This window comes from Kogia breviceps, chromosome 3, assembly GCF_026419965.1.
Source record: "Kogia breviceps isolate mKogBre1 chromosome 3, mKogBre1 haplotype 1, whole genome shotgun sequence".
NCBI lineage: Eukaryota > Metazoa > Chordata > Mammalia > Artiodactyla > Physeteridae > Kogia > Kogia breviceps.
In genome coordinates this window covers 155,446,125-155,954,895 of record NC_081312.1, presented here as the reverse complement: position 1 = coordinate 155,954,895, position 508,771 = coordinate 155,446,125, and the positions used below count along the sequence as shown (strand labels likewise).

Below are 508,771 nucleotides of genomic sequence, written 5' to 3'. Positions count from 1 at the left end.
CCACCATTACAACTCTGAAAAAGAATAACAGAGTTGGAGGACTGGCATGACAGGATTTCAAGATTTTTTCTAAAGTCACAGCAATCAAGACAGCATGGTATTAGCACAAATAAGGACAAACAGATCAATGGAACCAATTAGAGAGATCAGAAATAAACCCGTGCATATGTAGACTAGAATATTGCTCAGCAATAAAAAGGAATGAACTATTGACATACACTTCAGCATGAATGCATCCTAAAATAATTGTGTTGAGTTTAAGAAGCTATACTAAAAAGAATGCTTTTGTATGATTTCACTTATAGAAAATTCTAGAAAATGCTAATGAATGTATTGTGATAGAAAGCAAATCAGTGGTTATGGGGATGAATGGGGAGGTTAGGGAGCTATGAGAGGGATGGATTACAAAGGGCACAAGAAAACTTTTGGGGTAGATGGATATGCTCACTATCATGGTTACGACGATGGTTTCACGGGTGTATACATATGTGACAACTTATCAAACTGTACACTTTAAATAGATGCAGGCTGTTGTATGTCAGTTATACCTCAATTTTTAGCAAAGTTCCATAAGGAGCTCTCTTGATATAGAAGAATAAAAGAATGATTATATAAAGTGAGAAGGTAAGACAACACAGGCTGTAAGAGGAGTGTATTAGTCAGGTTCTCCAGAGACGCAGAACCAGTAGGATATTGTACACACACACAAACACACACATATGGAATTATATATATTATATATATCAATAGTATATATACATATACATGGAATGTATAGGATATATGATATACATGAGGCATATATATGAGATATCTATCTATCTATCTAAAGATTTATTATAAGGAATTGAATTATGGAGGCTGGCAAGTCCACAATCTGCAGGGTGGGCTGGTAGGCTGAAGAACCAGCAGAACCAGTTCAAGTCTGAAAGCTCTCTGCTGGAAAATTCCTCTCGTTCAGGGGAAGGTCAACCATTTGGTTTATTCAGGCCTTCAACTGATTGAACGAGGCCCACTCACATCCTGGAGGGCAATTGGCTCTATTTAAACTGCACTAATCCCAATTTTATTTTATTTTATTTTTTTATTTTTTGTGCTAGGCGGGCCTCTCACTGTTGTGGCCTCTCCCGCTGCGGAGCACAGGCTCTGTACGCGCAGGCTCAGCGACCATGGCTCACGGGCCCAGCCGCTCCACGGCATGTGGGATTTTCGCAGACTGGGGCACAAACCCGTGTCCCCTGCATCGGCAGGTGGATTCTCAACCACTGCGCCACCAGGGAAGCCCCAGATCCCAATTTTAATGTCATGCCAACACATGTTACAGGAACACCCAGAATAATGTCTGACCAAATATCTGGGTGCCCCATGGCCCAGCCACATTGACTCTTCACAAGTAGGTAGAGATTTTGTGGATGGTGTGGGGGATAGGGTCCCCAGATGGAGCTGGCAGACCCTTCCAGGCGTACAAACAACACAAGCAAATCATGGAGTTGGAAATGACTGTCACAGGACATGGGCTCCAAACAGAGACTAGCACAGAGGTGAAGGTCGGAACTGACTGGTATAATTAGGATCAGGAGGGACTGTGATGTTTCTGTGAAGTCAATTGCATGTGGTCAGTGTGGGTGATGCCTGGCAGCTTTTGAGAAAGAGTGATATCATGCGCCCCCAACACCCCTCTTCAGGCTCTGTTTTCTGCCCACTTTCCCTGTGTGACTGTAAACATTCCAATTAAACATTATCAGAATTGGCAAATGCCCTCATGGGAAAAGTAGCATTTGGGAATGCCTCTGTCTCCAGGTGACTGTTTTCCCTTCACTTTTGACTTGATAATTCTTTACAATCTTGTCAGCCCTTTGATGCTTTCTAGAAAACATTTAAAGTTGTATTTTTAGTTGTTTTCAGGGGGAACTTAGGTTCAAATGATCTAACCTGCCTTTACCAGATACTGAGTCTTTGTTGTTTTTTTATTATTGTTTACTGCAATGCAATAGATATAGATAGTATTCACTCATATTCAGTCCTCCTCTCCTTCTGGACACATGGGAGACACATCTTCCCATTAACCTTGTCATTGAGCAAGGCCGTGAGATAACTGAGGAAAATAGCCCGTGAGTGGGATTGGTGTATGTGTCTCTTCTGTGCTACAAACACCAAAAAATTTGAGAAAAGCTATTTCAAAGCATCCTCCTGATCCTATGCTTCCACAGCAAACAATAATACAGCCAGTTTACTGATAATCATAGAAAGATTATTTTATTCTAAGCATTGCCTTCAAAAGCACTTCATGGAATTTCCCTTTCCCATTCCTTCTTGACATTTTAGGCAAATCCTATAGCTTTCTAGCTACCTTGGGGGTAATGAAAAATCCAACCCCATTCTACTTCAGTTTAAAAAATCTCAAACTTTATAGAGCCAATGAGAAGAATGGAAATTGACTCATAAAAGGGGCAAGACTTAAGAAAGGCTAAGTGGCCCGGTTCACTGCCAAAATCACGTCATAGGAAGCTTCCACTCAGGATGAACTTCTGCTCCTGGGCACTTGCTCTCACACCCCTGCAGTCTCCATCCTACCACTGCCATCAATAATCTTTGATGTCTCCATGTCTTCAGATACCCCCTCAAGATTCAGATGCAAGAGCCTCTGGTTGGCAGAGCCTGGCTCACATGCCCACGTGTCTTGGGACCTACAAGCAGGGAGAGAGGGAATATCTGGCCCTCGCAGTGCTGTGACGTGAGGTGGTATGTGTCATCTTTCTCTGGTTTGTTTGGGGAAAGCCTGGTATTGGCTATAGTTCCGTGGCAACATAAGTGGTGTGCAAACTTTCTATTTGCCTCAGTCAGTCCACAGTGACTACATCGCTTTCTTTCCTCACCATCAATTACATGTAGAAGGCGTGGATAAAAATGGATTTTCTTTCAAAATCCTAAGAGCATGCTGGGCGGTGCTCCTGTTGTATGCAACCATGAAAAATCCTGCTTCAGAGGACAGATGGGTCCACCTTACAATGCCTATGTCATTATAAGACACTCTCTTTTTAAACCTTTTAAATTGTGAAAGAAAACACACACACAGAACATAAGTGTGCAATTCAACAAAGAGTCATAATGGGAACACTTCTGAGTCCGTCCCTTGGGTGCCCCTCATATTCTGACTTTCATATTTCCTATTCTTATCCTTATATATTTTTTTCTTGCCTTATTTTACTGCTTAGAATTTCTGGAACAATGTTAAATAGCAGTTGTGACAGCAGGCTTTCATGTCGTATTTCCAATTTCAAAGGGAAGGATTTTAATGTTTAGTCATTAACCATGAGGTTGGCTCTTATTTTTTAATAGATATTTTTATAGACACTGAAGGAAGTTATCTATTATTTCTGGTTTGCTAAGAGTTTTTACTGTGAGTGGATGTCATGCTTTTTTTTTATCATGCTTTTTCTGAATCTATTAAGATACTCATTTTTAATTTACTGTTTTAAAAGGCTTTTACAAAAGGCAGCCATGAAAGTGGACAGGTAATGGTTTTGCTTTTGTTTTCCAAGTTTCCCTACTTTTGGAAGTTTCCACCATATATCATGGAAAATGAAGCTTGGAAGGAAGCTTTAAGGTCATCAACCATTACACTCCATCGCTCATTCACAAATCTTCTCTACAACATCCCAAGAGGTACGCTGTTTATACAGTCTCTGCTTAAATATTTTAAGGGATGAAAGAAAATCATTCTCTCTGCTCATCAATTTTTGGAAAGCTCTGGTTGCCAGAAAGTCATTTCTTTTGTTAGTTGTAATGTACCTCAGTGTCAGATTCATCCCAAGTCTGGCAGATGGAACATGCAGGACAGACGTACCCCAAGGAATGGGTAGAGCAGTGTGTGTGGTGAAAAGCACGTGGCTTTTAGAATTAGGCAGACCTGGGTTCAATTGCTGGCTTAGCCATTAACAAGCTGAGCGAATTTGGGCACTATGGCAGATTGTGTAATGATCACAGATTCCCCCACCACCCTAGTATGTTTCTCCTTTGTGACTTTGCAGCTCCTCCAATCCAGAGATGGATGGAGTCTATTTCTTCACCTCAAATCTGGACTGGCCTTGGGACGTGCTTCAAACAGAATGTGGCAAAAGCGATATTGGGCCAATTCTGGAATGTAGTGAGCGGGGCGCGCGGGGAGGGCACGGGGAGAAGGGCCACACTGTTTCAGGCTCTCTTGAGATGCTGCCCTGAGCCTGCCATATAAGGAAATCATCTAGCCTACAGGAGGTGAGAGGATGCATGGAGAATTAAGGTGCCCCAGTCAACAGACTATACCAGCTGCCAGACATGTAGGTGGGACCATCTTGGATTTCCCAGCCCTGAAGCCCAAGCAAAACCAGCTAAAGAACTGAGCAGCCGACCTACAAAATCATGAGAAATTACGTCATTGTTCGTTTAAGCCACTGAGTAGTTACACAGCAAAGGCTTACTGAAACAAATGTTATTCACACAGCCAGAGCTTCTGTTTCTTCATTGTTACAAGGGAAAACAATAATAATTCTTTCCATGGTTGTGAGTCAGGTTTAATTAGTGTAAAATATGTAAAAGTGTATAAGTAGCAAGCACTGTGCTGGTTCATTGTAGCTGCTAAGTAAGGGTAGCTGCTACGATTGCTGTTATGCAGACTTTTAAAGCTAACACTCTCTTCCTTCTTAGTTTCTACTCTTCCAGGTTAAATCCTGTTTCCTTTGACTTCACCTTGTTTGAGAAGTCTTCCTGGCAATTTATTATACTGCTCCCCTCCTAATTACCTCCTATACCTCCATTTTATTATTTATTTATTTTTACGGTACATGGGCCTCTCACTGTTGTGGCCTCTTGCGTTGCGGAGCACAGGCTCCGGGACGCGCAGGCTCAGCGGCCATGGCTCACGGGCCTAGCCGCTCCGCGGCATGTGGGATCCTCCCGGACTGGGGCACGAACCCACGTCCCCTGAATCAGCAGGCGGACTCTCAACCACTGCGCCACCAGGGAAGCACCCCCCTATTTTATTAATGTCCCTCTTAAAACAGAACAATAGATGTGATCTGATCATTGCCTGTTACTGGGCAGGCAGTTCCTTTCAGTAATAGTGACTTCCACATAATAGGTGCTAAAACAATGCTGTTTTTTTTTATTAACTCAGCCCAAGTCACGGTTCCTTTTTCAGTTCATCCATTTCCAGTTTTTTTATTCATCTAACTGTTGATTATCAGTCTTCACCTGCTCTGACTTGAGCTACTGCCAAGTTTCTCGTCCCTGAGAGTATGCCGGTGTTTTCTTGGAACTAAATGTAGGATTTAACATTTAACCTGGTGAAGTTTCTTTTGGTAACCTTAGCTGAGTACTCCAGCTGGCCAAGGTAATCTCGGTTTTACATTTGTCATTTGTTTCTCCACTTGGTGCATCAAGATTAGATGATTACTACTTACATGTTTTCTACCAGTTACTGCAAAATAATGTTTAACAGGACAGAGCCATGGAAAGAGCCTCAAAGCACACTATATACCTTGCCAAGTCTGGCACAGAGCCAGTAAATATTAATAATTACATTATGCATGCATGTTATTTAAAAGCCAAGAGACTGCTTTCACATCAATTAGCACCTTAATCCAACGTCAATTATGCCCAGTGACAGGACACTTCGGTCTTATCCACGTGGAGACCTATATAGGCAATAAAATTCTTTGCTAAAATCAAGATACACCTCACCTAATGATGTTCTGAAAACAATTCTTTACTGAGTAGCCAGACTACAATAGTTTTTTTCTCTTTGTCTTTACCTGATCATAGTGAATATAAAATGCTATAGTAATGATTATACAAAATATCATCTTAGGTCAATGGTAATAGATAAGACAGTAAATTAATGTATCTGCTTTCAGCACTTTTGAGAAGTCAAAGGGGAAAAAAAAAAAGATTGTTTTGTCCCAGAAGAAACTTCAACTTATCCAGACAACCAAGAGATACCTGAAATCCCTGAGTGAGACCTGTATTCGTATCTTCAGGAAGCTTCAGGAAGCTCTAGGAAGCTCTGTGTGTGAGCACAACTGCTGGTTTTCCCCAGAACAGATGTAATTGTGGGGTTTTACTTACTCTCACCAATCACCCCCCTGACCTGTGGCATACTTTTTCACCTTGGGAAGGGGATGGGAATGAGAAAGGGGGTCCCCAGAGTTTGCATATCTTTCCTCTAGCTTTCTTTGCTATTGTGGATAGTAGGTTTGGGGACACCCAGTTCTAGACCAGGAGACTGACTCTCCAGAGAAGCGTGAGACAAGTTACAGAGCCAGTCAGAAACAGAGTCTGTACCTTGTAAAACTCCATGGGCTTCGTGCTGCTGCAGCCAGAGAGGATGGACTGCGTGGACCTGAACCAATTCCGGGTAATACTCAAGCCTGCAGGTCCCGGAGGATGCAGAAAACTTCTGTCGGAGATGTTGGCAGAGGGCCCTTCCGGGGACGTGCGCGCTGCTGGCGAGCGTCCCGCCTCACCTTGGCCGAGACGCCCCAGCAGAACAGCGCGGGGCGGGGTAGGGGGCGTGTCCCCTTCGCCAGCCTAGCCAGCGCGCAGGCGCAGCGGGCAGAAGGGGCGGGGGGAGGCCGCGGTGTTCTCTGGCCTCGGTACCGGGACCACCCCCGAGCGCGCGGCTGCGCGCTGAGCCTCCCGCCCTCCCGGAAGCGCAGCGTCCGGCTAGCGCCACGTCTGTCCCTGCGCCCTATCCCTGGTCCCCCAGCCACCGCCCCACCCGCGAGGAGCGCACGCCCGAGCCGCGGCCCACGGGACTGGAACGGTAGCATCATGGGCAGCGTGGCCTCGCGCTCCGCCTGCGCGCTGCCCCTGCTGCTGCTGTTCCTGCTCCAGGCGGAGCGGCCGGGGGGCGCGGAGTTCACCTTCGAGCTACCTGACAACGCCAAGCAGTGCTTCCACGAGGACGTGGAGCAGGGCGTGAAGTTCTCCCTGGACTACCAGGTGAGGCCCTGGCGCCCGGCAGCGCCTCCTCTCCCCCTTCCAGGTCTCCATTGGTCACTGGTGCGCCCCAGGCTGGAGTGGCTGGAATTAGCCAAAGAGGGTGAAGGGGGAGGGAATGACCGGAGAGCAGCTGACTTCCCCGCGAGGAAGTCAGAGCCCACTCGACACAGGCCCGACTAACCAGGGAGGGAGGGAGCGCCGCAGGTGCGCTACCTGGATGCGGATGCCCGGGCGGGCGGCGGGTCCTGCATCCTGGGGAGTTGTCCTCAGTGACCTGCAGGCCCCTTGACTCTAAGGAATGCCATGTCTAATTAGCTGGACACAGGCTCTCTACCAAGTTTTTTGGACCAGTTTTTCCCCGCCTGTACTGAAAAATGGGAGCGAGAGGAAATGGGTTCTTGGGTTTATTTTTCCCTCTCTCCAGTGTTTGAAGTCAAGTTGGGGTGAGCGCGGCAAGTGATGAGAAATGGCGCTTTGGAAGGGAAGTGTCAGCGCAGGCTTTGAGCCCTGGCAGTGTTCCCAAGAAGTGGTGTTGTGGCTACTGCCACATGGCTCCTGCACTCCTGGCTCCTTTGAGAGATCTCATGGAGCAGGGGAGCAGCTCTTGTTCAAGGGAGCAGGTCTTGAGTGAGAGATCTGCCCCTAAGCTTTAGTGAGCAGATCTAAGAGTAGGGAGCTGAGCGGGAATCATACCCAGACCCGTGACTGCTTGTGGACACATACTGACAGGCATTACAGAGATGAGTTGGCACGGGAAGCAGGAGTAGGGACAGGCCATATGGTGGGCCCCCTCTGACCAAAGCCACTAAAAGAGGCGTGTGCTTGGGGACAGCACTATGTGTGATGACCTCCGAGTCGCTGATGTGACCACTTTCACATGTCCGTGGACAGTGTGGAAATTGCAGCTGGGTTAACAGGGGTAACCTAGATACAGGCACCAAAACATGATCGTTGTGAGGATGGAGGGGCCTGAGAGGTCACCTGGTTCCTGCCAGGTCAGGAACCCCTGTTAGAGCAGGTTCAGCATAAGTTTACACACCTCCAGCATTAGGAAGCTCACTAATCACAAAGCGAATTCTTGCATCTGGACAAAAGGAAATTTTAACATTTGGAAACACATGGAGGCCATTGACTGTGTCCTTTTTTTTTCTTTTTGCGGTACGCGGGCCTCTTCGTGTTGTGGCCTCTCCCGTTGCGGGGCACAGGCTCTGGACGCGCAGGCTCAGCGGCCATGGCTCACGGGCGCAGCCTCTCCGCTGCATGTGGGATCTTCCCGGACCGGGGCACGAACCCGTGTGCCCTGCATCGGCAGGCGGACTCTCAACCACTGCGCCACCAGGGAAGCCCTGACTGTGTTCTTTGATGGACTTTAGTTATAGTCATTGACTCCCTCTGTGATTTTTGCCCTTTGCAGGTCTTATCTTTCCTGTGTTGACAAAGAGAGTTTGAACTAATGATTACCGAGGACTCTCCCACCTCTGGTAATCACTGATTCTGTGAAGGCTTCAGTCTATATTTGCTTTCCCCTTGCATTCCATCAGCAATAATATTAACGTTTACCAGACACGTTCAGCAGTTTACTTAACCTCGGAGCCTCAGTTACGTCTTCTGTAAAATGGGGAAGATTAGGCTCTTTGCACTCTTGCAGAGCAAAACTTTTGGAGTCAGGCAGACATGGATTCGAGTCTTAGCTCTGTCACTTTCAAGCGTCATGACCATGGCCAGTTAACTTCAACTCTCTCAGCCTCAGTGCCATCCTCTGTAAATTGGGGAGTGTCAGCCTTTAGACGGCTGTGAAGATTAAATGAAAAAAAAAATGTTTGTGACATGTAATCACAGTGCCTGGTCGGCCTTTGGTAAGTGGTGTTTGCCTCTCTGGTAACAGCAGACTGTGGGTGTCTTTTGTGGTTGTCAGGTCATCGCTGGAGGCCACTACGACGTTGACTGCTATGTGGAGGACCCCCTGGGGAACACCATCTACAGGGAAACCAAGAAGCAGTATGACAGCTTCATACACCAGGCTGAGGTCAAGGGCGTTTATCAGTTTTGCTTCAGTAATGAGTTTTCCACCTTCTCTCACAAGACCGTCTACTTTGACTTTCAAGTGGGCGACGAGCCCCCCATTCTCCCAGACATGGGGAACAGAGTCACGGCTCTCACCCAGGTGAGTGGACACTAACAGTGACAGGCTGAGATGAACCCCCTCCCCACCCAGCCTGCTCCTCTTCGTCTGTGCCCGTCTTGGCTGATGAGCAGTCACCAGCTATCCAGCTCCAGTCTGAAGTCTCAGTATTGACTCTGCCCCTCTGCTCACATCCAGTCCTACAAGAACCTATGTTCTCCTTTTGGTCTTCCTCTCCATTCTTTAACTGGATCCCTGCAATACTTCCCTCTGGTGTTCCTGCGTTCCCATTTAGTCTTTGACACAGCACCACTTTCAGAGTACACATAGCATATGCCTCTCTGCTGACATGATGTATCTACATGAGAAAGACCAGTCCTACTTTGTGTGGTATATATTAGTTAAGGTAACAACGGCTGGCTGCTATAACAAATAAACCCCAAATATCAATGGCTTAGCACAATGAAAGTTTTTTTTTTCCTCACTCAAATATAATCCAGAGAGTGGGGATAGGGGTGGAGGACTTTCCTCCATGGAGTGACTCAGCAAGCCAGGCTCCTTCTTTCTTGTCATCTTTCTGATGCCCCTTAGGGCTTCAGAGTCCTCTGTTTCTAGCCACCAAAAGAACGAGAGAATGATAAAGTCCCATCTGCTTCTTAAAAGCCCTGGCCCAGAAGTGACACCATCACACCCACTCATATCTCATTGTTGAGAAATAGTCCTGTGGATAGTCTGGATGAAACGAAGGCGGCAAATACAGTTCAGTTGGGCAGTCAGCTCCTAGCAATAAACTTCACAATCTGGAAGAGAAACGGTGACACTTTTGAAGGACAGATAGCCATCTCTGTCACCATGGCTGTCACAGTTAACTATAATCTGACCCCGGCCTCCTCCATCCGTCTTCCCTCCTGCTATTTAAGCTTCTCCCTCCCTCCCATATGCAGACTCTGAGGCTAGGACTCTGTATTACCCCTGAATCCCCAGCGCCCCAGTGCCTGGGGTGTGGCATAGTATAAGAGCTTACCAAATAGTTGTCAAATGACTGAGTGGCAGGTCCCAGGGAAACCTGCAAGACAGGAATGACCCTCTGTGGCTGCACCTGTTCCAGACCCAGAGCCAGAGCATCTGAGTCTCCAGCAATGCCAGATTACCTTCTGGGCTGCCCTCCAAGGTGACCACAGGCTCCATTCCTCTGTGGCTTTGACCGTGGGCTCATTCTCTGAGCAGTTGGAGGTTAGCACTGCACTGTCCAGTCAGTAACAGCTATCTACATATGGCTGTTGACATTTAATTAAAATTAAATTTAAAATTCCCTTCCTTGTTTGCTCTATACCAACATTTCTAATGCTCAGTAGTCACGAGTGGCTGGTGCCCATGCATGGAGAGTTCCACCGGACAGCAGTGCGTTTGAACTTAGTGGCGTGACTGCTGATAGGAGGTCCAGCCCAGGGTGTGTCTTATGTGTAAGATCTTTCATAACCTGTCCTCTCAGGAGGTCTGTTGGTCATTGATGAAATAGCTTCTGCTTTGAAGATTCTGTGAGTCTCCAGAAGCTGAGCTGAAGGATTTCTCTCTCTAAGCAGTGGAAAAGAAACCAGGAGAGAAAAGGCTTTGCAGATTAGCGCACTAGAGACGTTCTTTCCTGGAGCCTTAGAATTAGAGTTTGGTTTTGTTGCAGGAGGGAGTGATTGCGCTTCCCCTCTTCTGCATCTGGGAACCTCAGCGTTCTGCCCAGCCACAAAAGAGCTGTTTCTTTCTCCTTCTGTACCCCTGACCCCGCTGCCTGGTCTGTGCCTGTCTCAGACAGCTCCCGCTCGCCTGTGGTGCGCCCGAGCTCAGTCTGCACACTGTACCCGGCGGTGGGAGTATGAGGTCAGAGGGCGCTGTCCCAGCTGTCAGGAGCCCTGCGTGGAATGCGACCCTGTAAACCACGGAGCTCCGGGATGCTCTGATCAGAGCTGAGATTTAAGGGGGAGGGTTGTCAGGGGATGGACCAGTTGACTCTTCCAGGAGGGTCAGGGAAGTCTTCACAGGGAGAGTTTTAGCTTAAAGCGACACTCTGGGTGCTTGCCTAGGAGTGTGTCTGGCACGGGAGGAGGAAAGGCCTCCTGGGTGGGGAGAACAGCAGGTGCAGGTATTCAGGGTATCACTTGACGTTCCTCACCGGCCCTGATCTTATTTTGCTTGGCATGGATCCCCTTTCTTCCTGCAGCTGTCTCCTCTCTTCTCCTGAGGCCTCGTCTGGCTCAGTGCTGGGCCAGAGGCTGTGTGTTCTGGCACCAGTAGTAGGGTGAAAGAATAGGATCCAGAGTGACCGAGTCCCAGGCCAGGGCTCCAGGCCAGAGGGACTTGTCTTCGGCCTGAGTTCCAGCACGACCAGGCAGGCTCGTGGCAGAGGACATGGGCTAGGGACGCTGCTGAGGGAGGCCAAGCTTGAGGTGCCCTGGGCGTCCTGAGAGTCTGGGCAGATCCTAGCGGAGGCTGAAGGTTCCTGGCAGAGGTCCAAGGTCCGGGGCTGCCTCAGTGGTGGCCGAGGGAAGATTAAAGGTTTTCCTAACTCTACTCTGAGGCCAGCTCCTGCGACGCTGCCTTTGAGCTCTTGAAGAATTGAAAGAGCCAAGCGCGGACTTCCCCGGCAGTCCAGTGGTTAAGACTCCGCACTTCCATTGCAGGGGGTGCGAGTTCGATCCCTGGTTGGGGGAACTAAGATCTACCATGTGGTGTGCGGCCAAAAAATAAAATAAAGAGCCAAGTGCTTCTATCCGTGGAGGTCCTGATGAGGTGAGGCTGTAGGAATTTGCTGCTGGTTACAGAGTGAAGACCTGGGCATCAGCAGGTGATAGAGACGGGATGGGGTGTGGGCATGGGATGGAGGAAAGGGATGGTCCTGGGAGGGAGACAGGTCAGGGTGTCTCCAGAGACTACCTGTCATGATGGAGCGGTGTCCACAATCCCCGTGAGGCTCCCGGACACTGGGAGCCAGCCAGGGCTGGAGGTCTCTGCGCGATGAAGGTCGCACTGCAGGAGAGCTGGGGACCCATGGCCCTGGGAAAACAGGGCTCTTTGCAACAGAAGGGCCTCTGCTGGCTTCCTGCTGGGTAGGAAGCAGGCTGGCTGGGTTGCCTAACTGAAATTTTGTGGGAACAAGCTGAAGTGGTATCTTAGACTAACGCCAGCGGCAGATCCCAGTGGACGGGGAAGTAGCATGTTTTTACGGTAAGGGGATGCTTCCAGGTGTCTGTGAATCTTGGTGATGTGTGGCCCTGGGGTCTCCTGTGAGGCCCGTGCCAGGTTCTAAAGGTGTCTGCTGGTTTTAGATGCCAGGAAAGCCGTAGAGTACCACCTCCTGCTCTTGTTACCTCCTGAGAACTGGCTTCCTTCCCTGTCACTGATTGGATCTGAGGTTGTTCCTGTAAAGACCTCAGGCCCTCTTCCTAGAAGTGCAGTGCTGCTCTCTGGCTGGTGACATCTGATCCACGTCTTTGAAGTGATGCCTTACATGGCATATCTGATGTGTCCTTTGCCCGAGGTGTCGGCACCCGTTGTTTCTGTGTCCTCCTCCGTTCCTCCCCCCCCCGACCCCCCCCACTCCTTCTCCAGTGATTCTGGACCCTGGGAGGAGGCTGGAGGTACCAGCCTGTACTGCTGAACACCTGGGCTAGGGCTCAGGGGTCCCAGGAGCTCCCAGTTCAAGTGAGTGTAATGTGCATCTTGAGTTTCTGAATGAGCTTGTGATGGGAATAAACACGGAGGGTGGAATTCTAGCCTGGAAAACCAGTGAGCCCTTCCCTAGTGTTTAAAAACAAAGCCTCTGTGTATTTATCCATTCTAAACATGTGTGTATGTATGTCTATGTGTACACATGCAAGTACTTGCATATATACACACGGGCATGCACGTGCATGTATACACATGTATATGAGTATCTCTGTCCATCCCACTAATTTCAAGAACGATCCTCTCTACCTTGTTACCGAGTGCCCTAAATCGCTCCCAGATCCGCTCTTCTTCCCCCACTTGGTGACCTTCTTAATTGAGGGCCTCGTCTTTTCTTCCCAGCAGAATGGCAGCCACCAAAGTGGCTTCCCCACCACCAATCCCCCTCTGCATCATGGCTGGCAGGGAAGTTCTCTTAAAGTGGGATCCTGGCCTTGCCATTCTTTTGCTCGCAGAGCTTCGTGTTAAAGTCTTGACTCTCAAGGCCTTTCCCGTGAGCTTCCACCTACCCGTGACTTCCCACATATCCCTGATGTGATGCACATACTGGGCTCTGCATGTGCTCTTTGCCATGCTTTTCTTTCCTTTTTTTAAAAAATAAATTTATTTTATTTATTTATTTTTGGCTGCATTGGGTCTTTGTTGCTGCGCGCGGGCTTCCTCTAGTTGCGGCGAGCGGGGGCTACTCTTCCTTGCGGTGCACAGGCTTCTCATTGCAGTGGCTTCTCTTGTTGCGGAGCACAGGCTCTAGGCACACAGGCTTCAGTAGTTGTGGCATGCAGGCTCAGTAGTTGTGGCTCATGGGCTGTAGAGCGTAGGCTCAGTAGTTGTGGTGCACGGACCTAGTCGCTCCGCAGCGTGTGGGATCTTCCCCAACCAGGGCTCGAACCCGTGTCCGCTGCATTGGCAGGCAGATACTTAATCATTGCGCCACCAGGGAAGCCCTGCCATGCTTTTCCTACGTGGAATGCCTTCCCCTCATCCTCTGCCTGGTGACATGCTGCCCATCTGTCAAGGTTCAGTTTATCTCTTCCCTGTGTCAGGTACGCCTCCATCTCTGGCAGGATTAGCAGCTTTCTCTGAGGTGTTCCCATAGCTCCGCTCACCACTCTGTTGTTAGCTCTTTTGGCATTGCAGGAAGCTGATTACATTCTCTAAATTATGACCTTCTTGAGACCCAGGGCTGTGTCTGACTCTGATTTCATCTCTCAGTTCCCAGAGCCCAGCACAATGTCTGGAAGGCGAGTAGGCACTTAATAAATAAACATTTGAAAGAATGAATTAGTGTAGTTTGGGCTATCAGAGAAAACCGAGTATGATTTGGAATTCCTGGAGTGTCATTTTGAGAGGTGTCTCTCCTGAGTTCCCCAGCCCTACCTTCAATAACCGTGGTCTTCCGAAGATCACCGGGGTGCTATAAATATAGAACTAGTTGGACTTACCAAATCTTCCTGTGTCTTGGTCATAGGGAGTGACTGGAAGGGCACAGTAGGGAAGCGTCTAGAAATGCCATACCTTGGTTCCACTTTGACACAGGTTTGCGTAGGTAAGCCTGACTCCACTCTGTGACCGCTTTCCTAGTTCCTTCACAGTTTAGTCCCCTTCCTTCCTCTATGACAGTTGACATGCCTTTGTCAACTCTGGAAGCATTACCAGGAGAGTGAGGAGGAGCAAGCCTACAAATGCCACCATTGTCTCCAGTGCAGAGTACCCCGAGAGGTCTCCTCTGGTGGCTGGCATCTGAAGTCAGTTGTCACTTAGGAGTCCCCTTCGGAATCAACTTCTTGATTTCAGGAACCCTTCTCAGGATCATTTGTCCATTTCTCAACATCACACATCTGTAGGTACAGACATACCTTGTTCTACTGCACTTCACAGGTGCTGTATTTTTTACAATTGAAGGTTTTTGGCAACCCTGTGTTGTCAGGTGATGGTTAGCATTTTTTTAGCAATAAAAGTATTTTCGAATTAAGGTATGTACATTGATTTTTTTTGTTTTAGACATAATGCTATTACAGTCTGAATACACTACAGTATAGTGTAAACGTAACTTTTATATGCACTGGGAAACCAGAAAATCCCTGTGACTCACTTTATTGTGACATTTGCTTTATTGTGGTGGTCTGGAACCACACCCGCAGTATCTCCAGGGTATCCCTCTACACCCTACCTACCAAATGTGGGGAAGGTGAAGAAGCCCCATGCTAACTCCAGTCGCAAGAGAAGATCGTAATATAGCCCAAATAAGAGGGCACACAGGTGTCACTGAGAAAGCAGCATCAAGGTTCCCCTTGGGGGAAAAAGTGAAGCACAAACGACTTTGTTCTTTACAGTGGATTCTGCCCCTTGACCTGATGCCTAGTCGAGGTCCACTAATTCCATCTTGTACACAGTGACCTTGTCAATTTTCCCTCCACGTGACATTTCACCACCTCTTCCCTATAGATCAGAATGAGGGGGTCAGCCAACACGTGCAGAGGAAACCCACACCCCTAGGAGGTAGTCCAATTGTCGGACAGAAGACGCTGCCTTGTCAACACAGAGGCTAAAGGGGAGCTTTTCTCTTTCCTCATGTAGTCTAGTTTAGCTCCTAGAATGGCCCAGAGTCAAGAATATCTATGAAGCAAGTAAGGGCAACATCTGTTTTTGGTCATGGTCTCCCCTTTGCTGTCCAGAAACTGTTCAATTTGTGAGAGAAATGAGGGTTTCACGGGGGTCCATCAAGGTGGTGACACAATGGTTTTGTCCCTTCTGGCTTCTTAACATTGAGCTTTATAAGTAGTTCACCTTTGGAATTTGGGAAACAAACGTCTGTTGTATGCTTATGAACTTCCGTAGCACAAGAACTTATTGTTGGGATAGAATTTGCTGGGTTTTGGATAAAATGATTGCTTTAGAGGTTGCCTGTGAGTAAGAACACATGTTCTTTCACAGGCATAATATCTTTGTTTTCTATTGCTGAGTCAATAATTACTACTAATGGCTGAAAACAACAGCCATTTTGTATCTCATAGTTCTGTGGGCTCTAAGCTGGGCCCGCTTGGCTGGGTTCTCTGCTCAGGGTCTCAAGGCTGAAATCAGGTTGGGTTGGCCTCTTCTCTGGAGGCTCTGGGGAGGAATCTGCTCTCACACTCATTCAGGTGGTTGGCAGAATTTAGTTCCTTGCAGCTGTAGGACTGAGGTTCCCGTTTCCTTGTTGGCTGTTGTGCTGTCCACTCCTAGAGGCCTTTTCCTGGTCCTTGCATGTGACCTTCTCTATCTTAAGAGCCAGCAACGGTGCACTGAATTCTTTTGAATCCAGCCTCTCTGACTTTTCCTTCAGCCACCAGCTGGAGAAAGCTCCCTGCTCTGAAGGGCTCCTGTGATTCGGTCAGGCCCACTGGATGGTCTCCCTCTCTTAAGGTCAACTGTGACATATAACATAATCACAGGAGTGTCAGCTCATCATATTCACAGCTTCCTGGGATTGGAGCAGGGGACCTTGGATGGTCCACTCCTAGTGGGGATGGGACGTATTCAGAATTCGGCATGCTACACGTAATATTTTAGCAGGTAAAGGAAGTTGCGAAGTAGTATGCGTTATGTGTGAATATATGCATGTGTGTGTGCACATTCATGTGCACACGTCTGTCTTTGCACATGTTTGTGTGTGGGTCTATGTACATGAGAAATGTATGTCTTCATGTGTTTCTGTGTATACATAGAAGTGTAGGCAGAAAATTTAATAGAATGAACAGTAGATTCAGAGTCCAACACAATTGTGGTTTACTTCACACCCTGCCGTTCATTAGCTTTGTGACCTTGGGCAGGTCATGTAGCCTCTTTGAGCCTCAATTTCCTCATCAGTATATGCAGTAAGCAATCAGTCAATCCTCCTTAACATTGGGAGTAATGATCCCTGCCTGTCAGGGGTATGGTGAGTATTAAATAAGAACACAGGGCAGTATTTGAAAGCATAGGCTCAGGACTCAGACAGTTGAGTTTAAATCCTGACTCTGCCATCTACTAACTGTGTGACTCGGAACAAGTTACTTAACCTCTCTGAGCCTCAGTTAGGCTTATTATGAATACAACCGTGTCAAATCCTTAGCACAGACACATAGTTAGCTTTCAGTAGAAATTACCTAGGATGCTGAAGATCACATTTGCTGTGTGTGTGCTGGATCCTGTTCTTCTTTTCTGAGGGTTCACAATGACTGCTTTTCTCTTCCTGCCTAGATGGAGTCCGCCTGTGTGACCATCCATGAGGCTCTGAAGACGGTGATTGACTCTCAGACGCATTACCGGCTCCGGGAGGCCCAAGACAGGGCCCGGGCTGAAGACCTGAATAGCCGAGTCTCTTACTGGTCTGTTGGTGAGACGATCGCGCTGTTCGTGGTCAGCTTCAGCCAGGTGCTGCTGCTGAAAAGCTTCTTCACAGAAAAACGACCCATCAGCAGGATGGTCCACTCCTAGTTGGGGCGCTCTGCTCCCAGGCCCCTCACACCCCAGGACGGAGCAGCTCCCTTTGGTCACAGGCTTCTGGGGCTGGTGGGTGCGACCCAGGAGCTGCCTGGAGAAGAGCACAGGGTAACATGTTCTCACCTTGCCTTCTATTCAGATGCTTGGTCCTTGTACTCCAGCAGCCAAAGCTCACAGACTTCAGTAAGCGGAAGGCATCCAGCTGCATTATGTGTGCAACACTGAATGCAGAAAGGGTTCAATCAGGCTACGGATTGGCCAGTGTGGGAGGGCAGGCAGGCAACCATCCAATGGCCTGGTTCTTAGGAGGAACCCCAAGGGCCCAGGCCTCCAGGGGGCAGCTCAGGGCTCTCTTTTTGCTCTACGACGCATGGCCCATTTGGCTTGTGTGTCCTATCCCATGTGGAGGAGACAGGGCCCTGTCTGGCCTTTCCTCACATGGAGCTCTCTGTACCTGTAGAAACCAGGCCTTGAAGCGGCTTTGCAGAAATCCCCATCCCGGGTGAGCCATGGAATCAGCCATGCAAGCAAGAACAAAATGGTAGCTGGGTGCCTTGGTTGGCTGTGTATCTCCTAGGAGGCAGGACTCTGGCTAATAAAAACTGTGAGCACCATGGAGACTTGTGCCATTATTTCTTTGCTCTAAAGGAGCTCACGGCTTAATGGGGAGCATTGGTGTGCATATAAATAATTACAGCATAATAGAGCAAGTGATGTCTCAGAGATGTGTATGTGTAGACATTTGTGGAGGGAGTAGTAAATAACTCTCAGTTGAATGAAAACAGTGAAATAGGGAGTTGGTTATTTTGTGTTCTCAGACCCTAGTGCTTACGGTCAACAACTGAGTCATCATTTAATCCAAATACAGGGGCTAAGAATAGAAAACAGACTGAGCAATGATGAGTGGCTGTCCCAAGGCCATTTCCACAGCAGCTACAGTGGTCTCTTTAAAACTTAAGTCAGGGGCTTCCCTGGTGGCGCAGTGGTTGGGAGTCCGCCTGCCGATGCAGGGCACGCGGGTTCGTGCCCCGGTCCGGGAGGATCCCACGTGCTGCAGAGCGGGTGGGCCCGTGAGCCGTGGCCGCTGGGCCTGCGCGTCCGGAGCCTGTGCTTCGCGACGGGAGAGGCCACAGCAGTGAGAGGCCCGCATATCACAAAAAAAAAAAACAAAAAAAACACCTTAAGTCAGACCCTGTCACTCCTGCTCAAAACCTTCCCAAGGCTCTGCATGTCATTCACAGTTCATGAAAGTCCTCACCGTGGTCTCTGAAATCCTGCATCTGGCACCCCAGCCTCTGGCCCTGGAAATCCCCTACCCTACTCCCTCCACTCACTTATCCCATGTCATCCAGGTCCTGCTGTTCCTGTCACACCAGGCCATGCTTCTGCCCCAGGGCCTTTGCACAGGTTGTTTCCTCTGTTAGAACACCCTCTCCCTGATATCTGCATGACCTGCTCCATCATTTCCTCCTAACCAATGTCACCTTGTCAGTGAGGTCTCTCCTAACCACTCTGTTTAAGATGGCATCATTTCATCTGTCCCTGGCCCTCTGTGTCTCTGTCTCTGCTTTACTTCTCTATATGTCATCACCATTGACAGATATGTTTACTTGTTTGTTTATTGTCTAGATGTAAACTGCATGAAGTTAGGGACTTTGTTCACTGCTGTATTCTTAGTGTATAGAATAATGCCTGATATATACTAAGCGCTTAATAGATATTAGTTATTAGATGAACAGCCTTGCCCATTAGTAAGAAATTAATGCATACTGATCAAGTGTCTGTATAGTAGGTCTTGAGGGAAGATGATATGATGTCTGTCCTAAAAAAAACCTACCAAGAAATTGAAATCCTGAGCTGTCTAGCAAGTGTTAATAGTGCATTGTAGGGAACAAAATAAACAATCCCATGAGAAAGAAACTCCATAAGCCTTACTTAGCTTGATTGAAAGATAAATCCTACTTTTACCTGTTCATAGAGTTTTGATGGTATTTCTTCTCTCTTTAAGTACCAAGTATATATAAAATATTTCTTTTTTTTCTTTTCTTTTTTTTTTGCCATATGTGGACCTCTCACTGCTGCGCCTTCTCCCTCCGCGGAGCACAGGCTCTGGACGCGCAGGCCCAGTGGCCATGGCTCACGGGCCCAGCCGCTCTGCGGCATATGGGATCCTCCTGGACCAGGGCATGAACCCGTGTCCCTGCATCGGCAGGCGGACTCTCAACCACTGCGCCACCAGGGAGTCCCTAAAAGATTTTTTATGAAATTTGTTTGCAGTATAGTGAAAAACAAAACAGCACATCCTTATGTGCCACTACCTGGATTAGGCAATATAATGTGACTGTTTCCTCTTAGAAGCTGACATTCTGTGCTTGCCTCTACTGCATTTTGCCTTGGGGCTACCATGGCCCCCCTCCTTTGCCATGATTTGAGTGGCAGCAGCCAGGCCACAGGTGCCTGTGTAGGGCACGACCAGGGCAGAGCAAAGGCCCTGTCCCTGGGTGGTGAGCAGTGGTTGAACAGCTGCCCCAGGGCATCTACTCTTCCCTGTCCTCCCCTCCCTAAGATCCATGGCTGGTGGATTAAAAACTAAGGCCAGTCTCTCATCCCAAGGCTGTTCTTTCTGAGTGTTTAAAGTGAACATTAAGGGACTTCCCTGGTGGTCCAGTGGTAAAGAATCCACCTTCCAATGCAGGGGATGTCGGTTCAATCCCTGGTCGGGGAACTAAGATGCCACGTGCCGTGGGGCAACTGAGCCCGTGTGCCGCAACTGCTGAGCTCGCACGTCTCAATGAGAGAGCCCGCATGTACAAACTACAGAGCCCACGTGCTCTGGAGCCCATGCACCACAGCTAGAGAGAGAAAAAAACCCACATGCCACAACTTGAGAGGAGCCCACGCACCGCAACAAAGAGCCTGTGAGCCACAACTAAGACCCAATGCAGCCAAAAATAAAATAAAAATTAATTAACTAAAAATTATTTTAAAAATAAAGTGAACATTGAACAACAAGGCTGGCAAGTATTAGCAAATGAGGGTTACCCATTGTGATTCTCCATCCTGGGTCTCCCTCTCCCGCCACCTCATTAAATCCTCTGCAGAGACACCAGCTAGGTCCTAGACTTTAGCCCTTGTCAATACACATTCCCAGACCCCAGGGGAACATGAATACCCAGGCAGAAACAACCAGACTCCCAAAGATACCAAAAAGATACAACACCTTGACCACCATTCAAACATGTCATTTGAAGCAAAGTTGTTGGCACGTGTGGACCCCAATTTTTAAATAACAAAATAAATATACTCTAAATAAAATGTTAATGATATTTAGCTGTAGCAAGAAGTTGTAATAAAGAACCAGTGGAAATGTTACGGTTGAGGAATATAAAAGTAGAAATGAAGACTACTCCAGAGGAAATAAAAGCATGATGTAGAGCTGATCTGTATGAAAAACTGTCCTAGATGGCAGCAGGAAAAAAGGAGAAAATACTAAAAGAAAAAGAAAAGAAAACAAGCTAAGAGATAGGAAAGGTGAAAACAGAAGAGGTAAGAGATGGATAATAGGTGAACCTGAAGTAGAAAAAATGTATTTGAAGAAATGATAAAAATACATTTATTGGAATGAAAGAAAGGAAAGATCTCAGAGCAAAAGCCTCACAGAATGACAAACAGGGTTGAGGACTGACCAGGTGAATCCCCACATGGACACATAATGACATTTAAGAATACCAAAGGCAAAAAGAATTCCAAATGTCTCCAGAGAGAAAAACAAATCCTCTGTCAATCAGAATTAAATTAGATTTCTCAATAGCAACATTGCATGCAAGAAGAAAATGACGGCACATTTTTTAAATAGAAAAGGCAAGAATAAAATAACCCCGGAGTTTAGCCAAATTGTAAACATGAAAACCCACTGAGAAATTTCAGGCACGTAGGACCACAGCAGAGAAGAGAACTAAACCTCAGAGGCAGCTGTATAACATATGAGAGCTGATATTTATTGTCTAAAAGTCTTGGGCCAGAGTAAAGGAGGAAAGAAAATACATGCCAACCAAATACTGCCATTCTGAACAAGATCCAGAGAGTTTAAGATGCAGGCAGAGAGACTAAAGAGAATGAGGGTATACTAAAAGTTCTTGTCTTGTTTGGGAAAAGATACTGATATTGATGATTTTAAGAAATCAATAGAGGGCTTCTCTGGTGGTACAGTGGTTAAGAATCTGCCTGCCAATGCAGGGGACATGGGTTCGAGCCCTGGTCTGGGAAGATCCCATATGCTGCGGAGCAACTAAGCCCATGTACCACAACTACTGAGCCTGCGCTCTAGAGCCCGTGAGCCACAACTACTGAGCCCACCTGCCGCAACGACTGAAGCCTGTGCACCTAGAGCCTGTTCTCCGCAACAAGAGAAGCCACCACAATGAGAAGCCTATGCACCACAACAAAGAGTAGCCCCCGCTCGCCACAACTAGAGAAAGCCCGCATGCAGTGATGAAGACCCAACACAGCCAAAAATAAAATATGTAAAAAATAAAGAAATTTTTAAAAGATAAAATGGAAAAAAAAGAGCTGGAAGTTATCAGGGAAAGACCGAGAGACCTGTATAACAAAGGATATCTGTCATGCAGATAATTGGCATCCTTGAAGAAGAAAGTAGAACCACCACAACAAATCTAAAGACATAAAAAAAGAAAGCTTTAAAAAAATAATAGAAGACCCCAATCCTTGGTTTAAAAGGGTACCTTGCATTTTAGGAAAAATTGAAGCAGAATGATCAACACAGACATATCCTAGTGAAGTTACTGAGCTTCTAAAAAAGATAAGGAAACTAACATCTATGTTACATTAAAAACAAAGACAAAAAGTGCAAGCAATCGACAAGAGGAAATCATGTGCTCTCCAACTTTTCTATGACATTTACTGTGAGACAGATGTCAAAATAGCGTCTACAAGGAATTTAGGTAGAGTGTAGACCAAAGAAGATTATAAACTGCTAGCTTGTCATTCATGTACAAAGGCAGCAGGTGACCATTCTAAAGCTGGAAGGAACTCGGGGGACAGAGCACTTGTGAACCATTATTGAATAAGCTACCTTCTGAAAAGCTCTAGAGAACCAGGAAGGAAAGAAGCCATCATAGAAAGGGCAGATGGTCAGGAAGTGTTTCATCCATTAACATAGACCCCTGAGATGAGACAACTATGGAAAATCTAGTTAGAATAAATTTTATAAACTCTAATGATTTAAAAATAACAATACAGGCAATAGGGAAGATAGGAGAAAGTGTAAATGGTAATGTTCTTATTTTTAAGGTTTAAGAGAGAATTCTAACAATTACAAAAGAAATTCTATTGAGCTCTTGCTATGTGCACATTTCTAAGTGCTCTCTGTGTATCATTTCAGTTGATTCTCACAACAACTCTATGACATAAGGATTATTAATTAATATTCCCATTTTATAGATGAAGAAACCGAGGCACAGAGAATTTATTCAACTTGTCCCAAGACCATACAGCTAGGAAGTGTCAAGTGAGAAAAGCTATTTGATCATCTCAAGAGGCCTTGAAAAATAAGTTAATAAGATTAGTAAAATCCATTCCTGATGGAAACTCCTGATCAAGGAATAATTGGTCAGGGGTGTGTAATGGTGGCAGCTGGAGTGTGGCTGCAGGCTGGAGCTGATTCTGTCCTTTGTGATTCTGGTGCCCCTGAGGTGGGACATTTCTTCTAGACTGGAGTATTAGTCACAGTTCTCCAAGGAAAAAGAACCAATAAAACCAAAGAATTTTATTTTAGGAATTGGCTCACGTGGTTATGGAGGCTGAGAAGTTCACCATCTGCCATCTGCAAGTTGGAGACCCGGGAATGCTGGTGACATAACTCAGTCTGAGTCCAATGGCCTGAGAACCAGGGAATCAGTGGTGAAAGTCCTGGTCTGGGTCTGAAAGCCCAAGAACAAGTGCTGACAGAAATCTCTTGCATTCCTATACACTAATGATGAAAAATCTGAAAGTGAAATTAAGAAAACACTCCCATTTACCATTGCAACAAAAAGAATAAAATACCTAGGAATAAACCTACCTAAGGAGACAAAAGACCTGTATGCAGAAAATTATAAGACACTGATGAAAGAAATTAAAGATGATACAAATATATGGAGAGATATACCATGTTCTTGGATTGGAAGAATCAACATTGTGAAAATGACTATACTACCCAAAGCAATCTACAGATTCAATGCATTACCTATCAAACTACGAATGACATTTTTCACAGAACTAGAACAAAAAAATTTCACAATTTATATGGAAACACAAAAGACCCCGAATAGCCAAAGCAATCTTGAGAAAGAAAAACGGAGCTGGAGGAATCAGGCTCCTGGACTTCAGACTATACTACAAAGCTACAGTAATCAGGACAGTATGGTACTGGCACAAAAAACAGAAATATAGATTAGTGGAACAGGATAGAAAGCCCAGAGATAAACCCACGCACATATGGTCACCTTATCTTTGATAAAGGAGGCAAGAATATACAGTGGAGAAAAGACAGTCTCTTCAATAAGTGGTGCTGGGAAAACTGGACAGCTACATGTAAAAGAATGAAATTAGAACACTCCCTAGCACCATACATAAAAATAAGCTCAAAATGGATTAAAGACCTAAATGTAAGGCCAGACACTATAAAACACTTAGAGGAAAACATAGGTAGAACACTCTATGACATAAATCACAGCAAGATCCTTTTTGACCCACCTCCTAGAGAAATCGAAATAAAAACAAAAATAAACGGGACCTAATGAAACTTAAAATCTTTTGCACAGCAAAGGAAACCATAAACAAGATGAAAGACAACCCTCAGAATGGGAGAAAATATATGCAAATGAAGCAACTGATAAAGGATTAATCTCCAAAATTTACAGGCAACTCATGCAGCTCAATATCAAAAAACCAAACAATCCAATCCAAAAATGGGCAGAAGACCTAAATAGAAATTTCTCCAAAGACGATATACAGATTGCCAACAAACACATGGAAGAATGATCAACATCATTAATCATTAGACAAATGCAAATCAAAACTACAATGAGGTATCACCTCACACCAGTCAGAATGGCCATCATCAAAAAATCTAGAAGCAATAAATGCTGGAAAGGGTGTGGAGAAAAGGGAACCCTCTTGCACTGTTGGTGGGAATGTAAATTGATACAGCCACTATGGAGAACAGTATGGAGGTTCCTTAAGAACCTAAAAATAGAACTACCATACGACCCAGAAATCCTACTACTGGGCATATACCCTGAGAAAACCATAATTCAAAAAGAGTCGTGTACCAAAATTTTCATTGCAGCTCTATTTACAATAGTCAGGACATGGAAGCAACCTAAGTGTCTGTCAACAGATGAATGGATAAAGAAGATGTGGCACATATATACAATGGAATATTACTCAGCCATAAAAAGAAACGAAATTGAGTTATTTGTAGTGAGGTGGATGGACCTAGAGTCTGTCATACAAAGTGAAGTAAGTCAGAAAGAGAAAAACAAATACCGTATGGTAACACATATATATGGAATCTAAAAAAAAAAAAGTGGTCATGAAGAACCTAGGGGCAAGATGGGAGAATAAAGACACCGACCTACTAGAGCATGGACCTGAGGATACGGGGAGGGGGAAGGGTAAGCTGTGACAAAGTGAGAGAGTCGCATGGACATATACACACTACCAAATGTAAAATAGATAGCTAGTGGGAAGCAGCCGCATAGCACATGGAGATCAGCTTGGTGCTTTGTGACCACCTAGAGGGGTGAGATAGGGAGGGTGGGAGGGAGGGAGATGCAAGAGGGAAGAAATATGGAGACATATGTATTTGTATAACTGATTCACTTTGTTATAAAGCAGAAACTAACACACCATTGGAAAGCAATTATACTCCAATATAGATGTTTAAAAAGAACAAGTGCTGTTGCCCTAGGTCAGAAGTGGGATGTCCCAGCTCCAGCAGAGAAAGCAAATTCCTCTGCCTTTTTCTATTCAGGCCCTCAGTGGATTGGATGGTGCCCACCACATTGGTATACAATCTTCTTTACTCAGTCTACCTATTCAAATGTTGATCTCTTCCCGAGATATGCTTGCAGACACACCCACAAATAATATGTTACCTGCTCTCCGGGTATCTCTTAGCCCAGTCAAGCTGACATATTAAATTAACCATCACACCTGGGTTGGAAATATCCCCTTCCTTGAACTTCAGCTCTAGCAGGCAGATGTAAAAACATCAAAAAGAAAAAAAAAAAAAAAAAAATAGAGCCCCGCCCTAGGCTGGCTTGTCAGCTGGACTTTAGGGGCTTCCTACACTTTGAGCTGTTGGCAAAGCACATTGTTACTCTGGGTGGATCAGATCCTGAAAACTCTACCTACCAGAGTGGATTGATTGGTTTACAGAATCGAGGGACATGAACATTTCCACCAACTTGAGTATCAAGGCACAATTAGTGATCACCGCAAGTTGCTTTGGGATTCTGTCATCAAAGCAGAGGGCTGGCAAGCTCTGTTAGATATTCCATCTGTGCTGTGGTGGACCCTGGAGGACCACACCTCACTATTACCAAGGCTGTATCTTGATTCACTGGAATCCAAAGTATCTACCCCCGTTAGCTGCTCTCTCTTGCAAGCTGTATTAGTTTGCTGGAACTGCTGTAACAAACACCACAGATTGTGTGGTATAAACAACAGATTTATTTTCTCATGGTTTTGGATGCTGGAGGTCTGAGATCAAGGTGTCAGCTGGGTTGGTTCCTTCTGAGGCCTCTCTCTCTGTCTTGTAAATGGCCATCTTTTCCTTGTGTCTTCACACAGTCCTTCTGTGCATGTCTGTGTCTAAATTTCCTCTTGTAAGGACGTCAATCATATTGGATTAGGGTCCCCACCTCAATGATCTCATTTTAACTTAGTTACATCTTTAAAGGCCTTGTCTCCAAATAGAGTTTCATTCTGAGATATTGGAGGTTAGGACATAGATATGAATTTGGGGGAGATGCAATTCGGCTCATAACAGATGGAATTGGATAAATCCAACTCTTTTAATTTTTGCTACTTTTAAAAAATTAAATTACGTTCTTTTCAGAACCTCTATTTTGTCAAGATTAGATACATTTCATAGCTTGAATCAGGTACTTTTTTCCCAGCTTCTTTTATGAGACATTGGTCATACTCCAGTCTCATCGGGAACATGCACAGAAGATGCCTGGAGTGCAGAACAGTTTGGTAGCAATCACGTCCTGACTCTGCCATCTGGGAGCTGTGCAAGGGTGAGCAAATCACATGGTCTCCCCGCTCAGAGCCTCCGCGTTCTCATTTGTGATACAATGTGATATTAAGGGACATGGATAATGATGTTCATTGCAGCATTGTGTGTGGTGATAAAACATTGGGTATAAACTAAATGTCCACCAGCAGGAAAAGAGAGAAGCAAAATGTAGTATGTTTATATGTGAGAATACTTTACAACGGTTAGAAATAAATGGAATTGCTCCCTATACAGCAACATGAAATGGTATTGAAAACATACTGTTGAGTGAAAAAAAGAAGTTGGAAAATTGTTCAGTGTGATACTACTTATGTATCACTAAAAACACACAGAAAATAGTATTCTGTATGGCTTATGGAACATATGAATTTATGTCTATGTGTATTAAATATACTATAAATGTACATACTAAGGTGATAAAGACGCCCACTGAATACAAAGTTGTAAAACAAATGGTTACCTTTGGGAATGGAGGACGGGAAATGGGGATGGGGAGGAATGGAGGGGGTATTTCTATTTTATCTTGGGGTATTCCTTTTTCCTTTTTTTAAATTAAAAAATCTCAAGTATATATGACAAAATATTAGCATTTGTTAATTCTGGGTGGCACATATGTGGGTGTTTGTTACATTACCTTTTGTACTTTTCTGTATTAAAAATTTCAAAAGCAAAGTAAATACAAGGATGGTAATAGTACTTACTTCACCTCTTAAGGCTATCGTAAGGTTTCCATAAGAGTATTTGTGAAAATTCTTTGCAAAATGAAAAGCTCGCTACAAATATTAGGTTTTATAGCTAATCTATTCCATTTGCTGTTGATTCTGTTAACTTCCATTTCAAAAGTCTACATGGTCTGATAGCTTCAACCTTTGGGTGGTGTTGGCAGTGATTATGGTAGTGGTCATGATGGAGGTGACAGTGGCGGTGGTGACGATGCTGGTGGTGGTGAGGGTGGCGTATGTAAGGAGTAAAGTCAGATCTGTGATCCAGTTCTGTGCCTCACCACGCACTGCCACAAAATATAATACACTTCTGGGCAGAGTGTCTTACTTCTACGGAAAGAGTAAAGTCTACAGAGGCAATCTGCAGGAATGTGTATCTCCCACTACTCCTAGCAAACACTGCGCAATGTACTGTATTTAGCACTGTATTTTTTTTTCCCTGTAAATACCAAATGAATTCCATCTTTTTGTTAGAACTGCAGCAATATGATGAATGACCACAAGAGGGCAATAGAGAAACATCAATAAAGCTACTTTTGCTTGGAAGGTTGGGCTGGTTAGTCACTACTTCGGAGCAGAGACAGGTGTGCTTGCCGAGAACTCAGTTTGTGGGAATTATTCAGGGCTATTCAATGCATCACAGAATGCCATGGAATTTAAGAGTTGTTGAGAACTACCTAGTTCAACTTCCTCAGCCCCAGCCAACATCTTGACTGCAACTTTATGAGACTCATCCAGGGAGATGAGGACCTGTAGGCTGGAGGATAAAGTTTTAAAGGAGTTTTGCTTTAAAGCTTTGCTGTGTTTGAGCTGTAGCCAGAAGGAGATGTGGGGTAGATTGCTTTTTGTTTGTTTGGTTTTTGGTTTTTTTTGCGTAACGCGGGCCTCTCACTGTTGTGACCTCTCCCGCGGCGGAGCACAGGCTCCGGACGCGCAGGCTCAGCGGCCATGGCTCACAGGCCCAATGTGGGATCTTCCCGGACCGGGGCATGAACCCGTGTTCCCTACATCGGCAGGCGGACTCTCAACCACTGCGCCACCAGGGAAGCCTGGGGTAGATTGTTTTTAAAGAGGGTGGGTAGTGCAACATATGGGAATCTCATGGAAATGCTCAAGTAGAGAGAGAAAAGGGGGAATGTTAAAGAGAGAGAGGGAAAGCTACAAATTGAGATGAAAAAGACTACCAATTCAATGGAAAAAAAAAGGTCAAGTGTCCAGAAAAAAAATCTTTAATTACTAGTGCTTCAAAAGAGATTCCTTCTCCTCTCTTTCCGAATAAAATACTTCATAAAATTAAATGGGGAAATCGGGTTTAAAAAATCCTCTTTGACACACATTTATGTGGCACAGACCATTGGTTCCATTTTTGGACAATCAATAGACATTCCCTTGACCCGGCTTCACCCCCATCGCTGGCTCTCCAGAAAGCACAGGTCAGCATTCAAATTAGCTCTGGTACTTGGTGAACATTCAAGGCTCTCTACTCACCTGTCACAAGTCTATGGTTATTTTTTTGGAGACAAACTCTGTCCAGCCCCAGAATGTAGGGTGTCCTGTGGTCAACCCCAAACAGGTCTGTCAACACGATTGCAGATACAGCAAAGCAGGGGGATATTTACGAGGTTTACTTATGTGCCATGTTCCTTTGAAAATTGATTTTTCTTTATGTACTTAAGCTTTCAAAATAAAATAAAAGTCATAATTTAAAAATAATCTTTATCTCCTAGAGAAATGGAAATAAAAACAAAAATAAACAAATGGGACCTAATGAAACGTAAAAGCTTTTGCACAGCAAAGGATACCATAAACAAGACCAAAAGACAACCCTCAGAATGGGAGAAAATATTTGCAAATGAAGCAACTGACAAAGGATTAATATCCAAAATTTATAAGCAACTCATGCAGCTCAATAACAAAAAAAAACCCAAACAACCCAATCCAAAAATGGGCAGAAGAACTAAATAGACATTTCTCCAAAGAAGATATACAGATTGCCAACAAACACATGAAAGAATGCTCAACATCATTAATCATTCGAGAAATGCAAATCAAAACTACAATGAGATATCATCTCACACCAGTCAGATTGGCCATCATCAAAGACTCTAGAAACAATAAATGCTGGAGAGGGTGTGGAGAAAAGGGAACCCTCTTGCACTGCTGGTGGGAATGTAAATTGGTACAGCCACTATGGAGAACAGTATGGGGGTTCCTTAAAAAACTAAAAATAGAACTACTATATGACCCAGCAATCCCACGACTGGGCATATACCCTGAGAAAACCATAATTCAAAAAGAGTCATGTACCAAAATGCTCATTGCAGCTCTATTTACGATAGCAAGGACATGGAAGCAACCTAAGTGTCCATCGACAGATGAATGGATAAAGAAGATGTGGCACATATATATACAATGGAATATTACTCAGCCATAAAAAGAAATGAAACTGAGTTATTTGTAATGAGGTGGATAGACCTGGAGTCTGTTATACAGAGTGAAGTAAGTCAGAAGGAGAAAAACAAATACCGTATGCTAACACATATATATGGAATCTAAGGAAAAAAATATTTCATGAAGAGATTAGTGGTAGGACAGGAATAAAACACAGACCTACTAGAGCATGGACTTGAGGATATGGGGAGGGGGAATGGTAAGCTGTGACGAAGTGAGAGAGTGGCAGGGACATATATACACTACCAAACGTAAATTAGATAGCTAGTGGGGAGCTGCCGCATAGCACAGAGAGATCAGCTCGGTGCTTTGTGACCACCTAGAGGGGTGGGATAGGGAGGGTGGGAGAGAGGGTGATGCAAGAGGGAAGAGATATGGGAACATATGTATATGTATAACTGATTCACTTTGTTGTAAAGGAAAAACTAACACATCATTGTAAAACAGTTATACTCCAATAAAGATGTTAAAAAAATAAATAAAATAAAAATAATCTTTATTTGTAGCCAAGATGATTCTATATGTGGAAACCCCAAGGTAATTAATTAAAAATCTATTAGAACTAACAAGAGTACAGTAAGGAGGCTGGTTAAAAATATATACAAAGTCAGTATTTTCTTGTAAACCAAGAGCTGGTTAGAAAATTTACTGGAAAAAAAATCCCATTTACTGTAACAACACAATTATATATATTTTACCACTAGAGGAAAGAGCTTTCTTAAATGTGCAGGAATATTATGAACAAAATAACTTCATTGGGTTATAAAGCATTAGCTACAGTATGGTCCCATTTGGGGTTAAAATATGCAAACACACACACAACATACACACACATTCTTGCATAGATAAAAATCCCAGAAAGAATATCATCAAAATTTCACCATGGGGCTTCCCTGGTGGCGCAGTGGTTGCGAGCCCGCCTGCCTATGCAGGGGACGCGGGTTCGTGTCCCGGTCCGGGAAGATCCCACATGCCGCGGAGCGGCTGGGCCCGTGAGCCATGGCCGCTGGGCCTGCACGTCTGAAGCCTGTGCTCCGTGAAGGGAGAGGCCACAACAGTGAGAGGCCCGCGTACTGAAAAAAAAAAAAAAATTTCACCATGTATTTTTTTTTCTTGATGGCAGATCAAGTGTGATATGTAGGGGTTTTTTTAAAAAAATATTTTAATTTTATTGGAGTATAGATGATTTACAATGTTGTGTTAGTTTCAGGTGTACAGCAAAGTGATTCAGTTATATATATATACATATATTCATTCTTTTTTAGATTCTTTTCTCATATAGGTTATCGCAGAATATTGGGTAGAGTTCCCTGTGCTATACAGTAGGTCCTTGTTGGTTATCTATTTTTTATATAGTGGGGTATGTATGTTAATCCCAAGTTCTGGATTTATCCCTCCCCCCAGGTTTCCCCTTTGGTAACCATAAGTTTGTTTTCAGTATCTATAAGTCTGCTTCTGTATTGTAAATAAGTTCATTTGTATCTTTTTAAAATTAGATTCTACATACAAGTGATATCATATGATATGTGTCTTTGTCTGACTTACTTCACTTAGTACGATAATCTCTAGTTGCATCCATGTTGCTGCAAATGGCATTATTTCAATCTTTTTATGGCTGAGTACTATGCCATTGTATCTATGTGCCACATCTTCTTTATCCATTCATCTGTCGATGGACGTTTGCTTCCATGTCTTGGCTATTGTAAATAGTGCTGCAGTGTGATTTATAGATTTTGTTTTGGGTTTTGCTTATCTATGTTTTCTACTGAAAAAAAAAAACCTGAACACATATTCTAAAATAAAACAAAATCTAAAAAAGAAAGAAGCCACACTACCTTCAGCAAAATGGTGCCACCCCATTTTTATTGATTCTTCCCATTGTGCAACGGTTGACCTCTTTGGGAGGACTGAGTGACCCCAGCTTTCCCATCACAAGCAGGGCTCCAGTCTTGGGAGTGGCTGGAGTTTCAAACCAGACCTCCATCATAACCGGTTATCTGACATGGCTCGACCACTCCGTGCACCCTTGCCTGTCTTGGGGCACACACTGTTACCCTCCCCGAGGGGACAGCAGATTAGAGAGTGGGAGAAGAACAAGTGCCAGACTTTGCCCCTTGGTTCAGGTCTGGCTCAGCACCTGGGGTGGACGTGCTGGCAGATGTGAGCCTTCAAGAAATCCAGCTTCAAGGAGTCAGCCTTGACCCTCACCTGCCTGGCTTGTCCTCCCTTTCTCTGGGCCCGTCCTTTACCTTTTCCATCTGTGATTTTCTGGGAGTCAGCTGCTGCCCACTTTACAGCTAGTTTTTAATGGATTGACTGATGAAAAGTTCAAGAAAGTGCAACTTGATCTTAAATTTTAAAGTGAGAGGTTTAATTTTAGATGTTTTGGCCCAAGCGAACATCATTATTGTAAATTAAATGTCAGAGATGTCAGCAAAATAACAGTTTTCTCATCCAGCTCTTTGTCATTACTGGGAGAGCTGGCCTTAATGGAACATTCCGATGATCTGTTTGCTCACCCCCGGCACGTGTCTGGTGTGGCAAGTACACAGGAAGAGACCACCTCTAGACCTAGAATCAGTGTGGGTCTGTGTGATGCTTTCCCGCAGGGATGCGGCAATTCAACAGAATCTTGTTAGACTGGGGAGGAAAAACAGTCTGCTCTGAAGAGTTCAAAGTGTTCTCCAGCCCCAAATGTTCTCCCACTAGAACAAGCCCTTCATTCATTAAATAACAGGGTGGGATTTTTGTCTGCTTTCATTAGTGATGTACTTCCAGTACTTTAGAACAGTGTTGGCATGTAATAGGTGCTCAATATACACTTAGTGAATGAAGGAAGGAATAAATGAATGAAAAAATGTTTACTTATTATGTGCTAGACACTGTTTAAGACCTGGATCAACCACTGAACATCTGCAGTTGTGAACTGACAACGAAAGCCCCTCCTGTCAGGAGTTTCCAGAAGGGAAGATGAATGATAAACAAATAAATGTATACCATCTCAGATGGAGAGCCAAAAAAAGCAGGGTAAAGGGATGGAGAAGGTCAGCAGATGGTGACGGGCTAGAGAAGGAGATCAGGAAAACCCCCTCTAAAAAATACAATTTAAAGTGTCATCTCCCTTACCTTGCATTTCCACTTTTAGAAATTTATCCTACAGAATCTCAGCAGCGCACAGAGATCTATATGGAGATTCTCACTGCAGCATTCTTTATAACTTCCTTAAACTAGGAACAATGCAAATATCCATCAATAAGTTAAATAAGTTATGATATATCAACACTATGGATTACTAAGCAGACATTCAAAAAGAGGTACATTTGTATGTGTTGACATAGACAAAATGTACTGAATACATTAAGTAAAGCAGAAAAGCAAATCTCAGAATAGAATGTATAAGATGAGCTCTCTTTTATGAAAAAATGTATGTATCTATATGTGCATTTGTAAATAAATATACAAACATATACAAATATGTGTATGTTTATTTATGGATAAACATGTTTGAAAGGATACACCAGCTTAATAGCGAATGCCTCTGGGAAGGGAGATCTATTTTCCATGTTATACTCTTCTATATTAAAAAAAAAAAACATGCATTAGTTTTAGAATTTAAAAAGTTTTTTTGTTTTTTTGTTTTTTTAAACAAAACACAAAACACACTCTTCTTGAACTAACGTTATACCTCCTTCTCCTTAGGGTCCTTCTGTCTGTGAATGTGTCTTCATACCCCTCCCCCACCCAGCTCCTGGGGCATTCAGAGCCCCCTCTGCTTTCAGTCGATATCTGAGCCAGTAAGAAAAGCACTGGCCTGGAAATCAGGAACCATGGGCTCTACTTCTTCATAATGATGGAAAAACCATTGCAAAAGTCACTTCCCCTCCTGAGTCTCAGTTTCCCCATCTGGAAAACAGATGTGCTGGTCTATAGCATCGCTGAAGTCCCTCCATGACGTCATACCCTAGGATTCTTTGATCCTGTGATCGTAAGTGCAAATGTCATGAAAATTCTGTATCAACATCCTTCTTGGGAGATGAAACACTTTGTTAAGCTACTGGTCAGTCCCAGTTTCCACATGAGCACAGGTTGGTTTACCAGATAAAGCAGACTACAGACGCGTAAGGGAATAGGCATGTGAAGGGTGCCTGTTTATGTGAGGGGAACCGGAACATGGGGACAGACCTGGGGGAACAGGCCCGCCTATTGTCCTCCATCGGGGGCCCAGGGCACTGGAGCATGGGCTGAGGGGGTGCCAGGCTGGGAAAGGCTGTGCTGGAAGAAGGTGGCCTGTCTTGGAAACCCTGCCATCAGCTAGGAGAGGTGGAGGCGTTGAGGCGTGACGGACAGAGGTCAGGACTGGAAGCTAGGACCCTTGGGTGTGACACCCATCTTGCCGCTTCAAAGCATAAAACTTTAGGTGACTCACCCTTTCTTTCTGCGGCTTCAGGTATCAGACCTACAGGGTGTGTCTAGGCAAATGGTCCACCAATGGGCCTGACTGAAGAAAGTTCCATTTTGTTGGCCACGAATTGCAGTTTAGGCTGAGCAGGCTGAGAGTGACCAGTACCTGACTGGGGTGGAAGGTGGCTGGGAGGGAATGTGTCTTTTAGGACAGCCACCTGAAGGAGCCAGCTTCAAGGTCAGGAGGTCAAGGACAGAGGCATCCCCTGGCCTGGCCCAGAAAAGGTCATGGGTCCACACCAGGCCCTCCGACCACTGCCTCCCCACTCCATCAGCGGGCGTTGTATTCAGCTAAGAAGAGTTACTTCCAAAGATCCCAACATTTCGTTATCTGCCAAAGCTAAGAAGGAAACTTCTCAGGAAGTAGGCCAGCTCTGTGCAGCTTTCCCTGGGTGTAAGCGATTTGCATCCTGAAGGAGCAGTTTGCTGAACACTTTTTAGGTAAGTGAGTAGCAGGTAGCGGGGCAGGAGGGCTGTGATCTGAACAGGTCCCTGAAGGTCAGTCTGGATAAATCGCGGGAGTAGAGAGAAGGGGGGATGCGGGGGGGGGCGCTTTTCTTCCCACCTTGTCTGGACCGCTCGCCATCTCTGCACTTACTACGGGTACAGGGGCTGGAACCTGAGAGTGAAAGCAGCAGTCCCACTTGTGGCAGGAGATAAGCCATGGACGCCCCACAGAGTGGTTCTCGGACAAATAGGATTTTGCCCAGGAAGGGGAGACAACGTGGGGGAGGAGGCTTATGTAGCCAGAAGGAAAAAAATAGCAATTCAGGACCAAAATACTGTATTTGCATCTGTACACTTAGAAGGGGCCTAATTTATTTAAAGGTGATGGATCCTTATACAGAAAAATCACGTAATGGACCTCTGAGTTGAAGAGGAGGCTTCCCTTCCACTGGGCATAAGGGGAAAGAAAAGAGGAATAAACGGCTCCCTAAATAAAGGATACAGAGTTTGGGAGCTGTTTTCTGGCAGCTGGAATGACTGAGGGGATTTCAAGCACAGAAAAGAGAGAGAAGGGGAAATGAGAAGACGCGTGTATCAAAAAGGTGACAGTCAGCTGAGCATACCCAGCAAGAGAAATGCATGAGTACATACATGTAAAGACCTTATTATAATAACCTGGAAGGCCAGGAGCCCTCAGGAGTGGCTGTTATTTCTCCTTAGGTGCACACAGAGCAGGTTTCTTCCTTACTATTCAGGAAGGCCCATCAGAGGAATATTCGATACATTTTTAGGACATTAAAGTCTAATGTTAGATTTAATCTGTAATCTCCCTCCATTACTCCAAACCTTTAGCAAAATCTGGTAAAGCCAACCAGTGATGGTTAGTGAGACTGCACGAAAACGGAGTTAGGAGCTGGGGCCAGGGTAGGGAGAGGTGAGTGGGGAGAAAGGAAGGTAGCCCCAGAATCTGAGAACAAGAGTCCAGAGAAAGTAACAGGCTGCAAGTAGGACCAACTGGAGTATTGAATCCACTTGGAAACGCCTGGGACCGTTGGAGTGGGGCCGTGCTGGGTGGGATCCACACAGAACACGGGATGGGATTTGAGGCATCTTATATGGATGGTACAGTAGAGGGTCCAATATGGATGGTACAGTAGAGGGTCCAATATGGATGGTACAGTAGAGGGTCCAATATGGATGCCAAAGTAGAGGGTCCAATATGGATGCCGAAGTAGAGGGTCCAATATGGATGCCGAAGTAGAGGGTCCAATATGGATGCCGAAGTAGAGGGTCCAATATGGATGCCGAAGTAGAGGGTCCAATATGGATGCTGAAGTAGAGGGTCCAATATTTAAAGTGTACATCTTAATGACTAGTGACATATGTATACATCCATAAAACTATCACCATAATCAAGCAAATGCACATAAAATAACCTCAAGATTTCTTTGTGTTCCTTTTGAGTATTTCCCACCTCTTTTGCCCTCTTATCCCAGACAACCACTGTTCTGATTTTTACCACTAGAGATTAGGTTGTATTTTTAGGAATTTTATTAAAAACTTAATAATGCAGTATTCATTATTTTTTATCTGGTTTCTTTCACACAGCATACTTATTTTGTGATATATCCATGTGGCTGTATGTGTCACTAGTTTACTCCTTTTCATTGCAGTAATTTTTCTGTTTTATGGATATACCATTATCTATTCCTTTAAGTGTTGATTGACATTTGGTTTGTTTCCAGTTTGGGGATATTACAAATAAATCTTCTATGAGCATTACAAAAAATAAATAAACAACGTAGAGGGTCCAGGTTTGCATAGGATGTACTTGATCAAGCTGTCTGACGAACCAGGGCTGTTTAGGTAGGTAACCAGAATCTCTGGTGCACGCAGTTACTTTTTAATTTTTTTTTATAAAGGACGTTCCTGAAACATAAGAAAGAGGCCTGCTCTGTACAGACCTAAGGGCAGAAGAAAAGGGACAATAACACCTACTACTGAGGGCGTTTGATATTCAAGGCATCATAATAAGGGCTTTACATGTTTTTATTCATTTATTCCTCACAGGGACATACTGTGGTGTAACACTGCAACACGGGTGTCTTTGCACATCAGTAATTCAGAGCATCCCAAATGCAGTGCTTTAAGTGGGTTATAGATGTCCTGAGACATAGGTGTCTAGAGGGCCAGAGCTGCAAGCTGGCTGTCCACTTAGCCCCATACAATATTTTCATTTCCTATGTGTGCTGTGAAGTGAAAAACAGTATATAGAAGCACTAAGTTAGACAATATTCTACAGAATCACGTACAATAAATGTATAATACTCCTTATAAATATATGTAATTGAGGTTTTTAACCAATTCTCTGCGTTCAGGTTCCAATTCTGTCATTTGTCAGTGTTGTAGATTCAGCCTGAGTTCCTTCATCTGTGAAATAAGGACACTAAATTTTATCTCATGTAAGTTTTATGAGAATTAAATGAGGTAATCCAGGTGAAAGTATTTAATTTTAAATCATAAAACTATTTAAACTTTCAATTATAGTTATAATTTTTACATATTTTGCCTTCATAGCTATTAAATTGATGACCCCAAGTTATCTCAGGAGAATCAAGTGAAGCACTTAGGACTGAAAGGAGATTTCAAAATGTGTCCTGTCATAAAATAAATATACCAAACCTAATTATTTTCCTTTATAAGAGCATTAATAACTTGGATAATATAAAGAGTAAAAGATCTCATTAATTATTGAAAAATAGATACCATAGGAATGAAACACTCTAGGGTCTATGAGAATAATAAAACATTCTAGGGTCTATGAGAAGGAAAACAAGGTCATGAACAATGACTTAGAGAAGTGGAACGATATTATTTATAGGTCCTGGATTGCAAACCCAGTCAATTTATCAGAATTAGTTAATACATTTACTATAATTCCAATTCCAATTTCAGTGGGATTTTTGGGAGGGAAATTTACCAAACTATTTAAAGTTGATATAAAATATTTATTTATGCATATAAATGGTTGTAGAAATTAAAAAGGGGGAAGGATATGGGACTTCCCTGGCAGTCCAGTGGTTAAGACACCGAGCTTCCAATGCAGGGAGCATGGGTTCGATCCCTGGTGGGGGAACTAACATCCCACATGCCACTCCTCGCAGCCAAAAAAAATAAATTTAAATTAAATAAAAACATAGCATTCTTTAAGAAAAAAGTGGGGGGGGGGAGATAATGTGTATCACCAGGCAATATAGTATTTCAAAGTTATAGTATAAAAATTATGTGATCAGGTGCAGATTGATCAATGAAATAGAATATTCTAGATCCAGATCAGGTATATATAAAAATTCATTAGATGACAAAAGTAGCATTTTATGTTGAAGAGGAAGAACTTGTCAATTAACAGATTAGGAATAACCAGATAACTATTTGAAAAAATAGTTAGATTTTGTGATCTCCTCCCATACATTAACATAAATTTCAGGTGGATTTAGATGTAAAAACCCCCTCAAACAAACCCTTAAAATCACTAGAAGGAAATATAATTACTTACATAACTTTTATTTTAGAAAGGACTTTTTACTCATAAAACAAAGGGAGAAATTATAAAAGAAAAGGTTGACAGACCCAGCTAATAACTCGTTCAACTTTTGTGTGTCAGATACCAAATATGACAAATACAAGCTAGGAAAAATGCTTGCAAACTGTATCACAAAGAAATGGCCAATAACTTTAACATGTAAGGAATGCTTACAATTTCCTTTTTAAAACTCCAAGTGGAAAAGGACAGCCAAAGCCAGGAAAAAAAATCATTCATAAACTACAAATGGCCAATAAATATATGAAAACAATTTCACCCTCTCTAACAATATATATTCATACCAAAAGAATAAGATAGTTTACAACTGGGCAGTAAAAACAATAATTTAAAAAGCAAATTCTCAGTTTTCTTCAGTTGTAATGTAAAGCAAAAGCACATTTGACTCTTTTTGTCCTGTGAGCACCTTTCTATCATGCATGTCTTTGGGAAGCCTAGTCACTGAGATCCCAAAGCTACTTGAATGTTAGGCACATAGCCTGGAGCTGACTTGCAAATCTAATTCTCCAGGGTGAAGGTAAATGTCCCATTGGCTGTGTGACTTTGAGGAAGGAGTCACAGGACCCTTGGCACTGAGCAATCCAGCATCCCTTTGTGTACTTAACAGGATAAGATGCATTTTTTTTCTTTCACTGATTGCCAAGTGACGGGGTTTGAATTTAGAGGATGCTAACTTCCAAGTCAGTGGCAGAGATGAACGATGGCTGCATTATTGTTTTCAAAAGGCACAGAATAGTTTCAATTCTGCTTTCTATGCTCCCTCAAGATGAACGGATTCTTTAATACTTCCACTAAGAATGAATCTGTGCCTTGTAAATTGTGGAGAGACAGGTAGAATTGTTCACTGATCACCCCCAGAGCCCTCCTCAGGTTGTCTGGAAGTGGGCTACCTGGGACTGAAGGTCACCTGCTGCCAGCTGAGAGAGGCTGGGCGTACGCTTAGTTTCCCATAGAACTAGAGGCTCCCGTGCCCCTGAAGCTAGAACGCCACTTCTTACAAAGTCACCAAGTTCTAGCATCTGGTGTGTAAACTCGGACAGCATGGTACCCGTGCACTGGCGTTTCCTCTCTCTGCATGCCAGGCTGCTTTCGTGCTGGCACTGTGCAGGTGAGGTATAGCCAAGGCAGGGCCTACCCTTGGAGCATACATAACATGGTTTGCCCGATTTTGTGCTCTGCCCCTTTGTACTTCTCCGTGGATGAGGACAGAGCAGGGGACTGTATGTCTCATCGTCCTAGCTTGTATGTTTCCCCAATAAAACCCATTCCTTACACCCATTCATATATAAGGTGGCCTTTGGCCTCATCTGTCTCCACATGAATGGACCTCCTTTAAGTCAGTTTAATTCATTCCAAAGTAGGCCTTAGCACCTGGGCATTCAGAATGGACTTAATACTTGTGTGATTCGCATCTTTTAGCTCACAGAGATGGTGGCTGTTAAAAGCCATGATGAGCCCTCGGTCCTAGAGAAAGAAATAGGGAGTGTCTTCATGCATATGAATGATTTTTGGTAATGATCGAATGACGAATTATTGCATTCATTCCTGTGTTTGTTGGGTAAGTGGATAAAAATAAAACCTCCCAGGTTGTCAAGTTCCTAAACGAGTCATTTGGTAGAGCCTCTTGGCTCCAATTACCTGGTCTGGAGAGCTGAGAGGGAATTTCAATATCGCAGTATGTCTAGGAAAAAAAAAATCCCTCGTTGGCCCTCAACTTTCCAGGGTTATCCTGGAGTTCTGGAGTTCTTTACCTTATTCTGAATCATAAGCCCAAATAGTCAACATTCAAAAATAAAATATATTAATATGTAGAACCAGACCCCATGTTACACTGGAGGGGCAAGTGTTGCACCAGCAGTTTTGAGACTCTGTTAGCTCCAAAATCCATGAGGTGACCATGACGGACCTGGCTCAGTGCTGCCGTTGGTGACAAGGACAAGGGAAAAAAAGTGGCATTGGAGCACTTTTCTCTGGTATGAGTAACTGGTATTAGGAAAGAAGCCCCAGAATGCACAGGTTTTCACTCAAAATAGGTAGGTGAACAACAATAGCAGTTAAGGGTGCCGTAGTGGACATCCATTGTTTTTCCCTGCTCGGCTCCATTTTCCCTAATTCTGGTCAGAGCTTCTCTAGCTTTTCTTGGGAATCACCCTTTTCCTTTTCCCACTCTCTGTGGGGTTCAACTAGAGCTGATTGCAGCCCAAGCTCCATTCTTAACTGACCCAGGCTGCTGGGTCCTGGATTAGTCATGCAAAATTACAACATAGAACGTTCCATTCTTCCTTCTGGGTGGAGGATTTGGGTGGAGACCTAGAGCCATCTTTAACTGCATGCATCTCATCTGGTACCCGACATAGTCCAATATTATGCAAATATGGTACGAGAATAGAGCTAGTCAGCAGTTGACTAGATACGATAGAAAATTGAATTAGTGAGGTGGACATGGTTTCAGCACTCAGATGGAATGGATAAAGGAGATTAAAAACAAGAAAAACTGTTGAGAAATAAGAGGAGAGATAAGAAGACAGTTCCAGGTGATTTGAAACAGGCATTGTGTAATTCATCCCATACACTTAACCTCTTTTTTGTAGTGTGGTGGTAACACATCAATAAGCTATTAACCTTGGTTCTTAGCCAATGCTTGTTTAATTGCCTAGACTACCTGGTGACCACAAGGGAACTGGGGGTGTCTCAGCTGAGAGTGTAAGAAAGAGTCGATTATAGGGTTTGGGCTTGTGGTAGGTGATCTGCGGGAGAGTTTAGGGAGAGGAGCTTGCTCTGGGTTAGATGCTGTCAGGAAGTGGGGTAATTCCATGACTGGGTGTCTTAACAAATCTGATCTAGAAGGAGGGATAAGCAGTGTGAGGCCCAAATTGTCGTTGGTAAAGAAGCAGCAGATGCTCACATCGGCCAGAATGGGGATGTTTGCTCCTTTTGCGGTTTGAACTGTGCTCCTGTGTTGGCCAAGTTCACCCGTGATGGTGGAGTGGTCGTGTTTTTGTCTTGCCTCAGCTTGGCCAAAGTGATGGCCTTGTCTGATGTGGATGTTCCGTGAAATGGTTCATGTTCCCAGGAGAACTCCGAGGCCCGCTTCTGGCTGCCAGGGGCTGCTGGTCTCTGTCTCAGGAGGCAGGGAGATGCCTTTTTTCCCCCTGCATCTGAAGTCACCACCAGCAAGTGGCAACAGCAGCCCCCAGGCAGCGCAGGCTCCTGGGTTCTGCTCAAGCAGCGGCACAGAGCCTGGGCTGCGCTCCAGCATGAGTGACATCTGGTAACTGTAGGCTCCTAGTTGCCTGCAGCTTCCACGGGGGAGCGGACATTCAGCGAATTGGTGCAGGGGCTCCATCAGCCTCCGTGAAGGACTCTGGGGGAAGACTGTCCCTGTTTTTGCTTCCCCAGTCAGACAGGTTGAACCTCAGCTTTCTCTCTTTGCTCCTCCATCCCTTCTGACCCTCCGAAATTGCTAGAGTGGTTCCAGTTTTCCTAACTGAACACTGATTGATAAATTTCCCTTTATAAGCAGGCCTGCTCTTCAATGTCAAATGTCTACCTCTGCTTTTCTCACCTCCTAAGTGACAGAAGTTAATGATTAATGAAGTATTTTTCAAACGGAGGCTATGGATCCTGAGGAATCCACAGCATCTTGAGACTGGGAGTTCTGAAATGGGAGGAAGGTTGGAGGAGCCCTTTGGCTCAGGGTGGCTCTGTGAAGAAAACCGTCAGCTTCGTGAACGTCTTCTGCCTGTGTGGTTTGCTTTGGCGTGGACACAGGTCTGGCTTTTCTCTTTGGGGTGTTTTCTATCACCTGAAAGTACAAGCAGCCCTGCACTGGTCAGAGCTCAGTCACAGTGGGTGTGAAAGGCATCTGATTGCAGAGTTTTCCCAGCCAGTTTCTGCAGGCAGGGAGACAAGCTATTAATAGCTTGCCGGTAATCGAGCTGAAACTATATGCGTTGGGTTCTCTTGAAACTGCTTTACGTTTTAAACTCTAAAACATTTGAGACTGTATCTTTAAAAGATGAGCCAAATAGGCCCCACTTCAGGAAAACCAGACGCACACAGAAATGTGTATTCTTAAAGGGATTCATTAGGCTGCAGATTTTAAAAATGAGCTTTCTAAGTAGGTTTAGAAGATGATGTGATGTATACAAATGCATTTAAAGTCGAAACCTTTAGAGACACGGTTATGTTGAAGAAATCCATATAACATGCTTTCTGATGATATTGGTTACGGGCTGGTGACTCTGGGTGACAGAAGTGGTGAAGATGCAACCTCAGGTGATTAGGGAAATTATGAGGGCAATAGGAGGCCTATTGGCCAGGAGGAAAGCCTTGAGGCAGCCTGGGATGGAAACCTCTGTCCGGGTGGAGAATTTGTGACATGGGAGTGAGTCATTGAGAGAGGGTGAAGGACAGGTGTGTGGAATTGAATGAAATAGGCTCTGTTCTGGAGGTTCTCACCTTCTCCGCAGAGCTTTCTGTAATCCTCCACACCTCTGGGTTTTCTGTCCCTTCCCTCCCTAACCCTGACTGCTCTTCAATCCTGAGCTGGTTAATGAGAGTTGAGTAAGAATCCTTTAGAATTCTCCTTTCTTATCCATGCCCCTACTGTACCCATAATGTGCTCACGACTTTTCAAGTGGACTTTCAGGTTATGTCCAAAAAATGAGCTTTCCCCTTGTTTGTCTGATCAGCTTGAAAGGGCGTATCCACTGTTTCTTGATTTATTTATATGGGATTCTTCAGACCCAGCTCACAGCCTGCCTTAGACCAATCAAATGAATGGTGGTGGAAGGGAATGGAGCCCTTGTGTTTCTGACGTTTGCAGATTCTTTTTAAGATTTTTTTCTTTTTTTTTTTTTTTGATGTGGACCAATTTCAAAGTCTTTATTGAATTTGTTACAATATTTCTTCTATTTTATGTTTTGGTTTTTTGGCCCCGAGGCATGTGGGATCTTTGTTCCTTGGCCAGGGATTGAACCCGCACCCACTGCATTGGAAGGCAAAGTCTTAAACACTGGACCACCAGGGAAGTCTCTGCAAATTAATTTTTAAATTTTACACCTGCAAACAAGCTCATACTAGTTATTCTCCGGCTACACAATGAATCTGTGTTTTGTAAACACCACTAATCATGCAGATAAGACCAGTCATGGGCTGTCTTCTCTTTTATTCGTAGAACCTTCCAGTAAAGGATGGAAAGGGCTGCATTTTCAACGAGATTATACCAGATTATACCGGTCTGGGAGTTTTGTCAAGAACTGTCCATCAAGACATCTTAAGTCTCTTGGGTTTCCCTCTTGGGTTATTTTCTTTGGCTGCTCAATTGTCTTCAACTGCAAAAGGTCATAAATACAGTTTAATGCAAGCAAGCCCACCTTCCGATGAATTCCCCATGCCTCCCAATAGTACTTAATCATCTGTCTTTTTCACTGCTGCAAATGAACAGAAGATGAAGTACTGGTGTGAGGACAAACTCAGCATACAAAGCAAGGTTAGGCAGCCTCTTTGAGCTTCTCTGCCTCTGGGGTTCATGGGCTACATAGTTGGTTTGAGGCCTTTCCTGCCTGACCTAAGATGACGTTTTAGGATCTGTTAGGCAGCTAGAAATTGCTTGACGCTTAGGTGGATTCAGTTAAAAATTCCCACACAGAAAATTGAGTAGAACCAAGATGGAAACTGATGAAATGCAAATACATTCTCTCCTATCCCCAACCTCTCTCGGCCATATGCCTGTCCAAGTACCTGCCTGATTAACAAGGATTTGGGGGTTTAGAGATATTTCTGGATGAAGCATGGCTAATTTTGAGGGTCTTCTTATTTAGGCTGATTTGCAAATGAACCAAGGTCAACAGGTGGATCAGACCAACCCCTCTTTGGGCCATACCTCCTTTATCAAGTTGTCTCCCAGATACTGAGCCCCGAGAAACAGGGTCTAGGGGATGTTTCAAACTGACCAAAGCCCTTTGTTCCTGGAGAGAGCATCATCTCCAAATCCCTGCTCTTCTCCCTGCCCTGGTTGCTGGGCAGGGAGACCAGGAAGACATATAAAGTTCTCTTTTTCTCCTTCCTTAAGACTTCGCACCAGAGCCGGCCCTAAATTGCTAATCCGATGTCACCCCCGTGCTGGATTCACCCATGGCTTTTCATGGCCTTCAGAATTCCATATAGCCCTATAACAATGTCTAATCCTCCGAGTATCAAGAGCCTCATGTAAAGGGCCCGTATTAGGAGCCTAGTAAATACCAGGTAGGCTGACATCCCTCTGGTCTCTTCATCCTCATCAAGTCAGAAGCAATTCCCCAGTTCTTTGGTGCTGGGCCCTGAGGAGGGAGAGGGAGAGAGGCTGTTTGTTCCTCATTCTCCAGGCCACCAAATAGCACAATGTCCCACCTCTGCTCAGTCTGTCCCTGCTTAGATAAGAGCAGACATTCCCTGTGTCTCCACTGCTCTCTTCTTGGGTGATCCTGGGGCCTCTGTGTGCACTGCTTGGGAAAAGAGGGTAGTGTGTTGGGCCAAAGCCACCATAGGAGAACGGAGGGGACATGCTTTTAGGTGGCATCGGAAGCCATGCAGAGAAGGAAGGTGGGTGGCTGATTGCCACACCCATTCTGTTCTCACCCCCACACCCAAGGTAAAAAGTAGAAATATGGCAGCCAGGGTAAACCAGGTTAGAGTTAAGGTTATCTCATTCAATTAGTTGCCCTTCTACCAGACCTCCTCTGACGGTCACTTCCAAGTTCAGGGACTCACAGTCCTAAAACTTAGTCCATTTACTTAACAGAAAATGTTTCTTCCATTAAATTAAAGTATAGCACCCTGTAATTTCTGTCCATTAGAACCTCTATTTGATCACTTCTGGGGCTCTTGGGTAATTTTAACAATAGCAGAGACAGAGGCCATTTGGAGATAGATTTTATTGGTCATTTTGCTTATTACAGTTCAAGGAAGATATACAATGTCAAAGATTTTGTAAATTCCAGAATTGCAATTACACCCCAGTCCGACCCACTTCTTTCTCACCCCAATTTGACCCTGCAATGACCCATGTGTTTGAATGGCAGCGGCAGAGGGAATTTATCAGGAAACTTCAGTTTGTCAGGGCTGCTTACAGACCGAGGCACCCAGATTAAAACACACTGGTGCAGCGGTGATCTGACCAGCACAGACAGATCCCAAACAATCCCTCCTTTGTTCTGGAATCAAGGCTTCCATGAATGTCTCTAAAATAGCATCAACCTTTTTGTGGTCTCACTGAAGTGTTGACATATTGAGTTAATGTCAACCATAGCCTCAGAATATCTTTTGTTTACCATTTTTGTGGTTTGTTGTTATTTATTTATTTTCATTATTTTTTAGGGTATGCGCAGACGTTGTTCCCCCTTCCTGGCTTCAGCCAGCTGGCCTAGATGGGATCCCTGTTATAGTTTTTGCAGAACTTCAGGATTGCCTTTCAGAAAAGCCTCAGGTCCCTTGGCCAGTCCAAGTATGAAGTGTATTCAGTGGCTCCTCTGATCAATGGAAGTTGAGATGGGGGCTGTACATCCAGCTATTAGTGGGTCTTCATGAGGCTGAGAAAGCATGGGAGTGGCCATTGGCAGAGCCACTTTGGGGAGAATTAGAGAAATATTACAGAGTAAAGATCACAGCTGCCATTAAAAAGCACAGAACTGTTTCGATAAACATAACTCTTTTTTTTACAATTTTAAGTGGGGCCATTTTCTTGTTTACACAGGCCCATTTTCTAAGGTGGAGTCGATGTGTCATCTGAGGTATTCAAATAGCAACTCCAAATGGATTAAAGACTTAAATATAGGCTTACCTGGTGGCTCAGTGGTTAAGAATCTGCCTGCCAATGCAGGGGACATGGGTTTGAGCCCTGGTCCAGGAAGGTCCCACGTGCCGTGGAGCAACTAAGCCCGTGCGCCACAACTACTGAGCCTGTGCTCTAGAGCCCACGAGCCACTACTACTGAAGCCTGCATGCTTAGAGCCCGTGCTCCGCAACAAGAGAAGCCACTGCTGTGAGAAACCCGCGCACCGCAACGAAGAGTAGCTCTTGCTCACTGCAACTAGAGGAAGCCCGCACGCAGCAGCAAAGACGCAACGTAGCCAAAAATAAATTAATAATAATTTTAAAAAGACTTGAATATAAGACCTGAAACCATAAAACTCCTTCTTCCATAGGGAAAATGTTCCTTGACTTTGGTTTGGCAGTGATTTTTTTTTGGCATGACACCAAAAGCACAGGTTAAAAAAAAAAGCAAAAATAAAAAAGTGGGACTACATCACATTAAAAAGCTCTGTACAGCAAAGGGAACAATCAACAAAGTGCAAAGTCAATCTACAGAATGGGAGAAAATATTTGTAAATCACATATCCGATAAAGGGGTAGTATCCAAAATACACAAGGAACTCATACAACTCAATAGCAAAAAAACCCAAATAACCCAAATGAAAAATGGGCAAAAGACCCTGAATAGATATTTTTCCAAAGAAGACATATAAATGGCCAATAAGCATATGAAAATGTGCTTAAGATCACTAATCGTTAGGGAAATGCACATCAAAACCACAAGATACCACCTCACACCTGTTAGAATGGTTATTATTAAAAAGACAAGAAATAACAAGTGTTGGTGAGAATGTGAAAGAAAAGGAACCTTGTTCACTGTTGGGAATGTAGGTTGGTGCAGCCAGTATGGAAAACAGTATGGAAGTTCCTCAAAAAATTAAAAATAGAACTACTTTTTTGTAAATGGATGTTACCCTTTCATCAAAGTTATTCCTTATTTAAATTTCTGGGGGGAATAACTAAAAAGCTTTCTCAATTTGTATTAAGTGATGATGTCACCCCTTCACTTACAGGCACCTTATTTAATCAGAAAGGATTGGGAAAATTGAAATTTTAATTTCAATATAATTTTGTCAACACAATATTAGTTTATAAAATGTCTTTACTATTTTACCTGCTTTATTTTACTTTATTTTTTTAACATCTTTACTGGAGTATAATTGCTTTACAATGTTGTGTTAGTTTCTGCTGTATAACAAAGTGAATCAGCTGTATGTATACATATATCCCCTCCCTCTTGCATGTCCCTCCCACCCTCCCTATCCCACCCCTCTAGCTGGTCACAAAGCACCGAGCTGATCTCCTTGGGCCATGTGGCTGCTTCCCACTAGCTATCTATTTGACATTTGGTAGTGTATGTATGTCCATGCCACTCTCTCACTTCGTCCCAGCCTCCCCTTCCCCCTCCCCGTGTCCTCAAGTCCATTCTCTACATCTGTGTCTTTATTCCTATCCTGCCCCTAGGCTCATCAGAACCCTTTTTTTCTTTTTTAGATTCCATATATATGTGTTAGCATATGGTATTTGTTTTTCTCTTTCTGACTTATTTCACTCTGTATGATAGACTCTAGGTCCATCCACTTCACTACAAATAACTCAATTTTGTTTCTTTTTATGGCTAATATTCCATTGTATATATGTGCCACATCTTCTTTATTTATTCATCTGTTGATGGACACTTAGGTTGCTTCCATGTCCTGGCTATTGTAAATAGTGCTGCAGTGAACATTGTGGTACATGTCTCTTTTTTTTTTTTTTTTTTTTTTTTTTTTTGTGGTACGCGGGCCTCTCACTGTTGTGGCCTCTCCCGTTGCGGAGCGCAGGCTCCGGACGCTCAGGCTCAGCGGCCATGGCTCATGGGCCTAGCCGCTCCGCAGCATGTGGGATCTTCCCGGACCGGGGCACGAACCCGTGTCCCCCGCATCGGCAGGCGGACTCTCAACCACTGCGCCACCAGGGAAGCCCCATGTCTCTTTTTGAATTATGGTTTTCTCAGGGTATGTGCCCAGTAGTGGTATGGCTGGGTCGTAGTGGTAGTTCTATTTTTAGTTTTTTAAGGAACCTCCATACTGTTCTGCAGAGTGGCTGTATCAATCTACATTCCCACCAACAGTGCAAGAGGGTTCCTTTTTCTTCACACCCTCTCCAGCATTTATTTATTATTTACCCATTTAGGTAAATTTTTGGATGATGGCCATTCTGACTGGTGTGAGGTGATACCTCATTGCAGCTTTGATTTGCATTTCTCTAATGATTAGTGATGTTGAGCATCCTTTCATGTTTTTGTTGGCAATTGTATATCTTCTTTGGAGAAATGTCTATTTAGGTCTTCTGCCCATTTTTGGATTGTTACCTGCTTTATAAATATTTTAATTTTGGTGGAAATATTGGGACTTCAGATTTAGTGTATTAAGTTGATGGAAAATATTTGCCATATAACCAAGATAGCAAAGTCAGTGCTTGTTGGCAAACCAGTTAGTCAAATCAAGCTTACTTTCTTTTTTTTTTTTTTTTTTTTGTGGTACGCGAGCCTCTCACCACCGCGGCCTCTCCCATCGCAGAGCACAGGCTGTGGACGCGCAGGCCCAGCGACCATGGCTCAGGGGCCCAGCCGCTCCGCGGCATGCGGGATCCTCCTAGACCGGGGCACGAACCCGTGTCCCCTGCATCAGCAGGCGGACTCCCAACCACTCCGCCACCAGGGAAGCCCTCTTTTTTTTTTTTTTTAAGCTTACTTTCTTTATTTAATAAAATTAGAGAACACCAACTTCATTTTTCGATGTGTTTTAAAGAACATTATTTTTAAAAGAACAATTTAAAAAGTGATTATATATCGAATATAATTATTACTCTTTATTTACTAATATGCAATGTAAAGTGTAGTTAAAATATTGGTTTTTTTTTTTTTTTTTTTGGTGATACGTGGGCCTCTCACTGCTGTGGCCTCTCCCTTTGCGGGGCACAGGCTCCGGACGCGCAGGCTCAGCGGCCATGGCTCACGGGCTCAGCCACTCCACGTTATGTGGGATCTTCCCGGACCGGGGCACGAACCCGTGTCCTCTGCATCGGCAGGCGGACTCTCAACCACTGCGCCACCAGGGAAGCCCGAAAACATTGTTATTTTTGAAGCAAGGTATATGAAGCATGGTATTTGCAAAGTATGTGCTTGTATATTGAACACTGGTGTCGAGATTTTTGAAATAATTAAATAAGAATCATGTATAAAAATCAGAAATGATTAATTATGTTAGGTGTCACGAGCAAACTTTTTTTATGTATTTAATGAAAGTGTGAGCATAAATCAACCTGACACCTGGCACATAATGTTTTTTTTTGTTGAAAGGAGAAAGAAAAATATTAAACATTTTATGAAATGAAATAACACAATGTCAGACTCTAATTGGAATAAATAGTTTGCGATATGATGTGTTAAAATAGCCTTTCACTACCTTATAGAATGAAGCACCAAATCTGAAAAGTCACAAAATGTTTTTATCTGCAGGGTGGCGTCAGTGGATATTGAAAAATTCTGGTAGCTCAGAAAGCATTCTAGTCATGTCTAAAAGAATCAGCATCACTGAGCTGCCCCTGTCCTTTAGACATAAATATATCTGAAAATAATCATTTACCATTAAATACTGGGAGGAAACACATTTTCTGGGGCTCTTTGTTCTGTTCTCAGGGGATTCTCTCTCAAGAGCGATCCTTTATTGGACAGTATTTGGGAGATGTAAGAGGTGAAACCTCTCTCACTGGCTCACTCTGCAATATATCCCACTTCAGAGCATCCTAACACAGGCCGACACATCTGGGTTCTAATGCTTTACTTCACCCTCATAGAAACGCCTCCAAGACCTGCAGACAGAGGCTGGGCCATAGACAAGCCCACTGTGCTTTGATTAAAGGAGCTGTTCCCAAGGCAGTATCTTAAATTGTCTCTTTGACACCCGCAGTTTTTTTACAGCTCGGCGCAATGTACAGTAGTAAGATTAAGGATGGGTGAAGGCGTTCCTTTCTTTTTTGTCAAAAAAGCCACTGTGAAAGGGAAGCTGGGAAAGGAAAAAATCTCCATGGTCATTCTGACCTGTTCTCAGGCAGATTTTAGGAATGGGAGTTGAGGCATCTAGAAATTGATCGCCTTTTAACGCTCTATGCAAGGGGGAATCCTTGCCAAGTCTCCCCCTCCTTCTCTTCCCCCTCCCCCTCCTCCTCTCCTTTTCCTCCAAATATCCCTCCTCCTCCTCCTCCCCCACTTTTTCTAAAATAAGAGAAAATCTCATTCTTAAACTTAAAGATCAGTTATATAGGCCAAGGGTGACTAAGGCATCCTTAAGGAGACTTCAGTCTTAGAAATCAGTTGTGAGAGGCTTGAATGTTCCTTTTACATATAAATTTGAACTCATTAAGCCTCCTCAGCTTAACATACAGCTAAAACTATTGAAAATAATTTCCAGTAAACTACAACCTCTTAATTCCTGGATAAGACAGACAATGCATTAATTTAAAAAATGTGTATATATTTCACTCAATCGAGGATACGTGAATTTTCAGATCTTAAAGCAGAGTATATTCTTTTTTTTCTTCTAGAATCTTAATGGTTTCATATTTTGCACTTTTTAAAATTAATTTTTATTGGAGTATAGTTGCTTTACAATGTGTCACTTTCTGCTTACAGCAAAGTGAATCAGCTATACATATACATATATCCCCTCTTTTTTGGATTTCCTTCCCATTTAGGTCACCACAGAGCACTGAGTAGAGTTCCCTGTGCTATACAGTAGGTTCTTATTAGTTATCTATTTTATACATATTAGTGTATATATATGTCAATCCTAATCTCCCAATTCATCCCCCTCTCCCACCTTGGTATCCATGATTGTTCTCTATGCCTGTGTCTCTATTCCTAGGAGAGTATATTCTTTTTTTTTTTTTTTGTGGTACGCGGGCCTCTCACCGTTGTGGCCTCTCCCGTTGCGGAGCACAGGCTCCCGACGCGCAGGCTCAGCGGCCATGGCTCATGGGCCCAGCCGCTCCGCGGCATGTGGGATCTTCCCGGACCCGGGCACGAACCCGTGTCTCCTGCATTGGCAGGCGGATTCTCAACCACTGCGCCACCAGGGAAGCCCGAGTATATTCTTATAATTTCCTTTTTAAACATGATTGGTACATGATTTAAACATGCTCTTATAATTTCCTTTTTAAACCAACCAACAATTTAACAAATGGAAGAAGGAAAGAAATCTATAATGTATATTAAGCTTTTGCTCTCATTAGCCAAACAAACATCAAATGAATGTGCTTTTACCACATCTGCTTAACTTGGAAGACTCACTATTTTGCTCACTCTTGCTCTGGAAGTTTTATATTTTATATTTTTATTTTTTTGCAAAGTCTTCTTTTATCACGGTTTGATGCTCACTGGCTTAATTGCCCCATGGGAGGCAGTTCCCACTGCCGGGTGGCAGCAGCCCCTAGCAGCTGGTGAGCTTTAAGGAGGGGAAGAAACCAGGGCAGGTCTGTAACTTCGACAGCCTTGACCCAATGGCCTGAGCCAAGGCAAAGTGCACACAAACCTCATGAACCCAAACGGAAAAAAGCCACCACAGACAGAAGCTAAGGTGAATGTCTCTGAGCCTCATTTTCTGCTCACTTCAGCACACATGGCTCAGGAGATGCACACTTAGCAGAACAGGATGAAGCTTAAAAGGTCCTCTGGAGTAGGGAGCAGGGAGCAAGTGATCTGTGGGAACAGTCCACATTTTTCCCCGTGGGGAGGCCCTGTGCCGTTCGCTCCTGACCAACTCACTTAGGTAGTAGCTTTTGTCTAGAATAACTGCTGGCTGTCACAGAAGGTCTGTTCCCTGCACCAGGGGGCCAAGGCTGGGAGGCCAGATTCGGTACCTCGCCCGAACCCTTCAGAGAGGACAGGTGATGCCACAGCCACTCTGACCTGGATGCACCGTGATGGAGCTCCTTGCTGCCCCTGAAGGGGTGACAAGAACTTTCCTTTGCCTGATTCTGTCACTGCTTAAAAGGCTCTATGTGCGGTGTGATTGCAAAGTCAGCCCTGGCTCTCTGCTCACCAACATCAGAGGTGCCCCTCCTGTCCCCACAGCCCCGTCCCCTCCCCCCTCCCCGAGCTTACGGGACTGTCGATGCTGAGAGGCAGCCTGTGAAGTCAGGAACGTTGTCCCCAAACGTGACCAGTTCTGTCACTAGCCGGGAAGTGAGTTAAGCCTGCTGTGCCTCAGTTTCCTCATCAGTAAAATTATTTGCGTTGAGTTCAAAGTAGCTGCTTTAGAGGAGCTTCTATCCGCAACACCTCCCCGGAGGATTAAGGCTTGGATTTCTCTGGACTTTACCTGAAGGGATCCCCTCCCGTGTTAGTCTTGTGCTCTGCAGTTGGTGACGTGAAACTCACTCAAACCTCCTGGTAGCCCTCAGCCGTCTGAGCCCAGGAACAGACAGAAGCCGAGACTACAATGCAAGCTCCCGTGGAGGCCGTGGGCTCTCTACATGGCTGGCTTCTGACTCTGTCCTCAGGAGCCAGAATGAAATGATCAGCTATCCCGGGCATCGCTCCTGGAAGTAACTTCTTTCTAGGAAGGCCCTAAGCTGGCTGGACCTCCAACATTTCCTCTCTGATCTGCCTTACTGAAAAAAATAGCTGCGACTAGCCCTAGCTTCTCTTGGTTGACAGCAGTACCTGCTTGCGATGCCCACAGGGAGAGGACCAGGCCAGAAGATAGCTAAATGCTGGTGCAAAGGGGTGAGCCATCCTGCCCGCGGACGCCTGGTCTGCACTGGCAACGTGCACCCCATGGGGCACTGCTGGCCTTCCCCAAATTGCCAGAGTCTGGTCTGGTCTGCCACCTGCTTCTCACACTTCCTCTTGGTACTTAGCTGTTTTTTTTTTTTTTTTTTTTTGTGGTACGCGGGCCTCTCACTGTTGTGGCCTCTCCCATTGCAGAGCAGAGTCTCCGGACGCGCAGGCTCAGTGGCCACGGCTCACGGGCCCAGCCGCTCCGCGGCATGTGGGATCTTCCCAGACCGGGGCACGAACCTGTGTCCCCTGCATCGGCAGGCGGATTCTCAACCACTGCGCCACCAGGGAAGCCCAGCTGTTTTTTTTTTTTGAGACCAGCTGGGACCTGGGACCCTTTGCTGCAGTGCTGGCACCTGGACACACCTCTCCTCCAGCAACAAAATACAAGGAAACTGTATGGGACTAAAAATAACTGCGTGCATGCGCAGTTGAGGCAAATTCTGGACAAAAGACACAAAAGACCAAAAAACCCAACTGCCATTTCTGAAGAGCCAGGGGCAAAAACAGGGTACTGCGCATGCCCCCCTGCACACAACACCACCTAAGGGGATGGGCAGAGCACCTAAGCCAACCCTCCGGCCTGACCCCCGGACACACCCCTACCCTCACCCCATATAAGGAGCAAGCTTGCCCCCCACCCCCCGCCAGCTAGTGAGCAAGCAAGGGAACCTGTTGTTTGTTTTCGCTCCCGGCTGCTGCAAGGGGTTGAGGGGTGGGCGGTGGCGGCGGCAAAAAAGCCTTGCCTGAATTTCTTGTCTGACCTCTGATCAATTTCTATTGACTGGGGAAGGCCAAGAATGTTGGTTGGTATCAGATTTACAAGGAGGTGGACTCTGACCGGCGCCTCCTCTGCTCCCTGCTGGAAATCCTTACTTTTACTCTTTCCTATGTCCTCCACTTCACTGAATTTCTACCATCACTGCTATTAGCTTCACCAGCCATCTATCCTGCCTGATCCCCTATTCCTGCCGTTTTGATCAGATCCTCTGCTTATGGAGTAGTGTTTTTAGACACAGAGGCTGGGAGCTTCCTTTAGATTGTATTTCATGAGAGTCTCATATGCCTGTTCCTAACAAAAGAGTATGTTCTTTATTCCCATTGACCAAAAGTCAACTGTAATGACATCAGTATGACCGATTTCCTGTCCAAGGGCCTCAGTGCTCCACCAATACCAAGACCACCACAAAGAGTTCCAGTGTGATCGCCATCTGGGATTTACCTGTTCTGCCTGTTGATTGCTAGCATGTGCTCCATGGGGCATGGCCCTCTAACAGTTAGAGCACGAGGCATCAACAGCTCTACTGCCACACCTTGTCCCTCTCACATGCACTGATCATTGCTGGCCTTACAGTCATCTGTCTCCAGGGACCAGCCCGCCACCTGATTTCCAATGTGGCTCACTATTTCCTGGCTTTGGAGACTATTTTCAAGGCTTTCAAAGATCATATCTATTTGACCCACGGTGCCCCCTTAGATGGAGAAAAGAAACGCACTGAACAGGAGCTCTGAAAGTTTAGGAGGTCTCCAAGACCACTCACAAGTTCAATGATTCACTGGGACTCACAGAACTTAGCAAAGCTGTTTTTCTCATGGTTATACCTATTACAGTAAAGGATACAGATTAGAATTGGTAAAGGGAAGAGGCACATAGAGCAGAATGTAAGGGAGACCAGGCCTGGGGTTTCCAGGTGTCCTCTCCCCGTGAAGTCATGTAGATGTGTGACAACATGCATGGAGTATTGTCAGGGAGGGCAGCTCACTTGAGTCTTGGAGACCTGAGTTTTTCTTGGGGGGTTGGAGCTGTAGTCATGGCTGACCACTAGTCCAGCCAAACTTAGTCTCTAGCCTCAGAGGTCAAGCTGAGATTATGTAGCCCATGGCCCCCACCATGAATCACGTTGTTGGTGTAGACTCTCTGGCTTGGCCCAAGGTAAACAAAACCCCTTTTAACATTCCACAGGTTAAAGGTTCCCTTGCAGGAGCTGGGGGCAAATGGCCAAACCTTTTTTGGGAAAGGTTCATCCTTTACTGCACAAGCATTAAGATCCCAATAATTCCATGGTCCTGTTTCCTGGGAATGATTCAGTCCTGAAGGGAGATTGGAGAAACTCATCTCCCAACATCAAAGAGCTCCTGAATGTTCCATCCTGCAAAACTCTGGGAGGAAAATTCCAACGCTTATGGTGAGAGTGGTGGGCTCTGAGCTGGCCCAGGGGTCCTGATAGCTTCCTGTCCACCACGAGTAGGGTAGATGTACCAAGTAATGTACACCTTCACATTTCTGCCACAGTCCCAAACCTCAGGGACCCACTCCAGACTGCTTTCTTTCTGTTGAGAATTTACTGCCTCCATTGTGGCATCTCCAAGCTTCTGTCCTGTTCCATTGTATTTCCAGAGAAAATTCCACATGGGATCTCCTGGGAGGAGGCAGAGGATTGATTCCCAGGGAGACCAAGCCCCCCCCTTGAAGAGTTGACCATCTAGCAGGAGACACAGTAATGCAAATGAATAATTACAGTACCATGTGATTAATACTGAATGAAGGACTTGGAGGGAGAGGGAGAGGGAGGACTTGGAGAAAGAGCAGCATGTCTGGAAAAGGTGAGGGTGCTGGTACAGCTGGAGGAGAAATGGGTGGCCAGAGACGAGGCTGAAGATGGGGCAGGGGCCAGATCTGGAAGGGCTTCATATGCGATGCCATGAGGTGTGAGATTTATTCTGAAATCTCAATATACCTACTGGGCATAAGGGAAATCAAATGCAACAAAATTCCCTCTTGTCTACTGTGTCTAGTGTGCTAGGTGATGAGGTGGTGGGGATACTGTAGCATACAATAACATGAAATAATCAGACCTTTTTGCTGCAAAGGCCCAGTGAGGCAGAGATGGGGAAAGTGGCCCCTGAATAGTGGATCTGCAGAGAGTTAATCGGAGTCATTTTGAATTCCTTCAGTCTTTTCAACCTGTTCTCTATTCTCTATTCTACTGTCTCCGATCTCCAGCCCCCTGGTGTATAATATTTTGTGTGCAAATTTCTCTCCCCACCTGGACCTGTAGAGCATGGTGATTAAGAATAATGGGTCTGTCATGCAGAGTGAAGTAACTCAGAAAGAGAAAAACAAATATCGCATATTAATGCATATATGTGGAATCTGAAAAAATTGGTATAGATGATATTATTTCCAAAGCAGAGATAGAGACACAGGTGTAGAGAACAAATGTATAGATACCAAGGAGGCAGGGGAGGAGGTGAGATGAATTGGAGAAGGGGATCGACATATATACACTATTGATACTATGTATAAAATAGATAACTAATGAGAACCTACTTTGTAGCACAAGGAACTCTAATCAATGCCCTGCGGTGAACTAAATGGGAAGGAAATCCAGAAAAGGGGGGATATATGTATATGTATAGCTGCTTCACTTTGCTGTACAGTAGAAACTAACACAATATTGTAAAGCAACTATATTCCTAAAAAAAAAATTAAAAAAAAAAGAATCAATGTTTCAATTTGAGTCCAAAGGCAGGAAAAAGCTGATGCCCCAGTTTGAAGGCAGTCAAGCAGGAGGAATTGTCTCTTACTCGGGGGAGAGTCAGGTTTTTTTGTTCTAGGCCTTCAACTGATCGGATGAGGCCCACCCACACCAGGGAGGGCAGTCTGTTTTATTCAGTCTACTGATTGAAATGTTAATCTCATCCAGAAACATTCTCACAGACACACCCAAAAGAACGTTCAACCAAATAACTGGGCACCCTGTGGCCCAGTCCAGTTGACACACAAAATTCATAGTCACACCTACTGTTCTGATGTGCCCCGGACTGGACGGTTTCCCAAACTGGGACTCCAGGGTTACAACTGGAAAAGTCCTGGCGTGAGTTGCTCACCCTACATTGCATGAGTCCAAAAAGGCAAGGAAGAAGAGGAAAGAGAAGTCATGGAGGCATGGAACTCACCTAATGTGTTCAGGAGGCTCAGGAGTTCAAGATCTGGGGGAATGGGCCTGGGAGTGGTGGCAGATAAGAGCAAGAATGGCACCCAGGGCCACACCTTGAAGGGCCTTGAATTGCATGCCAGGCAATGTGTCCTTTATCCAGCATGTAATGAAGGGTTTTAAGCCAGGGTTTTAATCTGATTTGCATTTTAGAAATGTCTCCGACCTGCCACGCTATATTGGGTGGAACACTCCTGGTATTCATTACTCAAATGCCAACTTAAATGGGCTCTGGAAAGGCTAAATAAAAATTGCATCTGTGAGAACTGTCAAATGTAATCCTGCTCTTATCTGCAGTGACAGCTGAAATTGGGGAGTGTGGATCCAAGCCAGCTGGGCTGGTACATGCTTTGGGATGCTTTGGTCCCCGTGGGAGCAGGGCCTCTCCCACCCTTTGAGCTCCTGTTACAGCCAAGGACCCCTCTCTACCTAGCAACTTGGGTGATTTACAAGGTACACCAGATGAGGAAACTGCTTCCCCTCCCATACCCCCCAACACCAATGGCTTTCCACTGTACAGTAAGTCCCCTGCCTATGAACAAGTTCTGTTCCGAGAGCGCGTTCATCAGTCCAATTTGTTTGTTAAGTCCAACAAAGTTAGCCTAGGTACCCAACTAATGCAATCACCTCTATGGTACTGTACTGTAATAGGTTTATAATAATTTTCACACAAACAATACATTAAAAACACACACAAATAATAAAGAAAACATTTTGACTCTTACAGTACAGTACCTTGAAAAGTGCAGTAGTACAGCACAACAGCTGGCATCCAGGGGCTGGCATCGAGTGAACAGCAAGAAGAGTTACTGACTGGAGGAGGGCGAGGAGGTGGGAGATGGTAGAGCTGAAGGATCGTCAGCAACAGGAGACGGAGCGTGAGCTGCAATGTCACTCACGCCTGACATGGATGGCACAGGTTCTGGCTCCTTGCTGGATTCAATTCTGTCTACCCTCTTGAAAAAATGATCCAGCAATGTCTGGGTAGTAGCTCTTTTTCTCTTGTCATAGATGACATGGTAGCACTGGATTGCATACACGATTGGACATGCGAACACACTTTCGCATCTTTTAAAGTTCGCTACTTGAAGGTTCATATGTAGGGGACTTACTCTCCTAGGGATAAAATCCAAACACCTAACCCCACCTCAAAGCCCAGCATGGCTCCTGCTTTTCTCTTTAGCCCGTCTCACTGTGCTCCAGGCACAGGAACCTCCTTTCTCTCTGTGAAACGTGCCACACTCCAGCCTCAGGACCTTTGTACCTGCTCTTCCTGTTGCAGGAACATTTTGCTCTGACTCCTCACAGCACTGGTTCCCTCTAATTCTTTAGGTCTCAGCTTCGATGTCACTTCCACAAAGAGGCCCTCCTTTACCACCTCGTCCAAGTAAGTCACTCTGTTATTCTTTATCATAACATTTGTTTCTTTTTTCCTTCCCAGATTCTTTGAAAAACTGTAATCATTTCACCTATTACTGTATTTAGTTATTTCTTGTCCATCTCTCCTACTAAATTGAAGGTACCATGAACGCAGGGATTTGGACTGCCTTGTTCACCTTCAACTTTCCAGTACAACACCTCCTGGTGCATAAAGGCATTTGATAAATATTTGCTAATTAAATGAGCAATGCAAAAATAACTTCCAGGGTCTAGAACTGAGGCAAACTATCTAATTATCATTACTGCTAGAATACTCAAGGCTGGCAGTTGCTACATTTGCCCTTTTACGAGTCACCCCTGGGTGAAAAAGCACCGAGAACATCTCAGAGAGTCCCAGAGGTTCCTTAATACACCTTTCAGACCCCATTGTGCAGCCACAACCCTCGTTTCTAGTGTTAATCAGAGACAGTGATCCTGCCAATGTGGTAACTCTTTTACTTGCCTGCCGGTCTACTGGCCTGAGAAGCCCCACGTGACTAGCTGGTAGTCATAACTTCCAGTGGAAGCTGGAACCTTACTGTATTCCTGGCAGAAGTCCTCCCTTGCTGGGAATCACAACCTATGACCAGCAGAATTTAGAGCTATGGAGACAGAAGCATATGTTTTGCAAGAAAGTCATTGACAATGATGATAAGAGAGGCCACTGTTACTTCTGCCTCTTGGTTCCCAAACATGAATTTTCTATATATTGGGGGCATGGCACCAGAATGGCCCTTGGTTCACTGCGTGTATTACTCTCTGGAGGAAAGAGCCCTAATTCTCCAGGTGTTGTCGCCAATTTGGCATTTACTCTCAAAAATGCAAACGTGCATTTTCATGTCCAATCACATAAGTTAGTTCACGAGTTTGGAGTACGTTGTCACGTGTGTGCATCCTCTACAAGAGGATGTGCTTTTGTGTACTTTACTGTACAGGACTGTATAGAGAGAGTACAGTAGTACGGTACCTTTCTTTCAAGCCCAGGATGTCTGGAAGCAAGCGTTAGACAGCGGTATGTAGCCTACTGTGTTAGTTGGGGACCTAGGCTAACGTTGTTGGACTTATGAACAAATTGGACTCAAGAACGTGCTCTTGGAACGGAACTTGTTCATATGTGGGGGACTTACTGTAGTTGGATTCATGCTGATGAGGGAGAGCCCATGCGGTGGTGCCCATTTGTAGCATTTATACCTGCCTCTGTGGTCTCTCCATCCATGAGTCCATTGTCTCTTCTTCAGTCTTTCTGATCTCTGCTCTCCCAATCTTGCTCCTTCCAGACTCCTGACTAATCAGCCAAGCCATTTGCCCGTACCCAGAAGTTGACGTGCACTCTAACTTCAGGCCACTTCTCTGTCTATGCAAAGTTGACGGCCAGGTTTTTTCTTTTAAAGATGTTTTGATGTGGACCATTTTTAAAGTCTTCACTGAATATGTTACAATATTGCGTCTGTTTTATGTTTTGGGTTTTTGGCCCTGAGGCATGTGGGATCTTAGCTTCCCAACCAGGGATCGAACCAGCAGCCCCTGCATTGGAAGGAGAAGTCTTAACCACTGGACCACCAGGAAAGTCCCGATGTCTAGATTTGATGTGCTCAGCGCTGCTCGCTGGGAGGAATTCCCTTCATGGATGTCCTTCAGCACCACCCTTGAGTGGGGACGTTGGTGGCAGCATTCCTGTTTTTGGTTAGTGCCAACATAAGCAAGCCAATCCATTTATAAACGAGGGCTGAGTTTTTCTTCCTCCATCAGTTAATCAGTTAACCTCCCCTGTCCCCTGCCCTAGGCCATGGTATCAGTTGAGGAGCTGTATCACAGGTAGGAGACTTGGGGCTTTGGGCTTCCCATCGAGGCCACCTCTGAACCTGTTTGGACTCGATTCTGAATATATAACCTCCATTATGACTCAGCGCAGCCAAAAATACCAGCTTACCATTACTTAGCTCTAATCCCATAGTCCCTTGCGACCCGTGGTCAGAAATGCAGGCATGCCCAGCTGCACGCTATCCATGTTTTTCCAATGGCAAGTGGCTTCCTGCTGCAGATAGTATGGCCTTGATCTAGAGCTCTGGACGCACAGGCTCAGCGGCCATGGCTCACGGGCCCAGCCGCTCCGCGGCATGCGGGATCCTCCCAGACCCGGGCACGAACCCGTGTCCCCTGCATCGGCAGGCGGATTCTCAACCACTGCGCCACCAGGGAAGTCCCCCCGCAGAGCATTCTTACCCACCACAGGTTCTTCTAGCCCAGTTGAATCTTCCAGTCTTATGGCCTGAGTGATATAGAGCTTGGTGGAAATTGGTGTCAATGTAAACTGGGACGTATTAGAGAATCCTCTTTCTCGTTCTTGCCCTGCTCAAAACTGGAAGCCTTCCAGCATGCCTGAGAAACGGGTTGGAGTAATATTCCCAAGGGCTGGGTATATGCTGCTTTCAAAATCCAAAAAGGCCTATCAAACCTCATTCTCAGTGGTAGAGGGTACAAGGGTTACCAACCTACCTTAGAGGGGAACGCCTGGCAAGGCTCAGACCACAAAATGCCTGGACACTGCACCAGTGTGACCATCCTCTGAATTTCCATGGATTTTATCCTCCATATTCTGGCAGCACGTGTTTTAAAATATGCACCACTTCCTGCTCATCAGGTCCAGTTAGCCTGACGTCATCCACATAGCGGACCATCAGGATGTTTTGTGAATGTCAAGGCAATCAAGGTCTCTGTGGGCTCTCTTGCGACAGAGAGCAGGAGGGTTACCATGGGCCCTACAGCGAGGCAGCGAATGTGCACTCTCATCCTTCCCACAGAAAGGTGAGCTGATTTTTATTCTCTTTACTGATGGGGTTTGAGAGGAACATATGTGCCGGATCAAAAACCGCATTCCTAGTGCCCAAAGCTGTGTTTATGTCTTCGGGTAAAGATACCACATCCAGCGCAGCAGCTGCAATTGGGGCTATCGTTTGGCTTGGTTTATAGCAGTCCACCAGCACCTACTAAATCCTTCTATTTTTTTGCAAAAGACATATGGATGAATTGAATAACAGAGACATGATGAAAACCACCACCCTTGCATTCTTGGAATCTTGGAGGGTGGCACTAGTATTTGCCATTTCACCCAGGAGGTGGTATGGCTTCTAATTTGCTGTCTTGGTTGGAGTGAAGGGCTGTTTCAGGGGTTTCTGCTTGTCCTTCCTATTTTATCTCTTCCTCCACAGGTCAGGGACTGAATGAGAAGATCCCGCCAGCTATGCAGCATAATTATATACTTGCAACCAGGAAAATAACTGGAGGGTAGATCTATGGATACAAGGGATCCACTGTGAGAGAACTTGGGCTCAAGCTCCAACTAATCTCCTAAATCCGTAACTGGGAAGGTGGGGACCCTTGACAGCATTTTGGGTTCCTTACTAGGCTTCCACTGCAAGGAGCCTGGGTTCGATCCCTAATTGGTGAAGATCCTGCATGCTGTGCAGCGTGGCCAAATAAATAAATAAGAATTCAGTAATTAAAAAAGAAAGAGTGCACACACAGAATTACTCTGGTAAATAGGCACAAGTCTCTTTGGAGAAGGACTGGGGGAAACGCCTATCTCGCCCCTGACCACGTGGTGCTTGCTATGTGGCAATTCTACCACCTCCATTTACTATTTATGCTGACTGTCGCCTCCATCGCCTAGTTCTATGGCAGCATTGTATACCATCAATCCAGGCTAATAGATCACAGTGGCCACCGAGCGTCTCAAAGATGCTTCCGCCGTCAGCAGATTTTTATTGCCTTCTGCACATTTCCGGGGAAGTCATCACGTGATGGATTCTCAGGTTTTCCACAGTTCATTCTCTTCTCCCAACTCCCCGACCCCTCCTTAGTATGCTACCCACGCCGATGTAGTATCTCTACTTCATTTTCTGATGGCTATTGTTGTGTCAAAGCTTTGAGGAATAGCTGATTCACTTCGTTATAAAGCAGAAACTAACACACCATTGTAAAGCAATTATACTCCAATCAAGATGTTAAAAAACAAAACAAAAAAACTACAAGGAGACACGCCAGCAGCACGTTTGACTTGCTCCCCACGATCTTAGCAGAGTATTAAACGCTGCTTCGTGGGCTGGTGCCTCTATGCCAGCAAATTCCCCCCAGTGCAGCTTTATATTCTCCTCACCCCCTTTCCCTGCCCAAGACCCTGGGCCATTTCCTCCCCCAGTTCCTGCCAGCACAGGTTACCCAGGTCTTGAAATGTCTTGAGGTTGCACACTGTTTCTTCCTGGAGTAGGAACCCTATTTCCCTGTTCTGGCCATGCTGAAGCCTGGCCTTTGTTATTGGTCTGGAGGCAACGAGGGAAGGAGAGGTAGACCTTGATGCAGATCTTGGGGAAGCCAATATCATCTTGCAGGGTTTTAGGCCAAAGGTTGACAAACTACAGTCTGCAGGCCAAATCTGGCTCCCCCTCCCTTTTTTTGGCCATGCCTCGTGGCACGTGGGATCTTAGCTCCCCGACCAGGGATCGAACCCATGCCCCCTGCAGTGGAAGCACGGAGTCTTCTTAACCACTGGACCGCCAGGGAAGTCCTCACCACCTGTTTTTGAAAATGAAGCTTTATTGGAACACCTCCCCTCTCACTTATGTATTGCCTATAGCTGCTCCCAGGCTGAAACAACAGAGCTGAATAGTTGCGATAGACTCTGGTGTGCAAAGCCTAGAACATTTACATCTGGTCTTTTACAGAAAACGTTGGCTAACCCCTGCTTTTTTCCTGGAGCCTATAGATTCCATTAAGGATTTATAATCTCTGCCTAATGAAACATAACAAAGAAGAGGGGAATTAGTTAGGGAAGGAAGTGGGCCGTGCACGGGTAGAGAAACAGACTGGATTGGTCCAGCCTTCCAGCGCCGCCTGTCACTAACTGCGAGACCTGGGGCAAGTCACCCAGCATCTTGAAGCCTCAGTTTTCTCGTTTATAAACCTGAAAGTACTAGTTTCTATGCCTTCTACTTCACAAAGCTGACGTAAAGACCCAATAATATGACGGATATAAAAGTCCCCTGGAAAACTACAAAGGGCTGGAAAATTTAGAGTTACATGATTTGCGCTTCCATGTCATGACCTTCAAAGCCAGAGCTGGGGAAAAGGTCCTTCATCAGCCCCTTTCCCGTCTGACTGTTTGTGCAGGTCATCTCAGGAGGACTCTCTTGTGCAGATTTGGTCTTCAGCCCTAATCTCAGGGCTGGAGCCTCAGGTCTTCTGCCAGGCTGGCTCTCACCTTCTTCAGGCTCCCACCTGATGTGTGAACCCCAGAATCTTTTCAGAGACCCACAGAATCTATGATACGGGTGCAGAGGAGGGTTTTGAACTTTAGATACTGACATGGGGTGGTGGTAGTGATAGGGGGTCTTCAAAGAGGTGCTGCTTGAAACTATGAAAGGGATTGTAAGCAAGATCATTTGAGGAGAGAAAAGAGAAGTGCTCCTAGGAGAGAAACTTCCAGGATGCCTAAATTTCAGTGAGCGTAAGGAGGAAAGGATTGAATCAAGGAGCTAGAGAAGGAGTGAAAAGGGAAATTGGAGGTGGGGTGGTGTTCAGAAAGAATGGCACCTGGAAGCCAGAAACCCTGCGTTTAATTCTGGGATTGTCATTTCTTTGTTGTGTGACTCTGGATAAATCACTTCATCTCTCTGGGCTTTGATTTTTCTCAGCTTTAAAATGGAAGTGGTGAGAATTCCTGCCTCCCAGGTTTATTGTGAAATTCAGAAGAGAAAGGACTGTAGAAGTACTGCATGTAGGGGCATTTTAAAAAACTTAGCATCTTCCCCAGCACAGGGAAGGAGGGTCCGCGGCTTCACTGTATTTACATTTTCATCTTGCTCTCAATCTCCCTTTGGGTCTCTGTAATTCCATTGTCTTAATACACTCTAAATTAGAAAGATAGGAGAAAACTTCACATAGATCCCCTCGTTAGTACATAGCTTCTCTCCAAAGCTTGATTCTGTGATTGTTTTTTTTTCTGAGGCCTATAACTTGCATTACTAAGAAAACAACAAGATGTCCTGAATGTCTAGCAACCCATTTGCAGCATGATGCCTCTTATAATAAGAACAGGTCAAGGAGTTACAGTCTGCAGGTACAGAAAAGGCTTTTCTGGAGGAGCAAAGGTTTATTTGGTCTCAACTGGGAGGCAGTGTTTTGGAACAGTTCAAGATTTTCAGGTATTCAATGCCAAATCCTCTGGCCGAAAGATGTCCTCACAAGTTCCTATAGATAAAACCATTATAGGAAATCAATGTGCTCCTGCATTTTCTAGTATAATTCAGCCATAATGCCCCAGATACAGCCAGGGGAACCCAGAGCTAATGACTGGGCTGGGGTTTGGGGGAACTTAGGCTGCATTTGCAAAGTCAAAAGCACTACTCCGAGTTCACGAAAATAGGCCCACTCAGCAGTTATTTGATGGACATTTATTTCCCTGTCTGAGCCTCAGTTTCCTCCTCTGTCAGCTGAGGCCATTAGAATAGATTTCCTACACTTCTCTTTCAGAATATATATCCTGTGCCTTTATTGAACATTCAGCCAAATAAAAGTGCTTTGTCTGAATGTTTTCCTCAAACTTCTGTTTTGTTAGAAAGTTCTGGGGGTTTTTTTGTGTGTGTGCTAGGTGGGCCTCTCACTGTCGCGGCCCCTCCCGTCGCGGAGCACAGGCTCCGGACACGCAGGCTCAGCGGCCATGGCTCACGGGCCCAGCCGCTCCGCGGCATGCGGGATCTTCCTGGACCGGGGCACGAACCCGTGTCCCCTGCATCGGCAGGCGGACTCTCAACCACTGCGCCACAAGGGAAGCCCTAGAAAGTTCTGTTTTGCGTTTTAAGCAAAGAATGTCTTTGGTTTGCCTAGGACTTGCTGACAGCTACATATTGTGGGTGCACATGTGCTCCAGAGGAGAAGGGGCCAGGGTCTGGCCGCAGCAAACAGCTCACTGGGTGACTTTAGATGAAGCATTTTGCTGTTCTGAGCCTCGCTTTCCTTAACTGTAAAATAAGCCATAGGACATACAAGAAGTTGGTAACCTTAGCTGCCCCTAGAGAAGTAAACGGATTAGCTGGGGATCAGTTTTAGGAAATTGTGTGCTGAATTTGCATGAGCCATACTCAATCGGATAGGTACTTTTCACCATACCCTGCATACCTTTTGGACCCTATGAATTTCATACACACACTTATACCACCTATTCATTAAACAAATACATGTTTAAAATGAACTAAGTCCATAGACCTAGGGAGTTTGCATATTTCCTTCTGGAAACAGAACGTACTATTGTATTTCTTGCCCATGATGCTGTCTGCTGAGAATGGTTTATAATATTCCCTTCATTTATCACCTCATGATTTTATAAACAAGGCATTAAACATGATAGCTCTATACAAACCAAGTCAAATGACAAAGAACGCATCCCATTCTAATGCAGGTTATTAACAAGCGTGAAAAAGCCTAGTTCTGTCTGTGAGAATGAAGCCTCCATTCCCTTTTGCTGGCAGCAGAGAAGACGAAGACACTGCCATCAAATTGCATCTCCTTAACTGGCAGGAACCCTTGCAGGGGCGACCATGATGAGGTCAGAAAAGGACTGCCAGCACCACAGAGAGCCGAGACACCAGACAGAATTTTCCCTGAAATTGCAAGGACGTTGGCTTAGTTAACATAATAAATTCCACCACCAACTTAATTTAACAGGAAATGCCTGCTGTATGGGACCTATGAAATGCTGCCTGATGATTTCCCATAGGCGTTTAAGCTTCAGATTAGGGGGAAAATATAAGATAGATGTGTGACATATATATGTTCTTATAAAGGTATATGTAGGAATGAGGGTACCTGGGAAAAAGGAGAAACACAATTATGAATGTTGGCAGTAACATCTCAGAAGCAATGATTTGAAGAGATTCAATCTAAATTATAATTTCCCAAGTGGATCACAATAAATTTCCAGAAACAGTTCCTGCCTTTTGAATGCAGAATGTGTTGACAGGAAGATTACATCATTACCATAAGGTGTTTCATGTGAGTCTTGTTGACCTCTGACCTCAAAGCATCCTCTGTGTATTTGTCTTTCAGATTTGAAACCTGAGCGCTGGAAACATTTTGGTTTTTCACACTTGGCAATAGCGAAGGGATTTGCAGAACTCCAGGCCTGATAATGGCATTTAATCACTTAATGTATGTAAGAAGAAACAGTTTCAGAGAGGTTGGGTAACTCACCTAGGGTCACACAGCCAACAGGGACAAAGCAAGAACTAGAACTTGTTCAATACACTTGATGGTTCCCAAGAGCTGGCAGCTTCTGAATGGTGAAGGTGTGACCTTCCTGGGTAGGGGAAGATCATTCAGGTCACCATTCAAAGTAAATTATTCCCCAAAGAGACTGGGTAACCAACAGAAATACAGCATGCAAGTGGAGGGCTTTATCCAGGCCCATTCATGGCTCTGAATTTGGTCATTTGAATCTTTTTGTCCTTTTTAACAATTGTCAGATTCAGAGAAGGGCTGTTGTTGTAGACTCTGCTCCCCCAAATGCACTGACAATCACTTTCCAACATTGGCAGCTACACTTAGAGCTCTGTGATTCATCTCATTATTGACCCATCAAGGAGTATGACACATGCCAGATCCTCTGTGGAACCCAGCGGAGGAGCTGGTCTTCCGTGGAAACAACCAGGAAGTTTTTTGTTTATTTATTTAGGCTGCATTAAGCCTTCCTTGCTGCCCGGGCTTTCTCTAATTGCGGCGAGTGGGGCCTACTCTTCGTCGTGGTGCGTGGGCTTCTCATCGCGGTGGCTTCTCTTGTTGCAGAGCATGGGCTGTAGGCACGCGAGCTTCAGTAGTTGCAGCACACGGGCTCAGTAGTTATGGCTCGCAGGCTCCAAGGCACAGGCTCAGTAGTTGTGGTGCACGGGCTTAGTTGCTCTGCAGCATGTGGGATCTTCCCGGACCAGGGAACGAAACTGTGTCCCCTGCATCAGCAGGCAAATTCTTAGCAACTGCGCCACCAGGGAAGTCCCAACAAGGAAGTTTCGATTCATTCTTTCAACGAACTTCTTCTTTGGAGTAGTCATCTTCTCAAAATAGATGGAGGATGAGGTTTGAAGATGGGAAACTGCCATCCAGGTAAGGAACTCTTGCTTTGTCCCAGTTCAGTTGTGCAAAGGCATGTTCATTGAGCACAGATCATTGCTGGACGGTGGAAGGACTCAGGAATGGACTTTATGTAGTTCCTGTTCTAGCAGGAACCGCACTGTCTAGTTGGGATAAAGAGGGAGATGCAAGTCTTGGGCAGTGCCCATCCAAGCACCATGCAGGGGAGAGGATGCCTTAACACTAGCCTTATTGTGACAGTCATAAGTGACAGGACTGACCCAATTACAGAATTGGACACACCACGCTGTTTTAACTTCATGTTATTAAATTATCAGAGCATATTCACTGAGATGGACATGAATTGTTTATGGCTGTCCAGCACCCATGCCATCTTCTGTTGAAAATACCAGCCAGCTTTTATTTCTCTGCCACTGGATACTGTCCTGGGGGTTAATTTGCTTAGACCCTGCCCTTCTCTAGTTGAGAGAGAATGCATGCTAGGCTCTTTATACACGCCCCTCTGAAGGCGAATTATAAGGGGAGAAACAAAGGACTGAAGAAATGGCAGTGCCTGTACCTGTGAGGCCAGACACCTGTATGGTCCGTGCTGATGTTCCAGCCTTCCTTTCTTTCCTTTAGGCAACCTCACAGCCTTCCCCCAAAATTCTCTTTTCATTTAAGCTATCCAGATTCAGATCCTGTGACTGCATGCAAAGGGCCCTAACATGTATATTAAGATCCCTTTGTATTGCATCCATACCTACCAAACAACCTTCTACTTATACACAAACCTTTGATCTTTCTATCTCCACTCATCTGGCACACAATAAATGCTCGGTAACTTTTGTTGAATAAATGACTAAATAAACAATAAGTGTATACAAGTGATGGCGTCAAGATATGGGAGGCAGTCAGGACCCAAACTGTGAGAGTGGAGGGAAGAGAACGGAAGGCTGTGGGTGAGAGGCAAACCAGGGGTGATGCTAAAGAGAAAGTGTCTGGGGACTTCCCTGGTGGTCCAGTGGTCAAGACTTCACCTTCCAGTGCAGGGGGTGCGGCTTTGATCCCTGGTCAGGGAGCTAAGATCCCACACGCCTCACGGCCAAAAAAACCTAAAGTATAAAACGGAAGCAATATTGTAGCGGATACGGTGGGGACTTTTAAAAAATGATCCATGTCCAGAAAAAAATCTTTAAAAAAATAAAGAGAGTGTCTGAGCTGAGTTTTGATGGACAGATCCAGTTTGGGGTAGGGTAGACAGGAAGAATGAGGATGGGGATAAGAGCAAGGATGGCACAGCTGTAGAGGGGGCGGATCCTAGCATGGTTCAAGGCATCATGTGGCCTCCTTGGACCAGTCACCTAGATTTCATCAATATTTGTTGAGGACCTACTGTGTGCCTATGGAGGCACTGTGGGTTCAGAGATGAATAAGACCAGGGCATGTTGGGGTGGGATGGGGGAATTACCCGGAGGACACCCCTCGTGATAGCTCAGTGCAGTACTCAACGAGTGCTCCAAGGAGGGGTGCAAGCCAGCACGCTGGGGCTCCAGAGGGGTTTAGAGCCTGAGCATGTCCCACTCGTGATAAAAAGCAGAGCTTTCCAGCAAGAGTAAGCAAAGTAAGTCATAAACTTCAACAGCAGGTCTGTGTTCAGAAACCACAGATTGAACCTTGGAGGTTGCTCACGTCCGGATGGGGAATTCACAGAGATACCACGCTGGGTTCCTAACACGGTCCAGCAAGGTTCCGGGATGGGTCTCACACAGGGGAAGGAGTGACAAGGTCCAGCAGAACAGCGCGGGGAAAGCACAGGATATATGTGAAGAGCCGAGAGGTGCCCTTTGTCTCAACTGCAGACAGGCACAGCCGGTGACCAACAGGCACCTACTGGGAGGCCCACGACAGCAGGGCTGAGGGGTCTGCCTTAACAAGGTCAGCAGTGGGGAGCGGCCACCGATGCTCTCTGAACATGTCAGTGGCTTGATCAGACCAGGTGCCATTTTTAAATAAAGCAACAAATGTAACTTTTTGCACGAAAGCAGGAAGGGGCCTGCAGATGGCCCAGTATAGGTTGTTTGCCTTGTTATTAGCAATTTCCTAGTCACATTTGTCATTACGATTGGGGGATGGGTTTATTACTTATTATTTTTCTACGCATGGTGGCTGAATTTTTGGGCACCACAAACCAAAATCAATAGTAGTTGTGGAAACTCAATGCCAGGCACGGTCAAACCAGGTCACTTGGGACTGGCTGGATCTTTCCTTATGTGTTGTTCCAGGGTCTAATGTCTGAGTATATCAAAGCCATATAAAAAGCAGTGCTCCTAGCAAGGTCAAGAAACACAAAACAAATTTTAATTACAGGCTTTATGCTGAGAACATAGAGCTCAGGAAACAGCTCAGGGGATTTAATAAGCAAAGGTACCATGGTGTTGACAGGAAAATTTTTTTTTTTTTTGGAGTAAGGTAATACTTTTAATGCAAATTTTATAGCAAAAACTAGCAACTCTTATTTTCCTTCCTACTCCATACCTCCCGATCCTTGTCCTCATGCAAAGGTATTTTCTTTGTTGTCATGGTAACGTGTATAATTCCTTTTGTAGTTTTTAAACATAGCACGGCATAAACTTGTTTCTTTTTCAGATACCACATTAATTTGAGTTTAGCGAGCGAAGAACATGCCATCTACGTGTACCACACTTTTCAGAACCCTTCTCTTAACACTGGAAACTTTTTTCTATCCTAGACAAAGCAGTCACAGATATTGTGGTGGACAGATTTTGGGAAATGTCACTCTTGGCTTCCTACGCTGACTTTTTATAAATCAGACTTAAAATTCTCAGTTTGGCCTGTTAATTGGGCAGCTGGTATTGAAATTTCAAGCATCTGGCAAGTTTCTTGCCTGACTCTTCTGGGGAGGAGGGTCTGATTTGTGATAGGACAGACTTCTTGGACCAAAAGCCCAGCCAGCCAGGATCAGCTACCCATTATCAGAAATTCCCAGCTTACCAGCTCTGTGATCTCTTTCCAGGGGCTCTAAGTCTCATCTTACCAGGAGAGAATCACTTCCCTGATGATAGCAGTGTTCACTGATGGGGTCGTTTACTTTCAGATTCATGGAACAGTAAAGAAATCTCCAAGCGTCTCGCGAAGTTTGATCTCTAAGGCGAATTGGAAGGTGGTGGTGGTGGGGAGAACTATTATGGAAATAACCTGAGACGCTGAAGGGAGTTAGAATAGAAATTGGGACAAGTGAGAATAAGTCTAACAACATACTCCTGACTGCTATAAATTCATAACAGTGGGACAGACTGTGGACACGGTGGCTGGCTAATAGGGACATTGTGGGTCTACCTTCTCAGCTCACAGGTTTGCCCAGTCTCTAAGGATGTCCTCCTCCCTCGGATTTATACAGTAAGAGAAGCCACCATTGTGATCCCCCTCCACTCGGCATCCTTACGATCACTACCCCATCTGGACCCAGGGCAGCTTGTGACGGTAGCTGACAATGAGTTCTTTCCTCTAGGGAATTTGGAAAATCTCCCTCTTCCCAGGAAATTGTAAAGTTTCCCTTTAGGCGAACAGCTGCCACGCACCGTACGTACAGCACAAGTAAACTTGAATTAGCTCTCCTGGCCTTGTCCTCCTGCAGAGAGGGCTGACGTGCTCCAAAAGGGACAGACGCTCTGTCCAAGTTCAGTTCCTGGCAAGGGGCTGCTTTTATCTTTTCTGTCCGCTCCAGACATAAGGATTTGGGTTGCAAATATTGTTTGAATTTACACAGTTCAGCTGTATCTCATTAACAGTAGTCAGAATGTAAATCACACAGTTTAGCAAACTATTAACTTAAGCACCTGTCTATTAAATTCCAGATAAGTTCCAGGCATCACTGCAGGGTGAGTCTTATTAACTACCAGTTAATAATACCTTCTTATCGGTGTAATGTTTCTCAACTAGGAGTGGGCTTAGACGTCACCTAGGGCACTTGTAAAATATACAGATCCTGAAGACAGGACTCTCCTCCAAAGTTGCAAGGCTTTCTGCTGAAATGACTGGCCAGGCTCTGACTGTGATGGTAAATGCCACCTGGAAGGGCTTCTCCCTCATTAATTAGAGATTCCCTCTTCAGTCTGTTGTACCCATTCCATTAGGCTGCAGCAGCTGCAGTTAGAAATTCTCTATATGCTGCTGCAGGACCAGAGTGTCTCTGTTTGACTATCTCATTTCCACTGCAACATGGGTTACTCCTTCTTTTACGAGGCAGAGGATTTTTTCCATTTTCAAAAGTATGAAGCAAGCACACAGCAGTGCCAATGGGAAAGAAGCCAGGCTTAGAGCAGACAAGAGTCATGACCATCAGGCGATTTGGTTTGATGCTCTGGGGTAAAAGCTGGTTCTGGGTGGATATAAATGCATATGTCGAAAATGCTTACAGGGACTTGAAAAATAGCTACTTCTTAAGGATATTGAACACTGGTTTGGCAGTGCTATTGATACTGTTTATCTGCACCTGGGATGAAGTCATGTTTTACTAAACAAAGATAAACTTTGGTCCAGTCACTGAATTATCTTATATTTAAATTAGCGTCGAGGCTTCCCTGGTGGCACAGTGGTTGAGAGTCCGCCTGCTGATGCAGGGGACGCCCCGGTCCGGGAGGATCCCACATGCCGCGGAGCAGCTGGGACCGTGAGCCATGGCCGCTGAGCCTGCGCGTCCGAAGCCTGTGCTCTGCAACGGGAGAGGCCACAACAGTGAGAGGCCCGCGTACAGAAAAAAAAAAAAAAAAAGAAAAAAGAAAATTAGTGTCATCCAAGTCAATGAGTTTTACTGTAATGCCAAGTGCAGACTCAGGGACTAGGAAGGATAGAATGGATCATGTGATTTTCCTTAGCAATAAAGGATAGGAAAGCTATGAATTGTTTATGGGAATCTGGAGGTAGGAAGTCTGACTGCATTGGTCACATGCAGCTGCGTTTAAAATATAAATATAGGATTTCAGAGAGAAAGAAGCTTAAGATCATCTTGTCCACATCTTTCATTTTGCAGGTGAAAAAAATGCAATCAGGAGGTAGAATGATTTGTCCCAAGTCACACAGAAAAGCTATTAAAGGCCCTAAACAGATGTTATTTAAATAAGATATTTAGGTTTAAACTGGCTTTTAAAAACACTTCTGTGAAGACTGGTTTTAATGCCTTTGACTTGAGCAGTCGTCTGCCCCAACCCTGCGTCCACCCTGCCCGTCGACAAACTCCATAGAAATGATAGAAAAGCCTTTTTTTTTTTTTTTTTTTAAATGTAGTCACCCTTGTAAACAATACTGGATACTCTCAGCCTTGAATCTGTGAAGGGTCCCTGAAAGATCAAAAATGGTCAGGACCTATATACACTACTATGTATAAAATAGATAACTAATGAGAAACTGCTGTGTAGCACAGGGAACTCTACTCAGTGCTCAGTGGTGACCTAAATGGGAAGGAAATCCAAAAAAGAGGGGATATATGTATATGTATAGCTGATTCACTTTGCTGTACAGCAGAAACTAACACAACACTGCAAGCAACTATACTCCTAAAACCAAAACCAAAACCAAAACCAGTCAGGAAGCCAGCAAGGCAAGCCTGTGATAGCCGAAGAGACGGCTCAGGACACAAGGGGTGAGTGAGTGCTGGCACGGAAAGGTGGGGACAGCGCTGAGGCTGCTTTGTGTCAGGAGGTGGGAGAAGCTGGAGTTGGGGGAGAGCAGTCAGGCGGGTTGACCCCAAACAAACATTCTCTCCTTTCCCCAAGCAGCAGGAATCATGTTTTCCTCCAGTGGGAAGAACGACTGCAGGCATTTGGACTGGAAAGGACAGGCAGAGCCTGTTCCTGGGAGAACTGGGAACATGCACACCTAGATGACCAGACTGCCCTGGGAGCCTGGCCAGCTTGCCTCACTCTACTGAGCACAGTGCAGGCTGCGGGAATGCTTCTTCCCCCTCCCCTGACCCCTCCCGGGCCGGCCGCAGATCAGCTAACTAGGAGTCTCAGCTAATAAGATGAGTCAGCAAACAGTTGAGAAGAGCCGTGCAACTCGTGCAAAAGATACAAGACATTCAAAAAAGGGACGCATTTCATCCTAAGGTAGCACACGCTGCCATGCTGTGACTTTGGATGTAAAGTGACTGGCGTAGGTCCACTTCCGCCACGGGGTATCATTCTTGCCTCTCTGGGGATGGGGAGAGAGGGCAAGACGGGGTAGGGAAAAGGCTGGCAGGGAAGCTGGGAGCAGAGACCTCATGCTCAGGTATTAGACTGAGCTGATTTTTTTTTTTTTTTTTTTTTTTTTTGTGGTACGCGGGCCTCTCCCTGTTGTGGCCTCTCCCGTTGCGGAGCACAGGATACGGACGCGCAGGCTCAGCGGCCACGGCTCACGGGCCCAGCCGCTCCGGCATGTGGGATCTTCCCGGACCGAGGCACGAATCCCCGTCCGCCGCGTCGGCGGACTCTCAACCATTGCGCTACCAGGGAAGCCCAAAGACTGAGCTGATTAAAAGAGCCTAACTAGCTAGGAGAATTCTGGGGGTATTCCTGATGCCCTGGAAACCTCAGAAGCCACATGACTCAAAATAGTCTCTACTGGTATTCAAACCAAAGAGGATAACCACTCTCAGGTTGGTGCCATACTTCAGCTGGAACTTAGATGGACTTGGATTTTATAGTTGCACCGTTGTGCCTCTCAGCGGGCCAGCTGTGCTGGTTTGGGCCCTGGTCTTTCATTGATTGCGCCATTATGCACCCCTACATTGAGAGGGCTTTCCTGTCTACGTAAAATAGCCTCGAACTTCCCCCAACCCAAAGAGCAGATATAATTATGATATAAGAAAGAAATTTATAACAATGATCTTGGAAGTAAAAACATAAATGCTAAAATAAAAATTCCAATAAGTGAGTTGTATAGCCAAAGGAATAGAATTGACGAATGAATCAATGAACTGCAGATTGAACTGAGGAATTCTCTGAGGTCACAGATAAAGGAGAAAGTGACAGGATAAAGGAAATATTCAGACATGAAGAATAAATCCAGAGATTAAAAAATCCTTCTAATCACAGTTTTAGAAGAAGAGAATAGACAGAATGGGGGTCGGGGGAGGGGATGCAAGATCTGGAAAAAAAAAAGCTAAGAATTTTCTACAACTATAGAAAGACATTCATCTTCAGATTGAAAACGTCTACTGTTTGTTGAGTTGGATGAATTAGAAAACAAACCCACAGACAACACCTGGACAAATTGTAGTGAAATTTCAAAACTTCAGGGATAAATAAGGAAAATTCTAAAAACTTCCAGGAAATAAAGATAGAATATTTATGCATGAATGAGAATCAAATTTACCCGAGCAACACTGGATGAAAGACAATGAAGGAAAATCTTTAAGGTGCTGAGGGAGAGAGAGAAAACCTTTTGGTTCTAGAATGGTATATCCAGTAGATTACCATTCTACAGGGAGAATGAAATATAGGCATTTTTCTAAGGACTCAGGTAAACTTGCCACCCACAGATGCCAGAAAGAATAGCTACAGGATATATTCCAGCAGGAATAAAGAAGAGACTAGTAGGGAAAAAAAGAATCAATTATGAATGGAGAATATATTCATGCATTACTTGTGCAATTAAAAATTATTTTTGAAAGATAGCTTAAAAATATAGCTTTAATTAAACTGAAAATCCTTAACATGTTATAGTGGAAAAGGAAACAACCATCTATTCGATGTTTAAAGTCTAGACACTATATTTACACCATAGAGCCATTTCAGAAAATCTCTAAAACAATTTTAAGGCTTTCAGTTCACAATGAACTCAGACAAAGATGGTCTATTGACCATATGAGGTTATTGCCCTCTCTCTTATGAAATCCACTAAAATGATGGCAAGGGAATTAAAAAAAAGGCACAGATTCCAAGGGAAAGTGTGAGTATGAGAGGGGAAATCAGCTGAAAAAGCCACTTTTTTTTTTTTTTTTTTTTGTAAAAAGAAAGGAAATAGGGGAGTGGTAAGTGATCTAACCCGGGGAAGAAACTGCTCTCTTGAGCTGAGTACCGAGGTGACAGCCAGTTTACCCAACAAAACCTGGAGAGGCTGGCACTCAGAGGCACAAGAGACGGGGAAGAGGGCTGAAAACAGGGAGATGGGGGAGACTCAGACTGGAGACCAGATGACCCTCCACACCCTCTGTCCACTCCTCTGCCCAGGACACAGGCAGAGCCAGGTCCCTCCCTAGGAAGACACAGGGAATATTCACCAGAGAAATGGAATCAGAGACTTGAGACGCCTGGAAGGATGCCCGTGTGTACGTCCTTCCACCCCTCTCCCACTCAGTCTGATCTGAATTTCTACACCCATCCTGGGGGTGAGTGTAGACATTCATCCCCATATGCACAGTCCAGGCAGGCTTAGATTCCTCGACTCTCAAGGGTGAGCCTCGTTCCACGACGCAGGAAGGGCCTGTCATTACACACACCTCTAACTTGTGGACAGTCTTTCTACCTCTGTTCACAGGTGGAGAAGCCCTTCTGGGGGATTTCCCTCTCTACGCAGAGAGCTCACATACAGACTCCTGCTGGGCTGGAGCCCTTGACTCAGACTGTGCCCATGAGGGCATTGGTATTGTAAGGCTGGGTCGGCAGACGTTTTCTGCAAGGGGTTAAATAGTAAATATTTTAGGCTTTTTGGACCAAGAAGCAAAATCAAGGGTACTTATAATATAACCATTTAAATTGTAACCATTTAAACATGAAAAAATTCTTACCTCCCAAACTGTACAGAAATAGGCTGTGAGCTGAATTTGGCCCCTGGGTTGTAGCTTGCCATCCCCTGTACTAAGGGATATATTCAAGCCAGAATCTTTGACAGACAATTTGCTTTATTCCAGCACAGCACTCCAACTCTTATAGTCTTTTTCATTTTCTGCACCTGGTATTGCTTTTCTTTCTTGATTTTGAACTTGGCTTTATATTTCAAAAAAAATTTGTTGTTATATTTTATGCAACATTTGTATGTTTTTGGAGCAAGAGGTGGGTCTTTCCACATAAGCTTATTTTGTCATTCAGGCAGAAGTCCAGGTATCACTTTCATAAGGACAGCAAGATAATGAAAGTTTTTAAAGAAGTCTTTTTGAACACGTAAGCATGAAATGGAACTAAACAGAATGTTCGAGTTGCTTTCCAATGGACTACCTACACCCTTACCCCAGCTATCTATCCTGCGGGCACATAATTGCTTCTTGGCACCCGTAGGAATTGAAAAAAGAGAGAAGAGATGAAATTCAGGTCAGAGTGGTCTCCAAACAACCTGGGCTACGCCATTTGCTGTGTGGATCAAAGCAGGGAGCTGACAAGAAAGCACTTTCAAAACAAAGTTTTGATGGGAGGAGGTCATTTCACTAGCATAGGTCAGTTCTGTCACTGGAAAGGAGTTTTGGTAAAAACATTCAGTTAAATTTTTTGCTCAACACGTTTAAATAAAGAGGGAGTCTCAATCCCAACTAAAATGTGTTTTATTCATTTTTCATGACAGATATTTTCAAATCTGGTTATATTAGCAGGTAAACTAAAAGGAGTTCCTAAAGAAATGTCAGCTGTTATAGAAAATATTTCTTCTTGGTAAATAAATGCTACTAGATGAGACCATAAAACAAATATCTTAAATATTACACAAGCTAACCAGGAACTCTTTTTAAAAATATTTATTTATTTATTTATTTTTAGCCGCGTTGGGTCTTCATTGCTGCGCCTGGGCTTTCTCTAGTTGTGGCGAGCAGGGGCTACTCTTCATTGCGGTGCGTGGGCTTCTCTTGTTGCAGAGCAGTAGTTGTGGCATGTGCACTCAGTAGCTGTGGCTCGCGGGCTCTAGATTGCAGGCTCAGTAGTTGTGGTTCTCAGGCTTAGTTGCTCCGCGGCATGTGGGATGTTCCCGGACCAGGGCTCGAACCCGTGTCCCTGCGTTGGCAGGTGGATTCTTTTTTTTTTTCTTTTTTTCTCAGGGTATATGCCTAGTAGTGGGATTGCTGGGTCATATGGTAGTTCTATTTTTAGTTTTTTAAGGAACCTCCATACTGTTCTCCATAGTGGCTGTATCAATTTACATTCCCACCAACAGTGCAAGAGGGTTCCCTTTTCTCCACACCCTCTCCAGCATTTATTGCTTCTAGATTTTTTGATGATGGCCATTCTGACTGGTGTGAGGTGATACCTCATTGTAGTTTTGATTTGCATTTGTCTAATGATTAATAATGTTGAGCATTCTTTCATGAGTTTGTTGGCAATCTGTATATCTTCTTTGGAGAAATGTCTGTTTAGGTCTTCTGCCCATTTTTAGATTGGGTTGTTTGTTTTTTTGATATTGAGCTGCATGAGATGCCTGTAAATTATGGAGATTAATCCTTTATCAGTTGCTTCATTTGCAAATATTTTCTCCCATTCTGAGGGTTATCTTTTCATCTCGTTTATGGATTCCTTTGCTGTGCAAAAGCTTTTAAGTTTAATTAGGTCCCATTTGTTTATTTTTGTTTTTATTTCCATTTCTCTAGGAGGTGGGTAAAAAGGATCTTGCTGTGATATATGTCATAGAGTGTTCTGCCTGTGTTTTCCTCTAAGAATTTTATAGTGTCTGGCCATACATTTAGGTCTTTAATCCATTTTGAGTTTATTTTTGTGTACGGTGTTAGGGAGTGTTCTAATTTCATTCTTTTACATGTAGCTGTCCAGTTTTCCCAGCACTATGTATTGAAGAGGCTGTCTTTTCTCCATTGTATATTCTTGTTTCCTTTATCAAATATAAGGTGACCATATGTGTGTGGGTTTATCTCTGGGCTTTCTATCCTGTTCCATTGATCTATATTTCTGTTTTTGTGCCAGTACCATACTGTCCTGATTACTGTAGCTTTGTAGTATAGTCTGAAGTCAGGGAGCCTGATTCCTCCAGCTCCGTTTTTCTTTCTCAAGATTGCTTTGGCTATTCAGGGTCTTTTTTGTTTCCATACAAATTGTGAAATTTTTTGTTCTAGTTCTGTGAAAAATGCCATTGGTAGTTTGATAAGGATTGAATTGAATTTGTAGATTGCTTTGGGTAGTAGAGTCATTTTCACAATGTTGATTCTTCCAATCCAAGAATATGGTATATGTCTCCATTTGTTTGTATCATCTTTAATTTCTTTCATCAGTGTCTTATCATTTTCTGTATACAAGTCTTTTGTCTCCTTAGGTAGGTTTATTCCTAGGTATTTTATTCTTTTTGTTGCAATGGTAAATGGGAGTGTTTCCTTAATTTCCCTTTCATATTTTTCATCATTAGTGTATAGGAATGCAAGAGATTTCTGTGCATTAATTTTGTATCCTGCTACTTTACCAAATTCATTGATTAGCTCTAGTAGTTTTCTGGTAGCATCTTTAGGATTCTCTATGTTTGGTGTCATGTCATCTGCAAACAGTCACAGCTGTACTTCTTCTTTGCCGATTTAGATTCCTTGTATTTCTGTTTCTTTCCTGATTGCTGTGGCTAAAACTTCCAAAACTATGTTGAATAATAGTGGTGAGAATGGACAACCTTGTTTTGTTCCTGATCTTAGAGGAAATGGTTTCAGTTTTTCACTATTGAGAATGATGTTGGCTGTGGGTTTGTCATATATAGCCTTTATTATGTTGAGGTAAGTTCCCTCTATGCCTACTTTCTGGAGGGTTTTTATCATAAATGGGTGTTGAATTTTGTCAAAAGCTTTTTCTGTATCTATTGAGATGGAGGGTAAATTTTTTTTTTTTTTTTTTTTTTTTGCAGTACGTGGGCCTCTCGCTGTTGTGGCCTCCCCTGTTGCAGGGCACAGGCTCTGGACGTGCAGGCTCAGCGGCCACGACTCACAGGCCCAGCTGCTCCGCGGCATGTGGAATCCTCCCAGACAGGGACACGAACCCGTGTCCCCTGCATCGGCAGGCGGACCCTCAACCACTGCACCACCAGGGGTGCCCGGAGGGTAAATTTTTAATATCAATAAGTTATATTACATCTACCCTTTGACTCATCAGTTCTACTTTTGAGGATTTATCCTACAGATGTTTACTCTCAAAGGTGTGAAATAATCTCACCAAGAATATTCATTGTATCATTGTTTTAATAGTAGAAATTTTGAAATTACCTACATATCCATTCTTGGAGACTCATTAAATAAATTATGGTCATGTGTACAATGGAATATTATGCAACCATAAAATAGAATAAGACAATTACATGCAAATCTACATATATCTCAAAATAAAAAGTTTAATTTAAAAAAAGAAGGCAGCTTGATAGATGTTTGATTCCCCAAATATCTTGTTGATGGTGAAAAAAATTAGTTTATATGACAACGTGTATAGAAGGTTGTCATTCTGTAAAAAAATAAAAGACTATGCTGATTTACTTTTATTTTCATAGTCTGTCTTTGGAGGGACAAGTAAGAAACTGGTGAGTCAGCTGTCTCCAGACAGGGTAACTGGTTGGTATCTTTAGAATATTGTAAAATTTTGGACTGTTGTTTGTTGTAAATGTGTTACTTATTTAAAACAATAAATTAAGCAATTTATTTAACAATAAACAAAGTACCACTCCCATGACTCCTCAATGGCCTCGCCTCCTCAGTGTCCCCATGCCATTCTGCACTCACTGATCACCCTGAATTATAGGGACTTCTTGGCATCTGTCTTTTCCAGTGGACAGTGAGACTTTTGAGGGCCATATGTCACTCATCTCAGTATAGTGTAAAGGTTCAAAACATAGGTTCTAGAGCCAGACTACCTAGGCTCAAGTCCCTGCTCCAGGTCTGTGACCTTAGGAAGTAACTAAACCTCTATGCACCTCAATTTTCCATCTGTAAATGGGGATAATAGTATTACCCATCTTATAGGATTTTTGTAAGGATTAAGTAAGGTAAGACTCAGAACTGATATCTGGCATGTACTAAATTCCAAATGACTGTCAGCTCTTGGTGACAACTCTGCATTCAGGGGCAGCTAACAGAGGGCCTGGCACATTGTGGCACTTGGCATTTTCAAGGAATAAATAGATGCATACCCCGCCGTGATCCAGTGCTAACAAAGCTGCCTTTCTTTTTGCTTAGCTGGTAGATAATTCTGGATGATTCAAGTTGTCCAGTAACCTGACATCCCTGACATGATAAAGGAGATGGTTATTTCGGTAGAAACCTGGAGGCATGCCCATTTGTGTCAACCCTAAAAATATTTTTGTTTATCTCAAGGATCCAGATAACTCCAGGGAAATAATGTAATCTCAGAATGAGGCTTAGTTACCAGACTTTCAGCTAGAGAGGCCAGCCTTTATCTGATCACAAAATAGCACCTGAAATGCCAGCAATTCAAGTACAGCATAAATGGATTTTTCTTAAGTACTCTTCTCCAATGAGTTTCCCTTCAATGAACTCCTCTTTGTCAGGAGATATTATTTAGGTTGGCTGAATTGAAATCCAATTTCTTTTTGAAGTTCAGTCTAGTGGAGAAAATGTTAGATCGGCATTAGAGGATTCCTACTTTCTGGATGACCTTGGTGGAGTCATTTCATTCATAGTGCTGTGGCTTTGTTCTCCTGTCTGTCAAGTCATGATAAGACAACAAACATATAAACCAAACCCCTTCTCCCTGACATCACGAGGATACTGTGAGGTTAACATCAAGCTTGGGCTGGGAACTGCCCAGATAAAACACTGTGGAAATATAGAGCTGATTCTACAAACAGGCTGAGCACCTACTGTGTGCCAGTCCTTCTACTTGGATCTGGGGACTTAAAAACTAATGAGATTCATGTTAAATAATTTTTTTAAGAACAACTAAATCATTTGAAAAATATTTACTGAGCCCCAAACTATGTTTCAGGCACTGTTTCACTGCCTGGGATACACAGTGATCAGAATCCACAAAAATTCATCCTTTTGCTTTCCAAGTAAATTGGATGCTGTCAGATACTTGGGTGCTGTTGAAAAGAAATAGAAGAAAAGCCTAATTATTTCTCTTGGGGATTCATATTTCAATTCTCATCTTCTAACATAAGCAATAACATCTATGGATTGTCTAAACATTCTCGTGTAATTATGGTCTCAGAAAGAAGGAGCCATAGTTTTTTTGTAACGATGCGTGACTATTATCTCATCCAGACTCTGCAAATCAGTAGGCAATTAGGAGGCACTGTGTCCCCCAGACCGCAATGCCCAAAAGTTATTGATTTCCCCACTCACCCTTGTTCCAGGGCACCTCGTCTCTCTCCTCTCCCATCTCACACAATGTAATGAAAAAACTCAGGGACTTCCCTGGTGGTTCAGTGGTTAAGACTCTGCATTTCCACTGCAGGGGGCCCGGGTTCCATCCCTGGCTGAGGAACTAAGGTCCCGCCTGCCACATGGTGCAGCCAAAACTAAATAAATAAATAGATAGATAATTTTTAAAAACCACTCAAACCATGGACAAAACTCCTTTTCCCTTCCCACCACCTTCCTCCCTCACTCCCAGAAGCCTCACTCTTGGACGGGTTAGCAGTTAGGACAGTGTTCAGGGACTCTCTTCTATGCATCCCTGAGATTTCCAGAGCATGAGAATTTCCAAGAGTGGAAAGCCAACCTCTCATTGCCAGTCAGGACTCTGGGTTGCCAACCTCAGGTCCTGACTCTGGTCTACATGGGTAAGAAAGGAATTTATTGGAAGGATCCTAGGAGTTGACTGAATGAGTGGGAAGGCCAGGAAATCAGGCTTGGGAAATGCACTGAGGGAAATTGGGGGTGGGGCGAAGCCTGAATCACAGTCAAAGGCTTGTTTAGGGCTCTGCTGTTCCCAATACTGAGCTCAGGCCATTGCACCCTAGAGGTCACTACCCCCGAGGGAGTAGAAATCCCAGACAGGAGACCAGGATGAGGTCCGGCTCAGAGCATCCAGCCACAAGGGAGCTGAACTCACCAGGCAACGAGCACTTCCTGCAGCCCCCTCTCCTCCACGGGACACAGGGCCATGGGCCTGGTGTGCACTGACCAAGTAAGCAGGTGGCTTGGGCTCGGGCCCACCTCTCTCCTCTCTGGCTGTGTCACCTGGGCAAGGCACTGTACTCTCTGGGCCTCTGTTTCCTCAGCTCGTCCGTAAGAAGCTTGCAAGGATTCTGGGATGCACAGAGGAGAGTCACCAGACTGTCACCAGATTCTTTTGCACCATCACCGGCTTCAGATTCATAGCATCAGGCAAGAGCGTTGGGTTGGCCAAGCTTCAGCCACATGTCCTATCCGCCAGGGTTCGGGAGGAGACGGGGTATCGAAGTTTCACAAAGTGTCAACTTCCTCCAAAATAAGAAGAGAATTCAGAATCTGGGCAGCCAGAGAAATTAACAAATGTCCTTTGCACCTGGCAAACAACCCACCACAACAGCTTCTGCTTGGAAAAGGCCACATGCAAAGCAGAGGAGTAGAACTCAAGGGTTCATATTCGACTAGGGTATGTCCAACCTAAGGCCCAGCCTTCAGAAAATGACCATGGGTGCTGAGAGACTCACCTTGGTCTGAAGAGGCCCTGGTCTGCAGCCTGAGTCAGGGAAGCTCCTAGACAGCATGGCGGTGCCGGAGAACAACTCCCGCTCCACCCCGCCCCCGGCAGCATTTCAGGATATTTGGGCCGCAGCCCACTGTGAACACTGGGGGAGGATTCATAAGACCTCAGTCCCAGTTTCAGATCCGTTACTAATTCACAGCTTGGCTTCGAAGTTTACAGCTCTTTCTGGGCCTCATTTCACGACTGGCAAAAGCTGCTGACACAGTCTCTACCCATGTAACTCACCGTGAAGTAATTGGGGGTGGGGAGTGGCTCTGTACCCCACCTCTGCACCTCCAAGTTGTTTTGTAAGCCTGTCACTGTAGTTGAAATCCCTGCCATTGCTGCAATTCCCCTGGGAACAGATATTACATCACAAAGGCTTTCTTTGGGAGGTAAAGTAGAGACTGCTGTCTTCCTATTGTTTGAACCCAACGTCTGAAATGATCTCTGGGATTTATTTCTGCTCGATAGATATCTTTTTTGTGTGTGTGGTTCGTGGGCCTCTCACTGTTGTGGCCTCTCGCGTTGCGGAGCACAGGCTCCGGACGCGCAGGCCCAGCGGCCATGGCTCACGGGCCCAGCCGCTCCGCGGCATGTGGGATCTTCCCGGACCGGGGCACGAACCCGCGTCCCCTGCACCGGCAGGCGGACTCTCAACCACTGCGCCACCAGGGAAGCCCAGACAGATATCTTTTTAAGTTGTCAGATCTGATCCAGGACAAGTGAGGTTTAATAGGATGAGATCTAGGAAGACCCAGGTTCAGGGTGAGGCCTACTAAGTGCTGTACTGGCAGGTGAAAAGCCTGGAATACACAGGAGCAGTAAGGATACAGGATTCTTGGGCTGCTCAGGGGAGAATCAGAGAGTGAGGCGCGAAGCATTAGCCATGGGGCACCCATGCCAGGGGCATGATGTTTTTTATTGTGCTGCTTGCTATTTTGTCAGGCCAGCAAAGCAACATCTCCTCTCGGGATCTAGAAGTAGATTACAGCTCAGCCTTTCAGGCCAGAGGAGGGAACAGTTTCCGTGTGCTTCAATTTCTTGTTCATTGGTACAATCAAGATTTTGTCTAGACGCCCAAGATGCAAGGCCTTCTCCTTCTTCCCCTCTCCCTGCTCCTCTGCCCTCCTCCTCCCTCCCCTCCCCCCTCCCTCCCTCCCTTCCTTCTTTTCTTCCTTCCTTCCTGCCATCTGAAAAGCCACAAACATCTGCGGAGTGCCTATCATGATACTTCCAACTTGGCACTTATTCGGTCTTCGCAATGACCCAATGAAGGTTCCTATTCCCCTTCTGGAGATGATGAAACAGAAACTCAGAAAAGCTTAAGAAACTGTGTGTGTCAAGTCAGCAGGTGAGCCGGAGATAAAAATGTTTGTCTAATCATATTGCATCCAGTGCCCTTTTCTAATACTTCAATATACTTAAAATGTACCCAGAGGAGATCTAATTATGATGGACCAAAAGGTATTAATGTGTGAATATTCACAGCCTTCTCCCCTACCTCTATCACTAAAGAGAATTCGGATTTTGACGACAGTTTTCCCTTCCCCTGTCTAGAGGGAGGAGAAAATATGTAGATCTACATAACAGAGTAAGGGAAGGAAGAGGGAGAAGCAGAAAGATGTATGCTATGTACTTAGAGAGAATTTGGGGGATATTGGTGAGAAAGAGACTCTGAAACAGCTGAGGTAAGAAGGAATTACAGAAGACTCAGACAGGAAGATGTTAGTCCCTGAGAAATTTGGATGAAGGATTTGATTAATGATACATTTCTTTTGGCTGCTGGACTGTATTTCATTGACATGGATACTTTATTGAGACCGGATCACAGGGATCCCCATAGATTGCTTGAGGTTTCATAATCAAGCTCAGATTCTGTCTGAGGGAAACCATGTTTCTCAGCCCATATATTAACTTAAGTAAAATTCGACATTTCAAGTGTTAAAGGATAGAAAACAAGCCAAGTAATTTGTCCACATTCACACAGGTAGTTTATATCATTTAATGGATGTCTATAATCAGATCTTCAGATTCCAAATTCAGGGCTGTTTCTCTGACACCATGTTGGGTTTTCACATCTTTTCCAATGTATTATGCAATGCAATGTGGGGATCTGGGAGGGACTCCATAAGAAGTGGGGGAAAAGTGGAGGCTGGATGGCTTCCGGGTGCTGATTCCATTTCTGTTTGTGGTCTGGTGCCTAATCCCCCCCACCTCCTCTTCTGTCTCCTTCTGTTCTCCAGACAAAAAAAGGAAAAACAAACAAACAAAAAATCCCAACAGGAACAACAAAATTTTACCTACCCTGGGAGTGTAGTGCTATGAATTTGTATCATTTCCCCCCAACTTTATGCTTTGGGTCCACAGAGAAATGGTGACTATGATTTGGTATCATTCTGGCACAGTGAGTGATGCAGAGAAATGACCTTTACTCTTCCCCAGGAGGGCAAGATGGCATAGGTAGAAGGATGTCCCTTGTGTCTGTAGAAAAGTAAAGGGACTCATAGAATTCCAGCCTCTGTCCAGAGAGTAATGCCAAAGTGGGTAGCCAACCAGAAAGTGAGAGGAATACCTCCCAAGGCTTCTGGGACAGGCTTAGGGAAGTTGGGAGCCAGGAGGGAAAGTTCTTTGTAACTATGAACACAACTAGCCACCTTCTGGGTAGAATCTAGTGATGTTAGGGTCTGAGATCTATACTCCGCATGTTCATTTTACGCTGTTTTAAGTTTAAAAAGTTGGTTTCCACACCGTTTTTCTGGAAAAAATTTAAATAAATCTCTAGCCTGCCGCAGCTGAACTAAAGGAGAAAAGATTTTTGTCCATTCTCACCTTTACAAAGTTCTGGTTTTTCCTCTCAGTGCTTAGTCTCTATGGTGGTATTTTGTGGAGAAATGGGAGAAGGAACAAGAAAAAAGTAAAACTTATTTATATATATATACAATTTTGCTTAGGTCTCAAATAATTTTCCTCTGAACTCAAGGATCAATGAGGACCCTGAGAGACTCAAGATCACTTTAGCTACCACTAGACTTCTTACCTTGACACACTTTATTCCTTGGACTTACGTCTCTCTTTGCCAAAAACAATACTGCAACAAAAGACAGGCTGTACTATTTACGATTTTTAAATCCCCGGGGCAAGGCAGAATGAATCAAACAAACTTTGCTCCCATCTTACCCTTTCAGATCCTTTTCCCCTCTCTATAGAAGGGGTTTCAACTTGCCTCACGAGAGGTACTAAGAGGCAAATGGATTTTAAACCTCGGTCAGAGAGGAGCTCTGAGGAAATCAAGTAGTCAGCACTTATCACCCCATCAGGCATTATTTAAAGTATCCATTTATTAGCAGGTTCACTTTTAGAGCGCTGTCGCCAGCGACATCCAGGCAGCGCGAGAAGGGAGGCTGAAACACGTCTGAGTCCCCCCCGCGCCCCCCCCCCCCGGGGCCGGCGCTCAGACCACAGGTAGCAAACGTCTGAGCTGTGATCCTGGCTGCGCTCCCGGAAAAGCCACCGACTGCGGCCCTGGGAGAGGGCTCTGTCCCCGCGGAGGTAAGCTCCTCAGCAATTCTGTTCCGCGACTCGGTAGGGGCCTTTGCTTTCCTTTTGCAATGGGATCTGTCGGGTCTGCAACTACACTCTTTTTGCGCTCTTCTTGACGAGGGGACGTTCATTGGAGCTTCCCCAGCCGCAGGTACAGGATCCTTATAGATGGCCCCAGAGGCGGCTGCTGCGTTTCAGCCCCACTGCAGCGCGCCGGGTGACTCACGGAAGGCCTCCAGTTCTAATGGATGTATCCAATTTGACTTTTGGAAACCCACCCTAGTTTTACTGGGCGTGTGTGTGTGTGTGTGTGTGTGTGTGTGTGTGTGTGTGTGTGTGTGTGTGTGTGTGTGTGTGTATTTGTGCGTGTTTGGGGAGGGGGTGACCACGTGACCGCCACTCGCTCCAATCTGGGTACCATTTAAGCCCAGTGCAGCCAAGAGGGAAAATCAATGAGCGAAGTTACCACTCTGCCCTAGCCTTGCAAAGGACTGCGGAGTCGGAGGCCGGGGAAGGGTGAGCCGAGTGTACCGGGGAAGAGGAGAGGCGAGGACGCCGTTCGCCCCTGCTTGGCCGCTGGGGGCCGCAGTCACCTTCAGCGTAGGGGACCGGGGAGACGCGAACCCCTTTGGCGGCTCCGGCCGCCGGGCTCCCTTCAGCGCACAGACTCGGCTCGCTCACCCCCAGAGCTGCAGCCGCGACCCGGGACCGAGCGGACGTCGCCTTCCCCGAGCTCTGGCTGGGCCCCCATCCCGCCCTCCCCGGCCTCAGCCTCCAGACAGGCAGCCTCTCGGCGCGTCCGCCGCGCCCCTCCCGGGCCCGCCCCCTCCGCCCCCTCCGCCCCCTCCGCCCCCTGGGTGCGCGCAGTCGCTGCCCGTGCGCCCTGCCTGCCAGCGCACGCCGGGCGGGCGAAGATGAGGAAGCTGAGCCGAGCTCTCTGCCGCCCGCTTCCCGGCCCGCGCCGCTCACCGCCCGCAAGCCCGTGACGCGGCGGCGCCGGCCGAGACACAAAGACCGCGGCTGGGGCCGCCCGGGGGCTGAGGCCACGACCCGGGGCCGCTGCGAGCCCGAGCGCCATGCGAGCCGGTGCCGTCCGCCCGCTGCCCGGGAGGAGCCCGAGCGCCCGCCTTCGCCGCCGTGCGCCGGCTCCAGTCCCGGCTGCAGCCCGGTGGGCGCTGCGCAGGTGAAGGCAGAGCCCGACCCGGGGCGGCCGAGGCCACAGCCGCCCCAGCCCCCGGGGTGCGGACGCTGGTGCGGACCCCGGGGTGTCCGAGAGGCGGCGGGACCCGGCGGGTTCCGGAGTCTTCCCGAGCCGCAGCGTCTGAGGCCGGGCTGACCCCGGCGGGAAAGAAGTGGGAGCCCCGCGGGACGGCGTGGGCCCGGCGCCGGGGGAGCCTCGGAGGTAACTTCGGAGAGCCCGGGACGGGCGGGGGGCGGGAGCGCACGTGTGCTTGAGTGTGCCGGTGCGAGGTGTGTACGCTGTGTGCCCGCGGCTCGCCGCACACGCGCGCGGGGTGTGAGGTCCGGGGCTGCGGGCGCACCTCAACGCCTCCCCTCGGCCCCGGAGCACTGCGGGCCGCAGCGTTGGGGGCTGTGATGGGCCAGGTGTGTGTGCGGTGCTGGGCTTGACCAAACCTGGTGGAGAGATCGGGGGTTCCTTAAGCGAGTCAACGGGAAAGGATCATGCAGTTTGGGGCAAGTTTTCATGGCTGAAAATTCCCTTGTAGAAAACGGTATCTTGAGGGTTAAATAGGCTAGCACTGTGTGCAAAAAGCCTGACACATCAGAGGCGCAAAGTAAGATGGAAAGCTGGACGAACCCCAGCTGGACCGACCAGTGCCTCCAATTCTTAAATTGAGATTTCCAGTCACGTTGACGTGGAATGGGATCGTTGTTCTTCCCGAGGAGATAAGGATGTGCAACTTCACCTGCCAGAGACATAGAAGCCAGGCCTGGCGGGTGAGGAGCGTGCACTCACACGCTATCTACCTGGTGCATCTGCAGCGTTCCCTACCTGTTCCGCCCTCCCTCTTTAACCGAGTATTTCTCTGGGCTACCACATCCAGCTAGGGTAACCGTTTGTCTCTCTCTCGAGGGTGCCGGGAGCTTCTGGCGGCATTGGAGCAGCTTCACTGGAACAGCGCCCAATCCAGCATTGTTTTGCTGGAAGACTGTAGCCGCGTTAAACTGTTGTGTAAGGTGGTTGGGTTCAGGCATACTTTTCAGTGGGAATTAAGTATCGTTTGCGGGAGACCTAAGCTGGGAGATCCAGAGTCTCTGCGATAAACAATAGAGATCGATCTTAGAGGCTTCTAGCCCATTTGTCTTGTGGAAGGGGCAGTATCCATGCTGCCGCCCTCATGGCTGTGATTGGGAGCTTCACTGCCCCAGCTGGCCGGGATTTTATGCGTGACATAAAGAGTTGCCAGGAGTGGTTTGGCAGCAGGGTACGGAGCCAGGTATGCACCCTTTTCTCCAGCAAACAAGCTGTCGCCACCTCCTCCCCCAGATGAAGATGTTGGGTAAATGACCCTTCCTTCCCATTTCTATGACCACCAGCGTCCCTGGAGTCTGCTCTGCAGGTAGTAGACAGCAGACAGCTGTGGCCACAAGATGTCTTTTGGAATGCGACCCTTGCAGCAGTATTTTGAGGACAGTTGAAATAACAGAAGGAGGTTCAAGAGAGTAGGGTGCCTGCTGCTGTAGGGAGAGTTGTACACCTCCCCTTTAGGGGCTTTCTTTCTGTGTATCAGAGGAAGGTAGAGCAGGAGAGAGCAGGGGGAGTCTGCAGAAAGAACACATTTAGAGATTTTCTTAGGTTACTGGAACCTGGAAGGAAAACCTTAAATGTCTGGTAAATAGAGTCTGATTTTTATTGTGCGTGTCTGAGAGGTTTGTATAAATCTGAGTCTATGTGCAAATAAATGGCCAGGGACATAATAGATCAAACAGTTTATTTGCATTTCTGATGAGTTTGGTGAGGAAGTGTTGTACAGCAGTTAATACTTGGAAGACAGCCAAAGGTTTCTTTGTTGGTGATGTGTTCTTTTTGAATTTTACATATATAAAGTCCTTTTTTTTTTTTTTTTTTTCCTGGCCAGTGCTAGAGGCAAAATTGATGCGTCTTTCCAACTTCCAAAGCTTTTGTAGCTATTAACCCTCTGATATTCCCTCCGAGCCATTCAATTGCCTCTGTGAGGTTAAGATGTCTATCCTGTCTCTACCCACTGCACACAGAACTGGTCTGGTGGTTTTCTCCCTCACGAGTCCCCGAATAAGCCCTTTCTCAAATCTTGACAAATGTGAAGCAGAAAGCAGTGTTGCAGCTATGGCTTTGTGCTTGCGGGGCAGGGATTTGATAACCAAGAGAAGGAAGGGGAAGATCCTGCTCCCTGCTTCTGCCAGGTGGTGATGTGTGTTCTCAAAGTAGCCGGGAAAGGTTCCAGATTCCTCTGTGGCTATGTTGCTAAAGCCCACTGATTAGCTTTTCCCACTGACATTTGGAGCTTACCTGCAGACTTGGTGTAAATTGGAAAAAAAAAAGAGGGGTATGGAGTTTAGAGACAGGCAGAGGCAGCTGGTGACCAGTCTCAGGTATGCTTCTAATTTCACGGTATGACCTTGGTAAATTACTTAACTTTTCTGCATGTTTATAGAAAATGACAGAGCATCAGACTAGACCATTAGTTTTTTTCCCCTCCTTCTCTCTCTATAAGAGTAGAGCTCTTTAAGAGTAGAACTCTTTAAGTTAAATCTTATATGAATGTTAAGTATATGAAACAGATTAAAGATGAGGGAGGGACATGGCAGCCTGTTCATTCCCAAGGTAATGTCGGAAGCACCCTCTTGGAACCGCTTACGGCACCCCAGAACACAGTTAGAGAGAATGCCTAGAAGCCTTCTCTCCAGAATGTGGCATATTCCCCCTTTGAGTGTTTGAAATGAAATATTGTGGTCGCCTAGTTCTGTGTTATTAAGGAGGATCTGGCACCTGGTCCTCTTCGATGGCTAGCTAACCCCCTACAACGTGGGCTCCAGAAAGATCATGACGTCTTCAGCCCTAAAGCTCCTAAATAGAGCACAGTACCTGGCATGTAAGTAGGTACTTTGTAAATGCTTGCTGAATGGATAAGTGAGGGAGTAAAGTTGTTTTAACCGAACAGGGACAAATGGATGGAACGACTACAGTATAAATCTTAGGAGGGCAGGGACTTTGATTGACTTGTTGCTGCCTAGCACAGACAGATTTTGGCTCATTGCAAGAAAAACCTTTAAATTAGTTCAAGTTGGGAACTGATTGCTCTAAGAGGTCATCAGCACCAAGCATATGGTGGTTATTATTCTGCTAATAAAGAGTCTGACTGTCTCTCCTTCTGGGAACATGGAGGATTGCAGTTCCCTGGACACATGAAATTAGATGTGGCCTTGTGCCTTGTCTGGCTGGGAGCTTTCAGAGTTAGCGGGTGCCTCACTTCTTGGTTGTCCCTTTTCCTCTCCTCCAGGACAGTCAGAGTTCCATGGGATTTCCCTGGCGGTTCAGTGGTTAGGACTTGGAGCTTTCAAGCTGCTGTGGCCTTGGGTTCAATCCCTGGTCGGGGAACTAAGATCCCATAAACTGCACTGGGGCTGCCCCTCAGCCTGGGTCCTAGACTGAAGGTGATGTGGAGCAGAGCCCCTGGCTGTCACCTTGGTCATGTCCATGGATAAGAAATAAACCGGGCTTCCCTGGTGGCGCAGTGGTTGAGAGTCCGCCTGCCGATGCAGGGGACACGGGTTCGTGCCCCGGTCCGGGAAGATCCCACATGCCGCGGAGCGGCTGGGCCCGTGAGCCATGGCCCCTGAGCCTGCGCATCCGGAGCCTGTGCTCCGCAACGGGAGAGGCCACAACAGTGAGGCCCACATACCACAAAAAAAAAAAAAAAAAAAAAAAAAAAAGAAATAAACCGGGCTTCCCTGGTGGCGCAGTGGTTGAGAGTCCGCCTGCCGATGCAGGGGACACGGGTTCGTGCCCCGGTCCGGGAAGATCCCACATGCCGCAGAGCGGCTGGACCCGTGAGCCACGGCCGCTGAGCCTGTGCTCCGCAACGGGAGAGGCCACAACCGTGAGAGGCCCGCATACTGCAAAAAACAAATAAAAATTAAAAATAAATCACTGGTGTTTTAAGCCACCGGAATCTGGGGAGAGTCTTGCTGCAGCATAACCTAGCCTATCCTGATGGATGCAACTGTAAAGAGCTTAGGATAATGCTGGTTTGGGATCAGGACACATCAGCATAGCAGTGTTATCCAGGAAGGCCTGAGGTTGCTGAGACAGGGCTTCATGGGGATTAGAACCTTGGTGTGATCACCACATTGAGGCGTGTGGTTGCCATCTTTGCTGGTTGCAGAGTTCATCTGCTAATATACCCAGGCCAGTCTTTTAGAGAAAGACCCATGATAACCAAAGGCCTGATGCATAAGACATATAATGCTGGCTTAATAGGTTAGTGGGAAGAAAGTGAATCATTAAGTGTGTTCACTGGTCAGGGAGAAATGCCCATTAGAAGCCAGATAATAAAAAGAAGCTGTTTTGTGAGCTTGGAATGAAATGTAGGGGAGTTAGTGGAGTGAGCTGCCAGGGCCGGTGTCCTATGGCTGTGACATGCTGTTGTTTCCTTTTTTATCCAAGTTCAAGAACTACCTGCTGAATGCACTACATACATACACACAGACACCATTTAATGCCATCCTTAGTGCGTGATTTGTTGAGTACGATTACTGTGTGATTCTTCTGGGGCTCTGTTGTCCCATGTTCTCAGCCAATGGGAGCTTTCATGGCAGGCTTTTCTACTGGCTTGGCCTGTGGGAACGGTGCACTACAGAAGCTCTCGGCCAGCGAGCCCCCCCACCTCCTCTCCACCGTGGAAGCCTTCCTCAGAAGCCCTTTCACCCGCTGTGCCCTTTCCTCCTGCCTTTCTGCTGTGTCCTGGCGAGCAGTTTTGACTTCCGGTGGCTGGTGTACTGCTTTGATTACCACATTGCAGCCTCTGTAATATCACTGGGTGATATTACAGGATGGTAAACATGCAAGCTTTATGGTTACTTAAGGAGACTTCAGGTAAACAGCTGAGATAACACACCAGAGCAGGTCAATAGGCCAGTAGGGATTGATGGGAGTCCTGTGGGGGTGAAGGGCTCTAGAACCTCCTGGAAGCCTGGAGGGTTGACCACAGTCGTGAGAAGGCCAGCCGAGAGACACGGGAATGGGGCCTGGAGTTGAGGTTGGAGAACATGGAAGGCCATTTGGCACTGTGGGTGCAGGATGGGGAGCAGGTGGTGAGTGGGTGGGTTGGGGGACATGGGGATGGGTAGTGGGTGGGAGTGGGCACGGGTGCGGTGGGTAGTTGGCTCTGGGCTCTCTCTCCCCATCTGTCCCGCTTCCACGGGAGCACTTCCTGCGCTGTGTTGAACATACCTCGTGCTGGTCTGCCTCTCCCACCGAACTGTGGGCCTCTGGAGGAGTAGGACAGCGTCTCAGTCCCCGTCTTGCCCCAGTGACCGGCACGGAACTGGCACAGGCTGCGCAGTGCAATAACGCTGTCCTGTGGAGGAGGGAATGGGTATCGCGTCGGATGATTCAGAGGCCCTCTGCAGGGGCGGGGGAGGCCTGGCTCTGTAGCTGCCGCATGATGAAAAAATGGAATGATTCAGTCCGGTAACCTCCGTCTGAGTCAACAGTACGGTGTGGCCACTGGAAAGATCCTTAGCTGAAAAATGGCATCCGGAACGAGGAAGGGGACATCCGTTATTTTCTATACTTCAGTGTAAGGAGGCTTAACTCCAGAAGCCCATGAGCCAATTGGAAATTATTTAAAGTAGCAGGGTGCATCAATGCCAAGATGTGTCTAGTCCAGCATTCCCAGGCAACTGTCAAGGCAAGGACAGTACCAAAGCCTCTTGGGGATCTTTTATTGTACTTTTTAGATTAATTTTTTGGGGGGTATAGTTGCTTTACAATGTTGTGTTAGTTTCTGCTGTACAGCAAAGTGAATCAGCTATGCGTTTACATATATCCCTTCTCTTTTTGGACTTCCTTCCCTTTTAGGTCACCGCAGAGCATTGAGTAGAGTTCCCTGTGCTATGCAGCAGGTTCTCATTAGTTATCTATTTTATACAGAGTATCAGTAGTGTATATATGTCAATCCCAATCTCCCAACTCATCCCCCCCTGGGGGGGGGATCTTTATAAATGTCGATTTCAGGCCTATGCCTGATCTGCATCCGCAGAATGGCTGGGCTTGAGGCCTGGGCCCCTGTTTATCCCCCACGTTTACAAGTGCTGTTTGGAGTTGCCAGAGGAAGGGGAAGATCCGAGTCAGAGACCTCGTCCCCCTCAATAGGAAGGATAGAGGACGGTTGCAGCTAGGTCCTGAAGTGAATGGTTGGAGGACATGGGAAGGACCAGTTCCCTGTCTTGGGGCTGTGGTGCCCAGGCAGGCATGGATCAGGGTTGCTGTGAGCTTGGAGAATGGGGAGAGGGATGTGACAGTATGACCTTCCATGTGTCCAGGGTTTTAAGATGCATTTCAGGATTACAGTACAAGAGAGTCCTTATCAACGTCACGAATTATCATTATCCTCAGCGGCCAGTCAGTAGAGGGTTCTAGCTGACAGGCTGGGCAAACCAGATCTTATCTGATCAATTAGAGCAAAGCGTTTGCCTTCTGAGAAGGACTGCAAACCTTCCAGCTATGTCTACCCTAAATATAAGAAAGTGGAGAGGACAAGACTTCCTTCCTTCCCTGTGTGCACTGGTGGTCAGGGATTCAGGTCCTCCAGTAAAGAGGTACCCAGCCCCAAGATGGCCACGTCCTAATCCCCAGAACCTGTGACCTTACATGGCAAAAGAGACTTTGCAGATGTGATGAAGATCTTGGGATGGGGGGGTCATGCTGGATGATTGAGGTGGCTCAAAGTAATCACAGGAGTCTACGAACGGGGAAGAGGAGACAGAAGAGTTAGCGATGGAGATGTCACCACTGGAGTAGAGCTCAGAATGATGTAATTGCTGGCTTTGAAGCTGGAGGAAGGGGCCGTGAGTCAAGGAAACTGGGCAGCCTCCTGGAACTGGAAAATGCAAGCAAACAGATTCTCCCCTAGAGCCTCTGGAAGGAGTGTAGCCTTGCTGATACCTTGACTTAAAAACCCATTTGGGGGCTTCCCTGGTGGCGCAGTGGTTGAGAATCTGCCTGCCGATGCAGGGGACATGGGTTCGTGCCCTGGTCAGGGAGGATCCCACATGCCGAGGAGCGGCTGGGCCCGTGAGCCATGGCCGCTGAGCCTGTGCTCCTCAACGGGAGAGGCCACAACAGTGAGAGGCCTGTGTACCACAAAAACAAACAAACAAACAAACAAAAAAACCCATTTGGTCTTCTGACCTCCAGAACTCTAACATGATAAATCTGTGTGGTTTTAAGCCACTATATTTATGGTAATTTGTTACAGCAGCAATAGGAAACGAATACAGCACAACTTCTGAGATGATCAATATTTGCCACCTAAGTGTTGGGAAGCCACAGAACTTTGCAGAACCAGAGGTGTAACTTTGACTTTTTCTGGTGGCAGTGGACATTCTGGGGAATCTGATCAGATATTCACCTTGGTCAGTGTTTCTTGAATCCTAAAACTCTACCCTCTCTACAATGAACTCACAAAGGCCAGAGGTTCCATTGACTGCAGTTTCGGAAACACAGTAATAGAAGTTCAGCACTGTCCCCTAAAGTGCGAATAGTCACTGAGACCACATAGCCATCCCAGTTATAAGATCTAGAGTATGCATTTACATTTATAATGAAATGAAAACAAACAGTTAAATTAAGACAAATCATAGAAAAATGGCATACCGTTTTTCCCAAACGGCATATATAGGAAAATACATGCAAGGAGGGGTGGAAAAACTTTCCTAAATGATAAATGAACTAGAGGGTTCTTATACTGTTAGGAAGCATTTTGACTTCCCTCAAATGGTGTCTGTCTGTACCTCTTCATCTCAACAGTCATCATCTGGTCCAGGGCCTCATCTCTTCCTGGGAAGTCAAAGGTCAGGAGGGAGGCTGACATAGGGCTGATTTTAGGTGGATAGAGGGGAAGTTAAGGGTGCTCCCAGCTCTCATTATTTTTTCACTGGAAAATGGAACATGAGTGGTGCCTGAGCTATTTTTGGAGATGTTTTGATAAAGAACATAATCACCTTGGAGCTAAATATTATATCAGAGACAATAAACTAATAAATAGTGTTTATTTGCGCATCATATTGTCTAAAGTGCCTTCCTGGCCAACCAAACATGCTGGTCATGCTTCAGCCTCAGGGCCTTTGCACTTGCTGTTCCCTCTGCCTGGGATGCTTGCTTTCCTCCTCATGTGGTTTACTTGTGGTTTCCCAAATAGGTATTTGGGAACTTCATTCAGATGGAATCTTTCCCCTGAGGACTTCTCTGAACATCTTATTAAAAATTGCAGCCCCCACCCCTGGCCCCATGCTTTCTAACCCCTCCTCTATTTTTCTCCATAGCATTTTCCACCATCTAATATACTATTCACTTTACTTATCTATTTTGCTTATTATCTCTCTCCCCACTAGAATATAAGCTCATGAGGATAGGTGTTTGGTTTTTTTTTTTTTTTTTCTTTTTTTTGGTCTGTTTGAATACCCAGCTGTAGTTCTTTTATTTTTTATTTTTAAAATTTACTTTACTTCATTTCTTGTTTTGGCTGCATCAGGTCTTAGTTGCAGCATGTGGGCTGTTCATTGTGGTGCGTGGGCTCCAGAGCGTGTGGTCCCTGTAGTTTGTGGCATGCAGGCTCTACTTGAGGCATGTGGCCTCAGTAGTTGTGGCACGCAAGCTTAGTTGCCCTGTGGCATGTGGGATCTTAGTTCCCCGACCAGGGATCGAACCCATGTCCGCTGCACTGGAAGGCGGATTCTTTACCACTGGACCACCAGGGAAGTCCTCCTGCTGTATTTCCAGTAGTTACAACCATGCCTGACACATGCCAGTTACAAAATAATATTTTTGAATGAACAAATGGGTGTCTCATTTGACCGTGTTAGTAATCCCAGGAGGAGGAATTGATATCTTACTTTTCTAGGTGAGAACACCAAATATCAGAGATAATAATTTACTTCCCCAAGTTTCCATTGCTGGGGTTTGCCTGCAAATCTTTTCTTCTTTATTTTTTATTAGAAAATCACATATTCCGAACATTTAACTAATACAGACCTAAAATAAAGGGAAGGAAAAAGCACTGAGAGATAGTTTTTATTAACATTTTGGTATATAGGGTGTGCATATAGATAATTTTATATCATATTACAATATGCCATTTAGAAGCACACCTTTTTACTTAAGAATACATCATTAAAAATTAAACATGTCTGGGCTTCCCTGGTGGCGCAGTGGTTGAGAATCCGCCTGCCGATGCAGGAGACACGGGTTCGTGCCCTGGTCCGGGAAGATCCCACATGCCGCGGAGCAACTAAGCCCGTGAGCCATGGCCGCTAGGCCTGCGCGTCCGGAGCCTGTGCTCCGCAATGGGAGAGGCCACAACAGTGAGAGGCCCGCATACCGCAAAAAAAAAAAAAAAAAAAAAATTAAACATGTCAATATGTATATCTATGCAACATGGCTTATTAGTGGCTGCATAACATTTCACCATATTGGTGTACTGCAATTTTATATAACCAATTGTTAGCTACAAAGGTTATTACTGATTTTTTCTTATTATAAGCAGCATTAAAGAGAATATTCATAGCACTTTTTTTTACACATATCTGATTATTTCCTTTAGATAAGTACTTACAGGTGTGGATTTGTTTTATTTAAAGGATGTGCATATTTCAAGTTTTATGCAGATTACTTCCTGTAATGATCACACAAATTTCTCTCTCCAACAGTGCTTGGGAGGGCCCACTTTCCCACATTCTCCCCAACAGTGGTATGAGTCTTCTTAACCAATACCAATTCAGCAGGCAAAAAATCCATAGCATTTTGGTGCTTCTTCACCTTAGAAAGAAAATATCATTTTTATTTTCTTTAGATATATAATGATAAGGCAGTCAAACAAACTGCTGTTTTAGTTTGCTTTCTTTGTTTATTAGGGTGTTGCCCATTTTTTCCTTTGTCTTTCTTTCTTTGAATATTGACTCCTTGTCTTTGGGGCGGTTCATTCTTTCGTATTAATATTTAAAGTTTTCTATAAGATGCAAAAAGTTTCTGCATTCTTTTCTTTTTTCAATTTCTGTGATGTTTATTGACAAGGTAAGTCATTTTCATTTATCCAAGTTGACGAATCTTTTTCATCATGATTTCAACTTTTGGAATCTTGTGTGGAAAATCTTTTCACAACTTCAGATTATTTAATCCTGGCTCAGATTTACGTCTTTACATTTAATCTGTTATTTACTTTTGTATATGGCAAAGAATGAGAGCTAACTTAATTTTTTACCAACTGTTTAACTGATTTTTCTAATAATACTTATCTATTACTTAACTATTTAGTCACATGCTTTACGGAATAAAACATTATTTTCTCATTGACTTGAAATGCCACCTTCCTCATAGAATGAATCCTTAGCTACATTTGGGTATGCTTCTTGTCCTTTTATTCTGTTCCATTGATTTACCTGTCAAATTATACTTATAGGAGCTTTGTATAGTAGGCTTTAAAATTGTCTATCCAAATAGATTGCCATTTCGACCCAGAATTCTTATCTAATTAAAATAAAGCAAATAACTATGTAGCATTCCCTTTAACAGACGGGCCTCTCAACATAAAAAGGCAAAAGCAGGGGCTTCCCTGGTGGCGCAGTGGTTGAGAATCCGCCTGCTGATGCAGGGGACACGGGTTCGTGCCCCGGTCTGGGAAGATCCCACACGCCGCGGAGCGGCTGGGCCCGTGAGCCATGGCCGCTGAGCCTGCGCGTCCGGAGCCTGCGCGTCCGGAGCCTGTGCTCCGCAACGGGAGAGGCCACAACAGTGAGAGGCCCGCATACCACAAAAAAAAAAAAAAAAAAAAAGGCAAAAGCAGCAAAACATAATCAACAACAAAAAACTGTCATCAATTTTCTTAATAGTTACCTTTACAGCTTTATTTATAAAAATTTTCTTTTGGCTCTATTTTGACAGGTCTAAGTGAGAACTCGTTTATCTAGTTTTTAAAATTGATGTTCATTTTAAATTAGCACATATTTTTTTAAATGCAGAAAAGTGCAGAAAATAACCTAAAAGATGTCCACGTACCACAGAGATTAAATAGGTGTTAACATTTTGTCATTTTTGCTTCCGTACTTTTTTTCTTTTTTTGAAGAAAAGAATATGTAGTAGTTCAAGTTCTACCTGCTCCTCCTTTTTTTAATCGCCAGCTGTTGACCCTACTGGAGAAGGAGGATTCTGTCCCTAGGGTTATGGGAATGGTTGCCTGACATCTGACTCTGGAAGATGAGACTGACAGCAGCTTGTTAATCACATAGACTCACAGTCTGGGGGGAGGACACAGCACATCACACAGGGCCACACTGGGGTTGACTTGGGAGCAGAGAGAACAAGCAGGGTCTGTCAGGGGCAGGCTTCATAGTAACAAGAGGATGAGGTGACCCCTGTTTCCTGTGGGAGGACATGATTGGCTTGTTTGAATATCCCTGGTCTGGCAGGGTACCAAACCTGCTACCCAGGGATAAGTCGGAACCACCTGGTCCCTTTGATGAGGATGGTTATTTGGCCAGGGGATCCTATCTGTGGGAGCAGAGTAGGGAGAGGAGCTTGTGGCTAGATCATTTGAGACCCTCCAGGTTTCACCAGATGTCAAGACAGTACAAAATATTGGGCCTTAATTTTAGGTGTTAAACCACATTTTTCCTTCCCCTTCTTTCTCTCCAAAGGAAACCACTCTGCCAGACATGGTATATGTCATTTCCATATATGTTTTTGTACTTTCCTTTTTATATATACATCCCTAAACATTCTATTTTTAAAAAAAATTATATCAGTGATATACATCCATTTGCAACTTTCTTTTTCCATGCATTTTTATGTTTTTGAAGTTTATCCTTAAATTTATTTTAAATAAATGCATTCATATTAGCTGCTGTATATTATCAATTATTTGAATAATCCCAAGTTTATCTTTTCCCCCACTGTAATATTTTACTTTTAAAAAGTGTTTTAATAAACAATTTTGCCTCCTGAGCCCATGTGAATGTTATCTCTGGTAACCATAAACAACATAACCAGAGGTGGATTTGGATGGCAGTAGGATTTGTTTATCTTGAGCCTTATCCATATTGCCAAACTGCTTAATGTTTGCCAGGCGCTAATACGTATAACATGAGATAGATACTATTATCATCCCCATTTTACAGCTGAGAAAACTGAGACAGAGAGACTAATAACTTGCTCAAGTCACACAGCTGGTAACTGGAAGAGCTTGGATTTAAACTTGGGCAATTTAGCTCTGGAGTCATGACCTTTAACACTTATGCCATTCTGCCTGTAACAGATACCAACTATATTCTGATTTGGTTTTGACTGATACTATCTTATCCCATCTACATAATTTCATCCTTTCTGTGACAACATGTTTAGGTATGTGTGTTATAGGTAGGATTTGACTGCAATGTTTAAAAAAATTTTTTTAAATCCAATTTGAGAGTCCCAGTCTTTTTTTTTTTTTTTTTTTTTGTGGTACGCGGGCCTCTCACTGTTGTGGTCTCTCCCATTGCGGAGCGCAGGCTCTGGACGCGCAGGCTCAGTGGCCACAGCTCACGGGCCCAGCCGCTCTGCGGCATGTGGGATCTTCCCGGACCGGGGCACGAACCCGTGTCCCCTGCATCGGCAGGCGGATTCTCAACCACTGCGCCACCAGGGAAGCCCGAGTCCCAGTCTTTTAACCAGTAAATTTAGCCTATTTACATTTACTGTGTATGTTGTATTTGGAAATATTTCTGTCATCTTATTTGTAAATTTTACTTGTCCTAATGTGTCTTTGCTTCTTTATTTCCCACTTTCCTACCTTCTATTAATTGATTGAATTTTATTTATTCCATGTTTTCTGTACACTGGTTCAGTAGTTTTACATTAAGTTCTACAATTTCTTCCTGTTCTATTAGTGGTTATCCATAAATTTTTTCCAATATACATTTTTTAACTTAACATTAAATGTATTTAACATCCCTTTTCTCCTCTGGAGAATACAGGTAGTACTTAGAGAGCTTTAACACTGATCATTGCCCCTTCCATTTTACCTCTAAAATTAGTAATTGCTTTATACAGTTGATGTGTTTAGAATTAACTACATGTTTACCTCTTTCTTTTCTCTGGATTCACTTTCCTTCTCTCTGAAGGAGCTTCTTTAGTAGCTTTTACAATGAGGAGTGTGAGTGACAAACTGTCTGAAATTATAAGTTTTTCTTTATTTCTGAATAATAGTTTATCTGGTAATAGAACTGTAAAGCTATAAGTTATTTTTCCTTAGCACTTTAAGGATTTTATGCCTATGTCTTCTGATCTCTATTTTTATTCTTTAAAAATCTGTTTTTAGTTTTACCCTTTTCTAGGTAATTCACTCACCATCTTCCCATTTTAAGGTTTTCTTTTAGCTTCTGGTATTCTTCAATTTCAGTATGATGTGTGTTGGTGTCTAAGGGTGAATTCATTTTTGTATGCCTTATTTGGAGTGTATGTTGCACTTTGAGAATTCAAGTTTTTAATTTTGGAGCATTCCCTAGACATTATCCCTTTGATTATTGACTTTCCACCATATGTTCTTATCTTTTCTGGAACTCCTGTTAGACATTTGTTAAAACTTCTCCTTTGCTCTATGCCTTTTAACCTCAATCTCATATTTTAAAAATCTTTTTATTTCTCTGCACTGCATACTGCTAAATTCCCTTAGATATATCTTCCAGTTCACCAATTTTCTCTTCACTTATGTCTAATATGTTACTTGCTCTGTCCATTGTGATTTTTATTTCAATGATTATTTTTAATTTCTAGAAGTACTATTTCATTCTTTACCAGATGCATATGTTCATTTTTTCACATCTTTAATTTGGATTTCCCAAATGTTTAAATATGTTTACTTATTTAAAATATACTTATAGCTTTTTAAAGATTGTTTTCCATTTCTTGATGTTCTTGAAGTTCTAATCCTCCTGATTATTTTGTGTCTGCTGACTGTTACTCACTGTTGTGTATTTCCTCTTGTGTGTTGTAATTTTTAAAAATAGTATTCAACGTTAGTGTGGCTTCTTTTCTCTTTGGGGCACCTTGATTGTTCGGAGCAGTTTTGCACTTGTTTTGCTTGTATCCAAGGATATCACCAACATAGAACCTATTTGCACATTAATTTCTTAACTCAAGAGACCTTAAACCATCCAGCAACATAAATTGAGCCCTAACCTATTTAAGGCATCAGCCCTGTTTTACATTCTAAGCCCTGTTTTACATTTAACCAAGAGCCCAGGTAGAAGCTGACAAGTTTCCTTGCTTCCTGTGCTCATAAGCAGATTTCCCCTCTGTTTCATACTCTGACTTACAGTTAGAGAATAGTCCTTAAAGGGTCCCATCTTTCTGCAGACATCTTTCCCACTCACCATCTCATGGAGGGCCACTTCTATTCTAACTTAGTAGAAACCTCCTGCCCCAGCTCCCCAAGAGCAGCTCCATTACCAGCTCTGTGATTTTTCAATCCTTTCTCTGTTTCTGGCACCTGGACATTTACCTTGCTCTCTTGCAAGCTTAGCTGCACACATTAAGAAAAAAAATCATATTTTATCCAGCATTTCTAGGTGTTCATAATGGGAGTCTTGTCGCATTTTCTAAGCTTGCCTTCTTGCCAGATCTGGGAAATGCTTCATGTCTTGATTTCTTAATCAAGGGCTTTGCACTAGGGTTGAGCTCTGTGGGGATACATCTTGGCAAAGAGGAGCAAAGCCCCCTTCCCAACTCTATGCTGCCCTCTTTAGCAGCTTTGTGGAGGAAAACTGCCATTAAGAGAGAAAGGGGTCTCCTTTCAGTTTGAAATGTATTATAGGTGACACAAGGGGAGGTAGAAATTCCTATCCATAAATTTTAGATTCCTAGAGGAATGCCTTCCTTTTGTAGTTTCATTGAATCCAGAATTTCACTGAATCACAGTAGCATTCACCATCCTGGAAAAAAAGAAAATCCAAAACAACAAGCCAGGTCAGTATCTGGGCTGGAATTACACAAACGCTGCAGAGAAATGCTCTTTACTCTGCTTTTCATTAGTGTAAAGTGAGAACATTGTGCCCACATTCCACCTTGGCCCATTATTTCAGCTTTGGAAAGATCAATATATCATGGCATATGGGAAAGCTTTAATAAGAACACTTCAGGGACTTCCCTGGTGGTGCTGTGGTTAAGAATCCGCCTGCCAATGCAGGGGACACAGGTTCTATCCCTGGTCCAGGAAGATCACACATGCTGTGGAACAACTAAGCCCGTGTGCCACAACTACTGAGCCTGCACCCTGGAGCCCGAGAGCCACAACTACTGAGCCCGCGTGCCACAGCTACTGAAGCGTGCTCGCCTAGAGCCCATGCTCCGCAACAAGAGAAGCCCCACTCACCGCAACTAGAGAAAGCCCACACGCAGCAACGAAGACCCAATGCAGCCAAAATTTAATTAATTAATTAATTAAATTTAAAATTTAAAAAAAGAAAGAACACTTCACAACCGAGTTTTGCTAATCCAGCTCAAGGTTGGTGTCATTTGTTCTCATCAGATTTTGGAGCTGTTGGCAGAAGGGAAGATGAAACCTTTAAGGGAGTTGGTGGAAATGAAATTCAGAGAGCTTGTCTTCTGTCCGAAGATTCATGCAGCAATCCTGCAAGTTATATCCCTAAATCATGTCCTTTTCTTCTGCTCTGTTTTGATCAACATCCAGTGTCCAGGCTTTGAGCAGATAAAAATGCAGAAGTTCATGAAAAAATGTGGACATTCACTTTAGCCTCGTACTCTGAACAGCTACATTTGTCATAGTTGGAGCATGACATGAGAAAGACACACAGGGTCATGAGGTAGTGGGAAAAAAATCCGGCATCCGTTTCCTGCCCTTCCCAAACCTACAGACTGCTGTGTGGTGGAAAGAGCCGTGGATGTGGAGCTGGAAGAGCCTGGAGTAGTCCCCCTGGCTGTGTACGTGCAGGAGGCATTGCCAAGGAAGAGAATGTGGACCCCGGTCTGTGCATCCTGTGGGCGACTGCCCACCTGAGCCTCAGGCCCCGCCCCTCCAGTACCTGCTCTGTTGGTGGTCCCCGCTCCCACAGAATCGAGTCCAGACGCCCAGCCCAGATTCTGAGACCTGCCTTCTCTAAACGCCCCCTGCTTGCCCAGCTCCACAGTCAGACTCCGCCCCGCTGCACCTTCACGCCTCTGCCCTTTGCCCTGGAATCTGCCCTCTGTCTCCTTCCTCCAGACCATGAAACACCCTCTTCCTCCTCAGTCTTCGAGGCCTTTGCAGATGGCGCCTCCTCTGCGAAGCTGGCCTTTCCCTGTGGCTGGGATTCTTCTCACTCCCCCCGGGTCCCCAGCTTCTTGTTTATGCTTCTCTGGCACCTGACAGCCAGGACTGGCGTTTCTGCCCAGACACTTGTGAAAATAGGCAAGGTGTCAGAAGCCCTGCGTCCTGTGGCCGATTCTGCCACTAACTCTCCATGTGGCTTTGAAAAATGATGGCCCTAGGCCCCGTTTTCCAGTTTGTAAAGGCGAGGGGCTTAGCCTGGCAGCTCACCATGGTCCCTCGCACAGTGCCATGTACACACTGTTGCTCAGATGGTTTGTGAAGCTCCGAATGCCTGCAGAATCTTCAAGAAGACCCGAGGTAGTTTCCCGGGGTGGGCATCAGGTAGGTGACGAGGGGGGCCCGGTCTTAGAGTGATGTGTGATAAGGGGGCTGAGAGGACACCCCTGTTTATTCTCAGTGGATAATTCCAACCTCTGGCCTTCAGAACTTCCTCATGGAATCAGGTTATGAACTTTCCTCTTATTTCAAAAAGAGACGAATAAAGAACTCTGCGCACAACTTGTTCTTTTCCTCTTGAGGCGTAATCCAGAGAGGCAGTAACTCACGGGTTTAATGCAGATCCCTGAAAGCACGTGATTGAGGACATAGTTTTCTACAGTGGGAAACTAAAAGTCTTTTTTTTTTTTTCAAATAAATTTATTTATTTTCATTTTTGGCTGTGTTGGTCTTTGTTGCTGCGTGCGGGCTTTCTCTAGTTGCGGTGAGCGGGGGCTACTCTTCATTGTGGTGCGTGGGCTTCTCATTGCGGTGGCTTCTCTTGTTGCGGAGTACGGGCTCTAGGTGCGTGGGCTTCAGTAATTGTGGCATGCGGGCTCAGTAGTTGCGGCCCACGGGCTTAGCTGCTCCGCAGCATGTGGGATCTTCCGGGACCAGGGCTCGAACCTGTGTCCCCTGCATTGGCAGGTGGATTCTTAACCACTGCGCCACCAGGGAAGCCCCTAAAGGTCTTTGAAGAGATTGAAAATGTGAAAACTAGGCAGGCCAGAATGCTGCTTTAGGGCCACGTGTGTCTTGCTCTCTCTCTGTAGAATGGAGTCATTTCCCCCAAATGCTCACATAGTCCTACTTCCTAACCTGCAGGAGGCGCTGTGAGGCATAAACCCACGGAAACTACTAGATTTCCCACTGCCACCACTGTTCCATGAGCGACTGCTGTCATTTGTGGAAGGGCTGTCATTGGGGGACGCTTTATTAAGTGCTGTACATGAGCTTGTTAATTAACCCCATTGTTACAGGTGAGGAAAGTGAGGTTGGGGACTGTAGGTGACCTTCTGGAGGTCATGTAGCTAGTGAGGCCTGGAATCTGTGTGCCCATCTTCTCAACCTTTAGGTTGCACTGCCTCTTGCAAAACCCCGCCCCTTTACTTTTTTTTTTTTTTTTTTTTTTTTTGCGGTACGCGGGCCTCTCACTGTTGCGGCCTCTCCCATTGCGGAGCACAGGCTCCGGACGCGCAGGCGCAGCGGCCATGGCTCACGGGCCCAGCTGCTCCGCGGCACGTGGGATCTTCCCGGACCGGGGCACGAACCCGCGTCCCCTGCATTGGCAGGCGGACTCTCAACCACTGCGCCACCAGGGAAGCCCTCTTTTTTTTTTTTAAGCTCAGTCAACATTTTACTCAGAAATTCGTTAAAGACTTGAAACCTTTTTTTAAAATTAATTTTTATTGGCGTATAATTGCTTTACAGTGCTGTGTTAGTTTCTACTATACAGAAAAGTGAATCAGCTATACCTTTACATATATCCCCTCTTTTTTGGATTTCCTTCCCATTTAGGTCACCACAGAGCATTGAGTAGAGTTCCCTGTGCTTTACAGTTGGTTCTTATTAGTTATCTATTTTATGCACAGTGGGTGTATATATGTCAATCCCAATCTCCCAGTTCATTGCACTCCCCTTCCCCCCTTGGTAACCATAGGTTTGTTCTCTACATCTGTGTCTCTTTCTGTTTTACAAATAAGTTCATCTGTATCATTTTTCTAGATTCCACATATAAGTGATATTATGCAATACTTGTTTTTCTTTTTCTGGCTTAGTTCACTCTGTATGACAATCTCTAGGTCCATCCACATCTCTGTAAATGGCACAATTTCATTCCTTTTAATGCCAGCCCCTTTACTTTCTAAATGGGGTTTCTCAATCCCTCAGTCTGAAACCCCACGCTTCAGAAGTACCTGGGTGGCTTTAACAACTCCCGAGATTCTGGACTCCTCCCAGGAATTCTGATTTAACTGGTCGGTCTGGGGTTGGGGGGCCAGATCTCAATATGTTTTAAACCATCTGAGGCAAGTCTTTCCTGTGTGAGAAGCACTATTACCAAGGCCTGGACAGAGGCCCGCTGAGCACCGAAAAGGAAGCAACTGATTCCAACTGAGATCAGTGAGAGGTTGGGGGAAAGCAAGGCTGTTGGAGGCGGACCCTGCAAGGGAAGCAGGGTTCCTGGGGTGTGGGCAGTGAGAGGGCACAGGCCTCCCTGGGGGAAATGCAGAGTGGACAAAGGAGATGCAGGCAGGGGAGGCCTGGGCTGTGGGGATTGAGCTGGGCGGGCGGTTGGGGGCCACTAGGGTCCTGATGAGGTCCTGATGGGTCTGATTTCCAGAAGCCCAGCTGCTCACGGGCTCCCCAGGCCGGACTTCCTGCCCCTGGGGGTGCATGTACGTTACTCAGCAGGTGGCTCCCGAGTGCAGGCTGGGGTGGGACCCTGACAGCCTCCTCTCAGCACCTTAACCGGGGAGGGGGGGGGAGCAGGGGTGCGTGTGTGAACTGTGGCCGAGAGTTGTGTGTGCGGTTGTGTGTGTGAGGGTATGAGTGTGTGTGTGCGTGGGCGTCACTGTGTGTACACACACATACGCGTTCCACGGCAGGTTCACTCAGCCCCCAGAGCTTTCAGGCTGATGTTCCTTCCTTGCCCTTTTTGTCACTGAGAAGAGAGCCTGGGCTTTGGCCTTCTGCAGATTCGGCTTCAGGTCCTCCTCCTCCGTGTAATCCCTCGGGCCTCATTTTCCTCAAGCCTCCAGCAGAGGGTGCAGAGTGGTGGTGCCTCCCTCTCCAGGCTGTTGCGGACATTTCCTGTAAAGCCCCGGTGCATTGTTTCATGTGTTTCTTGGCAGTCTGTATGTCTTCTTTGGAGAAATGTCTATTTAGGTCTTCTGCCCATTTTTGGATTGGGTTGTTTGTTTTTTTGATATTGAGCTGCATGAGCTGCTTGTAAATTTTGGAGATTAATCATTTGTCAGTTGCTTCATCTGCAAATATTTTCTCCCATTCTGAGGGTTGTCTTTTCGTCTTGTTTATATCCTGAGAAAACCATAATTCAAAGAGAGTCATGTACCACAATATTCATTGCAGCTCTACTTACAATAGCCAGGACATGGAAGCAACCTAAGTGTCCATCGACAGATGAATGGATAAAGAAGATGTGGCACATATATACAAAGGAATATTACTCAGCCATAGAAAGAGACGATATTGAGTTATTTGTAGTGAGGTGGATGGACCTAGAGTCTGTCTTACAGAGTGAAGTAAGTCAGAAAGAGAAAAACAAATACCGTATGCTAACACATATATATGGAATCTAAAAAACAAACAAAAAAATGATCATGAAGAACCTAGGGGCAAGACGGGAATAAAGACGCAGTCCTACTAGAGAATGGACTTGAGGATACGGGGAGGGGGAAGGGTAAGCTGGGACAAAGTGAGAGAGTGGCATGGACATATACACACTACCAAATGTAGAATAGATAGCTAGTGGGAAGCAGCCGCATAGCACAGGGAGATCAGCTCAGTGCTTTGTGAACACCTAGAGGGGTGGGATAGGGAAGGTGGGAGGGAGGGAGACGCAAGAGGGAAGAGATATGGGGACATATGTGTATGTATAACTGATTCACTTTGTGATAAAGCAGAAACTAACACACCATTGTAAAACAGTTATATTCCAATAAACATACTAAAAAAAAAAAGCCCCAGTACACAGGAGGTGGTCAGGCTGCACTGCCTGTCCCACTCAGCCTGCCCCCTCCACCAGTTCACACCTGCCACTTGCGGCAATGCTTTTGCTCCCCCTGGCATGAGACGGAGCCTGCTGCCCCTCCCACAGCATATCCTCATCCCGGGCTGTGGTCTACTGGGGCCCTAGCCCAATGGCAGACCCCAGGCAACTCAAGTTCCCTCTCCTTTCCTCAGTTTCCTCACCTGTGAAAGGGGAGTGCTCTTCTCACACCACAGAGCTGTTTGTGTGGCCAGAAGAGGTAGCTGCCAGGGGCTGCGTGCTGCAGGCCGGATCCTGTTACCCTGTCACAGAGCCAAGAACTCTGCTTTCTCCTTTTGAGCCTCTCTTTTGCTCCTTAGTCCTCTATGGCTTTCATTGGCTTATTGTGGAAAATCTACATGGAGTTTCTCTATGGTGATTAATCATCTCATGCACACACACCAGGCATGTGGCCATGTGCCCGTTTGCACAGGGGCACCTGCCTACCTTCCCGGCCATTCATAAGTCCCTCAATTTCAGTCTTAATAGAAAATGACTCAGGTTTAGCAGATCACTTGTGTTTCCTTTATTCACTTCAGCAGACACTGGGCCTTGGTTTCCCGAGTTCTTTTCTGACCTGGGATTAATACAGTTTCAGCCACACAGAGTAGAATAGAACGATGAGACAGTCTCGCCGGAAAGTGGGGTCTTGTGTTTTTGTGGAGGCCCACGGGGCTGGGCTGCAAATCTGGCTCTGATGATTCTAGTTGCTGCTTTCAGTGCTCCGTGCCTGTTTCCTCATCTGTTGGAGAGTAATAGTGAAAGAGTCCTCCTAAGACTGTTATAAGAATTCTAGAAAAGAGTATCTCTGAAAGTGCTTTGTGTCACCAAGCTGTGAAATATGATGTGCGTGAGTGGTAATTGCACTTCCCTCAATTACATTCATTTGTCCTCCACTCTGGTTTCTGTGCCTATTTATTTCCTTGCAGATCAAGCGTGGCAGGTTGTCCCCACCTTTAACAAACCAGAACATCCTGACATGCCGTGCTTCTATCACACGGATTGGGCGGCTGGGGCAGGGCAGGGACAGCTGCGTGGGGAGACGGGTTTTCTGTGACTTGTTCTGGGCAGGAACAGAGCCTCTCAGGGCTTCATTGCCTTTTCCATACAAGAAAATCCAAACCACTGGTCTCTGCATGTCCCCGCAGACGTTCGTGGAGAGAGCTCACTAATGTGTATAGATGGCCATCGGGAGCACTGCCCTCAGGGTGGACAGAGACCCCATGGTCCAGAGCAGCTGAAATTTAACACCCCCCCAACCCCGCCCCACAGACACTGTTTCCCTAGAAAATAGGCTGGCTGTGTCTGGGCTGAGTCAAATTTAAAATCAATAAGTCAGTCGTCAAAATGCCTTTTCTAAGCAGGGTGTGACTGGGGAGGGTAACGTGTGTGATTTGATGTTTCCTTGTAAATCTCAGAACCTGGGTCCATATTTATCCATGAGGAGCTCTACTTTCTCTTAAGCTTTGTTAAGCTTTCAGTTTGATGTTTTTCATTTTTCCATCCAAGATATGTTAATGTAGATTTTTCTTCCCATTTCAAAATAAGGTTATTTATTGTTTGGTGATTACAAAATAATACGTGGTCATGGTAGGAATTTTGGAAAAGAAGGGAAATTATAAAGAGAATATTAGAGTTACCTGTAAAAAATAAGAACTGTGGTTGAATGGGCAGGGGCAAGGGGAACGTTCTAGATCTTTATAGAGGTTTTGCTTATAACACAGGCATATACATTTGTCACAACTTCAGCAAATAGACGCAAGTTTTCTGTACTTCATTGTATGTAAATCTTATATTAAAAGAGAAACTGTAAACAATTATTGGACTTGGGTTAATTATATGCATGGTGAAATCTTTAGGGGGAGGTGTACCAATGTCTGCAATTTAGTATGAAGTGCTTTTAAAAAAAAGATGGGGCTTCCCTGGTGGCGCAGTGGTTGAGAGTCCGCCTGCCGATGCAGGGGACACGGGTTCGTGCCCCGGTCGGGGAAGATCCCACATGCCGCGGAGCGGCTGGGCCCGTAGGCCATGGCCGCTGAGCCTGCGCGTCTGGAGCCTGTGCTCCACAACGGGAGAGGCCACAACAGTGAGAGGCCCACGTACCACAGAAAAAAAAAAAAAAAAAAAGACGGCTTCATGAAGGGTAGATGAATAGATATGTGATAAAGTAAATATAGTAAAATGTTAATGGTGGAATACAGATGGTGGTTATATGAGTGTTCACTATAAAATTCTTTAAGGGCTTTCCTGGTGGCACAGTGGTTAAGAATCCACCTGCCAATGCAGGGGACACAATGCAGGGTTCGAGCCCTAGTCCGGTAAGATCCCACATGCCGCGGAGCAACTAAGCTCTGAGCCTGCGCTCTAGAGCCCGCGAACTACAACTACTGAAGCACGTGTGCCTAGAGCCTGTGCTCCGCAACAAGAGAAGCCACCACAATGAGAAGCCCGCGCACCACAATGAAGAGCAGCCCCTGCTCGCTGCAACTAGAGAAAGCCCGCGCGCAGCAGCAAAGACCCAACTCAACCAAAATAATAATAATTAATTAATTTAAAAAATAAAATTCTTTCAACTTTGCTGTATGTTTGAAAATTTGCATAATAAAATATTGAGAAACAAAGATGACTAATTCAGAAAGAAAATGCGTATTTACAGTCCAAAGGTAACCACCATTAACATTTGAGTGTATATTATTTTCTTTCAGTTTCCTTTCCAAGAAGATATAATTTTATATAATTAAGATCGTACTACATAACATATTTATTTTCACATTTTTCACTCAATATTGTACCACGGTTTTCTTTTGTCATAAAAAGTCTTCAGTGTGTAATTTTATAATTAAGGTACAATTTACATAGCTAAAATTCACACGTTTTAGCACACAGTTCTGTGAGTTTTGACAAATGCATAGAGACATGCAACCACCACTCCAATCAAGATGTGGAATAGTTCCATCATCCAGGAAAATTTCTCTGTGCCGTTTTGCCAGCACCTTGCCTCACATCCAGCCCCGGGCAGCTACGGATCTGTTTTGCAGAATATTGTTAAAATGGAACCATATAATAGGTAGCCTTTGAGTCTGGCTTCTTTCACTCAAGCACAATATATATGAGATTCATCCATGTCATTTACAAGTACTGGTAATTTGTTCCTTTTTATTGATGAGTAGTATTCCATTGTAAGGATGTACATTAATATAATTTTAATGTTTGTAAGAAATCATCGTATATGGTAACCCATTTTATTTATGCATTCCCCTAATATTTGGATATTTAAGATGTTTTATTTTTTCACTATTATAAATGCCATTGTAATGAACATCTTTTTTTTATAATTGTAACTATTTTTTTAACTTTTTTTTTTTTTTTTTTACGGTATGCGGGCCTCTCACTGTTGTGGCCTCTCCCGTTGCGGAGCACAGGCTCCGGACGCGCAGGCCCAGCGGCCACGGCTCACGGGCCCAGCCGCTCCGCGGCATGTGGGATCCTCCCGGACCGGGGCACGAACCCGTGTCCCCTGCATCGGCAGGCGGATTCTCAACCACTGCACCACCAGGGAAGCCCTGTAACTATTTTTTTAAAAAATTTTATTGGAGTATAGTTGATATATAATGTTGGGTTAGTTTCAGGTATACAGCAAAGTGAATCAGTTGTACATATACATAAAATGAACATTTTTTTAAAAAATTATTTATTTATTTATGGCTGTGTTGGATCTTCGTTTCTGTGCATGGGCTTTCTCTAGTTGCGGTGAGCAGGGGCCACTCCTCATCGCGGTGCGCGGGCCTCTCACCGTCACAGCCTCTCTTGCTGCGGAGCACAAGCTCCAAACGCGCAGGCTCAGTAGTTGTGGCCCAGTCGCTCCGCGGCATGCAGGACCCTCCCAGACCAGGGCTCGAACCTGTGTCCCCTGCATTGGCAGGCAGATTCTCAACCACTGCGCCACCAGGGAAGCCCCAAATGAACATCTTTATGCAAAATCATCGTCAATAATTTCTTTAGGTGGATTACTGGGAAGTGAATTACAAAGTATATTATAAATATTTTTAAAGCACTTATGACATTTTTTAAACATTAAAAAGTTTTTCCTTGCATTTCTTTATGTGGTCCCTAACCAGCTTAACTTAAAACTCCACTGGTGTTTGTAATCCTTTCTCCCCCGCTTCTCTTTTTCAATATTGTCACCCCGTAGAAGTGACTCGACGTTTCAGTGTCATCAGCGAGGCTTTGAAATTCTAAATCATGGAGACCAATCAGGAAACTTCCCTCTTCTTGGTGAAGATCTTGGAGGAACTGGACAGCAAGCAAAATACCGTTTCCTACCAGGACCTGTGCAAATCCCTGTGCACCCGCTTTGATCTGTCCCAGCTCTCCAAACTGAGAAGCGTGCTCTTCTACACGGCTTGTCTCGATCCCAATTTTCCAGCCACGTTATTCAAAGACAAGATGAAATGCACCGTGAACAACCAGCAATCGAAGAAAATCATGGTGGCGGCAGATATCGTGACGATATTCAACCTCATCCAGATGAACGGGGCTACGGCCAAGGAGAAGCTCCCCAGCGGCCGGCAGAAGATGCGCAAGAAGGAGGCGTCCTTTGACTTGGGCCGCTCGGACACGGAACTCTGCACCGCGGCCGAGTGTGAGTCCCTCAGCTGCGAGCTGGGTGACCAGCCTTTCAGCCGGGGCTACCCCACCCGCCAGTCTTCCAAGTGCCGCAAGATGGACTGCAAGGACTGCCCGCAGTTTGTACCCGCCTCCGAGCCCAACTTCCTGCTGGGGGTCAGCAAAGATGTGAAAACCCGGGCGGCGTCCCTGGACAGGCTGCAGGCTCTGGCCCCCTACTCGGTGGCCAGCCCTCAGCCCTGCGAGATGCAGAGAACCTACTTCCCCATGAACATTGAGAGCGAGTCCATGTCTGATCAGGACTCCCTGCCCCTCACCCAGGGCATCAAGGAGACTTTCATTTCTAATGAAGGGCCCTTCGTGGTCCAGTCCTGCGTCCAGAAAAGGAACATCTTCAAAGAGGAGTTTCACAACCTGATGACTGTGTCCCCCGAGTTGGCCAGTCCCGCTAACAAGGCTGAGGGCGAGCATGGGAAACCCCAGGGCCGAAAGGAGTCCCACAAGACACCCTTCCCCAATCACAGCTTTGAGATGCCCTACAACAGCCAGTACCTGAATCCCGAGTACTCCCCTGTTCCCGACAAAAGGCGGGCAAAGCACGAAAGCTTAGATGACCTTCAAGCCTCCACGTATTTTGGGCCCACTCCAGTGATGGGGAACCAGGAGGCCAGGCGCTGTCCGGGAAGGCCAGGCAAGCAGACCCCCTGGCCGGCCAAAAGCTGGAGCCTAAACACGGAAGAAGTTCCTGACTTTGAACGGTCCTTTTTCAATAGAAATCCCTCCGAGGAGAAGCTCTGCTATCCAAATCCCAGCAGCCAGACCCCCAACTTCCCAACCCCAGACAGGCGCCCAGCTTACCTCATGCCGCAGGAGCAACAGCCAATACTCCCCGTTGGCTACGCGGCCAAGCCGAACGGGCTCAAATCTAAAGAGATCTCGTCCCCCGTTGACCTGGAGAAGCATGAACCGGTCAAGAAGTTTAAAGACAAGAGCATTAGCTGCACCAGCAGGCAGCTCAGCTCAGACACCAGTAGCGTGGGCACCCAGACCGAGCAGCACGTCCTGGAGCCCAAGAAATGCAAAGACTTGTGTGCTTCTGGGCAGGGCAAGTACAGTGACAGGCACGCCATGAAGCAGTCAGATGACGACTCGGAAGTTGTCAGTGATGACATCAGTGACATTTTCCGATTTCTTGATGACATGAGCATCAGTGGCTCGACGGGAGTGATGCAGTCATCCTGCTACAACAGCACAGGATCTTTGTCTCAGCTTCACAAGTCGGACTGTGACAGTTCACCGGAGCACAACCTAACCAAAATCGCCAACGGGCTCCCCGGCAGCAAAGGAGAAAAGGGCAACCGGCCTGAAAACAGCCACCACTCAGAAGAGGAGTTGAAGACCAGCGTGTGCAAACTGGTGCTCAGGATCGGTGAAATTGAACGGAAGCTCGAATCGCTGTCGGGTGTCCGCGAGGAGATCTCCCAGGTCCTGGGCAAGCTCAATAAACTGGATCAGAAGATACAGCAGCCCGAGAAGGTGAGTGTGCAGATAGATCTGAATTCCTTGACCAGCGAGGCTCCATCCGATGAGAGCGCCTCTCCCCGGATGTTCCGTGCACACAATGGCTCCCACGGGCCCAAGGTGGAGAACTCGGCCGACTGGTGCTGCTCAGACGCCAGCGGAAGCAACAGCGAAAGTCTTCGTGTCAAGGCATTGAAGAAAAGCCTCTTCACCAGGCCATCCTCCAGGTCCCTGACGGAGGAGAACAGCGCCACAGAATCCAAAATCGCCAGCATCTCCAATTCGCCCAGGGACTGGCGCACCATCACTTACACCAACCGCGTGGGCGTCGGAGAGGAGGATGTCAAAGACAGAGGCCCTGGGGAGAGTAAGGACTGGCATCGAAAATCTAAAGAGGTAATGCACACGTAAGCTCGCGTAACTAGGCAGCAGCCTTACTGCAGCCCTGGTCTGTTTCCAAGCCTGGAAGCTTACATGACACGAAAGAGGGGCCTGCCCTTCCTGTGCTTGTAATCCTTCCAGACTTTCCACGTTAGAGCAGAGAGGACAGCATAGCCTGGTGGCTGGTCCCGCCAAATTGTCCATCAGCCCGGAGGAGCACACACTGCTGTGTTGCCGCTGGGAGAAAGCGTGGCTCAGATATTGGACTGGTGGTTCGAGACCTGATTTTCATAGAATGGGGAACATGGCAGAGCAGACCAAGCATCACCAAGGATTTCTTCCTGTCCTTTCCGAAAGGGCAGGATGCAGGCAAAGAAAAGGAGGGAAATGACTTAAAAGCGAGCTAGTTCCTATGGCCCTTTCACGTACTTTGTGGCACGCGTGGTGTTCCTTTTTAAAAGTTTGAGTTTTTTTCAGCTTAAGATCAATAGATCGATAGATGATTTGTAAGAAAAGAAGATAAATTAAGGAAATTATTCACAATTCCACTGCCCAAGGATGGCAACTCTTAATATGATGTCTCTCTTTGCTTTTGAGGTTTTTCTCCTACAGTTTTATGGGAACTTGAGCGTTTTTGCTCCTTGATAATCAGTCAGCTTCTTTCTGTCAGTGCTGGAGTGAGCACACACACATACTCACATTCTTTCTTCTTCTCGTCCCCTGCAGTAAGGATGATTCGTTTCAGCGGCACTTTTGGCTGCTCTTCTTCCTTCTACGTAGGTTACATTGAACCCTTTCTGGCCAAAGTGATGCCATTTCAATTTGTTGCTCATCTCAATTCCCTTCCCTGATTCCAAAGGTCAGTGGACAGACCACGGGGCCTCCTGAGGGCTCGGAGGACCAGTCATCAGAGAGGGAGTGAAGAGGTGTGGCTGCAGACACTGAATACAGAGCAGGAGGCCGAGTCCCTCGAATGCCAAGCTTAGAAAATGGAGCCCTAAAGGAAGTTTTCAGGGTCCCAAGCAGGGAAAGAGAGTAAAAGAAGAAGTGATTTTTTTTTTCTGCTCCCAAAGGAACCTCTGGTACCCGTGCTGGCTACTGTTCTCTTCGGTAGCCACTTACAACACGTGGTGTTGGACAGAAATCAGAATATATTATGTGCCGACACTCCGACGAGATGCCCAGCTGTGGGTCTTCTCCTCTGGCACTGCTGTCGTCTCAATTAGCTGCCAGAGTCCGGCCAGGTTCCTGGAGCCCTGGGTCTTAGGTAGCATTGAAAATGGCCATTTAGAGCACTCCAGTGGTTTGGCACTTCTACAGATATATCAGGTTAAACGGAACTAGCCATACGTCCAACCTATAAAATGTCAAAGCCCCCAGAAACCAACAGAAATAAGCTTGAGAAAGATCCCTTGAAATGCACAGCTCAAAGTTGCTAGTGTTTGGGGTGAGCGGTCTTCATTTGGCCTCCTTCTGTGACCTCATTTCTCCCTCCCGAAGTGTGGCTCTCACCATCCCTGGGCTGATGCCTGCCATCGTGGTGACCAACCCTGGAGCCCTTCTGAACTTTGCTCCCAAATCTCAAACTGCTGAAGGCCAGCTCCCCCACATGTCTGCCGCGGGCTGAAATCTACAGGTCCCAGCTAGATTTTCTGTTCCTTCAAAGGAAGGTTTCCCTCTCCCTGTACCCTGTACCCGTTCTGGGGTCACCATTCTAGCCATTCCCCAAACTGAAGGGGCGTCTCTCATCTCTGACTTCCCTCGTTGGCTCTCTCACATCCAGTTGGGCTACACGACCCTGTGGGTTTATCTTTTGTGATGTTTCTTTCCGCTTAAATCCACCCTCCCTCCCCCAAGTCCAGGCTCCTACCACCTCCCACCTGGGATTTGGGGGCACATTTGTAACTGGTCTCTCTCGCTCATCACCCCACCACCTCTGCCGCCACTTCCATCTCATCGCATCCGCCACTGCTATGCTCCCTTTCCTAAAGCTCCACTCTGGGGTGTGCAGTGCCTCCTGTTCCCAACTCCTCCTTGACTCCCCTTTGCTCAGCGAAAAGTTTTTCAAGCCACTCAGCCTGGCCACTCAAACCCTGGGCATGTCATGTCCTTCTCCCCAGCAGAAGGGCTCCAGTTCACCCGGACTGGGCCCTTCTCCACCTTGATATGTCTACCTGGTTTTCCTCAAAAGTGCCACCCTCATTCACTCAGTCACTCATTCAGCAAGTACTGATGAAGCATCTAGGATGGCCAGGCCCCATCCCACTGTCGAACCTTTACTCATGTGATTCCTCCATCAAGACTTTCCTGTCCAGGGACTTCCTTGGCGGTCCAATGGTTAAGACTTCACCTTCCAATGCAGGGGGTGTGGGTTCGATACCTGGTCGGGGAGCTAAGATCACACATGCCTCGTGGCCAAAAAATCAAAACATGAAACAGAAGCAGTATTATAACAAATTCAATAAAGAGTTTAAAAATGCTCCACATCAAAAAAAAAAAAAGTGTCCTGTCCACCTCCTCGGTGCTGATCTAGACCCAGTTGCCCTCAAGGCCTCTTAGTTCATAAGCCTCTGAAAGCCTCCCAAGATTATTGCTGGTCTCTGATCTCCTGCCTTTCATCCTCTTTGTTTAGACAGAGTAGATACCAACCTTTATTTTAAAAGTATCTTAGGTATACATACCTACTTCCATGTTAGAACGCAAACGCCTCCATGGTAGGAGCAGGGAGGCAAGTGTGGGCAGCGGGTAACTTTCCATCTCAGAAGCGAGAACAAATTCAAATCCTGGCTCTGCCACTTCCTGGCTGTGTGACACTGGGCCAGTTCCTTAATCTCTCCAAGCTGAGTTTCCGCATCCACAGCGGGGATTATAATGTTATAGCCTTGCCGATGTTCTCGAGAAGCTGAAATGGGATATCGCGTGTTCAGCCCCGAGCACAGCAGGAGACACACACACAGTCAGCCCTCAGTTAATTGTAGTTATGATGCCTTGTGGTTATTATTGGCACCTGCCCTGCCCCCAGCTTGCCACGAGCCCTCTTAGTGTCCGGTAGTGGTGATCGGAATGAATAAAATCAGTGACACCTTTTAGAAGATACTTGGGTTTGATTAGCTAGCAGATAAGAGGACACCTCTCTTTCTCATTTGGGTTTGGCCAAGTTTATCCTGCTTTCTCTGTATCAGCATCAGCGGTCTTAATGGTTTGGAAGGGCTCAGAGTTATACTGTCTTTGAGCAAAGAGCCGATGGGTCTAGTTTTCTGGTAGCTGGGAGTGTGCCTCTGGCCCCCGCCCACGTGTACAATACACACACTCCCACTCATACAGGTTATCCCATCAGCTGCTCACACGTAAACTCCCTTTCCTGACACCTGAACGCATTCTCCTCCTCTTGCTTATCCGCGCTGTCCGTCACTCATGCTCTTATTTTTCCTCTTTCTTTGTCTGTTGCTCACACCCACAGCTCTTTGGGCTCTTTGTTTGGTGTGTACGACTCCATGGTGCTGGGATCCGTCCCTTTAACAAAGATCGGAGCGCCTCCTCCTTGGTGGTGTGATTTTGCTGAGCAGGCGATTAAAATGTGCTCACTATTGTCCCCTGCCTTTGGGGCACTCACAGTCCAGCGGAGGAGACAGACAGACAGACGGACAGGCGGTTACAGTCCAGTGGGACAGTGCTGGCCGCGGGCTCTGTACACAGTCTGAATGGGTCACGTAGATGGGCGCTGACCCGGCCTTGGTCAGGGAGTACTTCTGGAGGAAGTGACATCTATGTGGAGATCTGAGGGCCTCAAGTTAGAAGTAGAAAGTACCAGAAGACTCCAGTTATAACAGGGTTCATGGAGAACGGAGCCCCCTGGTTCGGGCAGAACTCAAGGACTGAGAACCTAAGTGATGCCAGCTGTGCTGGGCACCTTCCTGCCTCCAAACTGTGGTCCAGACTGTTCCCTTGTCTTGAAGGCCACGCAGAGGTCTCTGGAAATCACTAGAGGCTCCCACCACGTGCTTTCTGGCTTGGCTTCTTCCATCCAGAGAAGCAGTGTGGCATCAGTGGTTTCAGCCAGCTCCTAGGGGGAAGGACCCCATATCTTTCACTCCTCAGTACCAGGTAGACATTGGTAAGAGAAAGAGGGGGCGGTGACTTCCCTGGCGGCCCAGTGGTTAAGACTCTGCGCTTCCACTGCAGGGGATGCAGGTTCGGTCCCCGGTCGGGGAACTAAGATCCCGCATGCCGCGTGGTGCGGCAAAAAAAAAAAAAAAGAAAACAATAAAGAGGGGGAAGTGCCATGCAGTGGTTAAGCAAAGCTTCTCTGACGCCAGATGATAGATTTAAATGCCAGCTCCTCCCGCTGGCAGCTGTGCCCCCTGCGGTAAATTACTGAGTCTTTTGGGCTCCATTTCCTTTACCTGAACAATGCGTGTTAGTAATAGTAGTCATGGTATGAGGGTTAGATAAAGTCATCTCTTCCTGGCATAGAAATGTTGGGTCGTTTCAGTGTTATCGACATCATCAGCTTTTCCTAGTAAATTTCCCCCAGTCCAGATATTCTTTCTATTTGCTCGTGAATAACTGCATGTTGCTACCCGGGCAGAGCCCAGTGATGAAAAGCTGGTGTCTGCTCACTGGCACTGTGGGCTCTCTGATGGCATCTGTGTCACTCTCTGGACCCCTCTGTGCCCCTCTGCAGGCAGACAGGCAGTATGACATCCCCCCGCAGCACCGACTGCCCAAGCAGCCCAAAGACGGCTTCCTGGTGGAGCAGGTGTTCAGCCCTCACCCCTACCCCGCCTCCCTCAAGGCCCACATGAAGAACAACCCTCTGTACACAGACATGCGGCTGACGGAGCTGGCGGAGGTGAAGCGGGGCCAGCCTTCCTGGACCATCGAGGAGTATGCTCGCAACGCGGGCGAGAAGGGCAAGCTGACAGCCCTGGACCTGCAGGTGAGCCTCTCCCTGCCCCGGGTGGGAGGAGCCCAGCCACGCCCTGGCGGATGCAGGAATGGATAGCGGATGCCCTACCCGGCCCGCTCCCTCACCTTCAGCTCCCTGGGTCCCCACCATGGAATTCTGAACCTGCATACAGCGTAGAGCAGAGATTTTTCACAAGGAGATTGCTATGTTGCTTATTGCTTCGTAAACATGTAGCAGTGGGAATGCTTGCTTGATTGATTGATTGACTTTGGCCATCCGATTTGCTAACGATGCGTTTAAGACTCCATACCAAGCGCAGATTCTCGTATTTGCTCACAAGACCTCAGCCCAACTGTTTAATGAAACACAAGCTGATTTCTCCTTCCACATGTAGCACGTGGGATAAAAGCATATTTGTGGGAGCCGAGCTATGGATTATGCTTCCATACGGAGCAGTCCCAGGTAAGCGCCATCCCCGGAAGCTCTGTGAATACAGTTGTGGCTGGAGGGCATGTTTTCTGTTCAACCACAGGCAGGCCTGGGGTTTGGCCACTTTCATCGTGGTGGGCAGTTCCACCTGGTTCCATCCACACTGCGTCTGTCTGTGTGTCCGCATCACCTCGGGAGCAGAGGAAGTACCGTGTCGCCACCTGCCAGCTAGCTTTGTGGGCAGCGAGGCTGTCACCCCAACGCCACCACTCACGTACGGGTCCTGGCAGGTCCACACCACTTAAAGGGCAGTTGGAGAGATGCCAGTGGTGGGTGGGGGGGGAGGTATGGCAAGGTTTCCCCTGAAATGGCCTCTCTCTAAAGCCTAGAGGGCTGCAGGAGGTGCAGTGCAGTGGCGAGGAAAGAAATGTGTTTTCCCGCAGTGTGGGTTCCAAGCCGGGGTTCCTTTGCTGTGTAGCCTGGAATGTTCACCTGTTTGAGCTTTGGTTCCCTCACCTGTTAAATGTCCATAATAATATCTAACTTTCAGAGTCGCTGTCAGAAATGAAAATAATGTATTTAAAGTACCTGGCATTAAGAAGGTCCCGAAAAGGCATTTTGGCGCTGATGAAATGATGCTGAAATCGATCAGCTCTGTATGGGGCTTTTTATCACGGTCTCTCGTGTAAGGCACAGTGGCCTGCAGGCAGGAGTGATGATGTTCATCTCAAGTTTATAAATGAGCAAATCGAGGCCCCGAGAAGCACAAGAACTTGCTGCAGGTCTGACGAGTCTAAATTCATAATGGACTATCCGGCGATAAGGCTCCTGTACTTCGTCCTATGCTGCCTTTCCACCATGTCATTTTTCTGTTGATGACAGTATAGTGGAGCTTCATGTCACACAAATGACTGCAGAGACATTTGTTTATGTTGGGCCCTAAATGACAGCAGTTATGGGAAGGGACGTCTCTGGCCAGATCTTGAGAGTCAAGTGGGTGGTGATACCAGGACCACCTCAGAGGTACTCCTGGCCCCTATCCCCTCCTGCATGTTTTGTCCCCGTGCCAGTGGCACGCCACTTGACCCTTCAGGCCACGTCCTCTCCTGTCACCGTCCTGCTGGCAAGCAGTCTAGAGAGGATGTGCTTCTTCCTCAGGAGGGTCCCAGTGCTCTGCTTCGGCTACCACACTGCAGCCTGTGGGTATTAGAATGCCACGAGCTGCAGGCGAGTCAGAAAAGGCCCAGAGGTGTGAGTGGCTCGCCTGGTGGAATAATCAATGTTTCACCGGTATCATGGGGTGACCTTGACAGGAGCAGATTAATTGAATGAGTCATAGACCGAGAAACATCTTTTTAAAGTTTGGGAGGCAGAGTCTGGAATATTTCGCTCCTACAGATACATGCAATTTTAAAGTGTCAATGTTTAGGAGCGTAAAGGCAAAATTATACAAAACAAAAGATCTTGGGCTTCCCTGGTGGCGCAGCGGTTGAGAGTCCTCCTGCCAATGAAGGGGACACGGGTTCGTGCCCCGGTCCGGGAGGGCCCGTGAGCCATGGCCGCTGAGCCTGCGCGTCCGGAGCCTGTGCTCCGCAACAGGAGAGGCCACAACAGTGAGAGGCCTGCATACCGCAAAAATAAATAAATAAATAAATAATAAAAGATCTTTAGATTAGAGAGCTTTAGGTGACATCACTTAAAAATGCAAAGGATAGTGTATCTAGTCTCACAAAAAAATATAAGACAGAAAAGAGTTTGATAGCCTCTCAAGGGTGTTTGCAGCAAAGCAGAACAGGTATCAGGAGCTCGATGAAGGCAGAAAGGCACCACCTTAATTGTTTTCATCGCTTTGCAGAGACCCAGGTACTGTCTTAGGGCAGCTTCCGCATCTGGACCGTCTTCTTGGGGCCCCATGGTGTCAAGATGTAAATTTGCCATCAATGGCCACTTGAGGGTGCAGCAAAGGTACAGGCCCCGTTTCCATTTCCAGTGTTCAACAGGAGTAATTAACAACTGAGGATGCCCCCTGTGTCCCACTGGGTATCATGAGAGCTTGTGGTTATTGGAAAAAGTAATTAAAAATAATCTACTTCACAGGATGAATCCCAGCCCCCAAAGCATATCTACCTATGAAAGGAAGCCAGTTTCCTTCTGTCTGAGCTGGAGGGAACAAGACAAAATCGGATGTGTCTTTTACACACTGTTTATCTCCTTGGCCCGCCTTGGGAATATTGGGAAGGAGAGGTGGTGTTTCAGCCTCCCTGGTCAGAGCCTGTCTCCAAAGTGCCAGAGCAGGGAGAGCTGCTCCTTCATCCTCCCACCCAAACCCACCCACCCCTGCAGACCAGTCCCCAGCTTAACATGGCCACCTTGGCTCCCTCTCTCCCCTCTAGGGTACCCATTAAATTGCTGAAGAGCTTTCATGTCCAGGGAAGCAGACTGATCCCAAGTGCCCATGGAGGACAGAGCTGTGTTGGGGAAAGAACTGCAGCCCAAGCATAAGGACACTTGTCCTAACAGCCGGAGCTCAGCCGTAGCAGAAGTGCCCTGGGCGACTCAGGGAGACTGTGGCTTCTGGGACTTAGCAGAAGTGCTGGAGTAGGAGTTTCTTGCAAAGTCTGAACAGACAGTCCTGCATTTTAAGGACCTTTCCATCATGGAGCATGTCCTGTTTGTCATGGTGTGGGTCCTAGCAATGGCCAGCATCGCCTACCTCTCCTCCCCGCCCTTCCAGATAATATGAATAATTGGAAAAGTCTTTGAACATTGTGCCTCCGTGAGGAAGGGGACCTGGGAGGATGTCAGGGACCCCAAAGTCCCATTCTCTTTTCATTATGCAACGTTGTACAGAATATTCTAGAATATTGGCAAACTCTCCTCTAAAGGGCCAGAGAGTAACTGCTTTAAGACTTTGCAGGCCTTGCAGTCTCCATCACAACTGCTCAACTCTGCCAATAATTGTCTCAAGCAGCCACGGGCAACTTGTAAATGACTGGATATGGCTGTGTTTCGACAAAATATTATTTTGGGACACAGAGATTTGATTTCATATGATTTTCACATACCATTGACTATTGTTTTCCTTTTTTTTTTTTTTTTCCAATGATTTAAAAATGTGAGAACCGTTCTTAACTGGTAGGCTGTACAAAGGCAGGTGCTGGGCTGTATCTGGCCCATGGGCCGGAGTCTGCGGGCCCCTGTACTGGAAGGCCATTAGAAACAGGAGAGCAGGGACTTCCCTGGCGGTCCAGTGGGTAAGACTCCGTGCTCCCTGTGCAGGGGGCCCGGGTTCTGTCCCTGGTCAGGGAACTAAGATCCTGTGCGCCGCACGGCCAAAAAACAAAATAAAACAAAACAAAAACAGGAGAGCAATAAAGCAGCCAGAGGAGTCCACGGCGTGTGGGTCGCCAGCATCCCAGCGGGAAGCAGATGGCATACTCACGGATGATGGGAGTGGAAAGCAGGGACTCTTGGCGGCGGTGTAGGCAGGGTTTAGAGCCCGTGAAGCGCCCAGGGACCAGCATGAGTGAGAGGCTGTTGCTGCCCTTGGATCTGAAGGCCAAGGAAAGGGAGCTGTTTCTGAAACCCACCAAGACCCACAGCTGTGAGAGCAGGTACCTGATAGAACGATAGCCCGTCAGGGAGGGAGCTGTACCCCACTGACTGAATCCACCTGGGATGTGTCCATATCGGCCGGTCTCCTGGGGGCACAGAGCAAGGCAGAAAAGAACAGAGAATGATTCTGGAAGGACAGGTAGAGAATGATTCATATGGTTTAGAATAATCAATATTCCAATAACATAGTACAACTGAGTTGGGTTTTTTTTTAAGTTTTGGAAGCATTTGTTGTGTAATCCTGTGTGTGTGTGTGTGTGTGTGTGTGTGTGTGTGTGTGTGTGTGTGTGTGATTTGTAACATGCCCATCTTTATGAGCATTAAACAATCTGAGAAAATCTTCAAAATGGATATTTTGCTAGTGTTTCAAAGATTTAGACGACCTCACTTGGAATTGCAATGTGTTGCTGCTTTTATGTGACAGTCACGTTACTAAATGTTTGCCGTAAAATGAGAGCACTGCCTTTCTTTATGGAAATAGATTATAGCCATCCATGGGGAATGGGATTCCTGGGTGATACAGGTTAAATAGATTTCTCCTGCAGACAGGCATTAATCTCAGGGAGGCTGGGAGACAAATGTCGGTGGGTGGGGCGTCTCTCCCACTGGGGACCCTGCACCTGGCATGGGGGTGGCTTGCCACTGGTCTGTATACCTGGCCTGTGAGCAGTGGCCTGACAGATGTTTGAAATGGAAATATTTTATGTTTTGTTTGAACTGCTTATCTGGGAGGTGCCTTTGATTTTTCAGTAGAGGCTTTACTGAAGAACTGGGAACCAAATCAGAGTAATACAATAGCCTTGCTTTAGACACCTCTGTTCTTAGGGACCGTTAATGGAGAATATTTTTCAGTGACTTTCCCTGCTTCTCATGCAGCAGGGCCAGCCTGTCCTTGGCCGTACGCCCTTGAGGCGTAGAGTCTTGTTTGTCTCGGCCCTATTTTGCTTGCTCCCAGGAAATCCCTGGGTTTTCCTGTGTCAAGACCATCGTGACCTGCTTTTTCAAAATATTTATTTATTTAGTTGCACTGAGTGTTAGTTGTGGCAGGCGGGCTCCTTAGTTGTAGCACATGGGCTCCTTAGTTGTGGCATACAAACTCTTAGTTGCGGCATGCATGTGGGTTCTAGTTCCCTGACCAGGGATCGAACCTAGGCCCCCGGCATTGGGAGCACAGAGTCTTATCCACTGTGCCACCAGGGAAGTCCCCATCATGACCTTTGCAGTAGGAGAGGGGCAGGTCCAATCTGGGATGTGTGGGAGCCCGAGTCCTTGGTGGTCCGCCTCAGGAGGGGCTGGTGGGCAGCGTTGGACTCCTCCAGTCATCTCCCCTGCAAGCAGCAGACAGCTCTGAGATGCTTCAGGGGTGATGATTGTCGGAACGTCTTGAACCTGTTGCACGTATTCACCATATTTCTAACATCTTCTCTTCTCTTTTAGACTCAAGAATCTTTAAACCCAAACAACTTAGAATACTGGATGGAAGATATTTATACTCCAGGCTACGACTCCTTGCTGAAAAGGAAAGAAGCCGAGTTCAGACGAGCCAAGGTCTGCAAGATCGCTGCTCTGATCGCTGCAGCCACGTGCACAGTCATTCTGGTCATTGTCGTGCCCCTCTGCACAATGAAATCATGAGCCGCTGGACATGCAGTGTTGCCTACGGCTCATGACCACCGACGTCTCCCTCTGTCGTTGAAAATCACGTGCCAGTGCGGCCGTAGTTTGTTGACATAGAAATCGTGGAGGCTTTTCTGCTCGTGCTGCTGATGGTCTTCAGAAAGTATACATTCTAGAGAGCTATCCACCTACCTATTAGCTTTGACTTAATTACATGGATGAATTTTAAGAAGTGCAATATCTTTTCCTACCAAAAGAATGTAATGGACTACCAGTAGATACAAACTGAATTCCAGGCAAAAAAAAAAAAAAGAGGAAAATTAATTGGTTGGATTCTTTCCATTTTGATGAAATTTCATGGCGGGGAATATGTTATAGAGGAGATGGTTAATCCTTGCCTTTTTTAGGGAAGCTAAGGGAGATAGCAAGATGAGAATTTTTTTTTTAAAAAAAGCATGGGTTCTCTTTCCCTTAATGTCCTTAGACCATCGCAGGCAAAGAAACAGGGTATGTATCCATAAAGGGGGTTACTTCTCTGCTGACTTTTATCAAGGGCTACCGACTTTTCATTCTTGCCCTTCTGTCATCATTACGATCTTCATTGCAGATCTTCATGGAAACGTTCTGGACCTTCTTCCTGGTGCCCCGGGTAGGAAGGTGCTGGGCTGCCAAATCAGGCATGGCGGGAAGTGTGCTCTCTGCTTAATAGGCCAAGGTATTCAGGCCAGGAGACCTTCCTGTACCCACGTCAAGGTGTGGGAGAGTTGCTTGCTAACAACGTACGATCGATATCTGAAAGTCATGGCATCCATCCCAAAGGATCTCCCATTCTTGCTTTGGTGTGTGGTTCCTCTCCTTAATCTTCCGTCTCCTGGTGGTACCCGTTGCTCTGCTTCTCACACATGAGTTGAAGAATTTGGAACTTGTCCTTGTGCCTTGAAGAGTAGAGACAATGGCTGAACTTTGACATTCTAACTATAAACCATGGTTTCCTTGCACCACTAATACCAACCATTTCCAATGGCTTTAAAAATTTTTTGAAAGCTTGTCAATAATATGATAAAGGCTGTGAGGTATTCTCAACTACCCCAACACCTACTCCAGAGTTTTGAATACTTGTCAGCTGTGCAAAAAAAAAAAAAGATCTATTTAACCGTTTATCTATCTATCTATAATGTCTATCTAAATACCTGAGTTTAGTTTATTGTCATCTCTGTTAAATAACTTGAGAGCAAGGTTTCTCCAGTGTAAGGAAGCCGTTGTAATTTCATTAGAATTTGATCTCAGTTTTCACCTGTTGAATGGTGCTTTGACATAATTGGACGGAAAGAATCCTTCTCGGCATTTGATCCTAATGTCTTGTTACAGGTTAAAGAAAAACGATTGATAGAAACTAGCTACCTTAATTCTTCTGAGAACAAGGTGGATTATAAATAAATGCTGGTAGTAAGAATCATCACTCTGGATGATATAATACGCTCCTGAAAGAGAGGTTTGGGAAGCATCTCAGATTTTAAAGCAATAGGCGTTCAGCATCCATCCTAAAAACTTCCAAAATAATGCTTAGCTTGCTGGGTCTAATCCTATTGTTCACTGTAAAGGGTAGTCAGAACATTTCATGTTGTTAATAAATAAGGGATGGATGCTTTCATCTGTAGTGAACCTTCGTTTTTAGAGGTCTTCATGTCATCTATTTCTAGTCTCATGTTTATGTACAGATTTTCAGCTAGGTGACTGCAATTTAAGCCTCAGTATGGAAAACTGAGGATTTATAATTGAAAATGAAAAAATATATATATTACTGTCTACTGTCAGAATTTTAGTCTTTTGGTGCTCTGTTTTGGGTTGGGCACATTCATTCAATAAGGTTGTTTCTTTCACCCCAAAAGGGATTCTAGATAAATACACTCAGGAGTTGGGTGTTGCCATCCCAGCTCTCCTCCCAACCAGTGCAGATCTAGAACACACCCCAGTCCTGCCACTCTCACCTTTATCACAGGTTAAGCCATGAGAGCAGCAGAGATAGGATGTTCCCAATCTCTTGCTCTATGATGGGCAGAGAAGTGGAGATGCAGTTACCCAGGATAAGAAAAATTTGTCAAACCCCATTCGGACTCCTTCATTTGCCAGGTAGGATCATGGTGGATGGACCAAACCACTATTGCCACTGCCCTTGGGTGAATCTATTCCTAATGAGCCCTGTTGGGGCCATGTGCTTAGCTCCATAAGGGAGGCCATGACTACCACCCCACGCATAGAAGAGAAGGGACTCTGTAGAATTTTCTTCTATTCTTTTCATGTCTGGAGAGGTTGTGAAAAAAATTTAGTCTTGCTCTAAGTCCAGTGTAGCTTTAAAATTCAGCTCAGCATCATTGCCACGTGATGGAAACATCCAGACCTGATAATACCCCTGGGAAAGCACACAGTGGTGGCCCGAAGGCAAGGTGGTTTCCTCTGGAAAGGGATTATCCACAGCTTGAATCCTGATGGTTGCTTGGGGTCTTGGAATCTAGATAAGGTGAAGTTCACAGTTGGGTCCTTTCTCTCCATTGATCCCAAGCTTGTTACACCTTCTTTCCCTGGACCCCAGACTCACTCCAGCTCCTCCATCCTATTTGCAGAAAGGGTCAAGACCAGAGTCTGGTGGGGAAGGAAGCATCTACCCATCCCTCTAAAACCTGCCTCTAATCTCCTGCTGCTGTGAGCTCCCTGGAGGTGACATAGGGACTGGCCTGACTTCTGTAGTGGGCGCCAGGTCCTACCACGCTCTCTGGCATTTTCACATGAAGTAGGATTTCCTGTGCCGAAACCGAAAATCACTACACTATCAAAATTCACTTCATTTCTCTTGCATTTAAAAAAGTGAACAATCAGATGTCATTAAGGGATTGTTCTGAAATTAGATCTCTTTAGCCAATGATTAAAGTTGGGATCATTTCATCCTCTTTTTCATTCAGAATTTGCTTGGAACACAGCCTTGCAGAGAAGCAAAAAAATTTCCCAGCTCACAGTTTTCAGATATTTTACACCAGTATCCTCTCCTTTAAACAGAAAATACAGTCAAGCAAATCATACTTATACCACCCATGACTAGCTGATCATAAATTGTTAGTATTTTAGGGCATGCAGCTATGTGGTTGGTATCTGCAAGGCTAGCTTGATAGATGTGCTAAAATTCACTGTTCTGAATGTGCCATAAGTTCTGACACCCTTATTGGAATCAAGGCAGTGCTGTTTTTGTTTAGAGTTTATCAATCTAAGAGCAATGGCACCTCATTTTTCTTAACAAAAAAAGCTCTGCCAATAGTAAATGATTCTGTTAAGTGGTATAAAAATGTGTGAATGTTGAAATTCAACATGCTTCATATTATAACCAACCTGCAAGAATATTGTGGTCAACTGTGTGAATACCAAATCAGAGTATACTGTATATTGTACTTCGGAAATTTGTATTTAAAGGCAAAAATATTAGTAATAGTTGGTATACTTGGGGAAAAGGGTATTAAATATTTATTAAGTAACAATGAGAAATGCAACAAACTTCCTTATTTATGCCTTATGAGTAAAGGGGTATGAAATATTAGGTGAAGTTTTATGCGCAAGACTCTAAAGGAATGGGTATCCATGAAGGCAGGGACTCGTCTTTTCTATGTTTGTTCTGGAAAGCTCTCAGCACACCCTTGGTGCTTGATCATTGTTATATAATACCAATAACTAAGCACATTTTTAGATCTTTTTTCAAATGGCTTGTGTAAAATTTGGTTAATGTATAATGGTTGGTTTGAAGCTATCATGTAAAATCTGCCTCTCCAAATATAATCGAAAATAAAACTGAAAAATGATAAAATAGCAGGCTGTGAGATTTTATTCTATGCTTGGATTATACGTTGTCAGTTTCACGCACAGATCATAAGCGTCCAGCTTGATGCTTTTTCACAAATTGAACACATCCGTGTAATCAGCACCCAGATCAAAAACCAGAACATTCAAGCACCCCAAAAACCTCCCTCAGGCCCCCTTCCAGCAAAAACCTTGCAAAGAACTGTCCTGACTTTTAAAGGCACATGTTCGTTTTGCCTGTTTTAAAGCTCTGTGTGAATGCATTTCACGCAGTACGTACTCTTTTGTATCACTCAACATAATGTTGTGGAAAACATCCATGCTGTGGTGTGTGGTTGTAGTTTTCTGATTCTCATGGCACTGATTGTGAATATAGCACTGTTTATTTATTCATTCCGCTGTTGATGGACATTTGGGTAGCTTCCAGTCTGGGGCTATGAATATGCTTGTATGTGCATTTCTGTAATGGGTATACCTAGGAGTAAAACTGCTGTCTCATGAGATGTGCTTATGTTTTGCTTTAGTAGACACTGCCAGAAAGTTTTTGAACAAGGTTCTACCAACCTACAGTCCCATCAGCAGTATATATGGGAGTTCCACTTGCTCTACATCCTACTAAACAATGGATACTGCCTGTCTCTCATTTGAGCTATTCTGCTTGGTGTGTAGTGGTATCTCATTGTGTATTTAATTTGCATTTTTCTGGTCACTAATAAGACTTGCTACCTTTTTGTATGTTTATTGACCATTTAGATCTCATATTTTGTGGAGTGCCTGTCCACATTTTTGCCAGTTTCTATTAGGTTTTTGTCTTTTACTTATTGATTTGTAGACGTTCTCTACAAATTCTGGAAATGAGTTATTTGTCAGATATACATTATAAATACGATTTTCCATTCTGTGAGCTGCATTTTTTACTCTTTTAACGGTGTCTTTTTGATCAATGGAAGTTCTCTATTTTAACATAAAAATGTATCATTTTCTTCTTACGATTGGCAATTTGAGTCCTGTTTGAGAAATCTATACAGACTCCAGTGTCATGAAGATGCTGTATACTTTCTTTAAGAAGATTTATTGTTTTATTTTTCATGGTTAGATCTGTACTCCTTAAAAAAATTTTTTTTTTAGATGTTGCAGGTAGGAGTTTATAAATTTATTTATTTATTTTCGGCTGTGTTGGGTCTTCGTTTCTGTGTGAGGGCTTTCTCTAGTTGTGGCAAGCGGGGGCCACTCTTGATCACAGTGCACGGGCCTCTCGCTATCGCAGCCACTCTTGTCGCGGGGCACAGGCTCCAGACGCGCAGGCTCAGTAGTTGTGGCTCACGGGCCTAGTTGCTCCGCGGCACGTGGGATCCTCCCAGACCAGGGCACGAACCCGTGTCCCCTGCATTAGCAGGCAGACTCCCAACCACTGTGCCACCAGGGAAGCCCCTGTACACCTTTAAAAAAATTTTTTTTTTTATAATTTTAACCTTTTATTTTATATTGGAGTATAGTTAATTAATAATGTTATGTTAGCTTTAGGTGTATAGCAAAGTGATTCGGTTATACATATACACGTATGTATTCTTTTTCAATTATTTTTTCCATTTAGGTTGTTACATAGTATTGAGCAGAGTTCCCTGTGCTATACAGTAGGTCCTTGTTGGTTATCCCTTTTAAATACAGCAGTGTGCACATGTCATTCCCACACTCCCTATCCCTTCCCCCCACCTTTCCCTGCTGGTAGCCATAAGTTCGTTCTCTAAGTCTGTGAGTCTGTTTCTGTTTTGTAAGTAAGTTCATTTGCATCATTTCCTTTTAGATTCCGCATGTAAGCAAAATCATACGATGTTTCTCTTTCTCTGTCTGACTTCAGAGAGAGAAAATCTCTTCTCTCTTCTGTATGACAATCTCTAGGTCCATCCATGTTGCAGCAAATGGCATTATTAATAACGTACTCTTCTTGGAGGGGCTTCCCTGACACAGTGGTTAAGAATCTGCCTGCCAATGCAGGGGACACGGGTTCGAGCTCTGGACCGGGAAGATCCCACATGCTATGGAGCAACCAAGCCCGTGCGCCACAACAACTGAGCCTGCGCTCTGGAGCCCTCCAGCCACAACTACTGAAGCCCACACGCCTAGAGCCCGTGCTCCTCAACAAGAGAAGCCACCGCAGTGAGAAGCCCACGTACCACAACGAAGAGTAGACCCCGCTCGCCGCAACTAGAGAAAGCCCCCACGCAGCAACAAAGACCCAACAAAGCCAAAAATAAATAAATAAATGTATTTTTAAAAAATGACGTACTCTTTTTGGAATTGATATTTATACCTTATATGAGGTAGGGGGTTAAGGTACATTTCTTCCTCATTTGTGTATCCATTGATCGGTGCTATTTATTAGAAAGTTCATCTTTCCCCCTTTGACATTAGTCTGTTGAAAGTATATATGGTTTTCTGGACTTTTTATTCTGCTCCATTTGTCCCGTCATCTGTTCTTGTGTAAGCACAACACTGACAAAATTTTTTCAACCCTGAAACGTTAGGCATTCCTCGCCATGAAGTAAATGAATGATAGCTTACTTGCACAGAATCCTGAGCTTGTGAAATCATATCATGGAGGATGGTGAAGAGAGAATTCACCCAGCTTCTTTTATGTCATCCTGACACTCACAAACGTCACTGAGTCCCCAGCTTGAGACATGAAAGAAAAGTGATTAAACACGAGTCACGGCACATTGGAAAAAGCAATTAATATCTTGACACCTAAACATAGAAAGAGGTCTCTGACGAGATCTTGGAGAACGTTAGAGAGACCATCCCATGCTGGGTATAAGAATGCTTTTTAGTTTTATGATAAAATATTAATTCAGATCCACAAATCCAAAGTTTGCATACAGATGGACTGGACCTGGATTGAATTTTGCCTAAGTATTCTGAAAAAATGAATTAGGAAAACAATATAAGTAATCTTTTTTTTTGATATTGTCACTTTCAATTTTATTCATTGCTAAAAGGATGATAGTTGGAGTTCCAGGGAGGCCCCCCACACTGGCGTGAAATAGCAATGCTTTCTTCTCAATAGCTTCACTATCCCACTTTGGCACAGCTGCCAAGAACCATATGATGATAAGAATTACCCACCAAATGCTGCCAGCCATAGTAAAAAAAAATAGAGTACCATTAAAAGCATGGTACAGACTTTATTATGAGATCCTTGTGTCACTGTGGAAGACTTATACTGTGCAGGGCTAGATGCATTGCAGGCTACTCGGTCCTCAAGCAAAAACCCAATAAAGAAAATTAATACCATCATGTAGCAGACTGCATAAAATATAATAGGTCTTTCAGGATAATGGAATCTTGTGGCATCAATCAAAAAGGTTAAAAAAGTAAATAATGTGGCAGAGAGGCAAATGATTGAAATCAATCCTATGAAATACAGAGCAAATGAAAGTTCTTCTCTCCTAAAGTACATATTTGGACAAGGAGGTGAACAATCACACACGTGTGAAAAAGAATCGCCAAGATCAGGATCAATTTTCAACTCTCCGGGACACCAAAACCCATAGTCCCTCTGCACTGCCACTGGGGCTCCTTCAGTAGGATCTCCAGCTAAATTGACGTCCACAAGTCGAGGATACGGCTCATCGCAATCTGGGAACCTACTGCATTCCATATCTTCAGGCCAAGGAACGCCAAACATCTCCATGAGCTTTAAACACTCTCTGTAAGCCCGCTGACAGAGCCTAGGGCAGGGAAGCGTGACATGTCCGTATTCCATACAAATAGGAGCGCAGAGTGCATGAATGGCCAGAAATCCCAAGAACCATCCAAATTCACCATAGGGTGGAATGGCTTCATTGCTAAAGCTGCTGTCTGTTGGTCATAACGTTCAGAAGATTAAGCATGAAGGTAGCATTATAAGGCAAACCTTGGCACTTCCTGAAGGTAATAGGTTCACAAGAAAACAAACTGTGTCCACCTACATGCCCCACAAACATAGTCAAGGGCCACAGAGTGAAGACAATCCAACTCATAGCCATGCTTCCTCGACTGAATGAGATTCAGATGCTCAGCCTACTTACTATGTATTTTAGGTCTTTATACACTTGCAGGTCTCGGCTTGAAAGTACTTCTTCTATCTTTCTGTTAAGTTCTTCAAACAGAAATACTCTTTGCACCGTCAGAGGTTTGTTAGCTTGGTCTCACAAAAGGCATTTGTTTTGGGTTTCACAATATGGGAAAATGACACCATCTTGCCTCTTCTTTTCATTTTATGACATAGGGCACCACTTGGCCAACATATCAAGCTGATCAACCACATTCCCAAACAACAGATTCCATCTTAGGAGAAGAGCTATTTCTTCCTTTGACTGAAATATCTCACACCTCGGGGCCGGGCTCCTGGGCGTCTGCAGCGCCATCCGGGGGGGGGTGGCCGCGGGTCCCTCAGGTACATGGAGAGGACGAGGACCGCCGGCGAGAACGCACGCACCGATATAACGAATCTTGTAGAAGAAAATGTTTATCCTCCCTGAGAGGACAAATCAATTGTAATATGCCATTGTAAGTCATTTTAATCCGACATTAATTTAGAGTCCTCCCCCCAGGTATTAGCAAAAGTCAATACTTGGTTAATCTTGGATGCACCTTTTTAAAAAGCATACACCACTTCCTTCCTCTAGAATTCAGGCTTGGCCATAGCTGCCCTTGGCTTTCTCCAGGGTGAGCCTGAATTATTGAGATTTGGCTGTACCTGGAGTTGGTTTATGTCTTCACTACTCCTTGTAATGGAAAGAAGAGGGAGGAGGTACATATGACTTCACATAGAAGTGATAGTATGTTATGTGAAAAATATACCCGTATCCGAAATCAGGAAAACTTTGGAGCTCCTGGCTGGAACCAGCCTCCGCATTTCAACCCACATAAACACTGTCGCTTTGCTGTCTCAAAATTGACTTCAACTTGTAGCAGTTTTTGAAATTCCCGTAAGACTCGTTACATCCTGGACATAAAATTATTGTTAGGAATCAGTAGTGCGAGTGTGGCTAATTACAATACAGTTTCCTTTCCTTTGTCAAGGAAAGCACTTAATCAATTATTCCTAATAAGTTTCTGAGTAGTTATCCTGCTAATAGAAGAAGATGTGCATGGTATTTTCATGTTGGTTATGCACAGTCATGTTCTCCATTTTAATGAGTCTTATATACTTTCAGAAGTCCAATGAGGGAGCCTTTCCTAGCTCATTTTCTCTGGGACCAATGCTGTTTGATCTGGATGTCTCAGCCAGTCTAAATTAGCATTTTGTTGTTTTATTATTAAAGTTCAGTTTTCTCATTAGCAATGTATATGTGACCTATATACTTCTTTCTGATCCAATCTTTTTTCTACCCTTCGGTTTATTCATTTATTTATTTAGTCAACTGATATTTATTAAGCAACTGGAACGTGCCAAGGCAGTGGCTCACAGCTGAAGTATTGTCCCCAGAAGGGACAATGTCTTGTACATACTACATGCTTAATAAATATTTGTTGGGTGGATGTGTGAACAAATGAATTCATGAAAGTCTTAGACCTGATGTCTTGGAACTTCTAATGAATGTGCAGATAGCAATCGCTTGCAAGTACATAAAATAATTTCGAACAGCAATAGGCGTAATGAAGAAAGATTTTCAACTTAGGAGCAGAGGTACTGCTTGAGTTAGGGTAGCCAGGGAAGGCTCCCCTGAGGATATGGTGCATGGAGAACTGAGGATGAGCGCTTCTGACAGAGTGAACTTGCAGTGCAAAGGAAGGCCAGGGTAGCTTGAACTTAGTGAACTGGACAAGGAAACTTGGTGTGAGGAGAAATTGGTGACGTAGGCAGAGGCTAGGTTATGTAGGGACTTATCAGCCACAATAAGGATGTGTGGTTTTATTTTCAATATAATGGGAGGCTTCTGGAAGATTGCAAGCAAAGAGATGACATAATCCATCATCTGATTTATACTTTTAGGAGCTCGCTCTGGCTGCAATGTGGAGAATGGACCACAGGGAAGCAAGGCTGGAAACAAGGAGATTGGTCAGGAGATAGTTGCAGCGATTCCAGGGGGAGATGCTGGTGGCTGGGCCAGGGTGAGGCAGTGGATTTGGAAAGGACTGAGCCTGTGTTTGTAGGTGCAGCCAACCAGACTTGCTGATGAGAAGTGAGAGAATGACACAAGTTGATCAGAGATGACTTTTGGATTTTGGGCTTGAGGAACAGGGTAAGTGTTTGTACTGTTTAATTTATTGGAGAAGACTTTAGAAAGAACAGCTTGGGGATAGGGAATGGTATCTAAGGCTCTATTTGGGGCATGTTCCATTTGAGGTTTTTGTCATCTGGTCTCTAGAGGATGAAATTTGACATGTGAGATTCAGTGGTTTGGCTCCTGCCTACCTCTCCCATCACTTTCTATACTGAAGTATTTTCTATACTTTTCTATACTGAAGTATTTTATGCACTAGATACCCCACATAGCCTGCCTGCCTGTTCTCTGCCTGGACAATGCACCTTGAAAACTCTACTCAGTGTCATGTTCTGTAGGAAGTCTTCTGTATCAGTCAGTTTAGACCATCATATGCTGCGCTAACAAGCAATCCCCAAACCTCAGTTGCCTATAACAGCAAAGGTTTGTATATGTCCTGCGTTGCACGTTCATCATGAAGCAGGGCAGCTAGATTTCAGGTCTTCTTCATTACAGGACCCAGGCTGAATGAGCAGCCCCATATTTGGGATATACCCATCTCCTGACAGAGGGGAAGAGAGAGATGGCAGGAGTACATAATGGCTCTTAGGGTTTCTGCTCCAAAGTGACACACCATCCCTGCATTTACATTTCATTGCCAGGTCAAGTCACAGGCCCAGGCTGATTTTAATGGGGTGGAAAAATCGACTACTTGCTTGAGGAAAACCTAAGGAGGGAGGAGTCTGGTAGCAAAGGGCAGTGGTTGTTTTAAAAATAACAATAATAATGAACACAGTGCTAATTAGCATAGGAGCATGATAGATATGCAAATTCTCAGGCCCCATCCCAGATCTACTGCAAGAGAAAACCTCAGAGGTAGGGGGAAGGATGGAGGTCCAGTAATCTGTGATTTGACCAGTCCTCCAGGTGATTCTAATTCACGCTCAAGTGTGAGAATCACTGACCTCACCCACCTTCTCTGGTGGGTGAGGTCTGTCACCCACCAGAGAAGACTGTCTTCTTCTACCAACTAGGTCAAGAGCTATTCCCTAGGGTACCCACACTTCTATGACTGTTGTTGCTGCTTTATTTGGAAGTTCAAGCCTTTTCAATACCACTACTGACATAGGGTAGGCATGCAATAAATATCTGTAGAACTGTAAAACTAAACTCTCATGTGACCCATAGGAGCAATGTAGCATTTGCCATCCTAGCCCAGCTCCGGAGGTCCAGTCCATAATGCTCTTGAGACCTGTGTTTTATACAAGATCAAGGAGTATCTCAACTCCTAGAAGTCACTGTCTATGCACATCACTTATCTTAGTTCATTTGCCGAACTTGTCATTATGCAGACATAATTATTTATTTATTTATTATTATTTTTGTGTGTGTGTGGTACGCGGGCCTCTCACTGCTGTGGCCTCTCCTGCTGCGGAGCACAGGCTCAGCGGCCATGGCTCACGGGCCCAGCCGCTCCGCGGCATGTGGGATCCTCCCGGACCGGGGCATGTACCCGTGTCCCGTGTCCCCTGCATCGGCAGGCGGACTCTCAACCACTGCGCCACCAGGGAAGCCCTATTTTTAATACTAGAATGGAATCACCATAAATGCTGCATTTTCAGCACCCACAATAGTGCTAAGCCCAGAGGACTTCAATGAATATTCGTGAAAAGAATGAATAGGGTATTTCTTCATATTTGCATTAAAAGTGAAAAATCACACGAGTTGCTGCTTTTAAAAGAAAGGGTGCTTACTTTAGAAAGCATGTTATTAATGTGGGGGTTGGAATGCTCAGTGAACTTACAAATTCCCGAGGCTAAACTTCTGTAAATTAGCTGGAACATTCTCTACTTGTAATAAAAACTAGAGTAAGACAAATTTGAAAAAAATGATACATGTAGTAACTATAATGGTCCTTTACATAAAGACAGCATGACAAAATCTACAAAGCACTTTCACATTGTTGTTTACATAGTTTTCTCTGTATTTCAAAGCTAAGATTTTAGTTTCAGGAAGGTGTCTTGGGTTACGGTCTCCAGGAGTCAGACGATGGGACATAGATTTGTTTGCAGGGTTTACGGGGAAGCGCGCATAGGATCAGCAGGCGGGAGGAGGGAGGGCTAAGCAGGAGGAGGAGGTGGACCACAGGGCAGCTGCAGGCGAGAGCTGGGCCCAGCACAAGGGGATCTCTGGAGGTGCAGTCCCACCTTGAAGCAAGGGACGGGGCCTTTCTGCCTCTGCAGGGAATAATGTTCAGAGGTGTTGCCTCTGGGGCATGGTGTGGCTTTGGGAGAGAATGCTTTCTTCAGCTGAAAGCAATTCCCAGAGAGCCATCAGCCACCAACACTCTTGTGGCCAGGGGACTGTGCGTTTCCGGGCTGGAGCGAGGATCTGGGCAGCTCAGCATCCAGCACAGGAGACTGCGTCAGCTTCACCTGTGAATTTGTTAGAAACGCACCTCAAGCCTACTCTGGATCTTAACGAGCCCGCTCAGATTCTGCCAATGCATAGTCAAACTTGAAAACCACTAGGCTTGAGGGTTGGAAGAGGGCTTTGGTCCCTTCACAGGACCCGAGGATCCACTTGCTTCTTATTCTGTATGATGCCACTTGAAAACTGATGACTTGCCTTTCAAGGGACCCAAAAGAGTTCCCTTGAGCCCCCCTTGGAGTCAGTTTGTAATGGAAATTAAAATGTAGAAAAAGGAAGTGAATCGATTTTCCTGTGTTCAACAGTTTTCAGAGACAGAAAGCAAGGAAATCAAAAGAAGAGATATGAATGTGTCTATGTGTAGGAAATGGATTTCCTGAGGTGTAGATAAATAAATCAGCTGGGGAAGAAATACTGTATGTAGTGTGGATGACCTTCTGCCTCTAGGTGGCACTGTTGACACAAGACAGCTCTGTGGTCCAGGGTCGCAGTGGAGCGGGAAAGCGTTCTTTGCACGTAGTGTTTTTGCTAATTAGTTATTTATGACTCAGGGAGTATTCAAACTACATTTAGAGAAATTTGCAATATGTAGCACATACATTCTGTACACAATTATTTCATTAAAGTACCCAAGCTTTACTATACTAACGTTTCCTCTTTTTTTCCTTTCTAAATGCTAAGAAAAATTAATCTTCATAATTATCATTGCACATTATTGAGATATTTTAAAATAATAATAATAACGCCTTGTATTTGTGCATCACTTGAAAGTTTTAACAGCCACATTAAGTGAAGAAAGCTGAGTGCAGAAAGTGTGTCTAGTATATTACTATTTGCTTAAAAACTAAGGTGCTAAGAAGAATATATCATTGTATTGTTATCTATAGGCATAAGACATCTTTAGAAGGGTAACTAATAACAGTGATTACCCTTTGCAGAGGGATGGGATTTGGAGGATGGGAAATAGGTTGGGAGGAAGAGTTTTCACTATCTACCCTCCTGTACTTTTTGAAGTTCTAACCATGTGAATGTATTACTATTCAAAAAAAACTTTTTAAGAAAAATTTTGAGTGTTTCCCTGTATCCTCAGGAACGATGAGAAATGAGTACTGCCGTTCTCGTTTCACAAAGAGTCATGCACGTAGGAGAGATGGCACTTTAACTGTAAGCTTCTCATTTCTATGACAGTGCTCTTTCTACAAACCATTTTGCTTCAAATTTTACCTAAATCTGAAATTGCGGGGTGCAGTGTTGTATCTCGGAAGCCACTTGCACTGGCTTTACTCAGAAGTAAACCCAGGCTCACTGAGTCAACTTTTGCGTCGTTCACACTATTTTCATGGAACTAAAAGTCTGCTTCTTCAAAGAAAATCAAAGTAATATCTGTTTCATAAGCAAAGGACAATTTCCTTGAAATTATCTTTTGCTATCTGTGGAAGATTGCAGTAAACCATGAAATTTACTAGATTATGAAATACAGAGCTGCTCTTTTTGGTTTGAAGAGGTTTTGTAACTGGCCTCAAAGAAATATAGTCTCAAGGTCTAGGTTTCTCCTTAAGGATGGGTATAAAAAGGCAACCCTGCATAGACTTGCACTCTAGGGCATGGCTCTGTCAGCCTTTCTAGCAGGGGTGCTTATGGCATAGAGTCTGTCTTATCTTCCGGAAACTGGGTCTCTTCAGAATTGTTATCCATGTGCGTGCATGGTAAGTGTGGCAGGTACAGAGGGGAGGAGGGAGGAAAAAGGGAGGCAAGGAGGGAGCTTAGCTGACTATTTGACAGTGACCTTATTTAGGTCACTCTTGTCATCAGTGGAATTCAACTTGGTACCGGCCCAACCTTGAGAAAGTCACTGAAATTGTTTACACATCTGTAAAATGGGAATCATTCCTACTTAGGGTCACTGGAACAATTAAGATGGTAAGGTAACTGGCATAGTGCCTAGAGAAAAGCATGTTTAAAATAGATATTGTTGGGAATTCCCTGGCAGCCCAGTGGTGAAGACTCAATGCTTCCAATGAGGGGGGACGCAGGTTCGATCCCTGGTCGGGCAACAAGGATCCCACAAGCCGTGTGGCACGGCCAAAAAAAGAAAAAGGGTATTGTTTCAGGTGTGGAGTGACAGGGTTGGGGTTAGTTGCCTCTCCATCCCCCCATCTTTGAGATGGGGTCAATACCACTTACCTTGCAGGACTGCCTTTAGAGCCAACAATATAGTGAGCTCGGTAATGGTTACTGAGTAAAGTCCCCCTTTCCCTGGCCCTATCAGCAGCGGTCTCCTCATCAGGGCCACCAGTTCCAGCCCCTGTTTCCTCCAGCGACTCTTACTTAGTAAAGAATAGCCTGATCATGCAGCTCCCTGCTCAAAGACCAAAAATGGCAATCTATACCCAGGAAGTAGGAGCCCCTGTCCGGGTAGAGATGTGCTAAAGTCCCATAGCAGACCTGGGACCTGAGAGAGGCACTGGGGCCAGAGGCCTGGAGCTGGCGTCCTCGGAGAGGAGAGGAGGGTGGCTGCTGTGGAATGGATCAGGTTTTCCAGCATACACCCTGGAGCCTGAAGACAGAGCCCTGCAGAGCATCCATGAACGAGCACTGGGGAGGACATGACTAGGCCACAGTAATGTTGTGTTGGTAATTCTTGAAGCCGGTTGATGGATCTGTGGGGGTTTATTATACTCCTCCTTCCACTTTTGCATTGTTTGAAATTTTCCATAATAAAAAAGTTTAAAAAAAAGACCACGTTTCAAACTATACACACATTATACTGTATTGCATATATGGTGTATTCCCAAATTAAAAACTGAAAGGATAAAAAAAAGACATGATGAGGAGGACCAGGGGAGGTCAGAGGTTCAAGGTTCTGGGGAGGGGAAGATTTGAAGGGTCAAAATGAGAGATAATGATGATCGAGCGCTTGTTACATGGGAAACACCCAGCGTGCATTACCTCATGTAGCTCTCAAAACCACCGCCCAGTAGGCAGGTGCCCCTTGGGGCCCCATTTCACAGATGATGAAACTGAGGCCTGGAGAGGGAATGTGAGTGACCCAAGGTGGCACAGCTGGTGAGTGGCTGAGCTGGGATAGGAAGTCAGGTCTCTGCTCTGGCCACCCACTACTCCACCCTTACCCCCAGCTGAAGGGGGCGGTGCTGGCACCAGCACCAGGAAGCCCTGAGGGGATGCAATAGAATTGGGCATGGCAGACCCCAGGGAAGCCATGAGCAAGTGTCATTTAAAGAGACAGGAGGTGGGGGTTGGTGGAAAGCTCATTGTGATATGCAGGAGAGGAGGAAGCAGGAGCTGAAGAGCAAAATTGTAAATATTGTATTAATACAGTAAGTCCCCTACATAAGAACCTTCAAGTTTCAAACTTTCAAAGATGTGAATGTGCATTTGCGTGTCCAACCACGTAAGTTAGTTCACGTGTCTGGCGTACATTGTCACGTGCGTGCATCCTCTACAAGTGGTTGTGTTTTTGTGTACTTTACTGTACAGTAATGTATAGAGTACAGTAGTACCGCACCAGTAAAAAATACAAGTGTTAATTTCTTTGGTACTAGTGCAGAACTTCTTGGAATACGCAACCTTAGAATAAAATATTTCAGGACTTTCCTGGTGGCCCAGTGGTTAAGACTTCGCCTTCCAGTGCAGGGGGTGTGGGTTCGATCCCTGGTCCAGGAGCTAAGATCCCACATGCCTTGTGGCCAGAAAACCACAACAGAAGCAGTATTGTAACCAATTCAATAAAGACATTAAAAATTATATTTCAAGCCCATAAAATAATTTCACTCTGAAGAATTTTGAATAGGAATGTACATTAGATATTAGAGACATTGGGTTGATAGGTAAAAATCAGTTACCATCTTTTTAATCCAATTACTTCACTGTGACCACATTTGTTAAAACCAAGTTCAGTATTATGTGTGGTCTTTATGATTTCTTTGGATCCCTAGTATCTATGTTTATTTCAGCAGACATAATATACTTGTGTGAAAAGTATTATAAGTACCCATTACAGTGCAGTACTATAGAGCCAATTGTGTTAGTTGTGTACCTAGGCTAACTTTGTTGGACTTCACAAACAAATTGGACTTAAGAATGCACTCTCAGAATGGAACTTGTTCACATGCAGGGAAATTACTGTATAGTAAATGATGAGAAGGGGGTGGGTGATGGAGGAGGTGTCGTCAAGGGAGGCTTTCTTTAGGAAGCAGAAGATTATGGCCTGGTTACAGGTCAAGGGTCAGAAGCCCAAGCAGACAGAAAGGTTAGTGTTTTGCAGGAGAGGGACCCAGGCGCAGATGGAGGGCTTCACCTGGGGAAGAGAGAGTAGAGTGAAGACATGAACAGGTACAGAGTGCCCGCTGTGTCTCTCCTGCTCCTTATCTCATTTACTTACTGATCCCAGATTCAAGGGATCATGGTCTGCAGATGAGGAAATTCAAGATCAGGACAGGCTGACAGACCTGCCCAAATCTGCACAAACAGAAAGCGAGCAGGCGAGAACCGGACCTGTGTCGGTCGACTCTGAAGCCCGTGTGTGCTCTTCCTTCCTTCCCCCAGGCCCTGCAGCCCATCTCCTGCTGGGACGGGGGTGGATGGGAGGAAGAGCTGGAGGGGACAGGGAGGCCAGGGAGTTTATCACTTGCTGGGAAAGACAGAGAGGTGATGGACATGTAGGTTGCTTCCATGTCCTGGCTATTGTAAATAGTGCTGCAGTGAATATTGGGGTGCATGTGTCATTTTGAATTATGGTTTTCTCAGGGCATGTGCCCAGTAGTGGGATTGCTGGGTCATATGGTAGTTCTATTTGTAGTTTTTAAAGGAACCTCTATACTTTTCTCCATAGTGGCTATATCAATTTACCTTCCTACCAACAGTGCAAGAGGGTTCCCTTCTCTCCACACCCTCTTCAGCATTTACTGTTTGTAGATTTTTTGATGACGGCCATTCTGACTGGTGTGAGGAGATACCTCATTGTAGTTTTGATCTGCATTTCCCTAATGGATAAAGAAGATGTGGTACATATATACAATGGAATATTACTCAACCATAAAAAGGAACAAAACTGGGTCATTTGTAGAGATGTGGATGGACCTAGAGATTGTCATACAGGGTGAAGTAAGTCAGAAAGAGAAAAACAAATATCATATATTAACGCATGTATGTGGAATCTAGAAAAATGATACAGATGAATCTGTCTGCAGGGCAAGAATAGAGACACAGACTCAGGGAACAGATGTATGGACACGGGGGGAAGGGAGATGAATTGGGAGATTGGGATTGACATATACACACTACCATGTGTAAAACAGATAGCTAGTGGGAACCTGCTGTACAGCACAGAGAGCTCAGCTCGGTGCTCTGTGATGACCTAGATGGATGGATGTGGGGAGAGGGAGGTCCAAGAGGCAGGGGATAGATGTACACATATAGCTGATTCACTTTGTTGTACAGCAAAACTAACACAACATTGTAAAGCAACTATACCCCAATAAGAAAAAAATAAAAATAAAAAACGATATATTTTTTAAAAAGCTCAATAAATGCTCATGACTATTATTATCCAAAAAAAAAGGGGGGGGGGGAGAAAAGACAGAGGGATGAAGAGGGACGGTCCAAAGGGGCTGGTGTGGGGGATTCTGCAGCCAGCAACTGGGGAGGCCTGGCCAAGGGAGGCCTGGCCAGCTGGGAAGGCACGCAAGGCCCAGCTGGGCCGGTCAGCGTCAGCGGCTGCCTAATGGGAAGGGCTCAGAGCTCAGCAAGGAGGGCCACACACGTGAGGGTGGAGGTGAAAGGCCAGGACACTGCTTCATCTTTTCTCTTCTCTCACTTTGGCCAGGATGATTACGTGTGCACCGCATGCAGTTGTAAGTATGCGTGTGAGCGTGTAAGTATACCCAAGGCGTGTGTGGGTTTCCGCGTATGGGTGTGAGAGAGTGTGTTTATGTTCGTGTGTGAGGGTCTGTGTGTGGGTGGTGCGCGTGCACGTGCTTGGCCAGTGGAGAAGAGAAGCTTCCCTGGCTGTGCGGCTGGAAGGCAAACACATCCCTCTGAAATAAATCACTGTCTGCAGTGCTGGCTGCAAGCTACGTGCCAGGCTTCCTGAGGCTCGGGCCCTGGCTGCTCGCAGCCTGGTTCCCTATCTCCCCTTAGAGTGGGCCCAGACCTTTGGGCACAAGGACGTTCTGTGCAGGTCTGAGGGGCACCGTCAGGTGGGAGCCAACCTCGTGCAGGGTCTGCAAATGCCTGTGGTCACAGCTGGGGCTCTTCTGTGGGGTGTCCTGACCCAAGTGCACCCACCTCCTGTGTGTCTGAGTCTGGGTGGGAAATCCGGGTGCAGTGTTTTATTACTGAAATGCAAGCGGCAGGGATTGAATTAGAGACAGAGGCAGAGAGAGAGAGAGAGACAGAGAGAGACAGTAAAGAGGTATATTTGTGGCACAGGAAGTGTAATTCAGCCAAACATGTTGTGTGTTCCTAGACTTTCCTTGTTTGCCGATAAACTGATTCCCTCCCTCCCTCCCTCCCTCCCTCCTCCCTCCCTCCTTCCTTCCTTCCTTCCTTCTACAGACTGTTTATTGAAGCCATATGATGTGCCGGGGACAGTGCCGGCTGCTAGGCCTAGAGGAGGGAACAGTCAGACACAGGCCCTGGCCTCTTGATCTGAGTCTGTCAGGAGAGACACACATGGAGCAGGTCATCACCCCCGTGGCACACGCACGTGGAAGGGGAAAGGTGTCCTGGGATCTTGGAATAAAAGGCTCTTAGTCCTGGAGTGCGGGGTGGTGAGCTAGGTGACAAGAGCTTTCAAAGAAGCCCTCCTTGGGAGTGAGAATCACCTTGTGCTCTCCGTGGTGCCCACCCCAGTGTGAGACCCTGTGCCTTTAAGGAGGCCTCGTCCACAGGGAAGGACCCTCCCCAGACCTGCCACGGGAGTGGAACTGCAGTGAACTCCCCAGTCCCAGGATGGGATACACAGGCCTGACTCCAGCCCAGGCCCCAGGTCTCACCTCTGGAACTCTAGTTGGCTGTGACTTTTTTTTTTTTTTTTTTGGTGGTACGTGGGCCTCTCACTGCCGTGGCCTCTCCCTTTGCGGAGCACAGGCTCCGGACGCGCAGGCCCAGCGGCCATGGCTCACGGGCTCAGCCGCTCCACGGCATGTGGGATCTTCCCGGACCGGGGCACGAACCCGTGTCCCCTGCATCGGCAGGCGGACTCTCAACCACTGCGCCACCAGGGAAGCCCGGCCGTGACTTTTGACGCTCATTCGAGACCCGTGGGACTTGATGATTCCAGCTGTGTTATGCCCCTTCTTCGTGTCAGCTCACTCCATCCATGGCCAACTAAGAACAGTAGACTCTTACAATGAGCCAAGCATCACACTCGTGTGCACCACCATTCTTTGAAGTGGGTACTATTGTTATTGCCAACCCAGTTTTACAGTTGAGGAGACAGAGGCCCAGAGGGGTCAGGTAACTCACCCAAGGTTAAAAAATGGGGAGGTGGAATTTAAACCCAGGTGTTGTGGAATCAGTGTTCACATTCTTGTTGACTCTGCTATGCTGCCTTTCAAAGCAAAATCTAAGTTGGCTTCTCAGATCTCAAGGCAAAGATTCCTTCACCCCTTCACTGCATGTTTGAAAGCCATCGTACCTCGAGATCTTACTATATAACGACACTGGGCTAAACCCTTTATTCATCCAATCAATCTTAATAAAGTGCCAACTATGTGCCAGACAGAGCCCTAGATGCTGAGAATACAGGGGTGAACAAAACACACAGTTTTCCTACCCGAATTATAATTGAGTGGGGATACACATGATACACAAAGAAGCCGAAGAGTAGATAATAGAATAGAATATCAGACATCCATAAATGACATTTGTCTCACTCAAAATTTATCCCATCTTTAAGAAGCAAGTATTGTTATGCCCATTTTATAAATGCAGAAACTGAGGCTCAGAGCGATTCATAAATAGATCTAAAGTTACACAGCTATCAACTTTGAACTTGGACTTGATTTTGGATTCAAATCCAGATTTCTCCAACTTTGAAGCTGAAGTTCTTAGCCATCATACACTCAGGCCATCGTCAAAGAAGGAAATACTACTTTCATTTATCTTTGCCTCCTCGCTCTTTTCTTCCAGCATCCCTGCTAAAAAAGGGGGGGGCGCAGTTTACAGAAGCTGAGGGCTGGAGGGACAATACTCTGGAGCCACCTTCTGAAGTCACCTGGCCATTCTCCTGTCCTGGGGAAGGGCTATCCTCATACGTAGAGACTACCTTGTCTCATTCTGAATGAGAAAGTCATGCAGAACTAAATCATTAAGAGGTCTCTTTGACATTAGAACTTCTTTTGTTTATTTTTCTCTCCTCCTCTTGTGATGACAAATGTATTCATGTAAAGAGAGAAAAAAAGAGCCGAGCAATTTGTCAAGGTAATATCTTCCCTCCTGGCCTTCATAATGAATTGTACTGGTTAAAGTTAATCAATCATTCCCATAACTGTTCCTGTGGATGCTTCTTTTTTTAAAGGGCCCCCAAACTGGTTGCTTGAATGTACTGTTTCCAGGGACTCTGTGTGCACATGTGTAAACCCAAGTGTTCGTTGAGGGGGAAGAGAATCACACTGAGTAGGAGTCTGTGTCAGGCACCAAGCTGGCTGCTGTGGATGCATTACCCCATCTTCTCCCAGCAATCCTCCCACATCCTGGGAGTTTGGAGTTTCCTCCCTTTTACAGGTGATCTTACAGGGAGGCAATCAGGGGAGGTCTGTAGGCTAAGGGGACACAGCTTCTAGGGAGCAGAGCTGCGATACAAACCTAAGCTTGTGTCTCCAGAGCGTCCACTTTGCCCTTCTGCATTCTAGTTAATAGGATAACCCTGGCTCCTAAAGATGCATTCCATGTCCTTACCAGATGTTCCCAAGTTTATTCTCAAGAGCATAAACATGTGTTGCTGTTCTCTGAATCCCCAAATCTTAATTTCTGTCATCTGGCTTTGTCAGATGGGAAATGGGAACCTAACAACTCATCTTATCATGCAAGGCATTAAAATCACAGATTCCATAATCCCAGAGGCCCTCCCAAGCTCCCCTGGGTCTTCATATTGCAAAACTTCACATGTTCCCCGAACAGGAGGTAGTGAGAAAATGGTAAAGACTTGAAAAATTGCAACCATATGACATATATTAATTTGTTGTGAGGTTGATTCTATGGGAGAAATATTGAGTAGCTGCGCTCTGAAACCAGCAAGCGTTTAAAAGAATTGAAATTATTTGTGTTTAGCACTTTCATTACTTGTCCTCAACCTCACAGTTGCCAAAGCGCTTTGAAGAGGACTTGGATGTTGTTTCCGTGTATTTACTCATGTTCAGCTGGGTTAAATATTGCCCTGGTATCCAGTCCTGATTCACACAGCAAGCCAAAGCAAAGGAGCCCAAATGAACTGTCACACATCCCCACTTAATGTGGTTTTAATTCTGAGACAAATAGGATCACAGTGGATTTCAATGAACTGTCCAGATTCTTTTATTTGAGTTTGCTGGGATGACTGGTGTGTGGAATTAGAGGGCTGGGGGTTGAAGCTCAGCAATTGTTTCATTAGGCAAAAATTCTGGTTGCCATGGCGCTCATTGTAACAGAGTCTGAATTGCATGTCACATTATCTGGACTAATGAAGAACAGGAACAGCACCAATAGATGCCAGCTTGAGACGGATCACAGGCTTCCTTGGAGCCCATGGTTTTTAAATCTCCATCTCTACCGCATCTAAAATTTAGCAAAAATAACATCATCTCATTTTCTCATGATACCTCCATTCGTAGGAACTCTTACCTGTTTCCATGAAATCAACTGTAGGAAGACTGGAGAAGAAACTGAAATTATAGATAAGGGACTGGACTCCTTGATTTTTGAGGTTCTTTTAGGTTCCAAAGTTCTGGGCTCATCTAAGATCTCAATAGCTCAGTTAGCTAGGAAGATATGGCCCAATTCTTTTTCTTTTTCCCTTCCCCCCACCCATCCCCCCTGGTAACCATAAGTTCATTCTCTAAGTCTGCGAGTCTGTTTCTGTTTTGTAAATAAGTTCACTTGTATCATTTCTTTTTAGATTCCGCATATAAGGGATGTCATATGATATTTCTCTTTCTCTGTCTGACTTACTTCACTCAGTATGACAATCTCTAAGTCCATCCACGTTGCTGCAAATGGCATTATTTTGTTCTTTTTTATGGCTGAGTAGTATTCCATTGTGGATCTGTACCACATCTTCTTCATCCATTCCTCTGCTGATGGACATTTAAGTTGCTTCCATGTCTTGGCTATTGTAAATTGTGCTGCAATGAACAGTGGGGTGCATGGATCCTTTCGGGACATCGTTTTCTCTGGATATATGCCCAGGAGTGGGATTGCAGGGTCAAGATATGGCCCAATTATTGGCATAAGTCCAGAATTACCTATATTTATTAATTCAGCAATTAGATACTATTTGCTCACTCTGGGGTAGGCACTGACGACACAGAGATGAAAAAGCTTGGATGGTCCCTGCCCTCCAGGAGCACTCTATCTAGTGAAAAGATGGTCATGATGACTCCAATAGAATGTCTCATCATCAGCTCAGCTTTCTGTATCGCCTGCTGGAATATAAACCTCCTTAAAGGCAAGATTACTTCCTATAAACAGATCTGTCCCCCAAACCCAGAATAGGGCTTGGCACTTAGAAGACATTCAAACAATATCAATCAGATTAATAAATTTTTGGATGAATAGCATTAAGGAGATGTGATTAAAATATGGTAGAGAGAGTAGACAACTTCCTTTCTTGTTTTGAACTGTGTCTCTATTTTTTTTAACCTTTTATTTTATATTGGAGTATAGTCGATTAACAATGTTGTTTCAGGTACCCAGCAAAACTACTCAGCCATACATATACATGTATCCATTCTCCCCCAAACTCCCCTCCCATACAGGCTTTCACATAACACTGAGCAGAGTTCCCTGTGCTATACAGTAGGTCCTTGTTGGTTATCCCTGTTAAATATAGCAGTGTGTACATGTCAATCCCATACTCCCTGACTATCCCTTCCGCCACCCCTCCCCCCGGTACATATATACAATGGAATATTACTCACCCATTAAAAAGAATGAAATAATGCCATTTACAGTGACATGGATGGATCTAGAGATTGTCATACTGAGTGAAGTGTCAGAGAAAGAGGAATATCATATGATATCGCTTACATGCAGAATCTAAAAAGAAATGATACAAATGAACTTATTTAAAAAACAGAAACAGACTCACAGACTTAGTGAACTGTGTCTCTTTCAATGCAGCTGCAGTAGGACCTCAAACAGTACCATAAGATTGGTCTTTAATCCCTATTTTCCCATGAGGAGACTCAAAGAGGGGCAGGAATTTGCTGAAGGTCATACAACTAAGTAAATGACCTAAATGAAAATCTAAATATCTGATACATACCTAAGTGAAATGATTTCAAGCCTGCGTGCTTCTACTGGACTCTTCACCATAACTTGTCCTAACCACGTAATGAAAATCTTAAGCACTAAGTCCTTTAAGTAAGTCACCCTACCTGATTCCTAAAGGAACCTGCAAGGTGGGTTTTGGTCCTCTTCCTATCCTAATCACTTTTCTTCAGGCCACCAAGGATTGGCAGTGACCTTGTGTTACTGCTCTTCTATAGATTAGAAAACCAAAGGTGAGCAGTGAGTAAATGTCAGATATGTCAGTAAATGTCAGAACATTGGTCTTTCTGTTTCCAGACCACACACACTCCACAGCACTTTCACACCATGCGGGTGTCTTCAGAATCCAATCACATGTGTACTTGTTGAATGTACAGACAGATGGACAGTGCCTACCTTTCAGTTGCATTGCCCCACACCTCTACCTGTATGGTTACCTTTTTGTTTTGTTTTGTTTTAATCTTAACTTCTGACACACTGTTTTATTTTATTTTTTAACTTTTTATTTTGTATTAGAGTACAGTTGATTAACAATGTTGTGTTAGTTTCAGATGTACAACAAAGTGATTCAATTATACATATACATGTATCTATTCTTTTTCAAATTCTTTTCCCAATTAGGTTGTTACAGAATATTGAGCAGAGTTCCCTGTGCTGTGCAGTAGGTCCTTGTTGGTTATCCATTTTAAACATAACAATGTGTATATGTCAGTCCCACACTCCCTAACTATCCCTCCTCCCCCCCTTCCCCGCTGGTAACCACAAGTTTGTTCCCTAAGTCTGTGAGTCTGTTTCTGTTTTGTAAATAAATTCATTTGTATAATTTCTTTTTAGCTTCTGCATATAAGCGACATCATATGATATTTCTCTTTCTCTGTCTGACTTACTTCACTCAGTATGACAATCTCTAGGTCCATCCCATGTTGCTGAAGATGGCGTTATTTCATTCTTTTTTAATGGCTGAGTAATATTCCATTGCATATATATACCACATCCATTCTTCTGTCGATGGACATTTAGGTTGTTTCCATGTCTTGGCTATTGTGAATAGTGCTGGTATGAACACTGGGGTACATGTATCCGTTTGGACCATGTTTTTCTCCAGGTATATGTGCAGGAGTGGGATTGCAGGATCATATGGTAGTGTACAGCTCCCTTTTTGGACCTGGCTGCAGGGCTTCACTTTTTTTTTTTTAATGGTGAGATGGAACACATCAGACTTGAATCAGCTCCTCAAGTTTGGTCATTAGCACACTTTGTCCTTCAGAATGAGGAGTACAGCACCAAAACTCAAGCACGTGAGAACAGAAAAGCATTAATTAGTTCCTCGCTCTGAGTCTCCCCATCCCTTGGTGAGGTGGAGGAGCAAGTTGCTGAATGATTGGGGAAAATTGTATAAGTAATTGATGACCAGAAAAACACTACTTTTTTTTTTTTTTTTTTTTTTGCGGTTCACGGGCCTCTCACTGCTGTGGCCTCTCCTGTTGCGGAGCACAGGCTCCGGACACGCAGGCTCAGCAGCCATGGCTCATGGGCCCAGCCGCTCCGCGGCATGTGGGATCTTCCTGGACCAGGGCACGAACCCGTGTCTCCTGCATCGGCAGGCGGACTCTCAACCACTGCGCCACCAGGGAAGCCCACTACTTGTATTTTTATGCTTGACAGTGAAGATAATGCCTTATCTTGGCAGTTTTCATTAGGGTCTCCTGCCATCAGCCCCTCCTGATGCAGGTCACCAATATTGGCAATCTAGACCCTCTGCCAGCCCCACTCTCCTAAGTGGGCAATGTCCACGGGAGAAATGCCTGCTGTAACTAGACTATGTTATAGTGTTATGGCCTGTGGGGCAGATATAATAACAGAAAACAGGAAACTTCCTTTCCTCCATTCACTCCATCGTCTAATTTACAAAATGGGTGCACATACGTCATGCCTCAGAAATGCCATGGTCATGTTGTAGGAGATGATTAGGGATAGGATCTGCCCTCAACTGTGCCCAAATATTCTGTGACTTTGAGACGTCAACTCCTTCTTCTGGACCTTGGTTTCTCCATTAAAAACAAACATATGAACAAGCAACAACAATAAGACACTCAAGATGATTTAACTTGAGAATCAGCAAGTTCTCTCTGGATTCTCATATTCTATGATGCTATTTTAGAATTTTCAGGGATATTTTAAGTCCATCAAGAATTATACAGGTTCCATATACATGTGTTAGTATATGGTATTTGTTTTTCTCCTTCTGACTTACTTCACTTTGTATGAAGTGAACTTAAGACTCTAGGTCTATCCACCTCACTACAAATAACTCAGTTTCGTTTCGTTTTATGGCTGAGTAATATTCCATTGTATATATGTACCACATCTTCTTTATCCATTCATATGTCGATGGACACTTAGGTTGCTTCCATGTCCTGGCTATTGTAAATAGTGCTGCAGTGAACATTGTGGTACATGACTCTTTCTGAATTTTGGTTTTCTCAGGGTATACACATATGGAATCTTAAAAAAAATGGTTCTGATGAAGCTAGGGGCAGGACAGGAATACATAGATGTAGAGACTGGATTTGAGGACACAGGGAGGGGGAAGGGTAAGCTGGGAAGAAGTGAGAGAGTAACATTGACATATATACACTACCAAATGGAAAACAGATAGCTAGTGGGAAGCAGCCACATAGCACAAGGGGATCAGTTCAGTGCTTTGTGACCACCTAGAGGTGTGGGATAGGGAGGGTGGGAGGGAGATGCAAGAGGGAGGGGATATATGTATACATATAGCTGATTCACCTTGTTATACAGTAGAAACTAACACAACAGTGTAAAGCAATTATACTCCAATAAAGATGTTAAAAAAAAAAAACAGAATTATACAGGGCATCACATCCATTCTTTGGGAGATGCAGGTCCCACGTGAAACTCCCATTTTCTAGTCATCAGGCTTGGGAAGAGAAATATTATTTTATAATGTCCCCCAAAGAACAGAGCTGCCAAAATGTGTCATTGTGCAGACTCCCCACAGTGATAGCCTCATGTGGTTTCTCACTGGTTTCCTCACAGAGTTAAGACAGAAGAGGTTTTTGTGCACACACAATTGAACGGGGGAAAGATAAACACCCAAGCTACTTAAATTCAGAAGCACCTTTGTTTTGTCCTCACTTGAATTTAATTTCCAAATCACAATATTACAGATTTAAATAGAAGGTCCAGAGGTGCCAGGGAAGAGTAAAAATAGAAGCTTGAATGACAGAGGGGACCACCCTCCAGTAAGTGGTATCTGACTTATTAACAGACAGAAACGAAAATTGATTTATAAATGATCTTGGGGAGGTAAAGGCTGCTGCCTACATTTTAAAGTTAATGTGTAGGTATCTGACTTATTAACAGACAGAAATGAAAATTGATTTATAAATGATCTTAGGGAGGTAAAGGCTGCTGCCTACATTTTAAAGTTAATGTGTAATTATATATGAAATTCTTAATTACACTTGTAATCCTTAATTACACAAGCAGTATAGGAATACACTTCCCTTTTCAAAAATTAAAACACTGCAGATAGGGCTTCCCTGGTGGTGCAGTGGTCAAGAATACGCCTGCCAATGCAGGAGACACGGGTTCCAGTCCTGGTCCAGGAAGATCCCATGTGCCACAGAACAACTAAGCCCGTGCACCACAACTACCGAGCCTGCGTGCCACAACTACTGAAGCCAGCACGCCTAGAGCCCGTGCTCCGCAACAAGAGAAGCCACCGCAATGAGAAGCCGGAACCCCAACAAAGAGTAGACCCCCCCAAAAAAGAGTAGACCCCCTGCTAGCCACGACTAGAGAAAGCCCACCCGCAGCAACGAACACCCAACTCAGCCAAAAATAAATAAATAAATAAATAAAAACACTGCAGATAAAGCTGATGTCCTCACTGATCAGACCTCACCCTCTCCATCCTGAGTTCCTGTTTGATGCATATCCTGTAAGAACATTTTCCTTGATTTTACATAATTTTGATATATATTGATAGATCCATAAAATTATACCATTTAGTAGTACATTAATTGTTATTGATTTTTAATAGCATATATAATTTTATTCTATAACTTGTTTTTCACTCAATGAAATGACTTGAGTTTCCACCCATATTCCTATATACATTTATGTTGTTTCAAGTTTTTCACTTTAAACATGACTGCAATGAGCATTTCTGTACCTGCCCCTTTGGGTATATATGGGTCGTGGGTGAATTGTTCTTCAAAAGCAGCTGTATTATTTTATAGTTCTACCATTTCCTGTTTAAGTGTCAACACTTTATATTATTTCCAAACTTCCTTGATTTTGCCGGTCTATGGGTGAAAAATGGATCTTATTGTTTTAATTTGTATTTATTTATGAGAGTTGAGTATCTTTTCATTGTATATTTTCTGTTATTTACTGTATATATTATATGGTCACTTTTCTATTGGGTTATTTGCATTGTTTTTAGGAATACTAATTTTTTTCCAATATTTGTTACAGATGTATTTTCCCAAGTTGCAAACACCATACCCCTTCCTCCCTTAAGATATTTGTGTGTGTTTCCTAAGAATAACGATATTCTTTTATGTAACCACAGTCCCGATATTAAGTTCAAGAAATTTTACATTGAGGCTATAATTTTACCTAATCTAACCACTCATATTCCAATTATTTACTTGTCCCAATAATATTCTTAATAACCTTCTTTGTTCTTAATAGCATTCTTCCCCTCTCGTACATGATCCAGTCTGAACGCACATATTGCACTTGCTTCTCCTTTGTATTTGGTCTCCTTTGATCTGGAATAGTTCCATAGCCTTATATTGTCTTTCATGACATTGACATTTTTGAAAAACTGCAATCAATTATTTTATAACATGTCCCCCTATTTGGTTTTGTCTGATGTGTCCTCATGATTAGATTCCAGTTTTGTATCTCAGATGGAGTGAGTACTACAAACGTGACCCTTCGTTTTTCTCAAGGTACCACATCTGGAGTGTCCATCTGACTTGTTGGTGATATTAATTTTGACCACTTGACCGCGGTGTAACTGATCAGTATAGTTACTATTACCCTTGATCCTCATCAAACTATCCCTCTAGATTTAGCATTCAGTGATGATTCTTGCCTGAAACAATCTTCACTATGATGACTACAAAATAGTGATTTTCCACCACTTATTCCACATAACCAGTCAGGTTTCTACTGTAAGAAAGAGCCCTCCCAACCTGATGTTTATCCATTCATTCATTCATTCATTCATTCTCTCTCTCATCTACCTACCATATATCTATCTATCATCTATCATCTATTTATTATTCGAGTAGATTCACAGATTCCTATTTTATTTGGTGATAATTCATCACTGTCTCTATTGCTCTGGTTGCTGTAACAAATTGCCACATACTTGGTGGCTTAAAATAACACACAATTATTCTTTTACAGTTCTGGAGGTCAGAAGTCCAAAATCAGTTTCACTGGACTGAAATCAAAGTGTTGGCAGGGCCACGCTCTCTGGAGATAAAGGGAGAATCAGCTTCCTTGCCTTTCCCAGCTTCTAGGGTTTCACTTCTTATATCCTCGGCTAGTGGCCCCCCCTCCATTTTCAAAGGCAGCACCGTCACATCCTCCTCCAGGCCTCACATCGTCCCCCATTTTTTTTGTAGTCAAGTCTTCCTCTGCCTCACTATTATAAGAACACTTGTGATTACACTTAGGGCTCATTTGATAATCCAGTATGAAGAGGCTTACCTTCATCACATCTGCAAAATCCCTTTTTTATACACTTTTTATTTTATATTGGAGTATAGTTGATTAATAATGTTGTGTTAGTTTCAGGTGTACAGCAAAGGGATTCAGTTCTACATATACATGTATCTATTCTTTTTCAATTTCTTTTCCCATTTATGTTGTTACATAATATTGAGCAGAGTTCCCTGTGCTATACAGTAGGTCCTTGTTGGTTTTCCATTTTAAATATAACAGTGTGGACATGTCAGTCCCACACTCCCTAACTTTTGCCACATAAAATAACATTCACAAGTTACAGGGATTAGGACCTGTATATTTTGGAGGCCATTATTTGGCTAATCACACTTTTTTGTGGGTGGTCAAAGATTTGATGCTAAAATCATCCCAGGCTTGGCCAGTGGGATCCCCTTCATGCTTCTTCCTTTGTCCTTTCGACAGACCACCATCATTTCTTTTATTTACTTATTTATTTTATTTGAGCATGTCATTATTTTTTGGCACAGGATATTTCAGGCTCGTCTTCCTCCTTCTCTTCCCCAGCCAAGAATCAGTCATTTCTCCAAGAAACCTAGCTTCTTTTCATGAGGAATAATATGGAGAGACCAAGATCTCGGCTTAGGTGTGCTCTCTGTTAAAGGGGTGTCATTATTTCTGGGCCTTTTCAGTGGACAAAGCTGAGAAATATGTACATATTTATGCCGAGTGTTGAAATCCAACCGGGTTTTCTTCATCTTTCTCCATTCTATATCACTCTTCTTCCGTGATAAGAACCCCGAGTCCCCACAAAATCAACATATTATACACGTATTCAGTGCTACAACAGACATAAAATAGTTTCCAATTTGCTACAGTCATACCAGTATGTAAAACCAACTACAAAGAAAAGTTCAGTATTAGCTTGTAATTCTTTTGTTTCTCTAGACTGAGGGTATGCAGCCATAGTATCGCCTTCAGCAGTTCCCTGCTTTGATATTTCCCCCGCCCACTCAGTTTGCTTACGTTATTCGTTTGAAATACAGTCAGATTTATTTTTTCCTATTTCCATTTGACTTTAGTTCCTTTTTTCCTTCCCTACTCATTTATCCTTTTGATGAAAATTTCCCAGTTATCTTTTGATTGGTTGTAGCTTGCTCAGGAAGGGCATGTGTGTACAATATTCCCTAAGTTTTTGCTTTCAGATCTGTTTTCTTATAGCCGTGACAGCTTGGCTGGATTTAAAATCTTTGGTTCATGCTATCTTTCCTCAAGTTTCTTGAAAATACCTCTCCACTTTTGCCTTTCTTTTATGTTCCTCTTGAGAAGTCTCTTGCCTGCCTCTTTTTTTTACCCCTATAAATAATTTGATCTTTTTGTTTTGAAACTATAGGATACTTCTTTTTTCATTTAAAGGCTAATAGTTTTACTAATATATGTCTTGGAGTTGATCATTCCAGGTGAATTTTCCAGAGTATACAGTCATCCCTCTCAATGTGTAGATTTGAGTTCTCTCTTAGCTCCACAAAGTTTTCTTGGATGACAGTTTTGAATTTTAATTCTGTTTCATTGTTTTGCTTTTTTTCTTCCAGGACTGAAATCATATGTATATTGCATTAACTTCCATTTTAATCACTTTCTCTCTGACCCTTTTGTACATATTTCTATAACTCAATTTCATTCTCTTGGCTGTTTTTCGGCCTGTCTTCAACGTCCCCTATTAAAATTTCATTTGACTTTATTCTCCCTTAGGCATCTTATGATTACTTTTTATTTTTGAGATGATCTTGTCTTTTTATTCCATTTTTTCCCCAAGTTCTCATTGCCTATCTTTCTCTCTCTCATACATTTCTGCTCTTAGTCTTTGAGTTTCTATTTCTAAATGGTTTTCATTACCTCCAAATGCTAGTTTGAGGATATTTGATTCGATCTAAACTGAACTGTGTTGCATTACAGTTTTACTTGACTTCATGGTTTTTTGAAGAGAATGATCATCAGCTAAAATGTTACAACACTTTTTTTTTCTTTTCCTTATAGTAGCTTTGTATAGAGTTGGTTTGGTTTTTTTAAAATAACTAGACATTTTAAGGATAGGGTTCATATTTCAAGAGAGCTTTCTTCTGTCAGTATAGGAAAATGCAACCTTAACCGACTATTTCGATGTGGGGGGAGGGATAGATGGGGCTGATAGAAGGTATTTCTTTTTCATACCTTTAGAATCTTTGCATCTCCCTTTGTACTTCCTTCTTCCCTTGTCCTGCCACATCTCCCTGGGGCACCATCCCTTCTCTATGTAGATTATAGTCATCCAGAATCAATGCTTCTGCAAGGCTGCCCCTGTCAGTCCTGCTTACGTTAAGCTCTGTCCCTGCAGCCGGTGTGTGAGACAGCAAGTCCCATTACTGTGTTCACTGCTTTGGCGTTTAGGGTTAAGCTTTCTCTTTCCAGAGAGGGTGATGTCTATGCATCATCTATGTCCTCCACTCAATTCTCCTTTTTTTTCCCCCACGGTTTTTAACTCTCCCCACACCTGCTCTCCACACTAAGCTTTGCAGTAGCAGGAGGAGACTTGGTTGGAATTTGGACTTACTACTCTACTTGCAGACAATTTGATGTTCATGGTATTCTCTGTTTTCTAGAGATGTTGACAGCATGGCTCATAGATAGTTTTAATTGTGCTCAAAGTCCCACATCTGCATAAGTCCATTTCTGTTTTATTAGTCTATTTCTCTGGTTGAGCACAAATAAAGAATAAAGAAAAAAGAATGGAAAGAATTGAAGACAATCTCAGAGACCTCTGGGACAACATTAAACGCACCAACATTTGAATTATAGGGGTTCCAGAAGAAGAAGAGAAAAAGAAAGGGTCTGAGAAAATATTTGAAGAGATTTTCATTGAAAACTTCCCTAACATCGGAAAGGAAATAGTGACCCAAGTCCAGGAAGCACAGAGAGGCCCTGTGCTTCCCTAGGAAAAACATCAAGAAACATATTAATCAAACTAACAAAAATTATATTCAAAGAAAAAAAATAAAAGCAGCAAGGGAAGGGCTCCCCTGGTGGTGCAGTGGTTGAGAATCTGCCTGTTAATGCAGGGGACACAGGTTCGAGCCCTGGTCTGGGAGGATCCCACATGCCGCTGAGCAACTAGGCCCGTGAGCCACAACTACTGAGCCTGCGCGTCTGGAGCCTGTGCCCTGCAACAAGAGTGGCTGTGATAGCGAGAGGCCCGTGCACTGTGATCAAGAGTGGCCCCCACTTGCCACAACTAGAGAAAGCCCTCACACAGAAACGAAGACCCAACACAGCAAAAATAAATTAATAAACTCCTACCCCCAACAATAACAACAACAACAACAACAAAGCAGCAAGAGAAAAACAAAAATAACATACAAAGGAATCCTCATAAGGTTATCAGCTGAGTTTTCAGCAGAAACTCTGTAGGCCAGAAGAGAGTGGCAGGACATATTTAAAGTGATGAAAGAGAAAAACCTACAACCAAGATTACTTTACCCAGCAAGGATCTCATTCAGATTCAATGGAGTAGTCAAAAGCTTTTCAGACAAGCAAAAACTAAGAGAATTCAGCACCACCAAACCAGCTTTACAACAAATGGTAAAGGAACTTCTCTAAGCAGGAAACACAAGAGAAGAAAAAGACCCACAAAAACAAACCCCAAACAATTAAGAAAATGGTAATAGGAACATACATATCTATAATAACCTTGAATGTAAATGGATTAAATGCCCCAACCAAAAGACACAGACTGGCTGAGTGGATACAAAAAGAAGATCCATATACATGCTGTCTGCAAGAGACCCAATTCAGACCTAGGAATACATACAGACTGAAAGTGAAGGGATGGAAAAAGATATTCCATGCAAGTGGAAATCAAAAGAAATCTGGAGTAGCAATACTCATATCAGACAAAATAGACTTTAAAATAAAGACTGTTACAAGAGATAAGGAGGGACACTACATAATGATCAAAGGATCAATCCAAGAAGAAGATATAACAATTATAAATGTTTATGCACCCAACATTGGAGCACCTCAATACATTAGGCAAATGATAACAGCCATGAAAGGAGAAATTGACAGTAACACAATAATAGTAGGGGACTTTAACACCCCACTTACACCAATGGACAGATCATCCAAACAGAAAATAAATAAGGAAACACAAGCTTTAAATAACACAATAGATCAGATAGATCTAATTGATATTTATAGAACATTCCACCTAAAAGTGGCAGAATACACTTTTTTCTCAAGTGAACATGGAACATTCTCCAGGATAGATCACATCTTGGGTCACAAATCAAGCCTCAGGAAATTTTAGAAAATTGAAATCATATCAAGCATCTTTTCTGCCCACAACGCTATGAGATTGGAAATCAACTACAGGAAAAAAAAACGTAAAAAAACACAAATACATGGAAGCTAAACAGTGTGCTACTAAATAACCAAGAGATCACTGAAGAAATCAAAGAAGAAATTTTTAAAATACATAGAAACAAATGACAACAAAAACGCAACAACCTAAAACTTATGGGACACAGCAAAAGCAGTTCTAAGAGGGAAGTTTATAGCAATTCAATCTCACCTCAAGAAACAAGAAAAATCTCAAATAAACAATCTAACCCTACACTTAAAACAACTAGAGAAAGAAGAACAAAGAAAACTCAAAGTCAGTAGAAAGAAATCATAAAGGTCAGAGCAGAAATAAATGAAACAGAAATGAAGAGAACAATAGCAAAGATTAATAAAATTAAAGCTGGGTCTTTGAGAAGATAAACAAAATTGATAAACCCTTAGCCAGACTCATACAGAAAAAAAAGGAGAGGAGGCAAATCAATAAAATTAGAAATGAAAAAGGAGAAATCACAACTGACACTGCATAAATACAAAGGATTATAAGAGACTAATACAAACCACTATATGCCAATAAAATGGACAACCACGAAGAAATGGACAAATTCTTGGAAAGGTACAATTTTCCAAGACTGAACCAGGAAGAATTAGAAAATATAAACAGACCTATCACAAGTAATGAAATTGAAACTGTAATATAAAATCTTCCAACAAACAAAAGTCCAGGACCAGATGGCTTCACAGGCAAATTCTATCAAACATTTAGAAAAGAGCTAACACTGATCCTTCTCAAACTCTTCCAAAAAAATTACAGAGGGAGAAACACTCCTAAATTCATTCTATGAAGTCACCATCACCCTGATACCAAAACCAGAAAAATATATTACAAAAAAAGAAAATTATAGACCAATATCACTGATGAACATAGACACAAAAATCCTGAACAAAATACTAGCAAACAGAATCCACCAGCACATTAAAAGAATCACACCATGATCAAGTGGGATTTATCCCGGGGATGCGAGGATCCTCAATATACGCAAAACAAACAATGTGATACACCACATTAACAAATTAAGGAATAAAAAGCATATGATCATCTCAATAGATGCAGAAAAAGCTTTTGACAAAATTCAACACCCATATATGATAAAAACTCTCCAGAAAATGGGCATAGAGGGAACCTACTTCAACATAATAAAGGCCATATATGACAAACCCACAGCAAGCATCATACTCAATGGTGAAAAACTGAAAGCATTTTCACTAAGATCAGGAACAAGACAAGGATGTCCACTCTTGCCACTCTTATTCAACATAGTTTTGGAAGTCCTAGCCACAGCAATCAGAGAAGAAAAACAAATAAACGGAATGCAAATTGGAAAAGAAGTAAAACTGTCACTGTTTGCCGATGACATGATACTATACACAGAAAACAGCAAGGTCATGGAAACCACATAAATGTCCATTGACAGATTAATGGATAAAGATGTGGCACATATATACAATGGAATATTACCCAGCCATAAAAAGAAATGAAATTGAGTAATTTGTAGTGAGGTGGATGGACTTAGAGTCTGTCATACAGAGTGAAGTAAGTCAGAAAGAGAAAAACAAATACCATATGCTAACGCATATATATGGAATCTAAAAAACAAAATATGGTACTGGTGAACCTAGTTGCAGGGCAGGAATAGAGATGTAGACATAGAAAATGGACTTGAGGACATGGGGTGGTAGGGCAAATCTGGGGTGAAGTGAGATTAGCATCGACATATATACACAACTGAATGTAAAATAGTTGGCTGGTGGGAAGCAGCAGCATAGCACAGGGTGATCAGCTTGGTGCTTTGTGATGGCCTAGAGGGGTGGCATAGGGAGGATGGGAGGGAGGCTCAAGAGGGAGGGGGTATGGGTACATGTGTATGCATATGGCTGATTTGCCTTGTTGTGCAACAGAAACTAACACAGTATTGTGAAGCAATTATACTCCAGTAAAGATCTATTTAAAAAAATAATAAATTTATAAAATATTGGCTAAAAAAACCTCCAACAGCCTGATTCAAAAATAGGCAAAGGACTTGAATAGACATTCCTCCAAAAACGATATACGAATGTCCAATACACACATAAAAATGTGCTCGACAACACTAATCATTAGGAAAATGCAAGTACAAGTCAAAACCACGATGACATACCACTTCACTATTAGTATGCTTATTATATATATAATAACAGGAAAAATTGGAACCATGTGTACTGCTGGTGAAAGTGTAAAGTGATGCAGCCACTGTGGAAAATAATTCAACAGTTCCATAAAAAGTCAAATGTATAATTAACATATGATCCCACAATTTTACTCCTAGTTATACATCCAAAAGAATTGAAATCAGGACTCAAGCAGACATCATTCACCAATGTTTATAGCAGCATCCTTTACAGTAGCCCAAAGGTGGAAATGCCTCAAATATCCATCAACTGATGAATGGATAAGCAAAATGTGGTATATACATACAATGGAATATTATTTTAAGAAATGAAATTCTGGTACATGCTACAACAGTGATGAACCTTGAAAACATTGTGCTAAGTGAGATAAGCCAGACACAAAAGGACATATATTCTATGAGTCCACCTATATGAGGTACCTAGAATAGACAAATCCATAAGGACAGAAAGTAGAATAGAGGTTACCAGGGACTAGGAGGAGGGGAATTATTGTTTAATGGGTATAGACTTTCTGCTTGGGATGATGAAAACATTCTAGAAATGAATAGAATTCTAGAAATTCTAGAAATGGTTGTAACAATGTTATGAATGTAATTAACATCACTGAACTCTATGCTCAAAAACAGTTTAAATGGTAAATGTTCTACTATGTATATTTTGCTACCATAAAAATAATCTGTTGACTATAAAACAGACAAACAAACAAACAAACAAGAAACCCAGCAGCCCTAAATCAATCCCACCCATCCTTGGCTGTCCTTTACTTCTGAAGAGCATTGCACAATCCATTGGATTAGTGCTCCTGTAAACATGTTGTCTTAAGCCATAGCTGAGTCTCAGAACTGCCCAGGAATCCTTATTTATGTTCCTTGGGAGCTCTAATTCCCATTCCACACCCACCCCTTCAGTGTCTCCTAGAGCTTCCCATTGGCCTCAGACTTTGCTTTCAGCAGAGCACATAGCCTTCTCCTTCATAAACAAGGGAGCCATAGGTCAGGAAACCATCGACCTTCCCGACACCACCCCTTTTCCAAGCTTAGCTGCATCTGCACCTGTCCTGGCCTCCTTCTTCCTTTCTCTCCCCTGAGTGAGGTTCAACCCTGCACCCCTGCACTGGGCCCTCTCCCTTTATCTTACCCCCATGGAGCCCACTGTTTTGTAACCCCAGCCTCTCCCTCTCCACCAGCTCCTGCCCATGGGGACATGGATGCATGTCTTTCACTGTCTGGTCCTTGCTCACTTCTCCTGACTCATCTCCCCATCCTCCCCTTGGCATCACACTCCAGCCTCGTGAAGCATAGCCAGTTCCCTAAACACACATATCTTCTTTTCACTCTGGGCTTCTGCAAATGCTGATCTCTTTCCCTGGACCGTCCTATTCTCCACCGGCAGATCATGCCTGTCCCTCAGAAGTTAGCTGAAGTCCTCCTCGTCAGGATACTTTCCCCCCACCCCAAAGCTTGGTGGAGCCACTCCTGTGAGGTCTCATCTAACCCTCTGTCTACTCCCATGAGCCACTTGCCACACTGAATTGAACTCTTTTCTCATCTGTCTCCCCCACTGGATTGTGGCCTCCTTGGAGGCAGGAACTGTACTGACCATGAATCACCAAGACCCATCACAGTGCCCAGCGTACGGTTAATGTTGAATTCCTTTTGGACTCACTTTCTCCTTCTCTGGGAAGAATCAAGCCTTTTGGGAGAATGGCAAGCAAAGGGGAAAACAGTCCAAACAGCAGGCTGCTACAGTTTATCCACTGAGAAAAGGAACTCCACAGTTCCTCCATTCAACTGTCTCTCCTCGTCATCATGGCAACAACTAGAATAAGCAAGGCAACAGGAAGGTGAAGGACTTGCCTTACGGGTGTGCCCCAAATTCCCAGTCTAGATATTCCCTGAGATGAAGTTAAATAGGTCACCTCTTACACTACCATTCATTACTCTGCTTAATTTACATGTGTTTTCCTTCCTAGCATGGGGAGGGAGCTCCACTGCGAGTGCAACTAGGGGTAATACACGCCCATCTCAGCCTTTACCAAAATCTGAACTCTGCTTGGTCAAATATCCATTGGGCCCTTCCTCCTGTGATCCAGAGAACAAAAACTTTCTTCAGTTCTGTCTGTGTTCTCTCCAGGATCCCATCAATTCCTACATTACTTTCTAAAGTTAATCTTAATACAAAGATATATTGTACCACATGGGGAATATAGCCAATATTTTATAATAACTATAAATGCACATAACCTTTAAAAATGGTGAATCATTATTTTGTACACCTGTAATATGTAATATTGTACATCAATTATATTTCAATAAAAAATAAAAACAAAAAAATCCTAATTAATTTCATTAGCATTAACTAACCTTGATACTTTCCTGGCTTCCAGTACAATCGATTCGCCCTCTAATCAATACTGATACTCAAGAATAGACATGCAATAATTACTTACTGAATGAATGAACCTCAGTCGATTATCAACGCATCATTTGTACCTACCTTGGCCATCTGGAAAGCAAGGTCCATTTCCTATTTCCCATTATGACACAGGTAAACAAATTAGTCCAGACAAGTGGCAGATTGTGAAATTATAAAAATGAATAAATCATCTGCGCAACAATAAATCACATTAAGGTATAGAATCACAAAGCTTTATTTCTATCAGCCCTAAGGATAACATCCACTCTCCCTGCATCATCATGGTCTAATAATTACCACTGCTTGCAAAACAAAGAAAAAACAAACAAACAAACAAACCCACAAGATTAGTTGTCTTGGATGTTTAACCTACATTCATATGCTGGATGTCCCCAGATGAAAGTGAACTCTTCTTCTCTTAAACTCTTATATTTCTATATTTTAATGGATTTGAGTCAAAATTGATTTGATTCAAAATTTCTTTCTTTCTTTTTTTAAGCTGAAAAACATCTCTACTGGATGCAGGGAAGCAGAGATGCACGGGACATTTATCAATTAGTGGCCAGGGAAGGCTTTCTGAGGAGAGATGAGAGAGGCCAGCCACACAGCCCACTGGGGAAGAGCATTTTGGGAAGTGAGAAGAACAAAGGCCAAGGAACCTTGTCAAGGTTGGCACACGGAAAGGGGGACGGTTTGGAAAACTGAATAAAACAAACAGAAGTGACAAGTCTCCCTCCTCAAACATAACCACGTATCATCTTTCCTTTCTATATAGTTTTTCCCAACCAAAATTATGGCTAGACTTTTCCTTAGCACTGGCTGGCATTTTCCATGTGGCCATAGGTATACATGCCATCATTACTTAAGGATTCCTTTATTGTTGGACACCTGCCCATCATAAGACGAGGTGGGATTTCCCCAAATCCTTCGCTGCATCTTCCAAAACAAGTCCCCACCCCCTCACATTTCAAAATTCCATTGAGAAACAACACAGGTAGCCGTCCAAGAGGGCCCCATGGGGAAGATTAAGATCCCAGCTTTGCATGAAGTCCTCAGGATCTCTGCCCCTGAGCTCTGTGGGTCCTGAGTCCCTATATTTCTCACGCCAACCTCTTCCGCCCGTGCGTCAGCCTGGATGTAAAGTCAAGATAGAGACAAATGATCCAAATGGCCTTCTGTCTGAGCATCTCCTGGTCAACTCCACACGCTCCCCACCCCCCAGCCCCCATGTCCTCAAGGTCTCTCTAGCAGTCTGACCCTGCAGAGGGAAAACAGCCCAATCACCCAGTGGGGAATGATTACCAGGCATCAGGGGTTCTGCTCTCCAGGAGTATTTTGGTCTCCTTGTTCACTTGATCTAGGAGGAAACCTCACCCCGGGGTGCTGACTCACCCACATTGCCTCTCCCGCAGGAGGAAGGCCAGAGGTGGTGGGAGAGTGGGGAGCAGGCTGGTGCTCTGGCCATGACCATGAAAGGACGCTGTGGAGTGGGCAAAGCCCCCCCACCTCATATGGCCCGCGAGGAAGCAAGAAGCTCTTCCAACCCGGCAGCTGTTATTTACACTTCCGATAACGTGTGACCATGGGAGTGTAGAAACAGTAGTAGATGACTCGAGAGAATAGGGAAACGAGGCCTTTGACAGAGATGTGTACTATTTATGTGAAACCCGATGCCTCTGCTATAAATAGAGCCCAGCACCAAATGCTCCATCCTGTTACAAGCACTACACAGATAATGAAGTTATTTCACATCCTTCTTTCGCCCAGGCTTCTGGCCCCCGTGTTTGTCATCTAACAGCATCTCAATTTTCCAGGGGCTGATTTCAGCATAATATTACAGAAGTAGCATGCTGTTCTAGCCCCAGCTCTTCCACCAGCTAATTATGCCAGTTTGCCATTATTGGCAAAATGAAAGGTAAAGGGGTAAAATGGAGTTTAAGACTCACTTCCAGTTCCATACTTTAAGAATCTAAGAAATCATTTGGGTAGTTGATGGCTTAGATGGGAATGTGGCGTTTTCACTTCCAGGAATTGTTTGGAATTGCTTGTAAGACATGTAATGGACACTTAGGTTGCTTCCATGTCCTGGCTATTGTACATAGAGCTGCAATAAACATCGTGCTACATGACTCTTTTTGAATTATGGTTTTCTCGGGGTATATGCCCAGTAGTGAGATTGCTGGGTCGTATGGTAGTTATCTTTTTAGTTTTTTGAGGAACCTCTATAGTGTTCTCCACAGTAGCTGTATCAATTTACATTCCCACCAACTGTGCAAGAGGGTTCCCTTTTCTCCACATCCTCTCCAGCATGTATTGTTTGTAGATTTTTTGATGATGGCCATTCTGACTGGTGTGAGGTGATACCTCATTGTAGTTTTGATTTGCATTTCTCTAATGATCAGTGATATTGAGCATCCTTTCATGTGTTTGTTGGCCATCTGTATATCTTCTTTGGAGAAATGTCTATTTAGGTCTTCTGACCATTTTTGAATTGGGTTGTTTGTTTTTTTGATATTGAGCTGCATGAGCTGCTTGTAAATTTTGGAGATTAATCTTTTGTCAGTTGCTTCATCTGCAAATATTTTCTCCCTTTCTGAGGGCTGTCTTTTCATCTTGTTTATGTTTTCCTTTGCTGTGCAAAAGCTTAGATGAATGGATAAAGAAGATGTGGCACATATATACAATGGAATATTACTCAGCCATAAAAAGAAATGAAATTGAGTTATTTGTAGTGAACTGGATGGACCTAGAGTCTGTCATACAGAGTGAAGTAAGTCAGAAAGAGAAAAACAAATACATGCTAACACATGCATATGGAATCTAAAAAAGAAAAAAAAAGGTTCTGAAGAACCTAGAGGCAGGACAAGAATAAAGACACAGATGTAGAGAATGGTCTTGAGGACACAGGGAGGGGGAAGGGTAAGCTGGGATGAAGTAAGAGAGTGGCATGGACATATATACACTACCAAATGTAAAATAGATAGCTAGTGGGAAGCAGCCACATAGCACAAGGGGATCAGTTCAGTGCTTTGTGACCACCTAGAGGGGTGGGATAGGGAGGGTGGAAGGGAGGGAGACGCAAGAGGGAAGAGATATGGTGATATATGTATATGTATAGCTGATTCACTTTGTTATAAAGCAGAAACTAACACACTATTGTAAAGCAATTATATTCCAATAAAGATGTTTAAAAAAAAAAAAAGAAGACATGTAATGCATGTCAAATGAATGGCTTTATGCACCAAGCCATTCAACTTGAATTTTTGTAATTATGAAATTTCACCCACATGGTCTGAGTTCAACCAACCCCACCAAGTGCAGGGAAAATCCACATGACTCTGAATAAACATCAACTCTTACCTGCAAGTGAAGAAATCTAACTAGAATGAGCAAATAAGACAAAACAAGGATTTTTTAAAAAGAAATTCATATGATTAAAATGTAGAAAGGGTGTGGGAAAGGGTAGCTGGGAGCTGTCCTTGGGATTTGCTGGAACTTGTGACTAGATGCTGTCAGGAAGCATTCTCCCCAACCTCCCCTCTGCTTCCCCCCACACCCCCACCAGGCTGGTTCCCTCACAGGCTGACTGGTTGGATGTGGGGTGGGGAAATGGGGAAGAGCCTGGCAGCTGGAAGTTCCAGATTCACATGTTTATAGACCCAGGGCTTCAGAAGAAAAGAGGCTTCTCTTCTCTCAGCTCAAATTTGAAAAAGCTCAGGGAAAGACTGTGATTGGCTTGCTTTGAACCACAAACCTTCCTATTGGTCCATCTATCTGTTCAAGGAGTGGGGAATATGATTGGCTCAGCTTGGGTCAAGTGTCTGCCTCCACCCCAGGGGAATGGGTGGGGCTCTGCTATTACAGGAAGTGGAGTAGCACTCACATGGCCACTGGAGAATTTGTGACTGAACAGGAAGGAACTGAAACACACATCGCTCTTATTTGGCCTCCATTTAGAGATAGAGTAGGAGCATGTCACAAAGTGGTTCTGAGATTTATAATAATCTGAATGTCTGAAGATGTTTATAAAAGCAGAATCTCTTCAGAATGATCCTGCCCACTTCATGGTAGGGACAAGAAAGAACTGATATTTGGTGGAGATGTAATTTTTAAGGAAGCAAAAAGGATTTCTCTTTAAGGAAATGATTTTACATGTTGTAAAAATTTCGCTAGGTCCCACAATGTTTTCTAAGAAAAGCATAATGAGACTTATGTGTTTTAACTTCATACAGAATAAAAAAGTTCTGTGTAGATAGAATGAAGTGTCAGGACTAAAATAAGCAGTTACTGAGACCTGAGGATAGGGCTTTAAAAGAACCACACTCAAATTAAAACAATTCTCTATCCTTTTACACCTATTAAATTAGGGGAAGTTTTTTTTTATGATAATACCTAGTTTTGGCAAAGTTCCAGTGAAACAGGTACAATTAATTGCTCATTGCTAGAGGGACTATGAATTGGAAAGTGATTTAACAATATGCACTTATAGCCATTAAAGTGCTTGGCTCTTTTGATCCAGTAATCTCTCTTCAAGGAATTTCTCCTTAGGAATTAAACTAATAGAAGGTAAAATTTAAAAGCTCCTGGAGCTTTAATTTTTTACTGGAGAAGAGTGAACACCAGGGTCATGTTTTATTTATCTTTGTACCTCCAACAAGTATGACCCAGAGTTGGCCTTTAAAGTTTTTTAAAATAATAACTGAACATACAATGTTCACAAAAGGATATTTAAAAAATGAATCATGTATGATCATTTCCATGTGAGAGGATGTTGCCATTAAAATTAAGAACTATGAAAACAACATTTTAGTTTTGGAGAAGGTTTATCTTACAGGTCTGGGGGGAAGAAAGAAACTAGAGCCTATATAACATTGTTCCCATGTTCTGATTACAAGTATGTAAATTTTTTTTTTTTTTTTTGCGGTACGCGGGCCTCTCACTGTTGTGGCCTCTCCCATTGCAGAGCACAGGCTCCGGACGCACAGGCTCAGCAGCCATGGCTCACAGGCCCAGCCACTCCGCGGCATGTGGGATCTTCCCGGACCGGGGCACGAACCCGCGTCCACCTGCTCAACCACTGCGCCACCAGGAAAGCCCCAAGTATGTAAAATTTACCTAGGAATCTGGACATGGAGTGGAAAGGAAACAGAAGAAAGCAAACAATTGCTAGTTGGGGTGAAGTCTTTATTATATGGTCCCTTAATACTTATGCAATAACATGTTTTAGATTAATTGATATGTTTGTGAAATATAATTGTATGGCGGAATGGCCAACAAGACCCATCCGGATGGCAACAGAGCCCTCATGAGCCTGCCAGGAAGGAATTCTCTACTCTTGTCCTCACCCTGTGTCTTGGTAGCCCTTAGAAATGGAATCTCCCAAAGCAATCATATCTACACCTATGAATGTGTCCCCATAAGGGTGTAAGTACATAGATTCACAAATATATGAACATGATGTTTGACAGACCAGCATGTAGAAGTATTCAAAACGATACCCATCAAAGGTAGACATTTTCTTGTTGTGATATTGTGATTTATAATAAGAAATATGTATTTAACCTTTGTCCCTGTTCCTGGCACAGAGCTCTTAGATCCTTGTAAATTCCTAAGTGATGAGAACACTAGGACATTTTTTGTTCTAATAAGGTGACTCTGGGTGGGCTCCTTGATGGGGGCTTGTCACCAGAAAGACCAAACCATGATTAGAAACTTGGAATTTTTAGCCCCACCCTCCATTCTCCAGAGAGTGAAGAAGGGTTGGAAATGAAGTTAATCATTGATCATGCCTACATGATGGAGAATTCATAAAAATCCCAATAGTAAGGGGCTCAGAGAGCATCCATGTTGGTGAACATGTGGAGGTGCTGGGAGAGTGTTGTCCAGAGAGGGCCTGGACACTTCACACCCTTTCCCACATGCCCTGCTCTGTGTATCTCTTCCATCTGTATATTTTATCAAATCTTTTTATAATAAACTACTGAAGAGTAAGTAAACTGTTTTCCTGAGTTCTGGGAGCCGTTCTAGCAAATTAATTGAAACTGAGGAAGGGGTCGTGGGAACCTCTAATCCATAGCTGATGGGTCAGAAGCACAGGTGATAAGCTGGACTTGGGATTGGCATCTGAATTGGAAGCAGTCTTCTGGGACTGTACTGTATGATTAAAAATGTTTTCTTTACTTTTTGTGTGTGTTTGTTTTCTATGCATCATTCGTGTGAAAAGTGTTATAAACCTATGACAGTGCAGTACTCTACAGCCGACTGTGTTAGTTGGGGACCTAGGCTAAATCTGTTGGGCTTACGCACAAATTGGACTTATGAACGCGCTCTCGGAACGGAACTCATTCGTATGTAGGGGACTTACTGTACTACGCCCCACCTCAGGGGAACATTTCTTAAAATCACCCACCTTCAGATTCAGCCTGATGCACCCTCCCCTTAACTCCCCATTAAAACACTCATAAAAAGATGAAAAGGAGAAAATTCACAACAGCAGGGACATTATGGATAATAACCAACCATATGGCAGGATGCAGGGGAGCGATCAGGACTGCAGCGTCAATGGGGCTGTAGTAGCAACAGCAGCCGTGGCTGCAGCTGACTCCCTCCAGTGAGGCCTGGGGCTCTTTGTCCACCCAGAGCTGCAGGGTTGCAGACTGCAGAGTCCCTCAGGCAGGTGCTTATTTTCAGCTAGGGCTTCCGCCTTCTGCCAAAAGCCATGAGTTCCCTTCCTTCCACCTCCTTCCCCACACACCAGGGAATGAGAGGGACTGACTCCTTTGGAAATTTTGTAGCCCAGTTTATTCTTCTAGCCTACTCCATATCCCCTCATATTCTTTTTTTTTTTTTTTTTTTTGAATAAATTTATTTATTTTATTTATTTATTTTTGGCTGCGGTGGGTCTTTGTTGCGGCGTGCGGGCTTCTCATTGCAGTGGCTTCTCTAGTTGCGGAGCATGGGCTCTAGGTGCACGGGCTTCAGTAGTTGTGGCTTGCGGGCTCTAGAGCGCAGGCTCAGTAGTTGTGACGCAGGGGTTTAGTTGCTCCGCGGTGCTGCCAGCCGCAGCGGGTCCTCAAAGTGCAGCAACAATCGACGAGAGGGGGTAGGGAACTGAACGCACCAAGGTATGGGATCAGAAGGGCACAAGCAACTGATGGTTGCAAGGCAAGTTTAATAACAAAGCATAGCCATCTATATCCCCCTAAAGCAGGGAATTTGCTTAGTCACGCCTTATCGGCATCAGCTGGTTGATTGGCTTCTCGGCTTCTCCCTCAAAGGCACCAATTTCCCCTCCAGGGTTGCTTTTCCTAGCTTTAGGGAACAACCAGGGACTCCCAGTAACTGAGCAGGTCCCTGGAGCGATTTGGCCAAAGGCCATCTCCGTTTTTACGTTCATACCATAAAGTCCAGGATGCATACCAAGGAGAGTACAATCGGGCCCTGAGGCTTATGAGGGTCTTAATGGCGCCTTCCTCAGAGGGCAATGCTCGCCACATTTCCCCCTCTTTTATTTTTTAAAGCTTGATAATGCAATTTCAACCCATACACCTCCTGACGAAGAGCAGCGAGACGGCCAACAATAAAGCGTAATAAACAAGGTAATGCAATTAACATCAACAATACACATGACCCCACGGTAATCAATCCTGTGAGTCCATTTTGAAACCAATGCATTGGGTTTAACCATTGAAGCTGATCCAAGAGTCCTTGAATTAATTGTTGGGGCCCGTCTTCTTGTAGATGAGCTTCTTGAATTGCTTGTATTTCCGCATTAAGTTTTTGTACGTCCAAACTAATGTGTCCATCAGTCCATACACTTAAAAAGTGCATTTTTACTTTGTTCCAATCCCAGTCAGTTTCTTTATAAGCGTGTTGAGTCACACAAATCCAAGTATATTTAGCATGGCAAATCAAACGCATTTTCAATTTTAAAGCCATAATTTGGTCTCCTAAGCCTATGAGAGCATTTTTTAACTCATCAACCTCAGTTTTTAGTTGAGTATCAATATGACTTTGTAATGCTAATGCAATACTGGTATTTTTAGACAATTGATTAACATAATATGCTTGTTGTACAGTTTTACTTAATGCTAAACCGGCGGTAGCAGCTGTGGCTGTTAAAGCGGCTAAGGCTAATATGCTACATATTAATATTCCAATGAATCATTTAGGTCTTTTTAAAACTTCAGATAATTCTAGCCAAGCTTGCATGCTAGTACTATGATACCATGGTTCAGAAATATTTACAGGCAGCATTACATAGGAAGGTTGTTTTATCATAACAGAAAAAGTTCCTTTCATAGGCAGAATGCAAGTACTAAAAATACAATTCTGACAAGTTATATTATATCCTAAGGAACCAGAAGTAAACTCAATCTGTAAATCTCCTATTAGCAAGGCATATGAAGGTGTAACACAAGTAAAACCGGTTGATAAGAATAAGACCATGCAAACTTCCCAAAATCCCAATGCTTATAAAAAACCAAACTATTATTAGTAACAGAAACTGAAGAAATTAAAATGGTACCATTATTATAATTTAAGGTGCACCAGATTTGAGAATTCAAAATCAGATTGGGGAAAGTCAGAAGGAAAAAAGGAGGGAAACTTCAAACGTAACAGCTTTAACTAGCTTTAAACTATGGCCGGCCAGTAAAGTCCCTTGTCCTCCTACATATACTTCAACACAAAAATAGTATCTTTGACTTTGCAGCTTCTATTAGAGCTCCACTTTCAGCTTTATGATTAGACCTATCTTTGTTGCTGTAATTACCAGTCTCATTCTTTCCATTTTTGTTATTGTTGCCCTGTGAAATCATTTTTTCTAGAACAGCAAGAAAATGTAAAGCTTTCTCAGCTTGGTAGGTTAATATATACAGGTCTACGATCAAAAAACACACTGCTTGGGCAAATTTTTCTTCAAAAGTTTCTATGAACTGATAAAGCTTTTCACTAACGGATATGGCTTCTGTATACTGTCGGACATGATACAGGATGACTGCTTGATTGTAATACAACATACTGTTTTCAACATCATCTAATCCATCCATTTCTTCCTGATTCTTCAACTGGTTAAGTGTCTGTCTTAAACTATCTGTTGTTGTCTGGTTACTTTTGAAAAACTCAGCTACTGCCGTATTCAAAATTATATTATAATCGTCTTTGTTTACATCTTGTAGGCAGGTAAGATGTTGCAGACAGACATCATAATTTCTAGCTGTGAAAGCCTGGAAAACACTGGTGGACAACTCCTTGTCTTGATCAGTGAGCTCAGGTCGCTCCTTGGATACTTTTCGTCCCATATTTTTTTTACTTCTGACTATTGCCCCGAGTTACTATCAACTTTACTATGTGGCCACACTTTCACTCTTAACTCCGGGGATTCACCTACCGAGATTCAGATGTCCCTCTCGTCCGGTCCCTGTTCAGGCGCCACTTGCCGCCAGCCGCGGCGGGTCCTCAAAGTGCAGCAACAATCGACGAGAGGGGGTAGGGAACTGAACGCACCAAGGTATCTACATCCCCCTAAAGCAGGGAATTTGCTTAGTCACGCCTTATCGGCATCAGCTGGTTGATTGTCTTCTCGGCTTAGTCACGCCTTATCGGCATCAGCTGGTTGATTGGCTGCTCGGCTTCTCCCTCAAAGGCACCAATCTCCCCTCCAGGGTTGCTTTTCCTAGCTTTAGGGAACAACCAGGGACTCCCAGTAACTGAGCAGGTCCCTGGAGCGATTTGGGCAAAGGCCATCTCCGTTTTTACGTTCATACCATAAAGTCCAGGATGCATACCAAGGAGAGTACACCCCTCATATTCTTAATCAATCTCTTAATGTCATTGTCCTCACTCTGTACCCTCCTGTGATCTCATCCTCAGGCTGCTCTGGCCTACTTCTCCCTGACTCAGTTTCCCAATGCTTTCCTGTGTCCTTTAGAATTTTCATGCGCTTTTTTTCTTTTTAAAATTTTTACTGGAGTAGAGTTGATTTACAATGTTGTGTTAGTTTCAGGGTTATAGCAAAATGAATCAGCTATACATAGACATATATCCAGCTGAAAATGGGACAAAGGACCACTGAATGAGCTTTGTTATTGTCTTGAGTGGGACATTAAGGGATAGAAAAAGCATTTGAAAACTCCCTGTCTTTGGTGTCCTAAAATTTTCCTACCTTTTGAGTAAAAGAATCATGATAAAGTCTCACTAAAAGGGGAATGTGTCCTTTGATTTTGAGGTTTTGCAGCAGATGCATGCAGCTGGGCAAGGCCAAGGGAAGATGCTCTTTTTCCAGGTCTCCTCTGACCAGGTGCTGGGCTGGAGCTGAAAGCCACAAACTCCAAGATCACCACAGCATCTCAAGTCATGGGCATCAACCCAACTTGATCAAGAAGGTGGGCACCAAAAAAAAAAAAAAAAAAAAGAAGAAGAAGGCGGGCACCACAGCTCCTGTTTCCACCCCTGGCAACCAACAGTGACCAAATAAGCCTTCTAGGGGGATGGGATCTACCCCGAGGAAGAAAGAGAGAGGAGAGCCTGTGATGGAATTTTGGACTGCTCTGAGTTCGTCATCCTGAGCTGACTGCTCAGTCACAGGAGCGGGCTGAATATTCTGAAAGCATCTGGATTAAGACATCTGCCGGAGGATGGGCTGGAAGATCAGAGACAGAAATTAAGGGCAGTTTTACAAATAAATGAAAGACTACGTATTCGTATCCAAGTCTAGGTCTGCTGAAATATTTTACCTCTCACATAAAATTCTCTTAAACCTCATCTTTAGTCTAATGAGGACCTCTGGTACCTTGATCCTCGACTGTCTTCTCAACCTTCAGCCTCCTCTTGCCCTCATTTCCCACCCCTGATGTCTAAACCCACAGGACCCGCTTTCCTGACGATGCATTTATTTCTTGCCCTTTTCTCATACCTACCGAGAAAAATACTACCCTGTATCCACCCAACTGCCTGCCTCTTCCAGTCCAATACCTTGGCTTCTGAGTACTGTTGGAGAAAATTGAATAACCATGCAGGTTAGGGTCATTACAGATGTGTGACCTCCGAGCTCAACAAGGCCTTCCACATTGCTTGGAAATACTTTCCTATTTCTCAAGTCAGCTTTCATTTACATTTTTTCTCGGTAAACTCTCCTGACACCTCCTAGCCACCCCACCACTCATCTTCCACCCATCTTCTCTTCCCCTGATATTCACGTACACATGTACACACCGCCCATCAGGAAAGTAGAAGTTGTCAGACTAGACTTCTTGGAGCTCAGTATTTTGGAAATCTGTTTTATTGTCCAGGGTTTTAGTTTTTGATGGTGTCTTTTTAGTACTCATAAATTCTTACTGTAGGTTTCTGGAAGGGAAACCTAATACAGTAAGTCCCCTACATACGAACCTTCAAGTTGCAAGCTTTCAAAGATGCGAACACGCATCTAGTTCCAGCGAGGAACCAGAACCTGTGCCATCCACGTCAGACGTGAGTGACATCGCAGCTGGCCCTCCGTCTCCTGTTGCTGACGATCCTTCAGCTCTACCGTCTCCCACCTCCTCACCCTCCTCCAGGCAGTAACTCTTCTTGCCTGTTCACTCGATGTCAGCCCCTGGATGCCAGCTGTTGTACTATACTACTGTCCTTTTCAAGGTACTGTACTGTAAGAGTCAGTGTTTTCTTTATTTTTTTGTTTGTTTTTTAATGTGTTATTTGTGTGAAAAGTATTATAAACCAATTACAGTACAGTACTATATAGCCAGTTGTGTTAACTGGGTACCTAAGCTAAGTTTGTTGGACTTAAAAACAAATTGGACTTACAAATGCGCTCTGGGAATGGAACTCGTTCGTATGTAGGGGACTTAATGTACCTGTTCCAACTTTCTTAGTTTTCCTTTAATCACAAAACAAAAACAAACAAACAAAAGAAACCAATCCCTCCCCTCCACTACCACCACCACCACAACAAAACACCTTCAAAGATAATGGAAAAAGTCAAAGTAGTACACAGGCAGAGAAATTAGCTTCCTAGAAGGAAAATCAGCTGGCTCAGACTTTTCCTTCACAATATTAAATTCCAGAAGATAATGAGAGTTTTTTGCAGAACTTTTTTGGGGAAAAGAAATCTAAATACAATAATTTTTTAATAAGAGAAGGCAAAGAATGACATCATAGATAAACACATGACCATACATCCCACCACTCGGATACCTTTCTTGCAAAAACTACTCAAAACTTTCCTGTGGACAGACAGATAAATTAAATACATGAGTGGAGAAGTTGAGGCTTAAAAGAAAATGGAAGAAAGCTTGGAATTCCATTTAATGATAGAGTGGATTATATCTATAGTGTTCGCAAATATATTATAGTTAGAAAACTGAAGGAAAAAGCCAAAAAGTGTCTTGTAAAGATTTAGAAGAGAAATAACAACAATCATGTGAAGCTCATCTAACTCTTAAGTCTATGTAGACCTCACCACAACTGCCCACTCCCCAGGAGCTGGACCCGATAGACATGAACAGACCCCTCAGCTATGTCTGTACTAGGTGATTCTGCTTCACTGGCCACAGGTAGGCATCTGACTCAAGCTAAGCCATTAATCATTCCTACCAAGAGTCTGAATCTTGTACGGAGAGACGCAGCACCTGAGCACCTTTAAACTGAGCTATGTTAGTGTCCTCCAGAGTGAAGGTTCGTGAATCCCTCCAACTAGGACCACTGAATCTGCCCTGGTCCCTGTCCATCTCAAGGCATGGCCATATCAATAAATGTCCTCTTTAAGTTAAGCTAGCTATGGTCCATCTCTGCTACTGTTGACCAAATGAAGCTTAACTAATGCAGAAGTTGCTGCGAGTAGTGGAGATTTTCAATTATCAGGATATCGAGAAAAGCAGTGTGGTGAGGAGAGGAGAGAAGTAAGGATGCGCTTGAGACAGGCTGGGACCTGGGACCTGGGACCCTTTGCTGCAGTGCTTGCACCTGGACAAACATCTCCTTGAGCAACAAAATACAAAGAAACTATAAGGGACTTAAAATAACTGCATGCATGCACAGTTGGGGTGAATTATGGACAACAAGATACAAAAAGACCAGAAACCCAACCAGCACTTCTGAATGGTCAAGAGCAAAAGCAGGGTACTGTGCATGCACCCTGCACACGACACCACCTAAGGGGTGGGCAAAACACCTAAGCCAACCCTTCGGCCCAACCCCTGGACACACCCCTACACTCACCCCATATAAGGAACAAGCAAGGGAACCTGTTGTTCGTTCCCGCTCCCCGCTGCTGCAGCAGGGGTCCCAATAAAGCCTTGCCTGAATTTCTTGTCTGGCCTCTGATCAATTTCTATTGATTAAGGAGGCCAAGAACTCTGGTCAGTAACATGCTCACCTTCCTATCCTTGTCTGGGAAGGTGGCAATCTTTGCCATGAAATAGTGACATAATTAGTGAAACGGTGGCTATCTGCTCTTGGGACTTGACTCAATAGTAATTTCATAGGATTTTAGCCTGTTTCAGTTACTTCTTTAGACTTTATGGTACAAGATGAGAGATACAAACTCCATTCCAAGGTAGCCATTCTAAAGTTTGATAGAGAATAGCATAAAGCATAAAGTATGTGACTCTGTGAAACAAGGCCTTTTATGGACTTCACCAATGAATCAAAGTCCTTTCTCACAAATTTCAAATTCGAATTAAGATATTGAAATATCAGTCTGTCTGCTCTCTGTGTCTGGATGATACATTCTGGAGCCATTACCGGTGACTGAATTCCTTCATGTGAACTAGAGAAAGAAAGCTGGACTGCAGGGCAAGCAAAGTATCAAAAATGCATGCTGAGCAGAATACATAAAAAAGACCTGCCTGAGTCTTTAATGCTCCTCCAGTCTGTCTGTGAAAGCTGACTGCATCCTTGACTGGGATTTAGGATTTCCTTGATTTGCATGATTCCTCTAACTTCTTCATATAACACGCTTAGTAGTCAGTCACCCTTTGGCTTAAGGTTTCTATTTCTAGCAACCAAGAGAATTTTAATAGCCATGATCATATATAGAATTTACATTTTTAAACTTTATCTTACGTATATCACCCTTCTCTCAAGTTTCATCAACAACTTTAACGAACTTTTATCACAGCTCTTATGACAGTGAACAGTAATTATTTTGCACATAGACCACCCACTATACTATGAATTCATGAAGAGTCAGGATGGTGTGTTATTCATCTCTCGATCCCCAGACTATCAAGGGCTAAGTTGTCTCACTGAGCACCTAAAACCAGGTGGCAGTGTCTGAAGTGGGAACAGAACTTCCTGCCTTGGCTACTGCTTCCGAGGGAAGCTCTTGACTCATCTGAGAGTCATGATGTGTCCTTGTCACCCCAGCACAAGAAGGTCAGGAGATTGAGACAATGGGGACAAGTGGGAAATTTCTAGGGGAATCACAAGCTCTAGCACATCTAGAGCTGTACTGCCCAGTATCCCAACCAATAGCCCCACGTGGCTCATGGAGCACTTGAAACATGGCCAGTCTGGAATGAGATGTGCTGTCAGCATAGCATAAACACTGGCTTGTGAAGACACAGTAGGAGAAATACAATATAAAGTATCCCGTTAATAATGTTTACACTGATTACATGACCTATACTATATTGCTTTATATAAAATATGTTATTAAAATTAATTTCACCTGTTTCTTTGTACCTTTTTTCCAAATTCTGTTTTTATGAGGTATAATTAACATATAGCATCATATTGGTTTTAGGTATGCTAAATAATGATTCAATATTTCCATGTATTATGAAATGATCACCACAATAAGTCTAATTAACATCCATCTCCATACATAGTTACAATTTTTTTCTTGTGATAAGAACTTTTAAGACCTATTCTCTGAAACAACTTTCAAATAGGCAATACAGTATCATTAACTATAGTCACATGCTGTACATTGCATCCCCAGGACTTATTTTATAACTAAAAATGTGTACCTTCTGACCATCTTTACCCATTTTACACCTCCCCCCTCACCCCTGACCTCTGACAGCCAACAATCTGTTCTCTGTATCTTCCAGTTTGTTTTTTCCTTTTTCTTTTTTTTTTTTAACATCTTTATTGGAGTATAATTGCTTTACAATGATGTGTTAGTTTCTGCTTTATAACAAAGTGAATCAGTTATACATATACATATATCCCCATATCTCTTCCCTCTTGCGTCTCCCTCCCTCCCACCCTCCCTATCCCACCCCTCTAGGTGGTCACAAAGCACAGAGGTGATCTCCCTGTGCTATGCGGCTGCTTCCCACTAGCTATCTATTTTACATTTGGTAGTGTATATATGTCCATGCCACTCTCTCACTTCGTCACAGCTTACCCTTCCTCCTCCCCATATCCTCAAGTCCATGCTCTAGTAGGTCTGTGTTTTATTCCCGTCCTACCCCTAGGCTTTTCATGACATTTTTTTTCTTAGATTCCATATATATGGGTTAGCATGTAGTATTTGTTTTTCTCCTTCTGACTTACTTCACTCTGTATGACAGACTCCAGGTCCATCCACCTCACTACAAATAACTCAGTTTTGTTTCTTTTTTATGGCTGAGTAATATTGTTCTTTTCTTTTTGTACCTTTTTAACATAGCTACTAGAAAACAAAATGACTCATGTGGCTCTCCCCACATTTCTACTGGATCGTGCTGTAGACTTTCTTTGACTGAGGATAGAGAACAGGGAAAAAGGAGGAGATGCAGGAGGAGGGAGAGGAAGGTGAAGGAAGAGAAATTGTCTTTTTTCCATAAGGAACTTTGCTTCAAAGTTAGCATTCATTGAACATTTACTATGCTGCAGGCACCAAGCAGAGAACTTTTACATGTAATATTTCATTTAATCTTCACAACAACCGTAAGGTTTCTATTACAACGATCCCCATGTTATTGATGAGGAAACTTAGGAAAGTGCAAGTAATTGGCCCAAGGTCCTATAGAGAGTGAAATGGTAGAGCTGGGGTGTGCACAGGAGCCACACCCACGCTCTCATCCTTTATTCTTCACCCTCTGTCCTCTGTGTAGTCCAAGCTAGAGGCTCTGTGTATGTTCTTGCTGACTTCTCCCAGAATCTCTGGGCCAAAGCTGCATTGTGTAATTTTCTTTAGTAGAGAGTTCACTGTTTTTTCCTTGAGCAAACATAAGAGGAGTCCTGGTGGATTCAGTGATTCTGGATATCAGATCTCAAACCCAGCCTCCCTGGGACCATCCCCACCGTGCATGCCTTCATGGTAGAGATAGAAAAAGCCAGATTCTCTGAAACTCTAGCTCAAGAAAATTGGATGGGACCTAATCAGCTGAAAAAACAAGGCTGCAAATTGATCCTGACATGGGAAGTCATCAAGTACCTGCAACGAAATTTCCAAGCTGTCAAAACTGTTCAATATGCATTCACTTAGAGTGTGCGGGATTAAGAATTCCAATTCTCCGCCAGACACCAGTGACGAGCAGAGAGAATGAATGGGGCATTATAAATCTAATCTTCGGATGATAATTGTCCCTGGAATAGCACAGGACACAAACACCATCTTCCCCTGTAGCAGCCTTGAGATTGCAATTGGATTTCCATCTGGTTCTTTGTAACCAGGGGCCCCACCACTTGGAAGGTGAGCTACAGTGCTTACTTAACACAGCCGGGGTCCAGTCCTGGTTGATGGCTGTGCACCTTCTGGCCTCTCTTGGCACCAGACAGCAACGCTGGGTCCTTTCAAGTCAGATGATGGTACCAGGGCTCCCTGGAGTTTCTCAGTCCAGGCCTGACTACAGGGCTGAACGCAGGACACACATCCCAGGAGCTCTGGTGTATCAGTGTCCTAGGGCTGTCATAACAAAGTACCACAAACTGGGTGGCTTAAACAACAGAAATGTATTGTATCCCAGTTCTGGAGGCTAAAAGCCCAAAATCAAGGTCTTGGCAGTGTTGGTTCTTTTTGAGGGTTGTCATGGAGAATCTGTTCCATGCCTCTCCTCTAGCTTTTTCTGGTTTGTTGACAATCGTTGGGGCTCCTTGGTTTGTAGAATCATCACCCCAATCTCCACTCTCATGTTCACACAGAGTTCTCCCTGTGTGTTTGTCTCTATGTCCAAATTCCTTCTTTTCATAAGAACACAAGCCATACTGGATTAGGGTCTACCCTGATGACCTCGTCTTTACTGGATCAGCTACAAAGACCTTGTTTCCAAATAAAGTCACATTGACAGGTACTGGGGTTAGGACTTCAGCACATTTGGAGGAGGTGCAATTCAGTCCACAGCACCTGGGATGGCCGGTGTTCCCTAGGAGGACAATTCTGTCCCTAAACAACGGTCCAGCTTGGAGGCAAAGTCATCTATCCACTTGACTATTTCCTGCCACAGACCTGGTTTTTCCCTGGGACCCTTGCTGTGGTGGCTGGGGACAGCAAGTGCCCTGTTCTCTCTCGAGCTCCTGGAGCCCTTGGGAGAAAATGTTCTAGAGCCATGACTGTCTTGCTCTGTGCCAGCTTGGGCACCCAAGGGTGGGGTGGGTGGGCGCAGAATGTATGCTGTCTCTGTCTTTATTCTTCGCCTGCACCTGTAACAGACAGTGTCACCTAGATCCATATTCAGGTCTAGACTCTGCCATTTACCCTCCATGTGACCTTGGAACGTTCTTTGACCTTGTTCAGCTTCATTCTTCTCATCTGTCAGTAGGGACCAGGATGCTCACTTCCTTCCACAGGTTGTGGTGACGAGTACATGGGGTGGTTTGGGTAAGGCACAGAACACAGGGTCTGGCGCAGAGTTGGTGGGTAATAAACAGTAGCTACCATCACTCAGCCTCGCTTAGGCAGAGCCTGACTTGGGGGGAAGCAGCTCCCACCCTCTGAGAGGCCACCCAGCAGATGTCATGCTAAGGACCAGCATTTCCAGGAACAATTTCTTCTGACTAACCACATGCATGCCTGGCCTCACACACTCTTGAAGATTCTCACTGTACAGCCTGTCGGCATTTGAGTTCCAGAGACAAATGCTGGGCTCAGCAGCCCTGGAGTTGGGAGCAGGATGCAGAGAGGGAGAGAAAATGCATGTTAATGAAGGAGACTGGAAGACTAATAAAGAATTCCATTCGTGAGGATCTATCAGAAAAACAAAACACCCTTTGACCAATCTCCCAGGGCCCAATTAGACCACTGCTTTAGCAACTTAATTTTGAGAGGTGAGTATTCCTTCCACTGCATCTTAGAGAAGAAAGGGGGATAAAGAGGGAGGGAGGAAGGAAAAGAAGAGAAGAGGGGAGAGGAGAGGGTGGGAGGAGAGGGGAGAGGAAAGGCAGGAGGAGGGACAGAGAAGGGGAGAGTTGAGAGGTAGCAAATGAGAAAAATCTATGCCTCCCTTCCTAGAGTACACGTACATCTTCTCTGATGAACTCTTCCTCAAAAGACTGACGCACGACACCCTCCCTCCCTATCCCACCCCTCTAGGTGGTCACGCAAGAGGGAAGAGATATGGGAACATATGTATATGTATAACTGATTCACTTTGTTGTAAAGGAGAAACTAACACACTATTGTAAAACAGTTATACTCAAATAAAGATGTTAAAAAAAAAAAAAAAGACTGACACTCGAGTTACTCTGACCCCTCTGGCTCCAGGGATGGGTCAGCTAAAGGCACAAGCTCATTGCTTCCACAATGCTCCATGGGTCGCCTTGGAAGTCTGTGCCATTCTTGTCTATTCATGCGCCTGCCATGAATATCCGGTGACCTCCTGGTGGCAGACTCTGCCTTATTCGCCTTGGAGTCTCAGGGACACGGTAGGTGCTCGGAAGGTTTGCAAAACAAGTCAACGGGCAGATGAGATGCGTCCACTACCACACACATACGAGGAGGAAAAGAACCGTCGGCAAAGATGGTGTTCCCCCAAATCCTTGATGTCAGCCTGCGTTTTGTCAACAGTTGGGATCCATATCAGGCCGGAGTCCTTGGAGGGGTGTCATCATCTCTCCTTCCTGCTGGCTTCACGCCTGGTGTAGGGTGGACCAAGCTGGCAAGACGGAGGGCTCTCCTTCTGGGAGCTGCTGTGTGCTCTCGCTGTTGCCCTGCTGAAGAGGCATTGCATGAATGGAGTCACCTTCTGTCCCTCTCTGGGACTTAGCGTTTCCATCTCCAAGACAGGAGTGGGTGGGCTAGACGACCTCTAGGTGTCCTTTCACTATCAGCGCGTCTCTCTACCAACCAGCGATGCAGGTCGCACTGTGCACAAAATTACCCAACTGAGGAAGCAGGTCACTCTGGGAAACCAGCGTGCGCTTCATGTGTCAGGCTTTGCTCTATGGCTGAGGCCACACCCACAGGAGAACCTAAGCACCTGTCCCTCCTTTGTCTGCCCAGAAGGGTTACCCTTTTCTAATCCATCTGCCCAGGAGGGGCTATTTTCTGATTTGTCCATGAAAGAGAGTCTTTCCTCTAATTCAAAAAGAAGTACTGGGACTTCCCTGGTGGTCCAGTGGTTAAGACTCCACGCTTCCACTGCAAGGGGTACGGGTTCTATCCCTGGTCAGGAAACTAAGATCCCACATGCTGTGTGGTGCAGCAAAAATAAATAAATAAATAAATAAAAATTTTTAAATGATAGATAATAGATTGAAATGTCAAAACATAGCGGAAATTTAAAAAACAAACAAACAAACAAACAAAAAAGAAGTACTGTGTGGGCTAACATCCACCCTACAACCAACTGCAACAAGAATGACCCAGTAATTCTCATCCAAGTGTGGGAACAGGAAGCTCATCTTAGGCTTCAGTTTTCTAGATCTCTTCCAGAATGTTCTGTAAAGCCAGGCTTTGAGGTTATGCTCCAAAAGATACTTTCCTTTCCTTGAATCTTCATGATGCAGTGATAGGGGGAAGGGTGTCTTCCCACTGATGTCCATTATTAACACCTTCATTATATGTTAGAGCCCCAGGCTTACCATGCTGGCCCACGCCATGCCTCTTTGAACTTACATGATGGTTAATTCTATGCGTCAACTTGGCTAGGTCACCATTTCCAGATATTTGCCCAAATACTGATTCAGACACTGCTGTGAATGCATTTTTTAAGATGAGATTAACATTTAAATCAGTGGACTTTGAGTAGAACACATTAGCCTCCATAATGTGGGTGGGCCTCGTCTGATCAGTTGAAGGCCTCAAGAGGAAAAAGAGGGACTCCCCCAAAGAAGAGAGAATTCTGCCTCCAGACTGCCTTGTGGGCTCAGGCTGCAGCATCAACAGTTCCCTGAGTCTATACCCTATTTCCAGGTTGTCTCCCTCTCTGACTTTGTCCTAGTTTTGTGCCCCATGTGAAATCTAGGTCTTCAGGAAAGGGTGTGCTAGGAGAGTGAACGAAAGACTTTTTCTGGGTTTCCAACCAAATAGGTCTTTCCATACCTGTTGAGGATGCCAACAGGAAAACAAGTCTGGGTGGAAGGGCTCGAAGCTAGGTAGCAACAGGGAAGCCTGTGGGTGATAACAAGTCTGACCCCCGGGACAGAAGAGGGTAAGCTGCCCTCGCCATCCAACTCAGCACCTGCTGACCCAGGTGAGCCACCCAAGCCCGCTATTCGCACGCTAAGATCCAGGACACTGTCCTCCAGATTCCACTCCAAATGAGCCTGGTTTAGGGCATTATACTTACTGAAAAATTGACTAGTCAAATATCTCAGACGTTGGACCCATTTCCTGAAGGGCCTATTCTAGTTACAGAATCCCACCTTCAAGCCCATTCTACCAAGGAGAATTCATCATCAGTAACATCCAAAGGGAAAATCACCTGGCAGGAGAAGGCAGGACAGTGCCTGAGAGTGGACAAGAAGTTCCTCGAGGGGAGATGTTGGATCTATTGGCTTCAAGAGCTCCAGGACCCAGCATGGGACCTGATACAAAGGAACAAACCTCTGCTCAGCCGAAGGCCAGAACAGAGCCCGGAGGAAAAGCCTGGAAGACACAGGATGCAAAAAGAAAACTGCAGGAAAAGGAAGGCATCTGGAAGCTTGGAATGGGCACAGGATTTGGACTTTTCGGTTTATAAAAAGTACTTTCTGTTACCCTCCATCAGCTCTTTCTGAAGCCACGAGGATTGGGGGTAAACATGTCTCAATCCCCATTTGATAGACAGAAGCTCAGGAAAGTCTATCAACTTGCCCACCCAGTCAGAGCCAGAGCTTGAACTTGAACCATCTCCTTCCAAATTCCAAGCCCTGTGGAGGGAGGAAGGTCCTAAGAAGGGAACTGGGATGTTCTCTTCTTTTTTAAGATTTTTTTTTAATGTGGACCATTTTAAAAGTCTTTATTGAATTTGTTACAATATTGCTTCTGTTCTATGCTTTGGTATTTTTGGCTGTGAGGCATGTGGGATCTTAGCTCCCCGACCAGGGATTGAACCCACACCCCCTGCACTGGAAGGCAGAGTCTTAACCACTGGACCGCTAGGGAAGTCCCTAGTGTGTTCTTGATGAGATGACTCATTCCCTTCATAATAATCAGCCTGGGGCAGAACTGGATGAAAGTTACCTCCAGGCTAATTATTTTTCCCACCAAAGAAAAGCCGCTCTCCACAGACGCAGTCTTGTCCCCCTCGTTCTGACACCAAGTCCCATGCGGAAGGACACAAGAACAACACAGCTCAGACCAGCCCCACTCCATAGCCTTGCTTCTAGCAGCTAAAATTGTCATCTTTGTGCATCAACTCGTATCAGGGCTGCAAATTTACCAGTGGCACTCAGATTTGCAAAGAAAACATAGCTTCTTCGTTTTCCACAACTGATGTAAGGAAATTCAATCTGATCTAATAATGTAAAACAGTCTCTTTAGAGAACTCAGCTTCTTTTGGATAAACATTTTGTACTTTTTAATCCCTTTTCACCTTGCTTATCTCCAAGATGGCATCTGGAGGTGTTGATACGAGAGAGCTGGTTTGTGTGACGAGAAAGACCTCGGATCCACACGGGGCACAGTCCCACGGTCCCTTCCGGCTCCTGTAGTCTGTATGAGGATGCCACTGTCCACCTGAGCGACAGGAGCCCTGCTGGCACCAGAGGCTGAAGCCTGTCCTCCTTGGTTCTGTCTGGGCTCTGCAGGCCTGCTGTCTTGAGTCCAAGTCAGTCCTCCCTAGGACTGTGTGTCCCCTGAGGTCTAGCTGTGCTGCATGGCCAGTTCTCGGTCAGGATGATCTGCCATCTGGCCCACAGCCACAGTGTCCCTCACCACAATGCAGCAACACCCGTCTCCCCGAGTAAACCTCCCAGCCAACACCATCAATCCCTGTGAGCTTCTAGGGGGACCAGGAAAAAGTGGACACTGTCCTCGCCCCCTCACCCCAGCCCCAGGAGCTGAGGAAGCCTCTGGAGGCTTAGCTGGGAGGTTCCTCACTTCAGCTGGGAGAGGGTCAGAACACACCTCTTTCCCTACTTACTCACCTGCTTCTGACAGCCTCTTTCCTCCCACAGTTTTTCTGAGGCCAGAAGGGGTGGGCTTTCCCCTTCCTTCTTCCCTGATAGAGACATCCCCTATCCTGTACTTTTAGGAGGCATCTGTAGTCCCCTTTCCTGGCACTTTGGTGGTGGAATGACTGCCAGGAAATGTCACGTTTGGGTGAAAGGGATGAAAAACCGTCTGGTACTTTTGAAAGATGACCTCAGTACACAAGAACACCAGCTCCTCTGGCCAAGCTTCCAGACTGGACAGGAGACCACTCTTCTGGCCACACGTGCTCTTAACACCTCAAAGATAGGCAAGCAGAAGGGAGAGGAAATTACTTAGACCCGAAAGATAACCGATGTTTTACAGCAAGGTGAACATTTATTCCAACACAGAGCAAAAAGCTACACTTTCAAATTGGTCAAGGGAGCCTCATGGCTGAAGTCCAAGCACTGAGCCGCTAAAGACACAGACTGACCTTGAAAAATGTTCGTTTTATAGGAATATTTTGCTAGTAGCATTCAGGGCAAAATGCTCAATATCTGGCAATAGCTGAGGTGTCCAGCCCAAACGTTTGACATGGCAGCCTCATTCGCCAAGGTCGTGCCTCTGGTTGCCATATGCAATGAGGGGACTCTGGCTCCAGGACCACAGTCTGGCTCCCTGGGGTGGGGCAGCTGGAGCAGAAGGCTGGCTTTCGGTGTTAACGGGAGGCAATATGAGTGAGTGAGTGTGGCTGACTCCACACCGTAAGCTAGCCCTTTGGGGAAAATGCATCTTAAAACTCACATTCTACCAATGTAAGAACCATGGTTCATAAACCTCCTGAATCTGCCAGCAAATCAACAAAATGTGTGTGTGTGTGTGTGTGTGTGTGTGTGTGTGTGTAAATGAGAGATGAGAGGCATATAATTGTTTTGTTCTGTTTTTTCCAAACATCCAAAGGAGCATCAGACCTGTATCAGCATCCGATGGAATGAATTTAGCGCAGGGACTTGGTTACACTGGTGAAATATAGAGAGCAGGAAACAGCAAATAATAGGAATTAATGAAATAGAGGACGAAATATGTAAGAGAATCAGCAAAGCCAAATAATGGTTCTTTGAAAATGCTAATAAAATTGATATCTTTCTATAGGGGCTTTAAAATGTGTCCACAGATTCTCTGACAATCTTCTCAAAAGTGGGGCCTTGGGCTTCCCTGGTGGCGCAGTGGTTGAGAGTCCGCCTGCCGATGCAGGAGACACGGGTTCGTGCCCCGGTCCGGGAGGATCCCACATGCCGCGGAGCGGCTGGGCCCGTGAGCCGTGGCCACTGAGCCTGCGCGTCCGGAGCCTGTGCTCCGCAACGGGAGAGGCCACAGCAGTGAGAGGCCCGCATACCGCAAAAACAAACAACAAAAAAAACCCCGCCTTCCTTTCACAATATATTATTTTTTAAAAAATCATATACCCATGGGCTTCCCTGGTGGCGCAAAATAATAATAATAATAAAAGTGGAGCCTCATCCTGCTCCCTCTCCGTGTGGGCATTACCTCGTAACTCTCTTCCAGTGAGTGATGTAAGTGGAACTGATGATGTGTGACTTCAAGACTTTGCTGTCACCTGGATCCCTCTCTCTGGGGGAAGCCACCTGCTATGTTGTAAAGACACTCCAGCAGCCCTAGAGAGAGGTTCACATGGTGAAGAACAGAGGCCTTGAGGAATCTGAACCGCCTGCCAACAACCAGCACTGACACGCCAAGCATGTGACTTAGCTAACGGGGAAGGAGACCCTTCAGGTCCATTCCCAGATGAGTGCAATCTCAGACGGCACCTTGACTACAACCTCGACGGAGACTCTGAGCCAGACAGCCAGTAAGTCATTCCCAGGACCCACCCCCTCATACAAGTTGTGTGAGATAATAAATGCTTATAGTTTGAAGCTACTGAGACTTAGGGTAATTTGTCATGCAGCAAGACATAACCAATACACCCCTTACTCTCAAAGGAAAGTGAATCAAGAAAAAAAAGAAAGAAGGCACAGGCCAATATCAGGAATAAAAAAGAAGATATCACAAAAGATCTAACAAACATTATAAAGTTGTAAAAGTTATTTGCAGAATTTTGTGGTCATCATTTAAAAATTTAAAAAGAACAAATTCTTAGAAAAACACAATTCACCCAAACTGAACCAAAAGAAATGGAAGACTTACAGAAAGAAAATTCCAAGCCTGGGTCCAAAGAATGCCGACTCGCCAACTCGTTTCATGAAGCCAGTAAAACTGTGATCGAAAACCTGAGAAGGACATTAAAGAAACATCAAATATAAGCCAAACTCTTTATGAATATAGATACAAAAATCCTAAATAAAAATAGCAGTTCAAATTCAGTGATATATGAAATTTTTAAAATTTTAGCAATATACGGTTGCTTTAACATTCAAAAATTAATTATTATAATTCACCACTTTAATGGAGAAAGAGGAGAGAGGTCATATGATCATTTCAAACATGCACAGAAAAAGTATTTGGTGAAATTCAGTAACTGCTTATGTTAGAAACATTTAGAAAGCTAGGAATAGAAGAGGATTTCCTTAATCTGATAAAAGGCATCTACAAAAAGCCTGCTGCAGTCATTACACTTAATGGAGTGTAATCAGCCTCCCCTGAGGCTGATAATGCACCAGAGTTTCTTGCTACCCTCAGGTTACTCAACACTTCACAGGAGATTCTAAATCGTCACTAAAATAAGAAGATAAAGATAAAGGAATTAGAAATGAAGGAAAAAAATATTATGTTTAGTCATAGATGGCCTGATCACATAAGAAAAATCCAGAGAATACGGACATTTTCCTCGAATGGGTAAGTGCACTTAGCATACAAGCTCCCTGTTGTCTGTACCCCAGACCCAGCCTTCCAGAGCAGTTTCTTTCTGGAACTTTGCCAGTCATCAGGGTGAGGAGAAAGAGATGATGAACCACGCTCTGACTCCTGAAATCTTTTGCCCGATGTAACCCGAATTACCTGTGTCACGTGTCATTGGCCAAAGCACGTGACACAGCCACTCTACAGCGTAGGGCATGTCATCCTCCTGCAAGGAAGGGCGTGGCAGAGGGGAAGTGATGCTACAACCTGTCCTAAGAGTAAGGGGCAAAGGTGTGGAGGACAGAGAAAGAAGCAGGGAGAGATACAAGTGTGATGGCAGGTGACTAGACACCAGGATTATAGGAGAAAAGTAGCCAGTGAAAAGTTCCTGGGGCAGAGTTGCCAAAAGAACAGGTGGGTCTCATCCTCATCTTTATACAGTAAGTCCCCTACATACGAACGAGTTCCGTTCCGAGAGCACAGTCATAAGTCCACTTTGTTCATAAGTCCAGCAAACTAGGTCTAGGTACCCAACTAACACAATTGGCTATAACATACTGTACTGTAATAGGTTTATAATACTTTTCACACAAATGATACCTAAAAAACAAACACACAAAAAGTAAAGAAAACATTTTAAATCTTACAGTACAGTACCTTGAAAAGTATGGTAGTACCAGCTGTTTTACACTTGTTTCCGGACATCCTAAGCTTGAAATAAAGATACTGTACTACTGTGCTGTATACAGTACTGGACAGTAAAATACACAAACCCACAACCACTTGTAGAGGATGCACGCTCGTGATAATGTACACCAGACACGTGAGCTAACTACGTGATTGGACATGCAAAAGCAAGTTCGCATCTTTGAAAGTTCACAACTTGAAGGTTCTTATGTAGGGGGCTTACTGTACTTGTTTGCTTTGGTATAACATGAACTCCTATTTCACAAACATCTGATAAAGTCCATCACATACATAAACGCTTTGTGTGTTTTTGCAGGATATCAGGGACAGGAGATGAATTTCATATTTGAGTGTGCAGGGCAGGGAAGAGACCAGCCATGGGAGGTAAGAAGCCCACAAGGACAAAAGTTCAGCAAAAGCAGGAAACTAGAGTCGTATGTGACTGAGAATTTATGCCCCTGGGAATTTTCAGAAATCTGAAAACGGGCACTGGAATTCCCATGGATATGGAATTAGAAGCTTAAACTAATTTTCTCTAAATCTCAGCCTTCTTGGCTAAGATCCAGGTTATATCTATGACAAGCATGCATTTCTTAAATTAGAAACTAATTAACAAATATTATGGTTGTTTCGAAAACTCCAACCATATCCGTCAGTGATGAGATAGCTGAAGTGAGGTGGGTAAGTGGAGGTAACAGTGTTCTCCTGTGTTCTCAGTGTTGGCACAAAGTTACTCAGGGAGATCATTAAATAATTTTAAGCCTGTGTATTGCAAATGGTGTGTAACTAGGTTTTCTTCTTAGCTAATAAAGGCAATAGAATTAATAAATATTACCCAAGACGTTAAAATAATTTCAAATCTCAGAGACATAAAATAATGTTTCTGAGGTTAAATCTAAACAACTCTTTAAGAAAAAAAACAACAGGAATCTAGATAAATATTCAACCCAGAGTCAACCTTGCTGTTTGTGTCACCCCTAAACAGGGGCTTAGGTCATTTCCATGAAGTCAACCTTCACTACAGCAGCAAGAATTGTATGCCATTCTACACTGAAATGGGAGCCTTTAAAATGTGTTTGGACATAAAAGCCAATGCAAATGAGAATGCACAAATCTACACAAAATCTTTGCCATCTAGAGGTTATATTTGCTTTAGATATGAGAAATCAAGCCAAACAATCTCAAACTGAAACTCAAGGAAATTTGGGCTTCCCTGGTGGCACAGTGGTTAAGAATCCACCTGCCAATGAAGGGGATGTGGGCTCCAGCCCTGATCTGGGAAGATCCCACATGCTGCGGAGCAACTAAGCCCATGCGCCACGACTACTGAGCCTGTGCTCTAGAACCCGCGAGCCACAAATACTGAGCCCGTGTGCCACAACTACTGAAGCCTGTGTGCCTAGAGCCCATGCCTCACAACAGAGAAGCCACAGCAATAAGAAGCTCATGCATTGCAATGAAGAGTAGCCCCTGCTCGCCGCAACTAGAGAAAGACCATGTGCAGCAACGAAGACCCAACGCAGCCAAAAATAAAATAAATTTTAAAAAATACATAAATTAGGGCTTCCCTGGTGGCACAGTGGTTGAGAGTCCGCCTGCCGATGCAGGGGACATGGGTTTGTGCCCCGGTCCGGGAGGATCCCACGTGCCGCGGAGCGGCTGGGCCCGTGGGCCATGGCCTCTGGGCCTATGCTCCTTGTACCTCTGAATCCTTTACCCCTATTTTACCCCTCCCTCTTCCCTCTCCCCACTGGTAACCACAGTTTGTTCTCTATATCTATGAGTCTGCTTCTTTTTCGTTATATTCACTAATTTATTTTATTTTTCAGATATCATACAGTACTTGTCTTTCTCTGACTGACTTAATTCACTTAGCATAAGGCTCTCTAAGTCTATCCACATTGTTGCAAATGGCAAAATTTCATTCTTTTTTATGGCTGAGTAATATTCCACTGTATATATGAAACACATCTTCTTTATCCATTCATCTGTTGATGGACACTTAGGTTGCTTCCACATCTTGGCAATTGTAAATAATGCTGGTATGAACATTGGGGTGCATGTACATGTTGGAATTAGTGTTTTCTCTCTCTCTCTCTTTGTTATATACCCAAGAGTGGAATTACTGTGTCAAATGGTAGTTCTATTATTAGTTTTTTGAGAAGCCTCCATACTGTTTTCCACAGTGGATGCATCAATTTCCATTCCCACTAACAGTGTACAAGGGTTCCCTTTTCTCCACATCCTCACCGACATCTGTTATTTCTGGTCTTTTTGATGATAGCCATTCTGACAGGTGTGAGGTCATATTTCATTGTGGTTTTGATTTTCATTACCCTGATGATTAGTGATGTTGAGCATCTTTTCATGTTCCTGTTGGCTAACCATATGTCTTCTTTGGAAAAATATCTATTCAGATGTTCTGCCCATTTTTTAATCAAGTCGTTTGTTTTTTTGCTGTTGAGGTGTATGAGCTGTTGATGTATTTTGAATATTAACCCTTTATCTGTCATATCACTTGCAAATATTTTCTCCCATTCAGTAGGTTGTCTTTTAGTTTTGCTGATGGTTTCCTTTGCTGTGCAAAAGCTTATAAGTTTGAGTAGGTCCCATTTGTCTATCTTTACTTTTATTTCCTTTACTTTAGGAGAGAGATCCACAAAAACAACACTATGATTTATGTCAAAGAGTGTTCTGCCTATGTTTTCTTCTAAGAGTCTTATGGTTTTGGTCTTACCTTTAGGTCTTTAGTCCGTTTTGAGTTTGTTTTATCAATATATGATGTTAAAGAATGTTCTGAAAATGACACTTTTGGGCATGATAAAAATGCAATAAAGTTAAATGAATAGATTAGCAAATATATGTGTGGCACTTCTAAAGACAAAGAATTAATTTCCAAAATACCTAAAGACTTTCTACAAATTAACAAAGACAAGAACAGTAGAAGAATAGAAAAAGAATGAGCAAAGACAATGACCAGGCGATTCCAAGATATATGATGCACAACATAAAACATACAAATACCTCTATGTTCTCTAAAAATAACAAAAATCACAGCAAAACCAGGGAAAATATTCTGGAAGTATCCCTATTAGCCATATTGCAGTGAAGTGAGATTTTGGTTTTGACTCTCTCTCTCGCCATCCCCAACCCTGCACTGTATTAGGAAATGGAATATACATATATCTGTGTATCTTGCACTGAACGTGCTGGGCACATAGGCCCACAATCCATGTGGAACTGCTGAACTGAATTATGAATTATATTAGGGGCACAAGGAAAATGGTTATTTACAAAAGAGGATATCTGACTAGGAAACTGATATATGGAAAAAGATTTAGGCTCCCCAGTGATCAAAAAATTGCAAATTAAAACAGCCTGGCATTACCACCTTTCACCTACTTCATCAGCAAGAAGTCAAACAAGATCACAGCCTGGTGGCCTCAAGCAACAGGGCAGCCAGGTTGTGACCACTCTCGCCCCCTCACTGGAGCAGAAATTGCTGAAGATTTACCATGGTGGCTTCAGCACTGCTGTTTCTTTGATATGCTTACCAAAAAATGCAGTGAAAACCAAGTGTAAGCACCTTGGCTGCCAGAGACCCTGAATGCCCCATCTTTCCCTACTAGCAGTTACCAAAAAAACCTCAAAAGGCCATTTTAATTCCCTCTCCCTGTTCATCTGAGATCTGGTTTCTCAGGCAGCCGAGGTGCTGGATGAACGCAGGGAAACCCATCCATCAATTTTGTGGCCGCCATAGCATGGCAATTTTGAATCTTGCAATAAAACAAGATTAATGGGCTTGATTTCAGTCGGTTTGACATTTCAGCAATGAGGGTTGTGTTTGCCAGGTTTCTACACCCCTTTCCTTCTTGTCTCCCAGCCATTTTGTAATCAACAGCCAGGTCCCTCCTGCTCCTTTGGATTCCTGAAGAGAAATCATGGAAAAGGAACACGTATGGTGAGCTTGGAAAAGGCAAATCACTCTGATTTCTGCTCGTCTTCAAAAGCTAGTGGGGGGCTTCCCTGGTGGCGCAGTGGTTGAGAATCCGCCTGCCGATGCAGGGGACACAGGTTCGTGCCCTGGTCCGGGAAGATCCCACGTGCCGCGGAGCGGCTGGGCCCGTGAGCCATGGCCGCTGAGCCTGCGTGTCCGGGGCCTGTGCCCCGCAATGGGAGAGGCCACAACAGTGAGTGGCCCGCGTACCACGAAAAAAAAAAAAAAAAAAAAAAGCTACTGGGGATTTCAGTGGGAAATGGACTCTCACAGCCATGGTGATGGGACCAAGCATTAATTGTTGAATTGTCTGAGTGATCATTTCATCCAGCCAAATGCGCCTACCGTGCATCCAGCACTGTGTGGGCAGCTGGGAGAGGGGAGAAGGAATATACAAAGAATTCTAAGGGGGACTGAGGGCTGTTGGCATGGTCAGAACTCAGGGACGTGGTTCTAAATAAAAGTACAAGGAAAGAGCAAATGGGTTAGAGAACTGGGGACAGGCTTCTTGGGGAAAGTGGGACTTGAGTTTGACTTTAAAAGAAGATGGGGGGGTGGAAAAAAGATGGTGGACTAGGAGGACACGGAATTCACGTCTCCGCACAACTAGGGCACCTACCAGGCACTGGTAGGGGACCACAGACACCTAAGGGGATGGGAGGAACCCCCAGCGACCAGGTAGGCTGTGGGGCATGGGGAGGAGTGAGAGGGGAGGAGAAGTGGAGGCGGGATGAGACTGGCGCCCCTGAGGAGTGGCGGGGGGGAGGGGAAGGGATCCCACGCCCAAAGGGGGAAATTGGGGGACAATTTCCCAGGGGCCAGGTTTCCCCTGCCCACTTGGGGAAGAGTTCCTACATCCAGCGGGACCCACCCATAGTTGGGGGTCCAGCGGGGACAGGAGAGACCCTGGGGGAGACAGTGGGGAGGGGTGTGAAGTAACGGGAGGGAACACGGCCAGTGCCTTCCCCGTCCACTTAGGCACCAGGGAGCCTATTGGGCTCCTGGGCCTAAACCTCTGTCCTCGGAGCCTCCCTCCTGCCACGCAGAACCCAAGCCCCGCCCCATACCCCCACCCAGGGCCCTACATCTACACTCGGAGACCCCCTCCAACTTGCTGGGCCTAAACCCCACCCACACAGCCTCACCCAGGGCCTTACCTGGAAACTCCACACTCCAGAGGCCCTCCTTTCCCGATGCTGCCTCTACCCTTCCACGCAGGTCCTAAGCAGAAGCCCCGCCCCTTGAATGTCACCCCACCTAGGGCCCACTGTGTCCTGACCCTAGGCCCCGCCCCACACTCAAACATCACACTCTACCAGGCAAGGTCCACCCCATCCTAAACCCCTCCCCTGCCTAAGTTCCACCCCCACCTAAACTACACAACCATAGACAAGGCTTTTTTTTTTCCTCTTTGAGATTGAGGTTCTGTTTTACCTTGTTGATTCATTGTTGTTGATTCATTTATATATTTATTTTTTTCTAATAAATATTTTATTTTTCTAATTTTATTTTATTCTTTATACTTTGTTATTGTTCTCTCCTTTTGGCTTGTTCCTGTGCCCTCACCTTTTGTTTTTCTTTTTTCTGTTGTGGTTTTATTTTACCTTGTTGCATTTGTTTCATTATATTTTTATTTTTCCTAATATATTTTTTATCTTTCTAATTTTATTTTGTTTTTTATTCTTTGTTATTGTACTGCTCCTTTTCTTCTTTCTTTTTTTTTTTTTTTTTCTGCCACACCACATGGCTTGCAGGATCTTGGTTCTCAGGCCGGAAGTTGGGCCCAAGCTCCTGTGGTGGGAGCTCCAAGTCCAAACCACTGGACTAACAGAGAACCTCAGACCCCAGGGAATATAAATGAGAGTGAGGCCTCCTGGAGGTCCTCATCTCAGCACTAAGACCCAGCTCTATCCAACAGCCTGCAAACTCCAGTGTTGGACACCTCAGGCCAAACAAGCAGTAAGACAGGAATACAGCCCAACCCATCAAAAAAAAATTTTTTTTAATATGTTACAGATGAAGGAGCACGGTAAATACCTGCAAGACCAAATAAATGAAGATGAAATAGGCAACCTACCTGAAAAAGAATTCAGAGTAATGATAGAAAAGATGATCCAAAATCTCGGAAAAAGAATGGAGAAAATACAAGAAACATTTAACAAGGATCTAAAAGAACTGAAGAACAAACAAACAATGATGAACAACACAGTAACTGAAATTAAAAATACTCTAGAAGGAATCAACAACAGAATAACTGAGGCAAAAGAACGGATAAGTGAGCTGGAAGATAAAATGTGGGAAATAACTGCCAGGGAGCAGAATAAAGAAAAAAGAATGAGAAGAATTGAGGACAGTCTCAGAGACCTCTGGGACAACATTAAATGCACCAACATTTGAATTATAGCAGTCCCAGAAGAAGAAAAAAAGAAAGGGTCTGAGAAAATATTTGAAGAGATTACAGTAGAAACTTCCCTAACATGGGAAAGGAAATAGTCAATCAAGTCAAAGAAGCTCAGAGTCCCATACTGGATAAACCCAAAGAGAAACATGGCGAGACACATATTAATCAAACTATCAGAAATTAAATACAAAGAAAAAATATTAAAAGCAGCATGGGGGGCTTCCCTGGTGGCACAGTGGTTGAGAATCCGCCTGCCGATGCAGGGAACATGGCTTTGTGCCCTGGTCTGGGAAGATCCCACATACCGTGGAGCAGCTAGGCCCATGAGCCATGGCTGCTGAGTCTGTGTGTCCAGAGCCTGTGCGTCCGGAGCCTGTGCTCCGCAACGGGAGAGGCCACAACAGAGAGAGGCCCGTGTACCGCAAAAAAAAAAAAAAAAAAAAAAAAAAAAAAAAAAAAAAAAAAAACCGCAATGAGATATCACCTCACACCTGTTAGAATGACTATTATTGAAAAGATAAGACATAATAAGTGTTGGCGAGGATGAGGAGAGAAGGGAAGCCTTGTGCACTGTTGGTGGGAATGTAAGTTGGTGCAGCCACTATGGAAAACAGTATGAAGGTTCCTCAAAAACTTAAAAATAGAACCACCATATGATCCAGCAACTCCACTCCTGGGTATTTATCCAAAGGAAATGAAAACACTAGCTCGAAAAAATATCTACACCCTCATGTCCATTGCAGCACTATTTACAATAGTCTAGACATGGAAACAACTTAAGTGTCCATCTATTGATGAATGAATACAGAAAGAAAAAATATGTGTGTGTGTTTGTGTGTGTGTGTATAAAATGAGATATTGATACGATTTGGACACAATAAACAAGGAAATTCTGCCATTTGTGGCACCATGGATGAACCTTGAGGGTATTATGCTAGGTGAAGTAAGTCAGACAGAGAAAGACAAACACCACACGATCACACTTATATATGCAATCTAAAAAAACAAAACAAAAAACCTAACTCATAGATATAGAGAACTGATTGCTGGTTGCCAGAAATGTGGTGGGGGAGGGTGAAATGTGTGAAGGCAGTCAAAAGGTATAAACTTCCAGTTGTAAAATAAATAAGTCCTGGGGATGTAATGTATAGTACGGTGACTGTAGTTAATAGTACCTTATTGCTTGTTTGAAACTTGCTAGGGAGTAGATCTTAAAAGTTCTCATCACAAGAAAAGAAAATTTGTAACCTTATTCATAATCATATTCATATGCATATTATTCATATTCACATGCATAGTATAATCAAAGCGTATGATACTAGCATAAAAACAGACACATAAACCGATGCAGCAGAATAGAGAACCCAGAAATAAACTTACACATATATAATCCACTAATATTTGACAAGGATGCCAAGGTGTGGTGATGGGTATTAACTAGACTTATTGTGGTGTTCATTTTGCAAAACACACATATATCGAATCATTATGTTGTACACCTGAAACTAATATAAGGTTATATGTCAATTACATCTCCATTTTAAAAAATTTACTTAAAAATGGATATGGAATGACCAGCAAGATATTAATTAAGTGAAAAAGCTAGGTATAAACCAATATACCATGTGTGTATATATATATACATATATATACAGACATACACACATATATACATACAATTAATATATATACACATACATATTCATACATGTACCTATAATCTGGATATGCATGCAATATCTCAGGAAGGATATATAAGATTCCAGGATCAGTAGTTGCCTTTAGAGAAGGGCAGTAAGTGATGGGGGGTGCAGAGGAAGGGGGAGGGATCCTTTCTTTGCCCTATGATCCCTTTTGAATGTTTTAAATTTGGTATATATGTGTATATTGCCCACTTAAAAGCAAACAGGGAAAATTTCTGAAAAATGTCAGAAACTATTCCCACTAAAACAACTACCAAAAAACTATTACAAACAAAAAACAAACACTCTAAATAGGAGGTCAGCTGGGCAGAAGGCAAGACCAAATAATTCTCAAAAGAAGAATGGTCAGGAACTTCCCTGGCTGTCCAGTGGTTAAGACTCTGTGCTTCCAATGCAGGGGGTATGGGTTCGATCCCTGGTTGGGGAAATAAGATCCCACATGCTGTGCAGCACGACCAAACAAACAAACAAAAAACGGTAATAAAGGTGTATTACAAAGCGCAGTCAAAATAAATGTCAACAATTGGTCAGTCTCACAAAGAAACAGCCCCCAAACCCCACAGTTTCTCAACCCAAAGTGCAGGACAGGCCAGTGATTGGCTTAGATTCTCTAGCATGGATCCCTAGTGGGAGGGGGTAAAGAGGAAGGGAGGGAGTTAGGAAGGAGCGAAGTAGGAGAAGGAGGGAAAGAGGTAAGGATGGAGGGATGACACCTGATCTGGTCCTTGGGTGGGGAGTGACAGGCAGGAGACTGGGACAATTTTCTCCCCTGAGCAGGAAACAGGATCCGAGGCTACATGTTCACTTTTCCAATTTAAGGCTTATCATCTCTTACAGTATTTATAATCACAACCCCATGCAAACTTATGTGAATTTTCTTCCCTTTCCCTGTTTTAAAGTAAAACCTTAATGAGTCAAAGAATAGAGCTTTCAGGAAGAGATTCTGAATGAGCTCAACTGCTTCCTTCACAAGTTAACTGTTTCTAGAATAGTCACAATGGCAATTAGAAACAATCCAAATGTTCAATAATTACAAGCTGTTGGTTGCTCTGCTCTGCTTTTCATCTCACCTCATTGAATTCCCCCAATAGCCCTATAAGTTAGGATTTATTTCCATTTTATAGATGAAGTCGTCGAGGCTCAGAGGATTTAAATAACTTTCCAAGCATCCCCCACGCCAAACGTGGGGTGGTCAGGATTTAAAACCAGGCTGCACGGTCCTCTTCCATGATGTCCATATGGACACCATTTTCTCTCTACCTCACAAGGCCATACAAATAGTGTGGAAGGGATGGCCACCTTTATAGCCAGGGACGGGCATATCCCACCCCACCTGTCACCACCCCCCACATGGATCAGAGCCAGAGTGAGGAGACAGAGCCAGGACGGGTCACTTGCTGACATTAGCACAAAGAGAAATGATGAACAAATCAATGAGATGAGTTTCCATGGAAGCCATCCACCTAAAGTGATATCAGTGTGCTCCTGGATGGATGAAGGAGCTTCTGAAATCTTAATAACCAGCCTCAAGGAAGACAGGCTGTCAGGCTGAAAATTGTAAGATCCCATTGTTTAACTTGTGTTTAAACACCACTGGGCCAGGCAATAGAGTGGACAAGAAGCTCTATTGCAGCCAACAAAGCTTTTGTTGACTAATAAGGAATTTAAGTGAAGTTGAATGAGTCACTAGTACTTGTCCGTATCTATCCAGGAGTGAGACCTATCTGAAAAACATCACCCCAGACACTACATGTCATCTCTCATCAGTCCTCATGTCACTTTGCCTTTGTGCTACTTGATCACACCTGCCCTCTCGTCTTCCTTTCCTGCCTCTCTGTGTTACTCTCTCAGTGTCCTAACCTGGGATCTCTTCTCTGAACACCCCAATTGTTTGTCTGTCTTCCACTTCCTCTAGTGACCAAGACTTTCCAGGAGTGCCTACTGACAGGCCCCAAGCAGCATGTTCAATTGTCACCCCATCTCCACCTGATGTCTCTCTAGCACCTGTAACCTCCTCCAAGCTGAAATCACCTTCCCCTCCTACACTTCTGTCTCCTCCTTCAGTGCCTATCTTGGGTGAAGAGACCACCATCCTGGACCTAGAGACCATCACACAGAGTGAAGTAAGTCAGAAAGAGAAAAACAAATATCGTTCAATATCACCTATATGTGGAATCTAGAAGAATGATACAGATAAACCTATCTGCAAAGCAGAAACAGAGACACAGACATAGAGAACGGACGTATGGATACCAGGGGGGGAAGGGGGAGTGGGATGTATTGGGAGATTGGGGTTGACATATATATACTACTGATACTCTGTATAAAATAGACAACTAATTAGAACCTGCTGTACAGCACAGGAACTCTACTCAATGCTCTGTGGTGACCTAAATGGGAAGGAAATCCCCAAAAGAGGGGATATATGTATGTGTATAGCGGATTCACTTTGTTGTACAGCAGAAACTAACACAAGATTGTAAAGCAACTACACTCCAATAAAAATAAATAAATAAATAAATAATAAATAAGAGACCACCATCCTTCCAAGCACCTGAAGGAATAGACTCAAGCATTCCTTTTATTCACCTCCAGGGTTTCATCAGTAATCATTTTCTAATTAATCTGCTTCCTCAACATCTCATAGATCTAGCCTCTCTTTTCCATCTCCGTTTATACAACCTTGGTGTGGGTCCCATCATCTTGAAGCTTGCTCTATTGAAAGTACCTCCTAATTCGTCTTTTTGCAGCTTACCTAACCCTAGCTATGTGCCATCATTAGTGCTAACTTTCTACAAATCCAATCATGCTTTCACTGTTTAAAAGCCTCCATTGTTCCTGAGTCCACACAGCACATTAAAATCTGACCTCATTTCTGTTTTATTCTTGTCCTTGTTCCCCTCCCTCCTCTGTCTCACTGTCCCTTGTCACTCACGGAAGGCAGTGTCCAGCCTCCGGTTTCTTGGTTGGGACCCTCATGTCCCCTCTCCAGTCAGGGGAGACCCACTCTTCCTTCCACACTGGCTCTGATTCCCTCCAGAGGGAAAGCCTTTCCTGACTTCCTAGAGAACACCCCTCTCCTCTGCTATGTGCCCATAGCTCTTTGTTCATCAAGATAAAGAAGACGAGGGATCAAAATAACAGGAGCCAACTCTTCCTGGGTGCTTGTGAGTCATGCACTGTGCTAATCACTAACTTGGTGCCTTATCTCAGTGAATCCTCACCACGAGCCCACCTGCTTTAAAGGCGAAGAAGCCATTATCAACACGTGTGTTCCGTATCCTCTGTTTCCTTATCTGTCTCCTCATTAGATTGTATATGAGCTCCCGGGGATAGAAACGGTGATGTGTATATTCCCAGTGCCTGGCAAAGACCAGACACGTGATGAAAGCTCATTAACGCCTGAATGAAGGGAGGAAGACAGGGAGGAGGGATAAAAGGGAAGCAGGAAGGATAGAAGGAAAAACAAAGGAGAAGGAAAACATTCCAGACTCTTCTCATAGCCTCAACCTGCAATTCCACAAGAAGATCCAGTTCCCTTTGCTCCAACTTCACACATACCAAGCATCCTTCTGACTTGTAATCTGTCTCCTGAGCACACCTTCCCTGTCACTGGTCCAGGCTCTCCAATAACAAATTAAGAAAGCATCACTGGACTATACTTGGCCTCCCGTGGGCTTTTTAAGTTTTTTTTTTTTTAATATTTATTTTATTTATCATTATTTATTTTTGGCTGCGTTGGGTCTTCATTGCTGCGCATGGGCTTTCTCTAGTCGTGGCGAGCGGGGGTTAATCTTCTTTGAGGTGCACGGGCTTCTCATTGCGGTGGCTTCTCTTATTGCAGAGCACGGTCTCTAGGTGCGTGGGCTTCACTAGTTGTGGCACGGCGGGCTTGGTAGTTGTGGCTCGCGGGCTCTAGAGCACAGGCTCAGTAGTTGTGGCGCATGGGCTTAGCTGCTCCGTGGCATGTGGGATCTTCCCGGACCAAGGCTTGAACCTGTGTCCCCTGCATTGGCAGGCAGATTCTTAACCACTGCACCACCAGGGAAGCCCCTTCTGTGGGTTTAATGTGACTTGTGCTCCCCGGATCTGGCTCATCTACGTGACCAAATAAAGCCAAGGTTAAGATCATCCAAAGCTGGTTCCAGACCTCATGCGGCCTCCAGGAAGGTGTAAATCTGCCTTGCCCTGTTCTACCATCCCCCAGGCTATGCCTAAACACTTCCTCTGTCTCTCCCCCTACTGTCTCTCAAACCACCTTCACTACAAATAGACAAGCGATGCACCAAAACTTGACTTTCCCATTATTTCAGTTTCCCTCCCTAGACAGCTCTTGGGGCCTAAAGTTGATCTCATATTCAGATCTATGTATGTCATGTTGACAGAAGTATCCAGGCTGGCTGGCTCAACAAACTGAGTCTTTCTTGCATTAAAGCAACAAAGAAGCTGCCTTCTGATTAACAAGGAAATGACTCCATGGGAGAAATTTCCCAGACTCCCATCCAACAATTCATATAAGGTCAGAAGAGGGTACTGTTCAAAAGGCAGCGCCACAATATTGACTTCCTGAGATGATATATCGGAGCAAGAAGAAGGACTTAAAGAAATCAATCTCACTGAGCTTGGCTGCACAGAACTGGTTTTGTTGTGTGATGTAGCCCCAAAAGCTCAGTTACTTCTTTAATGCATGTGAGTCTGTGCCTCGTTTTTCACTAAATCTGTCATTTGACAAATGCAGGCTTCCACATGGCCAGGCCCAGGGGTGGCTGGCTGAGAGAAGGCCTGTCTGGAATGGCCACTTTGGGATCCAAGGGAAATTAAAGTATACCAAGGCCATAACAAAGGCCCTGGGCAGCCTGGGGCTGGGGTAGGGACAAAGGGTCAGGCTTGGTCATTGTCCCGCATCAGGGGGAGCCTGTTCCAGGGTCTATAACCAGACCAAGAACACAGGGGAATCAGGTCTATTCCAGTCCCTTCCTTTAGCTGATGTGATTGCTTTTACCCAAGGAAATGAAAGGGAACAGAAAAAGATTCAGCACTTATTAAGCACTTACTGTGTGCCAGCCACTGGGCATCGTACTCTATATATACCATCTCATTTAATTCCTACCGCAGCACTTTGATCAGGACATTCTACTTCATGGATGAGGAAACTGAGGCTCAGAGCTGTTAAAACTTTTCCCAAAGCCACATAGCTAGGAAAAGGTGTTGCTGGAACCTGGGGTCAGTTTCCTTTGGGCTGTGTGTTGTGCTCCTGGATAATTTTGGCCAGAGGGACAAGGACTAGTCTTACAAAAGGGTCTCCCTGGCCATTAGATGTCTTCAGGCCCAGAGGAGACCCTGTTACAGAATGAAACTTCCTAGTGAAAGGTGATTCGAATCCTGTAATTCATGCTGTCTGCACAAAATAATCTCACACATTACAAGGCTTCATACATGCATTAAAAAAATTATTCAAAGTGAATCTATCCATTGATACTTAGATAAATAAGGTGTTTATATACTTGATATTAACCAGGTCAGTTTGTGTGTTTTGTGTTTATATCTGAAACAAGGCCTGTGTCCAACAGGCACATGACAACACAATAATAATATCTCACATGATACCATGGTTAATAGGAAATGCAGTCCTAGCAAAACAATGAAGATGTGTTTGATGAAAAAATATTCTATACTACTTTAATTTTTAAGTTTAAAGTAATTTAAAAAATAAATAATTCAGTTCCTCAGTTGTACTAGTCACATTTCAAATGCTCAATAATCATATGTAGCTAGTGGCTGCCACATTGGATACCACGATTTTATATTACTTTAGTTCTACTTTCTTATTAGCCTTCCAAAAATTAGTTCTTATTGATATTATTAGTTTGGCAATAAATGCTTATTTAGATAGCTTCTAATATCCCAAATGTTCTTTTGCACCCAGTGTTTTTCATATTGTATTATATTCTTTAGTAGTTGTTTCAATAATGATCTATAAGTAGTAACCTCTTATTCAGACTTTGAAATTTTTCTCTTATATTCTCTCTCTTGGATAATAACTTACCCAGGTTTGGGATTATAAATTGTCAGTTATTTTTCCTCAGTACTTTGAAGATAACATTTAAATTTTTATAGTCCCTAATGATGTTGAAAAGAAGTCTTCTGTCATTCTAATTATGAGAAGTTTTTTGCTTTGCTTTTAGTTTAATGAATTTTTTGCTTTTAAGACATTTTGTTGTTACTGGTCTGTCATCTCATTATGCTATGACTAGTTATGGAGTTTATCTTGCTCTGTATCAATGCACTTTTTCAATGAACAGAATTGTATCTTTAACTTGGAAACTTCTCATCTACTATTTTTGCAAATATGTTCTCTGCCCACCCTTTCTGGAACTCCTATTAAATACACATGAATCTTCTCTTTTATGTCTCATATTTTCTATCTCTAAACTCTGTGCTATACTCTAGGTGGGTTTCTCAGATCTATCTTCCAGTTTACTAATTCTTTCTTTAGCTCTGTTTAAACTGCTATTTAGCTGATCCATTGTGTTTTTCAGTTTAATGACTGTAAATTTAATGACTGTATATATATATTTTATCTATGTAGGTTCTATTTTTTCCTATATAACTTTTAAATGTATTGTTTAGTTCTTCCATTATTTTAATCACTTTAAACAAATTTATTTTGTGGTCTCAAATGGTTTTAATATTTCTAATTATTTGGGTGAAAATCCTATATTTTGTTGTATCTGCTTTATCTCACAGTGATCCAATTCCTTATGCAGTTTGTAGTTTATTATTGTGAGCTCATATTTACTAGATATTGTTTTTTTTCCCTGAGATGTCCCATATGCCATAGTTTTGGAAGTATCTTACAGAAGGATATTTTATTTTGTTGGAGCCCCAGGAATTCTGTCCATCCTTGATGCTTACAGTTTACACATCTGGAGGCTAGTAAAAAACCAGAACCTATACCATGTAAGGTATAGGCTTGGGACTTCAGTTTCTACTCAGAGCCCCAGGTATGTAGCAAGATCCCCTGCAGTTTCTCTGGGCTAGTGGATAGAATTTCTATTGCTTCTTTTTATAGAGTTGTCCTAGCACGTTCAGGTTCTTTATATAGTTTACTGCCTCAAATATGCCCAAACCACAGGTTTTGTTCCAGTATAAATATTAGAACCCTCGGTACCTATATCTGGTCCCCCTACCCCTTAGGGCTTCCACTGCATCTGCTCAAGTGACCTCCTTCTTCATTCCTAGAACCTAGGGACTTCTCTCCCTTTTTTCAAGCTTGGTTACATATTTCAGAAAAATTATATCTTTTTTTAAAAAATTATTATTTATTTATTTTTGGCTGTGTTGGGTCTTCGTTGCTGCGCACGGGCTTTCTCTAGTTGCAGCAAGTGGAGGCTACTCTTCGTTGCAGTGCATGGGCTTCTCATTGCGGTGGCTTCTGTTGTTGTGGAGCACAGGCTCTAGGTGCGTGGGCTTCAGTAGTTGTGGCTCGCGGGCTCTAAAGTGCAGGCTAAGTAGTTGTGGCACACGGGCTTAGTTGCTCCATGGCATGTGGGATCTTCCTGGACCAGGGCTCGAACCCATGTCCCCTGTATTGGCAGGCAGATTCTTAACCACTGTGCCACCAGGGAAGCCCAGAAAAATTATATCTTATAAGAAAATGAGCGTGTTTGTTGTGGGAAGAAAGTATACACCCATGTCTCCATGCAAAGGTTTTTGTCTCGGATGTTCCTCCAGCAACACTTGAATTATACAGTATAAGAAGCAGAGAGAGAAAGAGCATTTATCAAGCCAAGGGGGGAAAAAAATTCTTATGACTATCTTCCCTCAAAATTGAAAAATACTGTTCAAATTCTTTCTTCCAGGGCAAGAATGTCTTTCCAGATCTCTTACAGATGTGGACAGAATTTGTTAACTCTTAGCTGCTCTTACTGACAGAACCATTAAGGCGCTCCTGTGCCTGCCCTGCCCTCTCCAAAATACCTTATTTTAAGAGCAGGGCAGCTCAGCAGGAACCACGGAAAGCAATTCCGTCCTTAAACTCAGAGCCCTCGTACATATAACTCTAACACTTGGTTTTTCTTATTCCTAAGGCCAAAGAAATGACAGCTTGAAGAAAGAGAGAGTGGTAGGAGAATAAGTTCCAAAAAGCAATTGATTATGTGGAACTCTCAGGAATGCTTTTGTTTGTTCCTTTAGGACTGTAGGGAGGTGGATTGATCATCTGGCCCGTTGGCAGGGGCAGAAATCAGTTATACATCCTGTATAAGCAGAGTCCAAACACACACACCAGCTGCTTTCTCCCCTCTGGTCCTGGGACATAGCCGTACCCTAAGCTGCCTCTTTTCGTGTTACCCCCAAGTGCATTAAGGTAAAAGAATATGGAAAAATCCATTTGCTCCTTTAGGGAACAGAGCTTGATAAAAACCTTTATCACAGTTTTGTGTACTTATCCATACTTACCTGTCAGCATCCTTTGACTTCAAGCAACAGAACTGATTCTAATTTAAAAGGAATTTTTTTTCAAGAATACTAGGAAGCTTGCTTTCCTTGTGTCCGTTTTCATATTCCCAGGCAAGAATCTAAATGGCATCACTTGGGTCACATGTCTATCCCTTGGTGATGGTGAGGGTGGGGAAGGAGATGGGGTATCATTACTGACAGAATCAACCATTCCACAACGAAAGGGGAAGGGATACAGAGAGACAAAAATTAACAAACCTCCAAGGCCTTATGGGAACCAGATACAGCCACTGGGGCTGGACCTTTCACATTCACACTGAGACAAGATAATGGACTTAAATTACTTAGCACAGAACCCGGAATATAGCAGGTACTCAAAAGTATTTTTAAGTTCCCTTCTTTCTTAAAACTTTACTTTAAAAAATACACCTTGGGCTTCCCTGGTGGCGCAGTGGTTAAGAATCCACCTGCCAATGCAGGGGACACGGGTTTGAGCCCTGGTCCGGGAAGATCCCACATGCTGCTGAGCAACTAAGCTCATGCGCCACAACTACTGAGCCTGTGCTCTAGAGCCCGTGAACCACAACTACTGAGCCCACAAGCCACAACTACTGGGGCCCACGCGCCTAGAGCCTGTGCTCCGCAACAAGAGAAACCACGTAATGAGAAGCCCACCCACCGCAACAAAGGGTAGCCCCCACTCGCCGCAACTAGAGAAAGCCCGTGCGCAGCAACGAAGACCCAACGCAGCCAAAAATAAATAAATTAAAAATAAATAAAAGAAAATATAAAAGAAAAAAAAAAAAGAATCCACCTGCCAATTCAGGGGACACAGGTTCGAGCCCTGGTCTGGGAAGATCCTATATGCCGCGGAGCAACTGAGCCCATGTGCCACAACTACTGAGCCTGTGCTCTAGAGCCTGTGAGCCACAACTACTGAAGCCTGCGTGCCTAGAGCCTGTGCTCCGCAATAAGAGAGGCCACCACGGTGAGAAGCCCACACACCGCACCACAATGAAGAGTAGTCCCGGCTCGCCGCAACTAGAGGAAGCCCACGTGCAGCAACGAAGGCCCAATGCAGCCAAAAAAATAAATAAATAAATAAATTAATTAAAATTAAAAACACACCTTCTCAACACCTCTAATCTTTTCTAATGTAATGTGATTATTTATCCGTCACTTAGTTATTGAACAACTGAGTTTCAGGTGTTGTGCTTGGTGCCATGACCAGCTATGTCCTGGAGTGAGACGTGGCCCCTGGGAGTAGAGAATTTGGATTGGAAGAATGTGAGGGGTGGAAAGGACCTTAGAAACCATCAAATCAGAATCTCTATCTTTCAAATGGGAAAAAAATGAGGCCCAGAAGTGATAAATGACTTGCCTATGGTCAAAAGGACAATTAGTGATGTAGTCAAGGGTGGGACCCAGGTTTCTTTTTTTTTTTTTTTTTTTTTTTTTTTTTTTGCGGTATGCGGGCCTCTCACTGCTGCGGCCTCTCCCGCCGCGGAGCACAGGCTCCGGACGCGCAGGCCCAGCGGCCATGGCTCACGGGCCCAGCCGCTCCGGGGCATGTGGGATCTTCCCGGACCGGGGCACGAACCCGTGTCTCCTGCACTGGCAGGCGGACTCTCAACCACTGCGCCACCAGGGAAGCCCGGGACCCAGGTTTCTTAACTCAGTGAGATACCCTAAGTAAAGCACCCAGTGCTGGACCTGATGTATAAGATGTTTCAAGGCTTGGGAGCTTCTTCTTATCTTCCAAACTCTAAGAGCCCATAGGGACCAAACAATAAATAAATGAGGCAAGCGTTAGAAAACCTTCACAGTGAAAGAAAGATGGTTAAGGACAACTGACCCTCGGCTCAGTGGTGGGGACTGAGGCAGACTAGACTTTCCACATCCTATCCGAATCCAGGATTGGCCTCTACCAGCCCCAGCTGGCTGCTGCCATGGTGTGATGCAAGCCCAGTGATGTAAGATCTCTAATTTTTCAAGAGAAGCTCAAATTTGGGTATTTATATGAATCCTCCATGTTTTAAAATGTTGATTCAAATTACTTTTTATTGTAGCTTCACAAAACATAGTTTGGATTCAGTCTAACCTCAGGGCTACCTAATTTACCTTCCAGGAGTTTCTATAGCCTGGATCTCTGTGGAAAGAATTCAAGGGATCTGTGAACGTGGTTGGGAAAAATATATATATCTTTATTTTCACTTACCTCCAGCTTAAATTTAGCATTTAATTCCATTTTAAATGTAGGTTACAAGTCTCATTATCAATACCTGTAACTTTTGTCCCCAGTAGATATCACAAATACTTTTATAAGGCAAATCACTTGTCATAGATATTTAGAAATATAAGTTACAATCCCATTACTTTGAAATTAAGGTGGATATTAAACTCTCCCCTGGATCTCAATCTTCCTGCCTGCAAAGGCCACAGCCGACCAATGATTGAGCACGCCTGCACCTGGTAGAAGTTCAGCCACAAAATGATGAGGCTGTGCGATTTGGTCACTCCCAGGGGATGACCCAGTCACCTATGTGGCTTTCCAGCATTCCCTCTATCTGCAATTGCTGGTTGATTAATATGAGAAAGACGTGAGTCAAAGATTATCCCAGGGTAAAACGTTCAATTCAAGCTAAGCCACAACAAGTTCATTACGTCTTTAAAAAATAAAACTTAACTCTAACTTTCCTGAATTTTAAACACATTTCCTCTTTATTTAATGGGTTAATAAAGAAGCACAAAATGACTATATCTCATATTCTTCATATCATTTTTAGTATTTCTATAATTATATATTAATACATTTGTTTAACTTTGTAGTCCTTTGTATTTTATTTTATGTATTTAAAAACTTGATTCCACTATCTAAAATATGACACAAATGAGCTTATCTATGAAACAGAAACAGACTCACAGACATAGAGCACGCTGGCGGTTGCCAAGAGGGAAGGGGAGTTGGGGAGGGATGGAATGGGAGTTTGGGATTAGTAGATGTAAACTATTATATATAGGATGGATAAACAACAAGGTCCTCCTGTATAGCACAGGGAACTATAGTCAATACCCTGTGATAAACCCATAATGGAAAAGAATATAAAAAAGAATGTATGCATATGCATAACTGAATCACTTTGCTGCACAGCAGAAACTAATGCAACATTGTAAATCAACTACATGTCAATAAGAAAAAAGTTTTTAAATAAAAAAATTTTTAAAAACCCTGACCATGCTACTATGCCCTGGGAAGCTAAAGCAAAAACAAAAACAAGCAAAAAACAAAAAACTTGATTCCACTAAATGCCATGTGGTATCCTGGATTGGATCCAGGAACAGAAAAACGATTAGTGGAAAACTGATGGAATCTGAGTAAAATCTGGAGTTTAGTTCATAGTAATGTAGCATTGTTAATTTCTTAGTTTGATATCTATACCATGGCTATGTAAGATGTTAACAGTAGGGGAATCTGGGAAGGGCATACATGAATTATTTTACTACCTTTGCAAGCCTTCTGTAAATCTAAAATTATTTCAAAATAAAAAGTTTAGAAAATACTCTCACATTTCAAAAAAAAAAAAAAAAAGTCCATAGCCTCATGAGACTGCTGTAGGAGTCCACAATTCAGCAAAAATTAAGAATCTGTGCAAGTTAAGACAGGTTTTCTTTAGAGCCAGGGCTATATTGATGGGGATTTGGGCTAAGCTAGAGAGGGTGGACACTGGTTCAAGTCCAGCAGGATCTCAGAGGAAAGAAAAGGACCCGACTGCATTCAGGGAACTTCTGGGACCTTAACAAGGCATCCTACATTCCCTTCAATCAAAGTAGAGCCTCATTTCCAACCAGTCTCCAGAATACTTCTCAAATTTTAGCTGTGATGAGATACTAGGTCCCTCTCACTTCCATGTCTCTGATTCTCTGACTTCTTTTCTGGATGAAATCATATTTTTCCAAGATTCAGTTCACTCACTACCTTAGGAAGTGTCCTTGATCTCCTACTATCACATCCCTGCCTGCATCCAAGCTGGGACACGTGATTCCACATGTGTGGGGATTCCTCGGGGATTCCACAGAGCCCAGGGCTTCCACCCGTGTGGCACTTTCATGCCCTAGTGTGTTCATCTTTTCCTTTGTCATCCCCCTCACTAGGCTGTGGGCTCCTCCATGGCAGAACTGTATCCTGCTCATCTCTTTATTCCAGGAACAGAGTCACTAAGATGAAGTAGGTACCCATTTGTTGAAGGAGTGGGACAGGCAAAGACTCCATGTGGAGAAATTAAGAAACAATGTCTTTAAGGGCAATACTTAAAGACAATACTTTAACTCAAGTCATGTAAAGGCTTCCTGAGACCTTGAACTCTTGTGCTACTCAAGTCCAGGCCTGGGAGCTCCTGAACTCCTTCAGAGGACCCCAACAATATTAGGGACCACGTTACCAACCTTAGCAGGACCCCTGAGCCCCAGAATCAGCATTCAGATCCAGATGTGTTCCCTGAACTAAGAATCTCCTGGCCTCACAACTCCTGGAGCTTAGGAAGTAGGATGGGGTTTTTCTCTCCTTGCCCAACCCAGAAGAATGAGAGGGAAACTCTTGTTCCAGAAATAAGCTCTACAGACCTCTATCTCCAGCCCAGCTGTCCCCCACACCCATGTCAGCCCTGCAAGGTTTCCATGCCTGGCTGGTCTCTGTGCCCACTGACTCCAAAACATGTCCCCTTTGTAACGTCTGAGACCCTCCTGAAAGGGGGAAGCTTCATGGCAAAGAAAACAGGCTTTGCAGTCCATAGAACACGGGTTTAAAATCTGGCTCCATCCCTTGGCAACTCTGTGAAAGGGAAAGCTGCTTGCTCTCTCTATGTCTCAGCTTCTGAATCTAGGGTAGGAGTGGACATAGGACCGTGTGACCATACATGAGCTACTGCACGTGAAGGGTTTGGTATGACCACAGAGAGCAGCTGTAACAAATATAAAAGGTATCCTTTGCTAGTATGAAGAACAAAGTCTAACAAGGAAGATAGACAAATTTAAAAAACAAAACTGTCAATGTGCGGTAAACTGCGTGGTCTACTAGAAATAGATGGAAAGAAGTCCCAGGAGCCATGGTAACCCAGAGTTAGTGACATCTGACCTGTAATTTCAGAGATGGGCCAGGAAGGTGTCAGTGGTGGTGGTGGAGGGGGAGGGTACATATTGACAATCCTAGAGATGAGACGAAAGCAAGGCCTTTCTAGGGAATTACAAATAGCTCAACAGGGTCAAGAGAGGGCCTGAGCAGTGGGTGCTGCCTGAAACATGAGGCCAGAATGTTCAGCTTAGTCTCCCTTAATCCCCTGGCATTTGCTAGGGCCTCAGATGGGGCTCTTGCCTCAAAGCCCTGATGACACTGCAGTTCTACCTCGGGTTGAATTTGCCAGAGACTCTTGTGCAATTTCTTTTCTGGATTTTATAGCAGATCATTGTCAGAAGGGTCTTCTTCCTCTGTGTCTGTCAGATGCTGTTCCCCATCTTTTATTTTGCAAGGGTTTTTTTTGGTAGAACCCATTTCCACCCATGTGGCACTCTCATGCCCTGGTGTGTTCATCTCTCCCCTTGTCAGCCCCCTCACTAGGCCACGGGATCCTCTAGGGCAGAACTGTAACCTGTTCATCTCTGTATCCCAGGAACAGACAGCGTCCCTGAGATGAAGTAGGTACCTGTTTGCTGAAGGAGTGGGACAGGCAAGATATGACTGTTAGCAAAGAAGATGGTTGCAAGCAAACAAGGTGGGAAGACTGCCCTTGATCTGACTTTCTGTCTCCTTGTGAAATAGCCAAATGCCTTCCTTAGATTACAGTCGAAGATAAATGGACATGTGCAGATCCCAGTGTAGTTCCCAGATTCCAGACAACGTCTATCTACTGGAACTCTAGTGAAACTTCTACCCTGGATGCCATTTCTCTAATATCATGGACTGGGGGAACTTTGAAATTCCTGTTCCTAGCCTACACTGACTGCTTTCAGAGGTTTCCCACTCTTTCAGGAATTGCACTTCCTGGGATATGATGTGTCACTTCCTTTCCTACTTACCACAGGGTTTCTTTTCTGGGAGTTTGCTGTCAATAAAGCAGACGTAGCGGGCAGCCCATGAGGAAACAAGAGCCAGAACACTTCATATACCAGGCGGGCCATGGGCAGTTTGCTAGGTGGCCCAATCCCTGGTCACTGAATCAAGAGAAGGATACAGGAGGCAGCTGGGTAGCATCTTTCCATGAGCCTTCAGGTGGCCTTGGCATCATGCTGCATAGCCCAGGACTTCCACGGGAATCCTGGTGGGGCTCCCTTGACCCAGCTCCACTGACTCAGCGATTAGTAGAGTTCCACCCAGATTCAGACACAGGTATGTCTGTCAGCCCTAGGTGTAGGGGGAGTGAATCTCTATTTTCGATGTACCTTCACAGGTATAATGGGGGCCGTGGAGAAGCTGTGATGAAGGTTTCTGGGCAGACATTGTTACAGACCTAAAGCCACCAGTGGTCTGTTACTAACAAATCTGAGGACATTTTCTGGCCCCCTCTTCTTGGATTCTCTGTGTCTCTGACACTGTCGGTTGCTTCCTCCCCATCTGCTCCCATCCCTACTCCAGCTCTGCCTCTGCATATACTGCTGCAGAGACATCTGCAATTCTCTGGACCCGTGGCTCCCATTCTTCTGAGACTTTCCACACTTCCTCCTTTTTGGCCATTCCTCTGCCCCTGGCCTATCTAGAAGACTCTCTCATTGTTAAATAACCTTGCCTGAGGTTAAGTTTCCTCGGCTCTCCCACAACATGAGCCAAAACAGAACTAAGTTGACTCATGGACACAGAGGTATAGTTCTTGCACACATGAGTTTGCAGTAGAAGATGTATTGCCCCTCTACACCCCTCACGGTCTAGACTGGGATACTTAACAGAGGGGTCCATGTCTTATTCACATTTATCTCTCTAGTGTCTCTTATGGAATTACACTTGTATAAGTGCTCAACGAATGTGTACTGAATAATAGTTTTAAATTAAAAAATTATTCTCAATTATCTTGGCATATTAAACTGACATTCTTGATTGGCCATCTGACTTCTCCATCAGATGAGGAAGTCCTCAAAGGCAAACACTATATTTTTGCTTCTGGATTCCATTCCCGATGTTTAACTCAAGGCTGGGAGCATAGAAGACAGACACTCAGAGATGATGGCCAGTCAAAGGAATGGATGAAGAAATACATGAAAGAGTATGCTGCTAGGAAAGAGAAAAAAGGAAAGCTGCCTCTTTCTGAAACTTCCTAGCTGATTTCCTCATCCATAAAATAAAGATAATATCTATTGCATGGAAATGTTTTGACGATGAAGTTAAAGGCGACAGCATTTGCGAAAAGACTTTGCAATTCAAAACATGCAGGAGACATCTTAAAAATGTGAAAAACAATCAAAAATCTTACTCATTGATTACCTACATATATGCCATTTGAAATATTCATTTTTTTCCCCCCAGGTCCAAAACAAGAATAATAGTCCCTGTCTCTGTGGAATGAGATCTGCTTGGAATTCCTTAGGTGCATAGATTACAATTGCAATTTTGGTTAAAAAAGAAATAAAACAGAAGTAGTTCCCTAGAGAATAATGCTATTTTTTAAAAAAGCAACCCAAAGTCAACCCCTAAAATGTTTATTTAAAAATTGAAAATTTTGAGCCCTATTGCAAATACATTACCGTTAGATTACCTGACATTATGATTCATAAAATATCACCAGGCTGCTCAAGTACATATTATAAATCATCTTCCAGACACCCAGTTGGACAGTGTCTCTGACAGCTGTTCCCACAGCCAGGAGTGTCGCAGAGTTGGTGGGCACCTCAACTCGGGAGCTATGACTCATACAGACCCGCTGGGAAATTCAGTCATTAGAAGCAGTGCAGTAAGGCTACAAAATGGCAGAGCAATGGGTCCCCTTGGAGGCTTTCTCCATGCTTGCTAGCAGGGGTGAAGTGCATTCTATGGCATTTGAGGTCACATGGCCTCCCAACTTGCATGCTTCCTTTTCTCCACTGTAGCCTCCGGGGGATGAGGGTGGGGGTAGATTACTTTGCTCAGAAGGCAGAATCAGCAGATGTTACTGATATGGGACTGTAATTCTGCACTGTGGCTACCACACAAGGCTTTTTTTCTTTTTCTTTTTTTCTAAAGCCAAAGCAGCATCAGTAAAGGTTTTAGCAATAAGCCTGCAGTTGCCATTTTAATAGATTCAGTGTTGGGTCATATGCAAGATCTGCTATTTAAGATGTGCATTTACAGGCCACCATTGAAAATAGCTGCCTTTAAAATTCCTTGGGCTTCAGACTTTCTACACGGGCGGGGCAAGACTCTGTCACCAGAGTTGTAGCTTTTATCAGCATCTGTCTTCCCTGGTCTGTTGGAGACCCTGACCTCCTATTGCAGACATCTCTACTAGGGCATGGGATATGACATTTGCCCCCTTTTTGTCTCTGATAGCAAATGAGAGAGCAAGAACACTGGGCATTGGCAAATGAGAGTGAAACAATCTAAAAAGAAATAGAATTTAAAAATCTTCTCTGTGGGGCTTCCCTGGTGGCGCAGTGGTTGAGAGTCCGCCTGATGATGCAGGGGACGCGGGTTCGTGCCCCGGTCCGGGAAGATCCCACATGCTGCAGAGCAGCTGGGCCGTGAGCCATGGCCACTGAGCCTGCACGTCTGGAGACTGTGCTCCGCAACGGGAGAGGCCACAACAGTGAGAGGCCCGCGTACCGCAAAAACAACAACAACAACAACAAATCTTCTCTGTGAACACTCTGTCCCTAAGAGTGTGCTCTAATCACATGACCTTGCCTTTGACCCATCAGTTTTACTCTCCAGGGGCTACTCATGTGGAGTCTTGAGATGCCCCTAGAGGCTAGGGTACGTTAGGATCAGGAACCACAGCTCCACCTGAGAGGAGGACATAGACTTACTCTTGTGGCCAAAGATTTAGCACCTGAGGAGAGCCCCGGACATCCTATGTCCACCAGGTCAGAATCTTTCCCTGACCCTCACCTTCTTTTCTGAGTCCAACACAAATGACACCTCCATTCCCTTGCCAGGCATCCCCATCTGATAACTGTTAGGCTGGGTGGGGACCAGGATGCTGAGCCCTGACGCCAGAACTTCCAGCTGCTGGGTGCTGCTCTGAATGGTCCATTCACCCGGAAACAAGATGTCCATGATCACACAGCACCTTCTGTCCTTACGCCCCACCCATCGGAGCACCCCTACCACACACACACACACACACACACACACACACACACACACACACACACACACACACACAGGGATGGCCATGCCAGCCAGGGATAGGTCAAAGTCAACCCCAAATCATTATCTAATAAACCTTGATTTCTCTCCAAGGGCCGCTTACAGCCCAGACAATGCCCTCAGGCTCCAGTCCTGCAGAATCCGAACTCATCTTCCCTTTCCATTAGCCTTGAGGGCTGAGGTATCCACTTGCCTAGGCTGTTAAGACTATAAAGCAAAAGACACCCGTTCAACAGTCTCCCCCAACCCCTACCATGAGCCAGGCCCTGTCCCCAGCACCCATTCTGAAGAAACACAGTTCCAGAAGTGGATGGGCTCACTGTCTGCTCCAGCAGACACAGAGGTGGGTCCTTCCTGAGAGGAGAGTTAAGCGATCCCTCTGCTATAGGCACGATGTCAGCACACCCACAGGACTGGATTTCCCACGAGGGCTACTAAGCAGGTGGGTAAGGCACAGACGTAAAACAAATGGAGAAAACAATTTTTTAAAGAATATGGATATTTCCAAAATGGAACTTTGAATTATCATAACAGGAAAAATCAGAATTTGGGGGGACTTTCTCTCACAGCTTTTATGGTTCTGTGGTGTTTTTATTTTGTGTTTTTATTTTTGCGGTACGCGGACCTCTCACTGCTGTGGCCTCTCCCGTTGCGGAGCACAGGCTCCGGACGCGCAGGCTCAGCTGCCATGGCTCACGGGCCCAGCCGCTCCACGGCATGTGGGATCTTCCCGGACTGGGGCTCGAACCCGCGCCCCCTGCATCAGCAGGCGGACTCTCAACCACTGCGCCACCAGGGAAGCCCCTCTGTGGTGTTTTAATGTGAATTATGTATGAGACTAAGGTGTCAACATGGATCTTCATGCTAAGGCCTCTGAAGGTCAAGTCCATCTCTTCCTTGGGGGTTCAGGAAAAGCTCCCCAACAATCACTTTCTGGAGCCATTTAGACAAAGAAGGGAGATCCTCTTCTGCTTTACACCATGTTTCACTGCTGTCTTGTTTAACAGAAAAATAAGCCTGTTGGGGATGGGTTTGCATGTCTCTGGGTGCAGTTAAAGACAATGGGTAATATATTGTCTCAACAAATATGTAACCACATTTCACAGTACCATGGGGAGGGGCCGTTTGCTGCTGCCAGCGGCTGGCTCTGTATCTTCGAGAGAACCATATTCCAAGCACTGCAGACATGATACATCAGCAGAAAAGGATGGTATTTTATGGGCCATCTGAATGGGAGCTGTAGGAAGAGAAGCTCGAGATAGCGGGCTGGGGGGCGGCACATAAGCTTCATATAATTACTACCCCTGAATCCAATCTTGAGCTCTGCATTACACCCTGAGATTCTAAGGGGGACCACACCCCTGAGATGGATAAAATGTTAAAATGCTCACTTTCTCTGGCCTGCTGTCTTGCCACTAGCTGTGCCCTTGAGATGAGTTTGAGATACGCTGGGACCTGGGACCCTTTGTTGGGATCTGGGACCTTTTGCAGCAGTGCTGCAGTGCTTGCACATGGACACACCTCTCCAGGGAGCAACAAAATACAAAGAAATTGTACAGGACTAAAAGTAACTGCGTGCATGTGCAACTGGGGCAAATTCTGGACAAAAGATACAAAGACACCAAAAAAACCCCAACCCTACTGCCACTTCTGAAGAGCCCGGAGCAAAAACTGGGTGTCGGGAGCAAAAGCAGGGTTCTGTGCATGTCCCCTACACACACCACCACCTAAGGGGTCGCATAACACCTGAGCCACTCCCTGGCCCGACCCCTGGACACACCCCTACCCTCATCCCATATAAAAAACAAGCTTGCCCCTCCTCAGGGAGCAAGCAAGCAAGGGACCCTGTTGTTTGCTCTCACTCCCCCGTGCTGCAGCAGGGGTGCCAGTAAAGCCTTGCTTGAATTTCTTGTCTGGCCTCTAGTCAATTTCTACTGATTGGGGAAGGCCAAGAATCCTGGTTGTTAACAGGTTTAAAAGAGTCCCTTTATCCCTAACTCCCCTACACAGTACCTTGTACCATGCAGAACCTTCAGATGGGTTGTTTCCATTTGTAGAACTTTCCTCTCTCTGCACTCCCCTGGTCTCCATTGTCTGTAGTAGTTCACCCTGTAGGCCTCCCTATTAGATAGCAGGCTACAGAGGGCGAACACCACATCTCACCCCTTTCTGGTCACCCATCTCCCACCGGGGGTTGGACTGAGCATATGGTGAAGAATGGGTGCTTACTAAAAGCTTGTTGAATTGAATTGAGAGGCATACATCACAATTCAGATTCCTGAAGATGCAGTTCCTGAGTTTAAATACATCAGAACGATTTTCTTCACCTTATCACAAGTTAGCAATTTCCCCAGCTTGAATCTGCCGTAGTGACCTCCTCCAGCAGAAGTGAAGCAAGACTATAAACTGTACCCGAGTTGGGGAGCTTTTTAAGGAAATGGGAAGTGACACATTTGTTGGCAATACTCACGAGTGGGAGCCCAGGTCTGGTCTGAGTAGACAAACAGAGGTTCCTCCGGCTGTTAACAACTTTCAACTGGGTCTACCTGTGGGAAATATCCACATCCTCTTAGCTCAGTAAAATCACCATCCATTTCCCTATGTATCAATACAATGCAAAAGACCAGATTTCAGAAGGTGAGAGCCAGGCATCTGAAAGACCAATGGCTAATCTGTTTGCTTGGAAGTCCTCGGCTTGGTAACCCCATGGAGTTGCAGAGCAGTTACAAGTATCATTGGCTGAGTTCCTCCTAAGTGCCAGCATGCAGACCACACAGGTAACTTAGGACAAGGTCGCTGATCTCCAGGGGTTCAAAGTCTATCTGGAGACAGAAATGAGTAATGTTACGCAGTCATTACTGCATAGAGTTAGCAACAGGGACGAGCACGGTGAAGTGGCACTAGACCTGACCGGGGTTGGAATGCCAACCACAAAGACTTCCCAGCCCCCTGAGCTGCATGTTGAGAGACAGGAAAGGATCACATGGATGAAGGAATAGTCAAGGGATGAATGATGAACACTGAGGCCTCCTGCAGGAGGGAATTATATGTAGTTCAGAACAGCTGAAGTATGCATGAGGAGGGGAGAGGCTGGAGAGGCTTGCCTGTGATGGGACACGGCAGGGGGACCGCGCTAAGGGGCATGAGCAGATACGTCAGCCCAGAAGCAGCAAAGAGTCGCGGAGACATCTTGGGTGTAACTGGGGACTTGCTCTGTGTTATAGAAAGATCATTGAGACACAGGTCTGGAAAATAGATTTGAGAAGGGTAAGTCTGGAGGCAGGAACACCACTTAGGAAGCCACCAGGTGAGAGGCAAAGGAGAAAGAATCGAAACCTATTAATCAGATTAAATTAGTGAAGCCAGTGATTAAAATAGACACAGACAGGAGAGGAAAGTAGAAGTAAAGGATGCTAGTTCCAGGTCTCTGGTAACTGGGAGGAGGCAGGTTCCGTGGGAATGGCTGAAGGAAAGCACCAAAGAACAAGGAGGCTGGTTTCCAACATGTCTACTTTGAGGGTCCTGCAAAACATTATACGGGAGAAATCTACACAGTTAGATGTATGGAGAAAATCACAGGAGAAGATGGCTGGGCTGGAATTAAAGTTTTTCACAAAATATTATTGCCTGTGCCTTACAAAGGGAGACTGAGTAAATGAGTTTGGGAATACTGTATTCTGTATACTAGACTACACCCCTCATCTTGGAGACCCTCAAGGCACTGTAGCATATTAAGTTTCCAAGATATCCTGCAACAAAGACATCTTCCTTATTTCATGTTGCCCAAGCTTATTTGTCTGTGGAATGCCTTTTCCAGTGAGGAAATGTCAACCGGATGTTGACATTGAGGGCCACAGTCGGGGACAGCCGGTCGTAGGTGATGGGTAAAGCCACAAGAGTGCAGATTGGTCCGTGTGTGTGTGTGTGTGTGCGTGCGTGTGTCTGTGCGTGTCTGTGTCTGTGTGCTGGTGAGGGGAGAGTTAAGGACAGAATCGCAGCAATATCCGCTTGTAACATCTATTTAAGCCACCTAAGTCTACCCTTACACTATGGTGTTGATGGCCACGAAAGGAGAGCTGTGGCCTTTTCTGCCTCATCTTTGGTCATCACTGAGTACCTGCCTCACTTGCCTATTGACTTTGTGTAACAAGCAATATGCATTGATTCAACAATTACTTAGTGACCAGCACTGTGGCTAGAGAGACAAAGGAATCACTGGCTCATGACCTTGGGGTTGTACCGTCTCACCTACCTACCAGTCCTGTCTCTCCTCATCTGCCCTACTGTCCTTCAGACTGTCTTCTAAGGACCTAGAAGACTTAGGCTTACTTCACTGGTCTTTTCCATCTGCTGGCCATCTTGATTAAGACTACCTTCTCTGATTTGGAGCCCCAGAATCCAAATCTGTGAGCAGTCCTGCCTAGACTTTGGAGGACTTTTAGAGAGATCACAAAATGTATTGATGTTGAGTAGGAGAAGGGAAACTTGCAAACGTCCAAAAAAAAAAAAAAAAAAAAAAAGTACCCTGAGAGGTAAGAAGAAAACCAAAAGGGTTCATATAAGGCAAAATAGAAAAGCATTTCTAGGAGATTGATCAACAGTATCCAATGTCCAGTGAGGTCTAGAAAGGCAGCAGTGGGGCCTGGCAACCAGACACCATTAAGGACTTTCACGAGAAGGATTTTGGAGATGGACACAAACACTGAATTCAAGTGGTTCAAAAAATGGATGGGGTGAGGAGAAGGACACAGGTGTCAACTTCTCTTTTTAGAAGTATCATTCTGGAATAAAGTGTAAAAGAAGGCCATGGATAAAGGGAAGAAGGCTAAGGGAGACTTTCCAGATGAGAGAGGGTGAAACAATTTGATGTAGAGGAAGAGTCAGGAGAGAGGGAAAGTTGAAAATACAGAGGGTCACAGCAATCCCACTCCTGGGCATATACCCAGAGAAAACCATAATTCAAAAAGATACATGCACCCCAATGTTCATTGCAGCACTATTTACAATAGCCAGGACATGGAAGCAACCTAAACATCCATCAACAGAAGAATGGATAAAGAAGATGTGGTACATATATACAATAAAATGTTAGCCATAAAAAATAATGAAATTGTGCAATTTGCGGAGACTTGGATGGACCTAGAGACTGTCATACAGAGTGAAGTCAGAAAGAGGAAAACAAATAACATATAATATCGTTTATATGTGGAATCTAGAAAAATGGTAGAGATGAACTTATCTGCAAAGCATAAATAGACACACAGACATAGAGAACAAACATACAGTTACCAAGGGGGTAAGGGCGGCGGGGTGGGATGAACTGGGAGATTGGTACTGACATATATACACTACTATGTATAAAATAGATAACTAATGAGAACCTGCTGTATAGCACAGGGAACTCTACTCAATGCTCTGTGGTGACCTAAATAGGAAGGAAATCCAAAAAAGAGGGGATATATGTATACACATAGCTGATTCACTTTACTGTACAGCAGAAACTAACACAACGTTGTAAAGCAACAATACTCCAATAAAAATTATTTTAAAAAAAGAAAATACCGAGCGTCAGAGAGCTACTTCAAGGAGTGAGATCTCCGAGAAGCTGGGAGGGCTCGAACCCAGCACTCAGGAGAGACTTGAACGGGAGGAAGGGCTCCAGTGCTGGAAGGAAGGAGGAGAGACTAGCATATTAGTTTCCCAGGACTGTTATAACAAAGTACCACAAACTGGGTGGCTTAAAACAATAGACGTTTATTATCTTGCAATTCTGGAGTCTAGAAATCCAAAATCAAGGGGTCAGCAGTGTCTTACTCTTCCATATTTGTAGGGGAGAATCTGTTCCAGGCCTGTCCCTTATAGCTGCTGGGGTCACTGGCAATCCCAGGCTTTCTACGTCTTGCAGCTGCGTTGCCCCAACCTCTACTTCCATTGTCACTTGGCACTGTCCCCTGTGTGTGTCTGTCCAAGTTTCCCCTTTTCATAAGGACACCCAAATCATACTGGGTTAAGAAGGTGACTGTTAGCAAAGAAGGTGGTCGTTTGTTTTTAAAAGCTTCCCCAAGATAATTAGAAAGAAATGTTTGGAAATGAATTGCCGCCAAGTACCTACTATGGGTCAGGCACTGTGCATTTGCATAAAGTATCTCATGCCTAGTGCCCAGAAATTCCATCCATCGTTAACTTCAACGTTCCTGGAAGAGAGCTTTGGTTCCGGAAAAAGCGCCAGATTGGTCTACGGATCAGTGATTCACTCAATTTACACCTAATGAGACTCATATAACTAATTATGCCACTCTGTTGCTCAGAAAATTGCACTGGTTCCCCCTTTAAAGTTACAAAATAAAGTCCAAGTTCCTAATCTGATTCTCAAGGCCCCCGCGACCTGTGTAACATTGTTTCCTGCTATTTTCCTTTGCATACCCCACACTAGAATACGTCCCAGCATTGCATCTTCCCCCTCGCTCACACTTGGAGGGAAGAGTGTGTCGGGTCTCTCACTCTTCCCTCCGTCAAGCACACCTGCCTCACTGCCATCACTGCTGTCACCCTGACTGCTTCAAGATCCACTACATATGCCAACTCCTTTAGGGACTTTTTCCTGACCCTTTACAACCGGAAGTAATAGCTCTCCTCTCACCTGCACACATTTATCTGCATCCCCTATGACATGATCATGATCAACCCATCACTAGTTCTGCACAGGGGTCACCTTTCCTACAGTTGTGGGGCATATAAGGGATAGTTCAGCATTTGATGACTGCTCCCCAAAGCACCTTGCAGTGTCTGGCACACAGTAAGAGCTCAGTGGGTATTTGCCAAGTGGATAAAAAAAATTAAAGACACTGTTCTTGATTGATAGGAAAAGATCAAAAAATAATATTGAGAGGTCTGGCCTAGGGAATCTTTCACGATAAGCAAGCCCAGATCATGGAGAGGCCCTGTAAACTGACCTGCAGCAATGTAAAGACAGTGCTGGAAGGATAGAGTGTAAAGGAGGTTTAAAGTTAGGCTCTTTGGTCACAAGCAACAGAAACCAATTCTAGATCGTATAAACAAAATAGGGAATTTATTGGAAGGATGCCTGCATACTCATAGAATTGTCTGGAAGACTGACCATATAGGACAAAAACCACTTGACTGTTGGGGGCCACCAGTCTGGAATTCATAAAGTCCTAACTATTTTTGTGTCCCTCCATTCAAGAAACAAAGTTCCAGAACAGAGAACAAATAGCCTCAACATAGGTCACATGCTCAGTCCTTGGCTATATCAGGGGTATGAGACAAAATATCCAGCATAATTAACATTATGATTATTCTGAGTATATTCTCAGAGCCGTATATTGTGTTGGCTGCCATCACGACAGTACTACAGCTGAGTGCTATTTCAGGGGGATTTGGACATTCTGAGTGCTTTGCATCTTCTAAACTCACCCGGCTATCCCTGCTGCAGTTGTCAGGACCTCGTTCTTTTCTCTCTTTTTTTATTTTTAAACTTTTTAAATTTAATTTTATTTATTTGTTTTGGGGGGCATTGGGTCTTTGTTGCCATGCGCGGGCTTTCTCTAGTTGTGGTGAGCAGGGGCTACTCTTTGTTGCGGTGCGTGGGCTTCTCATTGCGGTGGCTTCTCTTGTTGCAGAGCATGGGCTTTAGGCGCACGGGCTCAGTAGTTGTGGCTTGCAGGCTCTAGAGTGCAGGCTCAGTAGGTCTAGCGCACAGGCTTAGTTGCTCCGTGGCATGTGGGATCTTCCCGGACCAGGGCTCGAACCCGTGTCCCCTGCATTGGCAGGCGAATTCTTAACCACTGCGCCACAGGGAAGCCCAGGACCTCATTCTTTTCTGATTAATGCTTCACCTTACACATGATCCCTGGTGAGGCTGTAAATTCAACTGACCTTGTCATTAAAAAATCCATGGGATCCAACTCTGAGTTTGATCTTCAGTTATTTTAGTTCTAAAATTACAAGAATTAAGAGATTATTTTGGAACTTTCACAAAACATCCCTGAGTTTCATTGTATTCCTTGCTGTTAGAATCTAGGAATTTGAACTGTTGGTTATCATGCTTGAAGTTATTGAATGCTATTGGAGACACCTACCTTTGCCTACCATATCAGACAGTGTTCCTGGTCAAAAACAGTAGAAACTACCTGCAGCATACTTAACACACCTATAAAGAAGATATTAAGGAACTCACAGAATTAAATGGAAGGCTGGACAAGCAGACTTTGAGGCAGGATGAAAACCATATCGGGAACAACTCAACCTTCAGGAATGGGCCACTGGAATCTACCTCCCATCGTTGTGCTCGAGATCCAACAGCCCAGGAGAAGGAACACGGTGGGTAGAGTGTAGCTGAGTGCCGTCTATTGGCTGAACCAAGGCAGTGAGAGGACCTCACAGAAGATGTAACCTGCAGGGCTCCTCCTGGGTGGGCTGTTGGAGAGAGTAAATTTGGCTTCCTTTTTCCAGGGATGGTCTGAAATATGGGGTCACCACAGCCCCAGGGTAGCCCTTAGCGACTGTTGGTGGGAGTTGGTGGATGAATAGCCCACCTCCCTCACCCCTTGGGAGACAATTCTGAGATGTATCCTTTGCCACCCCCCAGAGGTCCCTAGTAGGACTGAGCCCAAGATGCCCATGGTGGTGACCTGCTCAGGGCCACACTTCCCTTCCCTGTCTCACTTCTCTAACCTCCTACCACCATTTCTGAGATCACCTCCCAAATAAGCTAACTGCACCCCATCCTTGTCTCAGGTAGGGTTAGGGTTAGGATTAGGGTTCTGGAAGAACCCAACCTAAGACACCCATAACTGCTTCTCATCCAGCTTACCCCAACCCCATGGGTCTTCACTCTCAAGTGAGAACTAAATAGGGAAATTTTATAAAGGTGAGCTTCTCAAAAATCAGAAGAGACCCCTAATTATATGATTCAATTCGTATGAAATGTCCCCAGTAGGCAAGCCCATACAGACAAAAGTAAATTAAGGGTTTCCAGGGAATAGGGAGTTACTGCTTAAGGGGTTCAGAGTTTCTGTTTGGGGTGATGAAAAAGTTCTGGAAGTAGTGATGATGACTGTACACATTGCAAATGTAATTAAAGCTATGGAACTGTACACTTTAAAATGGTTAAAATGGTAAATTTTATGTTATATGTATTTTACCACAATAAAAAAAAATAGTAAGAAAATCAGGTGGCAGAGTTTTACATTTCAAGTATAAGAGAGACTATACATTTACTGTTGTCTTTTTTTTTTTTTTTTTGCCTAAGACAACACCCATAATAACACTCGCAATTCCCATCATCTGCCGTCTGGGTTCCCCTTTTGGGTTCCCCTGTCCTTGGGCTCACTTTGCTGCAGTGGTGATCACATACAATGTTTGCTGGGCTTGTGGACACCCACGGTGAACCTCAGGACTTAAGCTGGTCTGCCTGCACTGTTCTCAGGGCCAGTCACACGCAGCTGGGTCCGCAGAAGCCTATGGTCCACAAACAGATGGGAGTTTCCTCTCAATCTATCCCCTGTGAACTCCTTCCCCACCACTAAGCAGTCTCCTCTCACATCCAGACCCTGAGGGTCAATTTGGAGGTGGATGACACCCATATGGACGATGCTTGAACTGAAAGTGGGTGCAGCTGTTGGGGGCTACTAGGACCAGATGTTCGGCTGATGATCCTCTCCGGCTCAAGGGGAACTCGTCTGAAGCGGTGTTCATAGGAGACTGCCTGCTGAGAAACGACTGCTTAGAAAACCGTTGTCTTTCAGTGAGCCTTAAATAGCCTGAGTTTCAAGGACTTAAGGAGAGGGAGAGAGGCGAAGGTTTGGAAAAGCAGAGGTCACCCACTGGTAGGTGTGTGCCTTGCAGCTATGTTTTGCTCAGCCCTCCATGAATTTTTAAAACTCAGTTGCCGTGATTTACAAATTGCTCACCCAGTCGCCACCTCCTACATCTCACGCCTGGCTTGCTTTCTCTTTTTTACTTCACCTGCCTGGCCCGAGCATGCGTTCATGTTTGTTCTTCCCAGTTTTGCAACTCTGAGGCATGACGGTGATATCCACCAGGGTTCTCGGCCTTCCCCAGTCAATAGAAATTGACTAGAGGCCAGACAAGAAATTCAGGCAATGCTTTATTGCGGCCCCTCTGCGGCAGCGGGGGGAGCGAGAACAAACAACAGGTTCCCTTGCTTGACCGCTCCCTGAAGGGGGGTGATCCTGTTCCTTATATGGAGTGAGGGTAGGGGTGGCTTAGATGTTCTGCCCGCCCCTTAGGTGGTGTTGTGTGCAGGGGGCATGCGCAGTACCCTGCTTTTGCTCCCAACACCCAGTTTTTCTTCTGGGCTCTTCAGAAGTGTCAGTTCGGTTTTTTTGGTCTCTGTACCTTTTGTCCAGAATTTGCCCCAACTGCGCATGCACGCAGTTATTTTTAGTCCCTTATAGTTTCTTTGTATTTTGCTGCTGGAGGAGAGGTGTGTCCAGGTGCCAGCACTGCAGCAAAGAGTCCCAGGTCCCAGTCGGTCTCAACAGGATTCAATGACTCCTCCTGAGCTGCTGTTCCTGGGTGAACGTTGAAGAGTGGCTCATAGGCAGAATAATCATGTCTTGTCTTGGTTTATCTAAAATGGAGGAAATCTGTTTTCAGCTCCCCCTCAAAGAACACAATGATTCTTTTTATTGAAAGCAGTTTTGAAGCTCTCACCCAACGGGGCAGTCAGATAAGGGATCCTGAGTTCTGAGATCTCAGCCATGACTGTCACCAGCCACCTGTTGAAGGAAGCAGAACCTTCGTAGGTCTCAACTGATACAACCTCGTCCGTCGAGATGGTTCTTTGTTTGTTTGTTTTTTGCGGTACGCGGGCCTCTCACTGTTGTGGCCTCTCCCATTGCGGAGCACAGGCTCCAGATGCGCAGGCTCAGCAGCCATGGCTCACGGACCCAGCTGCTCCGCGGCGTGTGGGATCTTCCCGGACCGGGGCCCGAACCCGTGTGCCCTGCATCGTCAGGCGGACTCTCAATCACTGCGCCACCAGGGAAGCGCGAGATGGTTCTTTGAGTAAAGGGCACGCCGCAGACTCTCATACCCCAGTTCCTTGTCCTTCTGGGGGTTCAGAGGTCACATTTCCCAGCCTCCTTGACACTTTGGTAGGGCTTGTGGCTGAGTTCTAGCCAGCTGGGCTGAAGCAAGGTGTTTCCCACACACAAAACTCCATCCTCTCTCCCTTTCCACCGGTGGCATGGAGAGGGGCTTGGATGTAGAACAGAGCCACGAAACGGAAGAAGGACCCTGGGTTCCTGTGTCGCCGCCACCTCCCACTGAAATGACTGCTCTTCCTTCCCGTCTTCCCCTGCTGTCCTTCCTCATTGCACACTCCGAATCTCAGTGTTCTCCAGGATGGAATTTTCAGTCCTTTCCTCTCCTCATGACGTATGCTCTCCTTATGTGACCTCAGCTACCACCTATGGGCTAGTGCCAAACACCAGTCCACATCCTTTCTGACCAGACACCTCCGTCCCAGGGGAAGGGACATGGAGAATTCACAGGCACATGCATTAAAAAGTAAGAACATTCTAGATAGTGATAAGGGTTTTGAAGAAAATGAAAACACGGTAATGAGACAAAAAGGTCCTGAGAGAAGGGACTTGTTGGTTTCCATGACGTGGTTGGCTGAGTGAATCCTGTGAATGATGAGGATTAGTAACAGCTTCAGTCAAAGTGTGCAAGCTGGACCAAGCTCAGTGAGTCAAGGAGACCAAATGGGGACCAGAGTGGCCAGAGCCCTGTGAGAAGATGGAAAGCAGCAGAAGGAAAGACCAGAGGAGAAGGCAGGGGCAGATGGTGCAGAACATTTCCAGGCTTGCTAGAGACTTGCACTTTTATTTTATTATTTATTTATTTATTTGCAGTAGGCGGGCTTCTCACCGCTGTGGCCTCTCCCGTTGCGGAGCGCAGGCTCCGGATGCGCAGGCCCAGCGGCTGTGGCTCACGGGCCCAGCCGCTCCGCGGCATGTGGGATCCTCCCAGACCGGGGCACGAACCGCGTCCCCTGCATCGGCAGGCAGACTCTCAACCACTGCGCCACCAGGGAAGCCGGAGACTTGCACTTTAAAAAGTGCATTAAAAAGCCATCGGAGGATTTTGAGCTTGCGGTTGTTATCATCTGATTTACGTTTTTAAAAGATTACTCTTGCTGCTCTGTGAAGAATGGAGTGTCAGGACCACGGACCAGTAAGCAAGCACTGCAGTAGTCCGGGGCAGGGTTCCAGGGCCTGGGACTAGGGTGGTAACCAAGGAGGTGAAGAGAAGTAGGATCTGAGAGCAAGGCCAGGTCTTGCTGCAGGATTGATGGAAGGGATGAAGAAGACAGAATCAAGATTACAGATTCATCATTTAGGCAGATGGAATGGAAACATTCAATAAAGTAGGGCAGTCTGCGGGAAGAACAGGTTTGGGAATATAATGAATTTAGTTATGGTTGGTAGTGATAAAGACAGTGGTCATGGTAGTGGTAGCAGAAGCAGAAGAAAATCAGAATAGTGTACAGAAAAACCTCATTGTTCCTATGGAGTTTTTAGGGAGATAAGTTATTTTAAAAGCATGTTTCAATTTAGAATATGTATATGGAATTATTGAGGAAACTTTTTCATTTCATTGTTAATAGAAAGTCAGTATAACTGAATCTAACATCCTAGTTTAAGAGATGGAAGTTAGCTTGTATATAGAACAAGGTCATTAAGGCTTTTTTTTTCAAATGAGGCTGTGTGTGTGTGTGTGTGTGTGTGTGTGTGTGTGTGTGTTTGCTGAATTATTTTTTTAAATTATGTAAGTTTTGGATATACAGCATCACAATTCAACATCTGTATACACTATAAAGTGATCACTACCACAAGTCTAGTTACCACTCATCACCATAGAGTTGAGCCCTTTCACCCATTTTGCCCAACCCCCAACGCTCTTTCCCACTGGTAATCGCTAATCTGACCTCTGTATCTGAATTTGTTTTTGATTTATTTTGTTTGTTCACTTGTTTTGTATTTTTAGATTCTACATATGAGTGCAATCATATGGCATTTGTCTTTCTCTATCTGACTTATTTCACTTAGTGTAATACCCTCAAGGTCTATCGGTGTTGTCACAAATGGCAGAATTTCATTCTTTTCTACGGCTGAGTAGTATTCCATTGTGTACGTGTACCACATCTTCTTTGTCCATTCAGCTGTCAATGGGCCCTAAGGTTGTTTCCATATCTTGGCTTTTGTAAACAATGCTACAAAGAACATACAAGTGCATACATCTTTTCAAATTAGTATTTTTGTGTTCTTTGAATAAATACCCATAAGTGGAATAGCTGGGTCATATTGTACTTCTATTCTTAATTTTTTGAGGAATACTGTTTCCCATAGTGGTGCTATGGGATCAATATATAGTCCCACCAACAGTGTACCCAACAGTGTAACAGGGTTCCCTTTCCTCCACATCCTCTCCAACCTATGTTATTTCTTGTCTTTTCAATAACAGCCATTCTAAGAGGTGTGAAGTGATATCTCATTGTGAGATATCTCATTGTGAGATATCTCATCTCGATAAATGCCAAAAAAGCATTTGACAAAATTCAACATCTATTTATGTTAAAAAAAAAAACTCTCCACAAAGTGGGTGTAAAGGAGACGTACCTCAACATAATAAAGGCCATATGTGACAAACCCAGAGCTGATATCATACTCAATAGTGAAAAGCTGAAAGCTTTTCCTGTAAGATCAAGAACAAGACAAGGATGCCTACTCTCACCACTTGTATTCAACATACTATTGAAAGTCCAACCACAGGAATTAGGCAAGAAAAAGCATTCAAATCAGAGAGGAATAAGTAAAACTGTCACTATTTGCAGATGACATGACACTAGACATAGAAAACACTGAAGACTCCACCAAAACATACAAACAAAAAAAAATTAGAACTAATAGATGAATGCAGTAAAGTTGCAGGATACAAAATCAATATACAGAAATCTGTTGCATTTCTATACACTAGTAGTGAACTATCAGAAAGAGAAATTAAGAAAACAATCCCATTTACAATTTCAACAGAGAATAAAATATCTAGGAATAAATTTAATCAAGGAGGGGAAAGATCTGTACACTGAAAACCATGAGACACTAATAAAAAAACTGAAGAAGACACACATAAATGGAAAGATATTCCATGCTCATGAATTGGAAGAATTAGTATTGTTAAATGTCTATACCCAAATTCAAAGCAATCCTTATCAAAATTCAATGGCATATTTCACAGGACTATAACAAATAATTCTAAAATTCGTATGGAACCACAAAAAATTTCAAATAGCCAGAACAATTTTTGTGGAAAAAGAACAAAGCTGGAGGTATCATTTTCCCTGACTTCAAACCATACTAAAAAGCTATAATAAGCAAAATAGTATGGTACTGGCATCAAAACAAACACACAGATCAATGGAACAGAATGAGAGCCTAGAAATAAACTCACACATATATATGGACAGTTAATTTATGACAAAGAAGCAAAGAACATACAATGGAGAAAGTATAGTCTTTTCAGTAAATGGTTCTGGGAAACGGGACAGCCACCAAAACTGCAAAAAAAAATGAAACTAAACCACTCTCCTACACCATACACAAAAATTAACTCAAGTGGATTAAAGACTTGAATGTAAGACATGAAACCATAAAATTCCTGGAAGAAAACATAGGTGGCAACCTCGTTGACATTGGTCTTAGCAATATATTTGTGGATCTGACTCCAAAGGCAAGGGAAACAAAAGCAAAAATAAACAAATTGGGATACATCAAGTTAAAAAGCTGCTCCACAGCTAAGGAAATCATCATCAAATGAAAAGGCAAACTACTGAATGGGAGAAGGTATTTGCAAACCATATATCCAATAAAAGGTTAATATCCAAAATATAAAAGAACTCATACAACTCAAAAAACCAAACCAAATGCACTGATACATTTCAAAATAATTATGATACTGTACTAATCCTTAGCATTTCTCTTAGTTAAAAAAAAAAAAAAAAAAAAAAAGTCTTCTGCCTTGCCAATCCCCTGCCCCACAAACCTGTCATAAAGCTTATTAATTCCCAAGCAGGTGCTGAAAAGGTCCAAAAAAGCAAGGGAAGGTAACTTTGCACGCCATAAGAAAGAGTTCTGACTTTATTCTATAGCCCCTGAGGAATCAGCAAAATGTTTTAGACATGAAAGTAAAATGATGAGGTTTGTGATCAATAAAAATTATACTCATGATGATATGGAGGAGGAACTACAGGAGAGAAGCTGGATGCAGGAACACTAGTTAGAAAGGAGGCTGGTGGCAGTAGCTGAGGTATCCTGGCACAGGTACGTTGGCAAAGCAGAGGTGACGGTGGGGGATGGAGTTGAGGGACCAGCAGAGTTGATGAGAACTGAATATGCAGACAATGAAAATGGAAATAAAAGGCAGGAAAAAGAGACTTCCCTGGTGGTCCAGTGGTTAAGACTCCGCACTCCCAATTCAAGCAGTGCCGGTTCCATCTCTGGTCGGGGAACTAAGATCCCACATGCCGTGCAGCACAGCCAAAAGAAAAAAAAAAAAAAAAAAGAAGGCAGGGAAGAAAGAGTAGTTATACAGCAGGAAGAGTCAGTAGGCCAACACTGGCACGGTGAGGAAACCAATAGACAAATTCATTTTTGTGTAATAACAACACAAATTGAAACTCTGTGGTGTCCCCATAGTATAAAATTTAAGTTCATCTTTGAATCAGGAGCACATCTTAAACGTTACCACGTGCCAGAGAAAGCCCGAACACACAGGTAGGAGAAGCAAATTGCAATTGGACGTCCAAGTTGATGCACTGGCCCTGCATAGAACTGATGGAAGTGTTTAGGAGCTGGCAACTTAGTTAACCTGGGCCAATGACAGGAGCCCTCAACTGAGCGCTTAGGTCCATGAGAGACTGTGTCAAAGGCGTGAGAAAACCTGCTATCAGTGAAATGTTTTCTAAAGCAAATTGTATGGCATATCCTGAAGGTGATTTAAAGAGCAGTAAAAAGGTGAAACTAATACGTATTTCATCTTAAAATTTTAATCCATTTATCTTCATATAGGACATTATGATTCTAAGTTAATTTTCTCCTAGAACAGTGAACCATGTATATTAAAATTTTTCAATTTTTATCCTACCAATTAATTACAAATGCTATCTTTATTATGTGTGATAGTCTGTTTAGGGGGTGGGTTAACTCAGACTCAGTGACTAACAAGGGGAGAAGGGACCAACAAGCTTTGCTTGTCCAGTGCAAATGGAATCATTCCACAAAGCAGCCAGCGTGGCCCCTGCAACATCTTGGTTTTACATTAAAAAGGGCTACCTATCTCTTCGGGGGAAGCATCAAAGCTTCCCCCACTGTCTGAAACAAAGACAGTGAAATCTGTTTCACTTCACTGTCTGAAACAAAGCTGCTGGCTCAGAGGGGCCCTCACTTCACACAGGTTCCCCTAAGAGCATGGGCCTTGTTCGTGGATTGTTCAGCTCAGCTGAAACCCAGGCAGCTGCGGAGAACTGAAAACTGTGGTCATTCTGATCAGGAGGCAGGCCTCAGGGCTGTGCTCATAGCTCTGGCTGTTGCCATGGCTCACCTGTTTGGAAACAAGGCTTTCCTAGGCACTTGGAAACCTATAACCTGGCAGAGCAAAGACACCACACAAACAAACACACACACTATATATATATATACCGAACTGGTCTCCCTGTGCTATGTGGCTGCTTCCCACTAGCTATCTATTTTACATTTGGTAGTGCATGTATGTCCATGCCACTCTCTCACTTCGTCCCAGCTTACCCTTCCCCCTCCCCGTGTCCTCAAGTCCATTCTCTATGTCTGCGTCTTTATTCCTGTCCTGCCCCTAGGTTCTTCAGAACCATTTTTTTTTTAGATTCCATATATATGTGTTAGCAAACGGTATCTGTTTTTCTCTTTCTGACTTACTTTGTATGACAGACTCTAGGTCCATCCACCTCACTATAAATAACTCAATTTCATTTCATTTTATGGCTGAGTAATATTCCACTTATATATGTGCCACATGTTCTTTATCCATTAATCTGTTGATAGACACTTAGGTTGCTTCCATGTCCTAGCTATTATAGTGCTACAATGAACATTGTGGTACATGACTGTTTTTGAATTATGGTTTTCTCAGGGTATATGCACAGTAGTGGGATTGCTTGGTAGTATGGTAGTTCTATTTGTAGTTTTTAAGGAACCTCCATACTGTTCTCCATAGTGGCTGTATCAATTTACATTCCCACCTGGGAATTCAGTATTTTTAAAATACATTTAACAAGCCTTAGTTCTCCAAACATCCAGAAGTCTGAAAACTTCTTCAGGAGAAAATACAACCATATTGGCAAAAAAAAAAAAAAAAAAAAAAAAGCGGGCTTCCCTGGTGGCGCAGTGGTTGAGAATCCGCCTGCCGATGCAGGAGACACGGGTTCGTGCCCTGGTCCGGGAAGATCCCACATGCCGCGGAGCAACTAAGCCCGTGAGCCATGGCCGCTGAGCCTGTGCGTCCGGAGCCTGTGCTCCGCAACGGGAGAGGCCACAACAGTGAGAGGCCCGCATACCGCAAAAAAAAAAAAAAAAAAAAAAAAGCAACTACGAACAAGTGTTCTGGTTTCCTCTCACTCACCTAATATGTATGTCAGTGACAGCAGTTTGTCTATCAGTAACACAGTAGGCTGAACACTGAGGTTCAAACGTTCTTCCACTTAAAAGCGCTAATAAATTATGGAAACTGCTCTCAGTATACCTCTCCTTTCCATATCCTAACATATGTATAACTGAAACCACTGATTTAAAAATCATTACATAGCGCTGAACTCTGCCTCCTTTATCAGTTTAAATGAATGCACCTTCCCTTTAGCATTATATTCCAAAAAATACATAAGCCCCCAAAATTTGGAGTACTAAACTAGATAACCCCCCAAAGACACTTTTGACAGAGGTAATGCATTACATAAAAAGAGGTTTCCAGAACTTGCTGTCAGAACCTAAGCATACACCGACAACACTGACATCGTTCACTGCACACACCGTTTAACTCTGCAGGCGGTCCTTTGCCACTGGTCAGCTTTACTAGCTCGAGTCCAGCAGGAAAGTGCATGGTGCACCAGATTCACGTGCTCTTAACTTGCTACTGTGTTCTCTTCTTTACTGAAATGTTTTACTGAGCCAGGCTTTACCCATGACAGGCCAGCAACGCGAAACCTTTTATTGTGCTGTTCTTCAGGCTTTTTCGGAGTCAGCATCTTCTCTCTGGCTTCATCGGGTACAGAAGGATTCCACAGAGAAAAGCTAATTGCATAGGGGTCTTCTACTTTAGGTTGGTCAAATAAATGAGCAGTGCACACCTTAACACTGTCAACCGAATATCTTTTTCGTACAGTACTGCAGCCTCTGGATTTAGGGGGCTTGCTGTATCAATCTTGTAGAAAACTCTCCTTGCTTACATCAATACTTGCCAAATATTATTATGGACCCACCTCCATTTTGTGAATGCTTTCTTCACATCCACTTCACCTGAGGTGGAATCAACTAGCAAGTGAAAGACGGGAATATCAAACACCAAACGTGGACAGTCACCATCTGGGTACTTATCAGGGATGTAAACTGTAAACTTAAAGACACCATCTTGATAAAGTCCATGCTGTATGAATATTACTCCAAACCACAGTAATGCAGATCAATAAGATGGCTGCACATAGACACCTGGTAGCTTCTGCTTCACAACCCAGGTAAATTCTGCAAGCAGGGAATACTCCAGGTAGAAAGGTCTAGGAAGCATGTGTGCCATTTGTTGACTCTGTTGCTGGGCAGGAGATGAAAGCTGAGTTATGGGTAAAGCATTTGGGGGAATAGAAGGCAGCTGTTTCTTTGGAGCAGTGCGTGAGGACTGGTTTTCACATCCCCTGTTAATGTCTTCTCTTCACCATCAGACCGTTTGCATACAGAGCTTGTAGACATGATGCAGAGAGGGTTCATAATGTGTACTCCAAACAAAGAAATTCAATGGTCTGTGTCATCAAACTCTTCCATCCTCAGAATTCACTTTACCTCGGTGTTTTCAATGCAATGCTCCAGGCTGCCAAGAGCCATCACGGCCCTACAGCATCTCTGGCCTCAGTGCCAGGCTGGCCCCAGCCTACTCCCCGCCAAGCCCAGCCCAAGAGAACTGACATCTTTTTTTTTTTTTTTTTTTTTCCAATTAGTTCCTGACCAGGAATCGAACCCGTGCCCCCTGCAGTGGAAACTCAGAGCCTTAACTACTGGACCGCCAGGGAAGTCCCGACCTCACTAAGTTTTGATAGTTTTCTAGTTGCTTATACTGGGTTTCCTAGGTAGACGAAAATAACAGTAATAATTTTACCTCTTACTTTCCAATATGTATATCTCTTATTTACTCCAACTTATTGTTTTGGCTAGAATTCCTAGAAATTTATTAAATGTATAATAACAGCAGGCTTCCTTATTATCACAGAATTAGTCTATTACTATTATATATCAAGTTGGTTCTAGGTGTGAAATAGATTTTTTCTTACATTAATAAAGCATCCTTTTGCTTTTCAAATGATTGACATCTCTTTAATGGAGACGATTTAAACTGGGAAGGACTGTGGTGAGTTGGAAAGTACATCCCCATCCGGAGGTGTAATCAGTTCCAGCCAATGGCTGCCATAGGGGCCTGAGGTGGTCAGACTTGCTGTTTTTCCAAGAGAATGCCCAAACATGGATTTTTAAAAGTAAAAATCTATTGATTTTTAAAGGATGACATTATTCCACTTTTAAAAACACTATTGGGGCCACTTCTGTGAGCCAGATGCAGCCCTCAGACCACCAGTTTACAAATTCTGATGTTTGGGATTGGAAGACTCTGAAGAATTCTAAGCTGGGGGACATCAGGTTGTAGAGAGAATAATATAAATGTAACTTTGGACCTGTTAAGCTAGAAATAAACCAATGAAATCTTCCAGTCAGCAGTTGGAAACATGTGCCTAGAAAAATCCCTTTACATTGTTCTAAAAAGACCAAAACCTTCTGTGAGGATGTCAACATCCCTGACGGCTCTGATAAATTTGACACCATGGATATCATTCCTCTGACAGCAGCATGTGGTATGTTCCAGGCTCTGCGCTAAGTGATTTATATGTGGTATCTCATTGAAACTCACACGCTATGACTCAGTTACCATTACTAGTAAGGAGGAATAAAATAGACAATAAAAGTTATCAGTGTGTTCAAGGTCATCTCATATTTGAGAAACATGAATAGCATATAGGGTTACACTAAAATGCAGATCAGAAAGTACACACACGGGACTTGCCTGGTGGTCCAGTGGTTAAGAGTCTGCACTTTCACTGCAGGGGGCTCCAGTTCAATTCCTGGTCAGGGAACTAGGATCCCACATGCCGCGCAGTGTGGCCAAAAGAAAGAAAAAAAAGAAGAAGAAAAAAGGAAAGTACATACACAAACACACTCTTAACGTCAGTTGGCTTCTTCTTCAAGAGCTAACAAGATGCAAATATCTGGCATTCTTTTCACAATGGGACATGGCATAGTCACCACCAACAAAAGACAGGGCAGGCTCCAAATGGGATTGTTTGGAACATGGTTCCCCCACCCAGCCTGTTACGGACATAGGAAACTGGGGCGTGGATCCCATGAACCTGGGGTCAGCAGCGCTGTGGGACTTCTCAGGAAGAGCACTAGGGAGGAACTAGAGAGAACCAAGGAAGGTGCCAAGTTGTATTCTTGTGTACAAGTGCCAGTCCAGTGAGACTCACCTAGAAATTTTGGACACAGCAGATTCATTGTGGGTAATAAACAGGTGGGCACATAGCCACGGTGTCTCCCCTATTCACTAGGCAGCCTCATAACCAGAAGAAGCCTTGAGGCAGAAGACAGCTGGGCTCAGCTTTCCTCATGCCCTGTACGAAGGTTCTGGTCTAGAAGCAGTCTGCACAGCTTATTGCTAATTGCTGTCCTGACCCTTCCTGAGACAGCAGCATCTAGACCTGCTCTGTCACCTGACAAGCAGGTCCATTTGGCATTTCACAGGTACCAATAGGTGTGGAGGGAAGTCTCATGCCAGAAGCCTCCAGAGTTGGTGCCCTGGTTTCTGCAGTGAAACGAAGACAGATGGGTTGGAAACAGGAAGCAAAACTTCCTGTACGGAATCACACAGGGAGGGGCACCCTCGACAGAGCGGTTGTCTCCCAGGAGATTTGAAGCTTTAAAGAAAACAGCTCCGAGCGCCTTCTAGGAAAGGAGAATGTTTAAAGGATGCAAGGCAGTGTTTCTCCCTTTCCCTCTTGTCAAACATCATTTGCTAAACTGATTTTTAGCAAAAGCGGGTGTCTTATACTCAGAGTCTCTTTACACATTAAATATACCCCTAGTTCATACATTTCTAGCCCGGGATGAATTTCACGCGGTTATTGAAATTGTCAAGGGAAATCAGTTGAGGAGACAGTGTCAGAAACATTGTCTGAACTGAGAGCTTGAAGAAGTTATTTTCAAACAAAACAGCAGCCACAAAGAGGAGATGGGTAGCTGTGTGGGGGGTAGGGGGAGAGAGGGAAGCACCTAGGCGCCCCCAGCAACATGGTGCAAATGTGTCACAAGGAGGTGTCAGACAGTGTCCATGCAGAAGGATTCTGAGCTTCAGCCCATCAGACATCACCCACTTCCAGACATCAAATGAGATAATTCATGTAAGAGCACTTTGAAGATATAAAGCATTCAGGAGCCATAAATGTCATAATTATTGTTACTCTCGTTACTAACTCAGTGGTGCTGGCTGTCTCTCTTGGGGAGGACACTTTCAGACCCAAGGCGGATGAAAAATGTCTTTAATACACATTTGGGCTCTCTTCTCTATATTTCTCAACTCCCACATATGAGTCAGGCTATAAAATGGAGCAAGACAAGAGGACGCTCTGTATCAATAATAAGCATCTGTCAGGTGTGCAGAGGAACTCAGTCTGCAAAGCACTTCCACTCCCATCACCTCGCATCTCCCCACCACTGTTGGGAGCTGAGTCCCCTCCCCAGGGTCAAGGACAGAACCCTTGGCCTTTCTGCTTTTGTCTACCTGACATAACTCTGCCCTCTTGGTTTCTCTGAGGTGATCCATCTTTGGAAAAGAAAAGACAGAACAGTTAGAGGGTGCACTAGCTCATCGACTCTTTCTGTTCTGGAGGTCCCTTTGTCAGAGAAAAGAATGTGTGCAGGTAACTTCTTCCCTTAGCGCACACTTATGGCCATCCATGCATCTGGGAAACACCAGGACGGGCCCTCCCCTTTTTATTTTCACATTTCTATGTGCCCCACCAGACGGTGCACAGCTTGAGCTTATTCACTGCAGTAAGTACACTGGTTAGCACAACATCAGGCCTTAGGAAGTGTCCAATAAGAGATACTGAATGAATGAATGAGGGAAAGGCCTTTGGCATCGCCAAATTATTCCACTGGCCAGTGGACTCCAGGATCTGGGCCTTAGATCCTTGATCTTTCCCGCATGCTACAGAGCGTGCTCTTTTTGCCATTCCCGCCTTCTTCCTTCCTGGCAGAACATGATTTGTTCTGGAATCTACCCACACTGCTTTGTGCTTCCGGGTCCATCTCACGCTCAGCTCCAGAGATGGGTCCTGATTAGTCCAAGCTCAACATTTCGCTTTACATGGAAATCCTTTAGAATGCTCATTGAAATGCATATGCCTGGGCCCCATCCCTAGTGAATCAGACTCACTGGGTCTGGGAATCTGAATGTCGTGAGCTCTGCAGGTGATTCTCCTCTTTGGGTAACTCTGGCGTGCCTCATCTAAGCTAAGTAATGTGTCAGCCCCTTGGCAGTTTTACTGGTTCAGGAAATCAGTCTGAAGGGAATTGTGAACATTCTGTGGTATAGGGAGAGCTCTCTCAAACTCTGTAGCTGGCTGTGAACAAGGAAGAATATATGTCGTCCTGAAGGCTGCCGCCACCGTCCTGTACCCACCAGGGGAACCAGCCCAAAGATCCAGTCACCCGCTCACCGGGGTTGGTAGAGAGGAGAGACAGAGACAGTGTGTCCTTGATAACAACACTGGGACATTGAATCAACCAACCCTGGAGCCTGTCCTAGGTTAAACTTCTCATTATGTGAGACAGTAAATGTCTTTATTGCATAAGCCACTGTGGGTCAAGTGTTCTGCTCCCTGATGAAAGCATCCTGATTAATTCAGCTCCTGGCAGGCAGCAGCTATACCCATCTGAGCTGTACACCTAAGCAGCCAAAATCCAAATAGTAATAAAAATAGTGAACCTGGACTGAGTTTACTATGCCAGTCACTGTGCCGAGTGGTTTGTATTGATTATTTCAATCATTCTTCATAGCTATCCTATCAGGTGGTGAGTTACGGGCTGCCCTCATCTACAGATGAGGAAACTGAGGAAGAGAACATTTAAATAACTCATCCAAAGCCAGTGGCAGAGCCAGAATGTGAATCCAAGGAAGCTGACCCCGGAGTTTACCATCTCAAAGCCAAACTGAGACGCTGCGTGTTGAAGCCTGCTGGCGTTCGAACAGCCCCTCTGGTGCGGCTGAATTCTGTCAATAGGATTTTACCATCTGGGACAATTTGTTCAACTCCACCAACCTAGGTACTAACCCATGCCGAAAGCATCAGCCGAGAAAGAAATGCCAGCTTCCCACTGGAAGAACAATGGCGGGGCTGGGACCCTCAGTTGGGGCTTCCGGTCAGCCTCAGAGACCTTGAATATGTCCAGTCCTCAGACACCAGAGGGAGGAGGGGCCCAAGGAAGGAGCCACTGATGGTCTTTTCTGTTCAGATTCTCCTGCTGTGTGAATTGTACGGCAGTAACCCCAGCTGCAAATCAGGACCCATCATCTGCCGATTTTAAATTCACCAAGAGCAGCGGATTCAAATGACAACTGAACATGTTCCAGTCGCTTTACAGGGCTCAACTCTGTTTCCCTTATTTCTTGAAGTGGAGTAACTTCGCATCGATTTTAAAGAGGACTGCGTCTTTAAAATTGAACAGAAATGAAATACCACTCTCCATACATACGATACATACAATACACAGACTATGTCCAAATACATTCCAGTCTCCAGGGTCACAATACAAAGCCATTTCAACCAGCTAATGAAAGACAAAAAAAATGTCAGCCAGTTTTTGTTCTCTGGTTTTTGTTTTAATCCATATAGATAACTAGTCTGTAGCTTTTCCTTTTCAGCTGGCTATTCTAGCAGCTCAAAGCATGGTAGCATGTCTATTTATTTTTAAATATATATGTATATACACACAGCCACATCTGTTCCTAATATGTTCATAAATGCTTTACAGTTCTCAAAGTATATGTGATACCTTACTTGATCCCAGAACACTTATGCTGTTAACAAACACTGAATGAGATTCTGCTTTAGCCTGGGCACTGTTGGGCATTGAGACTTTGCTACCCGGAGCCGGCTCCCAGGCCAGCAGCCTCACCATCACCTGGGAGCCGGGTAGAAACACAGCATCTCAGCCCCACCCCACACCTGCCAACTCAGACTCTGGTGACTCCATTGCACTGCCCTAGAGCAGAGGTCCCCAAACTTTTGGGCACGAGGGACCGGTTTCACGGAAGACAATTTTTCCCCAGATGGAGGGGTGATGTTTCAGGCGGTAATGCGAGCGGTGGGGAGCGATGGCGAGAGGCAGATGAAGCTTCGCTCGCTCGCCCGCCGCTCACCTCCTGCTGTGCGGCCCGGCTCCTAACAGGCTGCAGACCCGTGGCGGTTCATGGCCCAGGGATTGGATAAGATGACAAATAAAATATAGTCCTTGTCCTCAAGGAGCTCAGAAACTAGAGGAAGAGAGGAAGACAAAATCGGGGCATCACAATCCAGCGTGCCAGTTGCCGTGAGGGAATCAAGCTCAGCGGCTGCTGGGAGCCCAGAGGAGGGTGTGCTGGCCCTGGAGGCCAGGCAAGGCTCCTGGCAGGAAGCGATCTTGAGCTGGCCACAGTGGAGTGGGGGAGACACCCTCCCGAGAAGGTATGGGACATGGTTCAGACAGAAGGGGGGCCCCTGTTGAGAGAGTGAAGCTGTCTGGGATGTTCTCCACATCCAAAGCCTTATTGGAAAACACCGGCAATGATATTCTTTAGGCACCAGCGGCCTTTGCATACCACAGATGAAGAGGGGACTTTGTTTGCACCTCTGAATCTGGGAAGCATGGATGGGTAGCTGTGGAAGATGAGGCTGTGTGTTTAGCGACAGAGATGTGATCCCTGTGATACGCCATAAGGTTTTCATTTTCACTTAGTAAAAATTCAGTTTGCACGTGCTCCTTGGGTGCTCCCTCATCCAGCCTTAATAGCAGGCAGGGACATCTGAGTCCCCTACATAAGAAGCAAATGAAAGAAAAATGCCTCTCTCTTTTTTTTTTTTTTTTTTTTTTTTTTTTTTTTTTTTTTTTTTTTGCGGTATGCGGGCCTCTCACTGTTGTGGCCTCTCCCGTTGCGGAGCACAGGCTCCGGACGCGCAGGCCTAGCGGCCATGGCTCACGGGCTCAGTTGCTCCGCGGCATGTGGGATCTTCCCGGACCAGGGCACGAACCCGTGTCTCCTGCATCGGCAGGCGGATTCTCAACCACTGCGCCACCAGGGAAGCCCGCCTCTCTCTTTTTTATTGTTTTTAAATTAATTTGTATTGGAGTATATTGCCTTACAATATTGTGTTAGTTTCTGCTGTACAGCACAGTGAATCAGCCATACATATACATATATCCCCTCTTTTTTGGATTTCCTTCCCATTTAGGTCACCGCAGAACACTAAGTACAGTTCCCTGTGCTATATAGAAGGTTCTCGTTAGTTATCTATTTTATACATAGCAGTGTATATATGTCGATCCCAATCTCCCAATCCATCCCACCCCCACTTCCCCATCTGGTATCCATACATCTGTTCCCTACATCTGTGTCTCTATTTCTGCTTTGAAAAATGCCTCTCTCTTGACTCATTGCATGGAAGAGGTCACTGACACCCAATAATGTCATTTCTGGTACCTTCCAGTAAGGCATACATGACTGAAGTCAGACTTTACAGAGTTGATGGGCTCAGCCCAAGATTCCACAGGCTCTGCGAGAGTCCTGGTCATCATATGTCACAAGCTGTGATCTGGCAGGTGGCAGAAGAGGCTAACACAGGGAGGGTCTGCTGTATGCTCAGGGCTGTGTTAGGTGCCTTTCTTTCTTTGGTCTTCACAGTAGCCCTGGGGGTGGGTATTACTTCCCCTGGTGACAAATAACAAAGCAGAGATGAGGGAGAACTCTGCTGGTTCCTATATCAGACTCCAAACTCCTCCATCTCCACTCCTATTTCTCATACAAGGTACTACATCCCCCAAGACTTCTTTTTTTCTGTGCCATCCTTCCCCAGCTCCATCCCTCTCCTTTCCTCTCTCAACCTCCCATCCCCCCCAGACTCTGTGTCTCAGGCTTTCAAAAACAGTACTCATCTCTATGGTGTCCATGGGTCCTGCTGACATCCCATTAGTGTGAGCTTCAAAATGCATTTCCATCTGCAGTTCTGCTGCTGATTATTTCCTGCCTTTTAAAAGCATTGATCTTGATCTGCACTTCAGCTCTCTTCTGTCTTGCAACCCCCTTTCTGAGAGATCACTGTGGGGCTTTCACCTCTAACATCCTGTATCTTACATTCTAGCCGCTCCTTAGTTTTCAGTTTCCCCCTGAAGGACACATGGGAAGGCTCATGAGGCCCTGCTACTGGGAGGGTAGTGATGTTGAGACAGGACCAGGGTAGAGATGAAGCAGGCAGGGTGCTGAAACCATGCGGCCTGGGGAAGAAAAGCTAGTGAGAGCCCATACAAAGACCATGCCCAATGTCCAATACGAAGAGCAGAGTTCCAACATAAATGAGACAAACAAGTAGCTTGAATGACAAACAAGTCATTCCAGAATCGTCCTTTTATGCAATGCTGCAGTTTCTACAAGTGGAACTTGAAGGAACTTGCAGCTCTGATCACACGCCGCTTTAAAAGCTCTTTCCTCTGGTACGGAAAGCTGGATGGCCCATCAACAGTGCAACACTACTTTCAGTTTGAAACATATTTTTTCTGTCCAATTCCTCCTTGGGTGGTTTAATCAAAACAACAAAAGCAGAATGCTGCCTTACTTCTTCTAAGCATCTTGGTAATCATTTTCTGAAACTTCTTTGGGTGCATCTATTTTGAATTTTGTGGAATAAAGGGAAACATATTCAGACTTCAGAGCAGGATGAACTATTTTCAGCTACAAACTAAGGAAAAATGATCTTCCCCCTACACACGCATACCCCTGCACCAATGACTAAACAGCTACTGTCAAGTCAGTGGCAAGAGAGAGAAATAGTTTAGAACAGGGTCACAAACTTTCTGTAAAGGGGAGAGAGTAAATAGTTGATACCAGAAAGTACACAGTCTCTCACAACTATTCAATTCCACTGTGGCAAGAAAGCAGCCATAGATAATATGTAAATGAATGGGTGGAGCTAGTTTACAATATTTGAATTTCATATAATTTTCATATATCATGAAACATTATTCTCTCTTTGCTTTTTTCTTTTTAACCATTTCAAAATGTAAAATCCATTCCTAGCCCATAGGCCAACGAAAGTAGACAGTGGGCTTGATTTGGCCTTTGGGGCATAGTTTGGCAACCCCTGGCTTAGAAGGTCCCTATGCAAAATTGATCCTTCTGGTGACTTCCCTAGTGGTCCAGTGGTTAAGACTTCGCTTTCCAATGCAGGGGGGTGAGGGTTCGATCCCTGCTTGGGGAGCTACGATCCCACATGCCTCATGACCAAAAAACCAAAACATAAAACAGAAGCAGTATTGTAACAAAGTCAATAAAGACTTTAAAAATGGTCCACATCAAAAAAAATCTTAAAAAAAAAAAACTGTGATCCTGGAATTAAAAATAATTTACTGTCTAGAATATTAGACGTTCTCCTATCAGTGGTTCTTAATCTTGTAGGCAAATCAGAATCATCTATGGATCTTTTATTTTAAAAAATACGAGGGCTGGGACTTCCCTGATGGCACAGTGATTAAGAATCCTCCTGCCAATGCAGGGGACATGGGTTCGAGCCCTGGTCTAGGAAGATCCCACATGCCACGGAGCAACTAAGCCCATGTGCCACAACTATGAGCCCATGTGCCACAACTACTGAAGCCTGCGTGCCTAGAGCCCGTGCTCCACAAGAGAAGCCACCACAATGAGAAGCCTGTGCACCACAACAAAGACCCAATGCAGCCAAAAAAAAAAAAAAAGAAAAAGAAAAATGAGGGCCAAAGCTACCAAATTAGAGTCTCTAATTAGAGGGTTATTCTATGGAATTACTATATCATAATTTAGTTATATGCCATAAATTATTGAATCTCTTATTGATGGACATATAGGTTATTTCCAGCTTTTCGTTATTATTGTAAAAAAAAAACTAATGAATGTCACTGTACACATATTATCCAATTGTGTCCTTAGGATAAATTCTTAGATTTTTAATTGGTGAGCCAAAGAGTATAAAAATTTCCAAGTTTCAACTCTGTTCCAGATGGTGCTGTGAGTTTGCACTGTAAGACACAAAACACAATCCTCTGCTCCAAACCGAAGCAATGCTCAGTCTTAAACATTGTTGTATTAAAAAAAAAAAAAGTGATAAACATCCTGATGGACCAGAAATAGGAGGTTAATACAGAGCCTTGGGCAGGGCTAGAGCTGTGGACCTTCTGGGCTCCAAGGCCATTAATAGACAGAAGTAGCCCATATTCAACTTCAGTAGGGGGCCAACATCAAGCCTGGCTTGTGAAATCAGGAGCTGGAATACAATGAGGTGGGGCTCCCTTACCCACGAGCAAAGGTTCAAAGAAGCTGGCCCAGCTCCCTGGCTGTATTCTCCATTAAGCTGTTGCCCAAGTTAGCAGGAGGAATTAGCCATTTACCCAGGCAGGACTTGGACCAAGCTACCCATTGGCTCCAGAACTAGATCTGAAATGTCCTTGTGAAATAAGAGCTTCAAGCTTCTAACATAAGTCCAGGTTTTGAGCTGCAAAGCTCAGGTCACTATAAACCTTCTAGACATAAAGAAGGTGAGTAGGAGACAAAGAACAGAAAAGGCCAAGAATGGTTCCTCCCCATGAACCACAGACTAAAACTGCAAGACATATGAGGACAACCGATGCCATAAAAGACAGACATTTAACACAACTTAGAGATCATTCAGTCCTGGGAAACTTAAGATAAAAAAGCAATTTTGTAAAAAAGAAAAAAAAAGCCTCTAAGAAAAGTACTGTCAATATTATCAAAAAGATAATGGCAGTTATAGTTACCTATTTTAAACTTTGAGGAAAAAAATCAATTTTTGGATATAAGTTGAAATTTTAAAGAAAAAGAAATGCAAGGCATAATTTACACATTAGCAAAAGTGAGAGAAAGAAAGGGAGAGATGGGGGACAAAGAAAACTTTACCAATCCAAGAGAAGGCAGGAAAGGAGAAACAAATAAATAAATCACACTATAGAAAATAGAAAATAAGATAGAAGAAATAAGTATACTGTACAGAAATCAGAGAAAATGTAAACAAATTAAACCCATATATTTAAATTAGAGACTATCAATTGGATTTTTTACTTCAATTATGTACTGGTGAAAACAGACATGTTTAAAATCTAACAGGGTCAAAATTTTTAAAGTAAAATTTCAAGTGAAAGTTATCCTTATAAAGAAGGAAAATTGACCAGGAAGAGACTTCCAATGAACATTAAACATGGCAGATTGAACACTCTGTTGACTTCAACCCTTTCCATCCCAAAAATGACGATAAAGAGATGAAAGCCTTAAAGGTCAAAACTGGCACAGCATTGTTTTCATTGCATTCTGTTGGTCAAGCAGTTACAGAGCTCAGATTCAAGTGGAAAGGACACAGACCTCACCTCTCAGGATCAAAGCATTTTGGAGCTATGTTTTTAAAACCACCACAATTATGAAGAATAGAAATTAAAGTATCAGCTATTGTCTAACAGCAGCCTGAAAGGGGTGAAAGAAACAGATGGAGGAAAGGAAAATCTACTGACTAAAAATTTCCCAGAATTCAACTATGTAAATTCTTTATATAGATGGCTCTTAAGAATATGGAACAGAATAGGCTGGAGGGGGAAAATACACGGTTAGACATTGTGGTAAAATTAAATGACACACACACACAATCCTAGGAGTTTCCAAAGATAAAAAGGAAAAAGCATCAGAACAACAGAACAGGAAGAAACAATAGATAGTATTTTCATGCCCCACCTCCCCAATTTAAACCTAAAGAGAAGTAGAGGAAAAGAAGACCAGAAGTTTATGACATGCTAAAGCATTTGTTGTGTTTGGGGTATAACACAGCTACACATAAGTGTAAGAAAGTAATAGAGAAAAATAGAATCAGGTATGGAAATTAATAATTTAAGGGTAACCTAGAGAAGAATAAAAGGGGAATGTATAGGGGCTTCCCTTCCCTGGTGGCGCAGTGGTTGAGACTCCGCCTGCCGATGCAGGGGACATGGGTTCGTGCCCTGGTCCGGGAAGATCCCACGTGCCGCAGAGCGGCTGGACCCGTGAGCCATGGCTGCTGAGCCTGCGCGTCCGGAGCCTGTGCTCCGCAAAGGGAGAGGCCACAACAGTGAGAGGCCCGCGTACCGCAAAAAGAAAATAAAAATAAAAAAAAATTTTTTTAAAAGGGGGAATGTGTAACTTTAAAGTCAGCAGAAGAAAATGTTCAATAGAATAAATAAATGCATGAATAAATAGAAATAGAAAAGACGGGGGCAGAAAAAGTTCTACTACTCTTACATTAATTACAATAAATGCAAATGGAGTAAACTGACCCAAACAAGAAGCTCTCATATTGAATTTAAGAAAGAAAAAGAGAAAGAGGAGCAATAAAACATAACATTCAGCAACATATGGTCTCCAACAGACACATTTTTAACAAAATGATACAAAAAGGAGTGGGGGTGGGGAGTGGGGAAAAGATACCAGGCAAAGATGAACTCAGCTGAGAAAGCAAGTTCAGTATTAGACAAAACAGAATTTAGAGGTAAACATGATAAGAAACAAAGCTTTATATTATACACAGGTAAAAGAAAACATAGATGAAGATGATACATGTACCTAACAAGGTACCCAAAGAATATGTACAACAATGCAACAACTAATAGAAATATGAGGAGAAATAAATCAACAATTCTAATAGGAGATTGTAACATTTCTCTCTCAGAAACTGATTGCTCAAGAGACTAAGAAATAAGCAAAGATACAGAATATTTGAATAACATGATGAGTATACTTAAATTTTTTTAAATATGTAGAGAAGTTTATTCCCAACAGAAATGTAGCATTCTTTTGAACCCACATAGAATTTGGTAGATGGTGCATTTTAAGTTGTGCAGGAAGCTCCAATAAATTCAAAGAATTGAGGATGTTCTCTGACCATAATGCAATAAAATTAAGAATAAAGAAGAACAGAAGCTGTATTTTATTTTCTTAAAACCTATATATCTGCAAGTTCAGAAGTATACTATTAAACAAAACAAAATCATAAAGGAAATTGTGAAATACTTATTGCTGAATGACCGAATATTACATGTCAAAATTTGTGAGATATGGATAAAGCAAAAGGGCATTTTTAGTTTTATAAGAAAACAAGAAAAGTTGAAGTAATAGACAAATCATTCAACTCAAGAAGCTAGAAAAAGAAAAAAAAGCAGGAAGGAAATAATAAAGATTAATGCAGAGAGAGAACTAGAAAACAGTAGAGACAATTAATTAATTATCCAGTAAAGCTACTGGGTTGAAAGACTTCTGGTGAGACTGACCATGAGACAGAGAGAAAGAAAAAGGATGAAGTGAACAAAACAAGAATTAAAAGGGGGAAATAATTACACACAACAGCAGAGATTTAAAATATAATGAGAGATAACTTTGAAAACAAACATGAAATGAACACATTTCTGGAAAAAATTTTTAATGGCAAAGTTGACACAGGGGAAATAAGTAGACCAATGAACAGTTAAAGGATTTTAAATGGTAACTGAAGCTCTCTCCTGCTAGCAAGATGCTGCTTAAATGTACATTTCCCCCAATCCCTCTACAAAAACAAAAGAAAAGCCATAGGCAACATCTTAAAACTAGCCGATAATGGGAATTCCCTGGTGATCCAGTGGTTAGGACTCAGTTTTCACTGCTGGGGGTCCGGGTTCAATCCCTGGTTTGGGAATTAAGATCCCGCAAGCCATGGCACAGACCAAAAAACAAAAACAAAAAACTAGCTGATAACATATTCCCAAGAACTTCAGAATGTGGGCAGCTGGGGGTAAGCCAACAACATCAAGAATCTCACAGCTGTGTGGGAGCAGCCCAGGGGCACATGGATGGACTAAGAAATAAGAAATCCAGAAATCACCTACCAGTACTCACCTCCAAAAGGACGGAACCCTCCTATGAGGACCCTGCTAGCCAATATGAGAACACTAGTCAAAACGGGAGTAGCTTCCCAGGTTCTAGGATGTAGGTGAGTTGTCCAAAGATTAGGACAGAAGTTCTGGAGGGATGGGGCAGTCAGAAATCTCAAGGGAAGGAGAGAGCCCTGCACCAGGGAGAAACATCTAGGAATGGAACACAAATTGATCAGGAGAGGCATGCATGGGCTGAAGGAGAAAGGGGGTTTGGATATTACCGGGGAAGAGAATCTAGGAAGACAGATCTCAGGAAGGAGAATTCAATATTAGAAACCCATTAAAATAATTCATCATATTAATAGAACAAATTTTTAAAAATCATCTCTATAGATTCTGAAAAGAACATTTAATACCCATCTTAAAAACACTCAATAAAATAAAAACTGAGGGATGTTTCCTGAAAATGATGCACAGACCTAGCCTAAAACTGCCATCTGACTTAAAGAGAAATCACTAGCAAGGATTCTTAATCATATTTGTTAATCTATGCATTAGATGGGTAAAATAATTACACCTTTATTTTCACTAACCTCCAACAGAAATTTAGCTTTTCCTTCAATAATGAATGTAGGTAATAATAAACCACCGTGGTATTAGAATTACCTATGACTTTGTGACTAATAGAAATCACAGATATTTTCATATCATACTACAGTTGTTGCAGGTTTCTCAAAATAGTATTTATGCCTCTCATTGCTTTGAAATCATGGTATTTATTAGACCTGCCACTGTATCTAGTATTTAGTGCAGTAGTAGTATTTCAATAACTACTTTAATAGCTTCCTTTGCAGTCCTATGTATTTTATTTTATACATTTAAACTCTTGATTCAGAGAAGGGGGACCATATACTTCACTTGACTGCCAGAGGGGTCCAGTGCACACAAAAAAGGGTTATGAAACTCCTGCATTCAGGGGGGAAAAGGAAGGTGGGATGAATTGGGAGATTGAGATTGACATATATACACTATTGATGCTATGTATAAAATAGATAACTGGGCTTCCCTGGTGGCGCAGTGGTTGAGAATCCGCCTGCCGATGCAGGGGTCACGGGTTCGTGCCCTGGTCCGGGAAGATCCCACATGCCGCGGAGCAACTAAGCCCGTGAGCCATGGCCGCTAGGCCTGCGCGTCCGGAGCCTGTGCTCCGCAACGGGAGAGGCCACAACAGTGAGAGGCCCGCATACCACAAAAAAAAAAAAAAAAAAAAAAAAAAAAAAAAAAAAAAAGATAACTAATGAGAACCTGCTGTATAGCACAGGGAACTCTACTCAGTGCTCTGTGGTGACCTAAATGGGAAAAAAATCCCCAAAAAAGTGGATAAATGTATATGTAGAGCTGATTCACTTTGCTGTACAGTAGAAAGTAACACAACACAATTGTAAAGCAACTATACTCCGATAAAAATTATTTTAAAAAAAGAAAGAAAGAAACTCCTGCATTTGTCACTTTCCTAATAAAATTAGGAACAAAAGATGGATGTCCATTATCTCCAGTGTTGCAAAGGATCCTCAGGCCAGAAGTCTAGCAAATTTGCAAATGCTAATCGAGCCTTTACACACATACACATGCAGTCAATTTTTATTTCTCGCTAAGTGAAAAGCTAGGGCAGGAAGATGAAGAATGGGAATGGAAAAATTAATCCCAAGCAGGATGCAATCCTGCTGCCAACATTTGCAAATTTCTAACCCTCTCAACTGAGGGTACAGCTTTAGCCTGCCTGGGTTCCCAAGAGAATCCAGGCCAGACCTAGCAGGAGGCAGCAGGTCAGCTCCAGCAGCAGGGGGCACTTGGAAACAAGGCTACTGTCTCCGTCCAGTGCCCAGTGTGTCTCGGGGGGTAGCTGTGGGCCCACCGGAGAGGCGCCAACATTATTCCTCTTCTACAGCTCCTTCTGGCTCTTTGGGCCTCCCTCGACTCCTGCGCACGCTCTGGTTCCCTTGCAGATACTACAGCCCTATACTGAACCTCTGTCCATTCGTCTGGAGCCCCGACGCCTTATCTGGCTTTAACAAAACTTCTTCCCCAATAAATGGGAAGAGAAGGGGTCAGGGTCTGTCCTGGGCTCCCAGGGGCTCACTGGAACCAATGAGGCCATGATGTTGTCATCGACCTGACAATGAAGACTGCCGTTACTTAGTGAAGTGTTGCAAACCCAAAGTTTGCAGAGGTTCCAGCAGCTATAGACAATATATTAGGGAGTTATGAGGTCGGGAGCTGAGATGGAACAAGCATCTTCACCTAAAGACATTAAAAAAATTTTTTTATTTTATATTGGAGTATAGTTGATTTACAGTGTTCTATTAGTTTCAGGTGTACAGCAAAGTGATTCAGTTATAATTTACACATATCCATTCTTTTTCAGATATTCTTCCCATATAGGTTATTACAGAGTACTGAGTAGAGTTCCCTGTGCTATATGGTAGGTGCTTGTTGATTATCTATCATATATATAGTAGTGCACAGCCATAAAAAAGAATGAAATACTGCCATTTGCAGCAACACGGAGGGACCTAGAGATTACCATAGTAAGTGAAGTAAGTCAGACAAATATCACATGATATCACTTATATGTGGAATCTAAAAAAATGATACGAATGAAGTTATTTACAAAACAGAAACAGACTCACAGACATAGAAAACAGCCTTATGGTTACCACAGGGGAAAGGTGGAGGGAAGGGATAAATTAGGAGTTCACCTAAAGACATTTAAATAATGTATAAAAATACAGGCGCTCCACCAAGTAAGCCAAACAAAGCAAGTCCGCAGGCTTTGTTCAGCCCCAGGGGCCATCAGTTTGCAAACCTCCAGCAATATGTGAGGCCTCTACAAATGTCTCAGTCCTGAGAGGAGAAGCTATGCCCGAAACTAAACCTATATACACGATAGTCTCTGTACCCCATAATCTGGACTATTTGTTCCCTGCAAGCCCTGCCATATCAGATTCCTTGCTTCTTATACTCACCAGCTCAGCTGCTGAGCAGCCAGCACGCCTGGGGTCTGGCTAATGACCCAGGTCGGCACACCCTCCTGTGAGTTCTCAGAGCCTCTCTTCCTAAAAACATGCACAAAATTGCTGCTATAACCAAAGAGAATATTTGGCCAAAGAAGGTGGCGTGCAGAACCTAAATATAGTTATCAGTCATGTGCAATTTCTCCATTGAAAGGAGCATCCATAAACTGGAAATTTCTAAACTCTTGGAGTAGAATATGATTGTGGGCTTCATTCATGAACCAATTCTTTTACATAATTCATGCTTATTTAAAAATATCCTTGTCATTTGACAGCCTACAGAAAGGTAGGTTGAGTAGAAAATTAGCATTAGCATTGCCTGCAAATTGCAGGTTTTAATAGCTCTAGTCACAGTCAAAGAAATAACCGGAGAAGACAAAATTAAGGAACTGGAGCAATCTTAAAAGCCCAACAGAAAAAAAAAAAAAAAAAGCCCAACAGAAAGGGAGAAATGGAAGTCCTTAACATTGACACAGCAGCCCGCCGTTTGCAAAGGGCTTTCACGTTTATTATCCACTGTGATCCTCACAGGCTATGTGTGGAGGACTTATCCCAGATCCACAGGTGAGGAAACAAGGTCCACCGTGGTGCTCTCAGCACCCCAGCTAGTAAGTTCCAGAGCCAGGATTTGAAGAGGGATGTGCTGGCTCTACCTTCCATGTTGCTCCGCTACATGGGTCAGCAAAGCTTTTCTATAAAAGGCCAGACAGTGGAATTCCCTGACAGTGGTTGGAACTCCGCCCTTCCGCTGCAGGGGGCATGGGTTGGATCCCTGGTCAGGGAACTAAGATCCTGCAAGCCTAGCCAAAGACACTATGTAAACAGATGGGCATGTCTGTGTTTCAATTAAACGTTATTTACAAAAACAGGCAGAGGGCTGGATTTGGCCCCAACTGTAGTTTGCTGACTCCTGCTCTACCACCTTCAAGTGGCCACTCTTCCTTTGTAGTCTTCTGAATCAGCTCACAGTTGAACTGGTATAGAAGAAGGAATGGTGCCGAAAGAACAGGAAGTAGAGAGGCAAGTGCTGTGATAGGAGAGTCCCAGGAAACGAGTTTGGTCAGAGTCCTGGGTGTCTGAATGTCGGGGAGGAGGTAAGATAGACATCCCTCTAGCTTTCTCATGAACAAAAGGGCACTGCCAGCCACCAAAATGATTGTGTTTCCTAGAAGGGAATTAGGAAGGAGTTTTGAAAGTACAAATCTGATTACCAGTTTGCTTAACAAGAGTTTTGTGATCAAAGTAGGACTAGAAAGAAACTACTAACCCCATATCATATTTGGTTTCATGTCATTTGGCACTCACATCCATGGAAGCCCGGAAGGCTCATCCATATCCCAGTACATTCTTCCATGCCTGCCTGTGTCATGCACATCTACCTTCCTCCCTCCCTCATTGCAGGGATGTCTTTCCCCTCCCCATAGGAAGACAGGCCACACCAAACATGCTACCGCTTTCACAGTAATATGGGCTACCTCCTTCTATCCAAGGACCATAGAAGAGCCATTTACAAACATTATTAACTTTGCATAAGCAAATCTCCTTTGGGCAGATACAGATTCCTTACTGGTCAATGGTAGAACCAGAAAGTAAATGTGTCCCTTCCTTGTCATCTATAAGAGAGAAACCAGAAAGTCAAGCTACAAGGAAGCAGGAACTGGAGTATTAAGGAGGGGCCATCAACACGCAAGAGATAGAGAAGCAGTCCCAAGAAGGTGCAAACCCTGGAGTCCTTGGAGAGTCTTGAGGTGTGAGTCTGTGAGTGGCAAAAGGACATCTGCAGCCCAAAAAAGAGTCTGCAAGTTCAGCTAGAGGCTCTAGCCCTCATCTGGGGGTGTGGAGTGAAGTGGGGAAAGCCATCGGGTACCCCCAATCTGGCTCTCCTCTCACGGCCATGATGGGGAAAGCAGTCCTCTTCCAGGCTTGCCACTAGGAGCCTGGATAACCTTCAGGCTGGTGTGCAAAACAGCCCACAGGCACTTGGCCAATCTTTCTATCCTGATGAGGGGAACCAAGTACAGACCCCAGACTCTATGATGGCCATTGAGGAGATAATTACAATGGAGTGTGATCAAAGTGGGCAGAGGGGGCCAAAAGGAGACATCTAACCCAAAGAGGGTCAGGAAACATTCCCTGGAACAGTGACCAGGGAATGAGTCAACAGGGAGCATGACTCATGACTTAACTTGCTTCTTTATGTCAGAGTCACAAATTGGCTGCATATGATCCAAAAACTTTTTTTTCTCATCTACTGTTTTGTTTTAAAATTCACTGCCAAAAATATAAAATTTCACATAGAAATCTGGACTCCTGATTTCTTTTTAAAGAAATGGAAGAGCTACAATTCTAAGCCACATTTTTGCATGGTACCAATCCATTGGATCTGAGTAGTTAATGTACCCTTTCAAGAGGGTGTATATTCCAGAACAAGTAATTCTAAAATTTGTATGGAAACACAAAAGACCCCAAATAACCAAAACAATCTTGAGAAAAAGAACAAACCTGAAGGCATCACATTCCCTGATTTCAAGCTATGCTACAAAGCTACAATAATCAAAACAGTATGGTACTGGCCCTAAATAGACACATAGATCAATGAAACAGAATAGAGAACCCAGAAATAACTGCCCACACTCATATGGACAATTAATCTACAACAAAAGAGGCAAGAATATAAAATGAAGAAAAAACAGCCTCTTCAATAAATGGTATTGGGAAAACTGGACAGCTACATGCACAAGAATCATACTGGACCACTTTCTTACATCATGCACAAAAATAAATTCAAAATGGATTAAAGACTTAAGTGTAAGACCTGAAACCATAAAGTTTCTAGAAGAAAACATAGGCAGTACACTTTTTGACATCAATCTTAGTAATATTTTTTGAATATGTCTCCTCAGGCAAGGGAAACAAAAGCAAAAATAAACAAATGGGACTACATCAAACTAAAAGCCTTTTGCACAGTGAAGAAAACTATCAACAAAATGAAAAGGCTGCCTACAGAATGGGAGAAAATATTTACAAATAATATATCTGATAAGGAATTAATATCCAAAATATACAAAGCACCCATACAGCTTAGCATCGAAAAAGCAAACAACCTATTTAAAAAATGGGCAAAGGATGTGAATAAACATTTTTTTCAAAGAAGACATACAGATGGACAACAGGTGCATTAAAAGATGCTCAGCATCACTGATCATCAGGGAAATGCAAATCAAAACCATAATGAGATATCACCTCACACCTGTCAGGATGGCTGTCATAAAAAAGACAACAAATAACAACTGTTAGCAAGGATGTGGAGCAAAGGAACCCTTGTACACTGCTGGTGGGAATGTAAATTGGTGCAGCCACCAATGGAAAATAGTATGGAGACTCCTCAAAAAATTAAAATAGGACTACCATAGGATCCAGCAATTCCACTCCTAGGTATCTATATGAAGAAAATGAAAGCATTAATTAGAAGAGACATACGTGTTGCAGTATTATTTACAATAGCCAAGATATTGAAGCAACCTAAGTGCCCATCAATAGATGCATGAATAGAGGAGGAGTGGTGGGTCCCTTCCTCGCATAAAATGGAAGTCACTCTTAATTGCCTGTACAACAGATATTATTCCCATCTTCCTGACTCAGACCCAGAACCCCAATTTTGTTTGGAACAGCAGTTTTCCAGACCTGGTGATTAATGGTGATTTGACCTAATCCCAGCATTTCATTCTTGTTCCATTTGCCAAACACATGACTTCCCAGCATCCTTAAAAGGTAGAAGTTGACATGTCTCCTAGCTCCGGACAATGCAACTTAAGGGGAATCTGCTAGAAGCACTCAAGAAAGATTTGGTTCTCCTGATTAACCGAGTAGATGCAGATGGTACTATTCCTCCATGCATCTTCCCACCTTGAACGTAGGTGTGATGCCTGGGATTACAGAAGCCATCTGGTAGCCATATGGGGACAAGCTGTCACATTAAAGACAGCTGAGCAACCAGACAGCAAGAACAGAAGAGAGGTAGACCCTCACAACATCATGAAGCCCCTACACCATCCTCGGACAGCCTCTCTTTGGACTCCTTGTAATGTGAGAGAATTAAAACCTTTATTACTTATGGTACTATTAGTGCTTCTGTTGTTTGTTCCTGAAAGAATTCCTCCTCCATCCTACCTTTTCTCTGGATTTCCAAATTCATTTTGTTATACTGAAGATAATTTATGTATTTCACCTAGAATAATGTCTGGCTCACAGTAGGCGCTCTGTAAGTCACTGCTATTCCTGCTTCTGCAATTCCTTGTCTTTAAGACTCAGATCCTAATTCTCTTCCGCCTCCACGATTTCAATTGTCTGGGTCAATGCTTTAATAATGAATCACATAAGGTTGCCTAAAAGGCATATTGAAATATCACTTTTTTCTGGATATCTTTTCTCCTTTGCTATATTATGAACTCTTGAGAGGGTGAAATCTATCATAGTTTTCCCCACAATATTGGGTTTGGTCAGATCTAAGATGTCATTCATTTTTAAATGCACCACTATTTTATGAACGACAAGGAAGGAAACAACTGTGTCAATTTAATAACGCCATGTTGTAAAATATCAGATATAACCTAATTTCCGATATGTTGAAATATGGGAGGAAAAGGTGCCTTTCAGAATTGAGAGACTGAATGTATAGAGACAATGGCCAGGCCCTATACCAAAACAGCTCTGACTCACAATCTGTGGCAACCAGTCCAGAAAAGTTCATCGCCACCTCTGTAATAATCAGGCCCAGACGCTCAAGACTTGAGCAATAACTGACAGCTTCTCTCATTTTTGCCTCCACTTCCAACTTAGTACCAACTGGGGAAGGCCCACTATGAACGCCTAACTGATCACAGAGGATGCCACGCTTCTAGTTAGCCTGTCGTCTCCCGCATCCCCACGCCAACAACCTCCCCCTCAGGGCACACGTGAAGCCTTCCCTATTGCCCACTCTGAAGATATCCACTCCTCTGCCTGCCTTTGAGTCTCTGCCAAATGCAAAGGATGAGGCTGATTCCCCTACAGCGGCAAGTTCAGAAAAAATAGCCTTTGCTTCGTCCCATTTGGGCCGTCTGTCTTTATTTCCACAGAATCAATGACTTTCCATAGTAGTAGTTTTCATGGTAGTGTTCATTTTCTCAGCAAGCATTTATCTTCTGGGTAACAGGAATAGTGAAGCTGAATCTAGCTTCTGTACCCCGACACCAAAATAAATCTCAGAGACAGAGTTTTGGGTGGAGTAGAAAAGAATAGCTTTATTGCTTCGTCAGGCAAAGGGGGCCCCAGTGGGCTATTGCCCTCAAAACTGTGTGTCCCAAATTGGAGAGGGTAGTGAGAAATTTATAGTAATGGTTCAAAGAGGGTGTGATCAGCTCATGGACCTTCTTCTGATTGGTTGGTGGTGAGGTAACCAGGTGTCAGTATCATCAACCTTCTGGTTCCAACCGGTCTGGGGTCTACATGCTTGTGGGCAGCACACCGTCATTAATGGCTAACTTCTCCCACCTGGTGGGAGTTTTAGCATCTGCAAAACAGCTCGGAGATACTGTTGTGTGTATCTCTTGGAGGGGCGCCAGGACTGTGCCCCAAGGCTGCCCTATTGTTTCTCTTGACTATTTGTTTCTCCCTGGTCTCACATCCCCTCCCTTCCCTAATTAACAGTGCTTGAATCTGCCCATTGGAACCCAGGGAAGGTCATGGAGGCTGAATGAAGCCTATTTTTTGTAATCAAGAAATGGAGGGACACAGAGAGGCTTTTGTGCCCAGGAGCCCCACAGGGCCCTGCTCGTTATCAACAGTACAGGATTTCAGGTTGGGGGATATTTACAGGGAGGGCCTGGACCAGGGAACCACTGATTGTAATAGTTTAGCCGCGGGGCCACTCAAGCCTGAACCAAGCGGATAGCTGTGAAGAGACAAAGGAGCATGCGGTTGGGTACAGTGTAAAGAAAAGAAATGACAAATTTGAAGTGGAATCAAAGCAGAAGGAGAGGCCACTCAGGCTGAGGACAGGGAGAAGTCCCAGGGGACCCAGAGACGTGAAGCCCCGTTAGGCCAGAGGCTCTGAGGACACCACTGTAACTCCAAGAGGTCAGGACAGGGAGCAGGTTCTAGAGAGAAGAGCTGACCCACAGATGCTGAAAGAACACCCTCGTCACCATGAGGAGGGAGGGGAGCAGGTGAACGGAAGGCGGTGTAGTGTGCGACATGCTGTGTCACACGTGTGTTCTTTGAAGGGAAAAAGATGAGACACAGGGCCACCGATGGATACGGCTGAATATGACTCTCCCTGGAAGGCATCGTGGCTACTAGGCTGCATTCGGTTAACCTATGTTCCATGGATGTCGCTAATGAGGTGAATTAATGGGAACCACGGAATAAAAGCTAGTCATCTGTGAGGTCTTTCTTTCTAAAAGAACTCTCTTTTGGAATTATTGATGCCTTGGAAATGATCGGGTGTGCCCCTGGGTGTCAAGCTCTAGGTAACAAGTGAGCAGAAGACTGGAGAATTCATTCATTGAGTCTGTGCCATTGAATTCATCCCTTTAAAAGCCTCAGGGGGCCGAGTATCATTAAACAACATTAATTAAAATACTAAAGACCAGAAAAGGGCAACCGCGGGAGGGACAATGGGACAACATCAAAGAGATGGAAAATAACAAAAATAGCAGCCATCACTATGCATTCAAGCCCAGGAGGCTGACAGCTCAGCTGGAGCGCCTGCAGAGGAAAGCTTCATGGACAACAGCCCTTGAGCACAAGAGGAAACATGGTGGCAGGCAGGAAGGGACCCAGGGGTGCACAAAGGGGTTCCTTTCACTTCCCACAGACATCCAAGAGGTTCAGGCTCGCACAGATCATAATTAAACACTGTCCTATGATTACCTTAGAAGTTTCTATGAATACAGAACGTACCACTGCCTTTGTAGTTTAATATGCCGCTGCATAGTCTCAGTGTTTTAGGTTTTATTTCAAAAGGAGGGATTCTAGCACTTTGCTAGATTACAGAATGATTCCCTCACACGAATTTCTCTAGCGCAACCTCTATTAGATGGAAAAATAAAGCACTTGAAGCCACCATGAGTAGTGGTGTGGTTCCAGTTCAAGGTGGGGAGACATCAGTACACTGAGGATGGATGACCCCCAGGTGGAGGTGTGAGGACCATGTCAGACCAAAAGGGTATTGACCTCAGGCAGCCTGGCTCTGAGTTTCTCTCCCCAGAGAGAACAAGTGGTGTCAACTTCTTGTATATCCTTTCACAGATAATCTATGCACAGATCAACAAATATATGCAAAAATACATTATTTTTTACAGAAAAACTAATATATATAACGCCTATATAATTTTTTTTTCATTTAGAAATATAAATTGAAGGGTCAAGCTGTTCACAGAGACAGAGACCAGGTGAGAAGGAGTAGTTTTCGGTGGTGAAGAAATGAAGCCATTCTTGGCATGTTAGATTTTGAGGTATTTATGGTATATTCAGGTGGATATTTCATTAAACAATTCGAAGTACAGCCAAACTGCAGTGAAACTGCCCAGGAAATCTGTTGAATAGAATTAATGTTAAAGTGGGTGTACATCAACACCTCTCTGTGAAAGCCTTATCAGTGCAAAATAAAAGAGTTTAATAAATAAATAAATGAAAATACGTCTTGGAGACCTTCACATACTAGATCATGCAGAGCTGCCAAAGTCATGTCAATACCCATGGGAGTATTGCATTGTATATATGTGCCATATTTTGTTTAATCCGTCCTCTGGTTAAATGTCCATTCTTCATTACAATTAGTGCTGCAATGAATAACCTTGTACATGAATCAGTTTCATATGTGCAAAGACAGATATAGGATACATTCTTATGAATGGAATTGCTGGATCAAAGAGTATGTACAATAACAGCATCTACTTCCTTGAATTGTTTTGAGAATTACATGAGCTTTTGCATGTAAAATCAGACTGAGGTCTCAACAAATAGATGTTGTTTTGCAAGGCACTGTGTTGGACGCTGTGGAGAGGAACGGCATGGGGTACAGAAGTTCCTAAACAGAAGTGAATTCATAGTCCCTCCCTTCAATGCTTCAAGTCCAGTTACCCCCTGGTAATTCTTGGTAGCAGAGCACACTTAGTAAATGCTATCTTGGGCATATACACACAACTCTAATTAAAGTCCAGGGAAGAAATGGATAAATTCCAAGCAGAGAAGTTTTCACAAGAAATGAAGGTTATGAGACAGGTTTTGAGGTTGGGAAGTATCCTAATAGGCAGTGAGAAGGGAGAGGCGAGTTTCCAGATGGAAAGAATCACAGGAGCAAAGATCAGGCCGCCAGAACTGACCCTCCGAAGACCATGGAATTCTTGGAGATCAGGTTGTCTGTCTGGATAAACCTCACTTTGAGGCCACTTTGAAAAAACTCAGATAGGGACTGGCCAAAATACTCAAACACAGTCAAGGTTGGTGCAGAGCCTTGGTTGACTTCTCTGCTCTGAGAAAGGGGCTCCAGGAGTTGGGAGGTTCTTCTCAAATCTTCAACATGGAACACTCACTCACTCATGCAAAGTCCCCCGAGAAATTACAGCAAAGCCTCCTCACTGGTGTACACTTCCAGAATCAGAAGGAATAGTGATTCCAGGGGCCTTTTAGCAGAAACTGGTATCTCATCTAAATGTTGCAACTACCACATCTGTTTTTACTGATAACAGTCTCTTCCTGGGGAATAGAAACTAACAGTTCACATTTCACAACTTGGCTTAAAAACTTACGGGCACCGCATGGTTTAGCTAAATCTCAACGGTGTCACTGAAAAGTTTACAAAGGAAACCTGCAACTTGCAAGTTTCTATGAATGCCTGAGGGGATTGCTGTATGATACTTGCCTCTGGAGTTGCGTGGATGTTTCCTGAAGCGGCCCTCCTAGTTGGGGCTGAGAGGTGGCACCTGGTATAAGACCACATTGCCCAGGAATAGCTAGCAAGGACATTCTCCCCAGCCAGGTTTCCCATCGGTATATTGGGAGTAACAGGTCTCGAAAAACATGAAACTTTTCATGCAGGAAAACAACATTTACAGATTTTATGTACCAGGAACTCATTACTTATATAGTAACTGTTGGATCATTTTATAAAATTCTTAGGTCAGCCCTGCTGACATACCGTTCAAGCTGCAAATCTTCAGGACCATCTTTTCATTCCTTTCTTTCTAATCTCCTCCCCACCTCTGCCATACCCAATCACTTCTATTGATACTTTTGCAGTCGCACATCTACACACCCCTCCTACCCTTCTCACCTCCATGGCCCTAAGCTCTGGACCTCATCCTCTCTTCCCTGCATCGTTGCAGCAGCCTCCTAACCAGTTTGCCCTGCATCTGGTCTCCTTCGGGCCTTATCCCTTCTCCATGCAGCTGAGGGAGGCTGGAGAATATCACCCCCAAATATACCACTTTAGCATATGGATTATTTGGGGTTAAGGGCATTTGAGAAAAAGCAGATGCAAGAAAAGTACTCTGACCCTCCATTTTATTCCTGAAGGCAGGAGATAAAATTCCTACATGAAAGATGTCCTCCCTATACCAAAAAGAAATTAACATTCTTATCATCAAGGATGAGAAGTTGAAACCCAGAGAATTCTAAACAAACAGACCTTGTGAAAACAATTCTGATCTCCCCTTAGCCTCCCACATACTTGAGTTACTTTTCCACAATTGCCTCTCTTTTACAAGCTATTATAAAAGCCTGTAGCTTCTGCCATTTCTTTGGGTCTTTGTTCCATTTGAGGGCTCCCTTGTCATGTAGAACAATATTAATTTGAAGGCTTTCTCCTGTCTGATGTCCATTTAATAATTAGACCCTGCTGAAAACCCTAAGAAGGGAAAAAGTCAACGTTTGCGCCCCCCCATTCGGTTAAGAGAGTGCTCTTTCTGAAACCTAGATCTTGTATCATTCTCTCTTTAGGGTGTGCTCATGGCCTCCAGAACAAAGTGTAAACTCTCTGGCTCGGCCTTCAGGACCCCTCCTGGTGTGGCCCTGCCACCTGTCCAGCTTCATCTCTCTTCCTTCTCTCCCATTCCCTGTGCTACCCACACAGGCTGAGGTTATTTGGCGTTCCTGGAATAGACCATAAGCTTCTAGGGTTTCATTTCTTCCCTCCCACAGTTGATTCTGCCTGGAAGCCTCTTGTTCTCCCTCTCCTCTCCCCATTCCTTAACCCCCAGTTCCTGCTGGAGCTTCCCAAACAACCACCAAGCAGAGGCACTAAACCTCCACGTGGCTCCAAGAGTGCCTTGTGTCCCTCCAAAGGCCTCTCCCCAAGAAGACTGTATCTGAGAAGAAGTCAAATCCAAACGATCTTTATGGGAACAAAGCTCCAAAAGGCAGATTTTAAAGTCTCTTTCGATATTGTATGATATCACTTACATGTAGAATCTTAAAAAATATGCAACAAACTAGTGAATACAACAAAAAAGAAGCAGGCTCGCAGATATAGAGAACAAACCAGTGGTTACCAATTGTGGGGAAGGCAAGAAAGGGCTGGGGGCTTGGGAGGTACAAACTACTGGGTGTAAGATAGGCTCAAAGATGTATTGTACATCGTGGGGAATATAGCCGATGCCTTGTAATGACCGTACATGGAGTGTAACCTTTAAAAATTGTATAAAACTTTTAAAATAAAATAAGAAAGAAAAAATAATAAAGTCTCTTTGGAAATGCATGGGATTTAAATTCACAGAATTCTAGGAAAATTTTTCCCACTTCATAATGCTATAGATCTATGTGCTTAATACTCAAAGACAGTCCCAGCTTGCCTGGCTGTAAAATATGGGCCTGAGTGAAAAAAGTAATTTCTGATTCTCCTACATCCTATAAAATTAAACCATCCCTCTGTTTCCTCCTTAAGACTGCAGGTGCTTATGTCAGCTTGTTCAAGCACAAACCTTGCTGTTTTACATCTTGATTATGTGACACACTGTCATTAAAACCTTGTTGGAAAAGTTTTTTTTTTGAAGACTAATGATCATATCATTTTATTTGAATTATATATACTAATTATAAACATTCAAGTAATACCTAGATAACTAAAAATATAAAAAGAGGGCTTCCCTGGTGGCGCAGCGGTTGAGAGTCCGCCTGCTGATGCAGGGGACGTGGGTTCGTGCCCCGGTCCGGGAAGATCCCACATGCCATGGAGCGGCTGGGCCCATGAGCCATGGCCGCTGAGCCTGTGTGTCCGGAGCCTGTGCTCTGCAACAGGAGAGGCCACAGCAGTGAGAGGCCCACGTACTGCAAAAAATAAAATAAAATAAAAAAGAAAAAGAAAACAAACCCCAAAAATCTCCCCCAAATCCATCCCCCCATGTAAGTCTCATTCATATTGGTGACCAGTTCAAATATTGCTCTTTTTGTTATATAGAAACTGAGATTGTGCTACTTGTGTTATTAAAATAAGAGATATTTAATGTAATTTTACTTGTATTTAACAGAACAAAGAGGAATTGACGAGAATTCAAAGAAATTCCAAACTTCAGGCAAATGTTTCCTCACCACAAGAGATAATCATTCCTAAAAGTTCCCTCTAAACTTAGGAAAACTTTAATTAGGATCCGGACGTGTGGGCTCAGTGGCCATGGCTCACGGGGCCCAGCCGCTCTGCGGCATGTGGGATCTTCCCGGACCGGGGCACGAACCCACATCCCCTGCATCAGCAGGCGGACTCTCAACCACTGCGCCATCAGGGAAGCCCCACATCTAGAGACTTTTATGGGTTTCTTGGAGTTTGGGAAACTGGGAAACTTCATCTTAAATTTCTGTGATGTGCAATGTTCATTGCAGCTCTATTTACAAAAGGCAGGACATGGAAGCAACATAAGTGTCCATTGACAGATGAATGGATAAAGAAGATGTGGCACATATATACAATGGAATATTACTCAGCCATAAAAGGAAACGAAACTGAGTTATTTGTAGTGAGGTGGATGGACCTAGAGTCTGTCCTACAGAGTGAAGTAAGTCAAAAGGAGAAAAACAAATACCGTATGCTAACACATATATATGGAATCTAAGAAAAAAAATGTCATGAAGAGACTAGGGGTAGGACGGAAATAAAACACAGACCTACTAGAGAATGGACTTGAGGATGTGGGGAGGGAGAAAGGTAGGCTGTGAGAAAGTGAGAGAGTGGCATGGACATATATACACTACCAAACGTAAAACAGATAGCTAGTGGGAAGCAGCTGCATAGCAGCACAGGGAGATCAGCTCGGTGCTTTGTGACCACCTAGAAGGGTGGGATAGGGAGGGTGGGAGGGAGACACAAGAGGGAAGAGATATGGGAACATATGTATATGTATAACTGATTCACTTTGTTATACAGCAGAAACTAACACAACATTTTAAAGTAAGTATACTCCAATACAGATGTTAAAAAAAAATTTCTGTGATGAGGATGATGCCTTTCCTCTAGCCTGGCTAGTTATGACTCCAACACTGAAACCTGGCATCCAGAGGTGGGCCTCATATACATTCTCCTTGTGGGAGCCCAATTGCCCTCCTGGTGGCCCTCTTGGAACAAGACCCTTAGGCAAAGTCTACATTCCATGCTGGTTTTCTCCCATAGGGCCTATGCCTGCTCTATGGAAAAACTCTTGAGAGCCTGCCCTGCCAATGGTGGGAGTCCCCCTCGACCCCAGGGCAGCCCTCCTTCTCCAGGTTCTGCTTCCATGGGCAGAGAGCATGCTGCAGCCTCTTGCCTTTAGAGTTCATAGGCCTGAATCCACTACTGTGTCCTTTCAACCTAGTAACACATTCAAGCTCTAAAAGTGAAGACATTCTCACTAAACCTAGGGTGATCTCTGTGGGAAGATGCCACAGCACTGCAGCAACTTTCTCCAGAGACGTTTTCTCTGTCTCCTTCCACATTCACTCTTTTATATTCTGCAGGAGAGTGATGGACTAAGGGACAAAAGAACCTGGTTTTGGCCACTCCCTCCAAAAATTCTGCAAAAGGGGCAGCAGCAAACTTTGAAGCATGGGGAAACATGGTGCCTATTATTTTATTCTTAGGGCTATAATGAGTCTCAGATAACTCTCTGCTTAATGTTCTCAGCCTTCTTCACTCCTCTGCAACTTGAAATTCAGATTCTGTTAGTGATATTATTTTTACTTTTCCAAGGTTTATAAATCTTATACCTGGATCTCTCACTATAATTCCCACAGTAAAAGGACTACCAGTCATCAGTTTTTTCATTCCTCAGGGTTTTTTAATTTTTTGTGTGTGTGTGTGTGTGTGTTTTTAATGTCTTGGTTGCCTAGATTTCATTGTCAGTTAGGTTTTTTGCTCACATATATTTTATTCACATATGTCTGAAAGACCTTTGCTCAGATACTCAAAAAACTGCTTGACTACATAGAAGACTCATATGTTGCACTTTCTTTTGCTCAAAATTTTATAGATACTGCTCCACTGACTTCCATCTCTAAATGACCATCTAGTTCTTTTACTGTGGACCCTCCTTTGTGAATTTGCTGCCTTGATTTTATAGTCGAGTTGTTTTATTGTTCTTCTTTTCTCCCTAGAAGAGCTCGTGTGTGCTATAATTCTCATTTGAGCATTTCCACATACGGTCTTCATACTTGAAGGATGATTTGGCTGGTATAAAATTATTGGGTCAAACCTTCTCTTCCCTTGAACTTTAGTCATTGTGCCATTGTATTGTGGCACTGGATTTTGCTGTAGAAACGTGTGAGGTCAGCCAGATTTTTTTCTTTGTTGGTATCTTGCATTTTCTGCCTGGTACATGAAGAGATCTTTTTTTCTTCTTTTTTTAAACTATATAAATTAACAATCTGTATTCAGCAAATCCTAATATCCCATATCATTCTATGTCCATTTTTCCTGGAACATGGTGGGTTCTTTCAATTTGCATCTTTCCTGCTTATTTCAGGGAAGTTTTTCTTCAGTTACATTTTAGGCTGTGATTTTTTGTTTCAATGTCATTTATTCTCTACTTTCTGGCACATAATTTATTTTATGTGGGGCCATCTTTATTATTTATATTGATTACTCCTTCTTGAATTGCTTTTATCTCTGACTCCTCTCCACTCACGCAAGCCCTTCTTCTATGTTGGCAATTCAGTTTTCAGTGTGTCTTTTCCAATCCTTGATAGTTCTAATTTAGTTATTAGTTATATAATCCTGTTGTTTTGGTTCTCTCTCCTTTTTCATTTTATTCTATTTTTTAAAATCTGTTATCAAACACTTAGTTTATGGAATTCACATTATTAAGATCTTTAGAGTAAAGTACTCTCCAGTAATCTTCTTTTCTTTGGGATATCCTCTTTTGCAGACTATTTCTTGATCAGTCTTTGACTTGCAATAATAATCTTACCATTTTCTGTGTTATTTTAATAAAACCATTATTTTTTCAGCTTTGTTGAGGTATAATTGACAGATAAAATTGTAAGATTTAAAGTGTATAACATAATGACTTGATATACATATATTTGTGAAAAGATTCCCCCATCAAGTTAATTAACACATCCATCACCATATATGTATATATACATTTTTCTTTCTTTTTTAGTGAGAACATTGAAGTTCAACTCTAGTGGCAAATTTCAGTTATACAGTACAGTGTTATCAATGTTTCATATTAGATCCTCAGACCCTTATTCACCTTGTAACTGAAAGTTTCTACCCTTTTACCAACCTCTCCCTATTTCTCCTACCTACTCCTCAGCACCTAGCAACTACTTTTCTACTCTGTTTCTATGAGTTCAACTTTTTAAATGTTTTCTTTTTAGATTCCACACATAAGTGATACCACGGGGTATTTGTTTTTCTCTGTCTGCCTTATTTCACTTAGCAAAACACCCTCCAGTGAAACCATTATTTTTACTGTTTACAGTTAGTGAGTGATTTCCTATGTGCCAGACCCTGTTCTATGCACATTCTATTTATTAACCCTCCAATTCTCATAGCAATCCTGTGAGGTAGGTACTAGTATTAGCCATATTTTAAAGATGATGAGATTGTACGTTTGAACAGTTGCTATGATATTTGTTTTCATCTTGCTCATGCTCATGTGGGCGGTATTATCCCTGCTTTTCACTTGCTCCAGCTTAGGATGGAATAATTCTCTTTGAGACCATTTTACCTTCATGTGACATCTGATTATCTTCTTTTCTGGCTACAGTTTGGGAGCTGGAGTAATGTGTCCTGTTGTTCTTTCTACAACCATAGGGTTTGGGAGGAGAGGGGAGAAGAAAGAAAAATCTCCTTCAAGATTTTGTGAAATGTCCTGGTTCACTGCCTTTCATTTAAAATGCTCTAATGTGGGACTTCCCTGGTGGCACAGTAGTTAAGAATCCGCCTGCCAATGCAGGGGACACAGGTTTGAGCCCTGGTCCAGGAAGACCCCAGATGCCGCGGAGCAACTAAGCCCTTGAGCCACAACTACTGAGCCCTAGAGCCTGTGCTCCACAACAAGAGAAGCCACCACACTGAGAAGCCCAGGCACAACAACGAAGAGTAGCCCCCTCTCACCTCAACTAGAGAAAGCCCGTGTGCAGCAACGAAGACCCAACGTAGCCAAAAATAAATAAATAAATTTTTTTAAAAATAAAATAAGATAAAATGCTCTAATAAATCCCCAAATTTAGTAGAGAGCCCTAAACAATGGAAATTCCTGGATTTTGTTCTGTGCATTAGAGGATATTCTAGAAGGCTGCAATGACTGGGAACTGAAGCTCATTCCCTTGAGGATTTTTCTTGATGTTTCCTACAGGTAGCTCACTCACCTCCTTAGTGTTTGAGATCTGAGAAAAAAATCCTCAAGATTTTTTAAACAGTTGATCTTTCCCCAGTACACTTTTTTGGGGGGGGTTGGGGGGGGCGGTACGCAGGCCTCTCACTGTTGTGGCCTCTCCCGTTGCAGAGCACAGGCCCAGCCGCTCTGCGGCATGTGGCATCCTCCCAGACCGGGCTCCGAACCTGTGTCCCCTGCATTGGCAGGCGGACTCTCAACCACTGCGCCACCAGGGAAGCCCCTCCCCAGTACACTTTTGAGGTGAGATAGAAGTGGTACTAAGACCCATACAGAGTCTTGCCAATAACTCTGAATTCTTTCTTAGGAACTTTTTTTTTTAAGTTGGGACATGAAAGAGTACCACTTTAAATAGTACCACTTCCTGCTTTCCTTTTTGGTGATTTTACTATTTTCTACTTATGTGGTCAGATATTAGGAAGGGGGAAGTTTCTATAACCTGGTTTCATTCTATCGTCTTTACCCAAAACCTGGCTTGTATTTTATGACTTCCTTAAATAACTGTTTCTGGCAATCAATGTTTGTTTTTCCCCAGGATAGAAATTTCCATTTTATCATAAAAGCCATGCTAAATATGATATCAAACTACTGAGATTCAATTACAAGAGATGTTTTGTTTTTGCTTTTTTTGAATATATGTGTTCCACAGACTAAGTATAACCTGAAAAAATACAATCCTCAGAAGCTCTCCCTTCCTCACAGGGGGCCTATTTGCATGGTCATTTTTGGTCAAGATGCTTTTATTTCTGGACATGGTCTCCCTATCATCTGAGAATAGAAGTTGATCTTTAAAATTAGACCTTAGAAACTTTAATTATGTCAGGAGTAAAATGAATAAACAAACAAACAAAAAAACCAAAAGGAAATGCTTCTATTATTTATGTTTTAAATTAGTTTCTTCCTCTGGAAGCCTCAGAGGAGGAGATATTTTTAAATGTTCTTAAAAAGTAACTTTTACAGTGTTTTTCCCAATTGCTAAGTTGAGACCTGGTTCATGCTTCTGATTTTGTTCGTTGGGATGGGAGAAGGGGGAATAGAAATGATGGCTAATTGCAGAAGAGCCTCTTCTATGAAGCCACAGCAGGGGGAGGGAGGAAGCAGAGGCCTCTGATTCACTTTGAAGGGGAGACTTGCTCCTCCTCCTCCTTCTTTGGCTTGTGCTTTTGGCTTGTGTCGTTTTGTCCCCAAGAGGGATGTGTTTTCACATTTACTTTGTGTTGAGAAAAAGACACATCCAATCAAAGGGATGAAGCTGCCCTTGACATTAATAAAGTTGATGAAGATAAAAAAGGGAAATGTAGGTACATCAGACTTCTCCATTCCTAAGGTTTCAACTCCAGTGATTTCTTGCATCTTTAAGCTGTTTCTCTCTCCTGAGCTCCAAATGCCTACTTGACTTCTCCATCTGGAGGGCCCTAAAAGTCAGCATGTCACAGAGCAACCTCAGCTCTTGCCAGACTCACAAGCATCAAATGAGCACAGATCTCTCTCCTTTACTCAGTGGATGGGACCACTTATGTAGACCAGGAATTCAGGAATCATTCCTTCCTCTTTACTCAATCCACTCAGGAAACAGGTCATATAAATCCTACCTCTGAAACATCTCTCCGTGACATACTTTTCCATCACTATTGTTCCTGCTATGTTTCATGCGTCCTGATCTCTTGTCTGAAAGATTGCAGTAGCCCAACTAGTCCCTATGGTAGATGGTGTTTACCCAGGTAGCTGCACCAATGTCTCCCATCCCCCATGCTCATATGCAATATGATCTTGACTCTCCTGCATGGGGAGTGCAGGTGGGGTCTACTTCCCCTCCCCTTGAATCTGAGCCGGCACTGGGACCTGTTTCAGTCAATGAATGCAGCAAAAGTAAGTTCCCAGGCTGGGCTTCACAGATCTACATTTCCTACCTGTGCCACCTGGAATGCTCCCTCCAGAAGCCATTCTCCTGAAACCACTGTCTTGGGAAGAATTCCAAGCTACCACCCTCCCACTGGAGAAAGAAAGGCCTCTCTCCACTGGGAAGGGGGTTGAGGAGTAGTGAAGGGCCAGACAGCAGAACGAAGCCTTCTTAGACCTTCCAGCCAAGTTCAATCACCAGCTGAAGTGTAGCCAATACCAGTGGAGCAGATCTGTCCAGTTCAACCCTGCCTGGATTCCTGATCCACAGCAACAGGAGTGAATGAAAGGACTCTTGTGGACTTCCCTGGTGGCGCAGTGGTTAACGAATCCGCCTGCCAATGCAGGAGACGTGGGTTCGAACCCTGGTCCAGGAAGATCCCACATGCTGCGGAGCAACTAAGCCTGTGCGCCACAACTACTGAGACTGCGCTCTAGGGCCCGTGCGCCACAACAACTGAGCCCGTGTGCCACAACTACTGAGCCTGTGCTCTAGAGCCTGTGCTCCGCAACAAGAGAAGCCACCACAATGAGAAGCCCGTGCACCACAACGAAGAGTAGCCCCCGCTCTCTGCAACTAGAGAAAGTCCATGCACAGTAACCAAGACCCAGTGCAGCCAAAAATAAATAAATAAAATAAATTTTTTTTAAAAAATAGAAAAGCACTAAAATATTATATATATATATATAAGAAATGACTCTTGTGCTCAGCCAGTAGGCTTGGGGTAGTTTGTTACACAGAAATAGATAGTAAAGACAGTCGCTGTACGTCTCCTCCCACTGTTCTAGACCCTTTGCCATACTGCCACCAGTGCTGTGATCCTGAACTCAGAGTGATCACATCACTGCCTTTCCTACAGAATCAAAGCCAAACCGTATTTAGCCCTTTGCTGAATAACCTTCTCAGGCAACCCCTCCTCTCTGGCCCAGTTCCAGCTGTAATCACTCCTTCCTTCACTCCTGACACTCCCAGTTTCCTCAACAGCCCAGACATTCATCTCCCTGTTCATGGTATCACATGATCCTGTATCCCTCTGATGTTTTTCCTTCATCAAAACCATACCTGGTGGAAAGTTCAATTCTTCTGTGAAGTCTCGGAGGGCCCATAGCTTTCCCCTACCCAGCCCCTCTGTTAGCTCTGCTTGTCCAGAAACTCCTCCCAGACCTGACTGCACATTGGAATCACCAGAGCAGACTGAAAAACAATTTCCTCAACTTCTCCCCAACCTATGGAATCAGGCACTAGGGGTGAGGCCTAGACATCTGGATTTTTTAAGGTCCCAGGAGGCATGGACATGCCCAGCAGAGACTGGCATCAAGGCCTGACTTCGTACTGAATTATTTGCCACGTTGCCTGCCTTCTCCAGCAGCTGGAGTTCCCAGAGGACAGGAGCTGCTTGCTCATATCCATGTCCCTGGGTCTAGCCTCCCACTTATTGAACACAGGAAGGAAGGAGTGGTGTTGGGAGGTCTGTAAAGCAGAGTCAGGGAGTCCAGGAGAGGGGACTTCCCTGGTGGCACATTGGGTAAGACGCTGCGCTCCCAGTGCAGGGGGCCCAAGTTCTATCCCTGGTCGGGGAACTAGATCCCACATGCGTGCTGTGACTAAGAGTTCACATGCCACAACTAAGGAGATGGCGAGCTGCAACTAAGGAGCCCTGGAACCACAACTAAGGAGCCCATTGCTGCAACTAAGGATCCCATGAGCCACAACTAAGGAGCCTGCCTGCCGCAACTAAGACCGGATGCAACCAAATAAATAAGTAAATAAATAAATTTTTTAAAAGGCCAGGAGACCAGTGTCTGCCTTGAAGGAAGAAAGAAGCCAAAGAGGCCAGAGACAGACCTGTCTGTCACCTGCTCTCAGCACAGTACTTCCCATGCTCCAACCCATCATGTTTCTAGACCCATCCAACTGGGAGCCCCGGAGGAACAGGGGCTGATTCTTCTCCCTACTGCAGAGCTTGATCTTGTGCCTAGAAGAGAACTGCACATAAAAATTAATGGAATGAACAAATGAGACTTAGAAACCAAGAGGAAACTGACCAGTTCCGACTGAGTTCTCTCTTCTGGTCGGTTTCTACGCCATGTGTCTCAGGCCTGGTCTTGGTAGCACTGACTTACTGTCCACAGGACATAATCTTCTCTACCTCATCCAGTTCTGGGAGTACAGAGTGCCAGTTAGGCCGACCTGCATGAAAGGATCTGCCTAGAGCTACCTATGAGTCCTTGTTCAATTTCCACTCACAAGAGCTGCTTACCATGCCTGTATCCGAGGGGGATGTGTCATTATATCAAACCCATTTCTGTATCCACAAAGGTTACTGTTTATTTCTGCTGCTGGGTCCCTTGCTGGATAGGCAAACTTTAGCTAGATGCCCAAGAGAATAGTTACTGATGTATATTAAGGATGGAATGAAACAGATAGAAACAGTAATGACACAAAATGAGCTAAAAAGTCAAGTGATGGCGTGTTTTCTCAATTAACCTATACTCTCTTTGGTGTTAAATATCCAAAAGTCAGTTAAATGAGTACCAACTGACCACAACTCTCTATTCCTTGAATGAGATTCTACATACTCTTACCCACCTTTACAGATTTTCTATTGGAAAAATATTTTTCTCAGAAATTTGTTTCTGGAGAACAATGAGAACAAGAGAGTTTTCAATCAGGCAGAATCATTTTCCTATTTTAACAAAGGAGACCTAGGGTTTGAATTGGAGTCAGCCCTGGAGGGAGGGGTGACCCTAAGTCAACGATCAAAGAAGCCCCCTTCCCCCCTCCCCTCCCCCTACCCCACATGCCTTTAAGGGGCCTGAGAATGCTTCATGCCCTAGCTGACGAGCAAACGTTACCACCCTTTTTCATTTCATTTAATGCTGTTTATCTGCTAGTGGGTTTGATGCTTGTCCTGATAATGAGCAGCCTGCCAGGCTGCCAGCCAGCACTGCTCTTTAATTCAGAGCTTTTCCCCCCCGGAACTTCATTCCTGCTGTTCTGTAACCTGGGCTCTCAGGATTTCCTGCCAAGTGGGACATGGCCTTGTCTCACATCTACATGTGTGGCTTATTCTCAAAGACACCTGTTTTCTCCAGTGACAAGACTCACACTTCAAAAATCAGCCAGGCTTTAACACAATGGACCTTGGCCACATGAGGTTTTCATTTTTCTTGAGTCAGAGGCTTGACTCTCAGTTTCAGTCCTTGAATAGCTTTGCAGAAAAGAAGCTGACATGAATATCATGCACTAAGTTTTTCTTATCTAATTGAATTTTTTAGAATCTATTCTTGACAATGTGTCACATGCGAGACACAGGTCTAAGTGCTGGGAATATAGCAACTAAGCAAGGCGAACTATGGGCCTACTTTAATAAAGCTTACATTCTTTGTGGGGAAAGAAATTGAGAGAGAGAGGATAAATAAAGAAACAAAGAAATTTAAAAAACTTCAGATGGTGAACTGTGCTTTGAAGAAGATAAAACAGGGTCATGTGATGCAGGGAAGCTTCTCTGACTAGATGATGTTTGAGCTGTAACATGAATGTTGAAGAAAAGCAAGCTGTACAGTGATCTGGAGGAAGAGCACTCCATGCAGAGGGAACAGGAAGTGCAAAGGTCCTGTGGCTACAACAGACTTGGGATGGCTGAGTGTGAGAGAAACAGAAAGCTGGCTAGTATAAATAATGTAAATTAATGAATGTGGTACAGTTTGTCAGAGAGGTGGGAAAGGGCTAAATCATGTCATTTAATAAAATGTGCTGTTTCTTAATGTCTCCCTCTCTCTCTGATCATATATATATACATAAGAGACAGACACAAATGTCTCCTGTAAGGAGCAGCACTTATGTGGGGAAGGGAAGTGCAGTGGGGTATGCTCCCAGTAGCACAGGTAAAAAAATGAGCTTAAGTAACCATATATTGATAAGCTATACAATATCCTTATCTCTCTAGTCAATTTGGAATCTCAAGAACATGTGTATTACTAAGGATACCATGTATCCTTAGTAAGCTAGAGCAGGGATCAACAAACTTTTTCTGTAAATGTTCTGATAATGAATATTTTAGGCTTTGCAGGCCATATACAGTCTCTCTCACGTATACTGTTTTGTTTTTTGCCACTCTTGAAAAATGTAAAAACCATGCCTAGCATGAAGGCTGTACACAAACAGGCCACAGGCTACATTTCCCCTGTGGACCATAGTTTGCCAGCCCCTGGCCTGAAGGTCAACAAGACTTGTCCCTACCATAAAGATGCCCTAAATCTGGTGGGGGAGAAGACAGACCTGATAATGCAGAGTGATAGAGATGAGTTCACAGCAGGATGAAAGGACTCAGGGAGGGCAGTTAACCCAACACCAGAGGACCAAGGCAGGCTTTCTGTGGAAGCGACGTCTAAGAGGATGGGTGGGAGCCAGCCAGGTGAAGAGGGGAAAATGAAGATTCAAGCAGGAAGAAAGACAGCATAGGCAAGGGCCTGGAGATGAGCACAATCACAGGATAAATTCCAGGAAAAGCAAATCTCTTCACTGTGTCTGGAATCAAAGGTTGTAAACACGAATGCTATAGAGGCTGGGTGGTGAGACCACAGAGGACAGCAGGCCATGGGAGGAGCCGCAGCACCCCACAGCACTGCTGACCTTGGGGTCAGCCTCTCGGGCACGGTGAGGGGCGGTGGAGACTGTGCCCTGGCTAAAGAGCGGCTGGTGCTTAGCGCCTGCTGACGGAACGTGGCCCAATGTTGGCAAACCTGATTCTTCCAAAGACAGAAGAAGTTTTGATTTTAAGGTGCGAGTCCATATTTTCAAAGATTGGTGATGAATTTTTAATCAATGTAAATACCATGAGGATCAATATTCTGTGGGCACAAAGATGTCTGCAGGTCAATTCTGGGCACTTGGTTTACAGGCTCTGGACTACAGCATAAAGGGAGGGGGTGAGACCACAGAGGGCAGTCAGGGCCCTAGGGACTGGATGATGAAGAAGAAGGAGGAGAAGAAGGAAGGAAAGGGGAGGGGAAGGAGGAGGAGGTGGAGGAGGAGGAGGACATGGGTGGCAGGGGAGGGGGAGGAGGAAGATGAGGAGGAGAAGGGGAAAAGAAAAGGAAACCTGGCCATGTGTCAGGGCTCATGTGTAACTGGACCATACGATGCAGTTTGTATTTGTAAGGGAGAAATCTTGTGGGTGAGCTAAGCCTGCAGAGCACACAGCTGCACTGATCTGGGAGGTTGGGGGCCTGGGGGGCATGGGAGACACTTGTACCTTCTGAAGAGGGGTGGCAGGAGCAGAGAGGTCTCTAAGACTGAATCTGCTGGGAGACAGCCGCCCATGTAAGATGAATCCCTCTCTGGAATGGCGCAGTAGAAGAGAATAAGAATGGGTTCCAGCATATATACACTACCAAACGTAAAATAGCTAGTAGGAAGCGGCCGCATAGCACAGGGAGATCAGCTCGGTGCTTTGTGACCACCTAGAGGGGTAGGATAGGGAGGGTGGGAGGGAGGGAGATGCAAGAGGGAAGAGATATGGGGACATATGTGTATGTATAACTGATTCACTTTGTGATAAAGTAGAAACTAACACACCATTGTAAAGCAATTATACTCCAATAAAGATGTTTAAAAAAAAGGGGGGGCTTCCCTGGTGGCACAGTGGTTGAGAGTCCGCCTGCCGATGCAGGGGACACGGGTTCGTGCCCCGGTCCAGGAAGATCCCACATGCTGCGGAGCGGCTGTGCCCGTGAGCCATGGCCGCTGAGCCTGCGCGTCCAGAGCCTGTGCTCCGCAACGGGAGAGGCCACAACAGTGAGAGGCCTGCGTACCGCAAAATAAAAAAGATTTAAAAAATAAAAGCATGGGTTCCAGGCTCAGGACCAAGTTCATGGGCAGCTGGCCAGCCACTGAAGCTGCAGACTGACAGAAAACCGCAAACTGAACTGAGAACACCCAGTATGAGTAAAACAGGGAGAGATGAAGGCAGGAAGTTTAGAGTCATTGTTAAGAAAAGAAGATATGCAGAAGATAATCAAGCAGCAAAAGAAAACCCTGCAGAGGAAATTGGGGGAGGAGATGCTGGGCCAGGCTCCTCAGGGGCCAGCCTCCAGCCTCCACACCCTTGCTGCCTCCCATTCCTCCAGCTCGGAGGCTCAGCCACCTCACTCAAAGCTGCTACTGGCCGACGTCTTCCATGAGATCCGGTGCCGTCCCCCCATCAGGCCCTGGAGAGTCCCTCTACCCTGCTCTGGGTCCCTTCAGACCAGTGGGGCATCAAAACTGGGTTCCCCAGGTAGTCCTCAACTCACGTTGTATTTCAACATAAAAAATGTTTAGTATTTTCCACCTCCTAACAGCAAAAAAAACTGTATCATAACTTCTAGACTGATTAGTTTTCAGTGGTGTTTAGCTTTCTCTCTCAGTTAACATGTAAGGAGAAAGTGTGGTCATGCTGTCTCATAAAATTAGTGGAATTATTTCTCATCTTTACATTTAACTCATTTAATTATTTTCCAGAGCAGAAAGCCAACGTTTGATACACAGACACATACACATTTACCAGATTCATTTCATAAATGTCCTTTTGCATACATATCACATTGCCAGCTTGCAAATTCAGTAAAGAGAAACTGCATATTGATTTATGATCTTCTTTTTATAACATTATAAAATGGATGAATTAATTACATTAGTTCTGCAGCATTTTAATCCTGGCTTTTCTGCTTTTATTATCTATCCTGCAAGATGGGTTCTATAATTGTTTTCTAGTGTTTTCTAGTGTTTCTAGTGTTTCCTGTTTTCTAGTCCTTGAGAGCCTCATTAGCATGTTTGACTGAATTGAAAAAAACATCAGATGTTTGTCACAATAGACAGTAAGAACTATCTGACTGACTGGCTTTATAGTGAGGATTAACTTTGCCAAATAGATTATATAGCAGACATTTTACGTATATTTAGTAAAACAATAGCTTTATTGTTTTATTAAATAACAATACAACTCAGAGTTCCAAGGTTTGATGAAACTGTATTCAAAGCACATGATAATAAAAAAAAACACTATATCAAAAAAGATTGTCTCAGCAAAAGTGGAAGGCATTAGCAAACAATATGGTGCTATTTAAAAACTGTAACAACAATTTTTAAAGTATATCTGGCTAAACAAGGTGCCTCTAAGTGAAAGAATAGTCTGGATTATTAACAGATAATTTAGAATATTGTAAAGGCCTTTTCTGTATACTTCCCAGTAACTGAAAAAGTGAATGACTCTCTGAGTGGGTAAGTAATCCTTTTCCAAGCCGGGTGGTTCTTAATTCTTTGCCTTTAATAAAATTGAAAAAATTGTGATGATAAATCAGTGTGAATTTTGGTAAATAACTCAAAAGGCATTCAAAGCATTAAGCAACAGTGATGTAGCAAAGTTCTATTTCTGTGTAATTTTTTTTTTTTTTTTTTTTTTTTTTTTTTTTTTTTTGCGGTATGCGGGCCTCTCACTGTCGTGGCCCCTCCCGTTGCAGAGCACAGACTCTGGACGCCCAGGCTCAGCGGCCATGGCTCACGGGCCCAGCCGCTCCGCGGCATGTGGGATCTTCCCAGACCGGGGCGTGAACCCGTGTCCCCTGCATCGGCAGGCGGACTCCCAACCACTGCGCCACCAGGGAAGCCCTCTGTGTAATTTTTTATATGAACAAGTTTTCTCAATGTTTCCAACTACTAAAAAAAGAGTAGGAACAAAATAGATGCCGGACTCCACTTCATTGCATACATAAGTCACATTCATACAGAGATATAAGAAATAATTGGGAAAACCCTCATTCTCCTCTTTAATAAGTATTTTTCCAATAAAAATTACTTATATTTAATAATCATTAGTAAAAAGTTAATATACGTTGTGACTTTTGATCATGTACTTCTAATGATTATGATTTTGACTCAATACATAAGACTTTTTGAACAATGAAAGCCTGTGGTCACAGAAAAAAAACCCAAATTTAACATTTAAATTTATAAGACAATCTTATTGTTATAAGTATGATGGAATGATCAATAAAAAAACTTTCAAGCATGAAATATATGTGCACTAACATAAAATTCCGTGGAAGAAGTAGCAGAAAAAACACAAATTCATGGACAAAAGGAAAACATAAAATTTTAAAATGTTGAAGAAAGGAGTTTATGTATTTCTGAAAGTGTATGAAGGGGTTTTCATATCATCATGGCATTTAGATTCCATTGGATCCATCTTTAGATATATGAATTCTTACTTGAAAATTGTCCGTTTTTGCAGCATATGGGAAATCACATCCTTTGCTATTATTTAAATAGATGCAAAATTTTAGATACTAACTTATGTGCATAAGAGTCATAGTTTTTCAAAAAGTCATTTAGAGGTATATGAGCAAAATGCTTGAAGACCGCTGTCCTAGACCCTTAGAGCTTCAAAGACCTTTGAGGATCAAGAATTCCAGTCCTGGGACTTCCCTGGCGGTCCAGCGGTTAAGGCTCTGGCGCTTCCAGTGCAGGGGCATGGGTTCTGTCCCTGGTCAGGGAACTAAGATCCCATACGCCAGCACAGCCAAAAACAACAACAACAAAAGAAGTCCAGTCCCTCTACACCTCCACCAGCACCATTTTACAGATGAGAAAACTGAACCCAGAGAGAAAAAGAATGTGAGCTTCCTGCCCCCCCAGCGCTTTACCCTTGCCTAAGGCGCAGAGTGAATCACATCCAGCCCTGGCTAAAAACACCAGGCATCCTGACCTGCCCCCTGGTTCTCGTCCCAGCACCATGCTCAGTGGTGATAGACACGCCCTCACAGGTGCGCAGGATCTACAGTAAACGCCACCCTTGCCGACCTTCAATGTCCCGTCTCTCTTCCGGGTTTCCTCAGCATTTTGTGCACCTCTCTCTAACAGCTTTCTGCTGTTACCAACATTATAAACACCACTGGGGCTGCTGGGATAGAAATGACATCATGGAACCTAGAAAGACAACAGGGACAGAGGGAGGAGGGTAGGCCTCCATGGGCGGGGCACTAGTAGAAGACACAGCGAAGATGGGACAGAGAAAAAGATGTTAACTGCACTTGCTCCCGTGCCAGGCTGAAAGACAGCAGAGCCAAGTGCATGGCTGGAGGCTTCTAGGGTCTCCTTAGTTATTCAGCCTCTGTCACACTTGATACCTATTCTTTGGGTCCAAGATAGACATAGAACTATAACAGTGACATGACACTTGGGTCCACAAACATGGTAGGGCAGGCAGAAGATTTCCAAGCCTGAATAATTAACAATCCATAGCTCCACACTTGCAAAGAAGAGTAAATTATATGCATTGGGAACCTAGTTGTGATGTCTCAGTCATTATTAAACTGGACTTTGTTATCTCAGGTATAAAACCAAGTTTAGTTATCAGTATAAAATGTATGTGGCCTTCAGGTAGTACTAGAGTGCTACAATTGCAGCCTGAATTTTAAGGTGTATGTCTTGACACTGAAAAGGAGATTAATACACTTGGAATCTTTAAGTCAAAAGCAACAGAAAAACAAAAACAAAACTTTGTCATAAGGCATTTAATTCAAGTTAAACTGAGTATGATATTTTGGAATAATAGTTTTTGGTTATTTTATTTAAAACATTTATGTTCATCAAAGAGAAATGCAAGAATAAAACAAAAATGGTACCACTCAAATACATTTTTTCGCTGACATTTTAAAAATAAAAGTAATATGGTTAAGAGAACGGAAAGACAAGCTACAGACTGGGAGAAAACATTTGCAAATTATGATCTGACAAAAGATTTCCATCCAAAGTACATAAAGAACTCTCAAAACTCAACAATAAGAAATCTAAATAAAGTCTGCAGTTTAGTTAATCATAATATACCAATGTTGATTTATTAAGTTTTAACAAATAAACCAAGGTGATGAAATATGTTAACAGAAGGAGAAACTGGGTGAGGGTTGTCAGGCAACTCTCTGTACTATTTCTGCAACTTGTTTGCAAATCTAAGGTTTTTCCCAAAGTAAAGTTTATTCAAGAAAACTCAACAAAAAGGAAATACGCAACTAAATTCAAAAATTGGCAAAAGACATGAATAGACACTTCACCAAAGAAGACACATAGAGGACAAATGTGAACATCAAAAGGTGTTAAGAACATCGGTGAAAATAATGGTAAGACTAAGGACTTCGAAAATTCTCTCCTCCATTCCTCCATAAAAGTAACAAGAACACAGGCAAAAATTGCCTAAATCAGCTTTTTCCAAACTCTGATTTTAACCAGAAGCTCGCAACAATCTAAAGAGCATTTATATTTTTAATTTATTATTTTTTTAAAGAGCTGGATTTCAGTAAGTATAACAAACTTTGTGGCATTTAACTTACTCATTTAACTCAAATCTCCCTATTCCCCAATCCCAGTTCCACAGTGCCCTTGAAAACCAGTAGCCTGCAACCACAACTTTGGAGACTAAACAATGGACTTCTAAGTAACACATGAATCAAAGAAGAAGTTTCAAGAAAAACCTAAAAATATTTTGACCTAAATGAAAATGCAGCTTATAAAAATTTGTGTGATGTACTGAAAGCAGTACTTGGAGGGAAATTTATAATACTGAATGCATACACTAGAAAAGAAGAAAGATATAGAATCAGTCATCTGAGTTTTCACCCTAGGACTATAGAAAGAAGAATAATATGAGCCTAAAGCAAGCAGAAGAAAACAAATATCAAAAATTAGAGCAGGAATCAATGGAATTCAAAACTGGAACTCAATAGAGAAAATTAATAAAACCAAATTCTGTTTCTTTGAAAGACCAGTAAAATTGATAAACCTCTAATCAGGCTGAAAAGAAAGAAGACACAAATTATTAATATCAGAAATGAAAGTGGGATCCATCACTACTGTTTCCAGGGACACTAAAAGATAATAAAGGAATACTAACCTTTATGAACAACTTTAATAGCATAGATGAAATGCAACAATTCCTTGAAATACACAAACTGCCAAAACTCACACAAGGAAAATAGATTATATTAACAGGTCTATGTCTATTTTTAAAGTTGAATCAAAAATTAAATTTCCCAAATAGAAAGCACCAGCCCAGATGGCTTCACTGGCGAATACTACCGAACATTTAAGGAAGACAAGTTACCATTTCTCTACAATCACTTCCAGAAACTAGAGGAGGAGGGAACACATCCTAACTCTGTGCAGCCAGCATTATTACCCTAATACCAAAACTAGACAAAGATATTACAAGGAAGAAAAACTGCAGTCCGATATCTCTCATAAACATTGATGCAAAAATAATAGCAAATTGAATCTAGTAATGAAACAGAGAAGGACCCTATGGTCCTTACCCACCATGTCCTCAGCCTGCGCCTCTTGTCTGTGGAAAAACTTTAGCCAAAGAATAAGCTTAATCAGAAAAGTTAGAAAATGCAGAAACAAAAGAAAACAGTCCAACAAGACTAAATAGTAATAGTTTAGTCATTAAATATAGTCAAGGAACTTCAGTTCCTCTTCAAGGGCTATAGATAATATTCTGAGCCATATCCTGTGAGTTGTCTTGTAAATACTGAAACCCCCAACAGGTGGAAGAAGTTAAGTACATGATGACCAGGCTGTAGCCATGACATAAGCTGCCACAATTCTGAGAATTGGTCTCAAAGAAATGGGAACAAACTGACCCTGGAACTGAAGATTAATTGTACTTAAAACAATCAAGATGATGCTGATCAGACCACCGCAGGACCAATTTCAAGATGACTGTCAGAGCTGACTGTGCTGTTTTTGCATGTAGCCCCCTCCCTTCACCTATAAAAGCTCTTGCTCACTGATTGTCAGTAGAGGGGCGGGGGAGTGGGCCTTTGGACAGGAGTCCACCCTCCCCCTAAAGCCCCACCAGCTGCCAGCATCCTTTCCTTTCCACCAACCTTGCCTCTTTATTGGCTTTTGAGCAGCAAGCAGCCAGACCCCACTTTCAGTAACAGTTACATATAAAAATAATTATAAGCTATGATCAAGTGGAATTTAATCCAAGTATGTCAGGCTGGTTCAACAGTCAAAGCTCAATTAATGTAATCTATCACATCAACAAGCTAGAGGAGAAAAGTTATATGATCTTATCAAGAGATGCAGGAAAAGCATTTGACAAAATTCAACACCCATTCATGATAAAAACTTTTTTTAAACTCTCAGAAAATGAGGAAAAGAGGAACAGGGGGACTTCATCAATTTGATAAAGAACATCTACAGAAAACCTATATTCTTTCTAGTGAGAAACTATATGCTTTTCCCCTAAATTCAGGAGTAAGACAAGGATGTCTTCTATCACCATTCCTATTCAAGATCATACTGGAAGTTCTAGCTAAAGAAAAAGACAAGAAAAGGAGATAAAATATTTACAGATTGGAAAGAAGAAACAAAACTCCTTGTTCACATATAACATGATTGTGTAGAAAATACCAAAGAATTGATGAAAAACTCTTGGAACTAATAAGCAATGATAGTGAGGATATAGGATATAAGGTTAGTATAGGATACAAGGAAATAAATCTTGGTGAGGAATGTTTAGAAATTGGAATTCTAATACATTGCTGGAGGGAATGTCAATTGCTTTCCTGTATACCAACAATGAAAAATTGGAATTTGAAATTTAAAACACAATACCATTTACATTAGCACCAAAAATATAAAGGAAGGGAGGAAGGGAGAAGGAGGGAAGGAAGGAAGGGAGAGGGAAGGAAGGAAGGAAGGAAGGGGAAATAAAGGAATACTTAGGTATGAGGGGCATCTGTAAAAAAAACCACAGCTAACTTCATACTTAGCTGTGAAAGACTGAATGCTTTCCCTGTAAGATCCGGAACAAGACAAAGATGTCCACTCATACCATTTGTATTCAACATTTGTACTGGAGGTTCTAGTCAGGGCAATTAAGCAAGAAAAAGAAATGAAAGGGTTATTAGAGGGAAAAAAAGAAATGAAAGGGCATCCAGATTGGAAAAGAAGAAGTAAAACTTTTTTTTTTTGCCTATGACATAATATGATATATAGAAAATCCGAGAGGGACTTCCTGGGCGGTCCAGTGGTTAAGACTCTGCACTTCCAATGCAGGGGGCATGGGTTCGATCCCTGGTTGGGGAACTAAGATCCCACATGCCATGTGACATGACCAAAAGATATACAACAACAACAAATATATATATATATATATATATATATATATATATATATATATATGGAACAAATTGGGAAGAAATATTTGTAACATATATAATTTTTAAAATTAAAAAGAAAAGAAAATCCTAGAAAATAAAAAAAACCCTACTATAACTAATAAATGTGTTCAGAAAAGTTGCAGGATACCAGATCAATATACAAAAATCAATTTTATTTCTGTACACTTACAATGAACAATCCAAAAATAAATTTAAGAAAGCAGCTCTATTTACAATAGCATCAAGTAGAATGAAATATTTAGGAGTAAATTTAACAAAGGAAATGAAAAACTTATACTCTAAAACAAGAAAACATTGTTGAAAGAAATTAAAGGAGATCCAAAGAAATGGAAAGTCATCCCATATAACACTGGTACCAAATTGATCTCCAGTATCACAGCAATTCCTGTCAGAATCCCAGCTGACTTCTTTAGGTAAATTAACAAGCTCTTTCTAAATTTCTTATGGAATTGCAAATAACCCAGAATAGCCAGAACAATTTTGAAAAAGAAGAACAATGTAGGAGAACTCATACATTTCAATTTCAAAACTTACTACAAAGAAACAGTAATCAAGAGAGTGTGGAACTGGTACAGGATAGGCATATAGATCAGTAGAGTAGAACTGAGGGTCCAGAAATACATCCATATGTCTATTAATATTTGACAAGAGTGCCAGGACCATTCACTGGGGAAAGAACAGTCTTCTAAATAATCACCTCCAACACCTCCCACACTGATACTATACTTTTATTAATTAAGCCTAATATACAACCTAATAAGAAGCAGATGGTTTCTCATTGCAATAATTCTGAAGAGTGACTGCTGTGTTTTTGTTTTTGAAAATAAAAATGCATGGCAAATCTTAGAATTTTTGAAACTGGAAGAGACCAAATTTATCATATAAGAACTCATCTAATCTTTGCATTTTACAGCTAAAGAACTCTGTGATTTGCTCAAGAACACACAAATAACTGTCGTAATGTCGTAATTGGGAAAAGGACTAACTAGTCAGGTTTCCTGCCTCGCAATCCTGGGTTCTTTCCGTCTAATGAGTTTGTGTCTCTAAATTATGTCTCTTCTATGTAGGTATGAAGAAAATGACTAACCAAGGCAATCTATCAGAGTGACTAAACACACACACACACACACACACACACAATCTTATTTTGTGTAACTAGCCTAGAAACTTAGGAGAAAGATCCCCTTCTTGTTTAAGGAATGCACAAATCTGGAAAGATGTTTTAAGAAGAACATTAATGGTCTTAGAAAAAGAATTGATTTATTCAAAATGTAACTCAATATTTCATATGAATTAATGCCTGGGTTTATGTATGAGCTGTCTAGATTTGATTTTTTTTATTAGTCATAAAGATTATTTGGACCACAGGTTTTGCCCTACCCATTTCCAGTTTATTCCCTCCTCCATCCAGGTCCTATGCTCCATGGTTCACTCCTAAGACTAGGAGTTGTGTCAGGAGGAGAGGGGAGCAGTGCCCCTTGCCATGGGTGTTTGTGCTTTTATGCTATCAGTTTTACCCTATATTGACAGCAGAGAGAGTTAAAAGACATCTTCCTTCCCTCCCTCCCTTCTTCCTTTTTTCTTTCTTCCTTTTTCCCTTAACACAAAGTGTGTAACCTCATTCTCTTTGTAAAAGACTGAAGTAATATGAAACTACGAAGCATAAAATGTGACTGTTCCTTTGCAAACCCTCCTACTGCCCTCCCTGGACATAACAACGATTCATAATTTGGTGGGTCATCTTATTCCATAGTCTCTCTCTTTATTCCTTTTCATCCACACATATGTAAGTATGAACATATTTTTATTGAAATGGAACCACACTCTATACATTGTCCTGCTTTCTTCATAATAGTTTGAGATGATACTGAATCATTGCACATTAGCCCACCTCATTTTTTTAAAGTGCTCCGTGATAAAGTAGCTAGTACTTAGGTAGAGGTAACTATGTGTAAGGATCTGTTCAAAGTGCTTTACATTATTAATTCTTTTAATCCTCACAATAACTCTATGAGATAAAGGAAATCCTTATGCTTAATTTATAGATGAGGAAATTGAGGGAGTGAGGTAATTTTCCCAATGACACATAGCTAGTTAAGTGGCGAAGATGAGGTTCAATCCCAGGCAGTCTGGCATCAGAATGCCATGCATTTAACTGCTAGGCTGCATTACTCCTCCATAATGTAAATGTTCCATAACGTATTTAAATAGTTCCTTATTAAGGAATCTTTAGATTGTTCCTAATTTTTCACCATTATAAACGATGCTGTAATTACCTCCTCATACATGTAATCAAGTCTATCAATCTTTTCTTTCACAGCTTCTGAATTTGCATCTTGTGTGGGAAGGCCTTTCCATCCCTAGGTTATAAATAATCCTTCAGTTTCTTCTATAACTTTTATGGTGTGGATTTATTCATTTAACACTTGAGTTCTTCTGGAATTTGTATTGATGTATGGCTCAAGTTAGAGGTCTAATTTGATTGTCTTCCATATGGATAGCCAATTGTCCCAATTTCATTATTTTCATCTATTTTTTTTTTAGTTGAAGAGATATTTCCCAAGAAAGTCTTTTAAGACTTAAACAGCTTACATCAACATATTCAGATCTACCCATGCTTAATCAACTGTTGAGAAATATAATCATAGGGCTTCCCTGGTGGCGCAGTGGTTGGGAGTCTGCCTGCCAATGCAGGGGACACGGGTTCAAGCCCTGGTCCGGGAAGATCCCACATGCCACAGAGCGGCTGGGCCTGTGCACTGCAACAGCTGAGCCTGTGCTCTAGAGCCTGTCAGCCACAACTACTGAGCCCACGTGCCACAACTACTGAAGCCCGTGCACCTAGAGCCCGTGATCCACAAGAGAAGCCACTGCAATGAGAGGTCCGCATGCCGCAGTGGAGAGTGGCCCCCACTCACCACAACTAGAGAGGGCCCGCGCGCAGCAGCAAAGACCCAACGCAGTCAAAAATAAATAAATAAAATAAATAATTTTTTTAAAAAAGAAATATAATCATAAAATGTCTCTTTAAACCTTCAGGAAAACGTTTACAGGATGGAGAGAACAAGGATAGAAACCAGGGATTTCCCCTCACCCCCTGTATCAAATGCACTGAATGGATATTTATCTTGGAAAGATTTTGAACTTAGTTCAGACCCTGGATCTGTCCCTTAAAAAATAGTTGGTCTTGAGTAAATCTTCTATGCCTCTGTTTCCTCATCTGTAAAAGGGGAAGTTAGTAACATCTGTCTCAGAAAGCAGCTGTAATGATGAGAGCACCTGGTACTCATTAGGTGCATCATCCAATGTGAAAGGTTTGATTTCCCTTCTTTTGTTGTTAAAGAACTAAAGTGTCCCCAAAAGACAGTCCTGTTCTTATACCCAAAAGCCTTTAGGTGATACAATGTCTGTTATTTGAGAGCATTTGCTTTTATGAGACACTGTACAATGTTCTCAGTTTGACCTTGGTTTCAGGGACAGAGTTCCAGAAGCAGATGTGAAGGTTATTGTTGATTTCTTGGTAAAATAAAGAGTATTCAATTCCTTTTATTTATCTTTACTGGCTCAAAAACACTAAGAGAAAAAATTGTTGAAAGTCAAGTTATGCCTCCCTTTGTCCTATCTTTCTTCTCCATAACTACTATTTCAAACCTTGTTCTTTCTCTGACCTTCTACTCTGCCACCACATTTGACAACTAGCCTCATCTCACCTCCTTCATCAGAGAAAATGAAACTCATCTTCCCTCAACTTCCTGCTGCAAAGTCACCAGCACTTGCACCTATACTTGATCCATTCTTCTTCCCACCAGTCCCTCCTGCCCAAGAACTGGTCATTTGTGTGTCTCCCTCACTGGTTTATGAACATAAGGACCAGGTCATTGGAATACTGTTTCCCATCATCTAGCACAATGTGGGATCAGAGTAGACACTCAAAACACTAAAGGAAACCAGAATATGTCACCCCAAAATACATCTCTTTGACATAAAAATTATTTTAAGCTGGCAGTAAACATATTAAGAAGCAGTAAACTTATGGAAAGCTCTCTCTAACCTCCTCTTTTTCTGCCTAAAGGCTGGATATAAATTCTACTTTTACTGAAGACAGATTCTTGACAGCACCAGGAGAATCTGCAAAGAAACCTAACTGCACTAGTATCCTCCCATATATTACCTTCCACAGTTTGCTGCCCTTTGAAGCCTAAAACTTCTTTCCTTAGTCCTGTCATTTCTCTTCAAACTCATTGTTCTTTGTTGAAGATGCTACATAAGCCAGAGTTCTAAGCCACTATTTTGTGTTACTCTTCATTCAGTTTTCTCCCATGTATGCTGCATGAGTTAATAAACAGTTTTTCTCTTATTAATCTGCCTTTTTTTTTAAGGAATCTAAGCTGAAAACCTAATATGGGTAGAGGTAGATGTGTGCCTCTCCTACAACACATTTTTAAATGAATGAATGAGATCTGCTTCTTTGGTACTCACTATTTTATCAGGAAATGTTATACCTACATAGTACTCTAACCTGGACAGTTAGTCAAGTTTAAGAGGAACATATAATTGATATGGTCTTTTTATTTGAAAAAATTGCTATCAGTATTTATCAAAATAAATTCTGTTTAAAAATTATAATAAATGAGATGCCATTTATGGCAAAATTTGTCTTTTAAAGGAACATCCCTGCACACGTGGAGATGCATTCCACCTCTCACTACATCACAGATGACTATTTCCAACCTGACTCCACCCAGAATTCTTGCTACTTTCCACCTGAAATTCCCATCACAGAGTCCAGGAGCCTGTCCTTGTCCTCAGGAGACCTGGGACATCTTGCTCCAAAATGCATCAGAGGCATCAGGACTCAGCAGAAAAGTGCCTCTTCAGGATTTGAACCCTCTGTTCTTGCAGTTGCAATATTGGACATCAAATTTCTTTACATCCCAGCCGTTTTATTGGACGTACTAACAAACAAACTCATATTTTCCTGATATGATTCACTTGAACTGAAACTAAACCTTTACTAACCCAGCATTCTACACGGTACCCCTCTCTATGCTCATCAATAATAATCAGTCATTCACCACAATAACTCTCAATGCTTTTTCCTAGAAAGGAACAATCTAAAGAGTCACCTTACAAACAATGGGTGGTTACTAATTTCTACTGTCCCCTTAAAAACACTGGAAATGTGCACTTTAGCCTGTCAAACTGCTCTATTAAGAATTGAAAGAGGCAATATTGTGCAGAGAACATGGAGTTGCCATAGTAGAGATCTGAGTGTGACCTTGGCAATTTACTTAACCTCTCTGAGATCCAGTATCTGAAAAAAATAGGAATAATACACCAACTTCATAAGGTTGATATGGTATGAGGATATAACCACCAGCGATTTTGACTTAATTATCCAGGTAGTTTCAAAGCATCTCCAGGTGATTGTAATGTACAGCCAGGGTTAAGAACCGCTGGGTAAATTCTTCCCAAAAGTATTATCTCCATGACCACCCTTCAGAAACTTTAAAATGACTTTTGAATATTAAAAGCAGGATTAAGAATATAAAACAACCTCTTTTCACCTGTGAAAGCAAAACTAGAATATGCTTAAGAATGGAAAATGCTAACGTTCATAGTAAAACTGTCCAACAACTGAGTTAAGAATGAATACACATACAGTGCTTTTGAGGAAAGCTTTGTATTCATCAAAGAACCCAGAGTTATATATCTGAATTATTATGTCCCTCCAAAGTAGTTACTACATGAAGATAAGCTATAAAACCTATTTTAATGATGCTGCCACTATGGAAAAATAAACTTATTAGAGAAAAATTGCCCTTTGAGACTGAGGTAGATTTATTAAAATGTCTTAAATGGCAAAAAAATTTTGATCTTTGGTTCCAGATTTAACTTCTGGAATCAATAAAGTATCATTTGAATTCAAGTCAGGTGAGTTGGTAGTTAACCAAGATGGGAGCTCTCCTTGTAGGCATTGGGCCCAATGTCTCTGAGGGGCTCTTGCTACATATCATATCCCTCAGTAACTAGCATTCAACCTAGCGTAAGTCACGGCTCAGTGATTGAACTTAAATGAAATATTTAATACAAAGACAGATTATCACAGGTGGCCTTGAAGGTCATTCTAAAAGAAAAGATTAGAAATGGTTGGAGCAATATTGACCTCATTACAACAAGGATGTGGTTTTCCAGACAGGCAGTGTTCATGCCACATGTTTGTTACAAAGACCATTTCAGTTTTTCCTAAATATGTTTGGATTAAAGGGGAGTGACCCATGGCAAAACCATGGTATCACTAAGAGATGGTGGTGGCTGTGTCTTCAGAGCTTTCACAGGGGGACATTCATTATAGTAAATAACCCAAAATCTAGGTCTGACCCTTGGCTGTGCAGGCTCAGAACAATAACTACCAGTTTGTGGAGAATAGGTCTGACTCTCGAGGCTGGACTCCCATTAATCAACATGATGAGAATGATGTATAACACCAGAATTCCAATTAGTTGTGTTACAAAAAGAAGTATAATGGTTGTAGGGCTCAGAAACCTCTGGTAATTATGACCAGCACACTTTCTTTCAGAAAGCAGACCTGGGTGGGAAGTTCAGGTCCATCAGAAGGTGGCACAGTGAACAGGAACTTGAGATCGGGTGAATGAGTGAAGGCCTCAACAGCATCCAGCTGGGATAACCTGAGGACTACTTCTCACAATAGGAAGAGTCCTTTGGTGGGAATGCCACACTCAAGTTCAATGACCAGGATTGCTTCTCCCCCTTATTTAGGAGGAAATGGCTCAAGTTCACCTCTCCACTATCTTTTAATGTTCATTTCCACCACTGTCCAACTTCTTTTCTGACATATTTATAATCTATATCAGTACATTCAGTCATGTTATATCAAATCTTGTGAGCCCTAAAAATAGGGTCTTTTTAAGATGACCTTGCACATTTTGTTCTGGTCTATTGTGAATTGACCTTAATGCTTGACTCTTATTTCCCTGTTTCCCAAATTTATGAAGTTCAGGAGATACCTAGCCCCTTATGTTCTGACAAAACTTATAGTACCAGAAGTCTCCCATGTAAAAAAAAATTTTTTTCAGAAGAAAAATCCATTAGTCTCTCAACAAATATCAATTGCACCAGATATTTTTCTAAATGCTGGCAATTCCATGGTAAACAAAACAGATAAAGACCAAAACCTCATGGGGCTTACATTCTAGTTGAAAAAAGGAAATAAATGAGAGAATAAATACTTATATAAAATAATTTCATATGGTGATAAATTGAAAATAAAATTAGAAACTCCTACTAAAATGTTCATTTGTAAATTAAGAGAAAATTCTTACCTCTGGGAGATTTTCAAGTCTACCTTACATGGTCCCAAGACGACTAGAAATATCGTGGTCAAAGTAGAAAAATAAAAGGGAAGGTCCCACTAGGAACAAAAATACAGAAAAATATGAGATCAGGGACCTTGGAAATTCACATACCCATGACAATGAGAACAAGACCGGTGTGGTTCTGCAGTTTCAGAAATCTATGCCTGTGAATTTTCTCCCCGCTAGTGCTGCTTGTATTTTTGACAGTTTCCTCAGGATCTATGGCCTTAAATGATGCATGGAGAAGGGGGAAAGTGGAATTATTCCTTTATGCCATACCTGAATTTAATGTCTTGCAGCAGTGCCCCAGATTTTTACTTTGGGTCTTGCAAAAGTAATATCTCTTGCGGAAAAATGGAGGCAAGAAGTACCTGAACATAGAACCATCATATTTAGCCTAAGAAAAAGGGAAGTGGCAGCCAGAAGTAATTATGATCGCTATAGCATGTATCATTTATTGAGTACCCACTATGTCTCACGTACTGAAGAGGCGTTTGCGTATTTTACCCAAACTCAAAGACCCTGTGTAATCCGATATCCAGGCAAAGGCACATTCAAAGAAATGCAATCCAGTAGTCAAAAGAAATTTTTAAATAGTTCTGTTCATTACTTGCATTTGAAATAAACTCCTTAAAATTCCCTTTTGTCCCCTCTCTATTCTCATATACCCTCTGCAGTTCTAGAGTCTCTTATCCCAGCCTCACCCTCCACTTCTGCACAGAATGCACTGAAAACCCGCCACCACTGGGATAGGCTCTGGTCTCTCCTTTTTCTTCCCCCTTTCTGCCTGTTTTTCTGGTTCTCCATCTCTAACCATTCTCCTGATTCTAAATCACAGACACCCAGAGAGTCAGCCAAGCAAGGCAGAAATCATCTTATAAGAAGGGGAATGGGTGAAATTGGAAAGACAAAGACAATATTATCTTTATTAAGTTGGGACAGAGGGAAGTAGCAGGAAGGGGGAAGGCTGAGAACATTCACATGTTAATACATGTGAGAAATTATTAGAATTACGGCCCTAGTGAATCCCCTTCCTTGCTCCCAGCCCCTCTGCAATGAGACATCCCTCTCCTTAAATCTGGACTGGCCTTGTGATTTGTTTGGGTCAACAGTATGTGGCAGAAGTGATACTATGCAAGGTCTGGAATCTTGTCCTGAAGAAGTTTTGCAGTTTCTGGTTTTGCTCTTGGAACCCTGAGACCATCATACTGTGAAGAAACTCAGCCCAGCCTGTTGGAGGATGTGGAAGAAAACCAAACCATCCCAGCTGCCAGCCAACACCTATGACCAGACGTGTGCTTGAGGCCATCTTGGACTCTCCAGCCCCAGTTGAGCCATCAGATGACGCAGTCACATGAGGGATTTCAGGCAAGACCTGAAGTAGAACTGATGAGATTGCCAACCCATAAAATTATAAGGAAGCAAATCATGCTTTGGGGATGGTTTATAACAGAGCAGAAGTCATTCACATATAAATCATTAGCTCGTGTAATTCTTACAACACAAAGTAAGTTATTCTTATTTTATAAATGAGAAACTGAAGTTCTGCAAAATTAAGTATCTCATTCAAGGTCACAGAACTTCCAAATGATAAAACTAGCTTGGTATCCTGGTCTGCCTGCTTTCAAATCTCATTCTTACATGGTCCTTTGACTCCATCTCTGAGATCTATGAGTTATGTCTACTAAGAATCATTCCTTCTGTTAAACTCCTAGAAACTGATCACTGAAAACAGTCTCTTAACATCTCCCCTTTCCCAGCAACTTTAGGACTTATACCTGCACATCCATACTGCTGAAAATCTGTACACTTTGTGTTTCACTTTGTGTCTCCATGGCACATTATATATGGTTAAGGGCATTGCTCAATTTGGACTTTTAAGGCATTTTAATGGCTGTCTAACTTCATTTTTGTTCATTTATTTACTCTCATTATTAGCTATCATAATTACTATCAACTGTTGAATGTTTACAATGGGTTGGACACTCTACTAAGCACTCTGCATGCATTATCTCATTTAATCCTCACAAAAACCCTACCATGTTGCCATTGTCACCCCCATTTTGCCAACAAGGAACCTGAGGTTCAGAGAGTCATACAGCTAGGAAGTGTTGTAGCTGGGACACAAACCCAGGCCTGTCTGATGATGAAGCCTGTGCATTTAACCAGTGGATTGTACTCAGTGGTGTTCTGGTAAGTAGTTTACAGCTGGCTCTATGAGAAAAAGAAAGTCATGATTTGTAGCTTTTGTGATTCCCATGTTATAAATACTCATATTATCATTAATGTCAAGCTAACTGACTGACTTCACTGAAGGCAGAGTTGGGAAAAGCAGAAAATCTAGAAAAGCCCCTAACCCCACCATCCTCTCCAACAGACAGACATGGTTTATGACATGGGAGGTGCAAAAACTTGGCTGACAGCACAGCTGGCCATCTTGAAGCAAGAAAGCTGATAAAGAGCTGTGGCACAATCCAGAAAATGTAACCAACAGTCAGATGTCCCAAAGATGTTTCTGTTTCCCCATGACACCCTGCCTATTCACTGGCCACTGTTATGGCAGACCATGTTCCAAGAAGCATCACATGAATCACCTAGTCCAAAGCTTTCAGAGCCCTCAAAAGACACCTCATCCAACCTCCTTCTCTGAATAAACCCCTTTCTCCTCATCACCAGGGTATTGGCTTCATGGGTTGGGGATTCCAAAGGAGCTGAAATGAGGGAATGGATTTCTTTCTTTTCTTTTTCATAAATTTATTTATTTATTTATTTGTGGCGTATTGGGTTTTCGTTGCTGAATGCGGGCTTTCTCTAGTTGTGGTGAGTGGGAGCTACTCTTTGTTGCAGTGCACGGGCTTCTCACTGGGGTGTCTTCTCTTGTTGCAGACACGGGCTCTAGGTGCTGAGGCTTCAGTAGGTGTGGCACGTGGGCTTAGTAGTTGTGGCTCGTGGGCTCTAGAGTGAAGGCTCAGTAGTTGTGGCACACGGGCTTAGCTGCTCCGCAGCATGTAGGATCTTTCTGGACCAGGGCTCAAACCCATGTCCCCCACATTGGCAGGCGGATTCTTAACCACTGTGCCACCAGGGACGTCGCAACGGGGTATGGATTTCTATTGAGTCAGCATAGGGCATGGACACCCAGAAAGTGCAAATCAAGTCAAAGAAGCAGGAGAGGAAATATGGCCTGATATCTAAGAGTGTGAACTCCAAAATCAGAGAAATCTGGATATGATTCCCAATTCTACTTACTATTAACCATGGGACCGTGGAAAATTAATTTAATTTTTCCATGCCTCAGTTTCCCCACCTATAAAATGGAGATACTAATAATACCTTCCTCATAGAGTTATGAGAAATACATACGCTAATGTACATAAAGATCTTAGCACAGCTCCTGGCCCATGAAAACATTCAGTAAAGAATAGTTCTGAGGGACTTCCCTGGTGGTCCAGTGGTTAAGACACTGAGCTCCCAAAGCAGGGGACACGGGATCAATCCCTGATCGGGAAACTAAGATCCCGCATGCCGCATGGCATGGCCAAGAAAAAAAAGACACATTAAAAGAAAAAAAAAAAAGAATAGGTCTGAGCACTAGCTACTACTCTTTAGGGAATGCTGAAGCTCAGATACCAAGAAGATGAAACATAAGTACTGAATGTGATCAGCAAGAGCAGAGTGGATGTCAGGCTACAAAATCAACAATGGGGAGTTTTAAAGCAAAGAACCTGATTTCAACTTTTATTTTAGCAGAAAACCCTGGCCGGCTTTAAGAGTATATTAGACCAGAGAAAAGGAGACCCCTGTCCATCCAACCGAGCGATCATGAAGGCTTGAACTAGGAGTGGAGATGGTAGGAGAGTTTTGAGAGGAATACCAGGGATGTTAACAGTGAGAGAGCTTCCAGTCTCTGGTGAGGGTGGTTAGGTAGATGGTGAGGCTGCGGGAAGCGCGGGAAGGCTGAGGGTGTGGCTGATGAGGAAAGCTGTGGCCATGGTAGGTCAAGATTATGTGGCAGGTGGCTGGGGAGGTGAGTCTGGAGCACTGGAGGCGGAATCAGGAGGCATCGGGCCGGCCGGGGGTTCCTATCTCCTGCTACCAGCCACCCATGGTTTCTCCTTCAGGTGCCAAAGCTCTTGCCAACATTGACCTAAACCTCAGTAGAGCATGGAGTGCTGAAAAACTAGCAAAAAGGTAAAAGAGTTCTTGGGCTTCCCGGGGGGCGCAGTGGTTGAGAGTCTGCCTGCCGATGCAGGGGACACATCGTGGGTTCGTTCCCCGGTCCGGGAAGATCCCACATGCCGCGGAGCGGCTGGGCCCGTGAGCCACGGCCGCTGAGCCTGCGCGTCCGGAGCCTGTGCTCCGCAACGGGAGAGGCCACAACAGTGAGAGGCCCGCGTACCGAAAAAAAAATTTTAAAAAGGTAAAAGAGTTCTTGTCTGAATAAATAAGGAGGTGATGAACAGCAGCTGCTGGAAAGATAACAGCTTTACATGGTGGTAAATAGGATCTTGTAGAAATTTAAAAGTACAGAAGTATTTTAGAACCACAGCAAAACCTCTCGAGATAGCAGTAAATATAACAGAAGTCAAAGAAATTAGAAAACCAAGATTCCATTTTAGGAAGAATTTTTTCCTATAAAATAAGTTTTCCATTTTTTTTTTTTTTTTTTTTTTTTTTGTGGTACGCGGGCCTCTCACTGTTGTGGCCTCTCCCATTGCGGAGCACAGGCTCCGGACGCGCAGGCTCAGCGGCCATGGCTCACGGGCCCAGCCGCTCTGCGGCATGTGGGATCTTCCCGGACCGGGGCACGAACTCGTGTCCCCTGCATCGGCAGGTGGATTCTCAACCACTGCGCCACCAGGGAAGCCCAAGTTTTCCATTTTTTGTGTATATGAGAAGATTAGAAAATGACCGAAAAATGGAAAGAAGGAGAAAACTATAAAACACAGTTTCATACAAACAATGTAGTTATAAACATTTTAGAATTGTTTTCTTCCAGTCTATGTTTACTATGTGTAAAGTTCTTTTCTTGTATAGTTGAAAAAATATATATGTATTATATGCATAAATACATATAATACATATATATCTTTGTATTTTGCTTTTCCACTTAACATTATAACAAAATCAATTTTTGTAAGAATATACAGGATAATTCATTCAACAGAAAAACTAGTCTTAAAATAGACCATTTCATATAGAAGAATATATCAAATTATAAAAGGAGTGTTAAAAAATAATGAGAAAGGGAAGGTTTATCAATAAATAGTGCTGGAAAATTGATTAGCAATTTGAAAAAAGCATTCATTTAAGTCCCTATCTTCTCCCTTGCACTAAAATGAATTACTGGTAGATACTTTTTAAGAAGAATTTTTTTAATCAAATACAGAAACTAGAGCAAATAAAATTAAATATTTATTGGATTTCTGGAGAAAAAGGACTGTCTCCTTTCTAAGCTAAGACTTGGTAGAATAAATCAAATGTAAATTACAAAGGATTAATATCCTCTCTCCTTTGAGAACTCAATCAAATCAATAAGAAAATCACTAAACCCCTAATGATAAAATGGTGAAGGCCATAAACAGACAAAGGAGATAGTCAACCAGTCAACAGACAGGAAAACGTGTGACTCCAGTAATAATCAAAGAAATGTAAACTAAGCACAATGTTACCTTAATTGTTTTTTTACCCATTAAATTAGCAAGCTTTAAAAACTGTACTCAAGAAAGCAATCAGGAGAAGCTAGTTATGCTGTAATAACCACCACAAAAAGTAAGGGACTGAAAACAGTGATTGACAAATTTTTTCTGTAAAGTGCCAAAGAGTAAATATTTCAGGCTTTGTGAGCCATACGGTCTCTGTTGCAACTACTCAACTCTGTCATTATACCAAAAAAAAAGCCACCATAGATAATTCATAAATGAATGGATATGGCTCCGTTCCAATAAAATTTTATTTAAAGAACAGGAAATGAGACAGATTTGGCCTGCAGGCCTATAGTTTGCCAACTCCTGGCTTAATTTTTTTTTTTTTTATATTGGGGTATAGTTGCTTTACAATGTTGTGTTAGTTTCTGCTGTGCAATAAAGTGAATCAGCTATACGTATACATCTATACCCTCCCTCTTGGACCTCCCTCCCACCTCCCCCCCCATCCCACCCATCTAGGTCACCACAGAGCACCAAGCTGAACTCCCTGTGCTATACAGCAGGTTCCCACTAGCTATCTATTTTACACATGATAGTTTATATATGTCAATCCCAATCTCCCAATTCATCCCATCTCCCCTTCCCCACCCCCCCGTCTCCACATTTGAAGCAAATGTCCTCTACATCTGTGTCTCATTCCTGCCCTGCAAATAGGTTTGTCTGTACCATTTTTCTAGATTCCACGTATATGCATTAATATATGATATTTGTTTTTCTCTTTCTGACTTATTTCACTCTGTATGACAGACTCTAGGTCCATCCATGTCTCTACAAATGAACCAATTTCTTTCCTTTTTATGGCTGAGTAATATTCCATTGTATGTGTGTACCACATCTTCTTTATCCATGCATCTGTTGATGGACACTTAGGTTGCTTCCATGTCCCAGCTACTGCAAATGGTACTTAAATTTTATTTCTCCCTCATGCTACATGTACATTACAGGTCAGTAGGGATGTTCAGTTCATTATAGACACTCAGGGATGAAAGATGCTGGAGGCTCCAAATCCACTTCTGCTTCTACAGTTACTTTGTCAGGGGAATTCTAGAAAGTCACACACAGACAATTCAATGCTCTGATCTAGAAGTGACATACATCACTTCTGCTCACATTTCACTGGCCAGAACTCATCATCTGGTCCTGCCCAACCACAGGGGGGCAGGAAGATCAGATTTCCTTCTAAGCAGAGCTGGTTACCAGTGAGCAGCGCTAATGATAACCTCACTTGGTACTAGTAAGGATGAAGGGAAGCAGGCATCTTCATCTTTCGCTGAATTTGGATGGTTGTCCATAGGCAGTAGCATTGCCTGGCGTAGCAAATCAAAATACAGGACAGCCAGTAAACTTCATATTTCAAATAAACAACAAATAACTTTTTTTAGAATAGACATTCCCAGCCACTCCTTTCTGCCAACTTGCATTAAGTGGCAGAAACTATGTCTGCCATGTTGGGACCACCATGCTGAGGATAGCAGAATGAAACAGCAGCAAGAGTTCAGGTTTCTAAAACTACTCATACCAAGTGCTGACTTTGTGCTTGGCACCTGCATCGTGCTTGAGAGCAATCGTTTTCATTTTACCAGAAACAGAGACTAACAGAGTTTAACTAACTTGCACAGATCATAAATGTGGCAAATGGTGGATCAGAGGTTGGATTCTTAATCTCCATGCTATACGGGCTCCCTACTAAGCTGTCAAAGGAAATGTCTGGGACATGCAGGGCTCTCCTCCTCAGTTTCCTATCAGTGAAGCAAAGGGGCACACCAGGAGGTCTCTAAGGGGCCCCTGGTTCTGACAGCCTCTGAATCAAGGATGCTTTGAAATCAATCATTTCAACACAGGAGCATTGCAGGACAAGAGATGTGTATTTTTGAGAACTGTTCTAGTTTAACAAATATCATCACCAGTTTTGGTGATTTCAAATGATTAACTGTGCCAAACCCAGTGACTCACTTATACAAGAGAAAGTGCCTGCTCGGTGGAAGACAGTAGGAACTTCGATGTGGAGACCTAAAGAAAGAGCCCATGTGTTGGTCTAACCTGGGAACCAGACCCTCTGGAACTGACACCAAGCTCAGCCCTTAACTAACTACGAACACTCAGGCAAGTTACTTATGCTTTCTGTGTCTCAGTTTCCTTCTCAGCAAAAGGGAGGTAATAAGAGACAATGCCTCGCAACGTTTTTATAAGGAGTAAAGGAGATGATACATAGAACGCACTTAAAACACATCGCCTGGCTTATACATTACAAATAAGTAAACCAAAAAATAAATGATAAATAAATGCTAAACTTTATTATTATCGTCTTCCTCCTGAGTTCACTCTCCTAGTTCCTTCCTTTCAGCTTTTGACCCTTTGACCCTAGAATGACCCAGTAGATTTGAACATCATACTTGCCCTGCTAAGACTCTGGCACCTATTTTTAAATGATCCTGGCCCTAGCTCCATCTCTCCTGCTAGGATAAGACATATTTCCTAGGATCACCCCAAACCCTGACTTTGGCTTTATACATCTATTGTGGCCCCAGAATCCCATATATGCCCCCCTTCCCTGAGCTGCAGACAAAAACCCGTTCATACCTAGTTTGGTCCCATAACTAAAGATTCCCTCCCCTGAGGCAGGCACTGATTCAGGGAGTGAAGAACCCAGCAGGGAGTAAACAGGCAGTCTTCCTGCCCTTGAGAGTGACAATGCAGGTGGCAGGTAATAAACCATCAGGGACACACCTGTCAGGTGGAGATGAGTCCAGAGGGATACAGTGACCACCAGGGTACTATTTTTGCAGACAGTGTGGTCAGAGTTGAATGACAAAGTTCATTTTGTTCTGCGAAGTACAGTGAAGAACCAGACTTCAGCTGCTACTTGGAGGAAGACAGCTGCGTGTACCACACGTGGAGAAACAGGGAACATTCCATACTATGAGAAAGAAGTCTTTCAAGGAAGTCTAGGAGCCATTTAGCTTTTACAGTGGGAGTACATGCTCACGGAGGCTACAACCCTTATTAAGTATCAGGGTTTGGATCCTAGTCAAATCTGTCTACTGCCAGAACCCTAGAGGTTTCAATGGGACCTGTCATCTGTGGTCCCTAGGTTAGTTGTATGGGACTCCATGGCCATATCGCAAGTCAGCATAAAGCTCTTGGCTTAAGAAGCCACCTCAGGATGCCGAAGCCAGGCTCCCAAAGCAATGTGGGCATCATCTCCACGTGGGAATATCTGAGCAAAGCCCTCTTGATTCCTTGAGGACATCTGCAGTGGGTCCTTATGAACCCAAACCACAGAGAAGGTGCCTCCTTTCAAATCTTCCTCGTCCTCCTCCCCCTCCTCCTCTTCTTCACACCTCTTCTGCAGCAGCACACAGAGGGAAGAAACCTGATCTCTGAGAATCTTAGGTAAGAGGATGGTTTCTGACGGCCCACTGGGACTGCCTCACCTTCCCTGAGAGATGTGACCAAATGCCAGTGTTGGACATTGACCCTGAGGGGAACCTGGGGGAAGGGCCTTGGTGGAGGATCCCTGTCTGCAAAGCCCAAGACGCAGAAACATCACAGCCCCCCCAGCCTCCTCCCTGACCCACACAGACTTGTCCCCTTCAAAAAGACAAACTGTATAGGAAAACACCGACATGCTCCGTAGAGCCTCTTCTTATTCTAAGCAGAACAACTTCATCTTGAATTGGCCAAAAAAATTAAAAATAAAATAAGTTCGTAAGGGAAGTCATACGTTGTAGCCAGGGGCCTTGGGGGGAAGGGGACCATAACATGCCCATGGGCTTCCTGTCGGTGAGGTTGGCAATCATTTCAGAATACAAAATGCATTTCATTCATAACCAAATTAAAAGGCTTCAAGCTCTGTGAGTAACCTTGGGCTGGTCTCTCTCTCTCTCTCTCTCTCTTTCTCTCTCTCTCTCTCTTTTTTTATTATCAGTCTCCTAATTTAACCATATGGAATTCTTCTAAAAGTGCCATCTAATTCAGCATTTAGAAATGAAGGACTTGACTTTAAATGGGAAAACCTCCATTTCATTTTGAAGACAGAACTCAAGTTCTCTTATTCTGCACAAATCACAAATATGTATGCTTAGCGATGGTAAAGGTTAACTCCAGATAATTCATTTCACACACGACAGAAGACATGTAAATGTAATGAACTGACTGAAAAACCTGAAAGATGCACCCTCTCTCTAGGGTCCCCAGGTCCTAAGATATCTTTTCCAATCATGTGGAATGTTCGGCGTCGTCTATAGTAAATAATATTCAGGTGCAGGGTGACATGTAGTGTGTGATGTAATCGTGGGCTGAGCTACTTGTCCTGGTCATGCCAACACAGTTTAAACCAGTCATGGTTTCTTGATCTCTAGATTGGAGCCGAAAATGAACCTCACAGTATTTTTATGATGTTCAAAATTTAAATAAAAGCATATTCCTACATTCTTGGGAAATCTCAAAGCACTATATAAATGTTACTTTCCACATAAGTATAATTCTAGGGTCTAAGAATTGGAGGTCCCAAAGAGCTATGGAGGTAGGAAAGAGGTGCTTGAGTCCCCTTACTAACTCAGCTGTCATTTGGTAAAAGCGAACTCTGTGAGAGAAGGCAGTGGAGCCAGTCCACTGCTATGTGCAACAGAGCCAGGACTGGAAGACTGGTTACATGAAAGGGATTCAGTAAATAAGTCACGATATTGCAGGTAACTGGAGCCAGGTTGCTCACTGTCAAAGAAGAAAGGTGGCAAAGAGAAAGACTAGAATATATCCTGGGGCAGTGGATTGGAATTGGAGTATCAGTGTGAATTTATGATTTTAATGGAGAAAAAGAGATAAACATCTTAGCCCCCCAGGACCTCAGAATGTGACTTTACTTGGTCACATATCTCTTGACCGTGATAAGCAAGTTAAAATTAGGTCATTAAAGTGGATCCTGATCTGGTGACAGACACAGGGAGAATGTATGTGAAAATAAAGGCAGAGGGACTGCCGTGGCAATCCACTGGTTGACTTCACCTTCCGATGCAGGGGGTACAGATTCGATCCCTGGTCAGGGAGTTAAGATCCCATGTGCTTCGCAGCCAAAAAGACCAAAACATAAAACAGAAGCAATATTGTAACAAATTTAATAAAGACTTTAAAAATGGTCCACATCAAAAAATCTTTAAAAAAAAAGAAAAGAAAGGCAGAGATTGGAGTGATCCTTCTACATGCCAAGGACCACCAAAGATTGCCAACAAACCATCAGAAGCGAGGGGAGAAGCATGAAACAGATTCTCTCTCATAGCCCTCAGAAGGAACAAACCCTGCCTAGATCTTGATCTCAGACTTCCAGCCTCTAGGAATTATGAGAATTAACTTCTGTTGTTTAAGCCCACCCAGTTTGTGGTACTTCACCAGGGTAGCTCCAGCAAACTAATATGATATATGTGCATATGTATGTACTTACATATACATATTTCCTAGCTCTTTCCATTAAGAGGGCCAAGACCTCCCAGACCACAGAAGGTCTTCCAGATCTTGGTTTTTTGTTTTGTGGGGGGGTTTTTTGCGGTAAACGGACCTCTCACTGTTGTGGCCTCTCCTGTTGCAGAGCACAGGCTCCTGACGCACAGGCTCAGAGGCCATGGCTCACAAGCCCAGCCGCTCCGCGGCATGTGGGATCTTCCCGGACCGGGGCACGAACCCATGTCCCCTGCATTGGCAGGCGGACTCTCAACCACTGTGCCACCAGGGAAGCCCCCCAGATCTTGGCTTTTAAATACCATTCTTCACCAAACAGAACAGGACTCCATGAAGAAATGGCTAAGTCCAAGGCTGACACAAAGAAAATACAAGATGAACCTGGAACACCTTGATATGCCAGAAAGTCAGGAAGTACTCAAAGAATGATGAGCATATCTCAAAAGGACACAGAAGCTAGCCTGAAAAGCCTCACACTCACCAAAGATGGAAAGATTTGAGCATCAAAATAACTGATGATAATAATGGATTAGATTCCCTTGAATAAAATAAGAATCCATGAGTCTGCATTGATATAAATAAGTGAATGAATAAATGCATAAAGGGAAAGCTCTACCTTATAGTTGAATGCCAACTAATAAAGGTAGAAGAAATGATGGAATTAGAAAACACTACAGTGATAATTATTTGGGCAAGAATCATCAGTAGATGCAAAAATCTGCGAGTAAAAGTTTGATGAAGAAGAAGATACTTACTTATTCCAAAAGAACCTCTCCATAAAATACATTTTAATCACTGAGCACAAAGCACTTATGAATTTATACACACAAACACACACACACAAATATATGGGAAAGAGAGATTCAGAGAAAGAATGATAACACATATGTGGTAAAATGTTAATAATGGGGGAATCTGGGTGAAGTTAGTGTATGGGTGTTCATTATATTCTTGCAACTTTCCTGTCAATTTCAAACTATTTCAAAATAAAAAGTTAATTTAACAAAATGGAACACACATACACACACACACACACCTACCTCAGGATGGTATAAATGTTGTGATATGCTGACCACTTCTCCAGATCTTCAAGGAAAGCACAAGCCTTAGGTCCAGCTGCCTTTTCCAAAAGTGGAAGGAGACGGGCACGTGGATATTTCAGGAGAGATCCTTTCTGCCTGTGGTCAGTAGTGAGATACCACTGTCCATCAGATAATCCCTTGCCTTTGGAAGTGTCAAAGCCAGCTCCTCCACCCCAAGATAAATGTAGCACAGACATCATGTAAGTGAATAGAAAACATGTAGAGGATAAGACTGAGACCTAGGCGGAGCCAGAGAATGAGGCTTCTCTCAAACCTCTCCTGCTGACAGATACAGGTGGGTGAGCCCATCTATGATGGTGCTACCTGAGGTAAGGGCCTGACCTCCAAGGTCTATTGCTTCATGTTTCCCCAGGCACTATCTGAGGGAAACTATAAAGCAAAACATCAAGGCATATTGCTAAGATGCAGAATTCGAAAAGATGAAGGTTAAATTCAAAGAGAACTTAACATTTACTCAGCACTTTTCTTATGTAACAAGAAGGCAAGAGGTAGCTGGCTGCTGACATTGATCCAGTAGCTTTAAGATCATAGGGCTGAAGTCTCTGAGATTTACTTGGCCGTTTCCTCATGAACCCAAAATAACCGCTGCAACTCCAGCCATCACATCTGCATTCCAGGTAAAAAGAAAAAGCACATCAGCTGAATTTGTTCCTCAATAGACAAGAGAGCTCTTAGAGAACAAAATGAAAGGTAGTCACAATGACTGATGACTCACTCCACTGTCAGAGAAGGGAATTGTTGTTTTTCCTATAAAGCATGCCAGTGGCCACAGCATGCTATTTTGCCTTCTTTCCTTTTCTAAGATGAGGTTTTGTTGTGGATATCCAGTATAGCAATTAAATTATGTTTCCTGCAAGTAGTAATGCATGACAGAGGCCTAAGCAATGAAAACATTTAATTATCTCACATAGCAAGATGACTGGAGGAAGTGAATTCTGGTTTTGGTGAGCAATTCAAGTACATCAGCAAAAACAAAGCTCTTTCTGCTCTGCCATTCGCAGTAGGTTAGCTTCTTTTTCTTAGTTGTATAGTACTGAGATATAGTCTCAGGAGAGAGTTTCTCTCTCTGCTGGGGGTTTCCATGCTGGGAAGATGTGAATCTGAGGCCTTTGGAAGCCAATTTCCCACCACATGAAAAGAGAGTGTTAGCAGGAGAAAATATTCAAGAAAGAGCCAAGACTCAGAACAAGAGACAGCGCTCTGGAACCCCACTGGCTGGAAGTTCACCTCCAAGTATCCCTGTTTCTGTGCCCATGGGTCATCTTCCTTTTTAGTCTTTCCTCTAGTTTTTGACTAAACAATTGAGTAGTCCAGAGTCCCACTTCTGTGTACAAACACCCCAAAACTAAAAGCAGTGTCTTGAAGAGGTAGTTGTACACCCAAGTTCACAGTAGCATCAGTCACAATAGCTAATATATGGAAGCAACCCCAGTGTCCATAAATGGACTCATGGATAAACAAAATATGGCATATACATGCAATCGAATATTACTCAGTCTTAAAAAGGAAGAAAATTCTCACACGTTACATCATAGATGAACCTTGAAGGTGTTAAATGAAATAAGTCAGTTACAAAATGACAAACACTGTGTGATTCCACTGATATGAGGTCCTTAGAGTAGCCAAAAATCACAGAAACAGAAAGAAGTAGGGTGATTACCAGGGGCTGGAGGAGGAGGGAATGAGGAGATGTTTAATTTGTATTAAGTTTCAGTTTTGCAAGATGCAGAGTTCTGGAGTTTGGTTGCAAAATGATACAAATGTACTTAACACTGCTGAACTGTACACTTTAAAATGGTTAAGATGGTAAATTTCATACTGTGTGCATTTTGCCTTTTTAAAAAAAATTTTAATGAACTGAGTGGTGTTTCTGTCATATACAACTAAAAGTTTCCTGACTTTAAAACCCCCAATGTAGGGGGCCCAGGTTCAATCCCTGGTCAGGGAACTAGATCCCACATGCATGCTGCAACTAAGAGTTGGCATGACACAACTAAGGAGCCAGCGAGCCACAGGTAAGGAGCTCACTTGCCTCAACTAAGTCCTGGCACAACCAAATGAATATTTTTTAAGAAAAAGAATAAAAGGAGGAGGAAGAGGAGGAGAAAACATGCTGTAGAGAAAGAAGAGAACCGATTGGAGAACCCCAACATTTAAGGTCAACCTGGAAAAAGAGTAAGAGTATAGATGACCAGATGAAGTCTCCCAGAAATGAGGGTGATGAGCCAGGAGAAAATGATGGCAAGGAATCCAAAGCAAAAAAGTATCAGGACTGAGGGGATTCGTCAACAAATTTGAGTGGCCTTCTAGAGGCTAAATAGTGCAAAAGCTGAAAAGTGTTGATTGGATTTGATGATTAGAAAGTTTTTGCAGAGCAGAAGCAAGAAGAACTACAATCCTGCAGCCTGTGGAACAAAAACCACATTCACAGAAAGATAGACAAGATGAAAAGGCAGAGGGTTATGTACCAGATGAAGGAACAAGATAAAACCCCAGAAAAACAACTAAATGAAGTGGAGATAGGCAACCTTCCAGAAAAAGAATTCAGAAAATTCATAGTGAAGATGATCCAGGACCTCAGAAAAGGAATGGAGGCAAAGATCGAAAAGATGCAAGAAATGTTTAACAAAGACCTAGAAGAATTAAAGAACAAACAAACAGAGATGAACAATACAATAACTGAAATGAAAACTACACTAGAAGGAATCAATAGCAGAATACCTAAGGCAGAAGAACAGATAAGTGACATGGAAGACAGAATGGTGGAACTCACTGCTGTGGAACAGAATAAAGAAAAAAGAATGAAAAGAAATGAAGACAGCCTAAGAGACCTCTGGGACAACATTAAACACAACAACATTCGTATTATAGGGGTCCCAGAAGGAGAAGAGAGACAGAAAGGACCCGAGGAAATATTTGAAGAGATTATACTAGAAAACTTCCCTAACATGGGAAAGGAAATAACCACACAAGTCCAGGAAGTGCACAGAGTCCCACACAGGATAAACCCAAGGAGAAACACACCGAGACACATAGTAATCAATCTGGCAAAAATCAAAGAGAAAGAAAAATTATTGAAGGCAGCAAGGGAACAATGACAAATAACATACAAGGGAACTCCCAAAAGGTTAACAGCTGATTCCTCAGCAGAAACCCTACAAGCCAGAAGGGAGTGGCATGATATACTTAAACTGATGAAAGGGAAGAAACTACAACCAAGATTACTCTACCTGGCAAGGATCTCATTCAGATTCGATGGAGAAATCAAAAGCTTTACAATCAAAAGCTAAGAGAATTCAGCACTAAAAAACCAGCTCTACAACAAATGCTAAAGGAACTTCTCTAAGTGGGAAACACAAGAGAAGAAAAGGACCTACAAAAGCAAACCCAAAACAGTTAAGAAAATGGTCATAGGAACATACATATCGATAATTACCTTAAACGTGAATGGATTAAATGCTCCAACCAAAAGACACAGGCTTGCTGAATGGATACAAAAGCAAGACTCATCTGTATGCTGTCTACAAGAGACCCACTTCAGACCTAGGGACACATACAGACTGAAAGTGAGGGGATGGAAAAAGATATTCCATGCAAATGGAAATCAAAAGAAAGCTGGAGTAGCAATACTCATATCAGATAAAATAGACTTTAAAATAAAGAATGTTACAAGAGACAAGGAAGGACACTACGTAATGATCAAGGGATCAATCCAAGAAGAAGATATAACAATTATAAATATATCTGCCCCCAACATAGGAGCACCTCAATACATAAGGCACTGCTAACAGCTATAAAAGAGGAAATAGACAGTAACACAATAATACTGGGGGACTTTAACACCTCACTTATACCAATGGACAGGTCATCCAAAGTGAAAATAAATAAGGAAACAGAAGCTCTAAATGACACAATAGACCAGATAGATTAATTGATATTTATAGGATATTCCATCCAAAAACAGCAGATTACACTTTCTTATCAAGTGCACATGGAACATTCTCCAGGATAGATCACATCTTGGGTCACAAATCAAGCCTCAGTAAATTTAAGAAAATTGAAATCATATCAAACATCTTTTCTGACCACAACGCTATGAGATTAGAAACGAATTACCAGGGAAAAAGCATAAAAACACAAACACATGGAGGCTAAACAATATGTTACTAAATAACCAAGAGATCACTGAAGAAATCAAAAAAGAAATCAAAAAATATCTAAAGACAAATGACAATGAAAACACGACAATCCAAATCCTATGGGATGCAGCAAAAGCAGTTCTAAGAGGGAAGTTTGTAGCTATACAAGCCTACCTCAAGAAACAAGAAAAATCTCAAATAAACAATCTCATCTTACACCTAAAGGAACTAGAGAAAGAAGAACAAACAAAACCCAAAGTTAGCAGAAGGAAAGAAATCATAAAGATCAGAGCAGAAATAAGTGAAATATAAACAAAAAACAACAACAACAAAGACCAATACAACTAAAAGCTGGTTCTTTGAGAGGATAAACAAAATTTATAAAACATTAGCCAGACTCACTAAGAGAAACAGGGAGAGGACTCAAATCAATAAAATTAGAAATGAAAGAGCAGAAGTTACAACAGACACCACAGAAATGCAAAGCATCCTAAGAGACTACTACAAGTAACTCTATGCCAATAAAATGGACAACCTGGAAGAATTGGACAAATTCTTAGAAAGGTATAAGCTCCCAAGACTGAACCAGGAAGAAACAGAAAATATGGACAGACCAATCACAAGACTGAAATTGAAACTGTGATTAAAAATCTTCCAACAAACAAAAGTCCAGGACCAGATGACTTCACAGGTGAATTATATCAAACATTCAGGGAAGAGCTAAAACCCATCCTTCTCAAACTCTTCCAAAAAATTGCAGAGGAAGGAACGCTCCCAAACTGATTCTATGAGGCCACCATCACCCTGATACCAAAACCAGACAAAGATACTACAAAAAAAGAAAATTACAGAACAATATCACTGATGAATATAGATGCAAAAATCCTCAACAAAATACTAGCAAACAGAATCCAACAACACATTAAAAGTATCATACACCATGATCAAGTGGGATTTATCCCAGGGATGCAAGGATTCTTCAATATATGCAAATCAATCAATTTGATACACCATATTAACAAATTGAAGAAGAAAAACCAAATGATCATTTCAATAGATGCAGGAAAAGCTTTTGACAAAATTCAACACCCTCAACATAATAAAAGCCATATACAACAAATCCACAGCAAACATCATTCTCAATGGTTAAAAACTGAAAGCATTTCCTCTAAGATCAGGAAAAGACAAGGATGTCCACTTTCACCACTATTATTCAACATAGTTTTGGAAGTCCTAGCCACAGCAATCAGGGAAGAAGAAGAAATAAAAGGAATACAAATTGGAAAAGAAGAAGTAAAACTGTCACTGTTTGCAGATGACACAATACTATACATAGAGTATCCTAAAGATGCTACCATAAAACTACTAGAGCTAATCAATGAATTTGGTAGAGTAGCAGGATACAAAATTAATACACAGAAATCTCTTGCATTCCTATATACTAATGATGAAAAATCTGAAAGAGAAATTAAGGAAACACTCCCATTTACCATTGCAACAAAAAGAATAAAATACCTAGGAATAAACCTACCTAGGGAGACAAAAGACCTGTATGTAGAAAACTATAAGACACTGTTGAAAGAAATTAAAGATGATACAAACAGATGGAGAGATATACCATGTTCTTGGATTGGAAGAATCAATATTGTGAAAGTGACTATACTACCCAAAGCAATCTACAGATTCAATGCAATCCCTATCAAATTACCAATGGCATTTTTTACAGAACTAGAGCAAAAAATCTTAAAATTTGTATGGAGACACAAAAGACCCAAAATTGCCAAAGCAGTCTTGAGGGAAAAAAGCAGAGCTGGAGGAATCAGACTCCATAACTTCAAACTATACTACAAAGCTACAGTAATCAAGATAGTATGGTACTGGCACAAAAACAGAAATATAGATCAATGGAACAAGATAGAAAACCCAGAGATAAACCCACATGCCTATGGTCAACTAATCTATGACAAAGTAGGCAAGGATATACAATGGAGAAAAGACAGTCTCTTCAATTAGTGGTGCTGGAAAAACTGGACAGCTATATGTAAAAGAATGAAATTAGAGCACTCCCTAACACCATACACAAAATTAAACTCAAAATGGATTAGAGACCTAAACGTAAGACCAGACACGCTAAAACTCTTAGAGGAAAACATAGGAAGAACACTCTTTGACATAAATCACAGCAAGATCTTTTTTGACCCACCTCCTAGAGTAATGGAAATAAATACAAAAATAAACAAATGGGACCGAATGAAACTTCAGAGCTTTTGCACAGCAAAGGAAACCATAAACAAGATGAAAAGACAACCCTCAGAATGGGAGAAAATATTTGCAAATGAAATCAATGGACAAAGGATTAATCTCCAAAATATATAAACAGCTCATGCAGGTCAATATTAAAAAACAACCCAATCCAAAAATGCTCAGAAGACCTAAATAGACATTTCTCCAAAGAAGACATACAGATGGCCAAGAAGCACATGAAAAGCTGCTCAACATCACTAATTATTAGAGAAACGCTAATCAAAACTACAATGAGGTATCACTTCACACCAGTTAGAATGGGCATCATCAGAAAATCTACAAACAACAAATGCTGGAGACGGTGTGGAGAAAAGAGAACCCTCTTGCACTGTTGGTGGGAATGTAAACTGATACAGCCACTATGGAGAACAGTATGGAGGTTCCTTAAAGAACTAAAAATAGAATTACCATATGATCCAGCAATCCCACTACTGGGCATATACCCAGAGAAAACCATAATTCAAAAAGACACATGCACCCCAATGTTCATTGCAGCACTATTTACAATAGCCAGGGCATGGAAGCAACCTAAATGCCCATTGACAGATGAATGGATAAAGAAGATGAGGTACATATATACAATGGAATATTACTCGGCCACAAAAAAGGAATGAAATTGGGTCATTTGTTGATACGTGGATGGATCTAGAGACTGTCATACAGAGTGAAGTAAGTCAGAAAGAGAAAAACAAATAACGTATATTAATGCATGTATGTGGAACCTAGAAAAATGGTACAGATGAACCAGTTTGCAGGGCAGAAATTGAGACACAGATGTAGAGAACAAACATATGGCCACCAAGGGGGGAAAGCGGTGGGGAGTGGAGTGGGGGTGTGATGAATTGGGCAATTGGGATTGACATGTAGACACTGTTGTGTATAAAACTGATGACTAATAAGAACCTGCTGTATAAAAAAATAAAAATTAAAAAAAGGAAAGTTTTTGCAGAGCTGATTCAGTAAAACCAAAAGAGAAGGTTCTGAATTACAGTGAGTTGAAGCATTCAGAGGTGAAAAAAAGAGACAGAAAGCACAGACAGTTTTTTAATGACCTTGCAAGATGGTCACTTAGAATCAATTCCATAAGCATGGTTTACAACCGATAACAATAGGGAGGCAAAAGTGAAGAAGCAGCGCTAAGTGTGACTACATTGGGAGGAAAGACCTGTGGCCCTGCCCAGTGGACTTTCTGCTGACAGCCTGTTTTGAAGGCTCAGGCTGGCCTGCTCCCTGCATCGGCCCCTCTTCTCCCTTAGAGTGGCCTGTGGATCCCCACCCTCGCCTTGGCCACCAGCCTGAGTCTGATCTTGGCCAGGAGGGTTTTAATCAGGACCAGAGCCACACCATAGCACTGAGCCCCAAACTGTCACCTAGTAGGATGTCCCTGACCTTTTCACCTGATGCTGTTACGGAGCTGTCGCCTCATTCCCAAAGACCAGTGCCCCCCTCCTGTCCCAGTTTGAGGGTTCCACTTGCTCCATTTGTTTACAGTAAAATCACTTGTCTCCCGTCTACTGCCCATCCTCAGTGGTCCCTATTCTCATGCCCTATGGCTAGACCCATCCAAGACTTTTTGCATGTGATAGGCTTTTTAATATTCACAATAATCCAATAAGGGTTAGACCAGTGTAGAAACTGGCGCCCTGAGAGACTAACTAAATTGATCAAGATCAGAGGGGTAGGGGCTTCCCTGGCGGTGCAGGGGTTAAGAATCCACCTGCCAATGCAGGGGACATGGGTTCAAGCCCTGGTCCGGGGAGAGCCCACATGCCGCCGAGCAACTAAGCCCGTGCACCACAACTACTGAGCCTGTGCTCTAGAGCCCACCAGCCACAACTACTGAGCCCACGTGCCACAACTACTGAAGCCCATGCGCCTAGAGCCTGTGCTCCGCAACAAGAGAAGCCACCACAGTGAGAAGCCCGTGCACAGCAACAAAGACCCAACACAGACAAAAATAAATAAATTAAAAAAAAAAAAAAGATCAGATTGGTAGGAATGAACTGACGCAGGCATTCCACCAGGTCATCTAGTTCCAGAGTCGATGTTCTTCCACACCACATCAGCTGCCACTCACAGCATCCCACGCAGGCACACTGCAGCCGTGTATCTCTGAATGCCAACTGCTTTTTGTCCATATTACTATCCTTCACCACCTGTACAAACGCTCCTATCATCCTTTCACTTTGACAACTATTTTTTGCCTGAATGTCTCATACCTGCTGCCACCTGCTGAATACCACGTTTTCTTGCTACTTGACTTGTGGACCACAGACTAGCAGCACCAGACATCACTTGGAGCTTGTTTCAAACGCAGAATTTGGGGTTCTGCCCCAGATCCACTGAATCAGAATCTGTATTTTAACAAGATCCACAGGTATATGCACATGGAAGTTGAGAAGTGCTACTGTATTTTACCTGCTAACTGGGCTTCCTCCCTGACTTAACGGCTACAGCTGGTCCTCCACCCTCCCACCTCATGCGGACAGGTCTCCTCACAGGTCCAAGTGTCTGAAGTTGGCCCTGTCCACACTGCAGGGTGGCCATGCCAGGCAGAGTCCAGAAATGTGAGTTCATCCATGACTTCCATAATGTGATAACACAGTTTAAGACCTTTAGAAAGACGCTGTCTCTGTAAGCTGCATTTGTATGCTTCTTTTCTTGGGTTCCTTAGTAAGAGTGTGAGTGTTCGCATCTGGAAGCGATTTTCATTTTTAGTCCTCTATAAATAAGCCAACACATGATTTCCTTCATTACACTCTGCCTGGGGCCCCTTCACTCATTCATCAGCACCCACAGCTGGAGCAGTCCACACCCCCACTTCCACCCTCCCCAACCCACAGGATCAGTGTAAACTGTGGATTTGAGGCTGCAGTGTCATCACCTGTCCTGTGGGCCTGGCCTGGACAAAATGCCGGAATTCACAGGTAGCTCCTGCTGGAGCCCCAGTCAACTTACCTCAGCTGGAACTTCCAGGTCAAGGCTTCATCCCTGAGTTTCTATTTTGTTACCTGCCCATACCCATTCCCCCTTCTGGAGCCCTACACTTCCCTTTATAAGCTCCTCTCGTTACTGTGGTTGAATCTGTCAGATGCTTAGCTGTCAGGCTTGGCCCTCCTGCTAGGACACCTACAAATTTATCTCACCAGTTGTTTGCCAGTATCATCCAGAATCTGTCATAACCTTCCAAACTCTGCACTGATTTAAGTCTTAGACTGACTGCTCGAAGAGAGGACGTGCTTGGCAGGAGATACGGGAGGAACTTCAAAAGGACTTGTCTGGTTAATGTTTTCTGAGGTGAACAGAATGGATTTTATGTCACCATAGTTTTCACATGAATTCTTTATACCATGCAAACTGTCCTACTTAAGATCACTTTCTTTTCAAGGCTGTCTGGATGCCCCTGGATCAGTAGATTGCCCAGGGTTCTGGCTAGGAATCACACCTCTGGGACCTGCCAGAATTGGGAGGGGCTCACACTCAACTCTGGGGCGTGGCATAAGTTTGAGCCAAAAGAGCCCTGGGATTAAGGTAGCTCTGGAATTGCAGCCCAAAGATGTCAAATGGAAAAGGGAGGCAGGCAAAGCAGTAAAAGTCAGGTCTAAAGTAAAGAATCTACCATTGAAATCAGCAAGACAGGACAGAAACAGGAAGAATAATCTGCAGAGATTCCTGAGGATGCAGGTCCTAAGAAAGTGGGAGCACAATTTTAATACAGAGCCCATAAATTTGCCATAGGTGGGGGGAGAAATAAAAGGGCTAACCTGGTTCAGACCAAACAAAGCCGGGCAAGGGATGCTAGCTGATGCTATAGTATATAGATCCTGGACTGATAGCTTCATTGGAAAAAAAAATTGGATACAGGTCATTCTACCAAGCTGACATACCAGCCCAAAGTCAGGAGCATAGCACCATAGGACACTGCACAACATGGCCAATAAACCCACAAAAAAAGTTCAGCATCATTAGTCATTAGGAAAATGCAAATCAAACTATAGTGAGATAGCCTCCTACAGAATGGTTAAAATGTTTGAAACTGACAATACCAAGTGTTGGTGAGAATGTGGAGCAACTGTAGCTCTCATAAACTGCTGGGAGGAATGTAAACTGGTATAACCACTTTGGAAAACCTCCACTCCCATGTATGTACCCAAGATAAATAAAAGCATATGTCTACACAAAGATTTGTACCCAAATGTTCTTTTCACCATTTGTAATAGCCCAAAGCTAGAAGCAATACAAATTTCCATCAACAGGTGAATGGATAAACAAGTTATGGTATATCCATACAATGGACTACTACTCAGCAATGAAACAGAATGAACTACTGATACACACAAAGCATGGATGATTTCTACAAATCATTTTCTGGGATGAAGGAAGCCAGTCAAAAAAGAGTACATGCTGTATGATTCCATTTATAAAGAATTCTAGAACATTCAAATCAATCTAAAGTAACTGGAAGTAGGTCATTGTTGCCTGAGGATGAAGGTGGATGGAGGTATGGATGGCAAAGAGGATGAGGAGTGTTTTTGGGGAGATGGAATTGTTCACTTTCTTCCCTGTAGTGATGGTGTCATACATCCATTTTGATCCATTTTGCATGTGTCAAAATGCATGAAGTTATACACTTTAAGTGTATGCAGTTTATGATACTTCAGTTATACTCCCCCCCCAAAACTGAATAAAAGCAAAACAAAATAAAACAAACAAAAAATCCAGTGTGCAATTCACCATGTTCCCTTTCTTCTTCCTGCCATGGTGACCAGCAACCAACGGATGACAGTGAAGCTTCTGTCAGTCTCCATTCCTGAATGAGACATGGAAAAGGTTTGCCAGCCAAGTTGGGATGAATATGTATCATAAGCAAAAAATAAACCTTGATTCTTCTAAGCAAGTGAGACTTAGGGGTTATCTATTACCGCAGCATAACCTTAACCCATCTGACTGACAACAATCCCCAAAACCAACATATTATCCAAAGTCTCATTAAAAAAAAAAAAAGTTAACAGTCCAAAACATAATAGAATATGAAACACTACAGTATATAAAATCTGTCTAAGGAATTTATGAAACATAAATCAGACTTCTATTTATTCAAGTGTCAGAGTAATTATCAAGGTTAGTTCAAGACAGAAATTCTTGAAGATATCCATCATACCCATCACAACTTAGGTGGTTAGAGGAGAGTTAGAACATGATAGGGACAGATGGGAATTTTGAATATGCCACAAGCCACTCCTGTATGACACTAGGATACTATCCAGAGCAGACTGAAGAACATAGAATACACTCTAAAGAAAGAAAAAGACAGTAACATGATGGTCACTAGCTGTGAGATGCACTGAAACATCTCTCTACTCTTGGGGAAGAAATTTGGTTACATAGAGACTATTTGAGGATCCATCCCAGATAGTTTAGACAGGACTTTCTCAATTAATACGGGAGCTCCTTGGAATGAGAGCCGAAAGGAGATCAAGATTAATGTTTCACAAGAAGTAGGGCAAATGGAAAGGCAAATTCCTGACAAGAGACTAGATTGGCCTTTGGAAGAAAATTAATACTTGATGTGATAAAGTATTTCATCTTGGGCATTTCAAGAAGGAATCAGATGCCATCATCACTAAGAAAATGAGACCAGAGTGTGGGTCTAAGGCAGGGTCTATCACAGGAGATGTCAGACGGACCACTATGCTCAGCCATATATTTTCCCAAAGGCCTCAAAGGTACATGTTTTGACGTCATCTCCAGGTGAGACAGAGTCACAGAGCACACTGATAGGACAGAGAGATGATGCTTTCACTGGGGAGCATTAGACGTGTAGCCCATCATCAAACCCACTGTACAGTGTCAGCGATAGGACATTTTTGTAGTAGAAGTATTCACTTGTAAAATGTAAACTTTAAAATATGATCATTTTTGCAACCACGCTGCATCTTCCCTTCATTTTCACAAAAACAGTGCCCCTCTAACAATGAGAATGGCCTGGGTATTCTCAGTTGCTGAGAAGCTGCAGACAAAGCATTCATATCCATACCCCTACCCTGCCAACTACCCACTCCACCCCCAACCTGCAGGACTAGACCTTTTCACTCCCTGATTCAGAGCCAGTAAAAGTTTAGGGCAAGAGTAATGTATTCTGAGGAAGAATGCAGCCATCAGGTGACAGAGCTCTCAAAAAGGGGGCTGTAGGAGAAATAGAAAGAGGACCAGGGAGGTAAAATTAAGAAAATAAGAAAGTGTCCATGGAGGATGCCCTCTGAAAGTCTCAACCATAATGTCTAGTCCTCCTTTTATCCCATGAATGGTTCAAGGGACATTGTTCATATAAACTTTCCAATGCTATTCTGCTTGCTCCAGGTTACTGGAATTTTCTGTAAAGTGAGTCACCTAAACTTTCTCCTGAATTCAAATCTTCCCTTCCAATCTCCTCCCAATTCAGTCTTTGAATGCCTCTGGTTATATGGCTTATCCATGGCAAAGTTCAAATGCTCTTCATTCCTATCTCTGTTCACTTTTCCCAATACCAGACACAGTAAATAGATTTCATGTCACAAGCCAACCATCATTGATTGGTAATGGCACCTGAAGGAGAGTGTTAGGAAAGATTTTTGAGATTGTACCTAAGCATGATGTGAAAGAGCATCCTAATTGATTACTGATTTCTTCCATGGGGAGGAAGCGTAAGGGCAGCAATGCCCAGGATGTGCTACCCGCTACACTGTCTTACACTTACTTCCTTACCCTGGGTCTGGACTCAATCCTATTTTAAGACAAATCTCTAACTAGACGTCACACTGTCTCTATCTCTAAACCACACAATTCCTTTGGGAAGTATACAGGGTATAACTCCTAAATAATAGAGCCAAGAAAAATATATGTGTAATTAAAATAGCAAGATTATAAGGAAAAAAATCTGCAGAAGTTGGTGTTCCTCTGGAGACATGCAATTCATGCCGCATTAAGACAGCATACCTTCCTTCCCCTGACAGCACACATTCCCCTGACACAAAAATAAAACAACCGGTGGGGGAATTAACCTCAATTAAATTCCAGATCTGGGTGGGATGGAGTAGAGAGCAAGGGCATGGCTGTGTCAAAGACAGACACCGATTTTCATTTCCAGAAATCCATTATAGAGCAAAAAGCATAATTATGACAATTACACAATAAACACAGAATATGCTCACAATATACGAATATAAATATGACTGCCCTATGATGAAATTTTGTGTGGCCATGGGCAAAACTTGAACAGAGCACAAATAAATATAAAGAGCTTGATTTGTTGCAGTCATCAGAGCATGGGTTAACCTTTTCTTTCTTTTTAGTTTGGCTTCCAACAATGTTGTTCGTACAACAAATAATTTGTAAGAAGCCATTAAGGTGACTTGGTGACAATTGGAAAAGCAATTATAAATTCCTGCATCTCTGAAATGAGACTGAACCGATGGTGCAGAACCAGAGCAAGGAGAAGCAGAGCCTCTACACTCAGATTTTTTTTTTTAATTTTGCCTGAGTAAAAAGAAGGTTTGATTTAAAAAGACATCTTTATCTGAGTATAATTTATCTATGTTTTATTCTAAGAACATGACCTATTTACGAAGGATTGCTCAAATGGCCTCTAAGCTTTACCCCATGTATTAACTGCGGAGCAGTTTTGTTAGGCACTGACCTACTGCCACAGTGCCCCAAGTTGTACTATTAATCACTGCCTTGGGGCAAGCTGTGCATCTCCTCAAGGCTCTTCTGCATGCACTATTCTGATACCTGAAGGAGCCACATGGTATCAACTGCTCCATCATCAGTGCCTTAGCAAAGCTGGATTGACTGCTGGTCCCTGAGCAATGTCCTCAATGTCCTGAGGTGAGGGAGAAGCCAGGACTCAGAGCCAGTGAGTGCATTTCACCCAACCCCCGATGTGGAGCAGTTTGAGGATACATCCTGACTGGTCTAAGTCAGTCCTGGTATTCCCATCCTCTTACCAATAAATGGGTCAAGACCCCTGGAGGATGTTAATCAGCACAAGGTTTTCCTATGTCCTTATGATAGACCCAAGTGGGGCCAGTGAGACTCTAGAAAATGTTGCTGGGCATTTCTTTCTTTGGATGTGGCTGCATCCACATGTGAGGTCTAGAACTCTGTTGCTAGCCTGATTAAAGCAGAGTCAAGAGGATTACAGGAAAATGGAAAGTGTGCCACTGGATTAAGTCAACCTCAAGATCACCCCACCCTTGAATTTCTAGTCATATAGCCCTTGTTGTTTATTATGACAGCTTGAATTCCATCTTCTGCTGCATCCTAGCTGATGGCTAGACCTCATCTCTGACCTCCCTGCCAGACAAAGGAACCCAGATGACACTGAAAGTTGAGACAGGCAGGCAAGACACATCTCCAGGGGTTGTCTTATCCTCTTTATCCCATTCACACACATTTACCTGGAATTCAGATGACAAGAGAAGTGAAACAGGCTATAGAGATCATCTTAATTAAACTTCTCATAATACTGATGAAGAAATTGGGATTCTGGAAGGAAAAGCAACTTGCCAAATACTATTCTGAGAGGTAGAACTATATCCTTTGATATTCAACCAAAATTTCAAATTCTTGGCAAACTCCCCAATAATCACCTCCCCCACCACTTTTCCAAGCAGAATAGGTTACTTCTAATTCATTGGCATCAATATATTTGTACCCACCTGTATTTGAAATAACCCTATAACATTGTGTGATTACTGGCCCCCACTAGACTGTGCAGTGACATATAACATTATATTAGTTTCAGATGTACAAGATAATGATTCAATATTTGTACGTATTGCAAAATGATCACTACAATAAGTCTAGATAACATCCATCAGCATACATACCTACAGAATTTTTTTCTTGTGACGAGAACTTTTAAGATCTACTCTCTTAGCAACTTTCAAATATGCAGTACAGTGTTATTAATCATAGTTGCCATGTTGTACATTACATCCCCATGACTTGCTTATTTTAAAACTGGAATTTTGTTCCTTTTGACCCCCTTCACCCAATTCCTCCAACAGATTGACAGCCACCAATCTGTTCTCCATATCTGTGAGCTTGGTTTTTGTGTTTGTTGGTTTTTATCTTGTTTTTGTTTGTTTGTTTGTTGTTAGATTCCACATATAAGTGAGATTCTATGGTATTTGTCTTTTTCTGACTTATTTCACTTAGCATAATGCTCTGTTTGTCCATCTATTTGTCACATATGACAAGATTTCACTTTTTTATGGCTGAATGATATTCCATTTTTTAATACATGCCACATTTTCTTTATCCACTGATCCATTGATGGACATTTAGGTTGTCTCTATATATTGGCTATTGTAAATAATGTTACAGTGAACATGGGGGTCCATATATCTTTTTGAGTTAGTGTTTTCATTTTCATTGAATAAATATCCAGAAGTGGAATTACTGGATCATATGGTAGTTCTATTTTTAAATTTTTGAGGAACCTCCATACTGTTTTCCAGAGTGGCCGCACCAATTTACATGTCCACAAGCCATGCACAAGGTACCCTTTTCTTCACGTCTTCACCAACACTTGTTATTTCCTGTCTTTTTGAGACAAGCCATTCTAACAGGTGTGAAGTGATATCTCATTGTGGTTTTGATTTGTATTTCCCTGATGATCAGTGATTTTGAGCATATTTTCATGTACCTGTTGGCCATCTGTTTGTCTACTTTGGAAAGATGTCTATTCAGATCCTCTGCCCATTTTAATTAGATTGTTTGGTTTTTTGCTACTGAGTTGTATGAGCTGTTTATATATTTTGGATATTAACCCTTTATCAGTCATATCATTTGCAAATATTTTCTTCCATTCAGCAGGTTGCCTTTTCATTTTGTTGATGGCTTCCTTTGCTGTGCAGAAACTTTAATTTGATGCAGCCCCACTGTTTATTTTTCCTTTTTTTGCCACTGTATTTTGAGTCAAATCCCAAAAAATCACTGCCAAAACTGATGTCAAGGAGCTTACCGCTTATGTTTTCTTTCAGGAGTTTATGTTTTCAGGTCTTACATTCAAGTGTTTAATCCATTTTGAGTTCATTTTTGTATATGGTACAAGATAGTGGTCCAGTTTCATTTTTTGCATGTGGCTGTCCAGTTTTCCCAATACCATTTATTGAAGAGACTGTCCTTTCCCCATTGTATATTCTTTGGCTCCTTTGTCATAAATTAATTAGCTGTGTGGGGGTTACTTCTGGGCTATTCTGTTCCATTGATCTATGTGTCTGTTTTTATGCCAATACCATACTGTTTTGATTACTATAGCTTTGTAATATAGTTGGAAATCAGGGAGTATGATGCCTCCAGCTTTGTTCTTTCTCAAGATTGCTTTGGCTATTCAGGGTCTTTTGTGACTCCATACAACTTTTAGGATTGTTTGTTCTATTTCTGTGAAAAACACCACTGGAGTTTTGATAGGGACTGCCTTGAATCTGTAGCTTGCTTTGGGTAGTATGGACATTTTAACAATACTAATTCTTCCAATCCAGGAGCACAGAATATCTTTCCATTTATTTGTGTCTTCTTCAATTTCTTTCATCAATGTCTTATACTTTTCAGTGTATAGGTCTCTCACTTCCTTGGTTAAATTTATTTCTAGGTATTTTATTCTTTTTGTTGCAATTATAAGTGGGATTGTTTTCCTAATTTTTCTTTCTGATGGTTCATTATTAGTGTATAGAAACAGATTTCTATATATTAATTTTGTATCCTGCAACTTTACTGAATTCATTGATTAGTTCTAACAGGTTTTTGGTGGCATCTTTAGAGTTTTCTATATATAATATCATGTCATATGCAAAGAGTGAGAGTTTTATATCTTCCTTTCCAATTTGGATGGCTTTTATTTCTTTTTCTTGCTTAATTGCTCTACCTAGGACTCCCAATACTGTGCTGAACAAAAATGGTGAGAGTGGGCATCATTGTCTTTTTCCTGATCTTAGAGGAACAGCTCCCAACTTTTCAGCATTGAGAATGAAGTTAGCTGTGGACTTGCCATATATTGGCCTTTATTATGTTGAGGTACATTCCCTCTATGCCCACTTTGTTGAGAGTTTTATCATAAATGGATGTTGAATTTTGTCAAGTGCTTTTTCTGTGTCTACTGAGATGATCATATAATTTTTACCCTTCATTTTGTTAATGTGGTATATCACATTGATTGATTTGCAGATGTTGAACCATCTTTGCATCACTGGAATAAATCCCTCTTGAACGTGGTGTATGGTCCTTTTAATGTGTTGTCAAATTCGGTTTGCTAGTATTTTGTTGAGGATTTTTGCATCTATGGTCATCAGGGATATTGGCCTATAATTTCCTTTTCTTGTGGTGTCTTTCTCTGGTTTTGGTATCAGGGTAATGCTGACCTCATAAAATGAGTTTGGAAGTAATCCCTCCTCTTCTAATTTTTGGAAGAGTTTGATAAAGATAGGTATTAATGTTCTTTGAATGCTTGATAGAATTCACCAGTGAAGCTGTCTGGTCCTGGACTTTTGGTTTTGGGGTGAGACTGTGCACTTCTTGAAGGCAGAGACTACTGTCTTCAGGTGCCTGGTACTAGTAGGTATTTCACTGTTTGTTGAATGAACAGAGAAAAATCTTTAATTCAGTAGAACCTCATCTTGTTAAACCCATTAATTCTAACTTTGTTCACATAGAATCTGTGATATTTCTGAATGGGGATATGGTAGGTAGAATTTCTAAAATGACCTCCCAAATCCTTCATAACCTGTGAATATAATGAGATACCACTCCTGTGATTACGTTATGGCATATGAGACCATTGGCCTTTAAAAGGAGCCATTAGGGCTTCCCTGGTGGCGCAGTGGTTGAGAATCCGCCTGCCAACGCAGGAGACACGGGTTCGTGCCCGGGTCCAGGAAGATCCCACATGCCGCGGAGCGGCTGGGCCCATGAGCCATGGCCTCTGAGCCTGCGCGTCGGGAGCCTGTGCTCCGCAACGGGAGAGGCCACAACAGTGAGAGGCCCGCGTACCACAAAAAAATAAAAAAATTTTAAAAACTAAAAGGAGCCATTAACCAGATGGGCCTAATATGATTACAGGAGCCATTAAAAGTAGACAACTTTCTCTGGCTGGATGTAGAGAAGGAAAGCAGAAGAGAAGTCAAAGAGATCTGAAGCATGAAAAAGATCTGATGCACCACTGCAGGCTTTGAAGACAGAGGGGTCATGTGCCAGGGAATGCAGGCAGCCTCTAGAAGCTGAGAACAGCTCCCAGACAATAGCCTGCAAGCAAACGGGGACCTCAGTTCTATAAACACACGGGACTGAATTCAGGACTGTCAACAACCTGAAGGAGCCTGGAAGCAGACTTTCTTCTAGAACCACCAGATCAGAGTCCAGGCCCCAGACACTGTGATTTTAGCTTGGTGAGACTCTAAGCCCAGAACCCAGCTGAACTTGCCAGGACTTTTGAGCTAAGAAACTATAAGATTGTGAGTGGGAGTTTTTTATGGAGAGGAAATATTGTTTTAAGCTGCTAAGTTTGTGGTAAGTTGTTACATAGCAATGGAAAACTAATACAGAGGGTTATTAGGGCAGTGGGGGAGGGGAGTTTTGCTAAGCAAATTATTAGAGTAAACCAGATTTCAATACTCATGTTAACCTACTTAGAAACAATTGGTTTCCAGGCAGTTTGTTGAAAGGACTTTGGGGATCATTTGACCCTGAGGAAAGAGGTTGCATCTCAAGCCAAGTCCAATCTCAATGTGCACGGCTACCAGGAGTGCCCTGTGGAGAAGAAGTGTGAGGCCAAGCCTGGATTCCAGGTAAAATCAATCTGTAATTGATCAACGACATCTTCCAGGAGCAGAGAACATAGCGGTGATTGTATGCATGACAAATAGCTACTATTCCAACTCTAATCCTAACCTACCCATTTGGGAACTACAAATCCAGGGAAAGGATAAGATCACATAGTCAATAAAGAGTAGAACTAGGACCCCAAGCCTCCTAGCACCCAAACCTAACTTTCTTTACACTGTGCAGAGTTTACTAACTTCTGCTGAGCTAAAATATTGATCTTGTTCTGATTCACACCTCAAGACTCCGCTGGCCAAGGCAGCAGCCCATGGCTCACATCATGACTACTGGTGTCTGCCTGGGGACAGAGCCCATCTTGAGAAGCTTACAGTCCTACAACCCACTATGTGTGGTCAGAGCTGGCCAGTGGAAGGAGACCATTTTTCCTTCTCCTCTCCCTCTCTTCTCCTAGGAAGGTGGAAACAAACTAAAACCCTGGCATGAAATGAGAAGGCTTCAGTCCATGGAGAATGCCAAAAGGAACTCAGAGACACACAGTGAAAGTCAGTGGACACAGCAGAGAAGAAGCAAGCAACTCACAGACCCTGGGGAACTCCCCATGCCACCGTGTTTATTGTTACACATGGGGTGGCAGGCCTCACCAGGCAATACAGAGGCTCCTCTTGGAATCTTACAAGGGCCCTGGCAATGGCCATTTCTTACTCAGGGAGTTGTCTGATATTTGGTTTCTTCTGGAAAGCCTGTGATTATGACTGAACAAACTCAAAAGCAGCCTCTGGAAAAAGCTGTCCAAATTCTCTCTCCAAATAGTTGTTTCTGTAACGAGATAGACCCCAGACCCATCTGTGTGCTCCAGAAGGGTCCTTCCTCTTGCTGGCTTCTTCGGGTTCTGCTTAATGGACTTCTGATTATAGCAGTCCCAGGGTGAGCCCGGCTTATATATGAGGAAAGGAAATCAGCAGGGAACACTCACCTTATGATGCATAGAGAATGAGCTTCTCGCTGGAAATGCAAATTTTGAAGGATGCAAATCTCACTTCTGAATACTTAATGGTCCCTAATTAGCTCACAGGTAATTAGCGCAATTACCAAGGGCCAGCACACTCTTAAAGCTGTGTGCCTAGGGTATTTTTCCCTAGGGAACATAAACTCAAATGGTAAAAATTCCCTTTCAGCAAAGATTACGTTTTTCCACACATTAACACTGAACCAATGTTGGTTGTATGTGGTCATAAACGTTCCTGTTTACAGCTTTCTTTGTAAGTCATTGCCAGCAGGATCTTAGCTACACCTTTAGTTCAATAATGAGTGAAGCCAGACTGACAAAGACATAGAGATGTAGGGGAGCAAAATTTGCCACGCTAAAATGCCCCTTTGGCATGGGATGATTTGGAGCTGAAAACAATCAAGGCCAAAAAGACTCAGGAAGAAACTTTGACCTTCTCCCTTACTGCCTAAAAGAGGACCTGTTCCAGAAGGGAGGTGCCACCACAGGTAACCGTAGTGTGAACTAGGTGTGGTAGACAGGGAGGAACCTAGCAAAGTCTGTTTCTTAAAATCCCCCTCTGTGTCCCACTGTCTCTGCTGGTGCAGCAAACATTTGTTTACCAAACACTTGCTTTTCAATCTCCTGTTCAATTGCTTTCCTCCCCTTTGAAGTCACAAACCACTATCCCCAACATCCTCTTTTGTCTTTTGCTGAAGATGCTATTTAAAGTGTGGACTTGGCCATTTTAGCGAGCTACTAAGTCTTCCTGGATCTCTCCCACGTATACATGTTATTAAACTTTCATTTGATTTTTTCTTGTTAATCTGTCTCATGTTAATTTAATTATTAGATCAGCCAGAAGAACATAGAAGGGTAGAGGACAATTTCTTCCTCCCCAGCTCATCTATTGGATGAGCCAAGGGTCGGGGTGGGAGGTGGGGGTAGATTTGAAGTTAGGTATAAAGTTTTCAAAGGCATAGGAATATTCATACTTTTAAATTCAGTAACCCCACTGTAGGAACCCTTTTAGACAAAGGAAATCATCCTAAATAATGAAATAACTCTATGCACTGTCTCAGCCTGGGTTGCTCAGACAGCCAGGGTGAAATTTTAAACATTTATGTACCACTCCTTTATTATCAAGGAAGCAGGAGTGGGGGAAAAAAAGGAGAATGAAGCAGAAAAGGAGAAAGAACCAACATGGGGGGCGAGGAGCTAACCATTGCTTGGTGTTAAGCAAGAATGATTATTTGATCTCACAAGACTGCTTTGAACAAGGCCATACAATGACCATGAATCAGCACAGTCCATCTGTCAGGAGGAAGTGAAGAAATTATCCCCCAGCTTCCATCACCCATTGGTCAAAGTCTCCCCAATGAGGCATTAATTCCCTCATACTTCCAGGCTGCACGGGTGTGGATGCCAACAAGTTCCCTCAGTGTCTCACACCTCAGATTCCACAAGGGATCCTGGGGCATGCAATGAAGTACAGTAGGATGTGCACTGAAGTTGGACAGAGTCTATCTGGATGTGGTCACCACAGAGGCAGTTGAGGCTGGACTACATGCCCCAAAGCCATAGAGATGGGGAAGCTAAGAGGATCTGAACAGGACTGATACATGCACAATGTCCATCTCAGTGTGGATTCCAATCAAAAAACACAACCTTTGCAGTTAAATCATCTTCTCTGTGAATCCTAACTCTACTCCTCACGAGTTGTAGGACTTAGGGCAAACTAATTTCTCGGCACCTAGATTTCTACATCTATTAAATGGAAATAATACCTACCACAGAGGAATGTTTCAAGGTTTGAATGAGATAATCTGTGTAACACATGTGGACTAGAACATAAACTTAGCAAAACTAAATTCCCCTTTCCCTATAATAATAAATTGAAAATTACATACATTTCCAACCATAGAGGAATGGTTAAGTAAATCATGATGCAGCCAGGTAATGGATCTTCTCTGTGCATCCTTTAAAAATGACAATGGGGACTTCCCTGATGACACAGCAGTTAAGAATCCTTCCTCCCAGGAATGCAGGGGGCCCGGGTTCGATCCCTGGTCAGGGCACTAGATCCCACATGCATGCCGCAACTAAGAGTTCTCATGCCCCAACTAAGAGTCCGCCTGCCGCAACTAAGGAGCCCGCCTGCTGCAACAAAGACCCGGTGCAACCAAATAAATAAATATATATATATTTTTAAATGACAAAGAATATGTGGGAAAATGGAAAATGGCTTATGTATTGAGGAAAGGCAAATACAAAATTGTGTGAGTAAAATGCGGGAGGAGGGTGTTGTATGCACACAACATACTATGTGCAAATACTTAGTGATGTGAACACATGTGGCATTTCTTGGGGAAAGATTTGAAAACACTAATGAGTAATGCTACTAATGACTAATGTGTTTGGAAAATACTAATGTGTAATGTTAGTCAATACCATTCACTCTTTTTCCTTGTTAACAGAACTCCAAATTTGTTCAGTGTGGCAATGTGCCCATCACCAAATGACCAATCATGACTTTTTTCAACCAGTCTGGAAACTCTTTCTCTCCAGATTCCCAACCACCTTAGCAACTGAAGAAGGCCATGTGATATGCTTCTGGAAAAAAAAAATGGTCTAACGGAAAATCTGCTCTATGGAGTTTAGGAAAGCCTTGTTTTCCTGATAAAAAAAAAAAAAAAAAGAAGAGTAATATGGCAGGCACTGTCCCTTCCCCTTTCTTTCCTTGGATGTAGATATAAAGTCTGTGACTGCAGCAACCATCCTGTGAACATGAGGTGACCAGCACGAGAGGAGGGTCCAGAAATTCAGCCCTGTCATTTTTTTTTTTTTTTTTCTTTTGCGGTACGCGGGCCTCTCACTGCTGTGGCCTCTCCTGTTGCAGAGCACAGGCTCCGGAAGCACAGGCTCAGCGGCCATGGCTCACGGGCCCAGCCGCTCCGCAGCATGTGGAATCCTCCCGGACCGGGGCACGAACCCGTGTCCCCTGCATCGGCAGGTGGACTCTCAACCACTGCGCCACCAGGGAAGCCCAGCCCTGTCATTTTTGAGCCACTAAATCAACATCAAAAACTACTTTCAATCTCTACACATTTATTTGTTTAAACCTCTATGGCCAGGCGTTCTGTTACTTGTAACCAAACCAACTGATATAAGACACCATGCTAGTCAATTTACATTCCTATATCATTGATTTTTACAGTAGACATTTAAGGTATGTTTTATCAATATAATTCCCATTTACAAATAAGTCAACTGAGAACCTAAGTGACTTATCCAAGGTCCATCGCAATATTATATCTCCAAACCAGAATTCACACCCAGTCCTTATCTTAGAGTCCTTTCCACAGCCTCCATAGAACATAGTTGTGTACAGAATACAAGGGAGATTATAAGGCAGAGAAGCCATGAGGCTGGTAAGAGGCACTGAGTCCAGGTTAGAAATGGTGTTGTGTGCCATGCCAGGGGTTTTGACTTTACTTATGGGTGATAGAGAACAGCTATATGTCAAGACCTACCCTTCAGCAAACATTGCTGCCATGTTCCCAAGGCATTGTGCATGATAGAGCTCAATAAATAATAAATGAATCCACCTATCAATCAATAAACCAATAAATAATTGGATAAAATTCTCCATGTACACATGGAGAATGAATCAGAGTAGACAAGGTTAGAGGCAAGAAGACCATTTAGGAGATAATTGCAATACCTATTCCACATGAGAGATGTTAAGTAATGAACTATGGCAGTGTCTATAGGACAGGAGGGGGGAACAAATTCAAGAGCAATTCAGAAAACAGAATTGATAGGGTCACAATTATCACATGGCTACTGGCTTGTCTTCTTAAAAGAATATTTTTATTAGGTCACTTGGCTGACCAAAAACCTTCGGTGGTTTCCCACTACTTGCAGATAGGTTACATCCTAAAGTTTGCCACCTGGCGTTCATGGCCCTTCATTAGATTCTAGCTCTAAATCTTCAGAGTAACTATTCATCAAAAACTGTTGAATAGAAAGACAAGTTAATTAACTATTTAATTTGCATAAACATTTAATCATGTACAAATACCTTCATCTACATTATTTATTTGTTTGGGTCCTCCCTCATTTGCTATTTATTGTTTCCCAACAACCATGTGAGTTAAGCAGAGGCAGGACTAGGCAGTTACAAGTTGCATGGTCTTACAGATGAAGAAACCAAGATTCAGAAACACCAAGTGTTAAGTTGACCCTCTGGTCAGACCCTCCCCATCTGCTGCCTCTGTACTCAAGAAGAATCCTGTACTGCAACTTGACCCCAAGGTCATGGTCAACTTACTCAGCTTATTGGCCCCAGAACAGAGGGCAAGGCTGGTATCCACTGACTCTGTCCAAACCTCAGATGAACTCATGATCAAATCCCACATCCAGAAAGCTTTCTGAGCAAGAAAACTGAAGTCATCACTCTTAACCCAGAAATTGGTTTACAGATCTTTGTCCCACACAGATGGATCATAAACTGCTCTGTTGAACATTCTGTCAAATATGAAACTTCTGAAAGCTTTTTAATGGGTAAAGATGGTTCTAAATCTTTCACAAATCTTCTCCTAATGATTGCTGTGGCAAATATTTTCCCTCTGGCTGGACTGTATGTCAATATCTAGAGTTTCTGACTAACCACAATTCATCCTTCAAACCCTGCATTAAGTATACCTCCTTCAGGAAGTCCTCTGGGGTAGAGTTTGCTTTTTGTCCACCAAAGATTCTGCTTCCTTTCTATAGGTTTGAGCTGTTTCTGGAGACAGTCTGCCCAGCCAGGGACAGAATTTCCAACCCTTTAAAGCCTAGATGGGGCCATGTGACTGGTTCTAACCAATGAAATGTGAGGGAAAGGAGTGAATATCACTTCCAGGCCAAGACGATTAAAAACTGGGTGTATCTTCCCTAATCTCTCTATTCTCCCATTAACTGGCCAGAGTTCAGCACTCATGGAGACCTTAGAAGCCACAACATACTGAAGATGCAAGACTTTTGTTGGATTGAGTCTCCAGACTTGGAGCAGAACTTCTCTATCCACTCAATCCCTTACCCCTAACCCCAGTGCCCATTAACCAAGAACACCTGCAATCAACTACTAAATGAGTGAGAAATCTCTTTTATAATGCCAAGCCCTTGAAATTTTGGATTTTGTTGTCATTGCTGCTGCTATAGCTAAAATTATCATGACTAATATACCCTATAAATCCCTTCAATAGTGTTTAACATTTTTTTTTAAAGCTCTACTAACTTCATGAAAAAGCTATACTACAACTTGCATGGTTGTTCTTGTTGTATTAGAATATAACACAGTCATTTTTGTGTCCATCTTTCCTATGAACTTATATCTCCCCCTTATTTGATTTCAGTATTGATCCCTACTCATTCAACATACTTTTATACAAAACTATTTTGTCCTCTAAGTGAGGAGACTACAACAATGTAGTTTTTATTATCCGAGTTTTACCCAAAACAAGCAGACAAACAAAAACCATCAAGGCTCTGAAAGTTTAAATTGTCAGTGTAGCCTGGCTGAGTACAGACCCCAGGTGTCACATGGTTTGGTACCCAGTAATGATCATCTCTAACTGATTCCCACTTCGATGTATATGGCCAAGGTGCCCTAGTTAATAACTTGTCTTCTGATATAGCAACGTTTTCTTCTCTTTTGTTCTTTTAGAAATTTTTAAGAGATTTCACTACCTGGTGGAATACATGAGGGATGTTGATTCTCTCATCCCCAGGCAAGGCTCAGCCCAGCCTGGGCAAATCCGATCTCAGAAACCTGGTTGTCATAATCTTCTATCTAGATGCAATGCCATTCTTAACAATATTGGGATTTCATTAATAAGAGAAAGAGGGTAAATGGCTACTGAGTAGAAAAACAGCAGTTTCTGCCACATTACTCTGTTATGTTCAGGGCTAAATTCCCATTGAAATAAGAGGCAATCAGAGTTCTTAATTGCAATATCCAGGACACAGCCAAAGTAAGCAGGTAATGGTCCAAAAGTATTAAGCATGAATGATCTTTGACACCATAAAAAGTCCAACAAAGGAGAAACTACAGCCAAAGGGGACACAAACAAGGGATCTGGACAATAAAGATGAGAGTTTAAACAATGATCTGTCCACAGCCCACAAGATGATTATGAAAAAGAAATGGTGCTTTGCCTCAGCCCAGAGCTGTGTGGGCATAAACCAGTTGCAAGTGTGGTTGGTCCAAGGTTTACTGAGATGCCAATGGAAAATTTGTCTGTAATGGAGGTGGGTGCAGAAGAGCAGCTATAAAACTGCCATTTAAATGACATTACTCTCCTATTCAAGAACCTTTCTGGCCTGGTTCTAGATGGAAATTGTAACCTAAGCATTCATCTTCCCATTCTCGTGATTTTCTAATAAAATATCTAAAGACATGAAAAATAGGAAATTTTGTATCAGTGCAATGGAGGGGGCCATCACAGGCTAGAAAATTTATGTAAGTTGTGTAGAATGGAACTGGTTGGGAAATTGGAAATTTCTAATCATCTCCTAACTGATAGCATCTGAAAAAAAAGCTCATCTAGAAAGCAAATTGGAAGTCTCCCTAATAGAACCACAGAGCACACCTAACTGGCAATGGTAGTGTTTAAAAACAAGTACAAGTAAAATCTAAAAAAGAGTGGATATATGTTTATGTATAACTGATTCATTTTGCTGTACAGCAGAAACTAACACAACATTGTAAAGCAACTACACTCCAATAAAAATTAAAAAAAAAAAACAACAAGTAGAGGTAGAAGGAACACAAAGCTTATTCCTATAAATTATTTACGGACATGCCCCTGTATTGGGCACAAAGTGGTTGTCTATATTTCTCATCTCCAGCCTTTACATGAAATTAATTGAATAGTAAGAAAAGCAACGGTGTTACCTGCAGTGGGCTCCAAAGTCAGCATTGGAGGAGGGGTAGTGTGCATCTAAATACGCTGTCCCAGGGCTTCCCTGGTGGCGCAGTGGTTGAGAATCCGCCTGCCGATGCAGGAGACACGGGTTCGTGCCCTGGTCCGGGAAGATCCCACATGCCGCGGAGCAACTAAGCCCGTGAGCCATGGCCGCTAGGCCTGCGTGTCCGGAGCCTGTGCTCCGCAATGGGAGAGGCCACAACAGTGAGAGGCCCGCATACCGCAAAAAAAAATAAATAAATAAATAAATAAAAAATAAATACGCTGTCCCAAAACAACACAGAAAAGCAACTGTTCCCCATGGCATGATTAACTCTGGTAGCCTCTCCCTCTGTAATATCCACCACCAGGTAGAACTCTCTAGCTTGAAGAAACTCATCTGCAAACTTGCAGCAGCAGGAGCAGAGACAAGACTGTCACAGGACAATTTAGATGGAAGAGACCCAGACAGTGTTGACCACTAAGGAAAGTGCAAGTTCTCACAGGACAGAATGGAGGGACTTTACAGTCTCTCCCAGGTCATGTACAGTGGGTGAGGGAGTCATGAGTAAAGCAAGGGCATAACCACAGATGACATCCAACAATGGCAATGGTGCTGGTTAGATATGGCTGTGGCAACCCTGCTAACAAAGATAGGGATAAATAATCATTCAGCACACTAGGGTAGATCCTACTAAAGATCTGCCTGTGGCTATAATTCCCTCCCATCCCTCACAGGTAAATGGACATCTAATCGAACAAACCCAACTACTGTGGAAAAAACATTTCCTTTCCCGATTTTCTGAAGCTGAAAGATTTTAAAGGGATCCATACAATTTTTAACAGCTCAAGACTCAATCATGGGAAGTCATATACCTCTCTGTCTGAATGAGAAAACAAAGTCCCTGAACATATGAAAAGATTAAGGTATTAAGAAAAAAGAAATATATCATAATCACTTTGAATGACAATGGTCTAAATGCACCAATTAAAAAACAAAGACTATCAGAGTAGATCAAAAAACATGACCCAGCTATATGTTGTCTACTAGAAACCCACTTTAAATATAAAAATACACAAATCGTATATCTGCTAAGGGGTTCATATCCAAAATATATAAAGGATTTATGCAACTCAACAGCAAAAACCCCCCCAAACAATCCAATTAAAAAATGGGCAGATATATGTATACATATAACTGATTCACTTTGCTGTACAGCAGAAACTAACACAACATTGTAAATCAACTATACTCCAATAAAAAAAAAAAATGGACAGAGCATATGATCCTGCAATCCCACTCCTGGGCATATATCCAGAGAAAACTATAATTGGAAGAGATACTTGCACCCCGATGCTATGTCATTTGCAGCAACATGGATGGACCTAGAGATTATCATACTAAGTGAAGTAAGTCAGAAAAAGACAAATACCACATGATACCATATATGTGGAATCTAAAATATGACACAAATGAACTTATGTATGAAACAGAAATGGACTCACAGACACAGAGAACAGACTTGTGGTTGTCAAGGGGGGAGGGGGAGGGAAAGGGGAGAGGGATGGATTGGGAATTTGAGATTATCAGATGCAAACTATTATATATAGAATGGATAAACAGCAAGGTTCTACTATATAGCACAGGGAACTATATTCAATATCCTGTGATAAACCATAATAGAATAGGGTATGCAAAAGAATGTGTGCATATATATATATATATATATATACACACACTATATATATATATATATATATATATATATATATATATATAGTGTGTGTATATATATATATATATATATATATATACACACACTATATATATATATATATATATATATATATATATATATATACACTCTCACATATATAACTGAATCACTTTTCTGTACAGCAGAAATTCACACATTGTAAGCCAACTATACTTCAATAAAATAAATTTTTTTTAAAAAAGGGCAGGGCTTCCCTGGTGGCACAGTGGTTGAGAGTCCGCCTGCCGATGCAGGGGACACGGGTTCGTGCCCCGGTCCAGGAAGATCCCACATGCCGCGGAGCGGCTGGGCCAGTGAGCCATGGCCACTGAGCCTGCGCATCCAGAGCCTGTGTTCTGCAATGGGAGAGGCCACAACAGTGAGAGGCCTGCATACCGCAAAAGAAAAATAAATAAATAAATAAATAAAAATTTTTAAAGGGCAGAGGATCTGAATAGATGTCTTTCCAAAGAAAACATACAAATGGCCAATAGGTACATGAAATAGTGTTCAACATCACTAATCATCAGGGAAACGCAAATCAAAACCACAGTGAGTTATCACCTCATACTTATTTAAATGGCTGTTCTCAAAAAGACAAGAAATAACAAGTGTTGACAAGAATGTGGAGAAAAAGGAACCCATGGCACTGTTGGTAGGAATGTAAATTCATGTAGCCACTATGGAAAACAGTAAGGGTGTTCCTCAAAAAATTAAAAATATAAACATCATGGGAACCAGCAATTTCACTTTGGGGTATTTATCCGAAGGAAACAAAAACACTAACTCAAAAAGATATGTGCACCCGCATGTCACTGCAGCATTATTTACAATAGCCAAGACATGTGAACAACCTAATTGTCCATTGATGGATGAATGGATAAATAAAACGTGGTACATAAATATATAATGGAATATTATTCAGCCATAAATAAGAAGTGAGTCTTGCCATTTGTGACAACATGGATAAACCTTGAGGGCATTATGCTAAGTGAAATAAGTCAGACAGAGAAAGACAAATATCATGTGATCTCACTTACATGTGGAATCTAAAAACAACAAGAGGAAAGCTACATACTGGGAGAAAATATTTGCAAAAGGCACATATGATAAGGGACTATTATCCAAAATATACAAAGAACTCTTAAAACTCAACAATAAGAAAACAAAAAACCCAATTAAAATATTATACTCCCAATTTCTCCTTCTCAACATTTTGTTGTCATATATTTTGCTTTTATATATGTTATAAACAGACAGTACATATTTTTGCTTTACACAATCAGTTATCTTTTAGGGAAAAATGAATTTTTTATTTATCTCATTTTATTCCATTTCCAATGCTCTGTATTTCTTTGCATAGATTCAAGTTTCTGTCTGGTATCATATCCCTTCCTCCTGAATTAGTCCTTTTGTACTTATAGTTCAAGTATGCTGGAACTAAATTATCTCAGTTTTTTCCTATAAGAAATGTTTTATTTGGGGGAGATATTTTGCTGGGGATAGAATTCTGGGTTGACAGTATTGTTTTTCAGTCCTAGAGATGGCACTCCACTGTCTTCTGACTTGAACAGTTTCTGATAACGTCAGCTGTAATTCTTACCTTTGTACAAGTATTCTCTTTATGTAATGTATCTTTTTTCTCTGACTGCCTTTAAGATGTTCTCTATCTTTAGTTTTCAGTAGTTTGCATATGATATATCAGATGGTTTGGTTTGGTTTTACTTAGCATGCTCTGAGGTTCTTGGATCTGTTATTTGTTGCCTGTTATTAAACTTGAAAAATTCTTGGTCATCATTTCTTCTGTCCCATTCTCTTTCTTCTCCCAGTCTTGGAATCAAATTACATTAGTTCAACTGTTCAATATTGCCCAGTGATATGCTGATGAATGTGCAACAACAAGCTCTCTACTGGGAAAAAAGAGCCCTGATGTGTGGCATAATTTCCTTTGTGACATTCCCAAGTTCTGTGTCATCTGAGTCTGGTTTGCTTGACTTCTTTATCTCTTGACAGTGTATTTTTTTTCTTGCTTCTTCACATCCTCATAAATTTTTGTTGAAAGCTGATCATCTTATGTAGGACAGTACAGAATGAAATAAGTTATTGTTATGCTTGGAAATTCCTTTCCTTCTGCTAGGTCTTTAATGTGAGGTTTGAATCAATTTAGTTAGAAGTTGAATAGGTTTTGGAATTTGTTGTGGTGGTTACACTAAGTGCACTACAGTCTTCAAAATCCTTTAGTGTTGATTTTAGTTTAGAGTAGGGGCTGGTATGTCAGAGGGTTTTTCTTAATGTATGCTCCATCCATAACTTTAAGGCTTCCCTTTGCACTGAATCTTGAAGAAGGTCTCTTTGAATGCTCTTGTCCCTCTCCCAGCAGTATACTACTGTTATTTTTTACTCGACACTTGATAGCCTAATAGGGTGAGGATACAAAGTGAAAGGCAATGTTCTCATTGTTCTGATTAACTCTCACTCTCAGGCAGGCATGTTATTGGTACCCCTAAGTCTCAAAAGTGGGACATTATCAGCGATCCTTCCCTGCCTTCAACTGTCGATCTATACCCACTATATCTTCCTGCCCCTCCCTTAAGGATATAGGGCTTGTTCTATTCTCTTCCCACAGCTGCAGTTTTCACCAGTAACCAGCAGGTGGGCGTTTTTGCCTGTTCTTCGGGGCTTGAGGCTTTTGTTCCATAGAGGATGATATGCTGTTCCCCTCCACTATGTCTGCACCACAAAAGACACTTTAGTAGGTTTCTCACCCTGCCGCCAACCTTTTTTGAGACCACCCATTGAGGTCCTTGGAGAAGAGCTTCAAATGAGTATTAATTCCCCTGTGTCTGTAGCCCCCAGAGGTTCTATCTTCTCTCACTAGCCTGTACCTGCCTTTAACATTTTGTTTAAAATCTTAGCTGAATTCTTACAAATATCCAGAAGCATCTGCCCTAGGTAAGCCAGTACATATGTCCTATCTCTCCTTCCTTATTTTTCAAGTCAGTTGGTTTTCCTACAGCTTCAAGTCTCTGGTAGATTCAAAGAAAGTCGTGAATCTGTAGGTTTTCAAGTGTTGTTTTGGTCATAAGTGTAGAAATTATTCTCTTTTCAGCTTTCTACATCACAAACAGGAGCCAGAGTTCCAGATGTGGATTATTTTAAAATTATAAGACACTGTGTTCAACTTTATAGTAATAAATTTCAAAATCTCACCAAAATGTATTTATTTCTGAAAATCTTGTTTTCAACTTAAAATTATAAAATATTTTGCTATTATTATGAAAGATTGGAGATAGGTAACTGTTTTTTTTTTTTTTTTTTTTTTTTGATAACCTGAACTCAGTGGGACACAAACCTAAAGTTTTTTTCTTTCCAACCACTGCAATCTTCAACTTTGCCTTGTCTGTTTCTCTTATCAACACCTTGATGACATTGAGGGCAAAACCTATAGCTTTCTGGTCAGTTTTAGATAATTTTTTTAAGTCCAGTCCTATTTAAAACTTCAGATTCTTATCATCCTACCCATCTCCCCAGCTGCTCTCTTGGCTGTACTGACTGGGCAGCCATGTCCTCTGCAGAACAGGCACTTGGCTGGTTCTCAGGGGAGACCACCACAAGTTCTTCAGAAGGTAGTCTCCATTGTACAGTTGCCCAATGTGGGAAATCAACCCTAGACTGCCCTCTTCTGAGACAGACTCAGCCTCTGCCTTGTGGTACTTCCCCGAAAGCTTCTCACTGTCAGACCTCCACTCTTGGCTTAGAGGCATGGGGCTGATGAATTCTTAAATGTTTAGTCTTCTGCTCAGTGGTATAGTTGACACACCAAGTGAATCATTTTGTTAACACTCCCATCCTCTACAGGACAAAATTATTTTCAGCAATAAACATGAAATGAAACAAATAATCATAGCCAGGATAAAAATGCCAGAGAGAAAAATGTTAATTGAACTTCATATATACAATCATGCCTATAAAAAAAAATAAAATAAATATTAAAGCACAAAAAGTTCAAAAGTAAGGATTACTTCTTTTTAGTTAATCTAGTTTTAAAAGGAAAAACTTGTACCTACATATTGGCCTGTCACAGTAATGAATAATATCATTATGGTTTCTATTTTCAAGGCTTAATATCTGCACATTTGTCAATGACTTCTAAAAATTGATGTTCTTTTCATGTTCATGTTCAATAGACAGTATAGCCAGATTTATCATGTTATTTTGCTTGTAGTTGATAAAAGAACACCCTTTATAAATTCTAATGTCAAAAAGTTTCTTTCACATGAAGCAAGAGATATACAAATAGTTAGGAAAAATCTTAAGTATAAGTTAGACAGAGATTCATTAAAAATCCCATTTCACAATAAATTCCAGAAATCAAAATAATGCCCATGTCTTTGTTTCTTTGGGATTGACTCTGAAGACATTCAGATAGAAAATTTTCACTAAAATGTTATCACCAGAAAATTCAACATAAAGGTCTATTGCATTTGGTAAAATCTTCTGAAGTTTTTCTTCTTCTGCAAAGATCAGAGAAAATGGCTGATAATAACAAACAGAGACACTATTTGACCCACTGCTTTAGAAAGATTGCCTGCTTTTTGGTGAAAATAATTGCCCTTTTGGCTTCTCCTGGCAGTGAGGACCAACATCTTTTGTCATTTCTCTGGGCATTCATAGAATGATAGAATTGAAGTCACTCAGGTCCTATTTCTTTGTCTTTACAATCACTGTGCTACACTTATAATGTGTTTCTAATCCACTGTATAGTTGTAGATACGTATAGTACGAGGAATGGAGACACCAATTGTTCCTGGAAAAAGCTCAAATGATTCAGAATCCTTATGAACTTACTCTCCAAAGGAATGCCTGTATCTGAGTCCATGGGCAAGGAGCCGGGAGGGGAATATGCCGCTGGGAGTTGTTCGAACTAACTTCCATGTAGATTACAAAGTTTAATAAATAAGTAATAAGTATGTGCAAAGGTGAGGCATAGAGTAAGTCCCCTACATACGAACGAGTTCTGTTCTGAGAGTGTGTTCATAAGTCCAATCTGTTCATAAGTCCAACAAAGTTAAACTAGATCCCCAACTAATACAGTCGGCTATATTGTACCGTACTGTAATAGGTTTACAATAATTTTCACACAAATAATACATAAAAAACAAACAAAAAGTAAAGAAAACGTTTTGACTCTTACAGTACAGTACCTTGAAAAGTGCAGTAGCACAGTACAACAGCTGACATCCAGGGGCTGGATTGAGTGAACAGGCAAGAAGAGTTACTGACTGGAGGAGGATGAGGAGGTGGGAGATGGTAGAGCTGAAGGATCGTCAGCAACAGGAGACGGAGGGCGAGCTGTGATGTCACTCACGCCTGATGTGGATGGCACAGGTTCCTTGCTGGAACCAGATGCACATTCACATCTTTGAAAGTTCGCAACTTGCAGGTTCATAGATAGGGGGCTTACGGTTCACACATACATTGCTAGAACTCAGTAACTACAGCAGCTGTTAGAACTTAGACTAAAATAATTAGGTGGGGGGAGGACAATTTTATTATTGACATCGTTTAAAATTGGCAGTGTAGGGTGATGATAAAAAGCAGACCGTTTTTAGCTGGTGATACACCACAATGACAGCTTACATAGGCCGGCTTCAGAAGTGGGGCTGGTGAGAGTCACGGGATGAGTCTGGGCCTTCTGCTAAGACACAGGGAGATGTCTCTGGCACCCCTCTTGAAGTGGAGTATTCAGTACCTATTTTCCTCAGCGTTAGGACTCTAGCAGGAATTCTAAAACATGGAAATGCTTTTTTAAAAAAAAAATTTTTATTTATTTGGCTGTGCCAGGTCTTAGTTGCAGCATGTGGGATCTTTAGTTGTGGCAGGAGGGCTCCTAGTTGCGGCATGCATGTGGGATCTAGTTCTGTGACCAGGAATTGAACCCAGGGACCCCTGCATTGGGAGCACAGAGTCTTAACCACTGGGCCACCAGAGAAGTCCCAACAACATGGAAATTCTTGCCTATTACTCTGTTTCACACAATCTTCCTCCTCTCTGGTGTAACTCCTGCATTTCAAAGAGAGAAATCCCATCCAATAATGTCGTCTGGTTATATTTCAGTAGCTCCCCAACACTAAAAAGATGATGCTTAAACTCCTTAATAAAGGGAATGTGAAAGAAGAGGGGCAAAGAGCTAACATTTGCTGAAATTCTACTATGTGCCAACCACTTTACATGTGTTATTTTATTTAAACCTTACAACCTCCATGAGAGGTAAGTATCATTATCCCAATTTTTCAACTGAGGAAGCTAAGACAGGGAGAGATGAAGTCTGTGAGACACAGAGCAATTAAGACCTAGTAGCACATAGCTACAAGCAGAGATCTGGGATTTCCACCTAATTCTAAATCTGAAATTGGACCCTAAACCTAAGTCAGTTTCCAAGCCCAGCTGGTCCCAAGACTCTATGCAACCCTCTTTCATCATGGACCTTCCTCTGTCTTTGAGCTGGAGATCCCTCCATATACACACCTTGGTTGCACATTGGAGTCACCTAGGAAGCTGTTTCCAAATATTAACAGGGGTGGGAGGGGCTGGAGAAGGATAAGCCCCAGGGATTTTAACATGCAGCCAAGACTGAGAACCACTGCTCTAGAGCTTACGTCTGCTCTTTCCCCCACATCCTTTGTTCTAACCTCACTGAGGTACTTGGGGGTTCCCCTACATGAGTCATGTTAGTTCACACCTCAGGGCCTTTGTGCTTGCTGTTCTATCTGGCTAGAAAATCTCCCCATGACTTCTCTGTCTGCCCATCCCACAGGATTCAGCCTCAGTGTCACCTCCTCCGGATCTTTCCCCAGATGGCCCTGGACACAGGTTGTTGTTCCTCTACCCTCAGGTATTTTGTGCATAAATTTGCTGACACTTATCCCAAGTTATTTTCATTATTTTTTTGTCCTTTCTTCCCTTCTAGAATCTGAGTTCTTTTTTAAAATTTTTTTAATTTTGTTTTTTCACATCTTTATTGGACTATAAGTGCTTTACAGTATTGTGTTAGCTTCTGCTGTACAACAAAGTGAATCAGCTATATGTATACATATATCCCCATGTCTCCTCCCTCTTGAGCCTCCCACCCACCCTCCCTATCCCATTGCTCTAGGTGGTCACAAAGCATCAAGTTGATCTCCTTGTGCTATGCAGTAGCTTCCCACTAGGCAACCATTTTACAACTGGTAGTGTATATGTGTCCATGCCACTCTCTCACTTTGTCACAGCTTACCCTTCCCCCTCTCCATATCTTCAAGTCCATTCTCTAGTAGGTCTGTGTCTTTATTCCCGTCTTGCCCCTAGGTTCTTCAGGACCATTTTTTTGTTTGTTTGTTTTTAGATTCCATATATATGTGTTAGCATACGGTATTTGTTTTTCTCTTTCTGACTTCACTCTGTATGACAGACTCTAGGTCCATCCACCTCACTACAAATAACTCAATTTCGTTTCTTTTTATGGCTGAGTAATACTCCATCATATATATGTGCCACATCTTCTTTATCCATTCATCCCTCAATGGACACTTAGGTTGTTTCCATGTCCTAGCTATTGTATATAGTGTTGTTGTGAACATTGTGGTACATGACTCTTTTTGAATTATGGTTTTCTCAGGGTATATGCCCAGTAGCAGAATTGCTGGGTCATATGATAGTTCTATTTTTAGTTTTCTAAGGAACCTCTGTACTGTCCTCCATAGTAGCTGTACCAATTTACATTCCCACCAACAGTGCAAGAGGGTTCCCTTTTCTCCACACCCTCTCCAGCATTTATTATTTGTAGAGTTTTTGATGATGGCCATTCTGACCGGTGTGAGGTGATACCTCATTGAAGTTTTGATTTGCATTTCTCTAATGATTAGTGATGTTGAGCATCCTTTCATGTGTTTGTTGGCAATCTGTATATCTTCTTTGGAGAAATGTTTTTTTAGGCCTTCTGCCCATTTTTGGATTGGGTTGTTAGTCTTTTTGATATTGAGCTGCATGAGCTGCTTGTATATTTTGGAGATTAACCTTTTGTCAGTTGCTTCCTTTGCAAATATTTTCTCCCCTTCTGAGGGTTATCTTTTCGTTTTTTTTTTTTAATGGTTTCCTTGGCTGTGCAAAAGCTTTTAAGTTTCATTAGGTCCCATTTGTTTATTTTCGTTTTTATTTCCCTTTCTCTAGGAGGTGGGTCAAAAAGGATCTTGCTGTGATTCATGTCAGAGTGCTCTGCCGATGTTTTTCTCTAAGAGTTTTATAGTGTCTGGCCTTACATTTAGGTCTTTAATCCATTTTGAGTTTATTTTTGTGTATAGTATTAGGAAGTGTTCTAACTTCATTCTTTCACATGTAGTGGTCCAGTTTTCCCAGCACCATTTATTGAAGAGGCTGTCTTTTCTCCATTGTATACTCTTGCCTCCTTTATCAAAGATAAGGTGACCATATGTGCTTGGGTTTATCTCTGGGCTTTCTATCCCGTTCCATTGATCTATATTTCTGTTTTTGTGCCAGTACCATACTGTCTTGATTACTGTAGCTTTGTAGTATAATCTGAAGTCAGGGAGACTGATTCCTCCAGCTCCGTTTTTCTTTCTTAAGATTGCTTTGGCTATTCGGGGTCTTTTGTGTTTCCATACAAATTGTAAAATTTTTTGTTCTAGTTCTGTGAAAAATGCCATTGGTAATATGATAGGGATTGCATTGAACCTGTAAATGGCTTTGGGTAGTATAGTCATTTCACAATATTGATTCTTCCAATCCAGGAGCATGGTGTACCTCTCCATCTGTTTATGTTATCTTTGATTACTTTCATAAGTGTTTTATAGTTTTCTGAGTACAGGTTTTTGCCTCCTTAGGTAGGTTTATTCCTAGGTATTTTACTCTTTTTGTTGTGATGGTAAATAGGATTGTTTCCTTAATTTCTCTTTCTGATTTTCAATGTTAGTGTACAGGAATGCAAGAGATTTCTGTGCATGAAATTAGTATCCTGAAACCTTACCAAATTCATTGATTAGTTCTAGTAGTTTTCTGGTGGCATTTTTAGGATTATCTATGTATAGTATCATGTCATCAGCAAACATTGACAGTTTTACTTCTTCTTTCCAATTTTATTTCTTTTTCTTCTCTGATTGCTGTGGTTAAGACTTCCAATACTATGTTGAATAATAGTGGTGAGAGTGGACATCCTTGTCTTGTTCCTGATCTTAGTGGAAATGCTTTCAGTTTTTCACCATTGAGAATGATGTTTGCTGTGGGTTTGTCATATATGGCTCTTATTATGTTGAGGTAGGTTCCCTCTATGCTCACTTTCTGGAGAGTTTTTATCATAAATTGGTGTTGAATTTTGTCAAATTCTGCATCTATTGAGATGATCATATGGATTTTATTCTTTCATTTGATAATATGGTGTATCACATTGTTTGTTTTGCATATACTGAAAAATCCTTGCATCCCTGGGATAAATCCCACTTGATCATGGTGTATGATCCTTTTAATGTGTTGTTAGATTCTGTTTGTCAGTATTTTGTTGAGGTTTTTTGTGTCTATGTTCTCAGTGATATTGGCCTATTATTTTCTTTTCTTGTGATATCTTTATCTGGTTTTGGTATCAGGGTGATGGTGGCCTCATAGAACAAGTTTGGGAGTGTTCCTCCCTCCACAAGTTTTTGGGAGAGTTTGGGAAGGATAGGTGTTAACTCTCCTCTAAATGTTTGATAGAATTCACTGTGAAGGCTTCTGGTCTTGAAATTTTGCTTGTTGGAAGATTTTAAATTACAGTTTCACTTTCATTATGTGTGATTGGTCTGTTTATATTTTCTAGTTCTTCCTGGTTCAATCTTGGAAGGTTGTACTTTTCCAAGAATTTGTCCATTTCTTCCAGGTTGTCCATTTTATTGGCATATAGTTGCTTATAGTAGTCTCTTATGATCTTTTGTATTTCTGTGGTGTCAGTTGTAATCTTTCCTATTTCATTTCTAATTGTATTGATTTGAGTCCTCTTCCTTTTTTTCTTGATGAGTCTGGCTAAAGGTTTATCAATTTTGTTTATCTTCTCAAAGAATCAACTTTTAGTTTTATTGTTTCCTTCATTTATCTCTGCTCTGATTTTTATGATTTCCTTCCTTCTACTAATTTGGGGTTTACTTTGTTCTTCTTTTTTTTAGTTGTTTTAGGTGTAAGGTTAGATTGTTTATTTGAGATTTTTCTTGTTTCTTGAGGTGAGCTTGAATTGCTATGAACTTCCCTCTTTGAACTGCTTTTCCTGTGCCCCATAGGTTTTGGATCATGGTGTTTTCGTTGTCATTTGTTTCTAGGTATTTTCTTTTATTTCTTCTTTGATTTCTTCAGTGATCTCTTGGTTATTTAGCAGTGCACTGTTTAGCCTCCATGTGTTTTTATTTTGCACAATTTTTTACCTGTAATTGATATAAAGTCTCATAGCACTGTGGTCGGAAAAGATGCCTGATACAATTTCAATTTTCTTAAATTTACCAAGGCTTGATTTGTAACCCAAGATGTGATCTATTCTGGAGAATGTTCTGTGTGCACTTGAGAAGAAAGTGTATTCTTCTGCTTTCAGGTGGAATATCCTAAAAACATCAGTTGGGCTCCCAGGGGCCTAGGTGGGCAAGGGAAACCTGGCCACACGCCCTTTTGATACTCTGCCCTCCCAATGGTCCGCCAATATCCCCCTTTGTGCATGGGATCCTTTCCTCTCCCTCAGCCTCCCCTCAGGGGCACTGGTCCCGTCCCGCCTCCACTTCTCCTCTCTTCCTCACTCCCCTACATGCCCCATGTCCTACCCAGTTGCTGGGGGTTCCCCAGCAACTTAGGTGTCCATGGTCCCCCACCGGTGCCTCGTAGGTGCCCTAGTTGTGTGGAGATGCAAATTCTGTGTCCTCCTAGTCTGCCGTCTTGAGTCTGCCCCTCCTGAGCTCTTTGAGAACACGGATGAGCATTCTCCTCTGTGTCTCCAGCTCATAAGATCATCCATGATAGATAACAGCCTCTCAGAAATACTTCTTAAATTCATAAATTTTACTTTCGTAAGAATGAAAACCACCATTGATCAAGGAAGGCTCCACTTGTTCTTTGATTCTGCTCTTCCTACCTATGGTAAGCCTGACCTTGAAACCCCATGAGCTGAGGCCAGGTTCCTTCACCAACCAGGTGACTACCATCCCGATTTTCATCCCGACACACAGAGAACACAAGTAGATCCAAGAGAGAGATGACCTTGCACACTCAGCCCCTCCAAGTGGCAGCTCGTGAGGCAGCTGGTGTACAGCTGCTCCAGCCAGGCCCGGGTCCCAGCAGGGCCCTCCCTTTCTGGCTGTCCTGTTCCCTGGACTCTGTTTGCAGGACAGGACAAGTCCTCTTGCCCTTTCCCTTCAATTGGGGAAACATCCAAATATGGATTTAGCTTGGAGTCCAAAATTCCCAGAAGTACTCAGATTTAGAATGTGGAGTAGTGAGCCTCAAGAGTGGAGGGTGGGGCTGACAATTAGCACATCCTTTCAGAGTCTGTGATCCACTCTCACATATACTCTCTCTTTCAGGCCTCTAAACTACTCTTGAAAGCAGACATTATCGGCCTTCCCTGGTGGTCCAGTGGTTCAGACTCCGTGCTTCCACTGCAGGTGGTGCAAGTTCGATCCCTGGTTAGGGAACTAAGATCTCACATGCCACAAGGTGTGGCCAAAAAAAAAAATAATAAAATTTAAAAAAAAAATTTTTTTAACAAAAGCAGGCATTATTATCCTCATTTTACAGATAAGGAAACCAAAGCCAGAGAAAACAAGGAATGTTTCCTTTCCAGCTAATCAAAGACAGAGTTGGGATCTAAGGCCATATCTCCTGACTCAGGAGCCTGCACCCCCATCACTTGGTGCTGCCTGATTTCACTGGGCGCGTTCCCTAGGAGAAGTTGAAGCGGGGTTTCTCAACCTTGGCACTACTGACATTTGGGACCAGATCATTCTTTGTTGAGGGAGGCTGTCTTGTGAATTGTAAGACGTTTAGCAGTATCTTTGGCCTCTACCCACTAGATTTCAATAGCACCTCCTGGATGTAACCACTACAACAAAATGACTCTTGAAATTGCAAAATAACCCCAGGGGGCAAAAATCACCCTGAGTTGTTTGCACGCTCAAGGATTTTTCCGCGTTACAGTCACAAATCTTGCTTGCAAATGACTGCAACTTATTCTGGTTAACTTGAGGGGGAAAAAAAAGGGAAGGTACTGGAATGATATAGGACAACTCGTAAAATTGATGGGGATTCTTTAGATGAGGTTCAGAAGAAAGGAGAGAGACCAGGGAAGGTCACTCTACTAAAATCACACCGTGGGAAGACTTCATTGTTTCTTTCAACAAATATTTAACTTTACAACTTTGGATTGAGTGCCTACTATATGCCAGGTACTTGGGATACATCAGCAAGTGAAACAGACAAAAGTACTCATCCTCATGGAGTGCGCACTCTAGTGAGGAAAAGCATATAAATAATAAATATAAAAAGCAAATAGTGCTTCTCTGGGGGCGCAGTGGTTGAGAGTCCGCCTGCCGATGCAGGGAACATGGGTTCGTGCCCCGGTCCGGGAAGATCCCACATGCCGCAGAGAGGCTCGGCCCGTGAGCCATGGCCGCTGCGCCTGCGCGTCCAGAGCCTGTGCTCTGCAACGGGAGAGGCCACAGCAGTGAGAGGCCCGCGTACCACAAAAAAAAAAAAAAAAAAAAAAAAGCATATAACGTGGTATGTTAGAAGATGGCAAATGTAGCCTTTTGAAAATGTAGAGCAAGGTAAGGGGGACATGGGTGCTGGATGTGAGTAGTGACAGGTCTCATTAAGCTATGAGTCCAGGCGAGACATCACTGCCACACTCATGTCACTACTTCTGGCCCCTGCTGCCCATTGGAGACCACTACGGTCACTGCTCCTCCAAGACGGTGGATGTCACTACGAGGGGGATGAATTCTATGTTCCCTGTTTCTTTGCAGGGCTAGCTCAGCTTCTCTCAAGTGTGAGAACTGCTTGGACAAACCTGTGTCACAGGAGTGCATCCAAGCTCCCAGGACACAGGACAGCAGGTGTCTGGCCATAACTGCTCTGTAGTAGTGAAACGGAGCAGGACCCTATGGTCTTTGACCTCCGAGTCCTCCGCCTGACTTTGGTATGTGGAAAACGTTAGCCAAGGAATAAGTTTAATCAGAGAAGTGAGAAAATGCAGAAAGAAAGAAAAACAGTCCAACAAGACTAAATAATAAGGGGACTTCCCTGGTGGCACGGTGGTTAAGAATCCGCCTGCCAATGCAGGGGACGTGAGTTCGATTCCTGGTCCGGGAAGATCCCACGTGCCACGGAGCAACTAAGCCTGTGTGCCACAACTACTGAGCCCGCATGCCACAACTACTGAAGCCTGTGAGCCTAGAGCCCATGCTCTGCAACGAGAATCCACGGCAGTGAGAAGCCTGTGCACCACAACGAAGAGTAGCCTCCACTCGCCGCAACTAGAGAAAGCCCGTGCACAGCAATGAAGACCCAACGCAGCCAAAAGTAAATAAATAAATAAATAATAATTTTTTAAAAAAGACTAAATAATAATAATTCAGTCATTAAGCAAAGTCAAAGTCCTTTAGTTCCTCCTGAAGGGCTATGTATAATATTCTGAGCCATATCCTGTGAGCTGTCTTATAGCTACTGAAACCCGCACCAGGTGGAAGAAGTTAACCGTGTGATGACCAGACTGTAGCCATGACACAAGCTGCCACAATTCCGAGGACTGGCCTCAAGGAAATGGGAACAAACCAACCCTGGAACTGAAGACTAACTGTACCTAAAACAATCAAGATGACACTGATCAGACCACCAATAACCAAGTTCAAGATGACTGTCAGAGCTGCCTGTGCTGTTTCTGCATGTGGCCCACCTCCTTCCATCTATAAAAGCTCTTGCCCACTGATTGTCAGCGGTGGGGAGTCGGCCTTCGGACAGGAGTCCGCCCTCCCATCCCGGCTGCCGGCATCCAAAATAAAGCAAACTTTCCTTTCACCCACTTGCCTCTTTATTGGCTTTTGAGCAGCGAGCAACCGGACCCAACTTTCAGTTGCAGTAGGAGGTAGGTTCCCTATCCCACTAAAATGTCCACATAAGATGCCAGGCAGAAAAAAGAAAAGGACGGCCATTGTGAGGACATAAACCCAGAAATCAGGCCAACTGTCAGGGCAGATGAGAGGAATGAGGTCACTGTATCAGAGTACATTAACAGGGGGTTGATGAGAGGAGACCAACAGAAAAGATTCTGGTCTCAGAAGCCAGCTCAGTTGAGCCCATTATGTGTCTTCTTATAAACAGGTCCTTTTTAAAAAAAACCAACAGACTGTAAATAATTATATACAAACTCAATTTCCGCTTCAATGAGTCAGTGTTAAGCAAGGTCTGATGAAGAAAAACGGAGCCACTTAAACTGCCGTTTCCATAACCAGTACTGAGTATCCTATTTAAATTTGTAGAAACAGTGATTAGGGCACAGAGGGTCATCATTTCAAACACAGCATCCTTCTCCTGTGTTGTATTAAACACCTCTTCTAGCTCTTTGCCTGAATGTGTGATCCTGATTCATCTTCTAATTGTTGTCAAGATACAGTTCAGTGGTGGAGGTTAAAAAAAACAAAATGTCTAAATCAGCAGAGAAATGAACATGTGTGCTCCTTCACTTTCAGTTCATCTTTTTAAGGCTGTTTGGCATTCATCATTGGCAAGATTTTCGTACTGGCTGGTGGAATCACAGGTAATGTTCATCTAGCCCACACTGTCATGAGCAGCATCCCTCTTGTTTATGGTCAGTACCCACAACTGACAGGTAGCTGTACCGTAGTGGACATGAAGTATTTTAATACCGGCTGATAGAGCCTTTGGGGCAATTGGCCCTTCTTTTAGAATAAGTCATGAAACAGGGATTTGGAAGTGACCTTACAGGGCCTACTCTAATTTCACAGGTGTTAAAAAGAGAGGCCAGAGAAAGAAAAGGATTTCTTACACAGAACTACTAGAGCATGGACTTGAGGATATGGGGAGGGGGAAGGGTAAGCTGTGACGATGTGAGAGAGTGGCAGGGACATATACACACTACCAAATGTAAATTAGATAGCTAGTGGGAAGCTGCAGCATAGCACAGGGAGTTCACCTCTGTGTTTTGTGACCACCTAGAGGGGTGGGATAGGGAGGGTGGGAGGGAGGGTGACGGAAGAGGGAAGAGATATGGGAACATATGTATATGTATAACTGATTCACTTTGTTGTAAAGGAGAAACTAACACACTATTGTAAAACAGTTATACTCAAATAAAGATGTTAAAAAAAAAGAAAAGGATTTCTTCAAAGATGTGCAGCAACTCAGTGTCTTTCTGGTTTCCCTTCCTGGTCCAAGATGGGAAAGGAATGAAAATACTATACAATAAGCAGCACCTGGAACAGCTCTGTTCCAGTGGCCACGTTTTTTAGAAGTTAAAAAAAGACAGGTAAAATAAGTACTACTGATACATATTTTTATTTAACTCAATAGATCCAAAATAATAGCACTTCGACATGCAATCAACAGAAAAGATTAATATGAGAAATTTTACTTTCTTTCCTTTATACTTTCCTTTATACTATTTTTATGGCACATCTTAAATGGGAGTGCACCTAGTGACTACTGTATTGGACAGCATAGAAGCTGTTTTATTTTTGCATCTGTGTAGTTCCTTCTCTAATTAGCAAATGAGTTCTCAAAACATCTTTAAGAGTTGGCAGAATGAGAAAAATTAATCAACTAATTAGAAATTTAAGGTTAAGCCTTTGGAAGAATTTCACTGCCTTGTAATGTGTTTCCAGGGAAGATGAGTACATTTCCCTCTTTGGCGATTTCAAGGAACAATTCAGCTCCACAGATAGTCTTTGATGCCGGCTGTGCTGGGCTCTAGGGAAGCCCCATCAACAAGACAGGCTTTCCCTGCCCTCCAAGTTCTTGCCCCTCAGCAGAGGAGTGCTCTGTGCTGGGAGGGTCACCAAGGGCTGAGGGTGGATGAACACCACATCTATTCTAGCATTGCTTTGTGAGAAGCCTGGGGCCACATGAAAGAAAATAGTACGAAGTGTTGGCATTGAGAGTGCTAAGAAAGCACTCCTCTTCCCTCTAGCTTTTAACCAACTGAGACATGCCACAGAATTCAGATGAACACCACTGTGTCCGTCTGATGGCTGCTAGTTAAACCCATGGATAAAACGGGCTCTCTTCTCCCTCCCTGTGGATTAAATGCCCTCCTAGTCATAGAGAGAATAGCTGGACTCTTAGCGGGCTTATCACATGGAGGAAGATGCATGCCAGAATGCCTGCAGCCTGCCAGGAGAAAGAGGGCCAAGGAGCAGGGGGACGTGGGCTCTGCAGAGTCAGTGCCCTTTTCCAGCCTCACCATCAGATGAGACATCCCACCTCCCCTGGGATGGTAAGGGTGGTGCTTTCTCCCCAACCCCTCCATAACTCAGGATCCCCAGGGAACAGGCTGGTCAGGAACTCCTGGTGTGGAAATGTCAGTTCCTCTTACACACGTGTTCTGTGGCCTTAACGCTGAAGCACGTGGTCAGCCGGGAGTGTTAGCATCCCCTGTGAGGTGGGACAGAAGAGGAGGCCAACCTTTCATCAGGACAGTGTGTGTATCACACTGCAGACACAAACTTCTCTTCTGGGACTGGTGATGAGCTGTTCAGCTTTAGGCCCCAAAGAACCCTGGAATGGGGCCAAACAATGTATTAACTACAGGCCACCCTGAACTTTAGGCCAAAAATACACTCAGTAGTCTAGTTCCAATTTTGAATTATGCCAAGTCATACTGTCTAGAACAGGCTACTTGGAGACAAAACAACAAGTACAAGTGACAATACAGAATTTCTCCAAGCATTACAACGCCAGTCACATAGATAATGCCCTCGCTGGAACTATTCTGAACCCCTTCCCATTTCTTATTTCCTGAGAAAAATTGAGGTCCAAAAATCGAATTTTCCTTCCCTTGTATCTTGAAGTTCATGCAAATTCTCACAAATTTTTCTCTTCCTGATCCCTCAATCTGGCATTTCCAGCCATGGTGGTTTCACCCAGAGTCTGGGTGGAGAGAAGTTTCTTGCAGCATCTTGAAGACTGGGTTCTCTATTTTTGGAGTGGTTGAATGAAGCTCTTGTAGGTGCAACATTTTAGACTCCAAGTGTCCATAGGATACGGAAAATTATCACAGCACCAGTCCTCAACCATAGTCACCCTCAGACCCTAGAGCAGTTACCCCAGGGAACCATGCCCAATGGCACCCAGACCCACTTTGCTATTGTCGGCAAATGATCAAGTAGAGATGAAGTGGCCTCTTGGATAAACAGAAAAATCACAAGAGGAAAGCGAAATCCTTCTTTGTTTCAGCCCTGCCGAGGATGCTGGCCCGTCTACACTGGCTGTCTAGAATTCCCCATCAATGAGCCTTCACTCAAGTGGAAGGAGTCCCTCATCAAGGGTGTATGTGCTCCCAAGCCCTTCCCTTCCCAAACCAGGCAGAAGGCCAACTGTCCCTCAGCCCTGGGGCTCCCCTAAACCCTGAATAGAGGCAGTGCCCTCTGCTATATGCTTTACCCTGAATCTTGCCTTTCCAGCTTTTAATTTCCCATGCCTTGGTTAAGCTTCTCAATTTCAATGGGAGTATAACCATTCCTTTCCACCAACCTCTTCCCTGTTCCAGCAGGGTTTAATTTCTCCTGGCTACCAGTCCCTTAACCAGATCTAAGAAAGAGGATGAAGGTGGAAAACAAGCAAAAATACATTTACCTTCTACCCCTCAATGCTCAGCAGTACATGAATTGTAAAAGCTAGAAATCAGAGCACGCACACTTGAGCCTTATGCCCCAGGGACCAGAGTAAAAACGCCATGAAGGGTCTTACCCCTACTCTGCAATCTAGGAGGAAGCAAAGCCCTTGCCCTCTCCATGTGGGACTCTGAAGTTCCCAGGGACTGAAGCTGCTTTTTCAGAGGCAATTCCCTAAGAAAAATCTTCCTGGGACTCTCTACCTCGGCCTGAGACTAGACTTCTGCATGCTAAGAGGAGGTTCCAGGCCAGCCCACCTTGCCTTAAGATGGACACAAGGCAGAGCATTGTTTGGGTAACCAACTGATCCACGAGGTTCACTTGTAAGAAAGAAGTTTGTTTAGCCAGCATCTATTTCAGGCGACTACATACCTACAAACATCAGTCATGATGTAAGCCCATTGCCGATCACAAATAGCAAACAGTCTAACTAGACCTTTCAACCCAGCTGCACCAGTCAAATCTTGCCATGTAGGATTGTGGTCATTGACTTTTTTGTTAAGTGGCTATTTTATATACATTTTTAATTGAAGTACAGTTAATGTGCAATATTATGTTAGGTTCAGATGCACAACATAGTGACCCAACAATCAAATACATTACAAAATGATCACCACAACAAGTCCAGTAACCATCTGCCACCACACAAAATAATTACAGTATGATTGCCTATATTCCTTGTGCTATAGATTACATTCCTGTGACTTATTGTTTTATAACTGGAAATTTGTATCCCTTTTTTAAAATTAATTGTTATGGTAGTACAGTTGCTTTACAATGTTACGTTAGCTTCTACTGTACTGCAAAGTGAATCAGCTAATATATCGCCTCCTTTTTGGATTTCCTTCCCATTTAGGTCACCACAGAGCACTGAGTAGAATTCCCTGTGGTCACTGACTTTTGACGGTTTCTTATTAGGGGCTCCCGGTCAACCCATCATATGGTGAAGACTCAGGGTGCTAGTTAATCACACCTCTCTCCATTCCACATTGTGAGAAATAGACACAGAAATTTTATTGCTGGTACAGTTGGATAAAATTAGAAAATGGGACTTGGACCCAAGGGCAAAGTGTTCTTTTTCCCCTCCAGCTGCAAGCAGTGTCTGAATATCTGAATAATATCCTCAGGTCTCTCCCCCATCCCCAACTCCACCACGCCCCTATGCGGGCAAAGCCTGCCTCTGGTTACTTATCACGTGTAGGAGGCAGAGAAGAAGAGAGAAGGCAGTGATAGAAAGATTCTAAAATAGAGCTATGGAGAAGGTCAGGCAAGGACACACCTGTGCGGTGGCACTTTTCCAAACCTCACCTATTAGGCAGGTCACCCCTCCCATGGGAAGAGCAAAGAAGGAGTGGAGAGAAAAGCAGCCGCCACCTCCCAGTGCTCTCAGGGGGTAAGTTCCCATTTTTCTGGCTGGCAGTAAGTGGGGGGAGAGGAAATGCATGCTTCCACCTGCAAAAATACAGGAATAATTTGCTCTGATACTACTATTCAGTAATTAGTAAAATGTCACCCCAGAATGGCTGTTAAGACCCCAGAGAAGCTAACTGATTCATTCAAGGTAATACAATAAAGCTAACCTGAGATCCCAGACCTTTTATCCTGGGACCAAGTATGTTAATTTATTTCTTTCTTAAGCTAACAATTACTAATCACTCATCATATGCCAAGCATATGGTATCTACCACATTTAATCTACATAAGAATCTTATGAGGTGGGGTCTATTTTATGGCCATATTATAGATATAGAAATCTGGGCACAGAGAGGTTAAATAACTTCCCCAAGGTCACACAGCTAGTAAAAACAAAAAACACAAAGTCAGGCTTCAGACTCAGATAGTCTGGCTCCTGGATCTGGGCACCAACTGTACTGCTACAGTCAGGCAGGAGCCTGCTCCCAGAATCTAGACCCATGATTCAATCACTCTTCTCCCCCATTCTTGCCTTGTGGGAGATGCTCAGGCATGGAATGGAGCTGGTAGGATTGTCAGGGGGCTCTCTCCCATCTCCATCTCTCCTCCTCATAAGGAGGAGGCTGACCTCCTTATCTCCTCCTACATTCACAAAAACAGCCCCAGACAGTTACTTGGTTGGAGGTACAGTGGTTAGCAAGACGTTTTTCCTGCTCCGTGGAACTCACAGTCTTCTCAGGAAGACCAGCACTGAAAATAGATTATCACAAGACCATGTAGTATGTGCTCAAGCAGAGGATGTGTACAAGATCCATGAGGGTACAGAGGAGAATGTGATTAACTTCTGTATCAGGACACATATGACACATTCAAGCTGGGTCATTTGAAGAGACACTTAATAAAGGGACTACCTGCAAAGGCGAAGCCGGGGATTAGGTACAAAGCCTGGGACTTGCAACTGCCAGAAGCCATCACCACCCCTAAGTCTGCTGGACAGCCCTCTAGACACATGTCCCCTCTCCAGATTCCAGAGACTACACATCATCTCCAGGAAAGGTGATATTGTAAAAACTAATTCTGCCACACAGCAGAATCATCAAATTCCCAGCTCCCTGAAAGATAGATAAAGGCCTGACACACATTCCTAAGCCGTTGCTACGGGAAGCAGACCTCCACCCGATGAAAACTGCTGACCACAAGAATATAGACACTAAACTGTTTGAAGCCAGAAGGTTGATGATTCTTGAAACTTCACCTTGATGCCAACCAATCTGAGAACTGTACAAGAGCTGATCATGCCCTACTCTTTGAACACTATAAAACTGCTTACTACCCACTCCAGGGTGGGTCACACAGTCTTGAAGGCATTGGCCCACTAAGGCATTGAAGTCTTAGCCCACTGTGGCCCCCTTTGCCTGGCAAAGCAATAAAAGCTACTCTTTTCAGGGACTTCCATGGTGGCACAGTAGTTAAGAATCCACAGCCAATGCAGAGGACACAGGTTCGAGCTCTGGTCCAGGAAGATCCCGCATGCCGTGGAGCAACTAAGCCTGTGTGCCACAACTACTGAGCCTGCGCTCTAGAGCCCGAGAGCCACAACTACTGAGCCCATGCCCCACAACTACTGAAGCCCGCTCGCCTAGAGCCTGTGCTCCACAACAAGAGAAGCCACCACAATGAGAAGCCCGTGCACTGCAATGAAGAGTAGCCCCAGCTCACTGCAACTAGAGAAGGCCCGTGCACAGCAACAAAGACCCAATGCAGCCATAAATAAATATATATATATTAATTAATTAATTAATTTTTTAAAAAAGCTACTCTTGGGCTTCTCTGGTGGCACAGTGGTTGGGAGTCCGCCTGCCAATGCAGGGGATACGGGTTCTTGCCCTGGTCCGGGAGGATCCCACGTGCCGCAGAGCGCCTGGGCCCATGAGCCACGGCTGCTGAGCCTGCGCATCCGGAGCCTGTGCTCCGCAATGGGAGAGGCCACAACAGTGAGAGGCCCACGTACTACAAAAAAAAAAAAAAAGCTACTCTTCTCTACTTCCAAAAAAAAAAAAAAAATTTCTGTAGACGACTCACTGGATCCGTTACTGGATTCCTGTTGCTATCCACTGAGAGGGGCATACTGGTAGTTTTTAAAGATTGCTCTTGGCTGCTGGATATATTTTGCTGAGTATGACTTTGACTTATACCTAACCACTTGAAGCCCCAGCTCTTATGTGGGTTACATGTTTACAGAGATTAATAAAATTGTGCATTCTGTAGGAAGGTTGGTGGAGGCAGAGGATAGAGGCAGAAGACATAGAGGACAGAGCTTGCTGAAAATCTGGTTGGAACCAGATTGAGATTCTTGTAGTCTGTGGAATGCCTGCTAGGAAAATGCAGAGAGAGAATCCTTGGGTCCAATGCAAGAAGTGAGAGCTGAACCAGGAGGTGGGGAGAGACAAGTCCTAGACTGGGGTGAAAAGCAGGAAGGTTGATTGACCCAGGCAGCAATCTACAAGAACTGAAGGGCTAGAAAGCTGGTGGTCAAGGTGAGGTCTGACTAGAGATTGCTGTGTCTACCTGAATGAGCATGCAGCTGAAGTGTTTTGCTGACCTAGGATTAATTCTGAAAAGACAGAACCTCTAACTGGCATGGGACTCCTCCAGACTCATTAAGGTCATCTTGCAGTCCTGGGCAAGCTGGAAGATGAAGCCCAATCACAAAATGTACTTGCCAGGGCTTATGTTTAGAGGCCTGCTTCCCTGGCTTTGAGGATTTCTATAGTGGAGTGGGAGAGAAGGGAGTGATAAAGAAAGTCAGCAGCAGTGGAAAAGCAGAGAGTAACTCCATCAACAACAGCAGTGGTCCTGGCCCTGGTCTCTCTTTGCAGGCAGAGGAAACAGGATACAAAGTCGCCAACCATGGAGGGTTATCAAATACCCAAGGACAAGCTGACAAGGCCAATGACAGTGGGAAATCTTGGGAGGGTCTGATGGAACGCCTTGTTTTTCAACCCGTACCCTCTGCTCTCACATATTTAGATGCCTGTGCAAAAGGCATGAGTGAATTTAGAGACCTGTCCCTTGGCTTGATAGGCAATCAGAATCAAATGTTAATATAATAACTACCCGTATCACAGATGATCGCTAAATTTAGGGTCCTGGCCAGACTTTTAAAGGGAAAATCAAATATGGATATTTGAGGCTGAATGAATGTATTTTTAATTAAACCACATACCCAAGTATATCAAGCATTGGAAAAGGGTTCTGTTACACTGATGTTTCTGTTATTCACTGAGAATTTAATGAGCCTCTGTCTGAAATAACATCACTGAGAATGCTTGCAAATCATGTTTGCTAAGCATCAACAGCCGAATTTTCAGTACACCTCACTTAGAGATTAGCATAGTGCCTTGAGAGTAATTAAACATCATTACTTTAGAACCAAAATGTCCCACACAGTGGGTAAAATAACTGCATATGTAATTGTCTAGACATCTCTTTAAACAAAAGAATTCCTAGTTTCAAATGGAGATGGGTGATGGAATGGACAGACTATTATATTGGTTTTGTTTTTCTATACAAACTTGAAAACCCACAGTGGTGGTTTTCATAGTCTTAGTGTTTTGTTTTCCACTAAGAATAGGAAATTTTTTCATGTTGACTTGAGAGGCTCATATTTCCTCTTTAATATCTTCATCTCTCTTACTGCAAAGTTAGTGTTTACTGGTACTACCTGCTTAGCTGAAACCCTGAGAACCCAGCCTGCCAAGACTCCTGGCCCCAATCACTCACATGCACATGCACACACACACTCCAAGCCTTAGAGCAGCATTACTGATATTTGGGGCTGGATAATTCTTTGTTGTGGGAGACTGTCTTGTCCATTGTAAGCTGTTTAGCAGCATCCCTAACCTCTACCCACTATCACTGCCTGTGATACCCTCCCCATGTTATGGTAGCCAAAAATGTCTGCAGAATTGTCAAATGTCCCCTAAGGACACCACCGACTAGACAATCAAGGTCTGTAGCAGAGCCCTACCTCTTTTAAAAGTAAATGTGAAGAAGATGTGGTACGTATATACAATGGAATATTACTCAGCCATAAAAAAGAACGAAACTGTGCCATTTGCAGAGACGTGGATGGACCTAGAGACTGTCATACAGAGTGCAGTAAGTCAGAAAGAGAAAAACAAATACCATTTAATATTGCTTATATAGTGAACCTAGAAAAATGGTACAGATGAACTTATTTGTAAAGCAGACAGATATAGAGAACAAACGTATGGTTACCAAGGAGGGAAGGAGCAGGTGGGATGAACTGGGAGATTGGGACTGACATATATACACTACTATATATAAAATAGATAACTAATGAGAACTGACTGTATAGCACAGGGAACTCTACTCAGTGCTCTGTGGTGACCTAAATGGGAAGGAAATCCAAAAGAGAGGGGATATATGTAAACATATAGCTGATTCACTGTGCTGTACAGCAGAAACTAACACAACATTGTAAAGCAACTATACTCCAATAAAAATTAATTTTAAAAAATAAAGAAATAAAAATAAAAGAGGGGGAAAAAAACAAAGTTAGTGTGAGATCAAGGGCCTGACTTATGGGAAGAACTTGGCAAACATTTGCTCTGTGCCTTAAAATGGGCTGCCAGTCTGGGCACTAGAAATGACACATAACAACCTACACAAATGGCACAAGGAGATTGCTGAACTGGTTTCAGAGCTACTCTGTTTTACTCCATTGTGATTGAACTGTTCAGAGAAAAGTACAGCTCTGCTAAGGAGTGTCTGACAGAAGACAGATGTTAAATAAATGAAGATAGCAAGTAACTGACCAACATAAAGCAGTCATAGATTTTTTTAAAGGAAAGGGATTTAAAACAATTAATAGCTTATGAAGGTTGGTGATTAGCTGATGGTGATGTATATCCCTATCTGATTCCCAAACATTTTTGAGACTATGAATGTGGTTCTTTTGAGATTTGTCCTGGATGGACAGAAACCATGGCAAGTTTTTGTCCAGAAGAACGTCAGGTAGCATGCTCTCTTTTTCTCTCTGTTTCTGGTGGGGCAAGAAAGACAAATGAGGAGTGAAGGTACCACAATCATGCAGTTTAAGGCCTTTCCCAGAAGAGACAGAATGGGGCAAAGGGAATTAACATTTATTTAGAGTCTGTTCTGTACTAAGAACTTCACCTGCATGGTAACCTCATTTTAGGGTCATCTTGTCCTTTGAGATTTGGATAAAATTGACTCAAAGTCTCTCTTTCAGACCCTGAGGGGAATCCAATCTCTCTCTTAAGATTTCTGTGAATTCCCTAATTATTAGAGAAATGGAAATCAAAACTACAATGAGGTATCACCTCACACTGGTCAGAATGGCTATTATTAAAAAGTCTACAAATAACAAATGCTGGAGAGAATGTGGAGAAAAGGGAACCCTCCTACACTGTTGGTAGGAATATAAGTCGGTATAGCCACTATGGAAAACAGTACGGAGGTTCCTCAGAAAACTAAAAATAGAATTATCATATGATCCAGCAATCCTACTCCTGGGAATATACCCAGACAAAACTATTGTATAATTCAAACAGATACACACCCCTATGTTCATAGTAGCACGGTTTACAATAGCCAAAACATGGAAACAACCTAAATGTCCATCAACAGATGAATGGACAAAGAAGATGTGGTGTATATACAATGGAATGTTACTCAGCCATAAAAGAGAACAAAATAATGCCATTTGCAGCAATATGGATGCAATTAGAGATCATCATACTAAGTGAAGTAAGTCAGAAAGAGAAAGACAAATACCGTGTGATATCACTTATATGTGGAATCTAAAATATGGCACAAATGAACCTATCTACAAAACAGAAACAGACAGACATAGAGAACAGACTTGTGGTTGCCAAGGGGGTGGGGATGGAGGAGGGAAAGGTTGAGAGTTTGGGGTTAGCAGATTCAAATTATTATATACAGAATGGATAAACAACAAGGTCCTACTGTATAGCACAGGGAACTATATTCAGTATCCTGTGATAAACCATAATGGAAAAGAATAAAAAAAAAGAATGTATGTGTATAACTGAGTCACTTTGCTGTACAGCACAGATTGGCACAGCACAGGAAATCAACTATACTTCAATTTTTAAAAATAAAATAAAATAAAAAGATTTCTGTGAATTCCTGCAGCCTTACATTCTCGTTGGCCACCTTTACTCAAATGCCCTGCTCCTCTGGCTTTCTCTGTATCACTCACATCTCACTCTATTTGTTTTTTCCTTCAAATGCTGAATAGTCTCTTCCCTTGACTTTCTCAAAATATCAGCTTCTTTCTTTCTTTCTTACTTCCTTTCTTTCCTTCTAAATTTGTCTGTCTTTTAGTCTTTCAAATTGACCATTTATTATGCACCAGGTAACTCTGATAGGTCCTGGGGATTAAAAAGATGAGTAAAATCAGACATTGAACTCATAAATAGAGAAGAGAGACAAAAATCAAATAAAGGATACAACTTAATAGACAATCATAAGAACAACAAAGGAACAATCCATAAGGCTTGAGAGCATTTCATAACCCAGAGAGTCAGGGAAGACTTCCCTGGGTGAATGACATCCCTAAATTCTGAGGGATGAATAGGAAGAGGCAGAAGAGAATCCAGGCAGAGGAAAGAGCATATCCTAAAATGCTACAGCAGGAAGGAGCCAAGGAAACAAAAGAATGCCAAGTAGATGGGATGCAGAAAGGTAGGATAAGTGTAAGGAGAGATGGGGAAGAGATGTAGGAGGACCAGGACATGCAGGCCAGGATAAAACTCTACGTGATCTTTAACCGGAGAGTAGAGAAAAGACACTAAAGAGTTTTCAGTGTTGGTGGAAAGGAGAGCCTGGCGATGGGATGACAAAGTGTTGAAAGGCATGGTTAGATGTGAATTTCTCTTAGTGAGATACAGCTTACCTATAGAAAAAAATGCATATGGACCAATGAAATGTAAATGTAAACACCAGTATAATCAATATCCAAATGAGATATAGAGCAATTCATCTCCCCAGAGACCACTGCTTAACCTCATCAACCTCCTTACCCTTTCCCCACAATTACCACTGTTCTGAAATCCTTCACCATAGACTAGTTTTGCCTGCTCTTATAATTCATATAAATGGAATATACTCTTTTGTATGTGGCTGCTGTGTAAACAGCAGATTGTAGAGAGACAATGGTGGATGTGAAGAGACCCAGAGAGAGATAAAGACCATTCAATCCACCGTGGATATGGTGGAGACAGAGAAGAAGTGGATAGATTGAGGAAGGAGCTATTTTGGAGGTAAAATCAATGGTGAAGGATTGGCTACAGAGGTTGAGAGAAGGAGGTATCATGGATGGCATTAAAGTGTTGAGAGAAGGAGGTATCAATGTGAAGGAGGTATTAATGTGAAGGTTTCGAGTCTTGGAAAGCCCAATAGCGCCAACAACTTAAATTGCACATGACAATGGTGGTTCCTCAAAATACTAAACATAGAATTACCATGTGATCCAGCAATTCCACTTCTGGGTATATACCCAAAAGTACTGAAAGCAAGGACTTGAACAGATATTTGTGCACCCATGATAGCAACATGATTCACAATAGCTAAAAGGTAGAAACAACCCAAATGTCCATCAGTGGATGAATGAATAAACAAAATGTGGTACATACATACAATGGAATATTAATTATTCTACCTTTAAAAGGAATGAGATTCTGATACATGCTACAACATGGATGACTCTTTATGAGAGTACGCTAAGTGAACTAAGCCAGACACAAAAGGGCAAATATGTATGATTCCACTATTATGTAGGTACCTATAATAGTCAAATTCATAGTGATATAAAATGGAATGGCATTATCAGGGATTTGAGAGGAGGAGGGAATGGGGAGTTAGTGTTAATGGATACAGAGTTTTAGTTTGGGAGGATGAAGAGTTCTGGAGATGGATGGTGGTGATCATCGCATAACATCATGAATGTACTTAATACCACTGAACTGCTTACTTAAAAATGGTGAAGATGGTAAATTTTATGTTATGTATAATTTACCACTATAAAAACATAGGAGGAGAGCATAATATGACCCTCATTTTCTGTGTTAATTAAAAGATTAAACGTTTAAATTGGACATAGATAGCTTTCTTAAAACTTCTCCAGGGCTTCCCTAGTGGTGCAGTGGTTGAGAGTCTGCCTGGCGATGCAGGGGACACGGGTTCATGCCCCTGCACGGGTCCGGGAAGATCCCACATGCTGCGGAACAGCTGGGCCCGTGAGCCATGGCTGCTGAGCCTGCGCGTCCGGAGCCTGTGCTCCACAACGTGAGAGGCCACAACAGTGAGAGGCCCGGGTACCGCAAAACAAAACAAAACAAAACAAAACAAAAACACCTCTCCAGCCCTCCTTGACTATTAAATGGTAGGTGGGTAGGGACCTGGTACTTTTCCACAGGTCCCTACCCACCCACCCAGAATCATACTCCCAGCCATTCTCTCTGTCCCTGCCATCTCTTCCCTGCTCCACACCAGTTTTCTGTCAATTTGCTTATTAAAGTTGCTTTTTCTAAAAAAATATTTTACAGCAGCTTCTTATTAGTTATCTATTTTATACATATCAGTGTATATATGTCAATCCCAATCTCCCAATTCATCCCACCACCACCACTGCCCCCCCCCTGCTTTCCCCCATTGGTGTCCATACAGTTGTTTGCTACATCTGTGTCTCTATTTCTGCCTTGCAAACTGGTTCATCTGCACCATTTATCCAGATTCCACATGTATGCATTAATATACAATATTTGTTTTTCTCTTTCTGACTTAGTTCACTCTGTATGATATTCTCTAGGTCCACCCACGACTCTGCAAATGACCCAATTTCGTACCTTTTTACAGCTGAGTAATATTCCATTGTATAGATATACCACAACTTCTTTATCCATTTTTCTGTCAATGGGCATTTAAGTTGCTTCCATGACCTGGCTATTGTAAGTAGTGCTGCAATGAACATTGGGGCACATGTGTCTTTTTGAATTATGGTGGTTTTCTCTGGGCATATGCTCAGCAGTGGGATTGCTAGGTCATATGGTACTTCTATTTTTAGTTTTTTAAGGAATGTCCATACTGTTCTCCATAGTGCCTATATCAATTTACATTCCCACCAACAGTGTAAGAGGGTTCCCTTTTCTCCACACCCTCTCCAGCATTTGCTGTTTGTAGATTTTCTGATGATGCCCATTCTAACCAGTGTGATGTGATACCTCATTGAAGTTTTGATTTGCATTTCTCTAATAATTAGTGATGCTGAGCAGCTTTTCATGTGCTTCTTGGCCATCTGTATGTCTTCTTTGGAGAAATGCCTATTTAGGTCTTCTGCCCATTTTTTGATTCAGTTGTTTGTTTTTATAATATTGAGCTGTATGAGCTGTTTATATATTTTGGAGATTAATCCTTTGTCCATTGATTTGTTAGCAAATATTTTCTCCCATTCTGAGGGGTGTCTTTTCATCTTGTTTGTAGTTTCCTTTGCTTTGCAAAAGCTTTTAAGTTTCATTAGGTCCCATTTGTTTATTTTTGTTTTTATTTCCTTTACTCTAGGAGGTGGATCAAAAAAGATCTTGCTGTGATTTATGTCAGAGAGTGTTCTTCCTATGTTTTCCTCTAAGCATTTTATAGTGTCTGGCCTTACATTTAGGTCTTTAATCCATTTTGAGTTTATTTTTGTGTATGGTGTTAGGAAGTGTTCTATTCATTCTTTTACATGTAGCTGTCCAGTTTTCCCTGCACCACTAATTGAAGAGGCTGTCTTTTCTCCATTGTATACTCTTGCCTCCCTTATTAAAGATAAGGTGACCATATGTACATGGGTTTACCTCTGGGCTTTCTATCCTGTTCCACTGACCTATATTTCTGTTTTTGTTCCAGTACCATACTGTCTTGATTACTGTAGCTTTAGTCTGAGTCAGGGAGCCTGATTCCTCCAGCTCCATTTTTCTTTCTCAAGATTGCTTTGGCTATTTGGAGTCTGTTGTGTTTCCATAAAAATTGTGGCATTTTTTTGTTCTAGTTCTGGGAAAAATGCCATTGATGGTTTGATAGGGATTGCATTGAATCAGTAGATTGCTTTGGGCAGTACAGTCATTATCACAATGTTGATTCTGCCAATCCAAGAACATAGTATATCCCTACATCTGTTTATATCACCTTTAATTTCTTTCATCAGTGTCTTACAGTTTTCTGCAAGTCTTTTGTCTCCTTAGGTAGGTTTATTCCTAGGTATTTTATTCTTTTTGTTGCAATGGTAAATGGGGGTGTTTCCTTAATTTCTCTTTCAGATTTTTCATCATTAGTATATAGGAATGCAAGAGATTTCTGTGCATTAATTTTGTATCCTGCTACTTTACCAAATTTATTGATTAGCTCTAGTAGTTTTTTGGTAGCGTCTTTAGGATTCTCTATGTATAGTATCATGTAATCTGCAAAGAGTGACAGTTTTACTTCTTCTTTTCCATCTTGTGTTCCTTTTATCTCTTTTTCTTCTCTGACTGCCATGGCTAGGACTTCCAAAACTATGTTGAATAATAGTGGCAAGAGTGGACATCCTTGTATTGTTCCTGATGTTAGAGGAAATGCTTTCAGTTTTTCACCATTGAAAGTGATGTTTGCTGTGGGTTTGTTGTATATGGACTTTATTATGTTGATGTAGGTTCCCTCTATGTGCACTTTCTGGAGAGTTTTTATCATAATAGGTGTTGAATTTTGTCAAAAGCTTTTTCTGCATCTGTTGAGATGATCATATGTTTTTTATTCTTCAGTTTATTAATATGGTGTTTCACATTGATGGATTTGTGTATATTGAAGAATCCTTGCATCCCAGGGATAAACCCCACTTGATCATGGTATATGATCCTTTTAATGTGTTGGATTTTGTTTGCTAGTATTTTGCTCAAGATTTTTGCATCTATATTCATCAATGATACTGGTCTGTAATTTTCTTTTTTTATAGTATCTCTGTTTGGTTTTGGTATCAGGGTTATGGTGGCCATGTAGAATGAGTTTGGGAGTGTTCTTTCCTCTGCAATTTTTGTAAGAGTTTGAGAAGGATGGGTGTTAGCTCTTATCTAAATGTTTGATAGAATTCACCTGTGAAGCTATCTGGTCCGGGACTTTTGTTTGTTGGAAGATTTTTAATCACAGTTTCAATTTCATTACTTGTGATTGGTTTCTTCATATTTTCTATTTCTTCCTTGTTCAGTCTTGGAAGGTTATACCTTTCTAAGAATTTGTTCATCTCTCCCAGGTTGTCCATTTTATTGGCATAGAGTTGCTTGTAGTAGTCTCTTAGGATGCTTTGTAGTTCTGCGGTGTCCATTGTAACTTCTTTTTGATTTCTAATTTTATTGATTTGAGTCCTCTCCCTCTTTTTCTTGATGAGTCTGGCTAAGGGTTAATCAATTTTATTCATTTTCTCAAAGAACCAGCTTTTAGTTTTATTGATCTTTGCTGTTGTTTTCTTTGTTTCTGTTTCATTTATTTCTGCTCTGATCTTTATGATTTCTTTCCTTCTACTAACTTTGGGTTTTGTTCGTTCTTCTTTCTCTGGTTCGTTTAGGTATAAGATGAGATTGTTGATTAGAGATATTTCTTGTTTCTTGAGGTAGGCTTGTATTGCTATAAACATCTCTCTTACAACTGCTTTTGCTGCATCCCACAGGTTCTGGATCATCATGTTTTCATTGTCATTTGTCTCAAGGTTTTTTTTTTTTATTTCCTACTTGATTTCTTCAGTGATTTCTTGGTTATTTAGTAGCATATTGTTTAGCCTCCATGTGTTTGTGTTTTTTACGTTTCTTCCCTGTAATTTATTTCTAATCTCATAGCGTACAGGTTGGAAAAGATGCTTGATATGATTTCAATTTTCTTAAATTTACTGAGGCTTGATCTGTGACCCAAGATGTGGTCTATCCTGGAGAATGTTCTGTGTGCACTTGAGAAGAAAGTATAATCTGCTGTTTTTGGATGGAATGTCCTATAAATAAATATCAATTAAATCTATCTGGTCTATTGTGTCATTTAAAGCTTGTGCTTCCTTATTAATTTTCTGTCTGGATAATCTGTCCATTGGTGTAGTAAGATGTTAAAATCCCCCACTATTATTGTGTCACTGTCAATTTCCTCTTTTATAGTTGTTAGCGTTTGCCTTATGTATTGAGGCACTCCTATGTTGGGTGCGTAAATATTTACAATTGTTATATCTTCTTCTTGGACTGATCCCTTGATCATTTTGTAGTGTCCTTCCTTATCTCTTGTAACAGTCTTTATTTTAAAGTCTATTTTATCTGATATGAGTATTGGTACTCCAGCTTTCTTGTGATTTCCATTTGCATGGAATATCTTTTTCCATCCCCTCACTTTCAGTCTGTATGTGTCCCTAGGTCTGAAGTGGGTTTCTTGTAGACAGCATATATATGGGTCTTGTTTTTGTATCCATTCAGCCAGTCTATGTCTTTTGGTTGGAGCATTTAATTCATTTACATTTAAAGGAATTATTGATATGTATGTTCCTATTTCCATTTTCTCAATTGTTTGGGTTTTTTTTTACTTCTCTGTGTTTCCCACTTAGAGAAGTTCCTTTAGCATTTGTTGTAGAGCTGGTTTGGTGGTGCTGAATTCTCTTAGCTTTTGCTTGTCTGTAAATCTTTTGATTTCTCCGTGGAATCTGAACGAGATCATTGCCAGGTGGAGTAATCTTGGTTGTAGGTTCTTCCCTTTCATCACTTTAAATATCTCATGCCACTCCTTTCTGGCTTGTGGAATTTCTGCTGGGAAATCAGCTGTTAACTTTATAGGAGTTCCCTTGTATATTATTTGTCATTTTCCCCTTGTTGCTTTTAATAATTTTTCTTTGTCTTTAATTTTTGTCAATTTGATTACTATGTGTCTCAGTGTGTTTCTCCTTGGGTTTATCCTGTGTGGGACTCTCTGTGTTTGCTGGACTTGTGTGGTTATTTCCCTTCCTATATTAGGGAAGTTTTTGACTATAATCTCTTCAATATTTTCTCAGGTCCTTTCTGTCTCTCTCCTCCTTCTGGGACCCCTGTAATGTGAATGTTGTTGTGTTTAATGCTGTCCCATGTCCCAGAGGTCTCTTAGGCTGTCTTCATTTCTTTTCGTTCTTTTTTCTGTTCCACAGCAGTGAATTCCACCATTCTGTCTTCCAGGTCACTTATTTGTTCTTCTGCCTCAGTTATTCTGCTATTGATTCCTTCTAGTGTATTTTTCATTTCAGTTATGGTATTGTTCATCTCTGTTTGTTTGTTCTTTAATTCTTCTAGATGTTTGTTCTTTAATTCTTCTAGGTCTTTGTTAAACATTTCTTGCATCTTCTCGATCTTTGCCTCCATTCTTTTTCTAAGGTCCTGGATTATCTTCACTATCATTACTCTGAATTCTTTTTCTGAAAGGTTGCCTATGTCCACTTCATTTAGCTGTTTTTCTGGGGTTTTATCTTGTTCCTTCATCTGGTACATAATCTTCAGCCTTTTCATCTTGTCTATCTTTCTGTGAATGTGCTTTTCATTCCACAGGCTGCAGGATTGTAGTTCTTCTTGCTTCTGCTCTCTGCCTTCTGTGGATGAGGCTATCTAAGAGGCTTGTGCAAGCTTCCTGATGGGAAGGACTGGTGGTGGGTAGAGCTGGGTGTTACTCTGGTGGTCAGCGCTCAGTAAAACTTTAATCCACTTGTCTGCTGATGGGTAGGGCTGGGTTCTCTCTCGGTTGGTTGTTTGGCCTGAGACGACCCAGCACTGGAGCCTACAGGCTCTTTGGTGGGGCTAAAGGCAGACCCTGGGAGGGCTCACGTCAAGGATTACTTCCCAGAACTTCTGCTGCCAGTGTCCTTGTCCCCACCGTGAGCCACAGCCACCCCCTGCCTCTGCAGGAGACCCTCCAGCACAAGCAGTTACGTCTGGTTCAGCCTCCTATGGGGTCACTGCTCCTTCTCCCTGGGTCCTGAGGCACATACTATTTTGTGTGTGCCCTCCCAGAGTGGAGTCTCTGTTTCCCCCAGTCCTGTTGAAGTCCTGCAATCAAATCCCACTAGGCTTCAAAGTCTGATTCTCTGGGAATTCCTCCTCCCGTTGCCAGAACCCCCAGTTGGGAAGCCTGATGTGAGGCTCAGAACCTTCATTCCAGTGGGAATTCTGTGGTATAATTGTTCTCCAGTTTGTGAGTCACCCACCCAGCAGTTATGGGATTTGATTTTTTTGTGATTGCGCCCCTCCTAAGGTTTATTGTGGCTTCTCCTTTGTCTTTGGATGTGGGGTATCATTTTGGTGAGTTCCAGTGTCTTCCTGTTGATGATTGTTCAGCAGTTAGTTGTGATTCTGGTGCTCTCACAAGAGGGAGTGAGCACATGTCCTTCTACTCTGCCATCTTGAACCAATCTCCCCTATTAAAGTTTCTTTAATCTGTTGCCCTGATTTCTAGTTCCACCTTACATTCTATGAGTTTTCCCAGTGACCTTCCAAAAAGTCCTACATCTTTGCTTAAGCTACTTTGTTTTGCTGCTTAGGTTTTGGTACTTGGAAGCCAAAGAGAAAGTGACTTTATGTGTTTATAGTAAATGTAACACAAAACAACATGACAACTGAAACCAAACCTTTCACTAATATGAATAAATGTAAATAACCTAAACTCACTTAAAAATCTATATGTATATATAGATTTTAGTTTAGCTAACAAAGCCAATAAAACTCTATGCTTTTTTAAGGGACACATACACAAAACCAATTCAGAAAAGTTAAAATAAAGGGTAAAAAAATTTTAAGGTAAAGATAAAATGAAAGCAGGTGTTATGATCTTTGTGTCAAATAATCTATAATTCAAGATTAAAAGTATTGGGACTTCCCTTGTGGCACAGTGGTTAAGAATCGGCTCAACAATGCAGGGGACATGGCTTCGAGCTCTGGTCCAGGAAGATCCCACATGCCGTGGAGCAGCTATGCCCGTGTGCCACAACTGCTGAGACTGTGCTCTAGAGCCCATGATTCACAACTACCGAAGCCCGCGTACCTAGACCCCATGCTCCACAACAAAGAGAAGCCACCGCAGTGAGAAGCCCGCACACCGCAACAGAGTAGCCCCCGCTCACTGCAACTAGAGATAGCCCAAGCACAGTAACAAAGAACCAGTGCAGTCAAAAATAAATAAATAAATAAATAAACAAACAAGTCAGTGGAATAAAAAAAATATATTAAAATCATTTAAAAAGACAAAGAAGGATACTTTATAATGCTGAAAGCCATAATGCATAATGAAGTTGTACATAAATTTCTGTGCACAAAATAATAGAGCAGAAGCTTTAATAAAGCACTAACTATAGAAGATGAAAGGAAAACTAGACAAATCCACACTAATAATAAGAGAATTTAAAACACCTTCCTCTGACCTAGACAGATTAAGGAGAAAATATCTAGCAAGGATAAAGAAAACCTTAATACATAATCAATAAAATATATCTTATAGCTATATATCAACCCTGTACCATGATAATACAGAATATTCCTTCTTTTCAATTACATTTAGATCATTTATGAAAATAGACCATATTTTAAGTCATAAAGAAAATCTAAATTAATTCCAAAGATAGAAATATTATTAAGAGCATTCTAACCAGAATAAATAGTGGTTGTGACATGGTATCTCATTGTGGTTTTGACTTGCATTTCCCTAATAATTAGTGAGTTGAGCATCTTTTCATGTGCTTATTGGCAATTTGTATATGTTATTTGGAGAAATGTCTATTCAGATCCTTTGCCATTTTTAACTGGGTTTTTGTCTTTTTGTTATTGAGTTGTAAGAGATCTGAATACCAGTCCCTCTTCAGATATAGGACCTGAAAATATTTTCTTCCATCTTATGGGCTGTCTTTTAACTTTCTTGATAGTATCCTCTGAAACACAAAAATTTTTAATTTTGATAAAGTCCAATATAGCTATTTTTCTTTTGTCACATTTGCTTTAGGTTTCATATCTAAGAAACCATTTCCTAATCCAACATCATGAAGATTTACTCCTGTGTTTTTTCCTAAGAGTTTTATAACTTTAGCTCTTATATTTATGTCTTTGATTCCTTTCAAGTTAATTATGTATATGCTTCAGGTAGCTGTCCAACTTCATTCTTTTGCATATGGATGTACAGTTGTTCCAGCACCATTTGTTGAAAAGACTACATATTCGTTCCCTTATTTGTATTAGCACTCTTGTCAAATATTAATTGACCATAAATGTCAGGGGCTTCTTTTTTCCTGTATCCTCAATTATATCCCATCGATTTATATGTTTATCCCTTTGTTAGTATCACACTGTTTTGATTACTGTACCTTTGTAGTAAGTTTTACAGTTGATAAGTGTGAATTCTCCAATGATTTTTTTGGAGAGGGTGTGCTATTTCAGGTTTTTTGCATTTTTGCATTTCTATGTGAATTTTAAAATCAGCTTGTCAATTCCTACAAAAATAGCAGCTGGAATTTTGATAAGGATTGTACATTTTACATCTTGTTTTGCTTCATTTAGTTTCAATGATGGGGTTTTTAATCTATGGACACTTTGATCAAAGTGTACTCCACTAAGCAGGAGACATTGTGCTGTTTGCTCTCATGATGCCAGCAGACATCCTAAAAGTCTATAAAATGCCCTAATAGACAATGAGCCAAGTCAGTCTGTCTTTCCCTGTGTCACCCTGTGAACCCACAGGCCACCACTACTAAGGAGGTCTGAAAGTGGAGACAACATATTCTCTCCTCACCCCCATTTCAAATATTCTTATAAACTAGAAACCCTGTCTGAATATTGCAATTAATGTTCTCAGGCCAGGAGTGGACATAAATCAGTACTTTCACTAAATCATACCAGTTTGAGTTTGCTACCCATCACACACACACACACACACACACACACAGACACACACACACATACACACTTTCCATTTGCCCTGCAAAGACTTACCACTTCTAGATAAGCTCAATTATGCATAGAAAAGTGCTTTTTCCTTTGTTTGACAATAGCTTTCAAGAGAGGCCTGGCAAAAGCTGAAAACTCAGCTGTGGGGCTTCTTTTGAAAGAAAAATTGGCTTCTGATTGTACATAAGTGATAATGAACAAGGAATACGTATTATGTTGGCCAGATTTCATATGCAAATTAGACTAGCTTCTCTTCTTAACTTCTCTTTCTCCAGCAAAAATATGGTAGGGGATGCCTTAGTCTGATTAAATGTAAATATTCATGTAGACCTCAGCCATCTTTTGGTGAGTTAGGAGCCAGTATGTTGAATTACATCGGATAGAAAATCATTCTCATGACTTCCCTGGTGGCACACTGGTTAAGAATCTGCCTGCCAATGCAGGGGACACAGGTTCGATCCCTGGTCTGAGAAGATCCCACATACCATGGAGCAATTAAGCCTGTGCACCACATCTACGGAGCCTGTGCCCTAGAGCCCGTGCTCCTCAACTACTGAGCCCATGTGCTGCAACTACTGAAGCCCATGCACCTAGAGCCCGTGATCCACAACAAGAGAAGCCACTGCAATGAGAATTCTGTGCACCACAACAAAGAGTAGCCCCTGCTGGCCACAACTAGAGAAAGCCCACGCACAGCAACAAAGACCCAATGCAGCCAAAAATATATATATATATAAAAGAAAATAGAACAAAAAAGTAAATCATTCTCACATCTATGTCCTAAATGTGGACTAACTTTGCATTAAATAAATTTATTTTTTCTTCTTAATGAACTTAAAATGGAGGCTGACACTATAAATAGGTATGCATAGCTGAAATCCAGGTTTGACAATATACTAAATGCATTCTTTGTAAATTCATCCTTCAGGGATCAGACCGATGTTTTGAATGTTCTGTACATAGTAATCAGGTAAAAATAGTAACATATTGCTGACCTGGCCGACTCATCTCTACAGGTTCACTTGTTTTGCTGGAAAGCAGAGAACCTAAAAGCAGGGGAAAAAAATTAGGTGAAATAAGGTGATATACACAGATGGTGCTTTGTAGGCTATTGTACGATAAAAATGTTATTTATTTCTATGATGGTGATTATTATTATCATCAGAGTAGAAATCAAGAGGCCTTGATTCTACTCTCTGGCTATGTTATATCTTTTTTAGTTTTCTGATACTTTGGGGATCCTTGGCCAGATGCAATAGAAACCAACCCTTTCTTTCATGGGTAGAGTAGGATTTCTATCCCACAAGAACGGGATGAATGGGGCTATCTTCTTTTCTGAGTTCAAGACTACAGGCCTCTAACTTTGGGATTCACCTTCAGAGCCTGATTCCATGCTCTTAGATTCTCCATCTCTTCAACCCCTCTCGCCTCCCACCCCCACTGCACTCCATCTACCACCTGCCAACACCATCTGAAAAGCTGAGCCTACACATGAACAATCTTAGCCTTGGAAATACAACCCATCAATGACAGATGTACAGGACCCACAAGGAGAAAGCTGAGGAGGCACAGTCCTTATTCAGCAAGATACAAATTCTGACTTAAGACCTGTGGTAATCCATCAACAGAGGAATGGAGATTCCTTAAAAAACTAAAGATAGAACTGCCATATGACGCAGCAATCCCACTCCTGGGCATATACCAAGACAAAATCATAATTCAAAAAGATACATGCACCCCAATGTTCATTGCAGCACTATTTACAATAGCCAGGACATGGAAGCAACCTAAATGTCCGTCAGCAGAGGAATGGATAAAGAAGATGTGATACATATATACAGTGGAATATTAGTCATAAAAAGGAATGAAATTGGGTCACTTGTAGAGACATGGATAGACCTAGAGACTGTCATACAGAGTGAAGTGAGAAAGAGAAAAACAAATAACATGTATGAAAGCATATATGTGGAATCTGAAAAAATTGGTATAGACAATCTTATTTACAAAGCAGAAATAGAGACACAGATGTAGAGAACAAACATGGAAACAAAGTCAGAAAGGGGGGTGGGATGAATTGGGAGATTGGGATTGACACATATACACCATTGATGCTATGTATAAAATAGATAACTAATGAGAACCTACTGTATAGCACAGGGAACTCTACTCAGTGCTCTGTGGTGACCTAAATGGGAAGGAAATCCAAAAAAGAGGGGATATATGTATACGTGTAGCTGATTCACTTTGCTGTAAAATATAAACTAAAACAATACTCCAAAAAAAAAAGACAGAAATTCTGACTTATGACCTGTGGCAGTCCATCAACAGAGGAGTGGATAAAGAAGACATGGAACAGAGGTGCAAGGCCTTCACATGCAGCATTATGTGAGCAAGTTAAACTGGACCAAGCACAAAGGAAAGAAAGGGGAGACCTTCGAGGGGGTGGAGGAGCAAGACGTGGAGATCACCTTACTCCCCACAAATACATCAAAAATACAATTACATGTGGAACAACTCCTACAGAACACCTACTAAATGCTGGCAGAAGACCTCAGACTTCCCAAATGGCAAGAAACTTCCCACTTAACTGGGTAGGGCAAAAGAAAAAAGGAAAAACAGCGACAAAAGAATAGGGACAGTACCTGCACCTCTGGGAGGGAGCTGTGAAGGAGGAAAAGTTTCCACACACTAGGGAGCCCCTTCATTGGCAGAGATGGGGGTGGGCAGGGGGGGAGCTTCGGAGCCACGGAGAAGAGCATAGCAACAGGGGTGCAGAGGGCAAAGCGGAGAGATTGCCGCACAGAGGATCAGTGCCGACCAGTACTCACTGGCTTGAGAGGCTTGTCTGCTCACCTGCTGGGGCAGGTGGGGGCTGAGAGCTGAGGCTCGGGCTTCAGAGGTAAAATCCCAGGGAGAGGACTGGCGTTGGCTGAGTGAACACAGCCAGAAGGGGGCTAGTGCGGCACAGCTAGCTGGGAGTCCTGGAAAAAGTCTGGACCTACCAGAGAGGCAAAAGACCATTGTTTCGGGGTGCACAAAGAGAAGGGAGTCCTTCCCTATCTGCCCACAGAAAACAGAGCACCACCTAAATGAGCTTCAGAGATGGGTGCAAGCCACGGCTATCAGTTTGGGCCCCAGAGACGGGAGTGAAATGCTAACGCTGCTGCTGCAGCCACCAAGAATCCTGTGTGCAAGCACAGGTCACTATCCACACTCCCCGCCAGGAGGCTGTGCAGCATGCCACTGCCACAGTCCTGTGATCCAGGGACAACTTCCCCAGGAGAACACACTGTACGCCTCAGGCTGTTGGAACGTCACGCAGGCTTGCCCCTCATTCCAATTATAACTACTGTACCCCTTCCTCCCGCCCCCAGCCTGGTTGAGCAAGAGCCCCCCAATCAGCTGCTGCTTTAACCCTGTGCTGTCTGGGTGGGAACAGATGCCTCTACATGCAGAGGTGGGGACAAAACCAAAGTTGAACCCCAGAAGCTGTGCGAACAAAGAAGAGAAAGGGAAATTTCACTGTGCAGCCTCAGGAGCAGCGGATTAAATCCCCACAATCAACTTGATGTAACCTGTATCTGTGGAATACCTGAATAGAAAATAAAACGTCCCAAAATTGAGAAGTCGACACATATTAATCAAACTATCAAAAATTAAATACAAAGAAAAAATATTAAGAGCAGCGAGGGAACAGCAACAAATAACATACAAGGGAAACCCCATAAGGTGAACAGCTGATCTTTCATCAGAACTCTGAAAGCCAGAAGGGAGTGGCAGGACATATTTAAAGTGATGAAAGGGAAAAACCTACAACAAAGAGTACTCTACACGGCAAGGATCTAATTCAGATTTGACAGAGAAATTAAAAGCTTTACAGACAAGCAAAAGCTAAGAGAATTCAGCACCACCAAACCAGCTTCACAACAAATGCTAAAGGAACTTCTCTAAGCAGGAAATACAAGAGAAGGAAAAAACTTACAGAAACAAACCCAAAGCAGAAACTAACACACCACTGTAAAACAGTTATACTCCAATAAAGATGTTTAAAAAAAAAAAAAACCAAAACAATTAAGAAAATGGTAATACGAACATACATATCGATAATTACCTTAAATGTAACTGGATTAAATGATCCAACCAAAAGACATAGACTGGCTGAATGGATACAAAAACAAGACCTGTATGTATGCTGTCTACAAGAAACCCACTTCAGACCTAGGGACACATACAGACTGAAAGTGAGGGGATGGAAAAAGATATTCCATGCAAATGGAAATCATAAGAAAGCTGGAGTAACAATACTAATATCAGACAAAATAGACTGTAAAATAAAGACTATTTCAAGAGACAAAGAAGGACACTACATAATAATGATCAGGGGATCAATCCAAGAAGAAGACATAAAAATTTCAAATATTTATGCCCCCAACATAGGAGCACCTCAATATATAAGGTAAATGCTAATAGCCATAAAAGGGGAAATCGACAGTAACACAATCATAGTAGGGGACTTTAACACCCCACTTTCACCAATGGACAGATCATCCAAAATGAAAATAAATAAGGAAACACAAGCTTTAAATGACACAATAGACCAGATAGATTTAATTGATATTTATAGGACATTCCATCCAAAAACAGCAGATTACACATTCTTCTCAAGTGCTCATGGAACATTCTCCAGGATAGATCATATTTGGGTCACAAATAAAGCCTCAGTAAATTTAAGAAAACTGACATTGTATCAGGTATCTTTTCCAACCACAATACTATGAGACTAGATATCAATTACAGGAAAAAAACTGTAAAAAGTACAAACACGTGGAGGCTAAACAATACGTTAGTAAATAACCAAGAGATCACTGAAGAAATCAAAGAGGAAATTTAAAAATACCTAGAAATAAATGACAATGAAAACACGATGACCCAAAACCTATGGGATGCAGCAAAAGCAGTTCTAAGAGGGAAGTCTATAGCAATACAATCCTACTTCAAGAAACAAAAAAAATCTCAAATAAACAACCTAACCTTACACTTAAATCAATTAGAGAAAGAAGAACACAAAAAAACCAAAGTTAGCAGAAAGAAAGAAATATGATGATCAGTTCAGAAATAAATGAAAGGGAAATGGAAACAATAGCAAAGATCAATAAAATGAAAAGCTGGTTCTTTGAAAAGATAAACAAAATTGAAAAACCGTTAGCCAGACTCATCAAGAAAAAAATGGAGAAGACTAAAATCAACAGAATTAGAAATGAAAAAGGAGAAGTAACAACTGACACTGCAGAAACACAAAGGATCATGAGAGATTACTACAAGTAACTATATACCTATAAAATGGACAACCTGGAAGAAATGGACAATTTCTTAGAAAAGCACAAGCTTCCAAGACTGAACCAGGAAGAAATGGAAAATGTAAATAGACCAATCACAAGCACTGAAATTGAAACTGTGATTAAAAGTCCTCCAAAAAACAAAATCCCAGGACCAGATGGCTTTACAGGTGAAATCTATCAAATATTTAGAGAAGAGCTAACACCTATCCTTCTCAAACTATTCGAAAATATAGCAGAGGGAGGAATACTCCCAAACGCATTCTATGAAGCCACCATCACCCTGACACCAAAACCAAAGATGTCACAAAACAAAAGAAAACTACAGACCAATATCACTGATGAAGATTGATGCAAAAATTCTCTACAAAATACTAATAAACAGAATCCAGCAGCACATTAAAAGGATCATACACTATGATCAAGTGGGGTTTATCCCAGGAATGCAGGGATTCTTCAATATACACAAATCAATCAATGTGATACACAATATTAACAAATTGAAGGATAAAAACCATGTGATCATCTCAAGAGCTGCAGAAAAAGCTTTTGACAAAATTCAACACCCATTTATAAAAATTCTCCAGAAGGTAGGCATAGAGGGAACTTACCTCAACATAGTAAAGGTCATATATGACAAACTCACAGCCAGCATCATTCTCAATGGTGAACAACTGAAACCATTTCCACTAAATTCAGGAAAAAGAGAAGGTTGCCCACTCTCACCACTATTATTCAACATAGTTTTGGAAGTTTTAGCCACAGCAATCAGAGAGGAAAAAAAAGTAAAAGGAATCCAAATTGGAAAAGAAGAAGTAAAACTGTCACTGTTTGAAGACGACATGATACTATACATAGAGAATCCTAAAAATGCTACCAGAAAACTACTAGAGCTAATCAATGAATTTGGTAAAGTAGCAGGATACAAAATTAATACACAGATATCTCTTGCATTCTTATAAACTAATGATGAAAAATCTGAAAGAGAAATTATGGAAACACTCCCATTTACCATTGCAACAAAAAGAATAAAATACCTAGGGAAACAAAAGACCTGTATGCAGAAAACTATAAGATGCTGATGAAAGAAATTAAAGATGATAGAAACATATGGAGAGATATACCACGTTCTTGGATTGGAAGAATCAACATTGTGAAAATGACTCTACTACCCAAAGCAATTTACAGATTCAATGCAAACCCTATCAAACCACCTATGGCATTTTTCATAGAACTAGAACAAGAAATTTCACAATTTGTATGGAAACACAAAAGACCCCGAATAGCCAAAGCAATCTTGAGAAAGAAAAATGGAGCTGGAGGAATCAGGCTCCCTGACTTCAGACCATACTACAAAGCTACAGTAATCAAGAAAGTATGGTACTGGCACAAAAACAGAAATATAGATCAATGGAATGGGATAGAAAGTGCAGAGATAAACCCACACACATATGGTCACCTTATCTTTGATAAAGGAGGCAAGAATATACAGTGGAGAAAAGACATCCTCTTCAATAAGTGGTGCTGGGAAAACTGGACAGCTACATGTAAAAGAATGAAATTAGAACACTCCCTAATACCATACACAAAAATAAACTCAAAATGGATTAAAGACCTAAATGTAAGGCCAGACACTATCAAACTCTTAGAGAAAAACATAGGCAGAACACTCTATGACATAAATCACAGCAAGATCCTTCTTGACCCACCTCCTAGAGTAAGGGAAATAAAAACAAAAATAAATAAATGGGACTTAATGAAACTTAAAAGCTTTTGCACAGCAAAGGAAACCATAAACAATACGAAAAGACAACCCTCAGAATGGGAGAAAATATTTGCAAATGAAGCAACTGACAAAGGATTAATCTCCAAAACATACAAGCAATGTATGCAGCTCAATATCAAAAAAACAAACAACCCAATCCAAATATGGCAGAAGACCTAAATAGACATTTCTCCAAAGAAGATATACAGATTGCCAACAAACACATGAAAGGATGTTCAACATTACTCATCAATAGAGGAATGAAAATCAAAACTACAATGAGGTATCCACTCACACCGGTCAGAATGGCCATCATCAAAAACAAGAAACAATAAATGCTGGAGAGGGTGTGGAGGAAAGGGAACCCTCCTGCACTGTTGGTGGGAATGTAAATTGATACAGCCACTATGAAGAACAGTATGGGGGTTCCTTAAAATACTAAAAGTAGAACTACCATATGACCCAGCAATCCCACTATTGGGCATTATATACCCTGAGAAAACCGTAATTCAAAAAGAGACATGTACCACAATGTTCATTGCTGCACTATTTACAAAAGCCAGGACATGGAAGCAACCTAAGTGTCCATCAACAGATGAATGGATAAAGAAGATGTGGCACATGTATACAATGGAATATTACTCAGCAATAAAAAGAAACAAAATTGAGTTATTTGTACTTAGGTGGATGGACCTAGAGTCTGTCATACAGAGTGAAGTAAGTCAGAAAGCGAAAGACAAATACTGTATGCCAACACATATATATGGAATCTAAAAAAAAAAAAAAAAAAGGTTCTGATGAACCTAGGGGCAGTACAGGAATAAACATGCAGACATAGAGAATGGACTTGAGGACACAGGGAAGGGGAAGGGGAAGCTGGGACAAAGAGAGAGAGTAGCACTGACATATATACAGTACCAACTGTAAAATAGATTGCTACTGGGAAGCAGCTGCATAGCACAGGGAGATCAGCTCAGTGCTTTGTGACCACCTAGAGGGGTGGGATAGGGAGGGTGGGAGGGAGACGCAAGAGGGAAGAGATATGGGAACATATGTATATGTATAACTGATTCACTTTGTTATAAAGCAGGAACTAACACCATTGTAAAGCAATTACACTCCAATAAGGAAGTTAAAAAAAGAAAAAAGAAGAAGATGTGGTACATATATATACAGTGGAATAATACTCAACCAATAAAAAATAATGCCATTTGCAGCAACATGGATGGACCTAGAGATGATCAGAATAAGTGAAGTAAGTCAGACAGAGAAAGACAAATAATCATATGATATTGCTTATATGTGGAATCTAAGAAACTAATACAAATGAACTTATTTACAAAACAGACACAGACTCACAGTCTTAGAAAACAAACTTATGGTTACCAAAGGGGAAATGTGTGGGGGAGGGTTACATTAGGAGTTTGGGATTAACATATACCCACTACTATATATAAAATAGATAATCAACAACTTATGTTCTGTAATAATCTAAATGGGAAAAGAATCTGAAAAAGAATGCATATATGTGTAACTGAATCACTTTGCTGTACACCCGAAACAAACACAACATTGTAAATCAGGTATAGTGCAATATAAAATTTAAAAATTTTTAAATTAAAAGGTAAAAATTATGCTCTCAATTAAAAAAAAAAACAACGACGTGGTAAGATGATGAGTGAATGGTGCTCAATGGCCTTGGTTTGGAATCAGGGAAGAATGTACCAATGGACCACCATGTCCAGTTCCCCAGGCCACTATACATGGCTTGACTCTGTGTGGTTGCTAAGAAATGGAGGAACAGGTAAGCTCTCTGTTTGGCCAACTGAGGCTGCCATTAGTGTAATCCACTAGACTCAGCAAGGCCACATAAAACCAAGGTGGAGGGAGGGTCCTGCACAAATCCCACCCATGCAGGAAAACAGGAGGACTCTAGTCCTGTCTCCTTGGTCCCTAGGACTCTACCACCGTGGCACGTTATAATGGAAATGTTCCAGGATCTGAAGTTAGACACCCTGAATTCAAATCCTAGCTCCCTCACTTAGCGGCCACATGACTTTGGTTGACTCTTTTAACTTTTGAAAGTCTTGGTCTCTACATCTGAATTAAATGCCAAAGTCAATTCTTCTATGAAAATGACCAGTGGACATCAACCCCTACTTAGCTTCCTCTGATTCTAGACCTTGAAAGAAGCCCTGGTGACTAGCTAGACTCTGGTCTCACCCTCCCAGGGGCACCGGCACTCTTGCTGGGTGTGGGACTGGACATCAGCCACCTGGATGAGAAGCACTGAGTACTTGGACTGGCCTCAGAGCCCTTGCCTGCATACACTTGACCAGTGCCACCTGTGCTTGAGGGTGAGGCTGCTGCTTCTGAGCATGAGCAGTGGGTTGTCACATGTTAGGAATGGGGACACAGCAGGGCACTGTGGAGGTTCCAGGCACACACAATACTGGGGAGGCCACAAAAGGCGGGCACTCCTGTCTCCCTGGGAGTTCAGCAGTTTCAATGGCTTACCCAGGATGCACTGGAGGGTAAACGGCAGATAGGTGTGCAGGAGATCCATGCCCGGAGTGAAACCAGTCTCCATAGAAGAGTAAGCCTCATCCTGGGTGGCTTTTTCTTGGCTACCTGCCATTCTAGGAAGAGTCATCTACACCCTTTCTCCAATTCTCCACCACACAGTTCTCAGCCCACACTGGTTCAGCATGAGCCTCCATCACTCCATGACCTTGCTCTCATCAAGATCACCCATGACCTCCACACTGGCAAATCCAAAGGGCACTTTTCCAGTCCTCACCACACTTGCCTTTCAGCAGCATCTTGCAGTGCTGGCAACTCCAATCTTTCTCCTTCTTTGCTTTCTCTCAAGTCTTCTTTTGTTTTTAATCCCTTTGTTTTCATCATTCCTTCAACAAATATTTTTTTGTACCTCCCACATGTCAGGTACTGGCCTAGGCACTGGGAATGTGGTGGTGAGCAAAAGCAGAAATGATTCTGATCCTTATGAAAGCTACACTCTAATGGGAAAGTCCTATGTTCATCTAATAACCACACAAATAAATGTTGAATTGCAACCCCACCAGTTGATTCATTGGAGAGGGGCACCATGCACGGAGGGAGGTCTATATCAGGGAACTTGACCTTGTCAGGGAAGTCAACAAAGTCTTCCCCAAGGAGGTGATGCTTGCTGAGATCTGAAGGATCAACGGGAGTTAACTAGATGAATGAGGTGAGGAAGAGCATCTCAGCGGAAGGAACAGCCCATGGGAAGGCCATTTAGAAAGAAACATGGTGGACAAGTCTGAAAGGTGTCTCAGGTCACAGTCCCTAGTGCCTGGGGCAGGGATTCTGGTCCATGTGATGTATTGAGGAAGTGCTCTCACAAGGAGATGAGGGAATCAGGATAAGGAACTAAGCAAGGATGTGGTCTTAGCCAATCCCACGGGGCACTCGAGTGTGAATTCCACCAGGGTTGGTTTCACTTGAGGCAAAGTGATGGTCTTTAGTACTTCTGTAGAAACTGGTCATCGGCTGTGGGTTACACGGGGGGGGGGGGGGGGGGGGGGACACAACCTGCCAGGTAAAGTAGCTCCCACTGACCAAAAGCAGTGCTCCAGAGATGGGGCAGCTCTGAGCCATTAGCAGCCCACCCTCACAGCAGCTGGAGCATGGACTCCCCAGCCCCGTAAAGGAGATTGGAGCAAAACACCAACAGCATCCACTACAGAAGCCACATGGCCAGAATCCTGAGCAAAAGGAAGCTGCTCTTCTCAATCCCCAGTGCTCAGCTAAGTCCTTTCCCCTCTCTCTTGCCCAAATTTCCTTTCCTGTAAAATTTTCAAGCTCCTCTCTGGCCCATTCATACATCATAGTAATTTGGGGGTTTTTTTTGTTTTCTTTTGTTTTTGGCCGTGCTGCACGGCATGTGGGATCTTAGTTCCCTGACCAAGGACCAAACCCACGCCCCCTGCATTGGAAGGGCAGAGTCTTAACCACTGGATCACCAGGGAAGTTCCACACCTTGGTTATTTTTCCATCTTTTGGCTCCCAGGCTAGAGTTCACTTCAGGACACAGCCTTGCCCACCCAGTTGTATGGCCCCATTGGCTGTTATCAGCATCACTTTCCAGCCCTCCAACAAAAGAACCACAGGAGTCAAATTCAGAGAACACCAGGAATGCCTGACAGTTCATGCTAGAGAATTCTGAATTTACCCTCTTATTTTAAGAGGTTAAAATAAGGCTGGTCACCCATTTATTTGAGAAGTTGGGAGCCCAGACGCGGGTACCCAGAGGTGTCAGAGCTGATGTGAAAGGAGAGCCTAGGAAGAGAGTGGGGCTGGGCCCAGGGCAAGCAGGAACAGGAAAGCTTAGCATGTTATAGAGTATGGCCCAGGCAGGGACAGCCCTGGAGGAGCAGATTCCCTTGGGGAGCTGTCGCGCTGTTCACTTTGGCTCCCTCCCTGCGCCAGACTTTGTAGGCCACTGCCAGGCAAGTGGAGGCTTTTCTTCTTCACTTCTGGCTTTTCACGGAAATTTCCATTGAGCTAACACTCATATTCTGTGTAATAGGCTAAACACTAAATATTCAAATTCAGAAGAAAATGGAACAGGCAACAGAAAGAAAGAAAAAGGAAAAAGAAATGTTCAGATTTTTAGCTTTTAAAAAACTCACTCCATATACACATAAATGGTGCAAATAAATGCTAACAGTCTGCTCATGGTAATCCACAGAGCTTTAACATCTCAACCCCACTCATGATTTGGTCTTTCATAAGCCAATTTCATATTACTGTATATACAGAACAAGAAAAATACGGCAATCCTTTATTGAACAACTGTGCTAAGCTTTGTGTACTTCATTTAAATAGTGCTAGGTTTTACATAAATCACCTTCTTTTAATCCTTTCAACAACCCTTAGAAAGGCATTATCTCCATTTTACAGATGAGAAAACTGAAACTCAGAGAGGTCAGCAAGCTGGTATTTGGCAGACTGAACATAAATGCAGATCTTTCTTTTGACCACAAAAAGACACCATTTACAACAAAAATACCAGATCTCATGTACCCAGATGAAGTTTGCTCCTTTCAAATAGGCCGTCGAGAGACCACAAAATATTCTTCCTTAGAAATAGCTTTGTGAGCCTAAAGCATAGTCTTCTGAATGTTCTCATTGCAGTCAAGGCTTTGTCCTTGAAGAATAGAGGTGATTTTCAACAGTCGTTTGAAGCAAAGGTTGGTTGGGCATGGCGGGGGGAGGGGAGAGTGTGGGCCATAGAGCGCCTGTCCTTGAGTCCAGCCACCCTCTCTCTGTGGAGGCGTGGCCTCGCCTCATCTCACTATATGTGCCTCTTCTGTCTCTTGACTTCAAGGTGAGAATGGGATCCAAACCTGGCCATTCTGGCCTGGCTACCTCATCCTCCCGTTCATTGTGTTTGGTCCAGGAGTAGGCACAGGGACAAGGCAAATCAGAGACCCTCTGTAAGCTTTAGTATATCAATTTTAAACAAAAGGGTCTCTCTTCCTTTTGGATTGTGTATTAGTTTCCTCTGGCTGCTGTAACAACTTCCAGCAGATGTGGTGGCTTTAAACAATATGAATTTCTTCTCTTACAGCTGCAGGTCAGAAGTCCAAAATCAGTTTCACTTAGCTAATATCAGGATGTCAGCAGAACCGGTTCTTCCTGGAGGCTCCAGGGAAGAAGCTGTTTCAAACCCCGCCTTTTCCAGCTTCTAGATGCTACAAGCATTCCTTGGCTTGTGGCTCTTCCTCCATCCTCAAAGCTCATCACTCCAACCTCTGCTTTGTCATCCCATCCTCTTCTCCTGCCTTTGATCTTCTTGCCTCCCTCTTCAAAGAACCTCTATGATCTCATTGGACCCACCTAAATAATTCAGGATCCTCTCCCCACCTCGGGATCTTTAACATAATCACATGTGCAGAGTTCCCCTTGTTACTGGACCAGACTTGGGTCCACTCACCTGCACACAGTAGAGCCAATCTACTGACACCAGGTTGTGATGAAGGAAAATACCGAGTTTACTGCAGGGCGTCAAGCAAAGAGAACCGGCAGTTCATGCTCAAAAGACCCCAATTCCCTGATGGCTTTCAGAGAAGGGTTTTTTTGGTTTTTTGTTTTTCTAATTTTTATTGGAGTATAGTTGCTTGGGAATGAAACTGTGCCATTTGCAGAGACGTGGATGGAACTAGAGACTGTCATACAGGGTGAAGTAAGTCCAAAAGAGAAAAACAAATATCATACGTTAACGCATGTATGTGGAATCTAGAAAAATGGTACAGATGAACCGGTTTGCAGGGCAAAAACAGGGAAGGGGTTTTAAAGGCAGTGTCAGCGAGCGGGTAGCAAGGTGCCTGATCAGCTTGTGCTCAGTTCTCAAATTGGTTGGCATCAAGGTGAAGTTTTGAGCATCATTAGCCTTCTAGTTTCAACTGGTTTGGGGTCTCCGTGCCTGCGATCAGCAGTTTTCCTGAGGTGGAGGTCTGCTTCCTGTAAAAACAGCTTAGGAATGTGTGTCAGGCCTGTATCTGTATCTTTCAGGGAAGCGGCACTTCCGTGATTCCTCTGTAGTGGATTTATAGTCTAAATTGTTACGAATTCCTGACCCAATAGCTATTCTTTGTTTCTATAGCTTCACATTTCCTAATCATTAACTCTTGAGCCAGCATTCTGAGACTCAGGGGAGGCCTAAGGGACTAAAGCCAAAGCCTCCTGCTACAAAAGACAGGGACACAGAGGCTTGTGTATTGTTTCACTTTTGCCATGTAAGGTAACACAGTCACAGGTTCCAGGGCTTAGGCCATGGCATCTTTCAAAGGCCATTATTCTGCTTAGCACAGATTGTGAGCTTGGGCGCTCTCAGTGGCTATGACAGCAATGTGATGAAAGCCTGACTGCAGGGGATAGAGTGAGTAGGAAGAGAGGACATAAGAGAGCAAAGGAGCAAGAGAGAGAAAGCTGACAGCATCTTTGAGCCTCTGGATTCAGTGGTCCATGAAGGAATGAGAGAATGGGACCCTTGGGCTGCAGTGGCCAAGAGATGGCGAGAGAGAGAAGTTTTAGACCTTGAGCCAGCTGTACAACAGTCACCTTCAACCTCGGATGTCCAGCTGTGCTTACGTCACTATCCAACATGTACACACTGCTATATTTTAAAAGGATAACCAACAAGGACCTACTGCATAGCACAGAGAACTCTGCTCAAAGTTATGTGGCAACCTGGATGGGAGGGGAGTTTGGGGGAGAAGAGATACATATGTATGTATGGCTGAGTCGCTTTGCTGTGCACCTGAAACTATCACAACATTGTTAATCAGCTATACCCCAATATAAAATAAAAAGTTTTTAAAAAATAAATTAATTAAAAAATTTTTAAAATAAATAAATAAAAGTGGAAAAAAATACTGTAATTTCATCAAGACAGAAATGTGACTACCAAGAATAGATGACTTTCTTCTAGTGTAAAGTAACTGGTCCTCAAAAGTAAGCATCAGGGTGAGCAATGAAAAAAGGACATGGGTTTTGGAAAAAAGCACCTGGTATCCCAAGGGAGCTAGTGAAAAGAACATTCATTTGGGAGGTTATATATTCTTGTAATTTTTTCAAATGTTTTCATGTTTTATAGAACAGATGCTTATTGTTTCTCCCCCTTCTCTTTCATCCAATTCTTAGAAAATACACCCATGATTCATCCTCAAAGGACCCCACCACAGGATCACTGTTGATTGGATCAGGGGCAATACCCAACCCAAGCTGACCAATTAGATTCTCTCACAGGCATTTTTCGTTGAAACTCAGAGCTGCTAGTTAGAGTTAGCTGGTACTTAAACAGAGTCTTTTGCTATGTCCACAGAGTCAGAGGAAACTGACCTACAAGGAGAGAAATAACGTGAATACACAGAAAAATACAAGATCAGAAGACAGGAAAGACAGAGAAAAACAGAGACACCCAGAGAGAAGAGAGAGATAAAGCAAAAGTAAACAAACACAATAAAATTTTAACATTTGGGAAATCTGGATGACATGTATCTTAGTATTCTTTGTACTATTCTTGGAACTTCTATGTAAGTCTGAAATTACATTAAAATTTTTTGATTTTCAAAAATAATGTAAACAATATAAACACTCCAGGTAAAAGACACTGTTAAGAAAATGAAAAAGCACGTGCAGCCTAGGAGTAAGTATTTCCAAAATGTAGATTTGATAAATATAAAAACCCTAAGTGCAAAGAAGACAACCTCATGTATTTAAATGGGCAAATAATTGGAATAGTTAACCCACCAAAGAGGATACACAAGTGGAAGCTAAGTACAAGAAAAGATGTTTAACTTCTTTAGTCATTAGGAAAATGTAAATTAAAACCACATTAACTTACTTCACTCAGCATGACAATCTCTAGGTCTATCATGGTGCTGCAAATGGCACTATTTTATGCCTTTTATGGCTGAGTAATATTCCATTGTATATATGTACCACATCTTCTTTATCCATTCCTCTGTTGATGGACATTTGGGCCATAGTGAGTGAAGTAAGTCAGACACAGAAGGTCAAATATCATATGATACTGTTTATATGTGGAATCTAAAAAAAAGGGGTACAAATTAACTTATTTACAAAACAGAAGTAGAGTCACGGATGTAGAAAACAAACTTATGGTTACCAAGGGATGGCGGGGGGAGGGAAAAAGTGGGAGATTGGGACTGACATATACACACTAGTATATATAAAATAGATAACTAATAAGAACGTGCTGTATAGCACAGGGAATTCTACTCAATACTCTGTAATGGCCTATACGGGAAAACAATCTCAAAAAAAGAAAAAGAGTGGATATATGTATAACTGATTCACTTTGCTATACACCTGAAACTAACACCTGAATCAACTATACTCCAATAAATTTTTTTAAAACCACATTAAGATACCCCTGCATGTGCACTAGAATGGCTAAAATTAAAGACTGATAGTACCAAGTGTTGATAAGGATACAGGACCACCAAAACTCTCATACGTTGTTGGTTGGAATGCATAATAGTACATCCACTTCGGGAAAGTTTGGTAGTTTCTCATAAAATTAAACATGCACTTACTCTATGACCCAGAAATCTCACTCCTAGTTATTTACCCACAAAATATGAAAACATAAGTCCAGACGAAGTCATGTACTGTATTCAGAGCTAGATACAAATATCTACCAACTGGTGAACAGATAAACTGTTGTCTAGCTATACAATAGAATACTACTCAGCAACAAGAAGGAAGCAAGAATATAGGCAAGAAATGTGGATGGATCTCAAAATTGTGAGGCTGTAGAATCCATGTATAGGAACTTCTACCCAGAGCAAAACTGTGACAGAAAGCAGAGCTTCTTGGGACCCAGGTGAGGGGAGGGGACTGGTCACAAAGGGGCCTATGGGAACTTTTGTTGAGGGGGAAGGGGTGTGGAAATATTCTCTATCGTGACTGTGACAGTGGTTATACTACTGCAGTATATCTTCCTCAAAGCTCATCAAATTGTACTTTTTAGACTGATAAATCTTACTGTGTGTAAGTTTTCTCGATAAAACTGACTTTAAAAATCCTCCTCTCTCCTAGAGCAAAGGCTACATGAGCCTTCCAAAACAGTGAAGCTTTTTGCTAGCCCTTTGAGAGAAGGAAGGAGAAAACACCTAAATTCTATAAATTATAAAACATCACTTATAAAACATCGCCCTGCATTTTAATAAGTTTACATTGATTTCTCTCACTTGCAACCAGAAGAGCTCTAAGATATTTCTTGATGGAGAGAAAATTTAATTTCTTAAGGATTCTGAAGTCCAAACTACCTAGAAACACAACATCATAGAATCTTCTAATATTGTATTTAGATGGCTTTATCCGTCCCAGAATGCTAATTTTCAGCTTGCCGTCTTCCTAATATCGCTCCATGCGTACGCAGAGCAATTCACCACCCAACTTTCACAAAGTCCATTTGAGGACTCAACTCATCAGACTGTAATGATTCCAGAAATTAAGATGTTCTGGGCAGAATGGTCTCAATGTTCATTCTTCTCGCAGATCGCACAATTTAAAGTTTAATTCTCTGTGATGACTCCATCAAAGGAACAGTACCTATAGATGAAATTATTCTAGTGCTGACCTTGTTTGGACCATAACATTCAGACAGCTCTGTATATTTCTTGCCGAGGGGAAAATGGCAGAACTCTGGGACCCATCTAACTCCCAAGGGCTCCTGAGCTGTTGGTTCCTGCCTTCAAGTCCCGTGGCCCGTGTGACAGCTCCGTGGAGAACACAGCCCCCCTCGTTATTAGCCCACGTTGTACGTGCCGAGAACAACAGCCTTGCTGAGCAGTGACATCGCACAGGTACTGTCATCAGCCACGGCATAATGGCTCATCATGGCATTATAATTCCATTTGACACTGGGAGTTTCGTCCAAGACCAGCCTCCAAACATTTAAGTGTTTGTATCATGACAAACATCATTATGAGACAGAAAGAGCCTATTAGTTCTACTGTGTAATTTTAAACCTCAAACTGTCAAAAAGAAAATTCCTCATCTTCTCATTTTGAGAAGCCTGTTATCATTCCAGGGTCCTTAACAACTTATTCAGTAGCTGCTTAAGTGCCCTTTCTGAGCTGACAGAGGCTCATTCTGTGCTAGTTCAGGTGTCTGAAGAGTTCAGAAGCAGGAGGCTGAGCTCAATGGCCTGATGAAGCTCCTAGCTTCTCTAAGCTTGAGTGTGAGATGCTGGACAGAACGTGCCTTACTGTCCTGTTTGTTTTTAATTAGAAAACCTAGGTTGACACCAACAGGTATACCTGTTTCTGCGTATGTGAGCCTAAGTGTGCACACACTGGCATTTGTGGGTCTGCATGAGTCTCTGGGAACTTGTGAATGAATGTCTATGCCCAGTCATCTGGATACTTTTCTCTAAGTGTTGACAGTCTTGGGGTCTGAGCTCATCCTTCACAGCCTGGGCCTTGCAGTTAGCTGCTCCATCTCCACATGGTCATCTGCTTGGTTCAGACCCACAGCCCATGAGTCCTGGTGATGGAAAGAAAAGTGCCCTGGGCAACAGACTAGGGCTGCAATTGATTAGCTGTTTAGTATTAGGCAGATTTCTTTACCTCTCTGATGTATCCCCATTTCCTTATCAGTAAAATCAAACTAAGACAAATCCGTGGGACTCGTGGGAGGATTTGCAGAGCCGACCTGTGCTGGAGCATTTTGCCAGAGTGTGTATTATGTAATAATAATGGAATAGGACTTCCCTGGTGGCGTGGTGGTTAAGAATCTGCCTGCCAGTGCAGGGGACACGGGTTTGAGCCCTGATCCGGGAAGATCCCACGTGCTGCGGAGCAACTAAGCCCGTGCGCCACAACTACTTAACCTGCGCTCTAGAGCCCACGAGCCACAATTACTGAGCCCACGTTCCACAACTACTGAAGCCTATGCGTCTAGAGCCTGTGCTCCTCAACAAGAGAAGCCACTGCAATGAGAAGCCCGCGCACCGCAACGAAGAGTAGCCCCCGCTCGCCGCAACTAGAGAAAGCCCTAGCACAGCAATGGAGACCCAATGCAGCCAAAAATAAATTAATAAAATTAATTAATTTTTTAAAATGTTTAGATTTAGATTTTAAAACAAATAAATAATGGAATAGTGTTGTATTGTTTAGGAATACTTCTTGTCATAGTTTGGGTTCTCCTAGAGGTAGATTCTGAGACAAGGATTTGAGGTCAAGTAGTTTATTTGGGGTGTGAAGAATGAGAAAGAGAAACAGGAAAGGGAAGTCAGCCAGTAAAGTGTGTATTATAAACCAGCTACCATTGTGGGGACAGAGCTTAACCCCACAGGGCCACTCTGGGAAATAGTGCAGAATATACCCCTCAGGGTTATACCAACCTAAGCCTGAGGGTGCTGATGGGGTCACACACCAGCTCTGTGGGTCACTGGTGAAGAGCTTCTGGTGGGCAGACAGTTTTTCTCAGCTCTTGCAGCCTGATGTAGACAAGGGCCAAGAGCTGCAGACCTGGTCGATGGACCCCGGCCAGCTCCCACTAGATGCAAGAACTGTGGTCCGCGAGCCGAGGCCGGGCAGTGCCTGGTTCCAGGTTAGAAGAACAACACTGCAAATCTGGGTTTCACAACAAAGACCTAAAGTCTGGGCAGGCTTGGATTCCAAAACAGGAAGTGCAAAAAAAAAAAAAAAGGGCAATTTCAGATCTGTGCCTGTCTCTCTTTCATTTAGTCACAAAAATAATTACATTTGAGCACTGGCTCTACGTAGACCTCGTACTCAGTGCTGCAGATACAGCGATAAACAAGACAGACTCACTCTGCCCTCCTGGAGTTCTAGTACGGATGCCCGACTTAAACCATCACAAAGACAAACACGCACTTACATACAGTCATGAATGTCATGAATGATAAGTACATGTCATCTGAGTCGAACAGCGTGTGGGGCAAGGGGACATCAGGGAAGGCTGCTCTGAGTAAGTGACACTTAAGCTCAGACTTAAAGGCTGCGTAGGGGTGGCCAGGTGAAGGGGAGGGAAACTCCAAGCAGATGGCCTAGCATGTGCAAGGGCTCCGCAGCAGAGAAGAGCTTGGCTTTCTCCACGTGCTGGAGAACGTGTCTGGGGCCTGGTGCGAGGGAACCTGCTGGGAAGTGAGGCTGGAGAAGGAGGGAGGGTCAAACCAGGCAGCCTAAGAAAGACTACAGATCCTATCCTGAGTGCCTTAGAGATCAGTGAAGGGTTAAAGCAAGGGTGGGATGGGATCCAGCTGGAATTTGGGGAGCTACTGTATGGAGACAAGACACCCAGAGCCATTGTGTTATCTGGGCCCAGCTTGATGCAGGGCTTCAGGGAAGACCAGCCTTCTAGGGGAGCTCTGGCAGGGACAACACACAAGAGAAATGCCAACATCTACAAGACACGTCTAAATAAAAAGGCTCAGAAGAGGTGAGAAGGGGGAGATGGCATTTTGAGGCAGGCCTTGGAATATGGGTGATGTTGGACCTTAGGCTTGGTGTGGAGAGGGTGCCCAGGCAGAGGGGCCAGAGAGACCAAAGGCAAAGCAGACCAGGTAGTTGTCCTTGGTGTCCATTCCGGGCAGGAGGGGGCCTGAGAGGGCACAGCTCCTCTGCCCCTTTTGCCACCACATTCAGCCTCTTGACTGCCACTACAGGTCATGGTGATGGTTCAAGTGTCTGGAGTGGCTGCTCTGATCCCAAAGGGGCCAACATGGTCACTCAAGCCTGGGCAGGAGATCAAAGATGCCTGGGAGTCAGCAGGAAGCCACCTGAGGGCATAGCTGGACGTCTGTTGGATGGGCTGGATGGTGGGGTTGTTACTTCTAGTCAAACTCTCCCTTGCTCCATTCAAGCCCCACACAAACAAATGAATAACCACCTAAAACTACTTTTTTGTTTGGGAATTTCAGCAAACCCGCATGTGTGTGCGTGTGCATGCACACATGGGCACATATGTGTCAATATGAACATGTACCTACAAGTGTCCATGAATGTGCCCCATGTCAACATGCATGTAATTAACAGCTCAAGTTCATAGAGCGCTCACCACCACTCTAGGTTCTCGCTTGAATCACCTTATTTAATCCGCACCGTAGCCCTGGGGCGTGCTCACAAGGGAGGGGTTCTTGTCACCTCACGGCCCCTGCAGGAGGCTCAGCCCACAACACGGATGCCGAGGCAACAGTGTTAAGCCGTCATTTAACTAAACTCTCCACAGGGGGCTAATGTGTGTCCTCATGTACCAGCTGGAGTCAGGATCCGGTCTACACCAGCACACGAGAAGGCAGTAAACATCATCCAGACTAGGAGAGAGGCCACCAACAGCAAATCCACAGTACTGCTCAACTGTGACAAGGCCCTTGTGCTAAGATGAAGGCCACCTGCCATCTCTGAAACAGCCTTGCTGTGTGGTACTCTCTCAGGAATGTTAGTAGAAAGAGCAAGGCTTGTAACTGGAGAGATGTGGGTATGAATTCCAGCTCATCCCCTACCAGCTGTGTGACCTCAGGTAAGTCACTTAACTTCTCTGAGCCTCCTCACCTATATGGGATTTGAAAACACTGCCTCACAGGATTAAGGAAAAGATTTAGGTAAAGCGCTTACTGTGTGCCAAGCAGTGAGCAAGGCTCTGTAGATGAAATTGTGAGCAAAGCCAGGCATGGCTCCTGCTCTTATAGGACTCGGGGCCTAATGGGAAAGATGGACATGAAGCAAGTTATCTCACAAATAAATGTTTCATCACAAATTGCAGTAAACTCTAGGAATAAAATGTATCAGAAAGCTCAACATCTCTAATAATTAGGGAAATGCAAATCAAAACTACAATGTGATACCATCTCACACCCATGTGGATGGCTAGTATCAAAAAAACCAGAAAGAAACAAGTGTTGACCGGGATCTGGAATAATTGCAACTTTTGTCCACTGTTGGTAAGAATGTAAAAATGGTATACAGTTGCTATGGAAAAACAGTACAGGGGCTCCTCAAAATATTAAACACAGAATTACCATATGACCCAGCATTTCCATACCAGGGTATACACCCAAAAGAAATGAAAGCAGGATCTTAAATAGATATTTGTACACCCAAGTTCATAGCAGCATTATTCACAAGAGTCAAAATGTGGAATCAACCCAAGTGTCCATCAATAGATAAATGGATAAACAATATGGTATATATACAAGGGAATAGTATTCAGCCTTAAAAAGGAAAGAAATTCTGACACCTGCTACAACATGGAAGAACCCCGACAACAGTACATTAAGTGAAATGTCAGTCACAAAAGGACAAATACTGCATGATTCCACTTACATGAGGGCCCTAGAGGAGTCAAATTCATAGAGACAGAAAGTAGAAGGGTGGTTACCAGGGGCTGAGGAGGGGGGATGGGGAGTTAGTGTTTCATGGGTACAGAGTTTCATTTAGCAAGATGAACAGAATTCTGGGGATGGATGGTGGCGATGGTTGCACAACAGTGTGAATGTACTTGATGTCACTGAACTGTGCACTTAAAAATGTTTAAGATGGGGACTTCCCTGGTGGTCCAGTGGCTAAGGCTCCACGCTCCCAATGTAGGGGGCCAGGGTTCGATCCCTGATCAGGGAACTAGATCCCACATGCTGCAACTAAGTGCTGGCATATTGCAACTAAAGATCCCACATGCCACAACTAAAGATCCCACATGCCACAACTAAAGATCCCACATGCCACAACTAAAGCCTGGTGCAGCCAAATAAATAAATAAATATTTTTTTAAAAAATGGTTTAGATGGTAAATTTTATGTTTCATATATATTAGCACATAACATTTTTTCAACTGGAAAAAAAAACCATCATAAGCTAGAGAGTGGCTAACAGTAGGCCTTGACCTGGTGTAGTTTGGGGGTCCTCCTGGAGAAAATGACATCAGAGTTCTGATGGATGAGCAGGGAGATCAACAACAGCCTACGGGTGGGGAGGGGAAAAGAGCACCTGCCAGAGCGAGGGGCGTGTGTGGCAGCGTCGGGTGGGAGGAGCTGGCACTTTGGAGGGACGGAGAGGAGGTCACAGAAGCAGCAGGCAGATCCCAGAGGGCACTGTCACCCCCAACAGGAAGCTGTGACAAGCTTCCGAGGTCTGGCTTAGCAACCATCAGGAGGGCAACCCTCAGCCTTACACACAAAAGAGCACAGCACCTACCTCAGGATGGTTTCCAAGTTATTCAGACATTCCCCCAAGAGCATAGGGCAGTCTTGATTGAGAAATCTTTGAGCTTTCTTGATTGAGAAGCCTCTGAATTGAGAAATCTTGATCCCTTTGTCCCCAGATCAGGCCTTAGTCCCAAAAGGCCTCTCTACTACTGCTCTTGGAAAGCCCAGCACATGCTCAGGACAAGGGTTTCTGGGAGCCAGGCTAAGATCCCAGGATTCTCAGGATGGGTGTGCACATAAGGTGAGCTCTGCACCCACCTGCCCTGGCACCCAGCCTGCTCACTCAACAGGACGGAACATGGTGCTTACATCCACCAATCTCCTTGTCAAAGCACCAGCAGGGATTCTTTTTATGTATTTCTTGGCTTTCTCCCCCAAGTCACCTTTTCTTAGAATCTCTGCCCACAAGCTCCAATAGCTACAGCCTTACAAAAGGGGGAATGCAATACAGCAGTTTCCAGCCTCTCAGCTCCCTTAAGTCTCTGCCTCTTCTGTCTCTCTCTGTCGGCTTTGCCTCTTCTAGAGTGTGTAATTAAACCAAAAGAGATGGAAAACCCCTTCTAATCAATAAATCAAAACGTTGGTCTCCTGTGACATTTTTTTCATTACAGTTCTGTAGGTCAGGCATTCATTAATTCTCCAGGATGGAGTTCCCTGCTGGGACATCCAAGTAGAATTAATGTAGTCTTTGAGTAATTACGTATTTTTTAACTATCCTCCTTTTCTTTCCTAAACAGCCAGAAAGAATTGTTTATAAATGAAGGAAAATGTTATGGTCTCATGAGTTGGGTATTTGTAAAGAAGGAGATTCAAATGAGGGTACAAATTAGAGTAGCAGGAAACATTTGGGGTATTTGCTGAGTCAAGGAAGACCCATTTAGAAAGAGGTGAAAATAGTTCAAGCACCGTTTAAAAACTCCTGACATGACATTTCAGCTTTATAATGAGTACAACTGGGGTACCAGTGGCCTTGAGCTCTCGTCCTTATGCCCTCCCCCCACCCCCGCCTTCCCATCATCTCTTTCTTCCTAGTTGTGATAGACATTGCTAGCGGCTTATCCAACACTGATTCTCTCCTTCTCTCAATATTCTATTCCAATAATAGAACCCTGATTTTGTTCAGCATGTCAATATGTCTAATTTAACACATCTCTCCAACTCCACTGCAGGTAGAGGTGACCTGGTGAATCTGACTAGCCAGTGATATGTCAACAGTAGTCTGCTGTGTGGGATCTTAGGGGTAACAAAACCAACTCACCTGGCATATGGCTGTGCCTTTCTTTCTATCTTCTCCCTGCCTGGGATGTGAAAGTGATGCCTAGAGGAAAGGCAGCCATCTTGCAACCATGAGGATAAAACCCACAGGTTAAGAATGACAAAGCAGAGAGCCGAAAGAAACCGAGACTCTTGGTTTCTCCCTTACGCAGCTGCGCCGGCCCTGAATAGGCTTCTTTAGGAAATTCCTGTGTGTTTAAGCCATTGTTAGATAAGTTTTCTGTGACATGCAGCCAGTGCAAGACCTATATGATGTACATTTCTAGCTATCAGGACACTTGCAGAGCCAACTAAATCATCCCAATTTGCAAGAGTTCCCCTCTGTTAACTGGAAAACTATTACAACAACCCAATTCAGGCAGGACTGCTAATGACCTAGGCAGTAATCAGCAAAATGTAGCCCACAGGCCAAATCCGTCTCGCCACCTATTTTTGTAAATAAAGTTTTATTGTAACACCCATTTGTTTATGTGTTGTCTAAGGCTGTTTTGCATTGTAACCACAGAGTTGAGTAGCTGAGAGAGAGACTCTATGACCCTCAAAGCCTGAATGTTTACTATCTGACCCTTTACAAAAAAGTTTGCCAATTCCTGGCCTAGATCCACCATGTAGGGCATCTGCTGAAGGCAAAGGAAATATTGAATGAGTAATGAAAGAAGTTAATTATAAATGCCAGCTATGACCAGTTGTAGAAAATGAGATTATAATACTCATGACTATTTCTTTCTTATTTTGATATAAACATTTGTACAAATAAGCCAAATACTTTTCCCTTTATCATCCCCTGATCATCTGCATAAGCTGTGTTAATAGCAGTTAGCCTTATATGTCAGTATTTAATATCTCAAAGGGAGACTGTGAATTGGCTAAGAAAAGAGCGAACATTATCCCAAGACCAAAAAAGGGACTTTATATCCTGCTCTGAGGAAAGGGTTAGTGCCTCTTTGGCTGAATGCAGGTTAGTTGTAGCACATGACACAGAAGCATGACTTTGTGGTTGTCTTTATTTGGAGACTAAGTATGGATTAAAGAGATGCGTGTGGGTGTCAAGCTGACAGAAGTGGACCATAGTGACTTTCTTAGGCTGAACTACATTTCCCAGAGCCCCGTTTCCTGCAGGCTTCTGGTTAGGGCAGGGCACGGGGGGATCACTGTGGGAGATCCAGGCAGCGGGAGGGGAGCAGTAGCCATTTTACTCACATGTATGGTCACTGCTCTGCTGACCCAGCCCATTGGTATGATGCAGGAAGTCAGGCCTGCAACTGCCCCGCCCGCCTCTGAATCCTTCAGCTTCTCCAAATCCTGGGCCAGGTGTATATGGTTAGCTCCAGGATAAAGGGCCTGGCTTCTGCAGACCACCCACACCATCGAGGTCAGAGGCAAAAGAACTGACACGGTTCAGTCTATCCTTCTGGCCCAGCTTGTACCTGTGGTTCCAGCATATTCTTTCCCTCCTCTATCCATCTCCTCTTCCCTACGGCCCACCCTGTGATCTTCAAGCTTCAACACCAAATGCAACACATGAAATTCCGTAACTAACCCTGTCACAGAACCAAATATATATGTGTACAAGTTTCTAGGGTTTCTGCTTCTCTGTTTAAACCCTGACTGATACACTGAGTATCTTCCAAATGCAAGATATGCTTGAGGAGCTGCTGGCAGAGGAGGGGACAGAAAGCGATACCTGGAGCTCCCACTGTGACAGAAGGAAAATGGGTTCCAATTTTTTTTTTTTTAGATTATTCATTCCTTTAATTTCTCCTCAGATACAACCATAAATCCATATTATTAGATTTTCAATGAATATTAATTTCTTAAGGGAAATACATAGATGCTCTCATTTTCTTTTCCCCTCCTAGGTTTATTGAGATGTAAATGATGTAGGACATTGTATAAGTTTAAGTTATAAAAAGTGGTGATTTGATACAAGTATATATTGCGAAATGATGACCACATTTGGGTTAGTTGACACCTCCATAACCTCATATAATTATCTTTTTTTTAAAATTAATTTTTATTGGGGTATAGTTGCTTTACAATGTTGTATTAGTTTCTAATGTACAGCAAAGTGAATTAGCTATATGTATACATATATCGCCTCTTTTTTGGATTTCCTTCCCACTTAGGTCACCACAGAGTGTTGAGTAGAGCTCCCTGTGCTATACAGCAGGTTCTCATTAGTTATCTGTTTTATACGTAGTAGTGTATGTATGTCAATCCCAATCTCCCAATGGACACTAGGGGCTGGTGGGAGTGGGATGAATTGGAAAATGTGTTCCAATTGCTCAAATAAAAAGGAAAAGGGGATAAAGGCCACAGAACAGGTATAAACAATGTGCTCCAGGGATGTGGAAGTAGCTAGAGCTTTGGAGATGGCCAGACCTGAATTATAATCCTGGTACCACCACCTACCAGCTGTGTGACCTTGGTAATATCACCCAGTAGATGCCTTTGTTCCTTCTCTTTTTCTCTCTGGAAGGGAACTTCAGGGAAATGACATTTTTTGGTGGTAGGGAACACATCAGGAAACGTTTCATAGAAAATGATGTGATGGTTCAACCAGGACTTGCAGGAGAGTGGTTTGTATTTTTCCATGGTGTGTAGAATGAGTTAATGCATTTCTGTGGGATAGAGTGGGAAAAGGTCATTCTGCAAATATTCAAAAGCAATTTCATGAAACAGTGAGCCCTCATCCATCTGCTGTAACAAACTGGCTGGGCACTGTGGAGCCTTAAGCAGTATACATTCAGTGAAATTATGACTCCCACTGGGGATATATCATATTTTCTTCAAGGCTGAAATGAAAAGATATACTGTACACATAGGCCTATTAGGCTGGGAGAAATCTCAGAGCCGTTTTGCCGTTGATGGAAGATAAGTGATAAATCAACCTGTATAATCTGCAACTGACTGTTTCATTTGTTCTTTAATGTTCCTCTGATCTTTTGGAGATGAAGGAATTTCAATAAAACAAGTAGTTTGATGAACTTTAATCTTGCCCATAATTGGATAATAAAATTGGGTACATGCAGTAATTAAAAGGATTGTGATGGAAGAGTCAATTTGCAGTTTCATATTGAGCCTCTTCCATAAACAGAGGAGTTCAGTTCAGGACACACTCAGCATCAAAAAGTGGCCCCATGGGCAGGAAAGCTACACTTTTTTGTTGGAGGAAAATGCATTTATAGAGAAGATATACCGTGTCAGTCACGGCTCATATTACCACCTAAGGCACCTTGAGATCAGGGACATCAGTTTTAAAGATTAGGCTCTGACCTGTTAGTGAGCAGGAGGTTAACCACTCGATTTTTACTTAAGTGAGTTCATTTTTCCAGGTTATCTGTAGATTGGTTCATCTATTACCCATTCTCCACTGCTGCCAGTTTTGCATAAGGGCAGACTTGCAACTTGCACACAAGTCTGCATGTGCCAAATCTTTGTTTCTGGGCTCCCTAGTGAGGCCTGCCATGCTTGCTCCCAGCCTTCAAAATCTCCAGTCTCTCCCCTGCCCAGTTGGGTCCTGCTGGGCTGGCTCCAACACTTTTCTTAGGGCCTTCAAGTCCTATATCTGGACCCTGTGCCGGACCTCCAGTGAAACCACCTTTCCTGGGTCAATCCCTGCACCTTGAGGAGCTTTCTCCATCATCACTTTCTGGTTTTTCCAATACTTCTCTTTGGCCTGCTCCAGTCCTGGCCATGGCTTGCTACCAACCTCTTCATCCTCAACTAGTAACTGACCACAGACCCAACAGTGTGGACCATCTGCCACCCATATCCTGCCCAGCTTTAACTCGGCTACCACACCAGGCCATTCTAGTGCCTTCAAAGCCTTGTCCTTCGTGATCTTTAGGAAGCCTTTCTTTGCAATACAGCACATAAAAATATGATGGATTTCTCATTTATCAACTGATAATAAAATAGCCAATGGCCTACAAATTGTTGATCTCCTTTGATCAATCCTGCAAGATACAGTTGTGAGGAAAAATCAAACAATGAATTTAAAAAAGGATCTGTCATCAGGAAAGTCCTAAACACATATGAATGCTATTACATGGAGCAAGGGCTACCTCTATTTTACAGATAAGGAAACTGCCCCTCAAAGAACAAAGGTGACCTGCTCTAAGCCTCTCAAAGCACAGGAGGCAAATTCAGGACTAGAATGCAAGCCACTCTTCCTACACTCTAGTGATCAGTATTACTGCTTTCTTTCTATCGTTTTTAATAAATCATGCTTCTTTGATTTTTTTGTATGATAAAACGGAGATATAGCCATATTAACATTTTAGTATATATTCTTCCATTGATTTTTTTTCCTACAAAATGCAATTGTTGTTTTTTCCCCACAAAATGCAATTATTGTGACATATTGCTTTGTAACCTGTTTTTTTTTTTTAAACCTGAGAACTTGAAAATTCCTCCTTTAAACATTCATCAACAATATTTTTAATGGCTATGCAGTGTATCATTGGTATAAATGTGCCGGTCCCCCATCGTTGTGTGGCTATATTTCACCAGCTAACACAAGTATCACTATGAAAACAGCCCCATGTTGATCATCTTTGTTTATAACTCGGTGCAAATAGCTTACATTATTTCGTTGGGATAAATTCCTGAAAGTAAAAATACAGGGTCAAAAGTCATGGAAAATTATAAGATATCTGTTACATTTTACCAAACTGCTTTCCAGAAAGACTGCAAAACTTATACTCTCACAGCAGTATATAAGTGTCCATTTCCCTGCATCAGAGCCAAAACTCACTATCATTGTTCTGATTAGTTTTTACCACTCCCATGGTTTGACTTGGAGCTCTATGATGATATATGAAATTAAATATTTCGCACATATTTGTGGCTATTTGTGTCTCATTGTTTAATTATTTTTTAACATCTTTATTGGAGTATAATTGCTTTACAATGGTGTGTTAGTTTCTGCTTTATAACAAAGTGAATCTGATCTACATATACATATACCCCCATATCTCCTCCCTCTTGCATCTCCCTCCCACTCTCCCTATCCCACCCCTCTAAGTGGTCACAAAGCACCGAGCTGATCTCCCTGTGCTGCGTGGCTGCTTCCCACTAGCTAACTATTTTACGTTTGGTAGTGTATATATGTCCATGCCACTCTCTCACTTCGTCCCAGCTTACCCTTCCCCCTCCCTGTGTCCTCAAGTCCATGCTCTAGTAGGTCTGTGTTTTATTCCTGTCCTGCCCCTAGGTTCTTCAGAACCTTTTTTTTTTTTAGATTCCATATATATGTGTTAGCATATGGTATTTGTTTTTCTCTTTCTGACTTGCTTCACTCTGTATGACAGACTCTAGGTCCATCCACATCTCTACAAATGACCCAGTTTTGTTCCTTTTTATGGTTGAGTAATATTCCATTGTATATATGTGCCACATCTTCTTTATCCATTCATCTGTTGATGGTGTGTCTCTTCTTTTATGAATTACCTTTTCATGTTCTTTTCCCTTTTTCCACTGGGCATATTTCCTTGTTTTCTTATTGATGTGGGTAGCATTTACTGTGCAATCCATGCATTAGGACAGTGAGAGACCTCCAAAGTGGGACGTGTCCTCCTGAGCCAGAGAGAACTAGGGAAACTGGTCTTAGCATACAGTCCAGAGAAAAGGAGTTTGACAACTTTATCCTCCTGTCTGAGCTCCAATCTGCTGAGGGGTGCTTCTGGAGAGAGTTGTGGTGAGGAATGATAGAGGGAAGGTACCTGAAAGGATATTACAGCCCCTGTTCTGATTCTGGAATAGGAAGAAGAGGGGGAGTGGTGTGTGGAGGAGGAGGAGAGAAGGGAAGGAGGAGAGAAAAAGGAGATAAGGAAGAGAAAACAAGGGGAAGACGTTAATGCAGGAAAATGTTATTGGGGGACTCGGCAGAACGGCAGGGAATCAGCTAGGAGATGGCAGAGGAGCCAGCAAGGGTTAAAAAGGATGTCAGTGGTGAAGTTCAGCACTGTACTCTAGTCCTATGACTGGCAATTGGAGGATGACAAACAGATATAGTCAAGCAGGCAAAGGGAGCTTACATTAATGCAGGGAGGAGAGGAGGTGGCAGGGGACGCCCACAACTCCTAGGCCACCGAAGTACCCTGGGCTCATCCCTGATTCCCAGATTGCAGGTCCCTTTCTACATTATCACACTGCCTTCTGCACTAAAGCCATTGCAAATTAATGGAGTTCTAAGAGGCAAATAACTTCCTCTTAGACTGAAATGCTGGCAAAAGACCAGTCATTTTTCATCTCTGATTAAAACGTCTAAGGAAGAAATTGGAAATAATTCAGCAAAAGGAAGCTCCCACTCTTGAAGGTGCAGAATGCAAAAGAAATTTGGAGGGGGTAGTAAAAAGGCAGCACTCTGCCCTCTCTGCCAGACTCTTTCTCACCAGTATACACAGGGGTTATTGGTAGGTACGCAGGGTCACTGGGGTAAATGGAATAAGCTTAGGCAAGCAGAATACAATTGGAAAGTGCTCAGGACCCTAGAGTCACTTGTTCACTGTTTCCGAATTGTGCCTTTGTTAGAAGTACTTGTTAGAACTACAAATTACCAGTCCTTTTCCCTGGAGACTGTGATTCAGTATGCCTAAGTTAGGACCAGGAAATGAGACTTTTAAACGGGGGCCTCAGGTGGCTCTTATGATCTAGCAAGGAGTTGATTCTGTCCAGTGCTTCTCACACTAAAACCCCCGAGAACATCAGACAAACAATACCAAGGAGTTCCGTTCTATGGCACACTGCCTTATACAGATCACCATTTCTACTGCAAACAAATAGAAACTATGAACAAAATTACGTTTTTAAGAAAGTCTGTTTAAAAAACAACAGAGAGCTAGCAAATGTGGCAAGATCTCAAGGCACTGAGATCTCAGAGAAGGAAATCACAGGAGGTGAACCTGACATTGGGCACAGCGTTTGGCCTTGAAGCATTTGCTGATTCTTAAGAGAAACCTAAAAGCTGAGAAGTTGTGCTTTGTGGAAACTGATCAGTGAAGAAGCCAAGAGAAGGAAAAACAAAGTAGAAACCAGCGGCCAACAGGGTGTGAAGCGAAACAGTGTTTTTGTCTTCTCGGCAAACTGGGGGAGAAAAATGGGGCCTCAGGGCAAGACGGGGTATCCTGGTACACACCCCAAGATTACAGCTAGGATCTGAAACCTAGGAATAAGGAGTAACCAGAAAGAGAGCCTTTTTCACAAAGACTAAAGCCTAGTTTCAGATCTGCTCAACCCAGACTGGATTATGATGATCTGCCCCTCCCTTAACTTCCAAAAGCAAAAGTAGATCCTCTCAGAGTCTCAAATTATCTCACAATTTTTCATACACAATATCTGACATTCAATAAGCAAATTACAAAGCATCCTAGGAGATGTGAAGGGCCAAAAACCAAGAGGAAACATAGACCTAGAAAGAAATCCAAGGAGATGCCAATATTGGAATCATCAGATAGGCTTTCAAGATAACTGTGAGTAATATGTCCAAGAAAATGAAGGACATAAGGAAATCCAAAAAAGAGGGGATATATATATACATATATATATATATATATATATATATATATATGGCTGATTCACTTTGCTGTACAGCAGAAACTAACACAATATTGTAAAGCAACTATACTCCAAAAAAATTAATTTTAAAAAGTATTAGTCATCACAATAAGGATTAATAATGAGTTCCAATCTGTAAGTTTGACTGAAGCATTTTCCTGCCTCTCTTGTAAAATCTATACCTCAATTAATCAAATAGTTGATGAGTGGAAGTTGCACCATTTAGATGTTTTCCAGCTAATAATAAATGAAGATAGAATGATAGAGAATAGGATAGAATGTAACCATTTTGCAATCCTAATAAATAAAGCAAAAAAAAAAGAAAGAAAAGAAAATGAAGGACAAGGTGGAGAATATTAGTAAAGGATTAAAATGTATTTTTAAAAATCAAATAAAAATTCTAGAACTGAAAATATATAACTAAAACTGAAAACTCCATAGATGAGTATAATAGTGAATTAGGAACAGCTGAAGAAAGGATTAGAGACTTCAAAGGTCACTAGAGAATATTTGGATTGAAAGACTGGAGAGAAAAAAATAGATGGAAAATATTAAATGGGGATGGGGAGGCAAGTATATAAGACAAAATGGGACATTGCAAATAGGTCCAACACACATGTAATTGGAGTCTTGGAGAGGAAAGAGCAAATAAACAGAAGTAATTTTTACAGAGATAATGACTGAGAATTTTCCATAACTGACCAAAGATTTCAAACCATAGATGAAAGAAGTGTTATAAACCCCAAACAGAATAAGTACAAAGAAAACCATATCTGGGCACATCCAGTAAAACTGCTAAAAACCAAAAACAAACAAAAAATCTGTACAACAACCAAAGATAAAAATTAAATTAAATTTTAATTTATTAATGTATTTTATTATTTACTTTCATTATTTTATTAATGACCAATTATATCAGAATCCCTGAGAGTTGGGCCAGGACACAGAGTGGGGAGTGCTTTTTAAATATGTAGGTTCTAGAGCCCCACCATCAGAGATTCTGATTTGGTCAATGTGGAGAAAGGCCCCCGAATGTGCATTTTCAACAATCCATTGAGGTGATTCTGATGTAGAAGTTCACGAAACACACTTGCTCAAACCTAGCTATGTCTTTATCCCTTTATGTTATAGCTGAGGAAACTGAGGCCCAGGCCAGTTGCAGGGTCACAGTTAGTGTACTGCACAGTCAGGGGTCAATTCTGAGATGCAGCTCTTCTAACCTGGTACCTGTAGCATCCTAGTCCACTGCAGGGAGGGCCTATAAGGATTCAAAACCAGGGGAAAGATGGCAGGGAGGGATTGGAAATTCCTGATCACCTAGATGAGACAGGCACTATACAAGGCACTTTCACAGACTTCCTCTGATTCTAAAAGTGGGGGCTTCCCTGGTGGCGCAGTGGTTGAGAGTCCGCCTGCCAATGCGGGGGATGCGGGTTCGTGCCCCGGTCCGGGAGGATCCCACATGCCGCGGAGCAGCTGGGCCCATGAGCCATGGCCGCTCAGCCTGCGCGTCCGGAGCCTGTGCTCCGCAACGGGAGAGGCCACGGCAGTGAGAGACCCGCATACCGCAAAAAAAAAAAAAAAAAAAAAAAAGAGTAAAAGTGGGCTCAAGCTATATATACCATTTACCCAACTTACTGTGTGCCAGGCACTGTATTCAATGCTTTATCCATTATCTTTTTAACCTTTACCACAAACCTACAAGGTAGATATTACTATCATTCCCCATTTTATAAAGAGGCACAGAGAAGTTAAGTACCTTATACAAGGTCACACAGCTCCTAAGTGGGGGAGCCAGGATTTGAACCCACAGAGCTTGATTTTAGAGTCTATACTCTTAACTCCTATGTTCCACATGCCCCTTTCACCTACCAACTCTCACACATTTACCACGGAGGCCAAAAGATGGCTCCTTTAACTGCTCCCCATCTAGACTGTTTTTGGTGGTGGGGTAGCCTGATAGAGCAAAAGGTGCATATGACCAGGACTTGGAAAACCCGGGCTACAGCCCTAGCTCTGCTGCTTCATCCTGTGGTTCTGTATTTAAGTTCCCTCCCTCCTGTGCTCACCAATTTTCTTCACCTGGAAAAATAGGGGTAATAATATGTAACTCAGGATTGTGGTAAGGATTAAATGCCTCTGAAGACCTATAGCTAATCCAAGAGTGAGCTCCAGGGTGTGGCTTGACACCGGACGGGATGAGTTTGGGTTCTACTGCTCTTGGACAGACCTGGACACTTTGCCTGCAGGGTGGTTGGCTGCGCAGTGGCAGGTCCTAAGAAGCTGTGAGGCTCCATCTGCAGTGTGGCCCTGTGCAGCTGGCCTGCAGCATGCCACGGTGTTCATTTCCGCAACGGCCAACGCCTGCTGCCCAGGGTGAGCTCATGCTCTGTCCACAATCCGCACCACCAACAATTCCCACATTATTAAGTGGCTCGCCTAGCCGCACTTGTTTTTTTTTTAAATGGCATAAGCAGCCATGCAGTTATCTATAGGTGTTTCCATAAACTTAGAAATCTGATCATCTCATTCTCTGAAATTTCCCTTCTGGTGCCTGATGTGGATGGGATTTTTTTTTTAAACTTTATCTAAGCCTTAATTTAAAAATGGATGGATTCAATGGCAGAAATCAATGCATTTACAGGTGATAATAACACTGGCAGGACTAGGTCTGGGCAAAACTATCAAGAGGATAAAATGAGGTATGGAACCCTTCCCCTCTCCTTTTGTCACCTACTCTCTCATTCTGAGGGCACAGATACCCACCTTCACCCTTGCAGCATCTGCCCCAAACCCAGCACCTTCCAGTGATTTTCCATCATATTCAGGACTCTTTTATGGTCCTTTAGTCCCCAGCAGAACATACCCAGGGTACTGCTTTCTGCTAGATAACATTGGAGGTCTCATAATCATGTGACAAAGGACCCTTCCTTTGCAGAAAGCCCCGTCCCCCTAGGGTTCAAAGTGAGGGTGTTGGGGATGAAGAGAGGGGAAGGGAGAGACAGAGAGATGGGAGACGGATTTGGAGGGAGACAAAGAAAGGAGAGAGAGAAGGAAAGAGAGGGAGCAAAGGGATGAGAGGGGAGGGAGCTGGGGAGGAAGGAGAGAAAGATAAGGGGAGGGAATACCGATGTGTAATGGCTGGACCATCTATAGGGAAACTGGAAAGCAAGAAACATAACCACTCGGTGGATGACAGAAAGGCTTCTAAGGAAATCGAGAGAAAACCCAGATTTGAGGGGAGTAGCCCACTGAGGACTGGTTGAGTGCTGGCACTTTGTGATCAGAGAGAAGTAAGCCAAAAGGGCGTTTCTGTAGGACTTCCCTGGCAGTCCAGTGGTTAAGACTCCACGCTTCCACTGCAGGGGGCGTGGGTTTGATCCCTAGTGGGGGAACTAAGATCCCACATGCCATGCGGCACAGCCAAAAAAATAGAAAAAAGCGAAAACAAACAAATGAACAAAACAAAAAGGCATATCTGAGCTGATAGAGAAACCCCAGCTGGCCCAGTCCTGGACAAAGCTGATTTCAGGAACTGATTTCTACAGACCCAACTGGAGGGGCTGAGCTACAGCAGCTGCCCTCACGGGGCCCAGGGCTCCCCAGTGGGAGGCCCGGTGAGACCACTATAGCCACCTTTTTGGCCTTATGATGACAGCCTGGCCTGGCCCCCAGGCGTAGGTCCTGAAGGGGTGACCAAAGTCCAGCTCCACATGAAGGGACCCCTCTCCCAGTCTTCCCATTTATGCCAGGTGACTGTCTCTTCCAACCTGCCACATGCCCAACTTCGTGGACTCAAGTACTTGAGGGAACTCAAGCAACCAAGCTCAAACTGAGCTGGTGGCCCCAAGACCCAGGAGAGCTCCCTGTAAGCGTTCAGGAAGAGAACGAGGAGTACTTCCTTTCTCCAGCATTCTAAATGAAGATGGAGGCACGGGGTGGTGAAAAGAACATGGGCTTCAAAATCAGGGAAGACTTGGTTCAAATCCTGAGCCTCTGCTTATTTGGAATATGATCCTGGTCTCAGTTTCCTCTTCTGTGAATTGGGCACAGTCCTACCTCCTAGAGTGACAAGGACCTGAATATGTTAGTGTATGTATATACATGGGGAATAGCTGTCCTGCACTTCCGTGTCCCTGGCTCTGGTGGGAGACTTCAGCCAGAGTAATACTCCTGCCCTCTCTCCCTTCCTCCTCCCCCCACTGGCTGCTAGGATTCACAGAAGGACCTGTGAGTTTGATGGATTCAGCCTTCCCTGGTTTCTTTGTTTTGGACCTGTCTCCCCATAGAAAAAGTGCTCTCTGCCACACGTGGAGCTCTTGCCCCTGCTAGGAGGGCCTGTGGGTGTCTGGCCAGCTGTACTCATGACTGGCTGAGGATGAGTGCGGGAGCAGGAGCCAAGCAGGAGCCAAGTCTTAGGAAGCCCTACATCTAAGCCACATCCTCCACCCACTATTAACAAAGCTGAGTCACAGATATAGAAAACAAACTTACAGTTACCAGAGGATAATGGGGGTGTGGGAGGTGTGGATAAATTGGGAGATTGGAACTGACATATACACACTAATATATATAAAATAGATAACCTGCTGTATAGCACAGGAGACTCTACTCAATACTCTGTAATGGCATACAGGGGAAAAGAATCTTAAAAAAAAAAAAAAAGAAAAAAGAAGAATGGATACCTGTATATGTATAATTGATTCACTTTGCTGTATACCTGAAACTAACGCAACATTGTAAATCAACTATACTCCAATAAAAATTTAAAAAAACAAAGCTGATACTTGACTTACCCTCCGTCTGAGCCCTGTGTCTGTCTCTCAGCTGATTCTGAACTCAAGAGGTAGAAGAAAGTTAATGTTTGGTGGTCCCTGGTACATAAAAAGCACTCCTTAAAAGCCTGCTACAGGGCTTCCCTGGTGGTGCAGTGGTTGAGAGTCCGCCTGCCAATGCAGGGGCCACGGGTTCGTGCCCCGGTCCGGGAAGATCCCACATGCCGCGGAGCGGCTGGGCCCGTGGGCCATGGCCACTGAGCCTGCGCATCCGGAGCCTGTGCTCCGCAACGGGAGAGGCCACGACGGTGAGAGGCCCGCGTATCACAAAAAAAAAAAAAAAAAAAAAAAAAAAAAGCCTGCTACATATGCATCCCCCAGAGGTAGGGTCCCTCCACCAAATCTGGCAGAACTTCCAGGATTCTCAGTCCACCTGAGGGACACTGTTCCTCCTATAAGAAGCAACCCAGCAAGCAAGAACCAGTCAGCAAACCTGTCTCCCGTTTCAGTGATGCACTCTGATGGACTTTGGGTAAAGTTTCCAGGGTTTTATTTCTACTTGCTCCTGCCCCAGGGTCAGGGGCAATCCTGTTTTTGGCAACCTGTGAGCCATGGCACCCTCTGCTTAGAGCACCAGTCCTCAGCCAACATATTCAACGTCTTCCTCCAAGGAAACTCCAGATACCATGGTCCAGAAGACACTGTTTTTCTTTCTTTTCTGCTGCTCTATGTAGTTCTGATGGGGCTGCAATCACAGGAGCCTTCTTCCTGACCTCAACAAGCCCATCATATACTCCCTCCCAGGAATTTGAATATTGAGCAGAGATGCCCTGACATCCCTCTAAAGGATTTACAAGTTTCTGCCACTAGGATCCCCAGGGCTGCCCTGTTTTCTGTCCTTCGTGCGTTTAGCTCTTCCTTCAGTTCTGTGAACGCCCAGTAGCAGATTTCCCAGGAAACAAAGTGAGTTGGAGATTGGTGTGCAGGAAGTTCACTGAGGAATGCTCTAAGGCTTTGAGGGAGGGAAAGAAACAGAACTGGGCAGGGAGAGAACTGGAACTGCAATGCAGCTGTGCACAGCACACAGGCCTCAGCCAGTCCCACGGGAGCTGCAGCTGGGATGGCCCTTCAGTGGCGGCCTGCCTTGAAGCAAGGAGCCAGGCCTTCGTACCTCTACAACCACCAGACACTGGGTGTGGGCTGTCACCAAGAAGGGGCGCTAACCTTGGGGAAGATGACTTTGTTTAGCCAAGAGCAATTCCAGGCGAGGGCCTCAGCTCTGAGCTGCCAGCAGCCAACATTCTGGCAGCTGGAGGAAAGCATATTTCAGCTCATCACAGCACCCACTGCTCCTTCCAATATCTCTTCTTCTCTTACTCAAGTTCGGTCTCTGCTTGAAGTCAAGGACCATAGCTGATATAGTCAGACACAAAGTAACCTCAGACAGTAGACTCCAATTTACCTCCTGCCTTTGGAAAGCTCTCTTCAACCACTAAACCAAGGTTTATCTGTCCACTGTACATCACCCCCATTCAAAACCGAGAACAAGAACATGAACTTCTAACAACAGGAGTGCCGTGCAAACTGCTAACCACCATGGAGTTCCGCTTCGGTGATCAGTCTGTGCCTGTCAGCTCTCCATGTACAATTACCACGTGTAAAATGTTGTTCCATGGGGCTTTTCCTTGTCCCTGGAATTTCTGCAGTCTCCAAGGCAGGGACAATGGTGACAGGTATCGACACACTCTGAAGAGAAGTGATGGACATGTTGTTTTAGCCTGGTCCCCTGAAAATCAGACCCTGGGACAAGGAAATGCATGCAGAAGTATATTTGGGGAAGTGGCCCGAGAAACAGGAATGGGGGACTGAGAAGAGGAAGCAGGGAAAGGTCACGAAAGTTCAACGCTACCAGCCTGGTGATCCTCTGAGGAGCAATGCAGAAGAGAACTCAGAATCGTCTGCCCAAAGGTTAGGAGTGGAGAGAATTCATCCGCGGGCTCCTGACCTGCACGGGTCAAGCGCTGCCCCTTGGGGTGCTGACCTCCCCGCACTGCCAGGTGTGCACATGCGCCAGGATGACTGACAGGGCTCTTGCAAGGGTCTTACTCAGACGTGACATTCCAGGGTGGGAAGCCCTGCAGGGGAGGAGAGATGCTGTCTTCATCTGTAGGCAGCCAGTGTGCTGCAGCAATGGCTGGAGAAAAAAGCAGCCCGAGAGGACATAGCAGCAGCACAAGAGGGGTCCAACACACATATCCGTGCCGGCTTTACCAGCACGTAAAAGGTAGCCAGCATGGTTCTTCAACTAGCCACCACAATCATCCATCTCCAGGTTGTATTAGAAAAGATAAGAGACTAAGACGATTCTTTGAAATAAGGGACTCTGCACGTATAGAGAATGCTGTGTCATTTTCCTTGCCCTCCCTGTGCCTCTGGAGGGAAGGGGCTGGGAGGAGGCTACCAGAGGTCAGCGGGAGAGTGGTTCGGTGCACGCAGTCCCAGCAGAGATTCTCACAAAGTGCCTCTATGAAAGATAGCCCGTAAGTGGGCATTTGGCATGCAGAAGGCACTGATGGCCAGGTTACACCAGCACCCACTCAGGTGAGCTTTGTCCTTTTCCTCCATTGTCAGAACTTTCTGAGCCACAAGAAAGGAGCAAGGGAAGTGAAATACCACACCAAGACCTCTCCGCACTTCCCCACAAGTGGAAGAAAGAAACAAGCATGGAGTTGGATGAGAAAGTGAACTTTTGATATAAGGTTGGACTGAACTTTTTGAAACCTGAGAATGGAACTTCTTTTTATATCTGAAGGGTGATCCAAAAACTAGAGGATCTGCCCAAAATATGTTCCTGCACAGGAAAGGGAGATCCAAAAGATCTAAAGAAAAAGAAGAGAACTATTTCTGGATTGTACTTACCTGGGTTGAAAGTCATCCCTGAAACTGAATGCAGCCTCTAGCCCTCACCAGATGTTAGCACCCGGTGGACCTGGAGGCATGTGGGATCAGAGAACACATCTGGGACAGGCTGCACACCTGCAGAACACTCCTGGCTTGAGGGGTTTATACCTCTTCCACCCTACATGGCTTTGGTGTCAGAGGTCAGCTCCACCAGGTGAAACCTATTGCACCTGTAGACAACTGGACATATTTCCCATGGCTGACAAGAAGGGCATTCCAATTTAAGCTGAGCTGCTTGCTCCATGTCTGTCTCTGATATTTACCTATTCCCCCATTAGACTTATCTCTAAACATCAGTCTTCAGATCTCTGCACAAGTTTTCCTATAACTTTAGCATGCGTAAGAACCCCCTGGACTGCTTGTTTACAATGCAAATTTCCAGTCCCCTATCCCTAGAGATTCTGATTTAGTAGGTGACCCGTAGAAAACAGTCTGAAAAACAGTGCTCTAGAAAACAGTGCTGTCTAATAGAACATTCTACGGTGTTGGAAATGTTTTATCCCTGTGCTATCCAATACAGTAGACACTTGATATGTGGCTAGTGTGACCAAAGGAGTGAATTTTAAATTTTATTCAGTTTTAAACAATGTGAGTTTAAAGAGCTACATGCGACTACGGCCGCCATCCTGAACAGCACAGCTTAGGGCTTTGCTATGCAGAGTGCACAGCAAACCAGCAGCAGCACCTGAAGGTTTGTTAGAAATGCAGAATTTCAGGTCCCACTGTGGACCTACTGAATCAGAATCTGCAATCTAACAAGATTCCCCAGGCGGGACTTCCCTGGCGGTCCAGGGGTTAAGACTCCATGCTTCGAGTCCCCGTTCAAGCCACGCCGCCACAGCCTCCTCCAGCCGGAGCCGGTGGCACAGGCTGCGCTGCCGTGAAATGGTTCTCGCAGCCGCGGCGGCGGTAGTGGACCAATTCCCAGGTCCGCGCCAGGTGGGGAAGCCTGAACTCGTGGAGGGGAATCCCTCTCGCTTCACCCCAGACCCCGGCTGCACCCGCGGTGGGGGGCGGACGCTCTGCCAGCCCATGAACGGCAGAGGCGGAGGCCGCGACCAGACCTATGCGTGCGCCTCCCGGGCAGGAGGAGGAAGGAGCGAACAGGGGACCCCGCATCTGGAGGGGACAGCCGCGTGCCCCGCCCCTGCATCCAGAGCGAGAGAACTCCGAGCCTCCCACCAGGCAGAGCACAGAGGAGCGGACTGTAAACCCCGGGACCGAGGAACCTTGTGCTCCAGACCCCTTGGCAGTGGCCGTCTGGACCCAGAGGTGCTGACTCACACCACACGCAGCTGCACCCAGCCTGCCACCCAGGCAGGGTCGCCAGGGCGGGGCTGACCTGCCAGAAAAGTTGCAGACAGCGTGGGAGAAGCCAGCACCCCCTTTCACCATCTCCAGCTCATGGACGAATGATTCTGCCTGTCTCACCAAGGACTGATGCTCCAGAGTAAGGAAACTGCTCAAAGAACTCATGCAAGTTGAACTTACAGCTTCCTTGATCCGACTCAATATTCAGATATCAAAGTAGACTGCAATACCTGTGTGGAAATAGAGGACAGAAAGCTGTGTGGAAGACAGGCTCTTGATGCTCCAGCCAAGGCATCAGGGCTGTGCCACTGAGGTGGGAGAGCCAAGTTCAGGACACTGGTCCACAAGAGACCTCCCAGCTCCACTCAGTGACCAGCAAGCTACAGTACAGGACACCCTATGGCAAACAACTAGCAAGACAGGAACACAACCCCATCCATTAGCACAGAGGCTGCCTAAAATCATAAGGCCACAGACACCCCCAAACACACCACTAGACGTGGACCTGCCCACCAGAAAGACAAGATCCAGCCTCATCCACCAGAACACAGGCACTAGTCTCCTCTATCAGGAAGCCTACACAACCCACTGAACCAACCTTAGCCACTGGGAACAGACACCAAAAACAACAGAAACTACGAACCTGCAGCCTGCGAAAAGGAGACCCCAAACACAGTAAGTTAAGCAAAATGAGAAGATAGAGAAACACGCAGCAGATAAAGAAGCAAGGCAAAAACCCACCAGACCTAACAAATGAAGAGGAAATAGGCAGTCTACCTGAAAAAGAATTCAGAATAATGATAGTAAAGATGATCCAAAATCTTGGAAATAGAATGGAGAAAATGCAAGAAACATTTAACAAGGACCTAGAAGAACTAAAGAGGAAACAAGCAACGATGAACAACACAATAAATGAAATTAAAACTTCTCTAGAAGGGATCAATAGCAGAATAACTAAGGCAGAAGAACGGATAAGTGACCCGGAAGATAAAATAGTGGAAATAACTACTGCAGAGCAGAATAAAGAGAAAAGAATGAAAAGAATTGAGGACAGTCTCAGAGACCTCTGGGACAACATTAAATGCACCAACATTCAAATTATAGGGGTCCCAGAAGAAGAGAAAAAGAAAGGGACTGAGAAAATATTTGAAGAGATTATAGTTGAAAACTTCTCTAATATCGGAAAGGAAATAGTTAATCAAGTCCAGGAAGCACAAAGAGTCCCATTCAGGATAAATCCAAGGTGAAACACACCAAGGTACATATTAATCAAACTATCAAAAATTAAATACAAAGAACAAATATTAAAAGCAGCAAGGGAAAAGCAACAGTAACACATAAGGGAATCCTCATAAGGTTAACAGCTGATCTTTCAGCAGAAACTCTACAAGCCAGAAGGGAGTGGCAGGACATATTTAAAAGGTTGAAAGAGAAAAACCTACAACCAAGATTACTCTACCCAGCAAGGATCTCATTCAGATTTGATGGAGAAATTAAAAGATTTACAGACAAGCAAAAGCTAAGAGAATTCAGCAGCACCAAACCAGCTTTACAACAAATGCTAAAGGAACTTCTCTAGGCAGGAAACACAAGAGAAGGAAAAGACCTACAATAATAAACCCAAAACAATTAAGAAAATAGTAATAGGAACATGCATATCGATAATTACCTTAATAAATGGATTAAATGCTCCAACCAAAAGACATAGACTGGCTGAATGGATACAAAAACAAGACCCATATATATGCTATCTACAAGAGACCTACTTCAGACCTAGGGACACATACAGACTGAAAGTGAGGGCATGGAAAAAGATATTCCATGCAAATGGAAATCAAAAGAAAGCTGGAGTACCAATACTCATATCAGACAAAATAGACTTTAAAACACAGACTATTACAAGAGACAAAGAAGGACACTACATAATGATCAAGGGATCAATTCAAGAGGAATATTTAACAATTGTAAATATTTATGCACCCAAAATAGGAGTACCTCAATACATAAGGCAAATACTAACAGCCATAAAAGGGGAAACCAACAATAACACAATCATAGTAGGGGACTTTAACACCCCACTTTCACCAATGGACAGATCATCCAAAATGAATATAAATAAGGAAACACTAGCTTTAAATGATACATTAAAAAAGATGGACTTAACTGATATTTACATCCAAAATATTTCCATTTGATATATTTCCAATTGATATTTCCATCCAAAATCAACAGAATACACATTCTTCTCAAGTGCTCATGGAACATTCTCCAGGATAGATCATATTTGGGTCACAAATCAAGCCTCAGTAAATTTAAGAAAACTGACATTGTATCAAGTATCTTTTCCAACCACAACACTATGAGACTAGATATCAATTACAGGAAAAAAACTGTAAAAAATACACATACATGGAAGCAAAACAATACTCTACTAAATAACAAAGAGATCACTGAAGAAATGAAAGAGGAAATCAAAAAATACTTAGAAACAAATGACAATGGAGACACGACAACCCAAAACCTATGGGATGCAGCAAAAGCAGTTCTAAGAGGGAAGTTTATAGCTATACAAGCCTACCTTAAGAAACAAGAAACATCTCAAATAAACAACCTAACCTTACACCTAAAGCAATTAGAGAAAGAAGAACAAAAAAACCCCAAAGCTAGCAGAAGAAATCATAAAGATCAGATAGGAAATAAATGAAAAAGAAATGAAGGAAACGATAGCAAAGATCAATAAAACTAAAAGCTGGTTTTTTGAGAAGATAAACAAAATTGATAAACCATTAGCCAGACTTATCAAGAAAAAAAGGGAGAAGACTCAAATCAATAGAATTAGAAATGAAAAAGGAGAAGTAACAACTGACACTGCAGAAATACAAAGGATCACTACAAGCAACTATATGCCAATGAAACAGACAACCTGGAAGAAATTGATGAATTCTTACAAATGCACAACCTTCTGAGACTGAACCAGGAAGAAATAGAAAATATGAACAGACCAATCACAAGCACTGAAATTGAAACTGTGATTAAAAATCTTCCAACAGGGCTTCCCTGGTGGCGCAGTGGTTGAGAGTCCGCCTGCCGATGCAGGGGACGCGGGTTCGTGCCCCGGTCCGGGAAGATCCCACATGCCGCTGAGCTGCTGGGCCCGTGAGCCATGGCCGCTGAGCCTGCACATCTGGAGCCTCCGTGGCGGGAGAGGCCACAGCAGTGAGAGGCCCGCGTACCAAAAAAAAAAAGAGTCATGTACCACAATGTTCATTGCAGCTCTATTTACAATAGCCAGGACATGGAAGCAACCTAAGTGTCCATCAGCAGATGAATGGATAAAGAAGATGTGGCACATATATATGATGGAATATTACTCGCCACGAAAAGGAATGAAACTGAGTTATTTGTAGTGAGGCGGATGGACCTAGAGACTGTCATACAGAGTGAAGTAAGTCAGAAAGAGAAAAACAAACGCCGTATGCTAATGCATATATATGGAATCTAAAAAAAAATGGTCAGAAGAACCTAGGGGCAAGATGGTAATAAAGATGCAGACCTACTAGAGAATGGACTTGAGGATACAGAGAGGAGGAAGGGTAAGCTGGGACAAAGTGAGAGAGTGGCATGGACATATATACACTACCAAACGTAAAATAGATAGCTAGTGGGAAGCAGCCACATAGCACAGAGAGATCAGCTTGGTGTTTTGTGACCACCTAGAGGGGTTGGATAGGGAAGGTGGGAGGGAGATGCAAGAGGGAAGAGATATGGGGACATATGTATATGTATAACTGATTCACTTTGTTATAAAGCAGAAACTGACACACCATTATAAAGCAATTATACTCTAATAAAGATGTTTAAAAAAAAAAAAAAGACTCCATGCTTCCACAGCAGGAGGCACGGGTTCAATCCCTGGTCAGGGAACTAAGATCCCACATTGCCCATCACGCAGCCCAAATTATAAATAATAAATAAATTTTTAAAAAAAAGATCCACAGGGAATTGATAAGTCACTTTCGAGAACATTTTGGTGCCTCATTGAGATCTCCCATTCCTGAACCACCTGCTGTTAACACAACTCTCTTATTCTAGATGCATTCTAACAGCCAACTGTATAATGATCTAATCTAGCTCTTAACCCAGAATATGGGATTCTGATGTAACTAGAATTATTGGTCTAGAAGAAATGATGTGTGTGTGTGTGTGTGTGTGTGTGTGTGTGTGTGTGTGTGTGTGTGTGTGTGTGTGCTGAGAGAGAAAGAGGGAGAGAGAGATATGAAGGGAGGTTGTAATCAACTTAGAAAGGGTCCTAGATGCTAGCCAGGGGGTTACGTTTTATTCTTTGGGCAACAGAGAACCATCAAAAGCTGTTAAGCTGGCAAGCGATATAAGTAGAGTTATATATTTTACGACGATAACGCATGGAAATGTGGAGGATGGAGTGGAGGAGGTGTTTCGCCACACCGCTATCTCCATTGTCTACTGGGTCTTGTATCAATATTAAGCATTACTGCAGAGAGTAGCATTGGCTACCTACCTTCCTGTTAAATTTGAGGAACAGCAAATATTTAGGATTTATAGGATCTATCTATTCTCCAGCATCAACGTCCACAAGTATCCAACCCAGATCTTCAGAATAATGTAATACTCGTTATTTCTTTTCTTTTTTTGTGGTACACGGGCCTCTCACTGTTGTGGCTTCTCCGGTTGCGGAGCACAGGCTCCGGACGCGCAGGCTCAGCGGCCATGGCTCACGGGCCCAATGTGGGATCTTCCCGGACCGGGGCACGAACCCATGTCCCCTGCATCGGCAGGCGGACTCTCAACCACCTTGCCACCAGGGAAGCCAATCTCTTTTCTTGAGAGGAAATAACAAACACTTTTTGCATTTCAATCCTATAGAGATTATTTCTCAGTGATAAACCAAACGTTCACCATTTCTAATAGTGAACTCCTTGGGATCTGATTCACCGCTGAAACAATTGTTTGCTTCTTAAGTATGCTTTTTAAACATATCATTTTAAGGCTAAAAGTATAGGTAGGGACTTCTGAGGTCGCCGTTGTTCTGGAGCCCAGACGCAGCCTCTGAGTTGCCCGGCACCTTCTGTTCGGTCAGCGGCGTGAGGGTCTCACCGGGGCGTGTCGTCCGCGCCGCTCGTCCCGTTGTACGCCTGTGCACTTGCCCCACCGGCCGGCCTAAGGAGCTCCCGCCCGTGTCCCCCAGCGGGTGCAGTGGGTCCCGGCACCGCCTCGATGGCGGCTCCGCCCGACGCGCAGACTGGACCACAGCCCGCACCCTGAGGTACCTGCCGTACTTCTGCCGCGGCCAGGTGGTGCGGGGCTTCGGTCGCAGCTCCAAGCAGCTGGGCATCCCTACAGCTAACTTTCCTAAACAAGTAATAGCTAGTCTCCCAGCTGATGTATCCACTGGCATTTACCATGGTTGGGTCAGTGTTGGAAGTGGGGACGTCCATAAGATGGTGGTGAGCATAGGATGGAACCCATACTGCAAGAATACAAAAAAGTCCATGGCAACGGATATCATGCATACTTTCAAAGAGGACTTCTATGGGGAACTTCTCATTGTGGCCGTCGTCGGCTACCTCAGACCAGAAAAGAATTTTGATTCTTTAGAGTCACTTATTTCAGCAATTCAAGGTGATACTGAGGAAGCTAAGAAACGACCAGATTTACCAGAACATTTGAAACTCAAAGAAGACAATTTCTTCCAGGTTCCTAAAAGCAAAATAATTTATGGCCACTGATGGAAAAGCATCTTATTTATTCATTCACTGTTTTCTAATATTTTACTGCTCATAACTCTACAGTCTCATCTTGGTTATATTTTAAAAATCAAACATTTTCCTACAGCTGTGAATGAAACAGTACAATGTAGTTACCGTATTATGTTCCAGCTGTTCAGTGAAACCCATCATGTTACAGTACTAAAAAGGTTCACTTTAAAAATCAAGATTCTTTTTTATGTAATATGCTGATTAAAATGCACACTCGGAAGGTCTAAGTGTTTCTTAATGGAAATGAAATATATATAAATATGGGTAACAGACAAGTCACTAGTTTGAGATGAGAACTATAACTTCATGGTAAAATTTTAGCACGCATGTACTGTGTAGCATGCTCTGCTAATCAGAAGGCTTATAAAAGTAACTATATTAAGCGGAGGTTTTGACAGTTTATTACAAACCTAAGGGGAAAAATCCAGACTTCATATTTTTGATATTTTGTGCATTTACATATTATTATAGACATAAAGACTTGTGAAATTTCATTTTAATTAGTCATTTCCTTTAAGGGCTTAAAGCATTGTACTGGGTTCCATTTTTGTTACAGCTGCCTCAGTTCTAATTGGTCTAGACTCTCTCCCTATTAATTTTTTTGTTTTTCTTTTAAAACAGTAAAATGAGTGTTTTTCGAATCTCTAGGTCTCATTTTTGTGTTGTATAATACTTCTCTCTTTAAGAGTAGATATTCTTCAACATTTTTCTTAACCTTTGTTTTCTGTAAACAATTGTCAGTGTCAGTTTTTCCATTTAGAAAATCCAACTCTACATTTACAAAATGCAGAGTTTCATCTGCGTCTGTATCTGCCATCCCATCCCTTCACTATATGAAGAGTGATTAAGCGCATATCTCTTGCATTTTAGAAAAAACACCCAAAACTTCATCTGTAGGCTTCCTCAAAGTTTAAATGAACACCTAGCAGTTCATTTATATATATATCAGTCTTTTTTTTTTAACATCTTTATTGTAGTATAACTGTTTTACAATAGTGTGTTAGTTTCTCCTTTACAACAAAGTGAATCAGTTACACATATACACATGTTCCCATATCTCCCCCACACACACACCCCCCCTCCCACCCACCACCCACCCCCCGTCTATACCAGTTTCTTAAACAACACAAAATACTTGTTTCCCCCCTAGGGAAACTATTTAAGAGCCAACTAAACACGAAATACAAAGTTATTTGTTTTTAATGTAATTATATGTTCCTGAGCAAATGCAAACTGTTGTAGTTGTGTGTGCACAATGTAATTTAAGGCTAAAGAGTGCTATCTAGAAGGTAATTTTAAAGATAACTCATTATAAAAACATTTTCCCCTAATCTGCATAAATGAGAGAACTGATTTTAACAAAACTGTTTATGTAATATTTAGAAAAACATCTAAAGCTAATGTTGGAGATGGGGGAAGCAGGAATAGATTCAGTTGGATTATTTTGACTTTTTGGTGTATGAATTTATGGCAAACAATGTAGTATGTGTCTTTTTCATTTCTTCTTCATAGAAATACTTAGAAAATGTAATTTAATGTTAGAAATCCTATACTTGAAAGAAGCCTCAATTATCAGTGGTTCTATGAAACAAAGTTAAAAACAAACATGGAAGGTGTAAAAAAGATTTGTGTTTCTTTGAGTAGCTTGTGACTGATTATATCCTCATTAAGTGTGAAAATTCTTTGATATTGTCACCTTACATTTTGTTAAATAACTATTGCTTTTGAAAAACCTATAGTGTGTGGTTTAGGACTTAGTTAATAGTGTCTACAATTTTTTAAGTTTTATATTAAGTATTTATATATTATAAGAAATTGCAGTAGGGCCACTTTTGATTAGTCAGTGTTTTCAGGCCTTGAAATAAATCTTGATCAAGTGAAAAAAAAAAGTATAGGTAGGATATTCACAGGACACATATAAGAAAAACAGCTGCAACTGGGGGCTGGGCAGAGGTATGAAATGCAAAGAGAACTGAGGGACTTAAAAAGTGCCCCTTGTCTTTTACCTAGGCTCAGAAGTCCTTTGACGCACCCAAACAGTGGATACTGGTCAGCCAGGCGACGTCTGAGAGGAAAAGAACCGAAAGAAAGGCACCTGCTGTTTCCTAGGTGACAGGGTTCTTTAAGGCACTCTGTTTGTCAAGGACTAACTTAGAGAAATTATTTCTCCTAGTACTCAAACACTGTGGGCAAGAGAACAGCCCCAAAAGAGCACTCAGAAGACAAGGAGACCGGTATTGGGACACAGAGGACCAGCGAGATGAAAGGGTCATGGGAGGTCAGATACATACATGTGGTCAACAAGAGCCAAGGAGAGGAGGGGCAGATGAAGTCAGTGCCCTGCAGCTCAGGCCGTCTCTTAGTGGAGGGACCAGAGAACCAAACCCTCTACCCATCCAGCTGAGAGGACATGTTCTTAGAGCAGTGGTCTCCAAACAGGGTGACACACCCCAGGGAGTGGGCAAGGTGAACCACTGGGGCTTGGGAAGAAATTAGAATCTCTAGTTATTTTATCTTTAAAAGACAAGGAATTAAGTTTTGCTGACGCTTAAAACTTAGATTGACATCGGCTCCTCACTCTGCCGGCACATCAGAAGGCCCCATGTCCAGTTAGTATGCAAGCCAGAAAATAGCTGTTGGATACTGTGAAAGGAAGCGTTTTGTTCCTTTCAGCATACTGAGACGTACTGTGTTATTTTAATATTTACAGGCACGTGGATTCATGTGTTATATTATGTAGTTTTTACTAAACCAACCCTCTTAAAAAGTGGCTTAAAAAGATTCTTGCAAAGAAACAGTAGTACAAAGATAATTTGAATAATGCAAACACAAGCGAGCAACAGTAGCTGATACACTTCTGCTACGGGTAAAAGCTATTCATCAGCCATATGACAAGGAAAAAAACAGTGAGATTTGCCAGGAAGTGAGCTGCCAAACTTGAAATGATCACAAAGATATTTTGTAGCAGGGATCTGTGCTCATCATAGTAATGATGAACCTCACTTTTCATATATACATTGAAAAGTGTGAAGCCATCGTGGTTAGCGGAAGCTATGGGTCCAGAAGATGAAGACAAACCTCCATAATGTTTTCAGTAATATTTAATATCATGAATTACTAATATATTTTAAACAATGTTCCCTAAATATAATCCTAAATGTTTATGTCTTTTTTCTTCCTTAATAGTAAAAACCCAAAAAGTAGCATACCATGTAGAAAACACTTGTTCTTTCTGCCATGGAAATATGGATGAAGTACTCATAAATCAATTTAGGGGTAAAAATATCTGGGCACATCTTTTTTGTCAAGATATACTATTGGATACCATGTAGAAAGCACTGCTGGGACTTCCCTGGCGGTCCAGTGGTTAAAACTCTGCACTTCCACTGCAGGGGGCCTGGGCTCGATCCCTGGTCAGGGAACTAGATCCCACATGCATGCCGTAATTAAGAGTTCACATGCCACAACTAAGGAGCCCTTGTGCCACAACTAAGGAGCTGGCGAGCCTCAACTAAGGAGCCCAGAAGCCGCAACTAAGGAGCCCAGACACGACAACTAAGGAGGCTGCCTGCTTGGACTAAGACCTGGTGCAACCAAATAAGTAAATAAATAAACATTTTTTTAAAAAAAAGATGAGTTTTGCATGTATTTTTTTTCCACAAAGGTTGAGTATTCAAAACTTTTTGACTTTTCTATGGTTATAAATGGCCATCAGTAAATTGCTACCTAAGCAAATATCTCCCCGCGTTCCACACCTCCACACCAAATACATCTCATTTGAATCTTCAGGGTAAAAGTCATGTATCTTCTAAGACACAGAAAGGAACTTTTTCCAGAAAGAAACAAGATATGGAGAGAGCATACTGAAAACGGTTATTTGGAAATATTTTCATCATTATATGATTATGTTGCAATAAACTATGTTTGACACCTATAAACACTTTCATATCTGCACAACTAAAAAACTTGGAAGCAGAATGTTTCTCAGTTTAAAATCTTTCAAGGAGTTTCAATAAGTTTTAAACCCATTTACTAACAAAGTAAATGTGCAGCATCTTCTGATTAATATGCAAGAATAATCCACCTCAAGAACATGGATACTTACTCGCCCAATTTCAACTTTTTAAAAAATCTGCAAAACTGACAGAACTGCAAATTTTAGTGTAAGGGCAGTACTGCTTCCATGTGGATCTGCTTATTTCTGGAAGGTATCTTTTTCAGATATAGAAGCCCTTAAAACCAAATACTAAAATAAACTGAAATTAGAACCAGACTTTTGAATCATTCAAAAGGGGTTAAAATAAGGTTTTCAAAAATAGTAAATTTCCAAAAAACGTCCATCACATTGCTCTCCTTCATAGAAATTGAGTACATTATAAATTATAGATATAACTGTTTCAATGATCTCATCTTTTGCTTTTATGTGTATGTTTCCTAACATACATAAGATAATTATTATTTTAAAAGAAATTTGCCCCTTATTTTTTTAACATCTTTATTGGAGTATAATTGCTTTACAATGTTGTGTTAGTTTCTGCTGTATAACAAAGTGAATCAGCTCTACGTACACGTATATCCCCATGTCTCCTCCCTCTTGCGTTTCCCTCCCACCCCTCTAGGTGGTCACAAAGCACCGAGCTGATCTCCCTCTACTATGCGCCCATCTCTGGAGCTTGCTTAGGTGGTGCTCTGCCTTCTGTGGGCACACTGGGAAGGAATCCCCTCTCCTCATGCACACCAAAACAAAGGTCTTTTGCCTCTCTGGCAGTTCCAAACTTTTTCCCGGACTCCCTCCCAGCTAGCTGTGTCGCACTAGCCCCTTTCAGGCTGTGTTCATGCAGCCAACCCCAGTCCTCTCCCCGGGATCCATCAGCTCCCTCAGCTCCCAGCCCAGGTGGTCCCGGCGGCTGAGCAGACAAGCCTCTCGGGCTGGTGAGTGCTGGTCGGCACTGATCCTCTGTGCAGGAATCTCTCCGCTTTGCCCCCTGCACCCCAGTTGCTGCGCTCTCCTCCGTGGCTCTGAAACCTCCCCCCCACCCCGCCCCCCACCGCCACCCCCGTCCCCACCAGCGAAGGGGCTTCCTAGTGTGTAGAAACTCTTCCTCCTTCACAGCTCCCTCCCACTGCTGCAGGCCCCTGTCCCTATTCTTTTGTCTCTGTTTTTTCTTTTTTTCTTTTGCCCTACCCAGGTATGTGGGGATTTTCTTGCCTTTTGGGAAGTCTGATGTCTTCTGCTAGCGTTCAGTAGTTGTTCCGCATGTAGATGTATTTTTGATGTATTTATGAGGAGGAAGGTGATCTCCACATCTCAGTCCTCCGCCATTTTGAACATCTCTCCACTTATTTTTTTTTTTTTTTTTTTTTTTTTTTTTTTTTGTGGTATGCGGGCCTCTCACTGTTGTGGCCTCTCCCTTTGCGGAGCACAGGCTCCGGACGCGCAGGCTCAGAGGCCATGGGTCACGGGCACAGCCGCTCCACGGCATGTGGGATCCTCCCGGACCGGGGCACGAACCCGTGTCCCCTGCATCAGCAAGCGGACTCTCAACCACTGCGCCACCAGGGAAGCCCCTCTCCACTTATTTTTAAGCACATAAATAAACATATATTTGGGGCAGGGGCTTGCAGGGATTAGAGATCACCCTTAAAGGGCAGGAGGCCTAAGACTGCCTAGACATAGGAGGAAAGATGACCACAAAGATGCAAAGAAGAAATGTATTAACAAGGCCAAACAGCACAGATAATGCAACACACACATATGGACTGGCCAAGGAAGGAATTGCAACTGCAGTAATAGCAAATGTGTTCTAGAATAATCCAACCCTGAGATGATGCTGAAAGGAGAGAATCTCAGGAGCAAATAGCAACCAACGTAAAAACCAGCAAGGTCACCACGCACTCAGGGCAACAAACACATTGGTTCATTCCTTCAAGGATTTATTGGCCAATTATTTTGTGCTAGGGACTGTGATAGGTACTGGAGTAAACCATGAACCTGGCAGAAAATCTTCCTTTGAGGAGGTGACAGACAAGTGGAGGAAATAAGCATGTTAACTTATGACTAAATGCAATGTGATTAACTGAATTTCAATGATCTCTGAACGGAAAAAAAAAAAAAAGAACGGGGACCAGAAACCAATAAGCTTCTGCACCATGTCACCCACGCCTAGACATAAGATACAGTTATCAATCTCTTACTTAGTAGAATTCTGTAATTAGTGTACTGTTCTTACTGATATCTGTTAGATGAACTAAAGTTAATCGTTTACTTTCTGGTTAAATTAAGCACAGTTCTATAGAATAGGCAGCAATTATAGACATACATATATTTCCAATTCCCCAATACTAAGGATTGTTCTGTTCAGATCTAGTTGCTATTTCTCTTCTGCCTGGACTGTCCCCTCACCTAAGACCATCATCATTCTTCTTTCATGTTGGCTCTCTTCCTGAGTTTGAGGCCTGTTCTCAGCCTCTGCTTGTGTCACCATCGCCTGCACCTTCAGGGCTTTTTCCCCTTTCCTATACCCTCTGTGCAATGACCACTGCCCATTAATGGTCACTAGGGAAAGGTCCTTTTTCCGGGCAAGGGACCCTGCAGCCCTTGGGCTTTCCTGAATCTCAGCACCTGGGTCTTCTGGCCAGTTGATTCTGTGTTCTGTTTGCGCTTGAGGAGCTGGGGAGGGGCTTTTCAATGCTCTCCTTTGCCAGAAAAACAACACAGGTTAAGTTCTAACGTGTTAAAGTTCTAAAGTTTCCAGACCTGCAGCCGTCCAGGAATTTTACTGTTTAACCACTTCAGACCAACAGCCATGTCAGCTATGTTAACTTTCACCTTAACCTTATGGTTGAAGTAACCCTTAAGATTTCTCACCAGTACAGTAATGAGGTTTCACAGCTTGTAGGAATTCTGTCTCCCTCCCATTTCTCACTGTGTATACTATATTGTGAACGTTTGATTCTAGCCCAATTGACATTTTTTAAGTGTTTTTACTTCTGTGCGTAAAACACCAAATCATATGGTATTATGAACAGGGATGCGTGTTTCAAATGAAACACATCTGAATGTATTCAACTAACTCATTCAGAAAAATTTCTCATTGTCATACTAGATAGTCAGAATCTGAATCAGCACTTCTCCATTCAGACTGGCCACACATCCAGAGTCCAATGGCCACATGTAGCGCTTATGCTGGCCAGTTCTAGAAAACCGATTTGTTCAGGTGGATGAGAGTATCAGAGGAGAGACACAGGTCATTAAATAAATTGTTTCTTCACAAACTAGAAAGTATGTTTCTAGAGTCGAAAACAATGCCTAAGAAGTAAAGTCTTTCCTCCAAACTAACAAGTATTAATTTCTAAGCTAAATAATTTTATGTCAATATAAATTACAATTAGCAATCTAGTAAATTCTAGTACCTTAGATTTTTTTTAAAAAATTCTCTAACACCCACCATTTGTGTGTGTGTCTATCGAGAGTGGGAAGTATAAAGATTATCCCTGTTCTTTGGCACTCACAATCTGGTGAGGGGGTAGACATGACCATTAATATTTGACATGTAGGACAATGTGATAAGGAGGACAATGACCAGGGCCGCTTAAACAAGTGAAGCAACACAGGAAGACTTCACAGAAGAGGTGACATTGGAGCTGAGTCTTGAAGGATAAACAGGAGTCTTCCAAATGAACAAAAGAGGAAAGAGCACTGCAGCCAGAGGAAAAGCAAACTTACAAGGCACAAAGGGCAGAAGAAGCTGGCAGTGTTTAGGGAGCTATGTGAACATTTGCATAAGTTGTACAGAAGAAGAATTCGGGGAGAGGAGAGGCTAGAAAGAGACAAGTAGGGGTGCTTCATGATCAGGTTTATGTTTGATAAGATCACTTTGACTGTAGTTTGAGAAATAAAACGAAGAGGACCAGACTGAAGGCAAGGAAGCCACAGCTGAGGCTCTTGCCCAGTTCACCTTAGAGATGCTGAGAGTCTGGACAAAAGGCACGACAGGACGAGGAGAAAAGGGAACAGATATAAGAGAGTTTCGGAAGCAGAATCAACAGAACCTGGTGAGAGGTAGGATGTGGGGTGTGAGTGAGAGAGCAGGACCCAGGAAGCCCACTGGGTCTCTAGTTATAACCAAATCTTCCCCCCACAAAATTCCCGTTCCCTGGCTGTGATGGCATCTGCCAACCTTCAGCCCAAATTTCATTTCCAAAGCAGATACCACCCATAAACAGAAATAATTTCTAACTTACAGGATATCAGATCTTAAACTCATAAGTGACTGACACACAGAACAGCAGAGATGGAAACAAATTGGCTGAAATTAATATATTTAAATCATAAAAGGTTTCAGTCCTTTAACCATCAAAAGCTACAAACTGTCAGACATAAAATTTCAGGTTGACTAAGTGAAGCCATGATGAAAGGGTATAATATTCTCGGAGAACTTTGTACACAAAGCAAACACCAATAAATCATTTAATAATTGCTGAATCTCCATATGCGTGCCAGACTGACCCAGGCCCATGACAGGACTTAATGAAAGTGTCCACTTCAGATGAGTTTATTTTCCCCCTAACACTCTGAGTTGGAGCATAGTGCCTCATAAATATTTAACTTAAACTATAAAACAGAAAGATCAACCTGGGACATTAATACCAGAAAGTTAAGCTGAAAATCATATGGTGATAGCCTCCGTTTTAATTAATGTTCTATTACACACACTGCTATTGATTTTTTTTAATGGTTTCATGTTTGGTATCTAACAATTACACTGAAAACACTACAGCCCATATTCACATTATTGTGCAATTTCCACTAATTTCTGATAAGGGAAAATACACGTTTGGCTTTTAAAGGTTTTGGCACAAAACCTTTATGATTTGGCTGTGGTCATCAGGATTTACGATGCTGAGGAGTCTTCGTAAAGCACTTCATCTACCTTCATGTCATTTTCATCCACGGGGACCTGAAGGCAAATCTGCTCTTTGAAAGCCAAGGCCAGGGTGTAGGGCCTCACATCCTGGGACTGCAGACAGCGCTTCAGGTAGGCATCGTAGTAGCCCTTACCCCGCCCCAAACGGTTGCCGTGTTTGTCAAACCCAAGACCCGGCATGAAGATGAGATCAAGTCCCCCTGCGGAAATGAGGAATAAATTTACGAAGGTTAATGGTGTCTGGAAAAGACTGATCGCTTCCAGATCTGGTTCTTGGTTTTGTTTGTTTGATTGTTTGTTTTGTTTTGTTTTTTTGCAGTACGTGGGCCTCTCACTGTAGTGGCCTCTCCCATTGCGGAGCACAGGCTCCGGACGTGCAGGCTCAGCGGCCATGGCTCACGGGCCCAGCCGCTCCGCGGCATGTGGGATCTTCCCAGACCGGGGCACAAACCCGTGTCCCCTGCATCGGCAGGCAGACTCTCAACCACTGCGCCACCAGGGAAGCCCTGGTTTCTGTTTTTTAATGACATCTATTTTTTTTCCTCCGATTTTTAAAGAAATACATGATCACTCTAGAAAAATCCTAAAAGTAAAGAGTTGGACAAAGAAAGAAGTAAAAATTACTCAGCAACTAGTAAGTCCAGCATCCATCCCCTAGCCGTTCTTTCATGTATACCTGGACAAAAATGCCAGATTCCCAGGTCCCGTCCACACCTAGTTAAAGAGATCTCCAGGGATAGGGTTTAAGAATTCCTTTTTCTCTAATTTTTTCTTTAAGCATACAGCTGACCCTACATATTGTCCCAGGACACTGACAACTGGAGGAGTGGGAGAGGGTGAGAAAGAAGCCAGAAAAGACAGAGCTCTTCTCATAGCAGATGAGCACAAGGAGGGTTAGCTGTTAAGAGGACCAAGCTTACCCTCTTCATTTCCCCTCTTCCTGGAGAGGGAAGGCCCGGTTGTCCTGCTTCCCTGGATTCACGTGAGAGCAACCTTCGACCCACTCAGGAACATTCCAAAGGTACAAGATGGGGTCCCATAATTGGTCCTCTGGCTGGAACTCTCCCAGGGAACACAGGGACCAGAACCGGCCGTGGCATCATCAGGGCAGAGCAGGCTGCTGGGGCTCAAGGTAGAAGGCAGGGTCTTGAAAGTTATAAAAAGCTGACCACAATAAAAGGTGTGATGAGCGCTGTAAAGGTCAAGAGGATGTGCATGGATTTTGTGAGGTCCAGGGAATGGTCCTCCAGCCCTTGGCAGGAGCATGACGCACCAGTACTTCTCAAGAGCCACATCGCTTATGCAATGCAGCAGTCTGCCGGTAGCCTTCCTGTACTGAGCCTTGGCCTTTTGAGGGCTGTCCTAGGGGCTTCTGGGTGACCTACAGCTTAGCAAGGGCTAACCACTCACGCAGCATTTCTGGCAAGGACGTACCAGGGTTGGAAGCCATGAATTCTCTGGAACAGGGCGTTCAGAGTAGAGGTATTCAGACTGCCAGCTAGGCTGGCCCCCACTGTCAGCAGCTGTTATGACTCCCTGCAGAACGGTGAGGGGAACTCAGCTTCTCTCCGGCTCCCAGCACACACCCATAATCCCTTGCTTGCAAAAATCTGGCAGAGCACGCCTCAGATTGCCGTCCTGACCTTCTCGTGGAAACCTGCTCGCCTACTCCAGTCCCAACTTGCTAAGAGGCCCTGGTCACTGACTTTCATCTTTCCTCCCTGTCCCTGCCCTGCTCTTCTCTCTCGGGAATAATGGTGGCTTGTGCACTTGACTTTGCTTCCTCCGAGTCCTCCTGCTGTTGCCAGAGCACTCTTGGGCTTAAAGTTCAGCCCCGTCATTATACCCAGAACACACACGCACACATCTTTTCCTAGGTTTCTTGCCTCTTTACAGTGTGGCAAAGGTGCTTTGTAAAGTCCTCTGGGGGATACACAGATACATCCCTGCCCTTCAGGAGACGGAGTTCAGTTAACATAAAAAATGCGCACGTGTAACATCCATTCCAATACAAGGCAGCAGTGCCTGCCAACTGTCCCAAAAGCGTTAGGGACAAGAAGTCCTAGAGACTTCACTAGAGGGAGAGCAACATGGCTAGGTGGTCAGGGAAGGATCCATGGGCAATTTTGACTTGACCTAGGTTTCTGAGAATGCTCCAGAGTTGGATCTGAGTGTATTTCAGAAACCGAGGGAAGGATGGCAGGAGCAGAGTGATGAGGGGGGAAGAGGCCAGAAGGATCAGGCTGAGGAGTAGCAGAGATGTGTGGAGTTCATCAGGTCGGGGCATGAAGATTTGAGAGTTAAAGGCAAAGAGGCCCCTACAACCCCAAAACAAATAACCCAATTAAAACAATGGATGAAAGACTTGAATAGATATTTCTGCAAAGAAGACCAAAAAATGACCAAAAGGTATATGAAAAGATGCTCAACATTACTAAATCATCAGAGAAATGCAAGTTAACACCTCCATGAGACATCCCCTCACACCTGTTAAGACAGCCATATTTTTAAAAAACAGACTATAATAAATGTTGGCGAGGATGTGAAGAAATTGGAACATTTGCGCATTGTTGCTGGGGATATAAAAAGATGCAGCTGCCGTAGAAAACAGTATGGAGATTCCTCAGAAAATTAGAACTAGATCTACCATATGATCCAGCCATCCCACCTCTGAGTATTTACCCAAAAGAACTGAAGTCAGGGTATTGAAGAGATCCTTGTACTCCCATGTTCACTACAGCATTATTCACAATAGCCAAGAGGTGTTAATAACCTAAATGTCCATCAACAGATAACTGGATAAACAAAATGTGGTACGTACAATGCAATATTATTCAACCATGAAAAAAAAAGGGAAAATCTGCCATACGCTACAACGCAGAAGTACCTTGAGGACATTAGGTGAAGCAAACTAAGCCAGTTGCAGAAGGACAAATACTGCATGATTCCACTTACAGAAGGTATCTAAAGGAGCCAAACTCATAGAAGCAGAAAGTAAAATGGTGATTGCCAGGGGCTGGGGGAAGAAGTAAATGAAGAGTTAAATCTACTGTACAACATTAACTAGCCTGTACCATATATTTTTAAATCTGTTAAGAGGGTGGATCTCATGTTATGTGTTATTTACCATAATTCTTTTTTTAAGGCAAAGGTAACAAAAGGACAGCCAGGAAAATTTCCATCAGAGTCAACACACGAGAAAAAGAAGGTAGAATTTCAGAGCATTCACCTGTGGGCAGTTGGCAGACAAGAATGAAGGAAGGAAACAGAAAGCTAAGAAAACAATGTTCTCAAATCCCTCACATTAGAATTAATCCTGCTCCTCTCTGTACTCTGGTTATAGCTCTCCCGGAAGTCTACCTTGTACTACAGCTGTTTGTATATGTCTCTGGCTACCCTACCAGATCGAAAATTTCCTTGAGGACCATAATTTGTTCCAAGTCATCCTCCATGCTTGAATTTTAATAGAATTCTAGGCCAACCTGAAAGATGAGTATATATATATATATTTTTTAAATGATTTTCTTTTATGTGGACCATTTTTAAAGTCTTTATTGAATTTGTTACAATACTGCTTCTGTTATATGTTTTTTTGGTTTTTTGGCCATGAGGCATGTGGGATCTTAGCTCCCCAACCAGGGAGTAAGGTAAGGACAAGACAATATCATTAGATTCAGCAACAAGGGAATCAGCAGGGCAAGGATACTTTAAGTGGGGAGATGGGGACAGACGCTGAGCTGCAGAATCTTCACTGATCAAAAAAAATGAGGAAAGAGGATTCTACAAAGGTCTTTATTTATTCTCGAGACTGAAAGTCTGTGCTAGGCACTGAGGATTCAGTTCACCTTCACAAAACATCCTTTTTAACTCTGGCCAAGGAGGCAGCAGCTGGGCCACAGACACCTCTTAGGATGCTCTGAATTCAGACTCCCCATCCTGGCTTTTGCAGAAGAATATAATCAGCTCAGCCAGTGGATTATCTTTGCCCTGATACTAAAGAGAAGGCTGAAAACAGTCAGTGTGAGAGCCCAGCAGTTAAACAGAGCTTTCTAACCCCACTTTCAACATGTCCTATGCAGAGCCTTCTATTTCTTTCTCCTTTCTCTTCTTTCTAAGTTGGGTGTCATGGCCATGTCTCCCACAAAGTCCTCCTCAGGAACTTCATGACTCAGGGCCTCCTTCTCCAGGCACCTCTCTGCACTATTGCCAGAGTCCTCAGCTTCACTTGTGATTCTGAAGGTGCCACTTCTCCCAGAAGTCCAACTACTCACCCCACCTCCAGGCACTGCCCGTCCCAATCCATCCTAGAACACAGCCTTCATCATGACTCCCCATGCCCCAGAACTTTTAGTCGGTAATGATCTCTTAAAGATAACATCAAACTGGGTATGCAAAGCCCACTACAATCTCACCCCAGTCACGTCTCCAACGTTACCTCCCGTTAGTTACACTTGGGAGATCCTAGTTAAATGGATGGACTTGTTGTCCCACAAGCCCACCCCACAACTTCCCGCTTTTGCTCTTGTGACGCTATTTTCCATGCCTGTAAGGACCTTCTAATCTTTTTATTCATTTGTCTAATCATAACAGTCCTAACAAACCTCAGTGAAACTTCCATCTAGTCCTCCCTGCCCATGCAGTTCAGTGTGACCAGCTCTTATCCTACACTGTGAGGCGCCCATGGTCCATTAAGTAGGAGGAATGCTTTCCCGTACCTCTGGGAGCAGAGGTGTTGTGTTTCCCCAGAGAGATGCTGAGCTCAGTTCTATTTACTGTGAGGGAAGGATGAAAGTAAAAGACAGAATGAGATGTCTCATGACCGTATTTATCTTAGTTCCCTGACTATATTCAAGAATCCCGGGGCTTCCCTGGTGGCGCAGTGGTTAAGAATCCGCCTGCCAGTGCAGGGGACACGGGTTCAAGCCCTGGTCTGGGAAGATCCCACATGCCGTGGAGCAACTAAGCCCGTGTGCCACAACTACTGAGCCGGCGCTCTGGAGCCCGAGAGCCACAACTACTGAGCCCGCGTGCTGCAACTAGTGAAGCCTGTGCGCCTAGAGCTCATGCTCCCCAACAAGAGAAGCCACCGCAATGAGAAGCCCGTGCACCACAATAAAGAGTAGCCCCCACTCACTGCAACAAGAGAAAGCCCACATGTAGCAACGAAGACCCAGTGCACCAAAAAATAAATAAAATAAGTAAATTTATTAAAAAGTAATAATAAGTTACCAATCCCACTACTGGGCATATACCCTGAGAAAAGCATAATTCAAAAAGATAAATGTACCACAATGTTCATTGCAGCACTATTTACAATAGCCAGGACATGGAAGCAACCTAAATGTCCATCGACAGATGAATGGATAAGGAAGATGTGGCACATATATACAATGGAATATTACAATGGAATATTACTCAATCATAAAAAGAAATGAAACTTTTTGAAAGAAATGAGTTATTTGTAGTGAGGTCACCCTGAAGTCTGTCATACAGAGTGAAGTAAGTCAGAAAGAGAAAAACAAATACCATACGCTAACGCATGTATATGAAATCCAGAAAAATGGTACTGATGAACCTAGTGGCAGGGCAAGAGTAAAGATGCAGACATAGAGGACGGACTTGAGGACACAGGAGGAGAAGGGGAAGCTGGGACGAAGTGAGAGAGTAGCGTTGACATATATACATTATCAAATGTAAAACAGATAGCTAGTGGGAAGCTGCTGCATAGCACAGGGAGATCAGCTTGGTGCTTTGTGACCACCTAGAGGAGTGGGATAGGGAGGGCAGGAGGGAGGTGCAAGAGGGAGGGGATATGGGGATATATGTATACATATAGCTGATTCACTTTGTTGTACAGCATAAACTGACACAACACTGGAAAGCAATTATACTCCAATAAAGATGTTAAAAAAAAAAAGAACAAATAGATTATATGAAGGCAGGGCAGGAGCAATAATCTATAAAAGTATTAATTGAGCTTAATGCAAAAATGCAAGAAGAGAGCACTTCAATAAAATATCCTTGCATGAAAAAAAAAGAAGTTACCTGTTCAGACCATCCTATGCAGCATCTAACTCTCATCCAAAATCCAGCTTCTGGAAGAGGAGAAGAAAGCAGAGAAGCTAACACTTACTTGTTAAGTGTCTACGATTTGTCAGGCACTATTCTATGCCCCGGGGATAGAAGTATGAATTAAATCAGCTGCTCAGTACATCTACCTGGTGAGGCAGGAGGGCAAGGATTACTACTTGCCCCTGATACTTCACAGGTGAAGAAACATACACAGTGCTCAGAGAGGTCAAATTGCTCCTTAAAGGCATTCAGCTTATAAGAAATGAAGCCGAGGGCCGGCTGCCCAGGTGGATCACGATTTGACAGCACACAGTTCTCCTACTGCCAAAAGGTACAAGTGGCCTTAGGCAAAGGCACAGAGGAAACATGACCAGGGCAAGCGCCTTGGAGACAGTGGAGCAGAGGGGTGGCATGTGCAGACTTGGAGACAGGCTACCTGGGTCTGAATCCCAGCACTACCACTTATTAGCTATGAAACATCAGTCAAAATTGCCTTCACCTAAAATGGATAAGCATATTATGATGTAAAGAGTCTCTAAGCTATTAATACCAAATGTCAACTCAATCAATTGCTGCATGCATACTCCTTAGGCCATGCAGAGACACGGGTGCTTCCATTAAACAGGCTGCTCGAACATGAAGAAGCCGAAACCATAAAATAAAATACAGAATCAATAATGCTTAATAGCTCTTATGGTGTAACTCTCAAAAATCAATACCATATGCTTTGAACTCATTAATGCCTGCCTCGGAAAGAACAGATTGAAGCACAACCCCCTTCAATAGCTTGATAAATGGAAAATTTATAAATGGAATATTTCCTGCCATATCAATAAACACAGGATGTCACAGTCACCAATGATTGCAGCCCTCCAGCGTGAGCCGGTGAGCCCTGAGGAAACTCAAGGCTGAAAAGAATACCCCCGCCATCTAGCAGCCATCAGACTGCAACCACTCCCTTCGGTGAGCCCTGAGGAAACTCAGGATGTGAAAATACAGGATACTGGCCCCAGAGAGCTGAGGTGCACATCAAAGGAATGATTTCAGTGAGCCCAGGCTCTTGCATCTTCCCATACATAGAAAAGCGCTAATTTCCTTAACTTGAGATAGCTGGTTTTCTTTGTTTAACAATAATAATCTTTTGACATTCCCGACTATCTGCCCTTTGTTGCAAAATTCCTATATGTCCTGGCTCCTCCCTCGCCTCCTCGGAGCAGTTTCTAAGAGCTATCTGAGATGCTGTCTCCTGGGCTGCAGTCCTCATTTTGCCCCCAATACAACTTAACTCGCAACTCTCACATTGTGCGTTTTGTTTTAAGTCAGCACACTCTTCATAGTAAAACAGTAGAGAGCACACAGGCTAGTAAACAAAACCATTTATGTGCTCATAGTCATAAAATATACTCAAGTTCTGACTATATATAAAAATTGGGTTTCCAAAAAAATGTATTTCCCTGCAAATCCATAATGCTCTTAAAGAGTATTCAATGAAACCACCTAATGCAGACAGCTATTTTTAAAAATCTCATTGTAAATGCACCTCCACTCTTTCTGCTATGTTTGGTCACAATGTATTCTGCCCACTTGGGAATCTCCGTAGAGAATCAAACACACTATAGTAAAAACCATCTGTTAAAGACACGATTATCATATGATTAATATTTCTGTGTTGTTATTATAAGATCCTTTCTTTTAGCACAGGTCCTAACATTCAAGTCAAAATACAGGGACTGTATTTGTCACAAGAGCACTGGAACAAGCACCCAGCACCATGTGAGGCATCCGTTCCCCTAGGATCCCCAGGTATGACAGGTCACTCCACTAATCAGCTAATGAGGTATTCAGAACGTAAGACAATCTCTGTGTGCCTTATATTTAAAATCTAAATGTTTCCAAGTTCAAGCTTGTAAATCCTGCAAACACTGACTATGTTTAAATGAAGGAAGTAGGAGATGATAGGAATTTAGATTCTTCTAGGTAAAGCTGAGAGCAAAGAAATAAGAAACATGAATAGTATTTGGTGACTAAGAGCAAAGAAATAAGAAACATGAATAGTATTTGGTGACTAAGCTGCTGAGTATCTTACCAACATCCTCCTCCTCCTAACCCAGAGAGCCCTGAAAAATATCGAGGACAACAGGACAGAATTTGAGCTAAGATAGATTATAAAGACCGATCACCCTTTTACCTATTATAAATATTGGTAAACCCCTATAAGAATATCTCAGGAAGGATCCGAAAAAAAACCAATAACTGGTTGGCTCTGGAGAAAGGAATCAGGGAACAGGACAACTTACTTGGGTGGGAAGGATACTTTACACTTTCACTCTATCCTTTGGACAGTTTGCATTTTTTACCATGTGCCTAATATAACCAAATTCTGCTAAACCCTTTAAAAACATGAGCCTTCTAGTGTTTCAAGGGCAAGAGCCTTGGAGGCTATATAGCACAGCAATTGAGTGTGCCGGCTTCTCGAGAGACTGCCTGGGTTTGAATCCCCTAACTACCACTTACTAGCTAAGAAACATTAATCAAGTTACTGACTCTCTCTTAATTCTCAGTTTCTTCTCCTTAAGACGGAAATACTACTACTACCTACTTTGATAGAGTGACTAAATAAATAAATAAAGGCAGGTATGTAAAAGCTCTAGCAAATGTTCAATAAGTGTTAGCTGTTATTATACTTAGGGTATGAATAATACTTATTCTCTTTCTGTGAACTCTGAAAGTTAGTTCTTGTTGACTAATCAAAACAGTCCCAGCACTAATACTCCAACAGAGTTACGGTACGTAGATTTCCAATTAGCCCAAACCACCTGTAATGGTGGGTAGGCTCCCTATTGCCAACTGTGTGCAGACCACAGATATCCACAAGTGAGTGCCCAAGCCCTGAGCAGAGCAGGGGGCCACGAGGACTCTCTGAAACACGAAGTCTCTGAAATAGATGTCATGGAAAGGATTCCGCCTGTTACAAATGGCCATTCCCTTTACACAGATCCTTTGAAAAGAAGCTGCTGGGACTTCCCTGGTGGTGCAGTGGTTAGGAATCTGCCTGCCAATGCAGGGGACATGGGTTTGAGCCTCGGTCCAGGAAGATCCCACATGCTGCGGAGCAACTAAGCCTGTGTGCCACAACTACTGAGCCCGCACTCTAGAGCCCATCTGCCACAACTACTGAGTCCGCATGCTGCAACTACGGAAGCCCGTGCGCCTAGAGCCCATGCTCCGCAACAAGAGAAGGCACCACAATGAGAAGCCCACGTACCGCAACGAAGAGTAGCCCCCGCTCGCCGCAACTAGTGAAAGCCCGCACGCAGCAACGAAGACCCAATGCAGCCAAAAATTAATAAATAAATTTATTTTTTTTAAAAAGTTAGTTATTTCCTTAAGTGCTTTTTATTCTATCAGAAGGCTAGCAAGATATATAGGAAATAACTCTAAAATTATGTCAGTAGGAAATGATCATTTGATTCACATTATTTTCTAAATCATCACCATCACCATAAACAACTACAACTGTCTCCTATAACAGAGAGCAAGTTAGACGCTAAAGACCAAAAAAGTGAAAGTGAAGGTCCCAATACTTTACTATAGGGGCTGGAAAACTATGACCTATGGGCCAAATCTGGCATGCTGCCTACTTTTGTAAATAAAGTTTCAATGGAACACAGCCATGCTCTGCTTGCACACTAAAAAAGCAGAGCTGAATGGTTGCAACAGACATTGTTTGGCATATAAAGCCCCAAATATTTACTATATGTCCCTTTACAGAAAAAGTTTGCAAAGCCCTTCTTTGGAGCATCTACCATATGTTAAAAAAGAAAAGAAAACAAAAAAAAACTATATTTCAGCTTATCCTATCTTCGCAGATATATCAACCAAATAAATCTTATTGGAAAAAAAGAATTAAACTGTCTTTATTGCAGATATGCAAAAATGCTTTGCAGAAAATAGATCAACAGCAGCAGTAGCTTTATCCAAATGGCATTTTCTAAATGTTTACTTTGCCTCTGAGTTTGGTATACTTTCACTGTTGTTCATAATCAGATGGACCTTAAAAAGTTCAACAAAACTGAGAAGAAATTATAGAACTTCCTATGATTGATTTTTCACTAACTTCAGGCAACCTCTGGTCTGATTTTTCTCATTTGTAAAATGGATAGATGGAAACCTGCAATTTCCCAGATCTCTTTAGATTCAAAGCTTAGTGATTCTGAGAATTTTAAGGACAATTCCCTGTGTATCTGTGTGACACAATCAATAAATAAATTAAGCCAGTTACCAAAAAGCAAATGCTAAATGATTCCACTTATATGAGGTATCTAAAATAGTCAAATTCATAGAAACAAAGTAGAATGGGGGTTACCAGGGGCAGGTGGGAGGGGGAAAGAGGGATTGTTTAATGGATACAGTTTCAGTTTTGCAAGATGAAAAGGTTCTGGAGATCTGTTTTACAACAATGTGAATATACTTAACACTACTGAACTTATACACTTAAAGATGGTTAAGAGGAAAACAAAGGAAAGATCAGCAGCTTCAGAGCCAGGCTGAGTCTTCAGGAAAATCAGAACTCCACTGGCAGGTGGGGAAATCACAGAGAACAAGTAGGCAGTATCTTCAAGATTACAGGGGAGAAAGCAAATAGATCTTTTCTGCCACTTAAAAAAACTCTACATAGAATATTCCTAGTTAAGCGGTTTCATTCCTTATAAAATTTATTACAAAACTGCCTGCTCTTCCTACACACTACCAAAGATATGTCAGAAGGGACTCCTGAGAGGGCCCTTGTCAGCCAGATCTCTGGGCTGCAAACAAGACCCAGGACTCTGGACACCCCAGTTCTAGCCCTCCCTAGCCAATAGAAAATTGGATTTCCTTCGAAGCTTTTAAAACTCTTTAGAAAGGGTAAAACAAATACGTTCCTTTGTAGTCAAGAAACTGTTCTGTATTTTGATTGTTGTAGTGGTTACACAAATCTATACATGTGACAAAACTGCATAGAAATATGCACACACATACATATAAATGAGTAGATGTTGAAACCTGAATAAGGTTGGTAGATGGTACAAAGTCAATGTCCCATTTTCGACCTTATACTACAGTTGTGTAAGAGGTTATTATCGAGAGAAACTGGGTGAAGGCTACTTAGGACCTCTCTGTACTATTTTTTTCAACTTATTATTTCAAAACAATAAATCTTTAGAAAAGCATCACATACTGTGACTTCCACCTCAAAAAGTCTAAAACCATGATACAACCACTATGGAAAACAGTATGGAGGTTCCTTAAAAAACTAAAAATAGAACTACCATGTGATCCAGCAATCCCACTCCTGGGCATGTATCCAGAGGAAACCATAATCCGAAGAGATAAATGCACCCAATGTTCATTGCAGCACTATTTACACTAGCCAAGACATGGAAGCAACCTAAGTGTCCATTGACAGATGAATGCATAAAGAAGATGTGGTACTTATATACAATGGAATATTACTCAGCCATGAAAAAGAATGAAATAATGCCATCTGCAGCAACATGGATAGACCTAGAGGTTATCATACTAAGTGAAGTAAGTCAGATAGAGAAAGACAAATATCATATGATTATCTCTCATATGTGATATCTAATTTTTTTAATGATACAAATGAATTTATTTACAAAACAGAAACAGACTTACAGATATCAAAAACACACTTATGGTTACCACAGGGGAAACGTTGGAGGGGAAGGGATAAATCAGAAGCTTGGAATGAACACACACACTACTATATCTGACAGATAATCAACAAAGACCTACTGTATGGCACAGGAAACTCTACTCAATATTCTGTGATGTCCTATATGAGAAAAGAATCTAAAAATGAATGACTATATGTATACGTATAACTGAATCACTTTCCTGTACACCTGAAACTAACACAACATTGTAAATCAACTATACTCCAATAAAATTAAAAAAAAAAAAGTCTAAAGCCAAACCAGACCAAATCTACCCTCAATCTTACCTTCGTTTCATTGACCTTAAACTCTAAACGATGTGTCCTGATAGATTCACTTTCTAGCCTTCACAGGCTTGTCCCATGTTTCGAGTCTCTCTACTTCATGGAAGTCCCACCCCATCTTTAAGACTCAGCCCATGGGTACTTCCTTCACCTTCACACCAATCCACATGGGCTCTCACTCCACCAAAATCCAGTAAGCACTGATGTCAGAGGGGTAGGTGCCCTGGAAACTTCTACCTCTGTGATGAAGATTAAATGGCCCATATTTTTTCTATAAGCAGATATTGATAGGGAAGAGTCAGCTGATTAAAGGAAGGCTATTTCTCTGAAACTGTCACTTTGCCCACTTCATAACTCAGTCTAAAGCTGCCCTTAAGTGTTACCCTGGTTTCTTTACCCTGAATTCTCATAAGACAGAATAAAAAAACATTTTTCTATTACTTGTTGTATTTACTGGAAAAGATTATAGATTCTTGGATAACATTTTCTGACACAGGTGATACTAAATGATTTATATCATTTCTCTTAAACATAACCAAATAGGCTGTGCAGAGAGTGCACAGGGAGTTATTCCATTGGCCATATACAAGTTCTGATGTTATATCTACAGTACAAAGAACAGGATATTCTATCAAAGGTCACTTTCATATCCAATAATTCTACATTCAGGTAACAAAAGTCAACTGTTTTCTGTTCATTTCACCCAATTATTATTATAATCTAAGAATCTAACATCTTGTTCATAAAAATTTTTTAATATTTACCTACCCAAACAAACGGAAGAGCATCTGCTTCCCTTTCTCCCAAATACAGCTTCTATACTGGACTCTATATATTTTCTTCTCTGTGGTTTTGGTGACTATCTTTTACCAGTCTTTCAGAGAGAGGGTGTTTCAGAAACAGGAACACCTGAGTTTTGGCCTAACTCCGTGTGACTGTGTGACCTTGGACAGGTCATTTCCCATACACTACACCTGTTCTTTCTTCTGCAAAATCAAAGGACAGACTTAGATGATCTCCAAAATCTCTTCCAGTTCAAATAATCCCCAGTATGCTAATTAAATGACTAAAGAATATACAAATGTGGGAGACTGGAGACAAAACCTCCACCTCAGACTAATAAATTTATAAAACACTGACATCTGCTGGAAATTGGTGAAACTACTCAGCCCATCCAAAAAATAGCAGCCTTTAAAAACCTAGTCTTACATACCTCACTTTGAAAACATGTTATCAAAGATGCAAGTTCCTTGTGAAATTAAGTTTTCCAAAATTTCATTTTATAGAACTTAAAATTTTGAAGGAAATAACTTTAAAATTACTTCAGAGACTTCTGGAACCAGAAGTCGGCTTCAAATAGAACCATTTGGAAATTTGAGCCTATGTTCCTAAGCCTTCCTATATGACAAAAATAACCAACTTGAAAATATAATGGAGGAGGAGCTTCAAGATGGCAGAAGAGTAAGACGTGGAGATCACCTTCCTCCCCACAAATACATCAGAAATACATCTACATGTGGAACAGCCACTGCAGAACACCTACTGAGCACTGGCAGAAGAACTCAGACCTCCCAAAAGGTCTTTTTAAAAAGTTTCATCATAGGGGGCTCTGAAACAAGATGGCAGAGTAGAAGGACGTGTCTTCACTCCCTCTTCCAAGAACACCAGAATCACAACTAACTGCTGGACAATCATCAACAGGAAGACACTGGAACTCACCAAAAAAATACCCCACATCCAAAGACAAAAGAAAAGCCACAGTGAGACGGTAGGAGGGGTGCAATAACAGTAAAATCAAATCCCATAACTGCTGGGTGCGTGACTCACAGACTGGAGAACACTTATACCACAGAAGTCCACCCACTGGAGTGAAGGTTCTGAGCCCCACGTCAGGCTTCCCAACCAGGGGGTCCAGCAATGGGAGGAGGAATTCCTAGAGAATCAGACTTTGAAGGCTAGTGGGATTTGATTGCAGGACTTTGACAGGACTGGGGGAAACAGAGACTCCACTCTTGGAGGGCACACACAAAGTAGTGTGTGCACACTGGGACCCAGGGGAAGGAGCAGTAACCCCATAAGAGACTGAACCAGACCTACCTGCTAGTGTTGGAGGATCTCCTGCAGAGGCGGGGGGTGGCTGTGGCTCACCATGGGGACAAGGACATTGGCAGCAGAAGTTCTGGGAAGTACTCCTTGGCGTGAGCCCTCCCAGACTCTGCCATTAGCCCCACCACAGAGCCCAGGTAGGCTCCACAGTTTGGATTGCCTCATGCCAAACAACCAACTGGGAGGGAACCCAGCCCCACCCATCAGCAGACAAGCGGATTAAAGTTTTACTGAGCTCTGCACACCAGAGCAACTGTCAGCTCTACCGACCACCAGTCCCTCCCATCAGGGAACTTGCACAAGCCTCTTAGACAGACTCATCCACCAGAGGGCAGAGAGCAGAAACAAGAAGAACTACAATCCTGCAGCCTGTGGAACAAAAACCACATTCACAGAAAGATAGACAAGATGAAAAGGCAGAGGGTTATGTACCAGATGAAGGAACAAGATAAAACCCCAGAAAAACAACTACATGAAGTGGAGATAGGCAACCTTCCAGAAAAAGAATTCAGAAAATTCATAGTGAAGATGATCCAGGACCTCGGAAAAAGAATGGAGGCAAAGATCAAGAAGATGCAAGAAATATTTAACAAAGACCTAGAAGAATTAAAGAACAAACAAACAGAGATGAACAATACAATAACTGAAATGAAAACTACACTAGAAGGAATCAAGAGCAGAATAACTGAAGCAGGAGAACAGATAAGTGACCAGGAAGACAAAATGGTAGAATTCACTACTGAGGAACAGAATAAAGAAAAAAGAATGAAAAGAAATGAAGACAGCCTAAGAGACCTCTGGGACAACATTAAACGCAACAACATTTACATTATAGGGGTCCCAGAAGAAGAGAGAGAGAAAGGACCAGAGAAAATATTTGAAGAGATTATACTAGAAAACTTCCCTAACATAGGAAAGGAAATAGCCACACAAGTCCAGAAAGTGCAGAGAGTCCCATACAGGATAAACCCAAGGAGAAACACACCAAGACACATAGTAATCAATCTGGCAAAAATCAAGGAGAAAGAAAAATTATTGAAGGCAGCAAGGGAACAATGACAAATAACATACAAGGGAACTCCCATAAGGTTAACAGCTGATTTCTCAGCAGAAACTCTACAAGCCAGAAGGGAGTGGCATGATATACTCAAAGTGATGAAAGAGAAGAACCTACAACCAAGATCACTCTACCTGGCAAGGATCTCATTCAGATTCGATGGAGAAACCAAAAGCTTTACAGACAAGCAAAAGCTAAGAGAATTCAGCACCACCAAACCAGCTCTACAACAAATGCTAAAGGAACTCCTCTAAGTGGGAAACACAAGAGAAGAAAAGGACCTACAAAAGCAAACCCAAAACAATTAAGAAAATGGTCATAGGAACATACATATCGATAATTACCTTAAACGTGAATGGATTAAATGCTCCAACCAAAAGACACAGGCTTGTTGAATGGATACAAAAACAAGACCCATATATATGCTATCTACAAGAGACCTACTTCAGACCTAGGGACACATACAGACTGAAAGTGAGGGGATGGAAAAAAATATTCCATGCAAATGGAAATCAAAAGAAAGCTGGAGTAGCAATACTCATATCAGGTAAAATAGATTTTAAAATAAAGAATGTTAAAAGAGGCAAGGAAGGACACTACATAATGATCAAGGGATGAATCCAAGAAGAAGATATAACAATTATAAATATATATGCACCCAACATAGGAGCACCTCAATACATAAGGCAACTGCTAACAGCTATAAAAGAGGAAATCAACAGTAACACAATAATAGTGGCGGACTTTAACACCTCACTTACACCAATGGACAGATCATCCAAAATAAAAATAAATAAGGAAACAGAAGCTTTAAATGATACAATAGACCAGATAGATTTAATTGATATTTATAGGACATTCCATCCAAAAACAGCAGATTACACTTTCTTCTCAAGTGTGCATGGAACATTCTCCAGGATAGATCACATCTTGGGTGACAAGTCAAGCCTCAGTAAATTTGAGAAAATTGAAATCATATCAAGCATCTTTTCTGACTACAACTCTATGAAATTAGAAATCAATTACAGGGAAAAAAACGTAAAAAGCACAAACACATAGAGGATAAACAATATGTTACTAAATAACCAAGAGATCACTGAAGAAATCAAAGAGGAAATTAAAAAATACCTAGAGACAAAGGACAATGAAAACACGATGATCCAAAACCTATGGGATGCAGCAAAAGCAGTTCTAAGAGGGAAGTTTATAGCTGTACAAGCCTACCTCAAACAACAAGAAAAATCTCAAATAAAAAATCTAACCTTACACCTAAAGGAACTAGAGAAAGAAGAACAAACAAAACCCAAAGTTAGTAGAAGGAAAGAAATCATAAAGATCAGAGCAGAAATAAATGAAATAGAAACAAAGAAAACAATAGCACAGATCAATAAAACTAAAAGCTGGTTCTTTGAGAAGATAAACAATATTGATAAACCATTAGCTAGATTCATCAAGAAAGAGGGAGAGGACTCAAATTAATAAAATTAGAAATGAAAGAGGAGAAGTTACAACAGACACTGCAGAAATACAAAGTATCCCAAGAGATGACTACGAGCAACTCTATGCCAATAAAATGGACAACCTGGAAGAAATGGACAAATTCTTAGAAAGGTATAACCTTCCAAGACTGAACCAGGAAGAAATAGAAAATATGAACAGACCAGTCACAAGTAATGAAATTGAAAATGTGATTAAAAATCTTCCAACAAGCAACCTAAGTGTCCATCAACAGATGAATGGATAAAGAAGATGTGGCATATATATATGATGGAATATTACTCAGCCATAAAAACAAATGAAACTGAGTTATTTGTAATGAGGTAGATAGACCTGGAGTCTGTCATACAGAGTGAAGTAAGTCAGAAGGAGAAAAACAAATACCGTATGCTAACACATATATATGGAATCTAAGAAAAAAAAATGTCATGAAGACATTAGTGGTAGGACGGGAATAAAACAGACCTACTAGAGCATGGACCTGAGGATATGGGGAGGAGGAAGGGTAAGCTGTGATGAAGTGAGAGAGTGGCATGGACATATACACACTACCAAATGTAAAATAGATAGTTAAAGAGAAGCAGCCGCATAGCACAGGTAGATCAGCTCTGTGCTTTGTGACCACCCAGGGGGGTGGGATAGGGAGGGTGGGAGGGATAGAGACGCAAGAGGGAAGAGATATGGGAACATATGTATATGTATAACTGATTCACTTTGTTGTAAAGCAGAAACTAACACACCATTGTAAAACAGTTATACTCCAATAAAGATGTTAAAAAAAAAAAATCTTCCAACAAACAAAAGTCCCGGACCAGATGGCTTCACAGTTGAATTCTATAAAACATTTAGAGAAGAGCTAACACCCATCTTTCTCAAACTCTTCCAAAAAATTGCAGAGGAAGGAACACTCCCAAACTCATTCTACATGGCCACCATCACCCTGATACCAAAACCAGACAAAGATATTACAAAAAAAGAAAATACAGACCAATATCACCGATGAATACAGATGCAAAAAACCTCAACAAAATACTAGCAAACAGAATCCAACAACACATTAAAAGGATCATACACCATGATCAAGTGGAATTTATCCCAGGGATGCAAGGATTATTCAATATACGCAAAACAATCAATGTGATACACCAAATTAACAAATTGAAGAATAAAAACCATACGATCATCTCAACAGATGCAGCAAAAGCTTTCGACAAAATTCAACACCAATTTATGATAAAAACTCTCCAGAAAGTGGGCATAGAGGGAACGTACCTCAACATAATAAAGGCCATATATGACAAACCCACAGAAAACATTATTCTCAATGGTGAAAATTGAAAGCATTTCCTCTAAGATCAGGAACAAGACAAGGATGTCCACTCTCACCACTATTATTCAACATAGTTTTGGAAGTCCTAGCCATGGCAATCAGAGAAGAAAAAGAAATAAAAGGAATACAAATTGGAAAAGAATAAGTAAAACTGTCACTCTTTGCAGGTGACATGATACTATATAGAGAGAATCCTAAAGATGCCACCAGAAAACTACTAGAGATAATCAATGAATTTGGTAAAGTTGCAGGATACAAAATTAATGCACAGAAATCTCTTGCATTCCTATACAATAATGATGAAAAATCTGACAGAGAAATTAAGGAAACACTCCCATTTACCATTGCAACAAAAAGAATAAAATACCTAGGAATAAACCTACCTATGGAGACAAAAGACCTGTATGCAGAAAACTTTAAGACACTGATGAAAGAAATTAAAGATGATACCAACAGATGGAGAGATATACCATGTTCTTGGATTGGAAGAATCAATATTGTGAAAATGACTATACTACCCAAAGCAATCTACAGATTCAAAGCAATCCCTATCAATTACCAACAGCATTTTTTACGGAACTAGAGCAAAAAATCTTAAAATTTGTTGGAGACACAAAATACCCTGAATAGCCAAAGCAGTCTTTAGGAAACAAAACGGAGCTGGAGGAATCAGACTCCCTGACTTCAGACTATACTACAAAGCTACAGTAATCAAGACAATATGGTACTGGCACAAAACCAGAAACATAGATCAATGGAAAAAGATAGAAAGCCCAGAGATAAACCCATGCACCTCTGGTCAACTAATCTATGACAAAGGAGGCAAGGATATACAATGGAGAAAAGACAGTCTCTTCAATATGTGGTGCTGGGATAACTGGACAGCTACATGTAAAAGAATGAAATCAGAACACTCCCTAACACCATACACAAAAATAAACTCAAAGTGGTTTAGAGACCTAAATGTAAGACCGGACACGCTAAAACTCTTAGAGAAAAACATAGGAAGAACACTCTTTGACATATATCACAGCAAGATCTTTTTTGATCCACCTCCTATAGTAATGGAAATAAATACAAAAATAAACAAATGGGACCTAATGAAACTTCAGAGCTTTTGCATAACAAAGGAAGCCATAAACAAGACGAAAAGTCAACCCTCAGAATGGGAGAAAATATTTGCAAACGAATCAATGGACAAAAGATTAATCTCTAAAATATATAAACAGCTCATGCAGCTCAATATTAAAAAAACGAACAACCCAATCCAAAAATGGGCAGAAGACCTAAATAGACATTTCTCCAAAGAAGACATACAGATGGCCAAGAAGCACATGAAAAGCTGCTCACCATTGCTAATTATTAGAGAACTGCAAATCAAAACTACAATGAGGTATCACGTCACACCAGTTAGAATGGGCATCATCAGAAAATCTACAAACAAGAAATGCTGGAGAGCGTGTGGAGAAAAGGGAATCCTCTTGCACTGTTGGTGGGAATGTAAATTGATACAGCCACTATGGAGAACAGTATGGAGGTTCCTTAAAAAACTAAAAATAGAATTACCATATGAACCAGCAATACCATTCCTGGACATATACCCAGAGAAAACCATAATTCAAAAAGACATATGCACCCCAATGTTCACTGCAGCACTATTTACAATAGCCAGCGCATGGAAGCAACCTAAATGCCCATCGACAGACAAATGGATAAAGAAGATGAGGTACATATATACAATGGAATATTACTCAGCCATAAAAAGGAACGAAATTGGGTCATTTGTAGAGACGTGGATGGATCTAGAGATGTTCATAAAGAGTGAAGTAAGTCAGAAAGAGAAAAACAAATATCATATATTAACACAGATATGTGGAACCTAGAAAAATGGTACAGATGATCTGGTTTGCAGGGCATAAATTGAGACACAGATGTAGAGAACAAATATACGGACACCAAGGGGGGAAAGCGGCTGGGGGGCGGGGGTGCTGTGATGAATTGAGTCATTGGGATTGACATATATACACTGATGTATATACAATTGATGACTAATAAGAACCTGCTGTATAAAAAAATAAATAAAATAAAATTCAAAAATTCAAAAATATATATAATGGAAAAAAATTCCATTCACAACAACAAATATTAATTGATTAGGAATACACTTATCAAGAAATGTGCAGAAACAACATGATTAAAAGCAAAAATATCTATAAAGGAGCAAAGAAAAAGCCTTGATTAGGGAAGCATGCCATATTCCAGGAGAAGGCTGATGTAAAGAAATCCACTTTGCCCAGACTAATATAAAAATCTGACACAATTCCAACCAAGGTCTCTAGAGGATCTGAGGGGAGAAACTGACAAAATAATTTTAAAGTTAATCTCAAAAATGAATGTTAAGAGTAGTCAGCGAAGTTATTTTAAATAAGAATAATGGGGCAGGACTTATTCTACCAGGTATTAAAATATAGTAAACAACCTTTATACAGCTATGTTAATCAAGACACCATAGCGCTAGTGCCAGAATAAGCAAACAGATCACTGGAAAAGAACTAAAATATCCAAAAACAGACCCAAACATATACAAGACTTTATACATGAAAATGGTGCCATTTCATACCAGCAAGAAAGGGGTATGTTATTCACTAAATGGTGTTAGGAAACCTGGCTATTTTTTTGATAAAAAGTTAGTTTCCTTCTCTATACATTAACACACATTCAAAAAGGATTAAAACTTTAATATTAAAAAACATGAAATAATAGGATAAAATGAAAATTTACAGATTCTCAAGAATAAAGATTCCCTATAAAGAAGCCAAAGGTAGACAGTAAAGGAAAAGAGTGACAGATTTCACTAATAAAATTTTAAAATATCTGTATCCCCCCCAAAATAAAAACATATACAAAATTAAAAAGAAAATAATAAAATGGATAAAAATATTTGCAGCATACATGACAGACTACTGATTAAATTTAATATATAAATAATTGTTACCAACCAGAAAGAAAATGATGAATACAAAAAAAAAAAAACACATAAATTCTCCAAAAGAAATGAGGCCAAAAAAGCACTTTATAAAAGACAAATTAGTAAGGGTTAAAGAACATATAGAGAAAAGAGAACCTTTGTACACTGTTGGTGGGAATGTAAATTGGTACAGCCACTAGGGAAAACAGTATGGAGTTTCTTGAAAAACTAAAAATAGAGCTATCATACGATCCAGCTCCACTCCTGGGTATAGATCCAGAAAAAATGAAAACTCTAATTTGAAAAGATACATGCACACCAATATTCATAGCAGCATATTTACAATAGCCAAGATATGGAAGCAACCCAAGTGCCCATCAACAGTTGAATGGATAAAGAAGATGTGGGTGTGTGGGGTGTGTGTGTGTGGGGGGGGTGTATCTATATATATATAATGGAATATTACTCAGCCATAAAAAGGAATGAAATTCTGCCATTTCCAGCAATCTTGATGGACCTAGAGAACATTATGCTTAGTTAAATAAGTCAGAGAAAGACAAATATTATATGATGTCGCTCATACATGGGATCCAAAAGATAATACAAATGAATGTATGTGCAAAACAGAAACAGATTCCAGATATAGAAAACAAACTTGTAGTTACCAAAGGGGAATGGAAAGAGGGGAGGGGAAAATTAGGGGTATGGGAATAAGACATACAAACTACTACATATAAAATAGATAAGCAACAGAATATTTTATATAACACAGGGGATTATAGCCATTATCTTGTAATAACTTTTCATAGAGTATAATCTGTAAAAATACTGATTCACAATGCTGTATACCTGAAACTTATATAATATTGTAAATCAACTATACTTCAATAAAAAAACATAAAAGCTTATTATATATTTTGACATTTTCCATAATGAACACATATTAACCACTGTTAATTTTCTGAAGGAGGAAATTAAAATAAAATCGAGGATTACTCTTTTGATTAATTCTTCAAAACAAAACTAGAAACACTGATAAATCAAAACTAAGATATTTCTAAGGTTGAAAATATTCAAGCAGTAGGGCTCATAAGATGACCCAAACAAATTTCTTCAGACACTGTTAACCAACTTTGTCAATCTATTTATACACTGAGTATACTTTCAATATACTTAGTCAGGTTTCCTGTGGCAATGCACTTTTTTGAGAAACTTATTAAAAGGGATATATTTCCTCCCAATAAAACCCCATAACAAACTACTATTCACACTTAAAGACTCGGCTCAGATAGTACTTCCCTTCCCAAACACTTCCGGGCAAAGAGAACCCTGTCCTGGGTCCCCAGAGCACTCTGGGCACATACCACCCCCAGTGATCGTTACAATCAGGACAGAAATCACTATTTCATGTAAAAGACTAGTGATCCTCCTCATCATCAAGCACTAAGTATGTACCAGGCATTGTACTAAAAGCTTTATACAAATTTTATTTTGTCTTCATAACAATACAGTGAAACAGATACCCATTTTCAAATGAAGGAACAGAGACTTAGAAAGAAGAGGGGGTTTACTCATGTCCATTTGGCTAGTACACAACAGGACCGGTAAACAAACCCAGCTCCATCTGAGACCAAAACCCCACTCTTTTTTTTTTTGGCTCTGTTGGGTCTTTGTTACTGCACACGGACTTTCTCTAGTTGTGGCAAACAGGGGCTACTCTTTGTTGCGGTGGGCAGGCTTCTCTTGTTGCAGAGCATGGGCCCTAGAGCACGCAGGCTTCAGTAGTTGTGGCTCGCTGGCTCTAGAGCACAGGCTCAGTAGTTGCGGCGCATGGGCTTAGTTGCTCCTCAGCATGTGGGATCTTCCTGGACCAGGGCTCGAACCCGTGTCCCCTGCATTGGCAGGCGGATTTTCAACCACTGCGCCACCAGGGAAGTCCCGATCCCTCTATCATTTTATCCTTCCCTTTCTACAGCAAAAGCAGAGGTACCAAAAAAAAAAAAAACTACCTTTAACTGTAGTCTCTTAATTCTAGCCCATAATTCATACCCATTTCCATATACTTAAGGATTGCTGTTTTCTCCTTTCAGCTAACCCTTCCCAAATTTATATTTACAGTTTCTCTCCACTTTTACAATTATCCTAGTCTAAGAAATAATTTCAAAATCATTCTAGAAACCTCATCTAGAATGGGGAAATTAATATTAGTCTGGCCCTATCTGTCATAGCCTCATCTTCTAGCTACCAGGCTCCTGTCTGTAATCTCAGGATTCACCCCATAACCATACTCTGATGACTCCTGAATCAGTATCTCCTGTTTCCTAACCTCCAGATCTATCCGTCCAACTAGCTATCTCCCAGAAACTCCCTGAGGCCCCAGAGAAACCTCAACTGGGATGCATTATCTGCTCCCTGAACCCCACCAAACCCCACCAAACCCCACCGAAGCCAGACTGTCCCTCAATGTCCTCAAACGGTCAGTCACCAAGGCCAGCAGGCTCTACATCCCGCCTGTACCTGCATGTACCCCTCTTCAATCAGGTGGTCATCATTTCTCATCCATTCTATTCTGTCAGATTCCATCTGATGCCTCACTCCTTTGGCCTTCATCTCCCCAGCCTGTCCTCCTTACAGCTGGCAGAGCAATCTTTCCAAAACACAGAACTGGTCATGTCACTCCCCTGATGGAAGTCCTTCAACAACTCCCCAGCACCGACAGAATAAAGTTCAACCCCTCAGGTATGACATACAACACCCTCTGGGATGTGGACCTGCCAGGCTCCTCCAGCCTCGGGTCAGCCCACGACCACCAACCAAGTCACAACCTGCCTCGGGTTGAGCGTGGTACAGGCTGCTGGGGACCCACCTAAACATCCATTCTCCCCTTCCTTCTTAGTGGCAGAACTAGGACATTATTCAGGAGGCCATGAATCCCACTGTAAGGCTGTATTTCTCAGCTTCCTTGGCAGCCACATACTGCCTCGTGCCCAAGCTCTAACAAATGGGGTTGATGACACAAGGGGTGCTCTTTTTCCCACACCACCCTCTTTTTCCTCCAGGTGCCTGGAATGCAGAGTTGATAGCAAAAGCTTGAGATGCCATGCTGGACCATGTGGCAGATGAAACAAGACTTGTCCCTGATGACTGTGGGGCTTCCACGGCAGCCACAGACTTCTAACACTACTCCCAGACTTCTTTTCCAAGTAACCCACTGTCACTTTAGGGTTTTCTGCCATAGACAGCCAAACCTAATTCTAACTGATAGGTTCAACATGCCCTCCTCTTATTCTCAGCCATGCACACAATGGCAGCAAGGAAGGGCACTGTGCTGTGTCACAAAGAGCGTGCCTTTGGGGAAAGCAGCCCTGGCAGGAAGTCCTGGCTCTGCCTCTTAACTGCAGCGTGTCTATAAATAATGGTCTTTCTGAGACTCATTTTCCTCATCTGTGAAACTGACAATATTGTTGTCATGATGAATAATGAGGTTCCATATATAAAAGCAGTTAGCATAATGCTTAGTATGTACTAAGACACTCAAAGGGTAGCAACTCATAATTTACCAGTATCTCTGCTCCTGAACTTATATAAAGTTCCTTGGGAGACTGCTGCCTCACCTTCTGTGCCCACTACGATTAAATCTCCAGAATCTGAGCTCTCAGAGTCCTTTACACACCTTATGGTGTTTCCTCCTGTAGAGTCTGAGATACTTGACCCTTATAAGCAGGCCTCGGGCTATGCCAACTTAGTACTCTCATTCCTGGCACAAAGCCTGGCACATAGAGGGCTCAGAAAATATGTGCTGCATAAATGATTGAGCAAATAAAACATTTTAGAAAGAAAAAGAAAAGGGCAAAGTGTTATATAATTGATCACTGGGCTCCGTTTCTGATTTTTACTTGCCTAATTCTGACTTCTTTTGGGCTTCAGGCATATGGAATAGAGAATGTCTTTATGGCTGGCACTTACAGTTTCTTAGAGTTAAAAAAAACACAAAAAAATTTTGTTCAGTCCACGCAGATTTCCAAATATTATGATATGGTTTTTGTTTGCTTCAAGGGAGGGGTTCATAAAAAAAAAAAAATCCTGTAGCAACTTTCATGGATAAATCCAAAATGTTATCAGTAATATAACTCCCACAGCTCAGAAAGAAAAATCTTGATTTGCAAAAGATACACAATTTCTACTACAAGGAGACAAAGTAGAAATGAACCTGAACTTGTCAAATTATCATTATTAAGAAATAAGTCTTGGGCTTCCCTGGTGGCGCAGTGGTTGAGAATCCGCCTGCCGATGCAGGGGACATGGGTTCCTGCCCCGGTTCGGGAAGATCCCACATGTCGCGGAGCAGCTGGGCCCGTGAGCCGTGGCCGCTGAGCCTGCGCGCCCGGAGCCTGTGCTCCGCAACGGGAGAGGCCACAACAGTGAGAGGCCCGCGTAACGTAAAAAAAAAAAAAAAAAAAAAAAAAAAGAAATAAGTCTTAAAATTCAAGATAAGGACCTCAGCACACCTATCTGACTTTCTATTCTTCCAATGAAATGAACATAGGAAAATAAACTTGGGAAGATATATCTATTAGTATTAGAAACCAGGAAAGGATGCCATGTCTATGTCAGAAACTTTGAGGTATTTTTACAAGGCAAAATTTAGGGAAAAAAAGAAGATGATAATGAATCACATATTAAAGAAAAGCCTGCCTTGGGAACAGCTGGAAGAAACTACATCAGAACCTCAGTCAAGTCACAAGCCAGGAAGAGCAGGTATGTTATGTAATGGTAGGTCTCTGGGCAGCAAGCACCCAGGAAGCAAACTCTGACCCTTCCAGGGCCTTGGACACCCAGTGCAAAGTCAATTTAATAAGAAAGATGCCTGGGTCCTCATTCCAGCTTACACTTGGAGCAGTGTGCTGAGCGAAGTGTAGGTACAGCCACAGCTCCTAACAAAGGCTCCAAGACATAGAGTTTCTGTCCCTTCAAATCTAGGGCTGTCACTACAATGCAGAAAACAAACTCTCTTTTTTTTTAAGTTGAGGTATAATTGGCATAGCATTATATTCATTTCAGATTTAAAATGTAATGATTCAATGCTCGTGTATACTGCAAGATGGTCACCACCGTAAGTCCAGTGGATATCGGTCACCATTACTCAGCCATCTGCAGATTGTGCCATCTGCAGAGACGTGGCTGGACCTCGAGACTGTCATACAGAGTGAAGTAAGTTAGAAAGAGAAAAACAAATATCATAGAATATCACTTACATGTGGAATCTAGAAAAATGGTACAGATGAACTTATTTGCAAAGCAGAAATAGAGATGCAGACGTAGAGAACGGATACTGGGGGAGAAGGGAGGGGTGGGATGAACTGGGAGATTGGGATTGACATATATACACTGTTATGTATCAAATAGGTAACTAATGAGAACCTACTGTATAGCACAGGGAACTCTATTCAGTGCTCTGTGGTGACCTAAATGGAAAGGAAATCCAAAAAAAGAGGGGATATATGTATATGTAGAGCTGATTCACTTTGCTGTACAGCAGAAACTAACACAACATTGTAAAGCAACTACACTCCAATAAAAATTAATTGTAAAAATATCTGTTACCATACATAGTTACAATGTATTTTTTCTTGTGAGGAGAACTTCTAAGATCCATTCTCCTAGCTATTTTCAAATATACAGTTCAGTATTGTTAACCATAATCACCATGCTGTATATCACATCTCCATGACTTATTCACTTTGTAACTGGAAATTAAAACAAACTTCATACACTGGCAGAGCTCTCTCCAGCAGAGTCGCCTTCAACGCACTTGCTCCCTGCTCTCCTCACCTTATTACATCTCTAATCAAGGAAAATAAACTAGCACATTTAAACTTTTCCCTTCCTTCTTTATCTGGGCCCGAATATTCAGGCACATAATCTCTAACAGAGTCCATCAGAAGTACCAATATGGGACAGACCTAAACTTCTTTCAGAGGAGTGAAGAAGGAAAAATCACTGCAGTTTGAACTTTTACAAGTTTAATTAAAAAGAAGAGAAGGAACAGGGGCACCTTTTTGCCTGTGTGACAGCTATGATGGCTTTTGAGAGGCTAATGCCTGAGGATAAATACAGTGGGGGGAATATAGGCAGACCTCACGAATAAAAGGATTTGTGTCTTTGTCCAAGGGAGGCTCTGATCATAAGTCTAGAAGACCACTGCTTTGAGTTCCACAGTTTCCTTTCAGCCTAAGTTCTCCCTTCATTGTCTCTCATGATTGTCTCTTTATGTAAATATTAGCTTTACCTGTAAGGTATATTGTCCAAACATTTACCTTGACAGAAGAGTCTGAATCTACACTTCCCAGAGGTTACCCAATGGCATTTTAAAAGAGCACTGAGAAAGAGTCCTGGATACAGCAGAATGAAAAAACCTCTTGTCCGAAGTTAGGATCTGGGCAGAAACCCAAAACAAAAGGGGAGCTGATGTGGATGTGTCTACAATGTAGCGGGGTGACAGACAGCAGCTTGATAAAACAGACACGTAGGCCATATAAAGTACTGCACTCTAGGTGTGCAGGTTCTATGCAGTGGCAACACTTTGGGGCTATGTGATCTATTCAGTGAGTATGCATACACAGGGATGTGAATGCAAACATACAACCGCCAGGACATTTTTCTGCAAGAACTTCTAGTAATAAAAACGTACTCCTGGGACTTCCCTGGTGGCGCAGTGGTTAAGAATCCAGCTGCCAATGCAGGGAACACGGGTTTGAGCCCTGGTCCAGGAACATCCCACATGCCACAGAGCAACTAAGCCCATGTGCCACAACTACTGAGCCTGCGCTCTAGAGCCCATGCTCCGCAACAAGAGAAGCCACCGCAACAAGAAGCCCGCACACCACAATGAAGAGCAGCCCCCACTCGCCGCAACTAGAGAAAGCCTGTGCGCAGCAACGAAGACCCAACGGCAGCCAAAAAATAAATAAATAAATTTATTTTTTAAAAAAACATACTCCTTTAGTATCAAAAAGGCAAACCTGAGAAACCACGTACATCAACTATTTATTTTACTTCCCACAGTTTCCCCCACTTCCCAGCCTCTGTCTAATTCACCTCTCCTCTGAAACAGCTTAAGACAATGTTAAATATTTCTGTTCAAGGTAGTGCAGGTATATCATCACCACTCTCCTCACTAACTCTCCCAACTCAATAGAAACGTAAAAGTTAGCAAACTATGCAAATGAAGTACAATGCTTGGTTGATTCCCATAACCAGTTAACTGTTGAGGTGATTGTAGAAAGACAAATTCTCAATGGGGTAAAATCAATATGCTCTTTCCGAAGACATAAGATTGCATAGCAAAAGACCACTTTTTAAAAAATGGTGAAGGGACACAGGTTTCCTGTGTGCCTCTTTATGTTCATTTCCTTATGTCACATATGCCAAATATATAATATCATTTTCACTCATTATTTTGATAGATATTTTTCTTATGGTGACCCAAAATAAACAGACTGCCAGATATTTCTCCAGCAAAGATGGGTTTATTCAGGATCTGCAGAGAATTGCAATTAGGGGTCTGCAACCATGGTGAGCCACATGCAAGTCTCCCCACAGCAAGGGAAAGAGAACACTTTTATGGAAGGGGAAAAGGAAGCTGGAAGTGGGGGACTATAGGAAACAAAGAGTCCATGCCTTTCAGTGGCTGAGTCCTTGCCAGGAAAGGAGTCTGTTCTTCCCATTGGGCTCTGCTATCATCCCAGGGCATGAGCGCTCCCCGCTTCCGGTCTCCTGACTATTTAACTGAGGCTTCTGTTTATTAATTTTTTACATTTATACTGCAGCTAAGTCTCTTTTTCCCTTGAAGCTTGTTATAACCATCAAATTCAGAAATATTTCTTAAGTTTTTTTAATGTGGATTAGTGAAAAGTATAATGAGTAGAAAAAAGTAAGATGGTCAGAAAAACCAACAGAAGTTTTCCAACCACATTTATTAAAGACACCTAGTTACCAGTGAGCAACTAGAACAAGTGTGGGGAGAGGGGCATACCTAATGAAAGTTCTAAGAACTTTTTCTAATGAAAGCTTCTATCACAACTATGAAACTTGTAACTTGTCCAATCTAAAAATTATGTTTCTAAAAAAGAAGATTTAGAACCAGCACTAAAGAGGCAAAATTTTAAATCCATAGGAGTCTTCAAACTCTTCAGCTTGGAGAGGTATCTCCAGTTAACACTCAGATCTACAATTTAGCGAGAACATAGGAGAAGACATGTTGAAGCTTTGGTATAAGTGTATGTGGGACAGAGAAGAGGGGAGGAGAGGAGAGACAGAGAGAGAGAATGTGTGTGTGTGTTCCGAGCTGCCCCAGTAATCAGCTATCCAAGGTCGGTACAGAGCGCTCTGGAAGTTTTGATTTATGATTTCAGTGAGGTCTGAATGTTCCCTAAACGCTTTGTGATTTGTAGCACAGTGCCAGGAGACAAAAAAGCAATAAGCAAGGTGCTGCATGCAGAACGAAGTATCTAGCTTGTTTTTAAGCACTCTAAACTTAAATAGGAATTTCCTCTGAAACTGTATTCAATTCAATTGAATAAAAGAGATTAGAGAGGAAGACAAAATATGTAATAGTTTGTACTTTATATTAACTTTTTCTCTCCCATTTCAGTATGCTATAATAAATTTTCTGCCAATTCAGTTATAATTTTATGATGTGAAAATGAGTCATCATTGAAGGAGCTCTTTATTAGGTTTCTGAATAGAGCAGACACTTTCTTCACAGAAGATAATCTTCTTAGATTCAAAGTGAAACATAACTTGTATTTTGAAGGCTTTGGGGAGAGATATTTCTAGGTATGTTTTTCAAAATGTAGATCTTTTCATGAAAAAGGAAAGAATGGTGAGTGTTGCTGGTTTATTTGGTAATATAAATATCAAAGCACTGAGTCCTAACTACTGGACCACGAGGGAATTCCACTAAGTATCAGTGAATTCATAAAATTAATGAGTATGAAATTTGTAAATTTCAAAGATAATAAAAGTTCCTAAAAGAACCCAAGCAGCAAAAAAGCAAGTTTCTTACTAAGGAAAAAATGGATATGACACAAGACTTCTCATTTACAACGCTAAATGCCACAAGAAAATGGATTAATCGTCTGGAATAGGTCAAGAAATTACAGCCCCAGGGCCAAATCTGGCCTGCTGTCTGTTTTTGTAAATAAAGTATTACTGAAACATTGCCATACCCTATATAAATATTGTCTATTTTATATTACAACAGCAAAGTTGAATTGTTGTTACAGAGATCCCACGGCCTACATATTTACTATCTGGCACCTGACAAAAAATGTTTGCCAGCCCCTGGTCTAGAATTTTGAATGGAAAAAAAAAAAAAAAAAAAAAGTGTGGCCCAAGAATTCTCACTCCATTCAAGAATTCACTGCATATATAAACACAGGCTCAAAAATAAAAGCATTCCAAAACTATGCCACCCACAGATCATACTGAAAAAAATTACTTAAAGGAATACTCCATCTGACCAAGAAATTAATAAAAATACATAAGTCAAGAACGAGGAAGACATGATTTAAAAACAGAAGCAATGAACCATGAACCTAGGAAAATTTAGAGTTGACTTTAAATGACTGTTCTTTATAAATATAGTAAGAAAATAATCAAATGTCAAAAAATTCCTTAAAGAATAGATACACATTTTTAAATTATTATTATTGATTTTAAATCCCAGTTTATGTTTATTAAAATCTAGGACAAAAAAGCACATTCACTTTCTTATCTTTTACTGGAGTAAAAAAGTCAATCAATACTATATTGATAATGCTAATGAGAATTTGAGGTTCAAAAACATTTTAATGTAACCAGTAATAGAAATGGATACCTGACTATGAAGTAAAAAAGAGAAAAAAGGATACAAAGGAATGGGCTTCCCTGGTGGCGCAGTGGTTGAGAATCCGCCTGCCGATGCAGGGGACACGGGTTCGTGCCCCGGTCCGGGAAGATCCCACATGCCGCGGAGCAACTAAGCCCGTGAGCCATGGCCGCTAGGCCTGCGCGTCCGGAGCCTGTGCTCCGCAACGGGAGAGGCCACAGCAGTGAGAGGCCCGCATACCGCAAAAAAAAAAAAAAAAAAAAAAAAAAAAGGATGAAAAGGAAATGGCAAAAAAAATTTTTTCCGATAACAAGTAACAGAAGGGAACGCCAAACACACCAGTTATCATCAAAAAGAGGACAGGCTGAACCCTTCTAATAAAAGAAGACTCCCAATTGGGTACAAAAACAAAAATCCAATTGTATGCTATTTACAAGAGGCATGCCCACAGACAATGGCACCGAAGATTCAGGAGAAAGTCAAAGGCATATATTCAAACACAAAGAGGTAGCAAAATTGATAATAAGGTAGAATTTGAGACATAGAGCTTTACATGGAAAAAGAAGGTTGGTTTATGTCCATTAAAAAAATCCACAATTAAACACAATAGTTATGAAGTCTTCAGTGCTAAGAAACATAGTGTTGAAGCATATAAAACATGTTAAAAGGTAGAGAAATTAACAAAACTTGTATTTGTTTTCACCAAAATGTCTAAGTAAAATTAACACTTGAAGAAAATGTACTGTTTGTCCTATTGCTCAGTGAGCCCACTGATATTCCACCAGGGGCCAACTAAAAGACACATGCCCTTTTGAGAAGTAGACGCATGAACCAGTGGCTTTCAAACTTTCTGGAACCTACAGTAAGAAAAACACCGTGACCCATTTTATATACACATAGACACAGACACATGCATGCACACATACACAGATACACATAGACACACATGCGAACCTTTACTTAAATAAACGGTTTTTTTCTATGTCTTTCTTGTTTGTTTGTTTGTTTAATGCTATTAAACTGAATTTAAAAGCCCCAATGAGTCAGGCTTGAAGTGTGAAAACAACTGGTCTAGATAATCAGATAAACTAATTCATCCCAGGACTTCTTACAAGTGATTCTGGCTTCCAGCATCACTACACCCAAAGAACACTTAAATTATTATGTGTATTTGCTTTAAACCAAAGTAATGAGATGGGCAGTTAGGAAGACATTTTTTGTTTCTGTACAATTTCCATCTCATAGCTCCCTGCCCACTTCATCCAATAGTAATATTGGCTTGTTCTGCTTGCTTATTTGTGGATAATTAGTTAATACATATCTGCTTTTATAGATGATGAGGAGGATAAAAAAAATAGATTATGTTCGCATTTCTTTGCAGCTACTATCAATCATTCATTCAACATACAATCGTTAGGCTCATAGAATACTTTTTTTTTTTTTTGGCTGTGTTGGGTCTTCATGGCTCTACGCGGGCTTTCTCTAGTTGCGACGAGCAGGGTCTACTCTTCACTGCAGTGTGCGGGCTTCTCATTGCAGTGGCTTCCCTTGTTGCGGAGCACGGGCTCTAGGCATGCAGGCTTCAGTAGCTGCAGCACGCAGGCTCAGTAGTTGTGGCACGCAGGCCTTAAAGCAGGCAGGCTTCAGTGGTTGTGGTGCACGGGCTTAGTTGCTCTGCAGCATGTGGGAACTTCCCGGACCAGGTATCGAACCCGTGTCCCCTGCATTGGCAGGCGGATTCTTTACCACTGCGCCACCAGGGAAGTCCTATATAATACTTTTAAAAGGATATTTAAGCCGATGTAGAAAAAGGTGATACCTCAAATTCATTGAGGTACTGTTTCGAGCCCAAACGCAACAAGGGAAATGTTTCGAGACTATTTATGTGTTTCTTGAAAGGACAGCAGGACTGCCAAGTGAAAGAGTTACATGAAGGCGCAAGCTTAAAATAAAGAATAACTTCTATTGTTTTATAAAGCAGCCTAAAGTGGAATGGGCTTCCCTCTTAAGTGGTGGGCTCCCAATTCCTGCAAATATTAAGGTAAAAAAAACACCTTTGAAATTACAAGCATGGGATGTAATAGAGCCAATTCAACAACACAAAGCACATTGAAGTGTCATAACATAGGTAGAAATACAAAGGAAGAAATGTTTAAATCTGACTGAGGAAGCTAAGGAGACTTAAAGGATGATTAAGATTCCAGAAGTCAGACAAAGAAGATGGGCATTTCAGGTTGAGGGAACTAGAAGAACAAAGACAGAAAAACCTCCCCAGAAAAGAACACACACACACACACACACACACACACACCTCTTTTCCTCTTCCTTGAATCTTGCTACTCAATCTGTGCTTATTTGCTAGGCAATGAAGACAAAGTTTTCAAGTGGTGGAGTGATACAATCCAGGTGAGTTTTAAGGTCACTTTGGCAGGAACGTGAGACAGAGAAGTCAAGTGTTTGGACAGGGGTGGCCAGTTAGGAGGTCAGCACAATAACCTAAGATAGATTCAGCCCTGACATTTGCCAAGTGGACAAAGGCAGAACTTCATTTCACTTTACTGGCCCAGCTTCCTTGAAATCATCTCTTGTCTTCATTTTTCAATGGAGAAAATTCCCTAAGTCACTTCCCTGGAAAGAAGAACAGGTTATAATTCATCATAAAGAAACATCCCAGTCTTGTGGGCTTTCAAAATGCTTTTTTTTTTTTTTTTTGATGTGGACCATTTTTAAAGTCTTTATTGAATTTGTTACACTATTGCTTCTGTTTTATATTCTGGGTTTTTTGGCCACGAGGCATGTGAGATCTTAGCTCCCCAACCAGGGATCAAACCCACAGCCCCTGCACTGGAAGGCGAAGTTTTAACCACTGGACCGCCAGGGAAGTCCCCTCAGAATGCTTTAATGAAGAATTGTAAAGGGCTGTTTTCACAGCAAAAGGCATTCGAGGAAAGAGATCCTCTGGGCTCCTGCCCATAAAACAGATGGATAAGATGGAGGCTATGCCTAACCTATGGTTAGACATTCTCTAAGACATCAACAGCCTCATGCTTCCCTGGTGGCACAGTGGTTAAGAATCCGCCTGCCAATGAAGGGGACACAGGCTCGATCCCTGGTCCTGGAATATCCCACATGCCACAGAGGAACTAAACCCATGCACCACAACTACTGAGCCTGCGCTCCAGAGCCCACGAGCCACAACTACTGAAGCCCGTGAGCCACAACTACTGAAGCTCGCACACCTAGAGCCCATGCTCCACAACAAGAGAAGCCGTCGCAATGAGAAGCCCGTGCACCGCAACGAAGAGTAGCCCCCACTCATCACAGCTAGAAAAGGCCTGTGTGCAGCAATGAAGACCCAACGCAGCCAAAAATAAATAAATAAATAAATTTATATATTTTTAAAAAAGGACATCAACAGCCCCAAAACTGTTCCATTAACCCTTGAGGATGGAGTGAGAGAAAAGGAGAGAGGACTTGCTGATGAAGGGAGCAGGAGTGGGGCACAGACACCCGTGGTAGTATTTATTTACAAACCAGTTTTCACCACTCTGACCTGAGGTTTAAGGATCAGAAAACGAAACTAAAAACAACTTATTTTTTTCTAATTCAAACTCCTCTTAAAAATTCTGCCTCGGGGGCTTCCCTGGTGGCGCAGTGGTTGAGAGTCTGCCTGCCGATGCAGGGGATACGGGTTCGTGCCCGGGTCCGGGAAGATCCCACATGCCGTGGAGTGGCTGGGCCCGTGAGCCATGGCCGCTGAGCCTGCGCGTCCGGAGCTTGTGCTCCACAACGGGAGAGGCCACAACAATGAGAGGCCCGAGTACTGCAAAAAAAAAAAAAATTCTGCCTCGGGACTTCCTTGGCGGCACAGTGGATAAGACTCCCTGCTCTCAATGCAGGGGGCCCAGGTTCGATCCCTGGTCAGGGAACTAGATCCCACATGCATGCCACAACAGAGAGTTCACATGCTACAACTAAGGAGCCTGCGAGCCACAACTAAGGAGCCCATGTGCCGCAACTAAGACCTAGCGCAACCAAATAAATAAATAAATATTTTTTAAAATTCTGCCTCTTTTCTCAATTTAACATATACAGAAACATACATAAACCTAATAGACATTTTAATGTCTTGATTAAAGGTAATAAAATTAAAACTGAATTGGAAAAGGAGTTTAAACACCTTAAGTTCTATAGGTAGAGAGTTTTAAGTCACCTAGGTTAGTCCTTTTAATGACACTTAAGTGTTCCATAGTACATTCAACGAATCACTATGTTTGAATAGAACATTTGGCAGGCTAACACATCTTGGCAAGAATAACAGGCCATAATCCCTAAGGAAGTATCTTTTCATCTTAATGGGCTGGGAGTTAACAAAAAGTAAACTACCACTCGCGGAAATGAGAATATAGTCTGAAGTTGCTGCTGCAAAAGATAAAATAGACAATCCTGGAACAGCTCCACAGAAGCCTACCACGTGTACACTTATCATTCATATGAAAGGCCCTGTTACAAGTGAAAGCCTAGGCTGTTCTTCCTGCATTTATTTGAATATAAAATGACTGAAAAAAAAGCTTAACTTCACAACCACTGTACTTTTAGATACATGTGACTTAGCACAAGTTCTTCCTTGGGAAAATATGATGATGTTCCCATGCATACAATTACCAACAGTACCTGTTCCGTGAATAATGGCTCTGGTGCAGTATACTGTCAGGAGAGAAGGAAAATCCAGGTGGTAAAGCAACATTAATGAATGAGGTGTTAAGAAAAGAAATGGCACTTCAAAGGGCACTAGAGTGGAAAACAGGAGAACTGGGTGACCACTGCACTGTTATTAACTGCCTGTATGTCCTTGGGGAAGTCACTTGACCTCCGAGGGCTTCAATGATCCCCTCTGAATGCAAGGAAGATGGAACGAGGGCCATTAGTGTTTGCTCCACCTCCCCCAGTGCCTAACTCTGAAGGCAACGTTCTCAACTGTCCCGAGGGAGAGGTCACCCAAAACTCCTGAGAAGGCCTGTGGAGTGTGCAGAAGAACATGATAAGTTAATGCCCAGAGACTGGATTATGAACGCAGCAGGGACCCAGAGGCTCTTACACGTTTCATCGGGCGCTCTGACTCAGGAGACACGACAGACTTCAGTCTAGGTATGACTGTGCGTACTTGGCATTATAGAAGGACACAGAGCAGCATCTCCACCACCTCCTGGGCCCAGGAGCTACCCCAGCATGCAGCTTCTTTTGCTCCCTCATCCACATGCGGTGCATCAAGAGTCAAGGTGTGTGCAGGTCCCCTTGAGACCTGTGAGTTCCTACCAGTTTTTTACAAGGATCAAGACTTAGAGACCCAAGGCCTATGCACCAACTCATAGCTCCCAGCCCAGGTACAACAGCACACGGCAAACACGGCAGGTACAACATTCCACCTGGATCTTAACTCTACAGCTTCCCCAAAGCGAGTGCTGGGAGATGATCAATTGCAAGGTTATTCCAGCCCAGTTCTAATGTGAACACTTTATTTCCAAATACCAAATAAAAGTGTCACAGCATCTTATAAAACAACTATTTCTGATATACTTTTTAAAGTGTGCCTAGGTAGATGCTTATTATTTTTTAAATCCAGCTTTCCTTTAATGACTATAAAATATTGATCATCCATAAATTTATATAAGCACTCTTTGAAGTCATAGTAGTGTTGGCTTTACCTCAAGACACTTTCACTGAAAGTCTGATGTGAACAACATGATGCTGGGGGACTTCCCTGGTGGCGCAGTGGTTAAGACTCTGCACTCCCAATGCAGGGGGCACGGGTTTGATCCCTAGTCAGGGAACTAGATACCACATGCATGCTGCAACTAAGAGTTTGCATGCCACAACTAAGGAGTCAGCAAGCCCCAACAAAGGAGCCCGCCAGCCGCAACTAAGGAGCCCACCTGCTATAACTGAGACCTGGCGCAACCAAATAAATAAATAAATAAAATATTTTTTAAAAATAAGAAAACAAACAAAAAAAACATGATGCTGGCACCAGGAATATAGATGATTTAGGAGAAGGGCTCTGCTCTTAAACAGTCCAAGTCGGGGCTTCTCTGACGGCGCAGTGGTTAAGAATCTGCCTGCCAATGCAGGGTACACGGGTTCGAGCTCTGGTCTAGGAGGATCCCACATGCTATGGAGCAACTAAGCCCATGCGCCACAACTAGTGAGCCTGTGCTCTAGAGCCCACAAGCCACAACTACTGAGCCTGCGCTCTAGAGCCCGTGAGCCACAACCGCTGAAGCCTGTGTGCCTAGAGCCCGTTCTCCACAACAAGAGAAGCCACGACAATCTGAGGCCCGCGTACTACAGCGAGGAGAAGCCCCTGCTTGCTGCAACTAGAGAAAGCCCGCGTGCAGCAATGAAGACCCAACGCAGCCAAAAATAAATAAATAAGAATTAATTAATTAATTAATTTTAAAAAATAAAGAATCCAAGTCTCCAATGCTTTTTCCTGGACCACCAAGCAATTCTCTGACATCCAGCTGGGTGTCCTACAATTCAACTCAATTCTGACACAGTCTACCTGGGGACAGTGTCAGATCCTACAGGGTAAGAGCTCAGTCCCACAAGACTGCCTGCCCTACCTGCAACCCCCATGCCAGATGCCAATGGCAAGTCCAGGCTGTTACCTGTACTTCTGACCTACAGGCTATACGTCGGAGGTTTCCTCCTTGGGTTGGATTAACTTGATTAATTTGCTAGAGCAGCTCACAGGACTCAGAGAAACATTTTACTAACTAGATTACCAGTTGACTGTACAGGGATACAGCTCAGGAGGAGATATACAAGGGAAGGTACAGGGAAAGGGCACACAGCATCCAGCAGCTCCACAGGCTCGCCAGCCAGGAAGCTCTCCAAACCCCGTCCTTTGGGTTTTTATGGAGGCTTCACAGCAAAGGCATGATTGATTAAATCGTTGGTCACTGGTCACTGATTCATCCCCTCCCCAGAAGTCAGTGCGGTGGGGAGACTGAAAATTCCAACCCTCTAATCAAAAGTTGATTCCCCTGGTTGCTTTCCAAAGTCACCACATCAACATAAACTCAGGTCTGGTTGAAAGGGGTGTGCTATGAATATCAAGACACCTTTATGGCTCTTAGTACTTGGAAAATTCCAAAGATTTTAGGAGTTCTGCCAGAAACTGGGATGAAGACCAAATATGTATTTCTTATTATAAATCACAATACCGCAAAGTCTCTCAGCAAAGAAAAGAAATATACCCCCTAGGAGAATTTGTACAACAGGTGGATATATGTTAAGTGCTGGGTGAGTTAAGAATTAGAGAAGAAAGGGACTTGAGGATTGGGGGCATTCAAGGAAGGGTTAGAGAAGGTGAGAACAGCTTATTAATGACAGTAACTGCCATTTTTGATTCCTCACTACATGAGCCAGTTCACTACAAGGAACTTCACATACATCATCTTACTTTATCCACTAAATAGCACAATGAGTGGCCACTGCAACTATCCCTGATTTCACAGGGAAAAATGTGTACTTTGTGATGGTGAGTAATTTCCCCAAGTGGTAAAGCCTAGATTCAAATTCAGATCAGTCTGACTCAAAAGGCAATGACATTAAGCGCGAGACTAAAAGATACCACCTGGAAGGAACACCTAAGACATTCTAGCCTTGAAAAACAGTAGGTATAACCAAATTTCACAGTAACGAACATAGTGTGTTCTCAGATGACAACTCAACCACTGCAAAAACAACAGGATCCACATCAGCAACAAGAGCCCCTTTACTGAGCACCTACTATATGCCAAGCACTTTTCATTCAAGCTTCGTAACAGACCTGTGAGGTAGCTTCATCCACTCACAGGTGACAAGACTGACACTCAGAGGAGTTCAACAACCTCCCCAAAGTCACATAGTTAGAAAGTAGCAAAAGTAGAACTCACATCCAGGCTTATCTGATTCCCAGGTCTGGGTTCTCGACTGCTGTGAAATACTGTCTTCCAGCAGACTACTTTGGCTGAAGCAGAGGAACTGCACCAGGAGGAAGAAGGAGCCAAGGTAAAAAGACAGAGCGGCCCAGACAGTGGCCTGAATGTTTAAATTTTATCCAGTATCCCTTCTCTTGGCAACAGTTAGCTAGCAGGAACCTCAGTCTGCTCAGGCACACAGATCTATGCTGGGGACCGGGAAAGGGCTGAACAGGGTAGATGTCCTGTACAAAAAGAGGTACTTTAGGAAAGGCAATATGGCCAGGAAACCAACTGGAAGTGTATTCCAATGGAACAGACATGAAGAATCAAAACTGTAGACAGGGCTTCCCTGGTGGCGCAGTGGTTGAGAATCCGCCTGCCGATGCAGGAGACACGGGTTCGTGCCCTGGTCCGGGAAGATCCCACATGCCGTGGAGCAACTAAGCCCGTGAGCCATGGCCGCTGAGCCTGCGCGTCCGGAGCCTGTGCTCCGCAATGGGAGAGGCCACAACAGTGAGAGGCCCGCATACTGAAAAAAAAAAAAAAAAAAAAAAAAAAAAAAAAAAAAAAAACTGTAGACAAAGGATCCCCCAAAACTGGAATTAGAGAAAAACAGGAGATAAAAACGTTACAAAGAAAAAAAACCTGGTAATACTTGATAACTGGATGGGTAAAAAAGAGACAAGCGTAAGTCTAAGTTTATAAACTGGCTACTAACAGAACTGTGAAAAACACAAAGAGAATGGTAAGAATGAGTTTTGACATGCTGAAATCCGGGGACAGTGGGACATCTAAGTGGCAACAAAAAGCTGAAGAGGACAGCACAAAGGAGAGGGCCCTGTGATATGCTGGCACAGACCTGCCTCCGGAGGACAACAGGCTGGCTAACTCCACAACCGCAGGGACCAGGTCCACCCTGTTCCCCGCTGCATCCCCCATCACTCCTCCCACAGACGAGCACTCACGAGATATCTTCTGAATAAAGTATTATGATCCAAGCCAAATCTCTCCACCCTGTCATCAAGGATATCAAGACTCTGCAAAGTGCCTTGATGAAATTCATACCCACTCTCTTTACTATATTCTTGCAGGTGCCATGCAAACCTACTGAAGAAAGAAAGGAGGTCAACTGAATGGGAATGACTTCAATAAACCAATCCTAACCCTCCCAGAAGTACTGATCGTGAACAACCTAGAGGGAGGTTACACATGTCATGTGCACAGATTCTGTCCTTGACACTGCCCCATTCAGTCACTGTAAAATATTTTGGTTGAGGACTACAAAGTCTTCATTATGATCATTTATTTATTTGAGTTATGTATCAGGCACCCACACATAGGTATGAATTCCTAAAGAGCTTCCAGAAAGATCAAAAATAAAAAATCAGCTCTGACAAAGTTATGACTGCAAAGAGCCTGTTATATCCTATAGAATTTCAGAAGTGATTGACAGCATAGGTGAGTTTGATTTTTGGACCGTCCAGTATCCATTGCCCTTGTTCTGGAAACAGTACTTCTTTTTCCTGTGGTGAATCACTCCCAGCCCACTCTCAGCTCAGTTGTTTGGGTAGGGCCGCACAGGTGGTCACAGGACCATGTCCAGTCAGTCAACACATCCTTTCTCCCTGGTTACAGTGAGTGGCTCAGGGATGGACAAGTAAGACCCAGGCCTAGGTCACTAAGCCTCGTCCATGTCCTTGGCCACAGTGATTGAGTTCAGGATGGCCACTTGACCCAATTCGGGTCAGTAAGAGTTAAGACCAGGACTTTACTGGGACCGTTAGAAAACAGACTTGCTCTTTTCTGCTGGGACTGCTAACAGTAAGGATGCTGTGGAACCTGGAACTACCACGGCCACCTGCAGCACCAAGAAATGAAGCCAATATAGATGAAAGTGGAGTCAAAAGGCAGAGATAGAGTAGATCCTAATGACTCTGATCTGGCCATATCTAAAGCTAGCCCTTCTGTGGATTTTTCAGTCTCTGGGCCAATAAAATCCTATTTTTGCTTAAGCCACGTTGAATTAGATTATGTCCTTTCAGTGGAAAGATTCCTGGCTAACCTAATTGCCCAAGCAGCCCTCTCACTTTGAGAACAAATTCAGTAAAGAGGCAGCCCCTCCACTTCTTTTACCTTTCTGTTATTTTGCTATATACGTAATACAAAAATAGCCCGTGTGAAATTTTTGCTTAGGAACTTATAATTGCAACTGAGGACACCAGAGCTCACTTTTCTCTAACCTGCCATAACGTGAGCGAACCAGAAAGATAAGCAGGCTACATAAACTATACTGGAGACAATCTGAGCTCTAGTCAGCTTGTCCCAAAGACTGCGAAGCTAGATTTATGCTGTAGCACTGAAGATGCCACATTCTAAACTGCTGATGTGAGTAAAAATCCATGGTGCAGAATGTGATGCTGGGAGATAACAAACAGCAGAGACTGTGAATCGAACATTCTATAAACAACAGCAAAGAGCATTAGCTCCCAGGCTGCAACTGCAAGAAACTACAGGTATAATTCCCTAACCCTTTGCAATGCCAACTGCAAGCATCTGCAAAGAAAAACACATGGGGAGAAAAAGCAACTTGTCCCACAAATACAGCATGAATAAATGGTATGGAGGAGAAAAAAAATGAACAAGCAGTTTTGTGAGTGAAATTTTCTATTCAGGGCCAAGCCCTGAACTTCTATATTATTAATATTCTTTTCATTTGACTTATATTTGATATATACGATAGGCTGAGATAGTCATTCTACTTACGTATGTTTTCTGTCTCCCCTGCTAGAGTGTGAGCAGCTTGAAGTCCAGGACCTTATCTTTCCAGAGCTAATACAGTGTCTGATACAAAGCAGATGTTCAGAAAATGTTTGTTGGAAATTATCAAAATGTTAAACACTCAGGTAGCATTGAGTTGACTGCATAATGAATAATCCTGCTTTCCTTAAAATTAATAATAGTTAAGATTTACTGAATAGCTCCTATGTGCCAAATGATGTGCTAAAACCTATATATAAATGATTTAGCTCATTTGTTTGAACTGAGTTTATCCTAACCAGGACGTACAGCTAAATTAAGAGGAAAGATCATGCTTCTTCCTTATTCTTCCCCACTATCGTACTTAAACAGAAATAAAACTAATGCATGAAGGTTCAGGGTGACACATTTTAGCTCAACCAAAGGAATATATTCTACAAGGAGCAGAGCTGTTCTACAAAGACAATGGGCTGCCTCTGGAGAAACTGGTTACTGGAGGATACCAAGTAGCATTTCAATTAGCCGGGACATCACAGAGTGATGCAGGCATGGAAGGAGCTGCTAATATGGTCAACCAGAATTAGGAAAGTGCCCTGGGCTCCACCCATAAGCCGGTGAGTCTGGAGAAGTAGTTGATGAAGTGTGAGCAATGCCAGAGCCTACAATTCCTATCTTTCCTTATCTATAAGCCTGGGCTACCTCCCAAGATACACTACATTCCCTTATGTTTCATTGTCTTAAAATGTTTTATAATGTTGGCATTCATCTGGTCTAGGAGGTAGATCTGAGTGTACTTTTGGTGCCTAAACATCTAGCAAAGCACAGGACTGTATAATACAGGAGAAAAAGTAGCAAAGTAAATAATCCCCCTACTACCATGAGACCTTGACTCTGTCCCTTCCCATGCTGTCATATTGATTATAGGTTATGTTGTAACAATGAAAAGGAACAGAAATTGAGAGAAGATTGCATAAAGCTTCACTGTGATTTCTTTGAAGCTATTTAAGTCTTAATCAAAAATACATATCTCTGGGGCTTCCCTGGTGGCGCAGTGGTTGAGAATCCGCCTGCGAATGCAGGGGACACGGGTTCGTGCCCCGGTCCGGGAAGATCCCACGTGCCGCGGAGCGGCTGGGCCCGTAAGCCATGGCCGCTGAGCCTGCGCGTCCGGAGCCTGTGCTCCGCATCGGGAGAGGCCACAGCAGTGAGAGGCCCGCGTACCAAAAAAAAAAAAAAAAAATACATATCTCTAAGACAGGTTTGAGGTACCGTAGTACAAAATAGTACCCTTAGCTTGTTTTGCTTCCAGCTCTTTGACTGCTTGATAATGATTAAATCTCCCAAGTGGCTGTTGGCCAGGGAATAGCACATATAAAGGTCCAGCAGTAGAAAAAGCAAAATGGGGTTGGCCTAATCCGAAAAGATACATACACTCCAGTGTTCACAGAAGCTATCTGCAATAGCCAAGACATAGAAACAACCCAAGGGCCCATCAACAGGTGATTGGTTTAAGAAGATGTGGTGTACGTGTGTGTATACACACACACACACACACACACACACACACACACACACACACACACACATACGCACACACACGATGGAATACTGCTTGGCCATAAAAAAGAATGAAACATTGCTATTTGTGGCAACATGGATGGATATAATATCAAATATTATATGATGTCACTTGTATGTGGAATCTAAAAAAATAATACAAATGAATCTATGTACAAAACAGAAACAGACTCACAGACATAGAAAACAAACTTAGGGTTACCAAGGTGGACAAATTAGGAGTATGAGATTAACAGACACAAATTACAATGTATAAAATAGATAAGCAACGAGGATTTACTGTACAGCACAGGGAACTATATTTAATTTCTTATAATAACCTATAATGGAAAATATACATATATATATGACTGAATCATTTTGCTATACACCTGAAACTAACACAATATTGTCAATCAACTATATTTCAATTTTTTAAAAATGGGGTTGGGAAACTAGGAGAGATTCAGAGTGGCTGAAACTCAGACTATAAAGTGAGGGAGTAGAAAGATGTAAAAATGGAAAGAATAGCAAGGCCAAATCAGGAAGAGCCTTGTTAAGGAATGTTTGATTCAAACTAAGGGCAGCAGAAAGTCACTGAAAGACTTTAAACAGGGGAGAGAAATGGTCAGCTTTGCATTTCAGAAATCTTGTTTCAATTACTACATAGATAATAGATTGAGAGGGAGGAGAGGAAGAAGAGTTAGGAGGCTGTTATAATAACCCAAGCAAGGGAAGATGGTGGCTTAGACTGCAGTGGTAGCAGTGGGATTAGAGAGGAGTGGACAGGTTCAATAAATAACTCAGTAAGTAAAATCACCAGGACTCGGCAATATGCACACATGGAACATGAGGGAAAGAGAAGAGTCAAGGATGATCTTGAGATTTCTGGCATGGGGAACAGGGTGGTGATGGTATTATACACTAAGAGAAACACAGGATAGTGGGCATGAGGGAATATGATTCAGTTTGGAACATGTTGTGTTGGAGATGACCATGTGATACCCAAGTAGTTGACAGGTCTGAGCTGGAGATATAAATGCTTATAGCATTTATAATAAGGTACTCATTACCATACAGACCATAACTGAAACCATGGAAAATGCAATATTATTCAGGGAAAATGTATAATCCAAGCCACAAGGTCAGGGCAGGAGTCTGTGAAAAGGAAACAGTACCTTAATACCTCACCATTACAGTTGACACTTCACAGCTTACAGAGGGCATCGCACCCTAACCTAGGTTAGGTCGGTGTCTTGGAATATAAGTGAAATACAAATTCATCCCTGTAGGAAAAGTGACCCCCACTGACCCAACCATAACAAGCGGATCAGAGGTCTAACAAACTATCACAGCCTGAGAGCATCCGAAGGTGTGGATTTTAATACCATAACACTCACCTGTGGACAAGGCCTCCTCCCGAACCTCAACTTCACTGGGCTGATGAATATTCCAGGATGTTTTGGGAAGTGAAGAGATTTCCTCAGGCGATGCTAATTTCACCATATCCATGTGATTGCTCTGGAACTGGTACCGTGGGATAAAGCAGGTTTTGCCTTGTTGGAAAATGTCCTTGATGATCTCTTCTGTCTCAATTTCATCTTGCATGCTCAGAAAGATGGAGATTCTTTTGGACTTTTGATACTGACTATGGGTAAACACCTAAATGGGAAATGATGACAGTTATAATTTCCAAGGTTATACTTTTAAAAACTAGTGGCTCCCCTTAACAGTTTTAACACTTTCTCCCTTCTCTCTCAGCCTTCTCCAACCTCTTTATCCAAAAACAAACAAACAAAAACAGCAGAGTGGTATATAATAGGTCAAATAATACTGCATCCTGAAGCCTGACTTTAACTTCTGGACCCAACACTTACTTCTCTGATCCCTTTACACCTCTCTGGCACACCTACTCTGGCAGGTGTGACAATTCATTAAACAGTCGCTGTGAGGGGCTTCCCTGGTGGCACAGTGGTTGAGAATCTGCCTGCTAATGCAGGGGACATGGGTTCGAGCCCTGGTCTGGGAGGATCTCACATGCCACGGAGCAACTAGGCCCGTGAGCCACAACTACTGAGCCTGTGCGTCGGGAGCCTGTGCTCCGCAACAAGAGAGGCCGCGATAGTGAGAGGCCCGCGCACCGCGATGAAGAGTGGCCCCCGCTTGCCACAACTAGAGAAAGCCCTCGCACAGAAATGAAGACCCAACATGCAAAAATATATTAATTAATTAATTAACTCCTACCCCCAACATCTTCTTTAAAAAAAATTTTTTAAAGTTACTGTGAGGCCCTGCTGTCTGAATCGAGAATTCCAAGCTTGACCCCCACCTACCCGTTCTAGCAGACTTCAATCCTGTCACCCATTTCCCTGAGAGTCTCTTCTTTATTTTAACTCTGAACCTCTCACAAGCTTCTTTACTCCCTGGATGGTCAGCCTTCTCTCCTGCCAAATTCTACCCATTTAAGCCCAACTTAAAGCCAAACTTTTCCTGACTCCTAGAGAACCCTTACTATGTTTAGAGTCACTATACAACCTAACAATTATGTGTTGTCATAAGTTGATTATTAATTGTTTGGTGTGCCCTAAATGTAGCATCCTGGCCAGTCTGTAAACTCCCTGTGGCAGAAAACATGCCATACAGTTCTCTTAGCTCTACCCACCTCCGTCCCATCTGCTATAAGCTCTTCTGTTCAAATGAATGTTAAAATGTTCACAAAGATGGAAGGTCGGGGGATACTGGAGAGGCAAAGGCCCTCTAAAAGCAAGTGCCATGTTGTAAAGAAGGTGCACCTTGGGGAAAGCATCCTTTCGTACTCAGTTTAATTAATTAATTAATTAATTTTTTGGCCGTACTGGCGTGCGTGATCTTAGTTCCCCGCCTAGGGATTGGACCCGTGCCCCCTGCAGTGGAAGCATGGAGTCTTAACCACTGGACAGCCAGGGAAAGTACCCCCTTTGTACTCAGTTTAATCATTCATGAGGCAGAAGAAACGGGCTGAGCTTTGCTCACATTAGAAATTTTAATAATCTCAGAACTACCCCAGTCTCAGAAGTTAGCTCTTAGTTCCCTTTTGTTTTCTTCCTTTTCTGTTCTTCTCCGTTCTCCAAGCTAAGAAGGAAAAGTCAGGGCAGAAGTGACTTATAGGGCTTTCCTGGTGGTGCAGTGGTTAAGAATCCGCCTGTCAATGAAGGGGACACAGGTTCGAGCCCTAGTCCGGGAAGATCCCACATGCCACAGAGCAAGTAAGCCCATGCACCACAACTACGGAGCCTGTGCTCTAGAGCCTGTGAGCCACAACTACTGACCCCATGTGCCACAACTACCGAAGCTCGTGTGCCTAGAGCCTGTGCTCCACAATAAGAGAAGCCACCGCAATGAGAAGCCCACGCAACGCAACAAAGAGTAGCCCCAGCTCGCCACAACTAGAGAAAGCCCGCATGCAGCAACGAAGACCCAACACAGCCAAAAATAAATAAATAATTTTTTTTGTTTTTTAATTTGCGGTACGCAGGCCTCTCACCGTTGTGGCCTCTCCTGCTGTGGAGCACAGGCTCCGGACGTGCAGGCTCAGCAGCCATGGCTCACGGGCCCAGCCGCTCCGCAGCATGTGGGATCCTCCCGGACTGGGGCACGAACCCGTGTCCCCTGCATTGGCAGGCGGACTCTCAACCACTGCGCCACCAGGGAAGTCCCTATTTTTTTTTAAAGTGACATAAATATGAGTGCCAGAAAGACACAGGCACATAAAGTCAAGTTATTCCTAAAAAAAAGGGACACAGGAGTTAAGTAGATAGAGCACAGCAAACCAGTGCTAAGGAAGGAAGTTAACTCTACCTTTCTGAGCAGTTACATAGCTGTTATTAGGCCTGAAGTAGGCAAAGCAAATGGAACTGTGAAACCCAGACGTTGGGCAGATCTGAGGCTTTTGGCACCCAAGTACTTTCTGGGAAAGTTAAATGTCTATCTTGTTCTGTTTGAAGCAGAACACAGAAAATCAGAAGCTGAATAAGCAGTAATAAACATCAGTTAAAATTCAGTGTGAGACTATGTATACACACTTATCTTTCTTTCTTCCTCAAATCTCATTTATATGACAGTAAAAAAGCACACAAAAAAGAAAGCCATGATAGCACTGATAACAAGAGGATAGAGATTTGACTAGTTTCTGCAAGACAGAGTAGATGGGACAGTATTTACAGACAAAAGAGCAGCAGATCACAACACTTAGGAACATGGATGTAGGTCAGACAGAATCCATTCTTCCCATGGAATTCCAAAGTGACTAAAAAAGCAAAGGAAATCCCCATTAGCTATCACACCTTCATTCATAAATATGTACAGACAGTAACGGTTCATCAAACATTTTAGAAAGCCAAAACACAAACTAGAAGGATTTTTTAAAGGGGGAATTGATACAGCCACTATGGAGAACAGTACCTTAAAAAACTAAAAACAGAACTACCATATGATCCAGCAGTCCCACTCCTGGGCATATACCCAGAGAAAACCATAATTCAAAAAGACACTTGCACCCCAATGTTCATTGCAGCACTATTTACAATAGCCAGGACATGGAAGCAACCTAAATGTCCATCAACAGAGGAATGGATAAAAAAGATGTGGTACATACATACAATGGAATATTACTCAGTTGTAAAAAGGAATGAAATTGTGCCATTTGCAGAGACGTGGATGGACCTAGAGACTGTCATACAAAGTAAGGCAAAAAGAGAAAAACAAATTAATGCATATATGTGGAATCTATAAAAATGGTACAGATGAACCTATTTGCAAAGCAGAAACAGAGACACAGATGTAGAGAACAAACATATGGATACCAAGGGGGAAAGGGGGAGGGGGTGGGAGGAATTGGGAGATTGGGATTGACATATATACACTACTATGTATGAAACAGATAACTAAGGAGAACCTACTATATAGCACAGGGAACTTTACTCAATGCTCTGTGGTGACCTAAATGGGAAGGAAATCCAAAAAAGAGGATATATGTATAAGTATGGCTGATTCACTGAGCTGTACAGCAGAAACTGACACAGCAGTGTAAAGCAACTATACTCCAATAAAAATAAATAAATAAATAAATGAAAATAAAAGAGGAGGTCGGGGGAGTGATCCAGTAGGAAAGTGAGATAATTATAATTCAGAGAACATGGATTTTTAAAATTTCTAATTAGTTTTCTCAGACAAGTTCAAGAAGATAGTTGCATCTATAAAACAACAATAGGCTGCTTTGGAAAGAAAGCAATAGGAGAATTTAAAAATACCTGGAAATTAAAATTAAGATTACCAAAATTAAAACAATTTGGGCTTCCCTGGTGGCGCAATGGTTGAGAGTCCGCCTGCCGATGCAGAGGACGCGGGTTTGTGGCCTGGTCCGGGAAGATCCCACATGCCGCGGAGCGGCTGGGCCCATGAGCCGTGGCCGCTGAGCCTGCGCGTCCGGAGCCTGTGTTCCGCAACGGGAGAGGCCACAACAGTGAGAGGGTCACGTACCACACACACACACAAAAAAAAAAAAAAAAAAAAAACAAACCAATTCAGGAGAAAGCCTCAAGTAGGGGAAAAAGACAAAGACGTGGGGGAAATGAGAAAAAATGTTAAGAGACATAGAAGATCAATCTAGGATTTTTACTATTTGATTAATAGGAATTGCAGAAAGGAAAAGAAGTAATCAAAGACATAATAGGTAAAGATACCAGTCTTCAGATTGAATGGAGGTCATGAATGCTGAGCAGAACAAGGAAAAATAATTTTAAACTTGAAATTCAAACTCTCAATCAGGTAGAAACATTTCCTAATGTATAAAGTATTAAAAAGTTTACCCTCATAGATATTTTCTCCCCAAAAAAGTTACCTGAGAATACAATCTAATAAGATAACAACAACAAAAAAAGGGGCTTCCCTGGTGGCGCAGGGGTTAAGAATCCACCTGCCAATGCAGGGGAGACGGGTTCAAGCCCTGGTCCGGGAAGATCCCACATGCCGCAGAGCAACTAAGCCCATGCGCACAACTACTGAGCCTGCGCTCTAGAGCTTGTGAGCCACAACTACTGAGCCTGCATGCCACAACTACTGAGCCTGCGCTCTAGAGCCTGCAAGCCACAACTATTGAGCCCACATGCCACAACTACTGAAGCCGACGCACCTAGAGCCTATGCTCTGCAACAAGAGAAGCCCCCGCAATGAGAAGCCCGTGCACCCCAACAAAGAGTAGCCCCCACTCACTGCAACTAGAGAAAGCCTGCACCCAGCAACGAAGACCCAACACAGCCAAAAATAAATAAAGAAAAAGAAGAAGGAAGGAAGAGTTCTAAGAGAGAAGATACTGGATTCAAGAAACAGCCCTAACTTAAAAGCAGAGAAAGAGGAACCCCAGGGCAATGGCTATAGAACAGACTCAAAGTAGACCAGACCAGAGGACTAGAGTGGACTAGAGTGCTTTCATGAAGAAAGTGGATTTATTTTAACAGACAAAATGAAAAAGAATCTATTGATAAGGCATATTCTTATTTTGCCAAAAAGGAAAAACAAAGGCAATCGGAAACTTGAACAGAGAGCTAAATTAGAAATTTATACTCCAAATAGGAAAATTAAGAACACCATAATTTCGAGCAATTATAAAGCATAAGAAAAAAGAAAGTATTTGATATTAACACTTGAAATATTCCCCTCCTAGCCACACACATCTAGTGACATTGAATTGTATATCCATTTCTTACACATTCAATGATATAATTTGGTTCTGTAGTAAACACTACGTATATAACCACAACACTGTAAATACTATTTACTTGAATTTCAAGTTTGGAAATCAGGCACAGAAAATGCTCAGTAGACTCATTATAGTTACAGAACAGAGCACAAATATTTTAAAAACTTGGCAATGTAAATATAATGATACAGGTGTCAGAAACTGGCAGATAGAATGGAAAACAAAATGAGTACTTGGCACTAATTTCCTCATCTTATTTGTTGAGGAGTCAAGATATGGCATAAAGTATAATTTCTTTACCATACATTACTTTTCTGATAAACTTCTAAATTATTAAAAAAGTGCTATGTCAATAAGAATAAATTTGCCTTTTTTTTTAATTATTGGGAGAAAGGCATCATTTAATACCTTTACTGTATTGAACATGCACTATGGCAAAACACTGTTCTAGTCCCAGTATGTTGATATTTGGGGACTTGATCCATTGGTTGGTCATGAAGTCAACAGTGGGTTACAATCAGCAAATGAAATAGAAAATATTAAAGTTCGTTATATATAGTAAGAGTTGTCAAACACCTGGTTGTGAAACAGATTTCTTATATGAGTACATTTATTTGTATGGAGTAAAATGTGTTTATTACTGGGAGTCATGGGTCTGCTTTTGAATTTTTCTCTCTCTGATGCCAGCTCTCAGTTGTCAATCTACTGATATCAGTGGTTCTGTCTCTATATGGCTACTATTCCCACCTGGAGTTTTTTAATTCTAATCTACTATAGACAAAGAAACCAAACTGAGCTCATCTTTATTGTCCCCATGCCCCTCCGAAATCTGCTCCAACTCTTACCTTCCTTGTGCCTAGTAATGTTCAAAACCCTTTATCCCCAGCTCTAAAGTTTGAAATATAGGTGACTCCCCTTTTCCAGTACTCTCTAATCTCCATCCAGTTAATTGCCAAGTCCTGCTGATTCTCACTACATAGTCTCCCATTTACCTGCTTTTTCCCCTCACCTTCACTGCCCATGCCCTGGTTTACATCTTTATTACCTCTCACCCAAATTATCACAAAAGCCCCTTACTGGTCTCCATGTATTTTTTTCTCATTCTTCCACCCCCAACCCATTTTCCAAAAATGCTACCAATATTCTCTTCCTAAAGGATATATCAAAAATATGTAAAGCAGTCAATGCATCCCTTAACACACTTCTTTAACCTTCACAATAGGTCTTCAGGGATGACATTATCCTTTTTACAGATAAGCAACCAGAGGCTCAGAAAGATTAGAGGACTTGTCCAAGGCCATATTCAGCTAAAACGCAGTGGAGCCAGATTAAATCCAGAGCTAGAGTTCCAAAACCCATTTTAAATTGTCTTTCCTTCTCTTGCCAAAATATTCCTGCACATGTTCACCCACCCTATCGTCCCTTCACCTGACAAAATTCATCTTGTACTACAAAATATTTCTCAAACATCTCCCTATAGAAAGAAAGCCTTCTGATTCCCCCTCCCCTAAGCTAGGTTTCTACAGCTTTGGTGTTTACCTTTACCGTATATCTCAAAGCACAGCAATTCTTTATTCACATGTCTGTTTCCTCTTGAAGACTCTCTACTCCTTCAGAGCAATAATCCTACCCTAATATTTACTAATTTGGCTGTGCTGGGTCTTTAGTTGCAGCACGTGGGATCTTTTAGTTGCAGCATACGGGCTCTTAGTTGCAGCATGCAGGATCTAGTTCCCTGACCAGTGATCGAACCCGGGCCCCCTGCATTGGGAGCACAGAGTCTTAACCACTGGACCACGAGGGAAGTCCAACAAGCCTATCTTTTTCATTCCTACAACCCAGTACATAGCAAAGTATGGCCCACAGTATGAGTTCAATATATGTGAATTAATTAGCTAAATTTTAAGCACCTAGAGAGTAAGGATAAGATCCTAGACTTCTCTACATCTACTAAAGCAACTAATGCCTTCCTCATACAGCTAAAAATACTGAGTTTTAATAAATAAACTAACATCTGCATAGATCCCCTCCTGCACACTTATGTATATGAAGAGGGGAATGAAATGCTTGTATTTGCTTTACTGCTTTAACCCATAGGAACCCTGAATTTGAGAAACTAATGGATGATAGACTAGTGAAGGATAATTAAGAAATTCTTACGGCATATCTAATTTCAAGGGACATCAAGGAAAAGAACTCCCATGGTAATTTCCGAATATAACATTGGTATCTATGTCAGAGACAGGATGCTGGGGAAGACAGATCATTAGTTTGACTTAGAATTACTAACATTTACTTATTCACGGGACATCAATTTTTTTTCCCTCGGGCGTCCAAGAAAAACCAGTCTCCCAGGGCTTCCCTGGTGGCGCATTGGTTGCGAGTCCGCCTGCCGATGCAGGGGACATGGGTTCGTGCCCTGGTTCGAGAAGATCCCACATGCCGCGCAGCGGCTAGGCCCGTGAGCCATGGCCGCTGAGCCTGTGGGTCCGGAACCTGTGCTCCCGCAAGAGGCCACAACAGTGAGAGGCCCGCGTACCAAAAACAAACAAAAAACCAGTTTCCCAGACATCTTTAGCACTACCTTCAGGACAGGATCTGTCCGCCATTTTACTGATACGAAAACTGACATTACATGAACTTGTATTATACTACAAGGTAGTATATAACAAGTCAGTCTGATAAAGTAACAAAATCGAGGTATTATAACCAACAGGCACGAAACTGGACTCATTCCCCTAATTTCTCTTTTCTGCTTCCTATCTTCTTGGGCAGCCTAAGTATGAGAATCAGTTCTTTCATTAATTCAAAAAAGCATTTAATGTTCACCTACTGAGTGATAGGAGAAGGCTAGGCCCTGAGCCTATGGAGACAGGGCTCTGCCCTCCACAGGCTCAGGGAAGGGCTTCCATCCTTGAGCATCTCTGCACCCCATTTTGGGCTCCCTCGTCTGAAGTAATTGCATCTTTCTCTGATCATTTTACTGCTATGACTGGACTCTAATTTTTTTTTTTTTGGTCGCGCTGCGTGGCATGTGCGATCTTAGTTCCCCGACCAGGGAGCCAACCCGCGCCCCATGCAGTGGGAGCGCTGAGTCCTAAACACCGGACCGCCAGGGAAGTGCCCTGTAATTCATTAAGATTCACTGAAGGCACACTGGAGCTCAGGTGTCCGCCCGTGTCCCCCTCCACATTTTTCTGCTCTCACGCTGCTCTTACCTCAGCAGTCTGTCACCCACTTCCATCCTCTCCCTCACAAACCCCATAACTCTCCACGGCGCAATCGCCCCCGGACACTGAGCCCAACAGCGTCCCAACACCCACAACAGGACTTGCGCGTGCTCGGGAACACTGCGCGCCCTCAGCGGACGTGCGCGCGCCGGAGGCCTGCGCCTGCGCAGATCCGCAGGCCTGGAGGCTCCCGGACTTTGCGTTGCGGTGACTGTCGTCGCGTTCTCCCACCTTCTGGGCCAAAAGGCGGGACTGGCGCAGCCGCTCCTCGGCGCTCAGCGCCCGCAGACGCCGCTTCAGCTCGGCCCGCAGGCTCCGCTTGGCGCTGCTCACGGCCGCCACCGCCATCTCGCGGGTGCGATCCGGATCCCGTCCGCAGGCCGCTGGGTCCTCCGGCCCCGGGGAGTGTCCGGGCTCGGCCGGGCGCGCCCCCCGCTTCCGGGTCGCCGGGCGCACCACGCCTCCCGCTCTTGGTACCCGAACTATGTGCAGCCTTCGGGGTCAATGTACGCCCCTCCCCCAGCAAATCGAGGGCAGCTGTGACAGATCTGCACGCCTGACCTCCCTGGGCCGGCGGTGCTACTGGAAGGAGTTCTATAAAGACTCAGGATTCCCTGGGTGCCACGTGTCGTGTAGTCCTGGGGCTCTTTGGGGCCTGAAAAGGCAAAGGCAGGCCGAATAGAGAAATCTACATGATACGCAGTCCTGTTAGCTAAAGGGAAGATGACTTTTTTTGTCTGTAATAACGCCTTCCTCTTTTTCTTTTCCAGTAGCTGGGGGGGAGCAGGTTTACTGCCGATGGGCGGGACAGATGCTTGATGAAGCAAGTGATTTTCCCTTACTGTCAGCATGTCGCTTCTGTTCACCTCTGGAGAACTCAGGACAGAAGGTTAGTTCATTACAGGCTCAAGGTCCAACAATATTTTCACTGTAGAATAACTGGAACTTGCTCCTACTATAAAAATTCTGTTCCGGGACTTCCCTGGCGGTCCAGGGGTTAAGACAACGCTTCCAAAGCAGGGGGTGCGGGTTCATCCCTGGAGGGGGAACTGAGATCCCACATGCCACATGGCCAAAAAAGTAAAATGAAATTAAAAAAAAAAAGTTCTGTTCCTTCAGAAACAGAAGATTTGAGGAAGTGGAGACACCAAGAATTTTTTTCTCTTGCAGGGCATGTGACCTGGATTGGAAGGAGAGAGGATAGTAGCTCAAGGGAATAACTAGGCGTGGAGAAAGGCTCAGTAATCTGATGAAAAGGTGAGAAAGTTAATTATTTATTTGGTGGATAAAGAAAATAAACTTTGAAATTGTTGGAAATTTAGAGAAAATATAGCAAGTTTATGTGAAAGTTTAGTAAGTTTTATGTCAATAAATCAACTTTGCTAAAATGTGTGTGGAAAAAGAAGCATTGAAGAAAGCTAGGAAAACGCTGAAAAAACAAAAGACCGCACAAGGGAACTAGCCTTTCCAGACACTGAAACATATTATAAAGGCTCTATAATTAAAACAGTGTGGTACTGCCACTTGAATATACAGTGGACCAGTGGAATAGAATAGAAAGAACAGAAGGAGGCATAGAATGGACTTCCTAGCCTCCATAATCACATAAGCCAATTCTTTATATTCTCTTTATATATAGATATTGTCTATTCTGTATCAATACATACATGTATATATGTATATATATATACATATATCAGGAGATAATATTAATAGGAGATATATTATCAGGTATATATAATAAGATATAAGGTACATATATATATCCTATTGGTTCAGTTTCTCTGAAGAACTCTAATACAGATTTCTATATGCTAACAATGAATAATCTGACATTTTAAAACAATTCCATTTACAAGAGCATTAGAAAAATAAAACACTTAGGAATAAATTTAACAAAGGGAGAGTTAAACTTCTGAAAGCTACATGGCATTGTTGAAAGAAAGAAAACCTGTATAAGTGAAAGGACAGCTCATGTTTATAGATCAGAAGACTTAGTATTTTTAAGATAGCAGTACTCCACAAATTAATCTATAGAATCAATGCAGTCCCTATCAAATTTGGCCTTTTTGCAGAAATCAATAAGCCAATCCTAAAATTCATATGGAAATGCAAGGAACCCAGAATAACCAAAACAACCTTGAAAAAGAAGAACAGAGTTGGAAAACTCATACTTTCCAACTTCAAAAGTTACTACAAAGTTACAGTAATCAAGACAGTATGGTATTTGCTTAAAGATAGATTGGAAAATGTCATAGAATTGGGAGTCCAGAAATAAGCCTTTACATTTATAGTTGATTTTTTTTTTGACAAAAGTACCAAGATAATTCTATAGGTAAAGAATAGTCTTTTCTAACAAATGATGCTGGGACAACTAAATGTCTACATGCAAAAGTTAACTCAAAATAGACCAAAGACCTAAATATAAGAGCTAAAATGAAACTCTTGGAAGAAAACATAGGCATAAATCATCATCACCTTGGCCTCAGCAATGGTTTCTTATAACACCAAAACCACAAGCAAGAAAGGAAAAGTAAATTGGACTTCATCAAAATTAAAAACATTTGTGCCTCAAAGGACACTATCAAGAAAATGAAAAGACAACTTACAGACTGGGAGAGAATATTGACACAAGTCATATATCTGACAAGGGATTTGTATCTAAAATATATAGAGAACTCTTCAACTCAGCAATTTTTAAAAAAGATAATCCAATTTAAAAATGTGCAAAGGACTTGAATAGACATTTCTCCACATCAGATATCCACATGACCAATAAGCACTTAAAAAGATCACCATTAGTCATTAGAGAAATCCAAATCAAAACCACAGAGAGGTACCACTTCTCACTAGGGTGGCTATAGTTAAAAAAACAAGAGATAAATTTTGACAAGGGTATGGAGAAATGGGAACCCCTATAATGTTCTACATACATATACATACAAAAAGGGTGTGGAGAGAAGGCAAAATAGAATACAAGCAGGGAGGAACAAACTGAACTGTATTGTCAATGATCAGCATAACCACAAGTGGGTGGAGAAGAAAAATAAGTAACTTTGGAAAACAGTATTTTGACTGTATACTGTTAAGGTCAAAGACAAAAACAACTTTATACAAATATTGCCCTCCAGTTAGTATGTTTATTTTTCACAGGGGTGTATATTAACAATTGTGAAGCGACTTTATTCTAGAATTGAACAAATAAGGAAAGATATTGTGGATAATGAGTCAGGTTTCTCCCTGTTGGAAAAACAAGTTACACATAAAGAAAGAGGGAATTGGGGAATGAACCCTGTGGTGCTGGATAATTAGAAGTGTCAGTATTGAAACTAACACAACATTGTAAATCAACTATACTCCAAAAAAAACGAAGTGTCAGTATGAACCCATGGTTTTAAATATATAAACAAATGGATAGATACAGAAATAAATAGAGATATGTATGTTAAAAGCACACATATACTTCCTAGCTCTGTTTGGAAGAGGGCCTAGAAGCAGTGACACTGCAGTAGCAATGAAATCTAGCATCCAGATCTTGATTTCTAAATATTCTCTGATAAACAACCAGGGCTTCTTGATTCTAGAGTTGAGGCAGGAACAAGATGGGCCTGGAACAAATTGTAGGGCCGTAGAGTAAGGAAGTGATTTTTTTTTAATGAATTTATTTATTTTTGGCTGTGTTGGGTCTTCATTGCTGCACATGGGCTTTCTCTAATTGCGGTGAGCGGGGGCCACTCTTCATTGCGGTGCACGAGCTTCTAATGGCAGTGGCTTCTCTTGTTTCAGAGCACAGGCTCTAGGCACATGGGCTCTAGAGCACAGGCTCAGTAGTTGTGGCCCATGGGCTTAGTTGCTCCGTGGCATGTGGGATCTTCCTGGACCAAGGCTGAAACCCATGTCCCCTGCACTGGCAGGTAGCTTCTTAACCACTGCTCCACCAGGGAAATCCCTATGTTTTTGTTTCTTTTGAATAAATACCTAAGAGTGGAGTTGCTGGGTCCTACAGTAAGTATGTGTTTAACTTTATGAGAAGTTGCCGATCTGTTTTCCAAAGCAGCTGTACAGTTTACCATTATCACCAGTGGTGGATGACAGTTCCAGTTATTCCACATCTTCCTCAAAGGTAGTATTATTAGTCTTTTTTATTTTAGCCATCCTGGAGGATATGCAGTGGGCTCATTGTGGTTTTAATTTGCATCTCCCTCATGATTAATGGTGTCCAGCATCTTTTCCATGTCTGTTGACCATCTACTTTTGTGTGTGAAGTGTGTTCCAGTTTTTTGCCAATTTTTAAATTAGGTTGATGGTCCTGTTGTTATCGAATTGTACAAGTATTATATTTATTCTGGATACAAGTCCTTTGTCAGATAATAATGTGACATATATTATCTCTCATTCCATGGCTTGCTTTCTTTGAGTTTTTCTTTAAACAGCTTTATTGAGATATAATTCCCATACCCTCTCTTTGACTGTTTAACTGTGTCTTTTTAAAAGAATTTTTAAATTTTGGTGATTTCTAAATTACCTTTTTTTTTTTTCTTTTCTGGTTCAGGTTTTTTGTGTTGTAGCTAAGAAATCTTTGCCTACTCCAAGGTTGTGAAGATTTTCTCCTGTGTTTTCCTCTTGGAGTTTTATAGTTAACATTTAGGTCTGTGATCTGTTTTCACTTTCATTTTTGTGTTTGGCTTGAGGTAGGAGTTGAGGTTCATAAAAGCCTTTTTTCTTTTAAGTAAAGTGCTAAACAGAACACACAGTGAGCTGGACTTTGAAAGGCCAGGTCACCAAGCCAGAAATGGTCAGTGATATCCCAGTGTCACTTTGTTAAATAGATCATGGCAGTGTAAAAGCCAGGGTTTGTGGTTTCTTGCGCAAGTGTATTCCAGGTAGCAGTACCCTTACACATGCTTCCTGTTTATGTCCGTTCATGACTATTCATTCCCACCACTTGGCTCTGATTAATGCAAAAATGAATTAAAACTTAACACAGTTCAGTAGGGGGAGGGGAGGCACTTGGCTGAAGGAGGAAGAAGAAAATGCTCCCTGCCTCCTGCAGACACAAGCCCAGGTGGCCTAGGTAGTTGCCTCTCAGATGTGATTTGATAAGTAACCAAAGCTACTTTTGTCAAAAATATTTCCCTGCTGACTTGCCCCAATGTCCTAATCCCCACCATTAAGAATCACTATGAGAGGTAAAGCATGAATTAACTGAAATCCCCTGTGAAAATGCCCTTAGCCTGAAGGGGGTGCTGGGGAGGGAAGGCTCTGGTTTCTTTATTGGGTCAATCAACAACTTCCTAGGAAAGGAAAAGGAAGCCCCAGTGGGGCAGAGATTGTATTGAGGGAGGAAAAGGAAGAGTAGGAAAGTCGAGAACAAGGTACAGTGCTCCCATATTGCAACCAGATTTGCTGACCTAAAAATCAGAACACAGGGGCTAATAAATGACATAATTTTCTACTTTGTGAAATTTTTAAATAGTTTAACAGTGGCCCAACGTTGAGTCGTTTACCTGTCTTTGTTCAGACTATCCCAGAGTATCCTCCATATCTTGTTGCCATATTCATCAACTTTACATGGCAACTCTAAAGCGTGGCAGAGAGGGCATTGGTGGAAAACGCTACATAAGCATCTAGGGGCACTGGGGACTCCAGAAAGCTTGGAGCCCAGAGGTACATGGGAAGCAGACCTCACCCATCATCAGTCTAGACTGGCAACACTGAAAATGATTTTGGGGTAATGGACACACCCTTAAGAAAATCTGCCAAAGACATCACCTTCCTGGTCATCATTCTCTTAATTCAATCTCTGTACCCTGTATGGAGCTTTACCCTTTTGTTGGACCCGCAGGCAGGACACAAATTACGTATAGAGATAAATACATACAATTTATTCATTAAAATGGGGACAAAATTCCCATAACTCTGGAAGGTCAAGTTATATCATTAAAGTTCTTTGTTTAGAAGTAGAAGTAAGTGTTGGCAAGTGCTTCTTGTACGAGTGAAGAAAATTAGGCAGATTTCACAATATGGAGTGTCCTTTTTGGTCAATAGTACTGCTTCAGGAGACATAATATTTCACAGATCTTTCCTGTAACTTCCAGAAAAGTCAGCCAGCCAGATTTGGGTTCAAACTTCTTTACAAAGCCATTTTCCTATGAGAGAACAAATTTAACATTTTAAAAATTAGTGGAGACTAAGTTTGCTGAAATGAAAAGCAAAGAAACTTTCATTTAAATAATGCAGGTAGGTCAATCTTCTCTGTACTTTCACCAGTTTGATTCTATTCATCCTTATTATCATTCTCTATCTCCCATTCCAGACTGCTCTAGAGCAGCACTGTCCAATAAAAATACAGTGCAAGCTACCTATGTAATTTTTTTTAGTAGCCACATTTTTTTTTTTTTTTTTTTTGCGAGATCTTAGTTCCCCAACCAGGTATTGAACCCACACCTTCTTCAGTGAAAGCACAGAGTCCTAACCACTGGATCGCCAGGGAATTCCCAGTAGCCACATTTTTTGAAGTAAAAAGAAAGAGGCAAAATTAATTTTTAAAATATATTTAGTTCATCTAAAATGTTATGATTTCAGGACTTCCCTGGCGGTCTAGTGGTTAAGACTCTGCACTTCCACTGCAGGGGGCGTGGGTTCGATTCCTGCTTGTTGAACTAGGATCCCGCATGCCTGCCTCAGAGCCAAAAATAAATGAATGAATGAATGAGTAAATAAAGTGTTATGATTTCAATATGTAATCGATATGGAAACAAGATATTTTACTTTTTTTTGTACTGAATCTTTAAAACCCAATGTGTGTTTGTACTTAGGGCATCTGTTAATTCAGACCAGCCACACTGCAACTGTTCAAGAGTCACCAGTGACAAGTGGCTGCTATATCGAATGGCATAGCTCTAGAGGACAGAAAATCTATCTTTTTTTTCCCTCTTTTTCTTTCAAATGTCTGGTATTGAAATATGCATTTATATTTGTAAACCCCATTGTGCTGAGAGTCATGAGGACTCAATAGTAAAGCCAGATTAAATCAGTGCCTCTGAGCCTGGGAGAACATTGTGGTTTCCATTACAATTCATTCTCTTTCTGATCAGACATGTTTTTTTAAAAAAAATAAGAGTATAAACTGGACACTGTATGTAATTAATTTATAATCTATTCTTATAGAGCATCCTCACTGAAAAGTACCTCTGAGATCACCCAGCCTTAATGCCCTCTCTTATTTTGACAAATGAGGAAACTGAGGTCCAGAAAAAAATAAGTTACATAAGGTTACCTGACTTCTTAGTGCTTGGACCTCTACTGGGATGCAGACACCGTTCTTTTCACTCCGTAAATTTTCAAACCACCACCAAGAAGATTAGAAAATAGTTTAAATAATTTTTTTAAAAATGTTCATCTTGTAAACATTTGCTCTGCCTCCAGCAAGTTCCATCTCGGGGGGTTACAAACGCCTTCAAGTAGTTCACAGTCTAGCGTGACTAATATCAAAATGTAAACTAAGCATATTTCTTTGACAGAGAACTCTGTAGTGGCTTGGAATTGTCTTTTTGAGCACCACTGGCAGCGCAGACAAACACCAGTCAGGGGAATTTTCCATTGAAACGATTGAGCAAGAAAGCCAACTTCCACTAACCCTCTGTGTGAAGTGTGGAGTCATACTGGGAGATGCATGCTGTCACATACTAACAGAGGAGACAGACTGCCCCTTCTCTTCTTCCTCTTTCCCCTGCCCTTACACACTCACACATTTCCTGTACATTCGAGGTGTGCATCCCCTTCAGTGCTCGCCTTCCTAGAATTTTCACAAACCCCGTATTAATGGGGTACTCTAAGATGATTTTTATTATTGTTACAATGATCACCATCTCTTACAATCAGGCAGTTAATATGTCATCCTCTTATATATATATTAAAGTTCTAAACTAAACCACCAACAAAGGAGGGACTTCCCTGGTGGTCCAGTGGTAAGACTCCGTGCTCCCAATGCAGGGGGCCCAGGTTCGATCCCTGGTCGGGGAACTAGATCCCGCATGCGTGTCGCAACTAAGAAACCCGCATGCCACAACTAAGACCGGGTGCAGCCAAAATAAATAAATAAATAAATAATAAATGAATAAATATTAAAGTATGAACAAAGGAAAAAACTGACAAATTCACCTATAGGAAGATTAAAGTTTTTTAAAACGATAAGAAACTAAAATAAGAACAACAGACCTGGAGACTATTTACATTTGCCATGAAAGAGTTCGTTCAAATGTAAAAGAAAAATCATCAAACCCTTAATAGTTAAAAAAGGCAAAGGCTGTTAAAAAGAGAAATATAAATCATTGACAAGTATATGGGGGGAAGAGGGGGTGGGATGAACTGGGAGGTTGGGATTGACATATATATACACTAATATGTATAAAATAGATAACTAATAAGAACCGGCTGTATAAAAAAATAGAATTGTCTTTAAAAAAAGTATATGGGAAAAAATTCCACATTGTTAGCTGTTAGATAAATTCACATTTTAATACATGTTATTGTTTCTTAGACCCATTAAATTGACCTTGTTGGTCATCACCCAAAAATCTACAAACAATAAATGCTGGTGAGGGTGTGGAGAAAAGGGAACACTCTTGCACTGCTGGTGGGAATGTAAATTGATACAGCTACTATGGAGAACTGTATGGAGGTTCCTTAGAAAACTACAAATAGAACTACCATACGACCCCGCAATCCCACTACTAGGCATATACCCTGAGAAAACCATAATTCAAAAAGAGTCATGTACCACAATGTTCATTGCAGCTCTGTTTACAATAGCCAGGACATGGAAGCAACCTAAGTGTCCATCAACAGATGAATGGATAAAGAAGATGTGGCACATATATACAATGGAATATTACTCAGCCATAAAAAGAAATGAAACTGAGTTATTTGTAATGAGGTGGATAGGCCTGGAGTCTGTCATACAGAGTGAAGTAAGTCAGAAGGAGAAAAACAAATACCGTATGCTAACACATATATATGGAATCTAAGAAAAAAAAATGTCATGAAGAGACTAGGGGTAGGACGGGAATAAAACACAGACCTACTAGAGAATGGACTTTAGGATATGGGGAGGGGGAAGGGTAAGCTGTGGCAAAGTGCGAGAGTGGCATGGACATATATACCCTACCGAATGTAAAATAGATAGCTAGTGGGAAGCAGCCACATAGCACAGGGAGATCAGCTCAGTGCTTTGTGACCACCTGGAGGGGTGGGATAGGGAGGGTGGGAGGGAGGGAGACACAAGAGGGAAGAGAATATGGGAACATAAGTATATGTATAACTGATTCAGTTTGTTGTAAAGCAGAAACTAACACACCATTGTAAAACAGTTATACTCCAATAAAGATGTTAAAAATAAATAAATAAATAAATAAATAAATTGACCTTGTTATCTTAAGCCTATTAAACCCTCAAAATTATGTCTAATGGTTCCGCCCAGTGCTGGTAAAGTGACATCGTCCCATTGATACAAACCTTCTGAAAGCAATATGTATTCCAATATGTATAAGTAGTGTAATTATACTCATATGTGAACCAATCATTCTAGTGTTAGAAAGTGATCATGGGGCTTCCCTGGTGGCGCAGTGGTTGAGAATCCGCCTGACGATGCAGGGGATACGGGTTCGTGCCCCGGTCCGGGAAGATCCCACGTGCCGCGGAGCGGCTGGGCCCGTGAGCCATGGCCGCTGAGCCTGTGCGTCCGGAGCCTGTGCCCCGCAAGGGGAGAGGCCACAACAGTGAGAGGCCCGTATACCACAAAAACCACAAAAAAAAAAAAAAAAAAAAAAAAAAAAAAAGAAAGTGATCATGAGGCGGTCTTCTAAAATGTGGGGGGAAAACCATCTTCATGTTCAGTATTGAAGCATTATTTCTAAGACGGGAAAACAGAAACCAACCCAAATGTCTAACAGTTGGGAATTTCTTAAGTAAATTATGATGCATAAAACTGGTTGGGATATTCTGTAGACACTGAAAGTGTTAACATGGAATAATTGAGGCAAGTTGTTTAAAAAATCACTCTGACTCCTATGTGGAGAGCAGACCATCACAGGGCAAGCATGGGAGTAGGGACACTGGTAGGAGGCTCTTGACATAGTCAAGTGAGAGAGGAAAGTTGCCTGGAGGCACTGGATTTCAAAGGTGCCCCCAACAGAATTTGCTGATGAGTTGGACGGACGGTATGAGGGAAAGGGGTCACGGGTGACTCCCAAGGTTAGAGAGCTGAACTTAGGTTTCCTGAAGGACCCACAGGAAGACTTGAACTATGTTTCACCTTAGTTTTCATTAAATGATTTTTAAATCTCAAGTTAAAATTCAAAAGAAATGCAAGACGAATCTGGCCCCAAAATCTATTTAATCAAAGGATATGTAAGAATTCTTGAGATTGTATTACATCGCTGCTAGATCTTTACGCCTTTTTGAAATGCCTTTGCCGGATTGAATATTTAGTCAGTGGTCTACATGCCTGTGTATGTCCTTTTATTTGCCCTCACCAGACCATTATTTAAAGCAAGACAATCATAAAAAAATGCAACTTACTTTGCCTAACTCTTATGACTCAGGCTTTAATGTACTGGTCACTTGGAAAGCACCAATTCTGACTGTACATCCCTACTTTCAAAAGGGACTTTCTTTTGGTATTAGAGTAGTTTTAAGAATTAACATATTTAAACTTTCTGGAATTTCCCATATAACCTTCATAGTTGTATTAATATTTGACAGTTTACAAAGCACTCTTACAGAAATGTCCTTTAATCTTTTAACTTCCCTTCTAAGGTACGTATTACTGTCTTCATTATATATTACATATAATATAATATTTATTATATTTATTATATTAGGAATTTGAGTTGCAAGTTACTTCTGAAACTCACTCAAGATCACACTTCTAGTGAATGGGAAAACCAAAGTTGAAATCTCAGTTTCTATGCTAGTTCATTCAATCATTCCATCAACAAATATTTGTTGGCTACCTTCTATACCATAGGCCCGGGGCTTCCCTGGTGGCGCAGTGGTTGGGAGTCCGTCTGCCGATGCAGGGGACATGGGTTCGTGCCCTGGTCCGGGAGGATCCCACATGCCACGGAGCGGCTGGGCCCATGAGCCATGGCTGCTGGGCCTGCGCGTCCGAAGCCTGTGCTCCTCAATGGGAGAGGCCACAGCAGTGAGAGGCCCGCGTACCACACACACACACAAAAAAGTACACCATAGGCCCTGGGCCAAGCATGCAGTATTCAGTGGTGCATTAGGTAGACATGATTCCTCCCATGTGGAGCTGAGGGCTGAGTGTCCTTCCCACTCAACCAGCACAGGCACAGGAGAATGCTTTACTGAAGAGGGCAAAAGTAAGAAAGCCACCTCGCTGCAAAGGAAAAGCAATCCCAAGGGGTGAGATGAGTTTCATCTCAGGCACATTCTAATGGTTTTTAAGAACCAGGCTTTCCTCATGAATGCCAAAGACTGATAAAAACAAATAGCATTTAGCTCTCCTGTGAGATCTATGAGAGCCTATTCGTTTTCAGCACGTCAAATTGGCAGAGGGACGAGAGGAAATAACGGTAAATGTGGAAGAGGAATAGAAAGCGAGATGAGAAGCAGCAAAGAAAAGAAGGAAAGAAAGAAGGGAGAAAGAGGGAGGGAGGGAAGGAAAAAGGTGAGGAAGAAAGGAAGGAAAGTAACTCAATCTCATAAGTAATCTAACTTATGAGATTATGACCCCATTTGTGATACACTGGTCTTATTTTTTTACCTTTAGGGCATCTGTTTTAGATGGTGGTTAATATCTAACTATAGTTGATGATATAATTTCTGGAGATTAAATCTATTCAGGGAAGTTAGGCAAATACTACTACTACTAATAACAGTAGCCCTAAGCTTGTATTGAGTTCTTATTTGTAGAAACTGTTCTGGATGCTTTACATATAAGATTAACTGATTTAATCCTTACACCAGTTCTGGGAGATAGACAGCAACAGTCTCCCCATTTTACACATGACGTTTAGGGAAGTTAAATAACTTGTTTACGTCACACAGGTAGTAAGCATGAAATGAACTCAGGTCCGTCTGATTCAGGGTTGGTGCTCTTATTATCTCTGCTGTCCTCACATACCACATTCTTGATCCAAAAGTTTTCATAAAATCTCTGGGCACACTTAAAATTTAATTAAATATGGGTACTCTCTAGTTGTAGGGGAAATGCCCCCCTCATCTCTCATTATAGGCATGCATCTTTAATCTGGAGCCAATGACAAGCACATTTGAATGACTGTGGACAGGATAAGAGATCAGTGATTTTTTTGGAGAGTTTTCCAGGACGGTGGAAAGTCAGAAGTTGGTGCTTGCTTCTTGATGAAGTTGTAAAATGCCTCCTCATCTTCCTCTCTTCCTATGGGCCACCTGACTCCACTAGCACAGGCATGGGATTGTACCCTTTCCCTGGAAGTAAGTCATTCAAGAGGAGGTTCATTCATTTGAGCAGATTTGTCAACATCAGTATGCAAAGAAGATACTGGTTTGCCATGCTGGTCTCTACTGATTCAAAAAAGCACTGCCCGTCTTGAACAGATACAGTGTCTCCTATGAGCTGGGAAAGGAATATTGAGGTTGCTTTGAAATGACATCTTAAAGGGCATTTCTATTCTGTCTAAGCTGTTCAAGTGTAGAAGTCAAGAGCTTAAAACCTACATAAGGACTTGGTGAAGGCTGATGTGTGGGGGGGAGGGGCACATGTGTGTATATCCTGCCATACTCACTCACACCCCCCCAAAAGATGAGTACACTTCTAGACTTTCTCAGAGACAGTTCCACACCCTCCACTAATTATGAGTTCCAGGAGCTTACAAAATTTATTGTTAAGAAGTTAAAATTTTCAGTAACGTTTATTCATTTTCTGTGTGTTCCAAATACAGTGCAAACTCATGCAGAGCTTGTAAACTAGTATGCTCATACGTGGGCCTCTGTGCTAACGAACTTCTGCCTTCACCTGAAAACCTACCCAACGTAATAGCTGAAATTTCCACCCGTCCTTCGGTATAGCTTTCCACAGCAATCAGAAAAAAACATGACCAAATATCTCACATGCTTTGTCTAGCCCCAAGTCAGGCTGAGTTCCAGGAAGAAAAGGTGATGGAGAAAGGGGAGTGGCTGCAGTAAGCCCTATCATTATGCAGGAAGACCTCAACAAAATGCAAAAAACATCAAGTAAAACATTTCATCAACGTTTAAAACATAGGCACCGAAGACATCTATAGTTTTAAAACACAACAAATTAGGAGATATCTACCACATATATAAAAATAATTTGTGTCCAGAATATTCCAAGAATTCCTACAAATCAGTGAGAAAAAGACAAAATAATAGGAAAACAGCAAAGGATATAAATAGGCAGTTCTCTGAATAAGAATTACAAATGGTCAATAAACATATGTAAAGACGCTCAATAAGAAAAGATGCTTAACCTCACTAGTAATCAAGGAAACAAGAATTAAAACAAGATAAATTAGGTATATATTTTTAAGCCAGCGGAATAGGGAAACTATAACAGACTACTATAACTTAATGTTAGCCGGGATGGGAGGAATTGTGGGATATTTGAACAAGCTGTGATGGGAGCATGACTTGGTAGAACCACTTTGGAGGACAAGAATCTAGTAAATTTTAAAAAGTGTTTACACCATGACCCAGCAATTCTATGTCCCAATATCCATCCTGGAAAAACACAAACACAAACACAAGAGAAGACATGATTAAAGATATTCAATGAAGTATTGTTTGTGATAGCTCTGGAATTAAATAAATATCCATCAGCTAGAAATAACCAAACATTCAACAGCATTTACATACAACAGCGTATATGTAGTACTCTTTTTTTTGATATGCTGCGACTGAGCCCCCTGCAGTGGAAGCACGGAGTCTTGATTAACCCTTGGACCACCAGGGAAGTCCCTGTAGTACTATTTTAAATACTTATTAGCGTGGAACAACTAAACCCATGCACCACAACTACTGAGCCGGCGCTCTAGAGCCCGTGAGCGACAACTACTGAACCCGTGTGCCACAACTACTGAAGCCCATGCACCTAGAGCCCGAGCTCTGCAACAAGAGAAGCCACCGCAATGAGAAGCCTGCACACCACAACGAAGAGTAGCCCCCACTCGCCGCAACTAGAGAAAGCCTGCGCACAGCAACAAAGCCCTAACACAGCCAAAAATAAATAAATAAAAATAAATAAATTTTTAAAAATAAAAATAAAATACTTATTAAAATGCCCTTGGATGAAAAATAAAAAAGCAGAATACGTACCATGTACTATTTATACAAATAATTTATAAATACTATAATTATTTAGTATTGTTACATAGTATTTAACAATTTATAACAATTGTTTTTACAAAGAAGTGCTGAGTATATTTTCTATGGATATGTTCAACAGGCATGTTTTGCATGTAAAAGAATTGATACCAGTGGATAGCTCTGGGAAGAGGGGAGACCAGGGTTTGTGTTGAAGAGAGGACATAAGTGCTGTAAAAAAGTAAGTATTCAGTGTATTGGGATATAAAGAAAAGCATATACGTCCAGCTGGGAAAGGCCCCTTATCAATATGAGTTGTAATATAGGCTCCCTGCACGATCTTAGCTTTTTGAGACACTGATAATAAAGTGAATTTTTATTTGGAAATTCCTGAATAGTTTCTTGCTGGTGGTGCAGTACATTTTTTTTTTTTTAGTCACCAAGCTTTACCAGCCAGAATTTGTCATATTAGAAAACTGAAAAAAAAAATCAATTTGTAAGCAATGAACTTGCAAAAATTTACACCTGTCTTTTGTAACATAATATCTAAATATAACAGCATCTAATACCAACTCTTTCTGTACTAATTCTACATTGTCATGACAACGCTAACAAGAGCTAAGTCTCAGACTAGACTGACTCTAAAGATGCATTAGGGAGGCGCATCTTTTATTAATCCCCAAAACTCACTCCTGCAGTTTACACGGTTAGGAATAAAAACTGAAACCACAAGAGTTTTCCAACTATAAAGTTTTAAGATTCATTGGAAATGAGCTAGAAATTTTATTTTAAAATTTTAAAACTTTTAAAACAAACTACCCAAAGAAAATATAATCCTTAGGTGTTTTTTTTTTTTTTAATCAGCAAGGAAACTGTCAATTCCTATTTCAAAGTAAAGAACAACGAAGAATATTTCTGTCACACATACCCAGCCTCCGTTCTGCCTTATCCATTCTCCTGTGTTTTTGGTTATGAACTCTGCAACAAAGTAAGAAATCTCCTTGTAAGTGTCCACATCTGGGGCAATTCGCCCTCCTAGAAGTTTCTTGATGAGAATGCCTTCAAATGCAAATATGGTCACAATCCTTCCCCAGTTAACGATGCCATCTTCAAATTCCCTTTCCATCACTTGGTTGAATATTGTTCTGGCGGTGTCTATGGACACAACATCAATATTGTCCAAGCATGGTTTCAAATTCTTTTCAACTTCGTTTTGGACTGAGAAAGCAACGTCTTGTAACACCCTGGATGTTTTGCTTGGACCAGATCCAGGTTGTGGTATCTGCAAGACGTATTTCAGGTAGTCCTGGGCCAGCATGTGAATATAGCCAAACTCGCTGTCCGTCATCGTCTTCCTGCTGGAGAGCAAAGTCTTGAGCTTGTTCACCTGGAAGTGACTGAGGCAGTCTGAAGCACAAACTCACGCAGCTTGGCGTAATATGACACATGGTATCTGGAGGCTGGTGGAATTTCTGTTTGCATCACTTGATAGTATCCTTCCTCCTTGTCACTTTCATGCGTAGGCTTTGTGTGAAAGAGAAAGTTTAACATGTGAAAGAGGAAAATGTTTCAAAGAGAGGCCACTTCCTCATCCTGTAAGTGATTAATGCAGTTTTTAAAGTTTTAAATTCAAGGATTTGGAGAAATTAGAACCCTCATACACTGCTAGCAGTGTATTGTAAAAGATTGCAAAAGAGTTTTGTAAAAGAGTGCAACCCCTGTGAAAAGTTTGGCAGTTCCTCAAGAAGTTAAATACTATCGGGACTTCCTGGCACTCTTGTGGTTAAGACTCCGCTTCCACTGCTGGGGGCACGGGTTCCACCCCTGGCCGGGGAACTAAGATCCCAAATGCTGTGCAGCGCAGCCAAAAAGAAAAAAAAAAAAGGTAAATATAGAATTACCTTATGACCCAGAAATTCCACTTATAAGTATATGCCCAAAAGAACTGAAAACAGGGTCTCACACAAATCCTTACACACGAATGTTCACAACAGCATCACTTAAAATAGCCAAAAGGTGGAAACAACCCTAATGTCCATCTGCAGATGGTGAGATAAACAAATTGTGGAAGATTATTCCGCCATAGAAAGGAAGTGTGGATACAGGTTACAGCATGGATGAACCTCAAAATCATGATGCCAAGTGAAAGAAGCCAAACGTAAGAGGTCACATTTTGTATGATTCCATTTATGTGAAATATCCAGAATAAGTAAATCCAGAGATAGAAAGCAACTTGGTGATTGCCGGAGGCTAAGAGAAGAGGGGAGTAACTGCTTAGTAGGTACAGGCTTTTATTTTGTGATGAAAATGTTTTGGAACCACATAGAGGTGGTGGCTGCACACCATTGGGAAGATACTAAACGTCACTAAATTGTTCACTTTAAAATGGGTCATTTTAGGGACTTCCCTGGCGGCACAGTGGTTAAGAATACGCCTGCCAATGCAGGGGACACGTGTTCGAGCCCTGGTCTGGGAAGATCCCACATGCTGCGTAGCAACTAAGCCTGTGCACCATAATTACTGAGCCTGCACTCCGGAGCCTGCGAGCCACAACTGCTGAAGCCCGCACACCTACAGCCCGTGCTCTGCAACAAGAGAAGCCGCTGCAATAAGGAGCCTGTGCATGGTTACAAAGAGTAGCCCCTGCTTGCCACAACTAGAGAAAGCCCACGTGCAGCAACAAAGACCCAACACAGCCAAAAATAAATAAATAAATAAGAAAAATATGTCCCCCAAGAGCGTTAAGCAATGGGTTAGGCGTTAAACCCATACAAATCTAAAGACTGCAACACAAGATACTCCTAGATAAAACTAAAGCAGGGGACTTCCCTGGTGGCACAGTGGTTAAGAATCCGCCTGCCAATGCAGGGGACACAGGTTCAATCCCTGGTCCGGGAAGATTCCACATGCCACAGAGCAATGAAGCCCGCGAGCCACAACTGCTGAGCCCGCGTGCTGCAACTACCGAAGCCCACAAGCCTAGAGCCTGCGAACCACAACAAAGAGCAGACCCCACTCACCACAACTAGAGAAAGCCCCTGCATAGCAATGAGGACCCAACGCAGCCAATAATAAATAAATAAAATATATAAATTTATTTTAAAAAACTAAAGGGGTTCAAGCTTCTCCATCCCTTTCCTTTCTGTTATTCATTTCCTAAGTCCAGTATCCTGTCAAAACAGTCTAGTATCTATGGCTGCCCTAAATGTAAGAGATCCTCTAAAAAGTCACACTAGGAAATCAGTAGCTTGATATTTTACTCCTGAGCACCAGGATTATAGAAGAGGTTGATTAGAAAGGACTCCTTAAACCCAAAGGAATTTTCCTAGGATACATTTCCTGAGCTAGACTTTCAGGTGGACCATCATCCTCGTGGCAGTTGTGGTCATCGCCACTAAAGGTGTGATCACGGTGTTCCAAGCTCTCTTAACAGCACTTTACTCACAGTAATTCAAATACATTAATCTTTACAACCCAAGCACTTCTGACAGAAGACAAAATCCTGCTGTAAGCCAATACCTCTAATTCCTCTTTAAAAAAAAAAATTATTTATTTAGGCTGTGCTGGGTCTTAGATGCGGCATGCGGACTTCTTAGCTGCGGCTCGTGGGATCTTTAGTTGTGGCATGTGAACTCTTAGTTGGCGGAATGCACGCGGGATCTAGTTCCCGGACCAGGGATCGAACCTGGGCTCCCTGCATTGGGAGCTCGGAGTCTTACCCGCTGGACCACCAGGGAAGTCCCCCTCTAATTCCTCTTAAGTCAGCCAAATTGTCCAATGTATGGATAGAAATTAGGATCCAGAAAGAACACTAGACTTGGAGTCAGAGGACCCTGCCTCAGTCCTCCCCAAATCCCTGCTCCCCTTACTATGTGCCCCGGGTTTGTAAAATGCGACCATACACATTGACCTCAGAGGGGTGACGTATGAAATAGATGACCCCTGTAGCACCTGCAACCACACCTGGTGCAATGTGGGGGCCTAATCAGCCCTGGTTCCCCATCATTCTTTTACGGACTAATGAGAAATCGGGCTTCCCAGTAAAGGCATAACTTTCTAAGTGCACAGTTTGAAGTGAAATGCAACTCTGCCATTTATTTAGCTTTGGCACCAATTCTGGGAAACAGGTGGCAGACGTGGTGAAATTACTGGCTAAGAAGAGCACTGGGGGTTTGGGGGCGGATTTCAAGTCTCTTCACCAGAGTACCTGGCAATTAAGGCAGTTAGGGAACCATATCCCTGTCTGCTGGCTGCGTCTTACTGTCGACTGAGGAGCCAGTCTTGCTAGTAGGCAGGAGTAGTGGGTGGGAGAACGAGGAGATAATGCAGGGTCCCTTGAGAAATGGAATTCACCTTTTTTTTTTTCTATCCACTTATGGAGTAACTTTGATTCTTTGCATCAGTGTCTCTGAAGAGCTGCAAACAGGAAAAAAAAAAATCCATTTAACTTGTAGCTCTGAATTATCTCCAGAGAAGGAAGGGAGAGATGGTGCTTAGGGTGCTGGTTCATAGGAACTTGTGGGCCATGAAAACACACCTCTCAGACCTCGTATCACGAGAATGTAATTGACTAAGGGCCCCAGGTGCTGGGCCCTGAATCTACTGCCTACCCGACTCTGCACTGAGGCCGTGCTACCCACAGGCTGTCCCCAGTCAATGACTGTGCAAGGCAGGAATAGGAAGAGCGATTCCTGTAGGTCAGCCTCCTTTGAAAGGTGACTTTGATTCAGTGACTTGCCATCAGCTTTGTGAAGCCTTGCTTAGACTGCACTCCAGCCTGAGGCTCTTCTTGTCCCATCTTCCTTCCTCCTGGCTCTTCTGCCAGGTCAGCCCCGCGCTGTGGTCTGACAGCTCTCCCAGCCTCTTCCACCTCCCTCCCCGTTTTCCCGCACAGGCATTTCCCCCCCCCCCCCCCGCCACTAAATCTCTCACACATCTAATCCTCTCTTGGCATTTTCTCCGTGGAGTTCTAAACTGACACAGGACCTGTATAGAACAAGGGAGCGGACAGACACGTGGTCAAGCCACTTCTCCAGGATCTCCCCTGGGGAAGTCACCCCCTTCCCTCCTAGATGACGATGCCTGTCGGCTCACAGGAGCAGGAAGCCAAGTGCAGGCGGCTTTCTCTCCTCCAAGCACCGTAAGAACCACCACAGGGATGGGAAAGTTTATTTTCTCCCACCATTACATTCCCATGGTGATGATCATTTCTGGAAAAATAGTATAAGCATGTGGTGTAAGAGTGGCAATTAAGCCTTCCAAGGTCAGGGTCTACCTTTTTCCTCTCTCTTGCCAGTGTTGAAGCCTGGACCCAGGGAAGCCAGGTAGTTGATCTTTGTTGAACAAATGAAACGCACTGATGTCACAACGGGGGCCAATTACGTATAAGGCTCTATATTCCTGATCTTCTGGACCTGAAAAGGAATTATTTTAAAAATTCTGAAGTATTGTAGCCTGCTTTAGTTTATTTTGGAGCATTTCCACATACTTTTCAAGGATAGGTGGAAGAAAGACAAAGTCTTTTCCGAAAAGAATTATTTGTATATAAAGTGCAAAGAGACTGGAGTAGGGGTGTGTTGCCGTGGAGCAAAGTGTGGGAAAGAGACAAGTAGCTGACCAGGAACCAGGCGGGGGACAAAGGGAGGTATCCTTTCTCAATGCCACTGTCACCTGAGTCTGCATTCACCAGGGTCCTGTATCTAGGCCATTAAGGACCAGTACATGGTCCCCTATCTCCTGAGCAGCTCTGTCCCCATGAAGAGGTTTGTATGAAATCAGGGGTTCACCTGAGTACAGTCTGAGGGAGTCAGCCAGAATGGGTGGGGTCTGGAAACCATATGTGTACTTTTTTTTTTAAATTGAGGTATAGTTGTTTTACAATGTTGTGTTAGTTTCTACTGTACAGCAAAGTGAAGTAGAGTTCCCTGTGCTATACAGCAGGTCCTCATTAGCTATCTATTTTATACCTAGTAGTGTATATATGTCAGTCCCAATCTCCCAATCCATCCCACCCCCTCCCTTTCCCCCCTTGGTGTCCATACGCTTGTTCTCTACGTCTGTGCCTCTGTTTCTGCCTTGCAAACCGGTTCATCTGTACCACTTCTCTAGATTCCACATATAAGGGATATTATACGATATTTGTTTTTCTCTTTCTGGCTTAATTCACTCTCTATGACAGTCTCTAGGTCCAACCATGACTCTACGTCCAACCATGTCTACCATATGTGTACTTAATTATTCCATAAACACACACCAAGCTGCTACTGAGTACCAGGGTTTGTGTTAAATGCCGGAGAAAACTGTCTGCCCCTAAAGAACTTTTAATCTAGAAGAAACTATGCCACATTATAGGGAATTGTATCAAAGGAACTGTAGAGGGAATAATTAGAGGAAGTTGCAGAGGTGTAGCTTCAAATATGGGGATCCTTCCTGGAACCCATCCTAAGGCCATGGAGCCAGGCTTCTGAGAGTCTGGAAGTGCACATGTATGACACTGATCTACTGTGGACTGAGGGGTGCAGATGGATGGGGAAGGGGGCTTGACGGTAGAATATGATTTCCCAAATCTGTGCACACCTAGTAAGCACCTATGGCCTGATGAAAGTGTTCTCCATACTGCACTCATTTTGCCAGAAGTTTCTACTGAAGAAGCATGGCATCTTGGCTAGGGCTGAGGGAATTTCTAGTGTTTGTCCTGAAAATAAGAATAAGAAGAGTATGAAGCCTCCTAATAACCAATTAACAACTTCTTCCAGTTGTAAAGTACTGGGGGCTGCAATGTTGCAATTATTATCACAAACATATATGTGAACTACAACCTCGTGTCTAACCATGGTGTTTACATAAATTGCCACATCCATACACATATGTTGTCTATTGCTTTCTAACTGCTTTCTGACAAATCGGCTCCCAACACTTAGTGGCTTCAAACAATAATCATCTGTTTTGCTCATGAATGTGAAACGTGGGCAGGGCTCAGGATGGATGACTGGTCTCTGCTCCACGATGTCTGGCGTTTAGCTGGAATGTCTCAACAGCTGCGGCTAGAACAGCTGGGGTTGGCCAGACATCTCTCTTCGCATAGTCTCAGGATCTCTCTGCGTGGTTGCTCCAGTGTGGCAATCTCAAATAGGTCATACTTCTCACATGGTGGCTGAAGATCCTAAGAGCAAGCATTCCAGTCACAAATGTAGGAGCCGAGTGGTCTCTTATAACCCAGTTTAGAACTCACAGAGTATCATTTCTATCATATTCTAGTGGTAGAAGCCATTACATGCCTGCTCAAATTCAAGGAAAGGAAACACAGACACTTTTATTGATAGGAAGAGTGCCAAGAATTTGCAGACATGTTTTAAAATTGCCACAATGTGCAACTCACAAGCAAAGTCACTTAATAGACACAATCATGTTCATGTACAATGTAACCAATATCATCCTCATACAATCCTTTGGACTGGAAAATCAGGGAGGCAGTTCTAATCTTGGGGTGATCCTGCCCATCTCTACAACTATCAGGTTACTGCAGGGCTGAGAATCCTCTGGATTAGATCCTCAGAAGCCAGAAGTCTTCTAAGTGGGTTGAGGCACGATTGCCTGGAGAAGACCTCATTTCATCTCCCTCCTCGGGCTTCCCTGGTGGCGCAGTGGTTGAGAGTCCACCTGCCGATGCAGGGGATGCGGGTTCGTGCCCCGGTCCGGGAAGATCCCACATGCCGCGGAGCGGCTGGGCCCGTGAGCCATGGCCACTGGGCCTGCGCGTCCGGAGCCTGTGCTCCGCAACAGGAGAGGCCACAACAGTGAGAGGCCCGCGTACCGCAAAAAAAAAAAAAAAAAAAAAAATCTCCCTCCTCGTCGCAGAGATCTCATCATGCCATGAGTCCACCTCCCACTCTGACCAGGAAGCAGAAAGCAATGACTGACAAAGGTTAAGTTTTGATGGGGAAAAGGAGGGAAGAAGCCTGAAGCCACCCTGGCTGATGACTGGCTCGAGGACTAAGGGTCCTGCGTGCATGACCTCAGGGAGAGGCTGCCGAGGTCAACTTCTCTTTTCCCCAAAGGCAGACCTTGGGCGGAAACTTGCTTGGCTTTTGGCTGCTTCGGAGGAGGTGGCCCAGGGGAACTCCCACCGTGGTTTACTCTTTAGCTCCTCTGAGCTTATCATGACTGCTTCCCTTTTCCAAGGCTCCGGCCGGCCGGGTCAAATTCTCCGCAGAGAGCAATGGTCTTCAGTGGGAACACCATCGTAACACAAAAGGGAGGGGGGAAAATAGAAGCCACCTGGGTGCCCCCACCCCCCACCCCGTCACCTCCCTTGGTCTGGTGGAGCCAAGCCTCGATAATCAGAAAACACAGTGGAGGCAAGTCCCCTCCCTGTCAGGAAGAGCCAGTAGCCCAGTGCGACAGGGCTCCCGGTGGGAGCTTGGTTCCTATCGGAGGCGACGAATTTCCAGGAAGTCCTAGGAGCGAGATAAGCAGGTGGGACTTCCCCCAGTTCTCCTGTTGTCTTTGGGAGCAAGGCTGAAACTGGGCCCTGGAGAGAACAACCGGCTGTGGACCAAGGGAGCTGAGAGGCAGGGAGGGAAGATGAGAGGTGTCGCCAAATGCGGCTTGTGGGGTGGGGTTTTCACTAAGGTTATAGAGGCCACAGAGGAGATGGAGGAGGAAAAAGACTACGGGGGGGGGGGGTGGGCAAAGCCAGGGGGAGGTGACAATTATAAATGAGCCCACATAAGACAGAATGTCTGAGTGCAACATGTCCTCCTGCACCGATCTGTCCCTCATCCCTTCTGCACACCTGTGTGGACAGGTGCGTGCTCAGACCATCTTTCCTCACCTCTCTGAGTCTCACTTGAATACCCACTGCTGATTCCACTCCCCAGATCAGGATCCTCCAAGGGCTTCCTGTTGTCTATGAAGAGGACCCCAAACTCCTCGAAGGGTCTTCGTGCTCTGACTAGACCTCACCTCACCCCAGTCCTGCCCCCTGCCCTGACTCTGTGGGGTGCTCTCCTTGCTCCAGGAATTTGTTCTCCCTGCTGTCTCCAATGGCAGTGGCTTTCCCCTTTCATCCGTGTGTTGCCGAACCTTCTCCATCTTCAAGGCCCAGTCAAACCAAGCCTTCCCTACTCACCTGAGCCGGGAGAAATCTCACTGCGTGTTCCCACAGGACCCTGTGCCCGAGCGATAACACATCTGGCGTGTCTTACACGGCAGCTATGGTGCTGTCTGGTGCCCTTGGCTGGCAGCTCTCCTAGGAAGAGAGCTGCCTATTCATCTTTGATTTCTTCAGAAGGCCCAGCGCAGGCACTGACACATGCAAGACACATGTTGACTGGATCCCATTATTATCATGGCCAGTAATGTCGAGTATTTGACAAATGGCCTACTTCACAATTAGACTGATACTGTGGCTGGAGCTATATTAGTATTTCGGTTAAGTTTTACTTGGCAAAGCAAAAGTAAAATTATCTTTTCTTTCCCCAAATGTCATCTTGGGGGAAGTACAAGAGAAAACCCTATTTGAATAGGACCTTCAGGTGATTTGGGCAGAGGGCCTCGGACTTTCCACAGCCCTAAATGGAATGGCAATAAGACACAACGCAAATGAAGGAAGCAGAAGTGTGCTCGGTAAGAGCAAGTGAAACTGGGCCCCTTAAGGGCAATTTTCTGTTGGAGATGCAAGAACTCAGATTTCCCCAAAGAGCAAAGTGCAGACGGCCAACAGCCACTCACTCGGCCAACTGCTCAACAAACTTTACTGAGTGCCCACCCCGTGCCAGGCCCCGCGCTGGGTCTGGAGATGGGTATGCAGGGGGTTTGTTTCATTAACACAGGTGTAAGGGGATATGACACAAACCACCGGAAAATTCAAATGCAGAATAAGTGCCACAAGACTAAATGACATCAAAGTTCAGTCTGGAGAAGAAAGAAAGGACTTCCTAGAGGAAGCTGGGAAGTGGCCATGCTTCTCTCTTTGGAAAGGCAGTTGGTAAAAGTGAATGAAGTCCCTGTGCAGAAAGGAGGGGAGCTGACAAGTGGGGAGAGGGGGTCCTAGTGCCTTCCGGTCCGTGGTTGCAATTGTTGCATCCCACGTTTAGGTATCTGAGACTCTCAGAACGCTTCCAGTAAATTCTTCTTTTTGTCCAAGTTAGAGTTGTTTCGTGGAAGGGCTTCAAAACAAATGTATTTCCCCAACACAGTGCCATCAGGAGAAGAACAGGCTTTGGCTCTACTGAGAACATTCTTGAAAAACGGTCAGGATTAAAGTTTCCTGAGAAACTCTGTTCATAGTAGAGTGGGGTGAACAGTGGCTCCCGTGAGGTGGCTGCATAGTGACTGTCGGGGTTTCTCCCTTCCCAGCATGGGACGGTGGTCTCATGACCTCCATTCTTGTGGTTCATGGCACTGCACTTTCCTGGAGGTACAGTTCCATGTGGTCTGGGTAGGACTGTCCTTGGCCTTCCCCTCCTTCTCCCTGTGCCCCCGGACAGTGAAGGCACTAGATCCTGCCCCTTCTTGCCTAGGATTTGCTCCCTCAGTTACCTCCACAGTCTCCTGAACTGGCAAATCTGGTCCTCCCTACTGGATCATTCTCATCAGCAAGATCAACATTTAGGAATTCCTCTCATCTTAAAGGAAAAAGAAAACAGCCCCCCTTGACTCCTGTCTACCTACAATTACTACCACATTTTTCTCCTCAAAAAAATTTTCTGTACTTTCCGTCTCCATTTCCTCCCATCCTATTCTCCCTTGAACCCACTCCAACTAGCCCTTTATCCTCACGATTCTACCCAAACTGTCCTTGCTGAGGCATGACCGTCTTTCCTCCGGCCAGTGCAGAAGTGGAGGGCACCCAAGAGCCTTCCAGACTCTCTCTTTCACACGTATCAGTGTAGGTGTGGCAGGGGCGAAGTGGTGTGGTCTGACCCAGAACGTAGAATTCTGGGACTTCTTCTTCCCACCCAGTCTATCTCTCCAGCATGCCTTTCTTCTGAACTGCAGACTCATATACCCAACTGCCTACCTAACGTCTGCCCTTGAATATCTAATAGGCATTTCACATCATTATGTTGGAACCAAGCTTTGAGTTCCCACATGCCCCGTAACATACCCCTCCCGCTGTAGCCCTCATCTCAGCAAACGGCATCACCATCCGCTCAGTCCAGAGCACTTGGGACCATGCTTGTCTTCTCTTGCGACCACACACTCCACGTCCAATGCATCAGCACAGCCTCAGAACTCTACCTTCAAAATATCTCCCCAATCTGACCAAGTCTCACCACGTCCACTGCCACCAAACCTAGTGCAAACCTCCATCATTTCTTGCCTAAAAAACACAGCAGTCCCCCAACTGATGTCTCGGCTTCCACTCTTGCCCTGCAGTCTATACTTCCCAGGACCACCAGTTCCCTTCACTCAGTTTGCACTCACCACCTCCCACCATCTCTCGAGTCATCACTCTCTCTGGCCACACCAGGCTTGCCACTATCACCTAACCACCAGCTATAGCAGGTCACCTTTCTCCCCTGAAGAGGCTCAGCCTGGCAGATAAGAAGTGAGAGCAAGAGGAATATCTTCCAGGATTTTTCTGAGTTCACTGAAACAAAAGTACCTGCCACCTGTGTGGAAGATGAACTTCTTCTGAGAGAAAATCACAGCTGTGCACCATCTTTCCCATCGAATAGCACGGTACCTGGCAGGGGTACCAGAAGGCCGAGGCATCCTCTTAGATACCTCCTCGAGGAGGTAGCTCTCTCCAAGGACATTTAGCACCAGAAGCCTTGAAGCCCGTGGAGAGAGATTTTTGTATCAGAGTTTCCAGCTTTCAATGCAGCAAGTGATGGAGCTGGATATAAAAATGGGGTGTGCTGATTTAGACCAAAAGTATGAATTACAGAAGTGTGGTGTTTCTATGGCTTTTAAAGTGACATAGACAACTTGCATCCTGACAAGTAGAGTTTCCTTATTGACACTTGCATTAAAGATTGAAAAGAAGAGGACTTGCTCTTCAAGGCTACTGAAATGATGCCCGCCTGGGCCTGGCTGGGGACAAAGAAGCTGCCATGGAGAATGGGTTGTACCTTTGTGACTGTGGAGGAGCTTCTGCACTAACATTGTGCCTCAAGAAATGAGGATCCATGCCTGCGATCACATCTTCCAGTGAATTTCCTAGCAGCAATGAGGTTTACCCAAGTGACTTTGCTTACCTAATATTTAAACACTAGTTTATACAAAAAAAATAATTGTCAGCGCTATTAAGATGGAATGAGAGCTCCTAACTGAGGCCTTGCCTTGAGGTTTATTGGCATGAACTGCACTCTAATGAGGCGGTAGCTGGCGTTTGTAGCAGACAGACTTATGCTAGACCTGGGTTTTAGAAAGATTTTGGAGCAGAAAATCCATTTGACTTTCGTGTGTATGTGTGTGTGGTAAAACATGCATAACATAAAATTTATCATCTTAACCATATTTAAGAATACAGTTCAGTGGTATTAACAACATTCACATTACTGTGCAATTGTTACCAGAATGTTTCCATCATCCCAAACTAAAACTCCACACCCGTTCTTCCCTCCCCGCCCAGACCCTGGCAACCACAACTCTACTTCCTGTTTCTATGAATTTGAAGAGCCTCATCTAAGTGAAATCATGCAATATTTGTCCTTTTGTGACTGGCTTATTTCACTTAGTGTAACGTCCTGAAGTTTCATCCATGTTGTTGTATGTGTCAGAATTTCTTTTCTTTTTCGGGCTGAATATTCCATTGCGTGTACATACCACTTTTTGTTTATTCACTTGTCAATGGACAGTTAGGTTGCTTCCACTTTCTGGCTATTGTCAGTAATGCTAGTATGAATATTGGTGTATAAATATTTGTTTGAATCCTCGCTTTCAAATCTTTTGGATCTAGTATATCCATCAGTGGAATTACTGGATCATATTCATTTGACTTTATGAAGAATATGTTCGTTGGAAAAGAAGACTAACTTTTTGGAGTGTAGGAAAGTAAGAGCAGATGAAAATGATGTCAAGTTCAACAGATAATTCTTTTACCTTATAAAATAACAGAAGACATGCTTTTATTTCACTGATTCTCTCTCTTTCCTTCCCCACTCCCTCTCACATGCATGCACACACACACATACACAGAGCTACTTTAAATGTATTAAGAAGCTAGACCATGAATTGACCATAATGGGAAAAATGTCCATTATTGGCATCTCTGAAACTATCTCAAAACCAGTCCTGTGGTGTTACTAGTGGTGTCACTTAGGACATGAGGTATCTAAGGCAAAAGCTAGATTGTTATGAAACTCTGGGGAAGTGTTGACAGGGTTTGGCTTTTGCAAGCTGGCTGACTTGTGATGACTTTTCTGTAACTGTACCATCAGCAATCCCGGCTATAAGAGGGGAGACCCATAACCTAGTTTGATTAACCCCCAAACTAAAGATTAAATACTTGATTACCATTAGGCAAATGAAACCATATTGAATTTTAAGATATCAACCTCATTACTTCAAAGCAGACTTTAAAGTCTATTTACTAAATAGTTTGTATTTAAAAAAACTGGCACTTTAACACATTTTATGTAGGGTCAAGGTTTAAAATACACATGTATTATAATTTATGACATTCTCCTGTTTGAAACCCTGTTATGGCTTCCTTTAACACTGGAACAAGATTCCAAACTCTGTACCATACCTCCAACAGTCCAGGCCATCTGGCCACTCCCCTTTCTGCCTAGCTCCTGCCTCCCTTCCAATTGCTCAGCTCACTCTGACCACACCTGGTACACACCGTGTACATCCTGCCCCTCAACGCCCTTGCACTCATGGTCCCGTGCTACTTGGAATCCTCCCCTCCAGGTATTTGCATGGTTTTCTTCCTCACCTTATTTACTTTATAGCTCTTATCACTACCTGGCACTAGATTACTTATTTGTTTGCTTCCGTTTTTATTGTCTGTCTCTCCCACTAAAACATAAGCATCCCAAGGGCAGAGGCCTCTCTTTTCACCACTGTAACCTCAGCATCTGGAACACAGTGGGCACTCCATCAGTATTTGTTGACTGAATCCACGAATGAGTGGAGAAAGCCTGTTTGACATCTGGAGAGTGACAGAGCCTCAGTGACACCATTCCAGCCCCTGAATCCAGCCAGACCTGCACCAGATACCCTGCTGGACTTTTCAGTTACGTCAACCAACAGAATTCTCTTTTTTGGCCATTAAGATGTAGGAATTGTTTGTTACACAGCATTATTACAGCAATGGCTGACTAAACACTGACTTAAACAAAAAAGAATTTTATTGGTATATCTAGTGCAGGTATAGCTGGATTCAGGGGCTCAAATGGTATCATCAAGGTGTTGAGGGGAGGAGTCCACATGCCCGTTAGCTCCACAAGCCTCTTATTCTGGGACCAGCAGCTACATACTATTGTAAATAGTGCTGTAGCAAGTAGAGGTTTTAAACGTGCTTCAGAGTTTGGTGTGGCCTCTTGGGCTTCTGCTGTCTGTCATGAGAAAAGTGTGTCCTATATAGCTGTGGCCAGGACATGGAAGCAACCTAAATGTCCACCGACAGATGAATGGATGAAGATGTGGTACATATATACAATGGAATATCACTCGGGCATAAAAAGGAATGAAATGGTCTCATTTGCAGAGACATGGATGGACCTAGAGATTGTCATACAGAGTGAAATAAGTCAGAAAGAGAAAAACAAATATTGTACATTAACACATATATGTGGAATCTAGAAAAATGGTACAGATGAACTTATTAGCAAAGCAGAAATAGTCACAGATGTAGAGAACAAACGTATGGATACCAAGGGGGGAAGGGGGAGTGCAATGAATTGGGAGAATGGGATTGACATATATACACTACTATGTATAAAATAGATAACTAATGAGAACCTGCTGTATAGCACAGGGAACTCTACTCAGTGCTCTGTGGTGACCTAAATGGGAAGGAGATCTTAAAAAGAGGGGATATATGTATATGTATGACATTCACTTTTGCTGTACAGCAGAAACCAACACAACATTGTAAAGCAACTGAATTCCAATAAAAATTTAAAAATAAAATAAAATAAAACCTCTACTCACATCACATCTGCTAACATTCTATTAGCTTAGCCAAATCCCAACAAGGCAGGGAAATATACTCTGCCTACTCTAGTGGGAAGTTTTGTAAAGCCTTCTGGAAAAAAGATGTGGATTTATGACTTCATTACAGGGAAGGAGTGAACAATTGGCAACAATTATCCAATTTATCACGTTCAGTGAGCATCTGTCCCTTGGTAATTTAAAAGTCTTGGCAAATATACGTGAAACTTCGGGCTAAAGTAATAGAGAAGAGGCGAGGGGCTTCTCTCTGAGAATCACAGAATGGCAGAGAGGGAAGGGAACTGGAAAAGGTGTCCTTAGCTCCAAACGTCTCATTTTACAGATGAGAGAGGGAACTGAGGCCTAAAGAATCTCAGTGGTTTAATCGGAGTCACGTGGTTCATAAAGAAAGCTTTTGCAAAAAAAATAATAAATAACTAAATAAACAGAGAAGAAGCTGTCCTAAGAGAAGTGGTGATGGAGGTCAGAGGTAGAGACAGGTGGGCCAAGAGGGCCGTGTGAGTGCTGGCGGGGCCCCAGGAGACAGCATCAGGAGACAGACAAGGACGGCAGCCCTGGGCACATGTTCAAGCAGCAGTGGTGGCACAGCCTTGTTCCCCGGGAGCTGGAGGCAGACAGGGAGGGGGATCTACGTTCTGCCTTCGGGGCCAGGTGGCAAGGGTGGGAAGAGCCAGAGGACAGAGCTCTGATCCCAGCTCGGCCACTCTCCAGCTGTGTGATCTCGGAGACATGTCCTAACTGAATACTAGCAATAACAGGTGTGTTCTGAGGATGATTCGCCTTCCCTATCTGCAAAGAGCAGCATGAAAGGACTTTGCACAGGACTTTGCCCTCAGGAAGACCTCAGTCAGCACAGGGCTCCTCCACCCACTAAGGGTCCTCCTCTGCTGGCTCTGCTTGTGCCCCAAGACTTTGAAAGGTGGGCATTTGGGGCTTAGAGCACATGTGAATGTATTATAGTATTTGCTTGGCCTAAAAGTTTGTTCGAGTTTTCCTTAAGAGGTTACGGAAACACCTGAATGAACTTTTTGGCCAGCCCAATATTTTTGCAGGACAGTATAGACAGGGCTGGCTTGGCTCTCTCAGCCCCCAGAAAGGGTCCTCCCTTCACCTGAAGGGGTATGGTGCTACCCCTCCCCTGCCCCTCAAGATGCTGCCCAACTGGCAGTGAGGGAGAAGACTCACTCCAGATCAAACCTGTAGTCCCGCATGCCCAAAGCCTTCTGGAATGTTCTTCCCCTTGCTCTGCTTGTATCACCTTGAGCCAAACCAGGAAGCAGGAAGATGCTCCTGCTTGACAGGGAACTCCCTGCACCCTGGTCTGAGTCAGAAGCCGCAGGGGCATCAGCCATGAGCGGATCTTATAAAGGAGAACAGATCCCTCCCTTCAAAAGCCACCATCTCTGTGGTGTTTCTTCTTCAGGGTGAGACTGTAATTAGTGCTTGGAGGCCCAAGGCCATCGGGGTCCAGAGAGCAGGGGGCTCAGCAGTAAAGCACACCCCCTTCCAGCGGGGACACAGCCCAGCTGAGAGAAAGGCCCTGGGCAGGAAAAGACATTCTGAGACCTGTGTGCTAGTCCTGGCTCTGCCACTAACTTAAAACCCTTTACCTTCCAGAATTTCCTATGGGTTTACAATGATAACACCTACCGTCATAGATGTTGTGGGGATCAAATGCACTAATCAGAATGAAGGTGTTTCACGAACTCGGAAGCGCCGTATCAATGTGAGCCGTTTCACTGCGCTCTAAGGAGCTTGGGGTCTTTCGGAGTTCTCCTAACATTTTCCCTCCTACACAGGAGATTTTGCTGCAATGTTCTGTGGCCTTTCATTGCTTGGAGCTGGAAGAGTCTATGATGCTGGGAGTTCCAATGCCTGGTTTCTTGTCCCATTTTCCTCATTCGGCTTCGGTTTTTCCACCTAAGAAGGTTGGACCAAAACTTTTTTTTTTTTTTTTTCGGCCGTGCCATGCGGCATGAGGGTTGCGGGATCTTAGTTCTGTGACCAGGGATAGAACCCGTGCCCCCTGCACTGGAAGCACAGAGTCTTAACCACTGAACCACCAGGGAAGTCCCCAAAATATTTCCAGATTCCCTCCCAGCTCCATAAGTTCTTCAATCCTTATCTTAGATCCTTATAAGGGCTTATTAGCCTCCTAAAATAAGTTGAGTAGCTTCTACTCTAACAAAAAGGAAAAAGAAGTTGGGAGAGGATGAAACAAGCTGGGAAAAATGTTGGAAATTTGTGAAGCTGGGTGAGGGGCGCGTCGGGGTTCTCTATTCTCTTTCTCTTGTGTATGTTAAAGTTTTTCCACGCTGGAACTTCCCTGGCGATCCAGTGGTTAAGACTCCATGCTTCCAATATAGGGGGCACGGGTTCAATTCTTGGATGGGGAATTAAGATCCCACATCCCACATGGTGCGGCCTAAAAAAGAAAAAAAAAAACATTTTTTTCCATGCTGAAAAAAGGGTTTTTTTGTTTTTTAATAGAAGCTCCATCGCATTTGAGGGTCTTTATGACCTTTATTTTCTGGCACCCTCAAGAAGTAACCATTCCTAATAAAAGGTACTTTCCAAAGGAAACTTCTTCCCATTGTCAACTTGTTGTCCCCATCTCCATCCCTGCAACAGAGAGCTTCAACAGCCATACTGCTCCAGCATTAGAAAAGCTTGGGGAATTTCCAGAATCTTCTATCCCCACTTCCCATTTCTTTTTTCTTTTTTAACATCTTTATTGGAGTATAACTGTTTTACAGTGCTGTGTTAGTTTCTGCTTTACAACAAACTGAATCAGTTATACATATACTTATGTTCCCATATCTCTTCCCTCTTGCGTCTCCCTCCCTCCCACCCCTCTAAGTGGTCACAAAGCACCAAGCTGATCTCCCTGTGCTATGCGGTTGCTTCCCACTAGCTATCTATTTTACGTTTGGTAGTGTGTATATGTCCATGCCACTCTCTCACTTCGTCACAGCTTACCCTTCCTCCTCCCCATATCCTCAAGTCCATGCTCTAGTAGGTCTGTGTTTTATTCCCGTCCTACCCCTAGTCTCTTCATGACATTTTTTTTTCTTAGATTCCATATATATGTGTTAGCATAAGGTATTTGTTTTTCTCCTTCTGACTTACTTCACTCTGTATGACAGACTCCAGGCCTATCCACCTCATTACAAATAACTCAGTTTCATTTCTTTTTATGGCTGAGTAATATTCCATTGTATATATGTGCCACATCTTCTTTATCCATTCATCTGTTGATGGACACTTAGGTTGCTTCCATGTCCTGGCTATTGTAAACAGAGCTGCAATGAACATTGTGGTACATGACTCTTTTTGAA

The 508,771-nt window shown here is 43.0% G+C and overlaps 4 protein-coding genes, 1 long non-coding RNA gene and 3 pseudogenes across 17 annotated transcripts; 4 read left to right on the top strand and 4 right to left on the bottom strand.

Moving 5' to 3' along the window:
* The first annotated feature begins 6,423 nt into the window (after positions 1–6,423).
* TMED3 (transmembrane p24 trafficking protein 3) lies at positions 6,424–17,899 on the top strand. The gene is made up of 3 exons (XM_059057048.2): positions 6,424–6,981; positions 8,897–9,145; positions 17,039–17,899. Exons 1-3 carry the CDS (start codon positions 6,424–6,426, stop codon positions 17,273–17,275), a joined length of 1,044 nt encoding a protein of 347 aa, XP_058913031.1. The 3' UTR covers positions 17,276–17,899.
* A 68,681-nt stretch (positions 17,900–86,580) lies between these two features.
* Positions 86,581–125,584, top strand: MINAR1 (membrane integral NOTCH2 associated receptor 1). 3 transcript variants are annotated; one of them, XR_010839859.1, is made up of 5 exons: positions 87,723–88,013; positions 112,410–114,760; positions 119,430–119,684; positions 120,049–120,116; positions 125,136–125,219. XR_010839859.1 is itself a non-coding variant. In XM_067030076.1 (4 exons), exons 2-4 carry the CDS (start codon positions 112,460–112,462, stop codon positions 125,331–125,333), a joined length of 2,754 nt encoding a protein of 917 aa, XP_066886177.1. In that variant the 5' UTR covers positions 86,581–86,620; positions 112,410–112,459; the 3' UTR covers positions 125,334–125,584. The 3 variants fall into 3 exon arrangements, 2 of the variants coding, with proteins under 2 accessions (XP_066886177.1, XP_058913551.1); XM_067030076.1 differs by lacking the exons at positions 87,723–88,013; positions 120,049–120,116 and adding an exon at positions 86,581–86,620 and having other exon boundaries at positions 125,136–125,584; XM_059057568.2 differs by lacking the exon at positions 120,049–120,116 and having other exon boundaries at positions 125,136–125,584.
* A 6,209-nt stretch (positions 125,585–131,793) lies between these two features.
* MTHFS (methenyltetrahydrofolate synthetase) lies at positions 131,794–476,506 on the bottom strand. Of its 11 annotated transcripts, XR_010839853.1 has the most exons (9): positions 476,202–476,504; positions 467,405–467,666; positions 368,364–368,414; positions 289,807–289,895; positions 218,337–218,412; positions 188,643–188,725; positions 187,983–188,110; positions 186,449–186,751; positions 170,844–174,653 (listed from the first exon to the last, which is right to left on the bottom strand). XR_010839853.1 is itself a non-coding variant. In XM_067030071.1 (5 exons), the coding sequence occupies exons 1-5, from the start codon at positions 476,316–476,318 to the stop codon at positions 174,630–174,632; spliced, it is 537 nt and encodes a 178-aa protein (XP_066886172.1). In that variant the 5' UTR covers positions 476,319–476,506; the 3' UTR covers positions 172,995–174,629. The 11 variants fall into 11 exon arrangements, 5 of the variants coding, with proteins under 5 accessions (XP_066886172.1, XP_066886173.1, XP_058913037.1 ...); XR_010839852.1 differs by lacking the exons at positions 170,844–174,653; positions 218,337–218,412; positions 289,807–289,895 and adding an exon at positions 131,794–131,828; XR_010839850.1 differs by lacking the exons at positions 218,337–218,412; positions 289,807–289,895 and having other exon boundaries at positions 172,995–178,004.
* LOC131752905 (frizzled-3 pseudogene) lies at positions 132,062–133,180 on the bottom strand (annotated as a pseudogene).
* On the bottom strand, positions 234,066–234,921 carry LOC131752571 (AKT-interacting protein-like; annotated as a pseudogene).
* Positions 413,347–413,864, top strand: LOC131752575 (riboflavin kinase pseudogene; annotated as a pseudogene).
* LOC131752579 (uncharacterized) lies at positions 476,132–493,445 on the top strand. The gene is made up of 5 exons (XR_010839855.1): positions 476,132–476,325; positions 476,744–476,859; positions 477,141–477,227; positions 490,444–490,542; positions 491,166–493,445. It is a non-coding gene; the product is annotated as an uncharacterized lncRNA (long non-coding RNA).
* On the bottom strand, positions 481,834–491,704 carry BCL2A1 (BCL2 related protein A1). Its single transcript, XM_059057059.2, has 2 exons — positions 491,230–491,704; positions 481,834–482,119 (listed from the first exon to the last, which is right to left on the bottom strand). Exons 1-2 carry the CDS (start codon positions 491,647–491,649, stop codon positions 482,012–482,014), a joined length of 528 nt encoding a protein of 175 aa, XP_058913042.1. The 5' UTR covers positions 491,650–491,704; the 3' UTR covers positions 481,834–482,011.
* Positions 493,446–508,771: the final 15,326 nt, after the last annotated feature.

Bases quoted from the DNA above. Each gene is read 5' to 3' on its own strand.
- TMED3 (XM_059057048.2), top strand. From the start codon at position 6,424: ATGCAGAAAACTTCTGTCGGAGATGTTGGCAGAGGGCCCTTCCGGGGA. The intron at 6,982-8,896 runs GTGAGGCCCTGG...TGTGGTTGTCAG, and splicing joins AGTTCTCCCTGGACTACCAG to GTCATCGCTGGAGGCCACTA. The intron at 9,146-17,038 runs GTGAGTGGACAC...CTTCCTGCCTAG, and splicing joins GAGTCACGGCTCTCACCCAG to ATGGAGTCCGCCTGTGTGAC.
- MINAR1 (XM_067030076.1), top strand. From the start codon at position 112,460: ATGGAGACCAATCAGGAAACTTCCCTCTTCTTGGTGAAGATCTTGGAG. The intron at 114,761-119,429 runs GTAATGCACACG...GCCCCTCTGCAG, and splicing joins GGCATCGAAAATCTAAAGAG to GCAGACAGGCAGTATGACAT. The intron at 119,685-125,135 runs GTGAGCCTCTCC...CTTCTCTTTTAG, and splicing joins TGACAGCCCTGGACCTGCAG to ACTCAAGAATCTTTAAACCC.
- MTHFS (XM_059057052.2), bottom strand. From the start codon at position 476,318: ATGGCGGTGGCGGCCGTGAGCAGCGCCAAGCGGAGCCTGCGGGCCGAG. The intron at 467,667-476,201 runs GTGGGAGAACGC...TTTCCCATTTAG, and splicing joins CCCGCCTTTTGGCCCAGAAG to GTGTTTACCCATAGTCAGTA. The intron at 423,022-467,404 runs GTGAGTGTTATG...TCATTTCCGCAG, and splicing joins GGAGGAGGCCTTGTCCACAG to GGGGACTTGATCTCATCTTC.
- BCL2A1 (XM_059057059.2), bottom strand. From the start codon at position 491,649: ATGACGGACAGCGAGTTTGGCTATATTCACATGCTGGCCCAGGACTAC. The intron at 482,120-491,229 runs GTATGTGTGACA...GTTCTCTCATAG, and splicing joins TAAGGCAGAACGGAGGCTGG to GAAAATGGCTTTGTAAAGAA.